The sequence below is a fragment of the Myotis yumanensis genome, unplaced genomic scaffold (genome assembly GCF_028538775.1).
Source record: "Myotis yumanensis isolate MYYU_CA2020_CCGP unplaced genomic scaffold, mMyoYum1.0.hap1 SCAF_3, whole genome shotgun sequence".
Taxonomy (NCBI): Eukaryota; Metazoa; Chordata; class Mammalia; order Chiroptera; family Vespertilionidae; genus Myotis; species Myotis yumanensis.
Window position 1 is genome coordinate 110,391,257 of NW_027223754.1, and position 535,735 is coordinate 110,926,991.

Below are 535,735 nucleotides of genomic sequence, written 5' to 3' on the forward strand. Positions count from 1 at the left end.
AATTCAGATGTGAGTTTATTTGCCTTTACAATGAAAGGTGAGGGGGTGGGAGGAGATAAGTGGAGAACCTTCAGAAGGGAGAAGAAGGCTGAGCATTGAATTTTCCCTGTGACTAAAGGGTGGTAACTGTGATGTGTGATCCAAGTGATGGTGTGACCCCTGCCATCCCCTCACTACCATTCTTCTGTAATTCTCAAATCCTCCTTTGCCTTTAATTCCCAAATCTTCCTTAATTTACTTCATATTCTCCCTGAAGCCATCATCTAAATTGACGCCATCTCTGTTAGAATCATAACCAGGGTTTGTGAACCTCATTTAATTGCATATCTGACTAGCATGGGGAAGTAAAAATGCCATTTAGAACAAAAAATGGCAGCCAGAGAACAACACAAGACACTGTATAAGACCCAAGAAGTGACTCTGCTGCTCGAACGTTGCAGGAAATGTTTTTTATTCTTTCACAGCATCTGCGAGGAGACATGGAGAGCTTTCTCTCAATAAGAAAAGGCAGGTCAGAGTTTGGAAAGATAAAAAACACAGGGCTGCAAGTATGTACCTACCCATGCCTCTGGCCAGGTGCCTTGTGAAGAGCTCCTGAGGAAAGGCCCATTGGGCAGGAATGCCTTACAGTCCACATCATAGATGTACAACCAGTGACTATGAGAGTCTAACCAACAAGCTGTGTTTTTCTATTCAAAGTTAACCCCAAATGCACTTCCCTCTGTCTGCCTCACCACAGAATGGATGCAGAGTACAGGCTTGAACTGACGCTTCAATACCTCCCCCCACCTCCATCCCTCATAGATTTCCTAATAACTTGCCTCAATGCAAACAAATAAAATCACTGAAAACATGGGTGCTCATTCTGCCTTGGTGTCTTCAGCTTTGTGTTACCCAAAGAAGAAAACCTGATGTAGACAACAGTGCATATATGTCTTGGAATGGCAGCAACGAGAGAAATGTACAGGATCACTAGGAGTCAGAAGTCCTAACCTCAACATTAGGACTCAGTTCCCTTCAGGTCATTTCTCCAACTTTTAGGACCCCAGAGATCTTCTCGGGATTCTTTCTCAAGAAGGGACACTGCAGCCTAGCTAGTGTGGCTCAGTGGTTGAGCCTCAACCTATGGACCAGAAAGTTAAGGTTTGATTCCCGGTCAGGGCACAGGCCCAAGTTTGGGGACTCTGTCCCTAGTATGGGGCATGAAGCAGGCAGCCAATCAATGATTCTCTCTCATCATTGATGTTTCTATCTCTTTCTCCCTCTCCTGTCCTCTCTGAAATATATATATATATATATATATATATATATATATATATATATATATATAATTTTTTTAAAGAAGGGACACTGCAATCTCCATTCTGTCCCCTAACTCTTCATAACAGTTATGAAGTTTGCTGATCCCCACAAAAGGCCCCCAAATCTGTCTTGGAGTGGCACTTGTCATGTCTAAAAGATCTAAAATTTTATATCCTTGTAGTCCATCTTTGCTATAACTCCCCAAAGTAGAGTTTTCTGGAAGTGGATGTGGGAATTGGTGCAGTAAGTTGTGGAAGCATGGTCCGGAAATCAGAATACCACATCTCTAGCTCTTCCCAAGAAAGTCAGAGTGCGTCTGAGCCTTGGTTTCCCATCCTAAATGAGGAGGAAGGAGTCAGTGATTTCCAAAGGTCCTTCCTGCTTCACTGCCCTGCAATTGTTTTCAGAAAAAAAGCTGGAGTCACTTCTTGAAAAAGTTGGTTATTTTGTCTCCTCATACTTTTTCACTACACAACTCTGATAGCCAGTGACAGGACAGAAAGGTCAGAGGCAAGGTAGCAGAGGCCCTTAAAACTACCTTCAAAAATGAAGGAAAGAACCAAATTGCAAATGTCATTTGTTATGGGTCTGGCACCACCTGGTGCATTTTGAGCCACGTCAAGCTGGTTGGTGCAATGTTAATGTGTTCTCCCTTCTGCCGTTTTTGTTCCGATTTCTCTTGAGTACATGCCACTACATTTATGCAGAAACATACTGTGTATGAGACTCTGCAAATGCTTTATAGTAAATTATTTTGTTGCCAAAGAAAATGGGTCCTTGCAGTATCACAAGAAAAGAATTTCAAAGGGCATACATGTGGGAGTTTAAGCATAGTGGCAAGATTTATTGGAGTGAAAAGAAATAATATGCCTTTGGGGATGTAGAGAGGGCAGGCTTTAGGAGCAAATGCCCCCAAATCCTTGCTAATTCTCCATACATTTTCTTGATTTCGGGAACAAGCAGGCTTTCTTTCAAACTGTCCAACCTTCTTCCTATTTCTTCCAGTTTGTGCTGGGCCTTCCCCCCTCTACCCCAACACCATCCAATCCCTTTCCTGTGTCATCCTGGGGTTTTGTGCCCTTATCCTATCTATCCATTTTCCAGATTTTCCTCGGCTAGACTCCTAAACTTTATGTCACCATTTTGGCTCCTACTGTGCATGCCTCAAAGTTTTGCTTCATCATCTGGCTTCTCCTGCACACGTGCTGAGGAAAGGTATTTCCCCTACTGTTTTACCCCTCCCCTTGGTAATCCAGGCTATCAGGGGGAATGTTTCCCAGGGTGATTGGAAAACTAGCTTTTCCTGCCTGCTCCAGAATTAAGTCCCCTGGGGAGGCTGTGAAGCTGCCCCTTCTGAGTTAATCAGGCTTAATGTCTGATTCCATTTGCTCCCATCCTTTGTTAACAGCTATCTACTTACTGTAATAATTTTCATGACAACCTGATACTTTTAACGAGTCTAGAAGAAAAACGGTAAGTTAAAGGTTTTATTGAAACAAAAGCAGAATCAACGTTAAAATATACTTAATCCTTTTTTAAACAGACTTTTTTTCAGCTTTATTGGAGTATAATTAACAAAATTGTAAGATATTTAAAGTATACAATGTGATGATAAATAATATTATATTCCTAAGAAAAATCCCATAATAAATGGACCCTTATATTCTTTTTCTCATACTTCAAGGGGAGAAAATAAACATTTAAAATAAATTTCCTGTATAGAGAAATTTAAGAATTTTAATGCCTATAGTGCGGTGAATATAGTCTCTACTGTTTGGCTCTTTGGAATTCATTTAAGTTTTCTTTATATCAACACACTGATATATCAACACTATTTTGCAAATGTTTCATGACCCTTTAAAAGAGTACACTCTCTTGCCCTGAGCAGTTTGGTGCAGTGATTAGAGCATTTAGCCCACATACTGAAGAGTTGCAGGTTTGATTCTCTGCCCTATAGGGGCTCCTGTGGGAGGCAACCAATTGATATATCTCTCTCACATTAATGTTTTTCTCTCTCTCTCTGCCTCCCTCCCTCTCTCCCTCCTCCCCTCCCTTCTACTGTTTATAAAAATAAAAGCAATGGAAAAAACATACTCAGGTGAGGATTAACAACACACACAAAAAGTAAAAAGGTACATTCCCTCTATGGAGATGGTAGAGTTTGAAATATATCTACTTATAAATATGTACTTTCTTGTTAATATTATCCATATCTCATATGGATTCTCTATATTGTTACTTATCCCCATGATTGAATGACTTGGTATATAGTATATCCACATGAGGTCATGGAAGAAGTTCTTATGCATGACTTTATATCCCTGGCCACTAGCACAATACATTGAACATAATGGGCACTTACTTATTAAATGAATAAACTATTTGGGGCTGTAAAGTGGGGCAGAATGCAATTGTTCCCAGTTCTCCATTCAAATAAGAAATGAAATTTTACTCTTTTCGCTTTCTCACTGTTGGACTTATAGCTGTAGTTACTGCACTTCTTTCTGAAGATACACTTCTCCCTGACACTTAAGTTCCTGTGGCAGGTTCCACTCAGGCCTTCTGTTGGTAGAAAACTATCAACAAAATGAAAAGACAATCCACTGAATGGGAGAACTGAATCCACTGAATATTCTCTGATACATCCGATAAGGAATTAATATCCAAAATTTATAAATAACATAAAATTCAACATTTAAAAAAAATCCCACTCCTATTAAAAAATGGGCAAAGGACCTGAATAGACACTTCTCCAAAGAGGACATACAGATGGCTAATCTATACTAATAAAAGGGAAATATGCTAATTAGACCAGGTTGACCGGCCATCTTCCAGAGGTCCAACTTCCTTCTGGACAAAGCCATGGTGGTGGGGGCTGAGACAGAGGCAGTTAGGGGCGATCAGGCCAGCAGGAGAGGGCAGTTGGGGGCAACCAGGCCAGCAAGGGAGGGCAGTTGGGAGTGAACAGGCTGGCAGGGGAGAGCAGTTAGGGGCAATCAGGCCGGCAGGGGAACAGTTAGGGGTGATCAGGCAGGCAGACAGAGGTGGTTAGGGGTGATCAGGCAGGCAGGCAGAGAGGTTAGGGGCGATCAGGCAGGCAGGCAGGTGAGCGGTTAGGAGCCAGCAGTCCTAGATTGCAAGAGGAATGTCCGACTGCCGGTTTAGGCCCAATCCCTGTTGTGTCCCGGCAGTCGGACATCCCCCAAAGGGGTCCCCGATTGGAGAGGGTGCAGGCTGGTCTGAGGGAACCCCCCACTCCCATGCACGAATTTTATGCACTGGGCCTCTAGTAGACATCTAAAAAGATGCTCACAAAGAAATGCAAATGAAAACCACAATGAGATATTACCTCACATCTGCCAGAATGGCTATCATCAATAAATCAACACACAAGTGTTGGTGAGGATGTGGAGAAAAGGGAACCCTTGTGCACTGTTGGTGGGAATGAAGACTGGTGCAGCCACTGTGGAAAGCAGTTTGGAGTTACTTCAAGAAATTAAAAATGAAACTGCCTTATGACCCAATGATTCCACTTCTGGGAATTTGTCCAAAGAAACCCAAAATACTAATTCAAAAGAATATATGAATTCCTATGTTCATTGCAGCATTATTTACAATAGCCAGGATATAGAAGCAGCCCAAGTGACCATCAGTAAATGAGTGACTAAAACAGCTATGGTTCATTTATTTTGTTTTTTAGATTCCACATATAAGTGAAATCATATAGTATATGTCTTTCTCAGTGTGGATTATTTCACTTAGCATAATACCCTCTAGATCTGTCCACAAATTGAAAATCTTTTTGTTTTATTAATTGAATTTATTGGGATGATATCAGTTCATAAAACCGTATAGATTTCAAGTGTACAACTCAATAAAATGTCATCTGCCTACTGCATCATGTACCTATTGCCCCAAGCAAAGTTTCTTTCCATTCCCATTCCCCCCCACCTTTGCCCACCTCCCCATAGCCCACACCCCCTCTCCCTCTGGCTATCACCACACTATTGTCTATATCTATGTATTATATATATGTTTTTTGGCTAATCCCATCACCTTCTTTCATCCAGTGCCCCCACCCTTCTCCCTCTGACAGCCATCAGTCTGTACCATGTATCCATGCCTCTGTTTCTATTTTGTTCATCAGTTTATTTTCTTATTAGATTCCACATATAAGTGAGATCATATGGTATTTGTCTTCTCTGACTGGCTTATTTCACTTAATATAATAGTCCACCCAAGCTGTCACAAAAGGTAAGTTTTCGGTCATTATTTTTTCAAATTGGTTCTCAATCCCTTGCTCTCTCTCTTCTCCTTCTGGTACCCCTATGATGAGGATGTTCTTACACTTCATGCTGTCCCAATGGTCCCTAAACTATCCTCATTTTTAAAAGATGTTTTTAAAATATGTTTTTATTGATTTCAGAGAAATGAAGGGAGAGAGATAAGGATAGAAACATCAATGATGACAGAGACTCTTCAATCTGCTGCCTCTTGCACATCATCCAATGGGGCTTGAGCCATTATATGCACTGACTGGGAATCAAACTGTGAGCCATGCCAGCCAGGCTATCCTCATTCTTTTACATTCTTTTGTTGTTGTTGTTGTTGCTCTGATTGGGTGTATTTTTCTACCTTGTTTTCCAAATCACTGATTTATAATTGATCCTTTGCTTCATCCAACCTACTGTTTATTCTTTCCAGTGTATTCTTGAAGTCAGATAATTGTATTCTTTATTTCTGACTGATCCTTTTTTATGGTTTCTATGTATTATTTTATCTTTATTGTTGAAAGTATTACATAGATCCCCATTCTTCAACATTAACCTCTTCCAGCCCACTTCCATCATCCCCAGGCCCTCACTACCCCATTGTCTGTATCTATGAGTTATGCAAATATGCATACAAGTTCATTGGTTGAGCTCTTCCCACCCATCTTCCTCTGACTTTCCTCTGAGGTTGAAGTCTGTTCAGGCTTCTATGTCTCTGGGTCTATTTTTGTTCATCAGTTTATTTGGTTCATTAGATTCCACATATGAGTGAGATCATCAGATAGTTATCTTTCTCGACTGGCTTATTTTGCTTAGCACAATACTCTCCAGGTCCATCCATGTTGTCTCAAAAGGTAAGAGCTCTTTCTCTTTTATTGCCTTGTAGTATTCCATTGTGTAAATAAATGTGCCACAGTTTTGTTTTGTTTTTATCCACTCATCTGCTGATGGGCACTTATGCTGCCTCCAAATCTTAGCTATTATAAATTATGCTGCTATGAACATAGGGGTACATATATTCTTTCTGAGTACTGTTTCAGGTTTCTTAGGCTATATTCCTAAAAGTGGGATCACTGGGTCAAATGGGAGTTCCATTTTTAATTTTTTGAGGAAAGACCATACTCTATTCCATAATGTCTGCACCAGTGTGCATTCCCACCAGCAGTGTACTAAGGTCCACGTTTCTCCACAACCTTGTCAACATTTGTCATTTGTTGATTTATTGATGATAGCCATTCTGACAGGTGTGAGGTGATATCTCATTGTCGTTTTGATTTGCATCTCTCGGATGATTAGTGACTTTGAGCATTTTTTCATGTCTCTTGGTCACCTGTATGTCCCCTTTGGAGAAGTGTCTATTTAGGTTCTTGCACATTTTTTAATTGGATTATTTGTCTTCCTTTTATTAACTTATTAAGTGTTCCTTCCTCTTGATTTTTTTTGGAATAGTTTGAGGAAGATACATGTTAGTTCTTTTTTGAATATTTGGTAAAACTCCTCTGTGAAGCCATCAGGACCAGGGCTTTTGTTTGCTGTTTATTATTATTATTACTGCTTCAATTTCATTAGTAGTTATTGGCCTATTCAGGTTTTCTGATTCTTCATGATTACGTTTTGGAAAGTTGTATTTTTCTAGGAATATGTCCATTTCGCATAGGTTGTCCAGTTTGTTGGAATATAATTGTTCATAGTATTTTTTTATGAGCCTTTGTGTTTCTGTGGGGTAAGTTCTTATTTCACCTCTCTTGTTTTGGATTTTGTTTATTTAGGTCCTCCTTCTTTGTTTCTTGGTGAGTCTGGCTAGAGATTCATCAATCTTTTTTGTCCTTTTTAAGTATTTGCTTTTGGTTTTATTGACCTTCCCTTTTTTTTTTTTTTTGTCTGTCATTTATTGCCACTCTAATCTTTATTATTTCCTTCCTTCTACTTTCTTTTGGCTTTTTTTGTTGCTCTCTTTCTGATTCCTTAAGTTGTAGTGTTAGATCAGCCATGGGCAAACTACGGCCCGTGGGCCGGATCCGGCCCGTTTGATATGAATAAAACTAAAAAAAATAAAAGACCGTACCCTTTTATGTAATGATGTTTACTTTGAATTTATATTAGTTCACACAAACACTCCATCCATGCTTTTGTTCCAGCCCTCCGGTCCAGTTTAAGAACCCATTGTGGCCCTCGAGTCAAAAAGTTTGCCCACCCCTGTGTTAGATAACTAATTACCAGGGTTTTTTTTGTTTGTTTTTTGTTTTGTTTTTTTGAGGTAGGCCTGTACTGCTATGAACTTACTTCTCAGGACTATTTTCACTGTGTCACATAGATTTTGGATTGTTGTGTGTTCATCTTAATTTGTTTCTAAGATGTTTCTTATTTCTTCTTTTATCTCTTTGGCAACCTACTTATTTTTTAATAGCATATTATCTGGCCTCCATGTGTTTGATAGTTTTTTAGAGTTTTTATTGTAGCTGATTTCTAATTTCATGCCATTGTGGTCTGAGAAGATGCTTTATATTTCAACCTTCTTGAATTTGTAGATATTTAGCATGTGTCCTAATATGTGGGGTAGCGGTTGGGAGCTTCAGTCACCCACCAGCCTGAAAACAGCCCTCAGCCCCTCACCCAGACTGACCAGGCACCCCAGTGGGGACCCCCACCCTGATCCAGGACACCCTTCAGGGCAAACCAGCCAGCCCACACTCGTGCACCAGGCCTCTATCTACACTAATAAAATACAAAGATGCTAATTGACTGTACCTTCGCTATGCCCAAGCCATGCCCATCAGCCAATCAGAGAGACTATATGCAAATTAACCCAACCAAGATGGTGGGTGGCAGTCACGGAGCTGGAGCAAGCAGGAGGCTTGGTTGCCCCAGCAATGGAGGAAGCCAAGCTTCCCGCCTGCCCTGGCTGGCTGTGGCTTCTGCAAAAGACAACAAAGTTTCGATTATAGAAGCTAAATAAATCCCAGATACCTGTTTCCAGCCAGCCTCCACTGGGAGCTTGGGTGGCTAGGGCTGGGGCCAGCCTGAAAACAGCCTTCAGCCCCTCACCAGGATGGCCACACCCTCATGGGGTGAGGGTCCCTACTGGGGGGCTTGGCCAGCCTGCAAACAACCATCAGCCCCTCACCCAGACTGGCCAGGGACTCCAGTGGGAACCCCTACCCTGAAGGGGGTGTGGCCAGCCTGCAAACAGCCATCAGCCCCTCACCCAGGCTGGCCAGGCACCCCAGTGGGAACCCCTACCCTGAAGGGGCTGTGGCCAGCCTGCAAACAGCCATCAGCCCCTCACCCAGGCTGGCCCAGCACCCCAGCGGGAACCCCCCTCCCTGAAGGGGCTGTGGCCAATCTGAAAACAGCCCTCAGTCCCTCACCCAGGCTGGCCAGGCACCCCAGCGGGACCCCCACCCTGATCCGGGACACCCTTCAGGGCAAACCAGCCAGCCCCCTCCCATGCACCAGGCATCTATACTACATAATAAAAGGGTAATATGCAAATTGACCCTAACACACCGTGATTGGTTTGGATCAGTGGATAGAGCATCAGCCTGCAGACTGAAAGGTCCCAGGTTCAATTCCAGTCAAGGGCATGTACCTTGGTTGTGGGCACATCCCCAGTGGGAGGTGTGCAGGAGACAGCTGATCGATGTTTCTCTCTCATCAATGTTTCTAACTCTATATTCCTCTCCCTTCCTCTCTGTAAAAAATCAATAAAATATATTTTTTAAAAAAATTGACCCTAACAGCGGAGCAACTGGGAATCACTGGTCACTATGACACACACTAACCACCAGGGGGCAGATGCTCAATGCAGGAGCTGCCCCTGGTGGTCAGTGGGCTCCCACAGGGGGAGCTCTGCTCAGCCCCAAGCCAGGCTGATGGCTGCCAGTACAGTAGTGGTGGTGGGAGCCTCTCCCGCCTCCTCAGCAGCACTAAGGATGTCCGACTACAGCTAGGCCTGCTCCCCGCTGGCAAGTGGACATCCCCCGAGAGCTCCTGGGCTGCCAGAAGGTTGTCTGACTGCCAGCTTAGGCCCAATTCCCTGGGGAGCGGGCCTAAGCCAGCAGGTGGTCATTCCCCATGGGGTCCCAGACTGTGAGAGGGCACAGGCCGGGCTGAGGGACCCTCCTGAGTGCACAAATTTTTGTGCACCGGGTCTCTAGTGTATTTTTATAAAAGGGTAATATGCTAATTAGACCAGACGTCCTTCCAGACAAAGCCATGGTGGCAGGGCCAAGGCAGAGGCAGTTAGGGGGATCAGGCCAGCAGGGGAGAGCAGTTAGGGGCTATCAGGCTGACAGGGGAGAGCAGTTAGGGAGATCAGGCCAGCAGGGAAGAGCAGTTAGGGATCAGGCCAGTAGGCAGGCAAGCAGTTAGGAGCCAGCAGTCCCAGATTGCCGGTAGCCGGACATCCCCTGTCGGCAGTTGGACATCCCCTGAAGGATCCCGGATTGGAGAGGGTACAGGCCGGGCTAAAGGACAACCTCCCTCCCCCATGTATGAATTTCGTGCACTGGGTCTCTAGTACAAAATTATAAAAACACAAGGAGCCCTAACCAGTTTGGCTCAGTGGATAGCACGTCGGCCTACGGATTGAAGTGTCCCAGGATTGATTCCGGTCAACGGCATGTTCCTTGGTTGCAGGCACATTCCCAGTAGTGGGTGTGCAGTAGGCAGCTGATTTGATGTTTCTCTCTCATTGATGTTTCTAACTCTCCCTCTCCCTTCCTCTCTGTAAAAAAAATCAATGAAATATATTTTTTAAAAAACACAAGGAAACAAATCATGATGAATGAAGTTTAGGAAAAATAAGTTGCAGCACTGGCAGGTGTTGCACAGTGGTTATAGCATCAGCCCATGCACCAAAGGGTCATGGGTTTGATTCCCAGTCAAGGGTTGCAGGTTCGATCCTGGGCCTGGTCAGGGCACAGGAGGCAACCAATGGATGTGTCTCTCTCACATCGATATTTCTCTCTCTGTCTTTCCCTTCCTCTCTCTAAAACTCAATAAAAACACATCCTGGGTGAGGATTAAAAAACATGAGAAAGGAACACACTATCCAAAAATATCAGAAAATTTTGGAAATTAAAAAAACACCATCTAGAATTGGATAAAAAGTCACTGAAATTTTAAAACTCAATGGTCATGTTAAATAACAGTTGAGATCCAGCTGAAGAGAGAACTGATTACCTGGGAGATATATATATGGGGGAAAAAATGACCAAGAAAGAGAGATAAAGAAATAGAAACTATGAAAGAGAGGTTAAGAGAAATAAAGGGTAGAGGTCCTATTTACTGTCTAATAGGAGTTCCAGAAGAAATAAAAAGGAAAAGGTAATATTCAAAGATAAATGGCTGGCCCTAGCCAATTTGGCTTGGTGGGTAGAGCATCGGCCTGTGGATAAAGGGTCCCAGGTTCGATTCCATTCAAGGGCACATGCCTGGGTTGCAGGCTCAATCCCCAGTGGGGGGTGTGCAGGAGGCAGCCAATTAATGCTTCTCTCTCATCATTGATGTTTCTATCTCTCTCTCCCTCTTCCTTCTTCTCTGAAATCAATAAAAATATATATTTTTTTAAAAAGATAAATGGTTGAAAAATTTCCAGACCAGTAAAACAAGAATGTTCAGACTGAGGAAATGCAATCAATTCCAAGCAGAGTAAATAAATATCTACACCTTGAGATTATAATGAATATATAGAATGTCAAAGAAAAACAACTTACCTATATAGAATGACAATTAGATTTACCACAAACTTTTCAATAGCAACAACAGGTCATAAATTTGTATTATATTATCTCCAAAATCTGAGAAAAAATACCAGTTAACCTAGAATTGTATGTTACTAATTAATCTTTCTAGATGAAGATGAGATAAAAATATTATATATATATATATATATATATATATATATATCCGCTGCATGAAGATTCGCTCAATAGGCCTTCCTTCCCATGGCTGCTGGCACCGGTTTTCTTCTGGCACCCAGGACCCAGGCCTTTTGTCTGGCTGCAGCGGAGAAGCCAAGCCTCTTCAGTCTTCAGTCTTCAGTCTTCAGTCTTCACTCCGGCCAGAGCCTTCAGTCTTCGCTCCATGCCTGCTTATGCAAATTAACCACATCTTTGTTGGGTTAATTTGCATAGTTGCTCTGATTGGCTGGTGGGTGTAGTGGAGTGACACCAATTTGCATGTTTTTCTTTTTTTACTGTAGATAAGGCTAATATTCAAAGTGTCCCCTTGGGAGTTTGACCAGGAGACCAGGAGTTCGATCACTCACTATGACACAGAATGAAGGAAGGCCCCAACCAGCACCCGGCAACCAGGGAAGGAAGGCCCCGGCCGGCAGCTGGAAGGCCCAAATCAGCCCTGATTGCCAGCCAAGCATAGAAACCCTACCCGTGCTCGAATTTTGTGCACCGGGCCTCCAGTTATCTAAATAAAAACCAAGAGCATTAGTCACTAACATATCTTCACTAAAGACATTTCTTCAGGATGTCCTTAAAGAAAAAAAATTATCCCAGAAGGACATATGAGACACAAGGAGGAATACTTAAAGGATTGGCCAACATGTGAGTAAATGGCCAAACAGACCCAATAAAACCAGATTAGCTGGATACAAGGAGGAATAGTTAAAGGATTGGCCAACATGTGAGTAAATGGACAAACAGACCTAATAAAACCAGATTATATGGATAAAATTGAATCATTTCTTAAACTTGTTGGAAGGTACATGAGTATTCATAATATTATTCTTTATTCCTTTTTGTGCAGCTAACAAATTTTATGATAATTTTTTATCCTCACCAAGGATATGTTTATTGATTTGAGAGAGAGAGGAAGGGGAAGAGAGAGAGAGAAAGAGAGAGAGAGAAAGAGAGAGAGAGATGGTTGTTTTCTATATGCACCTGACTGGGGATAGAACCCAAAACCTAAGTATGTGCCCTGACTGGGAATTAAATCCGCAATCTTTTGGTGTATAGGACGACACTCCAAGCAACTGAGCCACTTATCCAGGGCATGATAATTTTTTAATAGTGCAGGGAAGAGGGTTCCAGGCAAAGATCTTGAGGTTGACCTACTTACAGAACTGAAAAATGCCAATGTACCTGGAACATAGTGAGACGTGGTGCAAAATGAAGCTTGAGAGGCCTTGGAGGCCATTTTAATGATCTGTCACAGTCAATGGGAAACCACTAAAGGACTCCAGACGAAAGATTTAAACAATCTAAATTACATGTTAAGATGATAAGTATGGCTTCTCTTTTTTGAGAGGACCCAGTAAGTATTAAGACTTGACATATGGAGTCTAAATATTTACCATTGTATTTCTTACTGGCCCTGATTTATCCAAGATTTATTTAACTTCTGGAATTACCAAGGGCATACTTCTCTCCAGCACAATTGATGATATTCAGAGATGACTCCTCTGTACTAGACCACATTAGATGCATATCATGACCCAAGAAGAACCCCTATGCAATTAGACTGTCATCATTCCAATTGCAGTACAGATACCCTAGTGTAAAAGGGAATTATGGCTACTTGCTAGAACAGTAGTGACTGCAGGGAGAAACATGAGGGTTTCCAGGAGCCGTTGGTGGTTCAAAGGCTGAGCCATGAAGGATGAGGAGAACACAAGTCGATAAAAAGGAAGGGGTGGGCATTCTAGATAGGAGAACAGGGAAAACTACTCACAACACTGTAGAAGATTTCAGCATGTTACAGGGGAATATTGGCTCAATTAGTACTATGAGTTTCATTATGGATTAGTAGCAGAAACTATTGGGTAGGTGGCATGGGGATGGGCTAAGGAAGTGATACTTTTTCCTGAGGGCAACAAAGTATAAAGATTTTTTTTATCAAGGGTGAGTTTCTGAACTTCTGTTTATATTTCAAAAAAATATTGAAGGGAAAATAAGGAATATCTGCAGGCTTTTATTTATGACTGAAAGTACCCTGCCATCATCTCCAGGTGCTTCCTCTGCGATCCACCTGCCACATTGCCTCCAGATGACTCCATCCTTTGGTCACACACTTAGCAAGCACTCTGCAGCTTGAAGGGTAAAGTCCAAACTCTTTAGCCCAATATTCAAGACTGTCCAAAATTCCATCCTAACATACCTCTCCAAAAATCTCACTTTAAGGAAATTAATACTCTGGCAAATGATCTCTAAATTTTAAGAGGCCACTGCATCTCCTTCCTACTTTCTCTTGCTTATACTGTTCCTTTTCACTGGAATGCCTCCTTCCCTCTGTTTACTCCTGTAAGTACCACCTAAGTTTTAAGGTCTAATGCAAACCCTCTGTCCTCTAGGAAGGCTTTTAATAACATATTGACATCATCTTTCCAGAGTGCAGTGATTTTTATTGTCTCTACCCTCTAACACTAGCTATGTAACACTAGCTATGTAACAAAATTACCACAAGCTACCTTAGCAGAAGTTACTGTTTTAGGTAGAGGTTATAAACCTGTTCCTTATAAATTCTTTGCTTCCCCAACCACTCCCAGCTCAACAACTGTTAGTAATGATGACCACCCCTTAGTTTGAAATACTTAATTGAATTTCCCCCACCAGTAGCCACTGATAGTTCTCCATTGAGGCTACTAGTAGTCAAGCCCTCAAATCCTTAACAGATGATTCAAATACGGAATTAAAATACTTCTTTTTCACAGGTTTAGACTTTCTGGCCTTGATAACTAGTGAAGGGGGAATCCCTTCAATATAAGGATTGATTACTGCCTGTGAAGTCCACACGGTGTAAGTAATAATACGTGAAATCTGGACTTGAATGCACTGAGTGCTCAGGGGGTGACGCTTTTGGTAGAGGTTTGAAAGTAAATGGTGCTTGAAAACCTGGCGTCCTTCCTTGACATGAAGCCTCTGGGGTCAAACTAAAAACAGCCAGCCTTCCCCGCACGTGCATGGACGCAGGCGAGGGTCAAGTGTGGGGGGGGGAGGGGCGGGCTTTAATATCTTAGCCTGCTGATTGGCTACCTGCAGCGATTGCCTTCCATGATTGATCGCTGGCGCGAGGGACGCTGGGACTGGCACGAGGTACTTTCCTCGGGTCTAGAAGGCAGCAATGGCGGCAGAATCTTCGACAGCTCGGCTCACCCTGCCTTCCTGTCAGCAGATGGGAAGGAAGGGTCGGCCCTGGGTAGCTGCTGAGATTCAGTGCACTCGGTGTGACAGAATGGTGACCAAAGCTTCCGGTAAGGATCCCAGGGGTGGGTTTCGCGGGCTGGCTTCGTCCCGGGCTGCGGGCATGGAGACAGCGAGGCCGGCGAGGGTGTGAGCAGCGGGGCTGGCGGGGGCCTGTGGCTGAGGTGGAAACGGTCGCACAGCATCCCCCTCCCGTCGCTCACCGAGGAGCGGGTCGCGGGTCGCGGGTCGTGGGTCTCGGGTCGCGTAGACGCCCGAGGTCGGTTGAGGGGGCGTGGCGCCTGCCCCCGGGGCCTCCGAGGCCTCCCCGCTTCTCCTGGAGACGGACCGCGTGAGTTCTCGCCCCCCTTACCCGTTCGTAAACGTCCCAGGCTCACGAGAGAGTCATGTAAGAATTTCACCTGTTGCCTGGTGGTCAGGAAGTAATGAAATTTGAATTTTGTGTGTGGTTTTAGTTGTAGAAGTGACAAGTAGACCACTGTGAAATGTTCCTGAATTAAAGAGATATTAGAGATTTTATTTTTGGGTGGGGTGGAGGGGGGTGAAATTATTGCTCAGTTAGCCGTGAATAATTCCTTTATTCATCTTGTGTTTTCTGTACGACAAGGGAAGAAATACACCGCCCTCCTGTTGATCTAATTTTTTTTGTGTACAAGATATTTATTTTGTATATATTAGACTTTATTTTAGAGGGCTTTTAGGTTCACATTGATCTTCTAATTTAGATTCTACTCAAGTGAAACAGGTTCACGTTATTTTAATATAATTGTAATGCTGGAGTTCTCTGACAGGGATGAGTTGTTGAATTTCAACTCCTGGAGCTGCTAAAAATTCTTGTTGTTTCCCGATGTAACTGTTTAGTGTTTGTACTTTCGAAGTGAGTCGTTCCATGGGCTTTCTTAGTCCCTCCTAAGATGGACTCAGTTTGTGTAGAGAAAGTCGGTGAGTTTGTGATTCCTGGTGGAGACCATCCTTCCGCTAATTTGGGTTTTGATCATGATTGTTATGTGGAAAATATCCATTGTTTGAAGGAAATAACTATTAAAAAATAAAGTTTTAAAACATGACTTTATAAAATCACTGGTCCTTCCATGCATTTGTGTTACAATGCTTAGAAATACTCAGTTGGAAAGGTGGTGGTTATGCATCTAGAATTGTGAAAGTGCTTCCCCTTTGTAAGCAGTAATACACCAAAGTTATTTTGACTTGTACAGTAAACTGAATTTTATAAAGACAAACAGTTAAACAGTTTTGATTTCTTTGGTAATATTTCTGAAATTTAAATAGAGCTTTAAACATTAGCTTGGTTGTTGGCTTCAAAACTAAAGCTTTTTAAAATCAAAAGCATGTAGTTATTAATCAGCAAGAACACTAATATTTTTGCTGGTAAAAGATGACTGATTTTATCTAGTTCCTTTTTCCTTTTTGTCTTGCAAAGTCTTTTAAAATGACATTTTTGAAGTTACATAGCTAAAAATATGCCTAATGTTATAAACTTCAAATTCTACTTAGCGATAAAAGCTTGATAATAGGTTTTCAATTAAGATTATGGTATTTCCCTTATAAAAGCTATTTTTGTGAAAATGATCTTTATGTGGGTTGTGTGTGTGATAGTAATAGCATCTGGCTTCTGTCCTTGTCCTTGCCAGTGTCTTAGATCATTGTAAGAGTGGGGTCCTGCCAGTGTTTCATATCTGCCCTCCCTGTCCACTTCACAGGATGGCAAATATAAATTAGTAGAGGGCAGTATGATCAAGTAGAAAGAACATTGCATTGGAAACATAAATAGGCTGGAGTCTGGATTATACCATTTAATTAGCCACACCACCAAAATGTTTCTCCATCTCCAGGTTGCATATAACATTCCCAGCCTACTTAGCCATAATGTTTACACAGAGGCAATGAAGTATGTCAGAGCACTTTGTATGATTATAAGATATGGCAAATTGAAAGTATCATAGGTACCAAACACTATCTTAAATTAATGCAAACAATATTATATAACTCTACCTGGCTTTTCTTCTCTTTCTCCCTCCTTCTGACTTGTATATGTTCTCCATGAATTTTGTTTAATAAGTCATCCATTACTAACTTTGTGATCTTCCTATGCGAGAGAATCCCTTTAACTTTCCACTCTAACTAATGCTGCACAATGTTAACAAACTGTAGAAAGATTAATGCATAATTTCATCAATAGGTCACCACCATGAATTTCAGTGTGGACATGCTTTATGTGAACTGTGTTTATTAACTGAAGAATATAGCACAATTATATGCCCTGCTTGTGAGGTAAGTTTTACCATCTTTCATATTGAATACATTAAAACCTAATGTTAAAGGTAAAAATGTTAGCAAAATAAAACATATTTCTGATTAGAAACTTTTTAATTGCGTTTTTACTACTGAATCTTTAAGCCAAGAAGCCTAACAAAATACAAAGCTTTTCCCATCCATTTTATAATTGTTCAAAGTGATCAAGAAGAATACCCAGTTAAGGTCATACATTAATCAGCATACATATTTTGACTCTGAGGAGAATTCTGTGGAAAATTGGTTCTCACCCTAGCCGATTTAGGTCAGTGGATAAGAGCATCAGCCCATGAACTGAAGAGTCCCGGGTTCAATTCTGGTCAAGGGCACATACCTTGGTTGTAGGTTCCCTGGCCCTGGTTGGGGTGCATGCAGGAGGCAACCAGTCGATGTGTATCTTTCACATCAATGATTCTCTCAGTATCACCCTTTCCCTTTCCACTCTCTCTAAAAAATCAGTGGAAAAATATCCTCGGGTGAGGATTAAAAAAAAAAAAAAGAAAATTCGTTCTATTTATTTTAATTTTAGTGAAGTATTCAAATCTGTATCCTTTTTTCCCACATCAAAACTATTCAAATTTTGAACACCACCTGCCCCTCAATCTTTGGGTGTCATCAAATTTATATTTGTAGAGATGCCATAGTATAAAAAGAAAAACAAAACAGTGGCCTAAAGTTAATGTTTACTTCAGAAGCATTAAAAATAGTACAGTTGCACTGGAACTAAAACTATGGACCCATAATAATGAGAACAGGTCAAGGATTTAAAATAAAATTTAATGAACATTGTTCCCATTTGCTACAAATACAAATGGAACTTGTTTTATATAGTTTAGTATGTTTCAGGAAAGTTGTCTTAATCTCTAAATTCTTAATGTTCCACTTGAGAGATCAGATGATGAGGGTTTGTATTTATTGTTTTCTGTAGCAGTATGGCAAACAATTACTCTGGAGGCCGAAGAGGTGGAATACAATCCTAGTTCTGTGACACTAACCCCAAGGTTCCTTATTTGTCTGATGGAAATAATACCTGCTTTATCTCATAGGATTGTAAGAGTCAAATTTGAAGTATGTAAAAGTTCTCTACAAGCTTCAAGACCATTAAAATAAGTGTTGTAGTCAACCCTTGGTTATTTAGGTGTGGATCAACTGGTTTGCAGGTTAAACATGGTAAAAATACATATATACATATGTATATAAATTTGTGAAATTTTTAATTGTAGCAGAAACATGTACATATTAGAAGATGTCTGTTTTAGAATTATATACTTTTACAAATTAAGGCCTTCATTGTGGGAAATTATTTTTTTTATTTTGTTTTGTAAATCCTCAGCGGAGGATATTTTTACCATTGATCTTTAGAAAAAGTGGAAGGAAGAAGAGAAAGGGAGAGAGAGAGAAGCATTGATGTGAGAGAGACAAATGGATTGGTTGCCTTCCAAGGGCACCCCACCTGGGGCCGGAGTTTGAACCTGCAATCCAGGTACACTCCCTTGACCAGTAATTGAACCTGCAATCCTTTGTTGCTTGGGCCAACGCTATAACCACTGAGCAACAACAGCCAAGGCAATTGTGGGAAATTCTTATTCCATTTCCTTTCTTGAGAGTAGGTTCCTATGTGGTTGGCTACATAGCTAAGACAAGGGGTGAGTGGATCTAGCTCTTGTAGTTGTAAAGGAAGATCCTGACCCATTCCATCTTGTGATGGGAAAAGAGTAAGGGAAAGGGAAGAAACAGGCAGCCAGAACTGTTTCTGCCTATATCCATTCTGTTCTAATATTTAAACACAGTCAAATTTATTATAATAACTTTTTCCCATTTTTGGCAAATGATTTCATGTTTAATGGTTTTAAAACATTATACTGTATTATTTTGGATAACATCTATACAGATGTTTATAGTGTGTTTACAAATAATTGATTTTGATTTTAAGGTCGTGATAAATCTATTTTGTATCATTCTGACTAGTTCTGACTGTCTTTGGGAGACATGTGATTTGTCCCATCATTCCATTCTTTCTCCCCCTTCCTGGTGCTATTAGCAAGGGACTATATTCAGATTCTTCAGACGCACTAAAGCTGATTGCTATTTAAAGGAGTCCTTCAAGAAACCTTCCTGAAATTGTTACCACTCTTATTAGTTTTTAAAGTTTAGATTTTTGATGATGTCTAGTATTTATATGGAATAAGAGAGAATGGGAGAATCTAGTCTAAATTAATGAGAGTGTGAATGTATAGAATACTTAAGGAGTATAGTTTATTGCTTTTAACTTACGTATGTACCCTAAAAAGTATGTGCCCTATAAAGATTTAAGTAGCTGTATTTACATTAGACTTATATTTATAATTTATCTGTAATGTTTAAGGTAATGTTATTTATTTCAAACTTAAGCCTAAAATGATTTCATTCAGGATTAAGGGTATGCATTTGTTTTTATTTCTGAGTTTGGTTGAATACTATTTATCTACCATTCTTTATCTTTTATAGTTGTATAGGGTTTTTTACTATCCCTTCTGTGCTTTTGATTGATATTAATGGTTAATAACTAGAGACCTGGTGCATGAAAATTCATACACTGGAGAGGGGTCCCTCAGCCCGGCCTGCCCCCTCTCACAGTCTGGGAGCCCTTAGGGGCGGGAGGTGACCCGGCGATCAGGGAAAGGCAACGCCCCCGTCACACCTCTGCTGCTGCCACTGCTGGCAGCGCAAGTCTCTGCCAGCCCTGGTTAACTGAGCCTCGGGCGGCCCTGGGTGGCTGGGCAGCCGCCATCCGAGGTTTGCCTGTGCCTCGGGCATCAGCTGGGCAGCCACCATTTGAGGCTTGCCTGCGACTTGGGCTGGCCCTGGGCAGCTGGGCAGCCACCATTTGAGGCTTGCCTGCGACTTGGGCTGGCCCTGGGCGGCTGGAGGGCTGGGGACTGGGGGACTCCGGAGGCAGTTGCGTGGGGCGGCCAGACCTGCCTGGGGGTGGCCTGGCTGTGCTGTGCGCCTGCCACCCTGGCGGGGCTGAGAGGGCTGGGTGCTCTCATCTTGTGGCTGTGGGCGCCACCATCTTTGAGGGCATGGCAGTCAATTAGCATATTCCCTCTTTTTTTTTTTTAAATTAAATCTTTATTGTTCAGACTACATTTGTTCCTCTTTTTTTCCCCCCGCAACTCCCCTCCTCCCAGTTCCCACCCTACCCTCCGCCCTCACTCCCCACCCACTGTCCTTATCCATAGGTGCACGATTTTTGTCCAGTCTCTTCCCGCATCTCCCACTCCCCTTTCCCCCCCAAGAATAGTCAGTCCATTCCCTTTCTATGTCCCTGACTCATTCTAATCACCAGTTCATTCTGTACATCAGATTATTTATTCACTTGATTCTTAGATTCACTTGTTGATAGATGTGTATTTGTTGTTCATAATTTGTATCTTTACCTTTTTCTTCTTCTTCCTCTTCTTAAAGGATACCTTTCAGCATTTTGTATAATACTGGTTTAGTGGTGATGAACTCCTTTAGCTTTTCCTTATCTGTGAAGCTCTTTATCTGACCTTCAATTCTGAATGATAGCTTTGCTGGATAAAGTAATCTTGGTTGTAGGTTCTTGGTATTCATCACTTTGAATATTTCTTGCCACTCCCTTCTGGCCTGCAAAGTTTCTGTTGAGAAATCAGCTGACAGTCGTATGGGTATTCCCTTGTAGGTAATTGAGTCTCTTTCTCTTGCTGCTCTTAAGATTCTCTCTTTGTCTTTTGCTCTTGGCATTTTAATTATGATGTGTCTTGGTGTGGTCCTCTTTGGATTCCTTTTGTTTGGGGTTCTCTGCACTTTCACCAGGTAGGGGAAGTTTTCTGTCATTATTTCTTCAAATAGGTTTTCAATATCTTGCTGTCTCTCATCTTCTGGTACCCCTATAATTCTGATGTTGGTGCATTTGAAACTGTCCCAGAGGCTCCTTACACTGTCTTCTTATTTTCGGATTCTTTTTTCATTTTGCTTTTCCGGTTGGGTGTTTTTTGCTTCTTTGCATTTCAAATCTTGATTCTTGCGCTCCTCTGGTCTGCTGTTGGGTGTCTGTGTAATATTCTTTATTTCAGTCAGTGAATGCTTAATTTCTAGTTGGTTCTTTATCACAACATCGAGGGTCTCATTAGATTTCTTGAGGCTCTCATCAAGTTTATTGGCAGTTTCTAGCAAATTATTGAAAGCCCTCAAAAGTGCGTTTTTTAGCTCTTTATCCTCCATTTCTGTCATGTTTTTTTGTCTCCGCATTTTTTATGCTTTCTTGGTGCACCCCCTTGTGGTCTTTGTGTGCAGTCTTGTTGTAGTTAAGCCTTAATTTTTGTCGGCAATACTAGGGGTGAATTGACCTCCAGGCTAACTGGCTATGAGAGTCAGCTGTGTCTGCAGTAGGAGAGCTTCTGTGCTGAATCTCTAGGGCGGTGCTAATCTAGCCTTTGCCTGAGGCTATCGGGCAAATGCCTCTGTGCAGGGCTTGGGTGGGGCGGGTCCCCGGGGATCAACAGGGTGGGCGGAGCGAGCAGTTAAGGCTGCTCTCAGTTCTGTCCCCAGCATCTCTGCAACTGCTGCAAACCTCGGAGAGAAAGCTGCCTTCCCGCTCCTCCCGTTTGAGTCTGGGTCCCTAGAGACTCGCCCGGAACTGGAGCTCAGAGTCTGAAACTCCCTCCCGATTGAAAACAACAACCGAGCCCTCCGCCGCCGGCCCACTCCACGCGCACCTCCGCACCTTAGTATTTCACCTCTGCACTGCGCCTCCTCTAAGTCTCGGTATGGATTTCTCTTTTCTTCTAGTTGTAGAATCTCTCCTCAGCCAGTCTTCCTGTGGTTCTGGGTGATGTCCGTTCCGTCTTTTAGTTGTATTTTTGAAGTGGTTGTTTGAGGCAACAAACTCCAGCGTTAACCTATGCCGCCATCTTGGTTCTCTCCTGTCAGGATTCTCTCTCGGGGCGTTTGCCTCGACCTGCGCCCAGCATATTCCCTCTTTATTGGCTGTGGGCGCCGCATCTTGTGAGGGCATAGCAGTCAATTAGCATATTCCCTCTTTATTAGTTAGGAGATCCATCCTATAATTTTGCACAGCAAGGTGGCAGATTTTGTTTCAAATAGGATCATACTTAGGCATCATTCCAGAAATACTGGCATTTTATTTATCTTTCAGACCTGAGTCCAAAAATATATTGTGCACAAAGAAAGGATAGTTTATCCAATCAACAGATAATCCTATCTAATAATAGACAAAGATTGAAATTAACTGTACCTCCACTACGCTTCCCATTGGCTAATCAGCGAGATATGCAAATTAACCACCAACAAAGATGGTGGCCGGCAGCCACAGCCACGCAGCTGAAGCGAGCAGGAGGCTTGCTTGCTCCAGTGATGGAGGAAGCCAAGCTTCCTTCCTGCTGCGGCCGGGCTCTGAGCTCCACTCTAAGCAACAAAGTTGCAATTATAGAAGCTAAACAAACCCCAGATACCTGCTTTCAGCAGGCCATGGCCTCGGAACTGGAGCAGCAACAAAGTTTCAATTGTAGAAGGTAACTAAATCCCAGAATAAAAAAAAAAAAGGAGAGGCTGGGAGCTTCAGTCGCCGGCAGGCTTGACCAGCCTGAAAACCCTCAGCCCCTCATCCAGATTGGCCAGGCACCCCAGTGGGGACCCCCACCCTAAAAGGGGTGTGGCCAGCCTGAAAACAGCCATCAGCCCCTCATCCAGGCTGGCCAGGCACCCCAGCGGGGACCCCCCCCCTCCCTGAAGGGGGTGTGGCCAGTCTGAAAACGGCCCTCAGCCCCTCATCCAGGCTGGCCAGGCACCCCAGTGGGACCCCTACCCTGATCTGGGACACCCTTCAGGGCAAACCAGCCGGTCCCCACCCGTGCACCAGGCCTCTATCCTTTATAATAAAAGGGTAATATGCAAATTGACCCTAACAGCAGAAAGACTGGGAATCACTGGTCACTATGACACACACTGACCACCAGGGGGCAGACGCTCAATGCAGGAGCTGCCCCTGGTGGTCAGTGTGCTCCCACAGGGGCCGCTCTGCTCAGCCACAAGCCAGGCTGACAGCTGCCAGTACAGTGCTGGGAGTGGTGGGAGCCTCTCCCACCTCCTCAGCAGTGCTAAGGATGTCCAACTGCAGCTAGGCCTTCTCCCTGCTGGCAAGTGGACATCCCCCAAGGGCTGCCAGGCTGTCAGAGGGATGTCTGACTGCCAGCTTAGGCCCAATTCCCCAGGGAGCGGGCCTAAGCCAGCAGGTGGTCATTCCCTGAGGGATCCCAGAGGGCACAGGCCGGGCTGAGGGACCCTCCTGAGTGCACAAATTTTTGTGCACCGGGCCTGTAGTAACCTTAAATATAAATGGCTTAAATACTCCAACCAAAGGTTATAGGGTACCTGAGTGGCTAAAAAAACATAACCCATATGTGTACTGTCTACAGAGACCAACCTCAGAGTAAAGGATTCACACAGACTGAAATTGAAAGGATGGAAAAAACTTTTCCAGGCAAATGGAAATGGAAAAGAAAGGTGGGGTAGCAATACTCATCTTACAAAATAGACCTCAACATGAAGGCCATAACAAGAGATAATGAAGGCCACTTCATAATACTGAAGAAATCAATAAAACAAGAGGATATAACTCTGGTAAACATATGTACCCAATACAGGGGCATCCAAATACATAAAAATATCTTCTGGAGGATATCAAGGGAGAGAGTGACAGCAATACTATCATAGTAGGGGACTTTAATACCCTATGGACATCACTGGATAGATCTTCTAGACAAAAAATTAACAAGGAAACAGCCATCCTAAACAATACACTCGATCAAATGAAATTGACATTTTCAGAGCTTTTCACCCCAAAGCTACAGAATATACATTCTTCTCAAGTGCACATGGGACATTTTAAAAAATAGACCACATGTTAGGACACAGGCCAAATCTCTACAAGTTCAAGAAGATTGAAATCATATCAAGCATCTTCTTAGATCACAATGGCATGGAATGAGAAATTAACTGTAATAAAAACACTCAAAAATTCTCAAACACATGGAGGCTAAATAGCATGCTATTAAACAATGAATAGGTTACCAAAAAGATCAAAGAGAAAATAAAAAACATCCTGGAAACAAATGAAAATGAACTCACTACAACCCAAACTCTGTGGGACAAAGTGAAAGCCATCCTGAGAGGGAAGTTCATAGCACTACAGGCCTATCTAAAAACAAAAAACAAAAAACAAACAAAACAAAAAAACCAAATAAGAAAAACTCTTAATAAGGTATCTAATTCTACAATTTAAAAAAATAGAAAGAGAACAATAAGAAAAACCCAAGTAAGTAGAAGGAGGGAAATACTAAAGATCAGATGGAAATAAATGACATAGACTAAAAAATATGTATTTATATGTATAGATAGATAGATATATACTAGAGTCCCGTTGCACGAAGATTCGCGCAATAGGCCTTCCTTCCCCTGGCTGCCGGCACTGGTTTTCCTCCAGCACCCAGGACCCAGGCCTTTGGTCCAGCCACAGCAGCGAGGCTTGGCTTCTCTGCTCCGGCCACAGCAGCAAGGCTTGGCTTCTCCGCTGTGGCCGCAGCGAGGCTTGGCTTCTCCACTCCTGCTGCAGCGGAGAAGCCAAGCCTCTTCAGTCTTCAGTCGTCTTCAGTCTTCGCTCCGTGCCTGCATTTTCAAATTAACTGCCATCATTGTTGGGTTAATTTGCATAGTTGCTCTGATTGGCTGGTGGGCATAGCGGAGTGACACCAATTTGCAAGCTTCTTTTTTATTAGTGTAGATAAAAGATCAATAAAACTAAGAGCTGGTTCTTTCAAAAGATAAACCAGATTGATGAACCTTTAGGCAGACTCATCAAGAAACAGAGAGAGGACTCAAAATCAGAAACAAAAGAGGTGAAGTAACAACAGACCCCACAGAAATATAAAAGTACTATGAATGACTATATTGCAATAAACTGGGCAACCAGGGTGAAATGGACATATTCCTAGAAAAATACAATCTTCCAAGACTCAGGAAGAATCAGAAAACCTGAATAGGCTGATAACTACTGATGAAATTGAAGCAGTAATAATAAAAAAAACTTCCAGCAAACAAAAGCCCTGGTCTGGAAGGCTTCATAGGGGATGTTTACCAAACTTTTAAAGAACTAGCACCTGTCCACTTCAAACTCTTCCAAAAAAATTCAAGAGGAAGAAATACTTCCAACCTCTTTTTACGAGGCCAGAATTACCGTAATTCTAAAACCAGATAAAGACACTGCAAAGAAAATTACAGGCCAATATCCCTGATAAGCATAGATGCTAAAATCTTCAACAAAATTTTAGCAAATCTGATCCAGCAATATATTAAAAAGATCATACAACATGACCGATTGTGATTTATTCCGGGGATGCAAGGCTGGTAGAATATTTGCAAATCAATAAATGTGATACATCACATAAACAAATTGAAAGGCAAAAATCACATGATCAGATCAATAGGTGCATAAAAAGCATTTGACAAAAAACGACACCCATATTTGATAAAAACTCTCAGCAAAGTGGGAATAGAGGGAGTATATGTCAACATGATAAAGGACATATATGACAAATCTACAGCAAACATCATACTCAATGGGAAAAAACTAAAACCATTTCCATTGAGAACAGGAACAAGACAGGGATGCCCTCACCCCTCTTATTCAACACTAGAGGCCCAGTGCACGAATTCGTGCACCAGTGGGGTCCTTCGGCCTGGCCTGTGGGTCTGGGCCGAAACCGGCTCTCCAATATCCCCTTAGGGGTCCTGTATTGCAGGCCAGGTTAAGAGACCCCACCAGTGCACAATTGGGGCTTGGGAGGGATGCGGGAGGTTGGCCAGCTGGGGAGGGACTGCGGGAGGGCTCCAGGGTGTGTTTAGCCTGTCTTGCTCAGTCCTGATTGGCCAGAACCTAGCAGTAAGCTAACCTACCAGTCGGAGGTCTGCCCCCTGGTGGTCAGTGCACATCATAGCAAGTTGTTGAGTGGCCTTAGCATATCATTAACATATTACGCTTTGATTGGTTGAACAGCCAACTGGACACTTAGCATATTAGGCTTTTATTATATAGGACTAGAGGTCTGGTGCATGAAATTCGTGTACGGGGGGATGTCCCCTCAGCCCAGCCTGCACCTTCTCCAATCCGGACCCCCCAGGGGAAGGGCATCCCTCTCACAATCTGGGATTGCTGGCTTCTAACTGCTCACTTGCCTGCCTGCCTTATTACCCCTAACTGCCCCCCATGCCAGCCTGATCACCCCTAACTGCTTCTGCCTACCGGCCTGATTGCCCCTAACTGCCCCGCCCCCCCCCCCCCCCCCGCCGGCCTGGTCACCCCCAACTGCCCCCCCCCCCCGCTGGCCTGGTTGCCTCTTACTGCCCCCTCCCGCCAACCTGGTCGCCCCCAACTGCCCCCCCATGCTGGCCTGGTCACCCCACACAGCCTGCTGTTCAGTCCTTTGGTCATCCCTCACTAACCCCCCTGCTGGCCTTGTCGCCCCATACAGCTTGCTGTTTGGTCATTACTGTTACTGTGACGGCGTCCCGGACAGTTTGCATATTCCTCTATTATTAGTATAGATTGTACTGGAAGTTCCAGGCACAACAATCAGACAAGAAGAAATAAAAGGCATCCAGATTGGAAAGGAGGAAGTAAAACTATTATTATTTGCAGGTGACATGATATTGTACCTAAAAAACACTGAATACTCCATCAGAAAACTACTAGATGTAATAAATGAATTCGGCAAGGTAGTAGGATACAAAATTAACACCTAGAAATCCTTGGCATTTTTATATACCAATAATGAACTCTCAGAGAGACTAAAAATCCCATTTACCATTGCAATAAAAAATTTAACATACTTAGGAATAAACTTAGCCAAGGAAGTAATAAACCTGTGCTTGGAAAACTACAGGACATTGAAAAAGATATAGAGGAAGATATAATCAAGTGGAAGAATATACCATGTACATGGATTGGTAGAATCAACATTATTAAAATGTCTACCCAAATACTACCCAAAGCAATCTATAGATTCAATGCAATCCTATATAATAAAAGCCTAATATGCAAAGTGTCCAGTCGTCCAGTCATCCGTTCAACCAATCAAAGGGTAATATGCTAATGATATGCTAAGGCCACTCAACCATTCGCTATGATGTGCACTGACCACCAGGGGGAAGACAGTTGACCAGTCGCTATGATGTGCACTAACCAACAGGGGGCAGACACTTTGACCAGTAGGTTAGCTTGATGCTGGGGTCCAGCCGATCAGGACTGAGTGAGACAGGCCAGACATGCCCTGGAGCCCTCCCATGGTCTGGTCCCTCCCCGGCTGGCCAACCTCCTGCCCCATCCCCCATCATGCACCGGTGGGGTTCCTTGGCCTAGCCTGCACTCTCTCACAATCCGGGACCCCCTCAGGGGATGTCTGAGAGCCAGTTTCAGCCCAATCCCGCAGGCCAGGCTGAGGAACCCCATTGGTGCACGAATTCATGCACCGGGCCTCTAGTCCCTAATAAAAGACCAACAGCATATTTCACAGTTCTAGAACAAACGCTCCAAAAATGTATATGGAACCAAATATGACCCCAAATAGGGGCAACAATCTTGAGAAAGAACAGAGTTAGAGGAATCACATTACCAGATATCAAGTTATACTACAGTACTCAGAACAGCCCATGACTGGCATAAGAATAGGCATATAGATCAATGGAACAGAACAGAGAACCCTGAAATCAATCCAAATCATTATGTTTAATATTTGACAAAGGAGGCAAGAGAATACAGTGGAGTCAAAGGGAGTCAAGACAGTCTCTTCAATAAATGGTGTTTGGAAAATTGGAAAGGTATATGCAAGAAAATGAAACTAGACAACCAATTTATACCATACACAAGAATAAACTCAAAATGTATAAAAGACTTAAATGTAAGTTGTGCAACCATAAAAATCCTAGAAGAAACCATAGGCATAAAAATCTTAGACATCTCTTGTAGCAATATGTTTACAGATACATATCTCAGAGCAAAGGAAACTAAGGAGAAAAACAAATGGGAGTACATAAAAATAAGCTTCTGCACAGCAAAAGAAGCCATCAACAAAATGAAAAGGGAGCACACTGGGAGAACATATTTGGAAATGATACAACAATAAGGGGTTAATTTCCAAAATATATAGGAACTCATACAACTTAATAAAAGGAAGACAATCCAAGTAAAAAATGGACAAAGGACCTAAATAGACACTTCTCCAAAGTGGACATACAGATGGCCAAGATACATATGAAAAAATGCTCAAAGTCACTAATCATCGGAGAGATGCAAATTAAACAACAGTGTGGTATCACCTCATACCTGTCAGAATGGCTACCATCAACAAATCATCAAATGACAATTGTTGGTGATGATGTGGAGAAAAGGGAACCCCAGTACACTGATGGTGGGAATGCAGACTAGTTCAGCACTGTAAAACAGTATGGAGTTTCCTCAAAAAATTGAAAATGGAATTCTCATTTGACACAGTGATCCCACTTCGAGAAATATATTTTAAGAAACAAACATCAGAAAGAATATATGCATCCCTATGTTCATAGCACAATTTATGATAGCCAGAATTTGGAAACAGCCCAAGTGCCCATTAGCAGATAAGTAGATAAGAAAGCTGTGGTCCATTTACACAATGGAATAATATGCAGCTGTAAAAAATAAAGAACTCTTACCATTTGCAACAGCATGGATGGACCTGGAAAGTATTATGCTGAGCGAAATAAGCCAATCAGAGACAGGTAAGTATCACATGATATCATTCATATGTGGAATCTCATGAACAAAATAAGCTGATGAACAAAATAGATCCAGAGACATAGAAGCATGGAATAGACTATGGAACCTCTAAGGGAAGGTGGGGGAGGGTGGTTGGGTGGGAAGACATCAACCAAAGAACTTGTATGCATATATGCATAACCCCTGGACACAGACAATAGGGTGGTGAAGGCCTGGGGCAGGATGGCGGGGGCAGGTAGAATAGGTCAATGGGGGAAAAATGGAGACATATGTAATACTTTCAACAATAAAGATTTTTTTAAAAAACTAAAGAGATGCAAGCATTTTGAACTGGGAGGACATAAGAGTGATCCAGTTCTAAGCTTCATATTTTGTTTTATTGTCTCTATATATAAAAGCCTAAGCGACTGAATGACCGGTCATTATGATGCACACTCACCACCAGGGGACATATGCTCAATGCAGAAGCTGCCCCCTGGTGGTCCATGTGCTCCCACAGCGGGAGCGCCACTCAGCTGACCAACCCAGCCCAGGGCCCACCAGCCCAATGGCAGCCACTCACTCTCTCAGTAGTCCTGCAGGTCCAATCTCTGGAGAACGGGCCAGGCACCAATGGACCAGTGCCACCAGCACGATCCTGACAGTGCTATTGGCTTCCTGGAAGTCGGCCTCCAGCACTGCGGTCACTTCCCCTCCCTAGACACTCTGCAAGGAAGAAACAATATAAAAGCGGCCACCAGGTGGCTCCTGACAACCGGCGTGAATGTCAGCAGGACAGGATCCCAGGGTGGCAAGGGCATCTCACCGCCTGCCCGGAGGGCCAATCATGTCCCGACCCCATCCCCACCCGCCTTGGGGCCCCACTGTTTACGAATTTGTGCACCGGGCCTCTAGTGTGACAATAAAATCTTGAGGGTATGTTTCCTTAAAAAATAAATCTGTTGATAATAACACTAACCTCTTACTATGAAATGTCAAGTCAAAAGGAAATAAATGAGGAGGCAGATAGAAATTAAGGTTTTAGCCTTCAATTTTGAGATGAGGTTTTCTTAAAAATAACATTTGGTTCAATGTGATTTGTTAAAGGTAACACTTTCCCCCTAATTAATAATGTATCATACTTAAAATCTTGACAGACATTCATCTTCCACATCAAAGATGTGTATTTAAATTTGAGACCACATAACATTGTCATCTGCTTTCTCTTAGCAACATTAACTTATTCTCATGAGAGTCTCCTGCGTTACTTTTAATGCCTACATAATAAACAATTGTACATAATTGGTGTGATTCTTATCCAATCTATTCATTATAAACATTTAGGTGGTTTTCACAATTTTTCTCTATATATTTACATAGTTCTTCAAACCTACTGCTACCAAAAATATTCCATTAGCAAGTTCTGTTAATCTCTAGCTCCAAGATAAAGTCATATTTCAATTTGTCATATTTGTTTTAATGTTTGGCAGTTTGATGGGCAAAAATGGATATCTCCTTGTTTTAAATTGCAATTTCCTGACTACTAGTGAAATTGAGCAACTTTCAGACGTCTTCAGTAGACCCTTTGAGAGAATTTGCATATTTCCCTTTTGACTTGTATTTTCATAACTTGTAGAAACACTTCATGTGATAGGGATGTTAACACTTTGTCCTGTGTTTTTAACTATTTTCTCCCAATCTTTCACTTAAATTTTTTATTACATTTAGCCTTTCAGAAATGTTTCCCTCTTTAGTCTTTTTCCCCCTCCTTCTTGGTTTCTGGTTTTCTTTGATTAGACAAACCTTCCCATCTCAGAGTTATATATATATTTTAATACTTATATCATGCTTTTTAAAGGTTTGTACTTGATCTTTTTAACTATTCATATATGCTGTAAAGTAGGTATAAACTTTATTCTTCAGAATGATGAACTGACTTTCCCAGAATAATGATTGAATACTCCCTCTTCTGTTTAATTGAAGTGTTATTTGTATTCTGTATTAAGTTCCCATGTATATATGGATCTATTTTAGGACTCTTGTTTTCTATTGTGCCAGCACCCTAGTGTTTTAATTATAGTAGCTTTATTCTCTGGTGGGATAAATCTCTCCCAAATGGTATGTCAAAATTATAATTCTTGCATAATGTATTTTCCATGTGAACTTGAGAATTCTGTTTATATTTAGTTGTAGTTTAGGATATTAAATCTTTGTTTCCAGGAACCTGATATCATTCTCCATTTATTCAGTTCTTGTTTTATAATCCCCAATAAGTTACTTGGTTTTCTTTTCTTAGAGCTTATATTTTTCTTATTAAACTAGAGGCCTGATGGACAAAATGTGTGCAAGAGTAGGCCTTCCTTCTCCCGGCTGCTGGCACTGGCTTCCCTCCGGCCACCAGCAGGCACCTGGGACCTGGGCTTCCCTCACAGCTTCGGCTTCGTCTGGAAGGATGTCCGGTCTAGTTAACATATTGTGCTTTTATTATTATAGATTTATTCTTAAGTTTAAATTTTTGTACATACCTTAACATATCATTGTAAAATTTTTACAGAAAGTTTTTTTTAATCCTCACTCATTTTTTCCATTGATTTTTTAGAGATAGTGGAATGGAGGGAGGTGGGGGGGGGAGAGAGAGAGCGAGAGAGAAAGAGAAACATCGATGTGAGAGAGACACACATCAATTGGTTGCCTCCTGCAGATGCCCCCAACCAGGGCCAGAGACTAAGCTGCAACCCAGGTACATGCCCTTCGCTGGGAATCAAACCCACTACCCTTTGGTGCACAGGCCAACACTCTAACCACTGAGCAACACCAGCCAGGGCTACAGTAAAATTTTAAAGTATTGTTGCAAGCATTTCTTTAGAATTGTGATAAAATGAAGTGTTTTAGTTAATTTAATGTTCTGTTTAACTCATAATTGCCAAATTACTGATGTGTTTACTGATTAAAATAGGGTAAAAACATATATATATATATATACACACACACACACACACACACACACACACAACTTTTTTCTTTGATTTAATGAGGTTTCAAGGATCTTTAAGGCTATTATCAAATTTATCTGTGAATGGCACATTGGTTGGTTGAATTCTGCATAAACAGAAATTATTGACTGACTTTCTGTTTTTGTTTTTCTTATTTTGTCCTAAGGTTGCTACATCTATAAATACTAGACAAGGATACTATCCAGTAGATGGATATGTTAAAGAAGGTTCTTTTATGGACAAACTGCAGCCTAAAAAGTATGTTCTATGTGCACTTATTTTAGTATTTAAAGTTCTCTTCAGTATTAAAAATTACTCTTTCAGAAATATATATTTCTGAAAGAGTAATTTTAGCATTACTAAAATGTCATTTTTAGATCATTGTTTCTAACCCATTGTTTATAAAGTGCTCTTTAAGTTTATAATTTGTCTTAGCTGTTAATTAAATGGAGAATCCAGCTCCTAAGGAAGCAGTATTAGTTTGTCCTTATTTAAAGTGGAGGGAAAAAAAGCCCTAACCGGTTTGGCTCAGAGGATGGAGCATCGGTCTGTGGACTGAAGGGTCCCAGGTTCGATTCCGGTCAAGGGCATGTACCTTGGTTTCGAGCACATCCCCAGTAGGAGGTGTGCAGGAGGCAGCTGATCGATGTTTCTCTCTCATCGATGTTTCTAACTCTGTATCCCTCTCCCTTCCTCTCTGTAAAAAATCAATAAAATATAAAAAAAAGTGGAAAGAAAAGGAAAGCAAGATTACCATGTCAAATCAAGGATAGCTGAGTATGATTCTAGCAGAAGCTGTTGGTGCCGGGTGAGAATAAGACACGGAGAAAGAATAAGAACTTCTCTGTTGACTGTTGAGAGGAGCAAGAGTACAATACAGTGGAGGATTTGGGGAAAAGGTAGATTGAGAGGTGATTTATAAGAGGACTAGAGGCCTGGTGCACGAATTCATGCACCAGTGAGGTCCCTCAGCCTGGCCTGCGGGATTGGGCTAAAACTGGCTCCCTGACATCCCTTGAGGGGTCCCGGATTGTGAGAGGGTGCAGGCCGGGCTGAGGGACCCCACCAGTGCACAATCAGGGCTGGGGAAGGAGGTGACCGGTGGTGGCGGTGGGGCAATTGGGGGTCTGGGCTGGCCGGCGAGTGGGCCAGTGGTGGTGGCAGGGGACAGGACTGGCAAGCAGTCAGCGCCAGGCTGGCCAAGGCAGGTGCCAGAGGGGGCCCCCCTGATCACTCCACCGGTTGCCCCACATATCGGCCCTGATCACCGGCCAGGCCTAGGGACCCTACCCATGCACGAATTTCGTGCACTGGGCCTCTAGTAGTTGTATATTTTAAATAGAAGCATCCCTTGATATCTAATATATTTTCTTTATGATTTATCTTTACTATTTTGTAGTAGGAATTGAATACGGACTACTTAGGGCTAATCCACTCATTTTTAAGAACATGGATGTTCACTTTTCAAAGTAATTGAATGTTTAAAAATTATTTAGTCTATTTCTCTTTATAAGATTAACATTAAACATCATAGTTTCTTCTATAAATTGTTATAGGTTTTGAGTAACTTATTCAGCAAACACAGTGCTTACTGTGTGCTAGCCAATATGAGGATATAAAGGTAAAAATAGATGAGAAATGGAATTTTTTCCTTGAAAATTAACTTATGTAGTAAATTCATTACCTTTTTGTAAATTATCCAGTGCTATGTAAGTACATTTTTAATAGCTGGCATTTATGTGTATAAGTACTGGCTATAATTGAGTTTAAGACAGTTCAATGATTATCAACATCTCTACTAAAAAATATCAGGTAAGGAAAGGTGGTTAGGAAATTAAAGCACAATTTATACTGTAAGCTATTATTTTTAGAAATTTGTTAAGGAATTGAATTCTCTATTAAAATTAAGTTTTATATGAAAGTGTATTTAATCATGGTTTCCTCTCTTTGCGTATCATAGATGATTGAGAACCCAATGTGTGTGTTCTTACAAGTCATCACATGAATTATTTTTTATAGAGAGTAAACATCAGAATAGAAAGTTAAAACTGTTTTATTAATGTTGTATTTAAAATAATGTACTTGACATTTTTCAGGATAAAGAATTGTTCTCAGGACTTTAAAAAGACTGCTGATCAGCTAACTATTGGTTTAGAACACATTGGTTCACCATCCACACACAGGACTGTTTTGAATTCATCAGCTGTAATGGCGGTATGAAAAATGTTATTTTGTGAAGTAAGATGAAGCCAGACATTTTTATTTTGTCTCTGGTAGCTTAAATTTCCTCTCCTCTTAAGGTTCCTATAATTACAGATTCTTTTAGAAATCTTAAAGTTAAGAGGTAAACACACTCCTTACTTGAACCTCTTGTTTTATTCCAAACTATGCTTGAACAGATTCACTTTTATTCCCAAGGCAGCTCATGCTACCTTTGACAACTCTGTTAGTGTTCTTTTTTTTTTTTTTTAAATATATTTTATTGACTTTTCACAGAGAGGAAGGGAGAGAGATAGAGAGTTAGAAACATCGATGAGAGAGAAACATCGATTAGCTGCCTCCTGCACATCTCCCACTGGGGATGTGACCACAACCTAGGTACATGCCCTTGACTGGAATCGAACCCGGGACCTTTCAGTCCGCAGGCCGACGCTCTATCCACTGAGCCAAACCGGTTTCGGCTGTTAGTGTTCTTGATACTTACCTATATGTAGCTTCTTCCCTTTAAACCTAGTTATTGAATTCAGATTCTGTGAAACGTATATAAAGTACACATTTCTAAATTCTAAGTGTGATTTTTTCCAATTATTTTAATGGCATCCAAAAGGCCTATGGCATTTGTTATTGATGATGATGATGATGATGATGATGATGATGATGATGGAAGATTCAATTTTACCCGTTACTGCACCTGATAACTTTAGGGTATTTTTTAAATTTAAGACTAGAAAAAAGAACAAACTCCAAAATGCTGTTGAATGAAGTATTGTCCTTTTGTTACAGAGATCTTTTTTTCTAATCCTCACCAGAGGATATGTTTTTATTGATTTGAGAGAGGGGGGAAGAAGAGGGGAGAGAGAAAGAAACATTGAGATCAGTTGCCTCCCATATGCACCCTGACTGGGGATCAAACCCACAACCTTTGGTGTATGGGACAATGCTCCAACCAACGGAGCCACCTAGACAAGGCTGTTAAGGAGATTTTTGGTGGGCTGGTGGATGAGAGAGAGCACTTAATCTTGCTATCTTTTACTTCAAGTTTAAATGTTAGCATAACCAAATTATATTTTCCTTAAATTGTTCATTTTTACATGTGTACATTTATTGCCATGATAAATTTTTCAAGATAGTTTTAAACTTCAAAATGGTTCCAGGACATAATCTTATTTTTTGAAAAAGTTATCTTTAAAAAATCTGGAATGCTATAGCTGAAACTCTAAAATGCTTACTTACTGGGTAAGTAAGATGAACAGTGTTATTTTTCTTGATTGTTTGCAGATTTCTTTGGTAGGTCTATGTTGCTTTTGTAACCAAAATAGTAGCCTGATATTTTTGTGACTAATATATCTAAGTATCTATTCTTATATTTGTATATGGTCCCCCTCCCCCTTTTTAGGAGACTAAAACTACAGAAGAAATTGATGAAGCACTAAAGATAGCAGGCAATAATTTTGAACAATTAAATATTGCTATAAAAGTAAGCATTTTGAATGATTAAATTCTATCAATTATTAGGGCATAGTCTCTTTAAATATGTATACTTGCATATACTAAGACTGAAGTTAGAGATTATTAAGCATGATAATAATAATATTAATAATAATAATAACAATAATAACAGCATTGTGTTAGCAGCCCACTAATGAAGAAGCTCTATCAAGGAACCATGATTTCTTATCTCTGAGCATTGCAGATCATCTTTCTAACATGCTCATTACTTGGCTGTATACCCTTACATAAAGAGTCTTACTTTCTTTTCTCCCTTACCCCACTCCCCAAAAGAGAGGCTCATTCATTTGGTGACAAAGAACAAGAAACAACAAATCTACAGCCAAGGCACTGAAAAGATTATAGCTGATATGGGAGTTAAGGCTTCAACATATGAACTTGGGAGGGGGTGGTTCATAACAGTCTGCCCTCTGCTCCACTCCCCCAGGCTTATGTCCTTCTCACATGCAAAATACATTCATTCACCCACCCAACGTAGTCTTAACCTATTCCAGTGTCAGCTCTAAATCCAAAATTTCATCTAATTATCTTCTAAATGAAGTATGGGTTGAACTCAAGGGCCAAATTCCTCTTTAACAGTGAATCTGTGAAACTAGGGAGTAAATTATTTGCTTCTAAAATAATTGGTTGGACAAGAATAGGATAGACATTCCCATCCCAAAAGGGAGAAATTTGAAGGAAAAAAAGGGGTCACAGATCTCAAGGAACACTTCTTTGTTTAAAAATGCAGTTTGTAGAATAGTCAATATTTTAAAAATACTTGGATTAAAATGTTACTTTTTTAATTTAAGGAAAGGTGCCAGAGAGAAATTCAGCTATTTAAAATGACGTATTTCCTGTAATGACAAAACAGGATAAGAAACAAGTTTAGAAAAGTTAGTGTATTTTCTAGGCCATTTTGTCAGTTTGTCAGTATACAGTGCCAACAAAGATGTGACAGGTACCAGGATTTGAAGTTTATCATCTCATCTTCTCTTGTGTTGTTATTTTGAAAAGTCCATAAAGTGCCTTTTATTTTCAGAATTATTTTGAACAGTACAATTTCTACAGATTAAAAGTACCAAATTAGATCTTTGTATTATGTTCTTCCTAGATGCTTGAACACATACACAATCAAACACAAGAGGAGACAGTCAGTCTTTTAAAGGATCTGGAGAAACAGTTTGATCAACTTTTTACTTCTCTTGATTCCAGGTAATAACTTAAAAATATAAACTTAATGAAACTAAAGTTTTACCATTAACTTGTCATTTTATTTCTTTTTTTAAAATATATTTTATTGATTTTTTACAGAGAGGAAGGGAGAGAGATAGAGAGCCAGAAACATCAATGAGAGAGAAACATCGACCAGCTGCCTCCTGCACATCTCCCACTGGGGATGTGCCCGCAACCCAGGCACATGCCCTTGACCGGAATCGAACCTGGGACCCTTCAGTCCACAGGCCGATGCTCTATCCACTGAGCCAAACCGGCTTCGGCCATTTTATTTCTTATATGGATTCAAGTAATGAGTAATTTTTAAACAAGTTTGGAAGGTAGTAGTTGGTCTCTACAGGCTGATGACTACAACTTCAAAATGAAGAACAATTTGTACATTTTTTTATTATTTGGGCAATTTGTCTTCTGGTTCCAAAGCTAACTGTTAAAATAAACAAGCTTCTTTCTTAAAGCAGCACAGGAAACTATCTGCAAAATTTGTTACAGAATTCAGCTTACATGGGAAAATGCAAACATTTTCTTATACATAGTTCCATAATTTTTTCATGTGTTTATTTGCAACAGAACAAGTAATGCTCTCATGCTTTCCAATATTTGTTTCTAAACAAATATACAGTTATGTATCCATCACTTTTTTAAAAACTCTGATTTATGTGATCTTCAATAATCTAATTCACATTTTACATTTGAAGAAACAGGATCATAAAAGTTGTGATGTGCAAAGAAATATATTAGTAATGATGTTGTCCTTTAGACTTAGTTACTTTTTTAAAAATCTCATTAGGATGCCTAGAACACTATCAATGAATCAGTTGATATTCTTTGGTGATATTCTTCCATGTTGATGTTATGTCACATCTGGTCTTTAATTATAACATTTAAGTGATAGGTCCTATGCATGCATTTATTTTACAGATTTTATAGTGGTAAAATATACATAACAAAGTTTACCATTTGAACCATTTTAAGTGTACAGTTTAGTGGCATATGGTAATTTCAAGTTTAAATTTCTGAGGAAACACCATATTATTTTCTGCTTTGGCTACACATTTTACATTTCCACCAGCAGTGTACATGGTTTCAATTTCTCTATATCCTTACCAACAGAGTTATTTTCTATGGTGTTTTGTTGTTGTTTTTTTGTAATCACGTTCTGATGGATATAAAGTTGTGTCTCATTGTGATTTTTATTTGCATTTTCCTAATGATTGCTGTTGCTGAGTATCTTTTCATGTGCTTATTTCTACAAAATGCAAATTTCTACAAATTGGCCATTTGTGTACTTTTTTGGGAGAATGTCTACTCAAGTCCTTTGCCCATTTTTAAATTTTTTCATTATTTTTATTCACATCCCCCACCTCCTCCCCTTTGGCAGCCATCAGCTTATTCTCTATATCTATGAGTCTGTTTTGTTTTGATTATTCATTTAGGGATTTTTTAGATTCTACATATAAGTGATATCATATGGTATTTATCATCTGCTGGGGTCCAATCCCAGCGGGTCCATGGGTCCCCAAAGGTGTGGACGGAGTCGGCGAAGAATGAATGACATGGAAACTGGTTTCAGTTCATCAGCATAGCGAGGTTCTCCCTCCAGGATCTCCAGCGAAGTTCTGGTTAGGAACTCCAACCAAGTTCTGGTCAGGATCTCCAACCAAGTTCTGGTGCCATGTTCTCTCGCTAGGTTCTCCAGCCAGGTTCTTCAGGTTCTCCAGCCAGGTTCAGTCACCAGGTTCTTTAGCCAGGTTCTATCCAGGTTCTTTTGCCATGTTCTGTCTAGGTTCTCCAGTGAAGTTCTGTAGCCAGGTTCTGTCCAGGATCTTTTGCCATGTTCTCTGGCTAGGTTCTGGTTAGGATCTGATGTTTATTGTCTTGTTACATGCGTATTTATACCAGCCGATTTTAATCCTGTCAATTTCTATTACAAAGGTTAGGGCGTTTCTTATCTCCATTCCAGGGAGTAAAGATTATGTAGCTTAACTACCCGCCTGGCACTTAATTAAGGGGTTGTATCCCCTCCCTAACCTCAGGGGAAAATTCCTACCTGGGGAAACAACCTTTCTTGGAGAAGTGACTTTGGTTAAAACACATAGCGCCAAGAAGGGGAGCAAATATATTAAGAACAGTATGCTGTATACGCCAGGTCCCTTGAAACAGCAAGGATGGACTGGCTCCCGGCAATCATCCTCTAACTTACTTCACTTAGCATAATACCTTTAGTTCTATCCATGTTGTCACAAATGCCAAGATTTCATTCTTTTTCTGACTGAATAATATTTAATTTGTACAGAAATTTTTATTTATTCATCTACCAGTTGATGCCTAGGTTGTTTTCATATCTTGGCTATTACTAGTAATGCTGCAGTGAGCATGGTGCATATATCTTTTCAAAGTGTTTTTGTTTTCTTTGGATAAATACTCAAAAGTAGAATTGTTGGATCATATGACAGTTCTATATATTTTTAAATTTATCTTTATTGTTGAAAGTATTACAGATCCCCCTTTTTTTCCCATCGTCCACCTCCCCCTTTTTCCATCCCTCCCCCAGGCCTTCACCACACTATTGTCTTTGTTCATGGGCTATGCATATATGCATATAAGTTCTTTGGTTAATCTCTCCCCACCCACCACCCACCCCAACTTTCCCTCAGAGATTCGCCAGTCTGTTCTACGCTTCTATATCTCTGGATCTGTTTTGTTAATCAGTTTATTTTGTTCACTGGATTTCACGTATGAGTGAGATCATGTGATATTTGATAACTCTATTTTTAATTTTTGAGGAATCTCTATACTGTTTTCCACAGTGAGTGGGTGCACTAATTTACAAGCCTACTAACAGTGTGCAAGAGCTCCCTTTTCTCCACATCCTTACCAACACTTGTTGTTTGTTGATTTTTTTTTAATATAGCCATTCTGACAGGCATGAGGTGATAATCTCATTGTGCTTTTCATTTGCATTTCACTGATGATTAGTGATGTTGAGCATTTTTTCATATGTCTGTTGGCCATCTGTATGTCTTTGTGGGAGAAATATCTATTCTGGTCCTCTGTCCAGTTTTTAATTGAAATGTTTGTTTTTTTGGTGTTAAGTTGTATGAGTGCCCTTTTTAAAAAATATGTTTTTATTGACTTTATTTTTATTTTTATTTTTTAAATTTTATTTTTTTTATTAAATTTTTATTGTTCAGATTACATATGTTCCTCTTCCCCCCCCTATAACTCCCCTCCTTCCAGTTCCCGCCCCACCCTCCGCCCTCACTCCCCACCCACTGTCCTCATCCATAGGTGCACGATTTTTGTCCAGTCTCTTCCCGAATCTCCCATTCTCCTTACCCCCCCAAGAATAGTCAGTCCATTCCCTTTCTATGTCCCTGATTCATTGTAATCACCAGTTCATTCTGTACATCAGATTATTTATTCACTTGATTCTTAGATTCATTTGTTGATAGATGCATGTTTGTTGTTTACAATTTGTATCTTTACCTTTTTCTTCTTCCTCTTCTTAAAGGATACCTTTCAGTATTTCGTATAATACTGGTTTAGTGGTGATGAACTCCTTTAGCTTTTCCTTGTCTGTGAAGCTCTTTATCTGACCTTCAGTTCTGAATGATAGCTTTGCTGGATAAAGTAATCTTGGTTGTAGGTTCTTGGTATTCAGCACTTTGAATATTTCTTGCCATTCCCTTCTGGCCTGCAAAGTTTCTGTTGAGAAATCAGCTGACAGTCGTATGGGTATTCCCTTGTAGGTAATTGAGACTCTTTCTCTTGCTGCTTTTAAGATTCTCTCTTTGTCTTTTGCTCTTGGCATTTTAATTATGATGTGTCTTGGTGTGGTCCTCTTTGGATTCCTTTTGTTTGGGGTTCTCTGCGCTTCTTGGACCTGTAAGTCCATTTCTTTCACCAGGTGGGGGAAGTTTTCTGCCATTATTTCTTGAAATAGGTTTTCAATATCTTGCTGTCTCTCATCTTCTGGCACCCCTATTATTCTGATGTTTGTACGCTTGAAACTGTCCCAGAGGCTCCTTACACTAACTTCACACTTTCGGATTCTTTTTTCATTTTGCTTTTCCAGTTGGGTGTTTTTTGTCAAATCTTTGGTTTGATTCTTGTGCTCCTCTGGTCTGCTATTGGGTATAATATTCTTTATTTCAGTCCGTGTATGCTTACTTTCTAATTTCTTTATCGTAGCATCGAGGGTCTCATTAGTTTTCGTGAGGCTCTGCACAAGTTTATAGCAAGCCCTCAGAATTGCGATTCTTAGCTCCGTATCCTCCATTTCTGTCATGTTTTTTTGTCTCCGCATCTTTTATGCTTTCTTGGTGCACCCCCTTGTGGTCTTTGTGCGCAGTCTTGTTCTAGCCAAGCCTTAATTGTTGTAGTTAACACTAGAGGGATTTGACCACCAGGCCCACTGGCTGTTGGAATCAGCTGCGTGGAAAACTTCAGTCCTCTGGGGAGGCGCTAATCCAGCCTTTGCCTGAGGCGATCTGGCAAATGGCTCTGCGCAGGGCCTGGGCGGGGCGGGCTCAACAGGGCGGGGGGAGGGAGCAGCTATGGCTGCTCTCAGTCCGTCTCCAGGGGCTCTGCCTCTCTGTCTCCACAACCGCTGCAAACCTCGGAGGGACCGTAGCCAGACAGTCCCGCTTCTCCCGTTTGAGTCTGGGTCCCTAGAGACTCGCCCGGATCTGTAGCCCAGAGTCTGAGACTCACTCCTGATTGAAAACGACAACCGCGCCCTCAGCCACCAGCCCGCTTTGCGCGCGCACCGCGGCACCACCGTACCTTTAAATTTTCCACACTGCACCTCCTCTGGGCCTCGTAATGCTGTTGTTTTTCCTTCTAGTTGAAGAGTCTCTCCTCAGCCAGCCTTCCTGTGGTTCTCTGTTTTTATTGACTTTAAAGAAAAGAAAGGAAAGGAGAGGGAGAGAGAGAGATAGAAACATCAATGATGAGAGAGAATAATCGATCAGTGGTCTCTTGCTTGCCCCCTACTGGGGATCGAGCCCAAAACCCTGGGCATGTGCCCCAACTGGGACTGTACCCGAGACCTCCTGCTTCAGAGGTCAATGCTCAACCACTGAGCCATACCAGCCAGGCTGAGTGCCCATATCTGAATGGGATTATTTATTTAGTTGTTGGATTATAGGAGTTCTTCATATATTATTGATATTAATCTTTTATCAGATATATCATTTTCAGATAATTTTTTCCCTTCTTACAGGTTACCTTTTTACTCTCTTGATCACATTATTTGATCCACAGAAGTTACTGATAAAGTCCAATTAGTTTTTCTTTTGTTGCCTATGCTTTTGTTGTCATATGCAAGAAATCATTGCCAGATCTAATATGTAAAGCTTTTCCCCTATGTTTTCTTCTAAGAGTATTGTAGTGTTAGTTCTTACATTTAGGTCTTTGACTCATTTTGAGTTAATTTTTGCATGTGGTATGAGGAAAGGGTACAACTTCATTTTTTTCCATGTGGATATTCAGTTTTCCCAGCATCATTTATTGAAAAGATGGTCTTTTCTCTATTGAATAGTCTTGGCACACGTGTCAAAACTCAGTTGACCATATAGGTGAAGGATTATTTCTGTACTCTCCATTGTATTCCATTGGTCCGTCTCTCCTTATTCTAGTAAGTCACTGTTTTGATTACTGTAGCTTTGTACAAAGTTTTGAAATCAAGATGTGTGAGCCCTCCAACTTTGTTCTTTTTCAAGATTATTTTGACAATTTGGGGTTCTTTGAGGTTCCATGTGACTATTAAGATGGGTTTTTCTATTCTAGATTAAATATCACTGAGATTTTTATAGGAATTGTATTGAATTATAGGATGCTTTGGGTGGCGTTGACAAAATTCAGTCTTTCATTCCGTTAACATAGGATGTTTCTCCTTTTATTTTTGTCTTTATTACAGCAGTGTTGTATTGTTTATAAGTATACAGGTATGTTGACTCCTTATTAGTTAAGTATGTTCTTCTTTTTTATTCTGTTTTAAAGGAATCATTTTCTTATTTTTTTAAATCCTCAGCTAAAGATATGTTCATTGATTTTTAGGGAGAGAGGAAGGGAGAGAGAGAATGTGGGAGAGATGTGAGAAACATCGATTGGCTACCTTCCATACACATCCTGACCGGGAATTGAACCTGCAACCTTTGGTGTATGGGACAATGGGCAGGAATCATTTCCTTAATTTCCTTTTCAAATTGTGAATAAAAAAAGCATCTGATTTGTTTGTTGATTTTTATCCTGCATCTTTGCTGAATTCCTCTATTAGCCCTACTAGTATTTTTATGGCATCTTTAGTGTTTTCTCCATATAAGGTTATGTCATCTGCAAAAAGATAATTTTACTTCTTTTCCAGTTTGGGTGCCTTTATTTCTTTTTGTTGCCTAATTTCTGTGGCTAGAACTTACAATAATATATTAAAGAACAGTGGCAAAAGCATGTAGCCTCATCTTGTTCCTCATCTTAGAAGAAAAGTTGTCATCTTATTTCTCTTATCTTAGTTTAAATTTAACTGTAGAGTCTTTATTATATTAATGTAGTTTTTCTCAATTCCTAGTTTATTAAATATTTTTATATCATGAAAGTGTGTTGCAATATGTCACATCCTTTTTCTACAGCATTTAAGAGGATTATGGGGCGGGGGCGGGGGGGAGTCCCATTAATGTTATACATAATGTTAATTGATTTTTGTTTATTGAATCATCATCGCATTCCAGGAATAAATCCCTTTTGGTTATGATGTGTTACCCTTTTAACATGCTACTGAGTTCATTGCTAGAATATTGCTTGAGGGTTCTGTAGTTTTCTTTCTTTGTATTGTCTTCATTCAGCTTTAATAAATGCTAGACTCATAGAATGAGTTAGGAAGTATTTCTGCTCCTTCAGTTTTAGGGGTTTGAGGAGGATTGGTATTAATTTTTCATTAAATATTTGGTAAAATTCACCAGTGAAAGCCATTTTAGTCCAGGGCTTTTCTTTGTTGGGAGGTATTTGATTGCCAATTCAATCTTCTTACTTGTTATTGGTCTGTTCAGATTTCCTGTTTCTTTCAGATTCAGTCTTGGTAAATGGTGTGTTTCTAAGAATTTGTTCATTTCATCTAGGTCAGTGGTCGGCAAACCATGGCTTGCGAGCCACGTGCAGCTCTTTGGCCCCTTGAGTGTGGCTCTTCCACAAAATACCACATGTAGGCGCACACGTACAGTGCGGTTGAAACTTTGTGGCCCATGCGCAGAAGTCGTTTTTCGGCCTGGGCGAGTTTATTTTGAAGAAGTGGCATTAGAAGAAGTGGGGGGTGTCATTCGGTGGGGCGACGGGGAGAGGCTGCGCAGGCGGGCTGTGGGATATGCAGCGCGGGGGAGGTACATTTTTTTGAGGTACGTTGGCTGAGATCGACCCCTTCCAACTCTCCCATCCACACTTGTCTATCTGAAACAAGTATACAAGACGAGTGTGGATGGGAGAGTTGGAAGGGGTCGACCTCATCGAACGTACCTCAATCAGATTGAGGACGTTTTTAGCAAAGGCCAGTTTAGGAGTACCCTAATTAAGTTAATAACAGTGTACCTACCTATATAGTTTAAGTTTAAAAAATTTGGCTCTCAAAAGAAATTCCAGTCGTTGTACTGTTGATATTTGGCTCTGTTGATTAATGAGTTTGCCGACCACTGATCTAGGTTATCCAATTTTTTGGTATACAGTTATTCATAATATTCTCTCTAATCCTCTTCATTTCTATAAAATTGGTAATTGTGTGCACATTTTTTTCTGATTTTAGTAATTTGACTCCTCTTTTTTTTCTTAGTGTACCTAAAGAGTTGTCAATCTTTTTTTAAAAAGTTAACTTTTGGTTTCATTGATTTTTTCCCCCCCTATTCTCTATTTCCTTATCTCTACTCTAATCTTTATTAGTCCTTCCTTTTGTTAGCTTTGGAATTTGTTTGTTCTTTTTCTGTTTCCTAAGGTGTAAAGCTAGGTTATTGGTCTGCCATCTCTTTTTAAATATATTTACAGTATATATTTTCCCTTTAGTTCTGCTTTTAGTGCATCCCATAAATTTTTATATTTTTGGTTTTTTTTTGTTTTCACTTATCTCATTTTGTACTCTCTGTTGGGTAGTGTTCTCTATATATGTGTTAGGTCTAATTGGTTTATAATGTTGTTTAAATAGTTTATATCCTTATCGATATTCTGTATGGTTTTTCTTTCTATTATTGGAAGTAGAATATTGAAGTCTCACCCATGATTGTAGAGCTCTCTATTTCTTCCTTTAATTCTGTCTCTTTTTTTCCCCCATATAGTTTGGAGCTCTTATATTTGGTGCATACATGTGTTATAATTGTTATATCTTCCTGGTGAATTGACTCTTTTGACAGTATAATAAACATTTTCTTTGCTTCTTGTAACAATTTTTTACCTACAGTCTCTTTTGCCTGATATCAGTATAGCCACCCTAGCTTACCTTTATTTGCTATATTTGTGGAATATCTTTTTTTTCCCTTTCACTTTTAATTATGTATGTCTTTTTGAAAAATCTTTCAATGATGTTTATTTCAGTGAAGTTTCAACAAAATTTGAAATGTCACATCTTTAAAAAAAAAGATTTTGGTGTATTCACTCTGCTGGTGTTGTAAGCATATTCTTAGCATAGCTGTTGGGTAAATCCAGCATTGATTATAGCCCATGTATTTACCTTTACCTGAGATGTTTCTTTTTTATATGGCTTCAAGTTATTATTTAGCCTCCTTTAATTTTAACTTGAAAGCTTTCTTTAACATTTCTCAGAAAACAGATATATTGGTAATGACTGCTGTTAGTTTTTGTTTACCTGGGAATATTTTAATTATTCCCTCAAATTTTTGAAGTATAACTTTGCCAGCTATAGAATTCTCAGTTGGCAGTTTTTTCCTTTCAACACTCTTAATATGTCATCCCACTGCAAGAGTCCACGGCCAGCATGGCTTTCGCGGGTTCAAAGGCTTGGAGGAAGAGCTGACGCACAAATGATATACAAGACGAAATATTATTTTTAATACCAGGGGAAAACTCAACTATAGCAGTCAAGTTCTCTCCTGTTGCTCCGTTCCCAGCTTCTTTTATTTGCTAGAATACACAATTACCTTTAGGAATGCAAACAGACATATCAATGGTAATGTTTAGTAAACAGTAAGATTGTCAGGTTTTGGGGGAGTTTGCTTTAGGCCATTGAGTCAGCAGCAGGTAATAAAATGTAGATATTCACCCTGTGAATATCAAAAGGAGCCCTGGTCAGCCTTCTGCCAGACTCCTCACATTTATATCAATTACTGTTGATCTTGGTCTCCAGCATCCCACTGTCTTCTGACTTCCAAGGTTTCTGCTTAGAAATCAGCTGATGATCTTAGTGAGGATCTCTTGTACAGGACAATTTGCATTTCTATGGCTGCTGTCAAGATTCTCTGTTTGTCTTACAGCAGTTGAATTACATTGTGTCTCAGTGTGGGCTCTTCTGGGTTTATTCTGCTTAAATTTCTTTGAATTCTTGGATTTCTAAATTCATGTATTTTATCTAATTTTGGAAGCTTTTAAGCAATTATTTCTTTAAATAATCACTCTGTACCCATTTCTCTTTTCTCCTTTTGGGACTTCCATAACGTATATGTTGGTCATCTTGAAGGGTATCCCTGAAGGTCCCTTAGACTCTGTTTACTTCTCTTCATTCTTTTTTCTTTCTGCTTCTCAAACTTGATAATTTCAGTTGCCTTATCTTCATATTTACTGATTTTTATTCCTGGTTAAATCTGCAGTTGAACTCTTGTCAATTTTTCATTTCAATTATTGTAATGTTAAGTGCCAGATTTTATGTTTGGTTCCTCTCTGTTGATATTCACATTTTGATCCTTCATTGTTTTCCTGATTACCTTTGCATGCCTTGTGGTTTTCTTTCGAAAATTTGGCACAGTTATTTCTCCCAATTATTGCAAACTGGCCCTTTGCTGGGCCTGCCCTTCATTGAGTACCCTTGGGATTAGCATGAGATGATGGTTTATGAAAGTCTCAGGTATTTTCTGAGAATTCTTGCCTGGGTCTGAGTGTGACTTTTTATTATCCTTTTGCATACATAGCTGCTTTTTAAAAAAATCTTTATTGTTGAAAGTATTACATATTGTTCCGCTTTCCCCCCCACATGGTTGCTATTAAATGTCTAAATTTCCCAAAGAGTCAACTTCTCTGAACCTCAGATAGTCTATTGTATCTCTTTTCCTGTAATCTCTTGCCCAGGCATCTACAGCTATAGTCCTCCTGCAGGGGGCCCACTGCTTCTCATTGTGTGAGCTCCAAGTTAGGTGAAACAGACTAGTTCTTCTGGTAGTCCCCAGACATATTAGAAAATTGCAAATAAAGTCTGCTTTGCTCCCTCTGGTTTGAGGGAAGGAATTGGGAACTGTACTGCTGCCTTCAGACCAAGAGCATAGCTGAAGAGGGGGCTAGACAAGGACAAGTAAAAACACCATGACATGTCCTACTGTTTTGAGTGACTTTTTGTTAATTGGGCATTTGCTTTGTTGCTGTATACCTTTATTTGTTTTCCAGAATTCCTGTAAATTTATTTTACTAATTTTTGCATGCTTTTTGACATCTCTGTTGGGGAACGAGGGCTTAAAGTTTCCTAATCTGCCACTTTGCTGACATCACTACATAGGCATGAATTTTTAGGAACCATACTAAACTTGTTAAATGACAATTTTTCCCCTAAAGACATCAATTTCAAATACTATATATAAAATTACTAAAGGTTTTTGTAATGCCTCTTTACCTTCAGAATTTATATTACATTCTTGTTACTCTTCAGTGTGGCAAACTATCCTTTTCTGAGGCCAGATTTGGTTTTGAGAAAATAATCAAAAGACATTTGTTTGATGAATAAAATGAGTAAGTTAAACACTACAGTTCTTGGTACAAAAATTTCAATTGCCATAATAAGGTAGTTCTACCATAGGCCCAGAAAATATTTTGACTGAGGTATAAGTAACGAAATAATAAATATATAGCCTTACTAAATGATTACTTTGAAGATTATAGTTAATTGATACCTCAGTTATGGTTTGGTGAAACCTATTCTAAAATATTTTATGTGTCTACTGAAGGAAATTTTAAATTATGCATGTAGATCCTACTGAGAAATGAATATAAATGTGTCTTTGCACTGGCACCAGTGACTACAAGATAGCGAGGATTTCTATTTTAAGGGGAATCATGAGTCTGTCTTAACTTTGTAATTCTGTAACAGCTGTATTTGCCATATAACTATAACCTACAAAATTTACTTTTTCTCTAGTTATACATACATAGCTTTCAACTGTAATACATTTCAGTTCAATTTAATGCCTTATTTAACCATGTTAAGTTCATAAATTAGTAAAATTACTCTTTTAATACTATTTAGTTACTGTAACTCACGTTCATATAAATGTTTGTGAATTGTGCAAGTAACTTTGGGATCTTACACAAAGGAAAAAGAACTTGTGTGAAGAAGTAGCAAGAAAAACAGATGCTTATTTATCAAGCGTAATAATGGCTAAAAACTGCATTGAAGAGAGAAAAAATGATTTGAATGCAGCTATGAAGATAGCAAGAGAGTTAAAGTCAGCACCTTCTCTAAGGACTTATTGTGACCTGAATCAGGTAATTTTAATAGTTCATGATATGAATTTTTTTATTTTATTCTTCAATTACAGTTTATATTCAGTATTATTTTGTATTAGCTTTACATGCAAAGCATAGTGGTTAGATGATCATATATTTTACAAAGTGGTCCCCTGATATTTCAAGTACTCATCTGGCACTGTTAATAGTTATTGCAATATTATTAACTATATTCCCTATGCTGTACTTTACATCACCATGACTATTTTGTAACTACCAATTTGCACTTCTTAAATCCTTCACCATTTTCACCCAGGACCCCAACTCCCATCTCCTCTGGCAATCATCAGTCTATTCTCTGTATCTTTGAGTCTCTATATTTTATTTTTTTCTTTTGATTTCATATATAAGTGACATCATGTGGTACTTATATTTCTCTGATTGACTGACTTCACTTAGTATTATACACTCTAGGTTCATCCACGCTATCACAGATGGTAAGATCTCATTCTTTTTTTTGGCTGAGTAATATTCGACTGATGAATAAATTAAGTTAAACACACTACAATTTTTGGTACAAAAATTTTAATTGCCATAATAAGGTAGTTCCGCCATAGGCCACTGGTAATCATCCTCTATCGAATATTCCATAGCTTTTTATACTTCACTTAACATAATGCCCTTTAGATCCATCTAGACTGTCACAAATCATAAGATTTTATTCTTTCTTACGGCTGAGTAATATTCTATTGTATATGTGTATGGCAGCTTTTTTATGTACTCATCTATTGATGGGCACTTAGGTTGCTTCCATATTTTGGCTATCTACACTAATAAAAGAGAAACATGCAAATTGGTGTCACACCGCTACCCTTCCCATTGGCTAATCAGGGCGATATGCAAATTAACTGCCAGCCAAGATGGCGGCCGGCAGCCAGGCAGCTTGAAGCGAACAGGAGGCTTGCTTGCTTCAGTGACAGAGGACTCCAACGTTCCCTGCCTGCTGCTGCCGGCCTCTGAGCTTGCAGTTTGAAACATTGTTACAAATGTAGAAGCTAAACAAAACCCCAGAAACCTGCTTTCAGCCAGCCAGGATCTCAGAGCTGGAGTTGAAACAGTGTTTCGATTATAGAACCCAAACAAACCAGATACCTGCTTTCAGCAGCCGAGGCCTAAGAGTTGGAGCCAAGCCTCAGAGCTAAAGCTGGCCCAGAATAAAAAAGAAAAAAAAAAAAAAGAGCGGTTGGGAGCTTCAGTCACCCGCCAGCCTGAAAACAGCCCTCCGCCCCTTACCCAGACTCGCCAGGCACCCCATTGGGGACCCCCACCCTGATCCAGGACACCCTTCAGGGCAAACCAGCCAGCCCCCACTGTGCACCAGGCCTCTATCCTATATAGTAAAAGGGTAATATGCCTCCCAGCACTGGGATCAGCGGAACCGCGAGGCCTCCCGGCACCGGGATCAGCGTGACATGGGGCAGCGCCTAAACCCCCTGATCGCCCTGCGGCTCTGTGTGTGACAGGGGGTGGGGCCACAACCTCCCTATCCGCCCTGCTCTGTTCGTGACAAGGGAAGGCACCCCAACCCCCTGATCGGCCCTGCTCTGTGGGTGATAGAGGGCGGCGCCCCAACCACCCCCCATGGCCCTGCTCTGTGTGTGATGGGGTAGAGCCATAACCTCCCCATCGGCCCTGCCCTGAGTGTGACAGGGTGCGGTGCCCCAACCCCCTGATCCGCCCTGCTCTGTGTGTGACAGGGGGCGGTGCCCCAACTCCCCTATCGGCCCTACTCTGTGAGTGACAGGGGGGAGCTCCTCAACCCTCTGATTGGCCCTGCTCTGTGCGTGACGGGGGAACTCCCCAAGTCCCTGATGGGCCCTGCTCTGTGCATGACACGGGGGGAGCTCCCCAACCCCCTGATCGGCCCTGCTCTGTGCGTGATGGGGGAGCTCCCCAACCTCCTGATCGACCCTGCTCTGTGTGTGACAGGGTACGGAGCTCCAACCCCCCTGATGGGCCCTGCTCTGTGAGTGACAGGGGGCAGCGCCCCAACCCCCTGATTGGCCCTGCCTTGAGTGTGACGGGGTGGTGCCCCAACCCCCCAATCGGCCCTACCCTGAGCGTGACTAGGGGTGGCATCGCAACCTCCCGATCCACCCTGCTCTGTGCATGACAGGGGGCGGCACCCCAACTCCCCAATCAGCCCTGCTCTGAGCCCGACCAGGGGCTGCACCTAGGGATTGGGCCTGCCCTCTGCCACCCGGGAGCAGGCCTAAGCCAGGAGGTCGTTATCTCCCGAGGGGTCCCAGACTGCGAGAGGGCACAGGCCGGGCTGAGGGACCCCCCCACCCCCAGTGCACAAATTTTTGTGCACTGGGCCTCTAGTTATAAATAACACTGAAGTGAACATAGGGGTGCACATATTCTTTCAAATTAGTGTTTTGGGTTTCTTTAGATATATACCCAGAAGTGGGATCGCTGCGTCATAAGGTAGCTTGATTTTTAATTTTTTGAGGAACCTCCATACTGTTTACATAGTGGCTGCACCAGTCTGCATTCCCACCTGTAACAGTGCATGAGGGTTCCCTTTTTATCACATCCTCACCGACACTTGTTTATTGATTTATGGATGATAGCCATTCTGACAGGTATGAGGTAATACCTCATTGTGGTTTTAATTTGCATTTCTCTGATGATTAGAGATGTTGAGCATCTTTTCATATATCTGTTGGCTATCTGCATGTCTTCTTTGAAGAAGTGTCTATTCAGGACCTCTGCCCATTTTTTTAAATATATTTTATTGATTTTTTACAGAGAGGAAGGGAGAGAGATAGAGCGTTAGAAACATCGATGAGAGAGAAACATCGATCAGCTGCCTCCTACACATCTCCTACTGGGGATGTGCCCGCAACCCAGATACATGCCCCTGACTGGAATCGAACCTGGGACCTTTCAGTCCGCAGGCCGACGCTCTATCCACTGAGCCAAACCAGTTTCGGCGACCCATTTTTTAATTGGATTGTTTGATGTTTTTTGGTGTTGGGTTGTATGAGTCCTTTATAGATTTGGATATTAACCCCTTTTCAGATGTGTCATTGGCGAATATGTTCTCCCATTCAGTAGGCTGTCTTTTTGTTTTGTTGATGGTATTCTTTGCTGTGCAGTTTTTCTTTTAGTTTGATGTAGTTTCATTTGTTTTTTTCTTTTGTTTCCCTTGCTCAAAGAGATATATCAGAAAAATATTGCTAAGAGAAATGTCAGAGATTTTACTGCCTGTGTTTCCTTCTAGGAGTTTTATGACTCCAGTCTTATATTTATTTAAGTCTTTCATCCATTTTGAGTTTATTCTTATATATGTTGTTAAAAGTGGTCTAGTTTTATTTTTCATGTGCTTGTCCAATTTTCTCAACACTATTTATTGAATAGAGACTGTCTTTATCCCATTGTATGTTCTTGCCTCCTTTGTCAAATATTAATTGACCATATAGGTGTGGGTTTATTTTTGAGTTCTCTGTTCTGTTCCATTGATCTATGTGTCTGTTTTTATGCCAGTATCATACTGTTTTGATTCTAGAGCCTGGTAGTATAGGTTCAAATATCAGGTAGCATGATACCTCTGACTTTGTTGTTCTTTCTCACGATTGCTGTGATTTGGTGTGAATTATTTCTGAGGTAGCTTATTTTACATGTTTTCAAATATAATATTTAAGAATTAACAAGAATCTGTATTTCAGATTATCTTAATTAGCATTGGCATCAATTTAGAATTATTTATTTTTGAGTTCTAAAACAAACATTAATAAATTTGTTTAGCCTTTTATTTTTATCAATTAGGTAAATGATATAGTAAGGTTTTATAACATATGATGTGAGAACAAGTAGGATGACATTGAGTTGAATGTTGATGTTTCTAGGATATTTGAATAAACAATCATGACATATAAGGATACCAAACTAAATAAGAATCTATTTTCTTTTTACATTCAATATAGGTATCACTGTCAACTCTTGACTTAAAAATTTAATTCAAGATTCCATTCTGGTTTTTTCCTTCCCCTCTTGCCTCCCCAGATGTGCAGGTGCAGAAACAAGATGCCTCAGCTATGTCCTGTCATCTAATCATGTGCCCAGGTGATAGAGTTGGGCAAAAATGTAGAAACCGGTTTCTTATGAGATCATTGGGCAGGAATAGAATTAACCATTGATCCCCTTTGCTAATTTCTCCCTTTTTCCCTTAGGGAAAAGATCATACTCTATTTTTGAATCCTTAGGGCCTCATTTCCCATAGATGATCAGATGTTAGGACTGAACTGAGGTATAAAATAGTAGCCATTGGTTTCTGCCTCAAAAGTCTCTAACCTTAAATGAAAGGAGATTTTACCACTGTCTTGGTAGGCCAGGCCTCCTTCCAATTGTAGTTCTAAAACAATAATAGTTATTTCCTGTGTATTACATGTGAGTCATTAAGAAGTTAAAAAAAAGTGGTAAGATTTGGTCATTACTCTAGTTAGCCTCATTAGGAAGATGAAAAAAAGAGAGAGAAACATTTGATGACAGCAATGCAGATGCAAAATGAATCTGGTCAGAATTTTCTCTGGCCATGTAGCTATATCTCATTTGTTAACCAGTGTCTTTTGTTGTTGTTATCTGTTAATAAATATCTCCAAAAGATTTTAAATTTCTTTTTTTTTTTTTTTAGATTTTAAGCTGGGGCCAGGTGGGCGCCATCCTCTCTGATGGAGAGGCGGCAAAGCGGCTGAGCCACACAGCAGGTTTATTTTAAAGGCCTAGATTTACATATCTAGTTCCGCCCCTGCCTGATTAACATGTCCAGCCTTATTGGGGAAGCATGTTCCCAGGGCGTGGCTGCCTATGCTCTGAGTTCAGCTCACAATAATAAGAAAATGCCTAGGTGCCTCCCAGGCGGCCCTCTACATCTCCCCCGTTTTTGTTTTTTAAGCTACTATAATAAAAGTAAAATTTTAAACACTAATAGTAGGGCTCTAGAATTAAAACAATTGCAAACAATGCAAATGCAAAAACTAAACTACATATATGTTATCATTTTCAAAATTTGAATGTTACAAAACAATGCCAATGCAAAACAACAATATGAGAAATTAGAACTATGGACATATTAACATTTTTGCTACTAAATGAAAAGTCTCTTTTGCTGCTGGTGTATATTTACTCAGAGTCCTTGGACTTGGCTGCGCAAGACTTTGCAGAAGACTGGCAGCTAACAGATGCCAATCTGTTGCGCTTCAGTCGTTAACCTTTTCAGATGACTCCATATTGGCACAACAGTCCCTTGCATCTTTCAGTTTTCTTCTTCCCCTTTGCTGTCATTAGGGCAGTACTTAGTCCTTTAGAGTGAATGGACACAGGAGCTTGTCTGAGTCCATTGTGGTGACGGATGTAACGCTCTGGCACCTGAATTGGCTGCATTGCTCCTTCTTCCTTGCTCTTGGTTCTGGGAAACCTGCAGCAATGCACAGGTGCTGACTGCTATCATGACAGGGCGTCTTCACCATCTCCATCTTTGAACTGTCTTTCCTGTTTTTGTGGCTGGAGCAATCTGATCAGTTGGGATCTGTTGTTGCAGGAATCCACATGGTCTGGGAGCTGTTCTCTGAAAGTATACAAACATATTCTCGAACAAAGGTTAAAGGAAAAACCTTACTTGGGGTCTTTTCTTTAAAATGATCTTCTCCTGGCTTTCCCTGACATCATGTGTTTTTTCTGGGTGTCTCGCTTCAGTCTGTCGCGTGCACACTTCTAGGAGCGACCCCCTCGCTTTCTTCTCTTGCCTCCTTACTCAATCCCTGTTCGGCGCGCCAAATGTGGTGGACTGTTTCTGTTTTCCCGCGACCCGCACGGGAAAACGACAGGTTCTTGAGCGGAGGAGCTGGGGATTAAGAAATTAAAGAAAGACCAAGACGCAGAAATAGATTTTAAGCTGGGGCCAGGTGGGCGCCATCCTCTCTGATGGAGAGGCGGCAAAGCCGATTTTAAATTTCTTTTAGGGGAAAAAGTCATAAACACTTATTTGCATTCCTTCCTTCAAATGCTTAAAATCAAATCTTGAACACATTAATTAGTGAAATACCTAAAGGATATACCTTTTCTTCTAAAATCTTACTCAGCTTCAACAATATTAAAAGAAAATTTACATATGAGTGGCGCGTCTCCTTTTTTATTTATTTTTTATTGATTAAGGTATTACATATGTGTCCTCCCATTGCACCCCCCTCATACCCGCCCCCTCCCCCCCCCGCTCATGCCCTCACCCTCTGGTGTCTGTGTCCATTGGTTATGCTTATATGCATGCATACAAGTCCTTTGGTTGATCTCTCCCCCTTACCCCCACCCTCCCCTACCTTCAGAAACTAGAAACACCAATCAGAAAGCATATATGCACCCCTATGTTCATAGCAGCACAATTTACAATAGCTAAGATTTGGAAACAGCCGAAGTGCCCATCAGCAGATGAGTGGATTAAAAAACTGTGGTACATCTACACAATGTAATACTACGCTGCTGTAAAAAGGAAGGATCTCCTACCATTTGCAACAGCATGGATGGAGCTGGAGAGCATTATGCTAAGCAAAACAAGGCAGTCAGAGAAAGATAAATATCACATGATCTCACTCATTTGTGGATTATAATGAACAACATAAACTGATGAACAAAAACAGATCTCTTTTTTTAAAATCTTTATTGTTGAAAGTATTACATAACTTCCCCTTCTACCCCCATTGACCTCTTCATGCCCACTCCCACCCCCTACGCTGATGCCCTCACCATCCCATTGTCTGTGTCCTCAGGTTATGCATATATGCATACAAGTTCACTGGTTGATCTCTTCCCACCCATCCTCCCCTGCCTTCCTTCTGAGGTTTGACAGTCTGTTCCATGCTTCTATGTTTCTGGGTCTATTTTTGTCTAATGAACAAAATAGACACTTCTTTTTTGATTCTAGATTATTCGTGCCTTGAAGTTAACCTTTGAGAATGAATTGCCACAAGTTAGTGCTCTAAAACTAAGGAAATCTCCGAGGTAAGTAAGTTATAATTTAGGAGAACCTAACAAGTATAAAAACATATTAGAGCCTAGATTTATTAAAATAGCAAGCAATTATAAATTGAAATTTTAGGTCACATGTTTTCCAACTTAGCAAGCAAATAAAAATAAGTGTAATTTATGATAAGTAAGAAAGTTATTTAAATGTTCTGTCATTAAGAATTTTTTATGTCAGCAACTGATTTTTGTTTAGAGAAAGTAATAAATGTGTTTTAGGATATTTACTTATATGCTAGTATTTATTGTAGGTTGAATATGAGTTGCAGTGAGATCATCTCTGTGTTCAACAGTATGATAAAGATTGACTTTGAGGACTCAACAAAGTAAGTATTTATAAGAATGACAACATACTATTAATAACAGGGCCTAAGAGACAGGAAAATTGATGCTTACTATAATATATATGACTCAAAAGTTGAAAAATAATAAAGGGCAAAATAGCTATAATCAATTATATTCTACATAAAATATTTAAGAATAAAAAGATCTAGGAGGAATCAGTATTCATTGGTATGTGTGCCAAAGTTATTTCTAGAGATTCATTTGTTCAGCCAACATTGAACATTAATTTTGTGCTAGGCATAACCTTAGATGTTGAGATATATGTCAGAGAAGTTACAATAAGTAGAGGATGACACATGTGAACAACAAAGTGCATAATTGTTATGATGGTAATATATGCAAAATTTAATGGAAATGCAAAGGAAGGGAGTGGTCAGTTCTGGGGATAACAAGGGACCTGGAAAAAGGAGATTTTCCCTTATCCATGACAAATGAGTAGCAATGGAAAAGGAGGGCAACAGGGAGGTAGGCATCTTAGCAGAAAGATGTGTGTGCAGTGAAATAACATACTACATTCAGGGAACTGCATTTGGCAGAGGGAACATAGAGGCTAAATTCTAAAAATTTTGTATGCTGTACAGCGGTGTTTGAATATCATTTTCTAGACTCATGCTGTCCATTGTAGTAGCCGCTAACCACATGTGGCCATTTACATATAAGCATAAATTCATTAAAACTGAATAAACTGAGAAATTCAGTTCCTTAGTTACTAGCCACATTTCAAGTCTCAGTAGCCACATTGGACAGCACAACACATTTTCATGATCAAGGAAAGTTCTGTTGGATAACACAGCTATAGACAAACCACAAAAAGATTCTCAACCTGAAAGTAAAAATAATTAGGTTACATTTTTAAACATTAATTCTGTGGTCATACAGAGGATTATTTGGAAGAGTATGAGGCTGGAGGCAGAAGGGTCAGTTGGACTATTTTATCAATATCAGCAAATGATGAGAAATCAAAAGTAGGTAATAACACTGGAGAGTGATAGATATAACAAATGCTAAGTAGGGAAAATTGATAAAACTTTGTAATTGAGTGTGAGCAGTAAGGAAGAGGGAAGCATCCTGGATGATTTACAGGTCTGGCTTTGCTGATTAAGTTGATGGATTGTGGTGTTACTCACCAAGACTGGGAATACAAGAAGAAAAGTTGGGAGATGAAAGAGTAGATATGTTGAGTAAGTGCTGTTTACCAGGTATTAGGGAAAAATGTCCAGATGGCAGTTGGTTAAATGTGCTGAAACTTTAAGATGTGGTCTTGGACTTGATTCAGGGTTTAGGAGTAGTCAGAATATACTGGTAGATGATTTATAAACCCCAAAAGAAAAGAAGTTCATTCACTTGTAGGTGGTGTGTCTTGAGGGAAGTCATCCCCCAAGGAACATCACATTTATTGCTGTAGGGAACTAAGCAGAGTGCAGCCCATGGTCTTGTAAGCCCAGGAATAGATGTGAGCCATTCCACACTAAGCCAGAAGAACTCAGAGACATTAAGTTCACAAAACTGGAATAGAGTCAGAATGCCAATTTATCAATTTAATGCTGGCATTCTTCTCCAATATCCAGATAGACACAAGAAGCCAAATTGTCAGAAGTTGCTTTGTTTGAAGTCTTGTTTGGAATAAAGGGAATAAGATTAATTAAATGGCCTGACAGCTTTAGGCCTAGATAACTCTTTGCCACCACAGGGAAGAGCTTCCCAGAGGACTTTGGCTCAAGTCATCCTCCTCGATAGGGAGCCCTGCCCCATATCTGTGACTTTACTTTTGTGCTTTCATAGATAATCACTTTTTCAGTCATGTCTTTTATAGACATTTTCATAACTTGAATATGGTTACTATCAAATATTTTAAATATCAAAAGTTATTCTGTCACTTAAAGAGTTTGTTTATCTTGTCTTGATTTTAAATTTAACTCAATAGTCTTTTAAAAATTTTCCTAGTTTTTAGGAAAGTTTCACTATAAAACCTGCATCTACTGATTACAAGTGGTAATTAAACAATGGGTTTGCCCAGTGAAAGCAGGTATTGAAGTAGGTCAAGGACAGTAACCTGGGAAAAGAGGAAATTTTAGGACATACACAGAGTAACCTGAAAAACAAACAAACAAAACAACATGAAAACTGAAAAGGAGCAGGCAGAGGCTGAAAGACAAACAAGAGAAGAGTGTTCTAGAAGTCAAAGGAGGGGTTTACTTATGAGATTGGAGTTGGTTAATTATTGAATGTCTTAGTAAGGTCAGATAAAAGTTACTGTAAAAAGAAATGTTTGGATTGCAAAGCTGTGCACATATATGCATCCTCAGCAGGTGCTTGGACCTTTATTCCACATGTACTTATTTTATGTGGGTTAAATGCACACCCATTGTTGAAAGAGACAGATAAGATTTATCATTACTGAATCCATCTGGCTTTGTTGGTTATTTCTAAAACTAGTGGCCCGGTGCATGAAATTCGTGCATGGCGGGGGGGGGGGGGCTGGGGGGGGGGGGTTGTCCCTCAGCTCAGCCTGCACCCTCTCCAATCTGGGACCCCTCAGGGGATGTCCAACTGCCAGTTTAGGGGGATCGGACTTAAACTGGCAGTCGGACATCCCTCTAGCAATCTGGGACTGCTGGCTCCTAACCACTCACCTGCCTGCCTGCCTGATTGCCCCTAACCACTCTGTCTGCCAGCCTGATTGCCCCAACTGCCCTCCCCTGCTGACCTGATCGTCCCCAAATGCTCCCCACCTGCTGGCCTGCTCGCCCCACCTGCTCCCCCTGCTGGCCTGTTTGCCCCCAACTGCCCCCCCTGCCAGCCTGATCTTGCCCCCAACTGCCCTCCCCTGCCGGCCTGATCACCCCTAACCGCCTCTGCCTTGGCCCCGTCACCATGGCTTTGCCCAGAAGGACGTCCGGAAGGTCTCCCGGAAGGTTTCCCGGTCTCATTAGCATATTACCCTTTTATTAGTATAGATGCTTCCTAAATGCTGATCTGTGACAAAGTTAAATCCATCATGGGTTAACTAAAATATAAGTTTTTGAGATCCAATCTTATCTTTTTGATAAAATTTCTATACTTTTATACTTCATGGCCTAAATCTGTGTAGCTAAATGAAGAAGATAGAAAAATACGGAGTAAATGGAATAAATAATCAGCTGTGAGTTAGTGAATAGTCATATTCAAAGCCTTACCCAAAGGATTCAGACTAATGGTGATTTCTAGCCAAGGTAGAGGTTTCTGACAATTTGCTTAGGATCATACCCTTCACTGTTTCCTATTTTTTTTCTTTATTTTTTTTTTTTCTTATTTATTTATTGTCTAAAGTTTGTTTGTTTTTTAATATATTTTATTGAATTTTTACAGAGAAGAAGGGAGAGGGATAGAGAGTTAGAAACATCGATGAGAGAGATCGATCAGCTGCCTCCTGCACAGCCCCCAGTAGGGAAGTGCCCGCAACCCAGGTACATGCCCCTGACCGGAATCGAACCTGGGACCCTTGAGTCCGCAGGCCGACGCTCTATCCACTGAGCCAAACCGGTTCGGCTATTGTCTAAAGTTTTACATATGTCTTCTTTTTCCCCAATTGACCCCCTTCCCGCCCTCCCAGCCATTCCCACTCCGGGAAAGCCCCCACTACCCCAGTGTCTATGTCCATTGGTCATGCTAATATGCATGCATACAAGTCCTTTGGGTGCTCTCTAACCCCCCTCCCCTGCCATTTGTCTCTGGATCTATTCAAATTATGTTGATCATTATATCCCACATATGAGTGAGATCATGTGATATTTAACTTTCTCCAACTGGCTTATTTCGTTTAGCATAATGCTCTCCAATTCCATCCATGCTGTTGTAAATGGTAAAAGTTCCTTTGTTTTTACTAGTATAGCGGTGTAGTATTCCATTGTGTAGATGTACGACAAACATCGATGAGAGAAAAACATCGATCAGCTGCCTCCTGCACGCCCCCCACTGGGGATGTGCCCACAACCAAGGTACATGCCCTTGACTGGAATCGAACCTGGGACCCTTCAGTCCGCAGGCTGACGCTTTATCCACTGAGCCAAACCGGTTAGGGCAGATATACGACAGTTTTTTAATCCACTCATCTGCTGATGGGCACTTCGGCTGTTTCCAAATCTTAGCTATTGTAAATTGTGCTGCTATGAACATAGGGGTGCATATATGCTTTCTGATTGGTGTTTCTGGTTTCTTGGGATATAGTCCTAGAAATGGGATTACTGGGTCAAATGGGAGTTCCATTTTTAACTTTTGTGGAAGACAGTGTGGAGTTTCCTACACTTTATTTTTAAGCCAGTGAATTAAAAGAAGAAATACTCTTAACATAATTTAAAACCAAACACCTAAGCAAAATCAAAATTACTTCTTTTGAAAACATATATCCACTGCTCTTTTAGGATCAGATCATTGTGGTGTGACTGTCAAGCCCTTTCTTCAGCGTCCCATTAATTACACTTCTTGTTGCCCTTTTCCAACCCTGGGCTGGGAATGGGCCATAGTTTGTTTTTGTTTTGTTTTGTTTTTTGGGGGGGGTGTGGGTTGATAATAGAAATGTTCTAAAATTAGATTGTGGTAATGGTTCCACAACCATTTAATGAATTTTCTTTTGTGTCAATTATATTGCAAGAAAGCTGTTTAAAAGTGTCCTGAGCACCTGTATAACTTTACCCCTTTGTGTGTGTCACAAGTGTTAACTGTCCTATGGAAAGGAAATGGCTTGAGGGTGGACATAGAGACTTTATTAAGTGATCTAAAGTAGATGTGTGCTTCTGTTTTCAACAGATACCCCCAAGAAAATGAAATTGGCAAGAATCTTCAAAAGAAATATAATCACGAAAAGAAATTTTCTTGTCGTGATACATTCCCATCGCCAGCAAAGAAAAAGGTTGACATGCCTGTCCTAACTAATGAACCCCTACCACCTCCTTTGCAACCCGAAACTGATGATGTGCATTTGGAAGCAAAAAACTTTCAGCCACAGAAAGAGGTTGTTGCAACAACATCCCCTAAAAGCATTGCTGCTCTACCCCAGATGGGATCTAGCCCTGATGTGATCATTGAAGAAATTATTGAAGAAAACCTGGAAAGTGAGTGACAATACAAAAGCAAGGAAAAAGTAGATCATGTCTGTAATTAGAAACAAAGTTAGTACCTTTTGTCCCTGTACTTCACAGAAAGGAATTACTATTAGCTTACACTACTCCCCTACTGTCACGTTTTCTAAAGTAGGATAATTTTTATTTTTAGTGCAATAATATAGGTAAACTCAGATATAAATTTGATATTTGATTTAAGTAGGGTATTTGACTATTTAATGTTCTACATAAAAACCTTGTATAAAAGATGAAAATATAAATGAGATTTGTAGAAACAATCTCATGACTTTGTCTTTAAATTTAAGAATAGCCTCTCTTAAATCTTAGATATAATCTGTTCTAAAAATGAACTATCATGAATGTAATAGCATCTCTTTTGTAACATTTAAATTTATCGTAATGATTTGATTAAATTTCCAGTGTTGGTGTTCTCACCACTAACATGACAGTAAGATACTACTGTGTGTAGTTACACTACCAGTCTTCTTGAGGATCATTTTTAAGACCCACTTGGTTCTCTTCCACACACATTAGTTTCACTGATGGACTCTCCAGAATGACACTTGCATACAGAAAAAAGACATAAAGGACATGCTGCTTTCTCAGTTCTAATGTATAATCATCTCTGATACCTCAGTGAGTTAAGAAGCCTCTCATGACATTATCTACTGATGCAAAGAGTCTTGCCTTTCCAGTATTTTGTCCATGCAGGTACAGCTTTTTAAAAAATAGTATACCATTGTCAACTTAAAATTAGTATAATTGCCTTTATTTTCTCTTTTGATGAAGCATGCCTCACAGATGATCTTATGGGGACACCTAGCTATCCAAACAAGCTTCTTCAGAAAAAATCATCTGCTCCTTTTGGGTCAAAAGCAGGTACTTTAACAACTCTGAACTTGATGTTGTGGAGTTTACTGTATGTATAGTAATTCTTATGTAGTGTGAGGCAATGAGTAAAATGAATTTTACTGATAACTGAAACTTATTTTTCAGTGTTAAAAGTTTTGGTGGTTATTGGCAAAAATGTTTCTGAAATATATCATACTTCTCTAGCTGTCTTCCCAGTTACACATATCCCTTTACCCCATCCTCAATATAGCTATATTTTGTGATTTGTATTAGATAACGATCCATTATTGGGTATCTCTAATTCCAGTCCTCCTAGAGGTTGTTTTTTAAACATTTTTACTAGATAAAACATCGACATTTTCAAAAATTAAATATATATATTCAAATACCCTGTGAAACTTTTCTTCTAACCCATTCCATCCTGTTCCTCTCTCCCTTTCAGAGTTTCTTTATGCATATACAAACAGATATACACATATTATTTTTCTAACTCTATTTTTTGTGTTTTTTTTACACAAAACATAGCATACTTATTAATACCTATAAGAAAGGAATTAAAACAGAATGGTGTTCTTAACATTATACTCCAGAGATCTTTTCTTATCAGTAGCAACATTTGGCTTAATTACTGTTATATACAAGAAATCCCTCACTGTCTTTTACTCTGCCACATCCCTGCCTCCATCAGAACACACTCATCTTCCCCTAAATCAGTGGTTCTCAACCTTCCTAATGCCGCGCCCCTTTAATATAGTTCCTCATGTTGTGGTGACTCCCAACCATAAAATTATTTTCATTGCTACTTCATAACTGTAATTTTGCTACTATTATGACTTGTAATGTAAATATCTGATATGCAGGATGTATTTAGGCAACCCCTGTGAAAGGGTCGTTCGACCCCCAAAGGGTCGTGACCCACAGGTTGAGAACTGCTGCAAATGTTGCTCAATATGTTGTCTTTGCCCAGACATTTTTTTTCACCCCATTCTAGCCTGATAAGATTTTGGATTCAGAGGGGTTATGAACTAATTATTAGTTATTTGGGTATAGTATAGATTAAACAGGGCTTGGGAGGCTAAAGTAGAAACCTAATCATTATCAATGGGGTTCTAAGTTCCAAATATTCATAAATAAATTCTGAAGTTTTATTGTAATAAAAAGGAGTTAAAACATACAACTGACATTAGAATCTACCAGGTGAACTGCAATTCTGCTTACTTAACATTTTTACAAGTAAAATATTTGCAGTTCAGATAGATAAAGAATTATTTGTCAAAGGTGTGATCTATTTGTTTTAGCTGTCTAATTACTATTTTGGGTTTGGACTCTTGTGGGACCTAAGTGTTCTAGAATTTGCAGTGCCACAAAACACTTATTATTTGTTTAGAGGATATTGTATTCAGTTTTTGTGAATTATTTTCCTAACTTATGGTTTATTAATGTGGTTTAAATGTTCTTATCCAGGTTCTCCAGAGCTAGTTTTTGTAAGTCATGTAATACATCCTTGCCACTTCTACATTCGGAAGTATTCACAAATAAATGATGCAACAGTATTAGAAAAGATGGTCAATCAGTTTTGCAATAAGAGTTTACACCTTGATCCGTCAGACATTTTGGAGCTAGGTAATGAAATATTACTCCAAGTTAAAATGTCAAGTTTATGTAAATATTGTAATATTTGGCCAGCCCAGATAAATGTATAATACAGATTTGTATTCCAAGCATGAAAGTTTTGGAATTATTTAACATAAGTTATGCCCTGACCGGTTTGGCTCAGTGGATAGAGCGTCGGCCTGCAGACTAAAGGGTCCCAGGTTCGATTCCGGTCAAGGGCATGTATCTTGGTTGTGGGCACATCCCAGTAGGGGGCGTGCAGGAGGCAGCTGATTGATGTTTCTCTCTCATCGATGTTTCTGGCTCTCTATCCCTCTCCCATCCTCTCTGTGAAAAATCAATAAAATATATATTTTTTTTTAAATAAAAAAAAACATAAGTTTAATTTTGTTTAGGTAAGTTAGCTAAATATTAAAATTGTCTGCTGAGTGAGATATACACAAAAACTCTGTTATGGAGCAAGATGAGTTTTGTTTAAACGGTAAAACTCGGGGCAGGGGAGTTAAGTAGTTTGCCCCCTTGTCTCCAGGGGAAACTGTTCCTCTAAGATGATTCCTCGTAGTGTGATGACAGTCCCTTGACATCCACATGTGAATGTTGAGGATGTTATTGAATGCTTCATGAGATGCAGGACAGCAGCATCCATTTCTTAGGACCTCATGGAGGTAGTTGGGAAACTTCATCGTTCTATCCTAATTCTAAGGGTATGTGTAATCTGCCATAATTAAGCTTTCCTTACAAATATTTTCGTGCCCCAGCTGGTTTGGCTCAGTGGATAGAGCGTCGGCCTGGGGACTGAAGGGTCCCAGGTTCAATTCTGGTCAAGGGCACATGCCTGGGCTGCAGGCTTGATCCTCATTAGGGACGTGCAGGAAGCAGCTGATCAATGATTCTCTCTCATCATTGATGTTTGTATCTCTCTATCTCTCTCTCTGTCCCCCCTTCCTCTCTGAAATCAATAAAAATATATTTTAAAAAACAAATATTTTCCTTATAACCCTCTTGACTAAATTTGATTTCACTCTGTAATAAGAGGAAGATATGATTTGCTTGACTTAGTATTATCTGTTTAGCCTTATATAGTAGTTCTTTAAAAGTGTAATTAACTCTCAGCTCATCTTTGTAGCTTAACAGAAAATTAGAAGCCTAGGATTATCATATACTTTTGACAAAAATTAATAATTTTAAAACAAAAAATAACAAATTATGAGTAAGAGGAGGGAAGTATAGTATTAAACTTAATTTTTATGGTGGAAATAATTCTCCAAAATTTAGTATGTGCACAAAAGACCTCAGCTTACATTCAGAAAATGTTCTAAGAAAGCCAAAAAGTCATCCTTTGTTTTAAGAATAATTATTTCAAGGTAAGTACACATGATTTAAATACTCATTTATATTTTGAGAAGGGGAGAAATGTGATATGATACTTTAGAAGGCTGTTCCCTTTTCCTACCTGTTCTTCATTATATATAACAACAAATGGCTTTTAACAGGTTTTTTTATCTGTTGCAAGAAAGAATGGTTTAATATATGTAGCTTAAAACTAAGAATATTGGTTATGTGGTATATAAATGTAAGAGAAGGTCCACAACAATCTGAAGGCCAAACAAATGTTTTGGTAGAGCTTAAAATTTTAAAGGGCCACCTGATGTGCCTCTCAACTATCCTGTTTTTATTAGAGGGGATTATTCAGCAGCCCTCTGTATATAATCAGTGATCAAGTATTACCCAATTTTTCTGTGATGCATAACTTAGTTTTTAAGAGAATGGGCTCTAAGTTTACTTGATTCTCCTCCTACCACTTCTAAGTAGCCATGTGGCTTGGGCTAGCTTTTCAACCTCTCTTTGCCTGGTTTCCTCATCTATGTGATGGAAGTACCATCTCCACAGGTTTGTTGAGGGAATAAGTGAGTTCAAACATAAAATACTAAGAACATTGCTGAGCTCATAGTAAGCATTCAAATTCAGGTCTCTTTCTTTCTTGCTCTCTGCCCTCCCCAGTTATTAATTTGTAATTCATCTGATCTCTCTGCTATTAGGTCCTTGATTCATCTTCCCCTTCTCTCAGTTCCACTGTGTATTAATTTAATTTTGTCATTTCACACTCTGCCTTTCATTGTTTCTTTACTCTCCCGATAACCAAGAGGAGGTAATTGATTCTTTTTTATGTTACCAAAGTATTTTACAGATTTTAGTATGTGTATATCTGTACATACATGTGTGTACATGCACAAGGGTAGAAGGTCTTTATTGTTATAAGTACAATGTATTAGAGTCATTTATTTGCCTGTGTTTCATGAGTGTCTTCTTTTGTTGTGGTTGCTAATCCTCACCCGAGGATATTTTCTTCCATTGCTTTTCAGAGAGAGTGTGGAAGGGAAGGAGGATGGGGGCGGGGGGGGGGGGGGGGGCGGGGGGGGCGGGGCCGGGAGAGAGAAACATCACTGTTAGAGAGACACATCGGTTGCCTTCAACACACACCCCGACCAACTCGGGGCAGGGAGCAAACCCGAAACACAGGTATGTGCCCTTGACGGGAAATCATACTTGAGACTGGTGCGTGCTAACGCTCTAACCACTGAACAACATTAGACAGGGCCTTTCTTGAGTGTCTTGATGGCAGCATGCTCTCATTCATCTTTGTTATAGTTCATGAAACGTAGGTCCTCAAAAAGTGATTGCTGAGTATTTTTTGTTTTTATCTCCCCATTTAGTTCAAAAGATTCTGTATAACAGAAACTGTCATACTATACCAGTGATGATGAACCTTTTGAGCTCGGCGTGTCAGCGTTTTGAAAAATCCTAACTTAACTCTGGTGCCGTGTCATATATAGAAATTTTTTGATATTTGCAACCATAGTAAAACTAAGACTTATATTTTTTATATTTATTTTATATATTTAAATGCCATTTAACGAAGAAAAATCAACCAAAAAATGAGTTCGCTTGTCACCTCTGACACGCGTGTCATAGGTTCGCCATCATTGTACTATACTACCTTCACCCTTCTCATAGCTCTTGACACAGTACTATAGTATGAGTAGATAAATTAATTAAGACTTCTTAGTAGTTGAACTAATGTACACATTTGTAAATTAGAGCTTAGTAGATATTCTTTCTCCCTTAACATTGATAATGATTTGTCTCCCTCATTATTTAGGTGCAACAGTATTTGTCAGCAGTATTGGAAATGGAATGTGGTGTCGAGGAATTATCACTGAATTAATTCCAATAGAAAATAAAAATATTAGAAAACATTGTAGTCCAACTAAATTTTCAGTCAGTGAAGTTGCACTAATACAGATATTCATGGTGGATTTTGGAAATTCTGAAGTCCTAATTGTTGCAGGGTATGATACTTTATAATTATTGTGTGTTCCTGGCCTGCTTGGAAACATTTGTGATTGGGGAGAGGGTCAATACTGAAGAATAAAGGAAATTGGGAAAGGGTAGAGAGGAGTAATTAATATTTCTTCATTTTCAAGGCATATACTTTCTAAGTTTCCTCTATAATTTATCTTACTAATTAAATTAGTACAGTATTATCATTTATCAGTGTTAATGGATGGGGAACTTGGAAAAGGAGCTTTTTGATGTATCCAAACTTAAGTACTCTTCTTTGGTGCTTCAAAGCAGGGGAATTATGCATAAAAATAGTTCCTTTTTAGCTGCAGGATGATTGTGAGCAAAAATTTTAATCAGTTTTCTGTAATTTTATTAATGCATGTTAAAGTGGTATAGTGTCTAGCTTGTTCTAGATATTCAAAAAATGTTTTTTCCCTCAGTGTTCTAGGAAAATTAAACAAACTGAAAGTCTTTCTGTAGTAAGGACCAGTATTAACTACTGCATGATCACTAATTACTTAATGGTCATAGCTTTATAAATAAATAGATTTCTCCTCAGGGGCATTGTTATCCCCTTAAGTTTAAGTAGATATATGAAAGACAATTCAGGTAAAGGCAACTGAGATTTAATTATATAGGTAGCAACAGTGTCTGTACTTAAAAGCTAGATTAAATCTATATTGTAAGGAAGTATGAACTAGACTATAACTTTCTAGAAGATTTAACCTAAGGAGAGTATCCTTAGAAATGCATAACTTTTATGGGGGAAAGCAAGTTTGGGTTTGAAGCATTATTTTCAAAAAATGTTACTGGAATTCTTCCTAGAGTTGGTGATACCCATGTGAAATCAGAACACATTGCTGAGCAACATATAGTACTAAATGACTTATGTCTGGTCCTAAGGAAGTCTGAACCATATATTGAAGGGCTGCTGAAAGACTTCCAGCCATTAGCACAGCCATGCTCATTGAAGGACATTGTTCCACAGAATTCAGTAAGTAAAACTGACATTATGCTTTCTTCTTCAGGAGCTGTAGTCTTCCAGTTTTAACTAGGTATTGCCAGTCAGATTGCTGAGTGTAGGTTTAAGACAACAATTCTAATAAATACATTTTACATAATAATATGATAGTGCCAATGAAAAGGGAAACGAACTTCACTTTCCACAGCTGGAAATGTTCTTACTGGGAAATTGAGTGGAATAAGCATATATGAACATAGTTATAGGTGAATTATCCAAGTAAACCACTAAGTTTTGGAGTCAAATAAGTGTGGAGAAATAAAATATGTTGTGGTTTGTATTTCTGTACATTTCTTCACTATTTCCGTGGCACTTTGTTCATTACTCTATATATAGCATTCTGCTTTGTATTATTTATTAATATCTGCATATTCCCCAGCAACATTGCAAACTCCTAGGAGATAAGGATGCATGTCAGGTTGTTATATTATTATGAAAGAAGTCTGTGTCTTTGCTTATCATTGTACTCCAGGCACGTAACAGATCATCTAACACATAGTAGACAGTTAGCAGATATTTGAAAGATGAATAAAAAACTAGGAGGAAACATAAAAATAATAGACTGGTGTTTTCCTCAGAGTGGTAAAACTGTTCTTTTTTAAGTCTTTTATTCTGAGTAGGCTTTACCTTTATGCTCATAAAATCTTTAGAAAGATGTTTTAATTTTTGTTTTTAAGGAATGTGTACTTTTAATCCTTAAAATTTACTTTACGTTTAGCTACTTAAAATTTCAAAAATCAACTTAAAAAACCTTTTTCCAATGAGTGAATATTTTTCTTTATTATTTAAGTAGTGTATACTTCACATATTGCTAGTAATGAGAACTAAGGTAACTGATGATTAGAAATACCTTGATTCTATTGCATGGCTTTCATTATACTTCAAAAATTGTCTTTTGAATTTTCTTCATTTAAGTGGAAAATTCATATATAATACTGGGTTTTTTTGAAATATTTATCATCTTCATACTAATATTCAGACATGAAACTAAGTCCTGAAGTGCAGTAGCTATTGAACCTTGAGACAGTATTTATAAATCAAAGTATGACCCACACTCCATGCATCCCTAAGACTGTCCTTAGGTTTGTGGCCCCAGCTACTACTTAATATCTGTGGTTGGCTCAGTGCCTCTGCTCAGATTTTCAGACTTTGGTTGGTTTAAAGCTAAATTCAGAATATTGTAACATTAGAGCTAATTATAATTATGAGGTACATTATAATTTAACTTTTTACACAGAATGAAGCTTGGGGAGAAGAAGCTAAAGTAGAATTTTTGAAAATGGTAAATAACAAGGCTGTTTTAATGAAAGTTTTTAGAGAAGAAGATGGTGTGCTTATTGTAGATCTGCAAAAACCACCAACCAATAAAATAAGCAGTGACATGCCTGTGTCTCTTAGAGATGCATTAGTATTTATGGAACTGGCCAGGTAAGTAATTTATTAAACCTTAAATATTTTTTGAGATAATAGCTATAAATTGGAATAGCAGATTTTACCTTTAAAACTATTTTCCCAAAGTAAACCTCAACATACTCTGTAAGACAGCGGTTCTCAACCTGTGGGTCGCAACCCCTTTGGGGGTCGAACGACCCTTTCACAGGGGTTGCCTAAGACCATTGGAAAACACATATATAATTACCTATTATTTTTGTGATTAATCACTATGCTTTAATTATGCTATGTTCAATTTGTAACAATGAAAATACATCCTGCATATCAGATATTTACATTACGATTCATAACAGTAGCAAAAGTACAGTTATGAAGTAGCAACGAAAATAATTTTATGGTTGGGGGTCACCACAACATGAGGAACTGTATTAAAGGGTTGCGGCATTAGGAAGGTTGAGAACCACTGCTGTAAGAGGTTAAAATATTGCTGTCAAGTTTTCTAATTACAAATTGTCTGTGAAAACTACATTCAGATCATTTGATTTATGGAAATAGAGAAAGTAAGGTACCTCAAAGTAGAAACTATTTGTAGTTACTGAACATTTTTTATACTCTTGATAAGATCACAAGCAACTACACTAGGATTTCAAGAATTGTAGTTTGACAGTTCCTGACTTCAATATTCTAACCACTCGGTATTTAATATATGACTCTAGAATGGGTACTATAACTTCCTTTCCTTCTTCATCTCTGATGAACGAAGATGACTAAGTTACCACAGAGATAGTGGAAGATACTTTCTGTCCTGAGTGATTACACAACTCTGGAAGTGAACCAAGTAGGTTCGATTCTGAAAAAATAAGAGTAGAGTCTGGGAGCCGGAAGGAGGAGACATGGAGAACACACAACTGTCCTCATTGACTGCTACCACAGAGTGGTTACCAGTTCAATGAGTAGAGCTTACAGATCCAGCTTGAAAATGTTCCAACACCAATTTGAAGGTTAATTATTGAGTTTTGAGACTTGACTTTTTTTTTTAATCCCCACCCAAGGATATTTTTCCCATTGACCTGTAGAGAAAGTGGAATAGCGATGGGGGTGGGGGGGAGAGGTTAGAGAGGCACATCAATTGATTGCCTGCCTCCCGACCAGGGCAGAGATCAAATCTGCAACTCAGGTATGTGCCCTTGACTGGGAATCGAACCCTCAACTCTTTGGTGTGTGGTCCGACACTCTAACCACTGACCAACACTGGCCAGGGTTTGACATCTTATTTAACCTGGTTTGATAATTGGAGACAATACCAAAAAGTGTTACAAGTTAGAAGAGAGCAATTGGAAGGGGAATATTCTTGGTAGATAAATCAGTATTTGTGCAAGTCCTTTCTTCAGATCAAGTAACTGAGAGAAGAGACTTCAAGAAAATGGCTCCTGCTTATGTTTTTAATTATTCTTTTAATTAGGTTTAGGTCGCACTCACCAAGAAGTCATTCTGAAAAAAACATGATTTTACACTATCATCCACCTATTTTACCTAAAGAAATGACAGATGTTTCAGTTATGGTTTGTCATATAAATAGTCCTACCGATTTCTATCTTCAGTTGGTAAGTATATAATGTTCCTTTGAGACAAAATATTTTTGCAAATTTCAAGTAGAAATGTCTAACAGAAATGAGTGCGTAATATGAATTTTAGAGCAAATAAACCGTTATGAACCTACTATAAATTTAAGTTTCTTTGTGGCTGCAACTTTGGGTAACAAATGCACGTGACTTAGTAAATTAAAGGAGCAAATTAGTGATATGTGGAGGAAAGAGACAGTAAAGGATGTATAATGTGTAAATGTTTCTTGCTACCATCTGAAATCTACATTTGACCCTTGGACAACATGAAATGCTTACCTTCACCCCTCCTCCATACAATAAAAAATCCGTGCATAACTTGACTCCCCCCAAAATCTAACTATTAATAAATAACCTACTGTTAATCAGAAACCTTATCAATAACAGTCAATTACCATATTTTGTATGTTTTATGTGTTATATACTGTATTCTTACAATAGAATAAGCTAGAAAAAATAAAATGTTATTAAGAAAGTCATAAGGAAGAGAAAATACATTTAACAATATTTATTGAAAAAAAAATCCACATATAAGAGGATGTATGCAGTTCAAACCTGTTTGTTCAAGAGTCAACTGTAGGAAAACACATAGAGCTGACAAATCAAAATAAAATGATAAAACCTGTTTCTGATCATGTATACCTGAAAATTTATGAATTAGTACTAGGTAATTTTCAGAATTTGAACACCAAAATAGTTTCAGATTAAAGACATTTCATATTAAATTTTGGATGTGTGACTGGTGGGTTTAGGTAGCTACCAACAATGAGTTAATTGTTATTGATCCCTTTACATCAGTGCTTTATATGAATTAACTATTCTAAGTGCCATAATGCTATGTGTGAATTAACTCATTAATTTTCACAACAACCCTATGAGAAAGATGCCATTATCTTCCTTTAGATGTGGAGCCTAACCAGAGGGACGAAGCGACTTGCCTTAGGTCACACAGCTACAAAGAATAGAGTCAGGATTGAACTGGGCAGTGCAGCTTCATTCAGAACCTGTCACCTCAAACATTTCACCACGCTATACCACCTGCCCATAGGAGTTGTGGAAATCTCCCTATATGGCACTAAGTAGAACTTACATGTATTTCTTCTGTTGAATTTTACTTAATGTCTTTAAATTGAGGTAAAACATATATAACAAAATTTAGCAGTTTAAGTATACAGCTCACTGCCATTAAGTATATTCCCCATGTTGTTAAGCCATTACCACCATTCCTCTCCAGAACTTCATCTTCTCAAACAGAAGCTCCATTCCCATTAAACAGTAACTCCCCATTCCACTCCACCAGTGTCTAATAACCTATTCTACTTTCTCTTTGTGAATTACCTATTCTAGATACCTATAAGTGGGAAACAAACACTAGTTTTCCTTTCGTGTGCCTTATTATACTTAGCATGTTGTTTACATGTATCAGAATTTCATTCCTTTTTATAGCTGACTAATATCCATTGTATGTATATACCACATTTGTTTATCCATCTGTTGATAAACACTTGGATTGTTTTAACCTTTTGGCTATTTTGAATAATGCTATTGTGAACATGGGTCAGTTTGGGTCTCTCCTAGGTAGATAACGAGGAGTCCAGTTGCTGGTTTACAGTATAATCTGTTTTAATTTTTTTCAATATTATTTTTGTATTAATTTCAGGTATACAGCACACTGGTTAGACAATCATGTACTTTACAAAGTGGTTCCCCAATATATTCCAGTACCCACCTGGCACCATACATAATTTACATCCCCATGACTATTTTGTGACTACCAATTTGTACTTCTTAATCTTTTCACCTTTTTCACTCTGTCCCCCAACCCTGCTGCCCTATGGTAATCATTAGTCTGTTCTCTGTATCTATGAATCTGAATCTAGTATTTTTTTTTCATTTATATAGTTTAGATTCCACATGTAAGTTAAATCATACGGTATTTGTCTTTCTCTGACTGATTTGCTTAACATAATACCATCTAGGTCAGCGGTTCTCAACCTGTGGGTTGCCACCCCTTTGGCGGTCAAACGACCATTTCACAGGAGTTGCCTAAGACCATCCTGCATATCAGATATTTACATTACGATTCATAACAGTAGCAACATTACAGTTATGAAATAGCAACGAAAATAATTTTATGGTTGGGTCACAACATGAGGAACTGTATTTAAAGGGCCAGAAGGTTGAGAACCACTGCTCTAGGTCCATCCATGCAGTTGCAAATTGTAAGAGTACATTCTTTTTTATGGTCAAGTAATATTCCATTGTATATATGTATGACAGCTTTTTTATCCTCTGATCTATTGATGGGCACTTGGGTTGCTGCAGTGAACATAGGGTTATACATATTCTTTCAAATTAGTGTTTTGGGTTTCTTCAGCTATATACCAAGAAATGGGATTGCTGGGTCATAAGGTAGTTTGATTTTTAATTTTTAAGAAATTAAACGGTATGGATCATCCATACTGTTTTCCATAATGGCTGCACCAGTCTGAATTCCCACCTATAACAGTGCACGAGGGTTCCCTTTTCTCCACATCCTCGCTGACACTTGTTTGTTGGTTTATGGATGATAGCCATTCTGACAGATATGAGGTGATATCTCATTGTGCTTTTAATTTGCATTTCTCTGATGATTAGTGATGTTGAACATCTTTTCATATGTCAGCCATCTGTCCTCTTTGAAGAAGTTGTCTATTCAGGTCCTCTGCCAATTTTTAAATAGGATTGTTTTGTTACAGAGAACCAGAATAAATCAAGCAATGCTCAGAGAGTTTGGAGTCACACTTTATTCACCGCGGTGGGCTTAGAGAAAATGAATTCAAATTCTAAGCAGAGCTACAAGCATAACTTCCCTTTTTATTAAAGAGCCAGCCCTATGTGTGCTTAGTGGTTATCTCGCTGGTGGCCTTGGAAACTACACAGTTCTAGCCAATTAAAAAATATACCTTGCATGGCATTGAGAGTATGGGCATATCTAGTCTCTGGCTTACAAGGTCAGACAGCTAAGTTTATCTTCCTCATTATTCAAGCAGGCTAGAGCAGGCTAGAAAGCAAAGTTATTTTTTTAGAATAAGAGGCCGTCTAAAGAATAGCAGAGAATTCCAAACAGTAGTTTTACAAAATAGGGGTTAGCCTTCTCAGTTTGGAGTTTTTTTTGGTGTTGGGTTGTATGAGTCCTTTATCGATTTTGGATATTAACCCTTTATCAGATGTGCCATTGGCGAATATGTTCTCCCATTCAGTAGGCTGTCTTTTTGTTTTGTTGATAGTATCCTTTACTGTGCAAAAACTTTTTAGTTTAATGTAGTTTCATTTGTTTTGTTTTTTCTTTTGTTTCCCTTGCTCAAGGAGATATATCAGAAAAATACTGCTAAGAGAAATGTCAAGAGATTATACTGCCTGTGTTTCCTTTTAGGAGTCTCATGACTTCAAGTCTTTATTTAAGTCTTTCACCCATTTTGAGTTTATTCTTAAATATGTTGTTAGAAGTGGCCTAGTTTAATTAAACACCTAGTTTAAATTTTTTTCATATGCCTGTTCAATTGTCCCAACACCATTTATTTAGTAGACTGTCTTTACCCCATTGTATTTTCTTGACTTCCTTTGTCAAATTCTAACTGACCAACTAGGTATGGGTTTATTTTTGAGTTCTCTGTTCTATTCCATTATCTATGTGTCTGTTTTTATGCCGGTATCATGATGTTTTGATTACTAGAGCCTTGTAGTATAGTTTGATATCAGGTAGCTTGATACCTCCAACTTGGTTCCTCTTTATTAAGATTGCTGAGGCTATTCAGGATCTTTTGTGGTTCCATATAAATTTTTGGATTATTTGTTTTAGGTCTGTTGGAATTTTGATATATTGTGTTGAATCTATAGATTGTTTTAGGTAAAATGGACATTTTAAAAAATATATTTTTATTGATTTTAGAGAGAAGTGAGAAGGATATAGAGAGAGAAACATTGGTGGGAGGGAAATATCAATTAGCTGCCTCCTGCATTCCCCCCACTGGGAATGAGCCCACAACCCAGGCATTTGCTCTGACTGATAATTGACCCATAACCTCCTGGTTCATGGACTGACACTCCACCACTGAGCCACACCAGCCAGGCTGGACATTTTAATGATGTTAATTTTTTATATCCATGAACATGGTATATGCTCCATTTATTTGTATACTCTTCAGTTTCTTCCTTTAGTTTATAAATTTGAAATTACTGGCTTTTTACCTCTTTGATTAAATTAACACCTAGGTATTTTTAAATTTATTAAATTTATTGGGGTGACAGTGGTTAATAGGATCAGATAGGTTTCAAGTGTACATTCTGTGTATCACACTGTGTGCTCACCACCTAAAGTCAAACCATCTTCCCGTCATCATATATTAGGCCCCCCCAATCCCCTTCCTTCTGGCAACCACCACACTGCTGTTTGTGTCCAAGAGTTTGTTTTATATCCCACATGTGAGGGAAATGATATGGTTCTTAGCTTTATCTGACTGACTTTTGTCAGCATAGTATTCTCAAGGTCCATCCATATTGCAAATGGCAGTATTTCATCTTTTTAAAAAACTGAGTGGTATTCCATTGTGTATATGTACCACATCATCTTTATCCAATCCTCTATCAAAGGACACTTTGGTTGTCTCCAAGTCTTGGACACCGTGAATAATGCTGCAATGAACATAGGGGTATATATATACTAGAGGCCCGATGCATGAAATTCATGCAAGAGTAGGCCCTCCTCCCCCTGACTGCCAGCACTGGCTTCCCTCTGGCACCCAGGACCCGGGCTTTCCTCTGGCCTCTGGCAGGCATCTGGGACCCGGGCTTGCCTTGCAGCCCCAGCTTTGTCCAGAATGTTGTCTGGAAGGCTGTCTGGTCTAATTAGCATATTACGCTTCTATTATTATAGATTAGAGGCCCGGTGCACGAAAATTCGTGCACGGGGGTGGGGGGGGGGGGGTCCCTCAGCCTGACCTGCCCCCTCTCACAGTCTAGGAGCCCTCAGGGGATGTCCTACTGACAGTCGCAGTCTGGCCTCCCTCTATGGAAGGCAACTGGGCTGATCAGGGGAAGACACTGCCCCCATCACCCCGTCACTGCTGCTGCCTCTGGCCTCCCTCTGCGGGAGGCGACCAGGCTGATCAGGGAAAGGCACAACTCCCATCACCCCACTGCTCCTGCCACTGCCTGAACCCCAGCTGCCTGAGCCCCAGTCCTCGCACCCGCCAGGGCTCATGGCTGCCTGAGCCCCCAACCTCGCAGCCGCTGTGACTTTGTCCAGATGGACATCTGGAAGATGTCTGCTTATTAGTATAAACTAGAGGCCTGGTGCATGAAATTCGTGCATGGGGCAGGGGGAGTCCCCTCAGCCCAGCCTGTACCCTCTCCAATCCGGGACCCCTCGGATGATGTTCGACTGATGGTTTAAACCGGCAGTTGGACATCCCTCTTGCAAACCAGGACATCTAGCTCCTAACTGCTCACCTGCCTGCCTGCCCTAACCACTCTGCCTGCCTGCCTGATCCCCCTAACTGCTCTCCCCTGCCAGCCTGATTGCCCTAACTGCTCTCCCCTGCTGGCCTGATGGCCCCTAACTGCCTCTGTCTCAGCCCCGCCACCGAGGCTTTGTCCGGAAGGATGTCCAGAAGACGTCCAGTCTGATTAGCATATCACCCTTTTATTAGTATAGATATCTTTGCGAATACATGTTTTTTGAGTTTTTCAGGTGTATATCCAGGGCCTGGATTGCTGGGTCCTATGGTAACTCCATTCTTTTTATTGATATTTACAGAGAGGAAGTGAGAGAAAGACAGAGACAGACAGAGAAAAATTGGTAGGTTGCCTCCTGCACATGCCCCAACTGGGGATTGAACCCATAACCTGGAATCTAACCAGCCATCTTTTGGTGTATGGGATGATGTTCCAACCAACTGACCACACCAGCCAGGGCTGAGAACCCTATTCTTAATTCTTTGATGAACTGCCAGACTGTCTTCTATAGTGGCTATACCAGTCTACATTCCCACCAGCAGTGAATGAGGGTTCCCTTTTCTCCACAACCTCTCTAACACTAGTTATTACTTGTCTTGTTGATAACACTTGGAGTGCGGGAAATGAGTTAAGTCGGCTCGCGTGAATTGCGCGTACTCCGCGGGAGCCGTCTTAACTCCGTTCATATAGATTTGCGGTGGAGTGCGGGAAACGTGTAAACTCGGGCCGATTGTAACTGCGTATTACCAAATATTTGTTTGTTTGCCATTCACAAAGATACCTACCTGCGTATGCGAACCGCCATCTTATATTTTGGCGGGAAATTCACCCGACACCGTAGTGATAACAGCCCTTCTAACAGGTATGAGGTAGTATCTCATTGTAGTTTTGATATGCATTTCCATAATTGCTAATGAGGTTGAACATTTCTTCATATATCTGTTGGTCATTTGTATGTCTTCTTGGGAGAGATGTCTGTTCAGGTTCTCTGCCCATCTTTTAATTGGATTGTTTGTTTGGTAAATGTTGAATTTTTTTAGTTCTTTTTATATATTGAATATTAAACCTTTGTTGTAGCTTTTGTTTGTAAATATCATCTCCCATTTGGTCGGTTGCCTCTTTGCTTTGTTGTCAGGTTCCTTTGCTACGCAAAAGCTTTTTAGTTTGATAAAGTCCCATTCATTTATTTTTGCCTTCTCTTGCCTTTGGGGTCAAGTTCATCAAGTCTTCTCTATGAACAAGATCTATAAGTTTAGTACCTATGTTTTCTGTGTAATTTATTGTTTCAGATAATATATTTAGATATTTGATCCACTTTGAATTAATTTTTGTACAAGCTGACAAACTGTAATCTAGTTTCATTTTTTGCATGTGGCTTTTCAATTTTCCTAGCAGCATTTATTGAAGAGGCTTTCTTTACTGCATTGTGTGTTTCTGGCTCCTTTGTCAAAAATTATCTGCCCATATACACGTGCCTTTATATCTGGGCTCTCAATTCTGTTTCATTGATCTGTGTGTCTGTTTTTCTGCCAATAACATGTTTTGATTATCATAGCTCTGTAGTATAATTTGAAGTCAGGTAGGGTGATACCTCCATGTGTTCCAGTTTGCTTCCTGAAGATTTTTTTTTAATTAAATCTTTATTGTTCAGATTATTACAGTTGTTCCTCTTTTTTCCCCCATAGCTCCCCTCCACCCGGTTCCCACCCCACCCTCTGCCCTTACCCACCTCCCCCCACTGTTTTTATCCATAGGTGTACGATTTTTGTCCAGTCTCTTCCTGCATCCCCCACACCCCTTTCGCCCCGAGAATTGTCAGTCCACTCCCTTTTTATGCCCCTGATTCTGTTATATTCACCAGTTTATTCTGTTCATCAGATTTTTTATTCACTTAATTTTTAGATTCACTTGTGGATAGATATGTATTTGTTGTTCATAATTTTTACCTTTACCTTTTTCTTCTTCTTCCTCTTCTTAAAGGATACCTTTCAGCATTTCATATAATACTGGTTTGGTGGTGATGAATTCCTTTAGCTTTTTCTTATCTGTGAAGCTCTTTATCTGACCTTCAATTCTGAATGATAGCTTTGCTGGGTAAAGTAATCTTGGTTGTAGGTTCTTGGTATTCATCACTTTGAATATTTCTTGCCACTCCCTTCTGGCCTGCATAGTTTCTGTTGAGAAATCAGCTGACAGTCGTATGGGTACTCCCTTTAGGTAACTAACTGTTTTTCTCTTGCTGCTTTTAAGATTCTTTCTTTGTCTTTTGCTCTTGGCATTTTAATTATGATGTGTCTTGGTGTGGTCCTCTTTGGATTCCTTTTGTTTGGAGTTCTCTGCGCTTTCTGGACTTGTAAGTCTATTTCTTTCACCAGGTAAGGGAAATTTTCTGTCATTATTTCTTCAAATAACTTTTCAATATCTTGCTCTCTCTCTTCTTCTTGCACTGCCATAATTTGGATGTTGATGCACTTGAAGTTGTCCCAGAGGCTCCTTACACTATCTTGATATTTTTGGATTCTTTTTTCTTTTTGCTTTTCCGGTTGGGTGTTTTTTACTTCTTCGTATTTCAAATCTTTGACTTGATTCTTGCAATCCTCTGGTCTGCTGTTGTGAGTCTCTGTAATATTCTTTATTTCAGTCAGTATATGCTTAATTTCTATTTGGTCCTTTTTCTAATCCTCGAGGGTCTCACTAGATTTTTTGAGGATCTCACTAAATTTATCGGCAGTTTCTAGAAAATTCTTGAAAAACCTTATAACCATGGTTTTGAACTCTATATCCAGTAGTTTGCTTTCCTCCATTTCTGTCATTTGTGACCTGTTTCTTTGTCTCCACATTTTGGCTGCTTCCCTGTGTTGATAGGGTGGCTTTCTGTGCTAGGTGTCCTATAGGGCCCAGTAGCTCAGCCTCCCCAATTACTTGAGGTGGACACTCTTGGTGCACCCCTTTGTGGGCTGTGCGCCCAGTCTTGTTATATTTAAGCCTTGATTGTAGTTGGTATCACTGGTAGGAATTGACCTCCAGGCCAATTGGCTGTGAGAATCAGCTGTGTCTATGGTGGGAGAACTTCTGTGCTGGAGACACCCTTCTGGGGCAAGACTTGCTTCAGTGGGGCTTTGGTGCTCACTGAGTCTGCCCTCTGAGTCTGCCCCCTGAGTGTGTCCCTTATGGATCTGAGGAGTTGTAATCTGGATGGTCCCACTCTGACCAATGGGTACACTGGCACTTGAATCTCTAAGGAGGTGCTAATTTAGCCTCTGCCTGAGGCTACCCAGCAGGAGCTATGGAGAGATCTGCAGATTCCTCTTCTTTGTTTGGGATTTGGAGGTGCCGAGATGAGGCCCAGCTGTGAAGCAATGCAAGCTGCTGTGGGGCCTTGGACCTTCTTTTGGAAGTTCTGGGTCTCTCTGACCCAGCTGCAGTTTGTTAGGTAATTTTAGATTGCAAAGGGCCAGGTCATTCATATGCAAAAGTCTCCACACACAGCTTGGGTGGGGCAGGGTCTCAGGGAATCAACAGCACGGGGCAAATAGCTATGGCTGATCCTCAGTCCTGCCCTAAGAGGTCCCGGGTCTCAGTGTCCCGCGGTAATCACTGCAAGCACCTCTGAGAGAAAGCCGCCCTCGAGTTCCACCCACTGCCAGACAGTTCAGTTTCTCCCCGTATGAGTCTGGGTCCCCAGAGACTTGCCCGGAACTGGAGTTAAGAGCGGGAACTTGTGTCTCCCTCCCGATTGAAAAAGACAACCGAGTCCTCAGTTGCCAGCCCTTTGCACGTGCGCCTCCATACCTCTGCACTTTACTTCCGCACCTCCTCTGAGTCTGAGTCTCAGTGTGCTTTTCTCTTTCCTTCTAGTTGTAGAATTTCCACTCAGCCAGCCTTCCTGTGGTTCTGAATGATGTCTGTTTTGTCTTTTAGTTGTATTTTTGAAGTGGTTGTGCGAGGCAGCCATTTCTGGTGTTTACCTATGCCGCCATCTTGGTTTTCTCCTGAAGATTTTTCATTTAAAAGAATACGATAGAATTTATTTTTTTATTTAACAAACCAGTAGCCTGGTGCACGAAATTCGTGCACATTAAAAGGGAATTAATTGCCCTAACCGGTTTGGCTCAGTGGATAGAGCATCGGCCTGCGGACTCAAGCGTCCCAGGTTCAATTCCGGTCAAGGGCGTGTACCTTGGTTGCGGGCACATCCCCAGTAGGGAGTGTGCAGGAGGCAGCTGATCGATGTTTCTCTCTCATGGATGTTACTTACTCTCTATCCCTCTCCCTTCCTCTCTGTAAAAAATCAGTAAAATATATTTTTTTTAAAAAAGGAATTAATTAGTAGAGATATTTTAATATTGCTATTTGCCCTTTCTCTATAATAGAAGTGTGAGAGATGAAAGGAAATTAGTAAAATGTATATGAAAATAATATATAAATTTATTAATAAATAAACAGTAACAAAAGGATATAACAACAACAGAGGAATGATATAAAAACAACAAAAATATGATATGAAAACAACAAAAACATGATATAAAAACAACAGTGATGCAAACAACGACTGATAAAGTGATTAAACTTTTTCTAATTCTCCCTGTACACCACATTAAGAGTGAAAACACTTTCAGAGTGCTTAACTAATTTCCTTTGTGATGAAGTACTTAGAACTTTAACTGTAACATCACATGCTCTTCAAACTCGAGAGATAGCAACATATAACTGACCATGTGCAAAAATGGGTTCATGTAGGAATATGCCTACTTTGTCTAGTGTTTGTCCTTGTGATTTATTAATAGTCATCACAAATGCTGGCATCACGGGAAACCATCGTCGAATCACTTTAAATGGGAGGCCGGTGTCAGATGGGGACAAATTAATTCTTGGAATCAGAACAGCCTCTCCCTCTGCAGATCCTGTTAATACTTCAGCTTCGATAATGTTAGGTCATAATCTTTTGATAATAAATCTGGTACCATTACAAAGACCCCATTTACTACTAATATTTCTCAATAGCATGATGATTGCACCCACTTTCAATTTTAATTTATGATACGGCATTCCCAAGGAGTAATACTATTAAGAAATCTGATGGGAAAATTTTCCTTTTCAGCATCATCTGTGGAATCAATGGAATCATCACTCAAATATGTGTGAAAATCTCCATCGAGTATATCCAACTTTTCTTCATTTAATTTTTGAACATGCTCATTTTTTGACAAAGAATTGCACATTTAGATATATTTTTAATATTATCTATAGCAGTGGTTCTCAACCTTGGCTGCACATTAGAATCACCTGGGAATCTTTTAAAAATCCTGATTCCTGGGCCTCATCCTCTGGAAATTGTTTCTTTGTTATGGGGTGGGGCCACAATATCAGTAACAAACTTTATTGTGGGGAGCCGCTACAGTGTTTTGGACAGGTTCAAGCCTTGGACTCATGAGAGGGCACAGTCCTCTCATTGCCATGTGCAAGTCCTAGCTTGGAAGGCAAGGCCCTCCCAGCACAATTATAGCCAACAGCTGTAGTTGTAAGCTTGAACCTATGGTCTGAACATGTGGCCCCATGTGCCTGAGTGATGTAGGCTTGATAGAGTTCAGGTGCATGTAGTTGAGTAGGATTGAAACCCAGGAGAATGTTGTAAACATCTTGGTCACGCCCTTACTTTGCCTTGTAGCATCTGCTATAAAATAAAGGCATGGCTGTGGGCATGGTCGCTGTTTCTCAGAGAAGCAGTGTCCCACCGAGACCCGGTTTTCATTCTCTTGTCTGTCTTTTCTAAGCCTTTCAGCCGCCCCCACTCAGGTTCACCCCGTGCTGGCGCAGCACACTTTAGAGAGATATGCCTCCATGCTCCCAGGGCAGGTTCCTGCCTCAAACCCCACCCTTACAGGAAACAGCTCCGGGAAATAGCTCGGGAGAGGGTGCAGCCATTGCCAAGACAACCCCTGCAGGACTGACTTCCTTCCTCTTGGTCGCGGTGGTTGTGGTCGTGATGAACACCACCCATGGTTTTTATATAAGTAGATAGCTACTTTTTTGTTGCCATTTTTATGCTTTATGCCTGTGTTCCTCCCTCTCTTTGTATTTCTTCTTCTTACACCAGTCCCTTTAGCATTTGTTGCATTGCTGGTTTGGTGGTAATAAACTCCTTTAGCCTTTTTTTGTCTGCAAAGCTCTTGACTTCAACTTCAATTTTGAATGCTAGCCTTGCTGGATAGAGTAGTCTTGGATTTAGTCCCTTGTTTTTCATCACTTTGTATACTTCATGCCACTCCCTTCTGGCCTGAAGTGTTTCTGATGAGAAATCAGCTGATAGTCTAATGGGAAATCCCTTGTAGGCAACTTTCTGTCTCTCTCTCTCTTGCAACCTTTAAGATTCTTTCTTGTCTTTAAGGTTAATGTTTGCCATTTTAATTACGATGTGTTTTGGTGTAGGTCTTTTGGGGTTCATATTGTTTGGGACTCTCTGTGCTTCCTAGAATTGTGTAACTTTTTTCTTCCCCAAGCCAGGGAGGTTTTCTGGCATTATTTCTTCAATCAGGTTTTCTATTCCTTGCTCAGCTTCTTCTCCTTCTGGTACCCCTATTATGAGGATGGTGCTTCATTTCATGTTGTCCCAGAGCTCCCTTAAATTCTCCACCTGCTTTTAAATTCTTTTCCAATTGCTGCTCTGATTGGGTGTTTTTTTCCTACCTTATCTTCTAACTCACTGATTTGGTCCTTAGCTTCCTCTAGTCTACTCTTGAACCCTTCCAGGGTGTTCTTTATTACAGGTATGTCATTCTTCATTTCCTCTTGATTCTCATTCATACTGGTGTATTTCTCGTTCAGCTCCTTATAATTCTCATTGAGTTGCTTGTAATTCTCACTCAGATGTTTGGGCATCCTTATAACCATCACTTTGAATTCTTTATCAGACAGATTACTTGCCTCCATTTTTCATTTAGTTCTTTTGCTGGCGATCCCTCCTTTTCTTTGGGGGCTTCTTTATCTCCCCATTTTTGCTGTCTTTTTGTATTTGTTTCTAAGCATTAGACTAAGTTTCTGTGCCTCCCATTTTTGGGAGGTGGTTTTATTTAGTAGTTGTTTTGTGAGATTCAGTGGTGCAGTCTCTCAGATTTCCTAAGCTGGGTGCTCTACAAAAGACCCGTACTTGAGTCATTTGGGTTCTCCTATTGTAGTTGGGTCTTGAATGTTATCCTGTTCGTGAATGGAGTTTCCTCTCAGGCTAGCTGACTATGTGGTTCATTCCCAACCACATCATGCAAGCTGTTGTGGAGGTGCTTACTAAACAGAACAAAATAGAAGACAAAATATGAAACAGAAGAAACAAAGCAAGAACACACACAAGACTGCTATATTGAATAATAACAAATCAATAAAGCAGATAGGTAAGATAAATTTTAAATGGAAAAAAAGAAAGAGAAACTAAAAAGAGAGGAAAGAGAAGAAAAATGGAGAAAAGAAGAGGATAGAAGAAAGAAAAGTTAAGGGGCCGATGCTGCAGCTGAGTTTTAATGCCCCAAGGGAACTTGCTTTGGATACACTCTTCTATCTGCCAATTCTGAGCTTCCTGTTAGGTACTTGGATGCTAACCACTATCAGGCACTGTCTTTTGGCTTTCAGTAACCTGATTGAAGCTCCAAGCGATCCACTGCTTGTGTCTGTCTCCACAGGCCTTGGCTGCAAGCAGGAGTGGCTAATCTGCTCTCTAAAGTAGGTTTGTTAGTCACACAGGGTCCAGGCCTGGGTCAGCAAAATTCCCCTGGTTCCCCGGGCTCTGCCTTTGCCTGATTGCCAGCTGTCAATCTTATTCATTCAAAAGTCTACTTCTGAAAGGTCTTAGGTGGAGAAGGTGCTGTTTAGCTTTCAGGGAATATGGTGGGTATGTTTTCCTGTCCCAGAGCTACTCCTCTACCAGTGGCCCAATATATTACTCTGCCCTTGGCTAGACAGAGATCCTCGTATGGAGACTGGTGGTGTCAGTTGGGAACCTGGAGTTTTTATCAGCCTGGTTCCCAGAATAGCTGGGCAAAAGGCCCCTCCTCCAATCCAGTCACTGAGGGCTCCTTGAGACTGTTCAGACCCGTAAGCTTGGCCTCTTCTTTTGTTTCCTCTGCAAAATTGAAAATGCAGGGTGTGGCATGCAGGGGTCCTGAGGGTAAGCCTCAGGCTACTGGGAGTGGCTACCTCTTTTTAGGAAAAATGGCTGTTTTGGTTTGGATGAATGACCAAATGTAGGACTCCTGGCTATTGCTTTTCCACTTCTCTCTGCCCTGTCTCCCACCGTAGCCTCTCCTCCATCACCTTCAGTCTGCACCTCCCTCCCTGCACAAAAGCCTCGGGTGAGTCAGTGCAAATGAAAACTCCTGTGCTCTGGAATTAGAGAAAAATAAAACGAAACAAAACTAGAGCTTTCTCTCCAACTGGCTGTGGTCTGCAGGCTCCAGACTCCCTGGCAGTCAGCAGCCCTGCCACCTTTCCTGGCTAAATGTTATATGGGCTGCAGTTTTGGCTCTGGTGCTCTAGGCCGTGGAGCCCAACTTGGGCTCTGGGCCTCTATCTTCTGAATGAAAAGACTCTCCTGTAGCCCTGAGCTCCCTCATCTCTCTGCTAGCCTCCTGCCCTGCCACGCCACTCTGCTTCCCCTGGAAGCTGGGTCAGCTCCTCTTGCGACCTTGCCCTTCCTACTGGTCTCCAGGTATTTTCAGTCCTTCCCTGATATAAGTCTCCTCCTCAGCTGAATCTAAGTTTGTAATTCCAGGTGAATGTTCTCCAATTTAGTTGTATTTCCAGTCTGACCCTGAGACAGGTGCACAACAGATCTGCCTATTTGGCAGCCATTTTCTCCCCCTCATTTTCTTTCTGAGATGCCTCCCTACCTTGGTTATTCATGGTATTTGATGGGCTCCTTCTCTGTCTAAGCATCTACATATTGGCATTTCTTTAGCAGATCTCTGTGAAGAGGTCTTTCTACTATTTTCCAGTATGTGGGGCTGACTCACAGTTTTTTAGCTCTGTGAAATCTCATAGCTGACCTCCATGGATGCCATCAGTATAGCTGTACCACTTGGGGTGGGGTTGGTTTTTCCCTATTGGTAATGGTGAACCAGACTTCCACTGTATGTACCCCCCACTCATGCCCCAACCAGGGATCAGTCACAGAGGGAAATAGCAATTCTACAATAATCATTCTCAATTTGCAAAGAATGTGCTCCTCAACCTGACACCAAGGGCAATGGGAGGCAAATTTGGAGAGTCTAACTTTCTTTTTTTCTTTCTTTTTTTTTTTTGAAAACTGACCACCCAGCAGTGGACAGCCCTGGCAGAACCCCTGTGCTGTGCCCTTTTCCCAGACTCTTGGCTGGCTCAGCTGCTGTTCCCACTGCTCACTCCTGCTGGAGTGCCCACTGAGACTCTGTGTTTCTCCCAGCTAAGGGAAGCACCTGCTACAGCCAGCTGCAGGTCTACGTCCATGGCTAGTTTGAGCTTTCCTCCATTCTTTCCTCCCCTGTTCCCTTTTGACCACCTTTAGATGCTTTAATGCACAGATCTCTCAGGCTGGCCTGTATGTCAAGCAGAGAATCATTTCTTGAGTTACAGCTGATCAACTTGTTGAAATTTTAGGGGAGCTATTAAGGGGATCTCTCAGAACATAGCCATTCTCTTATTTTCTTTTCTTTTTTTAAATGTAGTTTTAAAGGGGATTGTTTTCTTAGTTTCCCTTTCTGATAGTTCATTTTGGTGTATAAAAATGCAACTGATTTACTGAATATTTATTTTGTATCCTGCTACTTTACTGAAATAATATATCAGTCCTAGTAGCATTTTTGATGGAATCCTCAAGGTTCTTTATGTACAGTATCATATTATCTGCAAATAATGACATTTTTACTTCTTCTTTTCCAATTTGGATGCCTCTATTTCTTCTTTTTGTCTGATTGCAGTGGCTAGGACTTCCAGTACTATGTTGTGTAAGAGTGATGAAAGTGGACATTTTTGCCTTGTTCCTTATCTTAAGGGAAATACTTTTAGTTTTTTCCTGTTCAGTATGATGTTAGCTGTGGGTTTGTCATATATGGCCTTTAAATGTTAAGGTATGTTTCCTATATTCCCACTATGCTGTGAGTTTTTATCATAAATGCATACTGGATTTCATCAAATGCTTTTTCTACATCTGTTGATATGATCATATGATTTTTATCTTTCATGTTTAAGTGGTATATTATGTTAATTGATGTGTGGTTATTGTACCAACTTTCCATCCAAGGAATAAATCACACTCAATCATGGTGTATGATTTTTTAATGTACTGCTGAATACAGTTTGCTAATAATTTTGTTGAGGATTTTTCGTCTATGTTTATCAGTGATATGCTCCTATAATTTTCTTTACTTATAGTCTCATTATTCTGTTTTGGGATTATCATAATGCTGGCCTCATAACATGAACTTTGATGTCTTCCCTCCTCTTGAATTTTTTGGAATAGTTTGATAAGGATAGGCATTCGTTTTTTAAATGTTTGGTAAAATCCAACTGTGAAACCATCAGGACTTTTGTTTGTTTGGAGTTTTTTTTTTCATAACTGCTTTAATTTCATTGATTTTAATCAGTCTGTTCAGATTTTCTATCTCTTCTTGATTCAGTCTTGGAAAAGTATATGTTTATAGGAATTTATCCATTCTTCCAGATTGTACTGTTTGTTGGCATATAATAACTGGAGACCTGGTGTACGAAATTCGTGCATGGGTGCCGTCCCTAGATCTGGCCAGTGATCGAAGCACGAGCGTCTGGCATGGAAGGGCAGGTCCCAGCTGACCTCTGGGCCCTGGGAAGCACCTGGGTCCCTGGGCCCACGTGCACCCCTCCTCTGCCTGGGTCATCGGGGCACTGCCCGTCTCCCTCAGTGCCTGGGAGCTGGACGGTAGCCCTACCCCCCACTGCTGCCATTGGTCACCATCTGCAGGGCGATCAGACCCTGCTTGCACCCACCTTGGCCTGGCGCCTCCTGCTCAGCTGCTCTACCATTACGCCACAATCCTGCTCTCGTCGGGGTCCATCGGGGCCAGCACCGCCTCCACTGCCTCCCTCAGCCAGCGTTGCGTCGCCAATGCCCGCCATGTTCCGAGCCGCCCCCTGGTGGTCAGCACACATCATAGCAAGTGGTCGAACTCCGGCTGAACTCCCCGGCAAGGGGACAATTTGCATATTAGGCTTTTATTATATAGGATGTTTTCTTATAACTCTTTATATTTTTGTGGTGTCAGGTGTTACTTCTCTTTCATTTCTAATTTTATTTATTTGGGTCCTCTGTCTTTTTTTCTTGATTAGTTTGGTTAAAGTTTTGTCAATTTTGTTATCTGATCATAGAACCAGATCTTGGTTTCATTGACCTTTTGTATTATTTTGCCTTAGAACAGTGATTCTCAACCTTGGCTGCACATTAGAATCACCTGGGGATCTTTTTAAAATCCTGTTTTCTGGGCCTCATCCTCCAGAAATTCTGTTTCTTTGTTACTAATGTTGTGGTCTCACCCCATAACATAATCTTTTAAAAAGATTCCCAGGTGCCCTAGCCGGTTTGGCTCACTGGATGGAGTGTCGGCCTGTGGACTGAAGGGTCCCAGGTTCGATTCCGGTCAAGGGCATGTACCTTGGCTGCGGGCACATCCCCAGTGGGGGGTGTGCAGGAGGCAGCTGATCGATGTTTCTCTCTCATCGATGTTTCTAACTCTCTATCCCTCTCCCGTCCTCTCTGTAAAAAAAATAAATAAAATATATATATTTAAAAAAAAAAAAAAAGATTCCCAGGTGACTCTAATGTGTAGCCAAGGTTGAGAACCACTGCCTTAGACTCTCTTTTGTTTATTTCTACTCTGATCTTTATTACTTCCTTTCTTCTACTTACTTTGGGCTTTGTTTGCTGTTGTTTTTCTAGTTCCTTTAGGTGTAAGGTTAGGTTATTTATTTGAGATTTTTCTTATTTCTTGAGGTAGGCCTGTAATGCTATGAATTTTCCTGTTAGGAAGGTTTTTGCTGTGTCCCATAGATTTGAGGTTTTTGTATTTTCATTTTCATTTGTCTCAAAGTATCTTTTGATTTTTTCCTTGATTTAATTGTGAAACCATTCATTGTTTAGTAATATTATTTAGTATTGTGTGTTTATATGTTTTTCATTATTTTTCTTATAATTGATTTCTAGTCTCATACATTGTGGTTGAAGATGCTTGATATGATTTCAGTCTTCTTAAATTTATTGAGATTTGTTTTATATCCTAACATGTGCTCTAGCCTAGAAAATGTTCCATGTGCACTTGAAAAGCATGTATGTTTTGCTACTTTGGGGTAAAATGCTCTAAAGATACCAGTTAAATTTATCTGGTCTAGTGTGTCATTTAAGGCTGCTATTTCCTTGTTGATTTTCTGTCTGAAAGATCTGTTCATTGATGTTAATGGGATGTTAAAATTCTCTACTATGACTGTATTACTATTGATCTCTCCCTTTATGTCGATCAAGATTTGCTTTATATATTTAGGTATTTCTATGTTGGGTGTATAAATGTTTACAATGGGTTATATCCTCTTGTTGGGTGGATCCCTTTGTCATTATGTAATGTCTTTATTAGCTCTTGTTATAGTTTTTGTTTTAAAGTCTATTTTGTCTGATATAAGTATTACTACCCCAGCTTTTTTTTAGTATGTTTTTTTTTTTTTATTTCAGAAAGAGGAAGGGAGAGAGATAGAGGGATAGAAACATCAATGATGAGAGAAAATAATTGATCGGCTGCCTCCTGCACGCCCCGTACTGGGGATTGAACCCCAATGCAGGCATGTGCCCTGTCAGTGAATCAAACTGTGATGTCCTGGTTCATAAGTTGACACTCAACCACTCAGCCACACTGGACCGGCCCCAGCTCTTTTTCTTTTTCTATTTCCATTCCCATGAAATATCTTTCTCCATCCCTTTACTTTCAGACTGTGTGTGTCTTTCTTTCATTCTAAGTGTCTCTTATAGACAGCATGTACATGGATCTTGTTTTCTTATCCATTTAGCTACCCTGTTTTTTTTAATTGGAGCGTTTAATTTATTTATATTTAAAGTGATTATTGATAGGTATGTATTGATTAGCATTTCATTCTTTTTTCATTGCTTTTTAGAGAGAGAGGAAGGGAGAGGATAGAGAGATAGAAACATTGATGAGAGAAACACAACTCAGATATGTGCCCTGACCAGGAATTGAACCAGTGACCTCTTGATTCATGAGTCAACGCTCAATCACTGAGCCACACCAGCTGAGCAATGCATTTTTTAAAAATCTTTCTTGTCAAAAGTATTGCATAGGTCCCCTTTTTTCTCCAATTGACCCCTTAGACCCTGCCCCCGCTCACTGCTCCACGCTTCCACCACCCTTTTGCCTCTGTTCATTTTTTGTTGTTCTTAATCTTCACGGAGGATATTTTTCCATTGATTTTTTTTTTTTTTTTTTAGAGAGAGAGAGAGAGTAGAAGGGATGGGGGGAGAGACAGAGAGAGAGAAAAACATCAATGTGAGAGAGACACATCAATTGGCTGCCTCCCTCACATGCTCCAACTAGGACTAGAGATTGAGCCTGTGACCGAGGTATGTGCCCTTGACTGGAATCGAACCCATGACCCTTTAGTCCACAGGCCGACACTCTAACCACTGAGCCAAACTAGTTAGGGCTTCATTCTTTTTTTTTTTTTTTAATAATTTTTATTGATTTCAGAGAGGAAGGGAAAAGGAGAGAGATAGAAACATCAGTGGTGAGAGAGAATCATGATTGGCTACCTCCTGCACACCACACACTGGGGATCAAGCCCGCAACCTGGGCATGTGCCCTGATGGGGAATTGAACTGAGACCTCCTGGTTCATAGGTCAACACTCAACCACTGAGCTGCACTGACTGGGCACTATTTCATTCTTTATAACTATGTGTTTTCTTCTTAAAGAAGTCCCTTTAACATTTGTAATAGTATTTTAGTGATAGTACAATCCTTTTAGTTTTTTCTTGCCTGGGAGGTTCTTTATTTCTCCTTCAATTTTAAATGATAAACTTGCTGGGTAGAGTAGTCCAGGTTGTATGTCCTTGCTTTTGATCACTTTGAGTATATCAATTCTGTTTAACTTTTTGAAGAACTGTCAAACTGTTTTCCATGGCAGCTGCAACATGTTACATTTCCATCAGCAGTGTATATGGGTTCCAGTTTCTCTACATCCTCTCCAACACTTGTGGTTTTTAAAAAATAATAGCCATTTTAAGGGTGTGAAATGGTATCTCGTGGATTTGATTTGCATTTCCCTAATGTATTTTGAACACAGTTTTTCATGTCCTTATTTATTGGCCATCTGTATATTTTCTCTGGAGAAATATCTATTCCAGTTCTTTGCCCATATTATAATTGGATTATTTATTTTGTTGTTGGGTTTTAGGAGTTCTTTATACATTACGGATATTAATCCTTTATCAGTTTTATTATTTTCAGATATTTTTTCTCTTTCTCTAGATTGCCTTTGCTGTGTCTTGATAGCTTTATTGATTCAGAAACTGTTTTTAAAATTGATTTTGAGAGAGACAGTATTGGGGGGAGAGAGAGGAAGGAAGGAAGAAAGAAAGGAGGGAGGGAGGGAGGGGAGGGAGGGGGGGAGGAAGGGAGGTGAAGAAAGGAAGGAAGAGAGGGTGGGAGGAAAGAAAAGGAAGAAAAAGATTTGTTGTTCCATTTATTCATGTATTCATTCGTTGATTCTTGCATGTGACCTGACTGGGGTTCTAACCCACAACCTTGGCATATTGGACAACACTAACCAACTGAGCTTCCTGGCCAGGGTCCACAAACTTTTTTAATTTGATAAAGTTCCGTTTCTCTATTTTTTTCTTTCGTTGCCTTTGCTTTTGGTGTCATTTGCAAGAAATCATTGCCAGATCTATAATCATGAAACTTTTCCTGTTTTCTTCTAAAAGTTTTCTAGTTTTAGCTCTTTCATTTAAGTATTTGATTCATTTTGAGTTAATTTTTGTGTATGATGTAAGGGAAAGGTCCAACATCATCCTTTTTCATGTGGATATCCAATTTTCCCAGCACCATTTTTTGGAAAGACAGTCTTTTTTCCCCCTGAATGGTCTTGACATATTTTTCAAAATTCAATTGACCATATAGGTGAAGGCTTATTTCTGGGCTCTCTATTTTATTTCATTTCTGTCTGTCCTATGCCAATAACACACTGTTTTGATTACTGTAGCTTTGTAGCAAGTTTTGAAATCAGGATGTGTAAGCCTGTTCTTATTTGAGATTGCTTTGGTAATTTGGGCTTTCTTGAGACTCCATATGACTTTTAAGATGGGTTTTTCTATTCTAGATGATTCTGGGATTTAAATAGAGATCGCATTGAATTGTAGATTGCTTTGTGTGGTGTTGACATCTTAATAATGTTATGTCTTCCAATCCATGAACGTGGAATATATTTCCATTTATTTTTGTCTTCTTTAATTCCTTTCAACAGTGTTCTGGAGTGTACAGTCTCACAGGTTATTCTTTTATTAGTTCCATTGTAAAAACAATTGTTTTCTTAATTCCCTTTTTAGATTGCACATTGCTGTTGTATAGAAACATAGGTGATTTTTTATATCTAAATGTATATCCTACAACTTTGTTGAATTTGTTTATTCTGACACATTTGTGTATATGTGTCTATCTGTGTGTATGTTGTGTAATCTTTAGGGTTTTCTACATATAAGATTATGTCATCTGCAGAGAAAATCATTTTATTTTTTCTTTTCCAATTGGAATGCCTTTTGTTTCAATTTCTTGCCTAATGGCTCTAGCTAGAAGTTCCAATATGATGCTGTATTCTGTATACCAGTAGAAAAAGCAGGTATCCTTTTCTTATTTTCAGGGAAAAAGCATTTGTCTTTCTCCATTGAGTATGATATTATCTGAGGGTTTTTCACAAATGGCCTTTATAATGTTGAGGAAATTTTCTTAAATTCCTAGTTTATTGAATTAATTTTATCATGAAAGAATGCTCAGTTTTGTCAAATGCTTTTCTACATCAAGATGAGCATGTTTTGTAAATTTTTTCTTCATTTTGTGAATACGGTATATTGTTTGTTTGTATTTTGAATCATCATTTATTCCAGGAATAAATCTTCCCTAGATCATGAATATAATTCTTTTAATATGTTGTTGACTTTGGTTTGTGAGTATTTTGTTGAAGATTTTTGCATCATAAGTGATACTGTCTGTGCCTTCACATGGTTTTGGTATCAGGTAATGTTGGCCTCTTAAACAAGTTAGGATGAGTTTCTCCCTCTTCAATTTTTTTGGAAGAGTTTAAGAAGGAGTGTTGTTAATCCTTTAAGTTTTTGGTAGATTTCACTAATGAAGCTATTTGGTTCAGGGCTTTTCTTTGTTGGGAGATTTTTAATGACCAATTCAATCTCCTTATTGGGTATAAGACTGCTCAGATTTTCTGTTTCTTCATGATTCAGTCTTGGTGGGTGTGTGTTTATAGTCATAGTAGACTCTTATAATCATTTCATTTCTTAAAATCTATAGTAATGTGCCTACTTTCTTTGTGATTTTAATAAATTGAGTTTTCTCTTTTTTTTTTCTTAGTCTAGTTAAAGGTTTGTAAATTTTGTTGATCTTTTCAAAAACCAACTTTTGGTTCTGATGTTGTTCTCTATTCTGTATTCTCTACTTGTGAATATTCTAATCTTCATTATTCTCCTCCTTATGCTAGTTTTGGGTTTTATTTGCTCTATTTCCTTAAAGTTATAGTTAGGTTGTTTATAATTTTTTTTTAATGTATGCCTTTCAGCTGTAAAGTTCCCTCTTAGCACTACTTTTGCTGCATCCCGTAAGTTTGGTATGTCATCTTTTCATTTTTGTCTCAAGATATTTTCTTATTTCTCTTGTGATTTCTTCTTTGACTTACTGGTTTTTTAAGAGTATATTATTTAATTTCCAGATATTTTTGCAATTTTCAGTTTTTCTTGTTATTTCTAGTTTCCTTCCATTTTGGTTGGGAAAGATACTTTGTATGATTTCAGTCTTTTAAAATTTATTAAGACTTGTTTTGTTGCCTGACATATTTTCATGTGGCTCTCTGTTACTCTAATACCCTTTCATTTCCACCTGAAGGATTTCCTTTAATATTTCTTATAAGGCAGGTCTTTTGTTAGTAAACTCCATCACCTTTATTTATGTGTGAATGACTTAATTTCTCTCTCATTTTCAGGTTCTTTTCTTTCAGCATTTTAAATATATCTTCCCAATATCTTCTGGCCTCCTAAGGTTCCTGATGAGAAATTAGATGATATTATTGTCAATCCCTTTTATATGACAAGCTTTTGCTGCTTTGAAGATTTTCTCTTTGTCTTTGGCTATTGACAGTTTGATTATGATGCACCTCAGTGCATCTCTCTTTCAGTGTACATGGGGTTTGTTGAGTGTATTAATTTCCTAGGGCTGCTATAACAAAATACCACAGACTGGAAGGTTTAAACAAAACAAAGTTATTTTTCTGAGAATTCTAAAGTCTAGTCTAAGATCAGGCTGTTGGCAAGGAAAATCTGTTCCATGTCTCTACTCTAAATTTTGGTGGTTTGCTGGCAATCTTTAGCACTTATTGACTTCTGCTGCATCATCACAGTCTTTTTGCCTTTTTCATATGGCATTCTTTCTGTGTACTTGTCTGTTGCAATATTTTTAAAAGGACACCAGTCATATTGAATTAAGTCTAACAGAGTAGGGCAACATGGCGGCCAGCAGGATAGGAATGAGGAAGACAGTGTGAGTAAGGGAGCTAGAGGGGAAGAGTTTAAGAAAGAGTGTTGTTAATCCTTGGATGTGCTTGTTGTGTGTGTGTGTGTGTGTGTGTGTGAGAGAGAGAGATCTCACAGGAATCTTGGGGGCTGGTAATCAGGTTCTGGAGAAAGAGCCCGTGCTACCACCACAGACACTCCCTGGGTGGGTGTAGCTCTGACATGGAAACCACGTCATCATGAAGAGGGGAGCAGCGGTGGCTAGGAGCACAGCCTCACCACCACCCAGACTGGCCTTGGACACCAACCTGGACCCTCTCAGCCACGCCAACGGGACCTCACAAGAGACCCCCCCCCAGGGGCTCCTGAACCCCCTGCAGTGAGTCGCATACCACCCCTGCTGTGGTGTCCAGGTTGCAGACTCGCATGCCACCCTAGCCAAGGGCTCCATGACCATGCAGTGAGATGCATACCAGTGGGACCTCATAGGCAACTGCTTGCATGACGAGGTCAGATGTGAGTCACATAGCTAGACAACCTGTGAGGAGATGCCATCTACAAAAGGGACAATAACATTCAAGACCCAACTACATCAGGAGACCCAAATAACTCAAGTAGGGGGTTTCCTAGAACACCCAGCTCAGGAGATCTGAGAGACTGCACCACTAGGTCCCACAAAACACCTACTACATAGAACCATCCTTAAAATTTTGGGTGGCATAGCAGTTTGATCTAAGCCATAGAAAAAAAATACAAAGGGACAGCAAAATGGGGAGACGAAACAATCACCAAAGAAAAGCAAAAAGGAATCACCAGCAAAGGAAATGGAGGCAAGTAATCTGTCTGATAAAGAATTCAAAGGATGGTTATAAGGATGCCCAAACATCTGAGTGAGAATTACAAGCAACTCAATGAGAATTATAAGGAGCTGAACGAGAAATACACCAGTATGAATGAGAATCAAGAGGAAATGAAGAATGACATACCTGTAATAAAGAACACCCTGGAAGGGTTCAAGAGTAGACTAGAGGAAGCTAAGGACCAAATCAGTGAGTTAGAAGATAAGGTAGGAAAAAAACACCCAATCAGAGCAGCAATTGGAAAAGAATTTAAAAGCAGGTGGAGAATTTAAGGGAGCTCTGGGACAACATGAAATGAAGCACCATCCTCATAATAGGGGTACCAGAAGGAGAAGAAGCTGAGCAAGGAATAGAAAACCTGATTGAAGAAATAATGCCAGAAAACCTCCCTGGCTTGGGGAAGAAAAAAGTTACACAATTCTAGGAAGCACAGAGAGTCCCAAACAATATGAACCCCAAAAGACCTACACCAAAACACATCGTAATTAAAATGGCAAACATTAACCTTAAAGACAAGAAAGAATCTTAAAGGTTGCAAGAGAGAGAGAGACAGAAAGTTGCCTACAAGGGATTTCCCATTAGACTATCAGCTGATTTCTCATCAGAAACACTTCAGGCCAGAAGGGAGTGGCATGAAGTATACAAAGTGATGAAAAACAAGGGACTAAATCCAAGACTACTCTATCCAGCAAGGCTAGCATTCAAAATTGAAGTTGAAGTCAAGAGCTTTGCAGACAAAAAAAGGCTAAAGGAGTTTATTACCACCAAACCAGCAATGCAACAAATGCTAAAGGGACTGGTGTAAGAAGAAGAAATACAAAGAGAGGGAGGAACACAGGCATAAAGCATAAAAATGGCAACAAACAAGTAGCTATCAATGATAACCTTAAATGTAAATGGATTAAAAGCTCTAATCAAAAGACATAGGGTAGCTGAATGGATAAGAAAACATGACCCACCCTGACTGGTTTGGCTCAGTGGATAGAGCGTCAGCCTGCGGACTCAAGGGTCCCGGGTTCAATTCCAGTCAAGGGCATGTACCTTGGTTGCGGGCACATCCCCAGTAGGGTGTGTGCAGGAGGCAGCTGATCGATGTTTCTCTCTCATCAACATTTCTAACTCTCTGTCCCTCTCGCTTCCTCTCTGTAAAAAATCAATAAAATATATTTAAAAAAAAAAAGAAAGAAAAGAAAACATGACTCATACATATGCTGTCTACCTCAGAATAAAGGACTCACACAGACTGAAAGTGAAGGGATGAAAAAAATTATTCAGGCAAATGGAAGTGTAAAAAAGCTGGGGTAGCAATATTCATAGCTGGCAAAATAGTCTTCAAAGTGAAGGCCATAACAAGAGATAATAAAGGCCACTTCATAATACTAAAGGGGTCAATGCAACAAAAGGATATATAACCTTGGTAAACATATATGCACCCAATACAGGAGCATCCAAATGCATAAAAAAACTTCTGGAAGATATGAAGCTATCAAGGGAGAGATCGACAGCAATACCATCATAATAGGGGTCTTTACTACCCCATTGACATCACTGGATAGATCTTCTAGACCAGTGGTCGGCAAACTTACTAGTCAACTGAGCCAAATATCAACAGTACAACAATTGAAATTTCTTTTGAGAGCCAAATTTTTTAAACTTAAACTATATAGGTAGGTACATTGTTATTAACTTAATTAGGGTACTCCTAAGGCTTAGGAAGAGCCACACTCAAGGGGCCAAAGAGCCGCATGTGGCTCACAAACCGCAGTTTGCCGACCACGATTCTAGACAAAAATAAATAAGGAAACAGCGATCCTAAACAATACACTAGATCAGATGGAATTAATTGATATTTTCAGAACATTTCACCTCAAAACTAGAGAATATACATTCTCAAGTGCACATGGGACATTTTCAAAGATAGACCACATGTTAGGACACAGGCTAAGTCTCTGCAAGTTCAAGAAGATTGAAATCATATCAAGCATCTTCTTAGGTCACAGTGGCATAAAATTAGAAATCAACTACAATAAAAACAATCAGACACATGGAGGGTAAATAGCATGCTACTAAACAATGAATGGGTTACCAAAGAGCTCAAAGAAGAAATAAAAAACATCCTGGAAACAACTGACAACAAAAACACAATAATCCAAAATATATAGGACACAGTGAAAGCAATCCTGAGAGGGAAGTTCATGGTACTACAGGCCTACTCCAAAACAAAAAACAAAAAAAAAAAACCAGTATGTTATCTAACCAAACAAATTAAAGAATTAGAAAGAGAACAACAACAAAAAAATTAAGTAGAAGGAAGTAATAAAGATCAGAGTGTAAATAAATGACAGGGACTAAAAAAAACAATACAAGCCCTAGCTGGTTTGGCTCGGTGGATATTTCATTGTTCCGTGGACTGAAGAGTCCCAGGTTCAGTTACAGTCAAGGGCACATTCTCGGGTTGCAGGATCAATCCCCATTAGGGGGTAGTGTAGGAGGCAGCTAATCAATGATTCTCTCTCATCATTGATGTTTCTATCTCTCCCTCTCCCTTCCTCTCTGAATTCAATAAAAATATTTTTAAAAAAATAAAAAAAAATACAAAAATCAGTAAAACCAAGTTCTGGTTCTTTGTAAGGATAAACAAGATTGATGAACCTCTAGCCAGACTCACCAAAAAACAAAGAGAGTTGACCCAAATAAACAAATTTAGAAAAGAAAGAGATAAAGTAACAACTGACCCCACGGAAATACAAAGGATCATAGAAAAGTACTGTGGACAACTTATTCCAACAAGCTGGACAACCTTGAGGAAATGGGCATATTCCTAGAAAAATACAGTGTTCCAAAACTCAATCAGGAAGAATCAGAAAACCTGAATAGGCTAATAACTACTGATGAAATTTAAGCAGTAATAAAAATTAAAAAAAAAAAAAACCCCAACTTTGAGCAAACAAAAGCCCTAATCTAAACTGCTCACAGGGGGAGTTTTACCAAACATTCAAAGAACAACTAACACCTGTCCTCTTCAAACTATTTCAAAAAATTCAAGAAGAAGGAACACTTCCAAACTCTTTCTATGAGGCCAGCATTACCTTAATTCCAAAACCAGATAAGACACTACAAAGAAAGAGAATTACAGACCAATGTTCCTGGTGGGCATAGATGCTAAAATCCTCAAGAAAATTTTAGCAAATTAGATCCAGCACACATTAAAAGGATCATACACCATGACCAAGTGGGATTTATTCCAGGGATGCAAAGCTGATACAATATTTGCAAATCAAGAAACGTGATATAGCACATAAACAGATTGCAAGACAAAAATCACATGATCATATCAATAGATGCAGAAAAGGCATTTGACAAAATCCAACACCCTTTTTGATAAAAACTCTCAGCAAAGTGGGAATAGAGGGATCATACTTCAACATAATAAAAGCCCTATATGACAAACCTATAGCCAACATTATACTCAGTGGGCAAAAACTAAAACCATTTTTACTAAGAACAGGAACAAGACAGGGATGCGACTTTCACCTCTTCTGTTTGACATAGTACTGGAAGTGCTAGTCATAGCGATCAGACAAGAAGAAGAAATAAAAGGCATCCAACTGGAAAGGAAGAAATAAAACTATCCTTATTTGGAGATGACATGATATTGTACATAGAAAACACTAAAGACTCCATCAAAATACTACTAGATTTATTAAATGAATTTGGCAATGTGGCAGGATATAAAATTAACACCCATAACCCCCTAGCATTTTTTTTATTGATTTCAGAGAGGAAGGTAGAGGGAGAAATAGAAACATCAGTGATAAGAGAGAATCATTGATCGGCTGCCTCCCACACGCCCCACACTGAGGATCCAGCCTACAACCCAGGCATGTGCCCTTGATGAGTATCAAACCCAAGACCCTTCAGTCCACAGGTCGACCCTCTATCCACCAAGCCAAACCAGGTAGGGCTCTAGCATTTTTATACACCAATAATGAACTCTCAGAAATAGACACTAAAATAATCCCATTTACCATTGCAACAAAAAAATTAAGATACTTAGGAATAAACAAGGAGGTAAAAGACTGGTACTTGGGAAACTACAGGATGTTAAAAAAAAAAAAAAGAGAGAGAGAGAGAGAGGAGGGAAGATATACACAAGTGGAAGAATATACTGTGTTTATGGATTGGTAGAATCAACATCATTAAAATGTCCATAATACCCAAAGCAATCTATAGATTCATCACCATCCCTATTAAAATACCAGCATATTTCGCAGACCTAGAATTGACTCTCCAAAAATTTATATGGAACAAGAAAAGACCTCAAATAGCCACAGCAATCTTGAGAAAGAAGAACAAAGTTGGAGGGATCACAATACCAGGTATCAAGTTATACTACAAAGCCACTGTACTCAAAACAACCTGGTACTGGCACAAGAGCGGGCATATAAACCAATGGAACAGAACAGAGAACGCAAAAATCAACTCAAGCCATTGTTCTCAATTAGTATTTGACAAAAGAAGCAAGAACATAGAATGGAGTGAAGACAGTAATAATGTTGGGAAAATTGAACAGATACATGGAAAAAAATGAAACTAGATCACAAACTTACACTATACACAAGAATAAACTCAAAATGGATAAAAGACTTAAATGTAGGACATGAAACCATAAAAATCTTAGAAGAAACCATGAGCAGCAAAATCTCAGACATCTCTCGTAGCAATATGTTTACCAATACATATCTTAGGACAATGGAAACTAAGGAGAAAATAAACAAATAGGACTACATCAAAATAAAAAGCTTCTGCACAGCAAAATAAACCATCAACAAAGCAACAAGAGAGTCCACTACATGGGGTAACATATTTGCCACTGATATAGCCGATAAGGTTTTATATATATACTAGAGGCTCGGTGCACGAATTCATGCACCAGTGGGGTCCCTCAGCCTGGCCGGCAGGATCGGGCCGAGACAGGCTCTCCGACATCCCCCGAGGGGTCCTGGATTGTGAGGGGACGCAGGCCAGGCGGAGGGACCCCACTGGTGCATGATCGGGGCCGGGGAGGGATGCAGGAGGTTGGCCAGCCAGGGAGGGACTGCGGGAGGGCTCCAGGGCATATCCAGCCCATCTCACTCAGTCCCGATCGGCCGGACCCCAGCAGCAAGCTCACGTACTGGTTGGAACATCTGCCTCCTGGTGGTTAGTGCACAAGATAGCGACTGGTCGACCAGTCAACTGCCTGCACCCTGGTGGTCAGTGCACATCATAACAACTGGCCAACTAGTCAACTGTCTGCCCCCGGTGGTCAGTGCACGTCATAGCAAGCAGTTGAGCAGCTTTGGCATATCATTAGCATATTACGCTTTGATTGGTTGAATGGACAATTGGATGACTGGACACTTAGCATATTAGGCTTTTATTATATAGGGGGATATATATATTATTTTTAAATATATCTTTATTGTTTTCAGAGATGAAGGAAGAAGGGAGAGAGAAACAGAAACATCAATGATGAGAGAGAATCACTGATTGGCTGCCTCTTGCACGCCCCCTACTGGGGATTAAGCCCACAACCTGGGCATGTGTCCTTGACCGGAATCGAACCTGGGACCCTTCAGTCCGAAGGCCGACACTCATCTACTGAGCCAAACCAGCTAGGGCCTGATAAGGGTTTAATATTCAAAATTTATAGGGAATTTATACAGCTTAACCAAAGGGAAATAATTCAATTAAAAAATGGGCAAAGGACCCAAATAGGCACTTCATAGAGAAGGCCAAAAGGCATATGAAAAAATGCTCAAAGTCACAAATCATCTGAGAGATGAAAATAAAAACAGTACTACCTCACACCTATCAGAATGGCTGTCTTCAACAAATCAATAAATGACAAGTTTTGGTGAGTATGTGGAGAAAAGGGAACCCTAGTACACTGCTGGTGGGAATGCAGACTGGTACAACTATTATGGAAAACAGTATGGAGTTTCCTCAGAAAATTAAAAATAGAACTCCCATTTGACCCAGTGATTCCAAGAAATCAGAAACACCAGTCAGAAAGAATATATGCACCCCTATGTTCATAGCAGCGTAATTTACAATAGCTAAGATTTGGAAACAGCATCAGCAGGTGAGTGGATTTAAAAAATGTGGTATATCTACACTGGAATACTACACAGCTGTAAAAAAGAAAGAACTCTTAACCATTTGCAACAGCATAGACGGACCTGCAATGTGCTAAGCGAAATAAGCCAGTCAGACAAAGATAAGTATCACATGATCTCACTCATATGTGGAATCTAATGAACAAAATAGACTGATGGACAAAATAGATCCAGAAACATAGAAGCATCGAACAGACTGTGAAAGCTCAGAGGGAAGGCAGGGGAGGGTGAGTGGGTGGGAAGAGATCAACCAATGAACTTATATGCATATATGCATAACCCCTGGACACAGAAAATAGGTTGGTGAAGGCCCGGGGTGGGGACGGGAGCAATCTTGGAGAGGTCAATGGGGGATAAAGGAGGTATATGTAATACTTTCAAAAATAAAGATTTTAAAAATATTTTAAGTCCAACACAATACCTTATTTTAACTTGATAACCTCTGTAAAAAAAACAAAACACCTGCCTCCAAATAAATAGGTTTCTGTGGTCACATTCTGAAGTATGGGAGGTTAGAGCACCAACATATTTTGAGAGGAAGAAACAATTAAACTCATAACAGTCCACCCTCAGCTCTGTTAAAAATTAATTTTCTTCCCACATGCAAAATACTTTCACCTCATCCCTACGTTCCAAAAGTCGTTTAATCATTCATCAACTCAACTGAAAGCCCCAAATCTTCTTATCTAAATCAGGTATAGGAAAGAATTGGGTATCATTAAAATGAAGGCAAAAAAAATTTTTTATCTCTGAATCTGAGACCAGCCAAGTCCAAAACCTGGCAGGGAAAATTTTGTTAGAATCTTATGACTTGAAAATAATTTTCTTTTGCTAGATTCTCTGACCTTTAGTCCCACTGGGGTGGTGGTCTTGTCCCCTCAGCCCTGACAGCAGCCTCATCCATTGGGTCCTTATCTCACTCTCTGGAACCCAGGAGGAGGCCCCACCCCCAGAACAGAGGAAGACTGCCTCTGAGTCCTATGCCTTCTGGGCCTGTGGTGGCAGTGGCAGACACACCAGTCTCTGAACTTCAGGGTCATTCTTCCTGTTTCTTGAAAGATAACCCACATTCATGGACAATAGCTTTATCAGCTATTGGTTCCTTTATGTTTTATAGTTCCTCCTTCATTTTATCTCTGTCCTCTAACATTTTATTAGAATGAGCAAGGATAAAGCAGGCTGTACTTCAGCACTTTGCTTAAAGTTCTCCTCAGTTAAATATCCAAGTTCTACTTTCCATCCAACAGAATATAATTCAGTCCCATTCTCTATCACTTTATAACAAGAATTGTCTTTCCTCTTGTTTTCTTTTTCTTTTTTTTATTAAATCTTTATTGTTCAGATTACATTTGTTCCTCTTTCCCCCCCCCCATAACTCCCCTCCTTCCAGTTCCCGCCCCACCCTCCGCCCTCACTCCCCACCCACTGTCCTCATCCATAGGTGCACGATTTTTGTCCAGTCTCTTCCCGCATCTCCCATTCCCCTTTCCCCCCCAAGAATAGTCAGTCCATTCCCTTTCTATGTCCCTGATTCATTATAATCACCAGTTCATTCTGTACATCAGATTATTTATTCACTTGATTCTTAGATTCACTTGTTGATAGATGCATGTTTGTTGTTCACAATTTGTATCTTTACCTTTTTCTTCTTCCTCTTCTTAAAGGATACTGTTCAGCATTTCGTATAATACTGGTTTAGTGGTGATGAACTCCTTTAGCTTTTCCTTATCTGTGAAGCTCTTTATCTGACCTTCAATTCTGAATGATAGCTTTGCTGGATAAAGTAATCTTGGTTGTAGGTTCTTGGTATTCAGCACTTTGAATATTTCTTGCCATTCCCTTCTGGCCTGCAAAGTTTCTGTTGAGAAATCAGCTGACAGTCGTAAGGGTATTCCCTTGTAGGTAATTGAGTCTCTTTCTCTTGCTGCTTTTAAGATTCTCTCTTTGTCTTTTGCTCTTGGCATTTTAATTATGATGTGTCTTGGTGTGGTCCTCTTTGGATTCCTTTTGTTTGGGGTTCTCTGCGCTTCTTGGACCTGTAAGTTCATTTCTTTCGCCAGGTGGGGGAAGTTTTCTGCCATTATTTCTTCAAATAGGTTTTCAATATCTTGCTATCTCTCATCTTCTGGCACTCCTATAATTCTGATATTAGTGCGCTTGAAGCTGTCCCAGAGGCTCTTTACACTATCTTCACACTTTCAGATTCTTTTTTCATTTTGCTTTTCCAGTTGGGTGTTTTTTGCTTCTTCGCATTTCAAATCTTTGGCTTGATTCTTGTGCTCCTCTGGTCTGCTATTGGGTATAATATTCTTTATTTCAGTCTGTGTATGCTTAATTTCTAGTTTCTTTATCATAGCATCGAGGGTCTCATTAGTTTTCGTGAGGCTCTCCTCAAGTTTATTGCAAGCTCTCAAAATTGTGTTTTTTAGCTCTATATCCCCCATTTCTGTCATGTTTTTTTGTCTCCGAATTTTTTATGCTTTCTTGGTGCACCCCCTTATGGTCTTTGTGCGCAGTCTTGTTCTAGTTAAGCCTTGATTGTTGTAGTTAATACTAGAGGGATTTGACCACCAGGCCCACTGGCTGTGGGAATCAGCTGTGGGAAAACTTCTGTCCTCTGGGGAGGTGCTAATCTAGCCTTTGCCTGAGGCGATCTGGCAAATGGCTCTGTGCAGGCTTGGGCGGGGCGGGCTCAACAGGGCGGGCGGAGGGAGCAGTTATGGCTGCTCTCAGTCCATCCCCAGGGGCTCTGCCTCTCTGTCCCAGCAACGGCTGCAAACCTCGGAGGGGCTGTAGCCAGACAGTCCTGCTTCTCCCGTTTGAGTCTGGGTCCCTAGAGACTCGCCTGGATCTGGATCTCAGAGTCTGAGACTCCCTCCTGATTGAAAACGACAACTGCGCCCTCAGCCACCAGCCCGCTTTGCGCGCGCACCTCCGCACCTTTAAATTTTCCACACTGCGCCCCCTCTGAGCCTCGGAATGCTGTTGTCTTTCCTTCTAGTTGAAGAGTCTCTCCTCAGCCAGCCTTCCTGTGGTTCTGGGTGATGTCCGTTCCGTCTTTTAGTTGTACTTTTGAAGTGGTTGTTTGCAGCAGCAGTCTCCGGTGTTTACCTATGCTGCCATCTTGGTGGTCTTTGTTTCCTCTTGTTTTCAATAATATGTTCCTCACTTCTAAGATCTCACCAGAAGCACCGTTAATGTTCATATTTCTACCAACAGTCTTTTCAAGGTAATCTGTACTTTTTCATTCAATCACCTTAGAACTCCTCTTCTTCTACCCATTACCCAATTCCAAAGCCACTCCCACATTTTAGGTATTTGTTACATTCACACCCTACTTTCCAGAACCAAAATCTGCATTCATTTCTTAGGACTGTCATAATATAATTCCACAAGTTAAGTGACTTAAACAACATAAATTTATTGTCCCACAGTTCAGATCTAGAAGTGAGATCAATTTATCAGTAGGGTTGGTTTCTTCTGAGACCTGTGAGTGAGAATCTATTCCATTCCTTTCTACTAGCTTATAGTGGTTCACTGGAAACTTTTGGTGCTCCATGACTTCTGCTTCACCCCAGTCTCTGTCTTCATCTTCACATGCAGTCTCCTGTGTGTTTGTCTCTTTGCCCAAATGTACTCCTTTTAATAGGGACATCAATCATATTGGAGTAAGGCCTACCATGTGACCTTATTTTAACTTGATTATCTCTGTGAAAGACCCTACTTATCTCTAAATAAAGTCATATTCTGAGCTACAGGGTTATGACTCTAACATATCTTTTTTGGAGAGGCACAATTCAACCCATAAAATAGAGCTGCTTAGATTTGTAATTCATGTCTTCCATCAAATTTGGAAAGTTTGGTGCATTATTTCTTCAAATGATCTTCTACTTCTTTCTCTCTTCTCTATCTGGGACTCCCATATTGTGTATATTGTGTGTTTAATAGTGTACCATAGGTTCCTTAGTCTCTTGTTCACTTCCTTGCATTTTCTTACTGCTCCTCCCTGAATAATTTCAATTGTCCTATCTTTATATTCATTGATTCTTTCTTATGCTTGCTCAGATCTGTTCTTGAACCTTCTAGTATATTTTTTATTTCAGTTGTACTTTTTTGCTGCATAATTTGTTTTATTCCTTTATATAGTTTCTGCCCTTTTGTTGGTATTTTAATGTTGGTTCTTTATTGTTTTCCTGTTTTTTTTTTCTAGTTGTTCAGGTTTTCCTTTAACTCTTTGAGCATACTTAAGACATTTGTTCTTAAGTCTAGTAAGTCCACTATCTGGGCTTCTTCAGTGGCATTTTTTATCTGTTTATTTTGTGTGCATTCTGAAAGTCAGATTCTCCCAGGTTTGCTGGATTATTTTTTTAATTGTTGAAAACTGTAGTTGTTGGTTTGAGACTTTTCCAAACTATTTTTTTTGCAAAGATTATTCCTTGTGTGTGATCACTGAGATCTCTGTTTAGCAAATGTTTTACAGAGATTTTTTTGAACACCAAGAATTTGATTGATGTTTGCTTGGTTGCTGTAAACCTTTGGCTGTTTTTCAGAGCTCTGATAAAGTTTGTTCCAATGATTTCTAGATTTTTCAATGTTTCTATGGAAGAATGATAGCTTGGAGCTTCCTAGTTTGCTATCTTGCTGATTGTCATCCTCTATTGAATTTTCCAGTGTTCACTTTGGATCACCTGTTAATGGAAGAATATGAGTAATATGTTCTTAAATATAAAAGATCAAAGTGTTTAAAGTAGTTTTTAAAGCAACTTTAATGAAATGATAAAAGAGAGATTCAGAAAATTTCCACTTGCATTTTTATACTCAAAAGAGAGAAAACTTTTTTTTTTTGCCAATTGAAATAGATTTTTTAACCTTAAGAATTGATATTTGGAAAAATAATCAAATGTTTATCTTTTTGTTTTGTTTTAAGAACTATGTTTTAGGTACTATTGGAAATTTAGGAACTATCATTTAAGATAACCAAATAGTCCATTTAATAATAGAAAGCTCTATTTTATTCAATAATGCTGCCATTTCACAAACCGTACTGAAATTATTAATTTAAATATTTTATCAATTCACTTAAAAACCATTAGATGGAATGGTTGATAGGAAACTGAACACAATGCCAAAGTTGCACTACATGAATTACTTTATGACCACTGTACAATGCAGGAATTAGAATCATCACTCCAATCCATATGTGAATCTTAGCACATTCATAAACTTTAGTTATGATATATTCTAGCCAAAAAGCATTGGCTTTGATCCATCACACCTGTAGATAAAATTATCAGCTTTTAGGAAATTCAGGGAAGACACCCAACTCAGTGAACGAATAAGTTAAATAACAGCATGAAAACATAAACACATAAATCCAAAAGGTGGGACATTCTACAGAAAAAATAGCAGATTCTTCAGTAAGACAGGGTCATTTTTAAAAGAATACACCAGACTTACCAAGATAACCAGATATGTGTAATCTTGGATTGGATACTAGTTTTGGTTGGTTGGAGAAATCTAAATTGGTCTAGAAGTACTAATAAGAACACTTACTGAAATAGGAAAGGTGAGAGTTGATTTTTTAAAATGCAGGTTGTCAAATTGTATGTATGGTATGAGCTCATTTTTTATAAAAAATGAAGGCCCATGGAAAGTGTCAGAAAATATCTAGAAGGATCTACATTTAAGATATCTGGAGGAATGTGATTAAAATTTTTTATGTCTCTGCTAGTTTTATATGCTTCTTCTGAAATAAGTTATTTCAAATATAAATTATATAACATGATTTCTATCTAATTTCAATTCTAACATTTCTTAGTTTTATAAGCCATTTTTATAATATATACAACATTAAAAATTTAAGTTTCTATGAAACTGCAATATTTTAATCCCTTTATTTCTTAGATAGAGAGCCTGGATTTTTTATTTCTATTAAAGACAATTGAAGATTTCTATAAAAGTGAAGATGGGGAAAATCTAGAAATTCTCTGTCCAGTTCAAGATCAAGCATGTGTAGCCAAATTTGAAGATGGAGTTTGGTACCGGGCAAAAGTCATTGGTAGGCAATTTTGCACACTATTTCTACAAGGAAATGTTATGCTTAAGAACTGATATCATTTGAGTAGGTATAAATTGAATCTTGGGAGTGATATTATTTTATCTATAATTTTTATCTGTCATCTGTCTTTAGAAAGCTAGTGATAATGTTGGGAGATGAATCTCTGAGAGGCTCCTTAGATTTCATTTGATTTGACCATTTTTTTGTTTTCTGATGTCTGCTTTATTTAAGATGTTAAAAAGTGCTTAAATGACTTTACACTCCACTCTCCTCCTAAAAGGCAAATACTTTTAACTCAGCCATTTCTTTTGGTATCTACCTGTTATTTCTTTTCAATAACATATAGTACTTTGTTGATATTTTCTTACATGTTACTTATTTTGTTAGATAAGTTTTAGATCTCTTATAGCTCTTTTGTCCCCTCATAGTTGTCTTACAGTTTTTACTTAAATTAATGTTTTATGTAACTATTTTCATTGGTAAACCATAAAATATACTTTGTTTAATTCTGAATTAATAATTGCATCAACCTTTTACTTTTTCTTTTAATTTTTGGCTACATCTGCCTAATACTTCAAAACAATTTTCCACATTTTTAGACTTTCAGATATTAGCTTTATTTAAATTTTTTATTTTCTTTTTTTTAATCCTCACCCGAGGATATTTTTTCCATTGCTTTTTAGAGAGGGAAGGAGAGGAGGGGAAGAGAGAGAGAGAAAATCGATGTGAGAGAGACATATCGATTGGTTGCCTCCTGCATATGCCCCAACTGGGATTGGGGATTGAACCTGCAAGCCAGGTACATGCCCTTGGCCGGAAACCAAACTCATGACCCTTCGGGTATGGGGGCCAACACTCTAATCACAGAGCAACACTGGCCAGAGGAGGTTTTTTCTAAATTTATTTATTTATTATTTTATAATCTATATATATAAAAGCCTAAGTGACCTGCTAACTGACCAGTAGCTATGACACCCACTGACCACCAGAGGGCAGATGCTCAATGCAGGAGCTGAAACCATGGGCATGGAAACGTGGAACAGACTGATGAATCTCAGAGGAGAGGAAGGAGGGGGGAGGGAGGGAAGAGATTAACCAAAGATCTTATATGCACACTAGAGGCCTGGTGTGGGGTCCCTTGGCCTGGCCTGCGGGGATTGGGCCGAAACCAGCTCTCCGATATCCGCTGAGGGGTCCCGGATTGCGAGAGGGGGCAGGCCAGGCCCAGGGACCCACTGGTGCACGAATCTGTGCACCAGGCCTCTAGTTAATATATAATATATTTTTATCTTTATTGTTGAATGTATTACATATGCCCCCTTATTTTCCCCATTGACCCCTTCTAGCCTGCCCCTGCCCCTGCCCCTCACCCCAGGTCTTCACCACACCACTGTCTGAGTCCATGGGTTATGCATATATATGCATACAAGTTCTTTGTTTCATCTCTTCCCACTCACTGCCTTCCCTCTAGATTTGACAGTCTGTTCCATGTTTCTATGTCTCTGAGTCTATTTTTTTCATCAGTTTATTTTGTTCATTGGATTACACATATGAGTGAGTTCATGTGATACTTGTCTTTCTCTGACTGGCTTATTTCATTTATTTTAGTATCTTCCAGGTCCTTCCATACTGTTTCAAAGGGTAAGAGACCCTTCTTTTTTACTGCTGCATAGTATTACATTGTTTGCGGGTAGTTTTTATTGCGCGCTAACAGGTGGCTCTACTTCTCACAGTCAACGTAAAACGTATAAATACGTTTCCCGCATACAATGTGGTATTACATGGTGTAGATGTACCATAGCTTCTTTATCCACTCATCTACTGATGGACACTAGGGCTGTTTCCAAATCTTAGCTATTGTAAATAGCACTGCTATGAACATAGGGGTGCATATGTTCTTTCTGATTGGTGTTTCAGGCTTCTTAAGGTATATTCCTAGAAGTGGGATCACTGGGTCAAATGGCAGTTCCGTTTTTAATTTTTAGAGGAAACTCCACACTGATTTCCCTTGTGGCTGTACCAGTTTGCATTCCCACCAGTACTGTATTAGGGTTCCTTTTTCTCCACATCCTCCCCAACACTTCTTGTTTGTTAATTAATTGATAGCAACAATTTTGACAGGTGTGAGGTGGTACCTCATTGTTTTAATTTGCATCTCTCTAATGATTAGTAATGTTGAGAATTTTTTCATATGTCTCTTGGCCATTTGTATGACTACTTAGGAGAAGTGTCTGTTTAGGTCTTCTGCCCATTTTTTTTATTGGGTTATTTGTTTTCCTTTTGTTGATTTCTATGAGTACACTATATATTTTGGATATTAACCCCTTATCAGATGTATCACTGACAAATATGTTCTCCCATATTGTGGGTTCCCTTTTCATTTTGATGCTGATTTCTTTAGGTGTGCAGGTGCTTTTTTTTTTAAATGTAGTCCCATTTGTTTATTTTTTCTTTTGTTTATCTTGTACTAGGTATTATATCAGTGAAAATTTTGCTATGTGAGACGTCTGATATTTTGCTACCTATGTTTTCTACAAGGATTTTTATGGTTTCACGACTTACATTTAAATCTTTTATCCATGTTGAGTTTATTCTTATGTTTGGTGTAAGTTGGTGGTCTAGTTTCATTTTTTACATGTACCTGTCCAGTTGTTCCAACACCATTTATTGAAGAGACTGTCTTGAATCCATTGTATATTCTTGCCTCCTTTATCGAAGATTAATTGAGCATAACAGCTTGAGTCAATTTCTGGGGTCTCTATTCTGTTCCATTGATCTATTTGTCTGTTCTTGAGCCAACACCAGGCTGTTTGTAGTATAGCTTGATATCTGGTTTTGTGATCCCTCCAATTTTGTTCTTCTTTCGATTGCTGTGGCTATTTGGGGTCTTTTTTGTTTCCATATAAATTTTGGAGTGTTTGTTCTAGATCGATGAAATATGCTATTCGTATATTAATAGGACTTGCATTGAATCTATATATTGCTTTGGGTAGTATGGACATTTTAATGATGTTGATTCTATCAGTCCGTGACATAGTATATTCTTCCATGTGTTTATATAGTCTTCTTTCTCTTTTTTCTATGTTCTATATTTCTGAGTACAAGTCTTGTATTTAGTTTTTAACTGTGAAAACATTCTTCTGTCTTCTGCTCCAATTAGAATGCTTGTCCTCTAGGTTTACTGCACTTTTGTTATCCTGGGAATTTATTTCTCTTGGTCATACACTTCACTGTTCTCTTATGGGATCCCTTGTTTCTTGGATCTCAGGTTTACCTCTTCGGTTTACTCCCTTATTTTGGTGGAGCATCTTCTGATTGTTTCCTCAGAGAAAATAAATGATAGGTAAATTTTGAGACCTTTCATGTCTCCTGACTCACCTCTCTTGCAATTAATAATTTGGGTAAAAAGTTGTTTAAATTCCAACCTTTATCTTTTTGTTTATTTTGCTTAAAACGGCATCTTCCTTCAGAGACTTGAGGAATGGTAAGGTTCTAATGGTAGTGGTACAGTTGAGAATATTCTTCTAGATTAGGGATGGGGAACATTAGGCCCTTATGCCATATAAGGCCCATGAAATGATTTGGTCTGGCCCGACCATGGCATTATGGGTGAATTAGTTAAATGTTTGATAAAATATAGCAGGCTAATTTTTAAGTTGATAATTTTGTGTGGCCTGTGAATGATGTTATAAATATCCAAATGGCCATTGGAAGAAAAAAGGTTCCCCACCCCTGTTCTACATAAAAATTCCAGTGGAAGTGGGGACAGGTTCCCTGACCTTCTTACCTTTTAGAGACAAGTGCCCTCCCAGTCACCTCAGTTATGGAAGGGCTTAAGTTGTTTGACGTGTTATCTTGAGTGCTTGTGTTGTTCTACCTTTTCCACTTCTGTTAAGGAGCAAAGAAAGCCTGTATTTTTCCCATATTGAAAGCATGTATAGTATCAGTCCTTAAATTTGAAAATGATGGCAACAAGGTTAGTAGCACTGTATACATGTTCTGAGAAAAGCTAAAGTCAACTGTGTATTGTGAGTTTTTCTAAGAAAGATCAGTTGTGTTTGATCTGGTTTTTTTTTTAGTATGTTTTCATTAATTTTCAGAGAGAGGAAGGGAGAGGGAGAGAGAGAGAGAGGAAGAGAGAAAAATCAAAGATGAGAGAGAATCATCAGTAGACTGCCTCCTGCATGCCTCCTACTGGGGATAGAGCCTGAACCTGGGCATGTGCCCTGACTGGGAATCGAACAATAACCTCCTGGTTCATGGATTGACCCTCAACCACTGAGCTATACCAGCCAGATTGTATTGGTCTTTATTCAAACTTCATTGTATTTGAATCTTCCAGAGGTTTCTTTGGTATCCTTTAAAATATAGAGACTAGATTGACATAGAGGTCTATCTCCACTTGCTTTTTTCACAATATCCTGAAAATAAATTTTGAAAATTCCATAGTTACATATCATTATATGAATGAATCCTTAGTTTTTTATTATTAAACTAGAGGCCCGGTGCACAAAAATTTGTGCACTCGGGGGGTGGGGGGGGAGAGGTGGTCCCTCAGCCCGGCCTGTGCCCTCTTGCAGTCTGGGACCCCTCAGGAGATAATGACCTGCTGACTTAGGCCTGCTCCCGGGTGGCAGAGGGCAGGCCCAATCCCTAGATGCAGCCCCTGGTCGGGCTCAGAGCAGGGCGGATTGGGGAGTTGGGGCATCGCCCCCTGTCATGCATAACGCAGGGCGGATCGGAAGGTTGCGATGCCACCCCTAGTCACGCTCAGGGTAGGGCCGATTGGGGGGTTGAGGCACCGCCCCCTGTCACACTCAAGGCAGGGTCGATGGGGAAGTTGTGGCGCCACCCCCTGCCACGAACAGAGCAGGGCCCATCAGGGGGTTGAGGAGCTCCCCTCTGTCGCCCACAGAGTAGGGCCAATAGGGGAGTTGGGGCACTGCCCCTGGTCACACACAGAGCAGGGCCGATCAGGGGGTTGGGGCGCTGCCCCCTGTCACACACAGAGTAGGGCCAATAGGGGAGTTGGGGCACCGCCCCCTGTCACAGAGCAGGGTCCGTTGGGGGGGCGAGTTGGGGTGCCACACCCTGTCACACACAGAGCAGGGCCGATCAGGGGGTTGGGGCTCCACCACTGTCACACTCAGGGCAGGGCCGATGGGGAAGTTATGGCTCTACCCCGTCTCACATAGAGCAGGGCCCATGGGGGGGGTTGGGGCGCCGCCCTCTATCATCCACAGAGCAGGGCCGATCAGGGGGTTGGGGCGCTGCCCCCTGTCACACACAGAGCCGCAGGGCAATCAGGGGGTTTGGGTGCTGCCCCCTGTCACGCTGATCCCGCGCCTCCACTGATCCCGCCCAGCAGGGTCACAGATCTGGGTCCCAGACCGCAGACAGCCTTGCCTGCTGCCACCTGCCTTCAGTATGCAAATTAGCCGCTATCTTGTTGCTTCAGGGTGGGGGTCCCCACTGGGGTGCCTGGCCAGTCTGGGTGAGGGGCTGAGGGCCGTTTTCAGGCTGGCGGGCGACTGAAGCTCCAAACCTCTCCTTTTTTTCTTTTTTTTTTATTCTGGCATTTATTTACCTTCTATGGCTGTCACTGGAGCTGAGAGCCGGCTTTCTCTCTGAGGCTCGGCTGAAAGCATATTTCTGGCCTTTGTTTTCTGTATTCTAAACAATGTTGCGACTCCAGCTCTGAGATCCCGGCTGACTGACAGGAGGTTTCTGGGGTTTTGTTTATCTTCTATAAATGTTACAGTGTTTCCAACTGAAGCTCAGAGGCTGGCAAGGCAGGCAGGGAACGTTGGAGTCCTCTGTCACTGAAGGAAGCAAGCCTCCCTGTTGGCATCAGCTGCCTGGCTGCCGGCCGCCATCTTGGCTGACAGTTAATTTGCATATCTCCATGATTAGCCAATGGGAAGGGTAGCGGTCGTATGCTAATTACCATGTTTCTCTTTTATTAGTGTAGATTTTTTGCCTTGTTTGATGACCTGTGTTGATAATCAACACTTATTAAGTGCTTGCTTTATGCTTGGTGCTCTGTAAAATGTTTTAAATAGGTAAATTCTCAAAAAAAAAAGTTGAACAAGATTTGATTGTTTGATATACGCATTTTACAGATGAAATAATGAAGGTTGGAGAGAAAAATTAACTTGCTCAGGGTAATACCTTGGAGATTTTAATTAGCTGGCTTAGAGTCACATGCCCATCAGTGACTGAGCTATAGTTCTAACCAAGACAGTCTAACTCAAAGTCTAATTCTTAACTTTTAGGCTATAATCATGAGCACTTGATAGCTATTTTATTATGCTTATTTTGGTTGTCCCTTCGATATCTTATTTCTTAGTCACCAAGTCTGAACAACTATGGATTATGGTTGATTTTTTTAAGTTCACATATTAGAAATATTTTTTTACATTTTAAAAAATATTAAGTTTGTATGTTTGTTAAGAAGACCGGAGAAAAACCAAGCAATGCTTAGAGGAATGGAGTTACACTTTTATTATTATTATTATGCACAGGCCCAGAGCAAAAATGTCTTTCAAATTCTGAGCAAAAACATGGAGGAAGCTTTCCCTGTTGATACTTTTTCCAGTTCTTTGTCTCCCAAATTTGGAATGAGACTTCTGGATCTTCTGAGAAAGAAGGCCTGTGTGCTGGGAAGGGGCCATGAGACCGTATCTCAAGGCCTGGCCTTGTGCCAGCACTGACAACTCTGTCTGGGGCATAGTTTATGGCCTCTCTGGAATGGGAGTAGTCTTATTTTCCCTATTATTTAAGCAAGCCGGTATTTACAGAAGCCAAAATAACAGGGTTAAAGTTTCAAACAGCAGTTTTTATATAAGATGGGGGTTACTATGCTTCATGTTGAACATAAAAGTATTCTAATCTGCCCTGGTTAGGGTGACTCGGTTGGAGTGTCGTCCTGTACACCAGGTGGTGGCATGTTGGATTCCCAGGTTGTGGGTTCAGTCCCTGGCTAGGGCAAGTATGGGAGGCAATCAATAGATGTTTCTCTCTCACATCTCTCCCCCTACCCTCTTTCCCTGTCTCCTTCTCTTTCTCTCCTCTTTTCCCTTTTCTCCCTCTCCCTTCCTCCCTCTCTCCTTTCCTCTCACTAAAATCAATTTTTAAAATTTTTTAAGTATTAGTTGACTTTAAATCACTCTAAATTTTGCTAGATAGATTTTTCTTTCCAAGTTTGTGATTTCTAATTTCATAATTTTTGAAGGATTGCCTGGACATCGTGAAGTTGAAGTTAAATATGTGGACTTTGGCAATACTGCAAAAATAACACTTAAAGAAATGCGTAAAATAAAGGATGAATTTCTGAATCCCCCAGAGAAGGTAATGTATTTATTTTGAATCATAGGTTTGGAATATTAGCACACATATGAAAGTATTTTTAAAAGTCATTTCACCATAGAAATGTTCTGGTAACTAACATTTTTGTCTATACATAAATTCTGTTACATGACTATAGAGTTGTTCTAGTTGCTATCCTATATAATAAAAGGGTAATATGCAAATTGACCCTAACAGCAGAATGACTGGGAATGACTGGTCACTATGACACACACTGACCACCAGGGGGCAGACACTAAATGCAGGAGCTTCCCCCTGATGGTCAGTGCGCTCCCACAGGGGGAGCTCTGCTCAGCCACAAGCCAGGCTGATGTCTGCCAGCACAGCATTGGTGGCGGGAGCCTCTCCCACCTCCTCAGCAGTGCTAAGGATGTCCGACTGCAGCTTAGACCTGCTCCCCACTGGCACGTGGACATCCCCCGAGGCCTCCTGGGCTGCCAGAGGGATGTCTGACTGCCAGCTTAGGCCTGATCCCCCCAGGGAGCGGGCCTAAGCCAGCAGGTGGACATCCCCCGAAGGGTCCCAGACTGCGAGAGGGCACAGGCTGGGCTGAGGGAACCCCCCTGAGTGCACAAATTTTTGTGCACCGGGCCTCTAGTTAAGAAATAATGTGTATCTTAGCAAATAAGCATTCATTGTAAATATATGTGTATATATATTTGTGTCTTTATAAGAATTTTCTGGTCTGCAGTTTGTAATGTTATTTTGAAATATCTATATAATGTGGAAAGAGTATGTGTAAAAAAAAAAAAGCTCATTACAGAAGTATTTTTACTGTGATCCCATTTATGTTTAAGTGTATATAACATGTGCAAGAGAAAGAGAGATGTCTACAAGAATGAAGAAGAAAACAATGTAGCCTTCTGTAATCCTCTGAATTGCTTTTGAGCAGTATTTTTCATTTTAAAATGGGTAGAAAGTTATAGAAAGAGGTTAAAAATATAGATAAGCAAAATGAGGGGAATCACTCAGAATTATTCAATATTTTTTAATATATATTTTATTGATATTTTTTACAGAGAGGAAGGGAGAGGGATAGAGAGTTAGAAACATTGATGAGAGAGAAACATCGATCAGCTGCCTCCTGCACACCCCCTACTGGGGATGTGCCCGCAACCAAGGTACATGCCCTTGACTGGAATCAAACCTGGGACCCTTCAGTCCGCAGGCCAACGCTCTATCCACTGAGCCAAACCGGTTAGGGCTTATTCAATATTTTTAACATACTTCTATAATATGCATCGTCTCTGTTTTTAACAATTATAGGATTATGCTGTATACAGTCCTATAGCCTGCTTTTCTCATTTAATCATGTAGCATAAGGTTCTTGTAATTCTTTTAATGGATGCTTGTTATTCCGGTATCTGTGTACAATACCCTGTTGATTCCAATTATTTGCATTTATGAAGTATTGTCATAGGCCTCTTCCATATTTATTTATTTTCTGAATATGTATTAAATTCAAACACAAAGTTTAGTTTGAACACACATAAACTTTAATTCTAAAATAACTAGAAATTAAGTTTACTTTCTTAATGGTGCAATTTTGTTTAACACAGGCAATTAAATGTAAGCTGGCCTATATTGAACCATGTAAAGGGACATTGCAGTGGTCCAAAAAAGCTAAAGAAAAATTTGAAGAAAAAACTCAAGATAAATTTATGACATGTTCAGTCATTAGTAAGCTATTTTCATTTTTATTTTTTGCTCTGTGATCATACATAATTTTAAATAAGAGTAACATTCACCAGATCTTATAATAAATTCAGTGTGTCATCAACAAGAGTAGTGAAGATGACTTTTATTGAAATTAGGTAAAATGGAGTAATGTCTTCCATGCTCTAGAGCAAGCATGTCAAACTCGCCACCTGGGCTGCATGTGGCCCACAATGAACATTTTTGCAGCCCAGCCAATATAACAGTATGTAAGAAACGTTTTAATAAAAATTTCATAACTTAATTTTTACAGTATCCTGATATATATAATTAATAATAATGAACTACAATGTTCTCTAATGACTGATTATTATAATCATGTTGCGTTCATTTCCCTTACGCACCTTACACACAGGCGCACCATTTCTCTCCACTAATACTAGCAGCGAATATTTTAGCAGCCGATTGCCACATCATTAGTCTTATACTGACTTGTTTGGTGTGCGCAACAGGAAATATTTCACTTTTGGAGAACAAGAAAAATAGGTTTATTTGTGTTATGCTTATTAATTTGTGCAGTTATTCAGTGTCAAGTTAATGTTCAAGAAAAAATAATTAATTTTATTAAAATTTTGTTATTTTATGTTAATGATTACTCATTTATTTCAGCCCTTTGTATTCAGCATGTCTCTATAGAAATAAACCTACATTTCTATGAAAATTGAAGCTTTTGTTTTTTGGCAGTCTACACAAACTTAAACCTTGTTTATTTGGCCCATGTTATCCTTTGAGTTTGACATGCTTGCAGTCTAGAGTTTTAAATCAGTACATGAGGTAAAATTTACTATTAACGATCAAGTCACCCTTAACACAGCCTCTTGAAAGCCCTAAAGCTAGGAATTAGCTTCTCTTATTTCTGTTTGCATTTTTGCCAGGACTGTGTCCCTGATTTTGCAATAATGGAGGTCAGTGTTTAATTTGCAGGAAAGTGAGGGGAGGGAAGACATAACTGGTAAATAGTTTTTGTTTGTTTTCATTTCATTTGACTTAAATAAATGAACAATAGACTCTCAGTATATTTTGAAAAAAGTTACTTCTTTTTGGCATTGTTTGGGTCCAAGACATAGGCTGACACTAGCCAACAATTATGTAACCCAACAAATTGGTTTTAATGAGTACTAGTGTAGGATACACAAGACCATGTTTGCTTAGGGTTGATTTATGGGCTTTTAAGGGTAATTTTTACTATGTCATTTTTTTTCTTTTTTTTTTTTAAATCCTCACCTGAGGATATTTTTTCCATTGATTTCTAGACAGAATGTAAGGGAGGGAGGAGAGGAAAAGAGAGATGGGAGGGAGGAAGGAAGGGGAGAGAGAGTGAAACATTGACATGAGGGATACACATCAATTGGTTGCCTCCTGCACGAGCCCCTACTGGGGCTAGGGAACCTGCAACTGAGGTATGTGCCCTTGACTGGGAATCAAACCCATGACCCTTTGGTCTGAAGGCCAGTGCTCTAACCACTGAGCAAACCAGCCAGGGCTATATCCATTTTTTCACTTTTCTCATACTACCATTAAATGAACCCAACCATTGTCAGATTATTAGCCTGTTTTACAATGAGGAAACTGAAGCTTAGAGATCAAGTGCTCAAGGTCACATAGCCTAGAAATGATGACATATGTGATCATTTATTCACTTTTATATAAGAAATTTTTTTCTGAAGAAATAGTTCCATAAAAGAGGATTATGATTATAAAAATTGAATCCTTAGTCTATAGAATTTTTATATCTGGCTTCTCTGATATGAGCAGTAAATTAAGGGCCTCTTAGTCCTTGAGTAACCTCCACTGATTTTGAGCTTTATCCTAGATAATTATGCTTCCCAACTTTCCTTTTGATATTTATTCTGTTGATTTTGAGCTCCTCCCATGAATGTCCCCTCCTGTAGACAGCCCATCAAGACTGGGCTCCCTGCCCTGACCGGTTTGGCTCAGTGGATAGAGTGCCAGCCTGCGGACTGAAAGGTCCCAGGTTCGATTCCGGTCAGGGGCATGTGCTTTGGTTGTGGGCACATCCCCAGTGGGAGGTGTGCAGGAGGCAGCTGGTCGATGTTTCTCTGTCATAGATGTTTCTAACTCTATCCCTCTCCCTTCCTCTCTGGAAAAAATCAATAAAATATATTTTAAAAAAAAAAAGAAAAAGAAGACTGGGCTCCCTGGGTTTTTTTCTTGACTCCCCTTTTCTCTTACTTATTTGTTATACCAACAGCATCCAAACACTAATCCCACCATAGTTATTAATCTAGATCAGCGGTTCTCAACCTGTGGGTCACGACCCCTTTGGCAGTCAAACGACCCTTTCACAGGGGTCGCCTAAGACCATCCTGCATATCAGATATTTACATTACAATTCATAACAGTAGCAACATTACAGTTATGAAGTAGCAACGAAAATAATTTTATGGTTGGGTCACAACATGAGGAACTGTATTTAAAGGGCCAGAAGGTTGAGAACCACTGATCTAGATCATAGTTACTAACCAAAAGGCCCTGCTCAACCTAAAATAGTTTTCCCCACTAACCTGCACAATGATGAGATTGAGAGTTCAAGACGTTTATAATAAAGTGAACTACCACAGATGAGAATGAGAGCTTCCCATTAATACGCATTGCTACCTTATAAAGCAAGGGACATTTTAATTGGAAGTAGGAGCAGAGCAGGGAAGTGGTGAAGGTACAGAACACAAGGAAAGCTGGCCCTGTTGGAATAAAGAACTTGATACATGGGAAGTAGGAAATCAGATAACTGAAAGGAACATAAGAGACAGAAAGTAAGGAGGTCAAAGTTTATTGAGGCTCTCAGCCTTTTGTTTCTAGATAATGTACCTGGCCTATTGAAAAGTAGTTATAAATGATTTCAGGTTCTTGAAAAACATTTTCTAGTATGTATTCTTATTAGTAGATGATATAGGTAACAGTTTATCTTTTTATTTGGAATCATCATTCTGACTAGCAGGTACCAGCTACTAATGTATGGAAGGTGCAGGCATAAAATGATCTCCATGCTTAGAAGTATGTGTTGCCTAAAGAAATTCCTCTATCATTTATTCAGATACTCATTGAGCAGATTCTCTATGCTGTGTCCCATAAATAAGTAAATAGGCACATGAGATAAAAACTTTATCCTCAGCTAACTCCTAGTTTAGTTTAAGAAATAGATCTAATAAATAATCAACCAATTTGTTTTCTAAAAGAAATTTAGATGGTTTGTCCTAAAATCCAGTTGATTAAGGGATGGGAAAAAATTCTACTTAAGGGTTCTAGCTTGAGTTTTTGTCATTTTTAACTTTGTGCAATTTTTATAAAAACCATAAACCTTTGCAAATAATCACTGACCTGAATTGATTTTTATTCATTTCTTTGTCCTCTGGAACTTGATTGAATCTGATAAAACAGTGTAAAAACATACAAAAAAACAATTTTTCAATGAATATATGTCAATTTATATTTTTCTGAATCTAAAAGTTTTAAACTGTTTTTGGTTCATTATAGAACACCACACAATAGCATAAAATGAACATTTTATTATTTTGTATATGCTATGGATAATATTGGCAATTCTTTTATGTCTGCAAAATGATACTTTTACTCTTAGAGACTTTGACAGTATTCAGCAAGAAACCTCATGTACACAAAATGAAAAAAGTTTCCAGTTTTTTTAATTGCTTCATTTAGTATATTTTACAACATATTTATTTCTTTCCCTAAACAAGTCTTAATGGTTTTATAGGAATTCTGGAAGATAACGTGCTCTTGGTTGAGCTTTTTGATTCTCTTGGTGCTCCTGGAATGACTCCTACTAGTATTAATGACCAGCTAATCAAAGAGGGCCTAGCATCTTATGAAGTAGGGTAAGTACACCTGTAAACTTTTATTTTTAGTTCATATGTAACACTTTATTCACAAGAAGGGAAACTGGCATGTCATTCCCCTTTGGGTATCTACTTGGGCCATAGGTGGGATTTTTTTCTCTGTTGTTAGGTTGGGAACAACAATTGAAGTCATTAGTCTAATAGGGACTAGAGTGGCTTTTCCCTCCAACCCTAAGGAATCCTGAAACCACAAGAATGGCTTTTAGAGATTGAAGGTACATTTTAGAAAAGGATACTGGCACCTTATTTCTAGATTGAACGTCTACTTGGGAAGCCTCTTGTACCTGTTTGAGAAAAGAATTAGGAAGAGAGAAGGCAGGATACAGAATAAGTGTACTGGTAGAGTACCCCACATTTCCATTTGGAGAAATGTGAATTTTCCTGGGTTCAAGCAGATACTTTGAAAGAGAAGCAGGCTTGAGCCATTGTGCTGATACTCAGGGCAGGACAATGATTGAGATGACACTAGAAGCAGAAGGACAGAGTAGTGGTGAGGAAGAGATTGGGAGGGTTTGGAATCAAGACAAAGCAATTCTTCCACAATAGGGACTTATGCAGTGGGGTGGCTCTTGACGGATTTTCTGAAGAACTCCCACATATAGCCCTTAAGAAAGCCAATATTTGATAATGCCCAGAGAAGGGAAAGCCAGAGAAGCAGTGACACTCAGCAGAAGCCTGCAGTCATGCTCAGTGTGTGGTCTTGCTTCCCCTCCCAACCCTAACACTAGAAGAACTAGTAGCAAAAGAGAGATGGCCTGTCCTTTTTCCAGTATGTACTGAGTGGCCAGATTATTATGATCACCTGACGTTTGTAGGCAAATTAGCTATAATTTCGCGCTGAAGTTGCTAGAGGGCCAGACCATTATAAAAAGGGAAGCAGGTTGTTTACCACGACAGTAGGAGTGATTTTTTTCTGAAGATATGGGTAAACAACACGATTTAACAGCCTTTGAACGTGGGATATATTTGAACCTGAGTGGCCAGATTATTATGACCACCCCATCAGTACTTCGTTGGGCCACCTTTTGCCTTCAATACTGCGGCGATTCTTCTTGGCATTAACTCCACGAAATGTTGAAAGGTGATGCGAGGAATCTGACACCATGCCTGATGAATAGCACTGTCCAGTTCTGTGAGATTTGATGGTTGTGGAACCAGCTGCCTGATGGGTCTTTTAACTTGGTCCCACAAATGCTCAATTGGATTGAGATCTGGTGATTGTGGGGGCCACCTAAGCAAGGTAAAGTCTCCCTCATGTTCTTGAAAGCACTCCTGCACAATATGAGCACTGTGGCATGGCGCATTGTCTTGTTGGAAGAAGTCATCTCCATTGGGATACGCCATCAGCATGATAGGATGAACTTGATCAGCAATGATACTTAGGTATGTTGTGCTATTCAGACATTGTTCCACATGAATTAAAGGGCCCAAATCATGCCAGGAAAACATGCCCCAAACCATAACACTAACCCCACCAGCTTGAAGGGTTGTACTCATGCATGTGGGGTACATGCTTTCATGCTGTTTCCGCCAAATTCTCATTCTGCCATCTGCATGATGCAACTGGAAATGTGATTCATCGAACCACATGACTTTTTTCCAATGCTCGACTGTCCAATCCTTGTGTTCCTGTGCGAATTGGAGACGTTTTATCTTGGTGACTGCAGACGGCAAAGGTGTTCGAACAGGCCTTCGGCTTCCATATCCCATACGATGCAGTGTACGGCTAATTTGCCTACAAACGTCAGGTGGTCATAATAATCTGGCCACTCACGTTCAAATATATCCCACGTTCAAAGACTGTTAAATTGCGTTGTTTACCCATATCTTCAGAAAAAAAAAATCACTTCTGTCGTGGTAAACAACCTGCTTCCCTATTTATAATGGTCAGGCCCTTTAGCAACTTAAGCGTGAAATTATAGCTAATTTGCCTACAAACATCAGGTGGTCATAGTAATCTGGCCACTCAGTGTAAGTCCTAAGTGAGGAGGAGAAAGGTGAAAGGGAACTCTGAAATATATTAGACTGAGTTTTGTTAGTCAAAGTTATTGAAATATAACATATACAATAAAAATTCACCCTTTTTAAGGTGCATAGTTATGGATTTTGATAAATATGTATGTATCATTTAAATATCTTACAATGTCATATATCAGTTATGCCTCAATAAAGCTGAAATTTTAAAAAAAATTGTCCATCTTGTCATAAAGTATGGTTAACACACAGTAGAAGATAACATGTATGTGTCAAATTCAGAACATGCCCTCAAGTTACTCATTAATATTGTTACATGGACGTATGTCAAATAATCAAATTACTTCTTAACTTCTGTTGTAGCCAAAAGTTAGATGTACAGTTCTTTCTTGGCCATAGAACCTGGTATTTCTTTGAGTTATACTGTCGGCTAGTGCTCAGAGTTCATGTCAGATAAGGACTGAAAACTGTCCATTAGATTTAGCAGCAAAAATCAGTCATCTTGGTTAGCTAAATCTCAAACTTATGGTAAAAGGAATTAACTTTTTCCTTTATAGAAATAGAAAATGACATCTGATTATCTGTGGTTAGAGTCTGAACTAATGGGATATATTAAACATTCTAAACTCTTTATTTAATAATTTTGCTCCTTAACACCCTTTAATAGCATTTGTTTTCCACTTGGCATTTTAATTGGCAAACATTGATACTTTTTAGTCGAGGGGAAATATTCAATTTATCAAAAAACTGAAAATTCTTGGTGAGTACAAAATATCAGTGGGAAATGGTGAAATTATGAGCAAAGTTGGTACTTTTTAAAAATCCTCACCAACGACATGCTTTTATTGATCTTAGAGAGAGAGGATGGGAGAGATTGGTTGATGTGCCCCTATGCGGTTCAAACCCACAACTTGGGTATGTGCCCTGACCGAGAATCAAACCCATGACCTTTCTGTGTAGGGGAAGACACTCCAACCAACTGAGCCACACCAGCCAGGGCCAAAGTTGGCATTTTCTTTTTTCCTTTTAGGGAGAGGAGAGGGAGAAACATCGATTGGCTCTCTCCCATATGTACCTCAACTGACAAACATTGATTAGCTGCCTTCCAAACGCACCCCAACTGGTTACTGAAACCCAGGCATGTGTCCTAAGAATCGAGCTGGTGATCCCCGACTCTGACACCCAGGATGAGTCACACCAGCCAGGGCAAAAGTTAGTATTTTAAGCTGTGTTTTTAAGATAGAAAGTTTGGCTTTTTGGTTTTTCTTTTTGTGCTTACTTTGGTGGTAGTTAATAACTTTTTTTTTAAGACTAAAATTGCTATTTAATATATTAAAACTGGGAAGCAGTGAGTCACAGCTAAAACCCATTCATCTCTATAAGCAAATGCAAACATACTTTGTGAACTATTTTTTTGTTAATGGGTTTTGTTATTTTTCAGGTACACCATCAAAGATAATTCCAAAAAGCATACTGAAGTGTGGGATCCTTCTCCAGAAGAAATTATTTCAAATGAAGTAAACAACTTAAATTCTGTGACAGCAAAATCTCTACCTAATGAGAATCTTCAGTCACTTTACAATAAGGAACTGCCTGTGCATATCTGTAATGTAATATCTCCTGAGAAGATTTATGTTCAGTGGTTATTAACAGAAAACTTACTTAATAGGTATATGATATAAGGGAAACATATATTGCATATGATTTTATTCTCTTTTCTATATTTTATTTCAAAGATCTAGAAGTCATAAATGTAGAATTTTAAAAATAGCTATATTATTTCAACTAAATAGTCTACTTTTTACTAGTTAAAAGTATACAGTTATTATCTTTACTGGCTAACTGCACTATATTAGAATTTATTCATTCCACAAATGCTTATTGAGCACCAATTATTTGACAGCCAGTGTTCTAAGTGTTGGGTTACAGTGGTAAAAACATGGACAAGTCTTTGCTTTATAGAGCTTAAATTCTAGTAGAGGGAGAAACAGTGAACAAATAAAATATTTAGTGTAGCAGATGGTGATAAAGACAATAGGAAAAAAAGCATTTGGGGAGGAAGATAATTTTAGAATGATCAAGGAAGACCTCACAGAGACAGTGACATTTGAAATGGATCATAAAGGAGGAGAGAGAAGTAAACCATGAAGATACCTGGGGGAAGTTCATGTCAGGCAGAGGGAAGAGCTAGTTCAAACACCCTACAGTGGAAATAGTCTGGGTAATCAAGGAAGAAAGAGATTCAGTTGGGCTGGAGTAGACATGTGGTCAGAGAATTTTATGTTGTCAGAAAAGATTTAGAAAGTTAAAATATTTTTTCTTTACGTAGTTTAGAAGAAAAGATGGTAGCTGCTTATGAAAACTCACAATGGGAACCTATTAAATGGGAAAATGATATGCACTGTGCTGTTAAGATTCCAGATAACAATCAGTGGCGAAGAGGCCAGATCATCAGAATGGTTACAGACACATTGGTAGAGGTAAATGCAGAGTTAAAAATATAGTCATGAAAGTACATGCATTTTGTATTTTTATCCTGGATTTACTTAATTCATTTTTTATGAAGCTTTTCATTTGCAAAACAAATTTTTATGTATTATCTTTCCATAGACTTAAAGTTATTGTTTTCATAGGTCTTGCTGTATGACGTGGGTGTTGAACTAGTAGTGAATATTAACTGTTTAAGAGAACTTCAAGAAAACCTAAAGACAATGGGAAGATTATGTTTGGAATGCTCTCTTGTTGATATAAGGTAGTTTTTAGCTGAGTAAATTTTCTCATTATTGAATGTGATTTTAAATATATTTCCTTTGGGATGGGTTCCGGTCAGCTTTAATTATGCTAATATATTCTTAAATTTTCATAAAATCTAGTTAATTTTAAGGTTTTAAAGAAGAGGGAAAGATAAAAATTTGAAGCACATGTATTTTTGTGGTATTAAGGAAGTAGAGATAGGTGAGTATGACGGATATCTCCATAAAATTCAAAGTGTTAAATTAAAAAAAAAACTTGAGAAACAAAGGCATATAGAACTAAAATGTATTTCATAAGCATAGGATTACATTGGAAAGCTAAAAATGGGTAAATTACCAAAAAGAGTGACTTGGGATTCTGGGAAAATGGCATGGTATAGTTTTTGAGTCTACTATAATTCTACTATAAACACAGAGCAAAACTAAAAACTGTACAGTCAACACCTGCAACAAAAATAGGCAACAAGGCTTTACCTATGAGTCCCCAAATACAAGTAGATGTGGCACACAGAAACCAACCTGTATGACGTCAGCAGTAGTGTGGGAGCATGTGGAGGGAAAGCTGACTGGCTGCCAACAGCTCTGAGAAAAGGAATTGGGAAGAGCATTTCACTGAGGCAGACAGGCCAGTATGAGAACAGTAACCCAAACAGAGAAGGGAGTAATGCAGGAAACTTTGTAGTTAAACGCGAGAGACCTGTAATGTGCCAGTCCTATGGTGCTGGAGCTTTCCTAGCTGTGTAGGCTCTCAGCCATCTCAGCTCCCTTCTATGACCCTACAACTGAGGAAAGACAACTGGGAAAAAGAGCCTGATTTGAGGAAGACAGAAATGGGGCAAAGAAAAGATACAGATAAAAGCAGGGCAGAGGAGTAGAGGAATATCAAGTATGAGGCCCCATTTTCTGTCCCTTTGGGGAAGCAATACAACAGAGCCAGGAAGCTATAAAAGCAATATGAACCACCCCTTTCTCCTAAGCACAGGAGATTTTTACTTAAAACATGATCAAAAGCAAGAGTTACAGTTGAATTCCATGCAAATTATTATGAGAAAAAAGAATAAGGGCTGGTTGCTCAGTGGTTAGAGCATCTGCCTGCACACCAAAGGGTTGCTGGTTCTATTCCTAGTCAAGGGCATGGCCCTAGTTGGGGCATGTGTGGGAGGCAACAATCAGTGTGTCCCTCGCATTGATGTTTCTCTCTCTCCCTCTCCCTCTCTCCCCTCCCTTCCTCCCTTCCACTCTCTCTAAAAATCAATGGGAAAAAAATCCTCAGGTGAGGATTAACCAAAAAAAGGAATAAGGAGCCAAAAATGACATGCTTACAACATAATAAACTATAATCTTGACATTTCAGAATGAATTAAAACTTTTTGAAAATGATAGACACTGTGAAGAACAACATAAAACAATTAGAAAAACTCAGAAATAAGATACAGAAAAAGGATGATTTGGGGTGGTGAAGGCCTGGGGTGAGGGGGGGTGGAGGTGGGTTAGACAAGGTCAATGGGGGGAAAAGGAGGACATGTAATATTTTCAACAATAAAGATTTTTAAAAAGAAAAAGGATGATTTGAAAAAGATAACACTCAGGAAAGAATTTGAAAATAAAAGAAAATTCTATCAAAAATGTAGACTAAACTAGAGAAAACACAAATACACAAAAAACAATGCCTTAGATAAATACAAGATAAGGACAGATTTTTGAAATTTAAAAAAAATCAAAAGGATTCAAAAGAAAACAAAAGATACCTAAATTGACCAAAAAGAAAAAGACTCAACATATATGTAATAAGAATTCAAAGAAGAAAACTAAAAGAAATAGAACCAAATGCTAAAAATCCAATTCAAGAAAGTGTTTCTAAAACAAAAGACAAAACTATATATTGAAAGGGAAATCAGGAATGTCAACATTGAGAGATTATCTAGTAAAATGATTGAACTTTTAAGAGAAGTAAAATCACACTGTCATCACCAACACTTTCTGTCAGAAGATAATGCAGTAACATTTTTTAAATACTCAAAGTGGCAGGCTATGAGTTTTATGTCCAGCCAAACTGACCTTCAAGACAAAGACTACATACAAACTTAAATGACAACTCAGGAGTGTTGTTCCTGAGGAATCTGTAAGAGAACAAGCTTTAGGTAAAAAGACATGAGAGATTTTGAAATAGACTGTTGGTGAACATTACATTTACTTTACCTCAGAACTATGATTAAATGAAAATTATTAGGGAAACAGTATAGCATGCAAAATAAATATGACAATTTCAAAAATGAGGGGAGAAAGTAGAGTACCTATGAAAACTTGAATAAACTTTCTGTTTGTCTTATTGGTATTAACGAGGAGTAAGTACTTCAAATAAAATGTTGGGGGAAAACAAAAAGAGGTTACTAACAATATTGATTTTATATTGGAACTATATTAATATGTTATATAAACAAATCAGTAAAATGGTAAGAAAAATGAAATTCACTATCTGTACATAGCATGGCATAGACTTTCAGAGAGGAACTTCTTCAAAAACACTTAAAACACAGTAAATTGACTATACATTCTTACCAGAATATAACCTAAGGACAAAAAAAGTAACTCCTCCTTACCCCCAATCATCAGTTGTTTTCATTAATCTCAAAGTGGGTTGTAGTGTTATGGAATCTACTGTGCATGTATTGTGGGATAAGTCAAAATAGTAATTACGTACATATCGTTAAGAACTGATATGGTGTACAGATGATAAAGGTGTAAGACTAAGGTTAACTTACCTTGTACTCCTGATTTTGAATTATAAATATCAACAGAAACTCTTTTTTTTTTTTCCATAGTGAATTGGTTTTATTTTATTTTATTTTTGATTTTTTTAGCTATTTATTTTTATTATTAAATCTTTATTGTTCAGATTATTACATTAGTTACTCTTTTTTCCCCCCATAACTCCCCTCCACCCAGTTCCCACCCCACCCTCTGCCCTCACTCCCCACCCACTGTCCTCATTCCTAGATGTGCGATTTTTGTCCAGTCTCTTCCCGTATCTCCCACTCCCCTTCCCGCCCCCCGCCACCAAGAATAGTCAGTCCATTCCCTTTCTATGCCCCTGATTCTATTATAATCACCAGTTCATTCTGTTCATCAGATTATTTATTCACTTGATTTTTAGATTCACTTGTTGATAGATGTGTATTTGTTGTTCATAATTTGTATCTTTACCTTTTTCTTCTTCTTCCTCTTCTTAAAAGATACCTTTCAGCATTTCATATAATACTGGTTTGGTGGTGATGAACTCCTTTAGCTTTTTGTTATCTGTGAAGCTCTTTATCTGACCTTCAATTCTGAATGATAGCTTTGCTGGGTAAAGTAATCTTGGTTGTAGGTTCTTGGTATTCATCACTTTGAATATTTCTTGCCACTCCCTTCTGGCCTGCATGGTTTCTGTTGAGAAATCAGCTGTCAATCGTATGGGTACTCCCTTGTAGGTAACTGACTGTCTTTCTCTTGCTGCTTTTAAGAGTCTCTCTTTGTCTTTTGCTCTTGGCATTTTAATTATGATGTGTCTTGGTGTGGTCCTCTTTGGACTCCTTTTGTTTGGGGTTCTCTGAGCTTCCTGGACTTGTAAGTCTATTTCTTTCACCAGGTAGGGGAAGTTTTCTGTCATTATTTCTTCAAATAGGTTTTCAATATCTTGCTCTCTCTCTTCTTCTGGCACCCCTATAATTCAGATGTTGGTATGCTTGAAGCTGTCCCAGAGACTCCTTACACTATCTTCGTATTTTTGGATTCTTTTTTCATTTTGCTTTTCCGGTTGGGTGTTTTTTGCTTCTTCGTATTTCAAATCTTTGACTTGATTCTTGCGATCCTCTGGTCTGCTGTTGGGAGTCTGTACAATATTCTTTATTTCAGTCAGTGTATGCTTAATTTCTAGGTTGTCCTTTATCACAATATCGAGGGTCTCACTAGATTTCTTGAGGATCTCACTACATTTATCGGCGGTCTCACCAGTCTTTTCGAGGGTCTTACTAAATTTATCAGCGGCTTCTAGACAGTTCTTGAAAAACGTTAAAAGTGTGGTTTTGAACTCTATATCCAGCAGTTTGCTTTCCTCCATTGCTGTCATTTGTGTCCTGTTTCTTTGTCTCCGCATTTTTTATGCTTCCTTGTGTTGATAAAGTGGTTTTCTGTGCTAAGTGTCCTCTAGGGCCCAGTGGCTCAGCCTCCCCAATTACCTGAGGAGGACACTCTTGGGAGCACCCCCTTGTGGTTTGTGCACAGTCTTGTTGTAATTAAGCCTAGATTGTTGTAGGTAACACTGGGAGGGATTGGCCTCCAGGCCAATTGGCTGTGATAATCAGCTGTGTCTGCAGTGGGAGAACTTCTGTCCTGAAGCTTTAGGGAGGTGCTAATCTAGTCTCTGCCTTAGGCTATCCAGCAACCGCCTCTGTGCAAGGATTGGGCAGGGCTGGTCCCAGGGAATCAACAGTTATAGCTGCTCTCAGTCCTGCCTTCAGAGGCCTGGCTTCTCAGTGTCCCAGCAATTGCTGCAAGTACCTCTGAGAGAAAGCTGCCCTCGAGTTCTGACCGATGCCAGAGAGTCCCGCTTCTCCTGTATGAGTCTGGGTCCCCAGAGACTCACCCAGAACTGGAGCTCAGAGCCTGAGACTCCCTCCCGATTGAGAAAGACAACCGCACCCTCAGCCGCCAGCCCACTCCGCGTGCGCCTCTGTACCTTAGTATTTTACTTCCACACCTCTTCTGAGTCTCAGTATGCTTTTCTCTTTCCTTCTAGTTGTAGAATTTCCACTCAGCCAGCCTTCCTGTGGTTCTGGATGATGTCCGTTTTGTCTTTTAGTTGTATTTTTGAAGTGGTTGTGCGAGGCAGCAAACTCTGGTGTTTACCTATGCCACCATCTTGGTTTTCCCCCAACAGAAACTCTTGAGGTGTTTTCATTGTTAAAAACAAACAAACAAACAAAAACACCTTTTTTTAGCCTTGTAAAATGAAGGCCCAAGTCATAATGAGCTATGCTGGTATGCAAATTGAGGCCTCCAAATGCCATTTCCCTCAACAGAAATTGATGCTCTTTGAGAAAATGTTCAATTCTAGGTCTGGGGCAGGAAATGTACAATATGAGCCTAGAATATCTTGTCACAGCAAAAAGCAAGAAAGCTATAAAGAATTATTAGGATTATGACAAAAGAATTCAGCCACCCTGAATAACTTCCACTGGCCAAAGATGGGACAGTTTGAACATCAGTAGGATAATGGTAATTGATAAAGCATTTGATATGTTTAAATCCCTAAGTATAAAGTGATTTAAAAAAACAAAACAAAAACTCACTGCTTACTTTTAGAGGATTTTAGGGAATCACTTCATTATTCCAAAAAGTGGTGAATAGGGGAAATGAGGTTTGTCTTGCTTTTCCTATATGATCTACAGTTCAATTTATAAAGTTGTTTTTTATAAATATTCCAATTAACAAAGGAAGAGTGACATCATTAGAATGGCATCATTTTATAACCTAAATAAACACAGAAGGGAATCTAGATGACAAGTATCAGTTCTACTAAATCACAAAAAGAGAATCAGACATTGTATACTTCCTGACAGAAGTACACAGTATCACCTATGAATAGTGTTGCTGGGGGAAAAAAATACAAGCCTGAATCTGATCAAGAGTCTAGACCTCACTATGAATTGAAAGGAAATATAAGGAACATGTTAAACACTGTGGCAATGCAAACAGCTAAGTTCAGACCATGGAAACTACCAGACAGATAACTCAGTTTCTTCAACAGAAAGTTGCAAGGGAAAGAGATGAAAGGGGCAATCATACATATCAGCCATTCATGATATATGGACTTTGTTTACCAATTCAGTCTTTTTGGAAACATCTGAAAAAAATGACCACCATCTGAATGGTTTATATTAAAGAACTAGAGGCCTGGTGCACGAAATTTGTGCACTCGGGACGGGGGTGTCCCCGGAGCCCTTGGGGGATGTCTGATGGCTTAGGCCCACTCCAGGCCTAAGCTGTCAGTTGGACATCCTTAGCGCTGACACAGAGGAGGGAGAGGCTCCCGCCGAAGCTGCTGCGCTCGCCAGCCATGAGCCCGGCTTCTGGCTGAGCAGCGCTCCCCGTCTGGGAGCGCACTGAGCACCAGGGGACAGCTCCTGCGTTGAGTGTCTGCCCCCGGTGGTCAGTGCGCATCATAGTGACCGGTCATTCTGCCGTTTGGTTGATTTGCATATTAGCCTTTTATTATATAGGATTATTAAGTGTTTTAGATGAGATAATACTGTGATTATGTTTGTTTAAAAATACTATCTTTTGGAAATACAAACTAAAATATTTTCAAATAAAATGTTATGTCTGAGACTTGGTTAAAAATAATCAGGGATTGGGGTATGTAGAAGTATAAATGAAATAAAATTGGTCATGTATTTATAATTGTTGAAGCTGAGTAATAGATACATCAGATTTTTTATATTCTCTCTGCTTTTGAATATGTTTGAAAATTACCATTATAACTTTTTAAAGGTTAATTCACCAGATTTTTAAAGAAAATATTCAGATAATCTTCAGGTATAAAGAAAAATCTATAAATAAGATATAGCTTAAAGGGATATAGCAAAATACAGTCTGTTCTGAATAAATAATTAAAGAGGAAATATTTGGTAAAACTCAATATGGCTCTTCATAAATCTCAATGTTGACCTGAATCTTATGGTTTTCCCAGGCTAGAAAGGAGTCACAGGAGCACTTAGCATGAGTCTAATTATCCTCAGACTTCTTTCTGAACAGTAAAGAAGTGGAAAATTCCTGATTCTTGGAGACCTTCCTTCTTAGATAAATCCATGGCAATAAAGCCATAGTGTCTTTGTAACAAGAATTGTAGAATCTTAGGCTTGGAATCCAACTTAGAGGTGTCATGACAGTAATTTCTTTTATACCTGTCCTAGTACATGTACATTCAAGACCTGCTTGAAAACCTCCAGTGCTATGGAGCATATTTACCCTCAAGGAAACTTGTTTATTAGGCAGCTCCAGTTGCTAATATCTCCTTACACTGCATTGCAGTTGGTCTCCTCATGTCTTCCACACATCTTCATTTTGTCTCAAACAAACCTCTTGATTCTTCTAACCATCAGATATGGAAAGGTCGATACCACATTCCACTAAGACTACTAGTATTTTTTTCTTCCAGGCTACTACAGTTTTGTCAAATAATCCTGAAATAACATGATTTTTAGATTTTTTCTGCTTGTCCAAATGTTTTTTGGTTTAAGTTAGAAGAATTATTTCAGATACATTCTGAGCAATTCTCACTAAAACTATGAATGTGATTCTTTTCATTACATTTGGTTAGTGTAGTGTATTTAAATTTGTATTTTGTGGAGGTGAGTTAGATTGAATTTCTTAAGCAGTTTTCATTGAACTTGCATAGACCTTGTGAATATTAGTAAAAAGCCCAGTGGTGTGAATTGTAACTCCATTTTAGTTTTACAATGATAGTATAGAAGCTTCAAGCACATCAGTCTCTATTTGTTGACTCTATCAGAATTATCATGCCCCATCTCCCCCGAAGGAGGAGATTTCGCCCACTGAAACAAATCAGCATTTACACCCAAAGACCCATCACTGACCTGGAGGGCAAGATAGGCTTTGATGTCTTTACATGGGCTTTCCACATAGAGGGGCTTCATAGGAGTGACACTTGCTCTTATTTGCTGGAACTATTAGGAAACTATAGCTTTCTATATACTTAAATCATTCATTTTTTTCACCAAAATATAGTTTTACATTTATTCCTGTCAGATTTCATCTAATTGGTTTCAAACTTTGAATATTGTGTTTTAACATCCAGGCTGTCCTTTCTAATTGATTATCTGTAAATTTGAAAGCATATCTCTATGTCAGGTTGTAGTTTGCAGTTTGTGGGCCAGATCCAAGTAATGTGCATCATGTATTTGGCCTACAGAAAGTTTTTAAATTTTTAAACTATCAACGTTTTCTTAAAAAAACAGGTACCACATAAATATTTGGATTTCTAGCTCCTGTTGACAGAAATCAGAATACCTAGTCACTGAAATAACAATGTTGCCAAAAACTAATTGGCCTTCCTTCCAGAGGTTAAAAAGTCATTAGCTATTGCTAGGTAATCCTTGTCTACTATTCACCTTGGAGTAGCAGATCCATCTGTAATTAAAGCCTGTGGGGGGATCATTTTCTTGGTGCTTTGGTATACTGCCTGCAGTTAACAATCATGCAGAGAAGCTCATAATTTGGGATTATATCATTTTCTCCCTAATTTGAAGCAAATCCATCTAGTTGTTTGCTATTACTTGGCTGAAAGATATAGATATAGATAGATATAGATATAGATATAGATATATACACACACACACACGTGTGTGTGTGTGTGTGTGTGTGTGTGTACATTTTCCAGATATGAGCACAATAGGAATAGTATAAATCTGTTTAAAAATAAAGCTAAAGATCCCAAGACCCTTTCAATGTTATTATAAAAACCTAATGGTTTTTAAACCATTTAAAGTTACTGGTTTATCCAACCTCTTTTTATCTTACCCACAAGGAACTATCTCATCATTAGAATAGAGGGATAAACAAAAGGCTATGAAATGGGGAAGAAAATAACACAAAGCCATGTTTAAATTAATTTCTTACTACATATGCAGTTAATTCAAATACATATGTACCTGGTGGTTATTTTATTTTTCTATGTCCTATGCTGTTATAAAACAAGTTGTCATTTTTTGTTTTAGACCAACTGGTGGGAGTGACAAGTGGACAGCGACAGCTTGTGACTGTCTTTCACTGTACCTAACTGGAGCTGTAGCAACTATAATCTTACAGGTGTGCAATGGGGTTCCAATAGATATGCACTGATTATTTCATTGATGTTTTTTACAATTCTATGTATTTTCTTGTCGACAAAATAACAGCGAGCTTATTTTTTTTTTCAAACTTGGTCTTATAATACCTGTTTGGTAATAGATGTAACATAAATGATCATATGAATGAATCAAAGCATTTCATATTCTTGAGTTGATAATTTGCATGCTACAAAACAATTTATGCTAGAGTATGTTTCTGAAGCCTTTTGATATTCATTCAAACTGGAAACTTTAGTTGAGCTTCTAATGAAGTCAGGTAAACTATTTCATAAAAAGTGTGTATGTGAGTATGGATTTGAGAAGAGGAGATATATATATATATATACATATATATATTATATATCGTTTTAGAACATTAAAAAATACTCATTGCCTCCTTTACATTTTCTAATACCTTTTATCACATTAATAACCAGAATTTTCATATATAAGTAATTTTCCCATGTTACTTTTGTTTCTGTGTGTACTTTCTTCATTTTTACGATTTATATGAAACAGAATATGTTTTGTAGTTCTTTTGCTTTTTATAGTAAAAAAAAAAAAAAAGCCACAACTGGAAAAATATATTTCAATCTATAATTTGCAGTTTTGGAGAATAGAGAGCTTATAACTGATGGTGTAATGCTTCCCACCCCCTCTCTGGGGTGGAAAAAAAAGTACTTGCCTGGGAATTTTCTTTTTGGCTTAGAGAATGTGGAGGAAATGCCTGTGAAAAGTATATTTTGTAGCTCTGGCCAGCATTTCCCAGTGGTTAGAGCGTCGGCCCATGCACTAAAGGGTCTCTGGTTTGATTCCTGGTCAAGGACATGTACCTGGGTTGCAGATTCCATCTCTCTCCTCTCCTCTCTTTCTTCTCTCTCCTCTCTCTTTCCCTCTCTTTCTCTTTCCCTCCCTCCCTCTCCCTCTTCCTCTCCTCCCTCTCTCTTCCTCCCTCCTCCTCTCCCTCTATCCCTTGCCCCCTAGCCCCCTCGCCCCCTCTCCCCACCTCCCTCTCCTCCTCTTCCTCCCTCCCTCCCACTCTTTCTGCTTAGAGGGCTTCCCTAAATGTAGAAACATATCCTTAGGAGAGGATTAACAACAACAAAAAAAAGTATATTGTGTAGAAGATCTCATTTTTGTATCTCATACTTACTCTGCTCTTAAACCACTAGGAAAACAACACGACATGGCCATTACCTGTGAAAATTTTTTGCAGAAATGAAAAAGGAGAGCGTGTTGATGTCTCTAAATATTTGATTAAAAAGGGCTTGGCCTTGAGAGAAAGGAGGTATGGACTTTCTTTCTTTTTTTCATCAGTTTGTAATGAAGGCTTCTTATTTACCTGTATGCTTTCCTGTCTGTGTGCTTTCAAACCCAAATTGCATCTCGTTTGCTCTTTAAAATGATAAACTAAACCCAAGGAGCCAGCTCAGAAACAGATTCCTTCATGATTGCCAGTTCCTTTATTCAATCCCATCAGCTCTTGCATATTTAAACCCCTCTTTAAACTAACATGTTTGCTTCTCTACTTTTCCCCTCCCCTTGCTTTGGCATTTACACTCCAATCCAAAGGAAAGGAGATGAGGGGATGGTATAGTGGGTACCAGATCTGTACCCTTTGGCTTCATTTGCTTAGACAGAAATGTTTAAGCTTTATGTTGACAATTCTGGTATACACCAAAAATATGTTTTTGTGAAACAGAAATGGGTAACAAAAAATGTAATTGAACAATATTTACATTTAAAGATCTTTTCAGGTACATCTTTCGCGGTTTAAGTACTTTGGTCCATGGAGAGAATGAACATGATATTGCAATAGCCCTAGCTTCCTTTACTCTCTCTCCTTCTAGATGTAGAGGTCTATGGAAATTATTGACATACTAGAGGCCCGGTGCATGAAATTCATGCACGGGGTCAGGGGGTGTCCCTTAGCCCAGCCTGCACCCTCTCTCAATCCGGGACCCCTCGGGGAATGTCCGACTGCCAGTTTAGGCCTGATCACCCCTAACCACTTGCCTGCCTGCCTGATTGCCCCTAACCACCTCTGCCTCAGCCCCTGCTGTGGCAGCTTCGTCTGGAAGGACATCCAGAATGACGTCCAAAAGGTTGTTCAGCTGTCCAGTCTAATTAGCATATTACGGTTTTATTATTATAGATGTTCCAAGTAGCCACTTTGTACTATGCATGGCCAAATCTCTTTTTTTTAATACTACACTAGAGACCCAGCGCATGAAATCGCGTGAGACCCAGGCCCAGTGCACCACGGGACCCAGCATCAAGTCCCGCTGGCGCCGCGGGACCCATCAGTGCACCTCCTGGTGACCAGTCTTTGGTTGTTATGGCATTACGACCACTGGGTTTTTATTATATAGATTATTACATGTTCTCTTATTTGGACCCCAGTCCTGATGAAATAGAAGGAGAATGAAAAATCAGAAATGGAATGGGTCATAAGGTGGTTAGCCATGCCTGCTAGATGCTAACCTAATGCTGGACAGTGGCCTGCGGCTGCCTCTGCATCTTTAGTCCCACGTGTGTCTCTTTTGGTTCACTGACTTTAGACTAAAGCAATTCCTGATAAAGAAATGTTAAAGTGAACAATGCTGGGCAAGTTAATAGCACTAATAGATAGCATCTGCTTTTATGGAACTGAAACTACCAGCTGTCTCAAGGCTGAGGACTGAAAGAGAGCTGTGGAAGGTGTGAAATTATGTAACTTTATCAATGCTTATTTCCTTTTAAAAAAATACAGGAAAATAGATGAAACAAAAATCTGCTATAATTCTGCTAAAATAAGCAATGCTAATATCTCCTAGGATTCTTTTTTGTAGGCATACTTTTTTTTATAATTGTAAAGGAATAACAGGAAATTTAAAAAATGGAGTGTATATAGCATATTACCATTAACATTTAATCTGAATAGTACTATATTTTTAAGAGACTCATATTATCTTTGTGTTATTTTATGAATGTTGATAACTTGCCAGGTGTATATTGATCTAAATTAGAATCAACGTGATTGTATTTCCCATTTACATCTAGTTGACTTATACTTAAGATGTACCAATGAGATTTTAAGAGAGAATAGCATGTAATATGAGATTATAAAGCATTTAAGTGAAATCAGTCCTTTTTTATTATGCTTATTCATAATTTAAAGTAATTTTCATTATAACTTAAATTATGTTCCTTTTCATGTAATAAATTAGACTGGACTACAGCAAATATTATATTAGAAGGATTCTGTTTATATTATTTTCTCCAGAACTTTTTATTGCTCATGTTTAGATGTATTCTTTTTTGAATGTTACAGAATTAATAAATTAGATAACAGCCATTCATTATCTGAGAAGTCTCTGGAAATCCCCCTGAAACAAGAAGATTCAGTGGTTACTAAGTGTATTAAAATTAACTTTGACCCTGACAAAAAAGCTGCTGATATTATCAATGAACACAGGGTGTCTGCATTTAAGGAGAACGTTCTAGAAGCAAGAACCCCTGGATGCTATAAACCACCAGTTATTCCCAACATGAAAGTATTTGAGGCAGTAGTCAGTTGCATTGGTGATGATGGAACAGTATTTGTGGTGCCTAAGTTGTCAGGTAAGATCTTTTATGTTATGTAGGATTCATCAGTATAAGTCCTAGCTAGTAAGATAGACATGGATTTAAATACTTTAGACAATATTTAACCTCTTCCAACCTCATTTTCATTGGGGTTTTGTGAGGGTTAAATGGAATAAAGAATGCAAAGTGTTTTTCACAATGCCTAGCACATAACAACCATTTATTGAGACATTGGGAATAGACATTAAGCTTAAGATAAACATGGGGATGGTTCCAGGTTCCACACATCTTTTTTTAAAAATAAATATTTATTGTTCAGATTATGAAAGTTGTTCCTCTTTTTCCCTCCGCCGCTCCCCTCCACCTGGTTCCCATCCCACCCCTGCCCTTAGCCCCCCTCCTCATCCATAGGTGTATGATTTTTGTCCAGTCTTTTCACACACCTCCCACACCCTTTTCCCCCCCAAGAATAGTCAGTCCATTCCCTTTCCATGCCCCTGTTTCTATTCTATTCACCAGTTCATACTGTTCATCAGATTATTTATTCACTTGATTTTTAAATTCACTTGTTGATAGATATGTATTTGCTGTTCATAATTTTTATCTTTACCTTTTTCTTCTTCTTCCTCTTCTTAAAGAATACCCTTCAGCATTTCATATAATACTGGTTTGGCGGTGATGAACTCCTTTAGCTTTTTCTTATCTGTGAAGCTCTTTATCTGACCTTCAGTTCTGAATGATAGCTTTGCTGGGTAAAGTAATCTTGGTTGTAGGTTCTTGGTATTCATCACTTTGAATATTTCTTGCCACTCCCTTCTGGCCTGCATGGTTTCTGTTGAGAAATCAGCTGTCAATCATATGGATACTCCCTTGTAGGTAACTAACTGTTTTTCTCTTACTGCTTTTAAGATTCTCTCTTTGTCTTTTGCTCTTGGCATTTTAATTATGATGTGTCTTGGTGTGGTCCTCTTTGGATTCCTTTTGTTTGGAGTTCTCTGCACTTTCTGGACTTGTAAGTCTATTTCTTTCACCAGGTAGGGGAAATTTTCTGTCATTATTTCTTCAAATAAGTTTTCAGTATCTTGCTCTCTCTCTTCTTCTGGAACCCCCATAATTCGGATATTGGTATGCTTGAAGTTGTCCCAGAGGCTCCTTACACTATCTTGATATTTTTGGATTCTTCTTTCTTTTTGCTTTTCCGGTTGGGTGTTTTTTGCTTCTTCGTATTTCAAATCTTTGACTTGATTCTTGCGATCCTTTAATCTGCTGTTGGATCTTTGTATATTATTCTTTATTTCAATCAGTGTATGCTTAATTTCTGACTGGTCCTTTTTCATATCCTCCAGGGTCTCACTAAATTTATAGGCGGTTTCTAGAAAATTCTTGAAAAACCTTATAATCGTTGTTTTGAACTCTATATCCAGTAATTTGCTTTCCTCCATTTCTGTCATTTGTGACCTGTTTCTTTGTCTCCGCATTTTGGCTGCTTCCCTGTGTTGATAGAGTGGCTTTGTGTGCTAGGTGTCCTATAGGGCCCAGTGGTTCAGCCCCCCCAATTACCTGAGGTGGACACTCTTGGTGCACCCCTTTGTGGGCTGTGTGCCCAGTCTTGTTGTAGTTAAGCTTTGATTGTTGTTGGTATCACTGGGAGGAATTGACCTCCAGGCCAATTGGCTGTGAGAATCAGCTGTGTCTATGGTGGGAGAACTTCTGTGCTGGAGACACCCTTCTGGGGCAAGACCTGCTTCAGTGGGGCTTTGGTGCTCACTGAGTCTGCCCCCTGAATGTGTCCCTTATGGATCTGAGGAGTTGAAATCTGGATAGTCCCACTCTGACCAGTTGGTACACTGGCACTTGGATCTCTAAGGAGGTGCTAATTTAGCCTCTGCCTGAGGGCACCCAGCAGGAGCTATGGAGAGATCTGCAGATTCCTCTTCTTTGTTTGGGATTTGGAGGTGCCCAGATGAGGCCCACCTGTGAAGCAGTGCAAGCTGCTATGGGGCCTTGGGCCTTCTTTTGGATGTTCTGGGTCTGTCTGGCCCAGCTGCAGTTTGTTAGGTAATTTTAGATTGCAAAGGGCTAGGTCATTCATATGCAAAAGCCTCTGTGCACAGTTTGGGTGGGGCAAGGTCTCGGAATCAACAGGGCGGAGCAAACAGCTATGGCTGCTCCTCAGCCCTGCCCTAAGAGGCTCCAGGTCTCAGTGTCCCGCGGTAATTGCTGCAAGCATCTCTGAGAGAAAGCCGCCCTCGAGTTCCGCCCAATGCCAGACAGTCCGTTTTCTCCCAGTGTGAGTCTGGGTCCCCAGAGACTCGCCTGGAACTGGAGTTCAGAGCAGTCAGGAGCTTGTCTCTCTCTCCCAATTGCAAAAGACAACCACATCCTCAGTTGCCAGCCCTTTCCACGCGCACGTGCGCCTCTGTACCTCTGAACTTTACTTCCGCACCTCCTCTGAGTCTCAGTATGCTTTTTTCTTTCCTTCTAGTTGTAGAATTTCCACTCAGCCAGCCTTCCTGTAGTTCTGGATGATGTCTGTTTTGTCTTTTAACTGTAGTTTTGACGTGGTTGTTCAATTTGCAATATAGGATTACTGACTGTATTTCCTACGCTGTACTTTACACACAGCAATTTCAGGTGTTAAACTATGCTGCCATCTTGGTTTCTCCTCCACACATATTAAAGGGGGTAATTCTTTTAAAAGGTACCTATGCAAGTTTGGAGGCTCTCTAAGAAAAAAGAATATAAAATTTTATATTCATTTAGAATGTGAAAAGAAATTACCACAAATGACTAGAGATTCAGGGCTCGTTGAGAATGAATATTCAGGCTTTTCTGAGATCTCCTTAAGCTTATGTACAAGTTCTTCCTTTCTACAACCTGGTCATGTCCAGAATACTCTATAACTCCCACCAACTCTAGTATGACTTAATCTCTTTTAGTTCCATAGTAAGTCTGCCTATGGATAAGGCGATGGTGGCAATGAATTTCTTTAAATTTTTGTTTCATTTGTTGATCTCCTAAATATTATTTTTTAATTTGGAAAACCAAATAAATCTGTGTAGTTGGCTATTCTAGAGCCAAGAAACCCTTCTAGAAGACGTGAACAATGTTTGAGACCTCTAGCACTAGAAGTTAATCCAGACATGTGTAAATAGTCATAGTTCAAACTGCTTGACTATAATGTGCCAGGCAGTGTACTACATACTTTACATGTATTGCCCCACAATCCTAATAATGCAGATAAGCACTATTACACCCAGTTCACAGAAGAACAAACAGATTTTGAGGGTAAAGGAACTACCCAATATTACTCAACTAAAGTGGTAGAACTATTTAAGGAAACTAATTTCAGAGCCTGTGTTCTATGCTATCAGTTATGGGGATATGTATTTACTCTGGAAATAATGGGTCAGTTAGCAATAAGTAGCATTAGAATTTTACTTTTATATCCCAGCATTCTGCTGTATCTTAGCATCAAGTAGCACATAACTATGTTCTATTTCACTTAGATGTGCTAACAAAATAACACCATAAAGTAGTTCCTTTATATTACACTCTCTGGTACATAGCTATAGTTTTTCAGGGTTCTTGCACTCCCAGAAGAATGCTTACGCTTACGACTAGAGACCAGAATAATTCTTTACATGCTGTTAGTCAGTTGTATGTTTTGAAACATATAGAAGCTACTGACTATAAGCTTTAATTGGATTTTTATTAAAGCTCTAATATATACGACTGATTTTTACTTCTTTATATTATCTAAATGATAAAATTATTAAAGGTTAGTGATGATTTCATTTGAAAGTGGTAGAAATTTTCCTAAGTACTTTCTATTTTTAATAATTTCTTCAGAATTTGAGCTAATAAAAATGATGAATGAAATTCAAAGTAATTTAAAATGCCTTGGTCTTTTGGAGCCTTATTTCTGGAAAAAGGGAGAAGCCTGTGCAGTAAGAGGATCAGATACCATGTGGTATAGAGGCAAGGTAATCGAAGTCGTTGGCGGCACTATCAGGGTAAGTCTGATATTCTTTTGTGACTATTTTCAAGCTTAAATGTTGTAACATTAAGTGGTCTTTTAAATCTAAATACATGAAAGTTTGATAAAAACATTTTTTAATGAGTTCAATCCCGTAGGAAGACTGGTCAATGTATTACATATTTATTTGTCATAAGAATTTTTGTTTTTATTTTTTGTTTGTTTTTTATTTTCTTCTGTGTGTTTTTTTTAAGTATAATTATTAACGTGAATAACCAAAAAATATTTCCAGGTGGAGATTTGGCCACTAGTACTTTAATGGTACCACTTATTTGTCATTGGAAGCTCTGTTTGTATACATGATGTCAAGTAAAAACAGCTTGCTTTCCAGTACATTACATGTTTGCTTAGCAAATTCATTTACAGCCCAGTTAATTTGCCCTATCAGGATAATGGTTACTTCCAGAATACTGAGATACAGTATTTGAATTTCACACAACAGAGTTAGAAAGAGCTGTATACTTTGAAAAAAATGTGTATATAAAAAGACACATAAGAATACTTCCATTTTAACAATGTATTTTCAAAGTAAAGCAACTAAATCATGAGCCTTTCAGCACTTTAAAATTTCAATTTTAGGAGGGGAAGAAAATTTCTTTTTTACTTTCATGGGGTTTATTATCTATTTGATGATGATACCTAACAATTACATAGCACTTCTGGTTTTATAAGGTTCTTTCACATATGTGCATTCATGTTTGTAGATATAGGTTATTTCCATTTTACTAATAGGAAAATTAAAATTTAGCATCTGATTTCTAAACTTCTGATCTAAATCTTATGCTTTTTCTACTGGACTACAAGCTTTAAATGGTTTCAGTAGAAATAAAGTGGTTTCAAATTTGGGGTGAGTATTTAAGCATATAAATACTTACAGATTCATGTATTTATATGTACATGAGTTCATTTTCACATACATTTGAATTGTTTAGATAACCCCTTTTTAATACAAAAGTGAACTGAAATTCACTTTTACTAATTTATTATAATTCGTGAACTTTACATATATGGAATCCAAATAAATAAGATGGTGGTAAATTTATTTTTTCTGTTTTTAAAATTTATTTCAAAGTATTTTAATACTTTAATCATCACTTTTATTTTTCTGTGGTCGTTTTACATTTCAAGTATACACAATACACTTTTCATTCCTTAACCTGATATCTTTCAAAGTTTAACCTATGATCAACATTAAGAAATAAACATTACACCCTGGCTGGTGTTGTCAAGTGTCAGCCTGCGCACTGAAAGGTCATGAGTTTGATTCCCAGTCACGGGTACTTACCTGGGTTGCAGATTCCATCCCCGTCCCAGTAGCGGCACAACCAATCTGTGTGTCTCTCTCACATTGATGTTTCTTTCTCTCCTTCCCTCTGTCTCCCTCTTTGCCTTCCACTCTCTCTAAAAATCAATGGAAAAAATATCCTCAGGTGAGGATTAACAACAAAAGAAGAAGAAATAAACATTACATGAAACCGTACTCACTCTAACTACATGTAATATACTCATATTTTTATTCAACTCTATTTCATTTTTTAAAAAAAACTTTACAGTTGACATGCAATATTATATTAGTTTCAGGTGTATTACATAGCGATAAGATATTTATATAACTTACAAAGTGTTCTCCCTGATAAGTCTAGTACCCACCTGGCACCATACCTAATTATTACAATACTAGAGGCCCAGTGCACGAAACTCATGCATGGGTGCAGTCCCTAGGCCTGGCTGGCGATCAAAGCATGAGCGTCTGGTGTAGAAGGGCAGGTCCCAGCTGACCTCTGGGCCCTGGGTGACACCCAGTCCCCGGACCCCCACGCGCCCCCCTCCACCTGAGTCACGGCACCCGAGTCCCCATGTGGAGATGTGGTGAGCACGGGTAGACACCGCAGGTGCCTCTGGGCTGCCCAGCAGTGCCACACGGCACCCAAGTAGGCAGCGCACTCTCTCCCAGCCGGCCTTGCATACTGGCTCCTGCGCGAACCCACGGGGAGTCCAGCTGGCCCCTGTGGTCCCAGTGCCTGCGGCCTGGCTCCCCCAGAAGAGGCCATGCGGGTGTGGGGTGAGCTCCTCGCAGACGCCTGGCACCTGAGTGCGGGGGCTTCCCTGGTGCGCCAGCCCTGGCATCCTGGGGGAGGGTAACGGGGAGTGAGAGCGAGCTCAGTGGACACCCTGCATTCTCATCGCACCTCTATCCCCAGGTAGCCAGCAAGAGGTCGCAGTGCATCACTGACACCCGCCATGTTCCGCACTGCCCCCTGGTGGTCAGTGCATGTCATAGCAAGCAGTCAAACTCTCAGTCTCCCTGTGGAACAATCGCCCGAGGGGACAATTTGCATATTAGGACAATTTGCAATATAGGATTACTGACTGTATTTCCTATGCTGTACTTTACATCTCTGTGATGTCTTTCATTTTTTAAATGCTGATTGCCAAGACAACCCAAGAAGGAAGGATTGCATGGAAAGTTTCCCGAACTGTGAAATTGTTTGAGAAATACTAAGAATTTGAGAAATACCCCTTTATTAAATGTAAATTAGTACTTCTGAAATATTTAGGGGGGAAGACAAAACAAAATTTAAAAATTATTCTGAAAAATTTATTATTCTCAAGGAATTTGTAAATGTAGTAAGAACCAGTTTAAGAAAAGAAAAAACAGCCCTAGCTGGTTTGGCTCAGTGGATGGAGTGTCAGCCTGCAGACTGAAAGAGTCCCAGGTTCAATTCCTGTCAAGGGCTCACGCCCAATGGGGGGCCTGCAGGAGACAGCCAATCAATGATTCGCTCTCATCATTGATGTTTCTCTCTCTCCCGCTCCCTTCCTCTCTGAGATCAATAAAAACATATTTAAAAAAAAAAATAACAACAACTCTGTTATGTGTAAGAGAAAAATTTAGACAATAATATCCTGTGGGATGAGGAGATATGATGTTACTTTTTTCTGATTTTTCGAGTCCAGATTTAGATATCTTTTTAATATATCTTTTTTTAAGAAGAACAATAGCAGTTTCTTCTGTCCCTTGGCTTTAATACTAAATTTTAAATATAAACTGCATTTGTCCTGTTTCAGGTACAATATTTAGATCATGGACTCACTGAGAAGATCCCACAATGCCATCTCTACCCTATTTTGCTATATCCTGACACACCCCAGTTTTGTATTCCTTGTCAGCTCTATCATACCATACCTGTGAGTAAACAGTAATTGGTAGCATGATTAATTTTTAAATATTGTTTTTTATTAATAATTTTCTAGAAATTAGCATGTAATTTGAAATCTCTTTCAGTTGTAACAAAAATAATAAAATACTTAATATGACAGCTAAAGGGACTTCATGAAGAAAACTACAGAATTATACTGAAGGATATAAAAACATCTGAATAAATGAAGAGACATGATATCTTCATAGATGGGAAGGCATAAGCATGTAAAAATGTCTTATTCCTTCATCAAATACAGTTTTAATAGATTTGAAGCTGGAAGTCAGATAAAGGAATGTATATTAATTATCTTTTGCTATATAAAACTAAGCTGAAACTTGTGATCTAAATTAACAGTAAACTTTTAAAAAATCTCATACAGTTTCTGTGGTCAGGGATTAGGAGTAGTTTAGCTGGGTGGTTTGGCTCAGGGTCCTGGTGGTTCTGCAGTCAAGATGTCACTAGAGGTGCCATCGTTCCAGGGACTGACAGGTACAGGGTCCATTTCCACGTGGCTCACAGGCATGGTGTTAGCAGGAAGCAAGAAGCCCCCGTTCCTTGCTCTTAACATGTGAAAAATAACAATCACTGCTCTGTAATAAACGCATCTTGTAGGCATTATAATACATATTGTACAAGCACCACATTGGTATATTGGCCTTTTCAAAAGCATATTTCTAAAGCATAAAATGCTTTAAAAGAGTATGATGGTCGAAGCTCAGACAAATACTAGTTTCCTAAGATCATTTCTATCATACACCCATGATATTCTCTGAAAACTGCTTATATATTTTGTACTACTCTCTAATGGTATGTGTTTATTGCTACTTTTGATGTATCTTCATTTACTTCATGAATTATTTTGTGAAAGTGTGAAAAATCAGTTTATTTCTCCCAAATAGGTTGGGAGTGTCTGGCAACCAGATGCAATAGAACTCCTTCAGGAACTGCTTTCAAAGAGAGAGGTGGAAATTCACATTATGGTAAGTAGTATTTAAAGCATATATCGATTTAAATTATTTGCCATAAGGTGTTACATATAACATAATTTGAGGGATCTTTTTATGTTGAACGATGTTCCTATGTGAATGTAAATTACTCACTAATATAAAGAAATTATTACTTTGGTTTCTGATAACTTTTAAAAGCATTAGAATCGGTAATTTGGAAGATTCCATATTAACAACTTATTTTGATAACGGGGAGCAGTATCAAAGAATGAGAGGCATTTAAAAATATACATGGTAGTTTTCAGGACAGTGCTACTCATGGAACACTGTGCTAGGTACAGGTAAAACCTTATGCTCAAAGACCTTTTCCAGTCAGGGAAACAACTAGACACCAGACATAAGCCCAGGAGCTGTATACTACAAAGTCACTTGGCTGATAAAATGAGTAAGTACGTAGGGACTTAGTGATGTTGAGAACTGAGGTAGCCCTTGAAGAAAAGATAAGAAAGTTCTTCTGACCAGGGAAATGGAATCCACCAGGAAGCATAGAGAGACAAATGGACACGGCACATTTTTAAGAAGTAGTATAACTGTTTGGCTAGAAGAATAGAGGTTTCATGAGAAAAAGTAGTGGTGAATAGGATTTAAGAAAGGTAGAGGTCAGTCGGTGGGGCCCCATCAGAGGTTTCTAAGCAGTGAGGTAAGAAGATTAATCTGCAGCTATGTTTAAGGATTCCAGTAGAAATATACAAAACTGTAAGGAGAGTATTTCTGTGCGAAAGCTATGATGATAGGATGATAAAGACTTAAGAAGAGCCACAGACTCGCTTGAATGAGAAAGTAGAGAAGCTTTTAGTGTTGCTTGTGTTAGTACCCAGAGCCGCTCTGGTTACTTATAGGCTCTGTGGGACTTGAGTTTATCAAGGTAGCTTTCTTTGCTACTTAATTTAACATAGGAGAACAACTTGTAGTACAGTAAGTCCTCACTTCACATCATTAATAAGTTCTGTGACTTTAAGCGAAATGAAGAGTTAAGTTTCTAGGCATCTTATTAATGTTTTAACTAAAGGACCTGCTGTATACCAAATACTGCTCAGTTTCTTCGAAACCATGGATTTGCATGTCCTGCAGCCCTTACTGCCTATCAAACCTTCCCTAGGCCCAGAGGTACAACAATGAACTGAATAGTCAGAAATTCCTGCCTTCATGGAGCTTCCATTTTAGTGGTGGGAAACAAAATTAAAAACATCTATATATATAAAGAGCCAGGGTCCGTAACAACCGAAGGCTCTACCTAACACCGGAAGTCAGTGCTGGGTTGCCGTGGCGACCCAGCACTGACTGCAGCGGGTGCCAGAGCAGTGACCCAGCATTGACTGCCGAGGGGGCTGCAGATTAGGCCTGGAGAGAGGCCTGCAGAGAGAGAGGCAGGGTCTGATCTGCAGCCTCAGTGGCAGCTATTGATCAGCCGTTGCCTCTCTTTCTCTCCCGGCTTCGCCAGCAGCCGCACCTCTGTTTCTCTCTGGGCCTCCGCGGGGCAAGCCCCCTCTCTGATCAGGCCCAGAGATAGGCCTGGAGACACTGACTGGCATAGAAACTGACCAATCAGAACCTAATCTGGATGAATTATGATGAAGGCAGAACCTAAGGTGGGGGCTGAGGAGGGGTTATAAGGACAACAGCTATTTGGTATAAGTTATAAGAAAGTGGTTCAATTTTTTAATGACCGCTTTGGCAATATAGTGCATATGACTGGCTATCAGTCCAGATATAGAGATTATGTGTTTTTGTCTGCCAAGAGTATCTCCTCCTGATGAAAAAGGCTTTTCCTCCCCATTTAAGCAATCCTATCCTATATAATCTATACTAATAAAAGGGTAATATGCTAATTAGACCAGGTCAACCAGCCATCTTCCGGACGTCTGACTTCCTTCCGGACAAAGCCATGGTGGTGGGGGGCGAGGCAGAGGCAGTTAGGAGCGAATAGGCTGGCAGGGGAGGGCAGTTGGGGGTGAGATCAGGCCAGCAGGGGAGGGTAGTTGGGGGCAACCAGGCTGGCAGGGGAGGGAAGTTGGGGGCAAGATCAGGCCAGCAGGGAAGGGCAGTTAGGGGCGATGAGGCAGGCAGAGGCAGTTAGGGGTAAGATCAGGCCAGCAGGGGAGGGAAGTTGGGGGCAAAATCAGGTCGGCAGGGGAGGGCATTTGGGGGCAACCAGACCGGCAGGGGAGGGCAGCTGGGGGAAACCAGCACAGCAGGGGAGGGAACTTGGGGGCAAGATCAGGTCGGCAGAGGAGGGCAGTTAGGGGTGATCATGCAGGCAGAGGCAGTTGGGGGGCGAGATCAGGCTGACAGGGGAGGGCACTTAGGAGTGATCAGGCAGGCAGAGGCAGTTAGGGGCAATCAGGCAGGCATGCAGAGAGGTTAGTGGTGATCAGGGAAGCAGGCAGAGGGGTTAGGGGCAATCAGACAGGCAGGAAGAGACAGTTAGGGGCAATCCGGCAGGCAGGCAGGTGAGCAGTTAGGAGCCAGCGATCCCAGATTGTGAGAGGGATTTCTGACTGTGGGATCGGGCCTAAACAGGTGGTCGGACATCCCCCAAGGGGTCCTCGATTGGAGAGGGTGCAGGCTGGGCTGAGGGAATCCCCTCCCCACCTCGGTGCATGAATTTCGTGCACTGGGCCACTAGTCTATAATAATAAAAGGGTAATATGCTAATTATCCAAGACATCATTCCAGATGTCCTTCCTGATGAAGCCGGGGCCCGGGAGAAGCCAGCCCAGGTCCCCGGTGCCTGCTGGTGGCCAGAGGAGGGAAGCCCGGGTCCTGGGTGCCAGAGGGAAGCCGGTGCTGGCAGCCGGGGGCAGGAAGGCCTACTCTTGCATGAATTTTCGTGCATAGGGCCTCTAGTAAAATATAAGGTATGTTAGGTAGTAACAAGTGCTGGGGAGAAAAATAAAGCAAGAAAGGATGACAGAGGTGAGGCCAGGGAGGAAGTCACATTTTTAAATATAGTGGTCAGGGAAGACATCACTGCAAAGGTAAAACCCAAGTAAAGACTTTAGAATGAGCACAAGCTATGTGGATGCTGGGAGAATAGTGCAAAGGGCTCCAAGACAAAAGCACGCCTAGAGTCTTCAAGGACAGCCAAGGATCCTCTGTGGCTGGAACAGGAGGAATAAGAGAAGAAGTGGAGACAGGAGGAGACTTGTGAGACCTCTGCTGTCAGGCTGACCTGGAGAGCCATTTGAAGTTTTGAGTAAGGGAGCGACATGATCTGATCTTACATTCTAGTGTTTTCACTCTGCCCTGATAGAAACTGGATAGCAGAAAAAGATAGAAGCAGGGAGTTCTGCTGGCAGGCAATTATAGAAACTCAGTGGAGACCTGACTTTGGACTTAGGTGGTAAATGGGACAGATCAGCTGGTGAGTATGTGTCTGCTCAGTACCTGATCACAGTCCAGGGATTAAAGAGCCATTATCATGACTCCTTCTAGACTGCTATTAATCTCTTCCATTTCTGCCATTCTTGAATTTTTAACTAAACTTCACTTTTTTACACCTGAAAATAACTTTTCTTTCTCCTTCTACTTGGTATAGTTATTGGTATCATCTAAAAATGAGGGGTAGTAAATTATATGTAGCAAATTATTTTCCAGTAAATAAGTATAAAACACTCTACCTTATTGACATGTGAATATATTTTACAAAAACCAAAATAATATAATTACTGCCTCATAACTTGCCAAAATACCATTAAGAAAATTTTATGAAATTAGTCAAAGTGGTAATACTGTGATTTTCAGAAATCTAATTTCATTCTTGTTGACTACAAAATTGTAATCTTCAAACAGACTTTATTTTTATAGTAATAATCTTTTTATTTAATTTAAATAGGAATTGCCTGAAAATCCATGGGGGAAATTATCTGTGCATCTCTATTTTGATGGAATGTCACTTTCTTATTTTATGGCACACCATAAATATTGTACTTTTGAACATTCTGAGGAGATATTAAAAGAAGTAAGTGAACTATTTTTCTATAAAAATCTAAATTATAGAAAAACAAATTCTGGTTAAAATGTTGTATATTGCCAAAACCGGTTTGGCTCAGTGGATAGAGCGTCGGCCTGCGGACTGAAAGGTCCCAGGTTCGATTCCGGTCAGGGGCATGTGCCTGGATTGCGGGCACATCCCCAGTGGCAGATGTGCAGGAGGCAGCTGGTCGGTGTTCCTCTCTCATCGATGTTTCTAACTCTCTCTCTCTCTCTCCTTTCCTCTCTGTAAAAAATTAATAAAATATATTTTTTAAAAAATGTTGTATATTGTCTTACACCTTAAGTCTTAATATGGTTCTACATGTCTGATATGTTGAGAGAATAGAGAATTTGTAAAATTTTTATTGAGAAAGCAATATACTATATCATGCTTTATATTGTCCTACAAAGGACTAATTGCATTAAGATTCATTTAATGTTTCTGTACCTTCAGTGAGAAGCCCATATGTTATGTTAGCCAATGTTGTTTAAATATAGAGATGTAAGTAATAAAATCTTAATAGAATTCACTGCTAGAAGAGGACTCTCTCCCAGATAAAATATTTTTCCTTTTATTTGGCTTTATAACATTTCCCCCATTTTCCTGAATACAGGAAACTCAAAGCCAGATTTTAAGGTTAGCTTCAATAAGTAGCCCAGTCCAAAAAAGTATCCAAAAATATGAAGATAGTGTAAGGAGCCTCTGGGACAACTTCAAGCGTACCAACATCCGAATTATAGGGGTGCCAGAAGAAGAGAGAGAGCAAGATATTGAAAACCTATTTGAAGAAATAATGACAGAAAACTTCCCCTACCTGGTGAAAGAAATAGACTTACAAGTCCAGGAAGCTCAGAGAACCCCAAACAAAAGGAGTCCAAAGAGGACCACACCAAGACACATCATAATTAAAATGCCAAGAGCAAAAGACAAAGAGAGACTCTTAAAAGCAGCAAGAGAAAGACAGTCAGTCACCTACAAGGGAGGTGACTGTCATATGATTGTCAGCTGATTTCTCAACAGAAACTATGCAGGCCAGAAGGGAGTGGCAAGAAATATTCAAAGTGATGAATGCCAAGAACCTACAACCAAGATTACTTTACCCAGCAAAGCTATCATTCAGAATTGAAGGTCAGATAAAGAGCTTCACAGATAACAAAAAGCTAAAGGAGTTCATCACCACCAAACCAGTATTATATGAAATGCTGAAAGGTATCCTTTAAGAAGAGGAAGAAGAAGAAAAAGGTAAAAAAACAAATTGTGAACAACAAATACACATCTATCAACAAGAGAATCTAAAAATCAAGTGAATAAATAATCTGATGAACAGAATAAACCGGTGAATATAATAGAATCGGGCATAGAAAGGGAGTGGACTGACTATTCTCGGGGCGGGGAAAGGAGTGTGGGGGGTGCGGGAAGAGACTGTACAAAAATCATACACCTATGGATGAGGACAGTGTGGTGGGGGGCGGGGGGGAGGCCGAGGGTGGGGTGGGAACCGGGTGGAGGGGAGCTATGGGGGAAAAAAAGAGGAACAACTGTAATAATCTGAACAATAAAGATTTAATTCAAAAAAAAAGCCCAGTCCAACTGCTTACTGCTTCTGTTTTTTAATATTTTCAAAGATATAACTAACCTGTACTAGATAAGTACTTTCTAGAAATAGGGTATTCATCATAAATAATATTTTATATGGCAAGATATTTTTTTCTAGACTTATAGTTCACTTAAGGTTAGTTTTCTGAATATTTATTTTAGTGATAGAAGAAAACCAAATATTATGTGTTCAGTTTAATATAGAAAACTACTTCTTCTCTCAAATGGAAACTGTGATATTACTTAACTTTGTACATGTAATTCTTACCTCTGGCTTTTTCTTTTAAGGAGATGGGTGTGTGCGTGCACGTTGTGCACCCCATGTATTTGTGTAAAAGGTGTTTTACCTATTAAACAGGTTTTAGAAAGATTATCTAGTCTCTTTTAGTATTACTCTTCAGTGCTATCATTTAAAAGGAAAGGTAATAGCTCCCACTCTCTTACAATAAACTAAATACAGTTGACATATTTTATATGTTAGCATAATTTTGAGGGTTTTTACTGTTGCAGTATTCAGATTACTCCAAACATTACATTTTCCCATAGTTAACCTGAAATAATGAAATGAATGCCAACAAGGGCAAGCATCCAGTTTTTATGGAGATGAAATATGAAAGTGCCTAAAAATGATGTTACATAGTTAAAGATGGTTTTTATTCATTAATAATATTGTATTTCAGAAACCAACAGATTACAGTAAAAAGTATGAGGATGAAAGATGGGAAATAAGGTTTGAGGTAAGTTTCAATCCAGATATTCTGGAAACTTTGGACACTTTATCAATATAAAGGGTTTGATACAAAATCAGGAAGCATTTTCTTTTATATCAGTTTCATCGAGGCATAATTTACATACCATAAATTTCAACTTTTTAAAGTGTACAATTCAATGGGTTTTTAGTATGTTCAGAGAGCTGCATTCACAGAGTGCAATCATCATGACTATTAATTCCACACTTCATCACCTGAAAAAGAAACCTCACCAACAGCAGTCACTTCCCATTCTCCCCTTCCCCAGTCAGTCTCCTGGAGACCATGAATGTCCTGTCTCTGGATTTGCCTATACTGGACATTTCTCATAAATGGAATCACACAATACAAAGCCCTCTGTGATTGGCTTCTTTTTTTCAGCATAATGTTTTCAAGCTTCACTCATATTGGAGTATGTGTCCTTTTTATGTCTGAATAATATTTCATTGTATGGATAAACCACATTTTGTTTACCCATTAATCTGTTGATGGACACTAGGGTTATTTCTACCTTTGTGCAATTGTGAGTAAAACTACGGTGAACATTTGTGTACAAGTTTTTTGGTGGACATCTGTTTTCACTTCTCCTGGGTATGAACGTAGGAGTGGAATTATTAAGACATCTGGTGACTTTGTTTACCATTTTAAGGAACTCTATGAGACTGTTTTCTTAAGGGACTGTACCATTTTCTTTTTGTACTGGGAACGTATAAAGGTTCATTTTTCCATATCCTTACCAACACTTGCTACCTGACTTTTTTCCTAGCCATCTTGGGATAGGTGTGAAGTGTGGTATCTCATTGTGGTTTTCATTTGCATTTACCTGATGATCAATGATGGTGAGCATTTTTTCATGTGCTCTGTGGCCAAATTTGTATATTTTTTATGAAGAAATTTCTATTAAGATCCTCTGCTTAGGATTTTATGCCAAAACCAAAGGCAGCAAAAACAAAATTAAACAAGTGGGACTATGTCAAACTAAAAAACATCTGCACAGCAAAAGAAATAATCAAAAATGAAAAAGCAGTCTACTGAATGGGAGAAAATGTTCACAGATCATATATTTGCCAAGGCGCTAATATTCAAAATATATAAAGAAGTTGAACAACTAATAGCAAAAAAAAAAAAATTAAATGGGCAGCCCTGACCAATGTTGCTCAGTGATAAGGGCATCAGCCCAGGCACCAGAGGGTCGTTGGTTTGATTCCTGGTCAAGGGCACGTACCTGCATTGTAGGTTCGATCCCAGACCTGGTCAGGGCGTGTGTGGGAGGCAACCAATCAATGCGTTTTTCTCACATGGGTGCTTCTCTCTTCTTTCCCTCTCCCTTCCTCCCACTCTTTTAAAAAGCAATGAAAAAAATATCTTCCGGTGAGGATTAATAACAAACAAAAAAAATGGGCAGAGGATCTGAATAGACATTTTTCAAAAAAAGACATACAAATGGCCAACAGGTATATGAAAAGATCCTCAACATCACTAACAATAAGGGAAATGCAAATCAAAACCCTAATGAGATATCACCTCACACTTTTTAGAATGGCTGTTACCGAAAAGAGACAAGTGTTGGTAAGGATGCGGAAAAAAAGGAAACCCTTTTGTACTGTTGATAGGACAGCAAATTGGTGCAGCCACTATGGACAACAGTATGGAGGTTCCTCAAAAAATTAAAAATACAACTACTTGATGATCCAGCAATCCCCTCTGGGTATATATCTAAAGGAAACAAAATCACTATCTTGAAAAGATAACTGCACCCCTACATTCACTGCAATATTATTTACAATAGCCAAGACATGGAAACAACCTGATTATCCATTGATAGACGATTGGATAAAGAAAATGTGATATATCTATGTCTATAAGTACATAGATATACACACACTATGGAATATTATTCAGCATAAAAAAGGAAACCCTGCCATTTGTGACAACATGGATGGACCTTGAGGTCATTATACTATGAAATAAGTCAGAGAAAGACAAATGCTATTTGATCTCACTTATATGAGGAATCTAAAGAAGCTGAGCTCATAGATACAGTCAAAAGATTAGTGGTTGCCAGAGGTGGGGGGGCTAAAGGTGGGGAAAATTGGTGAAGATGGTCAGAAGGTACAAACTTCAGTTATAAGATACTTAAGTCCTGGGGATGTAATGCACAGCATAGTGACTATAGTTAACAATGCTATATTGTGTATTTGATAGTTGCTAAGGGAATAAATCTTAAATTTTCTCATCAGAAGAAAGACAGGTTTTCTAACTATGTGAGGCAATTAACTAGACTTATTGTGGTGGTCATTTTATAGTGTGTACCTATATGAAATCATTATGTTGTTCACGTTGAACTAATACAAGTTTATATATCAATTATATCTTGTGCCAGGCCAGCACGGCCAAGGATAAACCTGAGGGAGGGCGGTGAAGGATTTAGAAAAGACAGACAAAAGAGAATATAGCTGGGGCTAGGCTGATCTTCCATGCCTGGATGAGGACAGAGAAAGATCCCTCCTGTAAGCTGAGGCTTTATTTTATAGTCAGAGACAAAAAAGGTTGTGGTCAACATAGTTACAATGTTCTTGTGAGTTTCACTTGTTTTGGCAGCACTTGCTGCACCTCCCACAGCCCATCAGCTACCCAGGAAAGATCTAGGGATGGTCATAAGGTCAAGCTTAATTATGCTAAGAGAGCTGTGCCCTCCAAGCTGGGACTTGTTTGTGGCTCTGCCACAGGTCAATACGAGGTTTAACCCTATAGCCCAGTGGTTCTCAACCTTCCTAATGCTGTGACCCTTTAATACAGTTCCTCATGTTGTAGTGACCCCCAACCATAAAATTATTTTCGTTGCTACTTCATAACTGTAATTTTGCTACTGTTAGGAATCGTAATGTAAATATCTGATATGCAGGCTGTATTTTCATTGTTACAGATTGAACATAATTAAAGCATAGTGATTAATTACAAAAACAATATGTAATTATATATGTGTTTTCCGATGGTCTTAGGCAACCCCTGTGGAAGGGTCATTCAACCCTTAAAGGGGTCTCGACCCACAGGTTGAGAACCGCTGCTATAGCCGCTCCCTACAATATCTCAGTAAAACTGGGGGAAAATAGAAAGTAAAAATAAAGCTGTGCTGGTTTGGCTCAGTGGATAGAGCGTCGGCCTGCGGACTGAAAGGTCCCGGGTTCGATTCCGGTCAAGGACATGTACCTTGGTTGCGGGCACATCCCCAGTGGGAAGTGTGCAGGAGGCGGCTGATCGATGTTTCTCTCTCATCGATGTTTCTAACTCTCTATCTCTCTCCCTTCCTCTCTGTAAAAAATCAATAAATATATTTTTTAAAAAAGTAAAAATAAAGAAAAATGGGAAAAAGATGTTCTCTGCCCCTTTTTAGCCAGTTTTTAGCTAGTGACCTCTGGTTTACCCTATAATATCCTGTTTTTATTATTGTAAGAGTTCTTTATATATTCTGTATACAAGTCCCTGATCAGATTTGCAAATATTTTCTACCATTCTATGGGAGAAATTTTCACTTTCTGGGTGGTATTCTTGGAAGCACCTGAGTTTTTCATTGTAATGAGTCCAATTTATATGGTTTTTATTTTGTCACTTGAGCTTTTTGGTGAGGGAAGTAAGAGTTATAAGTAAAAGTTTTCTCATTTATAAGGTTAACTTCATTCCTATTATAAAAATATCATAAGCTTGTTGTAAAGTGATTTGTAACCAGTCAGTAAATTTAACAGTGGGGTAATCACTTTTTGCTTAACTCTACTGATTCAGATATGTTTTATTTTGCCACTAGTTTGGAAATATTAAATACTAATAAATTAATCTACAAATTTGAATGTGATGATTTTAGTTCTTATGCTAATTACTATATGAAAAAACTTTCTAAAAGAAAAACTTCCCACATTTTTATATATATTTATAACTTTCTGTTATTCCTTATTCTTGTATAGAGCTTTAAAAAGAGCACTAATTTTTATGATATTAACAAATCATTTTGGATTTCCTATATTACTTTAGTTTTTATTATAAAATTAGAGGCCTGGTACATGAAATTCGTGCATGGGGGGGGGGGGGGCGCGGGTCCCTCAGCCTGGCCTGCACCCTCTCCAATCCGAGACTCCTCAGGGGATGTCCGACTGCCGGTTTAGGCCCAATCCCTGTCGGACATCCCTCTCACAACCGGCAGTCAGACACCCCTCTCCTAACCAGCAGTCAGACATCCCTCTCACAATCCGGGACCACTGGCTCCTAACCTCTCGCCTGCCTGCCTGAGCACCCCTAACCGCCTCTGCCTGCCTGCCTAATTGTCCCCTAACTGCTCCCCTGACAGCCTGATCACTCCCTAACTGCTCCCCTGCTGGCCTGCTCACCCCCTAACTGCTCCCCTGCCAGCCTGATTGCCCCCTACCTGCCCTCCCCTGCCGGCCTGATTGTTCCTAACCACCTCTGCCTCGGCCCCCACCACCATGGCTTTGTCTGGAAGATGTCTGGTCTAATTAGCATATTACTCTCTTATTAGTATAGATACATACTTATTCTAAAAATAAATGCTATGTTAATGTGAAAAGGAAAGAAGTCCAAACACCCCAGTCCTGCTAGACAGTGGTATTACTGTTAACTATTTGTTAACCATCTTTCCAGAACATTTTGTATGTGCAAATATGTATACATAAATAAACATTCATGTAGTGTTTTTTCATACAAAATTTTTTAAATTGAGGGGGCAAGAGAATTCTAAAGATCTTTTGTTTATTCATCACATTTTGGTCCTGCTATCTGATGAAACCATTTTGTGGTTTGCATGTATCAGAGAGCTTGCTTTCTGCCAATTGTGTAAGTTACATTGTCCTGAATTTTGATAGTGTAATGGATTTCTGAGTAGTCGTTCTGAATTTGAATTTATTTGTGGTGTTTAGGAATTGCTTTTGTCTGAAACAGAGACCCCTATTTTACCACCATATTTGCCTTCATCTCTGCCTCCCCCAGAAGAACTCTATGCTGTTCAAGTTAAGCATGTCGTCTCACCTAATGAGGTATGTAATTTAATTTACATGATTAGTTGTTGGTTAAAAACATAACATGCAATCTTGGTCTTAAACTCTAGGATTCTTCATGTTTCCATCTTACTGACTTTAAATAATTGAAACGGTGACCTCTAGTTTGCCCATTCTGTAATGTCCTGTTCAGACATTTGTTTATATTTAATAAGGCAAGTATTTCTTAAGCACTGGCTTGTTTTCCCAGTGTTGCCATAGTTATATTTATATCAAGTATTTAGATTTTTAAACTGGACCTATTTCCACCTATGAAATCTTAGACATCTCACTCCCCTGTCCTCTTCATTAGATGAAGTCTAGACACTTTTCACACTGCTTTGTATTTTTCCATACCAGTGATCACCTTCTAATGCCCTCTCCACTTTCTTACTTTTTCATACTAGAATGTCACTCCACAAAGACAGGGATTTTTGTCTGTTTTGATCACCGGTGTGGCCCCCAAACCTAGAGTACTGCATGATAAATAGTAGGCACTCAATAAATATGAAAACGTCCTTGGCCAACAAAAAAGCAAGCAATGACAGTGTAGTAATGCAGAGTCCCTTCAGCCAGTTTACACAGTAAACCTTTCCTTCAATGGCAAGGAAAGGATTTGCTCTATAGTTTATTCAGGGAGCATAGGGGTGTACAATTACTATTGGTTTTAATAAATTTTTTGGTATTATTTATTGCTGCATAACAGATTACCCCAAATTTAGGAGCTTAAAATAACACACGGGAGAGTCAGGAATCAGGAGCATCTTAATTCAGTACTAGCTCAGGATCTCTCAAGGTCACAAGATGTTGGGGTTAGGGAGGGCGTTGGAGGATTCACTCAAAAAGACTCACATGATGCTGCCTGGGGGACTCAGTACCTTGCCCTGTGGGCCTCTCCCTTGGCCTGTGTGGCTGAAAGCCTCCTTGAGAGAGCAGTCAAGGGCAGCACCATCAAGACAGAGGTCTCATGTCTTCTATAATCTGATCTTGGAAGTCACATACCCTCTGTCATGTCCTTTTGGTCACAAAGTTCCGCTCTGGTATGATGTGGGAGAGGAACTTTGCAAGGGATCACTGGGGCCACTTTTGGAGATTATCTACTGCAGTGATTTCATCTGTAGAAATTAATACTAAAAGAAGTTTTATCCTTCCCTTCTCCCCACTTAGGTGTACATTTGCCTTGATTCTGTAGAAAATTGTAATCTCTGTAACCAGCATAGTGACACAGATGACAGTGGAGTCAGCTGGGAATCTGAGTCTGAGAGCCTCAATGAAGCTCTGCGGAGGTTCAATACTAATGTGGAGACCTTCCCACCTCTGACAGACTTCAGAACAGGTAGCCCACACTTTCTGAGTACAATGGGATTCTTAGTTTTGTTTGAATGGGCTGGTAAGGTTGGTGATTTCTAATGTTACCACACTCCCTGGATGTGCTGATCTCTGAATCAAGATGCTGTAGATGACCTTCCGCATTTTCTAAGTGACCTAAGAGGTTAATACTCCCTCGGGCACTTTCATTTTCCAGAACTTGAGCTCATTGGAATTGCACGAAGATGTTTTGTCTAAGCTTAAGGTTTTGCCACTAGCTCAAATTGTGAGAGTTGTTATTCAGACCCAAATGGCAGTCATTTTCATTGCAAGCCACCTAAACTGGTGATTTTAGAGTAGGGGCCTGGGAGCTCAGATTGTGTCCTGTCCTCTCAGAATAGGTCAAATCCTGCTCTCTCTTTTAAAAAAACAAACAAAACAAAACATTTTTATTAATTTCAGAGAGAGGAAGGGAAAGGGAGAGAGATAGAAACATCAATGATGAGAATCACTGATCGGCTGCCTTCTGCACATCCTCCACTGGGGATCAAGCCCGCAATCCAGGCATGTGCCCTGATGGGGAATCGAACTGTGACTTCCTGGTTCATAGGTCGACGTTCAACCACTGAGCCATGCCAGCTGGCTCTGCTCTTTTTTTCTTTTTAACTTATTCTTACCCATATTCATTAAGTATATGTGATTCTCCTGTGAAGAATAGTACACGACTTACTTGTGTCAACAGTTCCTGAGTGCTGTGTGGCATCTCTGCATTTCTGTCCATATGTGATAGAGAGTTGTACTTATTCTGGGTGTTTTGTACATACAGAGGATATGCTAAAGCAAAGGAAAACATCTGCCTGATGTACCTGCGTTTACTCAATGAGATTTTCATCAGTTGTGACCCATATTTGGCTGATAAACAGCCCTTGAGATTCCCTCTGCCTGCAATGGTCTTCCCCAGAATGCCTAACTCACCCTCTATTGCAAGTCTTTCCTGACTGCCTGTATGAGTGGCACTGCCCACCACCCTCCCTGCCCCATTATACTCCATGCCTTCTACTCTCCTTTGTTAAATAGGGACTCCTAGTACTGCAGTGACCAGCAATTAGGGCACCTTGCACAAATATCTGTGGAATGAAAGAGTAAATTCATTATGATTTTTTTTTCTTGTTGTAACTCAGATTTAAAGTCTGGAAGAAACAGTTCTTCCTCATTGTGTTTTTGTCTCAAGGGAAGTCACACAATCTGTGTGATGTGATGATTCATGGAGCTGTACACATGTTTGTACATTCTTCTGTAGGCCCTTTATTCTTTACTAGAGGCCCGGTGCACAAAAATTTGTGCACTTGGGGGGGAAAGGGGGGTCCCTCAGCCCGGCCTGTGCCCTCTCGCAATCTGGGACCCCTCGGGAGATAACGACCTGCTGCCTTAGGCCTGCTCCTGGGTGGCAGAGGGCAGGCCCAATCCCTAGGTGCAACCCCTGGTCGGGCTCAGAGCAGGGCTGATTGGGGAGTTGGGGCGCTGCCCCCTGTCTTGCACAGAGCAGGGCGGATTGGGAGGTTGCAATGCCACCCTCAGTCACGCTCAGGGTAGGGCTGATTGGGAGGTTGGGGCACCGCCCCCTATCACACTCAAGGCAGGGTCAATGGGGAGGTTGCGGCACCACCCCCTGTCACACACACAGCAGGGCCAATCAGGGGGTTGGGGCACTGCCCCCTGTCACACTCAAGGCAGGGTCAATGGGGAGGTTGCGGCACCACCCCCTGTGATGCACAGAGCAGGGCCAATCAGGGGGTTGGGGCACTGCTCCCCCCCGCCCCCCCCCCCCCCCCGTCACGCACAGAGCAGGGCCCATCGGGGTTGGGGAGCTCCCCCGTCACGCACAGAGTAGGGCCAATAGGGGAGTTAGGGCACCGCCCCCTGTCACACACAGAGCAGGGCGGATCAGGGGGTTGGGGCGCCACCACTGTCACACTCAGGGCAGGGCCGATGGGGAGGTTATGGCTCTACCCCGTCACAGACAGAGCAGGGCCCGTGGAGGGGGGGGCGGGGTTGGGGCGCCACCCCCTGTCACACACAGAGCAGGGCCGATCAGGGGGTTGGGATGTCACACCCTGTCACACACATCGAGCCGCAGGGCGATCAGGGGGTTTGGACGCTGCACCCTGTCATGCTGATCTGGTGCCAGGAGACCTCTCGGCTCCGCTGATCCCGGTGCCGGGAGGCATATTACCCTTTTACTATATAGGATAGAGGCCTGGGGGCCAGCTGGTTTGCCCTGAAGGGTGTCCTGGATCAGGGTGGGGGTCCCCACTGGGGTGCCTGGCCAGCCTGGATGAGGGGATGATGGCTGTTTGCAGCTGGTCACACACCCTTCAGGGTGGGGGTCCCCACTGGGGTGCCTGGCCAGTCTGGGTGAGGGGCTGAGGGCTGCTTTCCGGCTGGCGGTTTTGACTGAAGCTCCCAACCACTCCTTTTTTTCTTTTTTTTTTTCTTCTGGGCCAGCTTTAGCTCTGGCTCTAGCTCTGAGGCTTCCGCTGCTGGTTTGTTTGCCGTTCTATAATCGAAACAATGTATAACTTCAGCTCTGAGATCCCAGCCGGCTATATTTGTTACAAAGTTTCAAACTGCCAGCTCAGAGGCCTGCAAGGCAGGCGGGGAACGTTGGAGTCTGCAGTCACGGGAGCAAGCAAGCCTCATGTTCGCTTCCAGCTGCCTGGCTGCCAGCCGCCATCTTGGCTGACAGTTAATTTGCATAAGGATATGCTGATTAGCCAATGGGAAGGGTAGCGGTCGTACGCTAATTACCATTTTTCTCTTTTATTAGTGTAGATTATGCACATATACCAGTTGATTTATAAGCAGGTGCCTATTAAAAATGTACATTTAGCCCTGTGGTTTGGCTCAGTGGATAGAGCATCGGCCTGCAGACTGAAGGGTCCCAGGTTTGATTCCGGTCAAGGGCATGTACCTTGGTTGCAAGCACATCACCAGTGGGAGGTGTGCAGGAGGCAGCTGATCGATGTTTCTCTCCCATCGATGTTTCTAACTCTCTATCCCTCTCCCTTCCTCTCTGTAAAAAATCAATAATATATATATATATATTTTTTTTTTTTAAAGTACATTTAAGTAAGGAATTTATGTTGAAGGAGTTGCTTTATAGATTTAAAATAGGACAACTAAGTAGGGTTTTTTCAGTGATTTTTGAGAAGTAACTTTAACAATGTTTATGAAGCTGGAAATGGTAATGGTTGGAAGGGACTGTTGACCAAGATTCAGTCAGTTGTTTACTATTCAGATAGCTCTATAGATGAGATTCTTACTGTTCTGTTGGTAACCTCTATATATTCAAATTATTTACAATTCTGATAAAAAAAAATTTTAAAAACCTCAACATTAGAGGCATTTAAATACCACCTGGCCCCAACTATTTCCCTTTTTGGAAATTTTGTGGAAGATCTATTTATATAAAAACCCTGGGTGTAACATCACAACCGAGGCTCGACCAACCAGAAGGAAGTCAGTCCTGCAGGGGTCCTCTTGGAAACGGCTGCACCCTCCCCCGAGCTGTTTCCTCCGAGGGTGGCAAGGTTTCAGGCAGGAACCCGCCCTTGGAGCGTAGACGCACTGAGTCCTGGGTCCTCTTAGCCACAGCTGCGCCCTCCCCAAGCTGTTTCCAGTAAGGGCGAGGCTTGAGGCAAGAACCAGCTTTCGGAACGTGGACGCACTGAGTCCTGGGTCGCGTTGCCAAGGGCTGTGCCCTCTCTGAGCTGTTTCCCAGGAGAGCGAGGTTTGAGGTAGGAACCGGCCTTCGGAGCATGGAGGCATATCTTTATAAGGTTTTAATACATTATTTTAGAGGTCGTGGTAGTACTGTTTTACCCACAGCATCTACAGGAATTGCTGCAAATTTACTTCTTGTGGAAGCATCTTTCATTCCCAATATAAATTACCCATTCCACTAAATGAAACTTCAATTTCTAGACTCGATATAAACAGTGAAGTTGCTAAAACTATTAAAAAGGCCCAACTTCTCATTATTGATGAATGCACCATGGCATCCAGTCATGCTATAAATGCCATAGACAGATTACTAAGAGAAATTTGAATGTTGTATTTGGTGGGAAAGTTCTCCTTCTTGGAGGGGATTTTCGACAATGTCTCAGTATTGTACCGCATGCTATGCGATCGGCCATAGTACAGACGAGTTTAAAGTACTGCAATGTTTGGGGATGTTTCAGAAAGTTGTCTCTTACAACAAGTATGAGATCAGAGGATTCTGCTTATAGTGGATGGTTAGTAAAACTTGGAGATGGCAAACTTGATAGCAGTTTTCATTTAGGAATGGATATTATTGAAATCCCCTGTGAAATGATTTGTAATGGATCTATTATTGAAGCTACCTTTGGAAATACTATATATATAGATAATATTAAAAATATAGCCAAATGTGCAATTCTTTGACCAAAAAATGAGCACGTTCAAAAAGTAAATGAAGAAATTTTGGATATACTTGATGGAGATTTTCACACATATTTGAGTGATGATTCCATTGATTCCACAGATGATGCTGAAAAGGAAAATTTTCCCATCAGATTTCTTAATAGTATTACTCCTTTGGGAATGCCGTGTCATAAATTAAAATTGAAAGTGGGTGCAATTGCCGAAACCGGTTTGGCTCAGTGGATGGAGCGTCGGCCTGCAGACTGAGGGGTCCCGGGTTCGATTCCGGTCAAGGGCATGTACCTGGGTTGCGGGCACATCCCCAGTAGGAGATGTCCAGGAGGCAGCTGATCGATGTTTCTCTCTCATCGATGTTTCTGACTCTCTATCTCTCTCCTTTCCTCTCTGTAAAATATCAATAAAATATATTTAAAAAAAAAAAAAAAAGAAAGTGGGTGCAATCATCATGCTATTGAGAAATCTTAGTAGTAAATGGGGTCTTTGTAATGGTACCAGATTTATTATCAAAAGATTACAACCTAACATTATTGAAGCTGAAGTATTAACAGGGTCTGCAGAGGAAGAGGTTGTTCTGATTCCAAGAATTGATTGGCCCCATCTGACACTGGCCTCCCATTTAAATTGATTCAATGACAGTTTCCCATGATGCCAGCATTTGTGATGACTATTAATAAATCACAAGGACAAACTCTAGACAGAGTAGGCATATTCCTACCTGAACCCGTTTTCGCACATGGTCAGTTATATGTTGCTTTCTCTCGAGTTCAAAGAGCATGTGACATTAAAGTTAAAGTTCTAAATACTTCAGCACAAGGGAAATTAGTCAAGCACTCTGAAAGTGTTTTCAATCTTAATGTGGTATACAGGGAGATATTAGAATAAGTTTAATCACTTTATCAGTCATTGTTTGCATCACTTTTTATATCATGTTTTTGTTGTTTTTATATCATTCCTCTGTTGTTGTTATATCCTTTTGTTACTATTTATTAATAAATTTATATATTATTTTCATATACATTTTACTAATTTCCTTTCATCTCTCACACTTCTATTATAGAGAAAGGGCAAACAGCAACATTAAAATATTTCTGCTAATTAATTCCCTTTTAATGTGCACGAATTTTGTGCACTGGGCTACTAGTAATATGATAAAGAAAGGGAGGGCTGGAAGTAGAGCAAGATAGGTACCCAGTGTATTCTGTCTGCTCTGAAGCACATACTATTATAGTCATTGTTCCTCAACTTTACTCAGGCCTGGCATGCATTAGCACATTTTTTACTGAGCAAAGGTTTATACCAGGTACATGGTGGGAATGTGTGAGAACTAGTGGGGAAGCAGAGAAGGAACATGTGAACAAATCCACTATGAGAAGAACAGCTAATATTAAAGCTGTGGCCTGATGCCATTAGGTCAGAGAAACCATGCTAGAAATTGGCTTTATGAAGTCATGTTGGAGTGATTTTTGAAACAGATGTTTATCATAAAAAGAAGCTCATAATTCTGAAGCTATGAGAGAAAGGTTTAGAAACATGGAGTTTAGGAGATTAAAAATGTCGACAGAGTAAGTGGATGCGGCACAGACACGCTCCCAGGAACTAACTGGAATTATAACTAAACTACAGAAAAACTTCCTGAAAAAAATCAACGGAAGACTCACTGGAGAGAACCCTGATACCTGCGTACCGAAAGTGGAGACCGCATAGAGACTGGTAGGAGGGACGGAGGCATGAAAGGGCTGGCCAGGCACCCACAGACAGCAACTGAAGTTCCAAAGAAATATCTCAGTGGTGGGGGGTTGCCACTGAGAACTCTGGGATCTAATACCCAAGCTGGGCCCCTCAACAGAGAGCACCGGAACCCACATAACATCTGGCTGTGAAAAGCAGTGGAGTTGCTGTCCGCCAGGGAGAAACAGCTAGAAATTCAGGCATTGTCTTAAAGGGCCAATGCACAAAATTCCCTGTAGAGACACTGACCTTTGTGCTCTGGGGAGGGCAGAGTGGACTGGAGCTGTATGAGCAGAAGCCAGGATGGGGACTCAGAGGTTAGAGCTCAGAAGGCAGACACCCCCAGTTTTCTGTGCTGGGCATCTTTCCCACATGTACATTTGCCTCACCTGGGAGGGGGCGAAGACAGTTGACCCACCTTATTGGAAAACACCTTGCTCTGAGGCCACTTAGACTAAAAATAACAATTAGCCTCCAGGCAGAAGGAACTGCCCCACCCTGTTGAAACAAAACTATCACCACACCTGAAGATAATTGCCTGGGGCAATTCAAGTCAGAATCCTATCAATCTGTAGACAGAAGTGATCTCCTGATGCTGTGAGTCTTTGCCTGATACAGTTAGTCAGAAACAGCATTTGATGCTGTTCTGCACTAGAGATTGAGAGGCGTAGAGGAACTACCTACTACATAGTCACAAACCCAAACAGCCAAAATAAGGAGACAAAGAAACAAACTCCAAATGAAAGAGCAAGAGAATTCTCCAGAAGAAGAGATAAGTGAAGCAGAGATTAGAAATTTATCTGAAACAGAGTTCAAAGTAATGATGGTAAAGATGTTCAACAGCATGAGAAAATATATAGTAACTACGAAAAAAGAACAGTTGGAAAAAAGAATGACGTCGCACAAATAAAGAACACATTGGAAGGAACACACAGCAGATTAACAGAAGCTGAAAATCAGTGAATTAGAAGACAGGGCTGAAAAAAATCAATCAGAGAACCAAAAATAAAACACACACACACCAATTTTAAAAAAGGAGGACAGCTTAAGGCAGCTGTGGGACATCATGAAACATAACAATTTTTGAATAGCAGGTGTGCCAGAAGAGGCAGAAAGGGAGGAAGGGATAGAGAACGTATTTGAAGAAATAATAGCAGAAAATTTCCCTAACCTGATAAAGGAAAAAGGTACACAGTTCAGGAAGCACAGAGAATCCCAAGCAAGAAGAACCCAAAGAGGTCCATGCCCAGACATAATATAATTAAATGCCAAAATTTCAGGACAAAGAGAGAATCTTAAAGGCAGCAAGAGAAAAGCAAACTGTTACCTACAAAGAACCTTCCATAAGGCTGACACCTGATTTCTCATCCGAAACTCTACAGGCTCAAAGGGAATGGCATGAAGTATTCAAGGTAATGGAAAGCAAGGATCTGAAACCAAGATTACTATATCCAGCAAGGCTATCATTCCAAATAGATGGTCAAATAAAGAGCTCACCAGACATAAAAAAAAAAAAGGCTAAAGGAGTACACCACCAAGCCAGAATTACAAGAAATGCTAAAGGGACTGCTGTAATGAGAAGAAGAAATAGAAAAACCTAGGCATTAAGAATTAAAATGGCAATAAATAAGTATGTATCAATAATAACCCTAAATGTAAATGGATTAAATGCTCCAAAAGGCATAGGGTAGCTGAATGGATTTAAAAAAATCATCAAACTATATGGTGTCTACAAGAGACCCACCTGAGAACAAAAGACACACACAGGATGAGTGTGAAGGGATGGAAAAAATCTTTCCATGAAAAAGAAAAAAAAAGCTTGGAGTAGCAATACTCATATCCGACAAAATAGACTTAAAAATGAAGGCCATCACAAGAGACAACAAAGGTCACTACATAATACTAAAGGGATGGAGCCAACAAGAGGATATAATCCTGGTAAACATATATGCACCCAATATAGGAGCACCTAACTATATAAAAAACACTTCTAGAGGACTTTAAGGGAGAGATTGACAACAATACAGTCATGATGGGGGACTTTAACACCTCGCTGACTTCACTGGATAGATCTTCCAGACAAAAAATTAATGAGGAAACAGTGATTCTGAGGGACATACTGGATAACATGGATTTGACATTTATAGAACATTTTGCCCCAAAGCAGCAAAATATACATTCTTCTCAAGTGCACATGGATTATTCACAAAGATACACCACATGTTAGGACACAAAAGAAGTCTCCAAGTGCAAGAAGATTGAAATCATACCAAGAATCTTCTCAGATCACAGTGGAATGAAATTAGAAATCAACTACAGTAAAAATGCCCCCAAACACTCAAACACATGGAAACTAAATAGCATGTTATTGAACAATGAATGGGTTACCAACAAGGTTAAGAAAGAAATCAAAACTTCCTGGAAACAAATGAAAATGAACACACAACAACCCAAAACCTGTGGGACACAGCGAAAGCAGTCCTGAGCGAGAAGTTCATAGCACTACAGGCATACCTCAAAAAATAAGCTATTTTTGGAGGGAAAAAAAAGACATATGTAATACTCTTTGTAATACTTTAAACAATAAAACAAATTTTTTTAATAAAAGCTATTTAACCCTATAGTTTAAAGAACTAGAAAGAGAACAACAAGAAAAGCCCAGAGTAAGTAGAAAGAAGGATATAATAAAGATTAGAGCAGAAATAAATAGCATAGAGACTGAAAAATCAATGAAACCAAGAGCTGGTTCTTTGAAAGGATTAACAAAATTGATGAACCGTTAGCCAGACTCATCAAGAAACAGAGATGACCCAAATAAAATCAGAAACGAAAGTGGAGAAGTAGCCACTGACATCACAGAAATCCAAAGAATTGCAAGAAAATACTATGAACAACTATATGCCAACAAGCTGGACAATGTGGATGAAATGGACAATTTCCTAGAAAAATATAATCTTCCTAAACTGAATCAGGAGGAATCAGAAAACCGGAATAGGCTAATAACAATTGATGAAATAGAAGCAGTAATTAAAACAACTCCTAGCAAACAAAAGCCCAGGTCTGAACAGCTTCACAGGGGAGTTTTAGCAAACATTCAAAGAAGAACTAACACCTATACTCCTCATATTATTTCAAAAAATCCAAGAGGAAGGAACACTTCCAAGCTCTTTTTATGAGGCCAGCATTATCCTAATTCCAAAACCAGATAAACACTACAAAGAAAGAACTCCAGGCCAGTATCCCTGATGAACATAGATGCTAAAAATCCTCAACAAAATATTAGCAAATCAGATCCAGCAATATATTAAAAAGATCAAACACATTGACCAAGTGGGATTTATTCCAGGGATGCAAGGCTGGTACAATATTAGTAAATCAGTAAATGTGATCCGTCACATCAAACTGAAAGATAAAAATCACATGATCATATCAATAGATGCAGAAAAAGCATTCAACAAAATCCAACACCCATTGTTTATAAAAACTCTCAGCGAAGTGGGAATAGAGGGATAATACCTCAACATGATAAAGGCCATATATGACAAACCTACAGCAAACATCACACTCAATGGGCAAAAATTAAAAGCATTTCCCCTACAATCAGGAACAAGACAGGGATGTCTGTGTTCACCACTCTTATTAAACACAGTATTGGAAGTCCTAGCCACAGCGATCAGACAAGAAGAAGAAATAAAAGGCATCCAAATTGGAAAGGAGGAAGTAAAACTCTCATTATTCGCAGATGACATAATATTGTACATAGAACACTCTAAAGACTTCACCAAAAAATTAGATTTAATAAATGAATTTGGCAATGTAGCAGGATACAAAACACCCAAAACTCGATGGCTTTTTTTTATACACCAATAATGAATTCTCAGAAAGAGAAACTAAACAAACAATCCCATTTACCATTGCACAAAAAAAAATAAAATTAAGATACTTAGGAATAAACTTAACCTAGAAGGCAAAAGACCTGTACTTGGAAAACTACAGGATGTTAAAACAAGATATAGAAGAAGATATAAAAAAGTGGAAGATTATACTGTTTTCATGGATTATTAGAAACAACATCATTAAAATGTCCACATTACCCAATGCAATCTACAGATTCAATGTAATCCCTATTAAAATACCAACAGCATATTTCACAGAGCTAGAACAAATACTCCAAAAATTTATATGGAATCAAAAAAGTCCTCGAATAGCTGCAGCAATTTTGAGAAAGAAAAACAAAGTTGGAGGAATCACAATACCAGATTTCAAGTTATACTACAAAGCCACCGTAATCAAAACAGGCTGGTACTGGCACAAGAACAGGCATATAGATCAATGGAACAAAACAGAGAACTCCGAAACTGACCCATGCCATTACACTCAATATTGTCAAAGGAGGCAAGAGCATACAATGGAGTCAAGAGAGTCTCTACAATAAATGGTGTTGGGACAATTGGACAGATACATGCAAAAAAAAATGAAACTAGACCATCAATTTACACCATATACAAGAATAAACTCAAAATGGATAAAGGACTTCAATATGTTTACAGATACATCTCCTAAGACAAAGGAAACCAAGGAGAAAATAAATGGACTACATCAAAATAAAAAGGTTCTGCACAGCAAAAGAAACCATCAACAAAACAAAAAGGAAGCCCATTGTATGGGAGAACATATTTGGCAATGATACATCTGATAACCGGTTAATATCCAAAATATATAAGGAACTCATACAACTTAACAGAAGGAAGACAATCCAATTAAAAATGGGCAAAGGACCTAAATAGACACTTCTCCGAAGAGGACAGGTGGCCAAGAGACATATGAAAAAATGCTTAAAGTCACTGATCATCAGAGAGATGCAAATTAAAACAATAATGAGGTACCACCTCACACCTGTCAGAATGGCTACCATCAACAAATCAACAAATGACAAGTGCTGGAGAGGATGTGGAGAAAAGGGAACCCTAGTACACTGCTGGTGGGAATGCAGACTGGTGCAATCATTATGGAAAACAGTATGGAGTTTCCTCAAAAAATTAAATATGGAACTGCCACTTCTAGGACTAAATTCTAAGAAACTAGAGATACCAATCAAAGAATGTATGCACCCCTATGTTCATAGCACAATTTACAATAGCTAAGATCTGGAAACAGCCCAAGTGCCCATCAGTAGATGAGTGGATTAAAAAGCTGTGGTGCATTTATATCATGGAATACTATGCAGCTATAAAAAAGAAGAATCTCTTACTCTTTGAGACAGCATGGAGGGACCTGGAGAGTATGATATTAAGTGAAATAGAGAAAGACAAGTATCACATGATCTCACTCATATGTGAAATCTAAGTAACAAAGTTAACTGATGAACAGAGTGGATCCAGAGACATGGAAGCATGGAACAGTGTGTGTAATCTCAGAGGGAAGGTGGAGGAGGGTGGGTGGGTGGAAGGTAATCAACCAAAGACCTTGTAGGCATATATGCATAACACATGGACACAGACAATAGGGTGCTGAAGGCCTGGGGCGGGGGCAGGCTGGAGGGGGTCAATGGGGGGAGAGGGGGGACATATGTAATACTTGTAACAATAAAGAATTATTTAAAAAAAAAAAAAAGGCCTATCCCTGGCCAGGTGGTTCCTTTGGTTGTAGCATTGTCCCATACACCAAAAGGTTTCAGGTTCCATTCCCAGTCAGGGCACATACCTAGGTTGTGGGTTTTATAGAGAAGTTGGTGGAGGCACAAATTTGAAAGCAGGAATAGCAGAAACTGTCTTATTATTCTTTGCAGAAAATGATGGTCCAAATGAAACAGGATTTGGGGAATATAGAGGTGGGGATTGTGGAAAGGTGACATAAGCCCTGGGCAACAGCAAGACTAGGAACCGTAAGCATGGGAGAATGCCTTTCTTCAAAGTTTATAAAGTCTAAACAGAAAAGAGCACAAGCCAACATACAGCTAATTGTTGAGTGTTTAATTCTGAATAATGGATATACGGTGATTGCATTTTCTTAGTACTTTACTGTGTTTTGAAAAAAAACATTGACAAAATAAAGGGCAATGTGATTTTTCCCTTTTTCTATCTTTCCAGAAATGCCTTGCCTTGCGGAATATGATGATGGCTTATGGTATAGAGCAAAGATTGTTTCCATTAAAGAATTTAATCCTCTAGCCATCCTGGTTCAATTTGTGGATTACGGATCAACTGAAAAGCTGACGATAAACAGGTTTTAAAAAGTCAACTTATTTGAATTAAGATTCTTAGTTTCCTTTTTTTCTTTGTTTTATTATTTCTTGTTTTGTTTTAAATAATTATTGGGAAGATTTTGCCTCTGAAAGAAAATACCTTAAAGCTGTTCAGATACTGGGAATTTTTTTAATGTAAGTTTTTTTTGTGGTAAAATAAACTTACCATTTTAGCCATTTTAAAGTATACAATTAATTGTCATTAAGTACATTCACAGTGTTGTGCCACCATTACCACCATCCACTTCTCAGGACTTTTTCATAAATCCCAAACAAAATCTGTAGCCATTAAAGAGTAACATTCCATTCCCATTCCCACAGCTCCTGGTATCGTATATTCTACCTCATACAAGTCTAATCATACGATATTTGTTTTTTAGTATCTTAGTTTACTTAGAGTAATGTTTTCAGAGTTCACCCAATCATTGCATGTATCAGAATTTCATTATTTTTGTGGATAACATACCATTGTATGTATTATACCACATTTTGTTCATTTAATCTGTTGGATACTTGGTTGTTTTAATCTGTTGACTGTTGTGAATAATGCTGCACTGAACATTACAAGTAGCTGTTGGAGTTCCTGTTTTCAGTTATATAAATTGCTGGGTCATACAGTAATTCTGTTTGACTTTTTGATAAAATGATACAGCTGCCAAACTTCCATAGCAGCTGTATCATTTTACATTCCCACCAGAAATGTATAAGGGTTCCAGTTTCTTCACATCCTAGCCATTCCCTATTTTCTGGGGGGTTTGTTGTTGTTTGTAATACCTTTTTAAATTGTGGTAAAATACAGGTGTCACAAAATTTACCATCTTAACCAATTTTAAATGTATACTTAAGTAGTGTTAATCATACTTAACATTGTTGTGCAACCAATCTCCAGAAATGTTTTCATTTTGCAAAACTGAAACTCTGTACCCATTAAATAGAAATTCCCATCCCCCTTTTCCCAGCCTCTGGCAACCACCATTCTCCTGTCTGTATGAATTTGACTATTATAGATATCTAATATAAGTATTGATTTATATGACTAGCATATTTCACTGAGCATAATGTTCTCAGGGTTCACCTAAGTTGAAGCATGTGTTAGAATTTTGTTCCTTTTCAAGGCTAAATTGTATGTATAATATTACATTGTATGTATCCATTCATCCATCAATGGTACTTAGGTTGATTCTGCCTTTTGGTTCTTGTGAATAATGCTGCTATAGGTGTACAGATAACTTTTAGGACTCTGCTTTCAGTTCTTTGGGGTATGTACCCAGAAGTGCAATTGCTGGGTCATATGCTCATTCTATTTTTAGTATTTGGAGAAACCACCAAACTGTTTTCCGTAACAGCTGTATCATTTAAAATTCCCACGGAGTGTCCCAAGGGTTCCAGTTTTTCTTCACATCCTCCCCAACACTTTTTTGTGTGATAGTTAGTGGTCATCCTAATGGGTGTGAGGTGGTATCGCATTAGTGGCTTTGATTTGCACTTCCCTAATGATTAGTGATGCTGAGAATCTTTTCATGTGTGTTGGCCATTTATATATCTTCATTGAAGATATGTCTATTTTTTAATATGTTTACTCTCATTCTTTCTGTAGGTTGCCTTTTCACTGTTGTGTCCTTTGCAGGTTTTTGGGGGTTTTTTTTTTCCGTTTTTTTTTTTGTTGTTAATCCTCACCCGAGGATATTTTTTCCATTGATCTTTAGAGTGGAAGGGAGGGACAAAGGAAGGGGAAGAAAGAGAGAAACATCGATGTAAGACACAGGAATTGTTTGCCTCCTGCATACGCCCTTACCAGTCTAGGATGAAACCTGCAACCCAGATATGTCCCCTTCACCAGGAATCGAACCTGCGACCCTCTGGTGCACGGGTTGACACTCTAACCACTTAGCAACACTGGCCAGGGCTCCTTTGCAGTTTTTAATTTGATGTAGTCCTTTTTTCCCCCTCATTGCCTGTGCTTTTAGTGTCATATCCAAGAAATCATTGCAAAATCCAACTTCCTGTTTGACAGTTTTAGCTATTAGAGAATTTTAATTGTAACATTCTAAACATTTTAAGAATTTCTTTTGTGACAGACTACGTCAGATTCCTCTTCACCTTATGCAGTACCCAGCCCGAGCCATAAAGGTTCTATTGGCAGGATTTAAACCTCCCTTAAAAGATTCAGGAAAGACAAGAATACCATATTGTCCCAAATGGAGCATGGAAGCTTTGTGGGCTATGATAGACTGTCTTCAAGGAAAACAACTTTATGCTTCTTCCATGGTAAATATCTGTCTTAATTTGCCAAAATCCTTTTCAAGCTATTTCTAGGGTCCCTATTAACTTTCTAAAGTGCTTTCTATCTGTTCAACTCTGGTTGCAAAAATGCTTTAATTAAGGTATATAAAGCTGTAAATATTATAGGATTAATTTTAAGACTTACTAAAATGTCTTAGTGATGTTATGACTAAGATAAAAGTGATCAAGTCTGTATAATCAAGGAACTGATGAGTCAATAAGGGAAACATGCAAACCACTAATTAATGAGGTAGAATGAAATAAGTCCTATAAGATAAGCTAACTTTGGGGCGGGGGCAGTGTAAGCAGCAGGAATAATGGGGATATGCTGTTGAGCTCCTCCTTAGTAGGCACTCCAGTACTTACACTGAAAAAGTAGGTCAGGGAAGTGACATTCGCACTGCATCCTAGCAGATGAGTAGGAAAGACCAGAGGGGGAGTCTGATCAATCATAGAAAGGCTTGAATTTTACTAATATCATAACTATACTAATTTTGGATTATGTGATGCAGTAGAATCTATATCAAAATAAAAAACTTAAGGTGGTGGTTGGTGTAAATGTGCTTTCTTCTTTAGAGGTTAGCATGTCATAAACGGCAGCCCACAGGCAGAATCCAGCCTGCACGCATGTTTTATATAGTGCTGTTTTAAAACTGGAAAATTTTACCCCCCTCCCCCCAAAAAAGTCTATACTTCTGACTTCTAAGTATTATAAAGTATAGGAACCCTAGCTCTCCCTTCCGAATGGCAGTCAGAGGTGCGGCAACAACCCTTTTAGATGGAAATATTCTCTTCAATTCATCCCAACCTTCACATTGTTGTTTCACCCAAACTTCTGATTTGGGGACCCAAGATTTTGGGATTCCTGATGTTTTGGTCGTGACAAGAATGAGGTTTTAATGAAACAGTGCTGTGACCTAGAAAGTGTTTTTTGAAAAAAAACTGTATGTATCCAGCTCCTATCTGTGCAGAATGGTGTAAATAGCTTGTGCAGTTTCTCTCAAGAAGCCCCTGAAAGAAATAGGGCAAGTAAGTATTCTTAGAGATACATATTTATTCACCTCTGTCAAAGTTTGGTCAGTTTCTACATAGAGGTATAATGCTTAGTGTGTAGAATGTAAATAAATTTTAACAAGAGTAGTAGGGTTTTTTAAGCCTGTTGGCTCAATCTAGGAAAAGTTTGTGGAGGAGTTTCATTTTAAATAAAGTAGAAGGATGGAAAAAAAAATATGATTAGTAGGAAACCATTATATGCCTTTTAAAAGTACAGAGTATAAATCATAAATAAGCTTGAGAATGTCTTTTCCTCCCTGCCAGACGTAGGAGGGGAAAGGCAGCAAAGACATTATTGTGTTTTCTTGACAACTGCTTCTTAAATTTAGGCTCGGGCACCAGAACAAATAGTGACACTGTATGAAGATGAACAGTATCCAGTTCATATGTCATTAGTAGAAATGGGGCTTGCAGAGCGAGATGAATGATGTAAGTGTGACTTGTTTACCTGTATAGTTGGCATAAAGTAGGTGACTAGTATAGACAAAATTAAGGCTAAGTTGCCCATAAAGGCACCTTTAGACTTTTCTTGATTTCTCAAAGGAATGGCAACAGAGCTCAGTAAGAATCTCTCCTAGATTTTTTCTTCATAGGAAAGGGGCACTATAAATAACTTAAGCACATAACTGTATGGAATGCATATAGCACTGTTGAATAATCAATGTCCTAGTAACCAAGTTATCAAAGTATTTGGGTAACCAGCTAATAACTCTTTGTCTTTATCCATTCACATAAAGTAACAAGTGATTCAGGAACTAGACTTGAACATTAACATTAAGCAAAGGTTTAAATAATACACATTTTGTTTTTCAGGTATACAGCCCAGGAGAAAGTTTTCTGTTGTATGTAGACCATTTCAGGCTTGTTTTTCTTTACTTGTTCTGCAATAATGGTGGCTCCCTATTTTCCCCCTACCATGTTGAATTGTTATTGTTTGGAAAATAGTTAATAAATATTTGCTTTCAAAAATTTTGTATTCCTATAATTTTGAAATATTTTAGACCCATGGGGAAAAGATATTTTAGTTCCATTTATAATTAATGTATATTAGAAAAGATATTATCAGTACAGTTGTAGGCACATGTAGTACAGAGTATAAATTCTCTTCCCTGTAGAGATGAACACTACTATGAATTGGGTGTGTATCATTCTTATATAGATCTTTATAATTTTTTACTGTCTATGTGCCGGAAGCCGGTCCATCCTTGCTGCTTGACACAGTCGCTGCAGGAAAGAAACATCTGCACAGCATATGTTTCAAGGGACCTGGCATATATAGCATATTGTTCTTAATATGTTTGCTCTCCTTAGTGCCATGTGTTTTAACCAAGGTCACCTCTCCGAGAAAGGTTGTTTCCCCAGGTGGGGATTTTTCCCTGAGGTTAGGGAGGGGATACAACCCCTTAACTAAGTGCCAGGCGGGTAGTTAATCACTTTAACTACAAACAATCACCCTTAAGCTACATAATCTTTACTCCCTGGATTGGAGATAAGAAACGCCCTAACCTTTGCAATAGAAATTGACAGGATTAAAATCGACTGGTATAAATACAGATGTAACAAGACAATAAACATCAGATCCTCATCAGATCCTCATCAGCTCCTAACCAGAACTCCAACCAGAACTTTGGCTGGAGATCCTGGCTAGAGGTCCTGACTAGGCTGCTGATCAACTGAAGGCTGTCTTCGTGTCATTCCTTCTTCGCCGACTCCGTCCACACCTTTGGGGACCCCTGGACCCGCTGGGATTGGTCCCCAGCATCTATGAATGCATCCCTACACAAAGTGTTACTCTGTATATTTTTAAATGTGTGCAGTGCCACACAATTACCATTACTTTCCTATTTTATTTCCATTGTTTATCTGTATTGGTATATTTTATTCACTTTATTATGTCCATCTGTGTACATAATTCTGTTGCTAGGTATTTTTAAGTTGTTACCAGTTTTTTCTCAGTTACAAGTATTCTTCTGTAGGAGCCCTTGTGTACATGTGGGTGGTTTTCTAGTGTGTTAGTTGTACAAGGTCATGGATAATTGCTTTCCAAAAGGGGGTTTTACCAGTTTACTCCATCATTAGTTCCTTGCCAACACATGCTGTGGCCAGACAATTATTTGCAGTGTATGGTACAAGTATAAAAAGGTAGCCCATTATAGTCACTTGTTTATTTGTTCATATCCTTTGTCCATTTTTCTATTGAATTGTTTGTAATTATCTTACTGATTTGTAGGATTCTTTATACATTCTGGATATTGAATCCTTTGTCAAGTATATGTATCTTTTCTGAGTTTGTGGCTTATTACTATTTTTTGTGGCATTTAAAAAAATATTTTTATTGATTTGAGAAGGGAGAGGGAGCAAGAGATAGAAACATTAATGATGAGAGAGAATCATTGATTGGCTGCCTCCTGCATGCCCTCTACTGGGGATGTAGCCCACAACCTGGGCATGTGCTCTTACGGGAAATCAAACGGTGACCTCCTGGTTCATAGGTCAACGTTCAATCACTGAGCCACACTGGCCAGGCTTTGGAATCTTTCTGTCACTTTTTTGTGGCTTTCTATGTCTTATTTAAAAATCCTTTTCCCCCTGGCCCATGTGCTCAGTGGTAGAGCATTGGCCAGCACACCAAAGGGTCACGGGTTCAATTCCTGGGTTGCAGGTTTTATCCCCAGTCAGGGTGTATGTGGGAGCCAAGCAATGGATATGTCTCTCTCAAATCGATGTTTCTCTTTCTTTCTCCCCCGCCACTTCCACTCTCTTTAAAAATCAATGGAAAAAATATCCTCACGTGAAGGATTAACAAAAAAAAAACAATTCTTCTTGATCTTGAGGTAATATATCTTTTATTTTCTTTGAAAAGTTTTCACCTTCATATTAATTTCTTAAATCACCTGAAATTAATACATTAAGCTTAAAAAAAAAAAGTCATTGCAGCCCTGGCCAAGTTGCTCAGTTGGTTGGAACGTCATCCCCTACACCAAAAGGCTGCGGGTTCGATTCCTAGTCAGGGCACATACCAAGATTGTGGGTTGGACAGATGTGTTTGGGAGGCAACTCATCAGTGTTTCTCTCTCACATCGATGTCTCTCTCTCTCTCTCTAAAAATCAATAAACATATCCCTGGATGAAAATAAATTTTTTTAGATTTTTTACTGAGTCATTGCCAACACTATTGTCATACTGCATTGACTAGACCAGCCGTGGGCAAACTGCGGCCCGCGGGCCGGATCCGGCCCGTTTGAAATGAATAAAACTAAAAAAAAAAAAGACCATACCCTTTTATGTAATGACTAGAGGCCCAGTGCACAAAAATTTGTGCACTTGGGGGGGAACGGGGGGGGGGGGGGGGTCCCTCAGCCCGGCCTGTGCCCTCTCGCAGTCTGGGACCCCTCGGGAGATAACGACCTGCTGGCTTAGGCCTGCTCCTGGGTGGCAGAGGGCAGGCCCAATCCCTAGGTGCAGCCCCTGGTCGGGCTCAGAGCAGGGCTGATTGGGGAGTTGGGGCACCGCCCCCTGTCATGCACAGAGCAGGGTGGATCGGGAGGTTGCGATGCCACCCTCAGTCACGCTCAGGATAGGGCTGATTGGGGGGTTGGGGCACCGCCCCCTATCACACTCAAGGCAGGGTCGATGGGGAGGTTGCTGTGCCACCCCCTGTCACGCACAGAGCAGGGCCAATCAGGGGGTTGAGGCACTGCCCCCTGTCACAGAGCAGGGCCCATCAGGGGGGTTGGGGCTCCGTACCCTGTCACGCACAGAGCAGGGCCCATCAGGGGGTTGAGGAGCTCCCCCCGTCACTCACAGAGTAGGGCCGATAGGGGAGTTAGGGCACCGCCCCGTCACACACACAGCAGGGTGGATCAGGGGGTTGGGGCGCCGCCACTGTCACACTCAGGGCAGGGCCGATGGGGAGGTTATGGCTCTACCCTGTCACACACACAACAGAGCAGGGCCTGTGGGGGGGGGGGGGGGGGTGGTTAGGGGCGCCACACACTGTCACACACACAGTGGCAAGGCGATCAGGGGGTTTGGGCGCTGCCCCGTCACGCTGATCCGGTGCCAGGAGGCCTCGCGGCTCCGCTGATCCCGGTGCTGGGAGGCATATTACCCTTTTACTATATAGGATAGAGGCCTGGGGGCTGGCTGGTTTGCCCTGAAGGGTGTCCTGGATCATGGTGGGGGTCCCCACTGGGGTGCCTGGCCAGCCTGGGTGAGGAGCTGAGGGCTGCTTTCAGGCTGGCAATTGACTGAAGCTCCCAACCACTCCTTTTTTTCTTTTTTTTTCTTATTCTGGGCCAGCTTTAGCTCTGGCTCTAGCTCTGAGGCTTCCGCTGCTATAATCGAAACAATGTATAACTCTAGCTCTGAGATCCCGGCTGGCTGAAAGCTGGTTTCTGGTGTTTTGTTTAGCTTCTATATTTGCAACATAGTTTCTTAGAGTTGTAGCTCAGAGGCCGGCAAGGCAGGCGGGGAATGTTGCAGTCTGCAGTCACTGGAGCAAGCAAGCCTCATGTTCGCTTCCAGCTGCCTGGCTGCCGGCCCATCTTGGCTGACAGTTAATTTGCATAAGGATATGCTGATTAGCCAATGGGAAGGGTAGCGGTCGTACGCTAATTACCATGTTTCTCTTTTATTAGTGTAGATGTTTACTATGAATTTATATTAGTTCACACAAACACTCCATCCATGCTTTTGTTCCGGCCCTCCGGTCCAGTTTAAGAACCCATTGTGGCCCTCAAGTCAAAAAGTTTGCCCACCCCTGGACTAGACCCATTTTTAATTACATAAATTTACATGTTGGTGACTTGCCCTTCCTTCAAGTAGATCTTGCTTCTGTCAGCCAACTGTCTTATATCCTATGTAATAAAAGGCTAATATGCAAATAGACCAAACGGCAGAACAACTGAACAACCGGTCACTATAACATGCACTGACCACCAGGGGACACGTGTGGAACGTGGCAGGCGTTGGCAGCAGGCAGCAGAGCACGGAACATGGCAGGCGTCAGCTGCCGTGGGATGGTGGAGCAGGTGAGCAGGGGTGCCAGGACCAAGGTGCCCAAGGCGTTGGTCGCTGTCATTGGGGCGAGCCTCTGGTTACTGAAAATTCTTTGCTCCCGTGCGCCGCAGTCCTGCCCGGTGCTCGCAACTGCTGCCGGCACCCAGTGCTGGTCCTGATCGTCCCTGAGGGCTTTTACACCTCCCCCTGCTCCTGAGGGGCGAATGGGGCAGCAGCCGCTGCTCGCACCTGCTGACGGCGCTGGTCCCACTCACACCTGCTGCTGGTGCCAGTCCCAATCGCACTGCGCTGTCAGTGGGTGCAAGCAGCGGGGGTGGGAGCAGGGCTGCCAGCAGATGGGACTAAGGGCCACGGCGGGAGGGGCCGCAGAGGATGGGCCAAGACCCACCCCTGTGCCCACCACAGCCTCTTGGCCCACAGTTCCTTTCAAGGTGCACGAATTTGTACACTGGGCCCCTAGTATATATATAAAAGACCAGCGACTGGAATGGCAGAATGACCAGTGGCTATGACGTGCACTGTGGCAGCCAACCAGCCTGATCCAGGCCCCAATCAGCCCCCAACACCCCAATCAGGCAGGGCTGGCCGCCAACTGCTCGCGGCCCCTCCCCCTGACTGGCCCCACCCCGATCACCCACCCCGATCAGGGGTGGGGCCAGCTGGCCACCTGCCTGCAGCCCCTCCCCTCCACTGGCCCGATGGGCCCCCATCAGGGCAGGCCGGCTGGACCCCACCCATGCACGAATTCGTGCACCAGGCCTCTAGTAGGTCATAACATACAGGCACCTGTAGCCAATCAGCTATGCCCCCTCCAGTCTCAAGTGTTACATTTTGACCAATTACAGTGTAACTGCTCATTATAACTGCTTTCTCTTCACTCAGTTCATCTGTACTCAAAGAATGAACTTTTACCTATTTTACTTTTTCATTTCATTACAATTAAAGAACCTCTGTAACAGATAAAATGCTTTAATTTTTGTACTAATTATACCTAGTAATATTTTGACTAGTAAAATGCTTACTCGAGTAGATTTTCTGTACAAGTCCTTGTTCTGTGGCTGAAGTCCAGTGGAAACGCTATGCAATATTGTGTATCTTGTACTTTTTTTAAAAAAATCCTCACCTGAGGATATATTTATTGATTTTTTTAGAGAAGAAGGGAGAGAAACTTTGATGTGAGAAACATCAATAGGTTGCTTCCCATATGCACCCCAACCAGGGATCAAACCCAAAATCTAGGTATATGCCCTGACTGGGAATCGAACTCACAACCTTTTTGGTGTACAGGATGATGCTCCAACCAACTGCGCCACCCAGCTGGGCATACTTGTTTTTTTATAAGGATCTCCAACCAATAAAAGCACCTAATTATTTTTATTTTTTATTTATTTATTTTTTTAAATATATTTTATTGATTTTTTACAGAGAGGAAGGGAGAGAGATAGATAGTTAGAAACATCGATGAGCTGCCTCCTGCACATCTCCCACTCGGGATGTGCCCACAACCCAGGTACATGCCCTTGACCGGAATCGAACCCGGGACCTTTCAGTCCGCAGGCCGACGCTCTATCCACTGAGCCAAACCGGTTTCGGCGCTACTTATTTTTAAAGTTTATACAGTTTATAACAATAATAGTCTTTCCTTAGGTGTTAACAAAGTAGGAGAATTAAAAATGAAAGCTGTTCTTGTGCATTTCAAACATTATGGAAAGCTATAAATTTTATTTTATATTCAAACAATCTTTTCCATTTATATATACACACACACTACATATATATAAATTAAACCACAAAATCCACAAGAAATGTACATTTTTAACAAGAAATCAAGTTAGTGTTATTTCATGATTACTCACACCCACAGGATTATTACAATTTTGTATCTATTAGAACATTACCATCCTTGTCTTTAACTCTTACTCGACCAGATGTGTATTTTGTTTCTTGATGACCATTTGCATAGACAGTTTTAACAGTGCCATCTGGATACTCCCGTCTCTTGAACTGGGCAGTGTGTAGTTCTCTCTGGCCATTATTAAACTCTATGATTTTTCTGCCATCTCTGTAAATTTAAAATAGAATTTTGTATCCTTTTCTCTGCACAAAACCTTTTTTGCAAATTCTTCTAGTATTCCTGCTATAGGGGGATAATTCCAGTTATCAGATTAGCACTTAAATGTATCCATAAAAAGCTTTTTTAAAATGATGCATTCACCACAAAATGCTTAGGTTTTTTTTTTTTTTTAATTAACATGTATTCTGCCTCTAAGAAAACTAGGCACTGTATTAAAATACGGCTTTCGGTTTTGACATTATTCTTTACATAAAGTTAAAAGCCACCTGAGTGTTTGTTTGCATCAGGCCAGAGAAGGAAAAGGGCATGATCAGACCTGAAGCCAGTGATGAAGCAGAGTAAGGAAAATAGTTAATACCAAGTTGACTGCTTGACTGTGTGTCTGGGACATTCGCACAGGGATATGAGTACAGAGGAAAAAAAAATTGGCCAGGAGTTAATACCTGAAGACAGAGAGATGAGTCCAAGGAGTTTTCATAAACATTCAAAGTGTAATATACACATAAGATTTTCCTCCAGATAAAGACTTCATGTTTCTATTTTTTTTCTTGGGGGGGAGGGGGGGGCAAGTTTTTATCATAGAATTCAAGTTAGTTCAATGCATCTATGTGTTAGTTGTATTCATGTTAATGGGTGCTTAACTATCACTCTAGGTCCTAAAGTCTAGGAGAAGAAGGTTGACAGACCTTAACCATGGTTTGAATTAAAATGGTGATACATGATACTCATTACACTGAGAAGTCAGTTAAAGAAGTTTCTAACTTCTAGAAACAGGACATTCAAGGGTGTTAACTTTAAAGAATGGGGTCAGGGTGGTCAGAGGAGAAAAGTGCTTACAAGGTGGCAAGAAGGTCAAGAAAATGAAGACATAAGTGAAAGGAGAAAGTCTGGCTTAAACACGGTGGCCATTGTTGGATCATCCTTAAAACTGTCAGGGCAGCTTTTCCTTCTGGGTCTCATTCACTGTTTTCAAATTTCACCAAATTTATTTATAAACAACTAATTGCCATTCTTCTTTCCTAAAGTGCTGTATAGACTCTTTTTATGTCTCGAGGATTTGTTTATATATTAGGATGTTTCTCTCAAACTAGTTCTAACTCCAAAAGGCTAAGAACATTTCTCATCTGCTCTCTATGTGTCTTTGCTCACTTCTAAACTCACTGAAATTTTCAGTGATTTACACAAATGTTTAAAGATTTTATTTATTTACTAGAGGCCTGGTGCACGACATTTGTGCACTGGGGGGGGGGGGGGGGGGGGTCTCCTCAGCCCAGCCTGCACCCTCGCAGTCCGGGACCCCTCGGGGGATGTCCGCCTACAGGCATACATCCCCCAAGGGGTCCTTAGCGATGCTGCAGAGGCAGGAGAAGCTCCTACCACCACCACTGGCCATGAGCCTGGCTTCTGGCTGAGCGGTGCTCCCCCTGTGGGAATGTCCTGAGCACCAGGGGGGCAGCTCCTGAGTTGAGCATCTGCCCCCTGGTGGTCAATGTGTGTCATAGTGACCCGTCATTCTGCCTTTCAGTCGATTTGCATATTAGGGTTTTATTATACAGGATTGTTAATCCTCACCCAAGGGTATTTTTTCCACTGCTTTTCAGAGAGAGTGAAAAGAAAGGTTTGGGGTAGTGGGGGAGAGAAAAACATCAATGTGAGACACTTTGGTTGCTTCCCGCACCCCAACCAGGGACAGGGAGAGAATCCACAAGCCAGGTATGTGCCCCTTGACTGGGAATTGAACCCCAGACCCTTCTGTGCATAGGCCAACACTCTAACCACTGGGAAACATTTGCAATGACCAAATGTTTTAAGATTTTAAAAATTCAACTGGTAATAAAAGTTGAACCATGCAAACTAGAAAAATCTAGAAACAAATTTAACAGGTATCATACCGTTGTACTCTGACGATTGTACCATCTGGGAAAATGCTTTCTTCTTGTCCATCAGCAAATAAATTTTTGATAGTCTGGTCAGGAAACGTGATTTCTTTTCTTCCATCTGGGAAGTGTTTTTCTGTTTTAAAAAGGTTACTATAAATATTTTATTTTTAAAGGAAGGGCATAATTTAATAAGGAGAGGGCAGGGCAAGTTTTTACCTATTTGTCCACTTGAGAAATGCAAGACTTCTAGTCCTTCAGGGTAAGTGGTGTGAGTGGTCTGGGTGGCTGCATAGTAGTAGATCTGTAAAGACACAGAGTCACTATGCCTTTTCTTCAGAGATGTTTACACTACAGATAAAACAAGCCCTGAGGAAACCTACCACTCTCTCATCTGGCATGACCTGCTTTACATCACCATTGAAGAAAGTGACAGTGACAGTCTTTCCATCTGCACTCACTTCTTTTCGAGTTCCATTTGGAAACAATATAACACAGCACCCATCCTTATAAACCTTCTCTATCTACAAAAAAGGAAAACATTATTAATATAAGATGTCCTCCTGAGACCATGTGACAAAAATAGCCCTCATTCTCTTCCTAATTGCCTACTTTGAAATTTTTTCATAAAAATATTAACTTTCCTCTCCTTTTGAGAGAATGTTTTTCAACTCATAACAATCAACTTCACTTATCAACACATCACCATCTTTATTTCCCTTATTCCCTCAAACTTACTTCTTGGTGGACCTTTTCAAAGTAAACTGCAGATACCACCTATAATCACTTCAATAAATACCAGTAATGAAAGGATTTTTATTAACATACTAAAACCATTATCACCCCTAACAAACTATCATTCCTTCATCATATGGTTATCTATACTGTTTTCCCTAAATTCACAAAGGCTTTTTATAGTTCATTTGAATCAGGATCAAAACCAGGTCCACACACTTAGTTGATATGTCTTAAATCTCAACAGTCACCCTTATGCCAATTGTTGAAGGAATTGCATCACTGAACAGGTAAAATTTCCCACGTTCCAGATTTGGCTGCTTTCCCAAGATGGTATATCTAACATGTTTCTCTTTGCCCTTGTATTTCCTAAAAAACTAGTAGCTAGACAGAGGCACGTTTAACTTCCAGGTGAATTATTCTGACACGAATACTTTGTAGGTGCTGCTGTGAGCTTTCTATGGCCACAGCACTAACTGGGTCACATCAGTCAGGTCTGCCATGAAGCCCATCAACCTTTCACCTAGGGTTTCAGAAGTCACTGATGACTGCTGCCTAGATCCTTTCCTTCATCAGAGGTGGAAATCTGATAATTCCTTAATTTTCTCACTCCCTTTCCATTTATTAGCTGGAATTCTTCTACAACATAAAAGCTTTCCTCATCAACAGTTTGTTTCCCTAAAGCAGAGTTTGTACAGGAAAAGTCTACCTATTACTTCCTTTTGAATTGTTCTTTGTCCTTCTCTCATTCCTCAAGACTAGCAATGAACCCTGGCCTTATGATTAACTTCAATTAAAATGAATCAGATTAGAGTATTTGGAAAAGTTTTCCATAAAGCTGAGGAAAAATTCCCTTATCACCTCCCCAGTAACAAGCTCTATTTATATCCTTTCCCTTCTCATTCCCTCTTCAAGTTGGAACACCCAGACAGGCAGCAGCTTGCATGCTCACAACCTTTCCTAGGCACAGGGAGAAAACTGCAGGCTGACAATGGAAAGAGGCACCTGGTCCAGGACACATTCAGGAAAGGCTGCAGGGAGGCTGAGGCTTTTAGCTGTGTACTGAGGAAGAATAAAGGGTTTGGACAAAGGGACTCTATTCTTCCTTTTGCTGTATTTCTAAACTAGAAATGGCAACTAATGCATATTGTATATTCAGCATTTTTTAAAATATGTATTTTTATTGATTACAGAGAGGGAGGGAGTGATAGAAACATCAATGATGAGAAACATCAATGATGAGAGAGAATGAGAAAGAATCATCGATCGGCTGCCTCCTGCATGCCCCCTACTGGGGATCAAACCGCAACCCTGGGCATGTGCCCTAACTGGGAATTGAAGTAACCTCCTGGTTCACAGGTTGACACCCAACCACTGAGCCACACCTGCCGGACTATATTGAGCATTTTTAGAGAAGTCCAAAGATTCAAGCCGAGGTCATGCCCCAAGGTATTAACATTTTTAAGCTCTATAAACAGTCTTAAAGATCAATTATTTTAGAATCTAAGTGTTTCAACTCTATTTTAACCCATGTTTATTTTTTTATAATATTTTTAAAATTCTAACCTTTCCATCAGGATGACTGATTTCTCCCTGAATTTCTTCTTTTTCCTCTTTTTCATCCTCCTCTTTATATTCAGGATCTGGGAAATCCACTGAGTCAATAGGCTCCCTGGGTGTGGCAGTCTGTAGGGACAAGAGGCTCTCAGCTGTCTTGTAGGACAGCGGTCGCCAACCTTTCGGATCTCGCGGACCACCAGTTGGCGACCACTGCTGTAGGACATGTAATAACATTTCAAGCAGCTAAAATTTAAACTTACTTCAAAAAGCTAGATTCTACTATTATAGGATCTATGACCGGTGTTTGGTGTTATATAGAAAACATGTGCAATGTTAAGTAAAAAGCCTCCTTTATAAGTCATTTAGAAACTTATGTCAGTTAACTAATTGACTTTAAGCCTGAGTCATGTTTGAATATATAAAAATATATTTACTTGTCCCTTATCCAAACTGCATAAGTCACGAGAAGGCACAGACTTGGATCTCCGAGATGGATTGCCTGTTAGAATATAATTGTCAGAGTTTTAATATTTAATTGAAAGTTTTAAATTAACATTATAGTTAAACACTTACTTAGTTCATATCCTTCTTTTGTGAAGTGCTTTACTCATTAATTAAGGAAGTCTGAATATTTTTCTTTACTAATTCACAGGAGTTCATTACATAAGTTGAAATATTTATTCAGGTACTGAAGTCCTGAGTGACCAAGAAAGACAAAGACAGTATCTGTTCTCTGAGAGTTTATAGTCAGAGGAAGTCATAGGTACTCAACTAGCCTCACAGGCCCACAGGTATTGTGGAGACAACCATGAGGACTTCAGGTAGAGACTAGGTCTGAGAAACAGGTAATAGAATAAGACACAATAGAATTTGGCTTGAAAAATTAACTGATGATTAAAATCTAGACCAAACAGCTATAATCTATAAATTTTTTAGATCATGATCAACAAACCAATCATATACTATACTAGAGGCCCAATGCATAAAAATTTGTGCAAGAGTAGGCCTTCCTTCCCCTGGCTGCTGGTAGTGGCTTCCCTCCTCCGGCCACCGGCAGGCACCCGGGACCCAGGCTGCTGCTTTCTGGCCCCGGCTTCGTCCAGAAGGACATCCGGAATGACAACTGGAAGGATGTTTGGTCTAATTAGCATATTACCCTTTTATTATTATAGCTTTGCAATATGTTATAAAATAAGCATACACACACATTACTGCCATCCTACCACAAACTAAGGTTAACTTTTAAAAATATATTAAAGTTCTAATATGTTCTTCCTATATGCCAACAAGCCATTGTAAGTATTCACAAATTTGAAGAGTTTTGACCAAGTGCCAGATTCTGACTTACATGTTAAAAACTAGAATGTATGCTGGAAGCTCTGGGGAGAACAGACTAGAGAAGACTAGAAGTAGAGTCCAGAGAGGAGGCTGGTAGGAATGTGAGAAGGCTTGTGTGGCATCCACTTTGATTCATAGGTCTCAAATTGCCAAATGTTAGCAATTCGATATGGTTCAACCTACTTAATTCAGATATAGGGGATCTGAACGAAAGCCCCTGCACTCAGGTGCCGGGCGCCTACTTGATTCAGATAATACCAACATCAGAAGGATTACTTTAGGGATTGATGGAAGTGGGAGGTAAGGATAAAAGAAAAGAGGAATCAAGAAGTACACATAGGTTTTTAGCTTGAGCAAACAGGTAGATGGTAGGCAAGGTTCTGGGGATAAGAGGAGTGCTCTTCAGATAGGATAAAAAAACAACTTCCTCCACCTGACAGGTGCAAAGTAAACTATACAGTTTGAGCTCTGTGCTATACCATTTCTAAATTTTACACCCACTTTCCATAGAAAAGACTAATATCCCCATTTTATAGGAGAGGAAATCAAAGTTGAGAGAGAGTTAAAGAGCTTACCAACGCTGTCAACTAATAAAACACTCCAACTAATCAAGCTACACCGGCCTGCACAGTTCAAATCCAAGTTGTTTAAAGGACAACATTGTTTTCAATTCACATTTGAAAATCCACTTATATGGAGATCAGAATTAAGTTGTACATGGATGTTTTACTCCACAAGTGGTTGGCCCATAACTCTGTCAACTGAATAGAAATAATACAGTTAGAAGAGGAGAGGGACTAAGGTTTAAAAGAGTATAAAGAAAGCCAATGAGAGCTGTCAGGTTCCATTAGGCTAATATTTGAATAACTGGTATTTCCAAAGAAGAAAGGGAGAAGAGGGCAGACTGCTTATTTAATTTAAAGAAATTAGTTAATATTTAATTTTAAAAAATAATAGCTGAGAATTTCTCAAACCTAGGGAAGGACTTGGAGCTACAAGTCTACAAAGCTAGCACCATACAATCTCAAGCAAAAAAACTTCTCCAAGACACATAATGAAACTGTCAAAAATCAATGAAAAACTCCTAAAAACAACCAGGGGGAAAAAATAACCTATGTGGGAACCCCTTAGACCAGCGGCGGATTTCTCAGTAGAAACTCGAAAGGCATCCTTGGCTGGTGTAGCTTAGTTAGTTGGGAGTGTAGTCCCATACACCAAAAGGTGGCAAGTTCGATTTCCAGTAAGGGCACATACCCGGGTTGCAGGTTCAATCATTGGTTAGGGTATGTGCAGGAGGCAACCAACTGAAGTTTCTCTCTTTCTCTCTCTCTCTCTCTCCCCCCTCCCCTCTCTCCTCCCCTCCCTCCCATTCTTCCTCTCTCTAAACTCCTATATCAGCGGTTCTCAACCTGTGGGTCGCGACCCCTTTGGGGGTCGAACAACCCTTTCACAGGGCTCGCCTAAGACCATCAGAAAACACATATATATTTACATATTGTTTTTGTGATTAATCACTATGCTTTAATTATGTTCAATTTGTAACAATGAAAATACATCCTGCATATCAGATATTTACATTATGATTCCTAACAGTAGCAAAATTATAGTTATGAAGTAGCAACGAAAATAATTTTATGGTTGGGGGTCACCACAACATGAAGAACTGTATTAAAGGGTCGCGGTATTAAGAAGGTTGAGAACCACTGTCCTATATAATAAAAGCCTAATATGCAAATTGTCCCCTCGACCAGGAATTGGACCGCTCGCTATGACATGCGCTGACCACCAGGGGGCGGCGCAGAACATGGCGGTGTCAGTGACACAGCGCTGGCAGTGGGCAGCAGAGGCGCTGCCGGCCCCGATGGGCCCCGACAAGAGCGGGACTACAGCGGGATGGTGGAAAGGTGAGCAGGCGGCACCAGGCCAAGGCAGGTGCAAGCGGGGGCCACCAGCCACCTGCGGCAGTGGGGGGCGAGGCTGCTGCCCGACTCCCAGGAGCTGAGGGAGCCGGGCGGGGGGCCTGGCCCCTACCGATTGCCCTGCAGACGGCAACCAGCAGCCAGCAGGCCCTGATCACCTGATCAGGGGCGGGCCCCAGGCTGGGACAGGAACTGGGGGTGGGTGGCAGTGAACAACCTCCTGTGACGCCGGGGCAGGGGGCTGTGACCTCTCTCCAGCTACCTGGGAGTGGGGCTGACAGGGACAGAGGTGCAGTGAGAATGCGGGTTATCCACTGAGCTCGCTCTCACTCTCCCTGCTACTTTCCCCCAGAATGCCAAGGCTCAAGCGATAGGGAAGCCCCTGCACTCAGGTGCCAGGCGCCTGCAAGGAGCCCCCCCTGCACCCGGACGGTCTCTTTCGGGTAAACCAGGCCGCAGCCACAGGGACCACAGGGGCCAGTCGGGCTCCCTGTGGGTTCGCACAGGAGCTGGTCTGCAAGGCTGGCCCCAGGAGAGAACAATCTGCCCACCCAGCTTCCGTGCAGGACCGCTGGGAATCCCAGAGGCCCACACTGAGCCCTGGCCCATGGCATCCAACCACACTCACTGCATCTCTGCCTGGGGACTGGGGAGCCGTGACTCAGGCAGAGGGGAGTGCACAGGGGCCCAGATGCTGCCCAGGGCCCAGAGGTCAGCTGGGACCTGCCCACCCATGCCAGACACTTGCACTTCGATCGCCAGCCAGGCCTAGGGACCACACCCATGCACGAATTTTGTGCACCGGGCCTCTAGTCAATAAATAAAAATTTTAAATAGTAATAAAAAATTAAACTCTAAAGGCCAAAAGAGAATAAAATTACATACTCAAAGTGATAAAAAATAAAAACTACCAGCCAATAATACTTTATCTGGCAAAGTTATTCTTCAGATGTGAAGGAGAAAAGAAGGCTTTTCCAGACAGACAAATGCTAAGCAAGTTCATTACTACTACACCTGCCTTACAAGAAATGCTGAAAGTAGTCCTTTAAGCTGAAACAAAGACACTAATGAGCAACATAAAAACATACAAAAGTACAAGACACACTAGTAAAGGTGAAAAGTTATAGTCAGATACAGAAACTCTATAACAGGATGGTGTATTGACCACTTACTCAGCAGCAGTTCTCAACCTGTGGGTCACGAACAATGAAAATACATCCTGCATATCAGATATTTGCATTATGATTCATAACAGTAGCAAAATTACAGTTATGAAGTAGCAACGAAAATAATTTTATGGTTGGGGCGTCACCACATGAGGAGCTGTATTAAAGGGTCACGGCATTAGGAAGGTTGAGAACCACTGACTTATTGTATAAAGGTTAAAGGAAAAGTATTAAAAATAACTATAGTTAGTAAAATTCATTAACAAATACACAGCATAAAAGAGGTAAACTGTAATACCAAAACACAAAGGGAGGAGTAAAAGGGTGGACCCTTTATTGGAGCCTTTTAAAGGAGAAGGAAGCACAGTTGCTATCAGCACAAAACAAACTATCTCTGTATTATGTAAGCTTCATGGTAACCACAAGCAAAAATCTAGAGTAATTGCATGAAACAACAAAAAAAGAAAAAACAGTATATATGATGGAAAAATCACTGATTTCAAAGATAAGCAGAAACAATGTAAATACAAAACAACTAGAAAGCAATCAATAAGATGGCAGTGAGTCCTTATATATCAACTAGAGGTCCGGTGCACAAATTCGTGCATGGGTGGGGACCCTCGGCCTGGCTGGCGATCAGGGCCTATCGGGGCCACGGGAGGTTGGCTGGCTGGGGAAAGGGGCTGCGGGAGGTTGGCTGGCCAGTGGAGGTTGGCTGTGGGAGCATACTGGCCACAAGGGGGCAGCTCCTGCATTGAGCGTCTGCCCCCTGGTGGTCAGTGCACGTCATAGCGATTGGTCAACTGGCTTAGGCTTTTATATATATAGACTGGAAACCCGTTGCACAAGATTCGTGCACTGGGTGGGGGGTCCCTCAGCCTGACCTGCGTCCTCTCGCAGTCCGGGATCCCTTGGGGGATGTCTACCTGCCGGCTTACGCCCGATCTCCCAGGGATCGGGCGTAAGCTGGCAGTCAGACATCCCTCTCGCAGTCCGGGCTCTTGCAGTTCGGGACCCCTCACTCCTTACCACCCAACTGCTGCACTCACCAGCCGGGAGCCCGGCCTCTGGCTGAGCTCAGCACTCTCCCTGTGGGAGCGCTGCTCAGCCAGAAGCCGGGCTCGCTGCTCCTTAGCGCTACCTTGGAGGCAGGAGAGGTTCCCACCACCACTGCTGCGTTCGCCAGCCATGAGCCTGGCTTCTGGCTGAGCGGCACTCCCCTGTGGGAGCGCACTGAGCACCAGGGGGCAGCTCCTGCGTTGAGTGGTGAGTGCGCATCACAGTGATGAGCTGTTCCGCCATTCAGTCGATTTGCATATTAGACTTTTATTATATAGGATAATCAACTAATGTAAATGGATTGGAGTCACCAATCAAAAGGCACAGAATTGCCCTGACCGGTTTGGCTCAGTGGATAGAGCGTCAGCCTGCGGACTGAAGGGTCCCAGGTTTGATTCCAGTCAAGGGCATGTACCTTGGTTGTGGGCACATCCCCAGTAGGGGGTGTACAGGAGGCAGCTGATTGATGTTTCTCTCTCATCGATGTTTCTAACTCTCTGTCCCTCTCCCTTCCTCTCTGTAAAAATCAATAAAATATATTTTTTTAAAAAAGGCATAGAATAGCTAGATGGGATTTAAAAAGCCATGAAGCCCAGTTGGTGTGGCTCAGTGGTTGAGCAACCACCTAAGAATAAGGAGGTCACGGTTTAATTCCTGGTCAGGGCACATGCCTGGGTTGCAGGCTTGATCCCCAGTAGGGGGTGTGCAGGAGGTGGCCGATCAATGATTCTCTCTCATCATTGATGTTTCTATCTCTCTCTCCCTCTCCCTTCGTCTCTGAAATCAATTATTTATTTATTTATATATATGCACACACACATATATATATAGTCATGGAAAGCAAAACTGTGGATAAAAGGGGATTTCAACACCCCACTTTGCAATGGACAGATCATCCAGACAGAAAATCAACATGGAAATGTTGGAATTGAACCATACTCTAGACCAGTGGTCAGCAAACTGTGGCTCACAAGCCACATGCGGCTCTTTGGCCCCTTGAGTGTGGCTCTTCCACAAAATACCACGGGCGGGCGTGTGCATACAGTGCGATTAAAACTTCGTAGCCCATGCGCAGAAGTCAGTTTTCAGCCTGGGCGAGTCTATTTTGAAGAAGTGGCATTAGAAGAAGTGGGGGGTGTCGGTCGGGCAACGGGAGATGCGGCACAGGCGGGCCCCGGGATACGCAGCGCGGGGGAGGCGCGCGCGATTCATGCACGAGTTGAGTAAGCCAGTCAGTCAGCAGTCTCATGTGCAGTGGTTAGTGCTAGTCGCATCCGCAAACCGCGAGTGGGTGACAAAAGTACCTACTCGAAGCATATAGAGAGGATGAATGAAAGGAGATAGACGAAACAAGTATACAAGACGAGTGTGGATGGGAGAGTTGGAAGGGGTCAACCTCAGCGAACGTACCTCAATCAGATTGAGGACGTTTTTAGCAAAGGCCAGCTTAGGAGTACCCTAATTAAGTTAATAACAATGTACCTATCTATAGGTTTAAGTTTAAAAAATTTGGCTCTCAAAAGAAATTTTAATCGTTGTACTGTTGATATTTGGCTCTGTTGACTAATGAGTTTGCTGACCACTGCTTTAGACCAAATGAATTTAACAGACATATATAAAACATTCCATCCAACAGCAGCACAATACACACTCTCCTCAAGTACACATGGAATATTCACCAGGATAGATCATATGATAGGACACAAAATAAGCCTTAGCAAATTTAAAAAGATTGAGATCATTTCATCTTTTCTGATCCCAATGGTATGTAATTAGTAATCAACAATAAGAGGAAAACTGGAAAATCTACAAACATGTGGAAGAAAACAACACACTTCTGAAAAACCAATGGGTCAAAGAAGAAATCAAAAGGGGAATTTTTTAAAATCTGAGAATAAAGGAAAATGGAAACACAACATACCAAAACCTGTGGGTTGCTACAAAAGTAGTTGTGAGAGGGAAGTTTATAATAATAAATGTGTATATTAAGAAATTAGGAAGATCTTAAACAACCTAACTTTACAACCCAAGGAATAAGAATAAGGACAAATTAAGCCCAGAGTTAGCAGAAGTAAGAAAATAAATAAGAGCAGAATGGAAATAAATGAGAGACCAGAAAAACAATAAGAAGGATCAACAAAATCTAAGAGCTGGTTTTCTGAAAAGATAAAACTGACAAACCTCTAGCTAACTAAGAAGAAAAACTCAAATATATAAAATTAGAATTGAAAAAGGAGACATTACAACTGATACTACATAAACATATCGGGATCATAAGTGACTACTGTGAACAATTATATGCGAAGATAACTGAGAAAAAAAGTGAAAACACTCCTAGAAACAAGGGACATTCCTGCCAAGACTGAATCAGGAAGACATAGAAAACCTGAACAGAACGAGTAAAGACATTGAATCAGTAATAAAAAACCTCCCAACACAGAAAACCTCAGGACCAGACAGCTTCACTGGTGAATTCTACCAAACATTTAATGCCAATCCTTTCCAAAATCTTCCAAAAAATTAAAGATGAGGAACATTTCCAAACGTACTCTACAAGACCAGCATTACCCTGTAACCAAAGCCAAATAAGGACAGAATAAGGACACAATAGCCCTCATGAAATTCTCAACAAAATATTAGCAAACCAAATTCAAGAACATATTAAAAATATTATAGACCATGACCAACTGAGATTTAACCTTGGGATGCAAGGATGGATCAACATATGCAAATCAATTAAGTGTAATATAGCACATTAATAGAATGAAAGATAAAAGGCACATGATCACCCTGGCCAGCATGGCTCAGGGATTGAGTGTGGACCTATGAACCAGGAGGTCATGGTTCAATTCCTGGTCAGGGCATATGCCCGGGTTGCGGGTTGCAGGCTCAATGCAGCCGATCAATAATTCTCATCATTGATGTTTCTATCTCTCTTTCCCTCTCCCTTTCTCTGTGAAATCAAAAATATATTTTAAAATTTTTTTAAAATTTTAAAACCCCACAATTATCTCAATATATGCAAGGAAAGAAAGCATTTGACTAGAAAGAACCTCAACAGACTGTGTATAGAAGAAACACACCTAAATATAGTAAAGACCATATAAAACAAACCCACACCTAATATATTCAATTATGAAAAATAAAAAGGTTTTCCAAGGACCTTGTATGCATATATGCATGGCCCATGAACACAGACAATGCAACAGTAAGGGCCTGGGACAGGGAGCGGGGATGGGCCAGAGGGAGTAAAGGAGAAAAAAGGGGACATATGTAATACTTTCAACAGTAAAGAATTATCTACACTAATAAAAGAGAAACACGCAAATTGGTGTCACTCCGCTATGCCCACCAGCCAATCAGAGCGACTATGCAAATTAACCCAAATAAGATGGCACAGGCACAGAACAAAGACTTAAGCCTAGCCTCGCTGCGGCCACAGCAGAGAAGCCTAGCCTTGAGGCTTGGCTTCTCCGCTGCAGCCGGACCAAAGGCCTGGGTCCCGGGTGCTGGAGGAAAACCGGTGCCAGCAGCCAGGGGAAGGAAGGCCTATTGCGCGAATCTTTGTGCAATGGGCTTCTAGTTAAAAATAAATAAAGTGCCTGACAAAAGAAAAAATAATGAAAAGTTTTCCTCTGAGATCAGGAACAGGATAAGGATGCCCACTCTCATCACTTTATTCAATACTACAGGCCCAGTGCATGAAATTCGTGCACTTACGGGGCGTCCCTCAGCCTGGCTGTGCCCTTTTACAATCTGGGAGCCCTCGGGCCTAAGCCGGCAGTCAGACATCCTCAGCACTTCCGTGGAGGCGAGAGAGGCTCCCGCCACCGCCGCTGCGCTCGCCAGCCATGAGCCCAGCTCTGGCTGAGCAGCACTCCCACTATGGGAGTGCACTGACCACCAAGGGGCAGCTCCTGCATTGAGCATCTGCCCCCTGGTGATCAGTGTGCATCACAGCAACTGGTTGTTCCACCACTCGGTCAATTTGCATTTTTATTATATAGGACTAGAGGCCTGGTACATGAAATTTGTGCACGGGAGGGGGGGGTCCTCAACCCAGCCAGCACCCCCTCACAATCTGGGACCCCTCAGGGGATGTCTGACTTTGGGATCGGGCCTAAACTGGTAGTCAGACAGCCCTCTTGCAATCCAGGACTGCTGGCTCCTAACTGCTCTGCCTGCCTGCCTGATCACCCCTAACTGCTCGCCTGCCTGCCTGATCGCCCCTAACCACCTCTGCCTCACCCCCGCCACTGCAGCTTCATCTGGAAGGACGTCCAGAATGATGTCTGGAAGGTCGTTCAGCTTTCTGGTCTAATTAGCATGTTATGCTTTTATTATTATAGACTAGAAACCCGGTGCACAAAATCTTGTGCACTCGGGGGGGTCCCTCAGCCCAGCCTATGACCTCTTGCAGTCTGGGACCCCTTGGAGGATGTCCACCTGCTGGCTTAGGCCCACTCCCTGGGAGATCGGGCCCAAGCTGGCAATCAGACATCCCTCTGGCAGCCCGGGAGCCCTCCGGGGATGTCCACTTGCCAGCGGAGAGCAGGCCTAAGCTGCAGTCGGACATCCTTAGTGCTGCTGAGGAGGCGGGAGAGGCTCCCGCCACCACTGCTGTGCTGGCAGCCATCAGCCTGGCTTATGGCTGAGCAGAGCTCCCCCTGTGGGAGTGCACTGACCACCAGGGGGCAGCTCCTGCATTGAGCGTCGGCCCCCTGGTGGTCAGTGTGTGTCATAGTGACCAGTCATTCCCAGTCTTTCTGCTGTTAGGGTCAGTTTGCATATTACCCTTTTATTATATAGGATAGAGGCCTTGTGCATGGGTGGGGGCTGGCTGGTTTGCCATGAAGGGTGTCCCGGATCAGGGTGGGAGTCCCGCTGGGGTGCCTGGCCAGCCTGGGTGAGGGGCTGATGGGTGTTTACAGCTGGTCACACCCCCTTCAGGGTGGGGGTTCCCACTGGGGTGCCTGCTCAGCCTGGGTGAGGGGCTGATGGCTGTTTGCAGGCTGGTGAAGCCCCCCCAAGTGGGGACCCTCACCCCATGGAGGTTTGACCAGCCCGGGTGAAGGGCTGATGGCTGTTTTCAGGCTGGCCACACCCCCTTTAGAGTGGGGGGTCCCCGCTGGGGTGCCTGGCCAGTCTGGGTGAGGGGCTGAGGGCCGTTTTCAGGCTGGCCAAGCCCCCCCGTCGACGGAAGCTCCCAGCCTCTCCTTTTTTCTTTTTTATTCTGGGATTTATTTATCTTCTATAATTGAAACTTTGTAGCCTTGAGAGAAGCTCAGAACTTGCCAGGGCGGGCGGGAGGGAAGCTTGGCTTCCTCCATCGCCAGGGGCAACCCACTCCTGCTCGCTCCAGCTCCGTGGCCACGACTGGCTGAAAGCAGGTATCTGGGGTTTATTTACCTTCTATAATTGAAATTTTGTTGCTTTGAGTGGAGTTCAGAGCCACCGCGGCAGGCGGGAAGCTTGGCTTCCTCCATCATTGGGCAACCAAGCCTCCTGCTTGCTCCAGCTCCGTGGCTGCCGGCCGCCATCTTGGTTGGGTTAATTTGCATATACTCGCTCTGATTGGCTGGTGGGCGTGGCTTAAGGTACAGAGAAGGTACGATCAATTTGCATGTTTGTCTTTTATTAGTGTAGATCAGCCGTGGGCAAACTACGGCCCGAGGGCTGGATCCGGCCCATTTGAAATGAATAAAACTAAAAAAAAAAAAGAGACCGTACCCTTTTATGTAATGATGTTTACTTTGAATTTATTTTTTTTTTTATTTTTCGCTTAAAGTATTACAAAGGGTATTACATAAGTGTCCTTTTTTCCCCCCCCCGCCCTTGACAAACCCCTACCCTCCCTTACCCCCCAGTGTCTTATGTCCATTAGTTATGCTTATATGCATGCATACAAGTCCTTCGGTTGATCTCTTACTCCCCTCCCTCCTGCCCCCCAACTCTCTCTGGCCTTCCCACTGCAGTTTGACAATCAGTTTGAGGCAGCTCTCCCTCTGTATCTATTATTGTTCAAAAGTTTGTAATGGTCTTTATTATCCATGAATGAGTGAGATCATGTGGTATTTTTCCTTCATTGACTGGCTTGTTTCACTTAGCATAATGCTCTCCAGTTCCATCCATGCCGTTGCAAATGGTAGGAGTTCCTTCTTTTTAACAGCAGCATAGTATTCCATCGTGTAGACGTACCACAGTTTTCTAATCCATTCATCTACTGATGGGCACTTAGGCTGTTTCCAGATCTTAGCTATGGTGAATTGTGCTGCTATGAACATCTGGTTACATATATCCTTTCTGATAGGTGTTTCTGGTTTCTTGGGATATATTCCTAGTAGTGGGATCACAGGGTCAAATGGGAGTTCCATTTCCAATTTTTTGAGGAACCTCCATACTGCCTTCCATAGTGGCTGCACCAGTCTGCATTCCCACCAGCAGTGCACAAGTGTTCCTTTTTCTCCACATCCTCTCCAGCACTTGTCGTTTGTTGATTTGTTGATGATGGCCATTCTGACAGGTGTGAGATGGTACCTCATTGTTGTTTTGATTTGCATCTCTCGGATGATTAGTGACTTTGAGCATGTTTTCATATGTCTCTTGGCTTTCTGAATGTCCTCTTTTGAAAGGTGTCTATTTAGATCCTTTGCCCATTTTTTGATTGGATTGTTTATCTTCTTTTTGTTAAGTTGTATGAGTTCCCTATAAATTTTGGAGATTAAGCCCTTATCAGATATGACGTTGGCAAATATGTTTTCCCAAGAGGTGGGTTTTCTTGTTGTTTTGTTGATGGTTTCTTTTGCTGTGCAGAAGCTTTTTATTTTGATGTAGTCCCATTTGTTCATTTTCTCTTTAGTTTCAACTGCCCTAGGAGCTGTATCAGTGAAGAAATTGTTTTGGCATAAGTCTGAGATTTTGTTGCCTTTGTATTCTTCTAGAATTTTTATGGTTTCCTGTCGTACATTTAAGTCCTTTATTCATTTTGAGTTTATTCTTGTGTATGGTGTAAGTTGGTGGTCTAGTTTCATTTTCTTGCATATATCTGTCCAATTTTCCCAACACCATTTATTGAAGAGACTATCTTGGCTCCATTGTATGTTCATGCCTCCTTTGTCAAAAATTAATTGAGCATATTGGTTCGGGCTAATTTCTGGACTCTCTATTCTATTCCACTGGTCTATATGTCTGTTCTTGTGCCAGTACCAGGCAGTTTTGAGAACAGTGGCTTTGTAATACAGTTTGATATCTGGCATTGAGATCCCACCTACTTTGTTCTTTCTCAGGATCGCTGCAGCTATTCGGGGTCTTTTTTTATTCCAGATGAATTTTTGGAGAGTTCGTTCTAGATCTTTGAAGAAGGCCATTGGTATTTTAATGGGAAGTGCGTTGAATTTATAGATTGCTTTGGGTAGTATGGACATTTTAATGATGTTGATTCTACCAATCCAAGAACATGGTATGTTCTTCCATCTGTTTATGTCTTCCTCTATCTCTTTTTTCAACGTCCTGTAGTTTTCTGAGTAGAGGTCTTTAACCTCTTTAGTTAAGTTTATTCCTAGGTATCTTAATGTTTTTGGTGCGATGGTAAATGGGATTGTTTTTCTAATCTCTCTTTCTGAAAGTTCACTATTGGTGTATAGAAATGCCTCAGATTTCTTGGGGTTAATTTTGTATCCTGCTACATTGCCAAATTCATGTATTAAGTCTAGTAGCTTTTTGATGGAGTCTCTAGGGTTTTGTATGTATAATATCATGTCATCTGCAAATAAGGACAGTTTTACTTCCTCTTTTCCAATTTGGATGCCTTTTATTTCTTCTTCTTGCCTAATTGCAATAACTAATACTTCCAGTACTATGTTGAACAGGAGTGGTGAGAGTGGGCATCCCTGTCTTGTTCCTGTTCTTAGGGGAAATGGTGTTAGTTTTTGACCATTGAGTATGATGTTGGCTGTGGGCCTGTCATATATGGCTTTTATTATGTTGAGGTATGATCCTTCTATTCCCACCTTTCTGAGAGTTTTTATCAAAAATGGGTGTTGGATTTTGTCGAATGCTTTTTCTGCATCAATTGATATGACCATGTGGTTTTTTTCTTTCAATTTGTCTATGTGATGTATCACATTTATTGATTTACGGATGTTGTACCATCCTTGCATCTCTGGGATAAATCCTACTTGGTCATGGTGTATGATCCTTCTGATGTACTGCTGGATCCGATTTGCTAAGATTTTGTTGAGGATTTTGGCATCTATGTTCATGAGGGATATTGGCCTGTAATTCTCTTTCATTGTGATGTCTTTACCTGGTTTTGGTATTAGGGTGATGCTGGCTTCATAGAATGAGCTTGGAAGTGTTCCTTCCTCTTGAATTTTTCGTAGTAGTCTGAGGAGGATAGGTTTTAGTTTTTCCTTGAATGTTTGGTAGAACTCCCCTGTGAAGCCGTCTGGCCCTGGGCTTTTGTTTGCTGGAAGCTTTCTGATGACTGCTTCAATTTCTTCCATAGTTATTGGCCTATTGAGGTTTTTAGATTCTTCCTGATTGAGTTTTGGAATGTTGTATTTTTCTAGGAATTTGTCCATTTCCTCCAGGTTGTCTAGTTTGTTGGAGTAGAGTTGCCCGTAGTATTGTTTAACAATCATTTGTATTTCTGTGGGGTCTGTTGTTATTTCGCCTCTATCATTTCTGATTTGGTTTATTTGGGACCTTTCTCTTTGCTTCTTGGTGAGCCTGGCGAGGGGTTTGTCAATCTTGTTTATCCTTTCAAAGAACCAGCTCTTGGTTTCATTGATTTTCTGTATTGTTTTTTTGGTCTCTATGTCATTGATTTCTGCTCTAATCTTTATTATCTCCTTCCTTCTGCTCACTCTGGGGTTTTCTTGTTGCTCTCTTTCTAATTCTTTGAGTTGTAGAGTTAGATGATTTACTACCATTTTTTCTTGTTTTTTGAGATAGGCCTGTAGAGCTATAAACTTCCCTCTCAGGACTGCTTTCATTGTGTCCCAGAGGTTTTGGATTGTTGTGTTTTCATTGTCATTAGTGTCCAGGATGTTTTTAATTTCTTCTTTGATGTCATCGGTAACCCAATCAATATTTAATAACATGCTATTCAGCTTCCAAGTGTTTGAGTATTTTGGGTTGTTTTTATTGTAGTTTATTTCTAACATTATGCCATCGTGGTCTGAGAAGATGCTTTTTATGATCTCAATCTTCTTGAATTTGTGGAGACTTTGCTTGTGACCCAATATGTGGTCTATTTTTGAATATGTCCCATGAGCACCTGAGAGGAATGTATATTCCGCAGCTGTGGGGTGTAGTGTTCTGAAGATGTCAATTAAGTCCATCTGATCTAGTGAGTCATTTAGGATTGCTGTTTCTTTGCTGATTGTTTGTCTAGCGGATTTATCCAGTGATGTCAGTGGTGTATTAAAGTCCCCTACTAGGATTGTGTTATTGTCGATATCTCCCCTGCTATCTTCCAGAAGTTTTCTTATGTATGTGGGTGCTCCTGCATTGGGTGCATATATGTTTACCAGGGTTATATCTTCTTGTTGTATTGATCCCTTTAGTATTATGAAGTGGCCTTCCTTATCTCTGGTTATGGCCTTCACTTTGAGATGTATTTTGTCAGATATAAGTATTGCTACCCCAGCTTTCTTTTCCTTTCCATTTGCCTGAAAGATATTTTTCCATCCCTTCACTTTCAGTCTGTGTGAGTCCTTTCCAATGAGGTGGGTCTCTTGTAGACAGCAGATGTATGGGTCATGTTTTTTTATCCATTCAGCCACTCGATGTATTTTATTTGGAGCATTTAGTCCATTTACATTTAAAGTTATTATTGAAAGGTACTTGTTTGTAGCCATTTCTTTTTTTGTGTGTGTGGCTGTTTTCTTTCTGAGCTTGATATTTCTTCTTTTACACCAGTCCCTTTAGCATTTCTTGCATGGCTGGCTTGGTGGTGATAAACTCCCTTAGCCCTTTTTTGTCTGTGAAGCTTCTTATTTCCCCTTCAATTTTGAATGATAGCCTTGCTGGATAGAGTATTCTTGGATTCAGTCCTTTGCTTTGCATCACTTTGTAGATTTCCGTCCATTCTTTTCTGGCCTGATGTGTTTCTGTTGAGAAATCATTTGATAATCTAATGGGAGATCCCTTGTATGTTACTTTCCGTCTCTTTCTTGCAGCCTCTAAGATTCTCTCTTTATCCTGAACATTTGCCATGGTAATTATGATGTGTCTTGGTGTGGGTCTTTTCGGGTTCACCTTGTTTGGGACTCTCTGGGCTTGTGTGACTTTTTTCTTCCCCACCTCAGGGAAGTTTTCTGATATTATTTCTTCGAATAGGTTTTCTAATCCATGTTCATCTTTCTGTTGTTCTGGCACCCCTATTATTCGTATGTTGCTTCGTTTCATGTTGTCCCAAAGTTCCCTTAGGCTCTCCTCCTGTCTTTTAATTTTTTTCTCCATTTGCAGTACAGTTTGAGTGTGTTTTGCTTCCTTGTCTTCTAATTCACTGATTCGGTCCTCCGCTTCTCCCAGTCTACTGTTGATACTTTCAATGGTGTTTTTTATTGCAGCTATGTCACTCTTCATTTCTTCTTGGGACTTAAGTTGTTGATTTTTTCATCTGTTTCTTCTAGCTTCTTGCATACGTAGTTGAGTTTTTCATCTGTTTCTTCTTGCTTCTTGAACATCCGGTGCATGTACTCTAGGAACCTTATTCTGAATTCTTTTTCCGTCATGTTGCATATCTCTGTCTCACTTAGCTGCTTTTCTGGTGAGTCCTCCTTTTCTTTCCTTTGGAGGTTTCTTTGTCTACCCATGTTTGATCTCACTGACATTACTAGTTGTTGAATCGTTCAGTGGCTGGTCCCTGGGTGGCAGTGGCTGCTCCCTGGGTGGCAGTGGCTCCTCGGGCTGTGGTTGCTCCTTGGGCGGTTGTGGTAGCAGCGGCTCCTCTGTTGATAGCAGGGCCTCTGATGGGTGCTGTTCACAGTTGTGGTGGCTCTTCTGGCTGGTGGAGGGAGGCTTCAGACGCAGCAACTGTTCCCCAGGCAGAGCGTGTGGTGATCAGGAGGCCGCTGTTGCTTGAATCTGTTGCGTTGATTTAGAGGCACAAAATACAACACAACAAGGCACAACGTACCAGGCACTGAACACTATTGTATTTACGATATTACTAACCCCAAATAAAGGTGGCCACCCGAGCTAAGAGAGTTGGGAGATAAGGGGGAAAGAAGAGAAAAAGGTAGAAGAGAAAAAAGAAAGAAAGAAAAAAAGGAGTGCAAAAATGAGATTGGAAAAGGGAGGGGAAAAAGAGGAGGAAAAAAAGAAAAAAAAAGAAAAAAAAAAGAAAGAAGAAAAAAAGTAAGAGAGAAAAGGGAGTGAAGTGTAAAAGGGGGAGAGACTATTTATGTGAGGAGAAAACTCCTATAGGTCCGCCACTAATACCAAAAAATTGCAGCAACAGATTCCTGGAGATGAATACAAACTACAAACAACCAATAATATCAAGCGACGCAAGGGGACAGAGAAGCGCAGAAATAACCGGGGGGGGGGGGGGGGGGGGGAGAGGGGCAGGAAAATAAAAAGAATAAGCAGTCTAACCTCACAAACAATCAAAAAAAGAAAAAAAAAAGAAAAAAAAAACAATATACTCGTCAATCAGGCAAACAACGATAAAACAATAGAGAGAGAAAAGAAGAAGAGAGAGAGAAAAAAATGGATAGTGAAGGAAGATAAGGGAAAGGTGTATAAGGATTTAGAACAGGGGATTGGACATAGGATATTTAAGCAGGGTTAAATTTTGACAGAGGGTAAAAAGAATAGGGAAGATCTAAAGCTGGAGTAGGGTAAGAGAAACAGGACAGCAAAAGGGAAAAAGTGGGGAAGATTGTTTAGCACAGAGGCAAATTGAGGTAGAGAAAAATGTTGCTAAACGAACGATGAAAATAGAATGGAGAACATTAGTCCCAAAATAAAATAAAGACAAGATAAGATGGCACTTTAAAAACTGGTAAAATGGTAGCGGTAATAATACTAGTTAAAAATAAAAATGTAGTAGCTGAAAGGGCAAAATCGGGTGATGGAGAAAAAGAAAAATGAAAAAAAAAAAAAAAAGAAAAATGTTTTCTTAGTTAAAAGGAGAAAAAGTAATTTAAAAAAATAAAAATAAAAATGTGCATTAATGCAGGTGCTTCAGATCTTCTACTCTTCTTATTGGCACGCCCGGAATTCAGGAGAATGTTGACTTTCCCTCTGATACACTGTTCCTCCTTGTTGTAAGCCACAGTCCTTATTGCCTTATCTGTATTTACAGAGGAGTCAGTTCGTGGCTCTGCCTCTGGGTGGCAGTGTGTCTGGGTTGACCTCCGAGGCTATAAGTTCTCTCCGACCAGTTCTCTATTGTACCTGAACCAGCTCCGCCCAGAGGTGGTTCCCCCAGCGCCACTCCCAGCTCTGTTTCCCAGGCTCCCCAAAAACAATCTTCCCCTACAAGCTCTGCTAGTGACCCCAACTGGGCACTCACATGCACTGGGCTCAACAATCAAACTCACAGAAGTAAGAGGAAGTGTACAAACAAGAGCCTGGGAAGCTGTTCGAACTCGCAGGGTTCCACCCTCCAGAACCGCACGGAGTGTCTGCGCGCGCTCAAGCCCCTGGCAACAACAAGTAGCCGGCTATCAGGGAAACTCTGAGGCAGCCCTTTTGCATCCAGTCCAACTATGGGCTCATTTATAGTGTTACCTTCTGGCAGCAGCCCTGCGGGAGCCCTCCCCCCTTGCGAGACACGCTGGCCTCTATAGGCGCGGATTTTGGCGGACGCAGATTTCCCCCTGCGCCCGCGCGCGCGTTCCTCGCTCCAACCTGAACTGCGAACCGCACCTTTGAGGTAAGTCTAACCTTTCCATGGAGGGGTGCAGGTCTCCCCTTGGCTCTTGCAGTCGCGCTGTTTGCGAATTGTTGCCTCCGGGTTAGTAGCCGATCTCTGGATGCCGGTGAACACTGCCTGAGATGGCGCGGTCTCGCCGCTGCGCTGGCGCCCAGAGGGAGGTTTCAGCCTCAATCTCTAACCATCCGCATTTTTTAGGAGTTTTCTGTCTTTCCTGGCTGCAGACTGTCTCTCAGCTGAACCTCCCCAGCTTGATCAGGCTGATTGTTACCCGTTTCAGCTGCTCGCCCCTATCTGGTCCGGGACAAAGCACCAACACGTCCGTCTAAGCCTCCGCCATTTTCTCTCCCCCTACTTTGAATTTATATTAGTTCACACAAACACTCCATCCATTCTTTTGTTCCGGCCCTCCGGTCCAGTTTAAGAACCCATTGTGGCCCTCGAGTCAAAAAGTTTGCCCACCCCTGGTGTAGATAGTACTGGAAGTCCTAGGTATAGCAATCAGGCAAGACAAAGAAGAGGCAACCACATTGGAAAGGAGTAAGTAATATTGACATTAGTTGCAGATAATGTGTTCTTGTATATAGAAAATCCCAAAGATTCCATTTAAAAAAATAAAAAAACCTGTTGGAACTAATCAATGAATTCCAGTAAAGTTGCAGTATATAAAATCAACATACAGAAACTAGTTGCACTTCTTTCTAGTAAAAATGAAACATTTGAAAAATAATAAAACAATACCATTCACAATAGTACTAAAACCAAAAAACTACCTAGAAATAAATTTAGTCAAGGAAGTAAAAGATCTATAAGGTGAAAACTACAGACTGTGTTGAAGGAAATAAAGAGACACAAATGGAAAGACATCTCATGTTCCTGGATCAGAACAATCAATATGGTTAAAATGGCAATACTATCCAAAGCCCTCTTTAGATTCAATGCAATCCAGATAAAAATTCTAATGGAAAGAGAAATAGAAAATAAAAAAAAACCTCCTAAACTTTGTGTAGAACCATAAAAGATCCTGAATAGCTAAAGCAAACCAGAGAACAAAGAACCAAGCCTGAGGCATAACAATTCCTGATTTCAAACTATATTACAAAGCTATACTATTTAAAACAGTGTGGTAGCACCATAAAGAGAGACAGACACAACAAAAACCGGAGCGCCCTCTGTAGTAAAATTATCTGAGCATGTTCTTTTCTGCTGAAGTCTGCGATCAAAGGAAAATGATGCTGTTATAATTGCTTACTGCTTTATGAAATGAAAGGGCCATAGCAGACAGGACTGAGAAGGTATCCAGTCTTCCCTCTTTGGTGCCCTGGGAAACAAGGCCAGGGAAGCAGCGCAGCCCCGCCCCACCAGGGAGGCGGGCTCCAGCGCCTCACTAGGGAGGCCTGGCTCGCATCCTCAAGCTTCCTTTGCTCAAAGAAAGCAACTCGCATTTGTAAATGACAGGTTTTTGTTTTTTTTACTATGTCTGTAACTTTTTCTAAGTAAATGCAGCATGTAATGGTATCTTAAAGTGTGTTCCTATGTGATGATTTTGTAAAGAGTGGTTATGAATTTTTATTTCAAAATATAAATTCTAACAAATTAAAAAAAAAAAGAGAGAGACACAGACCCATGGAGCAAAAGAGAGAGACCAGAATTAAACCCCCACATGTATGGTCAACTAATAAACAACAAAAGAGCCAAGAACATTCAACGGGGAAAGGGCAGTCTCTTCAACAAATGTTGTGGAAACTGGAGAAACATGCAGAAAAAATGAAAGTAGACCTCTACCTTACAACACTCACAAAAATTAACTTGAAATGCATCAAAGACTTAAAACATATGACTTGGAACCATAAAACTTCTAAAGAAAACATAGGGAATAAGCTCCTTAATATTGGTCTTGGCAATGATTTCTTGGATACAACACTATAAGCACAAACAAAAGCAAAATTCAACCAATAAAAAAATCATCAAACTTAAAAGCTTCTACCTAGCAAAAGAAATAATCAACAAAATGAAGAGGCAACCTATCAAATGGGAGAATATTTTTGCAAACTACATAACCAATAAGGGGTTAATATACAAATGAAGAACTCACAGAACTCAAGAGCAGCCACAAAAAAACAACCCAATTAAAACATGGGCAGAGAAACTAGACATACATTTTCCCAAAGACATCCAAATGGTGAACAGGTACATAAAAAGATGCTCAGTATCACTAACCATCAGCAAAATGCAAGTCAAAACCACAGTGAGATATCACCCCACACCTGTTAGGATGGCTATCATCAAGAACACAAGAGATGTGTGTGTTGACAAGGGTGTGGAGGAAAAGGAACTCTTATGCACTGCTGGTGGGAAAGCAAATTGGTGCAGCCACAATGGAAAACAGTATGGAGGTTCCTCAAAAAATTAAAAATAGAACTACTATATGATCCAGCAATTTCATTCCTCAGTCTATATTTAAAGGAAATGAAAACAGGATATTGAAGAGATACCTGCATTCCCCATGTTCACTACAGCATTATTCGCAATAACCAAGATATGGAAACGAATTAAGTGTACATCAAAAGATGAATGGAGTGGGGGCTTGCCCGGGGTGGGAATGGCTGGAGGGGGAGGGGGGGTCAACTGGGGGAAAAGGAGACATATGTAAACCTTCAGACAATAAAAATAAAATGAAAAAAAGATGAATGGAGCCCAGCCAGTGTGGCCCAGTGGTTGAGCATCGACCCGTGAACCAGGAGGTCAGGGTTCGATTCCCAGTCGGGGCACATGCCCGGATTGTGGGCTCAATCCCCAGTAAGGAGCCAGCAGGAAACAGCTGATCAATGAGTCTCATCATTGATGTTTCTATCTCTTTCCCTCTTCTTTCCTCTCTCTGAAATCAATAAAAAACATATTTTAAAAATTATAAGATGAATGGACAGCCTGGCTGGTGTAGCTCAGTGGTTGAGCGTCAGCCTATGCAGCAAGAGGTCATTGGGTTCAATTCCTGGTCAGGGCACATGCCAGTGTTACCAGCTCAGTCTCCAGTGGGGTCTGTGTGGGAGGCAGCCGATCGATGTTTCTCTTGCTCCCTTCTCCCTCTTCCTTCCTCTCTCTCTAAAAATCAATTAAAAAAAATTTTTTTAAATATGAATGGATAAAGATGTAATACATTTACACAACAGGACATTATTCAGCCATCTATATATATAAAAGCCCAGTGACCGAATGGTGGAATGACCAGTCAACCAGTCGTTATGACATGCACTGACCACCAAAGGGCAGACGCTCAATGCAGGTGCTGCCTCCAGGTGGTCAGTGCGCTCCCACAGTGGGAGCGCCACTCGGCTGACTGCAATGAGCGGTGCTCCCACAGCGGGCCGATCCCCACAGGCCACGCCCCACAAGTGCATGAATCCGTGCACCGGGCCTCTAGTGACAAATAAAGATGAAAATCCTTTGGGGAGAAGATGGCAGCGTTATAGGCAGACGCGTCCCAGGTCTTGTCCCGGAGCAAATGGAGTAAGCAGCTGAAACTAATAACACCCACCCCGAATTGGCGAAATTACTCAGCTGGTGAGACGGTTTGCAGCCGGGAAGGGCAGAGCTCCCCTAGAAAGGTAAAAAACCAGGGATCTGGGCAGGAAAGTTTGCCAGACCTCTGAGCCAAGAGGGTCAGAGGGAGACCGCGTGGCAGACAGCCGCATCTCTTGGGACAGGCACCGCCCCTGACTGGGGAAAGGAGATCCATGGGATTGCTGGCACTGGGGGATTTGAGATCTGGGTTCTGTGATTATGGAGGACTGAGCCTAAAGGGGGCAGCCTGAAGAGCTGACCAGACCATGCAGTGCTGGTAAGAGAGGAGCTTACAGAGACTCAGCCTTGCCCATTTCCGTGGCCGGCGTTTGTTTGTTTTCACTGAACCCTGTTCATAGGACATATCAGATACAGACACTCACCTGTGCTGAAGAAAGGGAGAAGGTGCGGACGGGTGGAATCTGGGGAGAGGGGGGGGGCCAAGAGAGGTGGCAGCGAATTGAGTGCTGAGACACCCCTGGGCCCAGGACTGGGGCAGCCATTCTCTCCGGAGGGTAGGATTCCTCCCCCCAGGCAAGGAGCACAGCCACACCCAGATTCCACCCTGAACAAGATGAAGGATTAAAATAATCTGATTAGTCCCTGGGAGTTAACAGGGTCTGGCCTATAGAGGGACTTTCAATCCCACCAACAACACAGAGCAGGGTAATGATTAAAGAACCAGCTCTGGGCAGTTGACCTCCCAAAACCAGTTTTAAGTGCAATAGAGAAAATAAACCCTTGCTACTGGATAAAGAAGCCGTATAGCCTCAGAGGCCAATCCAAAAACACTGCCACCCAGAGGCTGAGCCACAAACTGACTCTTAGGTAAACACAAATTAAGGCAGTCTGGGACACAAATACGGCCTGCTTTAAAATCAGAACTGTGGTTTACAACACGGAGGAACAGTGTATCGCAGGAAAATTCAACACTCCTGAATACCTGGCAGGACTAAGGCGAGCCAGACTGAAGAGTAGAAGAACAGAAGGACCTTCACTACTACAAATTTTTTTTTATTCTTTTTTCACCTTTTAACTAAGAAACCAATTTTTTTCCTTCTTTTTCCATCACCTGATTTTACCCTTTTAATTACTACATTTTTATTTTTAACCAGTATTATTACTGCTACCATTTTACCGTTTTTTAAAGTGCCATTTTATTTTCTCTTTATTTTATTTATGATTAGTGTTCTCCATTCTGTTTTCATCCTTCCTTTAGCATCATTTTTCCCTATCTAAATTTTACCTCTATGCTAAAACCCTCTTCCTCACTTTTCCCCTTTTGGTGTCCTATTTCTCTTACCCTATTCTGCTTTAGATTTTCCCTATTCCTTCTTTTTACCCCCTGTCAAAATTTCACCCTACTTATATACCCTATTTCCAATCCACTGCTCTAAATCCTTATACACCTATCCCTTATCCTTCTTCACTATCCATTTTTTTTTCTCTTCTCTTATCTTTCTATTGTTTTGTTGCTGTTTGCTTGATTGTTGAGTATATTGTTGTTGTTTTTTCTTTTGTGTTTTTTTTTAGGACTAGTTGTGAGGTTGTTTGCTTTTTCTTTTTCGTTTTTTCTGCTGGTTTTTCCCCTCCCTCCCCCCCCACCCCCCAGCTATTTTTGTGCTTCTGTTTTCCCTTGCCTCTCTGGATATTATTGGTTGTTTGCAGTTTGCATTCATCTCCAGGGATCTGTTGCTGGAATTTGTTGGGATTAGTGGCGGTTCTATCGGAGTTTTCTCCTCATATAAATAGTCTCTTCCCCTCTTCTACTTCATTCTCTCTTCTTGCTCTTTTTTTTTCTTTTTTTTCCCCTCCTTTTTCCCAATTTCATTTTTGCACAACTTTTTTTCTTATTTTTCTTTTCTTTTTTCTCTTTTATCTTTTTCTCTTCTTTCTTCCTTATCCCCTAATTCTCTTAATTCAGGAGGCCACCTTTATTTGGAGTTATTAATATCGTGAATATATTTGTGTTCAGTGCCTGGTACGTTGTGCCTTGTTGTGTTGTATTTTGTGCCTTTAAATCAATGCAGCAGATCCAAGCAACAGCAGCCTCCTGATCACCACACCCTCTGTCTGAGGAACAGCAGCTGTACGTGAAGCATCCCACCACCAGCCAGAAGAGCCATCACAGCTGTGAACAGCACCCACCAGAGAAGCTGCTGCCAACTGAGGAGCAGCTGCTACCGCAACCGCCCGAGGAGCAACCACAGCCCAAGGAGCCACTGCCACCCAGGGAGCAGCCACTGAACGACTCAACAACTGATATGTCAGTGAGATCAAACATGGGTAGGCAAAGAAACCCCCAAAGGAAAGTAAAGGAGGACTCGCCAGAAAAGCAGCTAAGTGATACAGAGGCATGCAACATGACAGAAAAAGAATTCAGAATAAGGGTCCTAGGGTGCATAAACCGGACGGAGGAAAAAATCAACAACTTATGCAAGAAGCAAGAAGAAACAGATGCAAAAATCAACTACTTGCCGAAACCGGTTTGGCTCAGTGGATAGAGCGTCGGCCTGCAGACTGAAAGGTCCCAGGTTCGATTCCGGTCAAGGGCATGTACCTGGGTTGCGGGCACATCCCCAGTAGGAGATGTGCAGGAGGCAGCTGATCGATGTTTCTCTCTCATCGATGTTTCTGACTCTCTACCTCTCTCCCTTCCTCTGTAAAAAATCAATAAAATATATTTAAAAAAAAAAAAACCAAACACACTATTTAAAAAAAAAAAAAAATCAACTACTTATGCAAGAAGCAAGAAGGAACAGATGAAAAAATCGATAACTTATGTAAGACCCAACAAGAAATGAAGAGCGATATAGCTGCAATAAAAAACACCTTTGAAAGCATCAACAGTAGACGAGGAGAAGCGGAGGATTAGAAGACAAGGAAGCAAAACACACCCAAACTGTACTGCAATTGGAGAAAAAAATTAAAAGACAGGAGGAGAGCCTAAGGGAGCTTTGGGACAACATGAAACGAAACAACATACGAATAATAGGGGTGCCAGAACAACAGAAAGAGGAGCAAGAATTAGAAAACCTATTCGAAGAAATAATATCAGAAAACTTCCCTGAGGTGGGGAAGAAAAAAGTCACACAAGCCCAGAGAGTCCCAAACAAGGTGAACCCGAAAAGACCCACACCAAGACACATCATAATTACCATGGCAAATGCTCAGGACAAAGAGAGAATCTTACAGGCTGCAAGAAAGAGACGGAAAGTAACATACAAGGGATCTCCCATTAGATTATCAAATGATTTCTCAACAGAAACACATCAGGCCAGAAAAGAATGGACGGAAATTTACAAAGTGATGCAAAGCAAAGGACTGAATCCAAGAATATTCTATCCAGCAAGGTTATCATTCAAAACTGAAGGGGAAATAAGAAGCTTCACAGACAAAAAAAGGTTAAGGGAGTTTATCACCACCAAACCAGCAATGCAAGAAATGCTAAAGGGACTGGTGTAAACAGAAGAAATAAAAAGCTAAGAAAGAAAACAGCCACACACACAAAAAAAGAAATGGCTACAAACAAGTACCTTTCAATAATAACTTTAAACGTAAACGAACTAAATGCTCCAACCAAAAGACATCGAGTGGCTGAATGGATAAAAAAACATGACCCATACATTTGCTGTCTACAAGAGACCCACCTCATTAGAAGGGACTCACACAGACTGAAAGTGAAGGGATGGAAAAAATATCTTCCAGGCAAATGGAAAGGAAAAGAAAGCTGGGGTACCAATACTTATATCGGACAAAATAGACCTCAAAGTGAAGGCCATAACAAGAGATAATGAAGGCCACTTCATAATACTAAAGGGATCAGTACAACAAGAAGATATAACCCTGGTAAACATATATGCACCCAATGCAGGAGCACCCAAATACATAAAAAAAAACTCCTGGAAGATATCAGGGGAGAGATCGACAACAATACAATCATAGTAGGGGACTTTAATACACCACTGACATCACTGGATAAATCCTCTAGACAAACAATCAGCAAAGAAACAGCAATCCTAAATGACTCACTAGATCAGATGGACTTAATTGACATCTTCAGAACATTTCACCCCAAAGCCACGGAATATACATTCCACTCAAGTGCTCATGGGACAGGTTCAAAAATAGACCACATATTGGGTCACAAACAAAGTCTCCACAAATTCAAGAAGATTGAAATCATACCAAGCATCTTCTCAGACCATGATGGCATAATATTAGAAATAAACTACAATAAAAACAACCCAAAATACTCAAACACTTGGAAGCTGAATAGCATGTTATTAAATATTGATTGGGTTACCAATAAGATCAAAGAAGAAATTAAAAACATCCTGGAAACTAATGACAATGAAAACACAATAATCCAAAACCTATGGGATGCAATGAAAGCAGTCCTGAGAGGGAAGTTTATAGCTCTACAGGCCTATCTCAAAAAGCAAGAAAAAATGGTAGTAAATCATCTAACTCTACAACTCAAAGAATTAGAAAGAGAGCAACAAGAAAACCCCAGAGTGAGCAGAAGGAAGGAGATAATAAAGATTAGAGCAGAAATCAATGACATAGAGACCAAAAAAACAATACAGAAAATCAATGAAACCAAGAGCTGGTTCTTTGAAAGGATAAACAAGATTGACAAACCCCTAGCCAGGCTCACTAAGAAGCAAAGAGAGAGGACCCAAATAAACAAAATCAGAAATGATAGAGGTGAAATAACAACAGACCCCACAGAAATACAAATGATTGTTAAAAAATACTATGGACAACTCTACTCCAACAAACTAGACAACCTGGAGGAAATGGACAAATTCCTAGAAAAATACAACATTCCAAAACTCAATCAAGAAGAATCTAAAAATCTCAATAGGCCAATAACTATGGAAGAAATTGAAGCAGTCATCAAAAAGCTTCCAGCAAACAAAAGCCCAGGACCAGACGGCTTCACAGGGGAGTTTTACCAAACATTCAAGGAAAAACTAAAACCTATCCTCCTCAGACTACTACAAAAAATTCAAGAGGAAGGAACACTTCCAAGCTCATTCTATGAAGCCAGCATCACCCTAATACCAAAACCAGGTAAAGACAACACAATGAAAGAGAATTACAGGCCAATATCCCTCATGAACATAGATGCCAAAATCCTCAACAAAATCTTAGCAAATGGGATCCAGCAGTACATCAGAAAGATCATACACCATGACCAAGTAGGATTTATCCCAGGGATGCAAGGATGGTACAATATCCAAAAATCAATAAACGTGATACAACACATAAACAAATTGAAAGAAAAAAACCACATAGTCATATCAATTGATGCAGAAAAAGCATTTGACAAAATCCAACACCCATTTTTGATAAAAACTCTCTGCAAGGTGGGAGTAGAAGGATCATACCTCAACATAAGAAAAGCCATATATGACAAGCCCACAGCCAACATCATACTCAATGGACAAATCTAACACCATTTCCCCTAAGAACAGGAACAAGACAGGGATGCCCACTCTCACCACTTCTGTTCAACAAAGTCCTGGAAGTATTAGCCATTGCAATTAGACAAGAAGCAGAAATAAAAGGCATCCAAATTGGAAAAGAGGAAGTAAAACTGTCCTTATTTGCAGACGATGTGATATTATACATACAAAACCCTAAAGACTCCATCAAAAAACTACTAGACTTAATACATGAATTTGGCAATGTAGCAGGATACAAAATTAACCCCAAGAAATCTATGGCATTTCTATACACCAATAGTGAACTTTAAGAAAGAGAGACTAAGAAAACAATCCCATTTACCATCACACCAAAAACATTAAGCTACCTAGGAATAAACTTAACTAAAGAGGTAAAAGACCTCTACTCAGAAAACTACAGGACACTGAAAAAAGAGATAGAGGAAGACATAAACAGATGGAAGAACATACCATGTTCTTGGATTGGTAGAATCAACATCATTAAAATGTCCATACTACCCAAAGCAATCTATAAATTCAACGCACTTCCCATTAAAATACCAACGGCATATTTCACAGATCTAGAACAAACTTTCCAAAAATTCATCTGGAATAAAAAAAGACTCCGAATAGCTGCAGCAATCTTGAGAAAGAACAAAGTAGGTGGGATCTCAATACCAGATATCAAGCTGTATTACAAAGCCACTGTTCTCAAAACTGCCTGGTACTGGCAGAAGAACAGACATATAGATCAATGGAATAGAATAGAGAGACCAGAAATCGGCCCAAACCAATATGTTCAATTAATATTTGAAAAAGGAGGCAAGAACATACAATGGAGTCAAGACAGTTTCTTCAATAAACGGTGTTGGGAAAACTGGACAGATACAAGCAAAAACCTGAAACTAGACCACCAACTTACACCATACACAAAAATAAGCTCAAAATGGATAAAGGACTTAAATGTACAACGAGAAACCATAAAAATTCTAGAAGAATCCAAAGGCAACAAAATCTCAGACATATGCCGAAGCAATTTCTTCACTGATACAGCTTCTAGGGCACTTGAAACTAAAGAGAAAATGAACAAATGGGACTACATCAAAATAAAAAGTTTCTGCACATCAAAAGAAAGCATCAACAAAACAAGAAAGCCCACTGCGTGGGGAAACATATTTGCCAATGTCATATCTGATAAGGGCCTAATCTCCAAAATTTATAGGGAACTCTTACAACTTAACAAAAGGAAGATAAACAATCCAATCAAAAAATGGGCAAAGGATCTAAATAGACACCTTTCAAAAGAGGACATTCAGAAAGCCAAGAGACATATGAAAACATGCTCAAAGTCACTAATCATCCGAGAGATGCAAATCAAAACAACAATGAGGTACCATCTCCCACCTGTCAGAATGGCTATCATCAACAAATCAACAAACGACAAGTGCTGGAGAGGATGTGGAGAAAAAGGAACACTCGTGCACTGCTGGTGGGAATGCAGACTGGTGCAGCCACTATGGAAGACAGTATGGAGCTTCCTCAAAAAACTGAAAATGGAACTCCCATTTGACCCAGTGATCCCACTTCTAGGAATATATCCCAAAAAACCAGAAACACCAATCAGAAAGGATATATGCACCCAGATGTTCATAGCAGCACAATTCACCACAGCTAAGATCTGGAAACAGCCTAAGTGCCCATCAGCAGATGAATGGATTAGAAAACTGTGGTACATCTACAGGATGGAATACTATGCTGCTGTAAAAAAGAAGGAACTCTTACCGTTTGCAACGGCATGGGTGGAACTGGAGAGCATTATTTTAAGTGAAATAAGTCAGTCAATGAAGGAAAAATACCACATGATCTCACTCATTCATGGATAATAAAGACCAGTATAAACTTATGAACAAAAATAGATACAGAGGCAGAGCTGCCTCAAACAGACTGTCAAACTGCAGCGGGAAGGCCGGGTACGGTAGGGGGGCAGAAGGGGGGGTGGTAAGAGATCAACCGAAGGACTTGTATGCATGCATATAAGCATAACCAATTGACATAAGACACTGGGGGGTAGGGGAGGCCAGGGGATTGTCAAGGGTCGGGGAAAAAAGGAGACCTATGTAATACCCTTTGCAATACTTTAAGCAATAAAAAATAAAAAGAAAAATTAAATAAAAATTTAAAAAAAGAAAATCCTGCCATTTGCAAATAACATGGATGAACCTTGAGGGTATTGAGCTAAGTCAGAGAAAGACACTTATATGTGGAACCTGAAAAAACCAAACTCAGCCAGCTGGTGTAGCTCAGTGAACCAGGAGGCCATGGTTCAATTCCCGGTTAGGGTACATGCCCAGGTTGCAAGCTCGATTCCCAGTGGGGAACACGCAGGAGGCAGCCAATCAACGATTCTCATCATTGATGTCTCTATCTTTCTCCCTCTCCCTTCCTCTCTCTGAAATCAATAAAAACATTTAAAAAAAGAGAGAGAGAGAGAATGATTCATGCTTAGAGGCACTGGCTGGCTACTTTAAAAACAAACAAAAAAACAAGCAACCTCATAAAAACAATGAAAAGGTGGTTACCAAGGACTGGAAGGTTGGTATATAGGAGAAATGTTATTGAAGAGTACAAATTTGCAACAAATAGTAAAATAAGTCTTAGAGCTCTAATGCAAAGTATAGTGAATATAGACAAAACCCGGTATTGTAAACCTTAAACTTACTAAGAGACCAGATCTTAATTATTCCAACTCTAAAAATAAATGATAAGTATGTGATGGTGATCAAGGTGCTAATTACTGCTACACTGGAAATCATAATATATAAATGTATCAAATCAACATGCTGTACACATTAAATTCATACAGAGAAACTCATGTGATCAAGACTTTATGAGGAGTGAATTCAGAGGAATGGTGGTATGAGTGATCCCCTGGCTTCTCCCCTTGAAACTTTAAAACGTTTATCAACTAACTCAGCAAAGGATTCCCTGCTCGATAGAGAGACCCGGGGATTAGAAGCATCTAAAGGTGGGCAAATGGGAACAAATGGGGAGGTACGAAAGGAGAAAAAGCTCAGATAGCCACGGATGCAGCCCTGCAGCCTGGAACACATGGCCAGCTCGGCCACAAGAGGGGAGGAAGCCAGTAGTAACAGGTGCTTCCTTTGGTTGGGAGGAATAGAGAGTCTCAGTGGGCACTCCAGGAGGGCAAGCAATGCAAAAAGCAGCTGAGACAGCTGAGAGACTGGGGCGAGGACACAGTGCAGGGATTCTGCCATGGATGTCCACTGTTGGGCAGTTGGTGTTTCAGATAAAGAAATTGTGCCACAGAGCCCTGCCGCCACTTGGATTCCCAAAACTCGCTTCCCATCACCCTTGATGTCTGGTTGGGAAACAAATTATCTGCAAGCCAAGAGCTACTGCAGCAGAATCCGTGATTCCCTCTGTGATTGATCCCCAGGGAGCAGGGGTGAGGAGAGAACACCATGTGAGGTCCGGGGTCACCATTATAGTGAGGGCAAAACAAACCCCACACCCAACAATAGCTTTTGAAGTCACTTGCAGTATTTCACAGAGATAAAAAAAAATCATGTGATTCAGTGCCACCTAATAGAAAATAGTAGAAAGACCTCTTCAGAGAAAGCTGCTAGAGAAGGGCCAATAAAACATAGATGCCTAGACAAAGGAGACCAGCAAATACCATGAATAACCAAGGTAGCAAGGCAGCTCAGAAAGAAAAAATCTCCAGAAAGCAAACTGGAATACATAGAAATATGTGATATAAATGACAGAAAATTAAACAAGATTGCAGTCCTGAAAATACTTAACAAGATGCACAAAAAATACAGAAAAGCAATTTAATGCACTCAGAAAACAAATTAATGAACGAGTATTTTACAAAACAGATTGGAACATTAAAAAAGAACCAACCAGAAGTCCTGGAAATGAAGCATTCAATTAAGGAGAATAGAAGTAAACTACAGATCATGGGAAACAGAGCCGACCAGATGGAAAAAAGAATTAGTGATACCAAAGATAGGAATCACAGAGGGAAAAAGAGAGAGACTTGAGCATTAAAAAAAAAAAATTAAAATAAAAAAGGAAGAACGCTACAAGAATTATCTGACTCCATCAGAAAAAGCAATATAAAATATGAGGCAGAAATAAATAAATAAAAATAATAGTCATACCAGAGGAAGTGGAGAGGGAAAAGGAAATTGAGAAATTATTCACACAAATAGTGGATGAGAACTTTCTAAACCTATGAAAACAACTAGATCCTTGAATCCAAGAAGCAACAAAACATCTAATTAATCCAAAAAGGCACATTTTATTAAAACTCAAAAATTAATGGCAAAGAAAAAAAATTCTCAAGCACCCAGGGAAAAGAAGTAAGTGACCTACAAAGGAAAACCAATCCGATTATTTTTGTACTTCCCAGCAGAAATTCTCTAAGTCAAAAGAAAGTAGAACCAAATATTCAAACGACTGAAATTACCAGCAAGAATAATATATCCAGCAAAGTTATCCTTTAAATATGAAGAAGAAATAAAGGCTTTTCCACACATACAGAAGGTGAGGAAATTTATCACCAGAAAACCTCCATTGCAAGAAATACTCAATAGCAGCGGTTCTCAACCTGTGGGTCGCGACCCCTTTGGCAGTCGAACGATCCCTTCACAGGGGTCACCTAAGACCATCCTGCATATCAGATATTTACATTACGATTCATAACAGTAGCAACATTACAGTTAGGAAGTAGCAACAAACATAATTTTATGGTTGGGTCACAACATGAGGAACTGTATTTAAAGGGCCAGAAGGTTGAGAACCACTGGTCAAGAGGGATTATTCTACCTGAAACAAAGAGCATAAGAGCACAACACTAAGAGTAAGATCACAAAAAATCTTACAGCATAAACAGGAATAATTTGTAACAACAAAAACATAAAAGGAGGGTAAAGGTGGGTAAAAGTCTGAACAGGCTAAAGATGGAGATCAAATGCACTCAAAAGAAAAAAATACTGTATATATACAACTTCCTTTTTCATAAAACTTATGGGAAATACACATAAAAAAAACAACATTAAGCCATAACTCAAAAAAAAAAAAGACAGAACAGAGGAAAGAAATATGGAATACCACCAAACAAAAACTATAAACAGAAACACAAAGGAAAAGAACCAACGTAGGCACAGAGCTACCAGAAAATAAAGGATAAAATGGCGATAGGAAATCCTCAGAAATCAATAATTACCATAAATGTAAATGGACTGAATTCACCAATAAAGAGGCAGAGTAGCAAATTGGATTAAAAAACAAAACCCAACCACATGCTGCCTTCAAGAGACACATCTAAGCTGCAAAGACAAAGGTAGATTCAAAGAGACATGGTAGAAAAATTATTCTCCAAGCAAATAACATCCACAGGTGTAGCCATACACCTATATGACAAAATAGATTTCAAGATAACAAAGATAAACAAGAGTAAAAGATGGACATTTTATAATAATAAATGGCACACTAAATCAAGAAGATATAACACTTCTTAATGTAATATATAGGCACCAAACCAGGGAACACTGAAATGTATAAAGCAACTACTCACAACTAAAGGAAGAAACAAATAAAAACACAATCATAGTTGGGGACGTTAATTCTCCATTGACAGTTCTAGATAGATCACCCAAACAAAAAATCAATAAAGAAATACTGGGAGAGGAACAAAGAAAGAGGTATAGGTGAACACTGGTACTCACCTCCTCCCACAACAACATCAAAATTACAACTAACATACAGAACCATCATTCAGAACTGCCTGAAATCTGGCTGGATAGAAGTCCTACAGCTAGAGAAGAAAGAAAGGAAGTACATCGAGACTGGCAGAAGGAGTGGAGTTGTGGAACAGGCTGGTCCAACACCCGTATGTGGCATTTTTTAATCAGGAGGGATATCTCCATTGTGGAGGCCTCTCATGAGGAGCAAGGGATCCCAGCCCCACACCAGACCCCAGCCCAAGATTCCAGAGCTGGTAAGAGAAGTCCCCATAACTTTGGGATGTAAAAACCAGCAGGGACTGCGGCTGAGTGACACAGAGGCTGTTGGAGTCCCAGCAGTTCCTCTTAAAGGGCCAGCGCACAGACTTACTCGGACTCGATCCCTCTGAGCTCCAGCGCTGGAGCAGCAGCAAGGGTGAAATCCAGGAACACACAAGGAAGAACTGGATTGTCTGGCACAGGAGCTAAACTCAGGGGTATCTTTCTCCCAGACAGGGGTGCTTACGGGGGTCGTTGTACCTATGTTGAGACCCCCTCCCATCGCAGAGCTGATGACAGCCATGTCTAAGTTTCCATCAGATTGGCTCACACTGTTTGTCCCACCCTGATTGGTCTCAGGTGATTCCCTGAGACCCCGTCCCATTCAATTTGCAGCCCCACCCAAGCTGTTTGCAGCATCTTTTCCATATGAATGGCCTGTTCTGGCTCAGGCTTCAGATGTTCCTAAAATCTCTCAAATAAGCAGCAACTGGTGTCAGCATGCCCCATACCTATCAATAATAGGTCCAATCAACAATAAAGATTTTTAAAAATAAATAAATAAAAGGCCCAAGACCCGGGACTAGCACCACCCTGCCTTGCTTCACAGTTGGACCTTGACTGGGCACTTCCAAACCTAATACAAGTAGCAGCCACCTACAGATGGCCCCAGACAGTGCTTGACTTTGCACCTCCCGGTAGGTCCCAGGCCAGTGCACCCAGTGGACAACTCTAGACCATACCATATTACAACTTTACATATCCACAAACAACACACTCAAGGGGCAGACTCAGTGAGCACCAAAGCCCCACTCGAAGCAAGTCCTGCTCCATAGGGGTGTCTCCTGCACAGCAGCTCTTTCACTGTAGTCGCAACTGGTCCTCACAGCCAATTAGCCTAGAGGTCAATTCCTTCCAGTGACACAACAGCAAGTCTCAACTACATGACTGTGTACACAGCCCACACAGGTGCACCCCTAGAGTGCCCAGCTCAGGTGACTGGGAGGCTGAGCCACTGGGCCCTACAGGACACCTACCACAGAAGGCCACTCTAACAATTCCAAGAGACATTGCAGCTCCACCTAACACATAGAAACAAACACAGGGAAGCAGCCAAAATGCAGAGACAAAGAAACATGTCACAAATGAAAGAACAGAAGAAATCTCCAGAAAGAAAACTAAATTAAATGGAAGCAAGCAAACTATTAGATACAGAGTTCAAAACAATGGTTATAAGGTTGCTCAAGGATCTTGAGAGCTTCAAGGATCTTAGTGAGACTTTCAAGGATCTTAGTGAGAATTTCAAAAACCTTAGTGAGAACAAAGACATGAAAAAGGACCAGTCATAAATTAAGCATACACTAACTAAAATAAAGAATAATTTACAGGGCCCTCACTGGTTTGGCTCAGTGGGTAGAGCGTCAGCCCATGGACTAAAGGGTCCCAGGTTTGATTCTAGCCAAGGGCACGTACCTCGGTTGCCGGCTCCATCCTGGACCTGGTTGGAGCACATGTGGGAGGCAACCAATCAATGTGTCTTTCTCACATGGATATTTCTCTCTGTCTCTCCCCCTCCCTTCCACTCTCTCTAAAAATCAATGGAAAAATACCCTTGGGTGAGGTTTAACCAAAAAATAAAAAAATTTTTCAAAAGAGTAATTTACAGGGATTCAATAATAGAGTAATCCGAGAATCAAATCAACGATTTTGAATATAAGGAAGCAAAAAACACCTAATCAGAAGAGCAAAAAGAAAAAAGAATCCGAAAATATGAAGATAGTGTAAAGAATGTCTGGGACAACTTCAAGTGTACCAACATTTACATTATGGGGATGCCAGAAGGAGAAGAGAAAAAGCAAGATATTGAAAACCTATTTGAAGAAATAATGACAGAAAACTTCCCCTACCTGGTAAAAGAAATAGACTTACAAGTGCAGGAAGCTCAGAGTCCCAAAGAAAAGGAACCCAAAGAGGCCCACACCAAGACATAATTAAAATGACAAGGGTTAAAGACAAAGAGAATCTTAAAAGCTGTAAGAGAAAAGCAATTAGTTACCTACAAGGGAGTGCCCATATGACTGTCAGCTGATTTCCCAACAGAATCTTTGCAGGCCTGAGGGGAGTAGCAAGAAATATTCAAAGTGATGAATAGCAAGGACCTACAACCAAGATTACTCTACCCGGCAAAGCTATCATTTAGAATTGAAGGTCAGATAAAGAGCTTCAGAAACAAGGAAAAGTTAAAGGAGTTCATCACCACCAAACCAGTAATACATGAAATGTTGAAGAGTATTCTTTAAGAGGAGGAGGATAAGGAAGAGGAGGAGGAGGAGGAAAAGGGGGAAGAAGAAGAAGAAAGATATAAACAAAATGGCAATAAATACTTATCTATCAACTACTGAATCTAAAAATCAAAATAAATAAACAAGGAATCTAATGAATAAAATAAACTTATGAATAAAACAGAACCAGAGGCATGGAAACATGAAACAGAGTGACGAATCGCAGAGGGAAGGGAGGAATGGGAAGAGATTAACCAAAGAACTTATATGCATATATGCATTACCTATGGACACAGACAACAGGGGGGTGAAGGCCTAGGGCAGGGGCAGAACCTGGTGGAGGGGGGCAAGGGTGGGGGGGAGAAGGACATCTTTAATACTCTCAAGAATAAGTATTTTAAAATGTTTTAAAAGAAATATTGGCATTAAATGACATACTAAACCAAATGGACAAAATTGACATTTACAGAGCCTTTCATCCAAGAACATCAAATTATACATTCTTTTCCAGTACACATGGAACATTCTCAAAGAGAGACCATATGTTGGGTCACACAAGTAGCCTCAACAAATTCAAGACTGAAATTATATCAAGCATATTCTCCACGATGCCTTAAAAATTAGAAATCAACTGCAAAAAGGAAGTAAAGAAACCCACAAATATGTGAAGATTAAACAATATACTACTAAAAATGGACTGGATCAAAGAAGAAATAAAGGTAAGTCAAAAGATGTAGATAGACAAGTGAGAATGACAATACAACATATCAAAACTTCTGGGATACAGTGAAAGCAGTAGTCATTATAGGCCTGTCTCAAGAAACAAGAGAAATCCCAAGTAAACAACCTAACTTCCAATTCTCTCTCTAAAAATCAATGGAGGGGACAAATCCTCAGGTGAGTATTAACAACAACAAAAACCTCCCCAAAAATAAAAGTTCAGGACTAGATGGTTTCATCAATGCATTCTACCAAACATTCAAAGAGATTTAAAACTTATCCTTCTCAAACCCTTCCAAAACATTGAAGAAGAGGCAATACTTCCTAACACATCTCATTAGTATATTTTTATTTATTAAATTGATTTTGAGAGAGAGAGGGAGAGGGATAGAGAGGCATTGATGTGAGAGTGAAACATCGATCTGCTGCCTCCTGCATGCCACGCCTTCCACTGGGGATCAAACCTGCACCCTGGGCATGTGCCCAGACAGGGAATCAAACTGGCAACCTTTTGGTTCATGGGACGATACCCAACCAATTGAGCCACACTGGCTAGGGTAGTAAAACATTTAATGAGGCCAACATAAGCCTGATACCCAAACCTGGCAAGGATAATACACACAAAAAGAAAACAATGGATCACTATCTCTGATGAATACAGATGCAAAAATCCTAAACAAAATACTACCAAATTGAATACAACTATGCATAAAAAAAAAAAAATAATACATCACAATCAAGAGGGGGTTTATTCCAGGGGCACAAGGATGGTTCATCATACAAAAATCAATCAATATAATACACCACATTAACAAAAGAAAAGATAAAAATCGTGATCTTATCAATAGATGCAGAAAATGCATTTGATAAGATACAAAATCCATTTATGACTAAAACATTCAATAAAATAGGAATAGTAGGAAAGTACCTCAACATAATAAAGCCTATATATGATAAACCCTCAGCCAATATTATACTCAATGGCAAAAAACTGAAAGCTTTTCCTCTAAAATCAGGAACAAGACAAGGATGCCCACTCTTACCACTCTTATTCAACATAGTTCCAGAAGTCCTAGCCAGAGCAATAAGGCAAGAGAAATAAATAAAAGGCATCCAAATTGGGAACGCAGAAGTGAAAATGTCACTTTTTGCAGATGTCATGATTCTGTACACAGAAAACCCTAAAGACTCTACAAAAAAAAAAAAAAAAAAAAAAAAAACCTATTAGAAACAATAAACAAATACAGTAAGTTGAAGGATACTAAATAAACGTACAAAATGCCAATGCTGCCTTGGCTGGTATTTCCCAGTGGTTAGAGTGTCATCTGGAACACCAAAGGGTCTTTGGTTTGCTTTCTGATCAAGGGCACATACCTGGGTTGCAGGTTCAATCCCTAGGTCCAGTTAGGGTGTGTGCGGGAAACAACCAATCGATGTGTCTCTCTTACATCAATGTTTCTCTCTCTCCCACTCTCTAAAAATCAATGGAAAAAATAACTTCAGGTGAGGAAAAATATAAAATCCAATGCCTTCCTACATACTAACAACAAAATGTCAGAAAAAGAAATGAAAAAAAATTCCCTTTGCAATTGCAACCAAAAGAATAAAGTACCTAGGAATAAACTTAACAAAGGACATGAAAGACCTATATACTAAAAACTACAAAGCATTATTAAAGAAGATTGAAAAATACAACAAAATGGAAAAATATCCCATGTTCATGGATTGGAAGAATCAACATAGTTAAAATGTCCATACTACCCAAAGCAATATACAGATTTAATGCAATCCCCATCAAAATCTCATCGGTTGTTCCATGCACCGATGTCATTTTTTAAAGGAATAGAACAAAACACATCAAATTTGTATGGATTCACAAAAGATCCCGAATAGCCAAAGCAATTCTGAGACAAAAGAATGAAGCCAGAAGTATCACACTACCTGACTTTAAATTATACTACCGAGCTACGACAATTAAAACAACATGGTATTGGCAGAAAAACAGATACACGGATCAATGAAACAGAATTGAGAACCCAGATATAAAACCACATGTATATGGGCAGATAATTTCCAGCAAAGGAGCCAGAAACACACAATGGAGTAAAGAAAGTCTCTTCAATAAATGGTGCTGGGAAAATTGGAAAGCCACATGCAAAAGAATGAAACATTACAGTTTGTCAGCATGTACAAAAATTAATTCAAAATGGATCAAAGACCTAAATATAAGATCTGGAATAATAAATAACATAGAAGTAAACATAGGTACTAAACTTATGGACAGTGGTCATAGAGAACATTTTATAAACTTGGCCCGAAAAGCAAGGGAAGTAAAGGCAAAAATAAATGAATGGGACTATATCAAACTAAAAAACTTCTGCACAACAAAAGAATCCGACAACAAAACCAGGAGACAGCCAACAGAATGGAAGATTATATTTGCAAACAAAAGCTCTGACAAAGAACAGCATGGATGGAACTGGAGAGCATTATGCTAAGTGAAACAAGCCAGTCAATGAAAGAAAAATACCACATGATCTCACTCATTTATGGATAATAAAGACTATTATAAACTGATGAACAAAAATAGATACAGAGGCAGAGCAGCATCGAACAGACTGTCAAACTACAGCAGGAAGGCTGGGGAGGGTTGGAGGGTGGGAGGTGGGGGTAAGAGATCAACCGAAGGACTTGTATGCATGCATATAAGCATAACCAATGGACATAAGACACTGGGGGGTAGGAGAGGCAGGGGAATGTCAAGGGGGTGGCGGGGGAAGGAGACATATGTAATACTCTTTGTAATACTTTAAGCAATAAAACAAAATTTAAAAAAAAAAGCTCTGACAAAGGTTTAATATCCAAAATATGTAAAGAACTCATAAAACTCAACACCAAACAAACAATCCAATTAAAAGATGGGCAGAGGACCTGACCAGACACCTCTCCCAAGAAGACACATGAACAGCCAATAGACATATGAAAGGATGTTCAAGCTCACTGGCAATTAGGGATATGCAAATCAAAACTACACCTGTTAGAATGGCTATTATCAACAAGTAATAACAAGTGTTGGAGAGGTGGTGGAGAAAGGGGAACCCTCATTCACTGCTGGTGGGAATGTAGACTGGTACAGCCACTATAGAAAACAGTGTGGTGATTCCTCAAATAATTAAGAATAGAGTTACCACCATAGGACCCAGCAATCCCTCTCCTGGGTATATATCCAAAAAACTCGAAAACATGTATTCACAAAGATCCTATCTAATAAAAGACAAAAAGGGTAATTAACCATACCTCTGCTACGCTTCCCATTGGCGAATAGGGCGATATGCAAATTAACTGCCAACAAAGATGGCGGCCGGCAGCCACGCAGCTGAAGCGAGCAGGAGGCTTGCTTGTTCCAGTGATGGAGGAAGCCAAGGTTCCCCGCCTGCCGTGGCCCGGCTCTGAGCTCCGGAGGCAACAATGTTTCAATTATAGAACCTAAACAAACCCCAGATACCTGTTTTCAGCCGGCCGCAGCCTCAGAGCTGGGAGCGCCAGTGACGGCAACAATGTTTCAATTACAGAAGGTAAATAAATCCCAGAATAAAAAAAAAGAAAAGAAAAAAAGGAGAGGCTGGGAGCTTCAGTTGCCCGCCAGCCTGAAAACGGCCCTCAGTCCCTCACCCAGACTAGCCAGGCACCCCAGTGGGGACCCCCACCCTGAAGGGGGTGTGACCAGCTGCAAACAGCCATCAGCCCCTCACCCAGGCTGGCCAGGCACCCAAGCGGGACCCCCACCCTGATCTGAGACACCCTTCAAGGCAAACCAGCCGGCCCCCACCTGTGCACCAGGCCTCTATCCTATATAGTAAAAGGGTAATATGCAAACTGACCCTAACAGCAGAACAACTGGGAATGACTGGTCACTATGACACACACTGACCACCAGGGGGCAGACGCTCAATGCAGGAACTGCCCCCTGGTGGTCAGTGTGCTCTCACATGGCGGAGCTCTGCTCAGCCACAAGCCAGGCTGATGGCTGCCAGTACAGCGGTGGTGGTGGGAGCGTCTCCTGCCTCCTCAGCAGCGCTAAGGATGTCTGACTGCAGCTTAGGTCTGCTCCCCGCTGGCAAGTGGACATCCCCTGAGGGCTGCTGGGCTGCCAGAGGGATGTCTGATTGCCATCTTAGGCCCAATCCCCCGGGGAGCAGGCCTAAGCCAGCAAGTGGTCATTCCCTGAGGGGTCCCAGACTGCAAGAGGGCACAGGCCGGGCTGAGGGACACTCCCCAGCCCGAGTGCACAAATTTTTGTGCACCGGGCCTCTAGTATATATATAAGTGTGGTGTGTGTGTGTGTGTATAACTCTATGTTCATTATTCATGGTGGCCAAGACATGGAGACAACCAAAGTGTCCTTTGGTAGAGGACTGGATAAAGAAGATGTGATACATATATACAATGAAATACTACTCAGCCATAAGATGAAATACTGCCATTTACAACAACAGGGATGATCTTGAGAATATGCTAATGACATAAGTCAGTCAGAAAAAGCTAAGAACCATATGATTTCATTCATATGTGGGATATAAAACTGAAACTTGTGGACACAAACAGCAGTGTGGTAGTTGTCAGAGGGAAGAGGGGAGGCAAATGGGGGCGATGAATGGTGCCTAATATATGGTGATGGAAAATGACTTGACTTTGGATTGTGGGGGCACAATACAATATGTAGATCTTGTGTCATAGAAATCTATACCTGAAACCACCCCAATAAATTTAATTTTTTTAAAAAAGGCTTTCTGCAGCCCTATTCATACTACTGACACACTGGATGAAACATGAATGCCCATCAACAGGAAAACTTGACTGGCAAATACAAGTGGATTCTGTATAGCTATTATAATCAATAAACTACAGTTTATATGTATTAATGTGGTAAGTCTTAAAATATGGAGAGAAAAAAACAAATTGCAGAGGAATACATAAAGTACGAAATCAATACTATATTGATTTATGGACACAATATAGTAAAAAAATGAGAAACCAGTACGAGAATGCTGTCAAGGTGGAAATTAAGTGGGGGAGTAGGATACACAGGAGGCTTCAATTAAAATTATGGTATTTTATTTCTTAAGGTAGATTAATTTTCTATTTTTTAAATTCCTGAAATGTCTTCTAAAAAGATCAAGTAGCTTCTTACCTTGTGTGGGCAAATTATTTTTCTTGTATTTCTCTAGCTGGGTTCCTGAAGAATTTTGACTCTTTTGAATTTGAACTGATGAATTCTACAGTAGGAGATAATTATATAATTGAATATAAAATTAGTGCTAGTCTACATATTAGTACAATGAATTAAACTAACAGAACTCAGCTTGCAATGAGAATGTTTTAAGTTTGTTCAATTGCATTGTTTTCATTTATCACTAGAGACCAGAGTGAATACACACACACAGGCACACACATACACACACACACACACACACACACACACCACCTCTGTAAATATATTCATTCCTCAAGTTAAGGGCATAACAGACAATGTAAAACGAAACAGTCTTCTGTGACTGTTACCAGGCTAGCCAGAGGAGAGAGTAGGAGCTCATGGTTACCCCATCAGCAAAACCCCCTTATCTCAGCCTCTCCAGTTAACATTTCCCTCACTGCCTTGCTCTAACTGAGCCCTAGGTCCCACTGAGATGAATGCTCACCACTGTCCCTTGTAGAGATGGAGGTTTCTCGCTCTCAGAGCTCACCACCCTAGACTTAGAGGTAGTAGGTGTCCTCCTTGCTCCCCATCACTGCTTCCAACCAAATTTCTTTCTCTCCTCCCTACTCACCCCCACCAAGCTCTGAGTCTCATGGCTGTGTACTCACCCCACCATGTACCCCTCCTTGCCTTTTCTGACCTACTCTCCCTCGAATCTCAGCCATGCACTCCCATGGGCAAACTCTAGAACTAGTCATTATCACTATTTGCAATGATCAATAACTGTTCAATTTCAAAGCATTTGAATCCAGAATGTGAGGTATTCTACAAAATAACTAGCCTGGTCTATTAAAAAAGCCAATGCCATTTAGTGTTCAAGTATATATATGGGTGATATGCCATGATTTCTACAACTACCTTTATATGGTCCAGCAAAAAACACAATATGCAAACCTTAACAGTGTTTCAATCTAGGTGAGTAGTCAGGTGTTCATGGGACTGTGTTTTCAAATGCCTCTATCTGGGAAACTTTCATAATGAAATGTTTGAGGAAAAAGGGAGAATTCCACTTCCTGACTACAGCCTACAGCAGTGATGGTGAACCTTTTGAGCTCGGCGTGTCAGCATTTTGAAAAACCCTAACTTAACTCTGGTGCCGTATCACATATAGAAATTTTTTGATATTTGCAACCATAGTAAAACAAAGATTTATATTTTTGATATTTATTTTATATATTTAAATGCCATTTAACAAAGAAAAATCAACCAAAAAAATGAGTTCGCGTGTCACCTCTGACACGCGTGTCATAGGTTTGCCATCACTGGCCTACAGGGTCCTACAAGTCATTGATCCATGTATTCAATGTCCCTCACAACCTGGTAGCGTATGCCCTTCTTAAGCAGGTTCATGGGTCACTGCATACTGTTAACTTCTAAGCCCCTCTCTCTGCTTTGTGTTATTCCCCCTGATGACCACACCTCTCCTAAAACATCACTTTCCACCAACTGACACCCAAAAAAAAACCAACACAAACAAACAAGAAAAAAATAATGCAAGCCATTCTCACTGGAAACAATGATCTCTAACATACATGGACCCCCAATGCAGCCCAGGATTCAGACTATACTTCCCAGTCCCTTGGCTTTCCTCTCTCTTAGACAACTATTTTACACTTTCTCCCATGTTCTCTGCCCTCACCCTCAGCAGAATATCATGCTTCCCACTTTACTGAGAAAGTTAAAGCATCAAAAGGGAACTTCCTACCAAGTGGCACCAGACACCTAGTCCTAGGTCCAGACCTTAGATCTTCTGTTATTGAAGTCAAACTGCCCCTGCTCCTGGCCAAAACCAGCCCCTCCATTCATTCATTCCCTAAATCCCATGTCCCCTTACTTATGATCACTGCATCATTTCCCTCTCTACTGAAACCAACTCTACCAATATACAAACACCTGTTAATTTCCCGTCTTAAAAACAAAACAATTTCCCCTACAGCCACTACCCCCTGTTTTTACATTTACTGCAAAACTTTTCCACACAGATCTCATATTCTGTCTGAAACTTCTCCCCATTCTCTCTTATCCAGTCAGGCTTTTATCTCTGACACATCTCTACTTGGTAAATCCAAGGACCAACCTTCAGTCCTCAACTTACTGAGCAGCAGCCTTTGATGCCTGTAGGCCACACTGTACCCTTTGAGGGCCTTTCTCAACTTGGCTCTCAGAACACCACATGGACCTCCTTTCCTTCCTACTCCATGGTTATTTGTCCTCCTTGCCCCCCAGCTTCTTACTCTGCTCAGTATTTGGACCTCTTCACTTTCAGCCTCAGTCATCTCAGCCTAAGGCTTTACCATACTTTCAGATGACCCCAAACTTCTACCTCCAACCTGACTTCTCCTGATATATGCATAACTGTCTAGTAAACATTTTTACCTGATGCTCATTGGCATTTCAAACTCACCTTGTCTGCACCTGAGCAATATGTGTTGTCTTCTTATGGACTTTAATAACAAAATGAAATTCTTATATTAAGCAAAAAAACTACACTAAATGGGGAAGCCATTCCTGACTACTTTCTTGCTGCCACACCCCATATACAGTTCATCAATAAATCTTGTCCACTCCTCAACTCCTCCAATGCCACTCCCCCAGTCTAAGCCACTATCATCTCATCTCTAGTCTGAATTACTGCAATAGTCCACCTTGATGTTCCTGACTGGGCCCAGTTTGCCACCCCCTCGGTCTATTCTTAAGTCTACAGTAATGTGAGCTAAGTGTTGGGGAACTCAGAGATGCAATATGGCTCCAGCAGCAAAGGCCTCTGGGAATCCTAGCTGGTTTGGCTCAGCAGATAGAGCGTCGGCCTGCGGACTGAAGGGTCCCAGGTTCGATTCCGGTCAAGGGCATGTACCTGGGTTGTGGGCACATCCCCAGTAGGGGACATGCAAGAGGCAGCTGAATTGATGTTTCTCTCTCATCGATGTTTCTAACTCGCTATCCCTCTCCCTCTCCCTTCCTCTCTGTAAAAAAAATCAATAAAAATACATTTTTTTTAAAAAAAGCCTCTGGGAAATGTTGGACTCTATTTAACCCTCAGTAGCCTGAGGCTTGGCTGACTACCCAGAAAGCCAAATGCCATCCAAAGATAAACATCCTGTCCCCAGGAAGGAGGTTAATGAATGTATAGAGTGTGATAACTGCCTGATGTTATTATGTTAACTTAAAAACACATTGTTCTTGCTGGTGGTCTATGCGACTACCCACCATATGGTTTTACTTTTAATCCCCTATAAAAAAAAAGAGAGAGAACCTGTCCTAGAAGGAAGTGGATTCTTCCAGGCAGGCCACCACTGGGAGCAGCTACCTTACCCATGTATGTAAGTTTCTATTAAAGCTCTTATGATTTTGAATAAGGTTACCTGTCAGTTCTTTAGAATCAATCCTGAATTTAGATTTTTGGTGCTTTCCCCAAACACTAAGATAAAGGGTTAGGCCACCCCTTCAATCAAAGCCCTGCAAGAGCTCCCATTGCACTCAGGGAAAAAGCCCGAGTGTTTACAGAACCTATTAAGGCCTAATGAAATCTGCACCCACCACCCTTCGTCATATCTCTGGTTTCATCCCCTACTATTCTCCCCACTTTCTCTGCTCCAGCTTTACAGTAAGTGCTCACTTAACATCTTTGATATGTTCTGTGACTTTAAGGGAAATGACGTATAATGAGAACAATTTTATCAGGCTGATTGATATAAGTAAGAGTTAAGTTCCTACAGCATCAATCTTATAATGAAATGACACTATTCGAGGACCTACAGTACCAGTCTTAGGCATTGCTCAACCTCAGGCCCTCCAAGCAGACAGTCTCCAGGTCCAGGTCTCCTGTGCCTGCTCTGCTTCTCACCCAGGTCCCTCTTCAGCCATTATTCAAATGTTGCTTTCTCTGTAAGGCCTTCCTTGGCCATCCTACATATAACTGCAACACCCCATACAGTTATTCCCTCTCCTTGCTTTTTCTCCTTCATTTCCACCACTATGTCACATACCATATATTTTATTTATCTATCTTATTTATAGTCTTTCTCCTGCCACTAGAATATTAAGTTTCAAGAGGGCAAGGACATTTGCCTGTTTTGTTCATTGCTTTATCTGCAGTGCCTAAAAGCAGTGCCTGGAAAACCAGAGTTGTAAACACAGATAAATGAAACACCAATAACTTGATTTAAAAGAGTCACACGCATGTGACTCTCTGCAAACACTTCCCTTGGCCTGTTTTAACTGACACTGTCTGCCTACTGCTTATAATAATCCCCTTATAAGAATTATACAAATGAATTTGAAAACTATCTCTATAGCAATGCTCAAAATTATTTTTTTAATTATGGTAAAATACATATGGCATAATATTTACCATCTTTTTGTTGTTGTTAATCCTCATCGGAGGATATTTTTTCCATTGATTTTTAGAGAATGGAAGGGAGGCAGAAGGGGGAGAGAAAGAAAGAAAGGAGAGATAGAGAGAAATATCAATATGAGAGAGACACATCCATTGGTTGCCTCCCACAAGTGCCCTGACTGGGGCCTGGGATCAAACCTGAAATCCAGGTACACGCCTTTGACCGGGAATTGAATCCTCGACCCTTTGGTGCACGGGACAGTGCTCCAGCCACTGAGTCACACCAGACAGAGCGATAGTTACCATCTTAACCATGTTAAAGTGCACAGGTCAGTGGTATTAAGTACATTCACACTGTCTTGCAACCATCACCACCATTCATTCACATAACTCTCTTCAACTTGCAAAACTGAAACACTGTTCCTATTAAACACTAACCCCTCACTCTCTCCTCCCAGCAGCCCTGGAAACTGCCCTTGTGCTTTCTGTCGGTAGGAATCTGACTGCTCAAATACTTAACATCTCCCCCTAACTTGACAAGGCTGACTGGTCTCCAAACCTACCATGGACCCCTCTTTCTTCATGGTAGTCCTGCACTGACCCATCTTGATGCTGCCGGCAGCGGCTTCCACTTTCTTCCAAGCATCGAGTCGGAATCTCTCCATCACTTTTATTTCTTCCCGGAGGTCTGTGTTCTCTTTGACCAACATTTCTATCTGGCTTCTAAGACGGCCATGTGTACTTGACCATTTTGCTTCCTTTCTTTTCAAATCTTCCTGTAAATCTGTTACCTGCTGTTTCAAAGCCTGCCAACCCCCAACCCCCCAAAAAAAGCATTAGTAGAATTAAAACAATGCAACAGAAGAAAAAATACAGACTAGCTAACCTAGTACAGAGAACAGAAAAGAGAAGGCTCAGTTAATCACATTTCAATAAAACTGGGATTTTCAGGAAAGGGAATAGGGATTCAGGCTAGAGCCTCACTTCATACCATCAGCAAAATTAATTCCAGGAATCAGGAGGAGGCAGCAGACAACACTTAAGAGTTCACTGAAATAACGTGGCCTTGAGATAATAAAGATACTAATTGAGCCCTTGGCTGGTTTGGGTCAGAAGATAGAGCGTCGGCCTACACAGACTGAATGGTCCCGGGTTTGATTCCGGTCAAGGGCACATGCCCAGGTTACGGGCTCAATCCCTAGTAGGGGGCATGCAGGAGGCAGCCGACTGATGATTCTCTCTCATCATTGATGTTTCTAACTTTCTCCGATTCTCCCTTCCTCTCTAAAATCAATAAAAATATATTTTTTAAAAAGATATTAATTGAAATAGAAGAGATAAACAGGGATTATCTGTTGAAGAAAAAATAAATAGGAATTAATTACTAACTGAAGGAAGATAGATGAATAAAAGGGAAGAATAAAAGATTCAAATTCAAAACTACCAACACTGAAAACTGATCCTATTGGGAATTTATAAGAAACAGGTTTTAAGAAAATGAGTTGTTTTAGATGGACTAAATGATGTAAGTGAAGAAACTCCTGGAAATGTCTAGAAGCTATCTGCAACTGTATAAAGAGAAATAAAGATCAACATCAGAACTAAGGAGAGAGAGTCAGCTAGCTACATGGAATACGTAGGTGCAACTCATAGGAAGTGACTTGAAGCTGAGGAAAGGAGTATGGACAGAAGCAGGAAGCATTCCCTACCGCCCACCTGAGAACCTGTTCAGATATGAGACTGAAGGCAGTGAGAATCCTAACTCACTAACACACACCTCATTAACACATACGGACAATCTGACATCCATCCATGCTCATATAAACTTCACAACAGCCAATAAAGTGCTGCTCCAGTGAATACATGAATGATAAGAAAATGAAACAGCCTATTGCTGACATGAAGAAAGTTATAGTGGTCTGGATAGAAGATCAAACCAGCCACAACATTCCCTCAAAGCCTAATCCAAGCAAGACTCTTAACTCTTCAATTCTGTGAAGGCTGAGAGAGGTGAGGAAGCTTAGAAGAAAAGTCTGAAGCTACGAGAGGTTGGTTCATGAAGTTGAAGGAAATAAGCCATGTCCATAACATAAAAGTTCAAGGTGAAGTAGCAAGTGCTGATCTAGAAGCCACAGCAAGTTATCCAGAAGATCTAGCTAAGATAATTAATGAAGGTGGTTACACTCAATAACAGATTTTCAATGTAGACAAAACAGCCTTATATTGGAAGAAAATGCCATCTAGACTTTCATAGCTAGCGAGGAGAAGTCAATGCCCAGCTTCAAACCTTCCAAGGACAGGCTGACTCTCGTTAAGGGCTAATGCAGCTGGTGACTTTAAGTTGAAACCACTGTCCACTTACCATTCTGATAATCCTAAGGCCCTTAACAATTATGCAAAATCTACTCTGCCTGTGCTCTATAAATGGAACAATAAAGTCTGGATGACAGCATATCTGTTTACAACATAGTTTACCAATTATTTTAAGCCCACTGTTGAGACTACTGTTCAGATAAAAAGATTCTTTTCAAAACATTACTGTTCATTGACAATGCATTTGGTCACCCAAGAGCTCTGATGGAGATGTACAAGAGTAATGTTGTTTTCGTGCCTGCTAATAACATCCATTCTGCAGCCCCTGGATCAAGGAGTAATTTTGACTTTCAAGTCTTACTAATTAAGAAACACATTTCATAAGGCTATAGCTGCCATAGATACTGATTCCTCTGATGGGTCTAGGCCAGTGGTCGGCAAACTGCGGCTCATGAGCCACATGCGGCTCTTTGGCCCCTTGAGTGTGGCTCTTCCACAAAATACCACGTGCAGGCACGCACGTACAGTGCGATTGAAACTTCGTGACCCATACGCAGAAGTCGGTATTTTGTGGAAGAGCCACACTCAAGGGGCCAAAGAGCCGCATGTGGCTCGCGAGCTGTAGTTTGCCGACCACTGGTCTAGGCAAACTATAAATTGAAAACCTTCTAGAAAGGATTCACCTTTCTAAATGCCATTACGAACATTCATGATTCATGGGAAGAGATCAAAACATTAACAAGAGTTTGGAAGAAATTGATTCCAACCCTCATGGATGATTTTGAGGGGGTCAAGACTTCAGTGGAGGAAGTAACTGTAGATATGAAAATAGAAAGGGAACTAGAATTAGAAGTGGAGCCTAGATGTGACTGAATTGCTACAAATTCATGGTAAAACTTTAACAGATGAGGAGCAAAGAGAGTAGTTTCTTGAGATGGAATCTACTCTTGGTGAAGAAGCTGTGAAAATGTTAAAATGACAACAAAGGATTTAGAATATTATATCAACTTAGTTGATAAAGCAGTGACAGGGTTTGAAAGAATGGATTTCAATTTTGAAAGAAGTTTTACTGTGGGTAAAATGCTATCAAACAGCATCGCATGCTAAAGGTAAATCATTTGTGAAAGAATCAGTCAACACAGCAAACTTCATTGTTGTCTTATTTTAAGCAATTGCCACAGCCACCTCAAACTCCAGCAACCACCACACTGATCAGTCAGCAGCCATAAACACTGAGGCAAGAAGTTCTACCAGCAAAAAGATAATGATTCACCGAAGGCTGGTTAGCACTTGGGGCAATAATGCTATTCTCTAATTAAGGTATTACATAGTTTTTTAGATATAATGCTAGACTATAGTATAGTGTAAACATAACTTTTATATGCAAAGGAAAACCAAAATATTCATGGGATTTGCAATATTCACTTTATCGAGGTGGTCTAGAACCAAATCCACATTATCTCTGAATACGTTTATACCATCTCTTTAATCTTTTAATGACTTAATAAGTGAAAGCATATCAATAAATATATATTTGTTTTTGATTTAAGTATATACCTGTTTTTAAAGTATGTAACTGCATTGTAGAGGCAGAAAGGATAAATATGGGAAACTATGAATGAGCCATAGTTTAAGAAAAAACAAGGAACTGTACCCACAACCAAAAGAAATAATGAACACCCATGGTTACACACAATATCAAGTCTTTTGAAAAGGGTCCAATACTTAAATCAACACTAACATAGCAGAAAGAGAGTTCAAAAAATGTTGCAAAATTATGAAACTGTCTAATGTCTTAAAGAGGAAAGCTAACTCACCAACTCTCCAGGAAATGAGGCCTCTACATCAACACTGTCCAGAACTTTCTGTAATGATGGATGTGTCCTGGACCTGCACTGTCCAATGTGATAGCTACCACTCACATAACAGCTACTGAGCACTTGAAATGTGGCTAATGTCACTGAAAAACTGAATTTTTAGTTTTATTGAAAAAGTAATTTTTCGTTTTATTTAATTTCATTTAACTTAAACTTAAATAGCCACATGTGGCTAATGACTAGCAGACTGGAAAGAACAGGCTTAGAGAATAAGAGGATAAATTGTTTGCAGGAAAGGCACCAGGTCATAATAAAGTAAAAACTATGTGTTATTCTCATCAAAGTAAGTAGAACTAAAATAAAGCTCATTTGCTATGGTTTGAATCACACTGGAAGAAGAAATCTCAGCTATGACAGAGGGGAAAGTGGGGGGAATCAAGTTTATAATCTTGGGTGGTCTAAGAAGGGTGGTGTTGTTATTTTCCTTATTGGTCTCTTAAGATTTTTATAACATAGCAAGCTATCCAAGTATCACTCTACTCCTGGGAAACTCAGGAACAGTAAATATGAAATGACAAACCCATGAGCAGGTCAAACCGGGGAAACCAAGATGGCGGCATAGGTAAACACCGGAGTTTGCTGCCTCGAACAACCACTTCAAAAATACAACTAAAAGACGGAACGGACATCAACCAGAACCACAGGAAGGCTGGCTGAGGAGAGACTCTTCAACTAGAAGGAAAAACAACAGCATTATGAGGCTCAGAGGAGGCGCAGTGTGGAAAATTTAAAGGTACGGTGGTGCGGTGGTGCGCGCGCAAAGCGGGCTGGTGGCTGAGGGCGCGGTTGTCGTTTTCAATCAGGAGTGAGTCTCAGACTCTGGGCTACAGATCCGGGCGAGTCTCTAGGGATCCAGACTCAAACGGGAGAAGCAGGACTGTCTGGCTACAGTCCCTCCGAGGTTTGCAGCGGTTGCTGGGACAGAGAGGCAGAGCCCCTGGGGACGGACTGAGAGCAGCCATAGCTGCTCCCTCCCCCCTGCCCTGTTGAGCCCACCCCGCCCAAGCCCTGCGCAGAGCCATTTGCCGGATAGCCTCAGGCAAAGGCTGGATTAGCGCCTCCCCAGAGGACTGAAGTTTTCCACACAGCTGATTCCTACAGCCATTGGGCCTGGTGGTCAAATCCCTCTAGTGTTAACTACAACAATTAAGGCTTGGCTAGAACAAGACTGCACACAAAGACCACAAGGGGGTGCACCAAGAAAGCATAAAAGATGCGGAGACAAAAAAACATGACAGAAATGGAGGATATGGAGCTAAAAATCGCAATTTTGACGGCTTGCTATAAATTTGTGCAGAGCCTCACGAAAACTAATGAGACCCTCGATGCTACGATAAAGAAATTAGAAAGTAAGCATACACGGACTGAAATAAAGAATATTATACTCAATAGCAGACCAGAGGAGCACAAGAATCAAACCAAAGATTTGACAAAAAACACCCAACTGGAAAAGCAAAATGAAAAAAGAATCCGAAAGTGTGAAGATAGTGTAAGGAGCCTCTGGGACAGTTTCAAGCGGACCAACATCAGAATTATTGGGGTGCCAGAAGATGAGAGACAGCAAGATATTGAAAACCTATTTCAAGAAATAATGGCAGAAAACTTCCCCCATCTGGTGAAAGAAATGGACTTACAGGTCCAAGAAGCGCAGAGAACCCCAAACAAAAGGAATCCAAAGAGGACCACACCAAGACACATCATCATTAAAATGCCAAGAGCAAAAGACAAAGAGAGAATCTTAAAAGCAGCAAGACAAAGAGACTCAATTACCTACAAGGGAATACCCATACGACTGTCAGCTGATTTCTCAACAGAAACTTTGCAGGCCAGAAGGGAATGGCAAGAAATATTCAAAGTGCTGAATACCAAGAACCTACAACCAAGATTAGTTTATCCAGCAAAGCTATCATTCAGAATTGAAGGTCAGATAAAGAGCTTCACAGACAAGGAAAAGCTAAAGGAGATCATCACCACTAAACCAGTATTATATGAAATGCTGAACGGTATCCTTTAAGAAGAGGAAGAAGAAAAAGGTAAAGATACAAATTGTGAACAACAAACATGCATCTATCAACAAGTGAATCTAAGAATCAAGTGAATAAATAACCTGATGTACAGAATGAACTGGTGATTATAATGAATCAGGGACATAGAAAGGGAATGGACTGACTATTCTTGGGGGGGAAAGGGGAATGGGAGATTCGGGAAGAGACTGGACAAAAATCGTGCACCTATGGATGAGGACAGTGGGTGGGGAGTGAGGGCGGAGGGTGGGGCAGGAACTGGAAGGAGGGGAGTTATGGGGGGGGGGGGGGGGGAAGACGAACAAATGTAATCTGAACAATAAAAATTTAATAATAAAAAAAAAAGAAATGACAAACCCATTATGCAGATATTTTAGAATAGATTATGGTTTTAAATTTAGTGAAAAATTTTCTGATAGCTGAATTTGATTTTAACTACTGTTTAAAGTATTTGAACTGGCCCAGGCCTGAAAGCTCAATTGGTTAGGGTGTCATCCCAATATGCCAAGGTGGAAGGTTCAATCTCTGGTCAGGGCACATACAAGAGGCAACCAATGAATGCCTAAATAAGTGGAACAACAACTTGATATATGTCTCTCTCTCAAATTAGTAAATTAAAAATATTTTAATAAAGTATTTTGAAGTATTCACAAAACGTCATGATAAATTTGTATTATTATAGATTATAAAAATAATCTATAATCTAGATTATAGATTTTTAAAAGAAATTCAAATAAGTTTAATATCAATTTTTAATCTAAAGAGCAAAAAAAATCTATAATAAAAGAATAATATGCTAATTAGACCAGACAGCCGAACGATCTTCCAGACGTCATTCCGGACGTCCTTCCAGACGAAGCAGTGGCAGTAGGGGCCAAGGCAGAGGCAGCTAGGGGCGATCAGGCAGGCAGGTGAGCAGTTAGGGGCGATCAGGCAGGCAGGCAGAGTGGTTAGGGGCAATCAGGCACACAGGCAGAGTGGTTAGGGGTGATCAGGCAGGCAGGCAGAGTGGTTAGGGATGATCAGGCAGACAGACAGAGTGGATAGGGGTGATCAGACAGGCAGGCAGGCAGGTGAGCAGTTATAAGCCAGTGGTCCCGGATTGTGAGTCAGACATTCCCGGAGGGGTCCCAGATTGTGAGAGAGTGTACTGGTATTTAAAATATGGACATGCATGGACATAGACAATAGGGTGCTGAAGGCCTGGGGCAGGAAGGTGGGGGTGGGCTGGAGGGGGTCAATGGAGGAAAAAAGGGGACATATGTAATACTTACAATAATAAAGAATTATATATCTATAATAATAAAAGTGTAATGTGCTAATTAGACTGGACAGCCAAACAACCTTCCAAACATCATTCCAGACGAAGCTACAGTGGCGGAGGCCGAGGCAGAGGCAGCTAGGGGTGATCAGGCAGGTAGGCAGAGTGGTTAGGAGCGATCAGGCAGGCAGGCAGGCGAACAGTTAGGAGCCAGCAGTCCCAGATTGCAAGAGGGTGCAGGCCAGGCTGAGGGACCCCTCCCCCCTGCACGAATTTTGTGCACCGTACCTTTAGTATAATAATAATAATAAATAAAATATGGACATGGAAGATGAGTTTGCACTTTATGCATAAGCAAGAGGTAGACATTTAAATTTTTTCTCTTGGTAAATTAAGTTTTTCTTTTAATGAAGTCCAATATATCCATTTTTTTCTTTTATACTTATTTCTTTGCCTTCTCTTGGAAGTCTTTGCCTATGCCACTATCGTGAATATATTCACTTCCATTATTTTTCTATAGTTTAGCTAGAAGTGCATTAGTTCTTTTTAAGTACTACATTCCTCTGATCATGTCCATTTCTAACTTTGAAATGAAAAGGACTGATAATTTGGCCTATCAGTTTATAAGTTTTAAAATTAAACACCTATTCAGTATATGGGCCTTAAATTATTAAAAATGAACAAAACTTAACAGTATTTGTTGTGTGGTAAGTCAAACAAATTAACACAACATTACAACAGTGAACTTCCAACTCCTGGCTTATTAATTCATTTATGTCATTTGTGTACTCTTTCTGTTTGTTTGGAAACCTTTAATAAGAGAATATTTTACTCTTTAAAAGCCAGACTACAAAAGATGTTCCTGATGCAGTGTCTCAGATAGATAATTTGTTGAGTCAATAGATGACTAATAAATTGATACCCAATATCTCTCTGACATATCAAATAATCCTAAGAGTCTTACAAAACTGAAATCTTTACTAATTTATATGAGTATATAAGTATTGGTATACCTGTATTTCTTCACGTTCCTTTTTATCTGGAAAAGTTCTTGCAACTGTAGTATACTTTTCAAAAACTTTGCGTTTATTTTGTAGCTTCCTCATTTCCTCCTTTTTAAACTCTTTTATTCGAGTCAATTCATTTGCTTTTTGTTGTTCAAAGTCTGTGATTTCTTTCCTAAAATGATCAAACCATGTTATTTAAGGAGATTATCTAAAGGGACCAACCATCTCAGTAAATATAATAATCCACAAGTGGCACCAAAATGAAACACCAGGAACAGCCTGGTAATGAGGAGCCGGAATCTTGGTGAATCCATTTTCAATCCATAGCACCCTTCCAACAAGAACCTACTGGGCACCTGCTATCAATCAAGTACACTGGAGGAACCACAGTGGAATAACTAAACATCCTTACTCCTGTGAAACCTCTTATATCTGATAGGAGAGACAGAAAATAATAGAATAAGTAAGTAAAATATATGGAACACTAGAGGCCTGGGACACGAAATTCGTCACAGGTATGGTCCCTAGGCCTGGCCTGCAATCAGGGCCATCTTCCCCGGCTGCCAGCAGCCTGCCCCACTCCCCACTGCCATCCACCTCCGGTTCCCTGTTCACCATTGGGAGATCAGAGCCTGCCGGCCAGGAGGAGGGACCAAGAGGTTGGCCGTTCCCGCCCGCTCACCAGCCCCGAACCCCGCCGCCAGTCACCCTCTGTGTATGGGGTGACTGGCGGGGCTGGGGCCTTGGCCTGGCGCCACCCACATCTGCCGCCCACCCATCCCTGGTTCCCCGTTCGCCATTGGGTGATCAGAGCCTGTTGGCAAGGGGAAGGGACCAAGAGGTTGGCCGCTGGACCCCAATTGGGCGATCGGGGCCTGCTGGCTGGAGGCAGCTCCTGCATTAAGCATCTGCCCCCTGGTGGTCAGTGTGCATTATAGCCACCAGTTGTTCCGCCGTTCAGTCTATTAGCATATTACCCTTTTATTATATAGGACTCAAGGCATGAAATTCATGCACAGGGGGGCGGTGTTCCTCAGCCCGGCCTGCACCCTCTCCAATCTGGGACCTCTCGGGGGATATCCGACTGCCGGTTTAGGCCTGATCCCGCAGTTGGACATCCCTCTCACAATCCGGGACCGCTGGCTCCTAACCACTCGCCTGCCTGCCTGCCTGATTGCCACTAACCACTTCTGCTTGCCAGCCTGATCACTCCCTAACCGCTCTCCTGCTGGCCTGATCGCCCCCAACTGCCCTTCCCTGCCAGCCTGATCACTCCCAACTGCCCTACCCTGCCAGCCCGATCGCCCACAACTGCCCTCCCCGCCGGCCTGATCACCCACAACTGCCCTCCCCTGCCACGACCCGCCTCCTCCGCGCGAGGCGGCAGAGACGCCGGGACCAGCCTCCTCCATGCCACGCAGTGCCGCGGGACCCCCAGGCCTCACCGCGCGGAGCAGCCACCAGGCCCTGCCTCCGCTGTGCGCGTGGCCATCTTGTGACGACGTGAGGGCATGACGTCACCTAGGCTATTATTAGTATAGATTAGGAGTGGCAAGGAAAAAAAAATAAGCAAGGAATGAGGTTAGATAATATCAGGGTAGGAGATTAAAATTATAGATGGGGTCATCTTGCTGAGATAATATTTGAAGTAAAACCTAAAGAAAGTGAGAATACATATGAGGTCATTTGGACAAAGCAGTTCAAACAGAGGGAACACCACATGCAAAAACCCTGAGGTAGGAATATGCCTGATGTGTTCAAAAAACAGCTAAGCTGCCAATGTGGCTAAAACAGTGAGCAGGAGACAGGAAAAAAAAAGGGGGGGGGGGCGATTAACTAGGTTCTTACAGACCACTTGAGAACTTTGGTATTTAGCTGAGAAGAATGTTGATTTAGCTAAGGGACTGCCACAGCCCAGTTTCATTGTTCATGCTGTGTTAAGAGCATAGGAAGAGTGACATCAGCAAGAGAGTGGAATAGGAGGTCCCTGGCTCACATCCCTCCACATGAACAACAATCCAACAGCCATTCATGAGCATAAGTGATTTTGTAGAAGCTCTAGGATTCAGGTAGGAGGTTGGGAAAACCTGGTGAAGCCGTAAGATCAAGGACAGCCACTGAGAGAAGGCAAGCCCATACCCCAGTGGAAGACTTGCAAAACATGGTCCTGGCTGCAGAATGAAAACAGCCTAGATCCCCTATGGACTCAGCCCCAGCTCCATCCGCCAAAGGACTTGTGAAGAGCAACACCCATCTGTGCCTCTGATAACAGGCCCACACATCTCAGTCCCAATTACAGATCCTAAAACAACACTGTTACCTGGCCCCAGACTGCTATACTGTAGTTGCAGACAGTTCTGCTCACCCAGAGACCCAACAGAAAGATGCACAGGAACCTGGGAGGAGCCACACTCATCCTTACCCCTGGCAACATATCCCCTGCCTGCAGATTCAACAGTGGACCCAGAAGTAGCCCATGACCTAGTTCCAGCCCCGATTGGCTATGGATCCAAAAGCAATCCTGTCCAACCAGGGATCTAGCATGAACCATATCCATCTGCACCCCTGGTCACAGACCTGCCAACAATAGACCCCACAGGTTACCCGGAAGCAGCCACCTGATTTGGCTACAACTCCACTCAACTGTGATTCTGGAAGCAGACTCATCAGGGGTCTAGCAGAAGGTAAAGATCTGCCAAAACCAAGTACTAAAAACAGGAAGGGACATTTGCTCTTTCAAATGCAAAGACATCAAGAAAAGGTTACATGGATCATGAAGAATGAGGTCAACATGACATCACCAAAAGAAACTAATAAGGCTCAAGAAACTGGTCCAAAAGAAATAGAGATCTACAAAGAATTCAAAATAATTGTTTTAAGGAAGCTCAGCAAGCTACATTAGAACACAGATAAATAACCCAACAGAATCAGGAAAACAATACATGAAACAAAACAAGAAGTTCAACAAGGAGAAACTGTATAAAAGTACCAAACAGAAATTGTCAAGCTGAGAAGACAATGGATGAAGTAAAAAAAAAAAAAAGTAATAGAAACTTTCAACAGCAGACTCAATCAAGCAGAAGAAAGAATCTCTGAACTGGGAGACAGATATTTGGAAGTTATAGTCAGAGGAGAAAGGAGAATATAACCAAGGACATAAAGAAGAGGTCACATCAAGACTGGTAGGAAGTGTGGAGTAAAGAGGGATGGCTGGGCACCTAACAGGCAGCAGCTGAAGTTCTGGAGAGAGATCTCACATGGGGGGAAAGGCGATTTCCCCTGAGAAGTCTGGGGTTTAAACCCCAAGCTGGGCTCCCCAGTCCGGAGTAACTGAACCAGGAAAGATGCCCACATAACATCTTGCTGTGAAAACACTTCAGGTTCTATATGGGAGGAAGAGAGGGCAAAAATATGCAGGCACCCTCTTAAAGGGCCAACAAAATAAATTTCATGTGCAGCCACTCAACTTGGGCTCCAGCAAAGGGTGGGCAGAGTGAGCTAAAGCTGTGTGAGGAGAGTCTGAGGTTGGTGGCTCTGGGAAGAGAGCTGAGAGGACAGCCGCCAGATCCCTGTGCTGAGTTATTTCCCCATTCTGCAGAAACCAGCTTTCACAGACAGAGCTTACTCATCAATGCAACTTTAGTCTGGTGGGGAGTGGGAAAGCAATTGTCCCACCCATTAGAAACCCTCTCACCCCACCCTATGGAGTTTACATGCTGCTAAGCTCTATAGCCTGAGACTCACTAAGTGACTGACACTAATAACCAACCAGAGCAAAAGCTGATCTCTGGGTGCTTCAAGTCTTTGCATGACCTGCTTCTGGAGCTGGAGCTAGAAAAAGCAGACTTTGGCGCACAGCTTGGACCTTTCCACATGCATCTAGATTGCTGATAGCTCCGAAAAAGATTTTCAGGGCCAGTCACAAACACCATCTGGCCTACACCAGAAACCCTCCGAAAAGGCCCAAAACCAATAAACCCAGTGGCCAGCTTTATTAGAGCAGGATCTAATAAGCTTCACAAGCAGTATATCAAAAGGGAGATATTGGCAGGCTCCAAACCCTGCTGAGGTTAAGTCTGCTGTGTGACAAGCACTGACACAGCACCCTGCACGCTATTAGGTTAAGCCTTACTGTCATCCAGCCTGAGGGGCAAGCCCATGCACACATGAGACAAAAGTAATTAACACTCAATTACAACTGGAGGGCAAACACAATGTGCACAAGGGACATTAGAGCACCCAGGTCAGGTAATCAGAGAGACTGCACCACTGGGTCCCACAGGTCAACTACTACATAAAGCCACCTAACCAAGACTGGGAGCCATACCAGATCTATCTACTAATACATAGAAACAAACTCAAATAGGGAGCCAAAATGAAGAGGAAAAAAAAAAACACAACCCTCAAATGAAAGAATAAGAGAACTCTCCAGAAGAAGAGATAAATGAAACAGAGATTAGAAATTTGTCTGATACAGAGTTCAGAATAATGATGGTAAAAATGCTCAACAGCATGAGAAAAGGTATAGTAACTATGAAAACAGAAAAAAAGAATGACATAGCACAAATAAAGAAGACATTGGGGAATACACAGATTAGGGGAAACTGTGGATTGAATCAGTGAATTAGAAGACAGGGTTGAAAAAAATCACTCAATCAGAGAACCAAAAAGAAAAAACAATTAAAAAACAGGAGGACAGCTTAAGGGAGCTGTGGGACGTGAAACGTAGCAATATTCGAATATCAGGTATGCCAGAAGATGTTTCTTTCCCACTCCCTTCCTCTCTGAAATCAATAAAGATACATTTTAAAAAAAAAAATTTTTAAATCCAAGAGGAAGGAACACTTCCAAGCTCTTTATATGAGGCCAACATTATCCTAATTCCAAAACCAGATAAAGACACTACAAAGACAGAATTACAGGCCAATAACCCAGATGAACATAGATGCTAAAATCCTCAACAAAGTATTAGCAAATCAGATCCAGCTATATATTAAAAAGATCAGCCCTAGCTGGTTTGGCTCAGTATCTAAAGCATCAGCCTGCTGACTAAAGGGTCCCAGGTTCAATTCCAGTCAAGTACCTTGGTTGCAGGCTCCTCCCTGGCCCGGGTCCTGGTTAGGGATCGTGTAGGAGGCCACCAGTCGATGTGTTTCTCTCACATCAATGTTTCTCTCTGTCTCTCTCTCTTCTACTCTCCCTAAATAACAATGAAAAAATATCCTCGGATGAAGAGTAACAAAGAAAAAAAAAAGTACATACACACACACACACACACAGAGATAACATGTATGTTATCTGTGTGTGTGTGTGTGTATACATATATACACACACACATTAAAAAGATCATACACCATGACCAAGTAGGATTGATTCCAGCGATGCAAGGCTGGTACAATATTCGCAAATCAATAAACATGATACATCACATAAACAAACTGAAAGACAAAAATCGCATGATCATATCAATAGACACAGAAAACACACTTGACAAAATCCAACCCCATTTTTGATAAAAACTCTCAGCAAAGTTGGAATAGAGGGAACATATCTCACCATGATAAAGGCCATATATGACAAACCTACAGCAAACATCATACTTAATGGGCAAAAACTAAAACCTTTTCTCCTAAATACAGAAACAAGACAGGGATGTCCACTTTCACCACTCTTATTCACACAGTACTGGAATTCCTAGCACAGCGATCAGACAAGAAGAAGAAATAAAAGGCATCTAGCCCTAGCAGGTTTGGCTCAGTGGATAGAGTGTCAGCCTGCAAACTGAAGGGTCCTGGGTTCAATTCTGGTCAAGGGCACATGCCTGGGTTGCGAGCTTGATCCCCACTAGGGGTCTTGCAGGATGCAGCCAATCAATGACTCACTCTCATCATTGATGTTTCTATTTTTCTATCCCTCTCCCTTCCTCTCCAAAATCAATGAAAATATATTAAAAACAAAAAAGGCATCCAAATTGGAAAGGAGGAAGTAAAATGCTTATTATTGGCAGATGACATGATATTGTACACAGAAAACCCTAAAAACTCCACCAAAAAACTTTTGGATTTAATAAATGAATTTGGCAATGTAGCAAAATACAAAATCAACACCCAAAAATCGACGGCTTTTTTATACACCAATAATGAATTCTCAGAAAGAGAAACTAAACAAACAATTCCACTTACCATTGAAAAAAAAAAATTAAGATGCTTAGGAATAAACCTAACCAAGGAGGTAAAAGACTTGTACTTGGAAAACTACAGGATGTTGACTGAAGAGATAGAAAAAGATATAAACAATTGGAAGAATATACCATATTCATGGATTGATAGAATCCACGTCAAATGTCCATACTACCCAAGGCAATCTACTACAGCAGGGGTCCTCAAACTACGGCCCGCGGGCCACATGCAAATACAAATACTGTATTTGTTCCCGTTTTGTTTTTTTACTTCAAAATAAGATATGTGCAGTGTGCATAGGAATTGGTTCATAGTTTTTTTTTTAAACTATAGTCCGGCCCTCCAGCGGTCTGAGGGACAGTGAACTGGCCCCCTGTTTAAAAAGTTCGAGGACCCCTGTACTACAGATTCAATGTGATCCCTATTAAAATACCAATGACATATTTCACAGATCTAGAACAAACAAAAATTTATATGAAACCAAAAAAGACCTCGAAGGCTAGAGCATTCTTGAAAAGAAGAGCAAAGTTGGAGGACTCTCAATACCAGATTTCAAGTTATACTACAAAGCCACCGTAATCAAAACAGCCTGGTACTAGCACAAGAACAGGCACATAGGTCAATGGAACAGAACAGAGAACCCAGAAATTGACCCAAGTTATTACAATCAATTAATATTTCACAAAGGAGGCAAGAGCATACAATGCAGTCAAGACAGTCTCTTCAATAAATGGTGTTGGGAAAATTGGACAGATACATGCAAAAAAATGAAACTAGACCACCAACTTACACTATATACAAGAATAAACTCAAAATGGATAAAAGACTTAAATGTAAGTCGTGAAACCAGAAAATCCTAGAAGAAACCATAGGCAGCAAAATCTCAGACATCTCTCATAGCAATATACTTACAGATACATCTCCTAGGGCAGTGGTCGGCAAACTCATTAGTCAACAGAGCCATATATCAACAGTACAATGATTGAAATTTGTTTTGAGAGCCAAATTTTTTAAACTTAAACTATATAGGTAGGTACATTGCTATTAACTTAACTAGAGGCCTGGTGCACGAAATTCGTGCACAGGGGAGGGCGGGCCCTCAGCCTGGCCTGCACCCTCTCGCAATCCGGGACCCCTTGGGGGATGTCTGACTGCCAGTTTAGGCCTGATCCCAGCCTAAACCGGCAGTCAGACGTCCCTCTCGCAATCCGGGATCGCTGGCTCCTAACCGCTCGCCTGCCTGCCTGATTGCCCCTAACCACTTACCTGCCTGCCTGATCACCCCTACCTGCTCACCTGCCTGCCTGCCTGATCGCCCCTAACCCCCTCTGCCTGCCTGCCTGATCGCCCTTAACCACTCTGCCTGCCTGATCATTCCTAACCCATCTGCCTGCTTGCCTCATCACCCCTAACCGCCTCTGCCTGCCTGCCTGCCTGCCTGATCGCCCCAACTGCCTCTGTCTCGGCACCCGCCACCGTGGCTTCATCCAGAAGGACATCCGGAAGGTCATTTGGCAGCCCGGTCTAATTAGCATATTATGCTTTTATTATATAGATTAGGGTGCTCCTAAGGCTTAGGAAGAGCCACACTCAAGGGGCCAAAGAGCCACATGTGGCTCGCAAGCTGCAGTTTGCCGACCACGGTCCTAGGGCAAAGGAAACTAAGGAAAAAATAAACAAATGGGACTGCATCCAAATAAAAAGCTTCTGCACAGCAAAAGAAACCATCAACAACAAAAATGGGAGCCCACAGTATGGGAGAACATATTTGGCAATGATATATCTGATAAAGGGTTAATATTCAAAATATATAAGGAACTCATACAACTTAACAAAAGGAAGACAAACAATCCAATTAAAAAATGAGCAAAGGTACTAAATAGATACTTCTCCAAAGTGGACATACACACAGCCAAGAGACATATGAGAAAATATTCAAAGTCACTGATCATCAGAGAGATGCAAATTAAAATGAAACTGAGATATCAACTCACACCTGTCAGAATGGCTATATCAACAAATCAACAAATGACAAGTGCTGGAGAGGATGTGGAAGAAAGGGAACCCTAGTGCACTGCTAGTGGGAATGCAGACTGGTGCAGCCACTATGGAAAATAGTATGGAGTTTCCTCAAAAAATTAAAAATGCAACTGCCATTTGACGCATTGATCCCACTTCTAGGAATATATCCTAAGAGACCCGAAACACCAATCAGAATGAAGGTATGCACCCCTATGTTCATAGCAGCACAATTTACAATAGCTGAGATCTGGAAACAGCCCAAGTGCCCATCAGATGATGAATGGATAAAAAAAATGTGGTACATGTATACCATGGAATACTATGCAGCTGTAAAAAAGAAGGATCTCTTACCCTTTAAGACAGCATGGAGAGTAGTGTCATTAGAGGAGGAATCGAAGATGGCGGCATAGGTAAACACCGGAGTTTGCTGCCTCGAACAACCACTTCAAAAATACAACTAAAAGTCAGAGCGGACATCAACCAGAACCACGGGAAGGCTGGCTGAGGAGAGTCTCTTCAACTAGAAGCAAAAACAACAGCATTCCGACGCTCAGCGGAGGCGCAGTGTGGAAAATTTAAAGGTACGGCGGTGCGGTGGTGAGGGTGCGCGCGCAAAGCGGGCTGGCGGCTGAGGGCGCGGTTGTCGTTTTCAATCAGGAGCGAGTCTCAGACTCTGGGCTACAGATCCGGGCGAGTCTCTAGGGACCCAGACTCAAACGGGAGAAGTGGGACTGTCTGGCTACGGCCCCTCCGAGGTTTGCAGCGGTTGCTGGGACAGAGAGGCAGAGCCCCTGGGGACGGACTGAGAGCAGCCATAGCTGCTCCCTCCCCCCCGCCCTGTTGAGCCCGCCCCGCCCAAACCCTGCGCACAGCCATTTGCCTATCGCCTCAGGCAAAGGCTGGATTAGCGCCTCCCCTGAGGACTGAAGTTTTCCCACAGCTGATTTCCACAGCCAGTCGGCCTGGTGGTCAAATCCCTCTAGTGTTAACTACAACAATTAAGGCTTGGCTAGAACAAGACTGCGCACAGAGACCACAAGGGGGTGCACCAAGAAAGCATAAAAGATGAGGAGACAAAAAAACATGACAGAAATGGAGGATATGGAGCTAAGAATCGCAATTTTGAGGGCTTGCCATAAATTTGTGCAGAGCCTCACGAAAACTAATGAGACCCTCGATGCTACGATAAAGAAATTAGAAAGTAAGCATACACGGACTGAAATAAAGAATATTATACTCAATAGCAGACCAGAGGAGCACAAGAATCAAACCAAAGATTCGACAAAAAACACCCAATTGGAAAAGCAAAATGAAAAAAGAATCCGAAAGTGTGAAGATAGTGTAAGGAGCCTCTGGGACAGCTTTAAGCGGACTAATATCAGAGTCATTGGAGTGCCAGAAGATGAGAGACAGCAAGATATTGAAAACCTATTTCAAGAAATAATGGCAGAAAACTTCCCCCACCTGGTGAAAGAAATGGACTTACAGGTCCAAGAAGCGCAGAGAACCCCAAACAAAAGGAATCCAAAGAGGACCACACCAAGACACATCATCATTAAAATGCCAAGAGCAAAAGACAAAGAGAAAATCTTAAAAGCAGCAAGAGAAAGAGGCTCAATTACCTACAAGGGAATACCCATACGACTGTCAGCTGATTTCTCAACAGAAACTTTGCAGGCCAGAAGGGAATGGCAAGAAATATTCAAAGTGCTGAATACCAAGAACCTACAACCAAGATTACTTTATCCAGCAAAGCTATCATTCAGAATTGAAGGTCAGATAAAGAGCTTCACAGATAAGGAAAAACTAAAGGAGTTCATCACCGCCAAACCAGTATTATATGAAATGCTGAAAGGTATCCTTTAAGAAGAGGAAGAAGAAGAAAAAGGTAAAGATACAAATTATGAACAACAAATATGCATCTATCAACAAATGAATCTAAGAATCAAGTGAATAAATAACCTGATGTACAGAATGAACTGGTGACTATAATGAATCAGGGACATAGAAAGGGAATGGACTGACTATTCTTGGGGGAAAAGGGGTGTGGGAGATGCGGGAAGTGACTGGACAAAAATCATGCACCTATGGATGAACTCAGTGGGTGGGGAGTGAGGGTGGAGGGTGGGGTGGGAGCTGGAAGGAGGGGAGTTATGGGGGGAAAAAAGAGGAACAAATGTAATAATCTGAACAATAAAGATTTAAAAAAAAAAAAAAAGACAGCATGGAGGGACCTGGAGAGTATTGTGCTAAGCGAAATAAGCCAGTCAGAAAAAGACAAGTATCACATTATTTCACTCATACCAGGTATGTGGAATCTAATGAACAAAATAAACTGATAAACAAAATAGATCCAGAGACATAGAAGCATAGAACAGACTGCGGAATCTCAGAGGCAAAGTGGGGGAGGATGGGTGGGTGGGAAGTGATCAACCGAAGAACTTGTAGGCATATATATATATGCATAACCCATGGACACAGGCCAGGGTAAGGCCAGGGGACAAGGGTGGGCTATAAGGGGGAGAAGTGGGGACATATGTAATACTTTCAACAATAAAGATTTTTTTACAAAAACTTAAAAAAAAGAAAAAAGATATAAGTATCATAAATGAAAGAGAAGATATTCCAAAGCTGCCTCAGAAAAAAGAAAAAAAAAAGATCGTATTGTGAGCAATTATAATCCCAGATAAAATGGATAACCTAGATGAAATGGATAAATTTCTACAAACATGCAACCTGCCAAAACTGAATCTAGAAGAAATAGAAAGTCTGAACAGATCAATAACAAATAGACTGCATCGGCAAAAATCTCCCAACAAAGAAAAGTCCAGGACCAGATGGCTTCACATATAAAATTCTACCAAACATTCAAACAATTAATACCAATTCTTAAACTCTTCCAAAAAAGAAAAAAGGAACACTTCCAAATTCATTTTATGAGGCTATTATCACTGATACCAAAGCCAAAGATACCACTAGAAAACTATAGGCCAATACAAACATAGATGTAAAAATCCTCAATGAAAGACTAGAAAACCAAATTCAACAGCTCATTAAAAGGATTCTACAGGATGACCAAGTCAGATGCATCCCCTGAATGCAAAGTTGGTTCAGCATATGCAAACCAATTTATCTGATCTAAACTGGTGCAGCCACTGTGGAAACCAGTATGGTGGTTCCTTGTCTTGGTCAGTAGTTAAGAGCAACAGCCTGTGCACCGAAGGGTCGCAAGTTCTATTCCAGGTCAAGGGCACGTACCTGGGTTCGGGTTCACTCCCTGCCCCCCATCAGGGCACATGTGGAAGGCAGTCAGTAGCAACCAGTAGATATGTCTCTCTCACATCGATGTGTCTGTCTCTCTCTCTCTCTCTCTCTCTCTCTCTCTTTCTCTCTCCCCAACCTCCCTTGCACCCTGCCTAAAAAATAAATGGAAAAGGAAAATTAATTGCCATATGATCCAGCAATTCCACCCTGGATATATATCCAAAATAATTAAAATCAGAAACTTGAACAGATATCTGTACACCAATGATAATAGCATTATTCACAAAACCGAAAAGTAGAAACAACTCTAATGTCCAGAAGCAAAAAACACTAAGAGTTGTCAGCAACCACTAGAAGAGAGGAGAAAAAGCATGGTTCAGCAGAACATGCAGAACAAGCAGAACAACTTGACTTTGAATTTCTAAGCCTTCAGAACCATGAGAAAATAAATTCCTGCTGTTTTAAGCCACCCAGTGCGTATTACTTGGTTATAGCAGCCCTAAGAAATTAATACACTGGCTAATGTAGTACTTGAATTCATAACCCCAAACTGCTTTTCAAATTTCAATTTAAAATTTCATCACCAAGAGAATACCCTTTAAACATATCTTTGACCAGGAGTCATTTAATTTACTAAAAAAATTTACATGTGGTACAGATTTCATTTCCATTTATATTGTTAGATTGATAAAGATTGTTTCCAGTATTTTAGATAAAATCTTAAAGATATCAATTGAATCACTGTATATTTTTTCCCAAATTATAGATGCAAACATACCTGAGTTTTTCTAAGGCACTTTCTCGTTCACTGCGAAGTTTAGCTAAACATGTGTTCTCAGCTTTAAATTTTTCTATTTCCATTTCCAATTCAATAATTTTCTCTCTCAAAACTTCGGATCGAGCACTGTCACCTATAAAATAGGCCATAAATAGTGAATTTCCCAATAGGTCTTCAGCAGCAAAGACACTAGCTAGCTATTAACACTAAGAGCCAAAAATATGGTAAATACCTCCATTAAAATGCATTAGAAATAATATTTCAAGTAACAAAATTTTTCTAAATTTTTATTGGCCTAACCTTCCAGATGAAACCAGTCTAAATTTAAGAATCAAATTATTCTACTTCAAGAGTTTCAATCTGGCAATGAATTAACATTATATTTAAAAGGAAACCACTGGAATAAATTTTTTAAAGGCCAATATATAGAAATAGCTTAAGAACACAAATAAGTCACAAAATATCTAAAGCACTAATTGATACCAAAAAGCAAAGTTGGTATCACTAATTGATACCACTAATCAAAGAAATACAAGTTAAGACTATTTTGTTGTTGATCCTCACCTGAGGATATTTTCCATTGATTTTTAGAGTAGAAGGGAGGGGGAGAGACAGAGAGAGAGAAACATTGATGTGAGAGAGAAACATCAATTAGTTGCCTGTCGCATGTGCCCCAACCAGGCCCAGGGATGGAGCCTGCAATCAAGATACGTGCCCTTGACCAGAATCGAACCTGGGACCCTTCAGTCCATGGCATACTGACACTCTATCCACTGAGCCAAACTGGCTAGGGCAAGACTTTTTTCAATACAATTTGCTATTTAAGAGAGTAAAATAGCCAATGTTTCTGTCCTTCAACTGCCCTTTTGGAAACAACCTGATTTCTATCACAAAACTGAAATACACATATCTACCCTTTGAACCTACTTCTAAAATTCTAATTAAAGAACTTGTAAAATCTTACAGCTTTGCACAAAGATATACATTGCAGTGGTATTTCTACTAATAAAAAAGAATTTGTCTAATATTAAGAAAACTGCTGCCCTGGCCGGCTTGGCTCAGTGGATAGAGCATCAGCCTATGGACTGAAGGGTCCTGGGTTCCACTCCGGTCAAGAGCACATGCCCAGGTTGCGGGATCAATCCCCAGTAGGAGGCAGGAGGCAGCCAATCAATGGTTCTCTCTCATCACTGATGTTTCTATCTCTCTCCCTCTTCCTTCCTCTCTGAAATCAATAAAAATATATTTTTTAAAATTACTGAATAAAATTATGTTACATTCATGTAATGCTATGCAATCATTTTTTAAGTACAGAGTGTTAATGATAGGGCAAACACATGTTATATACTTGTTCAAAACGTATGAGGCACGTTATAATACATGTGTCTACAATATTTAAAATACATAGGAAAAATGACTGAAAGAAAATATCCCAAAATGATATCACTGGGCAGTTCAGTTATAAACATTTTTGCTTCTATACTTTTTAAACTTCCAAAGTTTTTGCAAAAAATGCTAGTTTTAAATTCAGAGTATTTTTTAAAATAGCTTGCTATAATTTATATTTTAAAGCACCTATGCTTTGCAAGACAATCAGAGTTTATAATATAACATGATATAATAGAAAAACTTTTCAATATAGGTTTAAAAAGTCCATCACATCAATTGAATACTATACAGCCATTAAATGGACCAAGGCAGATGTATGTGTGTGTTAAAACAATCTTCAAAATATATTATAAGATGAAGAATGTTATTTTTTAGTCATGTTTTCATTTGTATAGAAAGGAAATTACACTCACACATGTTTTCATATGTATGGCATGTTTTTAGCATATACAAATGAAATGGGGATGTGGATGCTTCTAGGAAAGGGGACTAGGAGCTCAGATCTGGTGAAAGAAAGAAACTTGGATTATATTGTATTTCTTCTTGGTCATGTTTAGCATGTTAATGCATGAGGCAGTAAAAAAAAAATTTAAGTAAAAATATAGTCATTTAAAAAAAGTGTGCAAAAAAGAAAGTGTGCACAGAGTTTACTCCACAATAACACAAACCATAAATTGAATACTCCCTGGTTGTAAAAGAAACTTAAATGTTATCTCATCTATATTTATAAAAGCCTAAGCAACTGAAGAACCAGTCGACCGCAGCCGCTTCCCGTCCCTAGACACTCGCAAGGAAGAAATTATATAAAAGCAGCCACCAGGTGGCTCCCAACAACCAGCATGAACATCAGCGGGATGGATCCAGATCCCAAGCCGGCAAGGGCATCCCACCACCCATCCAGAGGGCCAATCGTGTCCTACCTCCCGCCCTCAGGATGGGCACCAGACCCAGGGCTCACAGCTGGCGAGCACCAGGCGCAAGCCTCTCCCAATAAGGACTGACTGGGCGTGAGCCTGCGGCAGGTGCAGCAGGACCAGGATGAGCGGGAGCAGCAGGCAGGAGCGGCAGGCAGCATTGGACTGCCGGTTTCATCCCAATCCCTGCAGGCCATGCCGAGGGACCCCACCCGTGCACGAATTCGTGCACCGGGCCTCTAGTTTCATAATAAAGCAATTAATTTTAAAGCCTTGAGAATAAGATGCAAGCTTAAATTTGAAAAATCTGAAACCGCAATTCATTCAAACCTCTTATACTAGTGACTATTACATTATTCAGATCCACAAAACAAATCAAATTTTAACAAGTCACCTATCATTAGACTTTACTGAGCAACCAGAAAAGTTAGGATTTTAAGCATTCTGACAACATACTGATAAAATAAATGTTAAACTTGTAATATTATGCTACATATTTTATAATGCTCTGACTTACCAGGGGGTTGGTCTTGAATGTTTAACTTGGGTTCATTTCCCAGGTGTGAATCTGACTTTGATTTTGGTTTTGGTTTCAAAGAAGGGAAGAATTTCATCATCAGATCTGATGGAGGAGGACTTGTGCCTCTGCTGAATTGGCTCAAGTCTTCCTTCTTGACTGGTGCAACTTTCCTTTTTATTGTTTTGTCCATTATACATATCTCACTCTTATTAGGGTAGATTGTCTGGGGAGTTCCATAAATGACTTCATTCCCAAGCATAACATCATTTTTAAATGAATTCTCTTCAAGATCCGTCCAAGTTCTTTCATCATCAAAGTCAATTTTACTCACACTTACAGATGAGGGTCTTGAGGACTCAGAAATTTTATTTTTCAAGCTTTCTGCTACGATAGACTCATCACCACTATTATCTTTATCAGACAAATCCAAATCCACATCTCTCCTTTTATCTTCTTCTTGAGTCCCAGTGTTCCTGAAAGGTCCCTTACCTTCACAGACTTGTGGACTATCTTCTCTGCTACTCAAACTCCTTTCACTATCCTCAGTTGATGGTTTTATGATAATGCCCAGTTGTTCCTCAGAGTCTGTGCTACTGTCAGTGTTCATTACACCATCATTGCTTGCATTCCATCTCATCTGATTTTCAGAAGTGCTCATTTGGAACACTTTCTTACTGACTTTACAAGACGGTGTCCCCAATCCCTCAGGTAAAAACACTGAATTAATTTCTTTGGGTGCAACCTCACACTCACCCTCATTTTCACATTCAATAAGGTCTAGATGCTCATTTTTGTAACACTGACTAATGGGACCCAGTGTCATCATCTTTTGCTGCTGCACAGCTTTGACAGGAGTAGAAGACAGCCGATGATCTTTGCAGATCTGTTGGTCCCTCTCTAAGATCTTCAATACAAATGAGGAATTGCTGGAAAATGATATTTCATCAGCCGCTTGCTCTAAAAACAAAAATTCATCTAATTCCAAAATTTCCTTTTCTTTTTCTCGTTCCCAATTCTCTAACTTTTTCTGGAGAGAAATGTCAAGAGAAGATTCTGACTCTTTCAAGGTCTCACTTATTGAGCTCTTAGAAGCCATGCAGCCAACCAGCCCTGTCAAAAGGGAAAGGCTATCTTTAACTTGTGTGTTATTCCAAACTTTGCAACCAGTATCACAAGGTTTTGAAGACTCAGGTTCATTTTCTTTATTATGAGATTCTAATTTTTTTTCTAACTTGATCTGTTCTCTAAATTGCCCATCACATTTCTCCCCCGCCAGTATTTTCAATCCTGATGGAAAGAGACCTTTCCTATTATTACTCTTAAGCACTTTTGTCTTCTGACTTAGTGTGACAGAACCACTGTTGGTTCTAGCTTTATTGTTCTTTTTAACAGGAGGGTTCTCTGTACATAGTTCTTTATTTATAAGAGCAGTTTTCCGCTGGAATTGTTGTCTGTCTATTTTAAACATAGGTTGGTCCTCTGAAATGCTTTGACTAGTCGCTAGTTTACTGTCCTTCCCTTTCTGAAACTTAGATTTAGCATTAGTAAATCTAGCTAAACCTTCTCCTCGTTTTAAGAATGGTTGTTTTGGTTTTTCTTTGATTAGCAATGATCCTTCTGCTTCCTACAATAAAGAACAAAATTTTAATTAATTCTGGTATATTTAAAGCAAATTAAACAAATCTCTAGTCTTAAATAATTTAATCAAATGCTAACCCTCAGCTGTTTCTGTTTCAATTCTTGTTCTTCCAACTGAATTTGTTCTTCCAAGTAATCTTCAAATGTCTGTTTCCTTTCTCTAATAGCAGCTTTAATAGGCCTAATCATAAAAATAAAGTTATTTAACATGCAAATAATGACGTGATGAATAGTTTACACTTAGTGTGCCTGATACAGACTCTGGACTGCACTGAAAACTAACCTTTTTCAAAATCACAAACCCCCTCCTTGAAAAATATTTTTTCAAGTTGAAAACCAAAATTTTATTTTCTAGAAATATATATTTTAAAAATTCCCCACAGAAGATGCTATTCTCTCATTTCTCTATCTTCTTCCTCTTCTTCAACACCTGATATAAAGGACATTATTTACACTTTATTATATCTTCACCCAGGTGTCCCGACAAGGCTCCATCTATATATTATTCTGTGTTTGCAAGCTGTATTTTTATATAGCCATCTACAGATACAGGTAGATGTACTCCATTCCCCACTTAAGTTTCAACCATTACTGGCTTTCCTGTTAATTCTCTGAGGAAAAGTTTGGGATTGAGAGGCAAACTCATCTCAACAACAAGCAAATGTTGCAGGCTACTTGCCACGAACCAGCTGTTATCCATCCCTCTTGAATGGAACACCTCCCCTTTAAAAATTTAATGAAAGCTACAGTTCCACTCCATCCCCCAAAATACAGAAATATACAATACTCTACATAATTAGAAAAAAAAACCTTCTGAAGTCCATCTGTGGACCTCAGATTAACTTTTGAAGTAACATATTCATTACATAATTTTAAAATATATTTCAAAAATAGTTAATTATAGCCTTAGCCAGTTTGGCTCAGTGGATAGAGCATTGGCCTATGCACTGAAAGGTCCCAGGTTCAATTCTGGTCAAGGGCATGTAACTTGGTTGCAGGCTCCTCCCTGGCCTGGGCCCTGGTCTGGGCAGGTGCAGGAGGCAACCAATTGATGTGTTTCTCTCACATCAGTGTTTCTGTCTTTCCCTCTCTCTTCCTCTGTCTCTAAATATAAATGAAAAAATATCCTCAAATGAGGGTTTAAAAAAAATAGTTCATTATATACACATTCTTTAATTTTAAAAGATCATTAACAATGTGCCCTGGCTGGTTGCTCAGCAGTTAGAGCATCAGCCTGCCAACCAAAGGGTCGAGGGTTCGATTCCATTGAAGGGCATGTACCTCAGTTGCAGGTTCAATCCCCAGGCCCAGTTGGGGTTCATGTAGGAGGCAACCAATCAGTGTGTCTCACATCACTGTTTCTCTCCTCCCCACCTCCCTCCTTCCCACTTTGTCTGAAAATCAATGGAAAAAATATCCTTGGATGAGGATTAACCAAAAAAAAGTCATTTGCCCCCTGGTCAGTGTGGTTCGGTTGGTTGGAGCATTGTCACATATACCAAAACGTGGCAGTTTGGTTACCAGTCAGGGCACATACCCAGGCTGTGGGTTCAATCCCCAGTTGGGTTGCATATGGGAGCCAGCTGATCGATGTTTCTCTCTCTCTCTCTTCTGTCCTCTAAAATCAATAAAAATAAAGATAAACATTTTTAAAGTAATCTGCCGATCAATAACATATCAAAAGATTTCAAATATTTAAGAAAATAATAAACAACTTCAATACTGGTATTTTATCCATGTCATAAAGTTTTTAAATTCTATCACAAGACTTACACAATTTTAATTTATGTGACATCAATGTGAGACACCAATATTTAACATGTTTTACCCCTAACTATTTGAGAAAAAATTTTATCCAGATATTTGTTAGATGAGAAAACTTAGCTCAGTTCTTCCAATACAATGTCAAAGCCACTTAAACTGATAAATCTCCCAAACTTCTGTTGCTGACAGTATGTGATAAGTTGTATGTTCAACCTTATATGTACTGGTAAAAGCATCTTCAAGCAAAAACAAGAAAACCATGGATCTTTCAAAAAAAGAAAGTGCTCAAAAATAATGGTTGGCTATTATATTAAACTAGAGGCCCGGTGCACAAATTCATGCACCAGTGGGGTCCCTCAGCCTGGCCTGCGGGATTGGGCCAAAACCAGCTCTCTGACATCCCCCAAGGGATCCCGAATTGCAAGAGGGCGCAGACCAGGCTGAGGGACCCCACCAGTGCACGATTGGGGCCAGGGAGGGACGCAGGAGGTTGGCCAGCTGAGGAGGGACTGCGGGAGGGCTCCAGGGCATGTCCGGCCCATCTTGCTCAGTCCCAATCAGCCAGACCCCAGCAGCAAGCTAACCTACTGGTCAGAGCGTCTGCCCCTTGGTGGTCAGTGCACATCATTGCAACTGGTCGACCGGTTGACTGTCTGACCCCTGGTGGTCAATGCATGTCATAGCAAGCAGTGGAGCGGCCTTAGCATATCATTAGCATATTATGCTTTGATTGGTTGAACAGATGACTGGACGACCAGACACTTAGCATATTAGGCTTTTATTATATAGGATTATCACATGTCTTATTCCTTTTAATGTGGGTAATACCTTTCTTCATTATTAACCACTTCTGAAGAATCACCAAATTTTTTTAAGTTCACAGCGTTCCCTTCCTGAATCTGGTTTGTCATTTTCTCCCAACATGGTAAAGTATCTTCACCTAAGATAAAAATTAGGAACAATTCAGTTTTTTTAAAAAGCATATTAACGTCTTAAAAGTTGAGAATTTTACAAGTTGCTAAGCTTAGAAAAAATTGGTTAAAAGTAGGGTATGCCAAAGAGTTCAGAACTCTCAAGGATTTAATGTGATAAAGAAAAACTACAAAACCCTGCCTGGCTGATGTGGCATAGTGGATTGAGTGTCGTCCCATTCACCAAGAGGTTGCTGGTTCAATTCCCAGTCAGGGCACATGCCCCAGTTGCAGACTCCATACGCAATAGGAGCCATGCAGGAAGTGGCCGATCAATGTTTCTCTCTCATCAATGTTCTATCTCTCCTTTTCCCTTCCTCTCTCTAAAATCAATAAACAATGGACACGGACAACGGGGGGGTGAGGGCATGAGCGGGGGGGGGGGGGGGGGGAGGGGCGGGGGATAGGGGATAACGTGGGTATAAGGACACATATGTAATATCTTAATCAATAAAAAATATATTTTAAAAGAAAGAAAGAAAAACTACATTAAAACACAATATTCTTTTTTTTAATTGATTTTTAGAAAGAGAGGGAGAAGGAGAGAGAAACATTGCTTTTACTTTTAAAAAAATACCTTTAAAAGGCATTTTGGGATAATATGGGGAATTCTAAAATAGATTTGAATATTACAAAATTATTGTTAATGTTCCTGGGTATAATAGTAGTATTATGGTAATATAAAAGATTGTCCTAATTTTTACTTGATGCATGCTGAAATACTTGAAATGTTATAATGTCCACATATTACTTGCAATGAAATGACTCAGCAAAACTATATATAGATGTAGATGCATAGATACATTTATCCACACACATACAAATACAAAGTGTGTGTGTGTGTGTATGTAAGCATATATATATATATATATGCTTACATACACACACACACACACACACACAGTAAATATTGGCAAATTATTAACTGCTAAATCTAGGTGGTAGGTATACTGGTAATCATTGCAGTGGTCTTTCAAGTTTTCTAGATGTTTGAAATTTTCCAAAATAAAAGATTAGAGGATATACTGTATTGTGTAATTCCATATCAAGGAATTATTCTAAATTAGGAATAAAATATTATGCACAATACTAAGCAGTAAGCATAGATACCTCTTGTCATATTATATTTTCCATAACTTAACTCAAAAGAATATATTCTTGAAAATTGGATATTAAATTTAAAATACTGAAAATGACTCAGTATTTCACAAAGAACATTACATACTGATATTTTACTTAACTATTATAATGATGAAGTAATTAAAATTATGGTTACAAAGATTACAGAATATACCATAAGCATTTTCTATGTTGAGTGGGAAAGAACACAATTTATTATACAATATTCTATAATTACAAAATGTGAAGTGGGGACCAGAAAAAAAGACTAGTGCCCTGGCCAGTGTTGCTCAATGTCTGTTAGAGTGTCGGTCCACACATCAAAGGGCTGAGGATTCAATTCCCAGTCAAGGGCACATATCTGAGTTTTGGGTTTGTTGGTTCATTCCCCATCCCCTGGTAGGGGCATGTGTGGGAGTCAATCAATCAATGTGCCTCTCTCACACTGACGTTTCTCTCTCTCTCCCCCTCCCTCCCTCCCTCCCTCCTTCTCCCTCTCCATCTCACTCTCCCCTTCCCTTCCACTCTCTCTGAGAAGCAATGGAAAAAATATCATCTAGTGAGGATTAACAAAAAAAAGGGGGGGGGGCAGAAAAAATATATTAGAAATCACATGATAACTCCATGAGTTTAGACCATCAGACACTGAGTGCTAGTTCTACCACAAGAATGTGCTGGATACTAGGAATATAGAGGAATGGTGAAGACAAACCAAGTGTCTGGGTTAAAGGGGATTTTTTATGAGTAATAAATCCCATCATCAACTTTTTTCTTGCATATTACATCTTCTGTCAAGTGACCCCACCACCACATACATTTTAAATCAACCTCAACCTATTTCTAAGCTCTCAAAGAAAAATGGTTCAACAGAACTTTTTGCCTTCCTTTTAGAAGTTCCCAGGCTGCCATGTAAGTTTTGAAGTCAGCATGAGTACTGAGATTGTTCTTGGACAGTCACAAATTCTGTGTCCGACTCTTCATCCAATTCAGGCTCAGTAGCTATGCAGCATGTAGGATCTCACATTTTTCTCCAAGGGCACAGGAGAAAAATTCATAAAGGACTCTTCTTGTTTTACGGCAACTTGGTAAACACTCTTGGTTAAGTGGAGAGAGAAATATAAGTAACTCACCTTTAATATAGTTATGGTTTTCTTCCTTCAAATCATTTTTTTTCACAAGTGCTTCTTGATATTGTGCCTCATAAAACAAACTGGGAGAAGCACCACTTTTTGAAGTTAAGACAAAATCTTGATGAGTAGTTCTACAGAAGTTGTTTTGTTCATTGGACAGAGTGTTGGAAGTGTATGTTTTTTCTTGGGTTTGATTCTGGTAGATATATGATGGTAAGAAGGGTTTGGGTTTCTCTATGGTGGCTGAACTTCCTGGAGAACTGTACTTCTGGCTCTGATCATCAGGCAGCAGAGTTAAACCTTGCAATTAAAAAAATCAACAAACTGATGTCTCTCTATAACATTTTCACTTCTGCCTGTCAGTGATCCCACCACAAAGTTTTCTCCAAAGTGATAAAGTATTTTTTCCTCCTTATTAGGAAAATGTGTTTAACAAAACCATAAAAACTTAAAAGTCCAAATCATTTTAATTGAGAACATGTTTACACTATGATTCACGTGCTGACAGTGTATACAAGGCAAAGCTGCAGCACAGCCTAACTCTATAAGGCACCAATCATGCACCAAATGTGAGAAGCACTCCTGGTGTCCTCATCTCTGCAGTCCCATGACAAACACAGTTAGACAGCTTCAATGCAGATAGTTACAAATGATCTTAACTGTTCCCTAATGGTCATGTTCTGTGTTACAGCATATAAAAGTATCTTCCCTTCAGATAACCATTGAGTTTTGGTGTCCTCAGGAAAGGAATTATGGGTGATTTTTCTGTTTTGAACTTTTCTGTAGTTTAAATTTCCTGTATTATTCTTCTCCTGTTATGTTTCTTAAGTCTGTGCTTTTGAAATAACCCAATAAACAGAGAGAAGATTCCCCATGTACTTGTCTCTTGGAGGTTAGATGACAATACTAGCCATACTAGCCATCCTGCCTTGCTGTACCAGCCCCTTGACATCCTGCTACTGCCCCTCTATTCTCCTTTTGTCTCAATTAAATTTAGAATGAGCACAGGATGGAAAATGTTTCATAAAAGAACCATGCCCCTTATCTACCTTACTCCTAGCCCACAAATAAAACTGGACATCAGGTAGATCCTTATTAAATATCAGGTTCAACTTCCTTCCTTTATAACAATACTCTCTCCATTTAAATATTCTTGATTCTTAATGGTCATCCCACTTCAATCTGAACATATCACTGATAAAAGAGCAGTATCCCAAAGCAGCAATTCTCAAAGTGTGGTCTATAAATCCTGGAGGTCTCCAGGGCTCTTTCAGGGCATCAGGCACCAGGTCAAACTATTTTTATAAAATACTAGAGGCCCAGTGCATGAAAATTCATGCACTGGATGGGGGTTCCCTCAGCCCGTCCTGCCCCCCCTCACAGTCCGGGATCCCTCAGGGGCGGAAGGCGAACCGGCGATCAGGGGAAGGCAACACCCCATCATACCTCTGCTGCTGCCACTGCCGGCAGCACAAGCCTTAGCCAGCCCTGGTTACCTGAGCCTCAGGCGGCCCAGCCATCCAAGGCTTGCCTGCACCTCGGGCCGGCCCTGGGCTGCTGGGGGGCTGAGGAGACTGAGGACTCCAGAGGCAGGCACCCCGGCAGGGCTGAGGAGACTGGGCGCCGCCATCTTGTGGCTGTGGCCGCTGCCATCTTTGAGGGTGGGGCAGTCAATTAGCATATTCCCTCCTTATTGGCTGTGGGTACTGCCATCTTTGAGGGCAGGGCAGTCAATTAGCATATTCCCTCCTTATTGGCTGTGGGTACTGCCATCTTTGAGGGCGGGGCAGTCAATTAGCATATTCCCTCCTTATTGGCTATGGGCGCCACCATCTTTGTGGTGGTGTGAAGGTCAATTAGCATATTCCCTCTTTATTAAATAGGATTAAGCAAGTATTTGCATGTTTCACTGTGCTGACATAGGCACTGACAGTGCAAAAGCAAAGTGGAAACTCCTGGTGGCTTCGCTCAAAAGCAGGACCTTGGGATACAACTGTACCAGCAGTCAGTGTATTAGTCATCACTATACACTCACAGGTTTTTTCAAAAAGGTTTTTCTTAAGAATTCACACAGACTAAGCCTCCTTAAACAGATGAGAATGCTCTTCAAAAAAAAAATTTTTTTTAGCCTCTTCTAAATAAGTTCAAAGTTTCTCTTCAGGCACTCCCAAAACAGTTCTGCTCTGCACATGCACTAGATATCCACCAGCGAAAGCAAAGGGTTCCTGGAAAGCAAAGAAATCTACTCTGTGCCTGGGTGAAGAACCGAGCCTTATATGAACCAGACCCTGGCAGTAGTTCGGGGAGGCATATTCTTTTTGTTGTTGTTAATCCTCACTCAAGGATATATTTTCCATTGATTTTTAGAGATAGTGGAAGGGAGGGAGAAACATTGATGTGAGAGAGACACACTGATTGGTTGCCTCCCACACACTCTTGGACTGGGGCCAGGGATTAAACCCATAACCCAGGTACATGCCCTTGACCAAGAATCAAACCCAAAACCCTTCAGTACATGGGCTAACACACTAACAAACTCTGAAATCCAATTTCTTATGAGCAACACAGGCCAGGGGAGGGAGCTATATTCTTTATTAGTGTGTGATCCCTTGATGCATCCAGCTCTCCCCCTTTCTCCTTTCCCTCTAGTTTGTTTTCAGTAATCTCCTTCTTTTGCATGTTTTGCTTTCTCTCTTGATTTCTATCTTGGAGGAGGGGCAGCAAGAATCCAGTCACTGGTGACATCCAAAATCACTAAACCACTCGTCTCATCCCTACCACTCCCATCACTCCCGAGTCCCAGCCCGCACACTCATTTGCCAATGTCTTTACTTCTTTGTATTCTCAATGCGCATGCAACCTCTGAACACAATAGGCACTGTCCTGAATCAGTGAAGTATGGCTCTTCAAAGGTGGCACCAAGGAGACACACATTGCTCCAGACCACTGGTTTTCAAACTGTGGGACACAATCCATTAGTCATTTCATCATCAGATGCAACAGGTCAGGACTGGCTTTTTTTTTTTTACATAGAATAGAATAAATAAAATAGAAAATATTCTTGCTACATGGTAGGCTCACTGATAAAGACTGATTTATGAAATTTCTTTGAAATTATGAGTCGTGATTTAAAATGTTTTTGTTACTATGAAGAATGATCAACAAACTTTCAAAACCACTGCTCCAGACACATTCTAACAGACTTTTCCCCTGATTTCACTGATTGAACATAGAACAAAAGAATTCTGTCATCTGCTAAACAAAAAAATATTTCTTGTATGGTTCTTTAGCTGATTAGAGTGGCTTCTACACATATTTACCTCTATGATACAGAGCAGTTATTGTAAACCAGCAGCCCTAGACCAACTTTGGCTCTAGATCTTTTATTCTACTAGGTCTTTTTAAAATTTTATTTCATAAATAAATGAATATTTTTAAGGACACATATGCTCCAGAACAGTACAGCTTTCACTTGTCCCAATTATATTACACCACCACTGTTTCAGGTATCTGCACAGTCTCTAAAGAAACTGGAGTTTGCAACATATAAAAGAGAATAGTAGAAATAACCTGTCAAACAATTCAAGATAAGAAATACAGTGGGGCCTTGACTTATGAGTTTAATTCGTTCCAAGACTGGGCTCGTTAAGGAGCTCGTTAACTCAAATTACTCTATCAACTCAATGCAAAAAATCGGCCGAGAGACAGCTGGTATCTCAAAAACCTCGTTAGTCGGGACACTCATAAGTCAAGGCCCCACTGTATGTATAACCGCCAATCATTGTACTAATTGGAGACCCCATGTAAGCAAAAAATACCTGGGAGTGTGTGCTGCCCAGACACCATAGTGAGCAGCTTCTCTTGCTCTTCCATGAGTCTTTGCAGTTGTTCCAACTGTTGCCTCTTCAGTTGTTCCTGCTTCTTCTGCTGCACCTCTTTCAGCTTTTTAAACATAAAATTAACTTATTAAACTGACTTTACATTTTTTTATGAACCTTCCCTCCTTACCTTTATCTTAATCCCTCCCATCTCCCTTTTTATATCTTTCCTAATAAAGAGTATCAAAAAATTTAAAAAAAAAAATAGAGTTTCAAAGAGGGATCCCTAAGTAACTAAATCTGCCACCAAAACTCTAAAATCCAATTTTTTATGATGGAAACCATATTGACTCTCTCAACTAAGAAACAGAAAAAGTCATATAAATCCTTTGATTCTTAAAATAGGATAGGTAATCAGTATATTTCTGATCAAACATTTTCCCCTAGCCCTGGCCAGTTTGGCTCAGTGGATAGAGTGTCGGCCTGCAGACTGAAGGTCCCAGGTTCGATTCCGGTCAAGGGCATGTATCTTGGTTGCAGGCACATCCCCAGTAGGGGGTGTGCAGGAGGCAGCTGATCGATGTTTCTCTCTAATCGATGTTTCTGACTCTCTATTCCCTCTCCCTTCCTCTCTGTAAAAAATCAATAAAATATATTTTTTTTAAAAAGAAACATTTTCCCCTAATATTTGATCAACAATTTCTAATTTAGTTTTTACCAAATGAGGTAGAAACTTGAAGATATTATTGGAAATGTTATATTTGTCTTACATATTAAACATACTTAGACAAAGGCAAAATTTGGTATTTTGAGCATTTCACACTAAAGGGGAAGAAGCAAGAGAACCTGAAACTGGTGACTTTCATCATAGACAAAAACCTGCAATAACACATATACATATTAGGCCAAGTCCTATTGTACCTGTTCAAGCTTTTTAAAAAGTGGGTCTTTATAAGCCACTTCTTTGCATTCACTTGCAAGATCTGAGATAAAGTCACTTTTGTTATCTTCCCAGTGTCCAGGAGCATCCTGACATGCTACTGATTGTGGTGCCTTTTTAGGCAAAGGAAAGATTGTGTGTGTTTCAGATTTATCTGACTGAAATCTGTGTGGGCTGTTAGACTCCAACTTCTGTTCTTCATGAAGTGAATCTTCTTTACTTATAAAATTCAAGCTATTTGAAAAATCAGTGGCTTTAATAGGAAAGCTGGTGGAAATGTTCACATTTGCTCGCTTATCTTCATCTGCTTCCAAAATAGGAAATCCATGATTTAATATGACTCCAGCCCGAGAAGGATTGGTCATCCACTGGGTTAGGAAGTTCTGCTTACTGTTCAACTCTGAAGAAGTTGGCATCAGGAACATTTTAGTCCAATTTTCTACTGTATTTAAATAATGTAAAAACTAGAAAAACTATTAATTTCCAATACCTGTAGAAGACAGCCAACAAAAAGTATTAAAGATATTCTACCCACACCTTGACCCAGCACAAAAAAACATACTGAATATTTCATATGCAAAAGACTTTAGCAAAGCTCTTGGCATTAAACTACATGTTTTTTAAAGTGTCTTAAATATCCAAGTTCAGTAGATAAAAACTGAAGTTTCCTTCTCATCTAATCATTCTGATGACTTTATACAAATGCTAAATCACGTGACCTAAAACTATGGGAGCTAAGCCACCTTTCAGTGGTTCTCAACCTGTGGGTCGCGAACAATGAAAATATATCCTGCATATCAGATATTTACATTACGATTCATAATAGTAGCAAAATTACAGTTATGAATTAGCAACGAAAATAATTTTATGGTTGGGGGTCACCACAACACGAGGAACTGTATTAAAGGATCGCGGCATTAAGAAGGTTGAGAACCACTAAGTTATTTGATTACCAAAGGAAAAAAAGCCACTCTCAATATAAAACACCCACATTAAATACTTTCATGCTTCTAGCCCTAGTACAACATTGCTTCTTTGCCCAACTAGGGAACCCATGCTCTCCCAAATTCCAGGACAAAAGTCACCATCCCCCATGGCTTTACCTGGCCGGGTTTTCTAATGCCCCTTACTCCTACATCATCCTAACCACATACTCACTAGGCAGTCCCTCATCTGTATGCCTAGGGGTCTCTGTCATTACTATTTTGGCATTCATCCCACTATTAATAGTATTTTGCTTTTGTGTTCATAATCTACCCAGCTATGAGTTCCTTAAAGATATCTGTATATTCACCACTGCCTAGCACCATCCATTCCAGGCAGAGAGGAGAAACTTGATGTTTGCCAAAATTAATTTAAATTAAATCACAACTAAGGTTAAATTATTGAAAATAAATCCAGTAAAGTACCAGAGGCCCAGTGCACGAAATTTATGCATGGGTAGGGTCCCTAGGCCTGGCTGGTGATCAGGACCAATCGGAGCCTACCTTCATTCCGCGCTGCCCCCTGGTGGTCAGCACACATCATAGCGAGTGATCAAACTCCCGGTCTCCTGGTCAAACTCCTGAGGGGACACTTCACATATTAGCCTTTTATATATATAGAAGATTATTTGTGTTCATTCAATGTTCAACAATAAAAAAAAGCCCAGCTGGTGTGGCTCAGTGGTTGAATGTCAACCTGTGAACCAGATGGTCAGTTTGATTCCCAGTCAGGGTATATGCCCGGGTTGTGGGTTTGATCCCAAGCAGGGTGTGTGCAGGAGGCAGTTGATCAATTCTCTCATCATTATGTTTCTTTTTTTTTTTTTTTCAAGAAAAACTATTTTAAATATAGTGTTACATGTGATAAACATTAATATTTCAAGAAAAACGATTTTAAGTATAATGTTACATGCAATAAACATTAATATTTCAAGAAAAACAATTTTAAATATATTACATGAATAAACATTAATATTTCAAGAAAGATTTTAAATATAATATTACCAAAACTGTACTAACACAGTATATCACAAAAGTTGTAGGAAATATTAAAAATCATTGATGCTTCTATCTCCCTCTCCCTTCCTCTCTGAAATCAATAAAAATATATATTTTTGAAAAACAGTAAAAATAACATTGGTTCATACCATAGGACAGCTACTCTATCTGAATCCTACTCTAAAATAACCAATTTTCTAACATAAGCTGTTCCTCCTTTGTATGTCTGATTTTTCTTAACAGCATTCATTTTCTTACTGTGTGCCAGATACTGTTTTAGGATGGTTATATAACAGTTAATCAGTCTAATCTAGTGGTGAAAATACACACATAAAAATTAACTAAACAATATATTAAATAGTAATAAGTATTAAAGAGAAAAATAACAGCCATGTGGAGGAAGGAGAGTGCACATTTAGATAGTGTGAACAGGATAAAATTAAGGATCTGGCAGAAGAGAAGGAGTGCGTGGTGCAGTTATAAGGGACAAAGTAAGGCCCAGCCACCTGGACTTTAAAACCTTCATCTGCAAGATGCCCCACCAATGCCCATTCCTCCAAAATCCCACCAATTTTCACAGTCCCATCACCACTATCCACCTTGAATTCTCTAGGATTAACCTCTTTATGTGTTGAAACCTATTTACATCAGTTATCATAAGAAGGCTCTGAATCCCAGGCCGCCCTTTATCTCATAAACTAATCTCCACACACATGCTTTATTCTGTCTCCATCTCCCAAGCATCTCCAATGCTAAAACACTCACTGTCCACCACCAGTAAAATCTCCTATTATCCTTACTTCTTCTCTGACCTTCCTGAGAACATGTCTCCCTATGGTGCCCATACCCTAATACCACAGACCTGGAAGTAGCTAATGTGTTTTCCTTTTTGTACTTTTTTGTTTTTAGACTATACTCCCTTTCTCCACCATAAAAAGCACCCAATTCCGACCCTCCTTTTGGCCCTACCATCTTCCAGTAATTCCCCAAAATGACTAACACAAAGGCAAAGTGGAGAGGCACAAACTATATGTTCTCTAGGCCTTTAAGGAAACAAGGAAGTTGTTCCTTTGGCCACATACATGCAAATCTACAAGAAAGATGATATTGTACACATCAAAGTAATGGGCATTGTTCAAAAGGAATGCCCCAGCCCTGGCCAGTGTGCACAGTGGTTAGAGTATCTGCTCACGCACCAGAGAGTCACAATTTGATTCCTGGTCTAGAACATGTACATGGGTTGCAGGTACAATCCCAGCCCCAGTTGGGGCATGTATAGGAGGTAAGCAATCAATGTGTCCCTCTCACATCAATGTCTGTCTGTCTGTCTGTCGGTCTGTTTCTCTCTCTTTTTTTTCTCTCTCAGTTTCTTCCTCCCTCTTCCCCTCCCTCCCTTCCACTCTCTCTAAAAATCAATGGAAAAAATATCCTTGGGTGAGGATTAATAAAAAAAAGAGAGAGAGAGAGAAAGCAATTGATGTATGTATTTGGTATATTCAGCACTCTAAGAGCTTAGATAGCTTCTGAAACAAGTGAAGGAAAATGATCAGAAAAAGAAGGAATCCAAAGAGAAAGGTACCTGGATTCAAATGAAGTGCCAGCCTGCTCCACCCAGAGCAAGAGCAGCACACTTTGTGGGAACCAATGAAAAGGAGCTTGAGCTGCTAGAACTTACTCCCTATGAATCTATGGCATGATAAGTGTAAATATGAAAGACCACTGTACTATTAAGAAGGAAAAAAGAAGCCCAATACACCAAGGTTGTGGATTTAAGCTCCAGTCATGGCACATACAAAAAGCAACCAATGAATGCATAAATAAGTAAAACAACAAATCAATGATTCTCTTTTTCTTTCTCTCTCTCCACTCTTCCTTTCCTCTCTCCTCACCACTGCTGTTTCTGTCTCTCGCTCCCTCTCCCTTCCTCTCTGAAATCAATAAAAACTTTTTTTTTTTAAAGAGATGTAAAAACTGTAATGTCCTTGAAGCCAAGTGAATGAAGAAAGTGTTTCAGAGAATCAAAATGGCCATGTAGATAAATGCTGGTACTTGCCGCCTACCACAACATCAAAATTACAACTAAAATCAGATCAACCATCATACAGAACCACCTAAAATCTGGCTGAATGGAAGTCCTACAACTAAAGAAGTAAAAAAAAAAAAGCACAGTGTGACTGGTAGGAGGGACAGAGGTGCGGAATCTGGTCCAACACCCACATGGGGCATTATTTTAATCGAGAGGGATATTGTGGCTGTAAAGGCCTCCTGTGAGGAACAAGGGGTCCGAGCCCCACAGCAGACCCCAAGAACAGGGTTCCAAAACTGGGAAGAGAAGTCCCCATAACTTCAAGCTGTAAAAACCAGGAGGGACTGTAGCTGAGTGACACAAAGGTTGCAGGAGACCCAGGCAGTTTCTATTAAAGGGCTGGCGCATGAACTTAATCAGATTTGATCCCTCTGGGCTCCAGTGCTGGAGGGGCGACTTGAAAGGAACCTGGGACATTTGGGGAGGAACAGGTTAGTCTGGCATCAGAGTAAGAACTCGGGGTGGCTTTCTCCTAGACAGGGATGCTCATATGGGTCACTGTTTCTGTGCTAGGACCTCCCCATTGCAGAGCTAACTAGCAGCCATATCTGAGTTTCAATTGGCTTAGCCCACACTATTTGCTCTACCCTGATAATTCCCTGAGAAACTGCCCCATTCAATTTGCAGCTCCAACCAAGCTGTTTGCAGCGGCTTTTCCATATGAATGGCCTGTCCTGGCTCAGGCTTCAGACTTACCTAAAATCTCTTAAACAAGCAGCAACTGATGTAAGCATACCCCATACCTATCAATAACAGGCCCAAGGGTTGGGGGTTATGGGGTTGGAGCTAGGAGGGCAGCCATCCAAATTTCCTGTTCTTAGTAATTCCTTCATTCAGCAGAAGATATCTATCTCCCAGGGACATTTGTTATCCTGGTGGTTTTTGCCTGGAGGGGAAGCAGTTGCCCCCACCATGTTGGAAGAACCTCCCACCCCACCCTGTGGTAGAAAGCCCGAGGCTGATCAATGCTAATAACAATCAGACTGAAGGCAGAGGAGGATCTCTGGAGCCTCTGAGTCTTTGCCTGATCTCTTTGTGGGCACAGGACTAGGAAAATCAGACTCTGGTGCACATCTTGTTCCTGTCCAAAGACAACAAACCCCAGCAGAGAGAGCCAAAAGCTGTGGATTGCTGATAGCTCCAAACACTACTGAGGGCCAGTCACAAATAACCTCTGACACTGTCCTGCACTAGAGACTGGAAGTTGTAGCAGATGTACCTAATACACAGACACAAACCCAAACAGGCAGTCAAAATAGGGAGTGCCGTGGGTGGTTTGGCTCAGTGGATACAGCATCGGCCTGCAGACTGAAGGGTCCCTCTTTGATTCCTGATCAGGACACATGCCTGGGTTGCGGGCTCAATCCCCAGTAGGGGGAGTGCAGGAGGCAGCCGATCGATGATTCTCATCATTGATGTTTCTCTCTCTCTTGCCCTCTCCCTTCCACTCTGAAATCAATAAAAATATTTTTTTAAATGGGGAGAAAAAAAAAAACCAAAACAGAAATGAAAGAACAAGTGAATTCCCCAGAAGAACTACTAAATGAAATGGAGATAAGAGATTTACAGACATAGAGTTCAGAATAATGATGGCAAAGATATAAACAGCATGAAAAAAGATATAGTAAATATGAAGAATAGCATGGCACTAAAAAAGAACATGGTGGAAGGAATACACAGCAGATTAGGAGAAGCCAAGGATCACATCAGTGAATTAGAAGACAGGGTAGAAAAAAATCACTCAACCAGAAACCCAAAAAGAAAAAACAATTAAAAGACAGGAGAAGAGCTTAAGGAAGCTTAAGAGACAACATGAAATGTAACAATATTCACGTAATACATATGCCAGAAGGGGAAGAAAGTGCGCAAGGGAGTAAAAAAAAAAGAAGAAAAAAAGAAAGTGAGCAAGGGATAGAGAATGTGTTTGAAGAAATAATGGCAGAAAACTTCCCTACCCTGGTGAAGGAAAAAGTTACACAAGTCAGGAGGCACAGAGAGCCCCAAGCAAGAAGAACCCAAACAGGCCCATGCCCCAACACATCATAATTAAAATGACAAAAATTAAAGACAAAGAGAGAATCTTAAAGGCAGCAAGAGAAAAGCAAATTGTTACCTACAAAGGATCTCCCATAAAGCTGTCAGCTGATATCTCATCAGAAACTCTACATGCCAGAAGAGAAAGGCATGAAGTATTCAAGGTAATGAAAAGCAAGTATCTGAAACTAAGATTACTATATGAAGCAAGGCTATCATTCAATATAGATGGTGAAATGAAGAGATTCCCAAACAAAAAAGACTAAAGCACTTTGTCACCACTAAATAAGCACTGCAATAAATGCTAAAGAGACTGCTGTACTAAGAAGAAATGGAGAAAGAGGCATACAGAATTAAAATGGCAATAAAAGAGTAACTATCAATAACCTGAAATGTAAGTGAATTAAATGCTCCTATCAAAAGGCATAGAGTAGCAGAATGGATAGAAAAACATGACCCAATTATATGCTGTCTACAAGACACCCACCTCAAAACAAAAGACTCACACAAAATGACAGTGAACAAATGGAAAAAATTATCCATGCAAATGGAAAAGACAAAAAGGCTGAGATAGCAATATTAATATCTGACAAAATATGAAGAACTGAAGGCCATTACAAGAGACAACAAAGGTCATTACATAATATTAAAGGAATCCTATATAATAAAATGCTAATATGCAAACTGTCCCCCCGGGAGTTTGACCAACCCTGAATTCAACAGCTTGCTATGACGTGCACTGACCACCAGGGGGAGGCGCCACAGCTGGGGGAAGGAAGGCCCCAGCTGGCCCTGATCACCAGCCAGGCCTAGGGACCCTACCTGTGCACGAATTTCATGCACTGGGCCTCCAGTCAATCCAATAAGAGGATATAATCCTGGTACACATATATGCACATAATACAGGAGCACTTAAATGTATTTAATAACTTCTAGAGGAATATAAGGGAATGATTGACATTGGTACAGTTTTATTAGGGAACTTGAACACCCCGCTGACTTCCAAACAAAAAATTAACAAGGAAACAGTGACTCTAAAGGACACACTGGATCAGATGGGTTTAATTGACATTTATAGAACATTTCACCCCAAAGCTGCAGAATATACATTCTTCTCAAGTGCACATGGATCGTTCACAAAGATAAATCACATGTTAGGATACAAAACCAGACTCTACAATTTCAAGAAGATTGAAATCATATCAAGCATCTTCTCAGATAATAAATGAATGAAATTAGAAATCAACTACAGTAAAAACAATCAAAAGCACTCAAACACATGGAGGCTAAATAGCATGTTATTAAACAATGAATGGGTTACCAATGAGATCAAGAAAAAAATCAAAAACTTCCTGGAAACAAACAAAATGAACACACAACTACCCAAAATCTCTGGGACACAGCAAAAGGAAGTTCATAACATTACAGGCCTACCTCAAAAAAAAAAAAAAAAACACAAGGAAAACTAAAAATAAACTATTTAACCCTACAACTTAAAGAATTAGAAAGAGAACAAGAAAAGCCCAGAGTTAGTAGAAGGAAGGAAATAATAAAGATCAGAGCAGAAATAAATGACATAAGACTAAAAGAACAATACAAAAAAAAATAATAAACCAAGAGCTGTTTCTTTGAAAAAACAAACAAGATTGTTGAACCAGACTCATCAAGAAACAAGATAGAGGACCCAAATAAATAAAATCAAAAACTAAAGCATTTAGGCTGTTTCCAGATCTTAGCTATTGTAAATTGCGCTACTATGAACATAGGGGTGCATATAACCTTTTTGATTGGTGTTTCTGTTTTCTTGGGATATATTCCTAGGGTATGCATGCATATAAGCATAACCAACAGACACAAGTCACTGGGGGCGGGGGGATGAGAGCTAGTGCTGGGGGGGTAGGGGAGGCTGGGGAGAGGTCAATGGGGAAAAAAACGAGACATATGTACTACTATTTGTAATGCCTTAAACAATAAAATTTAAACAAAAAAACTAAAGCAGTGAAGTAACAACAGACACCACAGAAATACAAAGGAGTGTAAGAAAACACTATGAACAACTATATACCAACAAGCTGGACAATGTGGAAGAAATAAAAAAATCCACCCCCCCCAAAAAAAATATACAATCTATCAGAACTGAATCAGGAAGAATCAAAAAACCTGAATAGGCCAGTAACAACTGATGAAATAGAAGCAGTAATCAAAAAAATCTCAGCAAAAAAAGCCCTGGTCCAGATGGCTTCACAGGGGAGTTTTACCAAATCTTCAAAGAACAACTTACACCTATCCTGCTCAAACTATACCAAAAATTCCAAAAGGAAGAAACACTTCCAAGCTCTGTTTATGAGGCCAACATTATCCTAATTTCAAAACCAGATAAAGACACTACGAGAAAGAGAACTAAGGGCCAATATCCCTAATGAACATGGTTGTTAAAATCCTCAACAAAATATTAGCAAATCGAATCCAGCAATATATTAAAAAGAACATACACCATGACCAAGTGGGATTTATTACAGGGTTGCAAGGCAAGTACAGTATTTGCAAATCAATACACATGATACATATCACATAAAAAGACCGAAAGACAAAAATGATATGATCATGTCAATTGATGCAGAAAAAGTATTCAACAAAATCCAACACCCATCTTACCTAATAATAGACAAACATGCAAATTGACCATACCTCTGCTAAACCCACCAATCAGGTGAGTATGCAAATTAACCAAACAAAGATGGTGGTTAATTTGCATAAATAGGCGCCCAGCAGCAATCAGAGCTGAGGGGTCTCCTGCCCAGGCCTAATGCCTTGAGGAGTTAGGCCTGGGCAGGGGCGGAGCCGGCGATCTCGGGGAGCTGGGGGTCCCCTGCCCAGGCCTAACGCCTTGGCCACAGGCATAAGGCCCGGGCAGAGGCGGAGCCAGCGATCACGGGGAGCAGGGGCGGATCCGGCGATGGTGGGGAGCTGGGGGTCCCCTGCTCAGGCCTAATGCCTCAGTCAGAGGCTTTAGGCCTGGGCAGGGGCGGAGCCGGCGATGGCGGGGAGCAGGGAGGGAGCCAGCGATGGCGGGGAGCAGGGGCAGAGCCAGCGATCACGGGGAGCAGGGGCGGAGCCGGCGATGGCGGGGAGCGGGGGGTCCCCTGCCCAGGCCTAGCGCTTCAGTCAGAGGCGACAGGCCTGGGCAGTGGCGGAGCTGGCGATGGCGGGGAGCAGGGAGGGAGCCAGCGATGGTGGAGAGCAGGGGCAGAGCCAGCAATCATGGGGAGCAGGGGCGGATCCGATGATTGCGGGAGCTGGGGGTCCCCTGCCCAGGCCTAATGCCTCTGCCACAGGCATTAGGCCTGGGCAGGGGCGGAGCGGACAATTGCGGGAGCTGGGGGGGTCCTCTTCCCAGGCCTAATGACTGGGCCAGAGGCATTAGGCCTGGGCAGGGGCTGAGCTGGCAATTGGTGCGAACTACAGAGGAAACACCTTTTCTACTGCTCATTGGTTAAGCTCTCTGTATGCCAGTGGTAATATTCTTAGTAACTTGGGTAATAAGAACCCAATAAGGTGATCTAGGGTTTTTCACCACACTCCTGGCTAAAAAAAGGAAGGTCCGCTGCTGGAGGGCTAAGAAATGTCATATCCTGCCCTAACTGGTTTTGCTCAGTGGATAATGCCTCGGCCTGCCCATAACAGGGTCTGGGTTCAATTCTGACCAAGGGCATGTACCTAGGTTGCAGGCTCCTCCCTGGCCCAGACCCAGGTCAGGGCTCATGCAGGAGGCAACCAATCAAAGTGTTCCTCTCACTTTGATGTTTCTCTCTGTCTTTCCCTTTCTCTTCCACATTCTCTAAAAATCAATGGAAATATATCCTCACGTGAGGATAAAAAAAAGAAAGAAAGAAAGAAAGAAAGAAATGTCATATCCTATGAAAGACACATCTTGAAAATGCCTAAAGAAAGCTGTCATTTTTTCATGGTGAAGGGACTGGAGTCCATGTTGATGAAAACACCTTGGTGGCTGCAGTGACTGGCAGTGGCTGCAACAGTGGGGTGATGGGGCTGGTGCCTTCCCCTGATCAGCCCAGTCGCCACCCACAAAGGGAGGCCAGACTGTGGCTTAGGCCCGCTCCCCAAGGAGAGCAGGGAGCGGGCCTAAGCCATCAGTAGGACATCCCTAAGGGTTCCCAGTATATGATAGGGGGCAGGCTGGGCTGAGGGGACCCCACCCCCAGTGCACAAATTTTTGTGCACCGGGCCTCTAGTTTTTTATAAAAACACTCAGCAAAGTGGAAATAGAGGGATCATACCTCAACATAATAAAGGCCATATATGACAAACCTACAGCGAACATCATACTGAATGGGCAAAAACTAAAACCATTTCCCCTAAGAACAGGGACAAGACAGAAATGTCTGTTTTCACCACTATTATTCAATAGTGCTGGAAGTCCTAGCCGCAGCAATCAAACAAGAAGAAATAAAAGGCATCCAAATTGGAAAGGAGGAAGTAAAACTCTCATTATTTGCAGATGACATGATATTGTACACAGAAAACCCTAAAGGCCCCACCAAAAAACTACTGGATTTAATAAAGGAATGCAGCCATGTAGCAGGATACAAAATCAACACGCACAGAGAAGGATAAGTACCACATGATCTCACTCATTTGAGAAATATAATGAACAACGTAAACTGATGAAGAAAAATAGATCCAGAGACATAAAAACATGGAACAGAAGGTCAAATGTCAGAGGGAAGGCAGGGGTGTGTGTGTGTGGGGGGGGGGGGGGGGGGGTGAGGGTTAAGAGATCAACCAAAGGACTTGTATGCAGCATATAAGCATAACCACTGGACACAGAGAGTGAGGACATGTGCTGGGGGGGGGGTGGGAGCAGCTGTGGAGAGATCAATGGGGGGAAAAGGAGACATATGTAATACTTTCAACAATAAAGAATTTAAATTTTTTTTTAAATCCCAGCTCATGGAAGGATGCAAAAAAAAAAAAAAAGCAAAACATCAACACCCAGAAATTGATGGCATTTTTTTACACAGTAATGAATTCTCAGAAAGAGAAACTAAATAAACAATCCCATTTACCATTGAAACAAAAAAATCAAGATACTTAGGAATAAACTTAACCAAAGGTAAAAGATTTGTACTCGGAAAGCTACAATACATTGAAAAAAGAGACAGAGGAAGATATAAATAAGTGGAAGAATCTACCATGTTCATGGATTGGTACAATTAATATCATTAAAATGTCCATACCACCCAAAGCAATCTACAGATTCAATGCAATCCTTATTAAAATAACAAGAGCATAGTTCACAGATCTAGAACAAACACTCCAAAAATGTATATGAAACCAAAAAAGACCCCGAATAGCTAAAGCAATCATGAAAAAGCAGAACAAAGTTGTAGGGATCACAATACCTGATATAAAGTTATACTACAAAGCTACTGCACTCAAAACAGCCTGGTACGCCCAAGAATAGGATCAATGGAACAGAACAGAGACCCCAGAAATCGACCCAAGTCATTATGCTCAATTATATATTTGACAAAGGAGGCAAGAACATACAGTAGAGGCAAGACAGTCTCTTCAATAAGTGGTGTTGGTAAAATTGAAAAGATACATGCAAAAAAATGAAACTAGACCACACAAGAATGAACTCAAAATGTATGACTTCAATTTAAATGTAAGGCATGAAACCATAAAAATCCTAGAAGAAACCATAGGCAGCAAAATCTCACACATCTCTCATAGCAATATGTTTATGGATACATCTCCTAGGGCAGTGGTCGGCAAACTCATTAGTCAACAGAGCCAAATATCAACAGTACAATGATTGAAATTTCTTTTGAGAGCCAAATCTTTTAAACTTAAACTATATAGATAGGTACATTGTTATTAACTTAATTAGGGTACTCCTAAGGCTTAGGAAGAGCCACACTCAAGGGGCCAAAGAGCCACATGTGGCTTGTGAGCAGCAGTTTGCCGACCACGGTCCTAGGGCAAAGGAAACCAAGGAGAAAATTTAAAAATGGGACTACATCAAAATAAAAAGCTTCTGCACAGCAAAAGAAACCATCAACAAAACAAAAAGGAAGCCCACTGTATGGGAGAGCATTTTTGGCAATGATACATCTGATAAAGGAACTCATACAATTTAACAAAACGAAGGCAAACAACCCAATTAAAAAATGTGCAACGAATCTAAACAGACATTTCTCCAAAGCAGACATACAGATGGCCAAGAGACATATGAAAAAATGCTCAAAGTCACTGATCATCAGAGATATACAAATTAAAATGAAAATGAGGTATTGCCTCATACCTGTCAGAATGGCTACCATAAACAAATCAGCAAATGACAAGTGCTGAGGAGGATATAGAGAAAAGGGAACCCTAGTACACTATTGGTGGTAATGCAGACTGGTATAGCCATTATAGAAAACAGTATGGAGTTTCCTCAAAAAATTAAAAATGGAACTGCCATTTGATACAGTGATCCCACTTCTAGGAATATATCCTAAGAGACCCGAAACACCAATCAGAATGAAGGTATGCATCCCTATGTTCATAGCAGCACAATTTACAATAGCTAATATCTGGAAACAGCCCAGTTGTCAACAGTAGATGAGTGGATAAAAAAGATGTAGTACATTTATATCATGGAATACTATCCAGCAGTAAAAAAGAAGGATCTCTTACCCTTTGAGACAACATGGCTGGACCTGGAGAGTATCATGCTAAGCAAAATAAGCCAGTCAGAGATAGACAAGTATCACATGATCTCACTCATATGTGGAATCTAATGAACAGAATAAACTGATGAACAAAATAAATCCAGAGACATAGAAGCATGGAACAGACTGTGGAATCTCAAAGGGAAGGCAGGGGTGGATGGGTTGGTGGGAAGAGATCAACCGAAGAACTTGTGTGCATCTATCCTATATATAAAAGGCTAATATGCCGAAACCGGTTTGGCTCAGTGGATAGAGCGTTGGCCTACAGACTGAAAGGTCCCAGGTTCAATTCCGGTCAAGGGCATGTACCTGGGTTGCGGGCACATCCCCAGTAGGAGATGTGCAGGAGGCAGCTGATCGATATTTCTAACTCTCTATCTCTCTTCCTTCCTCTCTGTAAAAAATCAATAAAATATATTTTTAAAAAAATAAAAATAAAAATAAAAGGCTAATATGCAAATAGACCAAACAGCGGAACAACCGGTCGCTATGATGTGAGCTGACCACCAGGGGGCGCGCACAGAACATGGCGGGCATCGGCAGCAGGCGGCAGAGCGCAGAACATGGCAGGCGTTGGTCACAGCAGGATGGTGGAGCAGGTGAGAGGGGGCGCCAGACCATGGCGGGGTGCTGGTAGCTGTCATCGGGGCAAGCCTCTGGTGATTACTGAAAATTCTCTGCTCCCACACGCTGCAGTCCCGCCAAGTGCTCACACATGCTGCTGGCGCTGGCCCCAATCGCACCCGCTGCCGGCACTGGAGCCACCGCTCACACCCGCTGCCAGCGCCCAGCGCCAGCCCCAATCACTCAGCGCCGTCAACGGGTACGAGCGGCGGCTGCCGGCCCCGATTGCCCCTCAGGGCTTCTCCACCTCCCCCTGTTCCTAAGGGGCGGTCAGGGCCAGCAGCCGCCGCTCACACCTGCTGCCAGTGCCAGCCCCACTCATACCTGCAGCTGGTGCCAGAGCCACCGCTCACACCCACTGCTGCCCGGCGCTGGTCCCAATCGCCCCTGAGGGCTTCTCCACCTCCCCCTGCTCCTGGGCCGGCAAGGGCATCTCACCGCCCACCTGGAGGGCCGATCGCGTCCCAGCCTCCCCAACCCTCCTCAGAATGAGTGCTAGACACAGGGCTCACAGCTGGCAAGAGCTGCGGCGGTGGCGCGAGCCTTTCCCGATCAAGACTGACGGAGCGCGAGCTCCACAGCAGGCGCAGTGGGGCCAGGATGAGTGGGAGCGGCCGGCAGGAGCGGCAGGCAGCATTGGACTGCTGGTTTCAGCCTAATCCCTGCAGGCCACGCCAAGGGACCCCACTCGTGCACAAATTCATGCACCAGGCCTCTAGTATATACATAACCATGAACACAGACAATAGGGTGGTGAAGGCCTGGGGTGGAGGACAGGGGTGGGCTAGAAGGTATCAATGAGGGGAAAAGGGGGACATATGTAATACCTTCAACAATAAAGATTTAATGTAAAAAGTATAATAAAAAAGTGAACCTTAAAAAAATAAATTAGAGTTCCAAGACCCAACACTAGCACTAGCCTGCCTTGCTTCACAGCTTGGCCTCTCCTGGGCACTTCTAAGTCCAATACAAGTAGCAATCATCTGCAGATCGCTCTATGGCTCCTTCCCAGTAACCCGAGGCAGTGGCTGACTTTGTACCTCTTGGGAAGCCCCAGAGCCAGTGCACCCAGTGGACAGCTTCAGATCTTACCATATTACAACTCTACACATCCACAAGCAAAACACTCAAGGGGCAGACTCAGTGAGCACCAAATCCTCACTTGAAGCAAGTCCTGCTCCATAGGGGTGTCTTCTGCACAGCAGCTCTTCCACTGTAGACACAGCAGGTTCTCACAGCCAATTGGCCTAGAGGTCAATTCCTCCCAGTGACACCAATAGCAATCAAGTCTCAACTATAAGACTGTGCCCACAGCCCACACAGCTGCACACCTAGAGTGCCCAGCTCAGGTAACTGGGAGGCTGAGCCACTGGGCCCTAAGGACACCTAATACACAAGGCCACTCTACCAATCCAGGAGACATTGCAGCTCTACCTAATACAATGAAACAAACATAAGGAAGCAGCCAAAATGCAGAGACAAAGAAACATGTCACAAATGAAAGAACAGAAGAAATCTCCAGAAAGAAAACTAAATAAAATGGACGCAAGCAAACTACTAGATACAGAGTTCAAAACAATGGTTATTAAGGTTGCTCAAGGATCTTAATGAGAGCTTCAGTGATCTTAGTGTGAATTTCAAAAATCTTAGTGAGAAACATCAAAGACATGAAAAAGACCAGTCATAAAGTAAGCATACACTAACTAAAATAAAGAATAATTTACAGGAATTCAACAATAGAGTAGAGTATTCTGAGAATCAAATCAACAATTTGGAATATAAAGAAGCAAAAAACACCTATGCAGAAGAGTGAAAAGAAAAAAGAGAAAAAAAAAGAAAGAAAAAAGAATCCAAAAATATGAAGATAGTGTAGGGAGCCTCTGAGACAACTTGAAGCATACCAACATTTACATCATGGGGATGCTGAAAGGAGACGAGAGGGAGCAAGAAATTGAAAACCTATTTGAAGAAATAATAACACAAATTTTCCCCAACCCGGTGAAAGAAATAAACTTCTAAGTCCAAGAAGCGCAGTGAGTCCCAAACAAGAGAAACCCAAAGAGGACCACACCAAAACACATCATCATTAAAATGCCAAAGATTAAAGACAAAGAGAGAATCTTAAAAGCTGCAAGAGAAAAACAGTTAGTTACTTACAAAGGAATGCCCATATGACTGTCAGCTGATTTCTCAACAGAAACTTTGCAAGCCATAAGGGAGTGGCAAGAAATATTTAAAGTGAGGACCTACAACCAAGATTACTCTACCCAGCAAAGCTATCATTTAGAATTGATGTCAGATAAAGAGCTTCAAAGATAAGAAAAAGCTAATGAAGTTCATCACCACCAAAACAGTATTACATGAAATGTTGAAAGGTATTCCTTAAGAAGAGGAAGAAGAGGAGGAGGAAGAACAGGAAGAAAAAGAACCAAAATATCAACAATAAAATAGTAATAAATACATATCTATCAACAATTGAATCTAAAAATCAAAACAAACAAACAAGAAATCTAATGAACAAAATAAACTGATGAGTAAAACAGAACCAGAGGCATGGAACAGATTGACAAATCTTCAAAGGAAAGAGGACAGGGCCGGGGGAGGCGGAGGAGGGGAGGCAGGGAATAAACCAAAGATCTTATATGCATACTAGAGGCCAGGTGCACAGATTTGTGCACACTGAAAGAAAATTAATTAGAAGAAATATTCTAGAAGCTGGGGAGGGACCGTGGGAGGTTGGCTCCAGGGCCAGTCCGGCCTGTCTCGCCCAGTTCCGATGAATTGGCCAGACCCCAGCAGCAAGTTAACCTACCAGCTGGAGTGTCTGCCCCCTGGTGGTCAGTGCGTGTCATAGCAACCAGCTGAAACAGACACTTAGCATATTAGGCTTTTATATATAGACTAGAAGCCTAGTGCACAAAATTCATGCAGTTGGGGGGGGGGGGGGTCTCTCAGCCTGGCCTGCACCCTCTCACAGTCCAGAACCCCTTGGGGGACGTCCAGAGGGATCGGGCCTAAGCTGGCAGTCAGACATCCCTCTCACAGTCCGGGGCTCTTGCAGTCCAGGACCCTTTACTCCATACTGCCTGCCTGCAGTGGAGGCAGGAGAGGCTCCAGCCACCACCACTGTGCTCGCCAGCCATGCGGCTAGCTTCTGGCTGAGCAGCACTCCCCCAGGGGAAGTGCACTGACCACCAGGGGGCAGCTCCTGTGTTGAGCGTCTGCCCCTCTGGTGGTCAGTGCATGTCATAGCAACTGGTTGTTCCACTGTTTGGTCGATTTGCATATTAGCCTTTTATTATATAGGATATGCATTACCTATGGACACAGAAAACAAGGTGGTGAAGACCTGGGGCAGGGCGGGAACCTGGTGGAGGGGGGCAACGGGAGGAATAAAAGGGGATATCTGTAATACTCTCAACAATAAAGTTTTTTTTAAAGTGTTTCAAGGAATAATGGGCTATGTTAATGCTGTTAATTGATGAAAGGCGAGAACTGAGAACTGACCTTAAAATTTAGCAAAGCAAAGGTCATAACTTGAAAGCAACTGAGGAGGTGGCAAAAGTTTGAATGGAGGGGATACATGAAAGAGTAAGAAACTGGAGACAGTGAGTATAGTTCTTTCCAGGAGTTTCGTTATAAAGAGAAGAAAATAAATAGCATAGCAGCTACACAGGGAAGCAAGAAGAAGAGAGAGATTTTTTAAAACAGATGAAATAGCCCTGGCGTGTGTAGCTCAGTTGGTTGGAACATCATTCAGTACAGCAAAATGAGGCGGGTTTGATTCCTGGTCAGGACACATACCTAGGTTGCGGGTTGGATCCCCAGTAGGGGCATGTACTGGAGGCAGCCAATTGATGTTTCTCTCTCACATCAATGTTTCTCTCTCTCTCTCTTTCTCTCTCGCTCTGTTATCTCTCTCTCCCTCTCTCTCTTTCTCTCTCTCTCTATTCTCTCTCTCTCCCTCTCTCTCCCTCAAAAATCAATAAAAATATATCCCCGGGTGAGGATTAAAAAAAAGAAGAACCAAAAACATGTTTGTAGGCTGATGAGGATGGAGGGGAGACCTCCCATAGCCATGTCTTTGAGAGGAGAGCTGAGAGATCTAGTACCAAAGTGGAATGACATTTCACACTACTTTTCAGACCTAATTCTAGACTTTATCAATGTAATACAACAAAAAGTATATAAACCAAAGGCAAACAAACATGTATTTAGCTTCATACCTAGTGTCTGAAAAACATATACAAAAGATATAAATAGGAAAATAAAGAGACCCAAACATTAAAATGTGCTCATCTTCATTCAACTGATTAGAAATTGAAAAAGTTACAACATACTATTTTTCACATACTCTGTTGGCAAAGACTAAAACCTGATAACACCCAGTACAGAAAAGAGAAACTCTTTCATAAAGTATTACCTAGGAAGGTAAACTGGTACAATCTTTTGAAGGGCAATTTGACAATATCTATCCAAACTGTAAATGCACAGAAACTTTGACTCATTCCCTATTCTGACGCCAAAAAAAAGAAAAAGAAACTTTGACTCAGCAATTTCACATCTAGGCACTGTGTGCTATATTAGCACAAGTTCACATTTGTAATAAACTAAAATTAACTTAAATGTCCATTAACAGGGGTCCAGCTAATTATGGTATTCAGATTAAGTAGTCATTAAGGAGAATAAGTAAGTTCATTAAGTGCTGACATAGAAGTACTGAATATAACCAACAGAATATATATTAGTTGACAAAAGCAAAATGGAGAGCAGTGCATGAGAGAGAGAAAATACAATTACATAGTCCTGAGTAGTCCAATATGGTAGCCACGTGTCACATAAAGCTATTGAGCACTTGAACTGTGGCTAATGTAACTGAAGAACTAAAAAATAGAGGGTGTCAAAAATATGGATTTAATGGAATTTTTTAATGAGACTGCAGGTTCCCTTGTCGCTTCATTGCACTGTATGACTCACATTGAAAATACCTGTGCTCCCAAATGTGACGAACAGTATTTGTGTCAGTCTGTGAACATGAAACAAATGATCCAGGAGACCTGCACAGCCATGTAGTAAATGAACATGCATGTAAATTAATATACTTAAGTGCGAGTGTAACAATGGACAACATGGACAGTATAGCTTCTTGAGCAAAATTACCTTTGACAGATGTAAAAACTTCTTTGTACGCCAAGTATGTGATTTTCCTAGAACAGGCAATGTTCAATGTTAATATGCTATTGAACATATTAAAATTTTCCTCATGTTTGTGATGAGTATGGGAAAAGCTTTTCAATGATCCTAGAATATTACAACCATTTAAATTCACATTTATCTGAAGGGGTTTATTTATGTCAATACTGTGAATATTCAGCAGGCAAACTGAAGATCTTAAAATTCATCCGGACTTCAAACATTCAGCTGACTTACTTCATAAGTGTAAATTAATGACTACTTGATGAGGTTTGGAAATGGAGAAATTATTAAGTCCATGAGACAACTATATCATTCTGTTTAACATAACATTAATGTAAAGTCATAAATATGACTTTTTTGGAGATGTCAAAAAAAGAAAATACCTGTGCTCCGTTTTCTGAAGCAGGAGGAAAGTGGACATACTCAATTAATTCAAAACCACGCTCAGACCGTGAGAAGGTACCGGCTGGTCGAGGAGGTGATGGTGTATTAGGCCTCCAAAACGCACCTCCTCGGAAGCCACGATTCCACAGCAAAGCGGTAGACAAGGACCTCCCCAGAGTGATGGAGACCGGCCCTTGCGGAGGACAGAAAGCAACGTCCCGGCACACTCTCCGCAAGCAGACCGAGTCTCTGCGCCTAACAACAGCTTAGAGTGTGGCCAAGACCTCCGCAGTGAGAAACGGAGGCTCCCCACGAAACCCCGTTAACCTGGAACAGACGTTGGCCACGCCCCGCGGCCCCCGGCCCGAAGCGGATCCTCCCGCGCGCAGCAGACCCTCTCAGGTGCGGAGCGTCGAAACCCCCAGCTCCCCATCTCCCTAAGCCCACGTACTACCTCTCCGAAGTCCCCGGGCCTCTCAGTCCCCTCAAACCAAAGCCGGAGTCGCCGCAGCATTTACGAAAGAGCCGCCACAATCACCGCCTCCGAGGGAGCCCCGCCCCTGAACCAAGGGCTCCTGGGAAATGTAGTGCCCACCGGACCCTCTACGCCTGTGCTCGGGCACCACCAGGCTCACGCAAACTACTATTCCCAGCGACGTCACAGCGGGGGATGTTACCTAGGGGATTCGGGCGGGCATCTTCCTCCCCCGGCAGCAGGGAGGGCGGGGCGTAGGAAAAAACGTTTCTTGAGTAAAGGCCGCCATAGACCGGAAGACCCGCCCCTTTGAAAACTGGGAGCGCGCCTAAAGAGATGGCGAAGCCCTCCAGGGTGTAGGCCTAGCGGAGCACCCTGGCAACGCGTGTAGACGGAGTGTGGGAGGAGGGGCCTTTTGCTTACCGTTGGCCTGTTTGAGAGGTTTGACTTTTCTGTTTTCTGCTTTGGCTGAGAGTGACTTAGTAATGGGAAAAATTGGCCACACAATTTTTTAAAATCACTTTTTAGTTTTCAATTATAGTTGACATATTAGTTTCAGGTGGACACTCCAGTAATTAAACATTATATAACTGATTAAATGATCATCCTGATCTCATTGTAATCTGACACTATACATAGCTATTAGAATACTAGAGGCCCAGTGCACAAAAATGTGTGTACTCAGGGGGGTCCCTCAGCCCGGCCTGTGCCCTCTCACAGTCTGGGACCCCTCGGGAGATGACCACCTGCTGGCTTAGGCCTGCCCCTGGGGGATTGGACCTAAGCTCACAATCAGACATCCCTCTGGCAGCCCTCGAGCCCTCGAGGAATGTCCGCTTACCAGCAGGGAGCAGACCTAAGCTGCAGTCGGACATCCTTAGTGCTGCTGAGGAGGCGGGAGAGGTTCCTGCCACCACCACTGTGCTGGCAGCCATCAGCCTGGCTTGTGGCTGAGCAGAGCTCCCCCTGTGGGAGCGCACTGACCACCAGGGGGCAGCTCCTGCATTGAGCATCTGCCCCCGGTGGTCAGTGTGTGTCATAGTGACCAGTCATTCCCAGTCTTTCTGCTGTTAGAGTCAATTTGCATATTACCCTTTTATTATATAGGATAGAGGCCTGGTACATGGGTGGGGGCCGGCTGGTTTGCCCTGAAAGGTGTCCCGGATCAGGGTGGGGGTCCCGCTGGGGTGCCTGGCCAGCCTGGGTGAGGGGCTGATGGCTGTTTTCAGGCTGGCCACACCCCCTTTAGGGTGGGGGTTCCCCACTGGGGTGCCTGGCCAGTCTGGGTGAAGGTCTGAGAGCCATTTTCAGGCTGGCCAAGCCCCCCAGCGACGGAAGCTCCCAGCCTCTCCTTTTTTTCTTTTTTCTTTTTATTCTGGGATTTATTTACCTTCTATAATTGAAACTTTGTAGCCTTGAGTGGAGCTCAGAGCTGGCCAGGGCAGGCGGGAAGCTTGGCTTCCTCCATTGCCAGGGGAAACCCAAGCCTCCTGCTCCGTCCAGCACTGTGGCCACGGCTGGCTGAAAGCAGGTATCTGGGGTTTATTTATCTTCTATAATTGAAACTTTGTTGCCTTGAGTGGAGTTCAGAGCCGGCCACGGCAGGCAGGAAGCTTGGCTTCCTCCATCACTGGAGCAACCAAGCCTCCTGCTTGCTCCAGCTCTGTGGCTGCTGGCCGCCATCTTGGTTGGGTTAATTTGCATATAGTTGCTCTGATTGGCTGGTGGGTGTGGCTTAAGGTGTAGTGAAGGTACGGTCAATTTGCATGTTTGTCTTTTATTAGTGTAGACAATTGACTATATTTCCTATGTTGTACATTATTATCCCCATGGCTATTCTGTAACAACCAATTTGTACTTCTCAATCCCTTTGTGGTAGGCAGTTAGATAGACATGATCAGTGGAAGGATGATGGGCCATACAGGTCAGCAGGGTAGAAAGCCCTAGCAATGGGCAAAACTGGGAAACCTGGGACCTTGCCCCCAGGGTGACCTTTCCTCCCCCAGTACAGTATGTCACTGATCCTGTGGTTTGGACCCTCCCCTGACCTTTCCTCCCCTGGCATGTTGCTAGTCATACTGTTACCATAGTTAGCTAATTACTGATGGGAAAGAATGCAAAGAGTCAGATTTGTTAAGCATATTCAGCTGGGAAACAGAGGCCTGTTTGCTTCACCAGGAATCTACATCTTGACACCCCAAGGAATCACAGTATTGTCCCTCCAAGGGGTTAACATCCCACCCTCCCACCCCCCAGTACAGGATTGGGCGGGGGGGGCAAGGGAACAGGGAGAGATAAGATCATACTCAATAAAGTCAAAATGGTGCAGGGGAAGGTACTTAACCATAGAGGTGTTATTATAAAAACATTCAAACCTGTAAAGATTTTTTGTGAGTTTATTTGAGCCAAACTGTTGACAATTTCCAGGAAGCAGAATCTCAAAGGATTAGGAAAATGCTCCAGAGCAGCGGTTGCCAACTAGTGGTCCATGGACCACTAGTGGTCTGTGAGGTCCAAAAGGTTGACAACCACTGCTCCAGAGAATGGTGTTTTTTCAGCTTGTTTTATACCTTACATCAAAGGAGGAGATGGTTACTTGAAATCCATTGGTGATAGATTAGGGAGGCGGGAAAAAGCGAAGGGGGGAATCTCTGGGATTGGATAAAAAGTAAAATAATAGACAATTACTTAGGTGGGTACAGGATAGTTAACAGTCAACAATTAACATGATAACAATAGCAATGAAGCAATTTATGGTTTCCTGTCCTGGTGCCCAGGTGCATGTGGTTGTGCTCCAGTGGTGGGGGTGGTGGTTGAAGGGAAGGTATATTTCATAGGTATGTTATGATGCAAAAAGACAATAGGCTCAGTTAAGGTAAAAATTGACCTCCTCAGGGAAAATACTGGCCTAGGACATGGCTACCCATCATAACTGCTTTTGTTATATTATAAATCAGCGAGCTAAACAGAGGACACCCTAATCAATCAGTAAGCTGAATTAATTTGGAGTCTTTTATTACACTAGCAGTCTCATAGGAGTTGTCTCTCAAAGTCTGAGCAAAGCAACATGGAGGAAACTTTCCCTTTATACCCTCTCCTTTGTCTCCCAAATATGGAGTTTCCGGACCCTTTGTAGGCTTTTCAAAGAGCCCTATGTAGATGTTTGTTGCAAGAAGCTTGTAACCTTGAGCACAGCACAACTCAGTAGCCTTGAGCATTTCAGATAACTGGAGGGCACCAGGCATGGGAGTAGCTAGGGCCAGCAGTGGCCCTAGTTGAGCTTATTTTCCCTATTATTCAAGCAAGCAAGTGTGTTTACAGAAGCCAAGGATAGCAGGGTTGATTCACAGAACAAAGGACTATCTGTGTTTAGTGGAAATTTTCAAACAGCAGTTTTTCCCAGCATAGAGGTTACAGGGACAAGATGAATTGCCTATACTTCATTCCCCACTGGTTTTATGTTCATGAGTGAAATCATTGACTCTTGTGGGTCACTGTTGGGGAGGGGGTTATATCGACCATGAGCTTGATAGAATTAATTCTTTGTTGAATAAAGTTAGTAAACCAGTTTATAAGATAAGGGCCAAGAATGAGGGCCAGGAGTAATAATGAAGTCGGTGGTAAGGAATATGTCCTCTAGTCTAGTTTAGTTATATTGGTAAGAATTCCTCTAGTAATTCTATTTTTGAGTTCCTAAATCTACTTCTGGGACGGCCTATGGGGATTGTTAACATTGTTAACCTACTCAGTTTGGAAGTCCCCTTTAATCCTACAAAGAAAATTAAAAACGGGACACATGGGAAAGTTTTATCTTTAGAGGGTCGAAGAGTCCTGGACTCTCTATTCTGCCTGTGCGGCCTTAAGCCGGGTGTGATGAAGCCACATCAGGATCCCATCAACCTTGACTGCCTTGGGGATGGTCAAGATGATGGTGTGTGGTCCTTTTTAGGTAGGAGTCAGTCCTTGGGTGGTAAATTTATTTACCTAAACAGAGTCACCAGGTTGGAAGGGATGAACCAGATCAGAAGTTGGTATAGGCAGGGCATCTCTGACAAGCTTCTGGACTTCTTTCTGGGTGGACTATAAAGCCTGTAAGGACTTGAGTAAAGATTGGTTATGGATGTCAGCTTTTATTTCTTCTCTAAATTTTGGGAGTATTGGAGGGGGTCTCCCAAACATAATTTTATGTGGGGAGAACCCCACTTGGTATGGAATGCACCTTGCCCTGAGTAGGGCAAAGGGGAGTAAGGTGGCCCAATTTTCACCAGTTTCTGAGGTAAATTTGGTGAGGACCTCTTTTAAGGTCCTATTTATGCATTCTACCTGCCCAGAACTTTGGGGCTGGTAGGCACAATGTAGTTTACAATTAATACTTAATGCTTTTGCTAAGTCCTGTGAAATTTTGGCTACAAAAGCGGGTCCATTGTCCGATCCTAAAGTTACAGGTAAGCCAAATCTGGGGACTATTTCCGGGAGTAACATTTTAGCTACAATGGTGGCAGTTTCTGTCCTAGTCAGGTAAGCTTCAACCTATCCTGAGAAGGTGTCTACGAAAACTAGGAGATATTTATACCCTGCGGCAGATATTTATACCCTGCTGCCGTGGGCCTGATTTCTGTGAAGTCTATTTCCCAGTGTTCTCCCGGGGACTTTTCCCGGTGCCCGGATTCCTGCTGGGAGTCTTTTATCCTGTTTGGCATTTACTTGAGTGCCGGAGACTAATTCCAGCATGACAGCAGGGCTGTATCTGGGAATGGCTGAGGGCATTTCCCCAAACCTGAAAAGGGATTATTGCTTGGCTGCCAGACAGCTAAAAGGCATCTTAATCTACATGTTATTGCCTCCTACTGGCCAAACACCTGAACAGCCGTAGGCTAATTCCCCCATTCTGACAATGTTTCTGTACACCCTTTGAAGTGTATATCTCTGCCTCTCCTTAGGACAAGTTGTGTTAATAAAAAGCATGGGGTCCTGGGGACAAGGAGAACCTAAGGCCTTAGACCTAAGACCTTAGAATTTAGCTCCTTTAGCTAAGCTCCTCTGACCCCCAAATGCCTTTCAAAATTATATTTCGTCTCCGGACTCTTATTTAAAATCTACGCACAGCCTTCTCCAGATTCCTGAACCCTTCTTGATGCTGGGACAAGAACCCCGGCACTTGAGCACAAGTAATGCATCGGGAAACAACGCTGTCAATTATACTATCTAGGTTGGATATTAGTTTCTATCCCTTAGGAGTTCTGTGAGCTTGGTATGGCCTAGGTGGGTGAACTGGTATAACTGGTTAACTATTGTCCGACCTAGAGCCTTGGGAACCAAAAGTCGGCCATCCGGTAAAGTCCACTATCCTTCCGGGTTTCTGGAGGTGTGGGCAGAGCTCAAGAGATTTATCTCAGTGCTGCGGCTGATGCAACGCTGTGAGCACACTCCAGTGAACATGCTTCCTTGGCACACCAGGAAGTGGCAACACCCGCCTAACAAATCTCCAAGAGCCACCTACTCTTAGCCCCGACCCTCACACCCATTGGATAACATAGCAAGCGTGTCCCTGTTTTATTGGCAGCTTACCCCTTTTTATATGGTTGTAATTCCCCAATAAACTTAGATCTGTATCTCTGAACCTGGTCTCCGGAGTCATGCATGCAAACACCCCAGCGCGTTGGGCTCCGTCATCCTCACCCACGAGGGACCCCCTGTTCCATCTGGCGCCTCGAACAGGGACCCCGGCATGCTCCTGGACGGGTGAGTGACTCTCTGTAATGATGGGAAACCTTCCCCCTTCAGCCCGAGCCCCTCAGGCTCGTGTGCTTCATGCGCTGTTACAGAGTAGGCGAGTAAAAGTAACAGAAAAGGAGCTACAAAAGCTCTGGGATGTTCTAATAGCATTTAACCCTTGGCTGCTAGAAGCCCCCATTTGGGATCCCAGTACATGGGAGAAAGCATTACGGAGGATAAGATCAGCAGAGGTCCATGAGGGAAAGACTTTTCCGCTTTCTCTAGCACCTGCTATCTTAGCAATCTTAGCCTGCCTAAGCGGGGCCCCGCCCAAGCCTGCACTTCCCATACTGGAGGCTCTCTCCACCACCGTCGGTGCGGGTGGGGGAACAGAAGACTCTCTGCCTCCCTCTTCCCCTCCAGAGCCCTCTGCCCCCGCAGATCCCTGGGCTGTTTTCGACAAGCCAAAAGTAGTTTCTCAAAGCTCAAGAAAAACTGAAACTGAGACAGAAAAGAGCAAGGCGAAAGCAGGGGAGTCTCACCAGGGGGCTTCCTGCCAGAGTCACTCCCCCGCTCCCCTCGCAGAGCGAACAAAAAGTTTAACTGCCCAGCAGCCCCCAAGTAATCCTTTCGTGGGGGACACGGATGATAATCCATGGACGGGGATATATCAATCCATGTGTAGCCAGAGAGATAGAGCAAAGATGTCCTTAGGGCTGGAGACCCCTGGACTCTTTCCTGTGAATGTTAACCCCACAGCTGCAGCAAATGCTACCGGATCTGCAACAATATCCCCAATATCCAAATGGTTAATGAAGAAAACAAAAAAAGAGGCCGTTGGCAGGGAGAGCAAGGAGAGAGGGTTCTTTGTTAATTTTTACTTATCTGAACTATGTTGGACTCAAGGCCACAAGCTGCTAGTAAGCACAACAATTTTTCTCTGTCCTATTTTCTTCTCTTTAACCCTTCCAATACTAAATTAGACTAATACAATATACTTAAAATTACATAAGGAAGGAAGCACCTGCTTAATCTAAAGAAATGCTGAATGTTTAACTTGCCAGCTAAGAGTTTAAAGTTCTAGTTAAATTAAATTGGGAAAAATTATAATTGTGGTAACTAAATGCCTAAAGTGTAGAAATTTATTTTTAATAAAATCTTGTGCTATCTCTGAAAAATTTGGAATTCAAAATATGTTACTCATTGGTCTGATTAGAAAAAAGAATAAATTCTATAATCACAACCGAAATTTTTATATACAAAGATCAGTTTTAATTTAATTGATATCTCTTAATAATTATAAAAAGTATATAGTCTTTAAATCATGTATACACATACATGGTCTTTCAAGTTAGATTTTAAAACTAAAACCAAGGAATAACTTTAAGACATTTCATGGGCCCTGAAATGTTTTCAAAAGTTTATTCTCTCTTCTTAAAGAATCTTTTAATAAAGCCAATTTAATATACTTGAAATCACATGGAAAGCTTTATTAAATAAAAGTTAATAAATGTATATTTTAGGTTTTTGCCTCTAAGAAAGGGCAAACAGCAGTTTAATAAGGACATGAAAGGATTTAATCCCTTCTACTGTGTGGAAGGCCCCCTGGGAAGGCACTTGAGCATTCTATATTGGCCTCTCTTGCCCTTTTTGCCAAGAGGGTCCCTCTTCTTATAATCCAATTGCCCACAGCTGTTGCCTGAGCTCTCTGTTCATGCTAAGGTTGAAGCCTCATAGTGGCTGGTACCAAGGATCTGTCTCTTGCCCAATGGCGTGAGTTGGGCCCTCTCTGGAGAAGAAACCTAGGTTCCCCATGATCAAAGCCGGGGCCCCGCCAGCAGGTGAGGGGATCCCAAGGCAGTTACTAGGCATGGAGGCCATAGGGACATAGGCTACCAAGGAGACAAAACTAAACCTCACATCACCCTGCTTGGCCCTGGAAGATGGCTGGTTAGTCAAAGACAGGCACAGTCGCAGAGGGGCCAGCAGAAGAGAACTTGGGGGCCAACAGAGGTGGGGCACAGATCCTCACCCCCCCCAATTATGCAGGGGCTTGAACACTCGCCCCTTCTGAGGGAAGTCTCCTGCCCCCATGGCTGCTTCTTGATTCCCATGCCCAGCCCAGATTGGTACCCAGATAAAAGAGTTGGCTGACAGCAGCTACCCTATCTAAATCCAGCCTAACACCAGGAGTACTCAGGGCCTTCTCAAGGATGCAAAATAATCCTTTCCATTAATATTTACAGTGTAAACTAAGATTGTTATTAGAGTATTAAATTTGACAGTAAAATAGTAGTCAAGTTTTCAGATTAATTAAAATTGGCTCAAGAAGTATTGACCAAAGTTTTCATTTCATAGAAAAATTACTTAACATGCAATGAACCTAAAGCAGTCATATTTTTATACAAAAAAATAAAATTTAAAGTTATCTAGACTGCATTATAAATTTTCCAAAAAGCCTCCTAATAATTAAATCAAAAGGGGGGGATAATGGAAAAATACCGTGTAAGGAAAACTATCCTGTAACTAATTTACATCTAGAAAAATTTTTTTCATTTGTAATGCTAACAGCAAGACACCCATGAAAAACATACGTGGTGTCAAAATAAGCCAAAGGAAATTCATTTAAGACAAGGGGTCAACCCCCGGGGGCTCCAACCCAATGCCTTATGGCAAGCAGATGTGACCCATATTCCCAGCTTTGGTAGGCTCAAATATGTACATGTAATCATTGACACTTGCTCTGGGGCCATGTATGCTCAGGCTCACACAGGTGAAAAGACTCGCCACGCAATAGCAATCCTCAAGGGAGCATTTTTAACATTAGGCTTCCCCTGGGAAATTAAAACAGATAATGGCCCCTGCTACACTAGCAAGGCTTTTCAGCAATTCCTCACGAAACATAACATCAAGCACGTTACTGGCATACCATACAACCCACAGGGGCAAGCCATAATAGAAAGACAAAATAAAGAGTTAAAAATCCAGCTTCCTAAAGAAAAAGGGGGGGAAGGATAGACCAAAGATTAACACCTCAACAGCAACTATTACAGGCTCTCATAACCCTCAATTATTTTCATTTTGCCCCCGATGGTCTTCCTCCCATTTTCAAACATTGGGGAGGTCTCAGAGACATACCAACGCCTCTCCCTTTGGTCCAGTGGAGAGATCCACTAACCGGGGCTTGGAAGGGCCCGGATACACTCTTAACCCAAGGGAGAGGGTTTGCTTGTATTTTTCCAGAAGGTGAGAAAAATCCCGCGTGGATTCCTGCCCATAACATCAAACCCTGCACCACCAGCGATGAGCTGTAGACCACCATCACCATCACCCCCAGAAGAGGAAATGGAGGACCTGACCATAGAGGACAACCAGCCCCAGCGGCGGAGACAACCAAGACACCGACGGACACACTACATTACCTGGGGTGGGATTTATGCGGGCCCAATACATGTATTAATCGAAGAGCCTTCACCGGCCGAAACCGGTTTGGCTCAGTGGATAGAGCGTCGGCCTGCGGACTGAGGGGTCCCAGGTTCGATTCCGGTCAAGGGCATGTACCTGGGTTGCGGGCACATCCCCAGTGGGAGATGTGCAGGAGGTGGCTGATCGATGTTTCTCTCTCATCGATGTTTCTAGCTCTCTATCTCTCCCCCTTCCTCTCTGTAAAAAATCAATAAAATATATTTAAAAAAAAAAAAAGAGCCTTCACCGGCCTAAAAGGGGCCCACCTGTATAACGGCACCTGGAAAAAGCCGACAAGTAGATGGGAGAACAACTTCGCAATCAACCCCAATGCCACTCATAGTTTTAGTTACTGGCCCTGTGTGAGACCCCCCTTCTTCTTCTTACAAAGAAATTATAGCGCTTTTACTTCTACCCAGCAATCTTGTGTACTATCTAATTGCTGGAATCTGTTGAGTTTAGTTCCTTAAGTGATGCCCTCAGCCGTCTAACCTCCTGGTTAAATCCTGCTAACATATTCATATGGAACGTCCTAGCATCAGGAGGCCTCCTTGCATTCTGCTTGTTTCGTTGCTTTTACTCCATGATCCAAAGAATAGATGCACAGCAAGTTATGATTGTCCACATCCAGCAGGCACTTATAAAAAGGGAAGGGGGAGATGTGGGTAGAGCTCAAGAGATTTATCTCAGTGCTGCGGCTGATGCAACTCTGTGAGCACACTCCAGCAAACATGCTTCCTTGGCACACCAGGAAGTGGCAACACCCGCCTGACAAATCTCCAAGAGCCACCTACTCTTAGCCCCGACCCTCACACCCATTGGATAACATAGCAAGCGTGTCCCTGTTTTATTGGCAGCTTACCCCTTTTTATATGGTTGTAATTCCCCAATAAACTTAGATCTGTGTCTCTGAACCTGGTCTCCGGAGTCATGCATGCAAATGCCCCAGCGCGTTGGGCTCCGTCGTCCTCACCCCTGAGGGACCCCCTGTTCCATGGAGGCCTGCCTCTGTGTGGCTAGTTTCTCCTCCTCCTCCGTGTAGGCTGGTGATGTGGGTAGGTCAGGGTCTGGAAGAGTCACTAAAATCTGTAGGGGCCCCACTGGTTTTAGGGCAGCCTCCCAGGCCGCTTCATCTGCGGCCCGGTTCCCTCTTGCTTCTAGAGAGTCCCTTTCTGGTGCCCCTTACAGTGGACTAATGCCACCACCTTGGGTAGCCAGATGGCTTCTAGTAGAGCCAGAATTTCTTCCTTATTTTTGATGTCCTTCTCAACTGAAGTTAAAAGTCCCCTTTCCTTGTAAATAACACTGTCTACGTGAGCCATTGCAAATGCGTACTTGCTATCAGTATAAATCGTTACTCATTTTACTCTTGCCCACCGGAGAGCCTGAATAAGGGCAATTAACTTGGCCTTCTGGGCTGACGTCCCGCGAGTGAGTGCCTGAGACCAGATGGTTCGGTCTAAAGTAACCATTGCCATCCCCACATACCTGATTCCTTCCTGGACAAAACTACTCCCGTCTGTGAACACTACCTCATCCGGCGATTCCAGTGGGTGTCAGTGAGGTCCAGGCAAGCTGTCTGTACCTAGTTGATGACCTTTAAACAGTCAGGTAGAGGTTCTTCAGGGTCATCGTCTAGGAAGAGGCTGGCAGGGTTCATGGTGAGAGTCTTGTGAAACCTGATGTGGGGCTGGTCGAGTAGAAGAGCCTGAAACCGAGCTGGTGTTTCAGTGGCCATTAATTGGACTATGACCAGGGTTTGGTGACTTGCCAGTCCTGGAGGGTTGCTCTCCACCCATACGGTGGGGAAGAGCTGCTGAAGTCTTTTCAGGTATGCAGAGGGCTCACTGGCGGGTGACGCTTCCAGAAGCGGTTCTTCCTGTAAAAGATATCCCTCCAACAGAGGGCAGGTGAGTAGGATTCTGGTAGGAAAGGAACCTTGAGCTGGAGGGTCCACAGTAAGGTGGGCCTTGTCCCCTTCAAACGAGATGGTGGCTTGTAGCTTCTGTAGAAGGTCTCGTCCTAATAGGGGGTAGGGACACTCCAGGATGACAAGGAACGAATGGGTTACAGTGTTTTTCCTAAGATCTACTGTCCTTTTTGAAGTCCATGGGCAGAGAGTTGACTTTCCTGTGGACTCCTGAATGGAAGTTTTCTTGGTGGTTATTGGTTCCATAGGCTCGGTTAGGATGGAATAGGTAGCACCAGTATCTATTAGGAAGCTAACAGGCTTGCCCCCTATCTATAATGTTATCCTGGGCTCCTGGGGGCTGAGCGGGATGGAGCCCCGCCCCCCCCCCCCCCCCCCCTTCCGTCAACCCTCCTCTAGATTCAGGACCTTCATGGCCTGAGACTTCCTCTTCCTGTCCCGTCGGGTTGGTCGGGCAGCCTTTCTTCCAGTGTCCTTTTTTACAATAGGCACACTGGTTTTTCCCAAACTGGGGTCTACTTCCCTGCTGTTGGTCTTTTTGTGAACCCTTTTTCCTTTGGGGGTTTGTTTCTTCTAGAGCTGCTGCAACTGCCCTTGCTAGTCTCTTATCCTGGTTCTCCCCTGGGGAGTCTCTATTGTTGAATACCTTTTGGGGGGCGCCCCGAGCCCCGTCCTGGGTCACCGGGCGCGCCTCCAGTTGGCGCCTGGGACGGGGCTGGCCGCTCCGCCCCTCCGCTCCTCCGCGGCGGGGAGGAGAGCCGGAGGGCGCCGGGAGCGCGAGGAGCAGAGCGGAGCCGAGCGCCACACACCCTGCCGCGCCCCCCGTGCCCGCCGAGCCCCCTGCCCACCGCGCCCGCCCGCGGTGCAGCCTTCCGCCAGCAGTATGCTCCAGGCCTCAATGAGGAGCCCAAACATGGAGGCCTTCAAGCAGCAGAAGGTGGAGGACTGTTACGACATCGGAGAGAAGCTGGGGAGCGGCCAGTTTGCCATTGTGAAGAAGTGCCGGGAGAAGAGCACCAGGCTGGAGTACGCAGCCAAGTTCACCAAGAAGCCGCACGTGTGCCAGGAGGACATCGAGCGGGAGGTGAGCATCCTGAAGCAGGTGCTGCATCCCAACATCATCACGCTGCACGACGTGGTGCTCATGTTGGAGCTAGTGTCTGGAGGAGAGCTCTTTGACTTCCTGGCCCAGAAGGAGTCACTGAGTGAGGAGGAGGCCACCAGCTTCATTAAGCAGATCCTGGACGGAGTGAACTACCTTCATGCCAAGAAAATTGCTCACTTTGATCTCAAGCCAGAAAACATTATGTTGTTAGACAAGAATATTCCCATTCCACACATCAAGCTAATTGACTTTGGCCTTGCTCACAAAATAGAAGATGGAGTTGAATTTAAGAACATTTTTGGCACACCAGAATTTGTTGCTCCAGAGAATGTGTACTATGAGCCCCTGGGCCTGGAGGCTGATATGTGGAGCATAGGCGTCATCACCTACATCCTCCTAAGTGGAGCATCCCCTTTCCTGGGAGACACGAAGCAGGAGACACTGGCAAATATCACAGCGGTGAGTTACGACTTTGATGAGGAATTCTTCAGTCAGACCAGTGAGCTGGCCAAGGACTTCATTCGGAAGCTTCTGGTTAAAGAGACCCGGAAACGGCTTACAATCCAAGAGGCTCTCGGACACCCCTGGATCATGCCGGTGGACAACCAGCAAGCCCTGGTGCGCAGGGAGTCCGTGGTCAACCTGGAGAACTTCAAGAAGCAGTATGTCCGCAGAAGGTGGAAGCTCTCTTTCAGCGTTGTCTCCTTGTGTAACCACCTAACCCGCTCCCTGATGAAGAAGGTGCACCTGAGGCCAGATGAGAGCCTGAGGAATTGTGAGAGTGACACAGAGGAGGACATCGCCAAGAGGAAAGCCCTCCACCCCCGGAGGAGGAACAGTACCTCCTAACTGATGCAGCTCTCAGCAGCCACCAGGGAGGCCCAGGCCCAGCGGGGCCCCCTTCTGTGCAGACTCTTGGTCCCGTTTGTCACCAGCACCCAGGCATTCTGCATTTCTGAACTTGTTGCAAGAGAGATGGGCCTGCAGGCTTCAGAGGAGTTTGCAGGGGATCCAGGAGACCCTGGGAGCTGTGGCTTTTCCTATGGTGGAGGTGCCAGCATTCCCAAAGCTCTTATTCTCCATAAAACTGGCTCTCACCCATCTGTCAACCTCAGAACATGGAGTGCAAGTGTGGACTTAAGAAAACAGTGTAAATGAACATTGTCATCAATGGTGAAGGTCAGATTCAGGCAGTTTTCCTCACAGGATGAGGGAGTCCAGAACCAGTCTGGTCAAAAATTACACCAGGAGGACAGAGGCCTCCCCCATGGGGACAAGCCAAATGAGTGAAGTGAATCTTCGGGCGTGAGGGACCAATCCTGTGAACTCCTAGAACCCACGTGGAGTCAGCACGACCAATATATCAGACCTTCTAAAGCAGCCCATTGCCAGCCCACTGTATTGTAATTTTTTTTTCATTTTTATTGAACTTCTGGTTTATCTGAAAAAAAAAAAAAAAAAAGAATACCTTTTGGGCTACTTCAATTAATTGAGACTGATTCATGCCCTGGAATTCCTCTAATTTTTGAAGCTTCTTCCTTATATCTGAAGTGGGCTGGGTTACAAAGGCTAAATTGAGTGCCTTTTGGTTTTCTGGAGCGTCTGGGTCAATGGGAGTGTAAACTCTGTAAGCCTCTCAGAGGCGCTCCAGAAAAACTGTGCCGATTCCTGGGCTCCCTTAATGACTTCAGTAACTTTTGATAAATTTGTAGGCTTCCCGGCTGCTGCCTTTATGCCTGCTAGGAGAACCCGGTGAAAATTGTCCAAGGAAACCCTCCCTCCCGCCGAGTTGGGGTCCCACTGGGGCCGGAGGGATGGGAAAATTTCCTCTACCTGATCCCGATTCTCCTCTAGCGAACCTACCCCCTGGCCCTAGGGTGGCTTTCTTAGCCTCAAGCCTAATTCTGTCTCTCTCTTCCGCAGTCATCCCAGGTTGGCTGGTGGGTAGGAAGACAGATTCTAGGAGGCTAATTAGGGCTTGAGGCTTCTCAGAAAATGGGGGTTTTGAATCTTCCAATTATAGAGGTCACTTGTGGAGAAGGGGGCATAAACTAAGAAGGGTTGCTCTCCTAAATTCCCCTCTGTAGGGAATCTCCCTTAAGGGTAGGAGAGATCCCTTGGGTGGAGGGTTTCTGGAACTGCCCTCCCTTGCCTGCCTGGGGTTCCAAGTAGTGGGAGGTGAGAATGAAAGAGACCGCTCTCCCTGTGCTGGAGCCTGGGGATTTCCCTCCTACTGGAGGAGGGGGAGGGGGAAGGGGGAGGGAGGGAGAACTGGGGGCTTGGACAGCGTCTCCCCTTTGGCACTTCCCTTGGGGCCAGTGCCTCCCTTTTTGGGATTTCCCTGGGGGCTGGCTCTTCTTGCCGAGCTCCCCTTGCTGGCTACTAATACTTGAACCCCAATCTGTAGAGTATAATTCTTTAACTACGGTGGGGGATTTTGAACTAAGTCCAACCATTGATCTATGTAGGGAAAGTGGTCTGGGTGTGGACAGTAAATGATACTAACTGGATTCCTTCTATTAGTCTCCCTAAGTACTTTGGCATAAGCCAGTGATGGTGAACCTTTTGAGCTCGGTGTGTCAGCATTTTGAAAAACCCTAACTTAACTCTGGTGCCGTGTCACATATAGAAATTTTTTGATATTTGCAACCATAGTAAAACAAAGATTTATATTTTTGATATTTTTTTATATATTTAAATGCCATTTGACAAAGAAAAATCAACCAAAAAAATGAGTTCGCGTGTCACCTCTGACATACGTGTCATAGGTTCGCCATCACTGGGCCATAAGCTATTTACCCTTTGTTTAGGGAGGCAGAGTCCTCTATCAGTGGTTCTCAACCTTCTGGCTCTTTAAATACAGTTCCTCATGTTGTGACCCAACCATAAAATTATTTTCGTTGCTACTTCATAACTGTAATGTTGCTATTGTTATGAATAGTAATGTAAATATCTGATATACAGGATGGTCTTAGGTGACCCCTGTGAAAGGATCGTTCAACCGCTAAAGGGGTTGCGACCCACAGGTTGAGAACCGCTGCTCTATATGGTTGCAAACTGCTGTCCAAATATCTCAGTTTCCCTGCTCTGCCTGTCCTGGCCCACTGGCCTGTATTATCTAATCAATTTCCTTTTAATAATTCTCTTCTCCTTCTTATCACATACACAACCTTTATAAATTTCATACTTCTAAATTAGCCTTTAAACCTTTCTATATCCTTCAAAAATGCATAACCATGCCTTAGACCTTCTATTAAGTATTTCTATTTTAATATTCTTTCTTTCTGCTATACTTTTAGCAACTTGTATTGGCCTTTTCTTTCCTGATTACAGAATTAAACCTTTTTAATCTGGCCAATAAAATACTATATTCTAAAGTTTCTCTGCTGAATATTTCAATGCAGCCTAAGAAGCACCCAGTAACCCCGTCCTGCAAGGCTCAGAGACAGAAACCTTTTGTTTTTCATTTTCTGTTTTTATCTTTCCCCCCTCTCCCTCCCTTTCTGCATTAATCATTTACTCTGTCTTTGGCAGGGGGAGATAAGGACCTTTTATTTACAGGCAAGCAATAAACTAGCTAGTGGTTCTTAGTTTAAATCTCCCTGAGAATTTTATGACTCTTTTACAACTCTTTTACAAATAGTTAACTTTAGAACTTGTTTCTTTCTCTCTCTTGTCCTTACAAGTAGTCTTGGAATTAGCCAGCCTTTGTTTTAAACTTCTCTGGGTTGCAGTCTTTACAAATATTATACCTTTAAATTAACCTTAAAATCTTAAAATTTTAACTCAGTATAGAAAATTATAAATCAGGGAAGAGCAACTTAAATTCTACTTTACAGACAGAAATCTCCCTAGCTAAGAGTTTCTGGCGAGCTAATACTCTAAAAAAAAGAGCGAGGACTGATTACCAAGAATAAGGATTCTTGGCAGCTGCTAGAATGACATCCTGCAATTTCTTTTACAGTTTAGCCCTACTATATAACTGGGCTTTCCCTAAAGCGGGACTTGCCCTATCTTTAAACAAATTAAACAATAAAGAGACAAAACATTAACAAATACTCTCATGTTTGCAGCCAGACAGCACAATTCCTCTCAGTTAAGAGACACAGGACAACACAAAGTAGCTTTCGCTTTAACATTCTCATACTCACATTTATATACCTTCAGCAGACATTCACTTGGAAGTTAAACAGTTAACCAAATTCCTGCCTAACTTCCCTAACAGAAACAAATGTGGGGGCCTAACAAGAACAGATATGGAGGCCCTCCCTGAACCCACACCCCAAGAACAAGATTCTCAACCAGAGAAGGTATGCTGCATCCAGTCCTTCTTCTCGGTAATAAAATGACCAGTCAGCCCTAACCAGTTTGGCTCAGTGGATAGAGCGTCGGCCTGCGGACTGAAGGATCCCAGGTTCAATTCCAGTCAAGGGCATGTACCTTGGTTGCGGGTACATCCCCAGTATGGGGTGTACAAGAGGCAGCTGATCGATGTTTCTCTCTCATCGATGTTCCTAACTCTCTATCCCTCTCCCTTCCTCTCTGTAAAAAAATCAATAATATATATATATATTTTTTAAAAGAAACTGTTCTTTAAAATAAATAAAATAAAAAATGACTGGTCATACAAGCAAGAAAGTGAACTCGAATTTACTTCATCGAATTCACTTACCTCCGAAGGCATTTCTAGTGGCTCCAAAAGGATGCAGGGGCATGTCAGGTGTCTCCCAAATGGCTGTCAAGGCCACCAAGAAGCGTCTCTGGGGCCCTGGAACTTCTTCAGGTGGCACCTCCCCTACAGATTTTCTGGGGCTTGGCAACCAGGCTGGGGGAGGCCATCCGCCCTAGGCGTCTGAGACCAAGTGCCAGTAGGCACTTATCTCTTATCTCACTGGGGCCTCCAAATGTTATATTGTAAATCAGCAAGCTAAACAGAGGACGCCTTCATCAATCAATCAGTAAGCCAAATTAATTTGGAGTCTTTTATTATGCTAGCGGTCTCAGAGGAGCTGTCTCTCAAAGTCTGAGCAAAGCAACATGGAGGAAACTTCCCCTTTATACCCTCTAGATCAGGGCAAACTTTTTGACTCGAGGGCCACAATGGGTTCTTAAACTGGACCGGAGGGCCGGAACAAAAGCATGGATGGAGTGTTTGTGTGAACTAATATAAATTCAAAGTAAACATCATTACATAAAAGGGTACGGTCTTTTTTTTTTTTTTTTTTTTTTTTTTAGTTTTATTCATTTCAAACAGGCCGGATCCGGCCCATGGGCCGTAGTTTGCCCATGGCTGATCTAGATCCTTTGTCTCCCAAATATGGAGTTTCCGGACCCTTTGTAGGCTTTTCAAAGAGCCCTATGTAGATGTTTGTTACCAGAAGCTTGTAACCTTGAGCACAGCACAACTCGGTAGCCTTGAGCATTGTACATTTCAGTTAACTGGAGGGCATCAGGCATGGGAGTAGCTAGGGCCGGCAGTGGAGCGGCTTGTAAGGTCAGATAGTTGAGCTTATTTTCCCTATTATTCAAGCAAGCAAGAGTGTTTACAGAAGCCAAGAATAGCAGGGTTAATTCACAGAACAAAGGACTATCTGTGTTTAGTGGAAAATTTCTTTTTTTTCTTTTTTTTTAATTAAATCTCTATTGTTCAGATTATTACAGTTGTTCTTCTTTTTTTCCCCATAGCTCCCCTCCACCCAGTTCCCACCCAACCTCTGCCCTTACCACCACCCCACCCCCCGTCCTCATCCATAGGTGTACGATTTTTGTACAACCTCTTCCCTCACCCCCACACCCCTTTCCCCCCGAGAATAGTCAGTCCATTCCTTTCTGTGCCCCTGATTCTATTATATTCACCAGTTTATTCTGTTCAACAAATTATTTATTTACTTGAGTTTTAGATTCACTTGTTGATTGATGTGTATGTGTTGTTCATAATTTATATCTTTACCTTTTTCTTCTTCTTCCTCTTCTTAAAGGATACCTTTCAGCATTTCATATAATACTGGTTTGGTGGTGATGAACTCCTTTAGCTTTTTCTTATCTGTGAAGCTCTTTATCTGACCTTCAATTCTGAATGATAGCTTTGCTGGGTAAAGTAATCTTGGTTGTAGGTTCTTGCTATCCATCACTTTGAATATTTCTTTTTTTTTTTTAATATTTTAATAATTTTTATTTCTTAAAGTATTACAGAGTATTACATATGTCTCCTTTTTCCCCCCCCTTGACATTCCCCCAGCCCCTACCCCCCGCCCCCCCCCCCGCCCCGTGTCTTGTGTTTGAATATTTCTTGCCATTCCCTTCTGGCCTGCAAAGTTTCTGTTGAGAAATCAGCTGACAGTCATATGGGTACTCCCTTGTAGGTAACTGACTGTCTTTCTCTTGCTGCTTTTAAGATTCTCTCTTTGTCTTTCGCTCTTGGCATTTTAATTATGATGTGTCTTGCTGTGGTCCTCTTTGGATTCCTTTTGTTTGGGGTTCTCTGTACTTCCTGGACTTGTAAGTCTATTTCTTTCACCAGGTAGGGGAAGTTTTCTGTCATTATTTCTTCAAATAGGTTTTCAATATCTTGCTCTCTCTCTTCTTCCAGCACCCCTATAATTCGGATGTTGGTGTGCTTGAAGCTGTCCCAGAGGCTCCTTACACTATCTTCATATTTTTTAAAAATATATATTCTATTGATTTTTTTTACAGAGAGGAAGGGAGAGGGACAGAGAGCCAGAAACATCGATGAGCGAGAAACATCGATCAGCTGCCTCCTGCACACCCCCCACTGGGGATGTGCCCGCAACCAAGGCACATGCCCTCGACTGGAATCGAACCCGGGACCCTTCAGTCCGCAGGCAAACATGCTATCCACTGAGCAAAACTGGTTAGGGCTATCTTCATATTTTTGTATTCTTTTTTCTTTTCCGGTTGGGTTTTTTTGGCTTCTTCGTATTTTAGATCTTTGACTTGATTCTTGCGATCCTCTAGTCTGCTGGTGGAACTCTGTATAATATTCTTTATTTCAGTCAGTGTATGCTTAATTTCTAGTTGGTCCTTTTTCATAATCTCGAGGGTCTCACTAGATTTCTTGAGGGTCTCACTAAATTTATCGGCAGTCTCACTAGACTTATTGAGGGTCTTAATAAATTTATTGGCGGTTTCTAGAAAATTCTTGAAAAACCTTAAAAGTGTTGTTTTGAACTCTATATCCAGTAGTTTGCTTTCCTCCATTTCTGTCATTTGTGACCTGTTTCTTTGTCTCCCCATTTTTTATGCTTCCCTGTGTTGATAGAGTGGCTTTGTGTGCTAGGTGTCCTATAGGGCCCAGTGGCTCAGCCTCCCCAATTACCAGAGGTGGACACTCTTGGTGCACCCCTTTGTGGGCTTTGTGCACAGTCTTGTTGTAGTTAAGCCTTGATTGTTGTAGGTATCACTGGGAGGAATTGACCTCCAGGCCAATTGGCTGTGAGAATCAACTGTGTCTGCAGTGGGAGAACTTCTGTGCTGGAGACACCCTTCTGGGGCAAGACTTGCTTCAGTGGGGCTTTGGTGTTCACTGAGTCTGCCCCCTGAGTTTGTCCCTTATGGATCTGAGGAGTTGTAATCTGGATGGTCCCATTCTGACCACTGGCACTTGGATCTCTAAGGAGGTGCTAATTTAGCCTCTGCCTGAGGCCACCCAGCAGGAGCCCAGCTGTGAAGCAATGCAAGCTGCTGTGGGGCCTTGGGCCTTCTTTTGGAAGTTCTGGGTTTCTCTGATCCAGCTGCAGTTTGTTAGGTAATTTTTAGATTGCAAAGGGCCAGACCTTTCATATGCAAAAGCCTCTGCACACAGCTTGGGTGGGGAGGGGTCTTAGGGGATCAACAGGGCGGAGCAAACAGCTATGGCTGCTCCTCAGTCCTGCCCTAAGAGGCCCTGCTTCTCAGTGTCCCGGTAATCGCTGCAAGCACCTCTGAGAGAAAGCCGCCCTTGAGTTCCGACCATTGCCAGACAGTCCAGTTTCTCCTGTGTGAGTCTGGGTTCCCAGAGACTCACCCGGAACTGGAGTTCAGAGCAGTCGGGAACTTGAGACTCCCTCCAGGCTGAAAAAGACAACCGTGTCCCCAGTTGCCAGCCTCTTCCACATGCGCCGTATCCTCAGCTGCCAGCCCCTTCCACGTGCACCGCTCAGCTGCCAGCCCTTTCCATGTACACCTCCGTACCTCTGCACTTTACTTCCACACCTCCTCTGAGTCTCAGTGTGCTTTTCTCTTTCCTTCTAGTTGTAGAATTTCCACTCAGGTTTGGGGAAAATACTGATAAGACACCTCCCTAGGACATCTGCTGGACTGTCTCCTGGAAAGCAAACAAGCTGTAACTTTTCAAGACATCCCCTGGTATCTGCTCAACTTAAACACAACTGCCCCTTCCTTCCTTGTTGCTTGCAACAGTCACTGCTTAAAAGACCAGGCCATCCTTTGTTCCCTTCCCTGTATTCACTAGCAATACTTGGCCCTTTCCTCTTTTGGAAAGTAAAATAAACTTCCTCTCTGCATCTCTTCTTTAAGTTGTGAATTCCTTCACAGCCTGTGTGACCAGCCAAATCCTAACATTTTTCTATTCTGCTTGTTCATTTATTTTGGTTTTTAGATTTAATTATTGATATATATTTATTGCCATTCTTCTTCTTCTTCTTCTTCTTCTTCTTCTTCTTCTTCTTCTTCTTCCTTCTTCCTTCTTCCTTCTTCCTTCTTCCTTCCTCCCTCCTCCTCCTCCTTTGTCTCCTCCTCCTTCTTCTTCTAGAATATCCTTCAACATTTCATGTAATACTGATTTGGTGGTGGTAACTCCTTTAACTTTTTCTTATCTGTGAAGTTCTTTATCTGACCTTCAATTCTAAATGATAGCTTTGCTGGATAGAGTAATCTTGGTTGTAGGTCTTTGCTATTCATCACTTTTAATATTTCTTGCCACTCCCTTCTGGCCTGCAAAGTTTCTGTTGAGAAATCAGCTGACAGTCATATGGGCACTCCTTTGTAGGTAACTAACTGCTTTTCTCTTACAGCTTTTAAGATTCTCTCTTTGTCTTTAACCTTTGGCATTTTATTATTATTACTAGAGGCCCGGTGCATGAAATTCGTGCACGGGGGGGGAGGGGGTCCCTCAGCCCAACCTGCACCCTCTCTAATCCAGGAGCCATCAGGGGATGTCCTACTGATGCCTTAGGCCCACTCCTCATGGTTCTCTGCTCTCTGTGGGGCCTGGCTGCTTTGCCCCGCTATCCTCAGTCTGCAGGGCCTGGGGGCTTCACCGCTGCTGCCACGCGAATGGAGCCGCCATGCTCTGCTGTGCACTCTCTGTCTCTGCTGGGCCTGGGGGCTTCGCCGCCACCTTGGAGATGAAGCCATCACGCCCTGCTGTCAGCTCTCTGTCAGCCCAGCCTGGGGGCTTCACTGCTGTCTCTACGCCAAGGAAGCCACCATGCCCTGCTGTCCACTCTCTGTCTGCCGGGCATGGGGGCTTCGTCACCACTGCTGTGCGAAGGAAGCCACCACGCCCTGCTGTCTGCTCGCTGTCTCTTTCTGCTGGGCCTGATTGCCCCTAACTGCTCCCCTACCAGCTGTCTGCTCTCTGTCTCTTTCTGCTCTCTGTCTCTTTCTGCTCTCTGTCTCTTGCAGCCACCACCACATGAACAGAGCCGCCACACCCTGCTGTCCACTCTCTGTCTGCCAGGCATGGGGGGTTTTGTGGCTACCACAGTGCGAAGCCACCACAGGGTTAATTTGCATACTCACTCCTGATTGGCTGGTGGGTGTCACGAAGGTACATTCAATTTGCATCTTTCTCTTTTATTAGTGTAGATTTTTTAAGAAGTCATAAACAGCATTTATTACCTTGGTATATCACACTGGTCTTGTTGCTGTTCCTTCACATTAACTGGTTTTCCGTCTTCCCTTCCTCTTCCCACAGTGTCTACACAGTGCATTCTAGAACAGCTCACAGCAGCAATATGCTTATTCCACATCTCTAACACCATTCATTCTCAGGGTTAAAGTTCTGGTCCACACACCCTTCCGTGTAGGAAGTTCAGTGCTTGAGAAAGAATATGTAATGAATCAGGTCTCCCAGGATGGCTCCAGTAATATAACAATGGAAAGCAGAAACTTGTTAGTTGTCATTTGTCTGGACATTAACCAGAGAATCTTTTGGCTTTTGCTCAAGTTTTCATTTGTGTTTACCAGTCTATTCTTGGTATGTTCCAACTGGTCACTTTGCTCTCCCAGCTCTTCTATAATTTCTGAGCCAATCTGGTCAGTCTCTGTGGCAATCTGATGAGAATGCTCAATACTCTGGGTGGCCTGGTTCAGGCTGTCAGTGCCTTGCAAAAGCAACACCCTCTTAGACTGTAGCTGATTCATGTGCTTATTCTCTACAGTGTATGTGCCATATTTCATGTCTCCTTGGCCCCCATATGTGGCTGTAAAAGGTGTGCTTCTCACTTCCCAGTGGAGTTTGACAAGTTCCTTCCGGTAGTTTCAAAGCTTAGACATCATAGGGTTATGAAAAGATAGAGGTGCATAATGTAGTTCCTCTTCCATCTCTGCCAGTGTTTCATTTGCTTTCTGTTGCTTCTCATCAAAATCTCTGACCAACTTATTCTTCTCTTCTGTTCCCCCAGTCCCCAGGAGCACTCCAGCACCCCTCATAGGTCTTCAGGGAGGCTGCAGAAGATCTCCTGCAGTTTCTTTTTTTTTTAATTTTTTAAAATTGTTTTATTGCTTAAAGTATTACAAAGAGTATTACATATGTCTCCTCTTTTTCCCCGCCCTTGACAATCCCCTGGCCTACCCTACCCCCCAGTGTCTTATGTCCATTGGTTATGCTTATATGGATCTCCTGCAGTTTCTTGAAATGCTCCAAGGAGGTGGCAGAGGTGGCCATGGTGCAGGCCTTGCTCCAGCAGGGGCTGCCTAGATTCTGGGACCTGGGGCCTGCTCCTACCCCTGTGGTCAGCTGCCCAGCCCTGCAGGCATCAGGGCAACCAACACCATGGCTGCCCAGGTGTTAATTAGGATGTGTCTTGGTGTGGACCTCTTTGTCTCCTGTTGTTTGGGATTATCTGTGCTTCCTGGACTTGTAAGTCTATTTCTTTCACCAGGTAGGGGAAGATTTCTATCATTATTTCTTCAAATAGGTTTTCAATTTTTTGCTCCCTCTCTTCTCCTTCTGGCACCCCTATTATGCAAATGTTGGTATGCTTCAAGTTGTCCCAGATGCTCTTTACACTATCTTCATATTTTTGGATTCTTTTTTCTTTTTGCTCTTCTGATTGGGTGTTTTATGACTCCTTATATTCTAAACTAGAAGCCCAGTGCACGAGATTCATGCACTGGGGGTGGGGGGCCTCAGCCTGGCCTGTGCCCTCTCACAGTCCAGGACCCTTGAGGTGATGTCCGCCTACTGGCAGTCAGACATCCCTCTCGCAGATGGCGCTCTTGCAGTCCAGGACCCCTTGCTCCTTACCGCCCGCCTACAGTGGAGGTGAGAGAGGCTCCCGCCACCGCCGCTGGTGCCAGCCGTGAACCTGGCTTCTGGCTGAGCGGCACTCCCCCTGTGGAAGCACACTGACCACCAGGGATTAGTTCCTGCATTAAGGGTCTGCCCCCTGGTGGTCAGTGCACATCATAGCATCTGGTTGTTCGGCCGTTCAGTCAATTTGCATATTACACTTTTATTATATAGGATTGCTGATTTGATTCTTGGCATCATCTACTCTACTGCTGATTCCTTATAAATATTCTTCATTCCAGTTATTATATCCTTCATTTCTGACTGGTTCCTTTTTATGGTTTTTATGTTCTTTTTCTTTTTTTTTTTTCTTTTTTTAAATATATTTTATTGATTTTTTACAGAGAGGAAGGGAGAGAGACAGAGAGCTAGAAACATCGATGAGAGAGAAACATCGACCAGCTGCCTCCTGCACATCTCCCACCGGAGATGTGCCCGCAACCCAGGCACATGCCCCCGACCGGAATCGAACCCGGGACCTTTCAGTCCACAGGCCGACGCTCTATCCACCAAGCCAAACCGGTTCCGGCTTATGTTTTTTTTCATGTTGTTGAAGTTGTCACTAAGTTTTTTGAGCATCCTTAAAACCATTCTTTTGAACTCTGTATCTGGTAGTTTGCCTCCATTTCATTTAGTTCTTTTCCTGGAAATTTTTCCTGTTCTGTCATTTGGGACATATTCCTTTGTGCATTTGACTGTTTCCCTATGTTTGTTTCTATGTATTAGGTAGAGCTGCGACATCTCTTGGACTTGGTAGGATGACCTTGTGTAGTAGGTGTCCTGTAGAGCCCAGTGGCACAGCCTCCCCAGTCACTCAAGCTGGGTGCTCCAGGTGTGCTCCTGTGTGGGCTGTGTGCACTGTCCTCTTGTAGTTGAGCCTTGATTGCTGTTGGCATCACTTGGGGGATTAAACCCCACGCCAGTTGGCTGTGAGGACCAGTTGCAACTATAGCAGAGAAGCTGCTGTGCAAGAGACACCCCTCTGGAGCACCACTTGCTTCGGTGAGGCTTTGGTGCTCACCAAGTCTGCCCCCTAAGTTTGTCGCTTGTGGGGGTGGTAAGGTTGTAATCTGGCATCTGCCGCTGTCTACTGGGTACCCTGACTCCCAAGAAGAGCTAAGTCAGTCACTCGGCACAAGCTACAGAGTGATCTGCAGATGGCTGGGGTCAGAGGTGTCCAGGAAAGGCCAAGCTGCGAACCAAGGCTGGCTGCCACTAGTAACTACTCAGACTCACTCCCTCTGAGCTTGTGAAGTAGATGTTCTGCAGTGGTGGGGCAGCAACTTGAAAGGAACCAGAATCATATGGAGAGGAACTGCTGGTCTGGCTGAAGGGCAAGAGCTTGGGGGTAGCTTTCTGCCAGATAAAAGTGCTGGCAGAGGCCATTATTCCTTTTCTGAGACCTGCCTCCTCCCAGAGCCAGCAGGCAGGCCATATCTGAGTCTTCATTAACCTGGCTCACACTGTTCACCCTGCCCTGAAACCCCACCGCACCCAACTTTCAGGCCTACTCAAGCCGTTTCAAGTGGCTTTTTCATATACACAAATGGCCTCTCTTGCCTCATGCTTCAGACTTTTCTAAAATATCTAAAACATTCAGCATCTGGCCTCCAATTACCTCAAACCTCTTGCTAAGTGGCCACACTATTTTTTTTTTTTATTGAATTTATTGGGATGACACTGGGTAACAGATTTCAGGTGCACAATTCCACAACACAGCAGCTGTACATTGTCTTAGGCCGCACTACTTCTTTTTTAAAATTAAATTAAATTTTTTTATTCATTGATTTGAATAAAAATGGGGGGAGATAGATAGAAAGATAGAGAAACATGGATTTGTTGTTCCACTTATTTGTGCATTAGTTAGTTGTTTCTTGTATGTGCCCTGACTGGGGATTGAACCCAAAACCTTGGTTTATCAGGACAATGTTCTAACCACCCGAGAAACCCAGCTAGGACCTGTTGATGTTTTCTACAAACCAACTTTTGATTTAGTTGATTGTTTTTCTGTTCTCTGTTTCATATATCTCTGCTCTAATAATTATTAGTTCTTTTTGCTGTCTTTGCATTTAGTTTGCTCTTCTATTTTAGTTTTGTTGTTGTTGTTAATCCTCACCCAAGCATATTTTTTCCATTGATTTTTTTAGGGAGTAGAAGGGAGGGAGGGGGGAGGGAGGAGAGAGAGAGAAAAAATAGAGAGAGAGAGAGAGATCAATGTGAGAGAGACACATCGATTGGTTGCCTCCTGCAAGTACCCTGACAGGGCCAGTGATCAAACCTGCAACCCACACATGTGCCCTTGGCCCTTTGGTGCATAGGCCAATGTTCTAATCACTGAGCAACACCAGCCAGCCTTTTTTGTTGTTGTTGTTCTTTAAGGTGTAAAGTTAAGTTGTGATTTGGGAATCTTCCTTTTTTTAAACAAAGGCATTTAGAGCTATAAATTTCCCTCTGAACACTTTCACTGCATCCTATAAGTTTTTGTTTTCATTCATTTAAAAGTATTTTCTAATTACACTTGTGAATTCTTCTTTGACCCATAAGATTTTTAAGTGTGTTTTAATTTTCATATATTTGCTATTTTTCCAGTTTTTCTTCTGTTAACTGATTTCTAGCTTCATTCCATTGAGGTCAGAGGAGATACTTTGTATGATTTCAATTATCTTTTTTTTTTTTATGGTTTCATTCTTTTTATTTATTTATTTATTTTGGTTAATCTTCACCCGAGGATATTTTTCCATTGATTTTTAGGGAGAGTGGAAGAGAGAGGGAAAGACAGAGAGAAACATCGAGGTGAGAGAAACACATCGATTGGTTGCCTCTGACCAGGGCCAGGGCCCGAGGAGCCTGCAATTAAGGTACGTGCCCTTGACTGGGATCAAACCTGGAACCCTTTGGTCTGCAGGCCAATGCTCTATCCACTGAGCAAAACTGGCTGGGCTGATTTCAATTATCTTAAATTTACTGCAAATTGCTTTGTGACCTAACAAATGAGGTGTGCTGGAGTATGTTCCATGTGCATTTAAAAAATATGTATTCTATTGTTATTGTGTGAAATGTTCTACATGTGTTTTATGTCTCATTGGTTTACATGACCTATTTCCTTATTCTTCTTCCTAGTTTTTCAATCAACTATTGAAAGTGGGTTCTGGGTAAAACTCCTGTCTGGTTTGTGCATCCTCCTACCAGATTGAGTCGGCAGAGGCTATTATACAGGAGGCCCGATGCCTTTTGGCTGCTGTACAACCCTCTGCATTGTATTTTTAAAAAATTTAAGATATAACATTCTTTTCCCCCTTGTTTTTATAGAAAAGGTTTATATTGATGGAATTGTCAGTTTTTCTTTTTATGGCAAGAGCTAACTTTGATGTGTTAAAACTAAGTAAAATGCATTTACTCAACCCAAAGCAGGCATTAAAAAGAAAAACCCCAAATGCTCTCTTGTATCCATTTTAAGAGTAGGATTGGCGCTTTCTGCTATTACCTGAGTCCTGATCTATTACCCCAGGGAGAGCTTGCCAATCCTGCACTTTCCCGGGGTGGAAAGGCTGCAGTGGGGTTAAGGATAAGGTTCCTTGGGCCTACCTTCTCCCATTTACCTTCTTACATTTACCTTTCCTTCCTCAGAAAAAAAAAGAGAAAAAAAAAAGAAAGTGGGTTCTGAAGTCTCCAACTGTTATTGTAGAACAATATATTTCTCCCTTCATTTTTATCAATTTTTGCTTTATATATTTTGGGGCTCTTTTGTAACAACTTTTTAAATTTGTTTTTATTGAACTTAGAGAGAGAGGAAGGGTGAGGGACAGAGATATAAAAACATCAATGAAGACAGAGAAACAGCGATCAGACTATCAATCCCCAGAGGGAAAGTAGGGGAGGGAGGGGGTAAGGGGGAGAGATCAACCAACGGACTTGTATGCATGCATATAAGCCAAACCAATGGACCCGGACAACAGGGGGATGAGAGCATGAGCGGGGGGAGGGGGCGGGGAGGTTGGGGGTTAATGGGAAATGAGGACACATTTGTAATACCTTAAGCAATAAAGAAATTAAAAAACAAAACATCAATGAGATTAATTGGCTGCCTCCTGCACACTCCTACTGGGGATTAAGCCCATGTGCCCTGACCAGGAATTGAATCAGTGACCTCTTGGTTCATGGGTCGATGTTAAACCACTGAGCCACACCAGCAGGATCTTTGTAACAATTTTTTATTTAAAAATCTATTTTGTCTGATATCAGAATAGTCTTCTCTGCTGTCTTTTGATTATTATTTGCATGGAATGTCTTTTTTCCATCCTTTCACATTCAACCTAAATGTGTATTTGAACCAAAGGTGAATTTCTTCTAGATAATATATAGATGGATCATGGTATTTTTAAATGAAAAGAAGAATAACATTCTCTCACTTTAAATAAAAAGCTAGAAATTTAATTAAGCTGAGCAAGGAAGACATGTCAAAAGTTGAGATAGGCTAAAAGCTAGGTCTTTTATGACAAACAGTTAGCCAAGTTGTGAATGCAAAGGAAAAGTTGTTGAAGGATATTAAAAGTGCTACTCCTGTGAACACACAAATGATAAGCAAAATAGCCTTATTGCTGATAAGGAGAAAGTTTTAGTGGTCTGGATAGAAGTTCAAAGTAGCTACAACATTAAAAGAAGTTCTACTGTTGGTAAAATTCTATCAATTAGCATCACATGCTACAGAGAAATTGTTCATGAAAGAAGAATCAATCCATGCAGCAAACTTCACTGGTGTCTTATCTTATACTAGCGGCCCAGTGCACAAAATTTGTGCACGGGGGCAAGGGGGTGTCCCTCAGCCCAGCCTGCATCCTCTCCATTCCGGGACTCCTGTGGGATGGGGCCTAAACCGGCAGTTGGACATCCCTCTCGTAATCTGGGACTGCTGGCTCCTAACCGCTCACCTGCCTGCCTGCCTGCCTGATTACCCCTAACCATTCTGCCTGCCTGCCTGGTCACCCCTAACTGCCCTCCCCTGCCAGCCTGGTCACCCCTAATTGCCCTCCCCTGCCGGCCTAGTCGCCCCTAACTGCCTCTGCCTCGGCCCCGCCACTGTGGCTTTGTCCGGAAGGATGTCCGGAAGATGTCTGGTCTAATTAGCATATTACCCTTTTATTAGTATAGATAATAAAGAGCTAATATGCAAATTGTTGTCACACCTTCACGCCATCACGCTGTAACAGCTCAGACACTCAACACTGGGGAGAGAGGAATGGGGACCAGCCAGGCACAAATGAGCTTGCAAGAGAGGAATGGGGACCAGCCAGGCTGTGGCCCGGGAGAGGGACAAGTCACCTGCCCTGCAGTCCCAGGCGCCAGCGGCTGCACCTGTGCCGGTAGCCTGGGAGAGGGACAAGCCACCAGCCCCACGGTCCTAGGCACCTGTGGCTGCAGCCAGCCCAGGCAAAGCCGGCCCAGGTTCTGGGTGCCTGTGGCCAGCCAGAGGGAGGAAAGCCCAGGTCCCAGGTGCCTGCAACTGGTCGGAGGAGGGAATCTTGGGTCCTGGGTGTGGGGTGAGGCAGAGGCGGTTAGGGGCGATCAGGCCAGCAGGGGAGCAGTTAGGGGCAATCAGGCAGGCAGGCAGAGGTGGTTAGGAGCGATCAGGCTGGTAGGGGAGCAGTTAGGGGCAATCAGGCAGGCAGAGGTGGTTAGGGGCAATCAGGCAGGCAGGCAGGCACGCTGTTAGGAGCCAGCGGTCCTAGATTGCAAGAGGCAGTCGGACATCCCCCAAGGGGTCCCGGATTGGAGAGGGTGCAGGCTGGGTTGAGGGGTCCCCCACCCCCGTGCACCGGGCTTCTATCTATGTATATAAACAGGGAATATGCTAATTAGCTGAGCATCACGACCGCTCAGAAGGAGCTGCGAGTGCAGATGGGCAGGAGGGGACTGCATGCCGTCCCCACCCCAGCGGCCGTGGGGAGACTGGGGCTTGGGGCGGGCTGGAGCAGAGACACAACACACAGGAGCACCTGCCCCACCCCAGCGGACACAATGCAGCGGCCGGGGGAGTGCTCAGAGCAGCCGCTGCGTGGCTTGGAGCACGCCCCCACCCCAGCGGAGACAACACTGCGGCCAGCCGGCGCTACACGGGTCAGGCGTGGGTCCCGGCCCCCTCTTGCACAGTGGGAGGCGGGGCGCCTCCTCACATGATTTCAATCACACGCTAGGCCTCTATTATATATATAAAAGCCAAGCGACCAGAACGACTGGTCACTATGATGTGCACTGGGGCAAGCCAACCCACCCGATGGGGGTGGGGCCAGCTGGCCAACCTCCTGCAGCCCTTCCTCCAGCTAGCTGGCCTAGATTGGGGAGGACCAGCAGGACCCCACCCGTGCACGAATTTGTGCACTGGGCCTCTAGTTTTAAGATATTGACATAACTACCCCAACCTTCAGCAACTACCACTCTGAGCAATCAGCAGCCATAAGTATTGAGACAAGACCCTTTACAACCAGATTACACTCACCAAGGGCTCAGATGACAGTAAGCATTTTTTAAATAATATATTTTTTTTACAAATTTACAAACATTTTTTAGCAAAAGTTAAAAATTTTAACAAAAATTTTACATTTTTAAAATAAATTTACATTTTTTAGCAAAAGTGGTTTTTAATTAAGTTATGTACTTTTATTTTATTTTTTTTAAATCTTTATTGTTCAGATTATTACATTTGTTCCTCTTTTTTCCCCCCATAACTCCCCTCCTTCCAGCTCCCACCCCACCCTCCACCCTCACTCCCCACCCACTGAGTTCATCCATAGGTGCATGATTTTTGTCCAGTCACTTCCCGCATCTCCCACACCCTTTTTCCCCCAAGAATAGTCAGTCCATTCCCTTTCTATGTCCCTGATTCATTATAGTCACCAGTTCATTCTGTACATCAGGTTATTTATTCACTTGATTCTTAGATTCATTTGTTGATAGATGCATATTTGTTGTTCATAATTTGTATCTTTACCTTTTTCTTCTTCTTCCTCTTCTTAAAGGATACCTTTCAGCATTTCATATAATACTGGTTTGGCGGTGATGAACTCCTTTAGCTTTTCCTTATCTGTGAAGCTCTTTATCTGACCTTCAATTCTGAATGATAGCTTTGCTGGATAAAGTAATCTTGGTTGTAGGTTCTTGGTATTCAGCACTTTGAATATTTCTTGCCATTCCCTTCTGGCCTGCAAAGTTTCTGTTGAGAAATCAGCTGACAGTCGTATGGGTATTCCCTTGTAGGTAATTGAGCCTCTTTCTCTTGCTGCTTTTAAGATTTTCTCTATGTCTTTTGCTCTTGGCATTTTAATGATTATGTGTCTTGGTGTGGTCCTCTTTGGATTCCTTTTGTTTGGGGTTCTCTGCGCTTCTTGGACCTGTAAGTCCATTTCTTTCTCCAGGTGGGGGAAGTTTTCTGCCATTATTTCTTGAAATAGGTTTTCAATATCTTGCTGTCTCTCATCTTCTGGCACTCCAATGACTCTGATATTAGTCCGCTTAAAGCTGTCCCAGAGGCTCCTTACACTATCTTCACACTTTCAGATTCTTTTTTCATTTTGCTTTTCCAATTGGGTGTTTTTTGTCGAATCTTTGGTTTGATTCTTGTGCTCCTCTGGTCTGCTATTGGGTATAATATTCTTTATTTCAGTCCGTGTATGCTTACTTTCTAATTTCTTTATCGTAGCATCGAGGGTCTCATTAGTTTTCGTGAGGCTCTGCACAAATTTATGGCAAGCCCTCAAAATTGCGATTCTTAGCTCCATATCCTCCATTTCTGTCATGTTTTTTTGTCTCCGCATCTTTTATGCTTTCTTGGTGCACCCCCTTGTGGTCTCTGTGCGCAGTCTTGTTCTAGCCAAGCCTTAATTGTTGTAGTTAACACTAGAGGGATTTGACCACCAGGCCGACTGGCTGTGGAAATCAGCTGTGGGAAAACTTCAGTCCTCAGGGGAGGCGCTAGCCCAGCCCTTGCCTGAGGCGATCGGCAAATGGCTGTGCGCAGGGTTTGGGCGGGGCGGGCTCAACAGGGCGGGGGGGAGGGAGCAGCTATGGCCGCTCTCAGTCCGTCCCCAGGGGCTCTGCCTCTCTGTCCCAGCAACCGCTGCAAACCTCGGAGGGGCCGTAGCCAGACAGTCCCGCTTCTCCCGTTTGAGTCTGGGTCCCTAGAGACTCGCCCGGATCTGTAGCCCAGAGTCTGAGACTCGCTCCTGATTGAAAACGACAACCGCGCCCTCAGCCGCCAGCCCGCTTTGCGCGCGCACCCTCACCACCGCACCGCCGTACCTTTAAATTTTCCACACTGCGCCTCCGCTGAGCGTCGGAATGCTGTTGTTTTTGCTTCTAGTTGAAGAGACTCTCCTCAGCCAGCCTTCCCGTGGTTCTGGTTGATGTCCGCTCCGACTTTTAGTTGTATTTTTGAAGTGGTTGTCCACGGCGGCAGTCTCCGGTGTTTACCTATGCTGCCATCTTCGATTCTCCTCAAGTTATGTACTTTTAAAAAAGACATAATGCTATTGCACACTTAATAGATTAGAGTATTATAATGAACTCCAGGGGGTCACCGCTTGGGGTGTTCTAGTCAAGAACGAGAAGTGGTCATCTTTTTGTTGTTGATAATCCTCACCCGAAAATATTTTTTTCCATTGATTTTTTAAAAATATATTAGTATTGATTTCAGAGGAAGGGAGAGGGAGAAGTAGAAACATCAATGATGAGAGAGAATCATCAATCCACTGCCCCCTACAAGCCCCCACACTGGGGATTGAGCCCACAACCTGGGTATGTGATCCGCCCCAGAATTGAACCTCAACCTCCTGGGTCATAGGTTGACACTCAACCTCTGAGCTACATTGGCCAGGCATCCATTAATTTTTTTAGAGCGGAAAGGAGAGACGGGGAAAGAAACTTCGGGCCTACAACCCAGGTACCTGCCCTTGAGCAGGAATTGAATCTGTGACACTGAACCGAGACCCCCTGGTATGCAGGCCCACACTCTAACCCAGCCGTGGGCAAACTAAATGAATAAAACTAAAAAAAAAAAAAAAAGACCGTACCCTTTTATGTAATGATGTTTACTTTGAATTTATATTAGTTCACACAAACACTCCATCCATGCTTTTGTTCCGGCCCTCCGGTCCAGTTTAAGAACCCATTGTGGCCCTCGAGTCAAAAAGTTTGCCCACCCCTGCTCTAACCATTGAACCAAATGAGCTAGGATGAGATGTGGTCGTCCTGAGGTAGTTTTATTTACTTGCAGCAAGTAAAGGAGACAGGGAATTCATACCCAAACCTCTGTCTTACAGAAAGGAGGCTTAGTTGTTGCTTATATACAATATTCAGTTAATTACATATTTTCTCCTTGGCAGTTGGTTAAACTTATTGTTGGGCTCCTGGTCAAGATCATCTCTTTACAGCTGCATCTGCAAAATACTGTGCTACATGTTAACATTTAGCAAGAATAGCACTGTCAGAACCACCCAGATCTGAGACCCTTGTCCTATCTAATAATATAGTGTAACACAACTTTTATATGCACTGGGAAACCAAAAAATTCATGTGACTGGCTCTACTGTTGCGACAGGCCAGTAAACCAGGACACGTGGAATGAGGAAACTGAGATAGTTAAACAAACTGACAGAGCAATTTACAGCAGATACAGATGGTCACCTCCCTAGAAATAACATCTAGGCCTCAGTTGTATTTCAGCTCAGAAAAGCAGCAAAATCAGGTGGGTGACACCAGGATCAGCTTTGATGACTGACCAACTAGTGAAGACCACAGCCCTGAAGGTGCACACCTAGAAAACCGATTAACATTCTGCTGAAAACCTCCCCTGAGAACTCCCTATGATTCCTACCTTAGAGAAAGAGATTAAGCCTCAAGACAAAGGACCCAGCCTGTGATCTCCCTCTGGGAAGCAGCCCCCCCCCTCACCCCCACCCCCCCCCCCACCCCCGCCCCCATTCCTTTTCCCTTTTCTTCCCCCACAGGCAGGCATCTCCTAACGCCAGTGGTTGGCAAACTGCGGCTTGCGAGCCACATGCAGCTCTTTGGCCCCTTGAGTGTGGCTCTTCCACAAAATACCGACTTCTGCTCATGGGCCACGAAGTTTCAATCGCAGTGTACGTGCGCCCCCGCACGTGGTATTTTGTGGAAGAGCCACACTCAAGGGGCCAAAGAGCTGCATGTGGCTCGCCAGCTGCAGTTTGCCAACCACTGTACCTAACATAAACCCTAAAGGACCCCCACCAGGCTTGCAACCAGGGAAGCAATGGGCAGCGGCCCCTTCTGCCTAACTAACCTCTGAACCTGATCCCAAGGCCCCTTTTTCTCTCTCTTTCCAGAGAACTAGGGCAGCCCAGCCTAGGCCCTTCTGTTCCTTCTATGCTAAGCCCTTTCTTGTTTTACTGTCCCCAGCTTTAATAAATGTTCCCCTTGTAATCACTTAGACTCGTGCTGTGAAATTTTTACTGCACAATATCAAGATCCCACACACTACCACTGGCCCTAGGCACACCCACCAAAGACCAGGTTCCCTTTCCCCTAACACTGTGATACTGGCATTATTGTGGTGGTCCAGAACCCAACCTGCAATATCACTGACGTATGTCGGTAGTCGGGTATAGATTCACAACCTTTCTACATCTTTTCTCTTCTCATTTTCTTCATATCTGGGAAATTTTATTCTTTCCCATCACTTCACCCGCTACTCAATGAATCTCCAGCCCTCACTTCTCTGGAAGAGCAGATTTGTATTTCTAACCACTTAGGAACACTGCCAGGAACTGCAAACTCAGGAAGTCTTAAACTAAATTCATTATCTTACCCTCCCGTTTCCCCAATCCCAAACCTTTCCAAAATTTGCTTGTTCCAAGCTCCCGGGAATCACCCTCACTTCTCAGTTAAATGGCAGCACCATCCACACTTTCTCCAAAATCCAACTTTGGAGTCACCACTCATTTGCTAAATCCCGCCAGAAAGATGAAACAAAAAATCCTAACCCTGGGCTGGTTCGGGAAGGAAAGCCCGCCTGCGCAGCCGCGACCCGGCCGCGGAGCCCACGGTCCCGGTGCGGGCGCGGCCGGCGGCGGGGGGGGGGGGGGGGGGGGGGGGGGGGGGGCGGGGCTCCGGCGGCCCCGTCCGCCCTCGTCAACGCCCAGGGGAGTCTCGAGCTCGGAACCGCCCGGAGTCAGAAAGCCCAGAGTCCGGAGGTACAGGGAGCGGCCGGGTCCTCTGGCAGGTGCGTGGGCGCCGCGGGGTAGTCTTAGTCCCGGGCGTCAGCCCGGTGCGCTCGCGGGGGCCGCTGGCGGGGACTGGACGCGGGGGCCGCCCGGGCGCTCAGGCCCGGGTCTCCCGGAAGGAGCCGGTCGCGCCGGGGCCCTGCGTTTCTTGTTTCCGACGTGCCGAAGGGCATGTCTGTCTTCTGAAAGCTGGGTTACAAAGCAAACTTTTGCAAAAAGTCCAGGATTTTGATGGATAATCAAGGAACACCGTGAGTAATTGGAAAAACCGTGCGTGATAGGAACATTTACTGTCAGTTGAAGTTCAAAGTCGAAACCTGAAAATGAGTTTAATGATTCCTTCCGGGGCTGAGTGTTAACTCTCAGTCTCTAGAAAAGCAGGGCGCGGCCCAGAGTTCAGCCTTAGGCTCTGGGTTGCAAAATGACAGTAAACATGAAGATCTGTAAAATGTGGCGCTAGAATAAAGGAGAAGTTCACCCGAATGTGTGCGGGTTGCAGATCCTTTCCGTGCGCTGACTTGATCTTGTATTCAGTAAGCACCCGTTAGTTCGGGTCTATGTGCTCAGAGCTGTGACAGGCCTCTGGAGGTGGAGCAGCACCAGAGTGGGGGCTCTCTCTTCTCAGGGGTTCAATAGTCCCATTAGGAAGGTGCAGAGTTGATGCCATTTGAGTCCAAATATGCAAATAGTGTCAGAGGATATTCGGTAATCCTTGGTTTTAATGGATGTGGGAGTTTTTAGTAAGCAAGCGTTTATTGAATGCCTACTGTGTGCCCTAGAGTCTAGGTAAAAATCAACAAAGCCCAGCCCTCTCATGGGATCTATTATACTGGAGAAACTAAAAGTGTTAAGAGTGGATATGAGGATGTGTGTGACTACAGCTGCCCCCGGGGGCCATGGGGAGGCTACAGCCTGTCCTGGATCAGAGCTAAGGGTTCCAGGGAGGCTCCCAACTGCACTCACAGTTTCTGGATAAAGTGGCCAGAATTTGTGAGAGAGAGGCTGAAAGTTTCCCAGGACTTAAATATAAAAGTCCATGGTTTCACTATCACATGATGTTAATTTTTAATTAGAAATTAATGCATATATATATATATATATATATTCTCAACCAAGGATATTAATCCTCACCCGAAGGTATTCTTTCTATTGATTTTTGTTTTGTTTTGTTTTAGAAAGAGTGGAAGGGAGGGAGGAAGGAAGGGAGGGAGAGAGAGAAACATCAATGTGAGAGAGATACATCAACTGGTTGCCTCCCACAGGAGCCCCAACTGGGGCGGGGATTGAACCTGCAACCCAGGTATGTGCTCTTGACTGGGAACTGAACCCTCAATCCTTCCATGCGTGGGCTGATGCTCCAGCCACTGAGCCAAACCACACTGGCCAGGGCACTTCTATATATTCTTTATTTATTGATTGATTTAAGAGAGAGAGAGAGAGAGAGAGAGAGACATCAATTTGTTGTTTCACCTATTCATGCATTCACTGGTTGATTCTTTTTTTTTTTTTACATTTTTTAATTAAATCTTTATTGTTCAGATTATTACAGTTCTTCCTCTTTTTTCCCCCCATAGCTCCCCTCCACCCGGTTCCCACCCCACCCTCCGCCCTCATTGCCCCCCCCACTGTCCTCATCCATAGGTGCACGATTTTTGTCCAGTCTCTTCCCGCACCCCCCACACTCCTTTCCCCCCAAGAATAGTCAGTCCACTCCCTTTCTATGCCCCTGATTCTATTATAATCACCAGTTTATTCTGTTTATCAGATTATTTATTCACTTGATTTTTAGATTCACTTGTTGATAGATGTGTATTTGTTGTTCATAATTTATATCTTTATCTTTTTCTTCTTCTTCCTCTTCTTAAAGGATATCTTTCAGCATTTCATATAATACTGGTTTGGTGGTGATGAACTCCTTTAGCTTTTCCTTATCTGTGAAGTTCTTTATCTGACCTTCAATTCTGAATGATAGCTTTGCTGGGTAAAGTAATCTTGGTTGTAGGTTCTTGGTATTCATCACTTTGAATATTTCTTGCCACTCCCTTCTGGCCTGCAAAGTTTCTGTTGAGAAATCAGCTGACAGTTGTATGGGTACTCCCTTGTTAGGTAACTGACTGTCTTTCTCTTGCTGCTTTTAAGATTCTCTCTTTGTCTTTTGCTCTTGGCATTCTAATTATGATGTGTCTTGGTGTAGTCCTCTTTGGATTCCTCTTGTTTGGGGTTCTCTGTACTTCCTGGACTTGTAAGTCTATTTCTTTCACCAGGTAGGGGAAGTTTTCTGTCATTATTTCTTCAAATAGGTTTTCAATATCTTGCTTTCTCTCTTCTTCCAGCACCCCTATAATTCGGATGTTGGTGTGCTTGAAGCTGTCCCAGAGGCTCCTTACACTATCTTCGTATTTTTGGATTCTTTTTTCATTTTGCTTTTCCGGTTGGGTGTTTTTTGCTTCTTCGTATTTCAAATCTTTGACTTGATTCTTGTGATCCTCTAGTTTGCTGTTGGAACTCTGCATAATATTCTTTATTTCAGTCAGTGTATGCTTAATTTCTAGTTGGTCCTTTTTCATAACCTCGAGAGTCTCACTAGATTTCTTGAGGGTCTTACTACATTTATCGGCAGTCTCACCAGTCTTTTTGAGGGTCTTACTAAATTTATCGGCGGTTTCTAGAAAACTCTTGAAAAACCTTAAAAGTGCAGTTTTGAACTCTATATCCAGTCATTTGCTTTCCTCCATTTCTGTTATTTGTGACCTGTTTCTTTGCCTCTGCATTTTTTATGCTTCTCTGTGTTGGTAGAGTGGCTTTGTGTGCTAGGTGTCCTATAGGGCCCAGTGGCTCAGCCTCCCCAATTACCTGAGGTGGACACTCTTGGTGCACCCCTTTGTGGGCTGTGTGCACAGTCTTGTTGTAGTTAAGCCTTGATTGTTGTAGGTATCACTGGGAGGAATTGACCTCCAGGCCAATTGGCTGTGAGAATCAGCTGTGTCTACAGTGGGAGAACTTCTGTGCTGAAGACACCCTTATGAGGCAAGACTTGCTTCAGTGGAGCTTTGGTGTTCACTGAGTCTGCCCCCTGAGTTTGTCCCTTATGGATCTGAGGAATTGTAATTGGATGGTCCCACTCTGACCACTGGGTACATTGGCTCTTGGATCTAAGGAGGTGCTAATTTAGCCTCTGCCTGAGGCTACCCAGCAGGAGTTACGAGGAGATCTGCAGATTCCCCTTCCTTGTTTGGGGCTTGGAGGTGCCCAAATGAGACCCAGCTTTGAAACAATGCAAGCTGCTGTGGGGCTTTGGGCCTTCTCTTGGAAGTTCTGGGTCTGTCTGGCCCAGCTGCAGTTTGTTAGGTAATTTTCAGATTGCAAAGGGCCAGGTCATTCATATGCAAAAGCCTTTGCTGCAGCTTGCGTGGGGCGGGGTCTCAGGGAATCAACAGGGTGGAGCAAGCAGCTATGGCTGATCCTCAGCCCTGCCCTAAGGGGCCCCACGTCTCAGTGTCCCGGTAATCGCTGCAAGCACCTTTGAGAGAAAGCCGCCCTCGAGTTCCGAGTTCTGCCCACTGCCAGACAGTCCAGTTTCTCCCCGTATGAGTCTGGGTCCCCAGAGACTCACCCAGAACTGGAGTTCAGAGCAGTTGGGAGCTTGTGACTCCCTCCCGATTCAAAAAGACAGCCGCTTCCTCAGTTGCCAGCCCTTGCCACGTGCGCCTCTGTACCTCTGCACTTCCGCACTTCCTCTGAGTCTCAGTGTGCTTTTCTCTTTCCTTCTAGTTGTAGAATTTCCATTCAGCCAGCCTTCCTGTGGTTCTGGATGATATCCGTTTTGTCTTTTAGTTGTATTTTTGAGTTTGCTGTGGGAGGCAGCAATTTCCGGTGTTTACCTATGCCGCCATCTTGGTTTTTTTCTGGATGATTCTTGTATGTGCCTTGACCTGGGATCAAACCTGTAACCTAGGTGGACCAGGAAGATGCTCTAACCAGCTGAGCTACCCAGCCAGGGCAATCCTTCTATATTTGATCTGTGACTACAATCTGTCATGTTTTCCTTAAAATGTATATTATGCCTGGCCCGTGTGGCTCAGTGGTTGAGCATTGACCTATGAACCAGGAAGTCATAGTTCAATTCCCGGTCAGGTCACATGCCCGGGTTGAGGGCTTGATCCTGTGATGGGGACGGGAAGGGAGGGTAAAGGGGAGGTGGGGGGTTCATGCCAGATCAATAATTCTCATCATTGATGTTCTCTCTCTCTCTCCCTCTCCCTTCCTCTCTGAAATCAATAAAAATATATATTTTTAAAAATCACATGTCTTAAAAAAATGTATATTATGAATCTATACCAAAGGATTTTTGGGTGTCATAATATCAGCCATAAAGGCTAGAAATTATTCTAAAACCAATATACATATTGCAAACTGAAGTAATGTCCAACTTTTGTGATTATAATATGATTGCAATATCTTTTTTAAAAAAAATAATGCCCAACTTTCCCACAGTTTGCATGTAGAACAATTCTAAAGTCACTATCATTTATATTCACTGAAAAGAAAATCCTTAAAAGTTATGACTTGAAACTTCTTTTCCCTACAGGATGACTGTAGGAGTCTTTGCAAATTGTACTTTCTGTTTGAAAGTGAAGCACTTACCTGGTCAACAGAAGAAAAAGCTACAAACTGACATTAAGGAAAATGGTGGAAATGTTTCCTTTTTATTAAATCCACAGGTAAAATATCCTAAGAATTCTTCTATGATAGACCATTGTGCCTGAGGAGGTGCAGGTCATGGTGAGAAAAGCAAGCAGAGAAACTGGCAGCAGGGAAGTCAGTGGAGGCAGGGGAAGTGACAGCTCCCACAGGGAATCAGCTGGAGAGAGGCAGAGGAGGGAAGACCACCCCATTCCATCTTCTCCTACTCCTGTGAGCGGTAGGACAATTCTATATGCCATGTGAATCTAATATCATTAGAGCACAGCCAAGGACACCAAAAAAGTAACATCAGACCAGCCAAGTCTGTTTTCAAAGGAGAATGTGCAGCATTTGCCAAAAGCACTCTAGTCACTCACCAGTATGTCAGCACTGGAGTGACACCTGTGAGGGTGGTTCTTATAGGACAGAAAAAAACCCATCTTTGTACTGCTTATTTAAAGGTGGAAGGAAGCTACCTTTTCTCTTGAAATGAACTGTAGGACTGACAGTTTAGATACAGAATTTCACAGCTAGATGAAATCTTGAAAATAACTAAGGTTACCCTGCTCTGTTTTAACCACCTCATCATAAGAACTAAACATTGAAATTCAAAGTTGTTAGGTGCCAGGTCTACAAGTACAGGCCCTGCCCCGTGCAGGCTCTTCCCTCTCGGTGGGCTGATGGGACCACCGCTTCCTGGACCACAGCCCTGGGCTTGCCAGTGGAAGGAGCTGGGTTTGTTCTGTGAAGCACAGGCAACTCTAGCTGGATGCTGGGTACTTCTCTGGCATTTGGTAGTTTATCCATGAATGTCAGATACAGAATGGCCCTCTTTCCCTCCAGGTTAGCCACTGACCTGTCTTAGGATTTCTGTGGATGATGAATTAATGCATACCTTTTATATCCTTTCAGTTTAAAGAATGCCAACACAGGTTCTCACTTTTAGAATTTCTCACATACAGGACTGCAACCTTTTCAGCAGTTGTTTTGCAAGTGTCTATAAACATTTGAAATGTGCATACCAGCTATTATAATGAAGGAGATAGCACAATATGTAATGACGAGGAATGATCTCCAAAATAAATTGTCAAGTGGAAAAGCAGTGTGTTTAGTATGCTGCCATCTGTGGCTACAAAGAGGGCTGTGTACTTGTATGCATGTTGTCTACATAGATTAGCTCAGGTTCCTTTGGACAGGAACCTGGAGAAATGGTGAGGAATAAATTAACTTAATATTATAATTTTACTTTTTAGATATTCTACAATGTGCATATACTACTTATTTTAAAATAAGTGAATAAAATTGCAAATTAACAAAATAATAATGAATACCCTTTAAACCTCTTATTCCACCCTTAAGGAAAAAACAAAGTTGTACAAGAAGTGTACATGAAGATATTCAGCACAGCATTTTTTTAGAGGAGTGAAAATTTGGAAAAAACTCTGGGATTGGTTAATCAATTGCCAAAACCGGTTTGGCTCAGTGGAGAGAGCGTCGGCCTGCGGACTAAAAGGTCCCAGGTTCGATTCCGGTCAAGGGCATGTACCTTGGTTGCGGGCATATCCCCAGTAGGAGATGTGCAGGAGGCAGCTGATCGATGTTTCTCTCTCATCGATGTTTCTAACTCTCTGTCTCTCTCCCTTCCTCTCTGTAAAAAATCAATAAAATATATTTAAAAAAAAAAAAAAAAAAAAAAAAAAAAAAACTCTGGGATTGGTTAATCAATTATGGTACATCCATATCCATAATCTTTAAAAATTGTTGATGTAAAAAAAATTTTAATGTAACAAGAAATTTTATTACTTATAAGAGTTTTAGAAATCTGAGGGAAATTGTTGCAAATTACCTTCAAACAAGACTTTTCAAGGGTGAAAATTACAGATACAAAATAATTTAAGTTTTGTTTCTACTAAGGCATAATGAATTGATTATTTTTTCTTAGTGTACACATATAATCTTAGACAATGCTGATGTTCTCAGTCAGTACCAACTGAAGTCTATCCAAAAGAACCATATCCAGATTGCAAACCTGGATTTTATATGGGAATCTATCAAAGAAGGGAGACTCTTGGATGTAAAGAATTACAATCCTAACAAGTCACTGGACACCACACTACCTCCTTATCAAGAGACAAGCAGTTCTGGTAAGTATTTCATATCAAACATTTTGGTTTGTCAAAGATATTACAGACAAAGTATGGTCCAGAAATACTACCTAAAAATTAGGCTTGTTGTTATCTCAGAAAATGGGCAGCAAAATAGCAAAGGACAAAGATTACTTTAGCAGAGTAGATTTGTCAATATTCAGTCTAGTGTTGTCAGAATCAGAATGACTACAAAAAACACTGGTAGCTTCACCCTGGCCGGGTAGCTCAGTTGGTTAGAGTGTCATCCTGATATGCCAAGGTTGTGGGTTTGATTCCAGTCAGGACGCATACAAGAATCAACTAATGAATGCATAACTAAGTGGAGCAACAAATCTCTCTCTCTCCCTTGCTTCCTCCCACCATTTCCCCTCCTCTCTTTCTATAGAAATTAATAAAATAAAAAATTTAAAAAACACACAGATAGTCTAAGAAAACTTGATGTGTAATTTTAACTGGGAGGAGGAGGAATCTTTGTGTTAAAAAGTTATCATCACAGCTTAACGACTGGACATTTTATGACCAGCATTTGGCTAAAGAAGATTTTTCCAAAAGATAATTTCTCCAAAAGTAGCATATCTCTGCCCTAACCGGTTTGGCTCAGTGGATAGAGCATCAGCCTGCGGACTCACGGGTCCCAGGTTCGATTCTGGTCAAGGGCATGTACCTTGGTTGTGGGCACATCCCCAGAAGGGAGTGTGCAGGAGGCAGCTGATCAATGTTTCTCTCTCATCGATGTTTCTAACTCTCTATCCCTCTCCCTTCCTCTCTGTAAAAAATCAATAAAATATATTTTTAAAAATTTTTTTTAAATCATCATTCTCCCCTTTAAAAAAAAAACAACAAAAAACAAAAGTAGCATATCTCCTTTATTGTTTTAAAAATATTTTTATTGATTTTAGAGAAAGAGAGAGAGAGAGAGATACATCAATGATGAGAGAGAATCATTGATCAGCTGCTTCCTGTATGCCTCACACTGGGGATTGAGCCTGCAACTGGGGCATGTGCCTTGACCAAGAATTGAACTATGACCTTCAGGTTCACAGGTCGACACTCAACCACTGAGCCACGCTGGTGGGCTTATTAGCTCATTTTAATAAGTCTTTGAGTAGTTAACAAGTGTTTTGTTTGTTTTAATTCTAGAAGTGAAAACAGACAAGCTAAGCCTGGACAATGCCACAGAGAAAGAAAACATCGTGAAACTTACTAAGTAATATCTACTTTTGGTCATTAAGACTAGACAGAGTTTTTATAAACCTCAAGCACGGTATTAAAATGCTATTAGTATATCAGTATTTTTGGTAATATTTTAATTTATGTTGCTTATTTAACTCTTTATTAAGTTTTTATTTAATATTTTTTACTTCAGTTAGTATAGTGATAATTATTTTATCTTCTCAGTATTATATGAGATTGGATGTAATTGTGACATTGATTTGTAAAAAGAAAAACCACTGGAGATAAGAGTCTGCTCACTCTGTTACCTTACTGAATAGCCTTTAGAAACACTTTGTTAATCTCTACCTGATATTTTTAAAATATAATAACAACCTTCCAAAATGGAGTATGCGAGTCTGAAGCTCTACATGGCTTCTTAAAGCGTACCCAAGACTACAGTATCAATTAGGCATCACATTTTGCCTTATTTTACTTGTTAATAGTAGGTCTAAAAGAGAGAACAAGTATCAAAATTAAAAGTACAGATTAATAAAATAAAGGGGGCTTGACTGTAGTGCCGAGAGGTGAGTGCCTGTCTGCGGTGATATGGTGTCTCAGGGAACATTGCAGAGTGAACGCAGGCTGCCTGTCTGTGAGGGGATGTGCTTTCTCCAACACGGTGGCCTGTTTCTTTTATACCTATGCTTTATACCACTCCCCGCTATCCAATATAGGCACACAGTATTTGGCATCAGAGCTCTAGAATTACGTAAAGGACCTTTTGATTCCACAAGACCTTTTGACCATTTTTAGAATTTGTAAGGAGGCATTAGGGACTTATAATGCATTTTGAATGTAGTTAGGAGAGGTACAAGAAAAATTCTAGGAAAATCCTATGTAGTCTAAAAGTAGATTTTAATATTAAAATTTTACTTATACACATTTCAGGTTTTATACAGAGAATGTTGAAATTCCTCATTTTCCTCAAGATTTTGAAGTTGCAAAATATAATATCTTGGAAAAAGTAAGAGTTTGATTTCTATTTGGGGAAAAAAGCTGTCTGAATGTCATGTGATTATTCTTTCTGTTTGATAATTTTCTTGTTTTGAAAAATTGTGCATATCCTGAATAATATTTCTTAATATATGAGTTGCTTTTTAATAATCAAGAAAATTTTTACATTTAAAATGTAATGGCCCTGGCTGAGTATCTCAGTGGGTTAGAATGTCATCTCTGTATGCCAGCTTTGGGAGTTTGATCCCTCCTGGTCATGCAAGAAACAACCAGTGAATGCATAAACGGATGGAACAACAAATCAATGTTTCACACTTGCTCTCACTCTCTCTCCCTTCCACTCTCTCTAAAAATTAATTTAAAAAATTTAATGTTTAATTTTTTAAAAAATATATTTTATTGATTTTTTATAGAGAGGAAGGGAGAGAGATAGAGAGTTAGAAACATCGATGAGAGAGAAACATCGATCAGCTGCCTCCTGCACATCTCCTACTGGGGATGTGCCCGCAACCCAGGTACATGCCCTTAACCGGAATCGAACCCGGGATCTTTCGGACTGAGCCAAACCGGTTTCGGCTAATGTTTAATTTTTTAGTGTAAAAGTAATTGCTCATAATTACTGATTAAGTAACTCATGCTCATAATAAAAATGTAAACAGTACGAAATGTTAATATGATATTAAAAATAAAGGTCCTGCCCAGGCTGATGTGGCTCAGTTGGAGTGTCGTCCTATACACCAAGTGGTGGTAGCTTCAATTCCTGATCAGGGCACATACCCAGGGTGTGTATAGGAGGCAACCGATCATGTTTCTCTCTTACATCAATGTTTTTTTTCCCTCTCTCTCTCTCCCTCTCTCCCTTCCTCTTTTTAAGATCAATTAAAAAAAATAAAATAAAAGTCCTTCTTGTTTTTAATAGTTTCTTATATTTTAAGAGTAGATTTGATACAAGTACTTACACCATCTTGAATTTCCATTACTTTTCATTTAAAAGAAAAACATACCCTGGCCAGTTTGGCTCAGTGGATAGACTACAGGGTCGGCCCTTGAACTGAAGGGTCCTGGGTTTGATTCTGATCAAGGGCACATACCTCGGTTGAAGGCTTAAACCCCGGCCTGGTTCAGGCGCATGCAGGAGGCAAGCAACTGATGTGTCTCTCTCACATCAATGTTTCTCTCTTTCTCCCCCACCCTTCCACTGTCTCTCAAAATCAATGGAAAAATATCCTTGGATGAGGATTAAAAAATATAAGTAAATTAAAAAAATACTTTTTTTTAACATCACACAAATGCAAATTAACTTTGGCATTCAAAATGATGCTCCATTTGTATTTTTAGGTATTATAATACAACATAACTTGAAAATAACATGCCCTCTGTAATAAAGAAGATCTGAAAAGTGGTACCATTTAAACATATACCGATATATCTATAGTAAAAATATGAGAGGGAAAAATACTGAAATATTAATAGTGATTATATATCTGTAGTATGATTTCAGGTGATTTTTATTTTTACTTAGTACTTTCTGTATTTTCTACATTACATTTCCAAATGAGCATATATTACTTTTATAATCAACCTTTTTTTAAAAAAATCCTCATCTGAGGATACGTATTATTGATTTTAGAGAGAGGAAGAAAATGAGATAAAGAGAGAGAGAAACATCTATGGGTTGTCTACTATACACACCCCAACCGGGTATCTAGCCTGCAACTCAGGCATGTGCCTTGACCAGGAATCAAACCTGCAATCTTTTGGTGCACGAGGGGGTGGGGATGGGGGGATGGGAAGGGATGCTCCAACCAACTGAACCAGCCAGCCAGGGCTAATCAACTTTTTAAAATGGCGTGTGCAGTTTGTTGTTTAATGAATGCAATTTATGAAAGACCAGCTCTTTTTCCAGATGGGGACAGAAGGAGGTCGAGAAATTGCAGTGGTGGAATTGCAGTGCTCCCAGGACCCCGGATACCCAGCCTTCCTCATAGTTGCACACTTCCTCCCAGATGGTGGCACTGAGGTAATGATCTTTATATCGATTCCCATGTGTTTATCCACCCTTGTTCATAACTAGTTCCCTTAACATTGGCCAGTGAGCCAGCCAACCTGTTCATATTTTTCATTTTGCCTGTAAATAGGTTTGAAAAGTGGAAACGTGTTCCCTTTTGGAAAGTGTCAGGTGAGGAGAGCAAGGTGAACCCAGTGCCCCTTGACCAGAGCAGCACAGGGGGCTCATCAGAGGAAGATCCTGTATGGGGTTCTTGCTCCTGTTCTGAGTCACTTACAGAAACTTCGCTAATGTATATACCTCTCAAAGCAACTCATTCACACACCTCATTATGCACCTACTTTGTACCACGCAGTCTGCTAGAGGCTGGAACCCAAAGATAAAAAATACTCATACCTGTCCTCAGAAATCACCGCCTGGGAGGAAACACCACATTCATGACTTTAATCCGCTGTGACGGTGAAATGTCTATGAACTGTTGTGGGCTCTGAGTGGCAAGGAAGGCTTTGCAGAGACCAACCCAAAACAGTATGAAACAAAAATGAAATCAGAACTAATACCTAAAGTTCAAAGAAAGTGCTACAAAACCATCAAGCCATCTTCTATCTAGACATTCTGCTTATAGACAAGAAACAGCAGGGTGCACAGGTGCGGCTCAGTAGGGGAGTGGTCCCAGGAGCAGTTCACTCAGGCTATGGACACACTCACTTTGTTCCCATGCCAGGGTCAGTTCTAGGCAAGGAAGGAGGCTCACATCAGGTGGGTGCAGGTCCACCGAACTTAGAAGCCCACCCACAGGAGTCCAGACCTCTTATAAGGGGCCTGGGGTCAAGATGCCCTTAAGGGAGGTGCCTGTTGTCGGAGTCCCTGCTCCCAGGGAAGCCCAAGGTGCAGGTTTCCCACCTTCTGTTTATGGTTCATTCATTGACCTCCCAGTTCCAATGCAATTGATTAATGACAGGTTACTATTACCCAAGCAATTTTGCCTAATATTACACACCACCCTTTTCAGGTTTCCATGGGAATAGCTAGAAACTTTAATCCAAGGTCAGATGTATTCAAGAAGAGGAAAAGTTTTCGTTAACCTTTTACCCCAAAATGTGGACTATATTTCGTGGAGGATTTAGTTGTGCGGGTAAAAACTAAGTAAAAATCAAGTTTGAAAACCATGATAGATGTGTTACCTTTTTTTTTCTTCATTGAGAAAGCAAGTGAGGCTGCTGCCTAGGCCAGCCTGCCCTTCCTGCTCTCTATATGGAGAGCTGTTGCTGGGTGCCTTCCTCCCTTCAAAAGCCTGAGTCTACTTGGCAAGTCTGTTCACCTTGTTAGAAATGATCCTCACTTAACCAGCAGAGAAGGAGCTGTTCCAGAAGAGACTCTTGTAGCTCACTCTTTTCCATTAGTAAACCCTTTTGATGGAAAATAACTTAACCTCTACCTTCTTAAGTGAAGTAGCTTGAACATGACATGCTTCTTTTTGCCATGTTTGAGAGGCGTCCTATAGCCACCAGTCCAGGAGGAGGTTTATACGTGTCATGACTCCCTTGACAATAGCAGGGATCTAATGCTTAGTTTATGTTCTGGTACATAGTCCGTGTCCAATAAAGATTGATACTAAGTTACTGTATCCTCATATCCTAACACTTTGCCACATACTCTGTTCACAGCCTAGAAAGCAGTTCTCTGTAAAGCAAACCTCTGAAGATGCAAGTGAGTACTATGAAAATTACCTTGAAGAACTGAAGAAACAAGGATTCCTACTAAGGGAATTGTTTACCCCTGAAGCCACCCAATTAGCATCTGAAAAATTGCAAGCAGTAAGATTGGTTTATCCATGTTATTTTGTGTTATTGATGAATAATTTTTAAGAAAAATGTTTCTTTATGGCAAATAAAAAACTGGCAGGAGAGAAGAGTGGTAGTTAGGAAAAGGAAGAGTGAACCCACACAAAGGCATGGAAGCTGAGCTAGAAGTGAGTTCCAGGATAAGCCCCCAAACTTATGGCTTATTTCAGCAATAAGTCATCACAGATTTCAAAAGATTTCATTATAACCTAGGCCAGTGGTCGGCAAACTCATTAGTCAACAGAGCCAAATATCAACAGTACAACGATTGAAATTTCTTTTGAGAGCCAAATTTTTTTAAACTTAAACTATATAGGTAGGTACATTGTTATTAACTTAATTAGGGTACTCCTAAGCTGGCCTTTGCTAAAAACGTCCTCAGTCTGATTGAGGTACGTTCGCTGAGGTCGAGCCCTTCCAACTTTCCCATCCACACTCGTCTTGTATACTTGTTTCGTCTATTTCAGTGATGGCGAATCTATGACACGCGTGTCAGAGGTGACATGCGGACTCATTTTTTTGGTTGATTTTTCTTTGTTAAATGGCATTTAAATATGTAAAATAAATATCAAAAATATAAATCTTTGTTTTACTATGGTTGCAAATATCAAAAACTTTCTATATGTGACACGGCACCAGAGTTGAAGTTAGGGTTTTTCAAAATGCTGACACACCGAGCTCAAAAGGTTCGCCATCACTGGTCTATCTCCTTTCGTTCATCCTCTCTATATGTCCAAACCATCTCAACATACCTTTCTCAATCCTCAACACTACATCTTCTTTCACTCCACAACGTTCCCTAAAATTAACTTAATAAACTTTACTTACAGTTTTAAGTCTTAGTTAAACTATAGGTACGTTGAATAAAACTTGATATCATACTTAATAACGATATTATTTATTGATAAAATTAAGTTCCTTACAATATCCATAAAATTAAATCATGACAATGACTGACAAACACTAATGTGAACAATGGCCTTGCATCTCCTTGGAAAGTTTGGGTAAGTCAGGTTTGTATGTTGTTGTTTTTAATTTTAGGCACGATTCCAGGTTCTCATCAATAAGACGACTTCTCAATTTACTCTTGATGAGGTTCATGCTTGAAAATGATTGTTCGCATAAATATGTAGACCCAAATAAGGAAAGAACAGCAAACGCTAGTTTTTTTCAGTTGATTATATGAGTCAGGAATACTATTCCAGGTGTTAAAAATCAACATATCTTCCTTCTCCAGGTCTTTCAAAGCAGACCACTTGTGCTGTGAACTAAGTTCACATTTGTTTTTCTCCAATATTTCTATATCAGCACAAAGACATTCACATTTCGAGCTCCACAGTTCTTTGTTTTTTAAATCCAGCAATTGCATTTCAAAGTTGCAAATGTCAATATCAAAGGGAGAAAAATTTAATTCTGTTACAGTAGCACTGAGAGGTTTTTTAACAAAGGCTAACATCGCTTTGCTGTTTCTGAATTCCTAAAACCTGTTGAGAAAAGCTTCCCTCATATTTAAAAGTGTTATTTTGAAATAGCAAATGTCAATATCAGAATTATTTTCTTGGCGATGTTTCAACAGGCTTGGAACATGGGCCACGAAGTTTCAATTGCACTGTACGTGTGCGCCCGCACGTGGTATTTTGTGGAAGAGCCACACTCAAGGGGCCAAAGAGCCGCATGTGGCTCACGAGCTGCGGTTTGCCAACCACTGACCTAGGCCAAGAGTCAGGGGCCCTTAACCCTTAATACCACTTAACTTCTAATCCCACTGGCAGGCCTATAGTTGGTAGGGTGAGGAAGAAGGCAAGAGGAAAAATAATATGGGACTAAAAGAGAGAAGGGGGACAGAGAAAGGGTATAGGGAGGAGGTGGAGGGAGAGCTGAGCAGAAAAATGAGGCCTGAGTATTAACAGTTACTTGCGTGCGGGTGGCTCTCCTTGGCTATAATTATTTCTTCTCATGACTCTAATCATCTCCATTAAAAATAAACCTACCCATGAAAACTTTCTGTTGGTATTGTTTTGCTGTTTGTTGCAGTTGCTTTTGGAGGAGGTAATACATTCAAGCACTCTGAGCCAAGAGGTGATCGATTTAGTGGAGATGATTTGGGCAGAGGCTCTCGGCCACCTGGAGCACACGCTCCTGGAGTCCATGAGCAGGATCAGTCTTAACGATGTAAGTCATGCATACTCTTGAAACAGAGCCTCTAACCTGACAAACCTGCTTTCCTGGTTTCTTTGCTTTAATGGTACCACTTCTGTTTGAGCACTGGTTCCGTTGTTTTTGGATGCATTCCTCTTCTTTTTTCTTATGCTGGAGTAGGGCACAACGAGAACATTGAGGGGAGATGAGCTTTTAAGAAAACCAGACAGCCCCACCGATGTGACTCAGTGGTTGAGCGTCGACCTATGAACCAGGAGGTCATGGTTCGATTCCCAGTCAGGACACAAGCCCTATCCCCAGTGGGGGCATGCAGGAGGCAGCCAATCGATGATCCTCTCTCATCATTAATGTTTCTGTTTTTCCCTCTCCTTTCATCTCTGAAATCAATAAAAAATATATTTAAAAAAGAAAGGAGCCCTGACCAGTTTGGCTCAGTGGCTAGAGTGTCGGCCACTGAGAGTCACAGGTTCAATTCCGGTCAAGGGCATGTACCTTGGTTGCGGGCACATACCCAGTAGGGGGTGTGCAGGAGGCAGCTGATGGATGTTTCTCTCTCATGGATGTTTTTAACTCTCTATCCCTCTCCCTTCCTCTCTGTAAAAAATCAATAAAATATATTTTAAACAAAAAAAAAGAAAGGAAAATCAGACATTTCCGCATGTAAAGTGTCAGACATGAGAGCTGATCAAAGATTGGCTCATTAGGAAGCCTGTTCCTCTGGGTCAAGTGACTTGTAGCAGGCCTGAGAGACGTGGGTGCTCTTGGTCCTTCGTTAGATACTCAGACCCTAATGTCCTCTGTAGTACCTGCTTCAGAACCTTGTGCCTCTGACCATCAGAGAGAAAGGCAGGCAGGTTCCTAGCCCTTCAGAACTTGCTCTTCTTAATTATATGTTATTGAAAAGCAAATGAAAGAAAATGTTCCCAGTGGTCCAACTTGTGCAACTACATTATCATATTTAAATAACACAGACAATTCCTATGTGGAATTAAATGAATTTATTTCAGGGCAAAAAAAAACAAACAATAAAAAGGTCTCTTGGGATAAATTCCAAAAAGTACTTGTGTAATTTGAAACATGTTTTGGTGGGTTTTGCTCCTGGTTTGATTCTGACATCTTTCTAAATGTCTTATGTGAAAAGCAAGTTTCCTACTATTACATGAGTATTCTTCTCTCTGTGGATGGATATATATATATATATATATATTAGATATTGAAGACTCTGGTTCTTTCCTTTAGTTAAGCTGAGCCCAGTTTTGGAAAACTCCTCATGGCATTATCATTGTAACCAAGATACATCTCCAGTAAACTTTTCATTTGTTTTATGACCCATGCCCAGAAAACTAACCATTGCAACATATCTAACAACTGTTTTAGCTATTTTTATACATTTCTTCACTTTCTCTGTGATTATCAAGATCTAATTTTAATAAGCATATGTCATCTTCCTTTTAAAGGTAAGCAAGGCAGAGGGAATTCTCCTCCTAGTAAAGGCAGCACTGAAAAGTGGAGAGACTGAAGAACAATTGCAAAAGATGATGAGTGACTTCTACAGATTAATACCTCACAGAGGTATAGCTACTGAAAAAGTTAGCCTGAGACTATTAGCCAAGAAAGAGGACCTCTGCCAGGTAAATCTCTGGAATATAGAAATCCATTTAAAATATATTGGGGGAGCCCAGCTGGAGTGGCTCAGTTGGTTGGAGGGCACTGAAGGGTTGCCAGTTCAATTCTGGGTCAGGACACGCACCTGGGTTGCAAGGTCAATCCCCGGTTGGGGCACATAGAGAAGGCAACTGATCGATGTTTCTCTCTCACATCAATGTGTGTTTTCTCTCTCTCTCCCTTAATGTCTCTGAACATGTCCTCGGGTGAGGATTAAAAAAAATGAATAGAGAGAACCAAGATGGCAGCATAAATAAACACCTGTACTTGCTGCCTCCCACAACCACATCAAAATTACAACTAAAAGACAGAACAACTATCATCCAGAACCAAGGGAAAGCTGGCTGAGTGGAAGTTCTACAACTAGAGAAGTAAAGAAGAAAGCGCATTGAGACTGGTAGGAGGTGCGGAGGCCCAGAATGGGCCGGCACCCAGGCACACTGCTTTTTTATCGGGAGGGAGATACAAGCTCCTGCTTGCTCTGAACTTCAGTTCTGGGTGAGACTCTGGAGGACCCAGACACATACGGGGAGAAACTGGACTGTCTGGCATCGGGAAGGAACGCAAGGGCAGCTTTCTCTCAGAGGTGCTCACAGTGGTCATTGTTCCTGCATTGGGACCGCCCTGGTGCAGGGCTTACTGGCAGCCATTTCTGTTTGCTCTACCCTGGTGATTCCCTGAGACCCCTCCCCCACCCAATTTACAACCCCAACCAAGCTGTGTGCAGCAGCTTTTGCATATGAATGGCCTGTCCTTTCTCAGCCTAAAACCTGTCAAACAGGAAGCAGCCTGCCTTGCTTCATAGCTGTGCCTCGTCTGGCACTTCCAAACCTGATACAAAGAGGAGGAATCTTCAGCTCTCTCTGTAGCTCCTGCTGGGTGGTCCCAGGAAGTGGATGACTTTGCACCTCCTTGGAGATCCAAGAGCCAGTGTACCCAGTGGTCAGTATGAGACCATACCAGATTACAACTCTTCACATCCATAAGAGACACACTCAAGGGGCAGACTCAGTGAGCACCAAAGCCCCACTGAAGCAAGTCCTGCCCATAAGGTGTCTCCTGCACAGCAGCTCTTCCAGTGTAGACACAGCTGGTCATCACAGCCAATTGGTCTGGAGGTCAATTCCTCCCAGTGATACCAACAGCAATCAAAGCTCAACTACAAGACTGTGCACACAGCCCACACAGGGGTGCAATAAGAGTGTCCACCTCAGGTGATTGGGGAGGTTGAGCCACTGGGCCCTATAGGACACCTACCGCACAAGGCCACTCTGTCAACTCAAGGAGACTTAGCAGCTACCCAATACATAGAAACAAACAGGGAAGCATCCAAAATGCAGAGACAAAGAAAGATGTCACAAAGGAAAGAAATGGAAGAAAACAAAATACTGGATATAGAATTCAAAACCATAGTTATAAGGTTATTCAAGAATCTTCTAGAAACCTCTGAGGAACTTAGTGAGACCTTCAAGGATCTTAGTGAGAATACCAAAAAAATGGAAAAGGACCAGTCAGAAATTAAGTATACACTGACTGAAATAAAGAATAATATACAGAGATTCAACAATAGACCAGTGGATCCCAAGATTCAAGTCAAAGATTTGAAATATGAAGAAGCAAAAAACACCCACTGGAAAAGCAAAAAGAAAAAATAATCCAAAAATATGAAGATAGTGTAAGGAGCCTCTGGGACAACTTCAAGCATACCAACATCTGAATTATGGGGGTGCCAGAAGAAGAGAGAGAGCAAATATTGAAAACCTATTTGAAGAAATAATGACAGGAAACTTCCCCTACCTGGTGAAAGAAATAGACTTACAAGTCCAGGAAGCGCAGAGAACCCCAAACAAAAGGAATCCAAAGAGGACCACACCAAGACACATCATAATTAAAATGCCAAGGGCAATAGACAAAGAGAAAATCTTAAAAGCAGCAAGAGAAAAACAGTTACCTACAAGGGAATACCCATATGACTGTCAGAGGATATCTCAACAGAAACTATGCAGGCCAGAAGGGAGTGGCAAGAAATATTCAAAGTGATGAATAGCAAGAACCTACAACCAAGATTACGCTACCCAGCTAAGCTATCATTTAGAATTGAAGGTCAGATAAAGAGCTTCAGAGACAAGAAAAAGCTAAAGGAGTTCATCACCACCAAACCAGTATTATATGAAACTAGAGGCCCAGTGCATGAAAATTCATGCACTGGAGGGTGGGTCCCTCAGCCCAGCCTGCCCCATCTCACAGTCCGTGAGCCCTCAGGGGCGGGAGGCAACCCGGCAATCAGGAGAAGGCGATGCCCCCATCACACCTCTGCTGCTGCCATTGCCGGCAGCGCAAGCCTCAGCCAACCTGGTTACCTGAGCCTCGGGTGGCCCTGGGCAGCTGGGCAGCCACCATCTGAGGCTTGCCTGCACCTTGGGCCCACCCTGGGTTGCTGGGCAGCCAACATCCAAGACTTGCCTGCGCCTTGGGCCGGCCCTAGGCAGCTGGGCAGCCGACATCGAGGCTTTCCTTTGTCTCAGGCCGGCCCTGGGTGGCTGGGGGGCCAAGGGCAGGTCTGGCCACACTGTGTGCCTGCTGCCCACCCAGTTGGGCTGAAAGGACTGTAGGACTCCAACGGGGCTGAGGGGACTAGGCACTGCCATCTTGTGGCTATGGGCACCTCCATCTTTGTGATGATGACAGTCAATTTGCATATTCCCTCTTTATTAGATAGGATGCTGAAGGGTATTCTTTAAGAATAGGAAGAAGAAGAAAAAGGTAAAGATAAACAGTTATGAACAACAAAGTGACAACAAATACATGTCTATCAACAAGTGAATCTAAAAATCAAATGAAGAAAAAAATCTGATGAATAGAATAAACTGGTGAATGTAATAAAATCAGGGGCATGAAAAGGGAGCAGACTGCAAATTCTTGGGGGGAAAGGGGTATGGGGGTGCAGGAAGAGATTGGACAAAGATCTTACACCTATGGACGAGGACAGTGGGGGGGCGGGGGGCAGGGGCCTGGGGTGAAGTGGGAACCAGGTGGAGGGGAGCTATGGGGGGGGGAGGGAAGAGGATAATCTGTAATAATCTGAACTGAACAATAAAGATTTAAAAAATAATAATAAAATAAAAATAATAAATAAATAAAAATAAAATACATTGGGATAGGTGTTTTCAAATCTGATGAATAAGATAACACTGAATCATAGAAGTTATCTATAGAGTTTGCTCAAAAATAAATGCTGAGCCATTTTAGAATGCATTGGGTCCTTGTGGGAGTTTTTGTGAACCATATTTCCAAACTGTAATGTATTGGAATAGTAGTACAGTTGCAAATATGTTTAGAATTGCTACCCTGTAAAATAATTTTTCACATAAGGAGATGAGTTAGGATTCTTTCTGCAAAAAAACAAAGTTGCAACTGACTTGAAAAAATGAGGACATTTATCATCCCGTATAACAAGGGGTCCAGATGTAGGGAGGCTGCTGGTCCAGTTCACTTCAAGGTTACACCATACGCAAAAATAAACTCAAAGTGGATAAAGGACTTAACTGAAAGACAGGAAACAATAAAAATACTAGAGGCCTGGTGCATGAAATTTGTGCATGGATAGGGTTTCTAAGCCTGGCTGGCAATCAGGGAGGGCCTTCCTTCATTCCACACTGCCCCCTGGTGGTCAGCACACATAATAACAAGCGATGGAACTCCCAGTCGAACTCTTGAGGGGACACTTTGCAAATTAGCCTTTTATATATACAGATTAGAGGAATCCACAGGCAGCAAAATCTCAGACACATGCCAAAGCAATATCTTCACTGATATAGCTACTAGGGCAATGGAAACTAAAGAGAAAATAAACAAATGGAACTACATCAAAATAAAAAGCAAAAGAAACCATCCACAAAGCAACAAGAAAGACTACTGCATGGGAGAACATATTTGCCAATGTTATCTCCAATAGGGGTTTAATCTCCAACATTTACAGGGAACTCACACAACTTAACGAAAGGAAAATAACCCAATCAAAAGGGCAGTAGACCTAAATAGATACTTTTCGAAAGAAGATAGAAGGAAGGCCAAGAGACATGAAAACAGGCTCAAAGTCACTACTCATCCGAGAGATGCAAATCGAAACAACAATGAGGTACCATCTCACACCTGTCAGACTGGCTATCATCAACAAATCAACAAATGACAGGTGCTGGAGAGGATGCAGAGAAAAAGGAACCCTCATGCATTGCTGGTGGGAATGCAGACTGGTGCAGCCACTGTGGAGAACAGTATGGAGTTTCCTCAAAAAAACTAAAAATGGAACTCCCATTTGACCCAGTGATTCTACTTCCAGGAATATATCCCAAGAAACTAGAAACACCAATCAGAAAGGATATATGCACCCCTATGTTTATAGCAGCACAATTTACCATAGCTAAGATTTGGAATCAGCCTAAGTGCCCATCAGCAGATGAGTGGATTAAAAAATTGTGGTACATTTACACAATGGAATACTACACTGCTATTAAAAGGAAGGAACTCCTACCATTTGCAACAGCATGGATGGAACTGGAGAGCATTATGCTAAGTGAAATAAGCCAGTCAGAGAAAGATAAATATCACATGATCTCACTCATTTGGGGATTATAATGAACAACATAAACTGATGAACAAAAACAGATCCAGAGACAGAGAAGCATTGATCAGATGCTCAAACCTCAGAGGGAAGGTAGGGGAGGGTGGAGGTAAAGGAGAGAGATCAACCAAAGGACTTGTATGCATGCATATAAGCATAATCAATGGACACAGACACCAGGAGGTGCGGGTGAGGGCATGAATGGGACTGGGGTGGGGAGGCAATGGGGGAATAAGAACACATATGTAATACCTTAATCAATAAAGAAAAAAAATCCCTAAAAAAATATATATGCCACCTATTGTACAGGCAGATTTTAATCAAGAGCTTTGGTTCTAACCGGTTTGGCTCAATAGATAGAGCATCGGCCCGCAGACTAAAGGGTCTTGGGTTCAGTTCTGGTCAATGGCACATTACCTCTGTTGCAAGCTTGCTCCCGGCCCTAGTTGGGGCATGTGCAGAAGGCAACAGATCAATATGTCTCTCTCACATCGATGTTTCTCTCTGTCTCTCCCCCTCCCTTCCACTCTCTGAAAATCAATGGAAAAATATCCTAGGGTCTCAGGTGAGGATTAACAAAAATAAATAAATAAATAAATAAATAAATAAATAAATAAATAGCTTTGGATAATAGTCCTGGCTGCTGTGGCTCAGTGGTAAGAGCATTGGCCCACACACTAAAGGGTCTCAGGTTCGATTCCCAATCGAGGGCACATACCTTGGTTGCATGTTCATCCCTGTCCCAGTCAGGGCACGTGTGGGAGGCAACCAATTGATGTGTCTCTCTCACATTGATGTTTCTCTCTCTCTCTCCCTCATACTCTCTCTCCTCTCCTTTCCTTCCACTCTCTCTAAAAAATAATAAATAAATAAATAAATAAATGGAAAAAATATCCTCAGGTGAGGATTAACAAACAAAAAGCCTTGGAGAATAAAGGTTATTTTCCAATCTTTTTGAGAAAGCGTAATGTGATATAAATATTTGCATATGTGGTAATTCTAACATCTGTGTATCATTTTTATCCACAGCTAATAAGAGACATGGTTAATGTCTGTGAAACTAATCTGTCCAAACCCAACCCGCCATTTCTTGCCAAATACCGAGCTTTGAGATGCAAGATTGAACATGTGGAACAGAACTCGGAGGAATTTTTAAGAGTTAGAGAAGAGGTATTGCAAAATAATTGCAGGTAAGCATAAGGAAACGGGTGTGGATCTGTTCTTCTGTAATGCTTTTTCAGATATGGATACAAAGCCGATTGCCACAATTACCTAGATACATTAATTCTCAGTAATAAGATAACTGTGTTGTGATGACCAATTACTTTTGTATGTGTTTATAATAGGCAGTATGCTATGCTTGAAAACACTCCCTACTATTCCGCTCGGATTTCAAAGTTACCCAATCTTGATGAGAATTAAATTTTAAAAATTTAAATCAAAAGGGTATTTAAGTTTGTGTTTGAAGGGTGTTACATAAGAAAATGCACCTAAATTAAGATTTTAAAATACAAAAAAATATGTGTATGTTCATAGCAGCACATGAATCATAAATGCTACAAATTAGATCTCGTGTAGGTTTTGCTGTTGTTAGGAGTTGGTTTTCTAGCACTCCACTAGAACCAGACCCAGCCATGCCTCCCTGTGGATGGATTCAGACCTATCTCAAAATATGTTCTGTCTTCCTTGGGTGATCATCTTCAAATTCCATTCCCAATACCACTTCCCACCCACTAAGATGGTTATATTTTTAAAAGTGGAAAATTATACGTGTTGGTGAGGATGTGGAGAAATAGGAGCCCTCACACATTGCTTGTGGAATGTAAAGTGGTGCAGCTGCAATTTGGTGATTCCTCAATAAATTAAACACAGAATGATCGTTTGCCTCAGTAAGTTCACTCCTCCTTATAGACCCAAAAGAACTGAAAACAAGTACTCAAACAGATAGTGTGCATGAATGTTCATAGCAGCACTATTCAAAAGCCCAAAGGTTGAAACAACGGAAATTTCCAAAATTGTGGTATATACATATAATGGAATATTATTCAGCCGTGAAAAGGAACGAAGCACTTGCACATGCTGCAACACAGACGCACCTTGAAAACATTTTGTTGAGTGAAAGAAGCCAAACATGGAGTCAAAGGGAAGGGAGAGCTACGTTCTTAAGAGCTGAGGAGGGGGGTGTAGTTCAACCATCTAATGTGAGTCAAGCAAGCCCTTAGAGATCTCACCTCCTGCCCCCAAGTATTTATACAACAAAGGTGGGCCTCTTCCTAGGGAGAGATTTTGCTGCTGGGAAAAATTAGATTTTCTCCATTTCATTTCACTAATAATGATTTTTTAAATAAATTTTTGTTCTAAATTTTATATTCTTTGTTGAAAATTTAGAGACTGTATAAAAATATGAAGAGCTCTGGCTGGTGTGGCTCAGTGATAGAGTGTTACCTGCACACCAAAGGGTTGCGGGTTCCATTCCCAGTCAAGGGCACCTACCTGGGTTGCAGGTTATCCCCACCCCAGTCAGGGCATGTGCTGGAGATAACCAATTGATGTGACTCTCTCAAACTGATCTCTCTCTCTCTCTCTCTCTCCGCCCCCCCTTCCCTCCCTTTCACTCTCTAAAAATCAATGAAAAAATGTCATCGGATGAGGATTAACAATAAGAAACATGAAGAGACTGAAAGATCACTCCAAATCTTCCCACCCAGAGATAACCCAGAGATTATATAACCACTGTAAATACTTTGGTGCTGTAGAACATATTCCAAATTGAATTATTGATTCTTCTCTTCACCCAGTAGTGTACTAGTAGGCCAGCTCTCTGAATAAAAGTCCTGATTTATAATATTTGCTGATTTCTGTGGTGTAAATACTCCTACCATAGCTCATATCAAGCTACTGACCTGACACCGCTGAGTGTGGAGCTGGGAAGACGTGCTCAATAAGCTTTCATAACCCCTTGGTACCTACAACTCTTTCCCTCAGTAGTACCCCCAGTCTTTCCCCTTGTTTCCCCATTTTAGCCACCCACCCTGAGCCACTGATGATTCTCTCTGCCTCATCCCCACATCACATGTTCTGTCTGTTCTGCCTCCAAATATCTGGTTAAAATTCACTGGTTTTCTTTTACAATGCTGCCATCTTTAGTGCAGAACACTGTTATCTCATTTATACCAACCACCCTTCCTGATGTTCTTGCCACTCCTGCTCTATCCAATATGTTTTCCTATAATGAGCAGTTAGATCTTTAAAATATGTAGTACACCAGTGGTTCTCAACCTTCCTAATGCCTCGACCCTTTAATACAGTTCCTCATGTTGTGGTGACCCCCAACCATAAAATTATTTTCGTTGCTACTTCATAACTGTAATTTTGCTACTGTAAACAATATGTAATTATCTATGTGTTTTCCGATGGTCTTAGGCAACCCCTGTGAAAGGGTCATTCGACCCCCAAAGGGGTCGCGACCCACAGGTTGAGAACCGCTGTACTACACCATTTTCCAATACATGTCACCTCCAAAGAGAGGCCTTTCTTGACCACCTCTCTCTGAACCTGGTTGGTTTGTTGTTTTTTAATCCTCATCTGGAGATATTTATTCCATTGATTTTTTTTTAGAGAGAGTAGGAGGGGGGAGAGAGAGAAAAATATCAATGTGAGAGAGACACATCGATTGATTGCCTCCCACACTTGCCTCAACTGGGGCGGAGATGAACATGCAACCAAGGTTGGTGCCCTTGATTGGCAATTGAACCCTCAACTATTCCGTCCTCAGACCGACACTCTAACTAGTGAACAACTGGCCAGGGCCTGGTTATTTCTTTAGTAGCACTTAAAATCAGGCATTTGTTAACTTGTTGATTTTTATCTTTCATTAGAATGTAATCTCCATGAAGCCCTAGAGACCATGTTATCTTATTTCCAGTGCCTGGCAGAATACTTGGCACAGAGTCTAATCATTGAATGCATGAGTGAATGAATGAGCGTATATATGATAATATTTTGGATCATACTATGCATATAGTTTTATAACCTATTAAAATTTATATTTTACTATAAGTTTTACTTCATAGCTTTATTTATTTTTGAGTGTCATTTTTTTTTAATGGCTGGAATGGCTGCATAATATTTTGAAAATAAAATGTGTTATGATTCATTGCATCCGACATTGGGGCTGTTTTGTGGTTTCTGCTGATAATGATTTTTCACTTTGTTTTTCTTCTAATTCTTACAGTAAAAGCCCAGTGGACATCCTGCAGATATTTAGAGTTGGCAGAGTGAATGAAACCACAGAGTTTTTGAGCCAGCTTGGCAACGTGAAGCCCTTGTTGCATGGCTCTCCTGTGAGAAGCTTTGTGGGAATCCTGTCCCGGTAAGAGTCCACCATCTTCACTTGCCAAGCTTTTCAGCCTCACAAATGTGAAGTGTCTTACATTTTTTTTTACAAGCAAAATTTTTTAAAATATATTTTTATTGATTTTAGAGAGGGAGAGAGAAGTAGAAACATCCTATATAATAAAAGCCTAATATGCAAATTGCCCCTAAACTGGAAGTTTGACCAGGAGGTGAGGCCAGCCCGCCAACCACCTGTGGCCCCTCCCTCTGACTGGCCCCGCCCCCGATCGCCTCCCCCCTCCATCAGGGACAGGGCCGGCGGGCCAACCTCCCATGTCCCCTCCCCCTGGCCGGCCCAGCCCAATTGGCCCCAATCGTGGCGGGCTGGCCGGACCCCAACCTTGCACAGATTTGTGCATCGGCCTCTAGTTAATAATAAGAGAGAATTTTTAAAAATATATATTTTATTGATTTTTTACAGAGAGAAGGGAGAGGGCTAGAGAGTTAGAAACATCGATGAGAGAGAAACATCGATCAGCTGCCTCCTGCACACTCCCCTTGGTACCCTTAATACCTTGGTGCCCACAACCAAGGTACATGCCCTTGGCCGGAATTGAACCTGGGACCCTTGAGTTCGCAGGCTGATGCTCTATCCACTGAGCCAAACAGGTCAGGGCAAGAGAGAATTATTGATCAGTTGCCTCCTACATGCCCCCTACTGCGGATTGAACCCCGGCATGTGCCCTGACCAAGAATGGAACTGTGATCTCCTGGTTCATAGGTTGATGAACTAAGCCACAGTGATCGGTCTCAATTTTTTTATATATGACATGGGTCTTGTTAGTTAATATCAGCCAGCTAACTGTATTCCAGAGGAAATTGAACACTTTAAGTTATAAGTACCTGGTATATAATTTAAATAATGTGTTTATTATTATATATACTTTAAGTGCAATGTATGGATATGAATTGCTTCTTGAAGACAGTATCATTGAAGAAAGGTGATTATCAGCCCTGGCTGGGTAACTCAGTTGGTTACAGTGTCATCCTGATATATGCCCATGTTGTGGGTTTGATCCCCATCAGGGCACATACAAGGATCAACCCATGAATAACTGGAACAACAAACCCTTCTCTTCTCTTCTCTTCTCTTTCCCCCTCTCTCTCTAAAGTTCAATAAATAAAAATTTAAAAGATAAAGGTGATTATCTATTTTACGAGTTTTCCATGTGTATCTAATCTAAAGATAGTCCAAAATTTAAAGAGAAAGATCTAATTAGAGTGTCCAGATACTATTTAACACCACTATGGTTTTCTGTTTGTTTGAATAAATACTTAATATTGAAGCTTAAATGAAGTCATAGGAAGCAGAGGAAAATATAATTTAATCTGGATCCTTAATTAAATACGTAATAAGAAACTTAAAAAGAAACATACAAGATCCATCAGGAAAAAACTTTCCACAGCTGTTGAGGGATCCAGAAGACACTTGCACTTATCAGAAGGATGCCAATTTTTCTTGAATTAACCTGTAAAATTAATGGTATCACAGTAAAAGTCCTAACAAGATTTTCTTAAAAGAAATAAAAAGCTGATTCTACAGCACACATTTTTCTAAAAATTTGACATTGCCAGGGTTGAAAACAAGTAATGAAGGAGGATTAACCAGTCTACACATTAAAAATACATTATAAAGCTATGTTAATTAAAATGTGAGGTGGTGCCTAAATAGATGAATGAACAGAATAAAGAGTCCACAAATACACAAAAGCAGAGTATTTAGTGTATGATAAAAGTAGATTTTATTTCTGTGGAAGAAAATCATTTCTTCAGTGCTATATATTGGGATAAATGGATAACCACCTGGAAAAAAATAAAAAATTGGACCCTTATCTCATTTCTCACTTAAATAAACTCCACATAGAGTAAAGATTTAAATATTAAAATAAAACTGTAAAGGTACTAAATGAAAAACAGGAGAATATAAAAAAATAATGATCTTAGAGTGGGAATGGTTTTTCTAAGAAGGACTAAAACCCAAAGCCATTTTACAAAATTAATTCCCCCTCATAATACAAAATTCAAAAGAAGGTATTTGTATACTAAAAGGCAGACATCTCCTTTTCCCACTTTCCCAGAGATAAACGTGAACAATCTGAATGCCCACAAGTCCAATAGTAACTACAATGATCTTGAGCAGGGGAAAAGTGCAATTGGTGTTGGGCTTAAACATTGTCTGGCTGAGCACTGAGGGGGTTGGGCCTGAAGGATGCTGAACCTAGGGACAGGAAAAATGGCCAGCAAATTAGGGCTGCTCAAGACAGTGATGAGAACCATTCACCAGTGAACAGGCCATCGCCTGGGTCATTTTCATGGCACCTGGAACTCCTTCTGTGGGGTTACTTTGAAAATGTATTTTTTTCATTTCATGCTATTTATTTGTTGTCTTTTAATTGGTGTTTTTTATTTTTATTGTATTTTTATTTAAAAGATAATATTTTAATAAAAATTAATATTTTTTCTTGAACATTAACTTACCAGACACTGAATAACTACACAAATTAATAAGCATAATGCAAGTAAACCTATTTTTCTTGTTCTCCAAAAGTGAAATATTTCCTATTGCGCACACCAAACAAGTCAGTCCAAGACTAATGATGTGGCAACCGGCTGCTAAAATATTCACTGCTAGTATTAGTGGAGAGAAATGGTGTACCTGCCCATAAGACACGTAAGGGAAATGAATGCAACATGATTATAGTAATCAGTCATTAGCGAATGTTGTAGTTCGTTATTAATAATTATGTATAACAGGATATTGTAAAAATTAAGTTACAAAATGTTTTTTTGAAATTTTTTTGTATTTTATTTTTTTAAATCTTTATTGTTGAAAGTATTACACATGTCCCCTCCTCCCCCCCCAATTGACCTCTTCTAGCCCACATCCATCCCCAACCCCCACCCCAGGCCTTCACCCCCCTATTGTCTGTGTCCATGGGTTATGCATATATGCATACAAGGTCTTTAGTTTGGTCTTTGTCCAAAACTCAATCAGGAATATATGCATACAAGGTCAAAAATTGGACAGATACATTCAAAAAAATGAAACTAGACCACCAACTTACAGCATACACAAAAATAAACTCAAAATGGATAAAGGACTTAAACGTAAAACGGAAAACCATAAAGATATTAGAGGAATCCACAGGCAGCAAAATCTCAGACATATGCCAAAGCAATTTCTTCACCAATACCACTCCTAGGGCAATGGAAACTAATGAGAAAATAAACAAATGGAACTACATCAAAATAAAAAGCTTCTGCACAGCAAAAGAAACCATCAACAAAACAACAGAAAGCCCACTGAATGGGAGAACATATTTGCCAATGCTATTTACGGAAAACCATAAAGATATCTCCTTATCGGAGATAGCATTGGCAAATATGTTCTCCCATTCAGTGGGCTTTCTGTTGTTTTGCTGATGGTTTCTTTTGCTGTGCAGAAGCTTTTTATTTTGATGTAGTTCCATTTGTTTATTTTCTCATTAGTTTCCATTGCCCTAGGAGTGGTATTGGTGAAGAAATTGCTTTGGCATATGTCTGAGATTTTGCTGCCTGTGGATTCCTCTAATATCTTTATGGTTTTCCGTTTTACGTTTAAGTCCTTTATCCATTTTGAGTTTATTTTTGTGTATGCTGTAAGTTGGTGGTCTAGTTTCATTTTTTTGAATGTATCTGTCCAATTTTTGAAGAGACTGTCTTGACTCCATTGTATGATCTTGCCTCTTTTGTCAAATATTAATTGAGTATAGTGGTTTGGATCGATTTCTGGGTTCTCTATTCTATTCCATTGGTCTGTATGTTTGTTCTTTTGCCAGTACCAGGCAGTTTTGAGAACAGTGGCTTTGTAATACAGCTTGATATCTGGTATTGAGGTCCCTCCTACTTTGTTCTTCCAAAACTCAATCAGGAAGAATAAAAAAACCTGAATAGGCCGATAACTACTGATGAAATTAAAACAGTAATCAAAAAGCTTCTAGCAAACAAAAGCTTTGGACCGGATGGCTTCACAGGGGAGTTTTACCAAACATTCAAAGAAGAACTAAAACCAATCCTTCTCAGACTATTCCAAAAAATTTAAGAGGAAGCAATGCCAGTTTCTGCTGCTCAGCCTTGGGTCTTCTTTTGGAAGTTTTGGAGCTCTCTGACCAGCTGCAGTTTGTTAGGTTTTATGCTGCGAAAGGGGCCATTCATATGCAAAAGCCGCTGCGCACAGCTTGGATGGGGTTGTAAATTGGGTGGGGCGGGGTCCCTGGGAATCACCAGGGTGGAGCAAACAGCAATGGCTGCCAGTCAGCCCTGCATTGGAGAGGTCCCCATGTCCCCACAGTCTGTGCCCCCGCGCAGGAACAATGATCGCTGCGAGCACCTCTGAGAGAAAGCCGCCCTCATGTTCTAGTCCATTGCCAGACAGTCCAGTTTCTCCCTGTATGAGTCTGGGTCCCCAGAGTGTCGCCCGGTACTGGAGTTCAGAGCAATCTGGATCTTGTATCTCCCTCCCGATTGAAAATAAACAACAGCGCACCCAGTTGCCAGCCTGTTTCGCGTGTGCCTCCGCACCTCCACACCTCCTCAACTTCACACCTCCGCACCTCTTACCAGTCTCAATGTGCTTTTTTCTTTCCTTCTAATTGTGAAACTTCCACTCAGCCAGCTTTCCTGTGGTTTTGGATGATCGATGTTTTGTCTTTTACTTGTAGTTTTGATGAGGTTGTGGGAGGCAGCAAGTACATATTTTTACCTATGCCATCTTGGTTCTTACCCTATGTCTTTTGACTGGAGCCTTTAATCCATTTACATTTAATGTTATTATTGATAAGTACTTGTTTGTCACCATTTTTATTTTTTATGTTTGTGTTCCTTCTTGCCTTTCTGTTTCTTCTTTTTACAGCAGTCCCTTTAGCATTTCTTGCATTGCTGGCTTAGTGGTAATAAACTCTCTTAGCTCTTTTTTGTCTGTGAAGCTCCTGATTCCACCTTCAATGAGGAATAATAGCCTTGCTGGGTATAGTATTCTTGGTTTCAGTCCCTTGCTTTGCATCACTTTGTTTATTTCATTCCATTCCCTTCTGGCCTGTTGTGTTTCTGGTGAGAAATATTCTAATGGGAGATCCATTATAGGTAACTTTCTGTCTCTCTCTAGCAGCCTTTAAGATTCTTACTTTGTTGTTGATGTTTGCCAATTTAATTATGATGGTTCTTGGTGTTGGTCTTTTTGGGTTCATCTTCTTTGGAACTCTATGTGCTTTTTGGATTTGCATGGATTTTTCTTGCCAAAATCAGGGAAGTTTTCTGTCATTATTTCTTCAAACAGGTTTTCTATTCCTTGCTCCACTTCCTCTCCTTTTGGTATTCCTATTATGTGGATGTTGTTTTGTTTCATGTTATCCCAAAGCTCCCTTAGGCTCTCCTCTTGCTTTTTAAGTTTTCTTTCCAGTTGCTGCTGTGTTTGTGTATTTTTTCCTACCTTGTCTTCTAATTCATTGGTGCGGTCCTCAGCCTCTTCTAGTCTACTGTTTAACCCTTCCATTGTGTTCTTTCTTGCAGCTATGTTATTCTTCATTTCCTCTTGGTTCCTTTTCATGTTGGTGACATTCTCATTCAGCTTCTTGTAATTCTCAGTGAGTTGTGTGTATTTGTCATCCAGCCTTTGAGCATCCTTATAACCATTACTCTGAATCCTTTCTCTGACATTTTACTTGCCTCCATTTCATTTAACTCCCTTTCTGGTGATTTCTCTTTTTCTTTCCTTTGAGGATTGTTTTTTTGTCTCCCCATTTTTTGCTCTAATGTTTTAATTGTTTCTATGTCTTAGATCCAACTGCTCTTGGGAGTGGTGCTACTGGTGCGATCTCTCAGGACTCCTAGGCTTGGTGATCTAGTGGAGGTCCCTACTTGAGCTATTTGGGTTCTCTTGATGTAGTTGGATCTTGAATGTTACTTTCTTATTCGTGGATGAAATCTCATCATGGATTGGCAATGTGACTCACCTCTGGCTTTGTTGTGCAAGCTGTTTTGGATGTGATTGTGGTTCTGGCTCTTGTGGAAAAGGTTGTTGAGGTCTCACTGGTATGTGCTCACTGTGGGTTCCCAGAGTCCACGGCCTGGGAAGGAGTCTCGGGGCCTGAGACTCAGATACTGTGACTTTGCTGGTTTGGTGTGACTCTTGCTGGATTGGTGTCACTCTGCAACTCACTATGAGGGTCCTGGAGCCCATGACATTGGGGGGGGGGGGGCAGGTGTCTTATAGTCTGTGGTTGAGGTAGTGAGACTCTGGCCAAAGTGATTTCCCTCTCTGAATTACGAGGGGGTTCAGGATCCAGCAGCTGAGGATGTGGGGATCTCGGAGACTATGGTTGAAACAATGTGACCTTGTCCAGGGAGGCAAGTCCTCAGTAACTCACCAAGATGTCCAGAGGTAGGTAGCTGGGAGGGGGATGTCATGGATCCTGCTGAGGGAGCCATGTGCCCTTGGTTGGAGAGGCACACACCTATGGACATCTCATAGAGGGTCCAGGAGCCGTCTGCAAGGGATGTATGCTCATGGGGCCCACACACTGGATTGGAACCATTGTGGTGTGCCACTGGCCCTGTGGAGGGAGAAGTCCCAGATTCTGCTTTGGGGGATGTGTGCCTTTGGTTGAATATACATGTCCAGCTGCTGCTTACAGAGGCGCCCAGGAGCTGTCTGCTGGAGCAGTGGGTTCAGGGGGTTTGTGTGCTGGAGCGGCGCTACCGTGGGGACTGGATGCCAGTGGCCAGGATTGTGCCTTGCAGCGGTTCAGAGAAGCACCTAGGGGCCGCCTGCTGGGGCAGCAGACTCAGGGGGCTTGTGCAGTGGATCAGTGCAACTGCAGTGACTGGAGGTCAGCAGTCGAGGAGGGGGAAGTCTGTGTTTCTGCTCCTGGGGCCTTGCACCCTTGGTTGGATATGAGTGCACCTAGTAGAAGCTCACAGAGGCACCCGGGAGTCGCCTGCTGGGGCAGTTGCTTCAGGGGGCCTGCGTGCTTAAACCATGTGATTGCGGTGTCTTTGGGTAGGCAACCAGGAAGGGGGAAATCCGAATTTCTACTGCCAGGTCCGTGTGCTCTTGTTTGGATACAAGTGCACCCAGCGAGGACTCAAGGAGGCACTCAGGAGCCGCCTATAGGGGCAGAGGACTCAGTAGGCTTGTGTGCTGGAAAGGCACAACTGTGGTGTCTGGAGGTCAGCAGCCAGGGAAGGAGAAGTCCCAATTTTTGCTGCCTTGTGTCCTTGGTTGAAATTGCGCGTGCCCAGCGGGGGCTCACAAGGCACCCAGGAGCCGCCTGTTGGGGTGGTGGGGCTCAGGAGGCCTGCATACTGGGAAGGTGTGACTGCGGTGTCCAGCAGTTGGCAGCTGTGGAGAAGGAAGACTCAGTTTTTGCTGCCAGGGCCTTGCGCCCTTGGTTGGATTTGTGCATGCCCAGTGGTTGCTCACAGAGGCACCCGGGAGCCGTTTGCCAGGGCGGCGTACTCAGAGGGGCCCTTGCGCTGAAGCCGCATGACTGCGGCGTCTGTGTACAGGCAGGCAGGAAAGTGGAAGACCAAATTTATGTTGCCGGGCCTGTGCACCCTTGGATACGAGCACGCCCAGTGGGGGCTCAGAGAGGCACCCAAGAGCTGCCATTGGGGTGGTGGGCTCTGGAGGCCTGCACGCTGGAAAGGCACAACTGTGGTGTCCGGAGGTCAGCGGCTGTGGAGTGGGAAGACTCAGTTTTTGCTGCCGGGGCCTTGCATCTTTGGTTGGATTCGCACACACTCAGCTGCGGCTCACAGAGGCATCCAGGGGCCATTTGCCGGGGTGGTGCACTTAGAGGGTACCTTGTGCTGAAGCCACATGACCGAGGTGTCTGTAGGCAGGCAGCCGGGAGGGTGGGAAGTCCGAATTTCTACTGCTGGGGCCGTACACTCTTGTTTGGATATGAGCGCACCCAACAGGGGCTCACAGAGGCACTCAGGAGCCACCTTTGGGGCGATGGGCTCAGGAGGCCTGCACACTGTGTCTGGAGGTTGGCAGCTGTGGATTGGGCAGACTCAGTTTTTGCTGCTGGGGCCTTGCATCCTTGGTTGGATTCGGGTGTGCCCAGTGGTGGCTCACAGAGGCACTGGGGGCCCTTTGCCAGGGCGGCACACTCACGCACTGATAAGAGCACACCCAGCGGGGGGCTCACAGCGGCACCCAAGAGTACCTTGTGGGGTGGTGGGCTCAGGAAGCTGCATGCTGGGAAGGTGCAATTGAGGTGTCCGGAGGTCAGCAGCCAGGGAAGGGGAAGTCGCACTTACTGCTGCAGGAGCCACGCAGCCTCGGAGGTGGATGTCCTAGGGTCAGCAGGTCTGCGGGCGGGACAGCAGGATTTTGGCTGGAGTGGCTGTAAGGTCACTGGCAGTGTTCAAAGCCAATCTGGGTGGTGGTGCTAATGAGTTCCTCGGTGTTTTTATTATTTTCCAGCTTTATTGAGGTATGATTAACAAACACTGTATGTATTTAGGTTGTACAATGTGCTTTTTAAAAAAATTTTTTTTATTGATTTCACAGAAGAAGGGAGAGGAAGAGAGAGATAGAAACATGAATGATGAGAGAGAATCATTGACTGGCTGCTTCCTGCACACCCCCTACTGGGGATCGAGCCTGTAACCCAGGCATGTGCCCATGACTGGAATCAAACTTGGGACTGTTCATTCGGCAGGCCCATGCTCTTTCCACTGAGCCAAACCAGCTAGAGCCACAATATGATTTTTTAAAGGTATAAATCATGATGGTATAATATAGGTATGCAGTATAAAATGATTACCACAATCAACTTAGTTAAAACTTCCATAGCTTGCCCTAGCCAGCTTGGCTCAGTGGATAAAGCATCAGCCTGCGGACTGAAGGGTCCCAGGTTCGAGTCCTGCCAAGGACACATGCCCGGGGTTGTGGGCTCGATTCCCAGTAAGGGGTGTGCAGGAGGCAGCCGATCAATGATTCTCTCTCATCATTGATGTTTCTATCTCTCTCCTTCTCCCTTCCTCTCTAAAATCAATAAGGAAATATATTTTTTTTAAAAAACTTCAATAGCTTACCTTTTCTTTTCTTATGTCGAGAACACAAGATCTACCATCTTAGCCAATTCAAGTATACAGTACCATATTATTAATTACTAGTGGCCCAGTGCATGGATTTGTGCACATTGAAAGGAAATTAATTAGAAGAAATATTTTAATATTGCTATTCACCCTTTCTCTATAATAGAAGTGTCAACCAAATTCACGATTGACAATGACAGAACGAAACACATGCTTGGTGCCAGCGAGAGCTTTATATGTATCGTGCATGTGCGAGTCAACTTAGCCTTTTATAGATATAGAATAAACTTGCTTAATTAAACCTGCTTTCTGATTTAGTTAAACTTTTTCCAGCCCAGTGAAGGACCCCAACTTCTCTTTCAGGTAATTGTCAGCAACACAGCAGTAAATATCAACACGAAGCAGATTATTATTGTAAATCTCGCAGGGAGAACAAAGGGTGAAATATTTAACTGCAGCAGTGTTTGACTATATTCTGCGCAGTGAGAAAACCTGAAGTCATTTTCAAGGTCCACCATTTCTTACTTCTTTTCAGTTGGGTCAAGTTTCTAAACTTTCTAAATCTTCGTTTTCCAGCTAGTGAAAAGAAAATAGGATTCCATCGAGTTCCCTATCTACCTACTCAAGGATTTCTGTGAGGATCAAGTGAGATGAGGCATGTGAAAACGCTTTGCAAACATTTGGTTAAAGTGTAAAATGTTTGCACTTGGCTATAAAGCAAGTCGTGTTCCTGGGCTGAAGAAACTCTAAGGAGGCTGGTCGTTGTTAGGGAGAGGAAGCCAGGTGTTGCTACATGACGTCATTACCAGGTGCCCACAGAGACCGTTTCCTGGCTGGGCTGGGCTGGGCTGGGCTGTGGGCTGCATTTTGTGCCATTGCAGCGTCAGCTGCGATTTGGTGGGGTGTCACTCTGAGGTGGTGGTGGGGCCTGTGTCCCACTTGGGGGAAGCCGAATGTTGCTTTGTCGGTGCCAGGTCCGCACTGCCGTTTCTCTGTAAATGGCCAGTGTGCATCATGGCAGCTCCTGCATTGAGCGTCTGCCCCTGGGTGGTCAGTGTGTGTCATAGTGACCAGTTGGATGGTGGGAGGGACATTTATCATATTAGCCTTTCATATATATAGATAATACCATTTTACATTACAGATATAAAATTTATTCATCTTATAACTGAAAGTTTGTATTCTTTGCATTGTTTTTTATTTTTTAGAGAGAGTGGAAGGGAGGGCAGGAGGGGAGAGAGAGAAACATCCATGTGAGAGAGACACATCACTTGGTTGCCCCCTTACACACTCCAACCTGGCTGGGGATGGGATCTGCAACCCAGGAATCGAACCCATGACCCTTCAGTGCTGGAGCTGATGCTCTAACCACTGAGAACATTTGCCAGAGAAGTTTGTCCCCTTTGACCAAAATCTTCCCATTTCTCTCAGCCATTCTAGTCTTTGGTTCTATGAATTCGACTTTTTAAGATTCCACATATACTAGTAAGGAGGTCATACAGTTTTTCTGTGTCTGGATTGCTTCACTTGGCATAATACCCTTTAAATAGTACCTGTTTCTGCTAGAATTATGAGGCTATAATAAAAAGTTCCTTTTTTCTAGTAAACGTTATAGTGCCCTTTTGTTTTTAGGGGGTTGCTTTTGCCCAAAGTAGTTGAAGATCGTGGTGTGAAAAGAACAGACATTGGAAATCTTGGGAATGGAATATATTTCAGCAATTCACTCAGGTTAGTATTATTGTATCCTTAATCATGTTACTCATACCCATTACCAAGGAATCATTGCTGAATGCTTGCTCTATGTTTTCCTCTGTCTTTCCCTAGTGAGGGATTTCTCACCCAGAAATGGGTAACTCATTTATTCATCAAACTAAAAAGCTTCTGCCTAGCAAGAGAAACTGCCAACAAAACAAAAAGGCCACCAACCAATGGTAGAAGATATTTGCAAACAACAGTTCTGACAAGAGGTTAATCCTATATAATAAAAGGGTAACATACAAATCAACCAAACAGTGGAATGACCAGTCGCAATGATGCACACTGACCACCAGGGGGCAGACGCTTAATGCAGGAGCTGCCCCCTGGTGATCAGTGCACTCCCACAGGGGGAGCAGTGCTCAGCCAGAAGCCCAGAAACAGGGCTCATGGCTGGCAAGTGCAGCGGCGGCAGTGGAAGCCTCTCCCGCCTCTACGGCAGCACTAAGGATGTCCAACTGCTGCGGGGAGCGGGCCTAAGCCATCAGTTGGACATCCCCTGAGGGCTCCCAGACTGTGAAAGGGCACAGGTCGGGCTGAGGGATCCCCTGAGTGCACGAATCTCGTGCACTGGGCCACTAGTATTTAATATATAGAAAGAACACATACAACTCAACAACCCCCCAAAAAACAAAACAGTCCAATTAGAAATTGGGCAGAGGACCCGAACAGACATTTCTCCCCAAAAGACATACAGATAGCCAAAAAATATATGAAAAGATGCTCAACCTCACTAGATATTAGGGAAATGCAAATCAAACTACAATGAGATACCACCTCACACCTGTTAAAATAGCTATTATTAGCAAGACAAGTAATAACAAGTGTTGGAGAGGTTGTGGGTAAAAGGGCACCCTTATTCACTGCTGGTGGGAATGTAAACTGGTACAGCCACTATGGAAAACAGTATTGAGGTTCTTCAACAAATTAAGAATAGTTACCATATGACCCTCACCACTCTTCTGGGTATCTTCCTGAAAAATTTGAAAACATTTATTCACAAACATATATGCACCACCATGGCAGCATTATTCATGGTGGCCAAGATGTGGAAACAACTGAAGTGTCCTTAGATCAGCAGTCACCAACCTTTGGGACCTCATGGACCACTGGTTGATGACCGCTGCTTTAGATAGATGATTGGATAAAGAAGATGTGGTACATATATACAATTGAATACTACTCAGCCATTATAAGGGATGAACAACATGGGTGATCCTGTTGCAACATGTCCCGTTTGCAACAACATGAGTGATCTTGAGAATATCATAGTAAGTGAAATTGGTCAGATAGAAAAAGTCAAGAACCATATGATTTCACTCATATGTGGGCTATAAAACTGAAAACAACAAATGAACAAACATGACAAACAAACAAAAACTCAAAGACTCAGACAATAATATAGTGGTTACCAGAGGGAAAGCAGGGTGGGATGGGAGGAAGTAGGAGAGGGTAAAGGGAGGATAAATGGTGGTGGAAGGAGACTTGACTTGGGGTGGTAAACACAATATACAGATGATGTATCATAGAATTGTACATCTGAAACCTGTATAATTTTATTAACTGCTAAATTCAATTTTAAAAATTCATGAAAACTTAAAAAAATAAGAAAGAAGCAGGTCACTAAAAGCAACCAGTTTTCTCAGTATACTGTAGAAGCATGTCTTTTGCGGTGGATAGGCAGGAAAATTACATTTGAAATCATCTTAGTGATTTTACTACCCTAAGAACTTTTACATATATGCACCCACTTAATCCTTAAAAAGCCTCCTGATTGTCCCATTGTTATCATCTTATCACAGGTGAGAACACTGAGGGCCAGTGAGAACATCTTGCCCAGGGTCACACAGCATTTTGTCTGTCTCCAGAGCCAGGAATCTTAACTTCTACAGCACATGATCTCTCTTCTAAAAAAATTATTTTATATGAACTCTATATACCTGGAATGACATTTCATCTTGAATATCCTTGTTAATAGTTAAATCTGTCCTCATAGTAGCCACAGTGTGTTGTGTGCCTGCCCTGTGTGAGGCACCAGGCTAAGTGCTTCATCTATATTGTTATAAACTCACAACTGGTATTTTCATATAATTTATGGAAAGGAAACAGATTCATGGAGATTGAGTAACTTGCCTAAGGTCACAGAGCTAGTTAAAGATGGAAGCTGGGATAAAGAATAATTATCCAGGACATTTAATTATCTAGGATATGTAAAGAGTTTCTACAAATCAATAAGAAAAAGATAAACAACCCAGTAAGCAAATGGGCAAAAGATATGAATAGGAACTTAACAGAAGAGGAAACATGTATGGAAAGTAACATTTGAAAAGATAAGTTTTCAAGAACATGAAAAGTAAACCATAATGCTACTTTTTTTTACTCTTATCACCTGGACAAAAAAAATATAGTTTAACATCTTGAGGTGGCAGTCTCTAGAATAATCCGAACTCTCAAACACTGCTAATAAGAGTATAATTGATAAACCTTTATTTTTTGCATTATCTGGTATAATTGAAGAACAGAGTTGATGGCATGACTCAGGAATTCGATAGTTTGACCTGTGAACCAGAAAGCAGTGCTTACCATTCTATAGAATCACAGGGGGGAGTTCCATTGGTGTAAACACTATGGTGCTGATTTTACCCCAGAGTAGTTAAATCAGAATCCCTAGGTGTGAGGCCTGGGTATCAATAGTTTTTAAGTTCCTGGATGATTGTAATATGCAGCCTGGGTCAAGAATCACTACCCTAGAAAAACTCTAGGCCAGGAGGCATGTATGGGAGTGGCTAAGATCACTAGTAACAGAATGCTGGGAGTGACGCACATGTTCATTGACAGTGCAATGGTTTGATATATTTTTGTGTGGTCCTACATGGAATCCTGCATGGCACTTTTAACGGGTGACTTAACAGCTACATGTGTCAAATGGATGAGCCTGGGCATATAGCGCAACAAAAATGATCATATGATTCCATATATATGTAAAGTTCAAAAACAAGCAAAACTAAACTTTACATTGTTAAGGGGCACATACCAATGTGTCAATACTATGAAAGAAAGAAAATGATATGCACAAAATCAAGATAGTGATTAGATCACCCCTGGGTGGCAGGGGAGGTGATACCAACAGAAATATTGATAATATTCTATTTCTTAAACTTGGTGGCAGTTATATGGGTGTCTTATTATAATTATTGAAACTTAACATTTATATTACAAGTGCTCTTTTGTGTATAAAATATTTCAAAGTAAAAATTCTTAGATATTTAAATATTTAAAAAATTTCAATTGGCATTCAGTTGAATCTAACCAAATTGAAGTCCATTGTGACTTTTGACAGAGTGGTTTTGGTGAAGAAGTATAAATAGAGCCAAACAGCAGTGGCTTGAGAAGCGGTCAGCAAACAAGCTGTGAAAACTGGACAGATAATATGCAAAAACAGGAAAGAAACTAGACCACCTTCTTACACCATACACAAGAATAAACTCAAAAATGGATTAAAGACTTGAATGTGAGACCTGAAACCATAAAACTTCTAGAAGAAAACACAGGCAATACAATCTCTGACATTTCTCTTAGTAATATTTTTTTCTTATATATCTCCTTGGGCAAGGGAAACAAAATAAAAAATAAAAAAATGGGACTACATCACACTAAAAAGTTTTGCACAGTAAAGGAACAATCAACAAAATGAAAAAACAACCTTCTGAATGGGTGTCATCAATAAATCAATAAACAAGTGTTGGTTGAGGATATGGAGAAAAAGGAACCCTTGTGTACTGTTGGTGGGAATGCAGGTTGGTGCAGCTACTATGGGAAACAGTATGATGATTCCTGAAAAAAATTAAAAATGGCCTTGGCCGGTTTGGCTCAGTAGATAGAGCATCAACCTACGGACTGAAGGGTCCCAGGTTAGATTCCCGTCAAGGGTACATACCCAGGTTGTGGGTTTGATCCGCAGTAGGCTGTGTGCAGGAGGCAGCCAATAAATAATTCTCTCTCATCATTGATATTTCTATCTCTCTCTCCCTCTCCCTTCCTTTCTGAAATCAATAAAAAATATTTTTTTAAAAATTAAAAATGTAATTCCCTTATGTCCTCTTTGGAGAAGTGTTATTCAGGTCCTCTGCCCATTTTTAAAAGATGTTTTTAAATTGATTTTTAGAGAGAGAGAAGGAGAGAGAGAGAGAGAGAGAGAGAGAGAGAGAGAGAGAACTATTGATCAATTGCCTGCTGCACACCCCCTTCTGGGGATTGAGCCCAAAACTAACCAGCAACCTCTCAGTGCATGGGACAATGCTCAACCAACTGAGCCACACCAGCTAGGGCTCCTCTGCCCATTTTTAAATTGAATTTTAAAAATTAAAAAAATAATAAAAGAAATTTGATTCAAAAAATTAATTGACATTCATTGAATTTAATGAAGTCCTTCATGACTTTTGACAGAGTGGTTTTGGTGTAGACATATGAACAGAGCCAAACTACAGTGGACTGAGAAATGGTCAGCAAACAAGCCAGTAGAGATGGTCACTGACTGTGTAGGATGGAGAGAAAGGGAGGAGACAGAGAGGGGGCAGATGTGGAGAGGGTCTAGAAGACAGTCTAAGTCCAGGTTCCATGGGAAGGAGCTAGCATGTTTGTGGTTACAAGAAAAGAGCCCACAGAAAGGAGAGGTGAATAAGAGGAATGGAGGAAATTTTTTTTTTTAAGTGCAAGTCTTAGAGAGGAGAGAACAAATGGTCATTAGGCAATGCTTTTACATATTGGTCTTGATCTTTGAAAAAATAGTTATGTCCCCAAATGTCCCAACCTGTGTTCCTCATAGCAAAAATTGCTTTATTAAAGCTGCTGATTCCTGAAGAAAGTTACAAAATACCTCATTTGGGTGTCATTGGAAATTTTTGCTTTTCCTTTTGGATTCAGAAGGCTCGTGAGAATATAGCACCTGTCTTTCCTTTTATTCAGTTCTTAGTAATACTTGGTATTTAATATTCTTTCTGAGCTTTAGTGCAGAGAACCTATTTTTTATTTTTTTAATAGTCTTATTTTTTTGTTAATCCTCACCCGAGGATATTTTTTCCATTGATTTTTTTAAAAATATATTTTATTGATTTTTTACAGAGAGGAAGGGAGAGAGATAGAGAGTTAGAAACATCGATGAGGGAGAAACATCGACCAGCTGCCTCCTGCTGGAGATGTGCCCGCAACCCAGGCACATGCCCCTGACCGGAACCGAACCCGGGACCCCTCAGTCCACAGGCCGACGCTCCATCCACTGAGCCAAACCGGTTTCGGCTCCATTGATTTTTAGAGAGAGTGGAAGGGAGGGAGAGAGACAGAGAAATATCGATGTGAGACACATCGATTGGTTGCCTCCCACACGCATCCCAAGTGGGGCCGGGGATTGAACCTGCAACCCAGGTATGTGGTCTTGACTGGGAATCGAACCTGTGACCCTTTGGTGTGCGGGTTGACGCTCTAACCACATATAGTTGACGCTACATCACCTTTTTAAATAAATAAATGAGTAATACAATTCTAAATGAACTTTCAGAGATATTTCAATAACAGTAACATTTGGAACGTTCTACCAGTACAGTCTTTCTGAAAAATCTCCTACATATGTAATAAAATGTTGTAGCCATGTTACTAGAAACTGTAAATTTGTACTTACTTCCTCTCACCTGCAGTACAAGCATTAAGTACTCACACCCAGGAGAGACGGATGGCACTAGGCTCCTGGTCATGTGTGATGTCGCCCTCGGGAAGTGCATGGACTTACACAAGAAAGATTTCTCCTTAACAGAAGCACCACCAGGTTATGACAGTGTCCATGGGGTTCCTGAAACAGCCACTGTCCCCACAGACTTTGAGGTATTTGTATCAAGAAACAAGCAGAGTGGCTCCTGTGTTTACTAAATATGCTTAAGTTTAAATAATTATTGTATATCTAGTGTCTGGCTTCAATATTTTCATATTCAATAATTAGCAAACATGAAACTCTGCTTTTATGAAAACATGTACCAATAAAGGTTATTTCCCCACCTATTTATGTTTGCTCTAGGATGATGAATTTGTTGTATATAAAACCAGTCAGGTTAAAATGAAATATATTATTAAATTTTGCATACCTGGAGATGAAGTAAAGGACTTTCATCCTTGTAATAATATTGAATTAGAGGAACACACACCTGAGGTTTCAAAGGTTGAAGGTAAGACACTGTTCTTTTTTTTGTGTGTGTGTGACGATCACATTTTATTTTTATTTTTTTAATTAAATCTTTATTGTTCAGATTATTACAGTTGTTCCTCTTTTTTCCCCCCATAGCTCCCCTCCACCCGGTTCCCACCCCACCCCATACCGTTACCCCCCCCGCCCCCACTGTCCTCATCCATAGGTGTACGATTTTTGTCCAGTCTCTTCCTGCACCCCCACACCCCTTGCCCCACGAGAATTGTCAGTCCATTCCCTTTCTGTGCCCCTGATTCTATTATATTCACCAGATTATTCTGTTCATCAGCTTTTTATTCACTTGATTTTTAGGTTCACTTGTTGATAGATATGTACTTGTTGTTCATAATTTTTATCTTTACCTTTTTCTTCTTCTTCCTCTTCTTAAAGAATACCTTTCAGCATTTCATATAATACTGGTTTGGTGGTGATGAACTCCTTTAGCTTTTTCTTGTCTCTGAAGCTCTTTATCTGACCTTCAATTCTGAATGATAGCTTTGCTGGGTAAAGTAATCTTGGTTGTAGGTTCTTGCTATTCATCACTTTGAATATTCTTGCCACTCCCTTCTGGCCTGCATAGTTACTGTTGAGAAATCAACTGACAATCGTATGGGTACTCCCTTGTAGGTAACTAACTGTTTTTCTCTTGCTGCTTTTAAGATTCTCTGTCTTTTGCTCTTGGCATTTTAATTATGATGTGTCTTGGTGTGGTCCTCTTTGGATTCCTTTTGTTTGGGGTTCTCTGCGCTTCCTGGACTTGTAAGTCTATTTCTTTCACCAGGTAGGGGAAGTTTTCTGTCATTATTTCTTCAAATAGGTTTTCAATATCTTGCTCTCTCTCTCTTCTTCTGGCACCCCCATAATTCGGATGTTGGTTCGCTTGAATTTGTCCCAGAGGCTCCTTACACTATCTTCATATTTTTGGATTCTTTTTTCTTTTTGCTTTTCCGGTTGGGTATTTTTTACTTCTTCGTATTTCAAATCTTTGACTTGATTCTTGCGATCCTCTAGTCTGCTGTTGGATCTCTGTATAATATTCTTTATTTCAGTCAGTGTATGCTTAATTTCCATTTGGTCTTTTTTCATATCCTCGAGGGTCTCACTAGATTTATCAAGCGTCTCACTAAATTTATCAGCGGTTTCTAGAAAATTCTTTTTTTTTTTTTTTTTTTTTTTTTTTTTGGTTTCTAGAAAATTCTTGAAAAACCTTATAACCGTGGTTTTGAACTCTATATCCAGTAGTTTGCTTCCTCCATTTCTGTCATTTGTGACCTCTTTCTTTGTCTCTGTATTTTGGCTGCTTCCCTGTGTTGATATGGTGGCTTTCTGTGCTAGGTGTCCTATAGGGCCCAGTAGCTCAGCCTCCACAATTACCTGAGGTGGACACTCTTGGTGCACCCCTTTGTGGGCTGTGTGCACAGTCTTGTTGTAGTTAAGCCTTGATTGTTGTAGGTGACACTGGGAGGAATTGACCTCCAGGCCAATTGGCTGTGAGAATCAGCTGTGTCTGCAGTGGGAGAACTTCTGTGCTGGAGACACCCTTCTGGGGCAAGACTTTCTTCAGTAGGGCTTTGGTGCTCACAGAGTCTGCCCCCTGAGTGTGTCCCTTATGGATCTGAGGAGTTGTAATCTGGATGGTCCCACTCTGACCACTGGGTACAATGGCACTTGGATCTCTAAGGAGGTGCTAATTTAGCCTCTGCCTGAGGCAATCCAGCAGGAGCTATTGAGAGATCTGCAGATTCCTCTTCTTTGTTTGGGATTTGGAGGTGCTGAGATGAGGCCCATCTGTGAAGCAATCCAAGCTGCTGTGGGGCCTTGGGCCTTCTTTTGGATGTTCTCGGTCTCTCTGAGTCTCTGTGCTTTTCTCTTTCCTTCTAGTTGTAGGATTTCCACTCAGCCAGCCTTCCTGTGGTTCTGGATGATGTCCGTTTTGTCTTTTAGTTGTATTTTTGAAGTGGTTGTGCGAGGCAGCTATTTCAGGTGTTTATACCTATGCCGCCATCTTGGTTTTGTCCAAGACACTGTTCTTGAATGCTGTTTCATGTAATATTATAGAACTCAATATTATATTTTCAATGGAATTAATATTCATGTTTGGTAGCTACTTATAACCTCAGACATAAATGTTCATTTCCTTTTTTATTTTTAAAAATGAAAACCTGGATGCTTGAGAGAGTTTAAAGTGATCTCAAAATTATGCTACTTACTGACACACCGAAGCTGAGCTCGTCCACCTCCGGATAGCCACAAACCCACTGATACATTTAAGATGTCAATGTGCAAAAAGTGTAATGGAGGCTGATAGGATAGACAGAAGGTTCAACTTTAGAATCAGGAAGCTTGGGTTCAAGTGTCACTTACTAGACTTTGTGATCTGTGACAAACCATATAACATCTCCAGGCATCAGCTTCTCTCTAAGGGGAATGAGACCAATATCCACACCACAGTGCTGCTGTGAGGATTGCATGGGCTAAGTGAAGGCACCCCCCAAAATTGTAACATGCAGCTTACCTATTAGTAGTACAAATAATAGAGGGGATGAAAGCTTCTTGGGAAATCATAAGCCCAAACTACTATAACATTAATTAGTAGCATTGTAAAAACACACAAACATTTTTAACTGTGATCAAAGTATTTTTTTTCAATCAGAAATGTATGACTTCAGAGTGGGGAGAAACGGGCCTAGTGAGAATAATCTTACCTGAAAAAAAATCCCAGAGGAAGAGGAAAGAAGCGGAAGGAATGACTCTTACTAGAGACTTCCTGCTGGATTTGAAGTAAAGTAACTATTACCCAGAATGGAAATTAGTAAAGGAGAATTATACAATCCATTGATATTAGAAAAAAATGAAAGCCATGGCACCAAGGGTTTAGACCTCAAGAAAAACTGGGAAAATATACATGAGTTTGAGAGTGAGTGGCAATGTGATGCAGGAAATTGCAAAAGGGGTGCCTTTTACCTATAGCAAAAATTTCAGTTGTACAAAAGATGAATATAATAAACTCTCAATTAATTTTCCTCAAAAACACAGTGTTTTTTGTAAGAAGTAATACATACCAATAGTCTATGCATGACGAGCCATTTACAAGGAATTGGTTAAAACTGAAAAATAACATCAGTGATGCAGGAAACAAGTATATAAAGTGTTTGGAAAATAGAATTGGGTTACATATGCAGGTACACCTCACTGAATTGCAGATGTTTCAAAATGAGGAGAAAATTTGTGATTGCAATAAAGTTGAGAAATCTATCAACAATGTTCCTCAGCTTCACCACAAAAGGTTTTTCAGTATCAAAAACATGTCCAATAAATGTAGGAGGATTTTAAAATGGCACAGGAGAATACACATTAGGGGAAAGTCTTATCAATGTAAGGACTGTAGGAAGACTTTCAGCAAAAGCTCAAACATCAGGAATCATGAGACAGTTCATTCTGGACAGAGACCTTACAAACATCATGAGTGGCGAAGATTTTAATCAGTGCTCACGTTTTACACATCAGAAAATCCACATTGGAGAGATACCATATAAATGTAGCATGTGGCAAATTGTGTAGTGGACATTCAAGTCTTGCAGTTCACCAGAGAATTCATGATGGAGTGAAACCTTACAAATGTAATGAGTGTTGTAAGGTGTTTTGTTTTTAAATTTAGACTTGTGAGAGATCCATACTGGTGAGAATCCTTACATAGTAATGAATGCATAAAAGCCTTTGCTGTTAGTTCCATCCTTACTAGACATAAGAGAATCCATGCTGGAGAGAAACCTTTACTCAATTTGTAAGCCTTACTAGGCATCAGAAAATACATACCGGAGAGAAACCACATAAATGTAATTGTGTGGTGAGACTTTTATTGAACTTAAGGCCTTACAGGTCATCGGAGAACTCATACATTTATTTCTCATAAATCTAAGAAATGTGATAAGGGTTTTTCCAGACATTCACAACTTTGGAGTCATAAGAGAATCTATATAGGAGAGAAAACTTAAAAATGTGGTGACAGTAGTAAAACCTTTACACAGAGGTCAAATCTTACTCAACATAAGAAAAGCCATACTGGAGAGATACCTCACAAATGTAGTGTATGTGTCAGGGCTTTTACATGATTTGCAAGCCTTACTGAGCACCAGAAAATGCATACTAAATAGTAACATTATAGACCTAATTTATGTGACAGTGGAACCCAGCCTGCATGGCTCAGTGGTTGAGTATCGACCTATGAACCAGGAGGTCGTGGTTTGATTCCTGGTCAGGACACATGTCTGGGTTGTGGGCTTGCAGGGGTGTGCAGGAGGCAGCTGATCGATAATTCTCTCTCATCATTGATATTTATATCTGTCTCCCTCTCCCTTCCTCTCTGAAATCAATAAAAATATATTTTAAAAAAGTAAAAGGAAACCTTTATACATATTATTGAGGTAAAACATATGCAAGTGTTCAAGCCTTATTGAAAGCCAGAGACTCCATTGTGGAGAGAAAACAAGTAAAACTCATGTATGAGACAAAGCCTATAACCAGGGCTATAATCAAAGCCTATAACCTCACTTGATGAATATACATCTTTGAGAGAAAGCACATAAATGTATGACAATGTTTATCAAACTTTAAGCCTCATAGAATATAATATAATTCTTTCTTGGGAGAAAACTTACAAATGTATTGAGTGTGATCAGCTTTATAAAAAATGTTCAACCTGTGGTCAAGACAGAATTCACATAAGTTTGAAACTATACAGATATTTCAAGACCTTTAGCAATGAACTGGATACACCAAAGAATTCCTACTGGACAGAAACATTACAAATAAATTGAAAGTGATATGTTTAAATCCGTTTTCTCAATGAATTACATAAGAAAATTCATATTAATTCTATTACTATTGAAGATTAACCAATATCAGATGTTAAATTCCTGAGAGAATTAAAAGTTAAAATTATTTAAAACTCAAACTCATTAGAATGTTGTCTGTCAATAGAGCAAGAAAATTTGTGGAAAGGTATAATTATTTTGAGTTTATACAATGTTTTTATTCAATTATTTGAGGTTTCTTGGAAGGGTTACAGTGTTATTGATGACTTAAAGCATGAAGTTTAAAATCTGTTGATGTTATGCTTTTATTACATACTTTTCAATTTTCACTAGGATTGCCTCAGGGTTAGGTATGAAAGAACCTACTTCATCAGGTGGGGTTTATTTAGATCCACATAACTGGGTAAAATTATAACAATAATGTTAAGATACAATATGATAGGAGGAGACCAAGATGGCGGCATAGGTAAACACCGGAGATTGCTGCCACAAACAACCACTTCAAAAATACAACTAAAAGACGGAACGGACATCACCCAGAACCACAGGAAGGCTGGCTGAGGAGAGACTCTTCAACTAGAAGGAAAGACAACAGCATACCAAGGCTCAGAGGAGGTGCAGTGTGGAAAATATAAAGGTGCGGAGGTGCGCACGCAAAGAGGGCTGGTGGCTGAGGGCGCGGTTGTCGTTTTCAATCAGGAGGGAATCTCAGACTCTGAGCTCCAGATCTGGGCGAGTCTCTAGGGACTCAGACTCAAACAGGAGAAGCGGGATTGTCTGGCATCAGTTGGAACGTGAGGGCAGCTTTCTCTCCGAGGTTTGCAGCGGTGGCTGGGGTTCTGAGAAGCAGAGCCTCTGGGAACCGGACTGAGAGCAGCCATAACTGCTCCCTCCACCCGCCCTGTTTGATCCCGCCCTGCCCAAGCCCTGCGCAGAGCCATTTGCCGATCGCCTCAGGCAAAGGCTAGATTAGCACCTCTCCAGAGGACAGAAGTTTTCCCGCGGCAGACACAGCTGATTCTCACAGCCAGTCGGCCTGGTGATCAAATCCCTTTAGTATTAACTACAACAATCAAGGCTTAACTAGAACAAGACTGCGCACAAAGACCAAGGGGGTGCACCAAGAAAGCATAAAAAATGCGGAGACAAAAAACATGACAGAAATGGAGGATATAGAGCTAAAAAACGCAATTTTGAGGACTTGCAATAATGTGCTAGAAGCTGCCAATAAACTTGATGAGAGCCTCACGAAATCTAAAGAGATCCTCGATGCTATGATAAAGAACCAACTAGAAATTAAGCATACACAAACTGAAATAAAGAAAATTATACAGACACCCAATAGCAGACCAGAGGAGCGCAAGAATCAAGTCAAAGATTTGAAATGCGAAGAAGCAAAAAACACCCAACCGGAAAAGCAAAATGAAAAAAGAATCCGAAAATACGAAGATAGTGTGAGGAGCCTCTGGGACAGCTTCAAGCGTACAAACATCAGAATTATAGGGGTGCCAGAAGATGAGAGACAGCAAGATATTGAAAACCTATTTGAAGAAATAATGGCAGAAAACTTCCCCCACCTGGTGAAAGAAATGGACTTACAGGTCCAAGAAGCACAGAGAACCCCAAACAAAAGGAATCCAAAGAGGACCACACCAAGACACATCATCATTAAAATGCCAAGAGCAAAAGACAAAGAGAGAATCTTAAAAGCAACAAGAGAAAGAAACTCAGTTACCTATAAGGGAGTACCCATATGACTGTCAGCTGATTTCTCAACAGAAACTTTGCAGGCCAGAAGGGAATGGCAAGAAATATTCAAAGTGATGAATACCAAGAACCTACAACCAAGATTACTTTATCCAGCAAAGCTATCATTCAGAATTGAAGGTCAGATAAAGAGCTTCACAGATAAGGAAAAGCTAAAGGAGTTCATCACCACTGAACCAGTATTATACGAAATGCTGAACGGTATCCTTTAAGAAGAGGAAGAAGAAAAAGGTAAAGATACAAATTGTGAACAACAAACATGCATCTATCAACAAGTGAATCTAAGAATCAAGTGAATAAATAATCTGATGTACAAATGAACTGTTGATTATAATGAATCAGGGACATAGAAAGGGAATGGACTGACTATTCTTGGGGGGGATAGGGGAATGGGAGATGCGGGAAGAGACTGGACAAAAATCGTGCACCTATGGATGAGGACAGTGGGTGGGGAGTGAGGGCGGAGGGTGGGGTGGGAACTGGGAGGAGGGGAGTTATGGGGGGAAAAAAAAGAGGAACAAATGTAATCTGAACAATAAAGATTTAATAAAAAAAAAGATACAATATGATATAAATTTGAGAGTCTGGGGATTGGCAAAGCATAAATGTAAAACTGTTATCTAAATTATAGTGCATTTTGTGTTCACAGCCTCTTCTCTAAATTTGTTTATATGACTGAGGGTCTCCATTGATGATCATAGGAAAGGATTACTCTACCAGGTTATTAGGAAATAGAGTAGGCCAGGACACTGAAAGAACGAGTTTTTCATGTTAGAATGATAAGTTACTAGGGATGGTATAAATGATAGCAAAAATGGAAGGTGAATAATGTTCTCCCTCCTTTTTGAAAGTTAACAGCTGGTGCATATTGTAGGTTAAGGAAAATGTCTTATGTTTGGAAACAGAAAAAAGATACATTGTAGGAAACACTTTACTAAAAAGAACCAGAATAGAATGTGCTTGTGAAGGATTCAGAATTAGCCACTTAAAATGCAGTTTAATGCCCTGGCCAGTCGCTCAGTGGTTAGAGTGTTGGCCCGCCAACTGAAGGGTTACGGGTTTGATTCCCAGTTAGGGGCACTTACCTTGATTGCAGGCTCAATCCCCAGCATGGTCGGGGCACATGCAGGAGGCAACCTATCGATTGTGTCTCTCTCACATAGATGTTTCTCTCTGTGTGTCTCTCCCCCTCCCTTCCACTCTCTCTAAAAATGAATGGAAAAATATCCTTGGGTGAGGGTTAAAAACAAACAGAAAAAATAATGAGTCTGGGAAGAGTATATACCTCTAACCATATTTGTATTTTTGTACTACCTGATATAGTACATGAACATTTTTTCAATATACTGTATTAGGAGTTTGATTTAGTCTTCCTTGTATCAAAAGTCTAGGGAATCTCATATTTCTCACACTTTTGTAGAACAAAAGTAATAGTGACTGACTAGTTCTAAAGTATAAGCCAGGGAGTGCAGCTGTCTAGATTTAGCCTAAGCTACTCTTATTCAGAGTTTCTTAAGACCTTGATGTACTTGTGTGTATGCTTAAACATAAAGGTAAACATATGCCTTTCAAGTAGCGGCATGACTAGGTTTTCAAGACGACCTCTCAACATCTGTAGATTTAAAAGACAGAGTGTCTGTTGACAATGCTGCCCTCATTCTTTTCATTGGCTACTGAAAATCATAAAATGCTGTTTGTCCATTTCTCCTGAAGTATCATGTATGAAGGGGAGGAGAAGGATTAAAAATCAAGATAATAAAAATAGAGAGTTCAAGAATGGTTTTAAAAGGTAACATTAATATTTTTAATGTATAGATTACCAGTTACCAGACACCAAACCTTTCAGCAGCATCAAGGCTGGTCTCCAGGACACCTCTGGGAATTCAGTTCCTCTTGAGGACCTGCACATCAAGGGGAAAATAATAGACTTTGTAGCCCAGGTAAGTGCTTTGTGGTTTTATGATACTTAAGCCAAATGTATGTCAATCATAAATGAGCATTGGATTATAGTTGCATGAACTCAACAAAACATGTACATTTTTCAAATTCATTTATTTACTGAGCACCTACTACATGCTGGGGACTGTTCTAGGCTCTGTGCATACAGCAATAAATAGTATGAAAACTCTGCCCTCACAGAGCATACATTGCATTGGGGGACCAGGCAACAAATGTGATCAATAAATAAAATGCATGCCATGTTAAATGGTGGTAAGTGCTAGAGAAAAAAATCAAAGCAGGTAGGGATGGGAGCTGTACAGGTTAGAAGGATTTCAACTTGGAAGTTGCATGGCCAAGGAAGGCCTCACTGAGATGACATCTAAGCACAGATCTGTAGGAAATGAGGGACTAAAGCCTATGGACTTCTGAGGGGTGCTCATTCCAGGCAGAGGAAGCAGCATGTGCAAAGGTCCTGAGGTAGGAGTGGATCTGATGTAGTCAAGGGACACCAAAGAGTTCCACTGTGGCTGGAGCATAGTGGAAAGGGGAAGCATGGTAGGAAATTGGGTCAGAGAGTTGAGTTGGGGGAAGGCAGCTCACATCAGGACATAGTACATACTATCTTCAACTCTGAGTAAAATGGAAACCTTTCAAAGATGTTTGGCAGAGGATATGATTGAGATCAGACTGGCCACCTTGTTGACAATTGACTGAAGAGGACCAGTTAGAGACATCATAGGTCAGATTCTCTGGAAAACAGACACTTGATGGAGATTTGTTTTCAGGAAGCTTGTTGGGAAGTGCTCTCTGGAGCGACATCTGTAAGAGAACATGGGAGGCAGAACCTGGCAGAAGGAGATGTGGACTGTGACACAGGCATACCAGAGTCCTCAGACAGTTTCAGGGGGAGCTCTGAGATGTTCTGAAATGAGGCAAGCGGCTCAGGCCTTATACCGGCCTACAGGGACCAGTCATTGGGTGTGGCTGCCCCTTGTGGAGGGGTCATTCTCTTGAGTGAGGCAGTTCATCTTTGGAACAGGACATTGCCTGGGGAGGGATACAGCAAGTAACACTCCCTGCAGCCTTGGTCCTGAAGGGGACGTCTGGGGGCATATCACAGTGTCAAATGTAGGTGACTATTGAGTAATTCAGTCAAGGATGATGGTGATTTGGGTCAAAATGTTAGTAGTGGGGGTGGTAAGAAATGATTGGGTCTGGCAAAGGATTAAAGGTAGAACCAGTAAGATTTGCTTATGGATATGGAACATGAGAGAAAGACAGAAGTTGAACATGACATTACATGGACATAGTTTGGCCAGATGTCATGGTGGAGCTCTGAAAGTGCTTAATTTTCTAAAATAATTTATTTTCTAAGAGTTGATCTAACCATTGGCTCCTAACACAGAAGATTACATTGAATAACACTAAAGACCTCTTAGGAGAATAAGAACATCTAAGTCCAGTGTTGTGGTATTGCTGTCATTTCAGAAATTTAATGATTGCTTTAACCTGTGAAAATGGGATGTAGTGGGGTAGGCAGAGCATGCTACCCATATGTATACCAGTTTGCATCTATCTGACCTCTACACTGGCCCCACTCTGATCCATACTGAGGATGCTGATGCTCATGATATGATAAAGCACAAATTTGAACTGATTCTAGGGTTATATTTTTTTCCTAAGATGTAAACAACTGATCATTGTTTAGACTTCGGTGCAAGTATTTTACATTTTAACAAGAGTCAAAGCTTTACATGGAAAGATTGACTTCTAACTTTGGGCAGTTGTTTGAAAGAGATTGGGTGGGAAAGAGTGAAAAGATGTTATGGGTGAATTTGAGATGGTAGAAACCTGGTGCCCCATCCCTTCCCTAACCTGAATTCCTGTCACCAACCTGAATTCCTTCTGGAGTCCAGGTTCTTAACCACTGTGCTGTAATGCAGCTTGGTATGGACTGTAAGAAGCAAAGGATTTGGAGTTTGAAAGGCTTAGCTGTGAATCCTTGCTCATTCCTTTCTAGCACTATAACCTGAGGGAAGTTACTTAACTTCTTTGTGCCTCAGTTTCCTCATATATAAAATGGAAATAATAATATCTGTCAGTGACTATTAGATACAGGTACCCAGGGCATTTTTTTTCATATGTAGTAGATGCAAAACAAATAGTGACTATTTTACAAGGAGAGGTGTGTGTCTTCCATTTGTTACTGTGGATTAGACAACTTGTACCATCTGACATTTCAAACCTCATAAGGCTTATTTCTTAATGAGTTTGTCCAAAAATAAACTCATTATGTAGTAGTGGCTTTTTCACTAGTTTGTGATGAGACAGCTGGGCTAGAGGATGACCTTGAATCTCCAGGCAGAAGCCCAGCAGCACAGATCTTGTGTACTAAATGGCTCACATATTTGACTCTTTTTGGAATGAGTTCAGTGTTTTTGGTTTAGTTATGTAATGGTTTCGTCTGAAGGAGAAAAATTAAGATGTCAAAAATTTGTACAGTATACTAGTTCTCAGTCTTAGTAAAAATACTTTTGTCAATGTTATCTAAAATTACTTTTTGAATGCCTGATCATACAAAGAAGATATGCATAATAGATTTCATTCAGAGTTGTTCTGCAAATGGTTCCATATGGTTTCATCAAGTTTATGGATGTTTTTTCTTCTTTAGGTCATTGTTTTTCAGACGTACACAAATCAGAGCCCTGTATCCATTGAGGCAAAGTATATTTTTCCTTTGGATGATAAGGCAGCCGTATGTGGTTTCCAAGCTTTCATCAATGAGAAACACATAGTGGGAGAGGTAAGGGGAGAAAATGCACTGTGGCTGCTCTTTGGTTCTAACATCAGTTTTCCATTTACCCAAATCTTCTTTATTGGCATCCCTATCGTGTGGGGCTGAGTAGCAGCCTTATAAAACAAAAGTATTCTTTGAAGAACTAAGTACTTATGCAGTTAGCCTCCACTCACAAATCCCTCCTTGATTACCTCATTTCGCTCCTACCTGTCCACTCTTTATTGGTCAGTGCCTTGCAAATTGTTTGCCTGGGCACTTTTTAAAAAGTGTGATTTCATTATCAAAAATTTAAGAGAAGCACATTAGAAAATTGGTGAAGCCCTTATAGATTTTTGCAAAAACCGATCCTCTACATCCTGCTATAAAAGTCAAATTGGGAAAACAAACAAACAAATAAATAAATAGTCAAACTGGGCCGTGCCCTCGGTGCCCCTCCCCCATCTGTCTCTTGCTCCAATAGTGTTTGGACAGGACAGACCCAGGGACACCCCTTCTTCCAGCCTCCAAGCACCCTCCAACCTCTTTTCCAGTCACCACCTTTGGAAACATTTCAGCCATTCTCGGCCTCTGAAACCAGCCTACACCGTGTTTTGAGTTTAACTTCTTATTTATAAGCAACCATGAGCTCCCAAATTCATCAGAATTAGTCTACTGAGGTGGAAGCTGCTGTCAACTGCCTGGTCAACCTGCATTTGTGGGTCTCTTACACCTACCTCTCTCTGGGCTTCTAGTTCGACTCCAACGATGTGGCTCTGGAGGGCATGGGCCACTTCCTCCAGGAGTTGGCTGAGGAGAAGCCTGAGCACACCAAGCGTCTCTTTAAGATCCATAACCAGTGCCTCTACCTCGCCTCTTCCAGGACATGTAGATGCCTTCCCAAGATGAGGGGAATAAAATTCAGGATGCCATGACAGCATGGCCATGGAGAAGAACCAGAACCAGGCCCTTTGCCATGCCCTGGGTTCTAGGTTCTATCTGCACAGACCCTCATATCTGTGACTTCCTGGAGAACCTGGATGAGAAGGTGAAACTCATCAAAAAGATGGGCAGCCATCTGACCAATCTCTGTGGGCTGGCTGGCCCCCAGGCTGGGCTGGACATATATCTCTTCTAAAGGCTCACCCTCAAACATGATTAGGAGCCCTTGCAGCCCAGAGAACTTTGAGGGGCCACTCTGCATCTTCCTGGTGTCTGGCTTCTGCCTGAGTGTCTCCATGAAACCACTAAAATCCCTATAACCACCCTGGAGCCCTCTCCCATGCCTTGGACTAAATGGAAATAATAAAGTTTTTTGCAGGAAAAAAAAAAGTTAAACTCAAGTGAAGGCTATTGTTCTAACTGTAAAGAAAAATTGTAACAAAAGAAGTAACAGTTGATTCATTCTTTTTTTATTGTAAGGATTAGCTCACAGTTGCAGTAGTAACAAACATTTCATTAAATTTAAGATAAGTTCAATTATTATCTTTTTCTTCAAAATAAGTCCTAAACTCTTTTTTTTTTCACTATTGACTTACATATTTTTATCTCAACTTAAAGAGAATTCTCATTAGTTGGCCTTTTCTGATTCAAACTCTTATTAGATAAAGATGATCATTGCCCTGGTCAGTGGTTAGAGCATTGGTCCATCCACCGAAGGGTCAAAGGTTTGGTTCCCACCCAAAGGCACTTGCCTGGGTTGCAGGTTCAATCCCTGGCCCCGGTCAGGGCACATGTGGGATGCAGCCAATTGGTGTGTCTCCCTCACATCTATGTTTCTCTCTCTCCTCCTCCTCCTTCTCCTCCTCCTCCTCTACCACCTCCTCCTTCTCCTCCTTCTTCTCCTTCTCCTCCTCCCCTTCTTCCTCCTCCCTCCTCTTTCCCTCTCTTCTTTTCTCCCTCTCTCCCTCCCTTCTACTCTTTCTAAAAATCAATGAAAAATATCCTTGGGTGAGGATTAACAAAACAAACAAACAAAAAAGAATGATCATTGATGATCATTTTATATATTTCCCTTCATCTTAGACAAACACTTCGTTTTCTCTTTTTGCATAGGTTTTAATGATGAAGTTTTCCTTAGTAAAGTCTGAAATCACTATTCATATTATGACTGGTATAAAAATAATCTTTTCCAGATCAAAGAGAAGGAGGCTGCCCACCGAGAATACCGAGAAGCCATCAGTCAAGGCCATGGCGCTTACCTGATGGACCAGGATGCACCTGTAAGGCTGGACATTCATCCATTAGTCTAGCACATTTACTAGAAAGGGAAAAGGAGTTGAAAAATTATTTGAAATATAAAATTCATACTAGAAACTAGGATAATTTAAATTATTTTGGCTCTACACTTTCAGATACTATTAGCAAGGGGAGGTCAAGCTGATCATACCCATTGGGCTTATCTAAATAATGTAACCAAACAAATAAGAGCCATCTCTGTCATTGGGAACTGAGTTTCCCAGAAATGACAACAAAAAGAAAACATTTGAGATACATAATTTTCACCTTCTGATAAAAGAGTGTAATATAGCTCTGGCCAGTGCAGGTCAGTTGGTTGGGTGGCATCCTGTGTACTGTAAGGCTGTGGGTTTGATCCCTGGTCAGGGCACATTCACAAATCAGCCAATGAATGCATAAATAAGTGGAACAACAAATCGATGTTTCTCTCTCTCTCTATCTCTCTCCCTTCCTCTCTTTCTAAAATTAATAATAAATCCTGGTTGGCATAGCTCAGTGGTTGGCCGGGAGGGCACATGCCCAGGTTGGGGTTTTGATCCCCAGGAGGGGCTTGTAGGGGGCAGCCAGTTGATGATTCTCTCTCATCAATGATGTTTCTATCTCTCCCTCTCCCTTCCTCTCTGAAATCAATTAAATATATATTTTTAAAAATAATAATTTTAAAAGTGTGTAATATATTTACGTGTTTCCTAGAACTAAGCTCACCTAGCAATTTATTCTATTTTCATCAAATCATAACCCAGGGAGGCATTTCTGCAGGATCCTGAGATATGTCCAGGTTCTGTTCTTTCTGATTATTTGCTTTCATAGGAATTAAATATGGAGAATCTGGAAGAAGGAACAGCTATCATGTCCACTGGGTTTCTTTTCCTATATATAAAATGTTTTCAATGTGTCTCTGTAGATACTAGATTGCAAGCAGTCAGCTTCTAACTAGTGTCTCTTGAGTAGATATTTAGTTGTTTTTAAAGATAGGCCATAGGTTTCAGGTATCACTTCTGAGTATTGCAGATTGCCATAGTATTGTGAAAATTTGATGTTTAGTTATTAAGATTAAAATAGATTTAAGGAATAAATTATTACTTTTGACATCTAAGATTTCCATTTGCAGAATGGGGAGTAAGCAAGGAAGAGGTAATTGTTAACCAGTTACAGTCCCCTTGCTGAAGTGCATGTATAAAAAAAAGCCTGGCTTCTTTTGACAGACTGCCACTGAACAGTGTGGGGTTATTGTCACAAATGGATTGGTCTGCATGTTTCCTCCTTGATGCTAACGTATTTCCCCAGGAATATGACCCACAAAACAAAAAGTTTTCACAAAGGATATTACCTTTGGGTAAAGTCTAGAGAGAACCATTGCTAACCCAAGCCTTTGGGTACCCTAGAATGTATTTTGCCATCCAGTGACTATAATGTTCTCATCCTATATTACATTAGTAACATAATAATATATAACATATAAATATTATAAGTTATTATACAGTTTACCCTTCAACAACATGGGTTTGAACTGCACAGGTCCACTTATACATGGGTTTTTTTAGTAAATATATTGAAAAAATTTGGGAGGCTGTGACAATTTGAAAAAACTCACAGGTGAACCATGTAGCCTAGAATCATAGAAAAAAGAAAAGAAAAAGTTAGGTATATCATCCTATATAATAAAGGGGTAATATGCAAATAGACCAAATGGCAGAAAAACCGAACAACCAATCAAAGCATATATGCTAATGGTATGCTAAGGCTGCTCAACTGCTTGCTATGATGTGCACTGACCACCAGGGGGCAGATAGTTGACTGGTCGACCAGTTGCTATGACATGCACTGACCACCAGGGGGCAGATGCTCTGACCGGTAGGTTAGCTTGCTGCTGTGGTCTGGCCGATTGGGACTGAGCAAGATGGGCTGGACACACTCTGGAGCCCTCCTGCTGTCCCTCCCCAGCCTGATCGTGCGCTGGTGGGTCCCTCAGCCTGGCCTGTGTCCTCTCACAATCCAGGACCCTTTGGAGGATGTCGGAGAGCTGGTTTCAGCCCAATCCCGCAGGCAGCTCCCCTTGGGAGGGCACCAGATGCAGGACTTATGGCTGGTGAGCGCTGCTGCGACAGCGTGAGCCTCTCCCGATTGGGACTGATTGGCCGCGAGCCCGTGGCAGGCACAAGGGGGCCGGGATGAGTGGGAACGGCAGTTAGGAGCTGCAGGTGGCATTGGACTGCGGGTTTTGGCCCAATCCCTGCAGGATTGACCCAGAGGGACCCCACCCATGCATGAATTTGTGCACCAGGCCTCTAGTGAATGTATAAAATATATGTAGGTAAGGAAGAGAAGTGAGTGAACACCAGGATTTACGGAAGAAGTGACAGCAGGCTAACTCTACTGTTTTGTGCAAATGCCTTCGGGTTTATGATGAGGACTGCCCTTAGCTATAAAGTTGCTTACCCCTGAACCTTGAAGGGAAAAGATAAAAATCAACTGCCAGTTTTTGGTTTTACAACAGGAAAAAAAAAGCCTGGATAATGAGGACGCTTTTTCTGGATTAGTTTCATCACTTTGTCCCTGAAGTCAGGGAAGTACCTTGCTTCAGCGACAAGGGGCTACCTTTTAAAGTCCTTTTGACATTGGACATTGCCCTTGGCCACCCAGAACCCCAAGTGTTCAACAGGTGTCAAAGTGGTCTACTTTCCCCAAACACAAGTCTCTAAGTCATCAGGAGACATAAGTACCTTTAAGGCTCATTACACATAGTCTCTATGGAAAGGATTGTCAATGTTATGGAAGAGAACCCTAATAACCACAACATCACAGAAATCTGGAAGGATTACACCACTGAAGATGCATCATTGTTATGGAGAATGCAGTGAAAGCCATCAAGCCAGAAGCAATAAATGCCTGCTGGAGAAAACTGTGTCCATATGCTGTGTGGGACTTCACAAGATGTACAACAGAGCCATTCAAGGAAATCATGGAAGATTGTGGGCATGGCAAAATAAGGTGGGTGGTGCCCAGCCAGATGGACTCAGTTGGTTGAGTGTTGTCTTATGCACCGAAAGGTTGCCGGTTTGATCCCCAGTTGGGGAGTGTACGGAAGGCAGCCAATAGATGTTTCTCTCTCATATCAATGTTTCTCTCTTCCACTTCCTCTCTCTAAGTAGGGTTCCAATTATTCGTTGAGTATTTTTTACTTCTTTTATGACATGGATCCTTCTATGATGCAGGCACTGAAACTAAAGCCACAGTAGAAGAAGGATTACAAAAAAAAGTGGGTGGTGAAGGGTCTCAAGATACAGATCTGGAAGAGTTGAATAGCTAATAGACACCACACCAGAGGAATTAACAGAAGACGACTTGATGGAGATGAGTGCTTCGGAACCAGAGCCAGATGATGAGGAAGAAGACATAGAAGAAGCATTGCCAAAAAACAAAGTGAAATTAGACAGTCTGGCAGAAGGGTTCCAATTATTCATGAGTGCTTTTTTTTAAGTATGTTTTATTGATATTTTTTACAGAGAGGAAGGGAAAGGGATAGAGAGTTAGAAACATCAATGAGAGAGAAACATCGATCAGCTGCCTCCTGCACACCCCCTGCTGGGGATATGCTCGCAACCCAGGTACATGCCCTTGACCGGAATCGAACCTGGGACCTTTCAGTCCGCAGGCCGACACTCTATCCACTGAGCCAAACCGGTTAGGGCATCATGAGTGCTTTTGACTTCTTTTATGACATAGATGCTTCTATGATACAGGCACTGAAACTAAAGCAACAGTAGAAGGATTGGTACTGTATGGAAACAATTTTAGTGAAATAAAAAAAACATGACTTAAACTTACAATATCAATAAATACTATATAGTACTATATTATATAATTTCTTCTTATGATTTTCTTAACATTTTCTTTTCTATAGCTTACTTTATTGTAAGAATATAGTGTATCATAGGTATAACATGCAAAATAACTGTTTATGTTTTCACTAGGGGCCCAGTGCATGAATTCGTGCAACTTGAAAGGAACTGTGGGCCGCCAGGCTGCAGTGGGCACAGGTGTGGGTCTCAGCCCATCCTCTGCACCCTCACCTGGCTCCTCCTGCCAAGGCTCCCAGTCCCCTGTCTGCTGACAGCCTCGCTCCCGCCGCTTCTCCCACATGCTGAAGGCGCCGGCCCCACTTGCACCCGGTGATGGTGCTGAGTGATTGGGGCCAGCACCAGCAGCAAGGCGCGAGCAGGGCCAGTGCTATCAGTGGGTGAGAGTGGCAGCTGCTGCCCCAATCACCCCTCAGGAGCAGGGGTAGGTGGAGAAGCCCTCAGGGACAATCAGGACTGGCAGGGCTGCTCACACCAGCTGATGGCGCCAAGCTATCGGGACCGGCGCTGGGCAATGGCAGCGGGTGCGAATGGCAGCTCCAGTGCCTGTTGTGGGTGCAAGCAGGTCCAGTGCCAGCAGCAGTTGTGAGCAGCAGCTCCGGCACCAGCAGCAGGTGCAAGTGGGGCCAGTGCCAGCAGCAGGTGCGAGTGCCCAGCGGGACCACGGCGCCCCGGGAGCAAAGTATTTTCAGTAACCACTAGAGGCTCGCCTGATGACAGCGACTGGCACCCCACCTTGGTCTGGCACCCCTGCTCACCTGCTCCACCATCCTGCCGTGGCCAATGCCTGACATGTTCTGTGCGTGCCCCCTGGTGGTCAGCACACATCATAGCAACCGGTTGTTCAGTTGTTTCGCCATTCAGTCTATTTGCATATTAGGGTTTTATTTATATAGATTATTAGAACAGTAGTTAAGTTTTGTGGGAGTCAAAAGTTATATATGGATTTCTTTTACTGCATGTGAGTTCAGTGCCTCTAATCTCAACATTGTTTAAGGGTCAACTGTATGTGTATTATTATGTGTTAAATCTATAATAATAAAAGGGTAATATGCTAATTAGACCAGATGTCTTCTAGACATCATTCTGGATGTCCTTCCTGACGAAGCCGGGGCCAGAGGGAAGCCAGCCCGGGTCCCGGGTGCCTGCAGGCAGCCCAATGGAAGCCAGCCTTGATCCCGGGTGCCTGCCAGCGGCCAGAGGAGGGAAGCCCAGTCCCAGGTGCTGGAGGGAAGCTGGTGCCGGCAGCCGGGGGAAGGAAGGCCTACTCTTGCACGAATTTTCGTGCATTGGGCCTCTAGTATGTTATATAAATACAGGGTGGGGAAAAAGTAGGTTTACAGTTGTGAGTACATGAAACAGTTTATTCTTGTATTATTTATTGCTTTAATTTTTATATAAACAACTGTAAATCTACTTCTGCCCCACTCTGTATATATTATTTATTTGTTAGTATATAATAAGTACAATAACAAATATATAATGTATACTTGTTATAAATATATAATATTATATGGGATGTTGTATATAATATTATATGGACAATATAATATAGGAATATACATGATATATTATATATACAGTGTTTCCAAGTATCAGAAGGATATTATTTTATGTGTCTATATGATTTTATAGGCTATCTAACTTGTTATAATGGAAGTGACATCTTTCATCCTTTTATATCCTGCACAGAAGCAGCATTGCAACCCCACATGATTAAGTGTCAGTCTCTCAAATGAACCTCAGGCTTTTATACACTTCCTTTAAGAGCAAATAGTATGAATACTTTCAACAATAAAGATTTTTTTTTAAAAAAGCAAACAGTATGGTGATTACTAGAGAGAAGGGGATGAAGGTGGGTAGAAAAAGGTAAAAGAGGTCAAATATATGGTGATGGAAGGAGACTTGAGTTTGTGTGATGAACATACAATGCAGTATTCAGATGATGTATTACTGAATTGTACACCTGAAACATGTAATCTATTAACCAGTGTCACCCCAATGAATTTAGTAAAATTTTTAAAAAATGAGCACTATTGAATAATAATCATCTCTTCATTGTTTATCCCCATCCTGCAAGTAGGTATAGTAGGTATCCTTGATGCCAAAATTAATAATCCATCCCTTAAATCTGTCTAATTATTAATGTTATACACTCCTCATCTAAACATGTTCCATTTTCATGGCAACATGGTCAAGTAGAATGGAGGATATGGTTGGGAGGTTAAGAGGTTCTCTGTGTATCAGAAAAAAATACATCTAGCCATAAATAGTCATGAGGTTGTCTTTATGCAGTGATTATCGATATTCCATTGAAAGAAAGTGAAATACCTCTCTCTAAAAAATAAAGTGATAAATTTACTATAGGGGAAAAGAATTATGTGAAGGCCAAACTCAGTGTAAACTGCTCTGGTTCTACAGCCGCTGGTGGAACTGGTATTGGAGGCTGAGGAGGTCAGAGAGGCCTCCATAGCTCTTTCAGGAAGGGCAGCATGGAGGGGGTCCCTGCTCAGAGCCATGCATGTGGGGCCTCTGGGGTGGAGAGGCTACTGGGTGATGTTCCCTAGTACAGACAGGTCCTGCTGCCAAGGGACCTCCTCTCCCTGTGCTCCTTTCAGACATCACCCCGTCCCACCACTGGGGAGTGGCTTTAAGAATCCCCATTTAGCCCTGGCTGGTTTGGCTCAGTGGATAGAGCATCAGCCTGTGGACTGAAAGGTCCTGGGTTCGATTCCAGTCAAGGGCACGTGTCTGTCTTGTGGCTCGATCCCCGGTTGGGGGTGTGCAGGAGGCAGCCGATCAATGACTCTCTCTCATCATTGATGTTTCTATCTCTCTCTCCCTCTCCCTTCCTCTCTGATATCAATAAATATATATTTTTAAAAAAGAGTCCCCATTTACACCACCAGTGCTTGGCTTGTAGGCTCTATTCTTGTTTTCTGAGGAAGAATCTAGCAGGTTGAAATTCTAGTAGTTCATGTAATAGGGTTAACTAGCATAGAGTGGATATGCATTTGAGTCACAAGCTAAGTAATGTATTTCTGTCTCAGGATGTCTTTACTGTAAGTGTTGGAAACTTACCCCCCAAGGCTAAGGTTCTTATCAAAATAACCTACATCACGGAACTCAGCATCCAAGGTACTGTGGCCGTCTTCTTCATGCCCGCCACCGTCGCACCCTGGCAACAGGACAAAGCTTTGAACGAAAACACCCAGGTTCGTGTGCTTAAGATAAGATTTAAAGAACCCTTTGTGTGTGTGTGTGTGTGTGTGTGTGTATGTGTGTGTGATTTATGCATAAGGAGTAAAAAATGCATATAATGCAAAGTTTCCATATAATGTTTGTAAAACAAAAAGAATAAAGACAAATATGCATAATGGGCATATTTTTATTCTGTTTAGTCACTTTAAAAAGTTCGTGTCTATGTTATATGTTCATCGTTAAGAATTCAGAGAAGCCCACAGTATACAAATAAGCCAAAGAGGAAAAGTGTTTTTGTTTTTTTGGTTAATCCTCACCCAAGGATATTTTTCCATTGATTTTTAGAGAGAGTAGAAGAGAGAGGGAAAGACAGACAGAAACATCGATGGTGAGAGAAACACATTGATTGGTTGCGTCCTGTAGGAGCCCTGACCAGGACCCGGGCCAGGGAGGAGCCTGCAACCAAGTATGTGCCCTTGACTGGAATTGAACCTGGGACCCTTTGGTTCACAAGCCAACACGCTATCCACTGAGCCAAACAAGCTAGGACAAAGAGGAAAATTCAAACCATCCTTAATTCCATCGCCAGACATAGTAGCCCAAAGCTACTGGTTGACACTTTGGTTTATATCTATTCAGACTTCCTACTCTGTGTGTATTTATAAATTGTGTGTATATGTACATGCGTGTTTGTGTGTATATATAGTTGGAAAGGTCATAAATTTTTCTGATTATCAGTTACCTTTTAGAACTCACTGTCATTCCATGAACAAATGGTCAATGTCTCCCTGCTGCAAAGTGAGACCAGGTCTCATTGCTGCTGTAGGTTGTGGCCTTGGTGACATTACATTCAGTTGAGTCTTACTATAAAACTTGATACTTATACATATGTGTGTGTGTGTGTTTTTAACAGGATACAGTGGAGAAGATTTGTATAAAGGAAATAGGAACACAGCAAAGGTTAGTACCTAAAATATAAAACCTGACAATTAATCATACAATGGGCATTTGTTTTTTTATGGCTTAAATTTTCATTTAAAATTATGTAAAACAAACACAGGTAGCTGTTTAATATTAAGATATTAGACTAAGACAACTTTCTTTGTTTTTGGTAGCTTCTCTCTGAGTATGTCTATTGAGATGCCATATGTGATTGAATTCATTTCTAGTGATACACATGAACTGAAAAAAAAGGTTAGTAAATCTTTGCTTTATTTCTTAAGGGCTCTTATTTTAACACTAGAGGCCTGGTGCACAAAAATTTGTGCACTGGCAGGGTGGGGGATGTCCCTCAGCCCCACTTCTGCCCTCTCACAGTCTGGGACCCCTTGGGGGATAACGACCTGCTGGCTTAGGCCCGCTTCTGGGTGGCAGAGGGCAGGCCCAATCCCTAGGTGCAGCCCCTGGTCAGGCTCAGAGCAGGGTCGATTGGGGAGTTGGGGTGCCGCCCTCTGTCATGCACAGAGCAGGGCTGATGGGGGGAGGGGGTTGCGGTGCCGCCCCCTGTCACACACAGAGCCTCGGATCAGGGGGTTGGGGTGCTGCCCCCTGTCACGCACAGAGCCGGCTGATCAGGGGGTTGGGCGCCGTCTCCTGTCACACACAGAGCAGGGCCGATCTGGGGGTTGGGGAGCTCCCCCCTTTCACGCACAGAGTAGGGCTGATCCGGGAGTTGGGGCGCTGCCCCCTGACACGCTCAGGGCAGGGCCGATCAGGGGTTGGGGTGCTGCCCCCTGTCACCCACAGAGCAGGGCCGACCAGTGGGTTGAAGTGCCGCCCCCTGTCATGCACAGAGCAGGGCAGATCGGGGGTTGGGGTGCCACCCCCTGTCACCCACAGAGCAGGGCCGATCTGTGGGTTGCGGCACCGCCCCTGTCACGCTGCTCCAGGGGCCTGGAGGCCTCGCAGCTCCGCTGAACCCGGTGCCGGGAGGTCTCGCGGCTCTGCTGATCCCGGGCGGTGAGGCCTCGCAGCTCAGCAGCTTCGGGGCTGTTTGGCTTCACTCCACCGCTTGGAGCCTGCGTATGCAAATTAACTGCCATCTTTGTTGGCGGTTAATTTGCATATCACCCTGATTAGCCAATGGGAAGCATAGCAGAGGTACGGTTAATTACCCTTTTTGTCTTTTATTAGATAGGATTAATTTTATGTTATAAAAGAAGACATGCACAAGGTCTAAAAAGTGAAATGATACTAAAGACAGCTTCTTAAAAGCAGCAGCAGTCCCAAGACAGTGAACTACTTTCATATTTTAGCTCTTTCCTGGTGGCCTCCAAGGTTTTAAGTAAAATGTTTTTTGCTGCTTGTTCTTGATTCATCTGTTTCAGAAAATTTTTTTTTGACTTCTTGTTATGGTATATGAAAATTTAAGTCCCTTACCTCTGCACTCCCCTCACACTCCACTTTTTCTCTCCCCTTCATTCCTAAAGTTATATTACAATGTTTGGTTAAATCAAGTCAATGTTACATTATTATGACTGTTAAATGATGTTCACTATTGAACCAAGAAATGTATTATGATTATATATTCTTTTGTTTTTACCTTTTTTTAAAATATATATATTTTTTTTATTGATTTTTTACAGAGAAGAAGGGAGAGGGATAGAGAGTTAGAAACATCGATGAGAGACATCGATCAGCTGCCTCCTGCACACCCCCTACTGGGGATGTGCCCACAACCAAGGTACATGCCCTTGACCAGAATCGAACCTGGGACCCTTCAGTCCGCAGGCTGACGCTCTATCCACTAAGCCAAACCGGTTTGGCTGTTTTTACCTTTTTATGTAGTATTTTCCTGGGGAAAATTGCGTTTTTCATTTGCTTACAAACGTCTAGGACAATTCTTCACATATGCTAACACATAGATTAAAACTCCTCTTGAATGCTTCAGAGAATCCATTAATTTATGTCCCCTCTGACAGACACCCTGCCTCTTCTCTTCACTCCATCCAGCTTGGCTACTGTGGGACAGCTGTTATCAGAGGGCCTCCCTTGACTCTTCATTTTTGTAGGGGTTTTATCTTTATCCCCTTTCTTGTTCTGTTCTCTCTATTTGGCAGAATACAACCTCATTTCCTTCCTGAGTAAGAGGGATGGGCAGCAGTTACTATCTTTCTCTCCTTCTCCCTTCCTCTCTGAAATCAATAAAAATATATTTTTTTTAAAAAGAGAAGAATGGGGGACCCTTTCCCCCTCCCCACATGGGGAGGGGGTGCTTGTTCTTTAATAAATCTTCACCTTTGCTATAAGAGAGAGAGAGAGAGAGAGAGAGAGAGAGAGAGAGAGAGAAGGATGGGCAGCAATGTCAGAAGATATCCTTATTCCATGTGCTGCTCTTGGTGAGGTGCTTAATCCTGGTTGGAAATCATCTTCTCTTAGAATATTGAAAACATTGTCTTCTAGCTTCTAATGTTACTTTTGAGAAGTTAAATGATATTTTTATCTCCCGTTCTTTGCCTGTAGTCTGTTATGTTGGGTTTTGTTTTTGTTTTTAATTCTGCAAGAATTTCTGATCTTTTTATCTCTGGTATTCTGAAATTCCACAATAATGTGATATTCATTCATTGTATGTAACTCATGGACTTGAGTTCTGGGAAAATTTTTTATAGTTTTAAAAAGTAAGTTGGTCCTCTCTCTTTCACCATTCTGCAATACCGTTCAGTCAGATGTCCCCTGGATTGAGACCCTTATTTTCTTAGGTTTATCTCCTATTGCCCATTTTATTGTCTTTTTGGGTTTTTTTCTGGATGATTTTTCTAAATTCAACTGAAATGTTTATTTTAGTTCTCAAAAATTTTTGTTTGTAGGAGCTCCTCTGTATTTATTTCTCTTATAGAATTTTTTGTGTTTCACAGATACATTATCATCTCTTTCATCTCTCTGAAAGCATTTATAACTTTTTTTTTCCCTGCTATTTTCTGTGTTGTGTCTCCTTGCTTTTAGTTCCTTCTGGCTTTTTGTTTGTTTGGTCTACATATGTCAGGTTAGAGCAGGGGTGGGGAACCTTTTTTCTGCCAAGGGCCATTTGGATGGTTACAACATCATTCGCAGACCGTACAAAATTATCCACTTAAAAATTAGCCTGCTATATTTGGTCAAATATTTAATTAACTCACTCCTGATGCGTTGGCAGGGCCAGACCAAATGAGTTCTCAGGCCTTATATGGCCCATGGACTGGACATTCCCCACCCCTGGGTTAGAGGCTTTTCCTCAAATGTCTGGATGACTTGTCTGTGTTCATCTTTAATTGAGACATGAGAAAGCCAGTTAGATGCTCTGAGGTGAGTGGGGTGAGTGTACCAAAGGCCTGCACCAAAGGCCACTGGCAGGTGTTTAGTGGTGAGTATTGTGATGGTGTTTTAGCCATTTCTGTGGTTATTCAGAACACCTCTAAGATGTTTATAAAGTATGACAGGGAGGGCAACTAAGGATCCTATGTTTTGGGATGCTGCCTCTCACTTCAGTGCAGTTTGCAGCCCTGTATTCCTATGCTCCATTATGTCTAGGATACCCAGGTCTGGATTCCATTTGGTTGAATTTCTCTGAGTAATAAATCTCTAATTTTCTTTAGTGAGAGAATAGGGTGCTATTTCTTGGTGCCAGCTACTTGATTTCTTAGGGTAGGGAGAGGGCCTGAAGGTTCAACAGTTTAGCACATAGTGTGTTCATGACCGCTGGTTCCTGCAGTCCCTCACCTGTGTGTAAGCTGCCCCAGGTTGCTGCAGGACCACTGAGTCCACTGCTGAGGCCATGCCCTTCCATGTCATGGAAGATGATTTCCAACACAGGATTAAGTACCTAACCAAGGGATCAAGAGCAGCATGTAGAATAAGTATATTTTCAGATATTGCTGCCCATCACTCTTACTCAGTGGTCGCTTCCTCCACTTTGGCTAGGTCACTTACTATGCCACTATCGATTTTCCATCCTCTTAAATGTATTGACATCGCTTGTCTGCTATTATCTTTGCTCTTGTTCTCAATATCCCTTTTAATGTAGGGAATTTTAGGATTTTGCATTAGGAATGGAGGTAACCACATAGATATAATCCATCCTGAAGAAGTCCTTGGCATCAGATAGCTTTTGCTGTACAACAAACACAAATAAACTTTGTGTTTTAACACCACAAGCATGTGTTATTTCTCATAGTTTGTGGGATGGCTGGGCAGTTCTCTGCTGGACTGGCTTCCCTGGAACAAGATGGTCTAGAATGGTCTCACACACATACCTGGCCTGGTGTCAGCTGGCGTGATAGCCATGTGTCTCTTGTCATCCAGCAGGTGAGCTCAGGTTCGTTTATATAGTAACAGAAGATTTCACAGTAGCAACAAAAGAGGGCAGGCTACGTAGCACAAACAACACTTTTCAAGCCTCTGTCTGCCTCATGTATGCTGATATCCCACTGGCCAAAGCAAGTCACATGGCGAGCTCTAGACCCTAGGGCAGAGGAAGAGCTTCTGACAGGAGGAGCTGCAAATCACATTACAAAGGGGCAAGCGCACCACAATGGAAAGACTTTGTGACCATTATAAGTTACCACATTGCTTTTATGACTTTAAATCTTAACATCTACATTTTTAAAGTGATTTTTAAAATTGTTTATTGATGTTTAGGAAGAGAGGAAAGGAAAGAGAAAGAGAAACATTGATGTGAGAACACAATATCAATTGATTGCCTCCTGCACACTCCCTACAAGGGATCAAGTCTGAAACCTGGGCATGTACCCTTGACCAGAATCAAGCCTGCAACCTCCTGGTGCATAGGATGACACCCAACCAACTGAGCCACACTGGCCAAGGCTTAAAGTAATTTTATATTGGCCCTGGCTGGGTAGCTCAGTTGGTTAGAGCATCATCCTGATATGCTAAGGTTGTGGATTTGATCTCCGTTCAGGGCACATACAAGAAGCAACTAATGAATGCATAAATAAGTGGAACAACAAATAGATGTTTCTCTCTCTCTCTCTCTCTCTCTCTCTTACTGCCCCCATTTCCCTCTCTCTCAAATCAATAAATAAAAATATTTTTAAAAGTTTAAAGGGATTTTATATTTATAAAAAAATATTTTTAAAAGAAGATATAATTCTAAGATTTCTGTTGAATTTTTCATTTTGCTATTCTAAGTTATGACCGTCTGATATACTTTCTGTTCTCTCCAGAGAAGTCTAACTGAATTCACAAATCTATCATCTTTGGATCCAGGGTTTGAGATTGTTTCAAGCTTACCTAAATTTGACTATTTATATAAACTTTAGAATATCAGGAGGATAAATGATAAGATAATGGTCACACTTCTAAAACCTACAGTTCATAATTTTGGAATTTGTTATTACATTGTTGATTCTTAGTGGAGTTGTATAACTTGTGCAAGGCTTTGCTACTTGACAGAGAAATGCATATTGATACTATAGTATTATTCCATTACTCACGTTGTTGTCATGGCTGTTTGCAGGTTACAGACTGCAAAGCTGTGATTAGCACTGTGGACGGGAGCTCCTTAGACAGCAGTGGATTTTCTCTCCACGTCGGTTTGTCTGATGCATATCTCCCAAGAATGTGGGTTGAAAAACATCCAGAAAAAGAAAGCGAGGTATAGTCCTTTTTACTTAAAACTATTGAAAAAATATTTCAGAATAAATTATTTAAACTTGTAAATTATTGCTAGTCTTGAAAACTAACATTACTAAATGAGCTCTCCCTACCCCAAGATTCTGCAACTAAAAATACTGATGATATCAAGCATGACAAACATCTGAGGTTTTGACCAAAACCCCCATGTGGCTTAGTTCCTTGTAAAGATTGTAATTTTTACCTTAATCCCCAACAAAAGGAAAATCTGCCTTCACATATTACACTGATTTGCCTGTATAGTTTTTATAGCTTTTAAACATTGATACTGTAAAAACAAATACAAAATTATTTATGGTCATACAATCATTTTGTATGGCTGAGATGAAGAATCTCTTCTTATTAAAATAAAATTTGAAAGTGACATCAGCAAGATGGTTGAATAAGACGTCCTTGCATGTATTTCCCCATCAAAAATAATTTGGCATCTATCCGCCCACCCATCCTGCCTGTGTGAAAGGCTTGAGATCCAGGTAGGAGATTGTGAAATCCCAGTGCAGTCCCAGACCTGAGAAGAGTCATTTTGCACCCGGGTGGCCCCACCCAGGTAGCTGACTCACTGACCGTGGTCCTAGTTGATGAAATAAAAGAAGCTTCATATCCCTGAGAAACTAGCTATGGCCTGGCTTGGACCTGTCATCAGCACCCTCTGCTATGGGACCCAGGGGAAGTCAGGTCCATCTGTGCATCAGGTAATAGGCATATAAGACTTGGTCCCAGCTGTGGACCCTAATGTGGCCAATGAACTGGCTCTAAGCACTATCAGCTATGGGACCCCCTGGAGATAAGGCCCGCCAAACATATAAAAATCATTCATATAATTGGTCAACATATAAAAATTAGTCATATTTCTGTACACTAACATTGAACTTTCTGAAAAAGAAATAAAACAATCTATTTATAGCAGCATCAAAAACAATAAAATACTTAGGAATAAATTTAATCAAGGAGATGGAAGATCTGTACACTAAGAACTATAGACATTGATAAAATAAATTGAAGAAGACACAGAGAAATAAAAAGATATCCCATGATGGAACCACAAAACACCATGAATAGCCAGAGAAATCATGAGAAAGAAGAACAAAGCTGGAACTATCACACTTTCTGATTTCACATTATACTACAAAGCTACAATAATTATAAAGACACATAGACCATTGGAACAGAATTGAGAGCCCAGAAGTAAACCCATGCATATACAGTCAATGAATATTTGACAAGGGAGTCAAGAATACTCAATGAAGCCAAGACCGGTTTGGCTCAGTGGATAGAGCGTCGGCCTGTGGACTGAAGGGTCCCGGGTTCGATTCCGGTCAAGGGCATGTACCTGGGTTTCGAGCACATCCCCAGTGGGAGATGTGCAGGAGGCAGCTGATCGATGTTTCTAACTCTATCTCTCTCCCTTTCTCTCTGTAAAAAATCAATAAATATATTTTTTAAAAAAAGAATACTCAATGAAGAAAGGATAGTCTTTTCAATAAGTGGCTTTTGGGAAAACTAGGTATCTATATACCTTTTGAAATTGGACCCCTATCACACCATTCATAGAAGTAACTCAAAATGGATTGAAGGCTTAAATGTAAGTTCTGAAACTGTATAACTTCTAGAAGGAAACATAGGGGGAAGCTCCTTGACATTGGTCTTACTAACAAGTTTTTGGATGACACCAAAAACACAAGCAACAAAAGCAAAAATAAACAAGTGGAACTACAAAAAAGTTTCTTCTACACAACAAAAGAAACCATCATCAAAATGAAGAGGCAGCCTATGCAATGGAATAAAATATTTGCAAACTACAGTCAAACCTCAGTTCTCCAATGTCTCTAATCTCAAACAATTCTGTTTCATGGAAAAAATGTCTCAGTTGTTGACCAAAACTTCAGTTTTGGACCTGACAACCCTTTCATACCTGATACCTCAGGATGGCAGAAAGTATCTCTCAGACAACAAACAAAGGAGAGAATGCTTTTGTTGCTGGTGAACTCATTGGCACAATTTTAAAACAGAAAGAGGCCATCAAGTGCGCTAATGTAGCTACGGGTGTGAAAGTGCTCACAAACCAACAATCACAAGCAATTGAAGAGGTAGAAAAACTGTTGTTGATTTGGATAAATGGAAAGCAGTTAGCTGGTGACAGTATTTCAGAAGCAGTGATGTGTGAAAAAAAACAAGAAAGATTAAAACAAAGAATCACTTGTGGGTCCTGGAACAGATTAATTCCATTTACATTATTTCTAATGGGGGAAAATGATTTGGTTTTTTAACAAATCCACTTATTGAACAGATTTCCAGAATGAATTAAGTTCAAGAACCGAGGTTTCACTCTATATATATCATATGAGGGGTTAATATCTAGAATATGTAAGAAACTCATACAACTCAACAGCAAAAACACTAATAATCTGATTTAAAAATAGGCAAAGGGCCCTGACCAGTTTGGCTCAGTGGATAGAGCGTTGGCTGGCAGACTGAAGGGTCCCAGGTTCGATTCCGGTCAGGGGCATGTACCTTGGTTGCGGGCACATTCCCAGTGGGGGGTGTGCAGGAGGCGGCTGATCGATGGTTCTCTCTCATCGATGTTTCTGACTCTCTGTCCCTCTCTCTTCCTCTCTGTAAAAAATCAATAAAATATGTTTTTTAAAAAAAATAGGCAAAGGACTTGAATAGACATTTTCCCAAAGAGGACATACCAATCGCTCATAGGTACATGAAAAAAAATGTACAACATTACCATTCAAAAGGGAAATGCAAATCAAAACCACAAAGAGATATCACCTCACACCTGTTTGAATGGCTATCATCAAAGAGACAAAAGACAACAAGTGTTGGAAAGACAAGTGGAAGAAAAGGGAATTCTTGTGCATTATTGGTGGGAAGGCAAATTGGTGCAGCCACTGTGAAAAACAGTTGAGAGGTTCCTAAAAAATTTTAAAATAGCACTACTGTATGAAGCAATCACACTTTGGGACATAGATCCAGAGAAAATAAAATCACTATCTCAAGGAGATATCTGCACCTCAGTATTCATGGCAGCATTATTCACAATAATCTAGACATGAAAACAATCTAAGTGTCCCTCAACAGATGAATGGATAAAGAAAAAAATGAGATAGATAGTTAGGAGTTATTCAACCATAAAAGAGAAGGAAATCCTGCCATTTACAAAAACATGGATGGACCTTGTTAAATGAAATAAGTCAAATAAAAAGACAAATACTATATGATCTCACTTATATATGGAATTGAAAAAAAGTTGAGCTCATAGAAACAGTTGAATGGTGGTTGCCAGGGGCTGGGGGTAGAAATGGGGAGATGTTAGCCAAATGGTACTAACTTCTAGTTATAAGATGAACTAGAGGCCCAGTGCACAAAAATTTGTGCACTCAGGGGGGTCCCTCAGCCCAGCCTGTGCCCTCTCACAGTCTGGGACCCGTCAGGGGCTGTCCACCTGCTGGCTTAGGCCCGGTCCCCAGGGGATTGGGCCTAAGCTGGGAGTCAGACATCCCTCTGGCAGCCCGGGAGTCCTCGGGGGATGTCCACTTGCCAGTGGGGAGCAGGCCTAAGCTGCAGTCGGACATCCTTAGCGCTGCTGAGGAGGCAGGAGAGGCTCCCGCCACCACTGCTGTGCTGGCAGCCGTCAGCCTGGCTTGTGGCTGAGCAGAGCTCCCCCTGTGGGAGCGCACTGACCACCAGGGGGCAGCTCCTGCATTGAGCGTCTGCAACCCTGGTGGTCAGTGTGTGTCATAGTGACCAGTCATTCCCAGTCGTACTGCTGTTAGGGTCAATTTGCATATTACCCTTTTATTATATAGGATAAGTTCTGGGCATCTAATATACAGCATGATAACTATAGTTAACAATACTGAATTATATACTTGAAAGTTGCCAAGAGAATAGATCTTAAATGTTTTCATTACAAAAAATATATATAGTTATATGAGGTAATGGACATGCTAACTTACCTTATTTTGGTGATCATTTCACAATATATATATGTATGAAATCATCACATTATATATCTTCATTTTGCACAGTATTATATATATCAATTGTATCTCAATAAAGCTAAGGGAAATTTATTTTAATTTTTAAAATTGATTTGAGAGAGAAAGAGAGGTGGAGAAGAGAGAGAAAGAGAGAGAGAAACATTGATTTGGGATAGAATCAAAGATGGCGGCATAGGTAAACACCGGAGACTGCTGCCACAAACAACCACTTCAAAAATACAACTAAAAGACGGAACGGACATCAACCAGAACCACAGGAAGGCTGGCTGAGGAGAGACTCTTCAACTAGAAGGAAAAACAACAGCATTACGAGGCTCAGAGGAGGCGCAGTGTGGAAAATTTAAAGGTACGGTGGTGCGCGCGTAAAGCGGGCTGGTGGCCAAGGGCGAGGTTGTTGTTTTCAATCAGGAGGGAGTCTCAGACTCTGGGCTACAGATCCGGGCGAGTCTCTAGGGACCCAGACTCAAACGGGAGAAGCGGGACTGTCTGGCTACGGTCCCTCCGAGGTTTGCAGCGGTTGCTGGGACAGAGAGGCAGAACCCCTGGGGACGGACTGAGAGCAGCCATAGCTGCTCCCTCCCCCCCGCCCTGTTTGATCCCGCCCCGCCCAAGCCCTGCGCAGAGCCATTTGCCGGATAGCCTCAGGCAAAGGCTAGATTAGCACCTCCCCAGAGGACAGAAGTTTTCCACACAGCTGATTCTCACAGCCAGTCGACCTGGTGGTCAAATCCCTCTAGTATTAACTACAACAATTAAGGCTTAACTAGAACAAGACTGTGCACAAAGACCACAAGGGGGTGCACCAAGAAAGCATAAAAGATGCGGAGACAAAAAAACATGACAGAAATGGAGGATATGGAGCTAAAAATCGCAATTTTGAGGGCTTGCAATAAACTTGAGCAGAGCCTCACGAAAACTAATGAGACCCTCGATGCTATGATAAAGAAACTAGAAAGTAAGCATACATGGTTTGAAATAAAGAATATTATACCCAATAGCAGACCAGAGGAGCACAAGAATCAAACCAAAGATTTGAAATGCGAAGAAGCAAAAAACACCCAACTGGAAAAGCAAAATGAAAAAAGAATCCGAAAGTGTGAAGATAGTGTAAGGAGCCTCTGGGACAGCTACAAGCGTACCAACATCAGAATAATAGGAGTGCCAGAAGATGAGAGACAGCAAGATATTGAAAACCTATTTGAAGAAATAATGGCAGAGAACTTCCCCCACCTGGTGAAAGAAATGGACTTACAGGTCCAAGAAGCGCAGGGAACCCCAAACAAAAGGAATCCAAAGAGGACCACACCAAGACACATCATCATTAAAATGCCAAGAGCAAAAGACAAAGAGAGAATCTTAAAAGCAGCAAGAGAAAGAGACTCAATTACCTACAAGGGAATACCCATACGACTGTCAGCTGATTTCTCAACAGAAACTTTGCAGGCCAGAAGGGAATGGCAAGAAATATTCAAAGTGCTGAATACCAAGAACCTACAACCAAGATTACTTTATCCAGCAAAGCTATCATTCAGAATTGAAGGTCAGATAAAGAGCTTCACAGATAAGGAAAAGCTAAAGGAGTTCATGACCACTAAACCAGTATTATACGAAATGCTGAACGGTATCCTTTAAGAAGAGGAAGAAGAAAAAGGTAAAGATACAAATTGTGAACAACAAACATGCATCTATCAACAAGTGAATCTAAGAATCAAGTGAATAAATAACCTGATGTACAGAATGAACTGGTGATTATAATGAATCAGGGACGTAGAAAGGGAATGGACTGACTATTCTTGGGGGGGGAAGGGGAATGGGAGATGCGGGAAGTGACTGGACAAAAATCGTGCACCTATGGATGAGGACAGTGGGTGGGGAGTGAGGGCGGAGGGTGGGGCGGGGAACTGGAAGGAGAGGAGTCATGGGGGGGGGGGGGAAGAGGAACAAATGTAATCTGAACAATAAAGATTTAATTTAAAAAAAAAAAGAAACATTGATTTGTTGTTCCACTTATTTATTCATTCATTGGTTGATTCTTGTATGTGCCCCACCTGACCAGGGATGGAACCTGCAACCTTTGCTTATTGTCACGACACTTTAACCAACTGGGCAACCCGGCCAGGGCTAAGAGAAAATTTTTAAAAATTGAAATTTCCATGATAGTGGTTGTACTTTAAGTATTGGTTGATTAATAAAATAAAATATAATTATGTATATTTTAGTAATCACAGTAGTATCCATATTCCTTTTAGAATAGTACATTATATATGTGAGAAAACACGTATTACTTATTCATTCTGCAGACAGTGTTCATACCATATAAATTTCTAGATATTAATTATATATTTATTTTTGACCTCTAAGGGGTTTATGGACTATATATTAGAAACTCCAGTTCTCACATTCTACTTTTTATTTGAACTCCTATTGTTGAATAAATCTTACTCTTTTTGTTTGTATAGTATCATCTTACCTGGCTAAAAATGTTTTCAAATTTTACAAGAAGAACTTTTCCAATAAAAATGACACATGTTTATGCCAAATTCTGCAAACCCTAGCTCTATGTATATCTTGCTTTGTACATTAGAGAGGTGCCTGAAATATTGGTAGCACATAAACTAAATTCTCTTCCAAATGTCACAGCTGAGCGTGGTAAACCAATAACCCCTTCAGTCACAGAAATAAGCACAATTTAATTCATCTTTTCTGTAAACATGGGTTTTTGTACATGGGTTTTAAATTAAACACACACGTCTACATTAGTGTGTTTATGTCTCACCCTATGAGGCTTGTAAGATTTCTGTGCCAGCTGTTCCATGGCAAGTGGCACCTTCCCACTAGAGTCAGAGATCTGGGGAGAAGCACTGTGCCTTAGCCCAGCGGGTCTTCACTGGTTTATAGGGGGCCATTCTTTACCCTCTGTTACCCTATCCCAGTCACATGCCCATTGTTTAGAGAGATTGTGTGGGTGGGTTTTTGGATCAAAATGTTGTGGTCTTTTGACTCAAAAATGCTTCCCAATTTGAACAAGCCAGACCAGTTTAAGTTATGAGACGTGTCAATCCAGCGCCTTTTTCTCCTTTTAGGCCTGCATGCTTGTTTTCCATCCAGATCTTGGCATCGCCCACCCCGATATAGCTGAGGAGAATGAAGTGATTATTTGTCTCGACTGCTCCAGTTCCATGGAGGGTGTGACATTCTTGCAAGCCAAGCAAATTGCCTTATATGCACTGTCCTTGGTGGGTGAGAAACAGAAGATAAATGTTGTCAAGTTTGGCTCAGGTGAGTGCCCTTTGACTGGAGTCCACAGTATGCTTCCTCAATATCAGCATATTCACGGGTAGAGGTGACATCTGTCAGCATCCCTGACTTCACCTTTGGAGTGTTCGCACATAGCATAACACAGTGTTCAAGAACTCCTACCCGGCCCTAACTGGATAGAGCAACGGCCTGCGGACTGAAGGGTCCCCAGTTCGATTCTGGTCAAGGGCATGTACCTTGGTTGCGGGCACATCCCCAGTAACGGGTGTGCAGGAGGCAGCTGATCGATGTTTCTAACTCTCTATCACTCTCACTTCCTCTCTGTAAAAAATCAATAAAATATATATATTTTAAGAATTCTGACCCAGGCCCCTGGGTTCATATCCCAGTTCTGCCACTTACTAGCTCTAGGTGTCACTTTGGGCAAGTTACTTGAACTTTTCATGCCTCTGTTTCCTTATCTGTATTTTGAGGGTAATAGTCTCTACCTCACAGTGTTGTTATAAGGAGTAAACTTATATGTAAAGGATTTGAAACAGGGCCTCATTCATAGTCAGTGCTATATAAGCATAACAGTCATTATCAGCTAAACCAAACACAACACCGTTGTTGTGATGAGTATGAGGGTCCTAAGGATATGGACAGAATATTTGAAATGAGCACAGTAGTAGAAAATTTATAAGGAATAATCTCAGCAAGCAGCAGATAAGCCTATTAGAAGACAGGTAATGCCATTTGCAGGTGGTGGGGGGGCGGAGGGGTGGGGGAGTCCAGGGCCATCTTAACTGCCAGAAGAAGGCACTTTAGAGATGAGAGAAGGACCACAGAGTGGAGTGAGAGGATATCATGTCCTATTGGTTCTTCTCTGTTAATGTAGCAGAAGGCCCAGCCCCTGCTACATGAAGGAGCCAGGGTTTGCCACTGCTGGAGGCATAGGTCATGGAAGGAGAATGTGTACCTCTGGTGGCCATACTGCCAGTGCTATAATGATACCTGCATCAGACTTTACATAAGCAATTTCTACAAGACAGTCTGCACACATAATTTGACTCAGAACCTTTTGCACAGTCAAGTGCATAGTTCGCACTAGAATTTATTATTTAAAGAAATATTGTAGTGAGTTTTTATATGTTAAAAATGATCAAATATTATTCTTTGTTAGTGGTCAATAAAGTGAATATTTAACGGTAGCACCTCACACCAATCTTATTTACAGGTTACAAGGAGTTATTTTCATTTCCAAAGTACATCACAAGCAATAATATGCCAGCTGAGTTCATTATGGTGAGTAAAGGCATTTTCCTTTGTCTCCTGATCCTGTTTCTATCCAGTTCTAGTGGTATTGCCCTGGAGATCACTGTCAGCAACCCCCAGTCCTTCCATTTTGTATGTTGGTGGGCTCTTTTATTTGACTGGTAAAATCAATATGAAGTCATTGAAGAAAATTTGGAAATTAAAAAGGGTAAAAAGAAAAAAATCACCCATAGCCCCACCACCCAGGTACAACCAGCATTCACAGTTTTGCAGTGTTTTCTTCTGTCCCTTTTTTTCTTTAAGTGGAGCAAGCTCAGAATAACCAGTCACCACTTTAGTCTAGGATGACAGGCCCAGGGGTGTTTGATGTAATAGTTCTTTGAAAACCATTAAAAAAGCAGATAATTGCCAATTAATAATATTGTAGTTACTGTGTGAAATGAAATAAACTCAAAGGATGTAAATGTAGTTGTTCTACAAATGTGTAATTAGGGAAAAATACCTTTTCACTGACGATACTTCTAAACTCTCATTGAAAGACTTGTTTTGTAAATGACTAGAGTAAATAGTGAATATCCCCCAAAAGGGGTAAATAATTTTTCTCATTTCTTGCAGTCTGCCTCACCTACCATGGGAAACACTGACTTCTGGAAAACACTCCGATATTTAAGCTTACTGCCCCCTTCTCGAGGGATACGGAACATCCTCCTCATTTCTGACGGTCACCTCCAGGAGGCGAGCCTGACTCTGCGGCTTGTGAAGAAGCATGTGCAGCACACCCGGCTGTTCTCCTGCGGTGTCGGGTGAGTGGGAGCTTGTCACCGTGAAGGCCACAGTGAGAGGCAGCCTGCGAACAGGCATCTTGTTGGCCCGCACAAGGTTCTTGGCAGGTGTGACGTTGACACTTGTGTATAGAGGTGTTTAGGGTACAGCTGTGGAGCTCTGGGCTGTGAGCCAGACTGCCTAGGTCTCACCCCCCAAGCTGGCCACTTATGAGCTGTGACCTTGTGCAACTTGTTTAATCTCTATACAATGAAGGTGTTGATGCAAACACTACTTTTTTTTTCTTTATTGATTAAGGTAAATGAACTCACGTATAGAAAGCACTTAGACTACACTGGCTCATGGCAAGTCCCAAATCAATGTTAGTGTTATTTTGCATAAAAATCCAAATTTCCAACATATTGAGAAGCCCATGGTAGTTTCTGACAGGGGGGCTGAGGGAGTCTGCTGCCTCAGAGGCCCCATCTAGCTGCCCTGCTCCTCACGACACCTTTCTGTGAGGTTTTGCATTGTCAAACCCTGAGATGTACAGAGAATCTTTCCCTGGGGAGGCTAAACCTGATTGTTGGAATTAACCTCCTCCCAATTACAGTTAGCTTTCCTGGTTGAACTGAAGCATATGGTGTAAATATAAGGAAAACACCAAACTAAAGAGGCTGGACTGGTGTTTGCACGGAACATGCCTGTCCTGCACCTCCCTGTGCTCTCCCCCTATCGTCACCATCCTGGCAAGCGGTCACCAGGTTTATCCTTCCCCACACTGTGCTGTCCTAGGCCCCTGGGCTTCTGCAGTGATCTGGGGCCCTCAATGCCCCTGGATGGCCCTTCTTGCCTGCACAGAGGGCTCTTCTCTCTGCCCCTCCTCAGTCCCAGCTCCTAGTCCTGTTCTCTGTCATCTGAGGCCTAACAGGGCATCACATTCCAACTAGGAAATGTGTGCAACCCATAACTAACTCCTCTAGGAATTGTTCCTAACAGGACTTTACCCGAATAACTTGCACCTGTGGACACTGGGTGGCCAGCCATAAGCCTGTCACAGGGAGGGGTCTTCTTCCTGCCTTAGTCAGCACTCTATTTCATCTTCCTGGTCCCAGCAATACCTGCCTGCTCCCCGCACTGTGTGTTGGGCCCCCTGTGCTGTGATCGGGTTCAGACACCGCAGTGCAGAAAGCACTGTGTCTTTGCTGAGGGTCTGTCATGGGACGGACCCAGCTCAGCTCAGGCTGCAGTACTGTGTGTGGGATACAGACAGACAGACAGACAGCAATCCAGAACCTCAAGGGGAGATGGGGTCCTAAGTGCCAGGAGTGAAAGAAAGAGGTTTTGAAGGGATGACTGTGCTGGTTGACATGACCCAACCTGAGGGAGCTGGAATTGTTACTGACTTTCTATCCAGTTTTTAGGATCTTTCTAAATGTTCCTGCCTCGTTCTATATATACTCACTTGTGTTCAAAAACTCCAGCAAGCCGAAACCGGTTTGGCTCAGTGGATAGAGCGTCGGCCTGCAGACTGAAAGGTCCCAGGTTCGATTCCGGTCAAGGGCATGTACCTGGGTTGCGGGCACATCCCCAGTGGGAGATGTGCAGGAGGCAGCTGATCGATGTTTCTCTCTCATCGATGTTTCTAACTCTCTATCTCTCTCCCTTCCTCTCTGTAAAAAATCAATAAAATATATTTTAAAAAAAAAACAAAAAAAAAACTCCAGCAAGATGCTGTGAGTTCTCCAGGAGTAGAGACCCTCCCGCCCGCCATTGTAACAAGTTGTCCTCAGAGTCCACCCACAGGAAAGGTTCCAAGTAGCCTCATTAACTGATGGAATTTATAAAAGACAGATAAACTCCAGCTGAAGGAGTTTTCTAATCAGTGTTGTAATCACCACCAGTTAAATTTGAGGGTTGAAAACAAATCTGATCTTTATCATAGGCTAAAAAAATGTTTCAGAGATAACTTTCTTAAGCTCTTTTTCTGAAAAGTTATTGATCATTTCTTTAATATTTCAGGAGGAAACTATTTAAAGTCATCCTTCATAGGTGTAGAATTATTATCCAGAGAAATTTAATAGGACATTGTCATGTAAATGTCAGATTATCTTTGCTAGAATGAGAGTCACTTCTTTATAGCTTTTGCTATCTAGATGTGGATCAGATTTCAAGATTAGACTTTATTAACACTTTTGCCAGTTCTTGGCCTTTGGAACCAATTCAGGTAGCTTTGACACTCCTTGAAAAGAGGTTGATCTTTGTCAGTATTTTGGTACCTTTTGGGGGGTTTTCAAAATCATCTGCTCCCTCCCTTTGGTAAATCAAAGTTAAGAATTTCTGCTTTTATTCTGTTGTGAGAGAGAAATAAGCCCTCTGATGTGTGGGAGCTTAAGCTTCCCAAATCTTGTGATACTTCATACTGTCTGCCATCTATTTTATCTCCTGAACCTTAGCTAAAGAAGAGTAAATTCTTCTGCATGTAATGTCTTCTTTTGAGTTTTGAACTGTGTCAACCTTTTTAACTACATGGACTTCTAAAATGTTTCTACAATTTCTTTTAAAATAATACCTGTGAAATGTGATCAGTTCCACAGCAAATCGTCATATCTTAAGGACTCTGTCCCAGTGTGGTGCTGGACTGTTTGAATATTTTAACTCAAAATCCAAACATAGTTGGAAAAAACAGGTACGTTTCTCAAACATCTTATTTCTAGTCTTATGTTTACTTGTGGAAATGTTATCTTTGTACAGATCTATTGATAGTAAACTCTGTGTTTTCATTAATGGAAATGGGAGCTAGAAAGAGGCAGATATCACGGTGTGCCTCCCACCCTTGGTGACCACTGATCTTCCACCTGGCAGGAGCACAGTGGGAGCAAAATTGGGTTATTCCCCTAGCTAATAGTTTGATTTCTGCTCTATAAAGTGTCGTGGATTAATTTTTTTTAAAATATATTTTATTGACTTTTACAGAGAGGAAGGGAGAGGGATAGAGAGTTAGAAACATCGATGAAAGAGAAACATTGATCAGCTGCTTCCTGCACACCCCAAACTGGGGATGTGCCCACAACCAAGGTACATGCCCTTGGCCGGAATCGAACCTGGGACCTTTCAGTCCGCAGGCTGATGCTCTATCCACTGAGCCAAACCGGTTAGGGCAATGGATTAATTTTTAAAAGTGAAGTATTAAACATGTTTTGATAAAATTAAAATTTTTTCAAACTGTAAGAGAATGTTTATTTAGAAAGTCACAGAGGTAGAAGTGAGTGGCAGGAGAACTGGGCTCAGGAAACAAGCCACAGAGGCAAAAGAAGGGCCCACGGAGCTTAGGAGAAAGAGTCAAGGAAACTTGCCTTTAGGGGAGAAGTGGAACAGAGGGGAGAGGTGTGGGCATGCTCCCGGCAGGGAGAGTACCTAAAATTAATTTTTATTGTGGTAAAAGATACATAAAATTTACCATTTTAACCATATTTAAGTGTACAGCTCTGTGACGTTAAGTATATTCACAATGTTATGCAACCATCACCACTATCCATCTCCAGAGCTTTTTCATCTTCCCAAACAGAACTCTGTCCCCATAAAACAACTGCTGCCCAGTCGGTGTGGCTCAGTGGTTGAGCATCGATCCATGAATCAAGAGGTCACCAGTTGGCTTCCCGGTCAGGGCACATGCCTGGGTTGTGGACTCAGTCCCCAACAGAGGGTGTGCAGGAGGCAACTGATCGATGTTTCTATCTCTCTATCCCTCTTCCTTCCTCTCTCTCTCAAATCAATAAAAACATTAAAAAGCAAACAAACAAAAAACAATAAATTCTGATTCTTCCTCCCCCAACCCCTGACAACTACCCTTGTACTATCTATCTCTACAAAGTTGACTATTTTAGATACTTCATATATTTTGAAATTATACTGTATTTGGCCTTTCATGCCTGGCTTATTTCATTGGGCATAATGTCCTCAATATTCATCCATGTTCTAGGATGTGTCAAAATTTTCTTCCTTTTTAATGCCTGAATAACATTCATTGCCTATATCTACCACATTCTGTTTATCCATTTGTTTGTCAGTAAACATTTGGATTATTTTCACCTTTGGCTATTGTGAACCATGCTGCTATGAGTATTGGTATACAAGTATGGTTTGAGACCTTGATTTCAATTATTTTAGGTATATACCCAGAAGTGGAATTGCTGAATCATATGGTAATTTTATATTTAGATTTTTAGGAATTGCCACACCATTTGCACACAGTGGCTACACCATTTTACATCTCAGCAATGTACCAGGGTTCCAATTTTTCTATATTCCAGTCAATCCTTTTTTTCCATTTTTTGTTTTTATAATAACCGTGCTAATGGGTGTGCAGCTGTATCTCACTGGGGTTCTGACATGCATTTCCCTATGACTCATGATGTTGAACATCTTTTCATGTGCTTATTAGCCATTCATGTCTCTTCTTTGGAGGATTGTCTGCTCAAGTCTTTGTAGGATTAATTTTTATAACTGGAATCTACTCCATGCCAGAGCTGTATATTAGTAATTAACTAATGCAATAATTTTAGGATGTTATGTAGATTTAAATTATGTGTTAGTGCTGTTATTAAAAATTCTACTTAAAATCTTTTTGGAAAGTATCCTCCAGCAGGAAGGAGGAAGGAAGAAAGAGCCATAGGTTTCAAAGGATAGAATGTAAAGTTTAAGTGTTCAGTAACTATTTTCTGGATACAGCATTGAAAGAGAAATAATTCTTCTTTTACAAATAGATAGAAGACCAAATGACTCGGTCACGATCCCCGAGCTGCCACTCGATCTCCGTGAAGTGGCAGCAGCTCAGTCCATATGCACCTGAGCCCCTGCAGGGCCCGGCCCAGGTGCAAGCCTTGTTCCACAATGACCGGCTCCTGGTCTACAGCTTTATTCCTCATTGTACTCAGGTAAAGAGGCACACAATTTGTTTTATTGTGGGAAGAGCAATGTATTTTGCTAGTAATTTTTCTGTTTTTACCCCTCTCTTTCTTCCCTAAATCATAATATGCTGACAAATTTTCTCTTTCTAGGAATACAACAGGTAGTTAACCAGGGCCCTGGAGAGCCTTTTAATTTCCCTTGAAAAGAGAGGAAATCACTGACCAAAATACTGTGCAGTAGAGCCGTAGACAGTTTTCTCAGTGGTTAGAGCATCGGCCTGCAGACTGAAGGGTCTTGGGTTGATTTTGGTCAAGGGCATGTACCTGGGTTGCAGGCTCAAACCTTGGCCCTGGTCGGGGCACGTGTGGGAGGCAACCAATCCACATGTCTCTCACATCCATGTTTCTCTCTCTCTCCCTCCCTTCCAATCTCTCTAAAAATCAATGGAAAAAATATCCCCAGTGAGGATTAATAAAACAAAACTCCAAAAAAGCTAATAAGGAATTTTCTTTTTCTGTTTCAGGCAACTCTATGTGCATTAATTCAAGAGAAAGAATTTTCTGCAATGGTATCAACCACTGAACTACAGAAGACAACTGGAACTGTAAGATTCCAAACTTAAACTGTAGACCCAGTGCTTGAAAGCTAATAATAATTTTACATTTTCATATAGAATGCTCAGTGTGTTTCCTTTGTTGTTGCTGTTTTTCTATGTTGAAATTTCAGTCAACATAGAAACACTTCCTGTCAGTTTCTAATGTAGCAGTTCTTCATCTGGGGTTCTTGATTTTAGATGTGTCCATATGGACATGAATAACTACAATTAAATTTAGTATTTTATGGATGAAAATTTTTTAGGGAGCTTCTCATAGATGTCCATGACTCAATAAAAGTTAAGTACCACTGGACTACCTATGTTATTTTAAAATAGTAAATAACAGTAGTAGCCTAAATAAAACATATTTATTGAGGCTATGTTTGTTTTTTCTACTTTTGGATTAAAAGCAAATGAGCCATGGCCAGGTGCTCATTGGTTGGTTGGTTGGAGTGTTAGTCCGTACATCAAAAAGGTTGCTTGTGGTTCAATTGTGGGTCAGGGCACATACCTTGGTTTTGGGTTCTATCCCTGGTTGGGATATGTACGGGAGGAAACCAATCAATGTTTCTCTCTTACATCGATGCCACTCTCCCTCTTTCTCTCTCTTTCTCCCAAGTTGGTGAACATATCCTTGAGTGAGGATATAAAAAATATATATGACATTTGAATTCTTTTTTCCTTTGCTGCTTAAACAGATGATTCACAAGCTGACAGCACGAGCTCTGATCAGAGATTATGAAGATGGCATTCTCCACGAAAATGAAACGAATCATGAGGTTTGCTCTTTTCATAGCAAAAACTATAACGTTTTGTTCATGGCTGGCTCTTTAGAAATTGACTTATCCATGGTCGTGGAGAGTGAGGCTAGCTGGATGGAGGTGCATACAGTATTGAGGGCATGTATTGTCAGGTCTCGGGTGCAGGGTGCTCTGTAACTTCCTGAGAACTCTGTGGTAATTGTACCCATCAGAGAAGCCAGAGGAGGGCTTCAAGGGTGTCTATCACCGGAGCTCTCGAGTGTGATGGTCGTATTCCCCTCTTCCTGATGAAAAGCCAGGTGCAATGAGGTTAGGAGCATTAGGGCTCAGTGCCATCCCCAAAAGAAAGTACCAGAATGCCACACATGGCCCAGATTCCCTTGCAAGCAATTACAGCTTGTGATAAGTGGCCTGTGCCTTCATTGCTCTCCTTTACTGCCCTTCCATTAGCAGCCTTGAGTTTTGTTTTGCTTATATCCCTCTTATCTCTGGGGTGACTGACCAGCTCTGCCACAGACAGTCCTGAGCAAGTCACTCCGCCAGTCCACACTGGAGAGTCTCATCTGGAAAATGGGAGACACAGACAGTCTATAAAAGATTTCAGAAGCTCAGCACACTCCAGAGTGAGAGTTCTTTGTAATGTACAAAGGGCTCTATAAATAGAATTATTCCTTCTATGACTTGGCGGCTCAGTGGAGTAGAGAACATTTAGTCACCAACTTGAGATATTTAGATAGGGTTATTGACTCAATATTTAGTTTGAAATTCTAGTTAGGGGATGATTTGCTTTTTATAGAAAAAGTCTTTTAGATTAATTAATATTCATTTAATGAAAAATAAAATAGGACATGTTTGCATTTATTTTATTCTATCCTAGATGAAGAAGCAAATCTTAAAATCTCTAATTATTCAACTCAGTAAAGAAAACTCTCTCATAACAGAGTTTACAAGCTTTGTGGCAATTGAGAAAAGGGTATGTATTGTTGTTAATTCATGGTTATTTTCTTTGTGTTTACATATTTATTAACAAAATTACTCTTAGTCTGTCACTGACGATATCCATGTCCTGAGCCTGTGACAAACAGGGAGAAGAGAGGTCAAGGGTCATCAAGCCAGGACCTCAGTGTGAGGGCACATGGTGACCTCTCTAAACGAGATACAGTGGGGCCTTGACTTACGAGTTTAATTTGTTCTGAGACCTAGCTTGTTAAGGAGCTCGTTAACTCAAATTACTCTATCAACTCAATGCAAAAAATCGGCCGAGAGACAGCTGGTATCTCAAAAAAACTCGTTAGTTGGGACACTCATAAGTCAAGGCCCCACTGTACATATTTTATTATTTTTAACTAGAGGTCTGATGCACGAAATTTGTGCAAGGGGCTTGGCCCTGACAGCATGGCAGCTTGCCTTGGCCCTCGCAGCCCTGGCTTTGTACAGAAGGAGGTCCAGAGGGTCGTTCGGCTGTCAGGTCTAACTAGCATGTTACACTTTTATTATTATAGATGATATAATTATTAATTAGTTACACATGTACTTTTAAGATTTACTACAATTTTGTTACCTTTTTGGCATTTCTCATCTTTTATTAATCCAAGACCTTCAAAAAATAGAAAAGGCCTAGGCTTCCCCTACCCTCTCTCTGAAAAGCCCGCTCTCCTCCATAAATATAAGGCACTTAGTGCAGCACCTGAGTCTAGGAAGGGTTTAGTAAGAGGAAAGCCACTCACCCTGGCCGGTTTGGCTCAGTGGATAGAGCATCAACCTGTGGACTGAACAGTCCCAGGTTCGATTCTGGTCAAGGGCACATACCTCTGTTACGGGCTCAATCAATGTTTCTCTTTCTGTGTCTCTCCCCCTCCCTTCCACTCTCTCTAAAAAAATAAAAAATAACAACAATGGAAAAATATCCTTGGGCAAGAATTACAAAAATAAATAAATAAATAAAAGAGGAAAGCCACTCAACTAAAAACGACTGTCTTCTCTGCCTCTTTCTCTCTCACTTGTGGCCCAGGACACAGGATCCAATCTGACAACCACACATATTCCAAACCAAATATTCACAGGACTTTAAGATGTATAACAATCATTTCATTTGATAATAGCTGTTTTGTTTTATCTAATTGTGATTCAATATAGGATGGTAATGAGTCACCTTTTCCTACTACTCCAAATATTTTGGAACTTATTGCCAAAGAAGATGTAGATTTTCTGCCGTACATGAGTTGGCAGGAAGAGCACCCAAATGCCAGCATATCACAGGTAAATATTAATTACCACATAGATTGGTATTATGTTTTCATATTTTTATGGTGGTGAGGGGAGCCCTTTGCTAAAATAGGAACTTTATTACTTGTATATGCAGAATATATATACAAACATTTGTACATTTATAAAAATGCTGCTAATAACTGAGGAAGTCACCATCCTATATAGTAAAAGGGTAATATGCAAATAGACCAAACAGCAGAACAACTGAACAACCAACCAAAGCATAATATGCTAATGATATGCTAAGGCTGCTCAACTGCTCACTATGACGTGCACTGACCACCAGGGGGCAGTCAACTGGTCAACCAGTCGCTATGACATGCACTGACCACCAAGGGGAAGACAGTTGACCAGTTGATCAGTCGCTATGATGTGCACTGACCACCAGGGGGCAGATGCTCTGACTGGTAGGTGGTTAGCTTGCTGCTGGGGTCTGGCCGATCAGGACTGAGTGAGATGGGCTGGACATGCCCTGGAGCCCTCCTGTGGTCCCTCCCCAGCCCGATTGTGTACTAGTGGAGTCCTTCAGCTTGGCCTGTGCCCTCTCACAATCTGGGACCCCTCAGGGGATGTCAGAGAGCCGGTTTCAGCCCAATTCCGCAGGCCCCACCCCTTGGGAGGGTGCCAGACACAGGGCTCATGGCTGGCGAGTGCTGCTGCGGCAGTGTGAGCCTCTCTTGATCAGGACTGATTGGGCACGAGCCCATAGCAGGCACAGTGAGGCCGGGATGAGCAGGAGCAGCAGGTAGGAGCTGCGGGCAGCGTTGGACTTCAGGTTTCGGCCCAATCCCTTCAGGCCACCCAGAGAGACCCCACCCATGCACGAATTCGTGCACCGGGCCTCTAGTATATAAATACAGCTATAAAGTACAAAAACGGGAACAAGTATGGTTCTGCTTCATTCACAGACAAATAAACTGTTCACCACCAATGTGCCTTAAAGTTTATAGTGCTTTATATGTGGCTTTTACAGCCAGAGATATAATAGAAATTGACAAATGTGACTTAACTAAAAATTGAAAGGCATATTCAAAAGCAAAGGAACAAGACAGTGCTTTCAGGTATCCAGGTTAGAGAAATAAAATTGACAAAAATCCTAAGACAGTGATAAACTGAGAAAAAATATTTTCACCAAAGACAGATTGATTTCCTTAATATATAAAGAACTATGAATTAAGAACAAGATCAGTCATTCCAGCGAAAAACAGGCAAAGGGTTTGATCATGAATAAGAAAATAATGTGGTTCTTAAACATAAGAGAAGATGCTCAGCCTCATTGTGGCTAAGAGAAATGAAAATTAAAACTGTAATGAGGTCTAGTCTTTTATCCGTTGGGTTGACAAGATAAAAAAAAAAGGGAGATTATTGAAAGTAGAAAACCTGCCACACAGGGTTGTTATGAAGGGTGCAAGAATTAATACACATAGGCCAGTAGAGCAGGCTCAGTAAACGTGAGCTGTCGTCATCATTAGAAAGGGTGTTAAAACAGGCACCCACCCACAAGCTGAGGGCACAGGAGATCAGTACAACCTCTGTGCAGTGTAGTACAATGTCTACACAGCCCTTAAAAAGAGTGAGGTGTTGCCCGGCTGGTGTGGCTCAGTGGTTGAGCATCGACCTATGAACTAGGAGGTCACAGTTCAATTCCTGGACAGGGAACATGCCTGGATTGCAGGCTCCATCCCCAGTACAGGGTGTGCAGGAGGCAGCTGATCAACGATTCTCTTTCAAAATTGATGTTTCTATCTCTCCCTCCCTTCCTCTCTCTGAAATCAATAAAAACATATTTTAAAAAATTAAACCAATACACATTAAAAAAGTGAGGTGTCCTCATGTGCTGTTATGGGAAAACAGTATGAATAACATGTTACTCCATATGGAAAAACAAAGAATGGACATTTTTTTGCTTATTTGTTCATGTCCTTATTTTAAATTTTTTGAACATTTACCCCCTCTGGGGAGAGACACTCGGAGCTGGTGACGGAACTCATCTCTAGAGAAGATCACGGGGTGACCAGGAAGTTTTGCAGGGACTTGATTGCTGCAATGCACCCTTTTGGATATTTTGAATCTTATACCATGGGCATGGATTGCCAACTCAAAAGATAAATAAACTTAAAAACAGCACACAAATTGTTGGGAGAGTGTAGTAAGGAAGGAGGTGTGTTTATGCTGATCACAATCTTAAGTTGAGCCAGACACAGCCTCACCCATAGGCACTGTATGTGTTGACAGCATCAGCATGAGGCTGCAATGGTCATTCTGGAACTTCCATATTCCATTTCAGGGAATGTAGCTCAGGGATTGTCAAAGAACAGGAAAGGGACCATGCTGAGGGACTTTGATCCTGTACTCTCTTTGTTACTCCCACAAGGAGCCATTTGAGTGCCATGTTTTGCAAAAATCGTGATGCACAACTCATAATCAACTGCATTTCTTGAACAAGACAGCCTATTGTCAAAATGGAACATTGAAAGTGTATATTTATTTTAAATATGGGTCAAACACACAAAAACAGTCTGGAGAGATAGATATATGCCAAATGGACATTGGATATGAGAGTATCTGTGATGTTTATTTCCTTCTTTGTGTCTACCTGTTTTCTCATAGTGCATGTTATTGTTTCTAAAATTTTTAAATTTATTTTCGAAATTGGTTCTAACTTTATTTGGGTTTTACTATAGTGTGATAATGAATTATTCCATACTAATTTTGCAAATGTTTTGGATTTTTTAAGACAATGAAAAAATTTTTCAACTACAATTGACATACAATATTATGTGTACAAATAGTGATTAGTCATTTATATAATTTACGAAGTGATCACCCCATAAGTCCAGTACCCAATTGACACCATACATAGTTATTACAATATTATTGACAGTATTCTCTATGCTAAATGCTTTGGATATTAATACTTCCAGATCCAAACCTTTAGGATGAAAATTTATGTTACAAATTAAATTGATAACTTGATAGTTTATTTTAGCTACAATAATTTTTTCTGAATGAACCATCAAATTTAGCAAAAATATTCAAGCCTTTGTGACTGTCCCTCATGGTTTATTTTACTTACCAAAATGTGACACGAAAAGAATTCCATTTGGAATGATTTCAAGTTAGATCAATAACAGGCAGTCAGAGAACAGGCCCTGGAATATTCCTGGCAAAGTAAAAGATAGAGGTTTTATAAAAATAACTTCTGATCTAAGTTTTAAAGTAAGTTTTTTTTAAAAAAATTCTTTGTTTAAAAGTATTACATACCTCTCCATATTCCACCATTGACCTCTCCCCAGCCACCCCTACCCCCCAGCACATGCCGTCACCCCCGCCCCCCCAGTGTCTGTGTCCATTGGTTATGCTTATATGCATGCATACAAGTCCTTTGGTTGATCTCTAACCCACTACCCTCCACTACCTTCCCTCTGAAGTTTGATGGTCTGTTCCATGGTTCTCTATCTCTGGATCTATTTTTGTTCATCAGTTTATGAGTGAGATCGCATGATATCACATAAAGTCAGTAATTTTTAAAATTCAATACTTCAACTGTTATTAGCAACAAATAGAGTATTACGAATAAAATTAGAGCCCTTCCAGTCCTATATTTCAGCATTCTCTCTCTTGAGGGCCTGCCTTGTCCCTTGTAGATGAAGGTGATTAAACATAATTAAAGATTGAGAACTCGAAGGGAGAGAGGAGCAAAGTGAATAATTTTGGTCAATCGAGAATCATGCTGGGAAGTATGACCTTATTTTTGTTAATTTAGTAAAATTGTTTCTCTCATAATCACATGGTTCAAATCCAGACAGTATAGAAGGGGAGAAAGTGAATCGTTCTAAACGTCCTCATTCGCTCAGTTCCCCTCCCCAGAGTACCCATGGTTACTGGATCCTTGTGAAATCTCTCCAGGATAGCACATACATATATGAGCTAAATGTGAATTTTCCCACATGTGTGTACTATATACAGTGTATATACTGTGCACATTGCTCTATACCTTGGAAATATATTGAAGAACAGCTTCCTTATTTTTATGGCTGAATAGCATTATATAATATGGATGTGCTAGAATTTATTTAGCCAAGTCCTTTGTCAATGGACTTTAAGTTTATTTCATGCCTGTAACAAACTGTGCTACAGGAATAACCTTTATGTGTGTTATTTCCCATGTGTTGTAGTGTATTTGTAGGAGATATTTCTAAAAGCAGACTTCAAAGGCCAGAGAATATGTGCATTTTAAATTTTAAATAGTGAGGAAAACTCTGCTACTGACCATGAAGGAAAACTCTGCTACTGACCATGAAGGAGTAAGGATGCAGTTAGGAAGTGGATGTATTCTCCCACCTTAAACAACATCTACACTAATAAAAGAGAAACATGGTAATTGGCGTACGACCGCTACCCTTCCCATTGGCTAATCAGCATATCCTTATGCAAATTAACTGTCAGCCAAGATGGCGGCCGGCTTTAGGCTTGGGGCGGTGAGGAGCCAGCCAGCGATCAGCTGCGGCGGGGAGCTGGGGGTGCCCCGGCCCAGGCCTAAAGCCTCGAGCAGAGGCTTTAGGCCTGGGCCGGGGAAGAGCCAGCCAGCGATCTTCCATGGCGGCGGTGGCGGCGGTGGCGGCGGTGGCGGCGGCGGCGAGCTGGGGGTGCCCTGGCCCAGGCCTAAAGCCTCGAGCAGAGGCTTTAGGCTTGGGCCGGGGAGGAGCCAGCCAGCAGCGATCTTCGGAGGCGGCGAGATGCCCAGGCCTAAAACCTCGGCCTGAGGCTTTAGGCCTGTGTCAGGGAGGAGCCAGCCAGGGATCGTTGATGGCTGCGGTGGCGGGGACCTGGGGGTGCCCCGGCCCAGGCCTAATGCCTGGGCCAGAGTCTTTAGGCCTGGGCCGGGGAGGAGCCAGCCAGTGATCCTTGATGGTGGTGGCGGCCCGAACCCGGGCGCAGCCAGCCAGCGATCCTTGATGGCCACGGTGGCTTGGAGCTGAGGGTGCCCTGGCCCAGGGCTAATGACTCGCCAGAGGCGTTAGGCCTGGGCAGGGGCCAAACCAGCAATTGGTGTGAACTACAGAGGAAACACCTTTTCTGACCTCTGATTGGTTAAGCTCTCTGTATGCCACTGGTAATATTCTTAGTAACTTGGGTAATAAGAGTCCAAAAAGTGATCTAGGTTTTTTTTTACCACACTCCTGGAGAAAAAAATGAAGGTCTGCTGCTGGAGGGTTAAGAAATGTCATATCCTGTCCTAGCCAGTTTGGCTCAGTGGATAATGCCTCGGCCTGCCCAACGCAGATTCTGGGTTCAATTCTGACCAAGGGCATGTACCTAGGTTGCACGTTCCTCCCTGGCTCCGGCCCAGGTCAGGGCTCATGCAGGAGGCAACCAATCAAAGTGTTCCTCTCACTTTGATGTTTTTCTCTCTGTCTTTCCCTTTCTTTTCCACATTCTCTAAAAATCAATGGAAACATATCCCCAGGTGAGGATAAAGAAAGAAAGAAATGTCATATCCTATGAAAGACACTTCTTGAAAATGCCTAAAGAAAGTTGTCATTTTTTCATGGTAAAGGGACTGGAGTCCGTGTTGATGAAAACACCTTGGTGGCTGCGGTGACTGGCAGTGGCTGCAGCAGCGGGGTGATGGGGCTGTTGCCTTCCCCTGATCAGCCCGGTCGCCTTCCACAAAGGGAGGCCAGACTGTGGCTTAGGCCCGCTCCCCAAGGGGAGCAGGGAGCAGGTAGTAGGACATCCCCTAGGGCTCCCAGTATGTGATAGGGGGCAAGCTGGGCTGAGGAAACCCCCTCCCCAGTGCACAAATTTTTGTGCACCGGGCCCCTAGTATAATATATTTGATTGGACAAAATATATGAACTGGTGGCTTTTGGATAGAGCAGAACAGTGATCCCTTAGAGAAGAAAACAAATGAATTGAGTCCTATATTGTTAGCTTACTACCTGGGAAGAGTCCCCAGCCAATAGCCCAAGGATGTTAGATCCCAAAACAGCCTGATAGTGCCTCTGAGTGAGGGGGACAGAGTAAGTGGGGATCAGGGAGACCAAAGTGGCTAAGGTTAAGAGGTAAAGCACTGGCATAGAATGGGCTCCAGGGACCTGTGGAGGGTTCCTTTCTAGTCCTTGGCTGAGGCCTGATTAGGGTATGTGGGAAGTAAAAATCGAGGCTAGAGAAAGAACCATAAGAAAGGAGAAGCTGGTAGAGCAATCATTATGAAGCTCACACAGGGTCAGAAATGGCTTGCATTCCCACAGCCTATGTGGAAAGATTTCCATACAGAGCTCCCAGAAGGCTATTGACCTAGTCAAAGTACTTTACCAAAGGATCTAGACTAAAGCTATTCTCATCCCACCTTTAGACTCAAAAGAATAAAATTATTTCCAAATAACTGAACTATGTACCGTAACCAAGCCTAAAACAATGTAAAGGGATTTTAAAACTTTTTCAGTACCTCAACAGTGTGAAATTCACATGTCTATTGTCCATTTAAAAATTACCACGCAGTCGGAGAAGTGAAAAGATGACCTATAATGAGGAGCAAAATCCTATATAATAGCCCTGACTGGTTTGGCTCAATGGATAGAGCGTTGGCCTGCGGACTCAAGGGTCCCAGGTTCGATTCCGGTCAAGGGCATGTACCTTGGTTGCAGGCACATACCTAGTAGGGAGTGTGCAGGAGGCAGCTGATCGATGTTTCTCTCTCATCGATATTTCTAACTCTCTATCCCTCTCCCTTCCTCTCTGTAAGAAATCAATAAAATATATATTTTAAAAATCCTATATAATAAAGAGGTAATATGCAAATTGACCATCACACCCTCACACAAGATTGCCGCACCCATGTGGTCACAAGATGGCCACCACAAGATAGCCGACAGGGGAGGGCAGTTGTGGGCTATCAGGCCAGCAGGGGAGGGCAGTTAGGGACGGCCAGGACAGCAGGGGAGGGCAGTTGGGGGATACTGGGCCTGCAGGGGAGCAGTTAGGCATTGATCAGGCTGGCAGGGGAATGGTTAGGGGTGATCAGGCTGGCAGGGGAGTGGTTAGGGGTGATCAGGCTGTCAGGGGAGTGGTTAGAGGTGATCAGGCTGGCAGGCAGAAGCAGTTAGGGGCAATCAGCCAGGCAGGCAGGCGAGCAGTTGGGAGCCAGCAGTCCCAGATTGTGAGAGGGATGTCCGACCTCTGGGCCTAAACCAGCAGTTGAACATTCCCCCAGGGGTCCCAGATTGGAGAGGGTTCAGGCTGGGCTGTGGGACACCACCCCCCAGTGCACAAATTTTGTGCACCGGGCCTCTAGTCAATCAATAAAAACAAAACCAGAAATTAAGGTATAATAAAGGTAGTAAACAAAGATATTAAATTAGCTATTATAAACATATTATTTTTAAATTTTTAATTAATTTTTAAATTTATTGGGGTGACATTAGATAATAAGATGAGATAGGTTTCAAGTGTACACTTCTATTATACAAGTTGTGTACATTCACTATGTGCCCACCACCCAAAGTCAAATAATCTTCTGTCACTATATATTAGGGCTTCTTCACTCCCAATCCCTTCACCCCTTTCTCTGACAATCATCACACTGCTGTTTGTTTCCACAAGTATCAGTTTTGTATCCCACATGTGAGTAAAATCATATGGTTCTTAGTTTTTTCTGACTGACTAATGTCACTGAGCATAATATTCTCAAGGTCCATCCATGTTGTTGCAAATGGCAGTATTTCATTCTCTCTTATGGCTAAGTAATATATGTACCACATCTTCTTTACCCAGTCCTTTATTGAAGGACACTTTGGTTGTCTCCATGTCTTGGCACCATGAATAATGCTGCAATGAACATAAAGGTGCATATATCTTTGCAAATACATGTTTTCAAGTTTTTTGGGTATATACCCAGGAGAGAGATTGCTGGGTCATATTGTAATTTTGTTCTTAATTTTTTTGAGGAATTGCCACACTGTTTTCCATAGTGGCTGTACCAGTCTACATTCCCACCAGCAGTCTACATTCTGTACCACCTCTCCAACACTTGCTATTACTTTTCTTGTTGATAATAGCCATTCTAAAGGGTGTGAAATGGTATCTCATTGTAGTTTTGATTTGCATTTCCCTAATTGCTAGTGAGGTTGAACATCTTTTCATATGTCTGTTGGCCATCTGCATGTCTTCTTGGGAGAGGTGTCCATTCAGGTCCTCTGCCCATCTTTTAATTGGATTCTTTAATGTTGAATTTTATGAGTTCTTTACATATTCTGGATATTAAACCTTTATTGGAGCTTTTGTTTGCAAATACCATCTTCCATTCTGTCAGCTGCCTCTTTGTTTTGTTGTCGGTTTCTTTTGCTGTGCAGAAGCTTTTTAGTTTCATATAGTACCATTCATTTATTTTTACCTTTACTTTCTTTGCTTTGGGGTCAAGTTCATAAAATGTTCTTTACGACCATGGTCCATAAGTTTAGTACCTATGTTTTTTTCTATGTAATTTATTGTTTCAGATCTTATATTTAGGTCTTTGATAGATTTTGAATTAATTTTTTTACATGGGGACAAACTGTAATCTAGTTTCATTATTTTGCATGTGGCTTTCCCAGCACCATTTATTAAAGAGGCTTTCTTTACTCCATTATATGTTTCTGTCTCCTTTGTCAAAAATTACCTGCTCATATACATGTGGTTTTATATCTGGGCTCTCAGTTCTGTTTCATTGACCTGTGTGCCTGTTTTTCTGCCAGTATCATGCTGTTTTTAATTATCATAGCTCTGCAGTATAATTTGAAGTTAGGTAGTGTGATACCTCTGGCTTCGTTGCTTTGGCTATTCAAGGTCTTTTGTGTTCGATACAAATCTGATGAGTTTTTGTTCTATTCCTTTAAAGAATGACACTGGGATTTTTATGGGGATTGCATTAAATCTGTATCTTGCTTTGGGTAATATGGCCATTTCAACTATGTTGATTCTTTCAATCCATGAACACAGAATATCTTTCCATTTTATTGTGTCTTTTTTATCTCTTTTAATAATGCTTTGTAGTTTTCAGTATATAGGTCTTTCACATCCTTTGTTTATTCCTGGATATTTTATTCTTTTGGTTGCAATTGCAAAAGGTATTGTTTTTTTCATTTCTTTTTCTGATGTTTTGTTGTTAGTATACAGGAAGGCATTGGATTTTTGTACATTGATTTTGTATCCTGCAACTTTACTGTATTTGTCTATTTCTAATAGTTTTTTTTGGTGGAGTCTTTAGGATATTCTATATACAGAATCATGTCATCTGCAAAAAGTGACACTTTTACTTCTTCCTTCCTGATTTGGATGCATTTTATTTCTTTCTCTTGCTTATTACTCTGCCTAAGACTTCCAGAACTATGTTGACTAAGAGTGGTGAGAGTGAGTACCCTTGTCTTGTTCCTGATTTTAGAGGAAAAACTTATAGTTTTTCGCCATTGAGTATAATATTGGCTGAGGGTTTGTAATACATGGCCTTCATTATGTTGAAGTACTTTCCTTTATTCCTATTTTATTGTTTTAATAATAACTGAATGTTGTATTTATCAAATGTTTTTTCCCCATCTATTGATAAGATCAGAGGAATTTTATCTGTTGTTTTGTTAATGTGGTGTATTACATTGATTGATTTGTGTATGCTGAACCATCCTTATGACCCTGGAACGAATGCCACTTGATCCTGAAGTATCATTTTTTTTAAATGTATTGTTGAATTTGATTTGGTAGTATTTTCTTTAGGATTTTTGCATATGTATTCATCAGAAACATTGGTCTGTAGTTTGTGTGTGTGTGTGTGTGTGTGTGTGTGTGTGTGTGTGTGTGTTACCTTTGCCAGGTTTTGAATCATTCCTTTCAGATTCCAAAGCAGCGATTCTCAACCTGTGAGTCGCGACCCCTTTGAGGGTCAAACGACCCTTTCACAGGGGTCACCTAAGACATCGGAAAACATATATATAATTACATATTGTTTTGTGATTAATCACTATGCTTTAATTATGTTCAATTTGTAACAATGAAATTGGGGGTCACCACAACATGAGGAACTGTATTAAAGGGTTGCTGCATTAGGAAGGTTGAGAACCACTGTTCCAAAGGAAGCTTTTCAAACATTAAAAAACACACACACACACACACACACAAAAAAAAAAAAAAAAAAAAAAAAACCCAGTTAGCTATTTATGGAATCGAACCAAATCCTTTCAGTGCACAGGACAAAGCCCAACCAATTGAGCCACACCAGCCAGGCAAAATGGATAGCTGTTTACTAGTAAATGTGCTGTGGTTTTATGTAGAGCAAACAGTTTATATGTAAATTTTAAAATTCACTTTTGGTGGTTTTGTTTTGTATCATTTTTGTTTTTTGTCATGCTTAGAAATACCTTTCCTGTTCAGAGATTATGCTTTTTTAAAAATTTCCCCTTAATTATATCTTTAAATCATTTTATGGTTTCATGTTTGAATTTTTCACACAATTGGAATCTATTCTGGTATAAGATAGGAAGTCTGTAACCAACATTATTCTTTTTCAGGTAGCTGCCTACTTTTTCTAACACTATCTATTGCATAATTCTTCTTTTCCTCCTATTTGACTTGAAATGCCATCTTTATCATCTACTAGAGTCCCACATGTTTTAGGATCTGTTTCTGGACCAGGTGATCTGTCCTATTGATTTGTCTAATTATTGTAATTTAACAAAATACTTTAATAAGTCTAGCCCATCACTAATGTAATTGTTCTTTTTCAGTTATCTGATTAAGAACTTTTTTTAACAGATAAACCTGATTTTTTAAAATAAATCTTTATTGTTCAGATTATTACAGTAGTTCCTCTTTTTCCCTCTATAGCTCCCCTCCACCCAGTTCCCACCCCACCCTCTGCCCTTAACCCCCCACCACTGTCCTCGTCCATAGGTGCACGATTTTTGTCCAGTCTCTTTCCGTACCCCCCACACTCCTTTCCCCCCAAGAATAGTCAGTCCTCTCCCTTTCTATGACCCTGAGTCTATTCTATTCACCAGTTTATTCTGTTCATCAGAGGTTTTATTTACTTGATTTTTAGATTCACTTGTTGATAGATATGTATTTGCTGTCACTTTGTTGTTCATAATTTTTATCTTTACCTTTTTCTTCTTCTTCCTCTTCTTAAAGAACACCCTTCAGCATTTCATATAATACTGGTTTGGTGGTGATGAACTCCTTTAGCTTTTCTTATCTGTGAAGCTCTTTATCTGACCTTCAATTCTGAATGTTAGCTTTGCTGGATAAAGTACTCTTGGTTGTAGGTTCTTGGTATTCATCACTTTGAATATTTCTTGCCATTCCCTTCTGGCCTGCATAGTTTCTGTTGAGAAATCAGCTGACAGCCGTATGGGTACTCCCTTGAAGGTAACTAACTGTTTCTCTCTTGCTGCTTTTAAGATTCTCTCTTTGTCTTTTGCCCTTGGCATTTTAATTATGATGTGTCTTGGTGTGGTTCTCTTTGGATTCCTTTTGTGTGGGGTTCTCTGTGCTTCCTGGACTTGTAAATCTATTTCTTTTACCAGGTAGGGGAAATTTTCTGTCATTATTTCTTCAAATAGGTTTTCAATATCTTGGTCTCTCTCTCTTCTTCTGGCACCCCCATAATTCGGATGTTGGTATGCTTAAAGTTGTCCCAGAGGCTCCTTGAACTATCTTCATATTTTTGTATTCTTTTTTCCTTTTGCTTTTCTGGTTGGGTGTTTTTTGCTTCTTCGTATTTCAAATCTTTGCCTTGATTCTTGCGATCCTCTAGTCTGCTATTGGATCTCTGTATATTATTCTTTATTTCAGTCAGTGTATGCTTAATTTCTAATTGGTCCTTTTTCATATCCTTGAGAGTCTCACTATATTTCTTGAGGTTTCTAGAAGATTCCTGAGTAGCCTTATAACCATGGTTTTGAACTCTGTATCCAGTAGTTTGCTTTCCTCCATTTCTGTCATTTGTGACCTGTTTGTTTGTCTCCGCATTTTGGCTGCTTCCCTGTGTTGGTAGAGTGGCTTTGTGTGCTAGGTATCCTATAGGGCCCAGTGGCTCAGCCTCCCTAATTACCTGAGTTGGACACTCTTGGTGCACCCATTTGTGGGCTGTGTGCACAGTCTTATTGTAGTTGAGCCTTGATTGCTGTTGGTATCACTGAGAGGAATGGACCTCCAGGCCAGTTGGCTGTGGGAACCAGCTATGAATACAGTGGGAGAGCTGCTATGCAGGAAACACCCTTATAGGGCAAGACTTGCATCAGTGGGGCTTTGGTACTCACTGAGTCTGCCCCTTGAGTGTGTCACTTATGGATGTGAAAAGTTGTAATCTGTTATGATCTCACACTAACCACTGTACACTGGCTATTGGATCTTCAAGGAGGTGCAAAGTCAGCCACTTCCTGGGGCCACCCAGCAGGAGCTACAGAGGTGCCCAGATGAGGCGCAGCTGTGAAGTAATGCAGGCTGCTGACATGCCTTAGGCCTTCTTTTGGAAGCTCTGGGGTTCTCTGACTCAGCTACAGTTTGACAGGTTTTTAGGTGTAGAAAGGCTGGCCATTAGTATGCAGAAGCCTCTGTGCACAACTTGGGTGGAGTTGTAAATTGAGTGGGGGTGGTCTCAGGGAATCATGGGTCAGTGCAAACAGCAATGGTTACCCTCCCCCGATAGGTCCCTGGGTCTCTGTGTCCTGTGGCCCTGTGCAGGAACAATGAAAGTTGCAAGCACCTCTGCTAGAAAGCTGCCCTCACATTCTGGCCCGATGCAAGACAGTACAGTTTCTCTCCATATGAGTCTGGGTCCCCAAATTCTCGCCTGGAACTAGAGTTCATAGAAGTCAGGAGCTTGTATCTCCCTCCTGGTTGAAAACCACAACAGCATACCCAGCTGCCAGCCCCTTTTACGCACGCCTCCATACCTCCACACTTCCACACCTCTGCACCTCCTACCGGATTCAATGTGCTTTTCTCTTTCCTTCTAGTTGTAGAATTTTCACTCAGCCAGCCTTCCCATGGTTCTGGATGATATTCCTTTTGTCTTTTAGTTGTAGTTTTATTGTGATTGTGTGCAGTGGCAAGTTCAGTTGTTTACCTATGCTGCCATCTTGGTTCTTTTCTTATATTTTTAACTATTATTTTGGAATGTATGTCTTGTCATATGTTCTTCAATATTAATTACTTAAATTTATACTTAAAACTTGATTGAGCTGGGAAAGGACTACTCTTTTTAAATTCCCAATTAAAAAAACGGCACACAGCCCTAGCTGGTTTGGCTCATTGGATAGAGCGTCCGCCTGGGGACTGAAGGGTCCCAGGTTCGATTCCGGTCAAGGGCATGTACCTTGGTTGCAGGCACATCCCCAGGAGGGGGTGTGCAGGAGGCAGCTGATCGATGCTTCTCTCTCATCGATGTTTCCAACTCTCTGTCCCTCTCCCTTCCTCTCTGTAAAAAATCAATAAAATATATTTTTTTAAAAAAGGCACACATGAGTGTGGGACCAGCCCGTTATGTGTCTTCTACCAATCTCAATGTGCTTTCTTCTTTACTTCTCTAGTTGTAGGACTTCCATTCAGCCACCTTTTAGGTGGTTCTGAATGATGGTTGTTCTGTATATTAGTTGTAATTTTGATGTTGTTGTGGGAGACACCACCATCTTGATTCTTGAAAATTCTAAATAGCTCATTTACATTGGTAAAATTAGAGGCTACCCAATTCCAAAATGTCTCAAGGGCTTGTAATTCATATAAAACTGCATTTTATTTACATGTAACTTTTTAAGGAATTCTCTTTAAATTATATTCAAACAATAATAGTAACATAGCACCTTTCAATCCCTTTTGTTATATATTTTGTTTATATTCTGGTATAAAGATATATTCATTTAGTTACTTTAAAGCTTTTGAATTTTTTTCCAGTTTTCTCATCTTCTGAATATTGCTGTAAAACAGTATAAAGGGCTAGAAAATTTTATTTCAAATTACCAGCTTATTTTAGGGCTAGTTTACACACTATGACACTGCTCATTGTAAAATCATGGGTAAATCACTTCTATGGTCTTTAGTTTTCTCTGGTGTAAAATAAGGGTTGTTCAAAATTCTGTGATTCTGAGAACTAAGAGAGATTAAGGTCTGTTATATATTCATTGCTGCTATCCTCTCCAAATCTCATATTCCATACCTATAAAATGAGGGTGTTTCATTTAAATGATCTTGAATAGCTTTTTTTTTTTTTCAATGCTCTGGGATAAGCAATTGCTTGACTACAGGGAAGTCAGCTACCAAGAATGGCATTTGCTTGATTGGTCATTTTATTCTGTTTTCCCTGACATCATAATTTTTTCTTCTGGGCAGACTCTTTTAGCATCCTCTGGATGGGACGAAGAACTGCAACTTGAATGTTTGACTAAAATAAAATGTAAATCATCTAAGCCGGAAGTTTTTAAAGGTTTTGGAGAGTGTAGCTTAGGTTTCCACATACCAGAAAAACCTTTAACACTGAATTTTGAATGTAGAGATGTAGAAAGGCCATTGGACTTAAGTCAGGTAGATTCATTTAAACACACAGAAATTAAACCACATTTTACAAAAGCCAGTTCACCTAAAGTGGCTGTTTCCAAATCCTTTGCTGCCCCTGGTTCAACCAGTTCCCTAGCTGCTTCCTCTGTTGGTTCTGCTTTCCTCTATCCTCAGAGCTCTCTTTTTGGTTCTCTTGCTAGTCCCAAACAGTTTGATGCACCTAATAATGAACAAGGCCTTAAGACAGACTGTTGTCCTGGCGTTTCCCTTGAGTGGGGTTCTCCTCCCAGCCTGCCTTCCCACAACCCGCCTTTCAGATCTTTTACTGGTTCTGCTTTCTCAGGTGTCCTATTTAGCTGCAGACAGTCTGATCTACCTACAATGAATGAAGGCCCTGAGCTCTGTCCTTCTACTGAGAGTTTCCTTGAGTTGGACTCTCCCCCTCAGCAGAATCCTTTGTTCTCTTTTCCTAGACTTCCTCCCCCTGGTCCAACCGGAGGGTCTAGCTTTCATCTTCTTCCTGGTTCCTCTCCTCTTCATTTTCCAAATTCCTCAGCTCCCTTGAGCACCAGTTACAAGCAGCCAATGCATCAAATTGGCTTTGCTCCCTATGGGGCTCCTCCAACATGTGGGGCTTCTCCATTAAATATTTCTGCAAGAACTGCATCATCAGATTCTCTCCCACATACATATTTGACTGGCTTAAGTTCTTTTGAAACAGAAAGTGATGAAACACCAGGATTTTTTGCAAGTAGGCTTTTTAAAAAGGTAGAAAAATCTGATATAACAAGAAGAGACTTTCCTGCAAGCTTTCCGGTACTAAACGACGGGGATGACATAGACTGCAAAGAAAGCTGGATGAATTTTGTGCCTGGGACTGAACTCTTCAGTCTGCAAACCGAGGTATTAGTCTTATTTCACCTATATCTGTTGTTGATTTGCTTCGTAGTTGAGAACAGTATTGCTCAAAGTAGCTGGTCATTGAACTGTATATGACCAATCCACAGTGAGTTAAGAAGGGTCTTGTGACAGAGTATATCAACACACTGCTTCCTTCATTGAGAAAATCTTACTGAGAAATTAAAAAAAAAAGGCAATTGCACAAAACAGTGTACTCTATGATGACTGTTGTTTGTCTCTCTACTTATAACCCTTTGGCCAGAATATCATGCTAATGAATGATAATATTTCTCAGCTGAAAATGAGCATCCCTGAATGGGCCAAGGGTAAGACCTTAATTTCTTAGGTTCTAGGACTGATGATCTGCAAGTCACATGAATTTCCCATTGTGATGTTCAGCACAGACACTACACTAGTAAGCATACTCTAAATATTTCTGCAGAAGGTCCTGGGAATGTTACTCAGTATGTAAGATTGTGTTAGAGCATATGTCAGGATCTAGGATTGTGCTTATTAGCTTCTCAAACGGAATGATTAAATAAATTTACCTCCTGCACAAGTACTCAGGCCCTCTCTCACATTCTGTAGTTATTTCTTTTGATGTCGTTTAGTAACAGAAACAACTGGATTTTGTATAAGACTAAGTTTGAGTCCCAACACTGCTACTTGGTGATTTGGGGCAAGTCAGATAACCTTTTTCAGCCTCAGTTTCCTTACCCATATAATGGGAATAATAATAGTATCTACATTGTATTGTGGTTTCAGGTTTAAACAAGATAATAACAGTTGCCCAGCTGCCCTAACCTGGAAAGATGTACATAAACACAGTATAGGTAGCAGTATAGCAGCCACTGCTATCTGTGGACCCTGGAACCAAACTGTTAGGGCTTAAATCCTGGCTGTGCCACTTCTTAGCTGTGTAACTTTGAACAAATACCTTAACCTTTCTGTACTCCAGTGTCCTCAATCTGCAAAGTGGCTATAACAATAATACCTCCACAAAGAATGGCTGAAAAGATAAAATACCACCTAGCACCTGTTCAATACTGGTTGGGACATATTATCACTGCTGGTATTTTTCAAATTATGGCCATAGATTCTTTAACATGTGCATCTGCCTGTGATATCACCCTCCTTTCTGCTCCCTGTATGGGTTCCCCTGAAACCTAGAGTCTGTCTAATCCTCACATGGAAGCTTACCTCACTCCCACAAGCATGTGACAAAGGTTAGCCTAAAAAACAGCGGTTCTTTGCTGGGGTGGGTGGGGGGCAGTGAACACAAGGAAGTAACTTGAAAGAGCATATTCAACATAAAAATTTTATATTTAGTAGAAAATTGTCAGTTTCATGATTCAGACATCATAAGGGCACATTTTTAATGTTTAACAAAGGAATCATGCTATTTAAAAGTTTGAGGAACATTGCTTTGAGAAACAATGCATTGTTAGAAGAAAAAATATATAGTACCATTTTTAAAATATCTCTACACATGTGCCTTTTTTCAGACTTTTTATAAATGCCACTAGATATTTAGTATCTATAGTATGTACTGTGTCACTAGTATATGAAGAACTTTGATTTTACAGTAATAAAAATTTTAGACATGTCTTAATAAACTGAATTGAAATAATTGGAAACTTACTCATCCCATAACTTCTCATGTGATGAAATTTCAAGAGTGTTAGTTAAATTTGTTTTCTGAACTTCATAGGATGGCTTCTGGAAACTTACACCAGCACTGGGACTTATATTAAATCTGAATACAACTATTTTGAACAGTTTTCTTGTACAAAAAGGCATTCGATCTCTAGGTAAGTCACTATTTTTCTATTCATTGAATCACATGCTCTAATTGTTATAACTTTTGTAAGCTAGTGTATTAATATAATAATTATGTAAGTTACATATGAATGGAATTATATTTGTTAATCATCAAAGGAAATAGGGGATTAGTTTCTAGTAATATCTTTACCACCAATTAGGGTATCACCTATGCAAGTTTATTAACATAAGTAGCAATAACTGCTATTTTAAAAAATTCAAATCTTAAGTCACTTAACACAAAGATTACTTTCTTGCCCATATCACAGTCAAATATCAGTAAGCAGGGAAGTTTCACTCCACATAGTCATTTAGAGACCCAGGCCCTTTCCATATTGTGGCTCTATTAACATGTGTCTTTAAAAATTACTCTGGTGGAAGAAAAGAAGAAAAAAGATGACTCTGGCATCATTTACCAGGTAGACATCAGGGAGAGAGTGAAAATGTGGCAAGAACTAGTCACAGAGCCCCACCAGATACATGACTTTGTGCCCAGGAAGAGAAGACAGTTGTTTTTTTTTGTTTTTTTTAAAAAATATATTTTATTGATTTTTTACAGAGAGGAAGGGAGAGAGATAGAGAGTTAGAAACATCGATGAGAGAGGAACATCGACCAGCTGCCTCCTGCACATCTCCCACTGGGGATGTGCCCGCAACCCAGGTACATGCCCTTGACCGGAATCGAACCTGGGACCCTTCTATCCACTGAGCCAAACCGGTTTCGGCGAGAAGACAGTTTTAGTAAGTAGCCTGTCAGTCTCTGCCAGAGCAGGTTGTTCAGCTGGACCTGATTCTTTTTATGACAATGAATTGGATGGATGAAAAGATCCTAGAGACATCCTCAAACCCAAAAGTAGTTTGAAAGCCAAATGCTAGCCCTAGGTTAAGAGATTTTTTAATTAATTTTTTCTATGTTATAATTGATTTCAGAGAGAGGAAGGGAGAGGTTGGTAGAAACATTAATGATGAGAGAGAATCATCGATTGCCTGCTTCCTGCATGACCCCTACTGGGGATAGAGCCCACAACTCCAGCAAATGCCCTGACCAGGAATTGAACCGTAACCTCCTGGTTCATGGATCAACACTCAACCACACCAGCTGGGCTACGAGATTTGATTATTATTATTATTTTTAATCTTTATTGTTGAGAATATTACAGATGTCCCCTTCTCCCTCCCCACCCCCCATTGTCCCTCTCCACCTGATTCCCAATGGGCCCCAGGGCCTCACCACCCTCCTGTCTGTGTCCATAGGTAAGATCTTTGGTTAATCTCTTCCAGCTCTCCCTCCTCTCCTCCCTCTGAGATTCATCAGTCTGTGCCATGCTTCCGTACCTCTGATTCTATTTTATTTGACCAGTTTATTTTGTTCATTAGATTTCTTGTTTGTTTATTTTGATTTTTAGATTCAATTGTTAATAGTTATATACTTGTTGCCATTTTATTGTTTATATTTTCTTCTTGTTGTTCTCCTTCTCCTCCTCCCCCTCCTCCCCCTCCTCTTCCTCCTCCTTCTCCTCCTCCTTCTCCTCCTCCTTCTTCTTTTCTTCTTCAATACCCTTTAGAAGTTCATAATACTGATTTGGTAGTGATGAACTCTTTTAGCTTTTTCTTCTTTGTGAAGCTCGTTATCTGACCCTAATGAGAGCTTTGCTGGGTAATCTTGGTTGTAGGCCCTTGCTATTCATCACTTTGAATATTTCTTGCCACTCTGTTTTGGCCTACAAAGTTTCTGTTGAGAAATCATCTGACAGTTGTAACTAACTGCTTTTCTCTTGCTGCTTTTAAGATTCTCTCTCTGTCTTTAGCCCTTGGCATTTTAATTGTGATGTGTCTTGCTGTGGGCCTCTTTGGGTTCCTCTTGTTTGAAACGCTCTGTTCTTTCTGGGCATGTAAGTCTATTTCCTTCACCAGGTAGGGGAAGTTTTCTGTCATTATTTCTTCAAATAGGTTTTCAATCTTGCTCTTTATCATCTTCTTCTGGCACCCTAATAATGCGAATGTTGGTACACTTGAAGTTATCTCAGAGGCTCTTTACACTGTCTTCATATTTTTGGATTCTTTTTTTCTTTTTTCTCTTCTAATTAGGTGGGTTTTTTTGGTTCCTCATATTCTACATTGTTGATTTGATTTTTGGACTCCTCTACTCTACTGTTGAATCTCTGTAAATTTTTTTTTTAATTTCAGTTAGTGTATGCTTAATTTATGACTAGTCTAGCGATTCTCAACCTGTGGGTCGCGACCCCTTTGGCGGTCGAATGACCCTTTCACGGGAGTTGCCTAAGACCATCCTGCATATCAGATATTTACATTACGATTCATAACAGTAGCAACATTATAGTTATGAAGTAGCAACGAAAATAATTTTATGGTTGGGTCACAACATGAGGAACTGTATTTAAAGGGCCAGAAGGTTGTGAACCACTGGACTAGTCCTTTTTCATGTCTTTGACTTTCTCACTAAGATCCTTGAAAGTCCCATGGAGATCCTGAGTAACCTTATAACCATGGTTTTGAACTCTGTATCCAAAAGTTTGCTTCCTTCCATTTCTTTCATTTATGACATGATTCCTTGTCTCCCCATTTTGTCTGTTTCCTTGTGTTTGTTTCTATGTTTTAGGTAGAGCTGCAGTGTCTCCTGGAATTGGTGAAGTGGCCTTGTATAGTAGGTGTCCTGTAGGGCCCAGTGGCTCAGCCTCCCCAGTCACCTGAGCTGGATACTCTAGGTATATCCATGTGTGGGCTGTGTACACAGTCTTGTAGTTGAGCCTTAGTTGCTGTTGGTGTCTCTAGGAGGAGTTAATCTCCAGGCCAATTGGCTGTGAGGACCAGCTGTGGCTAAAGTGGGAGAGCTGCTGTGCAGGAAACACCCCTATGGAGCTGGACTTGCTTCAGTGGGGCTTTGGTGCTCACTGAGTCTGCCCCTTGAGTGTGTTACTTATGGATGTGTAGAGTTGTAATCTGCTATGGTCAGAAGCTGCCCACTGAGTATACTGGCTCTGGGGCCTCCAGGGAGGTGCAAAGTCAGCCACTGATGGGGTTCACTCTGCAGGGGCTATTTGTATTGGGATTAGAGGTGCCCAGGCAAGGCCCAGCTGTGAAGCAAGGCAGGCTGTGTTAGTGCACTGTCTTGGACCTTTATTGATAAGTTTGGCACATGCTGACCCAGCTGTAGCTTGTTTGAGAGATTTTAGGGAAGTCTGAAGCTTGAGTTAAGACAGGCCATTCATATGCAAAAGTCACTGCAAACAGGTTAGGTGGGGCTTCAAATTGGATCGGGAGGGGTCTCAGGGAATCACCAGGGCAGAGCAAACAGATACGGCTGTCAGTCAGCCCTGCAACCAGGGAGGTCCCAGCACAGGAACAATGACCTTTAATGAGCACCTCCATCTGGGAGAAAGCTGCCCCCCAGTTACTGCTCCAATGCTATGCAATGCAGTTCCTTCTCATACGTGTCTGGGTCCCCCAGAGCCTCGCCCTGGTGCTGAAGCTCAGAGGAAGTGGGACTTTGTAAATTCAGTTCGTGTGCTGGCCCTTTAAAAGGAACATTTGGGTCTCCATCAGCCTACGTGCCACTGAGCTCCAATCCCTATTGGTTTTTACAATCTGTAGTTATAGGGACTTCTCTTCCCAGCTCTCAGAGCCTGGGCTGGGGGTCTGGTGTAGGGCTGGGACCCCTTGCTCTTCACAGGCAGCCTCCACAAAGATGATTTCCCTCCTGATTTAAAAAGCAGCACATGTAGGTGCTAGTCCAACACTGCCTGGCCCTCCACCCCTTCTACCAGTCTCAATGTTCCTTCTTCTTTACTTCTCTAGTTGTAGGACTTCCATTCATTGAGATTTCAGGTGGTTCTAAATGATGGTTGTTCTGTATTTTAGTTGCAATTTTGTTTTTGTGTTTTATTTCTTTCTTCATGTATTTTAAATTTTATTGTTGAAAGTATTACACATGTTTCCTTTTTTTCCCTATTGACACTATCCCCACCCTCACCCCCAGGCCTTCACCACCCTATTGTCTGTGTTCATGGGTAATGCGTATATATATATATATATAAGGTCTTTGGTTGATTACCCCCCACCCACCCACCCTCCCCCACAATCCCTTCGAGATTCTGCATTCTGTTCCATGCTTCCATGTCTCTGAATACACTCCCTTCATCAGTTTATTTTGTTAATGAGGTTCCACATATGAGTGAGATCATGCAATACTTGATTTCTCTCACTGACTTATTTCACTTATCATGATACTCTCCAGGTCCTTCCATGCTGTCTCAAAGGGTAAGAGATGCTGCTGTATAATGTTCCATGGAATAAATATACCACAGCCTTTTTATCCACTCATCTACTGATGGCCACTTGGGCTGTTTCCAGATCTCAGCTATTGTAAATTGTGCTGCTATAAACATAGGGGTGCATATATTCTTTCTGATGTTGTTTGGTGTTTTGGGAATCTTAGGATATATTCCTCAAGGAAACTCCATACTGTTTTCCATAATGGCTGCACCAGTCTGCATTCCCACCAGCAGTGAAAGGGGTTCCCTTTGCTCACATCCTTGTCTGCACTTGTCATTTGTTGATTTGTTGATGATGGCCATTCTGACAGGTGCCCATTTTTTAATTGAATTTTTTGTCTTCCTCTTATTAAGTTGTATGAGTTCCTTGTATATTTTGGATATTAACCCTTTATCAGATGTATCATTGCCAAATATGTTTTCCCATACAGTGGGCTCCCTTTTTGCAATAGAAAAGAGACCCCAAAAATTGACCCAAGCCATTATGCTCAATTAATATTTGAAAAAGGAGGCAAGAACATACAATGGAGTCAGGACAGTCTCTTCAATAAAAGGTGTTGGGAAAATTAGACAGATACATGCAAAAAAAAATGAAACTAGACCAGCAACTTACACCATACACAAAAATAAACTCAAAATGGATAAAAGACTTAAACATAAGATAGGAAACGATAAAAATCTCAGAAGAATCTACAGGCAGCAAAATAGCAGACATGTCATAGCAATATCTTTACTGATACAGCTCTTAGGGCAATGGAAACCAAAGAGAAAATAAGCAAATGAGACTACATCAAAATAAAAAGCTTCTGCACAGCAAAAGAAACCATCCACAAAACAACAAGGAAGTCCACTGCATGGGAGAACATATTTGCCAATGTTATCACTGATAAGGGTTTAATCTCTAACATTTACAGGGAACTCATACTACTTAACAAAAGGAAGATAAACAACCCCCAATCAAAAAATGGGCAAAGGACCTAAATAGACACTTTTTAAAAGAGGACATAAAGAAGGCCAAGAGATACATGAAAACATGCTCAAAGTCACTAATCATCTGAGAGATGCAAATCAAAATGACGAAGAGGTACCATCTCACACCTGTAGAATGGCTATCATCAACAAATCAACAAGTGCTGGGAGGACGCGGAGAAAAAGGACCCCTCATGCACTGCTGGTGGGAATGCAGACTGGTGCAGCCACTGTGAAAAACAGTATGGAATGGAATTTCCTCAAAAAATTAAAAATGGAACTCCCATTTGACCCAGTAATCCCACTTCTAGGAATATATCCCAAGAAATCAGAAACACTAATCAGAAAGGATATATGCAGCCCTATGTTCATAGCAGCACAATTTACAATAGCTAAGATTTGGAAACATCCTAAATGCCCATCAGCAAATGAGTGGATTAGAAAACTGTGGTACATCTACACAATGGAATACTATGCTGCTGTAAAAAAGAAGGAATTCTTACCATTTGCAACAGGTTCTGGAGAGCATTATGCTAAGTGATATAAGCCAGTCGGAGAAAGCTAAATATCATATGATCTCACTCATTTGTAGAATATAATGAACAATATAAACTGATGAACAAAAATAGAGCCAGAGAGGAAAAATATTCTAGAATATAATAGAAGTAATCCTGTTATTTGCAGATTGTTAGTATTTCCTACAACTTTTGTGATATCATACTATGTTAGTACAGTTTTGTTAATATTATTATACTTAAAATCCTTTTATTCTTGAGAATATTTATTGCATGTTTATTGCATGTAACATTATTATATTTAAGATGGTTTTTCTAAAAATATTAGTTTACTGCATGTAACATTAGTATATTTAAAATTGTTTTTCTTGAAATTTAAAAAAATAGAACAAAAAAACACAAAAACCTAAGTGAAATTTTAAAAAAATAATTAAAACTAAATAATAAATTTTTTTTAAAAAAGAAAGAAACATCAACGGTGAGAGAATCATTGATCGGCTGTCTCCTGCACACCCAATACTGGGGATCAAGCCCACAACCTGGGCATATGCCCTTGATTGGAATCGAACCCGGGACCCTTCAGTCCGCAGGCCAACGTTCTATCCACTGAGCCAAACTGGCTAGGGCAAAACATAAAACTTTGGGGAAGTATCTTTATGAATTTAACATAGGAAACGTTTTTTAAAAGGTTTTATTTTGAAATAATTTTAATCTTGACAAAAAGTTGCAAATATAGTACAAAGAATTCCCATATATCCTTCACCCAAATTTCTCAGATGTTAACATTTGGAAACACTTAATTTATCAATTAGAGAGGAATTTTATAATGCAAAAACAAAGCACAAGCCATAAAGGAAAAGATTAATAAAGTAAACTGCATTAACATCAGCAATGCCTTTTCATTAAAAACAAATAAATAATGTTTAAAATGTGAAAAAGACATGCCACAAACTGGGATAAAATATTTGCGACACAGATAAGCAATGTACAAACCTATGATAGAACTGAGTGATAAGCGCAAATATCAGCACAGTGTTTGTTTCTAAGAGGGAGCAGAAACACAGCTCACAGACGCGTCCAAGGTACTCATTATGTTCTGTTTCTTAAAAAGGGTAGATGGATACCACTTCACACCCATTAGAATGGCTACTATAAAAAACAAACAGAAAATAACAAGTGTTGTTGAGGATGTGTTCCCTGTGTGGGAATGTAAAATGGTGCAGTCACTATAGAAAACAATATGGCGGTTCACCAAAAAATTAAAAATGGAATTACCATATAATTTGACAGTTCCATTTCTAGGACTATACCCAAAACAACTGAAGCCAGGGACTCAAAGAGATATTTATACACATATGTTCATAGCAGCATTATTCACAATATTTAAAAAGTAGAAGTGACCCATGTATCCATTGGTTGATGAAAGGATAAAGAAAATGTGGCATATACATATAGTGGAGTATCATTCAGCCTTAAAAAGGGAAGGAAACATTATGCTAAGTGAAATAGGCCGGTAACAAAAGGACAAATACTGTATGATTCCGTTTATATGAAGTACCAAGAAGGGTTAAATTCATAGGAACAGAAAGTAAAATGGTGGTTGCCATGGGATGTGGAGAGTAGGGGATGAGAGGTTAGTGTTCAATGGGCACAGATTTCATAATTCACTGTTATATTATTTATACCCTACAAATATATCATTTTCAGTTGTATCTACTCAATATTTTAATTTTTTAAATTTAAGTGTATACTTGGGGAGATTTGAGAAAGAAACATCAAGCTTTGGTGATTGTTTGGATGTGGGAGTTGAAGAGGAAGGAGTGTTGAGCGTGGGAAGGGCAAAACATCCACTGGAAACTGACCCTGGAAAAACACTAATAGCGTTAGGTTTGGGACCTTTAATTTTTGAGATGCCTAGATATTGGAAAGAAATACATAGTTGTGATATAAGGGTAGAGCTCAGGAAGAGGTCAGAATGGTATTTGAAGCCATGGATCATGGGCTTGTATGAGACCCTAAAGAGGATAGTGCATGCTCTCCCTCCTGGGAGTATGTCCAAGCCTTTCCCTCCCCACTCCCCCGACCCCCACCCCTCCACAGATGTACATCTCCTAAATGCTAAGGTTCCACACCAGACTTGCAAACAAGCCTATTTTTTCTGTCTCTATTTTTAATTTGGTCTCCATTGATTGTCTTTTTTGGGATAATGGATTGCTTTCATTGTGTTGTTTTTAAAAATGTATTCATTCTGGGCTAACCCCTGAACCTGTCTCCAAGGCCCCCTTTTCTCTGACTTCCCAGTGAGCTAAAACAGTTCCTCCTCAGCTCATTTTTTTCCTATAACAGCACAGCCAGGGCAGCCCCACCTGGGTCTCTCCTATTGCTTCTTCCTTGTTTCACAGTTTTAATAAACATACCCTCAAAGTAAAAAAGAAAAGAAAGAGGGTAGCCTAGGACAGAGAAGAGGACATTAGGCCATCCTTGGGCATACCACTATTTAGCGGTCAGACAGAACAGCAATCACAACAGACTGAGAAGGAATGGCAGAGAAATAAGAAGAAAGCTAGAGAGTATAGTGTCACAGGTGCCAAGAGGTGACATTTCTTTATGGATATACTTTCATGTGGGTTTTCCCTGTGCTGCTCTGTATAGCTCTAGATTATCCGTGTTATTTTCCTGTATGTGTAGGCTTTTCTGAATTTTTTCCTCTATATGTAGTCTCAAGATGTCTGATTTTTTTCTCTGATTTGTCTTTTATACCTCTCCATCCAACTTTCTTTCTCTTTTATCGTCTTCCTTGCTTCTCTTTTGTCTTTCCTTCCCCTTCTGAATTTATTTTTAAATGACTCTGATATACTATTTAGATATTTTATAATTATATTATTCATGATATTCTTGAATATCATATGTATGATATTCCTGAATTATATGCTGCTTATTATTACTACTAGAGGCCCGGTGCACAAAAATTTGTGCACTTGGGGGGGAAGAGGGGGCCCCTCAGCCCGGCCTGTGTCCTCTCACAGTCTGGGACCCCTCGGGAGATAATGACCTGCTGGCTTAGGCCTGCTCCTGGGTGGCAGAGGGCAGGCCCAATCCCTAGGTACAGCCCCTGGTCGGGCTCAGAGCAGGGCTGATTGGGAAGTTGGGGCGCCGCCCCCTGTCATGCACAGAGCAGGGCTGATTGGGAGGTTGCAATGCCACCCTCAGTCATGCTCAGGGTAGGGCTGATTGGGGCGTTGGGGCACCGCCCCCTATCACACTCAAGGCAGGGTCAATGGGGAGGTTTCAGCGCCACCCCCTGTCACTCACAGAGCAGGGCCAATCAGGGGGTTGGGGAGCTCCCCCCTGTCACACACAGAGCAGGGCCCATCAGGGGGTTGAGGAGCTCCCCCCTGTCACTCACAGAGTAGGGCCGATAGGGGAGTTGGGACACTGCCCCCTGTCACACACAGAGCAGGACGGATCAGGGGGTTGGGGCGCTGCACCCTGTCACACTCAGGGCAGGGCCAATGGGGAGGTTATGGCTCTACCCTGTCACACACAGAGCAAGGCCCGTGGAGGGGGGTTGGGGCGCCACCCTCTATCACCCACAGAGCAGGGCCAATCAGGGGGATGGGGTGCCACCGCTGTCACACTCGGGGCAGGGCCGATGGAGAGGTTATGGCTCTACCCTGTCACACACAGAGCAGGGCCCATGGGGGCCGGGGGGTGTTGGGGCGCTGCACCCTGTCACACACAGAGCAGGGCCGATCAGGGAATTGGGGAGCTCCCCACTATCAGGCACAGAGCAGGGCTGATCAGGGGGTTGGGGCGCCTTCCCCTGTCACAAACAGAGTAGGGCGGATAGAGAGGTTGTGGCCCCGCCCCCTGTCACACACAGAGCTGCAGGGCGATCAGGGGGTTTGAGCACTGCCCCCTGTCACGCTGATCCTGGTGCTGGGAGCCTCGCTGCCCCGCTGATCCCGGTGTCGGGAGGCATATTACCCTTTTACTATATAGAATAGAGGCCTGGTGCATGGATGGGGGCCGGCTGGTTTGCCCTGAAGGGTGTCCTGGATCAGGGTGGGGGTCCCCACTGGGGTGCCTGGCCAGTCTGGGTGAGGGGCTTAGGGCTGTTTTCTGGAAGCGAGTGACTGAAGCTTCCAACCGCTCCTTGTTTTCTTCTTTTTTTTTATTCTGGGCCAGCTTTAGCTCTGAGGCCTCGCTGCTGAAAACATCGATACAATGTTTCAGTCCGGCTGGATTTCAGTCCGCTGGTTTCTGGAGTTTTGTTTATCTTCTTATTTGCAACATAGTACATAGTTGCTTAGAGTTGCAGTTGAGAGGCCGGCAAGTGAGGCGGGGAATGTTGGAGTCCGCAGCAAGCAAGCCTCATGCTCGCTTCAGTGCCTGACTGCCAGCCGCCATCTTGGCTGACAGTTAATTTGCATATACTCACTGATTAGCCAATGAAAAGGGTAGCAGTCGTACGCTAATTACCATGTTTCTCTTTTATTAGTGTAGATCATTTAAATATTAATCTAAGCCTGGCTGGTGTGGCTCAATTGACTGTTGTGTCATCCCGTACACTGAAAGGTTATAGGTTCAATCTCCGGTCAGGTGTGTACAGATCGATGTTTCTCTCTCTCTCTCTCTCTCTCTCTCTCTCTCTCTGTTCCTTCCTCTCTCTAAAATCAATTTTAAAAATTAGTCTAAGCCCTAGCTCAGTGGATAGAGCATCAGCCTGAGGACCAAAGAGTTCCGAGTTCAATTCCGGTCAAGGGTACGAACCTTGGTTGCAGGCTCTTCCCTTGCCCAGGCCCTGGTCAGAGCCCGTGCAGGAGGCAACCAATCGATGTGTTTCTCTCACATCGATATTTCTGTCTTTCCCTCTCTCTTCCACTCTCTCTAAAAATCAATGGAAAAATATCCTCAGGTGAAGATTTAAAATAAATAAAAATTAGTCTAGAATTTTATATGAAATAAAAAAAAACACTTAAAAAGAAAGACCCTATAAGTTAAACTGTCTCTATTTTTTTCTTTGGTCTCCATTGATTGTCTTTTTTGGGTATAATGAATCCATTGTGTTGTTTTTAAAAATGTATTCAGTTCCCGTTTCCTGTATTAAGAAAATGATATCATTTTGTAAGTAGTTTTGGCTCTCTCAATGATTTAAATTAATGGTGTATGTGCAGTTATGTACATATTATGCATTTGTCTTTACCCCCAATATTACATATTCTTAATTACTAGAGGCCCGGTGCACAAAAATTTGTGCACTCGGGTGGGTGAGGGGGGGTGTCCCTCAGCCCCACTTGTGCCCTCTCACAGCCTGGGACCCCTCAGGAGATAATGACCTGCTGGCTTAGGCCCGCTCCTGGGTGGCAGAGGGCAGGCCCAATCCCTAGGTGCAGCCCCTGGTCAGGCTCAGAGCAGGGCCAACTGGGGAGTTGAGGTGCTGCCCCCTGTCATGCACAGAGCAGGGCGGATCAGGAGGTTGCAATGCCACCCCCCGTCACGCTCAGGGTAGGGCCGATTGGGGGGTTGGGGCACCGCCCTCTGTTACACTCAAGGCAGGGTCGATGGGGAGGTTGCGGTGCCACCCCCTGTCACACACAGAGCAGGGCCGATCACGGGGTTGGGGAGCTCCCCCCTATCAGGCACAGAGCAGGGCCGATCAGGGGGTTGGGGCGCCTTCCCCTGTCACAAACAGAGCAGGGCGGATAGGGAGGTTGTGGCCCCGCCCCCTGTCACACACAGAGCCGCAGGACGATCAGGGGGTTTGGGCGTTGCCCCCTGTCATGCTGCTCCAGGGGCCAGGAGGCCTTGCGGCTCCGCTGATCCCAGTGCTGGGAGGCCTTGTGGCTCCCCTTGACACTGGGGCAGTGAGGCCTCGCGGCTCCGCTGATCCCAGGCCGGGAGGCCTCATGGCTCCGCTGATCCCAGGTTCGGGAGGCCTTGGCGGCTCCGCTGATCCTGGTGCTGGGAGGCATATTACCCTGTTACTATATAGGATAGAGGCCTGGTGCACTGGTGGGGGCCAGCTGGTTTGCCCTGAAGGGTGTCCCAGATCAGGGTGGGGGTCCCACTTGGGTACCTGGCCAGCCTGGATGAGGGGATGATGGCTGTTTGCATCTGGTCACACCCCCTTCAGGGTGGGGGTCCCCACTGGGGTGCCTGGCCAGCCTGGATGAGGGGATGATGGCTGTTTGCAGCTGGTCACACCCCCTTCAGGATGGGCGTCCCCACTGGGGTGCCTGGCCAGTCTGGGTGAGGGGCTGAGGGCTGTTTTCAGGCTGGCGGGTGACTGAAGCTCCCAGCCTCTCCTTTTTTTTCCTTTTTTTTTATTCTGGGATTTATTTACCTTCTATGGCTGTCACTGGAGCTGAGAGCCGGCTTTAGCTTTGAGGCTCAGCTCCAGATCTGAGACCTCGGCTGCTGAAAGCAGGTATCTGGGTTTGTTTGGGTTCTATAATTGTAACACTGTTGCCATCCTGGCTCCAGCTCTGACGGCTGAAAGCAGGTTTCTGAGGTTTGTTTAGGTTCTATAATTGCAACATAGTTTCTTAGAGTGCAAGCTCAGAGGCCGGCAATGGCAGACGGGAACCTTGGCTTCCTCCTTCACTGGAGCAAGCAAGCCTCCTATTCGCTTCAGCTGCCTGGCTGCCGGCCGCCATCTTGGTTGACAGTTAATTTGCATATCTTGCTGATTAGCCAATGGGAAGGGTAGCGAAGTTATGGTTAATTACCATGTTTCTCTATTATTAGATAGGATAAGAAAGGGTTTTGTTAAAACCAATCACCCAGAAAAGGAGACATATTTTGTTATTAGTGGGGTGCCCTCTGTGCCCCCACCTGTTGCTGTGGAAGTGGGATTCTTGGGGTGCTGTGGGAACAAGAATTTCCTGAAACCCCCACAGGAGGATGAGGTATCATGGAAAGCTTTATTGATGACGTAACATTAATGGAGTTCCCCTCCAAGGTCCCATCTTTCTCATCTTGCCATGGAAAAAGTCCCATTTTTTCTTTAGTAGAACTTAAATCAAAGACACTGTCTAGAGCAGTGGTTCTCAACCTTCCTAATGCCACGACCCTTTAATACAGTTCCTCATGTTGTGGTGACCCCCAACCATAAAATTATTTTCGTTGCTACTTCATAACTGTAATTTTGCTACTGTTATGAATTATAATGTAAATATCTGATATGCAGGATGTATTTTCATTGTTACAAATTGAACATAATTAAAGCATAGTTATTAATCACAAAAACAATATGTAATTATATATGTGTTTTCTGATGGTCTTAGGCGACCCCTGTGAAAGGGTCATTCAACCTCCAAAGGGGTCGAGACCCACAGGTTGAGAACTGCTGGTCTAGAGTCTTCGTTCCATATTAAAGCACACAGTCCAGTCCAGGATCTGGCTGGCTTAGTTTGTGTTCCGAGCTGCTGTCCATTGTGTGTAGGCTCCACATGGCCAGTGGCTAGCATGGGTCAAGGATCGAGCTAGTGCAAAGAAGCAAGAGAAATAAGGAGAATGAGGACTTTTTGTCTTGGAGTTATAACTAGGAGCTTAACCAATTAAGCCTTCAGGATTTTGTGCTTGCAGTCCATTATCTTTGTTCCCCAGGTTAGACTGACAGGCCAGCTCCTAGGTCACACCCACTTCACTGTGCATGCGTCCAATTTTTCCTTTGATTCCTTCCCCCAGCGATTTGCAGGGAATGGACCAGTGGTTCCCCGGGGAGTGTGGAGTTGCAGCTTCCTGGTGAAGCTGCCCAGATGACCATGCTTGTAATGTCTGGCCTCCCCTTTGCTCTTTTTCTATTATTAATATTAATAACTAGCTAATTATGACAATAACAATGAGTCTTTACAGATATTTTGTATTGTAAAGTGTTCTCTCAGTTATTTAATTTTGAATAACAAGGTGTCAATAGATGAGAGCACTCAGCCTGAAATGGCCTTAATTAGTGTTGATTTTGGATTCTTAGGGAGATTATCTGAAAGAAGTCCTAAAAAGGAAAGTACTTCTTGGAAAATGAATTGAAAGTTGCAGGCACTGAATACTGTTTAAGGAGCCTATTGAAGATAACTTTGAAAAGCAATGTCCAATCCCAAGTCAGAATAGTGTTTACCTTTGAGGAGCTGGGGCATGGGTTCAAGGACAAAGATAATACCTTGTTTCTTAAAAGAAAAGAGAGAAATTTGAAGCAAATGTGGGAAACTATTAAAAGTTGACCTGCTGTCCTGGCTGGTGTGGATCATTGGTAGGAGCATTGTCCCGTATACCGAGAGGTCATGGGTTTGATTCCCAGTGGGGGCACATCCCTAAGTTGCAGGTTCCATCCCTGGGTCGGGCCGCATATGGGAGGCAACCAATTGATGTTTCTCTCTCACATTGATCTTTTTTTCTCCCTCTCCATTTCTCTCTAAAAATAAATAAAAACATATCCTTGGGTGAGGATTTTCTTTTTAAAGTTGATCTGTTATGCAGTGATAGGGAAATTTATAATAGTATTATTCTCTTTACTTTTCTTTATAATTAAAATATTTTGTAATAAAAAAACATTCAGGCCCTAGCCAGTTTGGCTTAGTGGATAGAGCATTCCTATAGGAATGAAAACCCAGCAAAGATATCAGATAAAAGGCAGCCAAGCAACTGAACTAAGGAAAGGAATAGTGGTCTGGGTCTTCAAAGTGGAAGAGGCAATTCATCTGTAGGTGAGAAGAGGCAATGTCTGATAAACAGATGTTTGCCCAGACATGCAGATAAGTCTCTCAGATGAAATAGTTAGCTCTGGTAGTAACTCTCTTCCTGGTACAGGCCCCTTTCCAATTTCTTTTAGGCAGTTAGGGGGACATATAAAGCTTTTCCTGAGTCTGTTGGGTCTTGCTTACCTTCAGCTCAAAATTATCCACATGCCCAAGTGGCACATTCTGGGGTGGCTTTGTTCTGAACCCCCTCAAGGTAGCTGTGAAAATTTTGGTTTTATAAAATATAAGATTGGAAAAATAACATCATTTAAAATCTAACCCATTATATAAAGTCATTTCAAATACATTACTTGCATTTAAAAAAATATAAAAGGTTTGATTTCTGGGTCCAGTATATGTTAACTTCCATTTTCAATTTTGGTATTTCATAATATATCTTGATTTGGATAACGCTGGTTATCTGTAGGTACTATTAAAATAATCAAAGAGAACAATTAAGTTGATATAATAATTTTTTATTTCAGTGCCCTGGCTGGGTAGCTCAGTTGGTTAGAGCATCATCCAATACATTATTTTTTCAGGTTTGATCCCTGGTCAGGGCATATATAAGAATAAACCAATGAATGCATAACTAAGTGGAACAACAAATCAATGTTCCTCTGTCATGTGCGAGCCTCGTCCTGCGTGGTTCAGGGTTCAGGATCTGGAGAAGGGCTGCGTGCAAATGACAGAGATGAGACAAGAAATAATAATTTGGAAATATTGGGGGTCAGGTGGGAAGCCCAACACAAGGGGAAGGATTTCCACTGGAGCCAAGGCCTTGCCAACCTTTTATTCAATTTTGGATACACATATAGCCCTTAGGCAGGCAATTCCAGTAACAGACAATCTTAAAGGTCAGTAAATATTAGTAAAGATTTACTCTGAGAATATTTGGTCAGGAAATTGCTTGAGCCACCATTGTCTCGGCTAAACAATTGGTGCATAGCTCTGGCCCTTGCCAGGGCTCAAGGTTCACCAGGGTTCCGGGCTCCTTGTTTACACTTCTCTGATAGTAAAGACAATGGGTGGCTTCCTACATGTCTCTCCCTCCTTCCCTTTCTCTCTCTCTCTCTCTCTCTTCCTTTCCCTCTTCCTCTAAAATCGATCAATAAATAAAAAATTAAAAATGTTTAATTCATACTTCATGAAGAGAGCAGTCTCCCCTCTCAACTCCAGAGACCTACAAAGTAAGGGGAAAGGTTCATGTCAAAAATTCTGTGGGCTTTTGGGTCTTTAGGGTGAGTTGAAAGTGTTTGTAGGGTTTAGGGGATGGAGATCCATTGAATTGTGCTAACCAGCATTATAGGGAGGACTTGACAACATATCTTCACATAATCAGCATGACCCATAGCCTATGATATCACGGAGCTCCTTTCATTTATTTATTCTAGTTGACAAATGTGCACAAGTAATGCAAATAAAATTATTGTTATTCCCAAGGGTTAGGAAACTTGGGGAATGTTCACATTACTTGATGGTGTAAATATCAGTGTTATGTTTAATGGTTTGTTTACTTTTAATGCTTATTCACTACTGAAATAATCTAAACTCAATAAATAACTTTTAAATGTTATGTTGGACAGTATTAAGTACCTGCTGTGTATTTGGTCTGAGAGTATTTTGTTTATACTGATGTGTTGTTGTTTTTACCTCCAGTAATATATGTATTATGTCCATGAGGGACCCTGGGAAGGTGTGGGCTTGGCCTTGTTTGGGATTGATTTTATTTTACATGTTTTCTGTGATCTTATGCACTGTAAGTATTGATGCTACCACACCCCTGCCAAGTGTGAAATAAAACTGGCTCTTCAGCAAAAAAAAAAAAAGGAAGGGTGCAAGGTTTTATAGAAAGAGGCAAGCAGGACACAAGAAAGAAGTACTTGGTTTGGCTGGAGGTGTATATCTGACCTTATTTAGAAAGATCAAAGTATAGAGTCAGAACTTGAAATAATTTGATACACTGGTCTGCCATATTGATTGTTTATTTGTTGTGTATTTAGGTTTTCTTTTGAGCTTTTTGTAGCTGAAGTCTAGAAACTGAATTTTTCTCCGCTTAGTTCATGCTTCTCTGGTATTAAAGACTAGAGGCCCGGTGCACGAATTTGTGCACTGGTGGGATCCCTCGGCCTGGCCTGTGGGGATCAGGCCAAAACCGGCTCTCCAACATCCCCCAAGGGATCCTGAATTGTGAGAGGGCAGTTCTCAGATGACACACCCCGGAATCGGGCTTGTCCTCTCTGGTTCCGGGTGCATCACCCAAGAACCACAGCTGCCAAGTTACTTGCAGCTCAGCAGCTCCTGCATTGAGTGTCTACCCCCTGGTAGTCAGTGCACATCATCGCTACTGGTCAGAGCATCTGCCCTCCTGGTGGTCACTATACATCATAGCTACCGGTCAAACGCTCGGTTGCTTAGGCTTTTAAATGTATAGATGGCAAGAGAGGGGAGGACTGAATCTTATTCAGTTTCCTGACAACCTTCAGGATAATATGACAGGCACATGTTCCAAATCATCCTCATTTTTTATTTAAATAGCAGACAAATTACGGACCTTGAAAAGTAACAGTGAATTTTATGATTTGCTATTATGGTATGGTTTTATAATATTATAATTCTTTCATAGAACTTTTATAAATGGGCATAGTTTGAGGTGTAGTTTCCAGTATACATAACAGAGTTTTCCACTTTTAGGTATAAAAGGAAGAGAACGACTTCTGGACCTGATTGCCACATTTCTGGTATTGCAGTTTCTTCGTACCAGGTTGGAACAAGCTGGAATAGTCTTCAAATCCCTGATGAAATTGGATGACGCCTCAATTTACAGGTTTTTTTCCACTTAACTATATATTTTTAAATATTATTTAACATTTAACTATACTCGTATTTTCCATTTAACTGTATTACTAAGCAAATGACTTATATTTTCAACCATTTCTTAACTAAACCTAATATGAAGCCACACAGAATTGTAGTAAGTACAAAGAGAATTTGTTCATAGGTTATGTCTCGCCTGCACTCTTCTGTTGGCAGGGCCGACACAGTATATTTGTCTCTTTGGTTGCACAGGAAAACGCAGAGAGTTTAAGTATAGCTTACACTGGAGTCCTTATCAGTGGCACCTGGCTTAGAACTCTTTTCACTATAGTATATGGATTCTATATGTTTTTGGAAAATCCATAATATGATTATTGGAACCAGGCTTAGGTCAAAAATACAAATGCAAACCTATATGCTGTAAGTCTAAATCTTTAAAAGTTATAAATTAAACTACGAAATTGTTAAATAAAATATGTTCTAAAGTTTTACCTTGACAAATCTAACTTCAAAACCATCTAGAAGACCAGATTCAAATTTAGAATGATGGGATGACTTGAAGTTTTATGCCAAAATGTTGCAGTGTGAAGAGATCCAGTTTTCGGTTCCTGGCTGCTAGCCCTCGGCTGACCCCTGTTATCACAAGAGGCCTCAGCGCACATATGCATATCCCTTAACCATCAGAACTCCATCATACCCCATGCAAATGGCTACCCTTGTGCACGCGCGTGTGCATATACATACACACACACACATATGTTATTTGCGTATGTTTTTTTTAAAGGCAAGATAAAGGGAAAACTAATGAAACTAATAAAAATATTATCTAGGAGGAGGAAGGACATAAGGATGAAAGCTAAGTTTCTCCTAATATACGTTGTTTTATTGTTTTGACTTAGAAACTGTAAAAAGTTTACATAATAAAGATTAAATATCAGAGAATAGAGCTTAAACATGTTAAATTATACATGGGAATGTGCTCAGCAGTGTCTGGGATGTCGGGAAATAAATGGCAAGACAAAAAAGAGGAGAGAATTAGAACCTACAAATTAATGGTCAGATGAATCAAAGGCAATGTGTAGACCTTGTTTGGATCCTGATTTGAACAAAATCCATTGTATTAAAAAGACACAATTAGGGAAACTTAAACATTACCTGGATATTTTGTGATATTTAAGAATAATTTATAACTATTTTAAGAGTCACGTTTAAGAAAAAGTTCTTGTCCTTTAGAGGTACATATTTACAGATGAAATTAAAATAAATGAACAGACCTATTTTTACCCTCTTACAAAGAGACACTTCTGTTTTGATCTTCTACAGCTATGACAGCCTCTAGATCAAGTATTAACAACTTTGAACCTACTTTTGAATTGCATATCACAAAGTATTAAAGCAAGATTTTTAAAAAGTAAAATATGGCTCTTACTATATTACTGTTACTGTGAGAGCAAAATGGTTTGTTGGAACTGTAATAAATAAAACTTATAAATAATTTTTATTTCCTATTTATTGCCTATTTAAAACTTTTATTTCTCTTTTTCCTACTTCATGATGTACATAATGTTAATGTAGTAGCATTGCATGGAGGTGTATGAACAAAATTTTCACACTTATCAGGAGGGTCAGTCAGAAGTCTCAAGGCGATCTGGATTAAAGGAAGGCCAGTTGAATTAGTGAGAACATTTAAAATCAGTTTTGTTGCTTTCTATAGTTAGTAACTGTAAGTAAACTGATACTTATTGAGAAACAGATCTTTTAACCACTTCAGGCCTGTTGCTATTTGGTATGTTCATGGCATCAGGATATTCAGCAAATATTTATTGACTACCTACTCTGTGCCAGGGACTGTTAAACATGCATTTTGTTAATCCCCACAACACACCCACAGAATCTCATATCATTATCATAACTGAGGAAACTGAGACTGCCAGTGTGGAATGAAAGATGCCCAATATCACACAGGCACCACTGTATAACTACAGAATTAGGATTTGAACCCAGGTCTTAACCACCACACTATTCTGATGGCCCTTTCCCAGTTTATAGGGGAAAAAATCAGGAAGATGAAGAGAATCTTTCAAATTTTTAGTTTCCCCCCCAAAGAATTTTCTTTAAAACTTTAATATATATTACCACTTGTTTACTAATAAGTTTGAGAAGACGACAAAAGAGGAAGCAGATAATATTAATTTAAAAATTCAGAATTTTTCTGGGTTTAAATAGACCTGAATATTTGACAGTCTTAAATATTCAATAGCATTTAATGGTCACAAACTTGAAGCTTTTGATATGCACATTTTACTAGTTAGTTTATGTGATAGGATTAAATATATGCCAGTTTCAGTTTCAGTTTCATGTGTGACTCTCAGTCATTTTGCAAAAATAACTAGCCAAGTTGAGAATTCCTGGTTCAGTGAAAGGAGAGAGAATTGGAAGCCTAGTTTGTAAAATAGAATTGTGTTTGTATGTGAAGAATGGATAGGATTTAAATGGAGAAGAATGGAAAAGAATGACAATAAACAGATGTATAAAGGCTAGAAGATGCTTGAGTTATTCTGGAGGCAGTGAGGAAGTCTGTGGTGCACAGTGGAAGCTGGGAAGTGATGGGTATAATATACTTAAAAATATACTTAATAAGTTAAAGCATGTCAGGCTGGTAGAAGAACTTTAATCAAGTATTAAAAAGAACTGTTTTTCTTAAATATCTTAATTTTTGACAGAATTATTTTGTCTGAGCTAATGTGCTAGATTTGATACCACATTACATTTCATATCTAATTATATTCTGAAATTGATGGAAACATTGTTTTTTAAATCTAGGAATATTCCCTGGGCTTTTGAGAAAATAAAGAAAGCAAGTGAATGGGTTAGAAGAACTGAAGGACAGTATCCATCTATCTGCCAACGGCTTGAATTGGGTAAAGACTGGGACTGTGCCACTAAACAACTATTGGGAATCCAACCCATGAATACCACCTTTCCTCTTCAGGTTTCTTAATTATGGTCAAGGCTTAATCAGATGAAGCTGTATTTTAAACTTTTTTTCATGCTTCTATCAATAAAATAATATTAATAGATACCTATAATGAAATTTAATTATGATTTTATCAAATGTAGCAATGTCCCTTAAAAATAAATGGAAGCAGAATTATTTTAATGAACAAGCTATAGTAAAATAAAAATTACAGTGTTAAGATTTTTTGTGTTCAAATATTTTAAGGTGGTAAAATACACATCTGGATGGTCCTGGAAGCTCATTGCTTTCTCCCCTTCAGGAGTCTGGTACAGACTGGTCCAGCTGGACTAAGCAAGCTGGGATGAAACAAAGTCTTTGGCCAATGTCCACAATTCCATTTCCAGGGTCCTAGGTATCCCCCAGTATGCATTCTCCTTGGTGTGCGTCCTGGTCTGCAGATCCCCTGATACATTTATTTTACTTAGAGAAACTGGGTATCCCAAGCAATGCTTTCATGGCTCTTGCTTTTGTTGTTGCATCTCAAATCTCAACACTAAACCCAAGCTCATCTAGATTTTCATCTATGTTCTAGTTTTATAGTTTTGTACTTTACATTTAGGTCTATGCTAGTTTCAGTTATTTGTGTGTGTGTGTGTGTATGAAAGGTATAAGGTTCACTACCCCACCTAGGCCATTTCCTCTCTACCTTTTCATAAAACCTTGGTTTCTCTGGTATACAGTCTTTTGGCTACTTCCTACCTGTCCTCATTGCTGCCATTCACCAACTGCCCAATACCTCCCCTTGTTCACATGGTTCAGGACTTCCCTTTCTACTGCTAGTCCTGCTTTTATCTTGAGTAACTTCCAACATCCTGCTGTATGACCCATCCTAATTCCCTGGGCTTGAACTGCAGCTTATTGAATCTTGGTAGAATGCCTTGTGATCAGGTTGGTAACCAGAAGGATGAGAGGCTTGTAAGGAGCTCCCACCTGCCTCTATGTCTCCATGGGAGACTGTCATGAGATAGTTTCTCATCACCTCCTATTTCTGATGAGGTATGAAGCTCAGGATACAGCTGCAGACTACCCTCCAACCCCCCCCTTCTAGCTGCATCTAGAATCGGCTCCTCAACAATGATGTCTTCCACCACGCATGTCGCAATTATCTAGCTCCTTTGGAAGTGTGGGACAAGGAGAGGTGATGTCTTTGACTACTCTTCCTCTTGCTATTTATTAATTTTTTTTGTTAATCCTCACCCGAGGATATTTTTCCATTGATTCTTAGGGAGAGTGGAAGAGAGAGGGAAAGACAGAGAGAAACATCGATGTGAGAGAAACACATTGATTGGTTGCCTTCTGCACGGCCAGGGCCCAGGCCAGGGAAGAGGTTGCAACCAAGGTTCGTACCCTTGACTGGAATTAAACCTGGGACCTTTTGGTCCACAGGCCGACGCTCTATCCACTGAGTTAAACCAGCTAGGCATTCTTCTTGCCTATATAAATCACCTAAATCTACAGTGACCTGACATATCACATATCTTTGCCTGCTTGTCTGCATGACATAATCACAGAAGATAAACAGTCTTTTCATGGTTTATTAGATTAAGGGATTTAAATGATTGGTAATACCCAGTAACACAAAATATGTGAGTAAACAAAGACTTCCTTACATATTTACTGGAAACATTCTAGTAAAACAAAATTTTGCAATATAGATGTTTATCAAAATTTAAGTCATACCCTCCTTGAAATATAAATTTCACTAAAAGGAATTCAACTTTTAGAAATTCATCTTACAGAAATATGGACACACACAGAACAGAGTGCAATAAAACTCACTTTAAAAGTGATATAAATGGGTGCCTATGTATGTATTACATAAAAATCTGTCATGCCATATTACAAACTGGTTACCTTTAAGGAGTAGGAACTTTATTTCTATCTTATATATTTTGGGTTAATTGAAAATTTTTTCAATGAATACATATACTTAAATTTTTTAGCTCTGGCCAGGTAGCTCAGTTGGTTAGAGCATTGTCCTGATACATCAAGGTTGCAGGTTCAATCCCAGGTTAGGGCACATACAAGAATCAGCCAATGAATGCATAAATAAGTGGAACAACAAATAGACGTTTTGCTCTTTTTCTCCCTTTCTCTCTCTTTCTCTAAAAAAAAAAATTATTTCAAGATTTAAAATATTTTGCCAAGTTTTTATAAATTTAGAACCTTCTTTTGTTTCCTCTTCTGTTGTTGACTTGTTGAAGAAACAAGGTTAGTTGTCCTATAAAATGTTGCACATTCTGGACTTGTCCAATTACTTCCTTTTCTCTTTCTCCATGTTTCTTGTAGACTGGAAATTAGGTCTAAAGGCCTGAGTAGATTAAGGTTCAACATTTTTGCCCACAAAAGCCATTGAGTCTGGTTATTGTTCTACTTTTAATAATGTTTACATTGATCAGTGGGTTTCCACAGTGGTGGTGTGTTTCCTCTGAATCTGTGGAGAGATATTTGGCATCCAGTTCCTCATCCATCTTTCACCTAATAGTTTTGTTGCCTGAATCATTTTCAGGAAATATTGTGATTCTCTCTTCTATACATATTAGCTGGAATTCTTATGAAATAATGAGCTTTCCCCCTTCAACTAATGTTATTTGGTTATATTTTTTTAACTTATTTTTTTAAATATTTTTTATTGATTTCAGAGAGGAAAGGAGAGGGAGAGGTAGAAACATCAATGATGAGAGAGAATCATTGATCGGCAGCCTCCTGCTCGCTCCACCCTGGGGATCAAGCTTGGGTGCACATGTCCTGACCGAGAATTGAACTGTGACCCCCTGGTTCATCGGTCCATGTTCAACCACTGAGCCATATCATCCAGGCTATTTTTTTTTAATATTTTTAAAAATATATCTAATTATTAGAATTGTTGTGTGTCTGTCTTTTATAGACTGAGTCCCTGGAAGGCAGACTATGTTTGTTGTATTCCTAATGCCTAGTAACATCATAGTACATTTAGTAAGCTCAACAAATGACACCAACTCAAATAATGCACCAACTCAAAGCTGGTGATCCTTTCCATAGGGATGTGCTGATCATAGAGTACTCTTTAATTAACCTCAGAGTTAAATTTAAAAAGTTAATCCGCCCTAACCGGTTTGGCTCAGTGGATAGAGCGTCAGCCTGCCGACTGAAGGGTCCCAGGTTCGATTCCGGTCAGGGGCATACCTTGGTTGTGGGCACATCCCCAGTAGGAGGTGTGCGGGAGGCGGCTGATCAATGTTTCTCTCTCATCGATGTTTCTAACTCTCTGTCCCTCTCCCTTCCTCTCTGTTAAAACCTCAATAAAATATATTAAAAATAAAAAAATAAAAATGAATAAATACAAAGTTAATCCTGTAAATTAAGTCATAAAGACTATTTGTGATTCAAAGTGAGAAAAACATTTACCCTTCAGTGGACTTTTCCAGCAACTTTGGGTGACTACCTTTGTCAGTCATTTATAACCCAGAGAAGATACTTTTAACACATCCTCTGATGTGTTTTCTTAAATTTTATTTTTAATTATAGTTTACATTCAATATTATGTTGCATTAGTTACTTGTGTACAGCTTAGTGTGGTTAGACAATCACATACTTTACAAAGTGATCCCCTGATATTTCAAGTATCTACCTGGCACGTACATGGTTATTACAATATGATTGACTATATTCCCTATGCTGTACTTTATATATTTAGGTGCTCCTATGTTGGGTGCATATATGTTTACCAGGGTTATATCCTCTTGTTGGATCAATCCCTTTAGTATTATGTAGTGACCTTTGTTGTCTCTTGTAATGGCCTTCATTTTGAAGTCTATTTTGTCAGATATAGTATTGCTACTCCAGCTTTTTTTTTCTTTTCCATTTGCATGGAAAAAAATGTTCTATCCCTTCACTCTCATCCTGTATGTGTGTCTTTTCTTCTTTCTGTGTGGGTCTCTTGTAGACAGCATATAGTTGGGTCATGTTTTTGTATCCATTCAGCAACCCTATGCCTTTTGATTGGAATATTTACACACTCTATTTACATTTAGGGTTATTCTTTTTTTTATTTTTTTATTTTATTAAATCTTTATTGTTCAGATTATTACATTTGTTCCTCTTTTTTCCCCCCCATAACTCCCTTCCTTCCAGTTCCCACCCCATCCTCCGCCCTCACTCCCCACCCACTGTCCTCATCCATAGGTGCACGATTTTTGTCCAATCTCTTCCCGCATCTCCCACACCCTTTCCCCCGCCAAGAATAGTCAGTCCATTCCCTTTCTATGTCCCTGATTCTATTATAATCAACAGTTCATTCTGTTCATCAGATTATTTATTCACTTGATTCTTAGATTCACTTGTTGATAGATGCATATTTGTTGTTCACAATTTGTATCTTTACCTTTTTCTTCTTCCTCTTCTTAAAGGATACCTTTCAGCATTTCATATAATACTGGTTTGGTGGTGATGGACTCCTTTAGCTTTTCCTTATCTGTGAAGCTCTTTATCTGACCTTCAATTCTGAATGATAGCTTTGCTGGATAAAGTACTCTTGGTTGTAGGTTCTTGGTATTCATCACTTTGAATATTTCTTGCCACTCCCTTCTGGCCTGCAAAGTTTCTGTTGAGAAATCAGCTGACAGTCGTATGGGTATTCCCTTGTAGGTAACTGAGTTTCTTTCTCTTGCTGCTTTTAAGAGTCTCTCTTTGTCTTTTGCTCTTGGCATTTTAATTATGATGTGTCTTGGTGTGGTCCTCTTTGGATTCCTTTTGTTTGGGGTTCTCTGCGCTTCCTGGAGTTGTAAATCTATTTCTTTCACCAAGTAGGGGAAGTTTTCTGTCATTATTTCTTCAAATAGGTTTTCAATATCTTGCTCTCTCTCATCTTCTGGCACCCCTATTATTCTGATGTTAGTACGCTTGTAGCTGTCCCAGTGGCTCCTTACACTATCTTCACACTTTCGGATTCTTTTTTCATTTTGCTTTTCCAGTTGGGTGTTTTTTGCTTCCTCGGATTTCAAATCTTTGACTTGATTCTTGCGCTCCTCTGGTCTGCTGTTGGGAGTCTGTGTAATATTCTTTATTTCAGTCAGTGTATGCTTACTTTCTAGTCGGTCCTTTATCACACCATCGTTCCATCTTTTAGTTGTATTTTTGAAGTGCTTGTGCAAGGCAGCAAACTCCGGTGTTTACCTATGCCGCCATCTTGGTTTCTCCTCTAGGGTTATTCTTGATAGGTATTTATTTATTGCCATTTTAATTTCTGTATGCCTAGGTTTCTCTCTGTTTCTTCTTCTCATTACAGCAGTCCCTTTAACATTTCTTGTAATGCTAGATTGATGGTGATGTACTCTTTTAGCCTTTTTTTTTTTTTTTGTCTGGGAAGCTCTTTATTTGACCATCTATTTTGAATGATAGCCTTGCTTGAGATAGTAATGTTTTCAGATCCTTGCTTTCCATTACCTTGAGTAGTACTTCATGCCATTCCCTTCTGGTCTGTAGAGTTTCTGATAAGATATCAGGTGTCAGCCTTATGGGAACTCCTTTGTAGGTAACAGTTTGCTTTTCTCTTGCTGCCTTTAAGATTCTCTGTTGGTCTTTAATTTTTGGCACTTTAATTATGATGTGTCTGGGCATGGGCCTGTTTGGTTTCTCTTGCTTGGGGTTCTCTGTGCCTCCTTGTGTGACTTTTTCCTTTACCAGGGTAGAGAGGTTTTCTGCCATTATTTCTTCAAACACGTTCTCTATCCCTTTCTTTCTTTCTGCCTCTTCTGGCACACCTGCTATTTGAATATTGTTATGTTTCACGTTGTCCCACAGCTCCCTTAAGTTGTCCTCCTGTTTTTTAATTGTTTTTTTTTTTTCCTTTTTGCTTCTCTGATTAGGTGATTTTTTCAACCCTGTCTTCAAATTTACTGATTTGATCCTCAGCTTCCCCTAATCTGCTGTGTATTCCTTCCAATGTGTTCTTTATTTGTTATGCCATTCTTTATTTCCGACTATTCTTTTTTCCTAGTTACTATATCTTTTTTTCATACTGTTGAGCATCTTTACATCATTACTCTGAACTGTGTTTCAGATAAATTTCTTATCTCTGCTTCATTTATCTCTTCTTTTGGAGAATTCTCTTATTCTTTCATTTGAGGGTTGTTTCTTTGTCTCATTTTGGCTATTTGAGTTTGTGACTATGTATTAAGTAGATCCTCTACACCTCTCAGCCTCTAGTGTAGATAGTGTCAAATGCTGTTTCTGACTAATTAGATCAGGCAAAGACTCACAGCCTCCAGAGACCACCTCTGCCTACAGATTGATAGGATTCGGACTTGAATGGCCCCAGGCAATCATCCTCAGGTGTGGTGAGAGTTTTTTTTCAACAGGGTGGGGCAGTTGCTTCTGCCTGGAGGCTAATTGTTATTTTTACTCTCTTCGTGGCCTCAGGGCAAGGTGTTTTCCAATAGGGTGGGTCAACTGTCTTCCCCCCATAGAGGCAAATGTCTATGTGGGAAAGATGTCCTCTGCTGCATGAGGGAATGACTCAGCCCAGGAAACTGGGGGTGTCTGCCTTCTGAGCTCTACCCCCAAGTCCCCAATCCTGGCTTCTGCACATACAGCTCCAGTCCACTCTGCCCTCCCTCTGCTGGAGCACAAAGTGAGTGGCTCCACAGGGAATTTTGTGCATTGGCCCTTTAAGAGGGTGCCTGAATTTCCAGCCATCTCTTTCTGGCAGACAGCAACTCCGCTGCTTTTCACAGTCAGATGTTATGTGTGTACCCTTCTCAGTTGTGGTGCTCTCTGCTGGGGGGTTCCAGCTTGGGTATTAGATCCCAGAGTGCTCAGTGGCAACCCCCCACAGCTGAGATATCTTTCTGGAACTTCAGTTGCTGTCTGTGGGCACCTGGCCAGCCCTTTCAGGCCTCTGCCCCTCCCACCAGTCTCTATGGGGTCTCCACTTTCTGTCCTTGGGTATCAGGGTTCTCTCCTGCCAATCTTCTGTTGATTATTTAGGAAGTTTTTCTATATTTTAGTTGTAATTCCAGTTTGTTCCTGGGAGCATGTCTGTGCAGCATCCACTTACTCTGCCACCATTTTAAATCTCTTTACCCTATGCTGTACTTTACATCCCTGTGACTATTTTGTAACTACCAATTTGTACTCAATCCTTCCATCTTTTCACCCAACTCCCACCTCACCCCAGCCCCATCAGATAGTCCAATAGAAAACACCCAAGTAGAACCTGGAAAACATGATTTTCAGCCTGACAATAAAAATTGTGTACACTGGCTAGAGTGTAAAGCACTCTGAATTGTTGACAGGGGTTAGCCGCATCCTATTCTTACACGTGAATTCCTGGGCGCTAAGCTCAGGCTGGGTCTCGCTCAGGAGAGTCTGGGTGGCCCGGACGCGCTCAGAGAACGCTTTGGCCCGCCCACCAGTGAGGCATGGTAGGGCCTGCAATCCCTCCCGGGACTCAGTCAGCCCATAGTCCCGCCCCTATCCCCGCCCGCCGCGACAGTCCCCGCCCCTCCCCTCCGGCCGCGGTAGTCCCCGCCCCTCCCCTCCCGCCGCGACAGTCCCCGCCCCTCCCCTCCGGCCGCGACAGTCCCCGCCCCTCCCCTCCCGCCGCGGTAGTCCCCGCCCCTCCCCTCCCGCCGCGACAGTCCCCGCCCCTCCCCTCCGGCCGCGGTAGTCCCCGCCCCTCCCCTCCGGGCGCTCCGGCACCCTCCTTGTTCCTCTTCCGCCCAGCACGCCCCTCGGCCCGCCCACCCACTTCCCGTAGACACCACTGGGCTCCGGCGCGTCCGCCTCGACGTGATTGGTTGGTGAGCGTATCATTGCGGGGCTCCGTTACCGCCATTGCTGACTCCTCTCCAGTGGCGTCACGCGGGCCCAACGGGCTCAGGTCGGACGCGGAGGACGTTGGGCGTGCGTCGCGACCGCTCGCGCGGGGGTTTCCAGCTCCGGCTATGGCGGCGGCGGTTGCGGAGGTCGCAAGCATGGCTGCGGCTCCCGTGTCGGGCGCCCACAGCCCCAGCAAGCCGCCCGTCGGCGAAGGCGAGGGAGCGGCCGGCGAGGAGAAGGACGCTGGGAAGAAAGGAGCGGAGGCCGTGGGGGACAGCGAGGAGGACGGGGAGGATGTGTTCGAGGTGGAGAGAATCCTGGACATGAAGACCGAGGGGGTACGTGAGCGGGCGGGGCGGGGGCGGCAGCGAAGGGGGAGTCTCGGGAAATGGTGAAAGTTGGGTGTCCGGCAGCGTCTCGGCGGCGGCGTGTGAGGGTCGGTGACCGGTTCACACAGTGCTGGGTGTTGACGTACCTGCTTGGGGCCGTTACTGGGAAGGGGTGACGTGACGTTGAAACTAGTCTGCTGCTCAAGAGTCCGTGTCCACGCCGTCGTTTCAGGGTTTTTTTCCCGAAGCTGTAGTCAACTTTCTGGTGTGAAATCTTCAGGATTATCTACTGTAATTGAAAAGTAAACAAAAATTTTCACGTCCATTCGCCTTGGGCATCCTCGACCCTAGAGGGTGCATTTCAAGGTCTACCGAAACTGCCCACTGCCACCCTGTCTCCCGGGCATCATTTGATGGCCGCCGGGGCCGTCCGCCCGCTGGCGCTCCCGCTCCCCCTCCTCGTCCACCTCTTTCTGCCTGTTCCATCCTGACCTCCGCGGGAGTGAGACGCGGCCATCTCGGGGCCCGTTTCAGCGCTAAAGCATCAGCGTTCCGTATTGTTCTCCTGCTCCTTGAATACAGGGAATGTGATTTTGTTAATCTTGGTATCACTGTTACGTAATCCAGTGCCCAGCATGCAGTTAGCGCTTAGTGTATATCCCGTTATTAAATGAGGAAAAGAATTGTGGGCTGGAGGCTGGGGTGAAGGGGAGAGATCACCAAAGGCCCCACACATGTAGTGGATTCTTTTCATTGTCTGTTAACTTCCCATTCGTCTTGTACTACCTTGATTTAATTATTTTGTTCAAGTCATTCAACAAACTTTTTAATCAGCTCCTGTGTGCTAGGGGCTGTGATGGGCCCTGCGGATATAGAGATGGACCTGTAGCTACACACTTGCTGACATTGAACAGTTCTGTCCAGTAAATAATTGAAGTCCAGTGCCATTAATACTATTGTTAGTTGCACAATACAGTAAAGATTGGAACATTTTTAGGTATAATTTTCCCAAATATATTGTAAATGCCTTGAGGTGAGAGATGGAGCCAATCTCACTATTGTATCACCTTCAATTAACACAGTGCTTGGCACATAGCAAATATTTAGAAAATATTTGGCTAGGAGGGTAGTATCTTTAGAATTAAGAGGATTCATCTATTTATGCACTCCTAGTTTTGTCAGTCCCAAAGAATTGTAGGCAGTATACCTAAAGCCCCCCTCCCGCTCACCCACTTTAGTAACACACACTCATCTGGTTAGTTTCCCTGGCCAACAGCTGCGTGGACTTGGTACTGGATGTAGCGGTACCAGCCCGCTGGAGCACAGCCAGAAACAGACTAGCTGGATTGGGACAGGACATGAACTGAAGCAATGGTGCAAAATTTCTGGACATTGGGAACCCAGAGGCAGCCTTCTATTCTTACCACACCAAAACCTCCCACGTGCAGGTTTCTTGAAATTCTTTCCTTGGGACTCTGAAAGAACACGATTTCCACTGGCAGGAGGAAGATGAAAACAGTACTGGAGATGGACAGTAGTAATGGTTGCACATCAATGTGAATATATTTAATGCCATTGAACTGTACACTTGAATATGGCTAAATGGCAAATTTAAGATACATATATAAAAAACATAAAACTAAAAATTTTTTAGTTACCTGTTGTATCCTTTGCCCATTTTCTTGTTCATTTGCAATCAAACCTCTTTTTCTTGAATGTCTCCCATCTCAAATAATTCAGTTCTCAACCAAGTTGTTAACAGAAAAAATGTTTCCCTCCAACTTTGGTTTTTGAACTGACAACCCTTTCATGCTGATAGCTCAGCATGACAAAAAGCTCTCAGGCCACAAACAAATAAGAGAATGCTTTTGTTGTTGGGGAAGTCAATTTTAAGACATAAAAAGGGCATGGAGTGCTAATATTGCTAAGGGTGTGAAAGAAACAGTAACATAGACAATTTAAAAGATAGAAAAACTATTGTAGATTTTGATATATGAAAAGCAGTTAGCCAGTGACAGCATTTCGGAGGCAGTGATATATGAACAAGCAAAGATGGTGACCTGAAAGACAAGCCTGGAATGAGTGCTGAAAATGATTTTTTTAAGCCTAGTAGAGGGTGGTTCGATAATTTTAAGAAAAGAAGTGTTTATAGATTAAACAGTACATTAGATATGTACTGTATATAAGAAAGGTTAAAACAGAATCATTTGTGGGTCTGGAACGAATTAATTAAATTTACATTATTTCAGCCCTACCCGGTTTGGCTCAATGGATAGAACGTCAACCTGCAGACTAAAGGGTCCCAGGTTCAATTTCGGTCAAGGGCACATGCCTGGGTTTCGGGCTCAATCCCCAGTGGCGAGCGTGCAGGAGGCAGTCAATTAATGATTCTCTCTCATCATTGATGTTTCTATCTGTCTCTCCCTCTTCCTTCCTCTCTGAAATTAATAAAAATATATTTAAATTTACATAATTTCTAATGGGGAAAAATGATTCCGTTTTCAAACAAATTGCTTCTCGAACAGCCTTCCGGAATGAATTAAGCTCGAGAACCAAGGTTCCACTGTATAAGATTTTTTTTTTTTTTAATCTTTATGGCTATTCAATCTTTGTCATATGTATTCCAAAGTTTTGCTTCTCAAGATTTCTGGTTTACTTTTTCTGCTCAACATCCAGTCTTACTGAGGAGCAAGAACAAACTCAGGAAATAGTTTCCCACATGAACTACGGAGAACCATTCTGGCTATACACTTGTGGACAAAAAAGGATACACACACTAAACCTGACAAGCTCAGGGGAGGCCTGCATGGTGAGCCTTACAAAACTCAAGGCACCTTCTAGTAAAGTAACTACATAGGATAATCTTAAATTAAAACTTCTTAACTAAAAGCGAGTCATGCCAGGGAAGCATGTCCTAGGCTGGTATCTTCCTTGACAAAGGTCAGTCTTTACTTAACTGAGCCTGTCTATTGTCTTTTTGTATCTACTGTTAATATACCTTTGGAATGTCAGAGTAATTTTCTTTTTCCAGACCCCTGAGAGCACAATCTCCCATCAGAGCAGGAGTCGACAGAGCCCCTCATTATTGTTATCCTATTAATTATTAACTGTTAGCTATTCTATCCCCACCAATGTAAAAGAAGTATGTGCCTCTTAATTTTACTTTTCATCCAGTCCCACAGATTTCCCCATTTTGCTTTCTCCCACCTCCCTAACCTATCACCAGTGGATTTCATGTAACCCCCTTATGTCTTCCTCTTTGTTTCTAATGTATAAAATAAGGTGCAAAACTGCTGCGATTTTGCTTCCTGGCATTTGTCATTAGTTTGGCTCAAACTCATAAAGATTCTTACAGGTTTGGACATTTCTTATATCAACACATTCAACACTTATCTGACTTTATTCTTACAATCACCAAGGCAGTAAACTTTCAGGCCGAGTGCCAAGCACTACTTCCTCCCGTTATAGCCTTCAATCATTCTGCCAGTGGTAAAAGACCAAGCATTAAATTCTAGGATCAGAAACTACGATATAATGGAAAAAGAGTAGACTTAGACTCTTAATTTTTAAAGATAATCTCAAAAATCCTTATAATTTTAAAATAATAAGAGTCTCTATCAATACAGTTTGATGGTTCAGATACATAACTGGGTGGGGGGTCAGTGATTCTGTCAGCCCAGAATGTATGTACATTCTTTTTAGTATAACTTTGAAAAAGAAAACCTACTATTATATACAACTTTGTAGGAGCTTCTATGAAAATGAAGGTAAAACCAAAGATAAACAAAGGGGAAATAAACAAGATTTAAGAAGCTTGTATGAATGAGGGAAACAAAAAGAAATCTTAGCAGTATGCAGTACCACCTAAAAGCAGTATGCTTGGTCTTGATAGAAACATCGTAAGAAGAGTTACGTCATTATAAGATGGAATACTGGAATATGCTAATCTATTCAATAACGGCATGCAAACTAAGGATCCGCCATATTATTTTTGTGTATGCATAATAATAGCGGTAAATGTTACTCAATGTAGCTTTTCAAAAACACTACTTACATATTTATTTAAATGTTTATTTATTGATTTTAGAGAGAGGGAGGGAGAGAGAAACATCAATTTGTTGTTCCACTTATTTATGCTTTTATTGGTTGCTTCTTATACTGTATGTGCCCTGACTAGAGATTGAGCCTGTGAACAAAAAAGGGCCACATGCTAACCTGACTAGCTCGGGGAAGGCTTTCGAGGTTGCCTTGGAAACTCAGAGACCTAAAGTAACCACAAAGGATGGTCTGAAATTAAACTTTTTAACCAGAAAGCAGTTTATGGTGGGTAGTCATGTCCTAGGCTGGTATCTAACAAAGGTCAATCTTTACCTTAACTGAGCCTATTATCTTTTTGCATGTATGCTAACATATCATAACATATCTTTGGAATGTCAAAGTAATTTTCCTTTTTCTGGACCCCTCAAAGCACAGGCACCGCTCTGCAGAGCCCACAAATCCCCTCAGTGTTATTGAGTTAATTGTTGACTGTAAACTATCCTGGACCCTCCTAAGTAAAAGAAGTACGTTTCTCTTCATTTTAGTTTTTATCCATTCCCAGAGATGATCTCACCCCCCTTTGCTTCCGCCTTCCTAAGTTATAACCAATGGATTTCATGTAAACCACTTACATCTCCTCTTTTGATTGTAATGTGTAAAACAAAGTGCAAAACTGCCATTCTCTGGAGCATTATTGCAATCCATTGAGATTCTATTTCCCGGTATTTGTCATTAGTTTGGCTCAAATAACCTCACACAAATTCTTCACCAGTTTGAATGCTTCTTACTTTCAAATAGGTCAGAACAAAAATGGATATATAGAAAAAAGATAAAGCCAGCATTAAAAACTGGGAATATGGATGAAGATCTAATGGGAATTCTATGTATTCTTACAACTTGACTCATTGGTAAAAAATGGCAGTCAAAACATTGAACAGCTATAAATTTAATGCTAGTTATCAATTAAATTTGATCTAGTGAATGAGTGAAGGTATTACCATTTTCAAATATTAAAGAGCACATTTCAATTCTAGCTCCAGATTTAATTTACTAATCATTGTTGTCAGTCTCTATAGTTTTGTTTCATTCATTCATTCAACAAATACTGTGTCAGAAACCTTTTTGTTGTTGTTCATCTTTACCCGAGGATATTTTTTCCATTGATTTTTAGAGAGTGGAAGGGAGGGGAAGAGACAGAGAAACATCGATGTAAAAGAGACACTACGATTGGTTGTCTCCCACACATGTGTCAACCCCGGGTCAAGGATTGAACCTGCAACCCAGGTAAGTGCCCTTGACTGTTATCAAACTGGTGACCCCTCTGTGTGAGGGCCAGTGCTCTAACTATTGAGCAACACTGGCTAGGGCTGTTTTTATTGATTTTAGAGAGAAAGGAAGGGAGTGGGAGAGAGAAACGTCAGTGTGAGAAACATCGATCGGTTGCCTCCCATACTCACCCTGACTGGGGATTGAACCCACAACCTGGGTATGTGCACTGACCAGTAATCAAACCCATGACCTTTCAGTGTAGGACGACGTACCAACCAACTAGGCCACACCGGCGAGGGCTCTAGCTTAATGTTATTAAGGTTCATCCATGTTGTAGCATATGTCAGGATTTCCTCCCCTTTTAAAGCTGAATATTTCATTGTATGGATAGACCATGTTTTATCCATTTGTCATCCATCAGTGGACACTTGGCTTTTTCTACTTTTTGGCCATTGTGAACAGTGCTGCACTGAGCATGAGTGTACAGGTATCTGTTTGAGTCCATGTTTGTTTGTTTTTGTGTGTGTGTTTTTTTAAAAATATTTTTACTAGAGGCCTGGTGCACGAAAATTCATGCACTGGGTGGGGTGTCCCTCAGCCTGGCCTGCCCCCTCTTACAGTTCGGGAGCCCCCAGGGGATGCCCTACTGACAGCGGGCCTAAGCCACAGTCTGGCCTCCCTTTGCGGGAGGCAACGGGGCCAATCATGGGAAGGCTCTGCCCCCATCATCCTGCTGCTGCTGCCACTGCCGGCCACTGCGGCTGCCAGCCCTCGGCCCTCGCTTCTTAGCGCTGGCCCCAACACCCGCCCACTGGTGGGTGGGGGGCGATCTGGGGCTAGGCTGGCTGGGGAAGGGACTGTGGGAGGTTGAGGCACAGCAGGTCGCACCCCGTCCAGCCTCTGTGGAGGCATGGCACCAGGACCAGGCTTGCGCCACTGCCTATGTGGCTGCCTCTGCAGAAGGGACCGTGCAGCCCCCTCACTCACTACCTCTGCGGAAGGGGCCCCGGCACTGGACTGGCTGGCGCCACTGCCTCTCCCGCACCGCCTCTGCACAAGGGGCAGCGCTGCCGGCTCTGCTCCTGTGGTGACGCCTCCACCATAGCAGCTGGGTGGCTTTGTCCGGATGGGCGTCAGGAAGACATCAGTATAATTAGCATATTACCCTTTTATTAGTATAGATTGATTTCAGAGAGGAAGGGAGAGGGAGAGAGAGACGGAAACATCAATGATGAGAGAGAATCATTGATCAGCTGCCTCCTTCACGCTCCCTACTGGGGATAGAGCCCTCAATCGGGCATGTGCCCCTCACCGGAATTGAGCCTGGGACCCTTCAGTCTGCAGGCCGACACTCAAAGAGTATTACATATGTCTCCTTTTTTTCCCACCCTTGACAATCCCTGGCCTCCCCTACCCCCCAGTGTCTTATGTCCAGTGGTATGCATGCAATACAAGTCCTTCGGTTGATCTCCCCTCCTGCCCCCCAACCCTCCCTGGCCTTCCCGCTGTAGTTTGACAGTCTGTTCGAGACTGCTCTGCCTCTGTATCTATTTTTGTTCATAAGTTTATAATGGTCTTTATTATCCATAAATGAGTGAGATCATGTGGTATTTTTCCCAGGCCGACACTCTTATCCACTGAGTAAAACTAGTCAGGGCGAGTCCCTGTTTTTAATACTTAGGGGTGGAATTAGCTGGGTCATAGGTAATTTTTGAGGAATTGCCAAACTGTTTTCCACAGCAACTGCAGCATTTTTCATTCCCACCAGCAATGTAAAAAGGTTCTAATTTCTCCACATCCTCACCAATACCAGTTATTTTTCATGCTTTTGTTTGTTTTGTTAGTCATCTAGTAGGTGTGGTGTGAGGTAGTATTTTATGGTTTTGATGTGCATTATCCTAAGGACTAATGATGTTGAACATTGTTTCATGTGCTTCTCAGCCATTTGTATGTCTTCTAAATGTCTAGTAAAGTCCTTGGCCCATTTTTTTAGTGATTCAGGATTATATATATTATAAATTTGCTTTGTTATAATTTTAGAGCATTATGATTAAAAACAACTCAGGAACATATGGAATTCAAGCTAATTTGTGTAACTCACAAGAAAAAAGCATTAAATACATTTCTGAAATAAGTTTTTTCATTTAATTCTAGAATCTCAAAACAGCATTAGATCTTGCCCTTGTTTTTAAAATGTTTATTTAAACACTCAGCTAGCTAAATAACCTTGAAAGCTTTAAACAAATTGATATAGAAAATGCTTTCCTTCTAATCTCAATCTTACATAAATGAAAGAGATGAGAAGAAAAAGGTAGACAATTTCTTTAGCAGCATATATGGCTAAATCCATCAATCACTTTAAACTAGAATGTCCATTATTGACTCCGTTAAAAAGAACTGGGGAGGCTTAGCTTTTTTGGCTTAGTGGATAGAGCAGCCGTGGGCAAACTACGGCCCACAGGCCGGATCCGGCCGTTTGAAATGAATAAAACTAAAAAAAAAAAAAAGACCATACCCTTTTATGTAATGATGTTTACTTTGAATTTATATTAGTTCACACAAACACTCCATCCATGCTTTTGTTCCGGCCCTCTGGTCCAGTTTAAGAACCCATTGTGGCCCTCAAGTCAAAAAGTTTGCCCACCCCTGGGATAGAGCGTCAAACCTCAAACTGAAGAGTCATGGGTACAATTCCAGTTAAGGGCATGTACCTTGGTTGCAGGCTCTATCCCTGGCCCTGGTTGGGTCGTGTGCAGGAAGCAACCAATTGATGTGTCTCTCTCACATTGATATTTCTCTCTGTCTCTCCCCCTCCCTTCTACTCTCTCTAAAAATCAATGGGAAAATATCCTCGAGTGAGGATTTGCAACAACAAAAAAGAACTGGATAAATATCAAAAGTTACTTCATAAACCAAAAGAAAATAATTTTAGGATTATGGTAATTAAAATTTTTGAAAGACTTCAAAAACTTGATATTAAACCAGAGGAGCCATCTCTTTGTAAGAAAGGCATAACCGAAAGTGAAAGATATTTAAACTAAATTGATTTTCAGTCTTCTTTGAACAAAAGAAATGAAAAATAATTGTTGATTAGCTAAACTTTGTGTTCTAACCAAACTAATTACAGTGATCTTTAAATGGCAACAACCATCTGACTAGGTAGCTTGACAGTTCTTAATAATTTTGCAATAATTTTTTTTTAAATGCAAAGACACTAAAATGATTTGATCATGCAATATTTATCTTATGCATTCTGCATCTTTTTGCCAATCTTGTAGAATCTTGTTCCAATTAATCTTAGTGCGTGTAACCGGCAACTGCCAACATAAGGCTTGAAAGTAGTGTCTGACATTGTCTTTGTTAATTCTCACTGATGGCAGTCTGGTATTCATTTTCTGTATTTTCTACAATCTTTATAAATTATTTTGTTGTTTGCACTTCATTAGACAGGGAATCTTGTATATCTTTATGACTTACTAGCTGAACATTACCATCTTCATAATAATGAACCTGAATTTTCAAGATGCCAACCACTTGTCAAAGTGGTTAAAGGAATGATTGTAAACTTCCATTCTGACTGCCAGTCACCATTCCAAAGTTTTTTTTTTTCTTGGAACTAATGGCTTTCTGTGCATGCAATAATGGTTTGCTATCTATCTATCTATTTTTTTTTTTTTTTTTTTACCATATACAGTGTAGACCCCATTTGGATAAAGTTCTTTTACATAAGCTCCCAGAGCAGTTTCTACTGAAGTTCTCCGTGATTCAGTTATTTCTCTCCTTCATACAGTCTTAGATCAGTTGCTTCAAATTTGAAACAGATTCTGTTTTTTGGATACAAAAACTTGCCATTTCCCATGTCACCATGTTTTGTTATCAGTACCTAATGCTATTTATTATAACCTTCAATTTTTGCTGGAATAAACTGGTCCAAGTTATATGCAAATGCATGGGCTGCTCCTTCCCTGAGAAGTTTATCTAATTATTAAGCAGTAACCAAGCATCATTAAACACCTCATTGAATTCCCCAGGAGGGGCATGAATGATGAGTTTTGCTACTATACCACTTATCCACATCAGGCAACTGCTCCTCCAGATCCATTTTCCTCTGGCTATTAACTAGCGGAAGCAGCCACCTGACTTTCCCCTCTTCATGTTGTCCTCCTTTGCCTTTTTTTGTTGTTGTTGTTAGTCTTCACACAAGGATATTTTTCCTGTTGATATTTAGAGAGGGGGGAAATGAGGGCCGGGAGAGTGAGAGGGGATGAGAGGGAAAGAGGGAGAGAGAGACCCACAGCCTGATAGAACCTGCAACCCACGTATGTGCCCTTGACTGGAATCAAACCCAAGACCCTTTGATGCGTGGGCAAGAGACAAGTTTTAAAAGGTAAGTAGAGGTTATACAGGATGTTCCCAAAAATTGTATACACACTTTGAATAATTATAAAGTCAGTGTTTATTAACATACAGTTCATTTTCAAAATTAAATGAGTTATCAGCTGTTAAAGTGTGTATACATTTTGGGGGGACAACCTATATATAGTCATAAATTCTGATTTGGGAGGGTCTGACTGGATAATTTTGAAACTTAGCCATTTAAGATAAGATCTCAGGAAGAGAGAAGGCACAAAGGAATTCCAATGTGACAGGGTCTAGATCAGTGGTCAGCAAACTCATTAGTCAACAGAGCCAAATATCAACAGTACAATGATTGAAATTTCTTTTGAGAGCCAAATTTTTTAAACTTAAACTATATAGGTAGGTACATTGTTATTAACTTAATTTTAGGGTACTCCTAAGCTGGCCTTTGCTAAAAACGTCCTCAATCTGATTGAGGTAGGTTCGATAAGGTCGACCCCTTCCAACTCTCCCATCCACACTCGTATACTTGTTTCATCTATCTCCTTTCGTTCATACTCTCTATATGTCCAAAGCATCTCAACATACCTAAAAAAATGTTTCATTTTATAATAATAAAGCCACCATCACAAAATAATTACAGTTCTTTTTTTTAATTCAATTTTTATTGTTCAGATTATTACAGTTGTTCCTCTTTTGTTACCCCATAGCTCCCCTCCACCTGGTTCCCACCCCATCCTCTACCCTTACCCCCCACCCCCACTGTCCTCATCCATAGGTATACGATTTTTGTACAGTCTCTTTCTGCACCCCCCACACCCCTTTTCCCCAGAGAATTGTCAGTCCACTCCCTTTTTATGCCCCTGATTCTATTATATTCACCAGTTTATTCTGTTCATCAAATTATTTATTTACTTGAGTTTTAGATTCACTTGTTGATAGATGTGTATGTGTTGTTCATAATTTGTATCTTTACCTTTTTCTTCTTCTTCCTCTTCTTAAAGGATACCTTTCAGCATTTCATATAATACTGGTTTGGTGGTGATGAACTCCTTTAGCTTTTTGTTATCTGTGAAGCTCTTTATCTGACCTTCAATTCTGAATGATAGCTTTGCTGGGTAAAGTAATCTTGGTTGTAGGTTCTTGCTATTCATCTCTTTGAATATTTCTTGCCACTCCCATCTGGCCTGCATAGTTTCTGTTGAGAAATCAGCTGAGAGTTGTATGGGTACTCCCTTGTAGGTAACTAACTGTTTTTCTCTTGCTGCTTTTAAGATTCTCTCTTTGTCTTTTGTACTTGGCATTTTAATTATGATGTGTCTTGCTGTGGTCCTCTTTGGATTCCTTTTGTTTGGGGTTCTCTGCGCTTCCTGGACTTGTAAGTCTATTTCCTTCACCAGGTAGGGGAAGTTTTCTGTCATTATTTCTTCAAATAGGTTTTCAATATCTTGCTCTCTCTCTTCTTCTGGCACCCCCATTATTCGGATGTTGGTTCGCTTGAAGTTGTCCCTGAGATTCCTTACACTATCTTCATATTTTTGGATTCTTTTTTCTTTTTGCTTTTCCGGTTGGGTATTTTTTACTTCTTCATATTTCAAATCTTTGCCTTGATTCTTGCGATCCTCTAGTCTGCTGTTGGATCTCTGTGTAATATTCTTTTTTTAAAAAAGAATATATTCTATTGACTTTTTACGGAGAGAAAGGGAGAGGGATAGAGAGTTTGAAACATCGATGAGAGAGAAACATTGATCAGCTGCCTCCTGCACAGCCCTCCTGGGGATGTGCCGGCAACCAAGGTACATGCCCTTGACTGGAATCGAACCTGGGACCCTTCAGTCCATAAGCCGATGCTCTGTCCACTGAGTCAAACCGGTTCGGGCTCTGTATAATATTCTTTATTTCAGTCAGTGTATGCTTAATTTCTAGTTGGTCCTTTTTCATATCCTCGAGGGTCTCACTAGATTTATCAAGCGTCTCACTAAATTTATCGGCAGTTTCTAGAAAATTCTTGAAAAACCTTATAACCGTGGTTTTGAACTCTATATCCAATAGTTTGCTTTCCTCCATTTCTGTCATTTGTGACCTATTTCTTTGTCTCCGCATTTTGGCTGCTCCCCTGTGTTGATAGAGTGGCTTTTGTGCTAGGTGTCCTACAGGGCCCAGTGGCTCAGCCTCCCCAATTACCTGAGGTAGACACTCTTGGTGCACCCCTTTGTGGGCTGTGTGCACAGTCTTGTTGTAGTTAAGCCTTGATTGTAGTTGGTATCACTGGGTGGAATTGACCTCCAGGCATATTGGCTGTGAGAATCAGCTGTATCTATGGTGGGAGAACTTCTGTGCTGGAGACACCCTTATGGGGCAAGACTTTCTTCAGTAGGGCTTTGTTGCTCACAGAGTCTGCCCCCTGAGTGTGTCCCTTATGGATCTGAGGAGTTGTAATCTGGATGGTCCCCCTCTAACCACTGGGTACACTGGCACTTGGATCTCTAAGGAGGTGCTAATTTAGCCTTTCCCTGAGGCTACCCAGCAGGAGCTACAGAGAGATCTGCAGATTCCTCCTATTTGTTTGGGATTTGGAGGTGCCCAGATGAGGCCCAGCTGTGAAGCAATGCAAGCTGCTGTGGGGCTTTGGGCTATCTTTTGGATGTTCTGGGTCTCTCTGACCCAGCTGCAGTTTGTTAGGTAATTTTAGATTGCAAAGGGCCAGGCCATTCATATGCAAAAGCCTCTGTGCACAGCTTGGGTGGGGCAGGGTCTCAGGGAGTCAACAGGGCAGAGCAAACAGCTATGGCTGATCCTCAGCCCTGCCCTAATAGGCCGGGGTTCTCAGTGTCCCATGGTAATCGCTGCAAGCACCTCTGAGAGAAAGCCGCCCTCGAGTTCCGCCCACTGCCAGACAGTCCAGTTTCTCCCCGTATGAGTCTGGGTTCCCAGAGACTCGCCCAGAACTGGAGTTCAGAGTGGGAGTGTGTGTGTCTCTCTCCCTATTGAAAAAGACATCCATGTCCTCAGTTGCCAGCTCTTTCCGCATCCGCCTCCGTGCCTCTGCATCTCACTTCCACACCTCCTCTGAGTCTCAGTGTGCTTTTCTCTTTCCTTCTAGTTGTAGAATTTCCACTCAGCCAGCCTTCTTGTGGTTCTGGATGACGTCCGTTTTGTCTTTTATTTGTATTTTTGAAGTGGTTGTGCGATGCAGCAATTTCAGGTGTTTACCTATGCTGCCATCTTGGTTTCTCTAGTATAATACTCTTTAGATCAGTGGTTCCCAAAGTGGGGCACTTGCCCCACAGTGGGGGTAATTTGATTTTTAATCCTGTGCGGTCCAATTTTATTTTTGGAATTCAAACAGTCTGGTCCAAATTAATTGACGGGATTGAATGTTGAACCGGTTTGCAGTGTCGACCTCAGCCTCGACGTTGGACCTGCTCCTAGCCCCTGATCTGTTGAGTCAGCCTCCACGTTGGACCGAAAAGGGTTAAAGAGGGCAATTAGAGAATGAGTTATTAATAGTGAATTTTTTTGTATTTCTTATGATTCTAGGGGCCTCATATACACTCTATAAATATGTATTCTGACATATTTCTGTTCTCTATTATGTTTTGGAACTTTATTTGCTATTTTTTCATATCACTTCATATTATTATTTTTTAAACAATTTCTTAGTGATTTCTTCCTCAGTTCTTCAAGTATCATTCTTTTATTTTTATTTTTCATGGATGCCATATTCTTTGGAAGCTTGTTTAGACCCAGTTAATAGCCTTTTAGTATTCCTCCACATGAATAAGAGTTCACTTTTTGAATAATAAGAATTATATGTCACTCGGTATGTAGGGAGCGGCTATAGGGTTAAGCCTCAGATTGGCCTGTTGGCAAAGCCACAAACAAGTGCCAGCTTAGAGGGCACAGCCCTCTTAACATAGTTAAGCTTGATCTTATGATGTTCCATAGATCCTATCTGGGTAGCTAATGGGCTGTGGGAGGTGCAGCAAGTGCTGCTAAAACAAGTGAAACTCACAAGAAAATTGTAACTATGGTGACCACTACCTTGTTTACCTCTGGCTATAAAATAAAGGCTCTGCTTGTTGTCTGGATCTCTGTCTGTGGCCTCAGAAAGGCACAGGAAGATCCACCTAGACCGGCCGTGGGCAAACTACCGGCCCGTTTGAAATGAATAAAACTAAAAAAAAAAAAAAGACCGTACCCTTTTATGTAATGATGTTTACTTTGAATTTATATTAGTTCACACAAACACTCCATCCATGCTTTTGTTCCGGCCCTCTGGTCCAGTTTAAGAACCCATTGTGGCCCTCGAGTCAAAAAGTTTGCCCACCCCTGACCTAGACCCAGCTTATTCTCTTTGTCTTTTCTACATCCTTCGCTGCTCCCCCACCCCCCCACCCCCCCCACCCCCGCCAGGCTCACCGAACTTGTTGCTGTGCTGGCACGGCACAGGGGGGGCATTAGGATTTTGGAGATGCTTAGGTGGGGCATGGCAAAAAAAAGGTTGAGAACCACTGCTTTAGATCCATCCATGTTGCAAAAGGCAATATTTCATATGCTTTTATGGCTGAATAATAAATAGGGTGGGGCAAAATTTGGTTTATAGTTGGGAGTATGCAAAACAGTTTATTCTTGTATTATTAGGCATTAATTATTGTATTATCCTATCTAATAGACAAACATGGTAATTGACCATACCTTCGTTATGCCTCCCATTGGTTAATCAGCACAATATGCAAATTAACTGCCAACAAAGATGGCGGCTAATTTGCGTACTGCAGGCAGGGCGGAACAGCGCAGCCGCCAGTGCAAGCCACCATCCCGGGCCGCAGGCCAGCCCTAGAAGCCCCAGAAGCTGGTGATTGGGGGGAGATGGGGGTCCCCTTCCCAGGCCTGACGCCCCTGGCAGAGGCGTCAGGCCTAGGCAAGGGGCCAATCTGGCGATCGCAGGGTGATGGGGGTCGATACCTCTGGCGGAGGCGTCAGGCCTGGGTGAGGGTGGAGCCGGTGATCGGGGGGAAGATGGGGGTTCCTGCCCAGGCCTGAAGCGTCAGGCCTGGGGCAGGGGGGGGAGTGGTTAAGCCGGCGATTGGTGTGAACTACAGAGGAAACACCTTTTCTGACTGCTCATTGGTTAAGCTCTCTGTATGCCACTGGTAATATTCTTAGTAACTTGGGTAATAAGAATCCAAAAAGGTGATCTAGGGTTTTTCACCACACTCCTGGCAAAAAAAACGAAGGTCCGCTGCTGGAGGGCTAAGAAATGTCATATCCTGCCCTAGCCGGTTTGGCTCAGTGGATAGATAATGCCTTGGCCTGCCGATGGCAGGGTCTGAGTTCAGTTCTGACCAAGGGCATGCACCTAGGTTGCAGGCTCCTCCCTGGCCCAGGCCCAGGTCAGGGCTCATGTAGGAGGCAACCAATCTAAGTGTTCCTCGCACTTTGATGTTTCTCTCTGTCTTTCCCTTTCTCTTCCACATTCTCTAAAAATCAATGGAAACATATCCTCAGGTGAGGATTAAAAAATAATAATAAAGAAATTATTATTATATGAAAGACACATCTTGAAAATGCCTAAAGAAAGTTGTCATTTTTTCATGGTGAAGGGACTGGAGTCCGTGTTGATGAAAAAACCTTGCTGGCTGCGGTGACTGGCAGTGGCTGCAGCAGCAGGGTGATGGGGCTGGTTCCTTCTTCTGATCAGCCCGGTCACCTCCCACAAAGGGAGGCCAGACTGCGGCTTAGGCCCTGTCTCCAAGGGGAGCAGGGAGCGGGCCTAAGCCGTCACTAGGACATCCCCTGAGGGCTCCCAGTATGTGAGAGGAGGCAGGCTGGGCTGAGGGACACCCCCCACCCACCCAGCTCATGAATTTCATGCACTGGGCCCCTAGTCTACACTAATAAAAGAGAAACATGGTAATTAGTGTACGACCGCTACCCTTCCCATTGGCTAATCAGCATATCCTTATGCAAATTAACTGTCAGCCAAGATGGCGGCCGGCAGCCAGGCAGCTGGAAGTGAACATGAGGCTTGCTTGCTCCCATGACTGCAGACTCCAACGTTCCCCGCCTGCCTTGCAGGCCTCTGAGCTGGCAGTTTGAAACTTTGTAACAAATATAGCCGGCTGGGATCTCAGAGCTGAAGTTATACATTGTTTCGATTACAGAACGGCAAACAAACCAGCAGCGGAAGCCTCAGAGCTAGAGCCAGAGCTAAAGCTGGCCCAGAAGAAAAAAGAAAAAAAGGAGTGGTTGGGAGCTTCAGTCAAAACCACCAGCCTGAAAGCAGCCCTCAGCCCCTCACCCAGACTGGCCAGGCACCCCAGTGGGGACCCCCACCCTGAAGGGTGTGTGACCAGCTGCAAACAGCCATCATCCCCTCATCCAGGCTGGCCAGGCACCCCAGTGGGGACCCCCACCCTGATCCAGGACACCCTTCAGGACAAACCAGCCGGCCCCCAGGCCTCTATCCTATATAGTAAAAGGGTAATATGCCTCCCAGCACCGGGATCAGTGTGACAGGGGGCAGTGCCCAAACCCCCTGATCAGCCCTGCTCTGTGCCTGATAGGGGGGAGCTCCCCAATCCCCTGATCGGTCCTGCTTTGTGTGTGACAGAGTGCGGTGCCCCAACCTCCACCCCCCCCACGGGCCCGGGTAGAGCCATAACCTCTCCATCGGCCCTGCCCCGAGTGTGATAGTGGTGGCGCCCCAACCCCTGATCGGTCCTGCTCTGTGGGTGATAGAGGGTGGCACCCCAACCCTCCTCCATGGGCCTTGCTGTGTGTGTGACAGGGTAGAGCCATAACCTCCCCATTGGCCCTGCCCTGAGTGTGACAGGGTGCAGCGCCCCAACCCCCTGATTGGCCCTGCTCTGTGTGTGACAGGGGGCGATGCCCCAACTCCCCTATCGGCCCTACTCTGTGAGTGACATGGGGGAGCTCCTCAACCCCCTGATTGGCCCTGCTCTGTGTGTGACAGGGGGGAGCTCCCCAACCCCCTGATCGGCCCTGCTCTGTGCATGACAGAGGGTGGCGCCGCAACCTCCCCATCGACCCTGCCTTGAGTGTGACAGGAGACGGTGCCCCAACCCCCCAATCGGCCCTACCCTGAGTGTGACTGAGGGTGGCATCGCAACCTCCCGATCCGCCCTGCTCTGTGCATGACGGGGCGGCGCCCCAACTCCCCAATCGGCCCTGCTCTGAGCCCGACCAGGGGCTGCACTTAGGGATTGAGCCTGCCCTCTGCCACCCGGAAGCAGGCCTAAGCCAGCAGGTCGTTATCTCCCGAGGGGTCCCAGACTGCGAGAGGGCACAGGCCGGGCTGGGGGACCCCCCTCCCCCCACCCCCCAAGTGCACAAATTTTTGTGCACCGGGCCTCTAGTCTATATATATAAAAGGCTAATATGCTAAGTGTCTGACCATCTGACAGGTCGCTGTGATGCGCACCTACCACCAGGGGACATGTTCAACGCAGGAGCTGTTATGATGCACAGTGGCCATTTACAGAGAAATGGCACTGCAGACCTGTTGCCTACAAAGCAACACTTGGCTTCCCCCAAGTGGGACACCGGCCACACCACCACCCCAGAGCGACACCCCAACAAATCGCAGCCGATGCTGCAGAGACCCCATGGCACAAAATGTGGCCCACAGCCCAGCCCAGCCAGGAAACAGTTGCTGTGAGCACCGGGTAATGACATCATGTAGGAACGCTCGGCTTCCTCTCCCTAGCAATGACTAGCCTCCTTGGAGTTTCTTCAGCCCTGGAATACGACTTGCTTTATAACCAGGTGTCGACATTTTACACTTTAACCAAATGTTTGTGAAACATTTTCTTGTGCCTCATCTCATTTGATCCTCACAGAAATCCTGGAGTAGGTAGATAAGAGACTCGGTGGAATCCTATTTTCTTTTCATTAACCAGAAAACAGCGATTTAGAAAGCTTAGAAACTTGACCCGACTGAGAAGAAGAAAGAAATGGTGAACCTTGAAAATGACTAGGTTTTCTCTGCACAGAATATAGTCAAACACTGCTGCAGTCAAATATTCACCCTTTGTTCTCCCTTTGTGATCTACAATAGTAATGTGCTTCATGTTGATATTTATTGCTGTATTGCTGATAATTACTTGAAAAGTTGGGACGCTTCACTGGGCTGGAAAATGTTTAGCTAAATCAGAAAGCAGGCTAATTAAGCAAGGTTATTCTATATAAAAGGTTAAGTTGACTCGTGCATGCACGATACATATAAAGCTCTTGCTGGCACCAATCGCACACATGTTTCAATCTGTCATTATTGATCATGAATTTGGTTGACCCTTCTATTTAGAGAAAGGGCGAATAGCGATATTAAAATATTTCTTCTAATTTCCTTTCAGTGTGCATGAATTCATGCACTGGGCCACTAGTTTTCCATATGAACAACTGTAAACCTACTTTTGCCACGCCGTGTGTGTGTGTGTGTGTGTGTGTGTGTGTGTACACGTACGTGTACGTACGTACACACACACACGTTTTCTTCATCTGTTGATGGACACCAAGGTTGCTTCCATATCTGGCTATTGTGAATAATGCTGAGTAAACATGGGGGTTCATATGTCTTATTGAGTTAATGTTTTCATTTTCTTAAGATACATACCCAGAAGTGGAATTGCTGGATCGTGTTCTGTTTTTAATATTTTGAGGAACCTCCATGCTGTTTTCCACAGTGGTTGCCATTCCTGCCAATTGACATTCCCACCAATGGTGCATAGGGTTTTCTTTTCTGCACATCTTCACCAATACTAGTTAATTTTTATCTTATTGAAAACAGCCATTCTAACGTGTGAGGTGATACCTGTATGGTTTTTATTTGCATTTCCCTGCTGATTAATGATTTTGAACATCTTTTCATTTTGCTGTTGGCCATTTGTATATCTTCTTTGAAAAAATGTCTATTTAGATCTGCCCATTTTTAAATCAGATTGGTTTGGTTTTTTGCTGTTGAGTTACATGAGTTCTTTATATATTTTGTATATTAGCCCCTTACATGATTTGGAAATATTTTCTTCCATTCAGTGGGCTGCCTTTTCATCTTGTTTGTTATTTCCTCTGCTGTGCAGAAGCTTTGTTTTTGCTTTTGGTGTGCTCCTTTGTTTTTCTTAAGCCACTTCAGGAGATGAACATACTTTATAATTATATTAATCTCCATTTCAAGTTTGTTTCCATATTCTCAGTAATTGTATTGTTTTGGAAATTTAATCAAGTCAGTAATGTCTTTTATTTGCCTATTTTTAATTTATGTAACAGGGTAAAATCCTTTACAAAGTTCGGTGGAAAGGATACACCTCAGATGATGATACCTGGGAGCCTGAGGTTCATCTTGAAGATTGTAAAGAAGTTCTCCTTGAATTTAGGAAGAAAGTTGTGGATAACAAAGCTAAAGCAGTCAAGAAAGATATTCAGGTATCATGTTTTATCTCATTTCTTTCTCTTTTTTTTTGTACAATAAATTTATAAATTTTACTGATATAGAAGATGCAGTAAAGAACTTAGAAGTAATAATTCTATATAATAAAGAGCTAATATGCAAATGATCATCAGCCATCACACCGTAAAGGCTCAAACACTCAACACTGGGGAGAGAAGAATGGGGACCACCCAGGCACAAATGAGCTCTCCAGAGAGGAATGGGGACCATCCAGGCTGCAGCCCAGGAGAGGGACAAGCCACCTGCCCTGTGGTCCTGGGCGCCAGCGCCTGCAGCCCAGGAGAGGGACAAACCGCATGCCCCGTAGTCCCGGGCACCAGCGGCTGGGACTGTGGCCCGGGAGAGGGACAAGCTGCCCGCCCTGCGGTTGCGGGCACCAGCGGCTGCGTCTGCACCTGCGGCCCGGGAGAGTGACAAGCCGCATGCCCCGCTGTCCCGGGCGCCAGCGGCTGTGCCGGTGGCCTGAGAGAAGGACAAGCTGCCCGCCCCATGGTCCTGGGTGCCTGCGGCTGCAGCCCGGGCAAAGCCACCCACCCATGGTCCCCTGTGGCTGCAGCCAGCCTGGGCAAAGCCCGCCCAGGTCCTGGGTGCCTGCGGCAGGCCAGAGGGAGGGAAGCCCAGCTTCTGGGTGTCTGCAACTGGCCAGAGAAGGGAATTCTAGGTCCCGGGCGTGGGGCGAGGCAGAGGCGGTTAGGGGCAATCAGGCCAGCAGGGGAGCAGTTAGGGGTGATCAGGCCGGTAGGGGAGCAGTTAGGGGTGATCAGGCAGGCAGGCAGGTGAGCAGTTAGGAGCCAGTGGTCCTGGATTACAAGAGGCAGTTGAACATCCCCTGGGGGGTCCCGGATTAGAGAGGGTGCAGGCCGGGCTGAGAGGATCCCTCCTCCCACCAATGTATGAATTTCGTGCACCTGGCCTCTAGTAAAATAGATAATATTCCTATTGCAGACTCTATAGCCAGTTAGTTCTCACAGAATGCTTTGATTGAGTTCTGCCAACTCTTCTTTCTGTAGCCAACCTGTGATTACAGTTGACAAACAGGTATAGTTTGGACATGTTAATATTTTCCTTTAAGTTAAGAGTAAGATGAAAGTAGGGAAAAGACATGTCAAAACTATCCATGAGATGAGCATCTTGTTTTTGAATACCTAAGGAATATTTTGTGTGCTGTTCACATTACTACTACAGATACAGTGCATACTTTTGTATTTTTAAAAGATCCTTACCTGAGGATACATTTCTGTATTGATTTGAAAAAGAGAGAGACAGAGAGAGAAACATAGATGTGAAAGAGAAACATTGATTGGTTGCCTCCCTTATTCACCTTTGACTGGGCATAGAGCCTACAGCCTTGTGGTGCACAGGATGAGGCTCCAACCAACTGAACCACCTGGCCAGAGCTAATATGCATTATTAACATATTTTTTTTTTTTTTTTTTTTTTTTTTTAAATATATTTTATTGATTTTTTACAGAGAGGAAGGGAGAGGGATAGAGAGCCAGAAACATCGACGAGAGAGAAACACCGATCAGCTGCCTCCTGCACATCTCCTCCTGGGGATATGCCCGCAACCAAGGCACATGCCCCCGACCGGAATCGAACCTGGGACCCTTCAGTCCGCAGGCCGATGCTCTATCCACTGAGCCAAACCGGTTTTGGCTATTAACATATTTTTTATATCTGATTTTACTGCTAATTAAAATAACACAATTTTTAGATCTTTCTATAAAACTATCAATTTTAATCCATTTCAGATTATTCACAGGTCTGGTTATCCAGGTCTTTTAACCACTTTAATTTTAGTTACTTTATTGCTTTTTGTAGCTCTTCCTGATGGTAAGGAAGAATAAAAAGATGGAAGGAACTCACTGAAGTTAAATTTTCTCATCAGCAATTTGGAAAAATGTTTGATTGTGGGCTAGAGAGGAATAATGTTAAAACTAACACACAGCCCAGTTTGGTTCAGTGGATAGAGCATCGGCCTGCAGACCAATGGGTCCTGGGTTCAATTCCCATCAAGGGCACGTACCTCAGTTACAGGCTCCTCCCCGGCCGCGGCCCTGACCAGGGCACGTGCAGGAGGCAACCAGTCGATGTGTTTTACTCACATCAATGTTTCTTTCTGTCTTTCCCTCTCTCTTTAACTCCCTTTAAAAAAATCAATGGAGCCGAAACCGGTTTGGCTCAGTGGATAGAGCATCAGCCTGCAGACTGAAGGGTCCCGGGTTCGATTCCGGTCAAGGGCATGTACCTGGGTTGCAGGCACATCCCCAGTAGGAGATGTGCAGGAGGCAGCTGATCGATGTTTCTCTCTCATCGATGTTTCTAACTCTCTATCTCTCTCCCTTCCTCTCTGTAAAAAATCAATAAAATATATTTAAAAAAAAAAATCAATGGAAAAAATATCCTCTGGTGAGGATTAAAAAAATAACACACAGAAAACCTAACACATAAATTTGGTTTAATGATGTGTCCACTGTTTTAGCCTTGATTCTCTTCTTTCACAAATAATTCAATTGGCTTTATTTATGAGTCTTGGAAGAATTTCCCGTTTTTCTTTATAATGGAAATTTCATTTATAGCTTCTATTTATATATTGAACCAATTCTAACACACTTGCTTTTGAGGTTTCATTTTCATCAGGAATAATTTTTTTTTAAATACTGGCAAAGGTTCTTAAATTTAAAACTATGTAGTGAAAATTTTCTCAAGAAACGGATTCTTACTTATTGAGGTCTTTGTGTAAGGACTGAATATTGATCCCTTCTCTCCCTACAATTTGAGTTTTCAGCCACATTTTAAAAAATACTTACTATTTTTTTAAATTACCAAAACAATATTATGACCCAGTTTTGACTGTGTGTAATGTTGTTAATAGTAATAACAGCAACAACAGAGGCAGCTTTTATTTACTGAACAGTGGATCAGCACTTTTTATGGATTAAGATGAGAACCTGAGGCTTTGATAAGGTAAGTAGCCCAAATTCACCCATTAGTAATGACAGAGCCAGGCTACTGCACTCTTTTTTTTTTTTTTTTTAATATATTTTATTGATTTTTCACAGAGAGGAAGGGAGAGAGATAGAGAGTTAGAAACATCGATGAGAGAGAAACATCGATCAGCTGCCTCCTGCACATCTCCTACTGGGGATATGCCTGCAACCAAGGTACATGCCCTTGACCGGAATCGAACCTGGGACCTTTCAGTCCGCAGGCCGACGCTCTATCCACTGAGCCAAACCGGTTTCGGCAGGCTACTGCACTCTTAACCACTGTAGGTTGCCTTTTGGTTTGGGCTATAGCTTGAAATCCACTTAAAGGAGTGGAGTATCCAGTGTTTTAAAACTATGCTACTGTGGCAAGGCCTTTAATAAATATGGTTTTTTAATTACTAAGCAGAATGCTTAGTACTTTAAAATTTTTTATAAATGAAACCATTTCCAAAACTAGTTCAGGTTAAAGGAGAGACATTTTTCCCTCCCAACTTTTTTGCTCTAGTTATATTTCACTTTTTTAGAATGGGTGTCTACTCCCTCCATTCGTAATTCTTTCCCCCCAAAAAATTCATACAAACACAAAAGCACATTTAAAATATATAAATATATATATTATTGATTTCAGAGAGGAAGGGAGAGGGAGAGAAAGATAGAAACATCAATGATCAGAATCATTGATCAGCTGCCTCCTGCACGCCCCCCACTGGGGATCGAGCCTGCAACCCAGGCATGTGCCCTTGGCTGGAATCAAACCTGGGACCCTTCAGTTACAGGCAGAGGCTCTATCCACTGAGCCAAACCAGCTAGGGCAGTGGTTGGCAAACTGCGGCTCGTGAGCCACATGTGGCTCTTTGGCCCCTTGAGTGTGGCTCTTCCACAAAATACCGACTTGTGCCCATGGGCCATGAAGTTTCAATCGCACTGTACGTGTGCGCCTGCACGTGGTATTTTGTGGAAGAGCCACACTCAAGGGGCCAAAGAGCCGCATGTGGCTCGCGAGCCGCAGTTTGCCGATCACTGGGCTAGGGCAATGCACATGTTTTAATAAGTGATTTGGTTCATATTACTCCCAAAATTTAGATACTGTGATTGAAGTCACCCTAAAGTATATTTCTCAATTTCTCACTTTCCTGCTTTATTAGTAAGATACTTGCTCACACTTCTCCCATGAAATCTTGTATTATACAACTTTGGCTTTCTCATCCCTTTATTTTACTTTACTAAGCTTCCAGTGTAACCCAACAGCAACTTTTGATTTAAAATGATTGATGTGTCCTGACAGGTTTGGCTCAGTGGATAGAGCGTCGGCCTGCGGACTGAAAGGTCCCAGGTTCAATTGCAGTCAAGGGCAAGTACCTTGGTTGCGGGCACATTCCCAGTGGGGAGTGTGCAGGAGGCAGCTGATTGATGTTTCTCTCTCATCGATGTTTCTGACTCTCTATCCCTCTCCCTTCCTCTCTGTAAAAAATCAGTAAACTATATATTTAAAAAAAAATTTTTTTTTTTTATTGTTGACAGTATTTTATATATCCTCTTTTATTTTAATACTAGAGGCCCGGTGCACAAAAATTTGTGCACTTGGGGGGGGGGGCAGGGAGGTCCCTCAGCCCATCCTGTGCCCTCTCGCAGTCTGGGACCCCTCAGGAGATAATGACCTGCTGGCTTAGGCCTGCTCCCGGGTGGCAGAGGGCAGGCCCAATCCCTAGGTGCAGCCCCTGGTCGGGCTCAGAGCAGGGCCGATTGGGGAGTTGGGACGCTGCCCCCTGTCATGCACAGAGCAGGGCGGATCGGGAGGTTGCGATGCCACCCTCAGTCAAGCTCAGGGTACAGCCCATTGGGGGCTTGGGGCACCGCCCCCTGTCACACTCAAGGCAGGGTCGATAGGGAAGTTGCGGCGTCACCCCCTGTCACGCACAGAGCAGGGCCCATCAGGGGGGTTGGGGCTTTGTACCCTGTCACGCACAGAGCAGGGCCGATCAGGGGATTGAGGAGCTCTCCCCTGTCACGCACAGAGTAGGGCCGATAGGGGAGTTGGGGCACCGCCCCCTGTCACACACACAGCAGGGCGGATCAGGGGGTTGGGGCTCCGTACCCTGTCACACACAGAGCAGGGCCGATCAGGGGGTTGAGGAGCTCCCCCCTGTCACGCACAGAAGAGGGCCCATCAGGGGGTTAGGTCGCTGCACCCTGTCACACACACAGCTGCAGTGCGATCAGGGGGTTGGGGAGCTCCCCCCTATCAGGCACAGAGCAGGGCTGATCAGGGGGTTGGGGCGCCTTCCCCTGTCATGAACAGAGCAGGGCAGATAGGGAGGTTGTGGCCCCGCCCCCTGTCACACACAGAGCCGCAGGGCAATCAGGGGGTTTGGGCGCTGCCCCCTGTCACACTAATCCCGGTGCCAGGAGGCCTTGCTGCTCCGCTGATTCCAGTGCTGGGAGGCATATTACCCTTTTACTATATAGAATAGAGGCCTGGTGCATGGGTGGGGGCCGGCTGGTTTACCCTGAAGGGTGTCCTGGATCAGGGTGGGGGTCCCCATTGTGGTATCTGGCCAGTCTGGGTGAGGGGCTGAGGGCCGTTTTCAGGCTGGCGGGTGACTGAAGCTCCCAACTGCTCCTTTTTTTCTTTTTTTTTTTTTTTTTTTGTTCTGGGCCAGCTTTAGCTCTGAGGCCTCGGCTGCTGAAAGCAGGTTTCTGGCCTTTGTTTACCTTCTGTATTTGATACACTGTTGTGGTCCGGCTGGCTGAACCTGGCTGGTTTCTGGGGTTTTGTTTAGCTTCTATATTTGCAACATAGTTGCTTAGAGTTGCAGCTGAGAGGCCAGCAACTCAGGCGGGGAACGTTGGAGTCCGCAGTCACTGGAGCAAGCAAGCCTCCCTGTTCGCTTCAGTGCATGGCTGCCGGCCGCCATCTTGGCTGGCAGTTAATTTGCATATCGCCCTGATTAGCCAATGGGAAGGGTAGCGGATGTACGGCTAATTACCATGTTTTTCTTTTATTAGATAGGATATTTTATTGATTTTTTACAGAGAGAGGAAGGGAGAGGGATAGAGAGTTAGAAACATCGATGAGAGAGAAGCATCAATCAGCTGCCTCCTGCATATCCCCTACTGGGGATGTGCCTGCAACCAAGGTACATGCCCTTGACTGGAATCGAACCCGGGACTCTTCAGTCCCCAGGCCAGTGCTCTATCCAGTGAGCTAAACTGGCTAGGGCAGTAAAATATATTTTTTTTAAAATGATTAATGGTGACTGGTACAGTGTTTGAGGCATACTCCCCTCCCCCTTTATTGAATTTATTGGGGTGACATTATTTAACAAAATTATACAGGTTTCAGGTGCATAATTCTACAGCACATCATTTGTATACTGTATTGTGTGTTCACCACCACAAGCCAAGTTCCGTTCAACACCATTTATACCCTTTATTCCCTCCTCCACCTCCCCTCCCCACAGCAATTACCACACTGTTGTCCATGTCCATGAGTTTTTTCTCTTTTTGGCTCAAACCCTTCACCACCCCCTCCTCACCCAGCCCCCTTCCCACCCCACATAGTGAGCAATCAGCCTGTTCTTTCTACCTGTGAGCCTGTCTGTTTTGCTTGTTAATCTGTTACTCATTAGATTTCACATATGAGTGAAATCATATGGTACTTGCCTTTTTCTCACTTGCTTATTTCACTTAGCATGATGCTCTCCAGGTCCATTCATGCTGTCACAAAGAGTAAGACTTCTTTTTTATGGCCTATGGGTGTGGGCTCAGTGATTGAGCTTCCTCCACCTGTTAACCAAACACAGGGTTGTGGTTTGATTCCCCATCAGGGCCACACAGGAGGCAGCTGATCTATGATGTTTCTCTCTCATCAGTGTTTCTACCTCTATTACCCTCTCCCTTCCTCTCTGTCTAAAAAGCAGTAAAAACAGTTTTTTTAAAAAAGATTTACTTCTTTTTTGTTGTTAATTCTCACCTGAGGATATTTTTCCATTGATTTTTTAGAGTGCAATGGAGGGGGAGAGACAGAGACAGAGAAACTTCGATGTGAGAGTGATACATCAATTGGTTGCCTCCCGCACACACCCCAACCAGGGCTGGGATCAAGCTTGTAACCAAAGCATGTGCCCTTGTTTGGAATCAAACCCAGGACCCTTCAGTCCCCAGGCTGATGCTCAATCCACTGAGCCAAACCGGCTAGGGCCTTTTTTTTTTTTGAGAGTTGTATTTTCTTTCTTTATAATATATTTTTATTAATTTTTTATAATCTTCACCCAAGGAAATGTTTTTTAATTGATTTTGCGAGAGAGAGACACTGATCTGTTGCCTCCTGTACTCGTTTGACCGGGATCAAACCCCCAACCTTTTGTTGTATAGGATTATGCTCCAACCAAGTGCGCTACCTGGCCAGTGCATTCATATAAGCAGCATATGTGTTGCCTATGAATGTCGTGATATTCCCAATCACCAAGGTTTTTTTTTTTTTCTGGTTTTTTATTTTATTTTAATAATTTTTATTTCTTAAAGTATTACAAAGAGTATTACATATGTCTCCTTTTTTCCCCCCCTTGACATTCCCCCGGCCCCTACCCCCCCGCCCCCCCCCGCCCCGTGTCTTGTGTCCATTGGTTAATCTTATATGCATGCATATAAGTCCTTCAGTTGGTCTCTTAATCCCCCCCCCAACCCTCCCCAGGCTTCCCACTGTAGTTTAACATTCTGTTCAATGTTGCTCTGCTTCTGTATCTACCCCTGTTCATCAGTCCATACTGGTCCCCTTTATTTGTCCCAACCTCACTGGAGTAGTCTCAACCTCACCAAGGTTTTTGTGTTAAGGAGAGGTTTTTTCAAAGTAGTATCTGTAAGAATATTTGATTTGTTACTTTCTCTCATTAATTCTGGGAGGACTGCCTACTTAGGACTTGGTAAGTATAACAAGAAGTTAGAAATGGTTTCTTAAAATAATCCAGAAATCATTGTTAATGCTGTTTACCATAAAATACACATGATGCAGAAAATGATATTTGTTGCCCTGGCTGCGGTGGCTCAGTTGATTGTTTATTCCTCTATCGCCCTCCACCCCCCTTCTAAGATCAGTAAAAAAATACATAAAATAAAAAACACATCCTTTAAAAGAACAAAACAAAACAGGTAGTTGTAGTATGAGGACATGATAACCTATATCTTTAATTCCTCAGCATGTGTCTCATAACAACAGAGACGTCCTCAGGAAAATTCAGGTTCCTTACTGTATTCTCTCAGTAGCATTACATCAGCAACACTGTTGTCTGATGTCTAGCTGACACATCATTGTGTTCCCCATTGTCCTTGTTGAAGGTCCTTTATTGCTTCCTGTTATGCAGGGCATTTCGTTTCATGTCTTTCTAGTTTCCTGTCCTAGTCTAGAACACATCCATAGCCTTTTGTCTTTCATGATGTGGACAGTTTTTTATGAGTTTAGGCCAGTTGTTTCATAGAAGATCATTTAAATTGGAATTAAGTGAAAATTAATGTTAAATCACAAATAAACAGTATTTTTTAAAATTGGAATAAGACGATTTGCTTTCTCTTGATTAGATTCAGTGTGGTGTACTTTAATTACATCAAGATAGGATGTCAGCCTGGCTGGAGTGGCTCAGTTGGTTGAGCATTGTCCACTGCACAGAAAGGTTGCCGGTTTGATTCCCCATCGGGGCATGTGCTGCCTGAGTTGCAGGTTTGATCCCCAGTTGGAGCACCTACAAAAGGCATCCAATTGATGTTTCTCTTTCACATTGATATTTCTCTCTCTCTCCCTTCTTCTAAGATAATGTCCTCAGGTGAGAATTTTTTAAAAAAGGATTATGTCAGTTTTCTAATTTATTGCTGATTATAAATTATAGTTAAATGATAATCAGACCCATTGTTTTTTTCACCCTTTTTAAAAATACATTTTTACTTTTAAAATATTAAGTAACCTGATAATAAAAAGTACAGTAGAATCTCGGTTTCGAACTTAATTCATTCCGTAAGGCTGTTGGAGAAGCAGTTTGTTCCAAAACCAAATAATTTTTTCCCATTAGAAATCATGTAAATTGAATTAATTCGTCCCAGACCCCCAAATGATTCTGTTTTAACACTTGGAGTGGGGGAAACGAGTTAAGTCGGCTCGCGTGAATTGCGCGTACTCCGCGGGAGCCGTCTTAACTCGGTTCATATAGATTTGCGGTGGAGTGCGGGAAACGTGTAAACTCGGGCCGATTGTAACTGCGTATTACCAAATATTTGTTTGTTTGCCGTTCACAAAGATACCTACCTGCGTATGCGAACCGTTTCATACCCATTGGGGTAATAGGTATCATAAAAATCCCTGATTTTGCGCGGGAAACCTAAATAATTGCCCGCGCCATCTTATATTTTGGCGGGAAATTCACCCCACACCGGAGTGTTAAAAACCTTTCTTAAATACAGTACATGTTTAATACAGTACTGTTGAACCTATAAATAAACACTTCTCTTAAATTTATCGAACCACTCCCTACTAGCCTTAAATGAGTCACTGTCAACACTCCTTTCCAGGTTGTCTTTCAGGAGGTCAGTATGCAGCGTCTTAGCTTTTTCACATGTCATTGCCTCCGAAATGCTGTCACCGGCCAAGTGGTTTTCATTTATCCAAATCAATAGTTTTTCTGCCTCTTCAATTGCCTGTGATTGATCATTGTTTCTTTCTTTCTTTTTTTTTTTAAATTAAATTTAGAAGTCAAATCTGTGACCATATATTAGGTCCCCCTTTTCTCCCTCCCCCTTCCCTCTGACAACTACCACACTGCTGTTTGTGTTCATGAGTTTGTTTTATATCCCACATATGAGTGAAATCATATGGTTCTTAGCTTTTTCTGACTTATTTCACTTAGTATAATATTCTCAGGGTCTATCCATGTTGTTGCAAATGGCAGTATTTCATCCTTTCTTATGGCTGAAAAATATTCCATTGTGTAGATGTACCACATCCTCTTTATCCAATCTTCTATCACAGGACACCTTGGTTGTTTCCATGTCTTGGCCACCATGAATAATGTGCAAGAACATTATTTCTTTCACACTATTAGTAACATTAGCACTCTTGATGGCCTCGTTCTGTTTTAAAATTGTGCTAATTGTCCATTTGCCAGCAACAAAAGCAAAAAAAAAAAAAAAAAACAACCCACAAAAATATTCACAGCATGCCCTAGCCGGATTGGCTCAGTGGATAGGGCACCGGCCTGTGGACTGAAGGGTCCCAGGTTCGATTCCGGTCAGGGGCACACGCCCGGTTTGTGGGCTCAATCTCCAGTGGGGGGATGTGCAGGAGGCAGCCAACCGATGGTTCTCTCTCATCATCGATGTTTCTATCTCTCTCTCTCTCTCCCTTTCTCTGAGGTCAATAAAAATTTTTTTTTTTAAATATTCACAGCACAATATCTTGAGATGTTAGCCATAAACTGACTCTATCTAGAGCATTTTCTCCTTTCTTTGTGACCTGAGAGATGCTTTTTGTCATGCTGATATACAGTAGGAAAGGGTTGTCAGGTAAAAAACTGAAGCTTGTTCAACAACAGAGACATTTTTACCCGTGAACAATTTGGTAGAGAACTGCATTGTTCAAGATGGGAGATGTTCAAGAACCAAGCTTGGCTGTAATCTTTGAAACTGTGAGAATCTCTTATTCCCCAACAACCTATCACCCCATGATTTTAAAATACTTGGATGATTCTTGCCTCAATTAGCTTTTACTGTGTTGGTTGCAAAATATTGATTTTTCTATTTGTTATTCTGTGTTTTTCAGTCTATGTCTTATAAAGGGAAGCCCTTCCCTCTCAGTGTCAGTACACTCATGGAATCATTTTAGTCAGTGTGTTGTGTCCATTCCTGTTGTTATTCATCTTAATGCTAAAATGGTTCCTAATTTATCTAGTGGGAGCCCCTTCAAGCCAGCTCCTGTGTCCTTTTGATATTCCCTTGTCAGTTTTGACCAAATCCTTGCTTTGCCATGAACTTTTCTGCTTCAGCACTCATTGTCTAGAGGGGAATAGGGTTTAGAAGCCAAGATGTATTCACTGCTACTAGGGTACCATTATTTCTAAGCCCTTTAAGGAAAACGTACATTTTTGTTTTAAATCATAAATTAATATTGATATATGTAATTTCAGTCCATCACTACAATGTCCTCCTCTCATTCACATTGGTCATTGTTCTAGCTCCCTTTTTATACTCTGAGAATACTGGTTCCCCTCAACATTATCTGCACTGGGTACAACAATGATTAGGAATTAGCTTCAGATTTGTTACACCCATCTTACTGTAAAATTCCAAATTTAGTTGCAGGGGTTTTTTTTGTACATACAAAATTCACTGAGGGTGTTTAGTGTTAAAGTTACTTGGGTTAATTATTGTGTTTGGTTATATTATCAATTTGATAAACAGGTTCATTTATTTGTTAATTAGTACCTTTTTCTCCCTGTCTCCCAGTCCATACCTAATTTGAAGTACAGTTGATCCTTGAACAATATGGGTTTGACTGCACAGGTCCATTTATGTGCGGATTTTCTCAATAAATATACCTTTAGCCCAACCCTCCCTATTCTCAGTTTTCCCATTTACGGATTCAACTGTGGGAGTCCGTGGATGTGAGGTCCCACTGTGTGTACATTGATATGTGCCATATGTGTGTGTGTGTGTGTGTGTGTGTGTGTAAAATCCTAATATGCAAATAGACCAAACGGCAAAACAACTGAACAACCGGTTGCTATGTCGTGCGCTGACCACCAGGGCACGCGCATAGAACATGGCGGGCATTGGCTGCAGCCAGATGGTGGAGCAGGTGTGCGGGGGCACCAGACCAAGGCAGGGGGCACCAGTTGCTGTCATCGGGGTGAGCCTCTGGTGGTTACCGAAAATTCTTTGCTCCTGCGTACCACAGTCCCACCCGGCACTCACACCCGCTGCCGGCGCCTGGCGCCAGCCCCTGGCGCCAGCCCCGATGGCTCAGCACCATCAGTAGGTGCGAGCGGCAGCTGCCGGCCTTGATTGCCCCTGAAGGCTTCTCCACCTCCCCCTGCTCCTGAGGGGTGATTAGGGCAGCAGCTGCTGACAGCGCCGGTCCTGCTTGCACCCACTGCTGGTGCCAGCCCCAATTGCTCCAAGCTGTCAGCAGGTGCAAGCAGAATCAGCGCCATCAGCATGTAGGAGTAGTGGCAGTGGCAGCAGGGCTGCCAGCAGAGAGGGCTCTGGCGTCCGCGGCGGGAGGGGCCGGGTGGGGGCACAGAGGATGGGCCGAGACCCGCCCTTGTGCCCACCGCAGCTTGGCAGCCCACAGTTCTTTTCAAGGTGCATGAATTCTTGCACTGGGCCCCTAGTTTTATATAATGGACAAGCATCCATATATCTTTTTATCTGTGGAGGTGGGGGTCCCATGGATACTGAAGCATGACTGTAAAGTTTTAGTGGGTTCAAAGTTATATTCTAATTTTTGAGTGTGCAGGAGTCTGTTTCCCCCCCCACCCCCCAACTCCTGTGTTGTTTAAGGATCAACTGTATAGCATATCAGTTGTGGAGGTGAGATTTGGATGCCATCTTAGCTCATTCCATATGCAACAGTGAAGTTTAACAGCAAGTTTACGACTATTCTGGGACCTAAAATCTTAAAAAAATAAAACAGAATTTTGTTTGGATTGGTAAATACTTTTTCGGCAACCAAGAAAGTCTGTACAAATTACTTGGTGTTTTGGAGTATTTTGAGGTTCAAATCATGTACAACCCCATTCCCTACCACCACCACCACCACCAGTACCATCACCATACATAAGACTTTTTTTTTTGTTTTGAAGTTGTTTTATTGTTTATTATTTTTTCTTTATTGATTTCAGAGAGGAAGGGAGAGGGAGAGATAGAAACATCAGTGATGAGAGAGAATCATTGATCAGCTGCCTCCTGCACACCACACACTGGGGATCGAGCCTGCAACCTGGGCATGTGCCCTGACCGGGAATCAAACCTTGAACTCTTGGTTCATAGGGTTGACCTTTAGTTTCAGATCTTCAGCAATGCTAACAGTTTTGTTCCTCTGTATGTGTTTATCTATTTTCTTAAATTGAGGGTCATCATCACTACCAAGTCTTTTTTTTTTTTTTTTTTTTAAATATATTTTATTGATTTTTTACAGAGAGGAAGGGAGAGGGATAGAGAGTTAGAAACATCGATGAGCGAGAAACATCGATTTAGCTGACTCCTGCACACTCCCCACTGGGGATGTGCCCGCAACCAAGGTACATGCCCTTGACGGGAATCGAACCTGGGACCCTTTAGTCTGCAGGCTGACGCTCTATCCACTGAGCCAAACCAGTTAGGGCCACTACCAAGTCTTATTTGCCAAATCAGAGATATAAGTAATACTAAGCAACTTCTGTTTAGGTAAATAATTTTAAGGAGTCGAGAAATTGCTGGGGAGAAAAAAGACATTTCTACCATATATAATTAGTACTACTTTCCAAAAACTTTTGAATTACTATGTTAATGAGTATTTAAATATTTTCTGTTTTATAGAGACTATCTTTAAATAATGACATATTTGAGGCAAACTCTGATAGCGATCAGCAAAGTGAGACAAGAGAAGATACTTCTCCAAAAAAGAAAAAGAAAAAATTAAAGCAGAGAGAAGAGAAAAGTCCAGATGATCTGAAGAAGAAAAAAGCAAAGCCTGGGAAACTAAAAGAGAAATCCAAACCAGATTTGGAGAACTCTGAAATTTCATTTTTTGATTTAAGGACAAAGAAAAGAATTTCAGAAGCCAAAGAAGAATTAAAGGAATCCAAAAAGCCCAAAAAAGATGATATAAAAGAAACTAAGGAACTAAAGAAAGTTAAAAAGGGTGAAATAAGAGATTTAAAGACTAAAATAAAAGAAGATTCCAAAGAAAACAGAAAAACAAGAAAAGAGAAATGTGTTGAATCTCAGTTGGACTCTGAATCAGATCTACTTAATGATCTCCCCTTTCAGGAGGGGGACAGTGAAGATTTACAGTCTGACAACAGAGAAGAGAAACTAAAGATTAAAAGTGGAAAAGACAAAGCAGGGATAGATGCAGCTCAAGATGCTGTTCTAGATAAACACCTGGACAGCCCGGGAAGTGCTGATGAAGATGCTGATGTCAGAGGAAGGAGAAACAAAAAGAAACCCAGAAAGGCTGAGGAACTTAAAGAGAGCAAAAAGCTAGAAAACAAGAACCTTTCTTTAGAGAAGAAAAATGCACATAAAAAGCAGAGGAATCAAGACAAAAGCAGAAGTACTACTGAGTCAGATAATCTGACATCTTCACTGGCCCAGACACAAAAGAGCTCAAGGGTGGGTGGGGAGGAGAGGGGCCTCAGGTCCACTGACTCTGCTGGAGAAGTGAGTACTCCTGGAGGGTTTGGTTGAAGGACTGTGTTAAAATCTTATAGGATAAGCAATATTCCCATTTAGCTAGCGCTCTTTTGAGTGGTCAGGAAGTTTCACTAATAATGAGGAAACAGTGGAACTATAGCAGTGATGGCGAACCTTTTGAGCTTGGCATGTCAGCATTTTGAAAAACCCTAACTTAACTCTGGTGCCGTGTCACATATAGAAAGTTTTTGATATTTGCAACCATAGTAAAACAAAGACTTATATTTTTGATATCTATTTTATATATTTAAATGCTATTTAACAAAGAAAAATCAACCAAAAAAGATGAGTTCACGTGTCACCTCTGACACACGTGTCATAGGTTCGCCATCACTGAACAATAGGAACAATTTTTCTCCTGTTAGGGCGTTTAGTGTGCCTAGTAACATTACAGCTTTTCACATCCCACTTCATGTTTCCCCCTGTTGTCTTAAGAATATACCACTTTTTACTCACATAATAGTGCACTGAGTACACTAACAATTAAAAGTCTTTTCTTACAAAAATATATTAAATAATTTGCCCCCTTATTTAAAAAGTTATTTTCCTATGGGTTTTCAAAATGAAACTATTTTACACATTATGAAGGTATTCACATATCAAGGGCTATAAAAATGGTGAATTTTTTTTCATTCATTATTCCCAGTTTTGTAGACTTAAGGAAATTTTTTTTAAGGGAGAAAGAGTTTTGTAGACAAATATATAGTAGTGTTATTTTCACAAAAACTAATACCAGTCTGTCTAGCTATGAGGAAATGGTTAAGAAAATGTTGTATCAATTTGAGAACTATTATATATCCACAGAAATATTGATCATGAGATCAAAAGTACAAAATTTTATGGTGAAGAAAACCATACATACATATGAACATAGTGATGTAAAAATATCTGTGCAATGTAAATTTTTAAAATAAATTTTAAACAACGAAGTTATCTGCAAAATCAGAACATCCAGAAGGTAAGAATGTGCAGAAATAAAAAGTCACGTTTGGTTAGTAGGATTGTAGGGTACCATTTTTTTAAAATATATTTTATTGATTTTTTACAGAGAGAAAGGGGGAGGGATAGAGAGTGAGCAGCATCGATCAGCTGCCTCCTGCAAACTCCCCACTGGGGATGTGCCCGCAACCAACGTACATGCCCTTGACGGGAATCCAACCTGGGACCCTTGAGTCTGCAGGCCGATGCTCTATCCACTGAGCCAAACCGGTTAGGGCGGGTACCATTTTTTTTTAATTTTCTTTATTTTTGATAGTAAAAAAACCTCAACATAGACTTGACATTGGTGTTGGGTTTTGAATTTGACGTTTTTTAAATTATTGTTGAGGGATAATCTCGCTTGGAGAAGCAGTTTATATGAACAAGATTTAATCATCAGGGTCAGGTTCTATGGCACACAGAGGTGTCAGTGTCAAGTGGTATGAGCTCTTATATGTTCCTCTTCTGGGTCTTACATGTTTCTCTTTCAGGAGAAAGAGACCAAAAAAAACGAATCCAAAGAAAAATATCAAAAAAGGCATGATTTGGACAAGGAAGAAAAAGGCCGAAAAGAGCCAAAGGGATTAAACAGTGAGTGTTAATACTACCATTTACCATTTCCATATTTTATACAAGGAATTAAATGTACTGTGAGACACTCTCCTAATCTGCTATGTCACAGAACTAAAAATAATCATTTGTTTATTTCTCAGTTACAGTTGACACACATTATTATATTAGTTTCAAGTGTACACCCCAGTGATTACACAATATATAACTTATTAAGTGGTCATCTCAGTAAATCTCATAGCCATCTGACACCATACATAGTTATTAGAATGCTGTTGACTATATTCCTTATGCTATACTTTCCATCCCCAAGACTATTTCATAAAAACCAGTTTGTACTTTTAATCCCTTCACGTTTTTCACCCATTCCTCCAACACCCCCTCCCATCTTGGCAACCTTCAAAATGTTCTCTGTATCTGTGAGTCTGTTTTGTTCTGCTTGTTTGCTTATTTTGTTTCTTCTATTCAACTGTTGATAGGTACATATTTATTGCCATTTTATTGTTCATTTTTTTAATCTTTTTTTTTTCTTCTTAAAGAAAACCCTTTAACATTTCATGTAATGCTGGTTTGGTGGTGAACTCCTTTAACTTTTTCTTGTCTGGAAAGCTCTTTATATGTCCTTCGATTCTAACTGATAGGTTTACTGGGTAATCTTAGTTGTAAGTCCTTGCTATTCATCACTTTGAATATTTTTTGCAACCTCCTTTCTGACCTGCAGTTTCTGTTGAGAAATCAACTGACAGTCTTATGGGAGCTCTCTTGTAGATAACCAACAGTTTTTCTCTTGCTGCTTTTAAGACACTTTCTTTGTCTTTAACATTTTAATTATGATGTGTCTTGGTTTGGGCCTCCTTGGGTCATCTTGTTTGGGACTCAGCACTTCCTGAACTTGTGTGTCTGCTTCTTCACCAGGTTAGGGATATTTTCTATCTTTTTGTTGTTGTTGTTGTTGTTAATCCTCACCAGAAGATACTCAGAGAGTGGAAGGGAGGGAAGTGAGGAGGGGGCAAGAGAGAGAGAGGCAGGGAAGGAGGGAGAGAGAGAGAAACATTGATGCAAGAGAGACACATCAATTGGTTGCCTCCTCCACATGCCCTGACCAGGGCTGGGAATTGAATCTGCAACTCAATTCCTCTGCCTGCCTTTGACTGGGAATCAAACCCACAACCCTTCAGTGCATAGGCCAAAGTTCTAAACACTTAGCCACACAAGCCAGGGCTGTCCTATTTTCAAATAGGTTTTCAATTCCTTATTCTCTCTTTTTTCCTACTGGTACTTCCATGATGCAAATGTTTGCATGCTTCCAAGTTTTCTCAGAAGCTCCTTACACTATCTTCATATTTTTGGATTCTTTTTTCTTTATGCTGTTCTGATTGAGTGTTTTGTTGTTGTTTGCTTTCTTGTATTCCAAATTGCTGCTTTGATTCTCATCATCATCTACACTACTGTTGATTCCTTGTAAATTATTTTTCATTTTAGTAAATGAACTATTCATTTCTGACTGATTCTTTATTATGGTTTCTTTGTCCTTTTTCATGCTGTTGAAGTTCTCACTAAGTTCCATTGTTTTGAACTCTGTATTTGGTTGTTTGCTTCCATTTCATTTAGTTCTTTATCTGAAGATTGCTGTTGTTCTTTCATTTGGAACTTATTTTTTCGTGTCTGCATATGTTTGTTTCTATGTATTAGAGCTGCTATGTCTCCTGGACTTGGTAGAATAGCCTTTTGTCGTAGGTGTCCTGTAGGGCCCTATGGCGCACCTTCCTCAGTCACTAGAGCTGGGCACTCCAGGTGCGCTCCTGTCTGAGCTGTGTGCACTGTCCTGTTGTAGTTAAGTGTTGATTGCTTTTGGCCTCACTGAGAGGGATGGACTCCCAGGCCGATCGGCTGTGAGACCCTGCTGCAACTACAGCAGAGGAGCTGCTGTGCAGGAGTGGATCCTGTGGAGCAATACATGCTTCAGTGGGGCTTTGATGTCCAGGAGTCTGCCCCTTGAGTGTATCACTTTTGGAGTTGGTAGGGTTGCAATCTGGTATGGTCTGCAGCTGTCCCCTGGATGCCCTGGCTGTGGAACCTCCCAGGAAGTGCAAGGTCAGCCACCTGGCATTGAGCTATAGAGTGATCTGCAGATGACTGCTACTTATGTTGGGCTTGGAGGTACCCAGGAGAGGCAAAGCTGTGAACCAAGGTTGGCTGTTGATAGTGCTGGGCCTGAGGCCACTTAGCAAGAGGTATGGGATATGCAGGGGCCAGATGCTGCATGTTTGAGAGATTTTCAGTAAGTTCGAAGCATAAGGCAAGAGAGGCCATTTGTAAGGAAAAACCACTGGAAATGGCCTGGGTGGGTCCACAAACTGGGTGTGGTAAAGAGTGTGAGCCAGGTTAATGGAGACTCAGATAAGGCTTCTGCCTGCACTTTTCATTTTGGCAGTAAGCTGCCCCTTCCCCTGCTCTTGCCCTCATGACAGACAATTCAGTTCCTTCTCATAAGTCCCTGTTTCCTTTCAAGCTGCTACCCCATCACTGGAGCTTAAAGGGAGTGAGTTGGACTAAGTCCATGCATGGATCCTTTAAGAGGAATTGCCTGGGATTCTAGCAGCCCTTCATCTCCCTCAGCCACAGTCCCTGGTGGTCTTTCCAGCCAGAAGTTATGGGGACTTGTCTTATATTTATTTTTTATTTTTTTGTTAATCCTCACCTAGATTTTTTTCCCCCATTGATTTTTAGAGTGGAAGGGAGACAGAGACGAGCGGGGGGGAGAGGGAGAGGGGGAGGAGAGAGAGAGAAAGAGACATATATCAATGTGAGAGAGACAAATAAATTGGCTGCCTCCCACACATGTCCTGACCAGGGCTGGGGATCAAACCCGTGACCCTTCGGTGTGCGAGCTGACACTCTAACCATCAAGCAACACTGGCCAGGGCCCAATTTTATTTTATTAATTTATTTTCAGAGAGAAAGAAACATTGATTTATTGTTCCACTTATTTATGCAGTCATTGGTTGATTCTTATATGTGCCCTGACCAGGAATCAAACCTGCATCCTTGGCGTATTGGGATAATGCTCTAACCAACTGAGTTACTAGGTCAAGGCCATACCTCCCCTGGCCATGCCTCCCGATTTTAAACCACCACAGGTGGGTGTGGGACCAACCTATTCTGTGTATCTGCCCCTTTTTTGGTTATTATGTCAGATCTAGTGCTTTGCCAATCTTCTTTTCACTTTTATTTTTAGTTAAAAGTTGAACCAGCTGGTGTGGCTCAATGGTTGAGCGTTGACCTATGAACCAGGAGGTCAGGATTCGATTCCTAGTCGAGGCACATGCCCAGTTGCAGGCTTGATCCCCAGGGTGTGGCATGCAGGAGGCAGCCGATCAATGACTCTCATCATTGATATTTCTGTCTCTCTCTCTCTCCCTCTCCCTTCCTCTCTGGAATTAATAAAAATATATATTTTTTAAAAATTTGTGTGGAGTTTCACATGCATCCGCTAATTTCTACCAGATGCACAGTCAGTGTGCTGGCATGGTACCCTCCCATTTCCCCACTCACCCCAGAGATCATTGTGTACAATGTTAGCTTCAGATTACAGTTGTAGGCAGATGTCTAAGCAGGACAGTTGGTGGTATGACTGGGGTTATTTTGAGGCTGACTGTCTTGTCAAAACTGGGAATGGTTCATAACAGTGGAAAACAGCCATTCACTTTTTATGTAAACCCTTTCTAAGCATTGAGCAGCCAATAGAAAGACCAATTGAAACAGCTTCATGGGTTTGATAGTACAAACCTAATGATGCTTTAGAACCAAGGTAGATATTAGTAAAAATTAAGGAAATACCTGTTTCTTTAACACAAACCCAGATTTTCTTTTGATTACAACAGAAATTGTGGTTCCTATTCATTACCATTTTTATTTTTTTCACTAGCATTTAAGGAAATCAGAAATGCATTTGATTTATTTAAATTAACTCCAGAAGGAAAAAATGATTTTCCTGAGAATAATCAGAAAAGAGAAGAAACACCACTGGATTACAATTTTGCAGAAGATCATAAAACCAAGGAAAACAATCAGGTACTTAAAGAAAGGAGAAATACAAGAGATGAGACTGACACATGGGCATGTATAGCTGCAGAAGGTGATCAGGATGTTCTAGATGGTATATGCCCAGCCGACGAGAATTCTGGTGAGTGTGTTTGCAGTCAGTTTGCATATTTTCTCAGGGCTGTATGATTTCACTCACCTCATTTTTTCCCATTGTAACTCAAGATCAGAAAATAAAGGCATAGACGATTTTGTTTCAATTTCCTGAATAAACAGCTTTTTAAATTGAAAACTTAGGCCATTCTGTGGTTTTTAAATTGACCACGCAAATATTTTATAAGTCCCTATGATGTGACCAGCACATTTTGAAATTGTACAAATTTCAGGTATTCTGCCTTTATCACTCTTGCCAAGTAGCTTGATTGTATACCTAATGGATTTCTTTCAGAAAATTATCAAATGCAGACTTACTTATATTCTATCCTTTTAACTTTGCAGCAAATGACACTTGCTAAATGGCATGTTTGTAAATGCCCTCCTGATGATGTTGGGATTGGCTGAGGAGGGAGGTCAATGTGTGGAATATTGGGCACATGGCTGTGAGGGTAACAGAAAGAGTGCAATATATATGTACTTATAACTAGGACAGAATAAATCTAATAAAACGGTATCATTTGAATCTTGAAACAGTTGAAGAGAATTAATGTTACAGAATATATGGCAGAGTGGATAGTCTGGGTTGCCTTGTTACTACAAAAACAATTAGGCCCTGGGTATCAGGTAAATCATGCTTTTAGATGCATTAGCTTATAGGAAATTGGGACAATTGCTAGGACCTATGTATAGACAAGGGAGAGGAGGAAATGGCTTGCCCTGAGGCCAAATGCCAAATAGCAGCTCTGCTGTTTGGGATACCAGGCAGTGAACACACACAGTAGATGTTGGTTTGTACCCTTGGGCATCCCCAGATGACATCTGAACCACCCTTTACACAGAGGGCAGGGAGAAACTGGAAGGCAGCCACCCCAAATTGGTAGTTGGCAAGTAGAATAAGCAAGGGACTTACATACGAGGCTCATCTTGGGAGACTGTGAGGCAAGTAGATCTCCAAACTGCCTACCAAGTCTTAAAGTTTATAGAGATGCCTAAATGATGTTCAGTCATGTGTTCAGTCCAGGTGGTCTCACAATACCTTCTGCTATCAAGGCTGCATCCCTGAAGTGGCTCCCACTGTGGGAGAATGGCGGTGATGAGATACATTCTAGGTATGGGAGGGTTGAGGGAACCTCCAGTTGCCTATGATGTTCAGTCGATGGTCATGTCCTTTGAATGACCTCTTCCAACACTCCACCCCTTGTGACTGGCCCTTACAATGTCACATGCCTCCTCTTCCGCAATGTGCCCTTGAGGGGTCAGCATGGGTTTTCACAGCATGGAAGTGGCTCATTTGGCCTCTCTCTGGTTGCATTGGAGACAGACACCACAGCCACAGTACAGGCATATGCAAGCAATAACAGGTTAAGACAATGATTCCCAAAGCAAGTAATAATTTTTTCTTTAAGCCCCAAGATCAGAACCACTGATTTATTAAGTCTGCTAGGCTAGGGGTCAGATCACTCAGTGCATTCACTTGTGTCCTCAATGTGATACATTAGCAGACTAATGGTGTGAACACATTGTGTTTGGACAGTGGCATAGGTCTGCCTTCTTGTGAGGCAGTAGTAATGTCCAAGCCATCCTGCTTCAGAGGACAGCTTTCTCTTAGGGACTTTTCAGTATTCAATAAAGATGGGCTTTGTTGGCTAACATTCAAGGCTTGGGTGAGCTTAGTGTAGGGGCTTTCTTGTGTGTCATAACATCATCCAGGGCAATGGAGGGAACAGAGATGGTGGCTGAATGATGGCATCCATGGGAAACCGAATCTGGCCTTGAGGAGAGGGTGGTCGGCAACTTTAGGAACTTGACCAGGACATGTATACCATCCATGTCAGCTGGAGCACACAGGGTGAGGAGATGGACTGCTGGGAGTAGAACATGCCAGACCGGGACCCCCAGCTCATCTCCTCTCTGTGGTGCATGTTTCTTTCCAGGTGCTTTTCCATGGGTCATCTGGCAGGACAGCAGGGTCCCAGTGTAGTTCCCCTCACTTGGGATGCCAAGTCACCCTCATCCCGGTGGGACATCTCATTGCAAATTCCTATAGATGATGGATGCCTCTCCCAGGTGTGAGGAGGGCTTCATGTTCTTAGCAGCACAGCACTTTGGTCCACAATTCGAGTCAGGGCAATGACTGTCTCTTGTGACTTATGTTCCTTTATGGCATGAGTGGGGAACCTTTTTTCTGCCAAGGGCTATTGGGATATTTATAACATCATTTGCCAGCCATACAAAATTATTAACTTAGAAAAATTAGCCTGCTGTATTTGGTCAAACATTTAATTAACTCACCCCTAATGCCTTGGCAGGGCCAGACCAAATGATTTTGTGGGCCCGGGGCCAGGCAGGCGTTCCCCACCCCTGCTTTATGGCATTAGGTACCTCAACAGGGGTCCCTAGTCTGTCATATGCACAATGGGCCCTACTGGCTGATCATTCAACTGTATGGAAGCCTGGGATAGTACTTTAGCCCACCTTGGTAAGGCGGTTTACCTGGTAGTAATGTAATCTGTGGCTGTACTACTCATTCCTTTCTACCAGCCCTATTGCCTGCAGGTCATAAGGGGGATGGGCCTCCAGTCAGTGTCATGTTCTTTTGCCCAGTCTAGCGCACTGTGATCTCTAAAACGTGACCCCATCACTGTCTTCTCAACTTCTCTAATCCTCTAGTAGTGGCAGCCTGGTTTGCATAGCAACAGAGAATAGCTTTAGTTTGCCCCACTTGGAGGGAGGGGCTGATACAATGAATGTGTGGCCCCCAACTCCTGTGGCAGTTGCTCTATGAATTGTTTAATACTGTCACTGCATTAACAAGTCACTATTTCTGGAGCGATGCTCCCATCCCACCCAGGCGCTGTGGTGGCCACTCCTGTGTACCTATCTGCTGCATCCACTGAAGGGTCAGCTGTTAGGGCCTCACTTTCCTGATTGCCAGCAGGTGTCAATGCCTCATGTTGGGATGTGGAAAAGTGAAGAGCCTTAGGCTCTTGCAGGTGGACTCAAATGTCTTTCCACATGTCCTGACCCCACAAAAGCTCACTCATCATCCACCTGTGGCTTCACACTGTCTGAGCCGTAGGGTCAACCCCTTTAGAATAGCCCACCTATTAGTGCAAAGTATTAATGGCCAGGGCTCTTGACTGATCATCAGCCAACCTACTGAGTTCAGCCCACTGGCTGCTGCAGGCCCTCTTTGTTTCCATACAGACAGTGTTGTATTGGGTTGAATAACAGCTGTAACCCCACTGGACAGGTTGCCCAACTAGACCATGTATCAGGCATCAGCAGTAGTAATTGCCCCATGTTCTGTTGAGGCTGCTGTATAAAACTATAGCAGGAGATAACAGCACTTACCTGGGCGTGTTCAGACACCTCAGAATCAGGTCCTTGCAGATTTAAAAACCAGATAGATTCATGGGGAAGAGAGCTCTTGATTTGGAGCTCTGTGTTCTGTTACTTAACAATCCTGTAAATTAGATGGCCTTGTCTCCATTTATATGGCCTCTCATTTGTATGGCCTCCTCAGTGCTTCCTGTGGTTTGTGGTTTCCCACAGTTTTGGGAGGAGGTGGCTCGCTTTCCTCGACGGTGACCTCACAGGTCATTATAGTCTAAATGCATTAATTCACAGAAATAATTACATAATCCTTATGGAGTGTTAGCTGCTTTTTCTATTCAGAGAGGGAGGTGCAGTGAGTTCTGTGACTTAAAGTCACACAGCTAACAGGTAGCTGGAGTACAGATCTAGGTGTGTCACTCGAGGCTGTGCTGTCATGTCTCCATGCTCAGTGCTGGTTCCAGTTGAGAGCTTTGGGAGAAGTGTATTTGCATTGCTTTTACAAAGTCCATTTCTATGGCAAGGTTAACTGCCTAACATCTGTGTCATTTGAGGAATTGGTTTTAGGTAAAATCCTTTAACTATTTGTGCTTTTCAGTCATTTTTAATTTCTCCCAAATGAGTTATGCTTAAGACTCACTTACTGAGTCCAGGGATCGGACAGCTGAGACCAGCATTTGCTTAATGGTGGTGGTGGGGCCTGGAGTTCACTCAATAGAGAGGGCTTTCAGGAGGAAAAGTGTGATCCGAGTCTGGAAGGATCAAAGGGCATTTACTGTTATTTACACACGTCTGATTTACACATTTCCAATGATTGAAAGCAATGTACAAGAAGAATGGCCAAAGAAAGAAATGTTAGCAGTTCCTCTTACTCTAGTTTCTCTCTTCCTTTGAGCTACTTAATCTTATACTTACAATTCATATTTTACTATTTTATAATTAATAGTTTACCAATTTATCTTTAAGCTTTTGAAGCACTGTAACTTCTAAATATGGGTAGTTTATGTTTACTCGCCAAAGAAAATCAGAAATTTCATTGAAGACTCAGTTACATAATGACATATGTTAAAGGTGTATATAAAGTTTTGGTTAAGTCAGTACAGAAAAAAGTATTTTAAAGCCCTTCTGTGTTCCAGATGGCAGACAGCAGATTTTGAGTCTGGGCATGGACCTGCAGCTGGAATGGATGAAACTAGAAGATTTTCAAAAGCATCTTGATGGGGAAGATGAGAACTTTTCTGTAACAGATGCCATTCCAAGTAGTGAGTAGTGTGGGAGTTATGAGGATCCTTTTCATAAATCTAGATACAGAAACCTAATATCGTTTCTTTCATTTTAGATTTATTGAGAGATGCTGTGAAAAATGGGGATTATATTACTGTGAAGGTTGCACTTAATTCAAATGAAGAATATAACCTGGACCAAGAGGTAGTAAATATATCTTTGTACAATCTCATGAAAGGAATATGTAAATTAGCTTTTAAAATAATTGTTTTCTATTTAGCTACAAAAGTATTGCATTTTCATTTTATAAAATTCAAAAATTACAGAATGTAGAAAATTTTAGTCCCTGTATTCCCACCCCTAAAGTGACCATTTGGTTCAGCTGTGATCCTTCTGATTTTGTCAATGGTTTGACCTCTCCACTATTAGGGGTGGTGTTTCATGTCACTGTGTTTCATTGCGAGCTGTCTATTAACAGCAACTGCCCGACTTCCTATTGTTGCCATGGGTTTTATACTGATTTATGAATTTTTTTTTCAGCCTTGTTGAAACAAGGCCACCAAAAATTTGGTTGCCTCCCCCCCCCAAAAAAATGGGATAATATTGAATGTTTTGTGTTTTTTTGTTTGTTTGTTTGTGTTTTTTTTTTGGATGGCTTTTCCCACCTGCTTGTGTTTCTTTTTTTTTTTTTTTTAAATCTTTATTGTTCAGATTACATTTGTTCCTCTTTTTCCCCCCCATAACTCCCCTCCTTCCAGCTCCCGCCCCACCCTCCGCCCTCACTCCCCACCCACTGTCCTCATCCATAGGTGCACGATTTTTGTCCAGTCTCTTCCCAAATCTCCCACACACCTTTTCCCCCCAAGAATAGTCAGTCCATTCCCTTTCTATGTCCCTGATTCTATTATAATCACCAGTTCATTCTGTACATCAGGTTATTTATTCACTTGATTCTTAGATTCATTTGTTGATAGATGCATGTTTGTTGTTCATAATTTGTATCTTTACCTTTTTCTTCTTCTTCCTCTTCTTAAAGGATACCGTTCAGCATTTCGTATAATACTGGTTTAGTGGTGATAAACTCCTTTAGCTTTTCCTTATCTGTGAAGCTCTTTATTTGACCTTCAATTCTGAATGATAGCTTTGCTGGATAAAGTAATCTTGGTTGTAGATTCTTGGTATTCATCACCTTGAATATTTCTTGCCATTCCCTTCTGGCCTGCAAAGTTTCTGTTGAGAAATCAGCTGACAGTTGTATGGGTATTCCCTTGTAGGTAACTGAGTTTCTTTCTCTTGCTGCTTTTAAGATTCTCTCTTTGTTTTTTGCTCTTGGCATTTTAATGATGATGTGTCTTGGTGTGGCCCTCTTTGGATTCCTTTTGTTTGGGATTCTCTGTGCTTCCTGGACCTGTAAGTCTATTTCTTTCACCAGGTGGGGGAAGTTTTCTGTCATTATTTCTTCAAATAGGTTTTCAATATCTTGCTCTCTCTCATCTTCTGGTACCCCTATAATTCTCATGTTGGTACGTTTGAAGCTGTCCCAGAGGCTCCTTACACTATCTTCATATTTTTGGGTTCTTTTTTCATTTTGCTTTTCTGGTTGGGTGTTTCTCGCTTCTTCGCATTTCAAATCTTTGACTTGATTCTTGCGCTCCTCTGGTCTGCTGTTGGGAGTCTGTATAATATTCTTTATTTCAGTCAGTGTATGCTTACTTTCTAGATGGTCCTTTATCACTCCATCGAGGGTCTCATTAGATTTCCTGTACATCTCATCAAGTTTATTGACAGACTCTAGAAGCCTCTTGAGAGATCTCAAAAGTGTGGTTCTGAACTCAATATCCTCCCTTGATAGTTTTGTCCTGTTTCTTTGTCTCCGCATTTTTTTACGCTTTCTTGGTACACCCCCTAGTGGTCTTTGTGCGCAGTCTTGTTGTAGTTAAGCCTTGATTGTTATAGTTAATACTAGAGGGATTTGACCTCCAGGCCGACTGGCTGTGATAATCAGCTGTGTTTGCAGTGGAAGAACTTGTGTCCTCTAGGGAGGTGCTAACCTAGCCTTTGCCTGAGGCTATCCGGCAAATGGCTCTTGTGCAGGGCGGGTCCCATGGGATCAACAGGGCGGAGGAGGGAGCAGTTATGGCTGCTCTCAGTCCGTCCCCAGGGGCTCTGCCTCTCTGTCCCAGCAACAGCTGCAAACCTCGGAGGGACCGTAGCCAGACAGTCCCACTTCTCCCGTTTGAGTCTGGGTCCCTAGAGACTCGCCCAGATCTGGAGCTCTGAGTCTGAAGCTCCCTCCAGATTGAACCAGACAACCACGCCCTCAGCCACCAGCCCGCGCCGCGCGCACTCCGCACCTTAGTATTTTACTTCAGCACTGCACCTCCTCTGATTCTCGGTTCCTCCTAGTTGTAGAACTTCCATTCAGCCAGCCTTCCTGTGGTTCTGGATGATGTCCGTTCCGTCTTTTAGTTGTATTTTTGAAGTGGTTGTTCGAGGCAGCAAACTCCGGCGTTAACCTATGCCGCCATCTTGGTTTTTCTCGAGAGTCTTTATTTTAGACCAAGTAGCCATTGCTGCTAAGTAGCCATTAGACAAAGCAGTTCTTCAAAGTAGCTTACTAAGCAGTAGCTGCACAAAACAACCTAAGCAAACATAGGAGCCATTGCACACACAGCAGCCCAGCTCTACATAAAAGCAGCCTTTACATAAAAACAGCCTTGCATGATCTCACTCATTCATGGATAATAGAGACCATTATAAACTTTTGAACAATAATAGATACAGAGGCAGAGCTGCCTCACACAGATTGTCAAACTGCAGCGGGAAGGCCGGGGAGGGTTGGGGGGCAGGAGGGAGGGGGGTAAGAGATCAACTGAAGGACTTGTATGCATGCATATGAGCATAACCAATGGACATAAGACACTGGGGGGTAGGGGAAGCCAGGGTATTGTCAAGGGCGGGGAAAAAAAGGGACACATATGTAATACCCTTTGTAATGCTTTAAGCAATAAAAAAAAATTAAAAATAATATAAAAACAGCCTTGTACCACCTGGTTAGTAATACATCTTTATACCAACTTGGACAAAAGAGGTTTCTTGCCAAATAGTGACATCAATATTTGGGCCTCAGAAAGGTACACCTGCTCAGTGCATACAGTAAGATTGCTATGTCCTTGCTTAGATTGGCCTTGAACATCCAGTGTACTCTGATTAAGGTTCCCATAGTAACATTTATATATATAAAATTCCAAAGGTTATTAGTTTTTTATTTTTAGGATATTTTCATGAAAAAAATTAAGTAGATGCTTAAGTCAATGTAGTTTAATAATTTCACGTTGAAACAGTCTAGATGAACTTAGTTATACAATTTTTATGATTAAACATTGACATTTTTTCCTTACACAAAACTAATGAAGGATTCAAGTGGGATGACACTAGTGATGCTTGCTGCAGCTGGAGGTCAGGACGATCTACTGAGGCTTCTCATCAGAAAGGGAGCCAAAGTGAATGGCAGACAGAAGAATGGGACCACCGCACTCATTCATGCAGCTGAAAAGGTTGGTCACTCACAATGCAGCCATTTCATAGTCTTACAAGAATTCCTGCTCCTGGACTAAGACAAAATCTGTTTCTGTAGTGAAATATAACAGTCATACAGTCAACCTAATTTTATATTTCAGTTTATCTATGACTTATGAATGGATGCTTTCTTTTAAATCAACAATAATACTTTGCAGTTGAATTTTCAAAATGATTATCTAGTTGGAAGGGATTTATATTCAACAGGACCTCCGATTAAGGTACTAAAATTAGTTTCAATCAATAGGGTCTTGATTGAAAAATCATTTCCAATTGAAAATAATTAAAATGTTCCCATATATTATCTATCTAAAGCAGCGGTTCTCAACCTGTGGGTCGCGACCCCTTTCGCGGTCGAATGACCCTTTCACAGGGGTCGCCTAAGACCATCTTGTATATCAGATATTTACATTACGATTCATAACAGTAGCAACATTACAGTTAGGAAGTAGCAACGAAAATAATTTTATGGTTGGGTCACAACATGAGGAACTGTATTTAAAGGGCCAGAAGGTTGAGAACCACTGATCTAAAGGATTGCTATGCAGAGGGTCTTATGTAGAAAGCAGTGGTTAACCCTCAGATTGAACTTGCTGGCAAAACAGAGTGTGGCTGGGCAGGGGACTGAACCCACCCAGCACCTCTGGTTCTCACAAGACCCTGCATAGTAAAGAACCAGGAAATTTCACCTACCTGCTTGGGATAGATTGTCTTTTTCCTGGTGGCTAAAAGTTTCAAAACATCCAAAAATATCTTACTTTTGAATATAAGAATTTGAAGAATTAAATTTGTTTTCTTTTCTTTAATAGAACTTTTTAACTACAGTGGCTATTCTTTTGGAAGCAGGAGCTTTTGTAAATGTCCAGCAGAGCAGTGGTGAGACTGCTTTAATGAAGGTAAATGCCTCACATGATTGCTCATCCCCTCCATGCCTCAGATGTGTATGTTGGGGTCTCTGACAGTGGGGCCTGGGGATTTGATGGGGAACAAGATAATCTCTGGACTTGCACATGATAGGTGAATGGGAAAAGTAGCATCAGAGAAGCACTTAACATGTAGTGTGATGAGTAATGCGAGAGGAGTAAGCATGGAGCTAAGGGATTACATCAGAGTCCAGACAAGGTTCAGTCCTGTGGCTCCCAGGCAGCCTTAGGGTTGCTTTGACAGGTGGCCTCACTGTGGCTGTGAACAGGGATGAACTGTGTAGATGGGAACTGGAGTGGGCTATGCACAGAGCCCAAGGAGTGGAGAAGTGGAGGCTATAATCTAGTTTTTATTGGTGAATTCGCTTCACCCGTTGTGTATTAGGAATTGTGGTTTGCAGATAGTTTTAAGTGGAAGGTTGTTAAAGCCGCCCCCGTGCACTCCTGTATTACCCCTCCATGGTTAGTGGTTTTACATTTGCATCTTTGGGGGCAAGTTCTGCATGTTCTAGTCTGTTCCTGGGGAAGTTCTGGGTTCCTGGCGTAAAATGCTATTAGGATACAGCAGTTTTTAACACCTAGTAGTGGTTTAGCTCCCCAAGTGGAGGCTGTGCTGCTGCCCTGTCCTTAGACACAGTTTATGAACTATTGGCGTTTGTCTGCAGTCTGTTTTCAGCCTTCTTTCATGAGTCAGTAAACAAGCATGGCCACAGCCAGGTTCACAGTGGGCTGCCTGAATCTGCTTTCTAATTCGTTATTCTAAAGGCCTGGCCCGCCTGCTGCTTCAGCTTTAGGGTTTTACACTTAGTGTTTAAACCAGGCTCACTGTGTTTCCATTTCATTGGTGGCTCGTGGAAATATTTTGTTCAGGACCCCTACTTTTGAATTTGTTTTCCATTATGTATGTAAATTGTCCAATGTTTAAAGCAGAGGTAGCATTCAAAGAATGAATTAAAACTATCTTACTGAGAAATCACCAAGTGGGTTCTAAACAGATACTCTAGAGTGGTCTTTAAAGTGTGTCTCAGGGCCATTCTGGATTTAAATTTAGACATGTATCCATGCTTGTTAGTCTCCTCAGAGCAGATACTAGGAAAATTCTGAGATTTTGTGATGCTAAAAGGCACTTTAGATTCCCAGGGCTTTCCTAATAAGACAACAGGACATGGATGGAGAGTGGAGCTTAAAAAGGCCTGGTGTTTCTTCTGGGTTGGGATAGAGGTATCGTTTTGAATGTAGCACAGATTTCTGTACTGGACCCCTCCTGTTTATGTAAACGTTTCTAATACCCAGGGAGACCCAACTCCAGGTTTTTTCCAACCTTCTTTCCCTCTCTTCACAAAGAGCTCCCAGGCTGTCTCAAGTGTGAAGAAAGGGACAAACACTGACTGGTAGTTAACTTTAGTTAATTATTGCTCCTTTTTTTTTTGGGACTCAGGCCTGTAAAAGAGGAAATTTGGATATTGTACGACTTGTAATTGAATGTGGAGCTGACTGCAATATTTTGTCAAAGCACCAGACTAGCGCAATGTATTTTGCAAAGCAGTGTAACAATGTGTTGGTGTACGACTTGCTGAAGAATCATTTAGACACGTAAGTGCGCTGTGACTGTGCCATACTTAAGTTACAGGACTAGACACATCAAAACAGGAATGGCCTAGCTCTAGCAACATGGCTCAGTTGGTTAAAGAATCATTCATCCCATACACCAGAAGGTTGCAGGTTTGATTCCCAGTCAGGGCATATGCCTAGGTTGTGAGTCTGATTTCCAATTGCCTCCTGTGTGTACAGGAGGCAAACAATAGATGTTTCTCTCTCACATTGATATTTCTCTCTCCCTCTCCCATTCTCCTCCCTCAAAATAAAAAACCATATCCTCATGAGGATTAAGAAAGAAAGGCCTTGCTAGGTTCCTCCGTCTATCAAACATTAGTTTAAATTAAACTATAATTTTATCTCCCTCTGGTAGCAGGCCCTCTATCTAAATTATTTTCACACACACACACACACACACACACACACACACACACACAAGACAAAAACTGGAATGGTCTGTATATGTAACTGCACAGAAAAAATTATCAAGTAGAGGTCCCAAAGGGCTTCTCTTCTAAAAAGATCACAGATTTAAGTGGCATATGAATTACTTTTCTACAGGTATTGAGGTCTTAGAAACTTTTAGACTTAATCTAGAAGCATCTCCTTAAAATCTTGACTAGGCTCTTAATTTGGCTCACATTTTCTTAAATTTTAGTTCATTCTTGTTTTTTAATGGACACAATTTTTAGAGCACTTTCAGGCTCACTGTGACATTGAGCAGAAAGTACAAGAGATCTTCCATAGAACCCCTGCCCCCACACATGCACAGCCTCCCCCACCTCTTCTACCAGCGTGGTACAGTTAATGAACCTATCGTCCATGTTTGTTAGTTCACCTTGGTGTTGTACATTCTGTGGATTTTGATAAATGTATGACACATACCCACCATCATAGTATCACACAGAATAGTTTCACTGCCCCCCGGGCTCCACTTTATTCATCCCTCTCTCCCCCACTAAACCCTGAAAACCACTGATCTTCTTGTCTCCATATTTTTGCCTTTTCCAGAATTTCACATAGTTGGAATCATATAGTATGTAGCCTTTTCAGATGGTCTTCTTTTACTTACTGATATGCATTTAAATGTCCTCCATGTCTTTTCCTGGCTCTATAGCTCATTTCTTTTTAATGCTGGATCATTCCATTGTCTAGATGCTTCACAGTTTACCCATTCTTTTTCAAAAGAATTCTAAGACATTTATTTTGGCAACACATAATAGGAACGTCACAGACAGTAGCTAACACAAGTAAGGTGTTTATTATTCATATAACAAAGTATAGAAGTAGGCAGTTTAGGTAGGAATAGCCTCTCTTTCTCATCCACCATAGTTAGAATCTGACTTGGGTCTTCATGTCTGCAAGATGGTAACTCCAATTCCAGGTGTAGGAGATCTATATTCTAAGCAGAAAGTAAGGTCAGTTTTGGACAGGAGACAAAAAAGGTGGCAAAGGTCAAAATAAAGGAATATGTACGTAGTGAGTGTGCCCCCTTTAACAGCCTTTGATGAGAGCCTCGCCCAACCCATTATTTTTTTGTTAATACATTGATTTTTGTTGTTAATCCTCACCCGAGGATATTTTTCTTTTTTTTATATTTCATTGATTTTTTACAGAGAGGAAGGGAGAGGGATAGAGAGTTAGAAACATCAATGAGAGAGAAGCATCGATCAGCTGCCTCCTGCACACCCCCCACTGGGGATGTGCCTGCAACCAAGGTACATGCCCTTGACTGGAATCGAACCTGGGACCCTTCAGTCCGCAGGCCGACGCTCCATCCAGTGAGCCAGACCAGCTAGGGCGAGGATATTTTTCCATTGACTTTTGGAGAGAGTGGAAGGGAGGGGGAGAGACAGAGAGAAACATCCATGTGAAAGAGACACATGGACTGGTTGCCTCCCACACGCACCCCAACCGGGCCCAGGGATTGAACCTGCAACCCAGGTAAGTGCCCTTGACCAGGAATTAAACCCAAGACCCTTCCATGTGTGGGCCAACACACTACCCACCGAGCAATACCAGCCAGGGCCCAACCAATAATTTGTGTGTGACTGACCAGCATTTATAGCTACATGGAATCCTGGAAGCCAGCTCATCTCAGTTTGTTCACATGGATAACAGATCCAGATAGCCTGCAAGTAGGTCGACCAGCCTTCCTGGTTTGCATGATACATGGAGCGATTCCGGGGATGCTGGGCAAACCAGATGAGTTGGTTACCTTCTTAGTGAGATAGTTTCTGCCCTTTTGCGGCCATCATTGAAGCAGCAGCATCCAGAAATGAAGTTTAATTCCTTTGTGACTTCTGACCAGAGCAAAAACCATAAAAATCATTTCAATGCATTTTTCCACATATTCTCCTGTTTTCAAAGAGTTGAGGCAGACGTACAATGTTCAATCCATGCCCATCCAAAAGGATGACAAAGGGCAGCAAATTGGTAAAATACTTTAAGTTTCTGCCATCTGTAGAAATCTTAGTCATTCACCCCAGCAAGGTGGTTATCACTAGGCTAAATCTGGACAAATATCACAAAAAGATCCTTGAGTGTAAAGCCAAATCTCACCAAGTAAAAAAAAGAAAAGGGCAAACATAAGGAAGAAACAATTGAGAAAATGCAGGAATAAAGTAATCTTGAAAAAAAGTTTTCTGAATTTTATTTGACTGCGTGTGTGTGTGCCAATTCTTGGATTTATTTTTTAACAGAATTCTCATTTCTGATTCTCCAAATTGATTCATTTATTAGACAGATATTTATTGAACACTATCTGCCAGGCACTTTTCAGACTGCTGGGGAGATGGAGAGAGCAGTGGGGGTAAGGACTGCCCTCATGGAACCGGAATCCTTGGGAGAGGACAGACAGTAAGAAAGACAAATGGCATGTCAGGTGCCCAGTGCAGAGTAGAGGGATGACGGAATCGCATGTTATTTTTAAGGTTGATCTGGATTTAACAGTTTTATAATTTTATGGCTCATGATTCTTTTTTACATTAATACTAACTCTTACTACATACTTTATTATTAGACTTTCAAGAGTGGCAGAAGAAACGATAAAGGATTACTTTGAAGCACGCCTTGCTCTTCTAGAACCAATTTTTCCAATAGCATGTCATCGTCTCTGTGAGGGGCCAGATTTTTCAATGGATTTCAATTATAAACCTCCACAGAACATAGCAGAAGGTAAGCTTACATTTTCTCTGTTTGAAATATGACACTATAGCTGTTAACTGATTTAGAACTCATTCTTTAAACAAATCTTAAGAAAATTCTATTAGTATAATAATTATGTAAAACAGTTATCAACAGAGTTGCTCTGGCAGAAAAAAAGAAACCAACTGATATCTACCATCCCAGGTGGCTTTGAGGGGTCCACAGAGCATGTTGTAGAACTTGTTTAAAAAGTATGGAAGTTTGGTCTTAATAATTATACTAGTTTTTATTTGAATTTTTACGTTCCGAGCCCAGAATCAATTTCTTTTTTCTTCTGGATTTTATTATTGCTAATAGTCTTGGCTTTTTAAAAAGAAAAAATATGTCTGCCCTTTAATAAATTTTAAAAGCAGAAAATAGAAACTTCAGTTCTGCTTCCTGGCCACCATGACTTCTCTAGGACACAGATGCCATACGTACAGAAAGCTGAGTCTCTTCCTAAACGTAGCAAGCTGGGTTCTGGCTTTTTTTATTTTGTTTAAATAAGTAAAATGAATATGTAGCCCTACCAATAATTGATAGCCATTCATAACTACTCACTATTTGGTGAACTTGGCATTGACTATTCATGTCAGTTTGCATTATAAAGCTGGAAAGCAAAATCACAAATAGTTTGACAAGGTGTGCCCTTACTTCCCTGGGACCAGAGTAAAGAAAGCAAAGGGGCCCTGGCAAATGTGGCTCTGTTGGTTGGCCATAGTCTCATGCCCTAAAGGTTGTAGGTTTGATTCCCAGTCAGAGTACATGCCCTATTTGTGGGCTTGATCCCCATTGGGGGTGTGCAGGAGGCAGCTCATCATTGATATTTCACTCTCACAATTTCCCTCTCCCTCCCTCTCTCTCTAAAAATAAACTTTTCCTTTAAAAAGAACAGCTTTTCTTCAAAATTAACCTTGTAGAATATTTTATTTTTAATTTTTAACTTTTCCTTTTTATTGAATTTATTGGGTTATACAGGTTTGAAGTGCACAATTCAACAACACATCATCTGTACACTGTATTGTGTATTCACCACCCCAAGTCTACATCCATCACCAGTTATCTATATCTTCTCCACCTCCTACCGCCTCACCCTCCACAATCCCACACTGTTGTCTGTGTTCTTGAGTTTTTTCAAATCTCATGCTAACTTATTTTTCCAAAATGAGATTTTTTTTCTATTAATCACAAAATTTGGAAAAGGCAAAACAGTATGTGGGAGAAAACAAAATCACTCAAACCCATAGAATGCCCAGTGGTTTACTTCCAGGGATATCTATGCATTTGCATTCAGCAAATGCCAGTTCTTTTAACACTCCGGTGTGGGGTGAATTTCCCGCCAAAATATAAGATGGCGCGGGCAATTATTTAGGTTTCCCGCGCAAAATCAGGGATTTTTATGATACCTATTACCCCAATGGGTATGAAACGGTTCGCATACGCAGGTAGGTATCTTTGTGAACGGCAAACAAACAAATATTTGGTAATACGCAGTTACAATCGGCCCGAGTTTACACGTTTCCCGCACTCCACCGCAAATCTATATGAACCGAGTTAAGACGGCTCCCGCGGAGTACGCGCAATTCACGCGAGCCGACTTAACTCGTTTCCCGCACTCCAAGTGTAAAATAAAATAATTTTACCGCAGAAAAGCACATTTTAAAAAGTCCGTTCCATGAGCTATCAGTAGGAAATACATAGACAAAAAATAACAGGAGTTGTGGTTTGGAAAATTGGAGGAGTCCTTCACTAGGGAGGAGAGAGTGGGCATGGCACACAAGTTGTGTCTGTTCTTCTACCCTACCCATCCCCACCTCATCTCCTCCCTTAGGTACTGGAAGGTGGAGGTTCAAGGATTGGGTTAAAAATCTGTGTGTGCATCTCTCCTGCTTAGGCTCTGGCATCCTGCTATTCATTTTCCATGCGAATTTTTTGGGTAAAGATGTTATTGCTCGACTCTGTGGACCATGTAGTGTACAAGCTGTAATTTTAAATGATAAATTTCAACTTCCTGTTTTTCTGGTAAGATTTTTCTATAGTTCATTACTGAAAAGTACATTTTTCTAATCAAAAGATGACTTTAATGGCTATGTTTTAATAAAATGTTAATTATAATTCAGTAAACCTGTTGTTGGAAATGAGGCAATAACCTGTAATCATCCTAAATTTTGTCAAAAATAACATACAGAATATAAATTCTTATGATATAAGAATTTAAATATTATGCCTTTTCCCACCATTATAATTATAAACATTCACTTACAGGAAATTCAACAAAGAAGAAAAGTATACCTGTTCATGCTTCAAATAATCAAATACAACCAATGTCCTACTGTTGTATTTGTGCTTAGTTCAGTGATGGCAAACCTATGACACGCGTGTCAGAGGTGACACGCAAACTCATTCTCTTGGTTGATTTTCTTTGTTAAATGGCATTTAAATATATAAAATAAATATCAAAAATGTAAATCTTTTACTATGGTTGCAAATATCAAAAAATTTCTGTATGTGCCACGGCACCAAAGTTAGGGTTTTTCAAAATGCTGACACACGGAGCTCAAAAGGTTCGCCATCACTGGCTTAGTTTATGCTTAATTTTAGCTTTCATTATGCTAAAATTTGTATTTTTATTACAAATATTTTAAAATAAAAATACATAGTGGCTGTAGACCTTCCTTTTTAACGCGTTAAGTGCCCAGCCTATTTTGTCTTCTGGACGGAAAGTATAGTGTCAGTCACTGGTGACTGACAGGGCACTTAACGTGTTAATATAAAAAATGCCCTTGAAGAACCTTAATGCATGATTCCTTGGTCACATTTAGAACTCTTTCCTAACACTCAATGCTGTATATTACTGGATGCATTCTAATCATAAAGATTTACCTGGATATTGTTTTTTCATTTGTAACTTTTTAATAAGTCAAGGGAAATTAAAGAAATCACAGCTTACTACCTCATGAATTCAAATACAAAACTTACAGAGTCTTAAAGGTTTCTGGTCTTTTCAGATTTGGCCTAGCTGTTTCTAGATGTAGATGTTGGAAGAAATACTGACCCTTTTTGGTCTCTTTCCCTAGGATAGTCATTTTGTTTACTCATTCAGCCCTGTTGCAGGCCTCAATAAACTCTTTATAAGGTTGACAGAAGCACCTTCTGCTAAGGTGAGAATTCTTTCCTCATATTTATTGTTCCTACTCAAATTGTTATGCTAGGTAACTTTATCATGTTGTGGCTTCTTGGTATGCCTGTCCTAGAGACCTGTGCTCCCTTGGGTAGAAGTCAGTGCAATATGAATGTAAAACATGGCAGATATAAAATATATTGTGTCTCTATAGCAGTCTTAGCTTTGGTATTTAATTGCCATATGTTATGTCGCTAGGCTAGTCAATAAACTCTCTTTGTAAAATGAAGCTGGTGTCTGTATAATAGTACAAGTATCCTATCTAATAAAAGAGAAACATGGTAATTAGCCGTACCTCCGCTACCTTTCCCATTGGCTAATCAGGGCGATATGCAAATTAACTGCCAGCCAAGATGGCGGCCGGCAGCCAGGCAGCTTGAAGCGAACATGAGGCTTGCTTGCTTCAGTGACGGAGGACTCCAACGTTCCCCGCCTGCCGCTGCCGGCCTCTGAGCTTGCAGTTTGAAACATTGTTACAAATATAGAAGCTAAACAAAACCCCAGAAACCTGCTTTCAGCCAGCCGGGATCTCAGAGCTGGAGTTGATACATTGTTTCGATTATAGAACCCAAACAAACCAGATACCTGCTTTCAGCAGCCAAGGCCTAGGAGCTGGAGCCAAGCCTCAGAGCTAAAGCTGGCCCAGAATAAAAAAAGAAAAAGAAAAAAAGGAGTGGTTGGGAGCTTCAGTCACCCGCCAGCCTGAAAACAGCCCTCAGCCCCTCACCTAGATTGACCAGGCACCCAAGCGGGGACCCCCACCCTGAAGGGGGTGTGACCAGCTGCAAACAGCCATCATCTCCTGATCCAGGACACCCTTCAGGGCAAACCAGCCGGCCCCCACCCGTGCACCAGGCCTCTATCCTATTTAGTAAAAGGGTAATATGCCTCCCAGCACCGGGATCAGCGGAGCCGTGAGGCCTCCCAGCACCGGGATCAGCGTGACAGGGGCAGCGCCCAAACCCCCTGATCGCCCTGCGGATCTGTGTGTGATGGGGTATGGAGCCCAAAACCCCCCTGATGGGCCCTGTTCTGACAGGGGGCAGCACCCCAACCCCCTGATTGGTCCTGCTCTGTGCGTGACAGGGGGCGGTGCCCCAACTCCCCTATCGGCCCTACTCTGTGAGTGACTGGGGGGAACTCCCCAACCCCCTGATCGGCCCTGCTGTGTGTCAGTGGTGGCGCCCCAACCCCCTGATCGGCCCTGCTCTGTGGGTGATAGAGGGTGGCACCCCATTCCCTCCCCCTTCCACGGGCCCTGCTCTGTGTGTGACGGGGTAGAGCCATAACCTCCCCATCGGCCCTGCCCTGAGTGTGACAGGGTGTGGCACCCCAACCCCCTGATCCGCCCTGCTCTGTGTGTGACAGGGGCGGTGCCCCAACTCCCCTATCGGCCCTACTCTGTGAGTGACTGGGGGGAGCTCCCCAACCCCCTGATGGGCCCTGCTCTGTGCGTGACAGGGTATGGAGCCCAAAACCTCCCTGATGGGCCCTGTTCTGACAGGGGGCAGCGCCCCAACCCCCTGATTGGTCCTGCTCTGTGCGTGACAGGGGGCGGTGCCCCAACTCCCCTATCAGCCCTACTCTGTGAGTGACTGGGGGGAACTCCCCAACCCCCTGATGGGCCCTGCTCTGTGCGTGACAGGGTACGGAGCCCCAGCCCCCCTGATGGGCCCTGCTCTGACGGGGCAGCACCCCAACCCCCTGATGGGCCCTGCTTTGTGCGTGACGGGGTGGCGCCGCAACCTCCCCATCGACCCTGCTTTGAGTGTGACAGGGGGCGGTGCCCCAACCCCCAATCGGCCCTGCTCTGAGCCCGACCAGGGGCTGCACCTAGGGATTGGGCCTGCCCTCTGCCACCTGGGAGCAGGACTAAGCCAGCAGGTCGTTATCTCCCGAGGGGTCCCAGACTGCAAGAGGGCACAGGCCAGGCTGAGGGACGCCCCCCCCCCCTTCCGAGTGCACAAATTTTTGTGCACCGGGCCTCTAGTTAAATATAATAACTAAAAATCAAATAATAAGCACTTGGATTTTTTAAAATATATTTTTATTGGTTTTTTACAGAGAGGAAGGGAGAGTGATAGAGAGTTAGAAACATCGAAGAGAGAGAAACATCGATCAGCTGCCTCCTGCACACTCCCTACTGGGGATGTGCTCACAACCAAGGTACATACCCTTGACCAGAATCGAACCTGGGACCCTTGAGTCCGCAGGCCAACGCTCTATCCACTGAGCCAAACCGGCTAGGGCAGCACTTGGATTTTTTATTAAAATAGTGATAATCTAACCACTTACATTGATAACCAATTTGGGAATATTGCAAATAAGAGGAACTAGTCTTGGGCATGTATGTTTCTCCCCTCTTCTAAGAAAAGAGAACTACCTCTGTGCTGATCCATATGCATTCTTTTTTTTTTTTTTTTTTGCTTTCTGTAGGTGAAATTGCTAATAGGTGCATACAGAGTGCAGCTGCAATGATCAAACAGAGAATTGGGATGGAATGGCTTTCAGACCTATTTTTAAATACTCCTTTCCAAGCAGTTTGGAATTCTGGCACGGCTAACACTTTCAAATTTAAAGTTTGATCTGCAAACCTCATGCAGTTTAAGGCCTATCATCTGTTATATGTGGGACATGATGTGTTCTATGTAATATATTATAAAATACAGAAATGTAAGTATTTGTGCCAATGCTTTGAAGTTGATGTTGTGTCTGAACTGCATACTTAGTTTTCCACAATGTGGAATGGTACAGGGTTATTTAAGAAAATTACTTTCTTTGTTAACTTGAAATTTTCTTTTTAATTTGAAATTTTCTACTACCCCAGGTGAATTTCTGTAAATAAAGTGTGAATTTGCCCCCCCCCCCCCCGCCTTGAAATTGGAGCAAAAAGGTCTGATCTATTTTTGATATGTAGTTGCCACACATCCCAAGTTGGAAGGACATCTTTGGATGTTTCCAGTTATCCTTTATTTGAAAAGATCAGACCCTAAGAAATCAACCAGAACATTGTGAGGCCTAAAAAGAAATATTACATGTGCCCTTACTTTGAATCCTGGGAGGCCAGACCAGTTTTGTCAGCTTTTGCCTCATGTGGGGTTACTGTTCCTATGAACTTTTCCATAGATAAAACTCTTATTTGGCAAACTAATAAATCAAGCTCAGTCTGGATTATAGAAATGTTTAAAATGTAGTTCCTGATTAGTTTTATAATTGTGAGTTACAATTTTAATAAAATTTTCAGAATGTCACATATTAGACCCTATACATTGTGTTTACAATTCAGACAGCCATTTTTATTTTACATACTGAAACTGCCTTTTCCTACTTTTCTCATTAAAGTACCACAATGTTAGTCTTTCTTATTTCTTTGTATCCCAAATAAATGTGGATACCAAATGTGTAGTTTTTAGCTAAATTTTGTACTAGTACTGTATCTGATTTCATAGCTTTTGAAAAAAAATTGAGATTTGAGTTAGCAACAGTGCATAAGATCATTAAGGGGGAGGGGGTCAACAGTACCTTGGTCCAGTACATGTAAGAGGAATGGGCTTTTTAAGAAAATTTCTATTAGGTCATAACTACTAGTGAGTAGAAAATAAGACAGTTCCTTTAGGAGTTTAGGCTGAGAAATAAGAATGAGCTATGAAAAGCCATCAGGGGGAAAATGGGTGAGTTATTTCAACTGAACCAGGATCAGAGAACACGAAAGTTTGAGTCAGTGCCAGATGTGCTAACTGGAACACATGTAGAGGTACATAATTTAATACAGTTGCTCAGAACAATAGCTTCTCTAAAAACATACTTGTCCCTGAGTGGAAAATGCTGAAAGTTCTGGTTTCTTATATGTAAATGGTATGAACAGTGATTTCTCTGGGAAACAAATCAATTTCTAAGTATTAACTTACCAAAATGTATACAGATAGGCTTAGTACTACAGGTTAAAACAAATCAATCTCCTTGTATAAAATGTGTATAAATAACACAGAACACATACCTGAGCTTATTATTTCAACCACAGGTGATCTCATGACTAAGCAGGTCATCACAAATGGCATGCATTCCTCTTTGGCCAGACTACCTGAAAAGCAATTAGTAATAGTTTTTTGCTCGAATTTTATCTTTAAAAAAAAAAAGAAAAATCACTCCTCAGCCATTCCTCCTTTCCAATGTATAATGACATAAGGACACATAATTGAGTTATTCAGTCAACTTAACTTCCTAACTACACCATTCAGATCTGCTCTGAGTATGGCTTATAGACAGCACATTACACATTCTTTTATCTGCAATACTTAGTACCAAAGAAAAGTACCTAGTAACACTCACTAAATGATGGACTACAGTTAAATAGTTTGGTTTCAGTCCAGGAATATGAAATTATTTAATTTCATACAATATCTTCTCAAGTCATTCCATCTGAATTCTTAAATTTGTGGGATTTACTCAGTGGAATGTCAGGAGGTTGCAATTTGGAATTCAGATGTTGCTTTTTAAATCCTCAGCATTACACTGTTAGCTTTATTATTTTTAAAAATATATTTTTATTGATTTCAGAGAAGAAGGGAGAGGGAGAGATGAAAACATCGATGTGAGAGAATCGTTGATCTGCTGCCTCCTGCACTCCCCCCACTAGGGATCTGGGCATGTGCCCTGATTGGTAATCGAACCATGACCTCCTGCTTCATAGGATGAGGCTTAACCACTGACCCACACCGACTAGCTACACTGTTAGCACTAGTAAGTTATTGCTAACAGAATATTAACGGTGAAAGGGCCTTACAAACCATTTACCATGAAAGTCTAGACTTTGAGTAAAAACTGGGAGAAACTGAAAAGTATAAATCTACTTTTGCCAAACCTTTATATACCACAATAGCCAAAATTGACTTCAAAAATGAGAACTTTGAAATTTTTCATACAGTTAATGTTTCATAGCATAATACTGTATAAACATCTCAAACTAAATGTTGCTCAGTTCAGAGGATGGCTGATAGAATACACCTTGCTTCCTCCATCCTGTGCTAACATATAATACTTCTGGGATCTCTAGGGCTGGATACTACCTCCGTGTACACAGGACCCCTAATAATAAGCTGGAAACTATAATGAAAGAGGGCTCACAATTAAATCAGTTACAAAACTGGAAAATAGTTATCTGTCATCCTGAGTTCCCAGAGGACTCCCAGTTGGAATCTAAATCAGTTTAACTTGTAAGAATATAATTTCCATTATTCTACAACCTATCTCTGCCTTACTCATATCGCCCATTTACTTTCCTTGGGCCAAGATATATGCTTTAGTAAAAACATGATTTTTCTCACAACAATGACAGACTTCTTGAATGGCTCCTTATCCTGGAGACTGACCCAAAATTGCTGGGGGTAAAGATCCCTCCAGTGGTTCCCATTCACAAAGAGTTGAAAAGGAGGTTTGTCCGTTGTTCTGTATTTGTGGGCTGCTACCATAATATTTCACAACCAGAAAGACCACACAAGGACTAGGTACACATCTTTAAAATAAAATAAAACCAAAAACTGAACAAAAACGTAAAGTTTGCTCTATTCCGATATTTAAACCATAGAAAATTTGTCCACGAGGCCTAATTTTTTAAATGTTAAGTGTTATTGCTCCTATATGTATACATTGCTAATATGGAGTAATAAACTCACAAATGAAATACAATTGGTTTATGGCTTTTTTCCTCCCATGTCTTTACAAGCATTCTGTTACAAAGAAAATAATTTGCTGAGTACTGAGCAGCAGACCTAAAAATATTCAAGCATCGAACTAGTCTATTAATATTCAAGCATCGAACTAGTCTATTTGAACTATAAAGTCTTATTCAATAATTCACTTACTTCTAGGACTGGCATTTTGTTGTAAGGTCATATAGAGATTAAGGACCTGAGGGGATAAATATGTTAATACTAAAAAGCCGTGGTTCCCAGACCAGAGTCCCCCACCTCTAGAAATGAGAACCTCAGGCCCAAATCACATGCAGGCGAGGCCAGCAGTCACTTTCACTGGTCCTCAGGGGATTCTGCTGCACCTCCAAGCATGAGAACCACTGTTTGAAAGGATAACCTGAAGACGTCAATGTTTTTAGTAAGATTTTTGAAAGAGGCAATTGCCATGTCATGTCTTTCTATGAGTATTAAATTTGTATTTTATATTTTATTAATTTAATGTTCAGAAAGTTAATAAAATTATCTTCAATGAACCAGTATCTTTACACTGACTAGAAAATAAAATTCTGTAATGGAAAGTAGTTACTGTAAAATTTATATATTTCAGAGAGAGAGGGAGGAGAGAAACATCAGTGATAAGAGAGGTCATTTTTTAGCTGTCCCACACTGGGGATCGGGCCCACAACCTGGGCATGTGCCCTGACCGGGAATTGAACCATGACCTCCTGGTTCATAGGTATTCAATACTCAACCACTGAGCAATGTTGGCTGGGCACTTTTCTTTTTTTTTTTAACCAAAATTAACTTCAAAACCCTAAAGTTCCAATAACAAATGCTTTGGTGTATGGTGCATTTAGCCTACATATATTAGATTTTTTTCTTGACCCATAGGTAAGGGGTTCTCTAGTAGAAACCAGATTTATTTGTAGGGCTTTTTAAAAAAATATATATTTTTTATTGATTTTTAGAGAGGGGGGCGGGGGAGGAGAGAGAAAGAAATATCAATGATGAGAGAGAATCATTGGTCAGCTGCCTCCTGCATGCCCTGTACTGAAGATCAAACCTGCAGCCCAGGCATGTGCCCTGACTGGGTATTGAACCAGTGACCTCTTGCTTCATAGGTCCACACTCAACCACTCAGTCACAACAGCTGGGCTATTTGTAGGGCTTTTCAAAACAAAACAAAAAACGTTGCTGGATCCCACCCCAAGATTTTCTTTAGTGGAGCAAGGGTGGATCTGAGAATGTTCATTCTTAAGTTCCCAGATGATAATGCTATTAGGGACTAGCTTTGAGAATCACTGCCCAACATTAATTTTCTAGAGCTATACAATAGTAGCAAAATGGCTGTCACATTTCAGGGCTGCATGAGTTGTCAGATATTTTTAAATGGTTAAACTTCTCAAAAGTCAAGGATACTACATCAGTGTTTCTCAGTGTGCATGGCAATTTCTGAGTTTTGTTGAAACGGCAGTAGTTCCACTGTGTGTCCTGAGATCCTGCACTTTCTAGAGGCTCAGGGTAATGCTTGCGTTTCTGGTCCCAAGAGAATGGAATTTGTCATCAGCAGATAAGGAATACACTTAATACTTCCTGGATCTGTCAGGATGACTACAACATCATCCAAATTCTGTCATAAAGATCACAGAATTGTAAATGTTAACATAAAATTTTGTGTCTGACTTAACAAAACAATAGAAAAAGTATTATCCCTCTACAAAGGTTAGAAAGCAACAAGGGAGAAAGGAACCTTCTATCCCCCTACCATTGATCGGATTTTATGATATTAAACCATTTTAAGATTACAATCTCTCCAAGGGAACAGAAGACTAAAATTTTAGGCTTCAGATCACTGAATACCAAGAGGGATTTTTCTTTCCTTTAGTAAGACAATATGTAATTTCTATTCTCAGTCCAGTTCTACCTAAAGACAAATCAAGGCACCTTACTACTATTGAGGAAATACAAGGGCAATTTGGAGCTAAAAATAACCTCCAGCGGTGGCCAGGTGGCCCACCTGGTTGGAATGTCTTTCCTTACACCAAAAGGTTATGGGTTTCATTCCTAAGTGGAGGGTTCAATCCTTAGTCCAGGCATGTACAGGAGACAAGCGATTGATATTTCTGTTTCTTTCTCCCTTTCCTCCCTCCCACCCCCTTCCTCTCTAAAATCAATCAACATATCCTTGGGTAAGTATTAAAAAAAAAAAAGACAACTTAAAAAAATAACCTCCATCCTTGCTCAGAGAAAATGGACTGTTCACCAAGTCAACAGCACCAGGGAAAATCACTAAAGAAACTAGGAAGGGGGAGAGATCAACCAAAGGACTTGTATGCATGCATATAAGCATAACCAGTGGACACAGACACCAGAGGGGTGAGGGCATGAGTAGGGGGGGCGGGCAATGGGGTAATAAGGACACATATGTAATACCTTAATCAATAAAGAAAAAGAACAAAACTAGGAAGGAACGAATAAACAATTACAACAGAGACCCACCTGAAAATAAATGACTTCAGGATATCATCTCTAAACTTGATTCATGCTGGAAGTAGGATTTCAGGTAGCTTCATCCATGTGTTATTTCATCCTCCTAGGATACAATAAAATCAGATTTAGCCTTTTATAAACCAGTTTCAGTAATCATTTAAAACAGCGGTCGCCAACCTTTCAGACCTCACGGACCATCAGTGGTCCACGGACACCAGTTAGTGACCACTGATTTAAAAGACAGAAATGTTACCTCATTCCTTAGAGGTCTTAAGAGTAATGTTTTCATTAGGATGCTATTTAAAGTCTATACCACATTTGATTATTTCCATTCAGTACGATGTTTCTTTAATTCATTTCCTCAAAGATCAACTAACTTAAAATTCAGTTCACTTTTATGTTTTGGCATTAAAAACTATTAAATTCTAAACACTAAATTTCCAAGTCTGCTAATGATTGTAAAATATTGACTATTTCGCTAAAGCCTGTTTTTATTTTGTTTCCATAGATAAGTTCTCTTGAAGGCGTATTGTCCAAAATCCTACACAGAATCCTGATTCCTACTCTGTTTACAAAATTTTATTCTTGTAGCGAGGGAGGGCACATAAATGTCTGCTGCAATCCATCAGAAAGACTCTTACTTACACTACTAAAAAACCTTGGAACAATGTTCTCCTACAAGAGTGTGGGCCCCAGATTTTTCATTGGGACAGTTTTATGTTTCATATCCTTAGAAAATATGTGTCTTATAAGGTACCTGACAGTACAGTAGTCCACAACTCTAATCTCTAGTATTTAGCCAAATTCTAGTTGCCAATATTTAGGCTTTAAAAAGGAGACTTATCTTACTATTTGAACACAATGTTCAAAGCCAGTCAAGTTCTGTGGCCAATTTTCCTGTACACTGCAATATAATCAACACTAATGAAACATCATGTGGCGTTCCTTTACATGTGCATCTTTTTAGTGATACTGGTAATTTGGATTTTGAAATCTGTGAGAATGCATACACAAAGATAAAGGCACTTTAAGGAATAGCTGTTCATCAAAATGGGACTGTCAAATATGGGGAAAAAAAGCATTAAAAGAAAAAGTCTCCTTTAATTAAAATCTTAAAGCTTAACTGTAACAAGACTATGTGACACCACTTTGGACAAAAATAGTGTTTTTAATTAATTTTAGGATAAAACTGGGTCAATGAGAACCATGTGCAAGTTAATGTTGCATTTTACCCTCCTATGCCAAAATATTTGAATTGTTAATAGTGAAAAAGCATCTCTAACCACACCCTAAGGTTTTTTCATATAGTCAGAAATGTATACAAGCCAAATACCACATATACTTTTCTGAAGACTTCATAAAGAATAAAGCATTGAAGATACAAAGTCCCATTCTTAATAGTAATAATGCACCTAATATTCTCCCCTCTCTTTTAAATTACAAACAGTATCCTTTTCTACTGAGAACAGGAGCCTACAATTATTCATCAGTTACATATAGTTTATATTTGTAATATGTGAATTACATAAATAATAGAAACATTTTAAGGAAAGAAATGTTTCAAATATACATAACAGAATTCAACAAGCATAGAGGCAAGAACAGTGCTCTGCAAAGCTGTTCAATTTACAACGTACAAGTTGCAAGAACCCAAGAAACAGGACTTCAATAAGGACTCATGTTGAAAGACTCCTTGCCAGAAGTCAACCTCAAAGGCAGGCTTCCTCTCAAGCGGACACCCATGGTACAGAAACATGAAGGAATCGTATTTTTATCTACATGCTCAACACGGGGCCGGGGCTCCACATTATCAAACATGTCCAGGAAGATCTACATAACAGTATTCACACCGGATGATCCTTTGCCTTCATGACAAAGACTCAGATTAAAGCAATAAATAAGCCAAATATTATTACAAGCAATTCATAACAGGAAAAATATGCAGGATACTCTCCAGTGAAGTAATCTTATTACAGTGTTAACTAATAGATTCTATTTAAGCAGCAAAGAATGTCCAACAATATAGAGAAATTGTATGTGGAGAATAATATCAAAAAGATTAAGGCAAAAAACTGAAAGGCCATAATTTCGTAAACTTGAAAAAATGCCCATGAAAGAAGCAAATTTGTAAAATACGAGACAACATACGAAGTTTATTCTGCTTTTTGAAGCAACAGTTTTAACTGGTGAACAAATTACGTAACAGTATCATTAGAAATTAAAAAGAAAAAATTGTAAACTTTAATTTTCAAGACTGCTGAATTGAAAATTCAATTATATAATGAATAACTTCCATAAATAAACACAAATCCATAATATGAACATTTAACTCTGGATTCCCAACAGCATCTGGTTTTCCAGAATTTTAACAAAGCCACTTTTATTTTTACATCATAGATTATACATACGCCAATGTTTTGCATCAGATAGCAATGAAACCACACAGCCTAACTATAAATAGCAATGGGGGTATGATGAGTAGGGTTAGGCAAAAGTACTTCACACAAAAAAAGGTTATTTGAGTGGCCCAAAGGCATATGAAATGGTATTCACATGAGAAGTCACTAGAGCAATGTAAACTAAAACCACAATGACATACCTCTACACACTCCCTATAATGTCTAAAACTAACAAGACTGACAATGCTGAGTGTAGACAAGTGTGCAGGGCAACAGAATCCACATACACTGCTCATGGGAGTAATAAAGCAGGAAACTTTGGAAAATTGTTTGACAATATAAGAAACATACCTATACCCTATACTCAATAATTCCACTCCTAGACTTTTTTTCCAAAGAAAAATGAAACGTGTAATGACTTGTACAGTAATGTTTGTAGCAGCTTTACTCACAACTACAGGCCAGTGCATAAATTTGTGCACTAGTGGGGTCCCTCGGCCTTGCCTGCGGGATGAGGCTGAAACTGGCTCTCTGACATCCCCTGAGGGGTCCCAGATAGTGAGAGGGTGCAGGCCAGACCGAGGGACCCCACCGATGCATGATCGGGGCCAGGAAAGGACGCAGAGGGTTGGCCAGCCAGGGAGGGACCGCAGGAGGGCTCCAGGGCGCGTCCGGCCCATCTCACTCAGTCCTAATTGGCTAGAACCCAGCAGCAAGCTAACGTACCGGTTGGAACATCTGCCCCCTGGTGGTCAGTGCACATCACAGCGACTGGTTGACCAGTCAACTGATTGTCCCCTGGTGGTCAGTGCACGTCATAGCGAGGGGTTGAGTGGCCTTAGTGTATCATTACCATATTATGCTTTGATTGGTTGAAGGGCCGACTGGACGACCAGACACTCAGTATATTAGTCTTTTATTATATAGGATAACCCCAAACTGGAAGCTACTCCAAGGATGTATCAATAACAGACTAGACAAACAAAACATGGCATGTATATTTAATGGTTACACTAGGCAGCAATTAAAATAGAAACAACTACTGACATAGGAAACAATACAAATGAATCTCAAAAACACTATGTTGAGTGAAAGAAGCCACAGGCAAAAAAGATTCCATTCATATGATATTCAAAAACAGGAAACACTGACCTATGGTGATCAGAATAGAATAATGGTTACCTCTGATATGGGAGATGGACTGACTTAGAAGGAGCTCATAAAATCTGAAATGTATGAAAACAGTCACTGTCAAATCAAGCAAGCTCACAAATTCTGAGTGACAAGGAAGTCTCAATTTTTGAAAAGCAGGATTTTAAGTTTTAAACTAATGAATCAGAAAAGGTTATTTTAAATTCATGAAGCAACTCAAAATTAAGAAATAAGTACATAAAATAAGGTTCTATTTAAGAAATAAGAATTAGCATTTGTAAATATCAACATTGAAACCTAGAAAATATTGAAGGAAAAAAGATTGTAACTATTTAAGCCACAAGGCACATTTTTTCAGTTTTATTGATGGCAAATATTTTTCAGGAAAATAATTTATTGATTATACACACACACACACACACACAATCTTTTCCTCCAAAGAAATGTAAAGTTCAGCAAAGACTCAAATGAAATCCAATAAAGTACAAATTGATAACTTGATCAAACATACTCAACTAATAACCTCTAAGAAAAGTTATTATTACCTCAGAGTCAAGGGTCCAGACCTCTATGTGCTATATTTGCAAAGCAATTGAGATGGTAAACCAAGACTTGGGAATAAAAGATAACACTGAAATTTTTCAAACTTAATTTTGTCCCCAAATTCTTTTAAAGCCATTGCAATTTTTAAAAATCTCACTATGGTCTTGTGATAAACTAAGATTTATCAAGCACCCCTCCCCAAAAGATTAAAGTAAAAAAAAAAATCCCTGATCACTGCATAATCAAGGTTAAGTTTTAAAAACAAGTTGGGCCTTGCCGGTGGCTCAGTGGTTGGAGCATCAGCCCACACACAGAAGGATCTCACGTTTGATTCCAGATCAAGGGTGCAAGCCTGGGTTGCAGTTTCGATCCTTTGAGTGCTTACTAGAGGCAGCCAATCAATGTGTCTCTCTCTCATGGATCTTTCTTTCTCTCCATTTTCTCTCTCTCATTCTCTCTCTCCACTCTTCCTCCCTTTCACCAGCTCTAAAAACTCAATAGGAAGGATACCCTCAGGTGAAGATTAACAAAAATTAATTTTTAAAATTTGGACTATAAGAATAAATTACTTTTCTAGTTCAAGATAACAGATGATTATGAACTTACCTATATAGCCTTCACTATTTTCTTTAAAAGTTCAGTATGTCTATAGAAAATTATTGCCACATCAAAGAATCCCTGTTACTTAATGTAAAACCATGTTCATATCTAATGAAGCAGCACTGAAGACAATTATCAAATGATAGTCAACGGCTTATTTTTTATCATATACTTAAAACCACTTAAAAATAGCATCCACTGTTACTTATTTTGAAGATCCCATGTAACTCAACTTACTAGGAAAAATATTTTTTGCAGAATCCATGAAATGGACTTACTGGTACGCAGAAAATAATATCACAATGTTGTTTTGTATGTGGGAAAAATTACTCAGACATCCAACAAGTACAATCTGAACTGTTCAGTGTTGACCACCTATTAAAATCTATTTAAAAATAGGGTGGCCCAGCAGGCATGGCTCAATTGAACCGTGACCTATGAACCAGAAGGTCACGGTTCAATTCCCAGTCAGGGTATAATCAGGTTGTATCAGGCTAGCAGGAGCCAGTCTATCAATGATTCTCTCTCATCGTTGATGTTTCCATCTCTCTCCCTCTCCCTTCCTCTCTGAAATCAATAAAAATATTTTTAAAAATAAAAATAGGATGGCACGCTCTGATAGGTGTGCTAAATGGTTAGTGTTCACCCTTGTACCAAAGTAATTGGGTGAAGATTAACAAAAGCAAAAAATAAAAATAAAAATAGGGTAGAAGCAGGTGGTAAACAAAATCAGTGTTGAGGCAAGATGGTGAACATCAATCATAACCCTCCTTTATCTAGTGCTTCATTTAGTAAGTCCTCGCTGGGGTACTCAATTTGTGGAGGTACCCTATTTCTAATTAGAAATGTGTCACCAAACTATATTTACATGAAAATACAAAAATACATTAACATTAAATGTTTTTTTCTTGTTAATCCTCATGAGGATATTTTTTTCCATTGATTTTTAGAGTGGAAGGGGAAGGTGGGGTTGAGGGGGAGAAGAAAAATCAGTGTGAGAAAGACACAACCATTGGTTGCCTCCACACAAGCATGGACTGGGGCCAGGGATCGAACCTACAACCCAGGTACATCCTCTTGACTGATAATTGAACCCACAACCCTTTCCTCCCCCTCCCCAGCAATCACCACACTATTATCCATGCGATGTTTCTCTCGTTCTTTCCCTTCCTCTCTCTCTCAAATCAATAAAAACATATCCTTGGATGAGAATGGGGAGGTGGGGGGGAATCTAATGAAAAAAATGTGGGATCTAATGAGCAAAACAGAATCAAAAATATAGAAGCATGGAACAGACTGTCGAATCTCAGAGGGGAGGCAGGGGTGGGTGGGTGGGTGGGAAGAGATCAACCAAAGAACTTGTATGCATATATGTATAGTCCTTAGACACAGACCGTAGAGTGGTGGAGGTCTGGGGTGGGGGGACGGGGCAGGTTAGAGGGGGTCAATGGGGAGAAAAGGGAGACATATGTAATACTTGCAATAATAAAGATTTTTAAAAAGAAAAGAAAAACAAGACACAAAGTACTACAATCATAAATCTCACTTCTCAAACTTCTGTGCCTCCACTTTATCAGTAAATTCAAGAAACTTCCATCATGAAAAACTCCAAACACGGCACCTGCACTATGTCTCATCAAAACCCAATAGGATGCCATGTCTCCCGTGACAATGCATATTACTATCTCCTAAACGGTGTGTGAACCTTTGAACTCCCTGCAGACCATATACACTTTTCACATTTTCAGTCACCATCAAGGCTTATTAAAATATTCCCAATAACATAGAATTGATTACACAGAACTGAGACAAACTGTGTAGTATAAGTAAATCTCATTTGATTTTAAAACCAATTAAAAATGTTTATTGATTTTTAGAGAGAAGAGAGGGAGAGATAAAAACACCCATGAGAGAGAAATACCATCAGTCGGCTGCCTACTGCATGCCCCCTTCTGGGGATCAAATCCACAATCCGGGACATGCCCAGGAATTGAACTGTGATCTCTTAGTTCCTGGATCAACCACTGAGCAACACCAGTCGGGCTCGTTTGGACTCTACTCCAGAGTGACCTTGGAAAAACTCTCCCAATTCAACAAAAATGTAGTAAACATGTACAACAGAGTCCCTATGCCCTGTGGAATTCACAATATTTCAGAGGGTCCAAGAACTATAAAAAGATTATTTAATTCTAACAGAAACAATTATAATCAGAGAGTAGACTGGCTTTTAAAGAGATTCTCCAGTAAAAGGCATGGAGTGAATGGAAGGCACAGAATATGGGGGTGAGGGCATGTTCCTACTGAGACAAAATAAAACTTAAATGAACCTAGAGTTTTGACATTCTAAATTATTGGGGGGGCAGGGGGGAGAGGAGGATTGTGTGTAATCATCTAATTACATGCAAATGACTGAAAAATAGGAAGATTATAACAAGGTTAAAAATCAGACAAGAGTCTCATTACCCAAGGGCCGTTTCTCTCCTACAATAAAGTGTGTTGCATAGGGCAAACTCTGTGTCTCCAAGGGCATTTTCCCTAAGCTTTCATCAATATTGTGCATACATACCTTATTTATGACCGTTAATGCTTTATCTAATTACTAGAGACCCCGTGAACGAAATTTGTGCACTGGAGGGGGAGAGGGGTCCTCTCAGCCTGGCCTGTGCCCTCTCACAGTCCGGAAGCCATCAAGGGGTGTCCAGGAGTCAGCAGTTGGGCATCCTTAGTGCTGCCACAGAGGCAGGAGAGGCTCCCGCCACCACCGCTGCGCTAGCCAGCTGTGAGCCCGGCTCAGGACTTCTGGCTGAGGGGCGCTCCCCCTGTGGGAGCACCACCAGGGGCAGCTCCTGCGTTGAGTATCTGCCCCCTGGTGGTCAGAGCACACCATAGCGACCAGTCATTCCACCGTTTGTTGAATTTGCATATTAGCCTTTCATTATATAGGATTCTCTCTTCCTTTCTCCTCTTCTGTATCTACATTATCAATAGTCTTTGTAGACCAGTGATGGCAAACCTGTGACACGCGAACTCATTTTTTTGGTTGATTTTTCTTTGTTAAATGGCATTTAAATATATTAAATAAATATCAAAAATATAAGTCTTTGTTTTACTATGGTTGCAAATATAAAAAAAAATTTCTATATGTGACACGGCACCAGAGTTAAGTTAGGCTTTTTCAAAATGCTGACACGCCGAACTCAAAAGGTTCGCCATCACTGTTATAGACCATATCACCATTACTTTCCACCATTACTTTCTCATGCCATCCCACTCCATCCCTCTGGAACGTGATTCATCTTTGTCCCACGTATACCTTACTTTATTGGCCCAATTTGTTTGCCAGCTTTTATTCTGGCTCTCCTTCAGCCAAGTCTCCATGAGTAGTTAAAATTCTCTTCTAAAACATAAATTAGATCACATCACTATGTGGCCCAAGGCTTTCCATTTTTTATTTCATCAAGAAAAGTCACAACTATTTGTCAGGGCATAGGTTGTTTCTCTACATCGCCCCCAGTAAAGAGAAACTTAGTTGGAGGTAGGAGAAGGGGAGGGCAAAATCTGAAACTTTAATCCCTTATGTTTAAAGCATAGATAAAAGATACAACTACGATACTGAAACAGCTGTCTGTGGCGTTAAAATTTCATTAGAGAGTTGGGTCAATTAGAAAGAAAACAAGATTTGAGAAACACTTGCCATGTTCACTCAATTCCAGACACTTTAGACATTTCCCTCTTCTTTGTATTATATGGTAATCCCCTCGCATTGAACTGGGTTAAATTCAACACCTCCAACTTTGCAAGTCCTTCCTTTTGATCATTCAGATATCAACTCAAAAGTTTCCTCAGAGGGGCCTCCCAGACCATCCTACCTAAATGGATGTATTTGTTTTCCCAAACCATAGTAATAGATATTCCCAGTGCCTAGAACAGCCCCTAGCACTATTACAGTATATGCTCAATAAATATTTGTTGGTAAACATAGTACTAGTAAGTACAATATATGATGAAGAAAAATGTTTACTCTCCGTCATAACTTGGAAATAACTTTCACAATTACAACGAACATTAAAGTATAAGATGGAGATTTGTTTTTCAAATAGCCAACTGCACTCTTTCAAGTCCTTACGTATAAATGTATTCATTATTGTTATAAGTTACTATGTTAAGATACAAATTTTTAAATTAAAAATTATTTCAATTTTGCTATGAAGACTTCAAATTTATGTCACAATTCACTAAAATAACAAACCACAATTCATTGGGCATGAACACAAGTGTTTAGTGGTCCAGAAATACTATACTAAATGGAAAGTTTTGGAAATAAACACATGCACGGGCTGTGGGCTTAATCTCCAGTGGAGGGTGTGAGGATTCCCTCACATCATTGATGTTTCTCTCTCTCTCCATCTCCACTCTTCTCTGAAATTAATAAAAATATATTTTACAAAACAAACGCTGCAACCATGGTATGTGCCCTTGACCAGGGGTCGAGACTATGACCCTGCGGTGTGCAGCCAGTGCTCTAATCATTTAGCAACACCAGCTAGGGCAATGCACTGTTCTTAAGTAGCATGATGAAATCTCATGCCATCCCACTCCATCCCTCTGGAACGTGAATCATCTTTGTCCCACGTATACCTGGTTGCATATGCTCCCCGCCCACTGGGAGCTGCCTACGTTATCAGTTCACGTGTTGAGGAATCCCAGGAACACTCGTACACGTGTTCAAGTAACCCTTATTTTACCTAATAATGGCCCCAAGGCACAAAATCAGTGATGCTGGCAATTCAGAAAGGCCTCAGAGAAGCCATAAAGTGCTTCCTTTAAGTGAAAGATGAGTGTGGTACAGTAAGATTACTTAGAGACCATATTCACATGACTTTAATTAATCTCTTACTGTGCCTAATTTAGAAATTAAACTTTATCATAGGTATATATCTTCAGGAAAAAACATAGTATATATAGGGTTCAGTATTATTCACAATTTCAAGCATCCACTGGGGGCCATTTGGGCACAGGAATGTTAATAATACCCATTTCCCATTACTAGAGAATTGCAGAATTTTTTTTAAAAAATTTTAAGATTTCTAAATTTGAGTCTAATGCCCTCCTTTTGAATAACAAAAGTAAATTAAGCCATTATTGAACTCAGTAATACCTGATAAAGCAAAATGTTAATGTTCATCATGCTATTTAAAAACACAAACATAGCCCTGGCCAGTTTGGCTCAGTGGATGGAGCATCGGCCTGCAGACTGAAGGGTCCTGGGTTTTATTCCAGTCAAGGGCACATGCCCAGGTTGCAAACTCCATGACCAGCAGGGTACATGCAAGAGGCAGCTGATCCATGATTCTCTCTCATCATTGATGTTTCTCTCTCTCTCCCTTCATCTCTGAGGACGTATATTTAAATATATATAAGTATAAATAAATACACACACACACACACATTAGTGTCCAGTGCACAGATTCATGCACATTGAAAGGAAATTAGAATATTTTAATATTGCTATTTGCCCTTTCTCTATAATAGAAGTGTCAACCAAATTCATGATTGACAATGACAGATCTTAACACACTCGTGCGATTGGCACCATCAAGACCTTAATATGTATCGCGCATGTGTGAGTCAACTTAGCCTTTTATTGATATAAAATAAACTTGCTTAATTAGACCGTTCTGATTTAGCTACACTTTTTCCAGCCCAGTGAAGCACCCCAACTTCTCTTTCAGGTAATTGTCAGCAACACAGCAGTAAATATCAACACGAAGCACATTATTGCAGATCACGCAGGGAGAAAAAAGGGTGAAATATTTGACTGCAGCGGTGTTTGACTATGTTCTGCGCAGTGAGGAAACCTGAAGTCATTTTCAAGGTCCACCATTTCTTACTTCTTTTCAGTCCGGTCAAGTTTCTAAGACTTCTAAATCTCCACTTTCAGGCTGATGAAAAGAAAATAGGATTCTACTGAGTCTCCTACCTACCTACTCCAGGACTTCTGTGAGGATGAAATGAGATGAGGCACGTGAAAACGCTTCAAAAACATTTGGTTAAACTGTGAAATATTTGCACCTGGCTATAAAGCAAGTCATGTTCCTGGGCAGAAGAAACTCCAAGGAGACTAGTCGCTAGGGAGAGGAAGCCGAGTGTTGCTACGTGACGTCATTACCTGGCTCCCACAGCAACCGCTGGGCGGGCTGTGAGCCGCATTTTGTGCCATGGCATCTCAGCAGCATTGGCTTTGATTTGGTGGGGTGTCACTCCGGGGTGGTGGTGGGGCATGTGTCCCACTTGGGGGAAGCCGAGTGTTGGTTTTTTGGTGCCAGGTTTGTGGTGCCATTTATTTTTAAATGGCCAGTGTGCATCATGGCAGCTCCTGCATTGAGCGTCTGCCCACTGGTGGTCAGTGCGCATCATAGCTACCAGTTGGGACAGACACTTAGCCTTTTATATATATGTAGATATACACATACATACATACATACACACACACACAATTTATATGTATCTATATACTAATATATAAAAGGCTAATATGCAAAGCGTCCCTCAGGAGTTCGATCACTTGCTATGATGTGCGCTGACCACTAGGGGGTGGCACGAAATGAAGGCAGGCCTTGGCCAGCCAGCCTTAGGGACCCTACCTGTGCATGAATTTTGTGCAACAAGCCTCTAGAGTGTGAGTGTGTGTGTGTGTGTGTGTGTGTGTGTGTACCAAATGTAACTTTCTGAGATATTAATGTTTATTTACTAAAATCATATAATTTCTATACCTAATTTTTACTATTACCTGAAACAACCTGTTTTTAATCAATATCTGACCTTATTTACTTTATGCATTTGGTTGGGAAATGCAACAAACAAAGTTAAGTTTTCATTGTCCATGCTTAGAATAGGCAGCATCTTAAAAACTTTTAAGAAATTACAAAGGTTGGCCCAGGATAGAGAAGCTGGGTGGGTAACTGGTGAACACATGGAGAAATTTACTTTCATTACGTACCATTTTGTATTTCTATGTTTGTGTACCAGATACATATTATTCAAAGACTTCAAAACGATATTTAGTTTATGCATCAAAAGTATTTGAAGGCTAGTTAATGTCCAACGCTGTGATAAAGATTATTTCTATATCTCAAGGATTTGAATGATGGCTATAAAATAGGACCTATTTAGGTAATTTTAAGTTTGAGAAATAAGAATAGTGGTAAGTCCATCTCTGTTATCCACATTTCCTCATGCTCTTTGACCAAATATGAATAAAATAACCTCCAATAAATGCCATTGTTTAACATGCTTGCTTCTGTAACCAATGAATGTGACCGCAGTGCTCTACATAGCATTAAAGGCTTAGTTGTATTCCAGTATGAAACTGAGTCCATTACCCAGTCCTTCAAGATCTACATAAATAGCCTTGTCTTTAGATGTTTAGGGGACATCTCAGCCCCCTAACCTATATAAATTTTGCATTGGTGAACTACTTATGCGTAATACTTTCATTTATCCATTATTGCTTCCTTTGTTGATGACATTCCAAATTCTTGAGCCAAGACCTTTTCCTAAGCACCACTTTCTGTGCTCAAGGACCTGATTAATGCCTTTCATCATGATCTTGCTGCCCTAATTCTTCCTAAAAGGTAGTGGGACCAAAAGTACCTGCCATTTCCTTAACACCAATCATCCCTACCTTATTTCCTCCCACGTCCAACTAACCACCATAACCCTCCCACATCCAACTAACCACCATATCCTAACATTTTCATGATCAACATATCTTGATTTCTACTTTTCCTCTCCAATTCTATCACCACATATCAACTGCTTCCCATTCTATGTTCTGGCTTATTATAAATGCATCCTTCCCACAAATGTATTGCTCTCCTTCAAAAAAAATTCCTGGTAGCTCATCATGGAAAAAGATCTGATCCCTTTTTCCAGTCTCATTTCAGGAAACTACAGCTTCATGCACGTTTATCAGCATCCAGCCGTCATTCATGATGGCTCCAAAACAAGTTATAACTCTACCAGCCATTGTGGCTCAGAGGTTGAACATCAACCCATGAATATAGAAGTTACTGGCACACGCCTGAGTTGTGGGTTGATCCCCAGTAGGGGATGTGCAGGAGGGCAACCAACTGATGATGTTTCTCTCCCATCGGTGTTTGTACCTCTTCATCTCTTTCCCTTCCTCTCTAGAAATCAATAAAAACATTTTACAAAAGAAGATACATCTTAAAGTTGATTTGCACATTAAGGTACTCACCCCTACTGTTCTAAAGAGCCTTCTAACTCTCCCCACACAAGAACATTTTTACACATGCTATGCAAATTATCCCCAATAGGTTTATCTTATACCCACTTTTCTCTGAACTCCTTATAACACTCAATTTTGGACAAAAGGTTTCATTTCTCAAGTCACCAGGCACTAATACTGATCTGTACACAGAGCCAGTGATTTTTTTCAAATGGGTCATGGGTACTAGATAGCCAATTGCATGCTGCTCTAATAAGCCAACCACACAAAATGCATTCTTTGTAACAGGAATCCAAGATTTCTTCTGTGTTCCCTGTACTTTCTTGAATTTTCCCTTCCTTTCTGTTCACTTCCCAATCCATGCAAATGTGGTGCAAGATAAATTATTAAAAGGTGTATCCTTTGGTTTTCCCTTTGGGCTTTTGCTGCATTGGATTGTAACTGCTGTGTTGTATTCTCACCTCTATCTCTTGAGTGTGGAATTGCTCAAGAAAAGCAACTTGTACCCAACTCATATTGGTTGCCTTAGTTGTAAATGAAGAAAATACTTACTGAATGGAGCTCATATTCCAGGTTACCCCTACGTACTATAGAACTAGTCATTTATAACTGATGACGACTTCTGGTGTACATTAACCTACACTATTTCCAAATATGACAATGCTATAATCCTTTACAATTAAATCATGTGCCCTTTACATTTTGTTTTTAAACTGTTTTATTGACCAAATACAGTGTTAGTATATAGCCAAGCGTCATGTGACAGCAGGAAACCATGTGCATTAACACTTTAACACCTTAGTTACTTTTAACAATGTAATAAAAGTTTTTAAAGCAGAACTCATTGTAGTACTGGTACCATGCTACTATATGTGTGCATACTTATGTACCATGCAAAATAACTATTAGAGATAAATAGGAAAGAATTATAGTTAACTGTCAAAATGAATCCAAGTCTTTAAAGATAATCCAGCCAAGAGCACATGGAGTCTATAAGAGCAATGGAATCCTAAGGGATTTGTTTTTGCTGCTGTTATTCTACACAGCAACAGCTCAGATTAGAGCAGAGAAAGGCAGGCCTCCAGCGGGAAGTGTGTGATGCAGAGAGGAGCTAAATAAAGACAGGATGATGAAGAGCAAGGAAAATTAAGCAAGTGGTAGAGGTACTGATGCTAGGTAAAATATTTTATGACAAGAGGAACCAAGATGGCAACATAGGTACACACCTGTACTTGCTGCTACACACAACCACATCAAAACTACAATTAAACGACAAAATGGGTATCATTCAGAACCATGGGAAGGCTGGCTGAGTGGAAGTTCTACAAGAAGGAAAGAGAAAAGCGCATTTGAGACTGGTAGGAGGTACAGAGGCACACGCGAATCGGGCTGGCAACTGGGTGCGCTGTTCTCTTTTTCAATCCGGAGGGAGATACAAGCTCCCAATTGCTCTGAACTCTGGGGACCCAGACTTGTAGGGGAGAAACTGGACTGTCTGGCATCAGGCAGGAATACGAGGGCAGCTTTATCTGAGGTGTTTGCAGTGATCATTGTTCCCGCACAAGGGGCAGAACGTGGAAACGGGGGACCTCTCCCGAGCAGGGCTGACTGGCAGCCATTGCTGTTTGCTCTGCGCTGGTGATTCCCAGAGACCCCGCCCAACCCAATTTACAACCCCACCCAAGGTGTGCTCAGCAGCTTTTGCATATGAATGGCCTGTGCTCTCACAGCCTAAAACCTAACAAACCACAGCTGGGTCAGACAACCCCAGAGCTTCCAAAAGAAGGCATGAGGCTTGACAGCAGCCTACACTGCTACACAGCTGGGCCTCATCTGGGCACTTTAAACCCCAAACAAAGAGGAGGAATCTGCAGATCGCTCTGTAGCTCCTTCTGGGTGGCCTCAGGAAGTGGCTGACTTTGTACCTCCTTGAAGACCCAAGAGGCAGTGTACCCAGGGGTCAGAGTGAGACCATAAAAGATTAAAACTCTTCACATCCATAAGTAACACACTCAAGGGGCAGACTCAGTGAACACCAAAGCCCCACTGAAGCAAGTCCTGCCCCATAAGGTGTCTCCAGCACAGCAGTTCTTCCTTTGTAGACACAGCTGGTCCTCACAGCCCATTGGCCTGGTGGTCAATTCTTCCCAGTGATACCAATAGCAATCAAGGCTTAACTACCACAAGACTGTGCACAAAGCCCACAAAGGGGTGCATCAAGAGTGTCCACCTCAGGTAACTGGGGAGGCTGAGCCACTGGGCCCTATAGGACACCTAGCACACAAAGCCACTCTATCAACACAGGAAAGCAGCCAAAACGCGGAGACAAAAAAACATGTCACAAACAAAAGAAAAGGAGGAAAGCAAACTACTGGATATAGAGTTCAAAACCACGGTAATAAGGTTACTCAAGAATCTTCTAGAAACCTCCGAGAAATTTAGTGACACCCTCAAGGATATGAAAAAGGACCAATTAGAAATTAAGCATACACTGACTAAAATAAAGAATAATATACAGAGATCCAACAGCAAACTACAGGATCCCAAGAATCAAGGCAAAGATTTGAAATACAAAGAAGCAAAAAACATCCAACCAGAAAAGAAAAAAGAATACAAAAATATGAAGATAGTGTAAGGAGTCTCTGGGACACCTCAAGCGAACCATCATCCAAATTATGGGGGTGCCAGAAGAAGAGAGAGAGCAAAATATTGAAAACCTATTTGAAGAAATAATGACAGAAAACTTCCTCTACCTGGTGAAAGAAATAGACTTACAAGTCCAGGAAGCGCACAGAACCCCAAACAAAAGGAATCCAAACAGGACCACACCAAGACACATCATAATTAAAATGCCAAGGGCAAAAGACAAAGAGAGAATCCTAAAAGCAGCAAGAGAAAAACAGTTACCTTCAAGGCCTTCAAGTTACCTTCAAGTCGTATGAGTCCCATACAACTGTCAACGGATTTCTCAACAGAAACTATGCAAGCCAGAAGGGAGTGGCAAGAAATATTCAAAGTGATGAATAGCAAGAACCTACAACCAAGATTACTCTACCCAGCAAAGCTATCATTTAGAATTGAAGGTTAGATAAGGAGCTTCACAGACAAGAAAAAGCTAAAGGAGTTCATCACCACCAAACCAGTATTATATGAAATGCTGAAGGGTATTCTTTAAGAAAAGAAAGAAGAAAAAGGTAAAGATAAAAAATTATGAACAAAGTGACAACAAATACATATCTATCAACAAGTGAATCTAAAAACCAAGTGAATAAAAAATCTGATGAACAGAATAAACTGGGGAATATAATAGTATCAGGGGCATAAAAAGGGAGTGGACTGACAATTTTGGGGGGGAAGGGAGTGTGGGGGATGCGGGAAGAGACTGGACAAAAATCGTACACCTATGGATGAGGACAGTGGGGGTAAGGGCATGGGGTGGGATGGGAACCGGATGGAGGGGAGCTATAGGGGAGAAAAAAGGAACTGTAATAATCTGAATAAAGATTAAAAAAAAATTTACGACAAACTTACACAAATGGGTTCAACCATCTAATTAATGGTCTTATAAACCAACCCTTCCACTCTCTCTAAAAAAATCAATAGAAAAGTATCCATTGGGGGGAATATCCTATATAATAAAAGCCTAATATGCTAAGTGTCAGGTCGTCCAGTTGGCCATTCAACCAAAGCATAATATGCTAATGATATGATAAGGCTACTCAATTGCTCGCTATGATGTGCACTGACCACCACCAGGGTGCAGATGCTCTGACCAGTAGGTTAGCTTGCTGCTGGGGTCCAGATGATTGAGACTGAGCAACATAGGCTGGACATGCCCTGGAGCCCTCCCGCGGTCCCTCCCAGGCTGGCCAACCTCCCATGTCCCTCCCTGGCCCCAATTATGCACCGGTGGGGTCCCTCAGCCTGGTCTGCACCCTCTCACAATCTGGGACCCATCGGGGGATGTCAGAGAGCTGGTTTCAGCCCGATGGCAGAATGACCAGTCATGACATGCACTGACCACCAGGGGGC

The 535,735-nt window shown here is 41.3% G+C and overlaps 4 protein-coding genes, 1 long non-coding RNA gene and 4 pseudogenes across 12 annotated transcripts; 5 read left to right on the forward strand and 4 right to left on the reverse strand.

The window, feature by feature from the left end:
- The first annotated feature begins 14,651 nt into the window (after positions 1 to 14,651).
- RNF17 (ring finger protein 17) lies at positions 14,652 to 174,411 on the forward strand. 2 transcript variants are annotated; one of them, XM_070407527.1, is made up of 35 exons: positions 14,652 to 14,781; positions 16,929 to 17,020; positions 32,010 to 32,101; positions 33,940 to 34,057; positions 35,460 to 35,540; positions 36,666 to 36,766; positions 48,292 to 48,463; positions 55,407 to 55,483; positions 55,756 to 55,830; positions 60,635 to 60,939; positions 63,265 to 63,423; positions 66,575 to 66,764; positions 67,585 to 67,753; positions 69,018 to 69,208; positions 70,635 to 70,776; positions 106,997 to 107,150; positions 114,385 to 114,500; positions 116,078 to 116,198; positions 119,968 to 120,088; positions 123,525 to 123,752; positions 124,413 to 124,563; positions 124,717 to 124,835; positions 133,614 to 133,716; positions 134,897 to 135,012; positions 137,038 to 137,327; positions 141,144 to 141,307; positions 144,400 to 144,519; positions 145,433 to 145,513; positions 149,376 to 149,501; positions 151,793 to 151,849; positions 156,787 to 156,903; positions 158,071 to 158,239; positions 170,493 to 170,628; positions 172,726 to 172,915; positions 174,313 to 174,411. In XM_070407527.1, the coding sequence occupies exons 1-35, from the start codon at positions 14,652 to 14,654 to the stop codon at positions 174,409 to 174,411; spliced, it is 4,872 nt and encodes a 1,623-aa protein (XP_070263628.1). The 2 variants fall into 2 exon arrangements, with proteins under 2 accessions (XP_070263628.1, XP_070263629.1); XM_070407528.1 differs by having other exon boundaries at positions 133,614 to 133,704.
- Positions 174,412 to 180,421: 6,010 nt separating this feature from the next.
- CPAP (centrosome assembly and centriole elongation protein) lies at positions 180,422 to 285,748 on the reverse strand. Of its 6 annotated transcripts, none has more exons than XM_070409349.1 (19): positions 285,695 to 285,747; positions 284,821 to 284,867; positions 267,682 to 267,758; positions 266,176 to 266,594; positions 265,255 to 265,378; positions 261,437 to 261,736; positions 259,045 to 259,156; positions 256,531 to 256,633; positions 254,812 to 256,438; positions 251,992 to 252,124; positions 239,755 to 239,920; positions 231,830 to 232,072; positions 226,865 to 226,949; positions 185,686 to 185,750; positions 185,258 to 185,377; positions 183,340 to 183,480; positions 183,176 to 183,260; positions 182,972 to 183,092; positions 180,422 to 181,067 (listed from the first exon to the last, which is right to left on the reverse strand). In XM_070409349.1, exons 3-19 carry the CDS (start codon positions 267,719 to 267,721, stop codon positions 180,875 to 180,877), a joined length of 4,077 nt encoding a protein of 1,358 aa, XP_070265450.1. In that variant the 5' UTR covers positions 267,722 to 267,758; positions 284,821 to 284,867; positions 285,695 to 285,747; the 3' UTR covers positions 180,422 to 180,874. The 6 variants fall into 6 exon arrangements, with proteins under 6 accessions (XP_070265450.1, XP_070265453.1, XP_070265451.1 ...); XM_070409352.1 differs by having other exon boundaries at positions 266,176 to 266,684; XM_070409350.1 differs by lacking the exon at positions 285,695 to 285,747 and adding an exon at positions 285,240 to 285,661.
- On the reverse strand, positions 256,842 to 257,098 carry LOC139005190 (small nuclear ribonucleoprotein F pseudogene; annotated as a pseudogene).
- Positions 285,749 to 286,059: 311 nt separating the features above from the next.
- On the forward strand, positions 286,060 to 295,795 carry LOC139005191 (uncharacterized). The gene is made up of 3 exons (XR_011470643.1): positions 286,060 to 286,156; positions 291,321 to 291,457; positions 294,674 to 295,795. It is a non-coding gene; the product is annotated as an uncharacterized lncRNA (long non-coding RNA).
- A 1,913-nt stretch (positions 295,796 to 297,708) lies between these two features.
- On the forward strand, positions 297,709 to 298,779 carry LOC139005192 (death-associated protein kinase 2 pseudogene; annotated as a pseudogene).
- A 9,205-nt stretch (positions 298,780 to 307,984) lies between these two features.
- Positions 307,985 to 308,839, reverse strand: LOC139006289 (vesicle transport through interaction with t-SNAREs homolog 1B pseudogene; annotated as a pseudogene).
- An 11,788-nt stretch (positions 308,840 to 320,627) lies between these two features.
- PARP4 (poly(ADP-ribose) polymerase family member 4) lies at positions 320,628 to 446,293 on the forward strand. 2 transcript variants are annotated; one of them, XM_070409358.1, is made up of 34 exons: positions 320,628 to 320,714; positions 325,304 to 325,436; positions 327,341 to 327,542; positions 328,686 to 328,752; positions 329,649 to 329,724; positions 331,621 to 331,734; positions 333,390 to 333,539; positions 335,601 to 335,738; positions 337,184 to 337,357; positions 343,042 to 343,202; positions 346,247 to 346,384; positions 357,127 to 357,222; positions 362,940 to 363,123; positions 363,314 to 363,461; positions 371,878 to 372,002; positions 374,675 to 374,806; positions 376,912 to 376,998; positions 383,925 to 384,089; positions 384,989 to 385,035; positions 385,191 to 385,269; positions 390,527 to 390,664; positions 397,796 to 397,991; positions 399,187 to 399,254; positions 399,840 to 400,027; positions 402,576 to 402,675; positions 404,753 to 404,923; positions 405,421 to 405,501; positions 406,191 to 406,271; positions 407,131 to 407,226; positions 408,390 to 408,512; positions 422,880 to 423,947; positions 425,656 to 425,755; positions 442,974 to 443,106; positions 445,920 to 446,293. In XM_070409358.1, exons 2-34 carry the CDS (start codon positions 325,305 to 325,307, stop codon positions 446,095 to 446,097), a joined length of 5,136 nt encoding a protein of 1,711 aa, XP_070265459.1. In that variant the 5' UTR covers positions 320,628 to 320,714; position 325,304; the 3' UTR covers positions 446,098 to 446,293. The 2 variants fall into 2 exon arrangements, with proteins under 2 accessions (XP_070265459.1, XP_070265458.1); XM_070409357.1 differs by lacking the exon at positions 320,628 to 320,714 and adding an exon at positions 320,868 to 320,966.
- A 7,593-nt stretch (positions 446,294 to 453,886) lies between these two features.
- On the forward strand, positions 453,887 to 513,829 carry MPHOSPH8 (M-phase phosphoprotein 8). The gene is made up of 14 exons (XM_070409359.1): positions 453,887 to 454,253; positions 473,199 to 473,354; positions 486,927 to 487,772; positions 489,275 to 489,374; positions 493,282 to 493,539; positions 498,026 to 498,151; positions 498,229 to 498,317; positions 501,530 to 501,670; positions 502,502 to 502,588; positions 504,054 to 504,208; positions 507,234 to 507,388; positions 509,292 to 509,419; positions 510,475 to 510,558; positions 513,015 to 513,829. The coding sequence occupies exons 1-14, from the start codon at positions 454,041 to 454,043 to the stop codon at positions 513,054 to 513,056; spliced, it is 2,580 nt and encodes an 859-aa protein (XP_070265460.1). The 5' UTR covers positions 453,887 to 454,040; the 3' UTR covers positions 513,057 to 513,829.
- LOC139006752 (F-actin-capping protein subunit alpha-2-like) lies at positions 462,796 to 516,281 on the reverse strand (annotated as a pseudogene).
- Positions 516,282 to 535,735: the final 19,454 nt, after the last annotated feature.

Coding starts and splice junctions, on each gene's coding strand:
- RNF17 (XM_070407527.1), top strand. CDS start 14,652: ATGGCGGCAGAATCTTCGACAGCTCGGCTCACCCTGCCTTCCTGTCAG. Junction 35,541..36,665: donor AATTAAATATTGCTATAAAA/GTAAGCATTTTG, acceptor TGTTCTTCCTAG/ATGCTTGAACACATACACAA. Junction 141,308..144,399: donor TCGTTGGCGGCACTATCAGG/GTAAGTCTGATA, acceptor GTCCTGTTTCAG/GTACAATATTTAGATCATGG.
- CPAP (XM_070409351.1), bottom strand. CDS start 267,721: ATGATGTGTGCTGACCACCAGGGGGCAGCGCGGAATGAAG. Junction 232,073..239,754: donor AGGAACGTGAAGAAATACAG/GTATACCAATAC, acceptor GGGGGTTGGCAG/GCTTTGAAACAGCAGGTAAC. Junction 183,261..183,339: donor TCATGCCAGATGAGAGAGTG/GTAGGTTTCCTC, acceptor GTGTCTTTACAG/ATCTACTACTATGCAGCCAC.
- PARP4 (XM_070409357.1), top strand. CDS start 320,947: ATGGATAATCAAGGAACACC. Junction 333,540..335,600: donor CATCTGAAAAATTGCAAGCA/GTAAGATTGGTT, acceptor TGTTTGTTGCAG/TTGCTTTTGGAGGAGGTAAT. Junction 400,028..402,575: donor CTGTTCTCCTGCGGTGTCGG/GTGAGTGGGAGC, acceptor AAATGTGATCAG/TTCCACAGCAAATCGTCATA.
- MPHOSPH8 (XM_070409359.1), top strand. CDS start 454,041: ATGGCGGCGGCGGTTGCGGAGGTCGCAAGCATGGCTGCGGCTCCCGTG. Junction 507,389..509,291: donor TCCACAGAACATAGCAGAAG/GTAAGCTTACAT, acceptor TCTCCTGCTTAG/GCTCTGGCATCCTGCTATTC. Junction 510,559..513,014: donor CAGAAGCACCTTCTGCTAAG/GTGAGAATTCTT, acceptor TGCTTTCTGTAG/GTGAAATTGCTAATAGGTGC.